Source organism: Pongo pygmaeus, chromosome 6 (assembly GCF_028885625.2).
Source record: "Pongo pygmaeus isolate AG05252 chromosome 6, NHGRI_mPonPyg2-v2.0_pri, whole genome shotgun sequence".
Taxonomy (NCBI): domain Eukaryota; kingdom Metazoa; phylum Chordata; class Mammalia; order Primates; family Hominidae; genus Pongo; species Pongo pygmaeus.
Window position 1 is genome coordinate 131,050,324 of NC_072379.2, and position 576,716 is coordinate 131,627,039.

At 46.6% G+C, this 576,716-nt stretch overlaps 1 protein-coding gene and 1 long non-coding RNA gene across 5 annotated transcripts; one reads left to right on the forward strand and one right to left on the reverse strand.

The window, feature by feature from the left end:
• Positions 1 to 11,196: 11,196 nt before the first annotated feature.
• Positions 11,197 to 459,954, reverse strand: PLXNA4 (plexin A4). Of its 4 annotated transcripts, none has more exons than XM_054495762.2 (32): positions 459,334 to 459,941; positions 391,934 to 393,204; positions 373,778 to 373,960; positions 181,691 to 181,822; positions 124,797 to 124,897; positions 111,931 to 112,054; positions 111,037 to 111,190; positions 109,757 to 109,856; positions 107,180 to 107,294; positions 94,586 to 94,786; positions 86,904 to 87,000; positions 86,241 to 86,431; positions 82,082 to 82,233; positions 77,678 to 77,795; positions 71,144 to 71,280; positions 69,318 to 69,482; positions 66,118 to 66,211; positions 65,402 to 65,641; positions 64,610 to 64,756; positions 63,698 to 63,932; positions 57,805 to 57,947; positions 51,394 to 51,662; positions 48,219 to 48,285; positions 47,227 to 47,373; positions 42,551 to 42,710; positions 32,007 to 32,110; positions 31,379 to 31,478; positions 29,990 to 30,180; positions 28,604 to 28,773; positions 24,041 to 24,253; positions 16,514 to 16,664; positions 11,197 to 14,180 (listed from the first exon to the last, which is right to left on the reverse strand). In XM_054495762.2, the coding sequence occupies exons 2-32, from the start codon at positions 393,119 to 393,121 to the stop codon at positions 14,085 to 14,087; spliced, it is 5,685 nt and encodes a 1,894-aa protein (XP_054351737.1). In that variant the 5' UTR covers positions 393,122 to 393,204; positions 459,334 to 459,941; the 3' UTR covers positions 11,197 to 14,084. The 4 variants fall into 4 exon arrangements, with proteins under 4 accessions (XP_054351737.1, XP_054351735.1, XP_063523919.1 ...); XM_054495760.2 differs by having other exon boundaries at positions 391,934 to 393,207; XM_063667849.1 differs by lacking the exon at positions 65,402 to 65,641 and having other exon boundaries at positions 391,934 to 393,207.
• Positions 143,886 to 147,330, forward strand: LOC129040882 (uncharacterized). Its single transcript, XR_008503736.1, has 3 exons — positions 143,886 to 143,927; positions 144,400 to 144,608; positions 147,115 to 147,330. It is a non-coding gene; the product is annotated as an uncharacterized LOC129040882 (long non-coding RNA).
• Positions 459,955 to 576,716: the final 116,762 nt, after the last annotated feature.

The following is a 576,716-nucleotide window of genomic DNA, read 5'->3' on the forward strand; positions in this document are numbered from 1 at the left end:
AGGCCTATCCATTTATATATTTGGAACCTAGGTGATAAGGGGACTGCAGAGATAAATGAGTAAGCTGCACTTTTGCAAGGGAGGGTGGGTCTCTAAAAGCTCTCCTAAGGTTCAAATACTGATGGCCCGAGGCTGTTGATCTTATCTAGTTCAGGAGATGTTTTTCCATAAAGTAAATCATGATTCACTGCATGAATTCCTATGCATTCAATATTGTAGAAAGAACTGATGACCCTGAAAAACTGGAAATGTTAACCCTCTTCCTAGATGGGCTAGGTGTCATCCTGCCAAGAGACAGAGAAGGAGATTCTAAGTCAAGAAAAAGCTCATTAAGTGCAGATATTTCCCCACGTTATGCATGGAGACCTTGAATCACAGTCATACCAGCCCTAACATTTGCAGAGCTGCAGAGGGTGAGGGTATGAATGGAGGCTTAGACACCAAATGCTTATATTTAAATAAACTTTGTTCCATCCTTGTACCTTGGCAAATATATCTTCAAAGTAATAAAATTAGTGGGGCAGGGGGAGTGAAATCTATGCCTTATACATGACTGAAAGTTGGTAAAAATATAAATAACTGGATTTCATAATTATTACATCCCTGCGGGAGTTTTGTTAATGGGCTGACATGTTTGAATGAGTAATGAAGACATACACAGTTCATGTAAAACTTGAGCATTCATCTAATTACTGTGTATCCAGCATTGAGTTCAGAATCAAAGAAATAGAAGACCTGGTCTATTTCTGAGTTAAGGAGACAGGACATAAAAAGGTGAAATTATTAGGGGATAAAATTGTCACATACATATCAGCATTGATTCTATTAAAATAAAGTGCTGAGTGGTGCATTACAGGCAATGAAAGGCTAAGGCCACCCTAGATAAGGTGCTAATTAGATGGCACAGCTGAGAAGGCAGACAGCACTGGGAAAGGTTAAATAGTATCACATCCCACCCCAGAAGTCATGTGAATTTGATGAGTCACAGAACCAATGGGCTGGTCCAGCCCTCACCAACATCCATGACTCAGGGTCACCTCGACATCCTTTACTTATCTCCCGTATGTCATAACTTTCAAGGTGGAACAAAAACTTGGCTTTTTTGTGAATAATGGAAAGGAGGAGAAAAGGCAATCACTGTAGCCGGTGATGAAAGTAGTGGAAAAATGAGGAGGTAGAAGAAAAGAACTGGGGACTCTTACCAAAAAAAAGAAAAAAAGGTTTTTGAAATGACTTTAATCTTACTGATCTAGAATGAAGGGTTTTAATGGATTACATATTGTGTTGTAGACTTCCCTTGCACTCGGCCGCATACTCTCTTAACCCACCTTTCCACCCCAGCTGTTGCCACAGCAACCAGGTGACATGCACGTGGAGCCGGAGAGTGTCTGCTTCAGGGACACGGTGCTCCCCTTGCCTCTTCCCCCAGGGCTCCTCTGCTCCTACATGGAGGGCGGGGGGTGCCTTGGGGAAACCACTCAGGTTTTCCAACTCACTTGCAAACTTAGAAGTGTGAGGAATAAACAGCCCAGGGGCAAACTTTCTGCAGTGGGGAGTGGGAACCAGTGGATGGTTTCTGAGGTGCCTTCTGCATTACTAGAGGGTCCAAGAGGGGTCAGAGCCCTGGCCCCCCACAGCGAGGGCCAGCTTGAAAATACTCCCTTGAACTGGCTTGTCCTCACTTCCCTACCTTCCACTCCTGTTCCTCAGGTCTGCTTCCCAAAATAAGTCCCCTGCTCACAACCCCTTGTCTCACTTCTGCTTTTGGGGGGAACTCAGGCTCTTATAATTTTTAGTTATCTATTTTTGTACTTTTTTGGAAAGCTATGTTCTATCTACATGTGTATTTCAAGACTTGGGCAGTTCAGAAATTCTTGTACCTATTTTACCCGTTCATTTAAAAACATTTATAGGGCAACTACTATGTGCTTGGTGTTGTCCAATGAGCAAGGGTTAGAGAGATCATATGTAGAGTTTTCAGAAGCCTGCTACCCAATAGTAAAAGCTACCATCTCTCACAAACTTACAGGATGGCAGGATCTGTTCTAAGTGCTTTGTAATCGTTGCCTCACTTGATCCTCACGAGAGCTGTATGAGGATACCCTCAGCAGCCCTGCATGATTATTCTCATCTTTACAGGTGAGGAAGCCACAATTTAGAGACAGTTGGGAACTCCAGGTAAAAGCTGGCCAGAGAAGGGCAGAGTTTGAACCAGGCCGTGGTCTTCACCATCACACTATGTAGACAGTATGTTCCAGATACAAAAGGAGGATGGAGAACGGGTCCTAGGGGTAGAAGTCCTAGCTGTCTGCCCAGGGGGACTGCTCTCACAGCTCTGAGTCAGTGGCATCTCCAGCCTGCATTGCCCACAGAAATTCACAAAACAGCAGGCAAACCAAAGCAGAAGGAAGGATTGGCAGGGTACTGTGGAGTTGGGGCAGTTCAGCACAGCCAATGCCCTTTTAGTTAAGGAAACAGGATGTTTCCTATGGTGAGGGATGTGATCCTAATGAATCAGGGAGAGCACACATCCCTACTGACCTGCCAGCCACCTCTCCCAGGTCCTCTGTTTCTTTCTCCCCCAAGCCCTGCCTCTGATATTGCTAGAGTTTGGAGAGGCTTAAATAGGTAATGAGCAGGAACTTGGAAGGTGAGTGATACAGTGGCTGGTCTGGTCTGGACTTGGATATGGAGCAGGGATAAGAAGGACCCCTCTTCTGCGTGTATGTGCATGAGCAGCATGACTTCTTCCTCTCCTGCATCTTAGAGGGATCATCAGGCCTTCATTAGAATCAGTCATCATCCTTCTAGGCATCACAAGAAGCTGTCGTTTATGGCTTCCGAAGGGAGCTGCCATCTTGATCAAGGACCAGCGCTGAGAATATGGTGTGTATCCCCTGAAGATGAGTTCTCTGCTTTCCTGGTAAATTGATCATTGATCAAAACCAAGGCATATAGAAAACTGCAGGTTATATTTTTAAACAACCTTGGTTGCATTCATTCCTAGATAATAAATAGTTTCTCCCAGGGCACTGTGGGATGTTAATGCCATGAATTTCACTTGGGCCTGAAAACGCTTCACCACAGCAGGTGGTGTGGGAACCAGGCAGCACGTGCCTGGCACAGAGTTGGCAAAAGGCAGGTCCTTACTCTCACCCTCTAAATCCTCCCCATTTCTCTCCTCTGATACTTCCCCTCCTTACACTTCCTTCTGCCCTAACTCTGTAGATTTGCACTGCCTGTTTTCCACCTCTGCTTCTTTTTAGTCTTCGCTTTCTTCCCTAATCTGTCTCAAAGCTAGTTCAGGAAAATTAGGACCTTCCACAAAATGATTCATATTGAGTGTAAATAGTCAATAGTGTCTTTTTTAAAGAAGGCTTTAGGTTAAAAGAATACTTCTTTGTAGGTGAAATATGAGATTTCATACATTAATTATGAACTGAGGGGCCACCTGTTAGGTTAAATCCCTTGTACCTTATAGCAGTCAGGATAGTCTTGGCTATGCAGCAGTAACAAACAGCCTCATACCTTAGTGACTTAAAGTAGCAAAGTTTTATTTTTTACTCATACTACACAACCATGGTGTCATTCGGTGGCTCTGCTCTCTGCTGCCATTGATCTCACTCTGTGATTCAGGCTGCTGCTCTGTGGAGCATTACAAGTGACCACACCACTAGCACTCATATTCCATTGGCCCAAACCAAGTTGCTGGGCCAGCTGAACTTTATTGGGGTGGGAAACTGTACTGCTCCTTCAGGAAGGGGAAATAGATATTGTTGAACTGTGATATAACCTACCAGATATTCCTATGCCTGGGTCTAACCTCCTCTGCCTGGGCCTACCTCCTCTGCCCGGGTCCAACATCATTCATGAGCCTTGGCTCTAGTGAATACCCTCAGCAGCCCTGCAGGCTCTGGCTTAGCGTCCAGGGTAGGAGTTCTGCTAAGAGAAAAGTGAGGCAGGTTTAGAGAAAGTGATGGTGCAGAAGTGACCTGCATCTGCCTCCATTTACTCTGCTCAGCTAGGAGCAGCTCTGCTAACCCAGGGAGAGGTTTTCACTACAACACCATCTCTCTTTACCTGTAAAAGATAGCCATTAGCAGCAACTCAAGGAATTAGTTTTCTAAAGATAAACCATTCATGGGAGAGGGCGAGTGGCCTGATATTGAAGGTAATGGAGTTACAGTTGGGAGACAACCCAGTGGCCAACTTTGTAGCTGATTGCTTTCACTGAGTCTTGCTTTCTGTCCCTCTCTATTCATGATTTATTGAGCACTCTCTCTGAGTGGGTCACTGTGCTAAGCTGGGGTAATAAATTCAACTAAGATGTGGTCTCTGCCTTTAAGGATCTCACAGTCAGCCTGGCGTGGTGGCTCACACCTATAATCCCAGCACTTTGAGTGAGCAAGGGAGACTAATCACTTGAGGTCAGGAGTTCAAGACCAGCCTGCTCAACATGGCGAAACCCCATCTCTACTAAAAATACAAAAAAAAATAGCTAGGCCTGGTGGCACACACCTGAAATCCCAGCTACTTGGGAGGCTGAGGTACGAGAATTGCTTGAACCCAGGAGGTGGAGGTTGGAGTGAGCCAAGATCATGCCACTGCACTCCAACTGGGCAATAAAGCAGGACTCTGTCTCAGGAAAAAAAAAAAAAATCAAAGATCTCATAGTCTAATGACCACAAAAAGTTATACAGTTTCATAAGGTGTTAGATATTTACTTATTTTGCAATGGGTAAATCAGGCATTATTCTAAATTTGTTATTAAGACTCCAGGATGGGCCCACTCTTATTTGTACAGTATCTTTCTTGTTTTGATTTGTTTTTGAGATGGAGTCTTGCTCTGTTGCCCAGGCTGGAGTGCAGTGGGGCGATCTTGGCTCACTGCAACCTCCGCCTCCTGGGTTCAAGCGATTCTTCTGCCTCAGCGTCCTGCCTGAGTAGCTGGGATTACAGGCATCTGCCACCATGCCCGGCTAATTTTTGTATTTTTAGTAGAGACGGGGTTTTACCATGTTGGCCAGGCTGGTCTCAAACTCCTCACCTCAAGTGATCTGCCTACCTTAGCCTCCCAAAGTGCTGGGATTACAGGCATGAGCCACTGTGCTCAGCCTGTAGAGTATCATTTTTATGACTAATAATAATACTATATGCATGTATGAGCCTTCATAGCACATGGGGTCTTTTTCATTTCGGTTGTCTAAATTGGCCTGCCCCAATCTTCTGGGTTTTGTAGTACAATTAGAACAATCTTCATTTTGTGGCTAGGTAAACAAAATACAAGAGAAGTGGCCTGCTCAAGGTCATGGTGGTTGGTTCTGACAAAGTTTGAGCTCATCTAGGTAAAAATCTGAGGCCCTGGTGGAAACTTCGTTGTTCAATCTCAGTGTGAACCTTCAGAGTGACATCACTGTCCCCACCCAGCCTGAGTCTTTATTTAGGAGAAGGAAAGAACATCTCCTTCCTATTCCTGAACTATAATTTTCTTGTAAGCCTGATCTACTGAGAAAAAAAAAAAAAACACCCACCACTCTGGTTGATTTCAATCCATTCGGTTTGTTCCAGGTCTTGAGGCCAGGGAGTTCGGTTTTCCCTCACAGCTGCCCCGTCCATTCCCACAGTCACCCCACGCTGTACATCGTCCTGTGGCCGTGCTGATGGTGCCTCCAGAGGCCGTGGCTTCTGCATCTTAGGCTGAGGAATGCTCTCTCCTCAGGAGCTCCCACATATCTCAGAAGAAATCGCCTCTGGAAGGTGGGACAGTGCTGAGGGCAAGGCCAGGAAGGACCCCTGTGGACACTCCCCAGGCCACTTCCTGACCCTTCTCTTTGTGCCCTCCAGGGGTCCCATCCTGGGTGAACTCTCCCCATGTACATCTTGGGGTGCGAAGGCTGGAGTGGCCTACGGGTGGGTGGGTGGGTGGGTGTGGGCAGTAGGGAGGCAGGAGGGTGGGATTTGCCTGAAGTTTCATCAGCAGTTGGTGCCCTCAGCATCTGCCTCACCCCTCCCCCTTGCCTCCACCCTGCACTCCTCCTTCCTTTCTTTCTTGCTTCCCTCCTGAGTCTTCCCCTTTCCACTTTTCTGCCTCCTGTTCTTTATCTTGCTTCTCTCCTGATTCCCTTCTCTCATGACTTTCCCTTTGAATAAGAAGGACACTGGAATATTCATGGAGTCATCCAGCCCAGCCTCCTCTACCTGCTGACCTGAGGCTTAAAACGTGGACAGATCTGCCCAAGTGGCCAGCTGAGCCAACAGCAGAAACTGCAGAGGTCCTGGTGCCCAGGCCAGGGCTCTCTGTGTCATGCCAGCTGCACTGGCTCCCTGCCCCCACCTCTGAGCGGCGTGGGCGTTAGATGGGTGTGCAAGGCAGGCAGCGGCGTGGGCGCCTTCCCTCTGGCCCTCCTCACTGCCACCCTTTTCATTCTCTTTTTCTCCCTAACCCACTCTACCCCAGGAACACAGTTGGATTCAAGATTTTCACTCTCCATCAACATACTAGGGTAGTTGGGGGCTGAGAGAATCATTGGTCATGAAGGTGTTGCTTGCCAGGAAGACCTGAAGCAGAGATGGCAATGTTTGTGTCATCCCCAGAGCCAATTCTAATGGGCAAGTAGCAAGTTCCTGGAGGGCTGCGTTGAGAGGGATTCCGGGACTGACTGGGCTGCCTAGGAAAGCGTTGTCTCCTGACAGCACTGACTAGTAACATGTTTACTTTCCCTGGCTTGAAGTGTTGCCACCTTGGGATGGCTGCCTTGCCACTGAGAACAGAGTCTTAAGTAGAAGGATGCATCTCTGGTGGTTGAGTTTAGATGTCACACAACCGCAGAGAGAAGGTGCCAGCCATGTGTTTGCATGCTGGAAGCTGTTGCCATCTTATAGCCACCCTTCTCCCCCAGCCTCTCCCAGCCAGTCACATAAAGAAGCACCCAAAATCCCAAACTGCATTTTTATTATTTTTTAATAAACTTTATTCTATATTACAAATAAGTTTTTTTTTGTTCTGAACTGCAAAATAGGAATGCCTTATATTTACATACACAGGTATACAATTAATTATAACAAAGGTACAGAAGCTTGCCTTTACCAAGTTACAACTGGGCTCCAATTTAAATAGCATAGGTTTCCTTTTTAAAAACTTTTTCTAATCCTTTTTTTTTTTTTTTAAATATCTTACTAGGATACTCTTCTTTAAAAATCAAAACCAGAAGACCCTCTTCTTAGAGATCTCATCCACATATATTTGAGGCTCATTTTAACACTGTTGTCTAAAGATATGTTTTGCTTTGTTCTAACAAAGGGTCAGTGATCGAGGTGGGAGCTTTAGTTTGAAACAGAAGTGAGATAGGGCTGGAAGGGGGTGACTGGAACAGAGATAACCTGGCCTACCTCCTTCAACGCTTCTCTATGTGACTCAAAGACCCCTGCCGGTTCCTTAAACCACCCATCCATCCTGTTTCTCCCCTTCTCCTCTAGCATTTGAAGCTCAACTCTGGGTCATCTGGCTGGGCCAAAACCCCTGCATCACCCCCACACGTCGGCTCGCTGAGCCATTGGCTGTTGTGGTACCCTGGAGTGCTGGTTGCTATGGTAACTCGGCAGGACCCTGCTGGAAGAGATGGACTGGCCCCTACATGCTAAAGTGGGGAGGAGGGCAGTGGCATCCAATCCTTCCTTCCCACCTCGGGGCCTGGAGGCCTTGTTCCTGCTCAAAGCAGCCAACACACGACTAAGCAAAGACCATATGTCTCAAGGATGCCAGGCCAAGGTAGGGAGTGGTGAGGGGAGGGCCGTCCATTCTAAAACACAAAATCATTGATTTCCCAATGGAAACAAGATTCTTTGAGGTAAGCTAGCTTTTCATTTTTAAGAACAGAAGGTTTAACAAGTCAACAAGCTAACGAGAACGTCAGGGAAGGAGAGGAAAGGAGGACAGACAGATGAGCACATGTATCCCATCTTCTTCCTGTGCCTGGATTGCGGCTGACCTCTGTGCACGAAAGCGTTCCTTAGTCCTGTTTGGTGAAGTGGTCTCGGTTTCTTAAGTGTCCTTTGGGTTGCTCTTTAACTGTATCCTCTGTTTTAAATTCTACTCTTGTAAGGGAGCCCTTCCAAAATGTGCTTGAGTCAAAAGATCAAAGATACTAACAAAGGAAGTTCTAATTCCACATAAAGAAATTGGTGGAAGATGAGCTGCATAGACCAAGTCTACTTGCTTTTGCAATCCTGGTGGAGGGAAAACTTGGGTCTTCCCATGACCCGTTCCTAATAGAGCCTCCCTAAAGTTTGAGGAAAGCTGATAAGAGATGTGTAGGATTCGGCAGTACGAGGGGCAGCCCAGAGAGCCAAGCATAGACATCAAAGGGGGTGGGAATGGAATAAGGTGAGGCTCCCCCAACCCAGGATTTTCAGCCTACCTGAACCACCTCACTACCTCTGCCAATACAAACAGAAAGTTCTTTTTGTATATGAAGGATTTTGTTTCATTTTGTTTAACTTTGCTTTGCTTTCTGGTAGGCACCAGTCTACTCAAGGAATTTAATTGGGATCCTAATGAGTATGTATTTCTTTTACAACCAAAAAATTCTATATACTTTTAAAACTTGGATACTCCCTCTAATAAAAAAATAATTTTATGGGGGAGCAAAAATTTGTAGTAAAAAAAAAAAAAACCTCTCTCTTGCATGTCTGAAACTTTTACTGCAGTGGATTACTTTCCAAATGAGAGGAGTGGTCATTTAGGTTTCCTGTCAAGAGCATGCCACCCTCAGCACCATGAGGAGAGGTTTGCAAAGTGTCCCAGCCTCACTTGGGAGCTGTGTCAGTGTTACCTGGGGCTGTGTCTCAGCTCCCCACTCTATAAAATAAGGCTCTTGTTTCCTACACAGAGAATGCCTGTAGGGTGAGGTGGCAGGAGGCGGTAGAAGGACTCCATCTGTCAAAAGTGTGGGGAAGCACCAGGAATAGCAGCAGCCATGTGAGATGCCACCCCTAGCATTGTCCTCATCCAGGGAATGTCCTGACCCATTTTTTTTTTAATGGGGGAGGCTCCTCCTATCCCCTGAGGCTCTCCTCATCCCCTTGGAAGTCATAGGTTTTGCTCCCACCAACCGAGTAATTTGGACTTACAACCATAGCAGGGCTCCCTTCTTACTCTTAAACTATTAAAAGATATACAAACAAAAACCAAACAACTCCAAAATCCCAAATAAATGGCCCACAGTTTTGTTTTGTTTTGTTTTTTAAAGGAAGAGGCTGAGGGGTCAAGGCCTCCCAGTCACCTGTCCTTAGAGCTGGCAGAAAGTGGGGAAGAGGCCTTTGATGTAGATGAGGACCAGGAGGGATGGCTGGGGGGATATGGGGCATGGGAGAAGACAGGGCACTGAGCTGCCTGGGGTGGGTCTTCTCTGGGGGCCAGGTGAGCTCCTGGAGGTGACTCATTCACGGAAAGACCCCCTGAAGGCTTCGAAGAGCTGGCTGGGGCTGCTCACTGGGCTCACTGTTCCTGGAAGGAGCAGGGGAAGTTCCCAGAGAGGGGCATCTCTGGACCTTGTGCCTGCAGAGCACCTTCCTACCTGTGTCTGTCTTTTCCCTCACTGCTTGGCTGTCTGTGAGGTGGGAGGTTTGTCCTTGACTGATAACAATACTGGCCCTTCGCTCGGTTAAGTATTTGACTTCACATTACTGTGTCCCCTTGGTCCTGGGAAAGAAGACAGATGGAAATTGAGCTTTTCTTTTTAGGTCACGGAGGGTGGTGCTGAGACCTGGGCCCGTCACAGCATCATTCATGGCTCTGGAAACAGTGGTGAGGATTCTTCTTGCAGTGGAGGTCATTTGGGAAGTCATTGCTTGTGGATCCTCAGATGGGGACCCATAGGGCCTTGGCCAGACGAGGGAGCCCCTACAGCCAAGAAGGCAGCTTTCGGCGGGGTGGGACGGGGCTGGGGCAGTCACAGAGGGCTGGGCTGAGAGGTCTGAGCAGCTCCTGTACTCAAGTGGATAAATGGCCCTGGGACAGAGGCTATGCATGCAGAAGAGACAGGATGGAATGAGGAGGGACAGGGAGGATGCTCGCAGCAGGAGGAGCACAGGCAGAAGCCAGACATGCAATGGGAGACACGGTACCAGGGACCTGGTTGCGTGGGGGAGGTGGAGATGCTGGGCCAGTACATCAACCTTCACTGCTGGTGGGCACAGGTAGCTGGGCCTGAGGGGACCAGGTCAGAGACCTTTCCTGTGGGTAACTCCTGCTTCTTCCTGGGAAGAGTCCTGGACAGTCTGCCTCAAACTTTGGGATTTATTTAAAATAACTTCTCTTTCACCCGTAGCTCCTCACAAGCACCCAAGCTCACTTACCAGGCTGCACAAGGGGGAGGCTCTAGGGGCTGGCTTTGGATGCAGGGATCATGCTGCCATTGGAATGTACCTTGGCCTGTAGGACACTTGGGTTATCCTCTGTCCCCAAATTTAAAACCATATTGAAAGAAGAAGGCAAGAAAATATTTTCCTGAGGAAGTAACTGGCATGATGGCTGCTTTCACTTAGTGGCACCATTTGCAGCTACCAAGAAATGTCAGGGTCTCTCCTTATGGGGAAGGAAAAGAATGGGCAAAAGCTGCATCTGGGGGGACTTGTGCTCAGGAGAAATGACCAGTCTACCACTCTGTTTCTTGTCTTCCTCTACTTATTCCTTAAAATTTAGGACCCCACAAAGCCCCCTTCTTCCCTGCTACCTTAAGCCCTTCTCTCTCCAACATGCAAAAATCCCCACCTAAACTTTGTCAGTGATTTTGGTGGCTCATTCTGGTACCATTTTCCCTGGGTGGGTACGGGATAAGTTGGAGGGGAAGGTAAGGAAGATGGCCTTTTCTCTCCTTCTGTCTGCCCAGGACTCAACATAATGGTGACCCTACAAATTAACTTTGCCTCAAGGGAGGCCGTGAAGGGGCCTCCATCCCACAGGACCAAGTTGGCCCAATTCCTTTCTCTGGGAGCCCGCAAGCCACATGGGCAGCCCCTGGATGTTTGCTCTTCCAGTGGGGTAAGGAAGATCCCTGGGGGAGTCTGGAAAAAAGATTTGGGTGGGGGATGGGGGGGGGGCAAGGACAGCTTTTTGACAATGTTGCTTGTCTTTGCTTTCAAACACCATATCACACGTGCACCAAGAATCCAAACGGAAGAAATGGAAAACAAACAGCAAAAGAAAAGATAATTTTTATAAGCAAGATGGGCTGTGGCTCTGGATACCTGGCTCAAATTTCTCAGTCCCCAAGCAGGCCATGGGGACTGCAGCAAACAGAGCGACAGAAACAACCCACCCACTAATTAAAGTCAAACCGGCCCCAAACCCCTCCCCCAGGAGAAATGGGGACAGCCAGAAAATTTGTCTGTCCTTGTCTCCTCTTTCTTCCTAACCTTTCTATTTCTCTGAGGTGTTTGAAGTTTTTCTTATAACAAAAACATGGAAAAAAATAAAGTCCTGTACCACCAAAGTAACAATAACAATAATCATCTGGTAAAAAATAAAAGCTTCAGCAGAACTGTGATAAGTCTTTTTTCTTTTTTTTCTGCTTGTTCGATTTTTTCTCTTAACTGTGCAAAAAAAAAAAAAAAAAACAATGCACTCACTCATACACACGTTCACACACGCAGCTTCCATCCAGCAAATCTGCGTTAAATACGTTTGTGTCTCTTTCCTCCCCAACCTTTTATATGTGCAAAAATATTGTAGTGACCGAGGTACTTCCTCAGACCGTCTCCCACATGCACCCTTTCTGGCCTTCCAGGTCCTGTGACTGACTTCTTGCGAGGGAATAAAATGATCAAGGATAGAAAAGCCAAGCTTCTCCACCTGGTACTGCACTTGCCAAAACCTTTGGTTATTTTTTTTCTTCCTCTTCCAATGCATTGTTTCCCATTTTCCTCTTCCCGTTAGGTTGCTCATGTCTTTTCCACCATCTGTCCTCTGTGACGTCACATGATGCCCTGTTCCAAGGTCCAGGCCTCGGCAGGTGACCACCCTGATTTCCTATGGACAAGTGCCCTCTCCTTCCACCCACCAGCTCTCAGCATAGAAAGCAAGTAAGTGTTGAAATGTCCTGAAGCTGCAGGATGAATGGATGAGCAAGGGGAGAGAGAAGGGGAACACTTCAAAAATCCTCCTACAAAGGACAAGGAATCCTTTTGAGCTTTCCGCCTACACCTGGGGCAGACACAGACACACATGCATGCACATGTGCTCACACACATGTGCACATATTCATATCCAAAGGGGCAAGTATTCTTAAAAGTACCGGATGCTCCATGGACTTTGCTGGAAATGGTGTGGTTTTTTCCCCAAGGGGGGCTCATTCTGAGTGGGTGACAAGGAACGATGTCTGATGTTTGGGGACTGAAGGCAAGACTGTGAATCCTTCTCCTCAACCTCACCTAAGATGTTTCTCCTTGTCTCCCATAGTGGTGAACAACTCCAGAGCAGAGGTGCTAACAGAGACTACTGCTTAGGGTGGGAGACCGGACCAGACAGCACCTGAGGTCTCCTTAGGATGAAAGGTTCCTAGAACCTTCCATTAGACCATCTCTCCCCATAGCCTCTGCTTACCTAGTATCCATTTCTAGGCACACATTTGCCTGCCTGGCTAAAATGGTGCATCTGTAGATGTAAGAACAGATGGGGAGATGGATGCCAAGGCCAAGGTCATTTGTATGTTGCTCTTCTCAATTCCAGCCAGGCCCATCAGCTTGACTCTTTGTCCCTCCCAGACCTGACAAGCTGGAGGCTGAGGTTGGCTGGCATTTTGGGCTGTCTCCGTGAGGCTGTGCTTAAGTCTGTTTCTTTCAAGGATGACTGCTGAAGAGATGAGGAAGGAGAATGATGAAAGAGACAGCTGAGATGTTGATGAAATCATTCTCAAAGAGGTCTGGACAGCCCAGTGACAAAGTCATCTGCATAGCAATGGCACCAGATTCTGCAGAGGGAACAAGGACTAGGCTGTTGGCCCCAGCCATCTATGGAGTTCTCAGGAAGGATGGTGGGGATGGAGCCATGGAGATGGCTGGAGGTAGAATCTCCTAGATGCACTCTGCATTTCACGTTGAGCCTTGATGAAGGGTGACAAAGGAGGGTGGAGATAGATGCTTTCTCTTGACAGCACTCAGGGCTCTGGTAATGGACTAGACCTATGACTATGATTGTGACTCATTTGAATTTGCGGGTAAATGGAAAACAAATTCTGCTTCCAGGGTAGATGCAACTCTCTTTCCTTTTCTCCCCCTCTGTGTTACATTTCTGCTGCTAGGATTCAGATGAAAAGGTTAGGAGCATCTCCATGGTGGAATGTAATTGCTATTCTTTCTCCTGCCTGGCTTTCTACTGGCGGGGGAGCAGGCAGGGCAGGCAGGTCCCTCTGGAGACCTGGAAAAGGACAAGAAGCCTCTGGACACCAGCCCAGTAGGGAGAGGGAGCCTCAAGGAGCACCTCCCAGCTGCTCACACATGCCCTGCTCCAGCCACATGCAGGAGGTATGGCCTTTCTTCTCACAGCTGCAAAGCAATCAGACCATTGGCAGAACCACTGGAGATGAAACTGTGGGAAGGGGGAGCCAGGTGATGTCTTCCCAGTAAAGATAATACTGAACTCCTTCCTTGCCTCTTCCCTAGGCCAAGGCTCAGACCAAAGTGGGTGCTGCCAAAGTGGAAGGCGAAGTAGCAGCACAGAAACGTCCCCTGTCCCTGGCTCCTCATTCATTATTTGCACCCTGCTGCTGACATGCACGGGGTCAGGAGCACCTGGGAGACAGAGGCCCCTCTGACATCTTCTGGTTAGCTCCCTTGCCATGGGCCTGGCCATTCTTGGACTAAATGAGGGTCAGTGGCTTGGTCCAATTGTGTTGGCAGAGCAACTGGAAGAGAAGAGATCCAGGAAGGAGGGGAAACAGAAAGAGGCAGAGAGAAAGAGAGAGAAACAGCGCTGCTCAGGGGATGCTGCTGATGCCAGTCGGAACTTGCACTTGGTAAAGATGATAATCTAGACTGAGGCACGGCTTGGTGTGTCCCCCTCCAGGGCGGCCCTGGAAGGACGGTTCTCAGCTGTCTAAGCTCATGAGGGTTATGACTTGTTCTAGTTTGTAGGCCAGTTTCTGCTTCCCGCACTGGTCGTCGTGGTCCAGAGGTCCAAGGATCTGCGGAAGGGCCAAGAACAGGGAGATTACTCATTTGTGTGTACAGGTCTGTGTTCTCAGGAGGCACAAAGATGGTGTGGATGTGGTCAGAAGCCCAGGAGGCCAAGGCATGTGCAGGGGCACACAGGACACCGCGGGGTAGGAGGAGACCTGGGGAGCATGGGCGGGAAGGTGTGGCAGGCATAGCATGTGAGCATCGGCATGGCAGTGAGCACAGGATGCCAGCACACACAGTCATGTCTGAACGACTGTGTGCATTCTACTGGCTACAAAAGATGGTAGACAGAGGGCAGAAGCTCTGCTGAAGATGCCTGTGCCGAGATGCTGCAGTTGCCTGCAGGTTAGACAGCAGCTAGTTCCATATCCGATGGAAATGTGTAGTGCTCAGCATGGAGCCGGAATGTGATTTCATGGATGTTAAGACATCCCACCCTTCCTCCCGCAGAAATAAAAATCCTCTCCATCAGCTCCTTGAGGTCCCAAATTCTACATTTAGAAAGTCATTTGTTTTCACTTTGCCCGTTAAAAAATAAATATCCCTAGAAGAGTAAGACTACAAACTTTCCTGGTCATTAACACCTAATGGATAATGTCTACCAAAGCCTTTTCTGAGGGCAGGCAGTTAGCAGAGGACAATGACAGCCAGCAATTGTGGCCCATGATGAAAAATGTGCTAGAATTTTACTCAGACTTAGGAGATGAGGGATGAAGTAAAGGCTCTGCCAGTTTCTAGCTGGGTGATCTGAGGCCAAACAGGTAACCTGTCTGAACACTCAACGTCCTCAACTGTTAATGTAGGAATGACTAATCCACTTCCAGGGGAGAGGATGTCAGATAACATCTGTGAGCACCCTCAACACAAGGCCTGCCCCCCGAGAGGCACTAGACAATTGGGTGGAACCTACTGATGTTGCAGTTTGAGGGGCAGGGATAAGAAGGGAGGGCAAGGAGATGAGAAGGAGGCTGAAGGCTCAAGGGAGGTGCCCAGGGCTTTGGATTTCGTGACCCAGTTAATGTTTCTTTAATTGTGGAGGCAGGATAGAGCTGGCCAAGAACTGTCATTTGTACGCACCATCATTTCATAGACGGGTTATTTAAACACCAAGGTAGACAGGTGTACTTGCAGACTAACAGAATCCTGTCTGAGATGAGACGGTTGGAATATTACACTGGTGCACACTATAGCATCCTTATTACCTTGCATGGCCACAGACAGGGGAAAACTCTGCCCCAGACCAGCACTCACCTGCAGACTGGCATCAGGGTCCCTCCCTTAAGGGACCCAGCACTGGCTTTCCCATGATGTAAGGGCCATGGAATTAGGCTGTTCATGGCCTGCAGGACTCCAGGCTTTGGGCCTGCTGGGTCTGCTTCTTTAACTGGGGGTTCCTGGACTCTCCTTAAGTGATGAGGATGGGAGGAAATAGAGAACTCAGGGCACAAGGTTCAGCTTCTCTTACTACCCTCCACTCAGAGAAGGTGGCTATGCTGCTGGTCAGATGCAGGGAATTTGGATTCCGAGGATGGCCAGACCCATGGCAAGAGAGCTGACTAGAAGCCCAGGAAGACACAGGCCTCCTCCTACCCAGCAGTGTCGTGTGTGTCCCTGCACATGCCTGTGTCTTCCTGAGCTTCCTGGGCTGCTCCCTTCCTGGGCTTCCTGGGCTGACCAGAAGATGTCTGAGGGGCCTCTCTCTCCCAGCTGCTCCTGACCCCATGCATAGCCAAGAAAACTCCCATAGCACCGTGGCACTGGCCAGAAAGAAGGCCTTGTCTATAGTGGCAATGACCGCAGGTGGGATTTTCCAGTGAGGGAACAAAACAAAAAACACATTCTATTTCTCCTGTTCTGTTCTGTTCTGTTCTGTTCTACTCCATTCCATTCTGTTTTGACTCACTTCTGTTTCATTTCTAGTCTATTCTGTTTCTATTCTATTCTACAACATACCGTATCATACCATACCATGCCATACCACATAGCCTGCCCATAGGAGTGAGGAGGTGCCTGTTTAAAGAGAGTTAGATCAGAGAGAGATGTGGAAAACATAAAAAAGAAGAAATACGGGAGAGAAAATAAGAATTAGAAAAGACAATATAAAAGAAACAGGTACTTATTTATATATCTAAGAAGCACAGGGATGAATGCAGAATTTATGGTATGGAGGGTTTCTAGCATCCCAGCCTTTAGAACACAGCCCCAGGTCCTCAGTGGTGGTTCCCCCAGCAGAGGTGGAGGTGTCTGTGGCGATGGTACCTTACATGGAGGCATGCAGGGTTGTCTTCATTCTCTGCCCCCTTCCATTCCGATGGGCCTGGAGCAGGGCAAAGCTTACCTCCTCGCTGTATTTGCCCACGTAAGAGAAGATCTCTGAGAGTGCACTCATGGTGTTGAACTCATTCATGTGCATCCGGGACTGCTCAGCCAGGTATGCATTCATGTCTTGGTCACTGATGGCTGGCATCTTCCCTATGTCCGAGTAATACCTGCGGAGGGATGGAAGTAGGGAGAAGCTGGAGTCGTGCATACGTAGTAGAGGAGAGATGGATGCTCCCAGCACCGTGTCTGGGGCCATGAGCTCAGCTTGCACTGCAGGTAGTGGGTACTTGTGCTGTGACCACCTCGGGACCACTGTGGTCTCTCTCTCATGTGCGTTGCTGGGTCTGAACCAGGAAGAGCCCTCCGCCTCTGCAGCTCTGGATGCAGGAGGCATAGAGGGAAGGGATTTGGGGAGTGGCCAAGACAGGAGAGGAACTGAGAGCCAGAGGGGCCCAACTCGGGCATCCTCTTTGCTCTCAGCTACCACACAGAGAGGTCTAGACTGTCCTGAGTTTCTCTAACGCCCCTCCCACAGACTCAAGGGATCTCCTCCAGCAGGACCCGAAGGCTCTTCCAAGCGGTTGGTCTTCTCTGATGTCCTCCGCTCTCTGGGGGCTAAATGAGAGGAGGCAGGGCTGAGGCTGCTCAGGGAGAGACTGGCAGAAGGCAATCAGTCACTGTCACTTGCAGCTGTGCACTGCTGTCAACTGGTTAATTAGATGCCAGCATTTACATTTTTAATTTCTGCAATTTGACATTTTATGCACCAAACCTCAACTCCCCCACCAGAGGGGGATTGCGCAGTTTCTTAATGAGGAACTGAAAGGCCTCAGTGACCCAAAAGACAGCCACTTCTCACCCTCTCCTATGTACTTTTGGGCTTGTGGACTGCATAAAAGAGAAGAAGTAACTGCAATGACAGGGGGGCATCATAAACCTCAAGGCCTTGTGATGGCCCAGCTCAGCCTAGCCCAATCCAGCCCATGCCAAATCCCTGTGGCTGCCATGCTGGAGAAAGTAAACCTGAAACCTAGGATCAGAGGGGATGGGGGAGGACAGTCTGCAGGGCAGGGACTAGGGTGCATCAAGCAAGGCACCTAGGCACCAAGTTTAAGGAAAGGCACTCACTCTTAGGGTTGTGCAAGCATTGGTGACAGTGACAGACCCTGGGAGTTCTCAGAACTCGAATCTTGGTCAGAGGCTCTGGGACAGTCTCCCCCTGCACCCCAGCCCTGTGTCTTTCCCAGCCCTATCCTTCACTTCTCCAACCAGGACCCCATCAGTCTTGTGCTGTTTCCCTGACCTCCAACTGTTCCCATCAGTGCCCAGGAGGTGGGTGAAAACTGGCAGAGATGGTTTTCCTGTGCTATCCCAGTCATCAGCTCAAGGGCCTGCAATAGAGTGACAGTTCAATTTGCACCAGAGCATCCCTGGGCTAGTGAGGGCTGGGATGGCTTCCCTGCTCTGAGCTACAGTAGTACTGAGATTGCAGATCTGTTGTTCTGTCTGGAAAATGGGGAGGCAGAGGGAGGGAGATGACAGCTGTGCTCCCTGGCAAGGGAAGGGGCTGGTCAGAGGGGACTCCCCTGGCCACATACCAGACAGTTTGCCAACTGCTTTGTTGAACTGGTAGCATTTTGGCTGGGCAGGAGCCTGAGACAGGCAACAAGGCCAAAGGCATAATAACATGGCCTTTCTCAGAGCAGCCTGGGTGCTCAGACAGGCCACCCTGCCCCCGTCTCATTTGGATTTCCATCCTTCACATCTTCTTCTATTACCCACCCCCCCCACCTTCAGAACCCTCAGGGCCCAGTACCCCTTCCTGTTTCATTTTTCTTTCTTTGCTCCATCCCCAGAAGAGCCTGTTCTCTTCAAGGCCTATGACCCGCCCCAAAAACACATCCTCAGGTACCTCAGGACACAGGGCTCTGAGTAATTTAATGACATTCCAGGCATAAAATTGCAGCGAGACTCGATTCATTGTAACCATTTCTGGAATGCAATAAATGCCAATGTTCCATTTTATAGTGGGAGACCAGAGATTTCAGTAGTAGCTACCAACCTTGCCATTCCCAAGGAGATTTGTGTCATTGTCCCCTTAGGGATCCCATGTCTACCAAGCAAGATATGTTTGTCAAGTAAAGGACTATCTTCACAGGCTGTGTTTGTAAAAAGTGTGAACAAATAACCTCACTCACTTTTGGTACCATGGCCAGCAGCCAGCCACCAGCCATGCAACTCTGGTAACTCAGTTCCAAGCTTCCACCAGACAGGTATACTGTGTCACCTGTACACAATCAGAGCCTCTGACCAGGTGAAAAACCCAGGTTCCCATGGAAAGGACATAACTGTCATCAAAAGCAAAGACTCCTGTTATTTCTCTCACCAGCTGTGGAACCTTTCACAGTAGGCAGGTGGCTCTGTCAGGCTTTTTGCAAACAGTGCCAGGGACCTTCTTGCTGGCTTTATAGTCCCCGAGGTGTAAGGAATCCTAGGTTAGGGGTCACTGTGTCTGCAGTGAAGGAACCATCACTAGGGGAAACAACAGAAGCCCAGCACTCTGCCTTCACAGTGTCTTGCCTCATGGCAGTGCACTAAAAGCCCTGTCCATTTCTCCAAAGAGAATATCTAGAAGTATATATGGGTGTGTGAGAAAGAGAGAGAGCTGCTGGGGTGGAGGGCAGGGAGTTGAGAGTAGGGTAGGACAGGGCTGGGGCCCTGACTACCTCATCTAGAGGTACTGGGTGACATGCCTCTCTTGAACACATCGTCCTCTCTGTGTGATCAGGTCCTTGCCAAGCAGCTCCTGTCTCTTTCCTGTTGCCTTTGCACTGAGGAGGCTGGATCAAACCAGGGCATGTCTGTGGCCACACACTATTGACAGGTGGGCCAACTGCATGACCTCATCTTCAGCAAGTTCTAAATCAGCTGAGCTGAGTGGCCACCGACAGCCAGTGTCTGTGGGTTTGGGGCTTAAGTCTTGCTGACAGTCTACCCTGTTTTTGATCCCAAACCTGCCTGCTGCTAAGTGGTCCCATCTTTTCTGCAGGGCTTTGCCGATGCTATCTTGACTCCTCCTGCTCCTCCACTCCCACTCCCTGGCCAGCACCTTATACCTGACGCTGACTCATGTGGCACTGCCTCTGCCAGGTGAACCTTGCTTCCTTCTTGCTCCTGTGGTGCCAGCCCCAATGCTGGGCTCCTCCACTGGGAAGCCTTATTGATCAGGAAGAACACAATTAGGCCCTGTTAAGGAACTTTAAACGGGTGTTCTCATCTGCTGGCTGTGCATTGAGGAAGGGAAAGGGGAGCCTGGGCCCCTGTGCTTGAACTTGCTCCTGTGGGCGTTCTGCCTGCAGGTGAGCCCATCTCCAGGAAGTTCTTCAGGACCCCTCCGAGCTGCCCCAAGCCTGATCTGCTAAGAAGGAGCTGGTCCCACCACTGGCCTTCCCTGGTTCTCTTTGCTGAGTTGCTCACAGCAGGGAGGAGGCCAGCACCCCTGAGGTCCTGACATCAGGCCTTTGGAAGCGGCCATAAAGACCAACACCCCACAGAGCTGCATCCTCCACTGCTGACCAGTCTGCAGGATCCTAGTCTGTGGATTTCTATGGAATAGTGGGATGCCGGCAGAAACCCTGGGCCCAGAGAGTGACAGTGCGTATCTCACATCTGCCTTTAGGATAGCTCTGTAGTGATTGGGAAGATGGTCTCCAATGCCCTAAGCTCTTTGGAAAGAACACAGCGTTGGCATCCCTCCACACACCTCGAGGATGAAGATGCAGGCGTGAAAGATATTTCCAGCCTGATGCTCTGATATTCCCAATATGTAACTTTCAAGGCCCTGCACAAGTCTTCTCCTCTGTGAATCACGGGAGGGTCTCTCTGGGCCCAGCAGAACAAGGCCCCACACCCTGAGTTCCCCACTATGATGCTTGTGGGGCCTGCTGAGCATCTGTGTGGCCTCCCTGACCACAGGAGCTGCAAAGAAAGGGTCAAGTTCAATGCATTTCAAGTACCCAACTCACTCATGATGGATACCATTAATGTTTGACCCATGAATTAATGAATATGTTAATGAAATGTCTATATCTCACCTCTAGTATTGCTCCCAGGGTGAGCTGTCACCATTTTATATATTTGGTTTCCATAGGAGACATATTTAAATATTTAAAATTCTTAACCTTTTTCATGCCGTGACACACATGATAGATGACATTCAAATGTGTGGCACACTCTAGTCCAAACCCCAGTGGCCTGCTGTGACTCCATTATACTTATTTCTTAAAAGCTGACTGATGGCAAGTGAGTGAGGCCAATGTTGCTGCAAGAATGACCTTTCAACTCTTCCAAGTTAAAATCAGAGGAAATCACTACTAAAGTGTGCAAATGTATTGCTACTGGTAATGACACAAAAACTACAACTGATCACAACACGCCACTTCATGGTGACGACACTGTTGGGTTTTGTCTGTAAGATGAAGGTAGCAGTTAACTGCTAATCAGAAACCAAGAGACTCTTCTCCCTTTTTCCAGATTTGGCCATAAGCAAAATCTCAAATTCTTGGATGAAGGGAATGAATACTGGGAATCCACAGTGGGGCTACAAACCACCATTATTACAAGGTACTTGGAGGCAGGAATGGGAGGGGAGGATGGGTGGGGAGATGGTGGGAGGGAGGACAGGTAGGAGGATGGGTGGGAGGAGAGATGGGAGAAAGAGAAAAACAGATGGCAGGACAGGAGCGAGGGCAGGTGGGAGGATGGATGGGAGGACAGGCAGGAGGATGGGTTAGAGGATGGGTAAGAGAATGAGAGAGGAGAGAAGGGAGGGCAGGTGGGAGGATGGATGAGGGGATGGGTATGAGGATGGTGGGAGGATGGGTGCAAAGATGGGTGAGAGGACAGGTGGGAAGACTGGTGGGAGACTAGATGGAAGGATGAGTGGGGGATGGGTGGGAGGACAGACGAAAAGATGAGTGGCAGGGTAGATAAAGAATTTCTAGAAGACTCAACATACTGGCAGAATCATCTATGCCATTCAACCAAGAGTTATTGAGGCTTCCTGAATTTATATGCTTCCCTTTTTCACCTGCTCTGAAGAGAGGACCAGCCAGGGTAAGCCCTATTTTTTAGTTTTGATGGTGCAGAAAGCCTTCCCCAAATACGTGCAGGGCACACTCCACAGCAGTGAACCTCTAAGTTCGAGTCCTGGGAGGACTGTCACCATTTGTCCAACAGCCGGGGAGCAAATTCAGAAGTGAACAAGCCGTGGCCAGGTCACTCCACCATCATCCTCAACTGCAGGCTGCCAATGTCCTTGGAATGGGGAGGTGGGAGATCAGGTGTGCTGTGGTCCCAGGTGAGGTCTGCCCTGCTGGACTTTACTTTCCCCTCCAGGGAGCCAGACAAGCTCAGAGGATATCTCCTCTGGAAGTGGGAGTGGACTTGTCCCTCCATCACCAAGTGAAGGAGCACTCTGGGCTTGATCTCAGCCCTGTCCGTGCTGTTTTCTCGATCTGTCTGTCTTTGTACCCTGGTCCCGAAAAGGAGAAAAGATTTGGGGCTTCAAGTAAGTGAAAGATGACTTTCTTGAAAGTGTCAGTGGTTGCTAAGAAACGAGCGGGATAGGAAATGGAAACCATCAAATCACTCCTAAAAATAACCCAATGGACTGAGTTTACTTGTGACCTGCAGCAGCTGCATGGCACAAATCTCATTGAGCACCAAGCAGAAAGGAGACCACTTGCTCAGCCCATGCATGAGCCTCAGCTCTGACTATGCAGCCTGTTCCTGGGAAATGTCCTTTATGCAGACATTTCATAAATTTTCCCAGCCCTTCACAGCCCTCGTTCCCCCTTCCCCGCCTGGGGCACTATCACAGTGACACTGTGGCACACGGATGACCAACAGCCCAGCTGCTGCCTCTTCCCCCTCTCCCTGCTGAAGAATTGGCTGTCCACACGGGAGGGGCTGGAGGGCCTGCTCCTGGCAGCTCTATTGTTGGAAGAGTGACCCACTGTCTACATAGCAGGAGGTGAGAGTCTGTCTAGGTGACTCAGACATAATCAGACACTAGGACAAAAGAGTTAGTTTCCTTTTGGACAGCCGAGGTGGCATGTCCACCACCTGCATCAGTAGGAAAGGAGGAGAGGGTATCAAAGAGCAGAGGGGAGAGGGAAAAACAAATCAAACCCTTTTAGTGACACTAATGCACTGAGGTGGCCAGGACTCTCTTCCCCCTTAGTTATTTCCTTTTTATAAGGGAAGGCAATTTTCAAGTATAAAGAGAGAGGCTGTCTCTATCATAGGCAAAATGATAAAGTTCATTTTGTCACCAAGTCAAGAACACCTTCTGGACTCTTTTACTCTTCAAAAAGGCACCATATCTGAGCTTCCCTCTAGGTTTCCTATATTTAAGCTACTTAGAATAAAGAGAAAGTCTAAATGCAGGACTGCCATGTAGAGTTGTGCAGGTTATTCACTGCACAAAGGTAATTGGACAAGAGGATGAGCTGGGGGTGACAAAGCCCATCATTCAGCAAACTACGCACTTGGTGTGGGGATACCTCATTCTGGAGGAAGGGGCATCTTTCTTAAACCATACAGAGGCACTATATGGGTTGACAGAGGCCCTGTCTGAAAGTAACGCAAATAAGTAGGAAGGTTATTTGGGAGTCAGCTAAGAGGCTTGGGATCTAGTTTCATCTCGGTTCCTTAAATCATCTTGGGCAGATTACTCAGCCATTCTGCATGTATATTTCTTCACCTTCATGGCATAAAAGGAGCTTATAGTTCCTGTCCTCTCCCTAGTACAGGGCTTCTGTGATGAATAAATAAAGCTTCAGCTGGTTGCTTAGTTCAGGTGCTTGGCGTATGGAGCTGATGTGGCTCACACAAACCATTAACCTTCTTTACCATGAGTCAGCGCTGCCCTAGGAAGAGCCCAGCCCTGCAGCTCATAGGGGGACCTTCAGTCATGAGAGCTCTGCAGGACACTGGGATTTGATCACAACGCTGCAAGAACCAGGGCATTAAGAGCTCGTGCGAGAGTCAAGGGGCCAGGAGAGAGAAACTGTTCAGACAGTGACAAAGACATCCCCACCGAATGTTGGGAACTGCCAGCCAGACGGGAGCAGATGGGTAGAGGCCTCCAGCCTTTTCTGCAGCAATGATGTAGTTTGGCCCTTTGAAGTGTTATGATGACAGTTTTTATTTGTTTTTGGGGGGGGTGGGAAGTGAAGATTAGAGCTGGGAGCCACATCTCCTTTCTGGGCCTAGAAGACATTTCAGCCACTAGGCTCCAGGGCCTGTTATCTAGGGAAGCTGAGCTACCATGGCAACCTCTGGCCAAGTTTTCTGATTCTGGTTTCAGGGGACAGCAGAACTGGGACTTGGGGGTGTGGGTTTTGCAGTGGCAGGATTAGGCTTCGTGAATGACTCATCTGGAAACGCAGCTGGTTTTTGATGGGGAGGGGACCTTTTGTCGAGGGAGCTGCTGGCTCCAGCAAGGGGCCCTGACTTGGCTCCGTGGCCCAGCACTCACCTCTCCACCCAGTTCTTGTAGCTGGGGATGTCCTTGGCATACAGCAGCTTGTTGGAGGGCGAGTCCTTGCCCAGCCGGTGCTCTGACGTGGAGCAAGAGTCCATGAAGGTCTGAGCCACCACAGAGAGGCAGGCATCTGTGATGCTGTTCTTATGGATGTCAAACACAAACTGCGGGTTCTTGATCATGTTGACCCAAAACCGCAGGGGCAGGCTGCGTGGAAGGAAGAGGCAGACGGTCAGGGGAGATGGGGCAGTGGGGCTGCGGCGTGGGTAGGAGGGGTCTCTGGAGAAGGAGAGGAGCCTGGGGAACTAATAGAACTTAAGAGCCTTCTCTATGCTGGGGATGGGATGTGCCAGGGAAGGGAGGTGAGGCAGGACTGTAGGGCCCCAATTTACCTTCCAGGAAACTGAGGACTGGCAAGGCTGAATAATTCATCCACAGATATAATGTTGGTAGGTACTTGACAGGACTTGATACCCAGCCTTGATGGCAGGGCTCATCATCTTCCCTTTGGCCTAAAAGGCAGCCATGATGTATGCTATAAAGTGGAATTTCTAACTCTCTGTCTGTCTGCTCTAAGCCTGGTACAAGAGCATCTAGTTGGCAAACTTTAAGGAATTGCTTGGAATCTAGGCTTTGTATCTGACTCTCTGCCATCTACTGTATGACTTGGCAGAAGTCACACCCTTCCTCCCTGCCTGGGCCTCTCAGCCTACTCCTGCTGAGGCTGAGAAGTACAGTGTAGCTGACTGATTTTTCATTTCTAAGCTGGCACGCTTGAAAACCCACATTCACCCACCTCATGGGCCCCATCGTATTCCCTCCTTCCCCTCCAGTTGGCACCTCCTGCCCACCAGGAACTGTGCTTGCAATTGGGGATACAGTGATGAATGAGACATATCCTCTGCTCTCAGGAAGCCTGCATTCTGGTGGGTTCATGGAAAGGCAGACATGAAACCAACTACATGCCGGGAGGACTGTGGGTGCTAGGACCAGGGTTGTGTAGGGTCCAACATGGGACCAAGGGAAGCATCAAGCCTACCCAGAGGGCAGTGTCCAGAATGCCTTCACAAAGGGGGCACTTGATGGTGGAAGTTTTAAAACTTGTGTAAGTCTTTCCTTTCCTTTTTCTTTCTCTTTCTCTCTTTTTCTTTCTTTCGATGGAGTTTTGCTCTGTCACCCAAGCTGAAGTGCAGTGGGGAGATCTCAGCTCATTGCAACCTCTGCCTCCCGGGTTCAAGTGATTCTTCTGCCTCAGTCTCCTGAGTAGCTGGGACTACAAGCCCCATCACCACACTCGGCTAATTTTTATATTTTTAGGATAGATGGGGCTTCATCATGTTGGCCAGGCTGATCTTGAACTCCTGATATCAGTTGATCTGCCCACCTCGGTGTCCCACAGTGTTGGGATTACAAGGCGTGAGCCACCATGCCTGCCCTGTGTGTTTCTTAGCAGGGTGAGGCCTGGAGGAAGGGGGTGGAGGATGGGCTGCAGACAGGAAATCTGCATTAACAAAGACAAAGAGGGAAAAGTGTGCCCTGCAGTCTGCTATTGTAAGCCTGTTGCTTATAATGTCCCAATCCTGGGGCCTTCTGCCCCTTTTGGCTGTAGCCATCCCTGAGGGCTGTAATCCTACAGCTTCCAACCAGCCTGCTTGGATGCAGGTGGGAAAGAGGGCTAGGCACCATGCAAGGGATTGCTTACTTCTTTCCTCTGCTCCCACCTCTGCCTCCTGCCATTTCCCCTGATGTTTTATTGTTTTGGTTGTTGTTCTCACTGATGGTAATAGTTAGAATGTTCATTATGTGTTTGGCTTGCTTGTTAGAACTTAAACTCTTTGAATTACATCATTTCAATAGAACCAGTACAATATTTCTATACTTGTTCTGTCTCCCAGCAGCCAGCATGTACAAATAACAAATGCTATTAATACAGGAAAACCTAATGTTCAAGACTGCCAATCAGTCGACAAGGATCTATTAAGTTCCTACAAAGTGTGCAGGGTGGGACTCAGGCAGGCAGCATTGAGGTCTGACAATGTTTGGCGGTGTTTGCTTCATCCCTGGCAATCCCTAATAGGAAATAATGGGATGGCACCCAGGAAAGCTCAGAGAGCCACGACACCCAGGTGAAAGTAGGGGTCACTCCAGCTGCCCAGCCTTCCTGACAGCTGGGCTCAGAGCCCTGAATGGAGGACTCATGACTTCCCAGCTAACGAAATCTCTGTTTACATCTTCCTGTTGTTCCACAAGTTACACCCAGGATAGGGACTCTGGGAGTCCACACTTGCTCTGCTGGTTGTTTCTCCCCTATGCTCCCCGGTCCTCAAGCCAGTTTTGCTGACAGGCACAGCAAACAGGGAAGCCACAGCACCCACCTGAGGCTCCTGCCTAATGAAATATTAGCATATTATTAACATTAGTGGTGGCACTAATCTCTGGTTGATTGCAGCCACTCAGGCTAAATGAGCAGGAGGTTTATTTAAAAGAGAAGAGGTGGGGAACTGTGGAAGAAGAGGGTGGGGAGAGGGTGGGTTACACCTTGGGCCAGGAATAAGAAAATAATCACTTTTCCATCAGAGACAATTAACTCCAAGTCAATATGCAGATCTTAAAATTCCCAGACTAACTGTGTCTTGCTCAGCATAGCAACAGATCAAGTCGTCAGGGTTGGGGGAAACTGTCTACTTTCTGGGATTCCCTTTGCTCAGACCTGAGTACTTGGAAGAGCTGGCATCCAAGAAGATTTGGCTCCACTCCAAGGACATTATGGCACCCCTGGAGGTGGCCTTTCCCCAGCAGGAGGGATGGGGTGAAAACAAATGGTTTAGATACCATTGTAGGTGATATTCTTGCAATGTGCCACTAAAAGCAGGTAGAAATGTTTAGAAAGACCCAACTTTCTCCAGCTAGGACCAAGAGAAGTTCTGGGCAGAGCATTTTTTTTTTTTTTTTTTTTTTTTTAAATTTCCTGAAGGCTGCTAACATTCAATGGAGGCAGTAAGTAGGAAGACTCACTAACAGAAGCAGATTGGTAGGCTGGGGACATGCCCCACCGAATAGCTCCCAGTAGTCACGCCAAGAAGTCTAGAAGAGTTAAACGCATCTTACCTAAAGGCAGGTCCTGGGAGATATCAGACCCAGCACAGCTTTCAAAGGAGAAATTGCACCACAAAGTTTTGCTACACTGAGTGAGCAACTAGATTTTTGAGTCTTATTTCAGAAAGGTTGGAAGAACCCCACAACGAAGGTCTTCTCTCACTAGGAGTTAATATGGCAGCAAACCCCACGCTTCGGTTCTGTGGTCTCAACCTTGGTTCCTGCCTGGTTTTTCATATTCAGCAGGGATAGTCTCTTCTCTTGGTGAAGAGGATGAGGAGCCAGAGCATACTACATTGAATACAGTTTTGGTACCAAAGCCTGACTTCTGCCTTCATCTGTGCATTGCTTTGGGGCCCAGGGCTAGGTGCCAGGGTGCTTGGCTGAGCCCTAATGCCTTGCCCATCCTAGCAGTTGTTGGTGCTGGGCAACAGGCCCACACTGCCTCAGAAGAATGATCTGGGGAAGAAGAGCCTGGGACAGGCACCATGGAAAAGCTACAGGGAGGCAGTTCTGGAACCGATGAGACAAAGGATAAGCCAGCTTTGCCTCAGGTAGAGCTCTCAACCAGAGACCACCTTGGCTTTGCATCTTATCAATAATTATTGAGACCCAGCTTTATGCAAGCTTCCGTACTAAGTGCTGAATACTGATGTGCGATCTTGAAATTTCAACCTGAAATACAAATTACTCACAAGTGAAAGGAAGGATGATCCATGTTAAAAGGAGAGAGGGGATCATAGGGGAGAACACCTAGAATGTCAATTAGTACTTGGAGAATCTTGTTGTCTCAAAGGAAGGCATAGTGGTTAAGGGCAGGTCTCTTCACCACCCAGAGCTTAGAAAAGAGAAGAGAGCAATTGCTTGAATAGAATAGGAATGCCCTTTGTTCACCTGGCTGGTTCCTAAGTGTGTTTCAAAACTGCTTGCAAGTCACTGTTAGACGTTGCCCTTCTAAGATCTGGTTGCACACGACACATCCTCCATCTTCCATAGCATTTGTCCCACACCAGCAGACTTCCTTGCCTCTCACCCTCATCTGTCAGTTCATTGAGGGCAGGGGCCATGTCTGATTAGCCCAGTGTCTAGCATAATCACAGGCACCCAGGAGGTACTTGGATGGGAGAGTGTCCTGGCCATGACATTTGGCATATTATTTCTTGCTTCTTCAGCTGGTTCAATAAATGTTTGTTAACTGACTAAGTGATGGGAAAGAAAGATGCACAGACAGATATGACTAGAGGGAAGTAAGAGAGGGAGTGAGCACAAAAATCTAGGAAGAGTGGATGGGGAGGACCAGAGAATGTGCCTGCTCAGAGTCCCTGCTGATGAAAACAGGCTCTGGCCAGCCCTTCTCCTGGAGGCCCAGAGTCCCACCACCATTGACTTGAGGCTGGGTGGGCTCAGGGCTCCGGGTGGGCTCAGGGCTCCCGATGTGCCCCCTGCCCTCCCTTCACTCACCAATTGCTCTTCCAGGTATGGCGGACGTGCGGGTCATGAATGCCATGCTTATCAGCCTGCTCATCCAGGAAGTCAAACATGTACTTGATGGCCAGGGGCAGGGCAGAGCCACGGTGTGCCGTGCTGAAGATGGTCTCAAAGAGGTCATCCACAAACTTCTGCAGTGTGCCCTGGAGAGGCAGGATACGTCCAGACACAGCTCAACTCAACGTAGTTCTGAGGATGGCTTTTAAAACCTGCCTCACAGACCTAGGCAGGGGAGGATGGTATACAGCCCACCCTACTTGGGTAAAATTGCGTAAGTCCGTGCATTAAATCATTTTTTCCCATTTCATCTGTCTCTAACAGCTTTAAATTTCCCCTGCACATGGAAAAGAGATATAACACTGATGACTGGACCTACGTAAGGCTTCCTCTGCCAACAACACGGTTTGGTTGAACACCCTCTGGCGGTGTTATTTTAGCACTTTTCACAAATGCTAATGAACACTCCTTGGTCAGAGCAGACAAACACAATCTGCTGGCTTTGTTTGGGCATTACTCACACTGGCTAATGAACAGTGACTCACTTGGCTCTGCGGAGAGCAGAGCTGAGCCCAATCTCGGGAGTGAAAGACTAGCACTGCAGGCAAGCAATGTCCCCAGAACCAGGATTAGAAATGGTGCCGGGGGTCAGACACGGTAGCTCATGCCTGTAATCCCAACTTTTGGGAGGCCGAGGCAGATGGATCATTTGAGACCAGGAGTTTAAGACCAGCCTGGCCAACATCGTGAAACCCCACCTCTACTAAAAATACAAAAAAAAAAAAAAAAAAAAAATTAGCCAGGCGTGTTAGTGCATGCTTGTAGTTTTAGCTACTTGGGAGGCAGGAGGATTGTTTGAACCTGGAAGGAGGAGGTTGCAGTGAGCAGAGATTGCACCACTGCCCTTCAGCCTGGGTGACAGAACAAGACCCTGTCTCAAAAAAAAAAAAAAAAAGAAAAGAAATGGTGCCTGGGAAGTTGCTGATGGAGCCCCGGCTTCCCCCACTTGAGATTGTAGATGATACCCCAGAGAAGAAATCATTCTTTTATAAGGCATGGCAGAGGAATGTGAAAAGAGGCAGTTAGAGTCTCAGTATTTCAGAAGGGCATGGAGAAGGGATAGAAACAAATCTTCAGATTGCATGTCAACACTGATGTATTGGTGGGGTTTGCCTGGAGTGCTGGATTGAGAAGGATTCTGAGGTTCGGTACGGGGACTGGTCAGCAGTACCTCCTGGGGTGGGTAATAGAGTGGGCACCAGCATGAATGCTAGGTACTGGCTACTCTGGCATTTCTGTGGGCTGATGAAGTCCCTCTCCATAGCCTCTGGGCTCCCTGCACCCAGTTCTCAAGTCTGATACCTTAGTGGCCAGGAGTCGGGTCAGGTAGATTTCAGACACCATCTTGCTCCCCCGGTCCCCCTCCTTCTGGTCTCCGTGCTCGTGGTTCTTCACTAGGTGCCACATCTTGACTCCACTCTCCAGGTCAGGAGTGATCATAGGTGTCCGTGAGCGGAGGCTGTCGGGGCTGCCCGTGTACCGGATCATGTTTTCTGCCAAGGCAAGGATCACCCCCAACGTATGTGAGGCCGCACGGCCTTAGCCCATCACCTTACCGTGCATCCCTTGCTCTGGCAGAAGCCAACGACCGTCTGATTATTCCTGCCATTGGCCAGTACTGTCACCTTGCCTTGGTTTGGTGCATTCCCTGAAACTGGGATGCCTTTCTCACCACCTCCAGGAAACTATCTGTGGCTAATTCTACCCACTCAGATCTCCCCCTCCTTCCTGTACTCTGCATCGTGTCAACCCTTAATTATTCAATTTGTAAAAATATAAGCCTGTACTTTTTTAATGCTTTTCCTTGTAAGAGTTCTCAAGTCATGTCTCAGGATGTGTTCTGTGCAGCCAATTAAGTACATACTTAAGAGCAGGTAGCCTGTCTCCCTTAATAACCGCTGATCGGATGAGTAATCGCCGGGTAACCTGCTCACCTTCGTCTGTCCTCCCCTCTGGCCTGTGCCAATTATTCCTGTTTATTTGCTGAAACTCCTGCCAGTGTTTGTGAAGTGTTGTGAAATGAGTACTGAGCAGGAAAAAGAAATGGCGGTCCTACTGTGTGCAGGCACTATTCTCTGTATTCATCTATTTATTATCTAGAATGATCCTGTTCAATCGGTAGATTTTTCAGTCTCTTCTGGTAAATAAATAAATAACCAAGGTTCATAGTGGTCAGATGACTAGCCCCAAAGCACACAGATAGGGCAGAACAGGGCTCCTTCTGGCTTCTACTCCACCTCCAGCACCCTCTCCCCACCACTGCAGAGCCTCGCACCTAGTCTGTACCTGCACTCCACTGCAAAATAACAGTGACTCTTACAAATCATTTAGCCTCTGTGCACCTGAGTTATAATGTACTAATCTGCATAATAGGGGGAAATAATAATTATTTAATTCACTAGATTGTTATGAACATGATGTGAGATAATAGCTATCACACAGCCTGGAAGACATTCATGAAAGTTGGCTTTACTTCTTTTGCTCGTGGATGAAGGTCTTGCTTATGCATCAGAGTGCCCGACTGAAACCAGGGTCCTCTTCCCCCACCTGGCTCTCTTCCCCGATGGTCAGCCTGCCTGATGCCCTATCTCCCCGCTCCAAGAGTCTCCCGCCTTCTGGCTATGCTGCTCAGTCATGACAACAGCTGCTCAGGACACCTGGGACTCCCCAGGACACTCGGTGGGATCTTACCATATTTACTCGCTGAGGTCCTGGAGACGGTGGAGTTGTTCACTGCGTTATAGGCTGTCACCTGCTTGGACACTAATGCCACCACGGAACCATCTGGCACCTACAGGGAAAAAGCTTCTCAGGGCCTAGGCACAGCAGCTCTGCCCCTCCAGGAAATAAGGACAAATCATGATGAACTTGGCACTAAGGGGAAATTGGTGCCTTGCTGGAGAACTAGGGGACTTTGGAGGCTGTCAGCTTTCCTTGGAGCAAAACAAGACACAGATCTGGATACTGACTAGTGTTCTATTTTGTGGCTTCTCTTGGAGTAACTTCTGGCAAGAGCTCCTCCCTAGCATTCTCAATCCCAGTGCTTCCCTGGAAGATGACCCAGCCTTAAATGCCCAGAGGAACTTCTCAGGAGGGCCTTCTTTGGGGACTTTGCCCATGCCCTGCAGAGAGTGTGCATGTCAGGATGCTATCTCCAAAGAGGTAAGGGTTTCCTGGTTTCTTGGCTGGGAGACACCAATTTCCTCTGGATCACTAAGGGAACATGGAGTGCTGGTAAGGGGCTTGGTGTCTAGCCCTGTTATTCCAGGGCAAGGGACTTGTAGTTGGCTAGCTCCTCCCCTTTCCACATTCCCCTCACCTGGTAGTGGGCCAGCGTGTTCAGTCGCTTCCAATCATTCTCAATCTTGGTGGTGATGTCTTCATCCTGCAAGATCATCCTTGCCCCACTTCCTTGTCGCCACTCTGCCAAGAGAGCGGTGGCATCTCAGAGAGGCCCTCTGACCCCTCCTGTGGGGAAGCTGAGGACCCTGTGTAGGTACCTATGCAGTGCTAGCTCAAGGGTGTATCCATTGCAAGTGCTAGCACATGATCCTGTGAAAATGGAGTGCCAAAGCTCTCAACACAGAGAGGCCCTGAGTTCCAGTTCTGGTTCTGATCCCAACAAACTATGTGACCAAAATGGGGCTAACATCACTTATCCACCCCTGCCCATCTGCTTGCTATGAATGGCTACATCTGTAAAAAGTAGGTGCTCAAAAAGTTTTGGCCAAACAAAAGAGGCACATAATAAAACACTAAGCTTTGACAAAGCATGAGGCAAATGCAAAGTGGCATAGTTGTGGTAGTGTGACTTGTTTGCTTGATTGGAAGCTCTTAGAGCTGATGAAATCAAGGCTGTAGGCTCAGTCACTGAACAGCCCCAGACCTGTTCCAGGGGTTTATCCTACAGGGTGAAACTGGCAGGTGTGTCACCCTTGTCAGGGAGGTTGGGTCAAAGAGTGTGGAAAAAATCAGCAAAACCCATTCTCATGCCCATGAACATCCCCTTCCCTGCAAAGTTTATGTAAATGATATCAATGTTGTAATCTATCCAACACCTAATTGTTTGATGTTACAAGGATATATTTACATCCCCATATTATTCTCATGGGCCCAAACACCTACAATACATGGGCTTACTGATGGATCACACATGGAAATGGGAGGCTGTTTCTCATCAACCAAATCCCCACCACCATACTTGGTACAAATCACATGTAGGTGGAGAAGTGCACATTCCTATCTCGAAGTGTACACACATGAAAATCCATGTGCATGTCAGACACACATAAACTCATGCAGCACACACATGTATGAGCTCACGCACGCACACATACCATTCTCATGGACATATACCAGAAAGGAAAAACAGCCTCTTAAATTCAAATGCAACATGTGTTCCAGCCAAGAAGCCAGACGTTTGGTTTCCAGGCAGCCCGGATCCTGCTCAATGCCTCTCAGATGCTGATACTTCTGAAATGTGCAAAGAATGCTGGGCTCGTTCAGAGTGTTGTTAGTTGCTGGATTAGGTGGCCTGGCAGTCACTGCTTGACCCATCAGGGATTTCTTCCTATGTCTCACAGAGCCACATGTTCAGATTCTCTTCCTTGTTTCCCTCCTGCCAAGGCTGGTCCATGACCAGCCACATTTGTGGCAGAAAGCACCAATTCCTCCCTGCATTGTGCATTTGTTGTGGTCTGTGCTGCCAACCCCATTTCACAGATGGCATGCCCTTTGGAATAGCAGAGATGCTCCTAAAATCTAAGCCCCTTGCCTCCAGTCCCTGGGGCTTCCCTGCTGCCTGATTTAGAGCTTAGCGTCATGTCAGGTGGTCAAAGGAATGAAAGCATAGGGACTACATGCTTGCTCACTGGAGCAAGAAGTCTCTGGGGACCATCCATCCCTTAGTCCTGTGGATGTCACAGCTGGGATTGCTCATGGTGATTATAGTCTGGGGTGGTTAGACTAATGGACAAAGGGGAAAATGCCTCACTGAGGTATCTGGTCACTAGCATTTTTGCTTGTTATTGTGTTGTTTTTTTTCTTGAGTTTTTTTTGTTTTGTTTTTTATTTTATGGAGGTATGCATGCATGCACTTTTGAGTGGTTGGAGCAAAGGAAGAGGAATCTCTTCTAGCTGGCCAGACAGCTGATGTGCTGTGCAGTTGGATGCCGGTGGACACCAGTCTGGGTTGGGGAGTATACGGCAGCGAGCCTCCCCCGCTTGCACGGTGAGCGGCACCTGGTTAAGTAAGTCAGAGGCTACATAGGGGTGGAGGAACAGCTTTGGGGCACAATGAAAAAAGGGAGCCAGCATTCTGCTTTCCTCATATTTGGGGTAGGGAGAGGGATGCAATGAACTCAGCTCTGGACACTAAGTCCTCTGGCTGGGCCCAAGGGAGTCTCCTCCACTGAAGTGACCATGGGGCTTGCTAGGACTAGAAGGAGAAGGTGCCAGTGGAGAGACAGCCCTCTAGCTTAGCAGCTGCAAGGGCACTCCTTGCTGATCAAGAATTGTAGCACATCTCAGGAGCATCCGAATGAATAAACCACATGGCCTTGCCAACTAGGCAATGATAGTTGGTGACTGATTCTGGGCCCCAGGGCAGGTCTTCTTCCATGATGCACAATTCCCCTTAGAGCTTTGCAGTGCACAGCCTGGGCGGCCATACTCAACAACCCTGGCTGAGTCATGCTCGGAAATTATGAGAATGAGAGTCCACCTACCTCCGTGCCCCTATCCAAAAAGACTGGGTAAAGCATGGTCATGTCTCCTTGGGAATTATCCCCCAAAAGCCAATATGGAGAGAGGGGGCTGGAATCAAGGAGTACACTTAGCTTGCTTTTAGATCTCTCAAGCCTATTGTTTTGTTATCTCCTAGATAGAAAAAAATTGCTATGTGCTTTTTTTCTGAAATATCAGAAAGGTAAAAATAAGAAGAAAGGAGAAAGAGGAGGAGGAGGAGGAAGAAGAATAAGGAGGAGGAGGAGGGGAAGAGGAAGAGGAACAGGAAGAGGAAGAAGAATAAGAAAGTAGTAGTTGAAATTGTTGTTTTGTAGCATCTACAACCTAGTCCTGATGAAAGAGAGCCCAGAGTGATGGGCAGCTGGTGTGGGCAGCTCCATCCCTGAGGCTTTCAGGAAAGAAGCAAGGATCACAAGTAGCCCACCCAGCTGAACCTGGAATGGAGGAGAGAGGGTGGAGTATAACTGGCAGGCAGCCCCACATTCCCTGGCGCAGAATAATTCAAGTAGGCTGACAAGGAAAGCCACTCCTTAATGTCACTCTTCTCTGCCCAAATTCCTTACTTTTACCCTGTTGGCCAGAACCCACTTTCACTTCCATACTTACCTGCCCTCCTTCGTTTCCTGAAACCCCTTCTTCAGGCCACTTATGGTCTCTCTTTTCCCTAGACTCATCATGGAATGTCTCAAGAAGATCAGGTAGTGGGCATGCGCTCAGCTTTCTGGAGTGCTCTTGCACGACTTCCTGACCTTCTCTCAATAGAAATCTGAGCCATAGAGCTCTATTGAGTAAAGCAGGGGCCAGGAAAAGCCAAGGTTAAAGGCCATCGCAGGTGGCTTCCCTCTAGCCCAGGAACAGTGCCCTCTCCTGAGCTGCATGGCTGGGCTCATAAAATCTCATCCCCACCCCAGAAGTAAAGAGCCCAAGGTCAGGTTGAGTCAGCTGAGGATGAGACAGCCCTGCCACCTTAGATATGAAGGCCAGCACCCTGGTCCCCTCACGGTGTGCACGGCTGGCTGAATCAAACTCAGGAGGCCCTCTGTGAGGGCGGTATCTAATTTTGTGCTTTGTTGCATATTCAATGTGTGCTTAGTTTTAATAACAGTAATGAAAATAAATAGAACCCAGGTCCCCCAGTGCGCTTGATCCAGCCCTCTTTTCACCAGATGGGCTCCTTCTGTCTTGCCTATAAAAAATGTCACTAAAAATATCTCTCTTTTGAGTCTCTACCTTGCTCCGTAGGAGGTGACCACATTAGGACAGCCAAGAGGCAATGTCATAGCTCAGCCAATGGCCAGCATCCTCCCGTGAAGGCTGAGCCTCTTGGGCATTTTTGCCTGCCCGTGGGGCACAGTGAGAAGCTGGAAAATACCTCCCAGGCATCAAATGCTATGAGATGCTGAGCTCAGAGAGAGCTGTAGCAAATCCTGGGGCAGAGTGACTCCTCACAAACACCTTCTCCTACAAAAGAGGACACCTACAGTCCCATCTCACAAGACGCATCTCCTGCAGTCTCTGTGGTGAGAATCCAGGTCCAGGAGGTGTTGCAGCTCCACGCTCACTCATTCATCAGAGAACACTTACTTACCATGTGCCCCCAGTGTGCTGGGCATGGCCAACTGGGCATGACAGGTAGTTAAACAAGGAAATGGAATAAAACATAAGCCCTTGCCCTTGAAGATTCCTTGCGTGGAGAGGCTGTGCAAGAGCCTGCTGGTCAGGGCAGGGGTGAGACAGGGAAGAGGAGCCATGGGGAGCTGGTGGGAAAGGGCTGCCCAGGTTAAATTGTGAAGGACGAGTAGGTGTTCTGGTCCAAAGGTTGCAGTTCTAGGGATCGATGAGTCTGAGCAGGAGAAAGTTGAGAGGCTGGAGAGGTGTAGGGAGGTCAGGAGCTAAGTTAAGAAAGATCCAGCATGCCATGCCAAGGTGTCTGGAGCTGAGCTGGGGCCAGAGAGACAGAGCGGGGAGGGGATAAGGAGAGGAGAGCATTATTAGAGGGGCAAGGAGGCATGAGCCCTGTCGGGATGACCACCTTTGTCCAATCAGAAGTGGCAGCGAGGACCTAAGTGAAGGTAGTGGGGCAGGGGTGTGGGTTTCAGGGATGCTCAGAAGATGGCCAGGTCGTGCTTGCAGAGTCTCTAAGAAGGGGAGAGGTAGGGGGACCCTGGCCTGCCTCCAAGTGTGTGGAGATCCATGTAATTGGCAGTGGGAAGCTGAGGCATAGAGAGGAAAGAGATCCTCCACAGGCCAACCTGGAAGGAGATGCTGGCACAGAGGACCCCATTGGCCTGGCTCTTGAAGAGTCCCCTACCCACCAGTAGGTGCCATGCTGAGAGGCAAACTCTCCCCAGGGTGCACAGCACCTGGTAGTTCTGGCCCTCACAGTGTAGACATGCAGGTGGGCCCAAGGGCACCCACACATGCACACACCCACACATATGCACACCCATTTGCACATGCACACACATGTGCACATGCACCTTTTACATCAGGCTAGGGACCCTTCAGGCTTTGCAATAACCCCACTTCCAGTCTTCCTATCATCATCTCTCCTCAGACCCATCCCAGGAAGCTTCAGGAAGGTCTGCTGAAGAACGGAAAGGGTGGAAGGAGCCACTAACCAGGCTAGGCAGAGCCAGCAAAATCGACCTGCACAGTCCACGCAGGACCACCTTCATGACCACATGCCTGGACTTCCACCCCTGCCACCTTTTCTTACCTTGGGGGCACTGTGAACAGGTTCTTACTAGGAGCACACACCAGCACTGCACAGGGCCCACTCCACCCTCCAAACCCCGGGCTGAGAAGGAGGCTGTAGGGGGAGACAAGATTCTATGGCTCTGCACGCCTGTCAGCAGGTGAAACCCAAGGAAACTGGCAGGGAGCCCTGAGACCTTCAACACCTGGCCACGCTGAAGTGCCGGGAGCAGGCACCAGAGAAGAGCTGGGAGAGCCAAGAGAAGATCAGAGTGTACCTGCTAAAAAGGTCAGAAAATTCACCTGGGAGCAGGAGGGGTGACATCTAAAAACGTTCTGTTTTTTTTTTTTTTTTTAAATTATTGTGATAGCAAGTATGACACCTGGTGCTTAAAAGAAGAAGTTCCTGAATAGAAGTGCATTATTTGCACTGAAGGTACTAGATCTTTGTAAACTGTAAGGTGCTGTGCACTGGTCAGTTGTTGCTATTTGGGGATGCCTGGTGAGCGAAAGACAAACGCAGGCTGAGCCCTGCTTCCTGATTTAAGAGAGACAAGCTAGAACTTAGTAGATATTCTTGAATGTGGAACACAGGGCTCTGGCATGGCTCCAGGCGGTGTGGTGGGTCAAAGAAGAGTTTAGAAGGCAGGTGGTGTCAGTGGGAAGGAGGGAAGGTGACCCTGGCATTCATATGCATGGCACCAAGAGAAAATTGCTAGTTCTGACCTCTCTCGCAGCAGCTCTGCCCGGCAGCCGGATGCCCTGCTCCAGGCACCAAGCACAAAGGACAGACACACTCACAATCCAATTTGTTACATTTCCACCTTCCAGGGAGAGAGGGAGGTGAAATAAAAAAGAAAGAAAAATCCCATTATCTTTATCTGTCCTTCCCATCAGGTGCAGAGGAAAATGCAAACTGGGGAGACAGCTGCTGTGAACTCTTTATATTTCACTCAGAAGATAGTGTATCTTTTTATTGCCTACAGGAATTACTTATTTGAAAAAATATATCCTTTCAGCTTGCTCGACTTGAGCCGCAAGACAGAGAGAGGGTGGTGGAGTTCTGGGGGCTATTGATAGAGCATTTGCATTAAACTACAGGAACCTCTGGAGGTCACGGACAGTGGCAGAGGGAAGAGGAAATGGGCCGCAGAGGAGACTGCGTGTGAAGGGAATGGAAGTTCTCTCCACCTCCCTGCTGTGTAACCTGGGCCCAGGCACTGTGCTTCTCTGAGCTGCAGATTCTCCATCTGTGCAGGGGAAGAGAATGGCACCAATTATTTCCCTTGAGGAGTGAAGGGAGGAGGAAAAAATGCTCCTTAGTTCAGATAGAAAAATGTCCTGTCTCTCCTAGTCTGCTAAGAAGTGGGGAACATCTCCTAGGCACCTTGGCACCCCCAAGCCTGGCACAGAGCTGGCCACAGGGTAGGATCTTCTCGTGTTTGTTGAAGAGTTTAGTGATGCAAACAGGTACCTACCCTGCCCAGATACCTGTGGGTGGAAGGGGACATTTTAAACCTGGTTGTGGGGACAGCCTCACGTGTAGCAGGGGGAGTGCTACCTGGGCACTGTGCCTTAGAGCTCTGCCTCAGTCCCAACTCCTTCCGCTGTGGTCGCTGTCCTTCCCCAGCTTCCAACACATTGCAGTGAAGGTGGGCCCTGTGGTTCCTGGGATAGTTAATTCTACATGTCAACTTGGCTGGGCCACAGTGCCCAGATATTTGGTGACACATTATTCGATATGTTTCTGTGAGGGTGTCTTTTTATGAAATTAACATTTATATCAGGGTGGATTTTGAATAAAGCAGATTTCTCTCCATAATGTAGGTGGGTCCCATCCAATCAGTTGAAGTCCTGACTGGAACAAAAGACTGACCTCCCTTGAGAAAGTGGGAATTCTGCCAGCAGACGGCCTTCAGACTTGAACTGCAATGTCACCTCCTCCCTGGGTCTCCAGCCTGCCAGCCAGCCCTGCAGATTTTCGACTTGCCAGCCTTCATAATCGTGTGACCACTTCTTTAAAATGAATCTCTCTCTCTGTTTCTAGACATACACACGCACACACACGCACACACACACACACAACCCTTGTTGTTTCTATTTCTTTGGAGAACCCTTACTAACGCGGTTTCCCATCTTGGCTCCTTAATGCCTGGACAAGTCTGGCGAGGGAGTAGAGGGAGAGGAGTGGGAGAGCTCTGATGAGCTCTGAGGAGCAATGAATAGACATGTCAGGAGTGAGCAGTTAGGCAAAGCCAGGGGCCACAGTGATGATGACAGGCAGGAGCCAAAAGCCAAGCAAGAGCGGGGAGGGTTGGGCTGGATTTACTTGGGACAATGACAGGGTGGTGCAAAATGTCTTTGCTTCCTGCTGAGCTGGCCTGGGATGGGTGCTCCTGCCATGCCAGGGGCTGGGCATCAGGAGAGGGAAGGCAGCCTTTGCTGGATGCCCTCAGCAGTGGGAGAAGAAAGCACAGCGGGTGCAGGGAGAAAGTTGGGGGGCATGCTGTGCTGTCTTGGGGCCCTGTCCAGCACATGGGGCTGAGTGAGTGCCAATGTGCTATGCGTCCCTTTGGCATAAATAGTCACACCTTACATTTGTACATTGCTCCTAGGCTTTCAAAGCACTTTCCCCTACATGATGGGAACAACTTGCCTTGCCTCTCTCTCCCTGTGGGGGCTGTGATTGAATAGTGTGGAAAAAGCATTTGGGTCTCTGAGGATGCCCCATTTTTCTTGCGATGCAATCTAGTTTTGGTAAGAAGAAGCCTAGAGCTTTGCAGGCAGCTCCAAACTCTAGATTTAAAAGGAAAAAAGGGAACTTCTCAGAAGAGCACCCATCATGGTTGAGCAGGGAGATGTTGCTGAGCAGCTCAGTGTGATGCCCCTTCCCAGTGAGAGGGGGCCCTGAGGTTCAAACTGCCCCAGGCCTCTCTTTGTTTCTCTCTGCTATCTGTCCCTGGTGTGGGGATCTTATTCCTCCAAGTGTAGCCCAGCAGCAAATGTGATGGCAGAGGGATCCCCTCTGTTTGGGTGCCTGGAGCTTGAACATTCATGGTGAGCACTGGAGACCTGTTTCCCCTGGGAAATGGGTAGGCTTTCCCTGGCTTGTTCAGCCTCTAGCTGGGGAGACCAGCCACCCTCGGGCAGGTCCTTGTTGCAGAGCTGCCCTTGGGCTTCCTTTCATCATGGCGGGTGGCAGGAGCGACTGTGCCTGCTTTGTCTGCTGCTGTTTCCACTCCAGATAGTCTAGAACTCTGGCTTCAGGAGGCTTTGCATCCCATAGAAGACTTGCTTTGCTGGGCTTGCACTCCCAGGCTTTTTAAGGGAGTGATTTAAGGGACTCTCAGGACAAAGCTCACGAGGCTGCCTTCTGTGAGCCCCTCCATGGGAAATCACCTATTCTTAAGTACAGAAGCACACATCTCTTCACGTAGCTGCATGCAGGTGCTCCTGTGTTCTGGCACATCTTTGCAATCTCAGCTTCCAGCATGAAGGAGCCTGCTCCTATCACAGCTCTCCCTCTTGGCCCCACTCTGTCTGGACTCTCCTCCCACCTGAATTGCATTAAGGACCCTGCAAAGCTGAAGGTGCCCCCTGCTATATGGCCCACAGATGAAACAAAGGAACAGTGGGGGCTAGCTGGTTCCGTTACCAAACTCAATTCTCCCTGGAAAAACCCATTAAGGAGTATCCCACTCAATTGTTTGGACATGGGAAACACAAAAATCCTCCTTTCAAATAATAAAAATACATAAATAAATAAAAAAAAAAGAAAAAGAAAAAAAAAATCCTCCTTCCAGGAACTGTTCTCTCTCCCACTGGGCCATAACAGTTTTCTCACCCCATGAGCCTGTGGGCTCTTCATGGTAGCAAATCAAATGCACACAGACACACAGGTCTGTTCTGGCTCTAAGGGCACACATGTGAGCACACACCCACACCCCTCCCCACCACCATCACACATTGGCTTCCTCTGTGTCCCAGAAACAGCATACTCAGAGACACCTCCACAGTGGAGGGAGACACATGCTCACCCAATCTCCCTCCCTCAATATCCAAGCTCAGAGCACAGGGCCAAACACCTTCAGCCAAGAGCCAAGAGAGAGGAGATGGGGTTAAATGAAGAAGTGAGAATTTAGAGGAGTTACTACAACTTCCTGATCCTAAACTCTTTAGGCATCAGAATTCAGAGGGAGTGGGGTGAGGCAGTGGGAGGCGACGAAAATTCCCTCTGGATTCTAGAAAATAGCACAGATGCCCGTCTGTCTTGGATGGCTTAGCCAAAGCCAGCTTAGAGGCCAGATGGATGGATTAGAGGCGTCTGAGGGGTCCTCCCACCACTATGTTGCCAGGAATCTCCAGATACGAGCACATACACACATCAACTTTTCTCCCTCCATGCCCAGCATCAACAAACAGGCACACTCAGTATCCTTGTATTATCCTCATAATCAGTGACAGCAGCCAATACTTACTGAGTGTGTACGATGGACCACACACTGCATTAAAGAGGCTTTTACATGCATGATCTCACTGAATTCTTACTACACGGCAGGCACTATGATTATCTCCATTTATAGCTAGGAAACTAAGGCATACAAAGGTTACTTGACCAGGGTCACACAGCTAGGACTTGACGGCACCAGGACTCAAATCTAGGTGTGTTTGATGCTGGCCCACAAGGCTGGAACCACCTCTCTTCCCCGCTGGCCTCTTCAGATCCTGGGGCTCCCCATGAGGATTTCCCCAGGATGGCATCCTATGAAATGCTTATGCAAACCATAACTGGCTCTAAGTACAGGTGGCCCTAACCAGCATGGCCTTGTTTATAGAGGCTGGGAGATGATATATTCATGTAACACTCAGATAAAATGTCATCCTTCTCCCCAGCAGGCTGTCATATCTCATTTTCCCTATACTTTCTTTCCATTCTCTATCACTGACCCAGATCCCTCAAGCTGTAGGTATTCAGCAAAAATTATAGGCATGGAACTGAGCAGAAGGGAAGAGCCTCGGGCAACAACAAAGGCGGTGGCAGGACCTTGGGCCGCAGGAGCTCAGACTAGCAGACTCTGCCCTTAAATCTCCTCCTTTCCAGATATGACTCCTTCATTTCCCACCCCTCTGCTATTCAAAGGACCCCAGAGGCATATCCTGCCAGGCAGATCACCAACAGACTACCAAGTGGCCCGTGGACCCCTCTCTGCAAACTGTTCACTGACCAGCTCTGGTCAATTCCAAGCAGTCCAGGAAGGCAACCCCATGGGCTCCTGGGAGGGTCCAGCCATGCCTGACTCCCTCCAGCCAATGATTATCCCCCTCCGATCTCTACCCGAGCCCTACCTCTGCTGACAGGAGAAGGTGAGGTATGTTCAGGACCAGCCACAAGGACAGCCCCTGGGTGGACAGCCTACTCACCCAGATCCATGTCTGCAGCTTTGGGCCGGTGGGAGCAAGGCACATTCTTGAAGATGGCATCCAGAATCTTCTCCTTGACCTGAGTGATGGTGTCACAGTTGAGGATCTTTACTGGGACCTCAGGGCTGTTGGCATTGTCCGGGCTGACACAGCTCAGGACCTGAAGGAAAGGTGGGGAGAGGAGGCATATGAAATGGGGTAGCAGGAAAAGCTCCTAGATCCCCAGCAGCACCCTGGGATCCCTTCCTGAATGGCTCGTCCTGTCCAGGATGGGCTAGGGAGGAGTAGGGTGGCTCCAGGTCATCTGTGCTCCCACCAAGCCCACTGCCCTTTCCTGTCCAGGCAAGCAGGACAATGCCTTGGCTTCAATGTCCTTGAGGGAGTGCGAACTGCACACTTCAATCCCTGTCAGAACAAACTTCATTAAAATCCTGATTTTTCAAAGGGACAATGCCCAAGCATGTGGAAGCAGTGAGGGGAAATTTGCAACAGAACAGACACCAATGCACGCATGCACACGTGCTGTCTCTCTCACATGCATGCAGGAGGCAGTGTCTCAGCGGCACACCCAGACCCTCGCCCACTTCTGAAACCCCCTGCCCATCCATGTGTGTCTGTCTCCTTCTTGTCACTCCTTCTTGGACACACACTCACACACAGAACTAATAGGAATCTGGCTTCTTTCTCCAAAGTTTTCACAAGCTTCGATTTTTATGAAGGTTTCATTCACCTGATTAGAGGTTGGCAAATCTATAAGACACTGAATGTATTCTTTAAAAATAAAAAGATGCCCTTTAAAGAATGCAGGTTCAGGACACCTGAGATTCTTTCCTGGCCCTGAACTTGAACCCGTGTGTTGGGGGAAGAGGCGACTGCATAGTTCAGGGCCTCCATTTCTCCTTTTGGAATTAGTAGGAAAAGTTAAAACTGCTTCACCAAATTATCTTTTTATTTTTTTTCCTTTAAAAAGTCCTGGGCTTTTCCTTTAAAAAGAACAAGGCTTTTCCTCTCTTGCTGTTCTCACAGTGGGCTCTTTCTACATCGACGGCACCGTGTGGGCTCCTGGGTGGACTGGAGGGGAATGGGGTGGGTGCTGTGTGTACTGGAGTAAGTGAGGGCACAAGATCCAAGGCAGAGAGGCTGGGCATCCTAGGGGTACTGATGCCAAGTGGCCCTCCCCTTCTGGGCTCCTGAACTCTCCCTCGGGCCCTGCTGCCAGAGAGCCCTCTGTGTGTCTCTCTCCTTCTCAGAACTTTCACTCCCTCTGTGCCCCCATAAGCATTTCCCAATTGTCCTATCTGGTTTGCAGAGCCAGACAGCAGTCTCTCTCCCACTCCACCCCCTTCTTGCTCCATGTGGTGGCAATCAGAACCCTGGGCTCTGGGCACCTGCCTTTCATTAGCAACTAGACTGCTATGAGCTCAAATGCGAACATGCTTATTCCATTAAGAAGGGGGAGAAAAAAAACCCCTGAAATCTATAAAACCAAACTTTCACACTCAAAATGCCCTAACCTGAAAAACAATGGTGGAGAGACTGCTGCCTCAAGCGCTCCATGTGTGCCTCCTCCCAGCTCTCCCCTCCTTCTAAGAGTCTTCTGGCCCCTTCCCTCTGCTCAGCAGCCAAGCAAAGCCTGACCCTTGAGCTGTTCTGGCAGCCCTTGCTGTCCTGTCCTCTGGGCCCTGGTGGGGCAGCTCAGCCTTCCCAAGACAGCAACACAGCTTGCCCTGGGCTTCCTCCTCTGAGGGACCCATGAGGCAGAGGCTGCCACCTAAATGTAATCTCCTGGCATTTCTAGTTGCTGCAGGAATTCAGCATGGCCTCAGGAGAACAACTCCATGGTGCACTTCAGGGCAGGAGTTGGCGTTCTAAAGTGGAAGCAGTGGCCCCACAGGACAGAGCCCCTGGCCACTGGCCAAGCCAGAGCTCCACCCACAGGTTCCCTTCCCCCATGCTCCTTGGCTAGTTTGTGAACAAGCTGCCTCATGATTTCTCTGCCAGGGAAGTGCCTCTCAAACGCGAATGTGAATACAAGCACTTGGGGGCTTTGTTGAGATACAAAATCTGATCTAGGAGGTCTGGGATGGGGCCTGAGATTCTGCATTTTTCCAGGTTCCCAGGCAACTAGCTAGTGCTCCCAGATTCCCCGGTGGGCATCTAGCGCTCTAGCAGGCTTCCAGGTGCGTATCTACAACTCTAGCAGGCTCCCGGGCGGGGAACAAACTCTCTGGCAGGCTCCCGGGTGGGCATCTAGTGCTCTGGCAGGTTCCCAGGCGGGCTCCTAGTGCTCTGGCAGGCTCCCAGGTGGGCATTTAGTGCTCTGGCAGGCTACCAGGTGGGCACCTAGCATTGCCTGGCTCCAGGCTCCCACATGGGTACCTAGTGCTCTAGTGGGCTCCTAGGTAGGCATCTTCCACTCTGCACCCAGATGTTGCTGATGTTGGTACGGGGGTGCTCCCACTAGCATGGTCCTTGGCCACACCAGTCCAAGCTCCAGCATCAATCCAATAAATCACTAAACCCCTAGAGGCACACCTGACTGCAAAGTGGTACACTCGCTTTCCCCCCAAGCCTCTTAGAGCCTCTCTGTGGTTATCTCTCCTGCCCAAGACAAGGCTACTCTTAGCAGGCCCATAGCACTCTGGGCTCCTCCAGCCACTGCCGAGTTCCAGGACTTGCCTGCACGCCCTGTGTGCTGCTGTCCTGCATGATTTCTTGCCATCTGTCCACACCCTGAGGGGGCTGCTCCCCTGCACATGTGCAAATACCTTCCCCAGGCCTGAAGGTGGCTATTAAAGCTCCCTGTGGCCATTTCTTCTCCAGGCAAAACAATCGCAGTTTCTTTCCTCTTTCCTCTTTCCTCACTGCTCCTGTCCTCAAGTGTTCCCACCTAAATGAATACTGGTCCCTGAACCACTCCAATTTCCTCACATTCTCTTTAAGTTGCGGCACCTGAAATGAGCTCGGTGCACTACCGGTACTGTGGCCTCTGGAACAAAGGATGTTGCAATTTGGGGACAGAACATTATTACAACTCATTGTGTTGGATTCAATATTGGGAGGGTGTTGAGGAGACAGGAAAGAAAGGGAGTGGAACGGGGGAGATGGGGTGGAAGACATTTACGCAGTAGTTCTATCTCATTAAGAAATCCATTCAGGTCTCTATTTTTGGAAGGGTTTTCCCCCCCTTTTCCATTTTAATCGGAGCCTCTCTCTCTCTCCTTCCAAGCAGACGGTAACTGCCAGAAAGCAGGGGCCTCATTCACAGGCTGCTCCTTTGAATCTTCATAACGGAGCCAATCCCCACAAATCTGTTCAGACGTCTACTGGGATTCCCGGGGCTTTTGGAAAATGAGAGTGGGATAGGTGGATCATGGTCGCAGCCTTCCCAGCCAGCAGGGATGGCTTTGTTCAGAGGTGGGAACTGTCTCCCCAGCTAGCCACAGGGTCTGGAATTTGCCCTCAGCTCAGAGCAGTTGGAGGGGTTGTCTGAGAATCACACTCCCTCCCAGTCCTACCATGCCCCGGCCTGCTGTGGCTCCCTCTCCCGACCGCTGCGTTTGAACTTCTGTCTGTTCCCGTCCTCCTCGTTCCCTTCTGTCTCTCTTGCCTCCATTCTTGGGTGCCACTTGCATATCACCCCCAACACTCAGCTTTTATCTTTTCATACTCCCTCCTTCCAAGTCCTCTCTTTCTCAGAGAAAAAGGGCCGGTTGGAGATCACAGTGATCTCCAAAAATCCTGAGAGTGAGCTCCCTGGGTTTGAAAGGACAGTGAGCAGTGAGTGGACGCACCATGACAGTGGGGAGAGGCAGGCGGGGCCTGTGTGACCAAGCACTAGTGCATGAGTATGACTTGGGCTTCACTGCCTGTTCATCTTGTCCCATTTGATCCTCTGCACAACTTCACTCTGAGCAACTATGATTATCCCCACTTTAGTCGGTTCTGTTGGTGTTCTCGTTTTTTCAGATAAAGAGACCCAAACTCATAGAGATTAGGGACCTGCCCCAATTCACCCTGTTGGTTGAAGGCAGAGTCAGGGCTCAAATCCAGGTCTGTCTGATCCCAAAGGCCATGCTCTTGAATGCTAAGCCTTGGTGCCTCCTAGGGTAGCTGTTTTTGTCAGGTGAAGGGGCCTGACCTTGATGGAGGGGATCCCCATATTCCTTCGGCAAATGCCTTGCACCACTAGGCCACCTTGGCCTTGCATTATACAGCTCGGGTCACAGTTGTATTTGAACTTAGAGCAGAAGGCAATGTGGGCTTCAGAACTATGAGGAACTCTTTCTAGCTTCCTTTCCTCTCTGTCCCCCACTCTCTGCCTGCATGGACCTCTTCTGTAAAGCGTTGACTCTAAGCTGGGAGGACAGAAGAGTTCATCTGGGTCAAGGGCTTTGACCCTATAACTGGTGTGGTCAGAAACCCCCAGTTCATTGGCTGAAGTGTTGCTCAAATGTGTCTGAGCTACTGGTCCCCAAATCCAAATGCCCTGGTGAAACAGAACAGAGGAAGTCTGGGGTGATGGACACAGGGGTAGCACCTGGCTGGGCCCACACAGCAGACACACCTGGAGAGGCAGCTGTTCAGCCTTTCAGCCATCTCCTTTGCTGAGCAGGGCTACCCAGGACCGAAGCCTGCCTGTCAAAGCCCCAGGGGAAACAGATGGGTGGACTCACCAGGGTTTTGTAGTCAATCTGCTGGCGGATGAGCTTGTCCTCACTCAAGGAGTAGCGGGCCTCACCCGTGATGGCATCAATGGGGCCCTTCTCCATCTGCTGCTTGATGGCACAGAACAGGGAGAAGAGGGGCTCCCCGGCACACTCCTGGAGGTGAGAAGAAAGTCATTAGTAGGAGCTCCTGGAACATTGGAGTGCACCCCCAGTCCTTGCTTCTCTAAAGGGCTGCTTCCATCCCCTGCCAAGTCCCTCCACCTGCCCCCACCTGCTTTTATACTCAGCTCTTCAATCTCCTTCTCTCCAACTCCTCATCCTTCAGGCTGGCATTCCTCCTGGCTCTTTGGATCATAGGGTCTTTTCCCATTTTACCCATTTCTCCTTTCCTACTGCCGCCTCTCCAGGGCTCTTTCTTCCTCCCCCGCTCCCCTCCCCTCCTGCCCTCCTCTCTGCTCCCCCTCCCCGCCTCACCCCGCTCTCTCAGAGGCCCCATCCAAAGGCAGAGGTCAGTCCTGGGTGGCAAGAACTCCTTAGAACATAAGTTAATAATTGGAAGCTGAGCCTCTTCCACCTCCGAGGCGCATCCTTGGCTTATCTGCCGCAACATGCGGCTTATGCACCGGCCGGGGGGCCTTATCAGCCTCAGTAAGTCTGGGGCTGGGAGAGGGAAGAGGAAAAGCAGAGAAATAATGGGCAAATTGTTTTTAATTTCAAAGGAGGATTCAGCTTTAGGGACCATGCAGGGCCTCTCAGGGCTCATCTATCCCTCGCCAGGCAGTAGGAAACTAGCCTCAGGAAGACTGTGTCTTTGGAGCTATGATGGACTGCAGGCCTCTGTCTTCCTAGACAGTCCATGATAAGGATGAATTCCATTTCTTGTGGGGTTATAAGAGCCAGGCCCAGTAAGGGAGGACTAGGGGGTGTGGAGCAATCCCCAGTCAGGCTGCAGAGAATGAACGAGGCAGGGCCAGAAATACGTCCACATCCAACCCTACCTTGAGGAACTTGTAGAGGAGGAAAGTGAACCAATTGGTCAGCATCTTCTCAGCCACTGACTCAGTCCTGTCAGCAGTCACCGAGGGAACCAACGGAACAAGACAAAGAAAGAAGCAGCTGGTCAGAGCCCATGGGCTGGGAAGGGCAGGGGAGGAATTGTGCATTGATCTTGCTTCTTCTAGCGTTTAGGCCAAACCTTGCGATCCTAATGAATATAAGAGTTTCATGGACTCCTAGACGCCCCCATAATGGTAAGACAAGCTTTTCCTACAAAGCTGGAAGATGACATTTGGGGCATCAGGCTGTGGGTGGGATTTTGGCTGGAACGCCTTAGAGCACCACTGTCCAATTGCACATTCCGTGATGATGAAAATTTTCTCTACCTGTGCCATCTAATATGGCAACCACCAGCCACACATAGCTATTGAGCACTTAAAATGTGGCAGCATGTCTGAGGAACTGACACTGAACTTGTATTTATTTTTAACTAATTTAGTTTTAACATGTGGCTCATAGCTATCCTATTAGATAGTATAACCTTAGAGAACTTTATAGGCTAGTTGTGTTCTTTTGGGTGAAAAAAAAAATCCCAAATCCTGGGGAGGTACCAATTTGGCAGGGAACAGGAATAAAGGTGGCAGGAGAAGGGTCCATGTCAGAAGGCCAGATGGCCAAACTGAGTCTACAGCCTCAGCTAAAGGCTCCCAGCATTCGCAGCAGCATAAAGCCATATACCCAGCTCAGCCCAAGCCGTGTTAAAACTGTCCTATTGCGGCTGGGCATGGTGGCTCTCACCTGTAATCCCAGCACTTTAGGAGGCCAAGGCAGGCAGATCATGAGGTCAAGAGATCAAGACCATCCTGGCCAACATGGTGAAACCCCCTCTCTACTAAAAACACAAAAATTAGCTGGGGGTGGTGGCATGTGCCTGTAACCCCAGCTACTTGGGAGGCTGAGGCAGGAGAATCGCTTGAACCCAGGAGGTGGAGGTTGCAGTGAGCCAAGATCTTGCCACTGCACTCCAGCCTGGCGACAGAGTGAGACTCCGTCTCAAAAACAAACGAACAAAGAAACAAACAAGAAACTGTCCTATGGCAAAAGATTCCACATCCTTTGGAACTTCCCTTGGGAGCCCTTCTAGAGTTTCATTTGCAATGACAGAAAGTTCATTCTTGAGTCTAACTTGCATCTTTCATGCTACAACACAAGCCCATCTACTCTTTTACTTTGGAAGTGAAGATGCAGCAGCAGTGCAGTCAGCCCAAGGACATCCTCAGTTGCATCCATTTAGAGAAAACAAATTACGTTCAAACTTGCACTAAGCATGCGGCCAGCTCCAGAGAGAACCTAGCCCATCCAGGTGTGTCTGGATAGAGTTTAAAGTTGCAGTTGCCAGAAAATGCTAATAACTAAAATCCCAAGGTAGTTGGGAGGCTGCCAGCACAAAATGAAGCTGGTAAGAGAAAAGAAGAAGGAACGTTGAAAGGAGGTGGGCAGCCAGGGGGCAAGAAGAAGAAAAGGAAAGGAGGGCAGAAGGAAGCAAGAGCATCCAGGAGAACAGGAACGGAAAACCAGGGGAGGGGACACAGAGGCAGAGCAAGACCACGCTGGGAAGTTGTCGGTGGGAGCTCTGGCAGGCAGTGGCAACCCTAGAATTATGCCAGTGGGTGGCTGCGTGGTGAAAGTAAAACAAAAATCAAAATGATCTACCTTGCTGTTTCCAAAGCTGTCTGCTGGCTTTTATATGCAGCAGACTTTTGCAGCTGTGCAGGCAAATGCCCACTGCTCCAGGAAAAAGCCTGAAGTAAACACTTCTGAAAGCCAGATCTATCTGCTGGACCAAGTGGGAGCCACTAAAGCCCAGCCTGAGACCCAAAGACCAAAGATGGAAGTCTGGGGGACAGGCAGACCGCAGGCAGACAACACATGAGTAGTCTAGGCAGAGGGCTGGACATAATGACATGATGTGGGAGTTTTCTAACTTCAGATATGCCAAGGCCAAAGGTATTGGAATAATGGCCTAGGGGAGAAATGGCCTTCGAGTACACAGAAAGTTCAAACAGAAGCACTGACAGAGGGAGAGAGTCTCTAGTTCATATAAGGCCAAAGTCATAGGATAAGGTTATGTCTTCACATAGGACCTTTAAGGTTTCAACAGTGTCAAGTTTGAGGCCTCCAGGGTGTTGAGTGGTGGACTCTGGGACCATTTAGAGCCTACAGCAGGTGCCAGGAAACACTTGCTGGGCTGCGCTGGGTGAGACATCACCAAAGGACTTTCCTTCAGTGCTTCTCAAACTTTAATATGGATTGGGACAAACTGGGTTCCTCGTTAAAATGCAGGTTCTGATTCAGCTGGTCTGGGAGGGCCTGAAATTCTGCATTTATTTATTTATTTATTTATTTATTTTTTAATTTTTTTTTAGAGACAGGGTCTTGCTCTGTTGCCCAGGCTAGAGTGCAGTGGTGAGATCATGGCTTACTACAGCCTCAAACTCCAGGGCTTAAAGGATCCTCTTGTCCCAGCCTCCAGAGTAGCTGGAACTTTACAGGTGTGCACCACCATGCATGGCTAATTTTTATATTTTTATTCTTGTAGAGATGAGGTCTATGTTGCCTGCTATGTTGTCCAGGCTGGTCTTGAACTCCTGGCCTCAAGAGATCCTCCTGCCTTGGTCTCCCAAATTGTTGGGATCACAGGCATGAGCCACTGCACTTGGCCTGCGATTGTGCTTTTCTAACAAGCTCCAGTGTGCTCCCGATGCTGTCCCCTGCCACCTGATGGCATGAGGCCACAGGTCTTCTCTCCTAGTCCAACTTTGGACTTAGATAAGGCCAGAGGATGGTCTAAGTGACCTCTGAAGATTCTATGAAAGGAGACTGCAGTAGACAGGGTCAAGATTAAGTAGAAGGGAAGAGAAGGAAAAATGGAGATTCGACATAGGGGCAAGAGAACAAGAGGGTGAGCCAACAAGTCCATGCATCGTTGACTCCTGAGGACAGTGGACAGGTTCTTCTAAGGGGGCCTACAATGTAGCCCTGGCTCTGGGCTAGCTAGTGACTTGAACTTGGGAACATGGCTGCTCTCCTAGGAGCTCTACCCCAGTCTCCCTGCAAGGCACGGTGAGCCAGGTGCATGGCTAGGCTGGAGCAGGGTGCCCCAGACTGCACCCTCACCTCCTGAGCAGAAGCTTAGGGTGGTTCTTGCTCTCCAGGTTCTTGTCAATGAGGTCGGCCAGCAGCTGCTTCAGCACATCAGTGGCGTACTCCAGCTTGCTCTGCAGCACGGTCATGATGAGTGAGGCCACGTTGCCACGGTCACGCATAGAGAAGCTACGCTGGGACTCAAGCGTGCGGATGAAGGACAGCAGGAACACCTTGTTGTTGATGAGCTGGGCGAAGAGCTTCAGGCCTTTCTCCACACGCTCCTGCCGGTAGCCTGGGACCTGCAGAGAGACCTAGGAGTTGTGATGCCATTGGCAGGGTGGGGAGCTCAGTGACCTCCCCATGGGATGGCTGTGCCCATATCCATGACCCTCTCATCCACCAATTAAGCCACAGTCCACCTGGCTAATGCTGTCAAGCCCTTAGCACTGAGTTAAGTATCTAATTAACCTCCATTGCAGCCTCTAGTTTAGAGATGAATCAATTGAAGCACAGAGAGAGCATCACATGGTTAGTAAATGGCGGGGCTAGGATGGCACTCACTTCTGCCAGACTCCAGAGCTCTTCCCTGATGGTGACGCAGAGTTGATAAGGGCCCCTGTGCCACGGCAGAGCACCTCACAGTCCCTGTGGGGAATTCCAGGTGCCCAGGTCTGTCGTGGTTTACACCCTGAGAATCCCCAGCCCTGAGCCTGGGACTAACCTAATGCCCACCCCTCTCCAGCCCTAGGGGTGCTGTTGATACACCAGTGGCCTCAGAGTCAGGACATCTGGGTTCCACGTGGATTCTGATATCACCTTGCTGGGTAACTCTGGGTAAGTCTCTTTCCCTCTCTGGGGGCCCAAGTTTATCCACATGATAGAAAGGGAAGATTGAGCCCAAGTTTATCCACATGATAAAAGGGGAAGATTGAGTCTCTAAGGAACTTCCTGACTCTAGCATTTGCTCTTTTCTCAGGGACTCTTTCTAAGACCCTGCTCTATGCAGGGGAAGAGGAAGAAGATGGTCTTATCTTCCTGCCTCCATTGTCTGTTCATTGGGAGATCTCTGCAAGGGTGTGCCATTCACTCAGCAAACACGAGTCAATGACTCAGGTGGGTATGGAAGACCCACCTCTGAGATGTCCAAGGGTGTGCATTGCAATCCTGTCAGTCATAACTCCAAACTGGAAACACTCAGATGTCCAGCAAGAAGAGAACAGGTGGAGGAACTGTGGTGTATTCCACCCAATGGATACCACACAGCAATGAGAATGAATGATGTATTGCTACACACAATAACAGGATGGGTCCTGCAAATGTACTGAATGAAAAAAGCCAGATGCTAAATAGGGCATAGTCTTCCTAGAATACCATTTAAATAAAGATTTTAGAAGCAGATAAAATTAATCAATGGTTGTAGAGAAATGACTGCTCTAGGGGATGGCTGTAACTAAAAGGGGGCACCCCAGGACTCCTGGGGGACTGGCCGTGCTCTGCTTCGTGCCGGCTTGAGGGGTGCTGGCTTGATGGGCATGTTCACTTGGGGAAAAGTCATCGAGCTGCACACTGACAATTTGTGCATGATTTGTATGCATGCTTCTGTTAAACCAAAAGACGAACTTAAAAAGTCAGCTATAGGATCTGCCCCCAAGGGGGAGCTTCTGAGAACACTGCAGGGTGTGTCTCCTGAAGTGGGGCACTGGAGGAGGCAGGGAGTGGGAGGGACAGCCTGGGGAGTTGCCTTCGGAGCCACGTCTTGAGGGCTCTGTCTCCCCGAGGGGGTGGATACCTCAGTTCTTTGAGAAGGAGTGTCGTGTATACAGCAGTAATGAGCCTGGTTTCAGAGTCGGTCATCCTTGGGTTTAATTCTGTCACAGTCATTTCCTAGGGCCCTTAGTGACTCAGTTTCTTCACCAGCAAAATGAACATAATGATAGCTAATATTGATATAGATCTAACTCCATACTGCTGTTCTGTGTGCTTTAGAAATACCGACCCACTTAATGCACACAGCACCAAAAAGGTAGGTTTGTTATAATCCCCATGAGGGACCCTGTGAGGATAAGGAGCTTCACAAAGCCCCAAGACAGAGAAGGGTGGAAGGAGGTCATAAATCCCGGCACTTGGCACCTCTTTCCGCCATCTCCAGGGACCACGATGTGAACTGAAAGGAGAGGGTGTATGAAAAGCTGATGCACACCCCAGCTCCTAAACAGCAGCTACATCCTCCTGCTCTACTCTTGAGGTTTTAAACTGGGAAAAATGGAGATGGCCAGAGAAAGCCTTCTTTAACCAAAGTCGCAGAGGGTGACGGAACATTCATGATCCTCATTACCAATTCCCTGTATTCCAGGCTCAGGGCAAGGCACTGGCAGGAGGATGGGTTCAGTCAGACCCAGGCCCTGTCCTAAGAAGTTCAACCAGGAGGCCAGCCCCAGCGAGTCCTGAGATCCCTTCCATAGCGGAGCTCTGTGAGCCAGCCCTGCACCTTGCACAGAAGGGCTCTCATTGAAACCTCCAACTAGCCCGTCATCAGTAGCTCCTATGGATCTAGGAAACGTGTGTGTTTCCAAATCAGGTCCATTTTCATTTCTCTCACTGTGGTGCTGGTCCTTGGAGGGCCAGTTCTCAGGAGACAGATGGGAACAGCCAGAGACAAACAGGCTACCGCAGGCCACAGCCCCTGCTGGCGAACCCCTCACCTCCGGAGGTGGGACTAGCCTCTGCTTTCTTCATGCCTGCCTCCCCCAGTTCTCCCCACCACTGGGGGCTGATGAGGGAAGGACAGCCTTACCTTGCCATCAGCCCGGGCCTCAATCTGCCCATTTATCTGTCTTCCAACTCTGTGACCACCCCCATCACATACATGCCGCTGTCCTTCAAGTTACCCAGAAGAGCAGTTCTATGACTTGTTCTAATAATAGTAGATAATGTCATTTCTTGGGCATCCACCATGTGCAATGCACAGTGCCTGGCACATTACACACATTGTTTCAATGAAGCCTTCTAATGATCTTGCAAAATTGAGTTAACAATCTCTCAGAGAAGCTATTGCAGCTATTCCAAGGCAGCCTATCTCATGACAGGCAGTGCTGGATTACGAAACCCAAACTTGTTTGGCTCCCAAGTGCCCGTTCGTCCTTCCCATCTTTCACCATGTCTAGCCCTACCCCTGGGCTTGAGAGTTGTCTGAAAGCCAACTCGGACGTCTGTCTAAAGCCTTCCCGTGCAGGGCCTCCCACCAGCTCAGACTGGCTGGCTAAAGGAGGGCAGTCACCAGAAGGTTTAGCACTATGGCATTTAGAGAGGTGGAAGAGGACATGGGTTGGCTAGATAGCACACTTGGTGTGAGGATACACTCTGGGCTTCTTGCGAGGCTGCCCTTTCCCTGCTTGCAAAATGCATATGCCTCCTGGGAAGCAGGTCCGGGGCTCTGGGAAGGAAGATTTTAGCAAAGCCACCTACAGTGAAATAGCATCCTATTCAGCAGCATGGGTTTTAGAAGCAGAGAGACCACAGTGACTCGTAGGTGGAGGAAAACTCCATCACCTCTGGGCTCTATTGCCTTGTCTGTAAAATGAGAATATGAGTGTCTATGTCATAATGTTTTACGAACATTAAATAAGATAATGTATGTAAAGTGCTTGGCATGCACCGTGCACACTTAAACGGCAACAGTTTTATTACTTGCCTTTCAGACTCCCTGGACTGCTTTCCAGGGATCCGCTTCCTCCAAGAGTTTCCCAGACATCTAGTCATCAGGGTGGTGTTTTGGGGTGTGGGAGGTAGGAATTTTCTCCCCACTTTATGACGGAAGGAGATGGAAGTGAAGTGTCTTGGTAAGGAGTGTCCAAAACAGTTCCTCATTGTTGCCTGCCACCCTCCCCAGCCCAAGAAAATGCTACTCTGAAACAAGACTTTCTTTATTCACTAGATGGTTCTCTAATTTAGTTGAAGTCTGTGAGTATAAAACTGGATAGTAAATTTTAACTGTAACCCAATAGGTTAGAGTTTAGGAGCCAATGATAGACTGAAATTGGGAGATTGACTGCTTTGTGTTTTAAAGTGTTGGTACGTGACTAGTGCCTGGGAAGCACCTTTCTTGAAGGCCTGGACTTAACCCAGAGAGCCCCACGTGAGGGGGCTGGGTGACCTCTCCTCCAGGACAGCCTGAAGCAAGAGGACACCTCCTTCTTCACACTTCCAGAGGTGAGCAGGAATGCCAGTGGCTGAAAGGGCTGGGAAACACTGGTTTGGATTAATCAATAGCTTGTTTCCGTACTTAGACACCAAGGGGGAGAAACTACTCCAGGGGCAAGAAGGGGTTGGAAAAAAGCAAATAAGAAAACAGTGATCCACACACAATCCCTCAATTTCACATAGAAGGCTGGATCTCACACAGCTCCAGGCTAATGCAGGCCAGTAAAAGTTCTCAGAAAATCCAACTTAAAAGTTACATCTTTAAAGGAAACCTACTTAGATTTGGAATTTTGAACTCATGAAGAAAGGAGAATAACTTTATATACTCATCCTCATTGCATTCTTATTTAGATTATTCTCCATCCCATCCACCGAGTAGTATGGGAATATTCAGACATAATTTCCCTTCCTACAACCCCCATTTCCACCTTAATTCAGCCAAACACACAGATATTCATTTATTCAATCATTTACCACTTCCCACATGCCCACTATGTGCCAGGCACTCTACTCTGCTGGAAGTTAGAACTACAAAGATAAATAAGGTACATGCACAGTCTACACATCCAATCATACACACACATGCACACACAATGGTCTTATCTTCTTGTCCCTCTCATGTCTCACTTTAAATAGGAATTTGCATACTCTCCAGGGCCCTAAGAGAATCCTGGTAATTTGAAGCAATCAAAGGTGAGGCTGGAGAAAAATAAAAGGAAGAGAAAAATAAGTGGGACTGGGGGAGGAGCCAGGAGCAAGACCAAGGAAATAGATAGACAAAAGTATCAGGATACACATTATGTTTTTATTTATGCATGGGCTACATGTACACATACATGCGCACATATACACACACATACACACATATAGACAGACAGAAAACGTGGCTTGTCGATGAGGACATAGAGACCATCACCTCCAACTTATGAAAGTGTCTCTTGGTATCTATCAGCTGAGGAGCCAAAGGGAGCCTCCTCCAGACAGAAAAGAACATGCCCTCAATATAGAAACACGCACAAGCACACGCTTCATGCAACAAGCAAGTATGGAGAAACGTGTGTGCCACGAATGCCCCTCTGGACTTCTCATGTTTGCTGCAGAGGTGCACAGCCTACTACATTCCCTTGGAGAGCCCGCTTAGACATTCCCTCAGGTGTGGGTACCTGCAAACCCACACAACTCCTGAGTGATGGGTTTGTTTTTATTTTATGGACAATGTAAATCTTGGAATTAATCTTAGTTTGCATTGTTGCTTTGGCTGTAGATATTTGATCCATCCACAGCTGTAAGGCAGGTCACTGACATAGCTCCCCAGAAGTCCAGCACAGAGGCCTATTGTTGGGAGTGAAGACACTGAAGTCTAAATGCCTGAGCTCAAATCTTCCTTTGGCCCCCACCAGCTGTGTGGTCCCAGGCAACCACTGAACTCTGGCCCCTTAGTTTTGTCACCTGTATAATGGGCTTACTTACTTCAGAGGCTTCTTGGGAGGTGAAAGGAATGAATGCATGCAAAGGGCTTAAACTGTGCTAAGATGTTAGTAACAGTCAACTCATAGTGATTATTCCTCAGGATTATTATTCTGTCCTGGTCTTTTCTCATTTATATTTTTTACTTTTCTCTGGTATTTATCTCTGTAAGCCATTCCAAAGCCCTTTCAGGACAAAGTACAATATGAATAGACACCTAAGCCAGATACCATGCTAGACAGTAAGTGGGATAAAGTGTTCAAAAGATGAGGTCCCTGCTGGTAGAAGAGAGGGTTATGATTTCTCATTCACACTTCCACCCCACTTCCCGACATATCGTTTACCTTTTCCAACTAAACACTAAGTGGTAAATCCCTTATATATTGAGTATCAACTACGTGAGTCAAATCCCCTACTTCATGGACCCTTAACCAAAGGTCCCTAAGGTTCCCCAATGTGTTTGCCATGTTTCTTGTTTCTGTGCATATGTAGTTTTTTTCTGGGGAGAGGGTCATCAACTACTTCCATTCAATTCTGAAAGGGCTCCATGACCCTCCAAGACCTGAAGCCCTACTCACATCTCTGCTCCAAGGTTCCCTGGCTTGGACCCACCTCTTCTAGAGGGATGGACTGGTGCTGACAATCTGGGGGACCTTGGGCAAGTTGTGTCCCCTCCCTGGCCTTAGTTTTCTCACCCCCGAAAGAGGGGGCTGGACTTGAAGATCGCCAACACACTCCCCTGCTCTAATGCCAGGATGGAGCACTGCTTCTCACCTCGAGGTCCCGGAGGACAGGGTGGTCTTCAATTCCTGGGAACAGCACCCGCATGGTATAGGTTCTATAGTCCAGGAACGGAATCCCGGCTCCATCCAGGTCACTGGTCAGCTCATGGATGTCCGTCTGCAGCTCGGCAAAGGCTGGCACGAAAAGAAGCCTGTGAGATGGCTGGATGGGGAGGCCCCAGGAGTCACCTCCATCTCAGAATGCTCAGAACCCTTATCCAAGCCCCTAGGAGACACAAGCAATGGACGACAATGGGCAAGAATAACTGGAGAGGCTATGTTTACATAGCTGGGATTGGGATGAATGGCATTAGCGTGGGAGAAAGATGTAGTGTAAGAAACCTTGTCTTGGGGCTAAAACCTTTCCAAAGTGTGAGTGATGTGGGGTGGTGGGTGTGGCTGTCCACAGATCTGTGCTGCTGCTGGGCCAGGAAAGACTCTCCATCTGAAGATGAAGGGCTTTGGTTTGCAAAATATGCTGGGGAAGGGGATGTAGAGGGATGGGTAAGAGAAGGGAGAGGTGCCACGAGGAAGAGTCCATTCCTGATGTTGTGTTTTAGAATAGATTTCCTTATAAGATGTTAAGAACAACTTCTGATAAAGGAAAACAAGTTTAAAGACACAAGTCTGGACCATGCAGCTCATCAAAGCCATCAAACCTCCAAATGGGGCAGAGACGGAGGCTCAGCCACACTAATATTGTCCTTCTGTATAAATAGGCAAGGTATTTCTTTGTCCTTCCTTCCTCAAGGTGATGCTACTTGATGGTGGGCACTGCTGTGTGTGGCGGCAACTCAGGCCTCCAGATGAACAGAGTGGCAAGAACCCCCAGGAAAGTGAGCATGCAGTACAGCCTGAGGCTGTTACATAGCACCAAAGCTGTCACCATATTCTGTTCCAGAAACATCCTCCCCCAGGGCCACCCTCTGCCACAGGGGTACTCAGAGGTGAGCCACCCAGCCCTTCCCTGCTCCGCCTTTCTCTTTGGTGTGCACACACACACATATGCATGCATGCATGCACATGGACAACCAGGACGGATTAACACACGCTGGCAAAGAAGAACAGCCAGTGGGCATTGACTACTAAAAAAATGTCTTTCTATTTACATAATCTCAAAAATAGGGAGAAAATATTTTGCGAACTCAGAAGGGATGAACAAGCCCAATGTGGCTCTAGAGCCTCAAAAAGCAAGCCCAGCACCCAGTGAGCTGTGATGATCACAGAAACACAATACAGCCACCCTAGGAACTGTCTGCAGGGACCCCAGTCCTGTACTTGCCCATGAGTTGGGTGGAGCTCCACCTGGCAGAGCAGACTTCAGGCCATCAAATTTTGGCTTTCTGTGCCAGGAGAATACCAAGACTGCTTGTTTGAGAGAGCTAAGGGGATGCCACCTGGAGAGGCCTCTGCAGCCTCTCCTGCTGCTCCTCTCTCCCTGCACCCCTGCACCTCTGCACTGGCCACACAGACACAGGGGTTCCTGATATGTAGGCTGACTTCAACAGTAGAGAACCCAAATGCATCCAAGTGGAGCCTGCGCCAATGTGTGTGTGCATGTGTTTTTGGCATGTGCTGTCACCAAAAGCCCTGGGGAACACTCATGTATGTCCTGAGTGAGGAACACGGGTGCGTATGCTAATAGGAGAGTGTGGGAACATGTGCATGAGCATAGGTGTGTGTGCATGGGCACTTGTCTGAGTGTGTATGTCAGGGAGTGTATGTAAGTGTGTGAGTGTGACAGTGTGTGAGCATGTCAGGGAGTGTGTGAGTATGACAGTGTGTGAGCATGTCAGGGAGTGTGTATGACAGTGTGTGAGCATGAGTGCATGTGTGTGTGTATGTCAGTGAGTGTGTAGGCATGTGTGAGTGTGAATGTCAGTGTGTATGCATGTGTGAATGTGAGTGCATGGATGTGAATGAATATATGTCAATGAGTGTGTATGTGTGTGAATGTGAGTGCCTGTGTGTGTGTCTCAGTGGGTATGTGTGTGAGTGCGTGTGTGTGTATGCTTGTCAGTGTGAGTGCATATGTGTGTGTTGGTGTGTATGCAAGTATGAATGTGAGTGCATGAGTGTGAGTATATGTGTGTATGCATGTGTGAGTGCATGCATCTATGTAAGTACATGAGTATGTGGGCATGTCAGTGTGTGCATGCCTGTGAGTTGAGTGCATGAGTGTGTGTGAGTGTGCATGCATGTGTGCATGTGAGTGCATGTGTATACACAAATGTGAGTACATGAGCATGTGAGCGCATAAGTGTATGTCAGTGAGTGTATGTATGTGAAAGCATGAGTGTGTGAGCATGTCACAGTGTGTGGGCATGTATGCGTGAGTGCATGAATGAGTGTATGTGAGTGTGCATGCATGTGGGCATGTATGCCTGAGTGCATGAATGAGTGTATGTGAGTGTGCATGCATGTGTGCATGTGAGTGTATGTGAGTCCATAAGTGTATGTCAGTGAGTGTGTGTGGGCCTGTGTGGGAGTGTTTGTAAATACACGGGTATGTTTATATATCAGAAGCTCAGGCCCATGAAGGGCCCAGCTGGGTGTCTTCTGAGTTTGTGTAGAGGACGTCCTGGCTGGCTGTGAAGTCTTCAAGGAGACCCCTTGGCTTGGGCCAGTGCAGCCCTGTAAACGTTCAGCGGCTGGCTCTGGGCACGCTGCAAAGTGCCTCTGTGGCTAGTCTGACAAGTCCTTTGCGGTAAGACCCCTTCTTTCTACGTGCACAGCATAGCTAGCCCCTAAAATCTGAAGCCAAGATTTCCTCCTGGGGCCTCAGCTGACAATCCTGGGTGGGAGCTCCCCTCGGCTGCCCCCTCCCAGTTGGGGTGCTCGGCCCACAGGGAGCAGAAGGAGGGAGTTGGCTTTTATCAGTCTGCAGCTTTCCTTTAAGTCACCAAGCGCCTCCAACATTCAAAGCTGCGTGCCTGCCACACATAAAAGAGATTCTAATCACTACACCTAATTAGAGGAAAGAGTACATTGTGGAGAAAAAAATTAAGCAACGTAAATATAATAAAAGGCAGTAATTAACAGTCCCACAAGGCGGATGCTGTGTTGACAGCTGAAGGATGTAGAGAGGGGATGGAATGGATCCACTTCCCCATCAAAAAGAGCCGTGGCTGCCCTGGTGGGAATCGGTGTGAAGTGAGAGCCCCAGGTATGGGGCCGGATTTACTCCATGTATAAATCTACAGCAAAGAACCAGCTCAGATCCTCCCAGGGTGAGTCACAAAATGATATCCTGGGGGTTACAAGAGTCTGACTCCTAAATTTCCTTCTTGGATTTATTGCAGCTGATTTTACTTTATGGTGGTGCTTGTAATTTTTTAAATACAAGCTTTGAAACACCCTTCCTTTTAAATCACAGATCAGCACTACAGCCTTACCTTCCTGCTAGAGGAAGAAAGCTGGAGATTGCTGAAATGTGTCATGTTAAGACACCCCCAGATCTCCCCTAGAGTAGAGTACAAAACCCACTCAACCAGGATTCCAGGTCTGGAGGCTGCTCTAGTGGGGTGGAGAATGATCCTAATCTGACACCTTCAAGGAGAGGGCAAGGAGACCTTGGCCTCTCTTGTGTTGCCAGGGTGGGGCCTGCTTGGGTATGGGTGTGGTCTGGGACACAGGCATAGGGACTATAGAGTGAGAGGCTTTGCAGGTATGCAGGTAGGATGCACAGCCTCCAGCATTGCCCACAGCTGCCTGGCCTGCTTGCTTGTAAATGAAACACATACACATACACATACAAATACACACACACACACACACACACAGCCTCCAGCACTGCCCACAGCTGCCTGGCCTGCTTGCTTGTAAATGAAACATACACACACACACACACACACACACACACAGCCTCCAGCACTGCCCACAGCTGCCTGGCCTGCTTGCTTGCAATGAAACACATACGCATACACACACACACACGTGCGAGCGCGCGTGCGCGCGCACACACACACACACACACACACACACACACAGCCTCCAGCATTGCCCATAGCTGCCTGGCCTGCTTGCTTGTAAATGAAACACATACACATACACACACACACACACACACACACAGCCTCCAGCACTGCCCACAGCTGCCTGGCCTGCTTGCTTGTAAATGAAACACATACACACACACATGCACACACACACATACACACACACAGCCTCCAGCATTGCTCACAGCTGCCCGGCCTGCTTGCTTGTAAATGAAACACATACACACATGCGTGCATGCGCGCACACACATACAGCCTCCAGCACTGCTCACAGTTGCCTGGCCTGCTTGCTTGTAAATGAAACACATACATATACACACACACACGTGCACACACACACACAGCCTCCAGCACTGCCCACAGCTGCCTGGCCTGCTTGCTTGTAAATGAAACACACACACACACACACACACACACACACACACACACACACACACACAGCCTCCAGCACTGCCCACAGCTGCCTGGCCTGCTTGCTTGTAAATGAAACACATACACACACACAGGCGCGCACACACACACACACACACAGCCTCCAGCACTGCTCACAGTTGCCTGGCCTCATTGCTTGTAAATGAAATACATACATATACACACACATGCATGCACACACACACACACAGCCTCCAGCACTGCTCACAGCTGCCTGGCCTGCTTGCTTGTAAATGAAACACACACACACACACACACACACACACAGCCTCCAGCACTGCCCACAGCTGCCTGGCCTGCTTGCTTGTAAATGAAACACATACACACACACAGGCGCGCACACACACACACACACACACAGCCTCCAGCACTGCTCACAGTTGCCTGGCCTCATTGCTTGTAAATGAAATACATACATATACACACACATGCATGCACACACACACACACAGCCTCCAGCACTGCTCACAGCTGCCTGGCCTGCTTGCTTGTAAATGAAACACACACACACACACACACACACACACAGCCTCCAGCACTGCCCACAGCTGCCTGGCCTGCTTGCTTGTAAATGAAACACACACACACACACACACACACACACACACACACACACAGCCTCCAGCACTGCCCACAGCTGCCTGGCCTGCTTGCTTGTAAATGAAACACACACACACACACAGGCGCGCACACACACACACACACACACACACACACACACACAGCCTCCAGCACTGCTCACAGCTGCCTGGCCTGCTTGCTTGTAAATGAAACACATACACATACACACAAACGCGCGCACACACACATACACACACAGTCTCCAGCACTGCCCACAGCTGCCTGGCCTGCTTGCTTGTAAATGAAACACATACACACACACACAGGCGCACACACACACAGCCTCCAGCACTGCTCACAGCTGCCTGGCCTGCTTGCTTGTAAATAAAACACATACATATACACACACACACGCACGCATACACACACACACACACAGCCTCCAGCACTGCTCACAGCTGCCTGGCCTGCTTGCTTGTAAATGGAACACATACATATACATATACGCACATGCACACACACACACACACAGAGCCTCCAGCACTGCCCGCTGCTGCCCGGCCTGCTTGCTTGTATATGAAACATATACACATACACAGATGCGCACACACACAAACATGCACACAGACACATACACAGCCTCCAGCACTGCTCACTGCTGCCCGGCCTGCTTGCTTGTATATGAAACATATATATACACACAGATGTGCACACACACACATGCACACACACACATTCGCACAGACACACACACTGCCAGCCTCCAGCACTGCCCACTGCTGCCCAGTCTGCTTGTTTGTATATGAAACATATGCATACACATACACAGATGTGCACGCACACACATGCACATACGCACACACACACGGCCTCCAGCATGGGGCCACTCAGTACCTTCCTTGCACTCCAGGGCCACACGGGACTCCAGGTTGTCCATCTGCATCTGCAGCCGCTTCAGCGTGAGGTCACTTTCACGGGACTTGCGTTTATAGGCAATGAGCACGGCCACGATGAAAATGATGAGGAGACCGCCAGCCACCGCAATGCTGATGATGGCGGGCAGGCTGAGCGGGCTGTCCGGGGCGATGTACACCATCCCCGGGGAGTACTCCATGCCACCGACACGGGCCTGGGGGCACACCGGGCAAGAGGGAGCTGGTTGTGGGGACACAGCAGCTTTCACAACAGTCCCAAGTTACCCATGAACTAGTGACCAGGGCAGGATGAGGGAAAGGAGACCAATTACTGGTGTCAAAATAGACAAGAGGGCATGGGGGGCTGGGAGTGGGGACAGGCACAGCTTAACAGAGCTCACCCCCAACTGGAAAAACCTCACCTCCTCTTATTCAGGAGCGAGTTTTGTCATCTTCATAAGAAAACAGCATACACTGGGACCTAAACACAGTCTGCCACAAATGACTGGCTCCCCTAAGATTTATGCCCATTCTAAGGGTAGACAACTGAAGCACAGAACATGATATTAAGATATTACGGAATTCCCTGGGCCAGCAATAGCCTTCTCCTTGAAGGCTTTGTTTGTTGCAGGTGATTCAGCAACTATTTAATGCTGTTTTGCATTTTCCTTATTGTTGCACCAGCCAGCGTGGAAAGAATGACAATACAGAAGAGAGAAGCTCAAAAGTGGACATGAAGAAAGAACTTGGGGTGTGGGGTAGCTAGAGGAAAAGTTCTTTGTGGGCCAGAATCCCCTCTTGGAAAGCCCTGGTGGCCTGAGATGGAGCTGGGCCGCTCACATCTGCATCCCTACTGCCCACTCCATCCAGGATGGGGTTCTGCCAGGCTCACCATCACTTTGTGCCTGCCGATGAGGTTGGGGGACTCGCAGAGCAGCTGGACATCCGACACGGTCACGGTGCATGGCTTCTCCCCAACCAGCACAGTGTAGTTCAGCTTCACGTTGCCCCCAGCCACAGGCGGGATCAGGTTCTTGCCCTGTACAGATGGGAAAGCCCCAGTTCCCACCTCAGAGTGAGGACCACAGCTACCAGCTGGCTCTCACATCCTCCCACCCGGAGGTCCCATCCTGCTGGTAAGCTGGTGAAGAAGCCACCTTTGGTAATAAGTGCAAAAAATATTCGTGGCACGACTACCACCATTGCCTCTTCCTCCCAGTGGCTAATCAGTTATCAAAGTACTCCTTTCAGCTTATCCCAAATGCAGCCTCAGAATCCTTCTCAATGCAGAGTTGGAGTCAGTCACTACCAATTGATTCAAATTGTCATAAGCTTTAATTAACCTGTAACCCATGTTCCAAAGGAAGCCCTAGGCTGTGGTTCGCACAAGGCTGCCTCAGAGGAAGCAGTGAGCCTGACCTGCCAGTACTTGGACTTTCAGGACAATAAAAGCTTGAGAGTCAAATAGCCAAGATGGATCTGCCTTCCCTGGGTAGAACCGGCCCCTAAAGAGAGTTTTCTTCCCAGTACAGACTCAGAGAGAACATTTATCACACTCTGGGCTACACTGCAACCACTGCAAGAGATGCCGGTTGAGAAGTGTGGCAGGAGTCTGTGACTTGAACTCCCCCTTCCATGCAGCAGCCTCTCCTTTCCCCCCCGCCTCCCACCACCCTCACTCCACCTTTAGGATGATGGGCGTGCCAGGCTTGAGCTCCAGGATTCCTGAGGGACCAAAGGCCTCAAACACCGGGTTGGGATAGTAGGTGAAGTTGGTCTTGTTGAGGATGAGCAGGGACTGGACGTTGTCCAGGATGAAGCCAAACTCCTCGGGCCTCTCGGTCAGGTCTGACTGGTGGTCAGGACCCAGAGCGAGGGCGGGTGCCTGGCAGGTCATCTCAGTAGCGTTCAGAACCTCACAGATCTGTGGGAGGAGCCACAGGGTGGAGTCTATGCAGTATCTCCACATACCCACAGCCCCAGTGCATGTACTTGGCCTCCCTGGATGTCATCGGGATAGCAAGGGGTTCACAAGAGGATTAGAGATGAGTCAGGGTCACACAATTGGGCACTCAAGGAATAGGCTCTATAGCTTGTACCCAGCTCTGGTTTCGCCCATAGTGGGTGTGGCAATGGCTAGGGTTGGAAGAATGCAAGAGTAAAGGTATAAAACCCAGGGAACCCCAAAAGTAATTGCTCCTCCATGTCTATACCCCAAGAAGTAAAAATGCCCTAACGTCTTCTTCCCTATTCCACTATCCTAGTATTCAAGGGTGTCAGGCTGTGGGTTATCAGTGTCTGGGCAGGAAGTCACCTCAGTACTTGGGAAGACCCACACCCTTTGGGGAAGCAACATGTTGCGTGGGCAGCCTCCATGAACCCCATCAGCCCTGCACTCACATTGATGTGCTCCTTCCCTCCATGCTTGGCACGGATCTGGGGGTTCTGTATGAGGTCCAGGTGGGTCCCCCATACGGCGATGGGTGTGTTTCCACTGAGCAGGAAGAAAGAAGGAGGCGTGTAAATCATAAGTTCAGGAAGAGCAATGACACTCTACAATGATGACTGGCTGAGCTATGACAATAAGGACAGTGATAACTAGGCAACAGGGTAATGTTCATGGGGACAAGGATGACAAGCTGACTGCATAGTAATGAGGATGAGCATCTCAGCAGCCAAGGGGAGGGCAGTAATGACCAGATGTCCGTGGCCATCCTTTGCTGAGTTTGTTTGGAGTATGGACCCCCATGGAGGCCCAGTCAACAGCACAGCCTCCTTGGCTCTCCAAGGCCTCTTGATTTGTGCCAGCTGCTTCTCTGCAACCCCTTGGTGTCTCTTCCTCCATCCTTCCCCTGGTCCTCGCCAATCTTGGGACTTTTTAAACATTAGCTTTGGCCTCATGAAAGCCTCGCTCCAGATTGTCCCCACCACATCCTACAGGGGCTGAGCACAGTCTGCTCTTGCAGGGCAATCGTTCCACAGGTTTCCATCTTGGAGGCTTCAATCAGGCTGAGATCTGGGAAAGGCAGAGGGTCCATGAATGCAAATGTGAATGCAAGTGCGAAATGCTCTTGGACTCGGGTCTCCTGTACCCTGGGGTGGCACAGGACCACTGACAGGGAGGACAGAGGACCGCTGACGGGGGGGCACAGGACTGCTGACAGGGAGGGCCTAGGAGCTTCATCTTGTGTAGCCTTTCAAAAGAAATCTGGATGCCAGTGCCTATCCTTAGGGTAGCTGAGAAGTGGGCATAAAGGGGTGGGCAGTACTGTAGTGGACTGTGTCCTCCAGGGAGGCTACTCAAAGAAAAATTAGAAATAGCCTGATCCCCAATCAAAGGAGCATCTTTGAGAAGAATCCTGCTATCTAAAACAGGCTTTAGCAAGTTAATTAGCTATAAGTTGATGAGTAAAGAATCCTTGACACGCACACCCACATTCATTTCCACCCATCTATCCATCTGCCTGTCTTTATATTGCCAGTTGCTTCCCCCTCTCTCCTTGCTCACATGCGCGCACACACACATGTGCGCGCACACACAGAGGAAGATTCCTGTGAAACTCGGAGAGGCTCTTGCACATGTGACAGACAGTGCTGGAGATGACATTCTGGTGTCTTCCCAGGCCTCTCAATCACCAATTCAACACACATTTATCAAATGCCCACCATCACTGTTCACAAGTAACTCAGGTGGCTTATAAGAGCAGAGCCTCACCCCATCCTCAGACTTTATTAACTTAAATAAAAGCCCTGGAGCTGGCTGGCAGATCCAGAACATGTCTGTCTCCAACCTCCCTCCTAGTGGGAGCATGATGCAGGAATGGCAGCTGAGTGCCAGTTAGGGTGACACCTCTATTTCTATGAGGATGAAACACAAAGAAGAACTGAATTATACCAGGCTGTGAATTTCGCAGAGAGTTGCAAAATTTGTTGACTAAGTCACAAAGGGCTGCATCAACTTCCTGGGGCCAAATCCTGGCATGGCTTTCTACAGACGATTTTCCCCTCTCTGTGCCTTCTGGTCTTCATCTACCTTAAGGTCATGGCTAAAGCTCAGAAGGTTTGGGCCTTATAGAGTAATTGCTGAGGACGGCTAAATCTCATCTCAGCAGGCAAAAGCTGTCTTTCTTTTGGGTTTAAGGCAGGGGGTGGCAAACTCTTTCTGTAAAGGGCCAGATAGTAAATATTGTAGGTTTTACAGGCCATATGGTCCCTGTCGCAGTTACTCAACTCTGCTGTTATAGTGAGAAAGCAGCTATAGACAATACATGTACGAATGAGCATGGCTGTGCGCCAATAAAACTTTATTTACAAAAGCAGGTCGCTAGCCAGATTCAGCCCACGGACTGGAGTTTGCCGATCCCTGGATTAAAAAAAGATTGTTCCCTGGACTGGACACATCCCTGCTCTCTGCCTCAGCCCGGGGAGACCACTTCTGCATGTACTTCCTGCTCACTCCCCCCAGCCCCACACCCCTGAGAACTGAAGCCCACAGTGAGAAGCCTGGTCCCAGCAGCGGGCTAGGGGAGGGGGCCGAGCCAGGCACTGCCCTGTGCATGTGCATCTCACTTCAGTCTCTCAGCTGCCTGTGAGAGTGGACAGATGAGGGACTCTGGCCCCAGGGAGGTGAGATAACTGTTAAGGTCACTGGGCTGGTAAGCAGTGGAGCTGGGCTGAGACCCTTCCCACGCTGCTCCTGTTACAGTGATTTCCCAGTGACCTCTGTGAGCTTTGCTGTGGGGTGCCCTCTGTAGCATCTTCTCATTCCCATGTGCTAGCCAGGGCCTGGAAAGGCAGACTCATGCCATGTGCCTACCCCTTCTCCCCTGATGGGAGACATACAACCCCAGGGACTCTAGAGATCCTGGGATTTCAAAATCCCTGGGTGAACTGCTGAATAGGCAGAGGCCCAGGAAGAGTACCAATCTGCCCAAGGTAAATGAAGGTCCCCAGGTCCCTGCCCTAGGGCCTTTCTATACCAACATCCAATGCCTGGTCCCCTCCCTCTGAGACAGGTGTTCAGTGCATCTGGCTGGGCACTGGGAAAGAGCAGGGAACAAGACTTAAACTCTACCCTTGAGGAGTTTACAGCAGAGGGGAGGAGAAATGTAAGCAGGCAGCCAGGAGCAGAGAGGATAGGTATCCGGATGGGGCCTTCAGGCTCAGGACACAACTTCCCCCAAGGAAGCTGACTACAAGGAGTAGTCAGGCCCGATCTAACTCTTCTTCCACATCCCTCAGCCTGAATGTGGGACCAGGATTAGCACATATGTCTACCCCAGAAGTAAGAAGAGTAGCCTGGCACCCCCAGCAGTCACTGCAGCATGGGGACATGGCCTCCAGCACAGTGCCTGTCCTCAAACTGGGGAAGGTGCTCTTGTTGTTAGGAGCTTGGCCTCCAGGCTGGGTTTGGCACAGAGGTGCTCTCAGTGGAAGGAGGGAGCCACAGTAGGAAGGTCTGATTTGTGGGTGTTTGGAACCAATTCCAGCTCCTCAGTCCCCCAAGCAGGACGGGGCCCCCAGAACTCTCCTTGGCTTTCACGAGTCATGGAAGGGAAACAGGTGCAGAAGCATTAAGGTCCGCTTGGGCCAGCTCCTACCTGACGATGCTCCATTCTGGCTCAATCCGCACGATGGTGGGGTCTTCCACGTACTGAAAGACCAGGTCCTGGTGGATCTTGGCCCTGTCCACCTGCACTGACACCTTCATCTCTAGCACCTCATCTGAGGACGTGGTGTTGCAGACAATGTACGATGGAGATCGCCTGGAGGGCAGGAAGACAGAGCACTGGGCGACTGGTGTTGAGGAGGACAGAGGTCCTGAGTCAGGGCCCTCCCACACTGCTCCCTGCATGTCAGGGTGCTCAGAGGCCATGGGTGGGTGCTATCAGATAGAAAGCTGGAGAGCCAGTGACAAAGACTCTCCTTGGCCAAACTTTAGACAGGTTCCTTTGAGCCTTCTTTTCAAACAGGCCTCATCCCTGGGTCTGTCTTTGGCCTGTCTAGCCTTGTTTTTTAGCAAGAATCTGGCTAAGTCTATTTGGGGAGAATCCTCCCATACTTGATATCTGATCACCCTGGCCTGCCTTTGCAAGAATCATGTTAAGTTGGTTTAGCAGGAGTCCACCTACCTTGATGTCTCCTCTTAGTGATTTTTCATTCACTGAGCCCCATATTCTGCTCATTGACTATAAACCCCCTGCTGTCTTTGTAGTATTTGGAGTTAAGCCCCATCTGTTTCCCCTGATGCAGTAGTCTTGACATCAATTGCAATCGTCCTGAGTCTTCCTTGCCATTTTAACAAGTGTCAGAATAATTGTTTATTTAACATTACTGATGCCAGACCTGGTCAGGTCTGACTTGGGAATTGTCGCAGCCCTCAGCATAGCTCTCTCAAGGAAAAATCCTCTCTCTAGAGAATCTCAGGCCATCCAGGGAAGGGAGGGCTGACAGGTCTCCAGACTGAGCCCAAATCCTCTCCCAAAGAGCATGTCCACTTTGTTAGGCAGGAGGAGTACTTCCAAGCCATAAGGTGATTGAAACCACCTTTGCAAAAATTATGGCAGTGAGGAAAGTCTGTCATAGAAAAATTATCACAGTGCAAGTCTGACCTAATGGACCCTATCTTGCTTTTAACCTCCAATCTTGCTATCTTGCTCCAATCCTCCTATCTTGCTTTTAACTTGTTCATTCTTGGGCACAGACCAAGCTAACTATAGGAGGAATTTAGTTTATAGTTTAGCTTTGTAACAAAGATGATAACAGCCTTTTCCTGAAACAAATCCCTTCTTTGCCTGGGAACCAGAGAGCCCACCTTTGAAAAACTAACAAATTAGCCACAAGATCAGAAATTATGACTCAGGAGGCACATAAGCAACCAGAGGCCACAAGATTCCAAATGTTCCCAACTGCTTCTATGGATAACATCACTATTGTAAAACCTAAGATCACTGTTTGAGATACTTTTCAGATCCTGAATTCTAATTGACCAGCTGGTACCACCCAGACCAGTAATGTGGCTCAACTAGTTCTGCAATCCCACTCAGGAACTGAAAACAGCAAGAAAAACCTATTTCAACTTTATACAATTTCATCTGCAATCCAACCAATCAGCATTCCCCACTCCCTAACCACCCCCCGCCAAATTATCCTTAAAAAAACCCTAGTCTCCAGATTTTCAGGGAGACTGATTTGAATCACACAACTCCGGTCTCCCATTTAACCAGCTCCGTATTTATTAAATTCTTTCTCTGTTGCAATAATGCTGTCTCAGGAAATTGGCTCTATCTGTTCAGCTGGCAAAAAGAACCTGTCAGGTGGTCACACCCTCCCAACTCTCTGCAATAAAAACAAAGCTACCCTGAAGTGATTTACCTGTCTAACCTTTCCCCCTCTGGTGCTGCAGAAAGGGGCCCCCCTGAGTTACCTGTGGAAGAGACAGGGCTGCTTTCCGAACATCACCACCACGTTGCTTCCGGCATTCAGGTTGGTGCCTGTGATGGTCACTTGGGTCCCCCCGGACATGGGCCCCCGGCTGGGCTTCAGATCTGAGAGAGTCAGTGTCTGTGTAGAAAGGATGTGGCCTGAGACACAACCAGGAAGGGGTGGAGGAGGCTTCTGGGCAGGTGTGAGGCAGCACCCCAATCCCCTAAGCTGCCTTCTGGAATCTTTGGTAATAGCGGTCTCCCAGAGAACCAGGGCAGTTTTCTTAGGCTTGTGTGGATAGGCAATGTTCCAGACCCTGAGAGTTTGCATGCCTACCTTAGTAATAGTAATACTAATAGCTGCCATGTACTTATTTTTTAAGTGTCAGATTGTATGTCTTCATAATTATACATGTATGTGTATATATCCCTATATACACATACATATATGTAATTTAATCACCAATCAATTCTTTAAAGTAGGCATTATTATTTTACAGAAGAGATTCAGAGATGTTAAGTTAGTTTTCCAAGGTCACACAGCTAAAAAAAAAAAAAAAAAAAGTGGCATAACTGAGATCTTACCCCAGAGCTCCAGTTCTCAACCCCTCTCCAACCTACAGCTCTGTTCTTGGGTGGTAAACTGTCTCTCCCACAGGTCTCTACAAAGAGCTGCCCAAAGCACCCAGTGGCAGAGCAATGGGAAGTGAGAGCCCCAGGGAAACTCAGAGAGAGAAGCAGAAAAGAGTCAGTTGCTTTCAAGGGCTGCCCCCAGCCCTCTGCCAGAATGGGACCAGTGAGGAGTCCGGGTTGGGGGCAGGGCAGAAAAAAGCTTTTGACAGCTGGGGATTTGGAGTTGCAGTTTGTTCTTTCATTAGCATTTTAATGGAAAAACTTTCCTCAGTCCCAGGTGAGAAGCCTGTATCTGCATTTAAATGAAGATTTCTCTCTCCCTTCCCCAGCTGCCTCCTCCTTAAAGAATTCAGCACCAAAAGTCGAACCCTCTCAGTTCCTCGGAGCAGGCTGAGAACCTCCCCTTGGAGATGCTTTGATAGGGAAGCCCCAGAGCTTCCCTATCACCTGGCACATGCGCCTCCAGGTCCAGGATCAGGGCACATGGGTGAGGAGACACGCAGACCACAGCTCCTGACCTGTCTCACCAGGTCTCAGCACCCTATCTCTGGATCCCAGGTCTAGCATCCCTGTAACATGGGCCAAGCCAAGGAATAGCTTGTCATTTTGGCTCAACCGGAGACCAGGAAGAGGGTGGGGCTAGGCTGTGGAAAAAGCCCTCCTTTCTCAGCTCTGCCTGGATCTCGCTGTGTGACTCTGGACAAGACATTTCACCTCTCTCGTCAACAAAATCAGGGGGCTGAGCCAAAAAGTGGTGATATTCAAGGCTCCTGGCAGTTCTCTTGTTCTGTAACTTTCAGTACCTCTTCAAATGGTACTTGTGCCCCATCTTAAAGGAACCCCACCAACCTTCCCAGAGAGGAAAGGAAAGGAAAGGAAAGGAGAGAGAGAGAGAAAGAAAGAAAGAGAAAGAGAGAGAGAAAGAAGATTGTGCACACAGGCTTCGATGCAGGGATGGTCCTAGAGAGACAGAGTTGAACTCAGGGAAGTTAAAATAGATGGGGGTTGGTGCTCCCTGGCAGCCTGTGGGTGAGGGTTCTTAGAACGGGTAGAAGTGAATAATCCCTGCAGGTGTTGCTGGGGCACTATCAAGGGGCTCACTGGTGGGGAGAGGATGTTATGGATACATGTTTTAGAGTTGTGAGAAGCTATTAATTATTCAAGCCATGCTTCATAAATATTTCACGGTGAGTTTGCACGGGAAATCAAATTCTGCATTACTTGCCACCTCTTCACTTGGCTCCATGAAAGGAGGTAGAGGGAAGGGGGAAAGCATTCCCTGCATGGAGACCTTTAGGAACAGCTAGTGACAGCCCAGGGTGCTAATCTGGGGCCTCTTGGCCTTGGCATTTGGTTTTTGGTGAATAAACCCACACATTGGAGTCTGGCCTGATTGTGGGAGAGGACAAATCTTCCCCCTAGCCTTGGTACTAAAAAGGGTCTCCCCAACATGCCCCAAGTCCTGGGGAAAGAGCTTCCTGGCTGTCTCAGAACTCCAGGGGAGCTAGGGGCTTCTGTGTAGTGCCCAAAGAGTGCACCTGCAAGCTGCCTGGTAGATGAGAAGGCCATGAGGGCTCAGAGACTCTGGAAAGTGTGATAGATGGGGGTTCTGTCCCTTCTCAACCCCCTGCGGAGACTCATGGGGACCTCTGTCCCTCACTCCCACCTGGGATCGCTAGAAACTCTGTGCGAGGGATAGGGGTGGGCCTCAATGACACAACCCTTAAATGCAAGGGGCCAGAGAAAGAGACTGGGGTCCCTAGCACTATCTCCTTCCTAAAAGTCTTCCCAAGTGAACATGTGGCACCACAGCCATTCCTCAAAGATGTCCCTTAAGTAGAAAAATGACACAAATCTTTGAGCTTCAGGGACCCACCAGACCAATGCATATTTGCCTGTGGCAACCTCTGTCATCTGTCCTGACCTGCCTCTGCTTCAGCCTCTCCTCCTCACCACCCACCCTCTTCCTTCTCCCTCCTGTTCCCATCTTTTGGTGCACTAGACCTTATGCTGGGAACAGCCCCCCACCACTTCAGATCCACATGGAAAACTATATTCTATTCGTATTATACAAATCCCATCTTTCCCTCCAGCTTCTTCTAGGAAGTCTCCCTTAATACCCTAAATTCAATCACACGCCTCTCCAGGGTAGGAACAATCACACAGCCAAGACTGAAACCTTCCTGAGGGCAGGTGAGACTTTCCAATGTGTAGCACACAGGCTCATTATAAGGATAAAATCAGAGAGCTGAGTGCATTGGTACATGGGAGCTACTCAGGAAACATCCTTTCTCCTAGGTCAGGGGGCCTCAGCCCAGCTGGCATCTCAGAATTACACAAGATCCGTAGCATTGGATTTAATTAGTCCTGGCAGGAGGCAGGGAGAGGTCCAGGGCATTTTGTTTAATGCTCACCCCACCCCAGGAGACTCTCCTGTGTCCGGAGGTTTAGTGCTGCCTATGCACTGTGGGGCTCCTAAAGAAAGGAAAGTCCTGGGCTTCAGCTGATCTTTGATGGATCCTCAGGGGTGGGGGCCTGGCTGCAAATGCAGAGCAGAGGCAGAGAGGCTTAAAGGAAGCATCAGCTTAATGAGGTGGAGATGACTCTAGCCCTGTCCACTGTGTCCTCCAGGGTCCCTGCCAAGGACCACAGAATGGAAAACTGCTCTGGGCAGGTGGCTGGCCAAGGCAAGTGGCTCCCAAGACTGACTGGTTTGACAAGAGGAGCAGGGCACAAAGAGGACCCACTGAGTGGTGTGATGCAGTCAGATGTCTGGAGTCCCAGTAAGTAGGGTGGGGTGCAGGGCCTGTGGGTATCCACAGCTCAGGCCTGTGCATTCGCAGACCAAGGACTGGGTCCTGAGCACAACTTTGACGAATGAGGAGGATATGGCTCGTGCAACCAAGAGAAGGAGATAGAGAAGATAAGGTGGCAGACAATGCAAAGGCTGGCAAAATAGGATTGAATGGGGAAGCAGACAGAGGAGCCTGGACAATGTCTTACAGGGAGGGGGAGCCTTGGCTCTTCTTGAGGTGGCGGCTGACATGCAGGTTCAGAGAGAAAAGCAAGGGAAAGATTTAAGGAGGCTGTTGTGATGGCAAAGAGAATGGGAAAAGGAAGACTCCGGGACATGGTGATGGATTGATGTCAGGAATGAAGGGACGCTGAGCCACAGCCCAGCAGGATTGTAGGCCTAGGGGATGGATCACTGATGAGAATGGGCAAGAAAGGAGGATGCACTGTTTATGGGAGCTGACAGCCTGGGTGGGCCAAGTGGAGATGAAAGTGGACAGCCAGGTGGTGGTGGCCTTGATTGAGCCACTGGAGCGAGGGGCCTGACTGGGGATGCAGGGCAGAGGCAGCTAAGGTTCAAAAGAAGCATCAGCTTAGTAAGTTGGAGATGGCTCTAGCCCTGTCCACTTTATCATTCAGGATCACTGCCAAGAACCTCAGGATGGAAAGCTGCTCCGGGCAGTGGCTGGCCAAGGAGGTCCAGTGCTTGCTTTGGCCATGCAGCAGTTTCCTCCCATTTTATTTTGGCTGCCAGGAAATTTCAAAGCCAGATTTCCTGCCCAATTTTAGCAAATACCTGGCGAATGTCATCCCTCCTCTCTCCATCTCTCTCTCTCTCTCTGTCTGTCTCTATGTCTATATCATATACTCTATATATATATATACACACACACACACACATATATATATGCATGCTTTATATACAAATGTATATACATTTCTCATTAGTTGTCTTAATGTCTATTGGGTTCACCTTGGAAATTCCCTCATATGCTTTCAGGAGAAGGTGGCGGGTACAAATCCTAAACAAATAAGGAAAATGACTCGTCCATGAACCCCATTATATGTGCATGTTCTTTTCATTTTATGAATTCCTATGTGCATTCAGTGACAGCCAACTGCATCCAGAGGGGTTTTGGCCCTCGGAGAGCAGAGGTGGAGCAGATAGATGCAGGGCCAGTCATGGCGCGGCACGACACTCACGTTTCTCTAAGGTTTGGCCCTGACCATGTTCAAGTCTGTGTCAAGTACTTAAGCTCAGTTGCTTTCACCTCCCCTTCTAGACTGTAGGCCTCATGAGGGAGGTGCTGTGTTGAGTCTTATTCATCATCCATTAACCCTCACAGCCAGAACCATCAAGTCATAAAATACAACTCAATTAAACAAGCACTCATTAAATAATCTAGTGAGAGGCATTGTGCAAGGTGATCAATGGCTGTCAGTTGAAGAAGAAAGGAGGAGGAGGAGGAAGGCTGATGAGATAAAGGAGGGAGGGAGGAAGGAAGGAAGCAAAGAAACAGGAAGAAAGGAAGGGAGGGAGAAAGGAAACAAGGAAGGAAGGAAGGGAGAGAAGAAGGAAGGAGAGAGAGAGGGAGGCAAGGGGGGGGGGAAGGAGGAAAGAGGGAGAGAGAGAGGAAGGAGAATGAAAGCCAAACTCCCCATGACATATTTCAGGGCATTTGATGGCCAGGCATAAAATCCATCACTTCAGGCTTCCAGCTTCCAAAAGCAGCTCAGAATCATGAGGAAATTGTACCATTACAGCTGTCATTAATCTGAGAGGTTTAGTTTTTAAAATGATGGGTGTGTGTGGCAGGGAATGTGTTCATGTCTCTACCATCTCCATAATCACAAGGCTGAGAGATTCCAAAAGCCTCTGTCCCCTAGAACTACTTGTCAGGCAGCCTTTGAAGGGATGAGAGGTTCCAGGCAGGAAGGAATTTAAGGACTGGGGAGAGATCCTTAGAAAGGCCATGGGATGGGGAAAGGGGTGGTAGGGGGAGAGGTGGGGGCAATGGTGTGGGTAGAGGGAAATGGATTGGGTATGCAGGTGAGAGGTGGGCAGGGGTTAATGAGGTCATGAAACAGGGATAATGGTGAGTGGGTGCTATGGTTTGAGTGCATCTTCCAAAGTCATGTCTTGAAAGCTTAATCCCCAATTTAAGTGTTGAGATGTTGGACTTTTAAGAGGTGATTAGTTCATAAGGGCTCTGCCCTCATGAATGGATTAATGTTACTACCATAGGAACATGTTTATTATCAAAGAGTGGGTTTGTTACGAAAGGCAGTTCCACCCTCTCCCGCTCTTGCTCTCTTGCACGCAGTCTCCTGACTTTTCGCTTTCTGCCACGAGGTGACGCAGCAAGAAGGCACTTGCCAGATGCAGCCCCTAGATCTTGGACTTCCCAGCCTCCAGAACAAGGAGTCAAATAAATGACTCTTCTTTATCAATTACCCAGTCTCAGGCATTCTTGTATAGCAGCAGTAAACAGACTAAGACATTGGGGTGAAGGAGAAGTGTGAGGGCGATAGGATGACATAATGGGCCACAAGTGTGCAGGGACAGGCCAGAAAATGGAAGCAATGGTGGCAACCACAGAAATAATAAAACAAATGATATTAGAAGTCATAAATACATTGATGTAATTTTCCACAAGATCATGGGGTTGATGCTATTATTATCCTCATTTTATAAATGAAGAAACTGAGGCAAAAACAAACTGTTGAGCAACTTGCCCACGTTCACCCAGTTAGCAAGTGGAAGAGCCAGGTATCAAATCCCAGGAGTTGCCTTGTGAAGTCCAAGCTCTTGCCTACCTACCATGCCACACTGCCATGTACCCACCTGGGGACTCTGGGCCCTGAGAGCTAAAGCAACTTACCTGAAATCACACAGCCAGGCACAGAAAAGTCTGGATTTGAATCCAGGTCTTCCAGACTTCAAAGGCTGTACTCTCACTCACTATAAGACAGGAGTCTCATGAACTGAGGGAGGTTGCAGGGCGGCCCCTTGCCCTGGGTTTGCCCACAGAGCTCTAGAGGGGCCCAGCAATCATGGTAATGAGCTCTGTGGCCTGCACCCAGCCAGATCACTGCTGGCCAAGACTCACCATGAAGTAATAGAGCTGTGAGGACCGGGCCATGAATTCAGGCCGACACACAGCCACGCAGATCTCCACGAAGCCTGCATGCTGGCTGGGCTTGGCCTCCCCCATCTCACACACGATCCTGCAGGGAGGATAGGAGAAATCCCATGGGTCACAGGACTTCCAGCCAAGACCCTGCACCCCACAGCACCTACCCAGGTCCCTTTCTCCAAAGTAGGATCTCAGGGATGGCCAGGTAGGGGAGGAAGGAGAAGATATCCTAATTCCTCCTAGCAGGGGCTTCTCCTTAATTGTCAGGCAATGAGGAAACTTGACCTATGGGATCTCCTTTGAGGGAGCCTAGAAGAGGGTCCCTGTGTTCTGACCCTAGATGTTCAGTCCCTAATTCATGATTATCTACTCAGTTGTCAGCCAGACTGGAGGGCATGTTCTAGCCAAAACCCTTAGGGAATAGGGCTGGCAGAGTCCAGAGAGGCAAAGCCACTTACCCAAGAGCTGCAGCAAGTCAAACCAGAGCTTGGAACAGACCTAAGGTTTTCTGGTCCCCACCTGGGAGCTTTTTGCTCCCAATGATTGTGTTGCCTCAGTGAAGTGCTTTTGCTTCCCAGCCAGCCTCCAGGCTGGGTGAGGGGATAATTGAGTGTGTATGTGTATGTGTGTGTGAACTTTTTCCTTTCTAAAAATTCTTATTGCTTTGATTACAAAATTTGTTTATACCCTTTGAAAATAATCAAACAAACGGTACAGAGTATGGCAGTAAAAAGTGAGTGCTCCATTCTTCTTAAAACTTAAAACTATATATATACTTAAAACTTAAGTGTGTGTATATATATATATCTTTGCAGACATAATATATAAATATATATGTGTATATATATCTATGTATATATGTATATGTATTCTTCATTTTACAAATGAAGAAACTGGGGCAAAGAAAAGTTAGGCTACTTGCCCAATACATATATTTGCATACATATACACATATATACATACACACATATGTATATTTATATTTGTAATTCATATGCAGGCACACATGAACATAAATGTGTTTTTACATATATGCAATTACACTTATAAACATACATGTATAAGGAAAGATATATGTGTTTTTTAAAATAAAAGCAAAACATAACATATCTACTGCTATAAACACTTCTGTTTTTTGCTCAGCACAATTGCATGGACCTTCCTTCCCGTCTCTGTAGACACGGCTCAACTTTTTTTTTTCAGCAGCCTCACAGTATCTCATCTGATGATTGCACTATAATTTACACAACCATCTTCCTATTGATGAACATTTAGTTGTCTTGATTTTTCTGCTACTCCAAATAATTCTGCAAAATGAACCAACTGACACACACATCCTTAGGCACTGTATAGTAGGATAGATTTCTAAGGAAGGAACCTGTTGGCTCAGTTTGTGTATTTAATATTTGGTAGATAGAGCCAAATAATGTTCCAAGAAGTCTGGACCATGCACTTCTATCGATGGCCCACTCTTTTATCAACACCAGATATGAACAATCCTTTTAAGGTTTTTCCAACATAATAGGGGGAAAAAATCTCATTTTTATTTTTATTTTGCAAATTACAGGTGAGGTTTCATAAATTTTCACATGGGTGTGTTTTTAAGATCTCATATAGCCTTTCCTTTGACTTTTCTGTTGAAGCCCTCTTTCTTGCTGATAGATTGTCTGAATTAGGAGTATTAACTTTTGTCTGTTATAAATATTGCAATGATTTTCTCCTCACTTGTCATCTTTCACCTGTGGTTCCAATGTCTTTTGCCACAATAAAGTTTAAAAGTATCTGTGTGGTTAAGTTGATTGTTCTTTTACTTTATGGCTTCTATGTTTTATGTTTCTCTTAGAAACAACTTTTGAGTAAGGTTCCTGAACAAATAATACCTTTCTATCCAGATCACATAATTAATACATGTTTGGTGTTTAAAAAAAAACCAGAAAGTACATAAAAGCACTTGTCATACTGACACACCCCCCAGCTGCACCATTCAGAATGTAATTTTCCATAAGACCATGGGGTAGATGCCATTATTATCCTCATTTTATAAAAGAAGAAACTGAGGCAAATAAAATGTTGAGCAACTTGCTTACATTCACCCAGTAAGTAAGTGGCAGAGCCAGGGCTCCAGTCCCAGGAATCTCCCTGTGAAGTCCAAACTCTTGCCTACCTACCATGCCACGCTGCCTTGCACCTATGAGTAATATCCAGTGTCAACATTTTGGTGTTTCTGTGGCCAGTCTTGCTTTTCTTTTACAAAATTGATTCAAAACTCTATATTATGCTTTGTAACCTGTGTTCCAAGAACCTGTGTTCTCACTTAATATACCTTGAGTATATGCCTGGTCATGATTCTTCTATAATATCAGATTTAATGGCTGTGTAGTTTTCTTTCCAGTGCTTATACAGTAATTTATTGATGAATTCCCTATTTTTACACATGTAAATCACTTCTGAGTTTTTACTATTATAAATAAGGCTGAAATAAACATTCTTGAAAATAAATATTTGTGAAGTCTGGTTATTTAGGGAAAGTTCTAGAAGTGTGATGGCCAGGCTAAAGGCTTTTGACCCACATGTCCAAATTTCCTTCTAGAAAGTTTGTCCCAATTTCCCCTTGCACCATGAGTGAAGGAGTCAGCTACTTCTCATGCCTCTCTCCTGCACCGGGCATTAACTTTCACAAACCACTCCCTATTGTTTTAATTTGCATTTAATTGATTACTACTGCTTTTAAAAATTTATTTTTCGTATGACTTTTGGTTCTTTATCTCATAAATTGTACGTTCATGCTGTTTGATCATTTTGTGATCTTTGCCTTTTATTTATAAAAGCTCTTTATATATTAAGAAAAAGTATTTATTAACTGTAATAGGGTGTAACCATACTACCAGTTTATCATTCACATTTTTATTTTGCTTGCAATGATTTTTGATGCACAAGTTTTAAGGTTTTATGTACTCAAATCCCCTAATCTTTTTCTTTATAATTTCCTCTGTTGCAGTTATACTTCGCACAAGTTCCCCTTCTTGAAATCGAATAAATTTCCACCTGCATTTTCTTCTAATCCTTTCACAGTTTCATTTTTTAAATTTAACTCTTTAATCCATTTGGAATTTATTTTGATGTGTAATGTGGAATAAGGATCTGCTATTGTACTTTTTCCAGGGAGTTAACCAGCATCAATTATTGAATGATATTTCCTCGGGTGATTTGAAATATCACCTCTATTACATACTAAATTTGCATGTATCAGCATTCTTTGTCTGGGTCCTCTATCTTACTTTACTGATCTAACTGGTATCACAATATTTTAATCATGTGGCTTCATAATAATACTTTTGATATCTGGCTATGTAATTCCAAAGTAGGATATTTTAAAATTCTCCAAATCACAATATATTAGCAGTGGCCTAGTTTGGTTTCGTTATAGAAAGGTGTCAGAAAGTTGAAAGAGCCATAGAAAGATCTTTTAGTAACTAAGTGGTGATGGACCAGAGAGGTGAGTCCTACCAAGACTGGATCCTTAAACCATCTGATCTGCTATGAGCATCTTGGGGAGACCTCATGGAAATCAGGAGGAATTGAGGATGGTGGTACCAATGGTTCAGAATCAGTAAACCTAGGCAAGACCCAGCAAGCAGAAATGGAAAGTGCACTCACATACCTAGGGGAAGCCTTGCGAAGAGTCAATAACTTATGCATACAGCACAAGTGAAAAGATTTCACTCCAGGAGGTGCAACAAAGATGGTATGGAATATAGATTCTATGGTGCTGGTAAACATTTCATAGTTGTGTTTGCTGGGCTGGAAAATGGTGCTTACTTATTTACAAGGCCATGCATGATTCACAAACCTCCTCTACTAGGTGGGTTACAGGTCAAGGTCTTTTGCTGAATGACCCATTAAGTGGGCCAGCAGACTTTCAAAGAGAAAAATAATCTAAGGCACCCACAAGCCTCAGAGTGGGTGTGAATTTCATTGTCAGTCTCCATAGAGAGTAGCACAGGATCAGTGCTGGGGGGGATGTGAACGGGAAGTTGAGGACAGCAGAAGGAATTGGACTTACACTTCTCTTGCAGATTTTCATTTTGTTTTGTCTCCCCTCTGTGCAGCCTTCCTTATACCCCAAGTAGGTAACAGTCACCTTTCTCTCCCAGCTATTTCTCCTTTCCCTCTCTACACTTTCCGCAATATGGCAGCTAGCTAGCTGAGCAGGCAGGGAGTTGTGGGAGTCCACCCTCCAACTCTAGAATATTAGGGTGGTTCTCCTTTTTCCCCCACAACAAGCTCTGAGAGCACCTAGTTGCTGACCAGGATGTCCGTAATACTAACCCGTCTTCCCTCCCCTGTTCCTCCTGTGTTGCGGGCAGCTTCACTTACTGTTCTGCAGGGATGTAACCATCCACCAAAGGGCTGCACTCCACGCCAGCAACCTTGACATGAGAGGCGATGTCGCGAAATTCCAGGCCCAGGTTCTCCCCTCGGATAGTGACCTTGGTGCCCCCTTCCCGGGGGCCTGTCACTGGGATTATCTGGAGGGAGGAAGAGAAATAATTACACAAACACCAAGATACTGCCACTCACTTGCTGATGAGGCAAGGAGAGGCTGCTGGCTCTTGTCTCATCTGCCCCAGAGTCCCTGAGTGGCTCGAAGTCCCCAAGGGCACCCAAAGCCTGCGATAATCAATGGGTAGCAGCTTCTAGGAAAGCAGTCCGTGTTTGTGTGTGTCACTAGGAGCAGTATGCAAAGCCCATAGTACATCTTTCCATTTCATAGAAGAGATCAGAAGACGGAACATGACCAGCAATGCTACCAGGTGATTCGTAGAAAACTGGGATTCATGCCTTCTAGCATTTGCTGGTGTTGGCTCTACTCTCAAGGAAAATAAAAACCCCTCCTATCCACCCAAAGCCCTCTACACCTACGTGATCCTACCCACCTCTCAAGATCCTTCTCAAATGACACTGCCCCATAACCCTGTGTTCTTCCTCTCTCTCCACTTAAATTCCAAGGTACCTTCCTTGTGCCACTTACATGGCAACAATTCTTTGTGCCTGTTCCTCATCCTTCCCACTCCCAGCCCCCTCCTCCTCCAATCCTGAGTCTCTGAGAGCAGGTCTCTCTCACTCCTTGTGGGCTTTTCAGTAACAGTACCATCTTTATGTCTTGCGTTGTCACTGTGATAAAACCTATAACTGTCCAAACATCTTTCCGGAATTATTATGAGCATTTGTCATAACTCCTTTGCTGTTGTTGTTTGGCCTGGTACCACACAGATTTAGGTTTAATTTAAATTTTACCCTCGTACACAGGTCAAAGTGTACTGGCTTTCCCTCCTAAATCAGTGTCAAAAACCCATGATTAAAATGTGAGGACTCAACATCCAAGTGCCTGCTTTGAGATGAGGGCTGTACAGTTAACACAATCTCATCCTGGTGTTTCATGGACCAGAGAAGGGCATGCTTCCATTCCTGGTGCCTATGAGCACCAGCACCTGGACCTTAGCCAATGTCAGCAGGATTAGAATGGAAGGACCCCAGAGATTCCATCTCTATCCCTTTTCAGCATATCCGACTCTCCTCAACCCTGCAGGGCCACAAGTGGGAATTCCATCCTGGGGTGAGGGTGAAACATGGGGGAAGCAGAAGAAACTAGGCTGGGCTGCCCTCCCCACCAAGTGGTAGCTTCTCCAGGTGAGACTGCTTACCTGCCACAGTCAAGCTACCTCCCACCTCCTACACATCCCCGTGAGGGTTGGTGTGATTGTGAGTGAGCATGTGCAGGGGTGTGAGCCTGTGCATAAGTGTATTCCCGTTGCAGTGGAAAAACAGCTTCCCTGGAGACACAGGCCCATTTCTCTGAGAGGGAGGTGGACAGATGCGGGTAAGGTCAGAGGGAGAGTCTGTGCTCTTCCCAAATGCCTGTCTAGCCAGTCCCCAAAGTGCCAGTGGCACCTGGCAGCAGTTTCGCCATGATATTCTAGCCCTGGCTTGTCATACTGAAAAAGGAGTTTTATCTCTGGCCCACTCCTTCGTTCTCCAGGTTCCCCTAGGGCCAACACCAGTATGGAGGCAGTAAATAGCCTTTGTCACAGGGAGATTTGTTTAATTTGCCATCTCCTCCCTGTGATTTTCTTGGACGTAGGCCAAGAAGAAAGCAAGTCCCACTGACGGCACCAGACACACTGCCATGCGCAGCAGCCCCCTGGGTTGGTTTCTTGTTGAGGGCTCTGGGAGGAGCAGTTCCACAGAGGAGGTGTGAGGGTGAGGGGTGGGGACTGGGAAGGGAGGACATGGGCCCAGGTGTGGGGTCAAGGGTAGTGGGGAGAGGAGAGGTCCACCTGTCCTCCTATTCCAGATCATTCTGTAGGTTAATTCTGCAAATATTTCCTCCAAGTCTGAGAATCACTATTTAGATTCCTACCATGCAAAAGACTGAAGTGGGGACTGAGAGAAACTCTCAGAGCCTGTACAGCCAGGAATGTGGAGGATAAAGGGTCTGAAGCATGGAGCACATGTTGAGGGCCACTCCAAGGGGCTGCTTTGCTGGATGAGGCTGTTCACCCACAAAAGCCAAGAATCTTCTTGCTTTCACACATCCCTGGTGCACGTGCACAATTTGTGAGTGGGGGTGTGAAGTCTCACCATTGTAGTAGAGGAGAACAATAACCTAGGAGAACATTACTCAGCAGATCTGGGATTCAGGACCATGTTATTGACACTTTGGTTAGAGTATGTGTGCCTCTCTGAGCATTAGCCTCTGTCTGGAAGAGAATAATAACCTGATGATAACCCTGGCCTTGGGAGACATTATGGGTTTGAATTGTGTTTCCATCAAAGTCACAGGGTGAAGTCCTAACCCCAGTGTCTCAGAATGTGTCCTTATTTGAAGACAGGGTCTTTACAGAGGCAATCAAATTTGAAGGAGACCATTAGGATGGGCTTTGGTACAATATGATCTAATGAAAAAAAGAAATTTGGCCACAGAGGAATGCACAGGGAGAAGATGATGGGAAGCCACACAGGGAGAAGATGGCCGTCTCCAAGTCAAGGAGAGAGACGGGGAACAGATGCTTCCCTCACAGCCCTCAGGAGGAACCGACCCTGCCAACACCTTGACCTTGACCATCTACCTCCTGAACTTCAGGATGATCCATTTCTGTCGTGCAAGCTGCCTAGTCTGCAGTACCTTGTGACGGCAGCCCTGGGACCCTAATAGAACAGGTGGTTGTTTGGACTGACAAGGTAAGGGGTGTAAAGGTGCGGTGCAACTATTAGGCATCACACAAATATATGGCCTATGACTGTGCCTGCCACTGTTAAATGATCATATATTGTGTGCATTTGTGAAACTGTGCACAAAGCCCAGTACCAGTTCATCCTCACTGTTCACTGAGGCAGAGACTGAGTCTCTGTCTTCTCTCCTTCTCCCTCTTCCTGCTGCTTCATAATCCTGACCAGCATCCGCAATGGTAAAGAGGTATTGAGCACCTACTGTGTGCTCAGCCCTGAGCTGGAGGCACAGATGCCATGGTGCCACAGATGCCATGGTGCCACAGATGACATAGTGCCATGGGGGAGGAGCATGTAGAGAGAGAGATGCAGCCCTCTTTTTTATTTTAAGAGGGAGCAAGGGACTCCAGCCTTGCTGGAAGAGTGCAGGAGTGGGAGGAGAAGAGACATGACTACTTAAATGAACTCCAGGGGCAGTGATTTCCTTGGCTTAGACATCCCTGGGAATGATTTTACCAATGATGATGAGTAAGGAGGCTGGTGAGATCCCCATGCGCTGGGCCTGGAGCAAGGTACCTTGCCTGTAGGTGCGTGTGAAATCCTTCCAACTCCCATGTGAGAGGGATGCTCAGGCCCACTGCACAGTGAGGAAGGTGAGGTGTGGAGATAGTGGTGATTTAGCTCCAAGGTACTCAGCAAACAGCTGGTGGAGCCTAGATTCAAACCCTGTTCTCTGGGACTCAGTGTCTGCATGTTTAGCTCTTCACCGTGTTCCTCCACAAGGTCTTTGCTCCATGGCCTGTGTCCCTTTGGTCCCCCTAAACTGTGCTCCATCTTACAGCTCAGGGCTTGCTTTGGGGGAGTTCAAAGGCCTCTCTGTCATGACCTTCTTCACCTCCCCAGAGCCAGGCTGTGCCCCAAAGCCCATGCAACCTCCAATCACGGGTTGACACTTGGTGAGGGTGCCACTGGTGGAACTTCAGGCCTTACCACCGAGGCTCTTAGAGACAAAGGAAGGGGCTGGTGAGGACTGAGTCCTTTTTGACACAGCTCCTCGGAGACTCCAACAGGACAATTGGACCCCTCGTTGAGGATAGTCGAGCCCCAACAAGAGTCTGTGATCCAAGCCTAAGCTTCTGGGGAAGCTGTGAAGGAAAACTAGCATGCCACCCAGCCAGGCAGAGCAACCAAGTCCACCCAGTGACCACTGGGTGACCGACACCACGGCTGGGCAGAGTTTCCGCAGGGTGTGGCACAACAGCCTGGAGCCTGCCCATTTGGAGCAGGAGGCCCGACCCCGGCTTACCTCTGTGATGCGTGGGTTGGTGCACTTGCTGTTGGCACCAGACAGCTCTAGCCACCGGCTCTCCTGGTCAGGGCAGTGCTGGCGCAGGGTGCACTGGCCCGGACCCTGGCACCAGCCACATGCGAAGTCTGGGTCAGCCTTGAGGCACAGCCCACAGCTCTCGCGCATGGCTCCACACTTGTAGAGGTGAACTGCAGAAGGGAAGGGCAAGGGCAAGGGGTGCTTGGGAATGGCAGTGGGGACAGGAGGGGCCCAGAGAGAGAAAAAGAGTGCAGTCCCAGCCTGGGGTGATGGTGCACAAAGACAGCTTTGCCCCCTTAGCCATTCTGATGCAAAAAAGAACCTGAAAGAAAGTCCAGGCCTGAGCAGAGGGACTGAAATGGGAAGCTCTGGGGGTCTCTGTTCACTCAGCACTCAGCAGCCCTTCCTAGGAAGTCCTCTGCACGCCACCTCCTACCAGAAGCCCTCAGCCCAGGTCAAGCTGTACAGAGCCCATGCTCAAGAAGTAACTGAGAAGCACAGATGGTGAAGGAGGGGCTCAGAGGGAGAGCCTCCACTAGGAGGCAGGGGCAGAATGACTCCCGCAAGAATGCAGGGCAGCTCCTTCCCTCTCTACCCCGTCCCTTCCCCTCCCTCCCCCGCCAGGCCCCAGCCCTTCCACACCTTTATTCTGAGCTGGGTTGTCAATGTTGAAGTGCCCATTCCACACGACCGTCAACTCCACGGGCAGGTTGTTGATCTCCATCCCTTCATAGGAATACTGCAGCCAGGTCAGGGAGGAGGAAAGAAGAAAGTGGGGTGACAGAGCATTCTAGAGAGGGCCCAAATGATCATCCTAGGGCCGTTAGGAGCTCACGGGCTAAAGATTGGCCAAGACTGTGCCTGTGTGCATGTGTCTACCTGTGAGCACACAAGTGTGCACAGGCACATGTGTGTACAGGCAGGGAAGTGCGTATCAGAGGAGGTGGAAGATAACACAGGGGTGGGCCAGGCCTCCAAGCACGCCCCTGTGGATGCCGACTCAAGGAGCAGATGGGAGCAAGCCACTAGGTCATCTCCTGTGGGTCTCAGGCAGGAGGCCTGTTCCCACCCCCTGGGCTTTCCTGAGAGGTAAAACTGAGGGAGGAGTCCACTTCCTCTCTGGCTGCCCAGGGAAACCCGGGTGCCTAGGCCCTCCCAAGTCTGCAATTAGATTGGGGAACTCTAATTTCCAGGAAATGTCCAGGGTAGGTGGATGCTTTACCAAAGATCTGGGGAGGGATGATCACTTCCCAGGCAGGGCGGTGGTTGCAGAGACTAGAAATGAAGGAGCTACACCCTAGGGGGATGAGAGGCTGGGGGTTAAGAGAGAAGAGAACTAGATGGGAGCTTGTTGGTGAGGGGGGAAGTCCTGAGGACCTTGGAGGACAAATCTGGGAATCTGGGCCTGGATGCTGCAGACAGTCACCAGCTCAAAGCCAGGCTCATGCCCAGATTCCTGTTGTACCCCTGTCCTCAGAGGGCTCCTCAGGGTCCTGGCTAAGAGATAGGAGGTGGAGGGTGGAGAGAAGAGGGAGGTGCTGGCTTGAAGATGCTGGTGGAGGGGGCAGTCCCCAGGCATGATGGCCCCTAGTCTGCCTTCCCATAGCAGACCCCTCTCAGGCTCCAGAGAAAGAGGGTTAGCAGAGGGAACTTAGAGCCCACCCTGGGCAGCAATTTCCAACCACTACCTGGTGATTTTCTCATTATTCCAGCCGACTCTGCTGGCCACAAGGGGCAGGATGGAGGAATGGAATTGAGACAGATTTTCTGCACAGGAGGGGCTGAGGCCTGGCAATTTGTTGAAAGAGGTTAGTCCAGAGGACCGGGTTTGAAGTTGTGTTTGCAGAACCTATGGGCTCTTTTAATTCAAATTTAATCTGAATTAAAAATTTGGAGGGCTGGGCTAGGGGGATGTTGATGGATATCACAGGAGGCCACTGAGGCTCCGTCCTCCAAGTTGGCCATGGCACCTTCATGGACAGGGAGGGTGGCCACAGGACATGGGAAAAACACATCTGGGAAGAATCTCAGAGGGCTACTGTCCACACCTCTGCCTCTGGGCAGGGACAGGTCTGTACCCTATTTGTAGGAGCTTCTAAAGGAGATGTTCTAATCTTCAATGCAGAAAATCGCCCTAAATTCCTGAGTTATGGAATGTGCTCCCATGAGAACAGACTGTGACTTGATGTTGCCCTCATATAGCAACCTCAGGAGGACGTATCTCCAGCCACTTCTGGCTCTGCCCTAGCACCCAGAGTTCTAACTTTCTCCCTGGCAATGCGTGCCAGGGCCAGAGAGCCATGTTCGGTGTTTGTTCCACAATGGAGGAGTTTGCACTGCACCCCCCTCGTTGAATGTCTCTTTTGACCAATGGCACCTGGGCCAAGGCCAGGGTCCGAGCTCACAGAGTAAAGCAAGGGTTCCTAGCCCTGCAGAAACCACAGTGGAAACTTTGATCATCATAGAACTCAATCATCAACTCCCCAGAGGTTGTCTCTGCAGCTGGGTCAGGCTGGGTGGTCCTAAGTTGTCCTGAAAACCTCTTCCACTTTAGACTGGTGGTTCTTAGAGTGGTCTATGGACTCCTTCAGCAGAATTACCCAGGGGCCTACTAAAATGCAGATTCCAGGGCCCATCCCAGATCTGCCGGACTGGAATCTCTAAAGATGAGGGGCATTTTGAGAGCTACTCTGTGATTCCGGTGCTGATTAAAGTTAGAGAATCCCTGCAGTCTGTTAGAAGTAGGGAGGCAGATGACTGCCCCAGTGGAGGGAGAAGGGTATAAGAGAGGGATGCCCTCCCTCCTTGTGTGTGTCTGTGTGTGTGTGTGTGTGAGAGAGAGAGAGAGAGAGAGAGAGAGAAAGGCAGAGAGAGAGAGAGAGAACTTCCAGGCTTCCAGTTCCCTCCTCCAGCCACATTCAATTTCTTCCCATCCTTCTCATCTCTCTCCTTGTTGGGGAAGGATCTCTCTCCTTGTCTCTCCAAGTCCCAGTGGGGAAAGGTGATCTCAACAGGCTTCAAGCTGCTGCCTGGATGGCTCTGAGCAGGGCTGGCTGTTTCACCCCAAGCTGAGCACCATCTGATCACCTAGAGGCAGTGCTGGCGTGGGCTGAGCTCTGACCTGTAGGAGGGATGCTGACAGCGGCTATGTCAAGATGGGAGCCTGGCTTCTGCTTTCAGGCCTGGGTCTGGCCAAGACACAAAGTGGAAGCAGCAGGTGGTGACCTGGAGTATGTTAGTCAAAAATCAATAAATCCTCATGGCCCCTCTCAGGAAGGACCTGACATCCCACAGACAGGAAGGCAAAGAATCCTACATACATATGCATGTGAGCATCTGTGTATCCAAATGTGTTTATGTGCATGCTGACTTGGGGAGAGGTTAGCACACATCTCCATGTTATCTGTATGTCCATAAATGCACACACACATAGACACACAGACACACACAGTTCCACAGAGTGGTTCTGCCAGTGACCAGCTGTGTGAAACGAGCAGATAATCCAAGTCTTAGTTTCCCCATTGGTAAAGCAGGAATTCAAAGCAGTTCACATCTCCTTGGATTGGCGTAAGGATTCAAGATCATGCACAGCATGCTCCAAGCATAGTGTCTGTCATATAGTCTAAGCACTCAAATGTGATTGTGTATTTTAGTCTATGTGCATACAGTTGGGGATGCTATGCAAAACTATATTCGTGTTGCCCATGTTTATGTTTGTGCAGAAAAATAATAGCAGCCATGCATTGAGTGTTTCCGTGCCAGACCCTTAATATGTATGGGGATGTATGCATATGAGAACGCTTATATGTTCTGGTATGTATGTGTGTGTGTGTGTGTGTGTGCATGTGTGCAAGCACAAATTTTCTCTTTGAAGAAATTGAAAATAAAAAAGACATTAGGATCACATGTGCTGGGCATTTCTTTCTCTTTCTTTCCCCCAATCCTGGGATCTAATGATTATTAGAGAAATCGTTAACCCCATGTGCTCCCCCTCAGCTCCGCTCTGTCTCTAGGGAAGTTTCCATTGTTCCTGGAGGCTCTCTCTCCTGTGGATGACCTGCAACGTGCCTCGGGCAGGGTAGGGGAAAGGGGTGGGCATGGCAGACGGAGCCTCTCTGCCTCTGCAGACAGCTGGGAGCCTGGACCGTGGGCTCCCATCCCCCAGGATCCCTCCATCTCCACTCCACTTAGCATTTATATAGCTCTCTATAATCAGCGGGCAGTTAATCTGCACAAAGCTCAGAGCCCAGGGAGGACAGGCTCCAGGCTCCTGGAGGCCAGGAGGTTAAGTGTCTCAATCAAGGTCTGGCACACCATGCGGGGCTAATGGATGACTTTCCCCGTTACCTTGGGAGAGTGTGAACCTCAGCTTCTAATTCTAAAGCAAAAATGAGACCTCGATATAACTGAGACATTTTTTCCTCCAGCCAGTCCCTTGTCCTGAGATCTGAGATATTTTGCCGGAAAGTTCTGCCATTTGGGCAAACAAAGCTCAACAACCTAATGCTACACAAGAAGCTAGTATGTACACTGTGTCCATCTCTAGTCCAGAGGGCTCTGCTGATTCCTTTTCAGCCGTGTCCCAGTAAAGTAGAAAGGGGACAAGTTCTCTTCCTATTGCTCCCCTATCCCTGTTTTGCACGTGGTAAATGAAGGTGCCAAGAGAAAACCAGAGGCCACCATGAGTCCGTGGAAGCTGGGCCTGGCCCCGGCCCTCATGACCAGCGCTTCAGCCAGCCAGATGCCCTTTGCAGCTCCCTCACTGGCATGACTGGCAGCCTCTGAGAGCTGGTGGCCACGCACTACTATTAGCAGCACTTGACATTTTCCTAGAGCCTTGATCTAAAGTAGGCCATGAATACCCACAGTTGCTTCCCCTCCACTGCTGCCTGTGAAGTCCGCCCTGTCCTTCTCCCACCAGCCCCTGGGGGCTGCAGCCATTGGCTCAAGGCCTGTCCCCGCATAATGGGGTTGGAACTGGCTCCACCACCCCAGCCCAGTGTCACTCCCACACTGAATTTTCTTCTTTTTTCTCTGCTCTCCTTTGAGACCAATTTATCACCCACCTCCTTCTGCCATCACAAACTCGTAGATTTCTTTGTTAGATCGCTTGTCCAAGGCTGTTTCTGATTGTTCATGGATTTAGGAAATGAAACAATTTCTTCTTCCACACAATCCTCTTTGAGGCTGATCAGACTGTACTCCCAGGAATAACACCAAAGCTGGGGTAGAAAGTGCCCTTCGCTGCTGTTCTTTGCTCAACCTTTGATTAGGGGATGTGTTATGAAACTGGATTCAAGTTCTGAATTTGTACCTTACTTGCTGTGTGATCTGGAGATGGTCACTTGCCCTCTCTGGGCCTTGGAGACCTCATCTGTAACAGGATTAAGTAGATACCCTCTCAGGTCTATTCTTGTCTGATGGTACCCTGTTTCCTGTAACTACGGTGGGGGAGGGTTGCCCCTGATCATGACCCCAAAGATATTTGATGGAAATTGCTTGATGGCAAGCAGCAACCTGACCCAGACCAGCATTTAAACTGGGATTCCACTGCTCCCCATGAAAAGAGAGGCTCCTGGGAAATGCCAGAGCTGAGCCCTCCTGAACCATGTGATTCCAGTGGGTCCTAGTAAGCAAAGGGGACTCCTCCTGCATTCTTCTGTCTGAGGGGCAACCCTTCTGTTGCCTCAGTTTCTTTCTCAGACTTTAAAATGGTAGAGAAATCACCTCTCCTACAACTAATGGTGTCAAAACTAAAAAGTCATGGAGGCAAAATCAGCTGAGCTGCTTTGGAAGCAGTGACCTGGGGGCACCCAGACCTGGCCCATGGTGGATGGAGAGGCCGCAGCTCTGAGCTCCAGAGGGCCAGAGCGCAGTGGGAGCCCTCCTCAGGTCCTGAGTTGGGGGCAGGGCATGGGCCAGGAGCTTCAACATCAGGTTCTCTTCTTGGTGAAGGGAACCGCAGCTTCCAGGCCTCCAGCTCCAGTGCCAACAGGGGCTGGAAGTAGAAGTGACCACTGTGTCCTGGGACATCAGGCTTCCAGATGTGAAATTCCCAGGGAAGGAGCTATGTCACTTGCTGATTTCTTGAGGTCCAAGGATTCCACATCTGACAAACAGACTGTGCGCCCACTGGAGCCCAGCCGTTCCCTTCCTTTTCCCATGGGTGCTGACCACGGTGCCAGCTCCAGGTACCCCATGGGGACACCATGAAGGAGGAGACAGCACTCACCTGCCTGGCGCTGCTGAGACCCTGCTTGTGCTCTTGTTCCCAGGAGGCTCTGATTTCGCACCCACGTTCGGGGAGTTCCCTGTGATGGCTAAGGACTCATTTGGTCAGGCAGCTCTCGGCCTGGGAAATGCTGAGGATATTTCAACACAATCTACTTCCAATTCTGGCAGTCAATAGAATGGCAGAGGGTCCCAGCGAACTTCTTGGAAGCTAAAGTTAGTTCCCAGGGCAAAAGGGAACTTCTGACCAAGGGGTTTAGAAGACTAACTCATGCTGCTGTCTGGAGTGTCTTTGTCTATTAACAGAGTCAACCAAAGGCCAGGCCATGAGGCCCAGTTTTATGACACTCATGTCCCTCTCTTGGGCACAGCCAACTGAGGCCCACAGGCTCTATCCACCCTCCTGACATCCCCAGATCCTTGGGGCAGCTTCTCTGAAGAAACAAGGCTGTTTTCCCCACAGCTTCAGATCCTCACCAGCCTTCTGCAGAGTCAAATGTGAGGCCCAGATGCAGGTCTCTTTTCTATAGGGAGGGTCTTGTTTTGGAGAGAATGACTTGAGCCAAACCCTTGGGGCTGATCTGCTTGAACTCGGAATTTATGGGGAAACAGGAGGTGTTTAATAATCTTTGCTCGCAGGTTTAATCTGGAGTGCTGCAGAAATCTGAAAAATAACCTGGCAGCCAGGGGAGGAGGGGGATGGGTACACAGGATGCCATAGGGACAACTTCTGGGGTTTCAGAGGTTGTGAGAGCAGTGACCAGTTCTATCCCTGTAATGCTGAGTGACCTAGGGCAAGTGTGTGGGCCTCTCTGAGCTCCATTTCCCCCTGGACTACTTCCTGCAGGAAGAGTAGGGTGTCCCATGAAATCCTTTGTTTGGGACTCTCCTGGTCGCGCATCACATCTCCAAATACAGACACTGCATGTAAGTGCCCAGGAGCAACTAGAGGAATACATAGGAAGCAGTGTGACACAGAAGGGGTCCTCAAATCCAGGCCACCTCTGCCACTCACTAGTTGTGTGACCTTGAGCAAGTCACTTACCTTCTGGCACATTTTGGGGTGCAGTACCCCAAAGTGAATAGAGCTCAGCTTCTGGGCCTACACTTGCACACACAGCCCCTTCTAAGGCCTATGTATCTAATTTGTACTTATTATATTTTGGTCTTAAAGAAGGTCTCCAAATGGTATGTCTCACCCCACAAATCTAGATCTGTCCCTGCTTCCAGGCCTCTACTTTCTCTTCTGTGCAGTGAAGAAAAACTTTAAAGTTCCTATGACTTGAAAATGTTCTGAATCTCTGTGTCTAGTGTTTGTCTCTGAGCATCTGGGCACAAAGAAGGGAGCCCAGAAAGAGAGAGAGAGAGAGAGACCAGAGCAGTAGCTGGAAAAGCAACATGGCAGGTGTGAAGGGAAGTCAGGAAAGGTGATACACAGGTGGGGTTCACTGTGGGGTACCTGGGAATTAGGCAGACAGCTGTCGGCAGCCTGGGGGCTGCTGACCACTCATTGATAGGGCTTGGGCTTAATGTGGATTTGCTACACATTGGGCAGGGTTTGCGCTGATCTAAGCAGTGCTCTCCTAGCCAGCTCCTTCCCATTTGTTATTTCCTCCTGCCAGTGCTTGGTCTGTCTCAGAAGCCTTCTCTGCTGAGAAACAGCCTCTATGTAGGTGTGAAGGTGGTGGGATGTCTTTGCGGCTTGTTGAGAAGGCAGGGTGCAGGGCTTTCAGAGCTTCTCAGGAAAGGGGATGGACATGAAGGTTCCTGGAGCCCAGTGTCTGCCCACAAACAGGGCTCACAGCTCCACGGCTGGTCCAATATCCCTTCTAATTATGTCTTGCACGGACAACCTTCATCACAAAACATTTACAACTAGGGTCAGGCCCTGGGTGACCTCAGAACCCAGCACACTGCTGGGGCAGGTTTTGTGGGGCTGGGATGTGCCAGCAGGCATGGGGGAAGCAGGTGGGCAGTTTTGTGCGTGTTGAGGAAACGACTGCAGGGCTGAGCTGATTTGGCTCCTAGAAGACAACACTGATGTGGGTGGGACTGGGGCCTGGTTTGGCAGTGGGCAGGGTTGGGCAACTCACAGAGGTGTTCTGGCACTGTACGCTGGAGCTGTTGAAGCGCAGGGCGGGCACCCGCTGCTCGCTGCCCTGGATGTTGAGGATGCACTCATAGCCACGCTGCCCAGACTGGGGCTGGGGGAGGTTCTTGGCCTTCAGCGTGATAGGCTTGATCACCTCCACAGGCACCAGGATCTTGTCCACTCGCAGCAGCTGGGGGCAGTCCTGGGGACAGAGGGCATGGCTCAGGCTGGGCAGCTAGGAAACCAAATGAGCAAGGACCTCTGCAGACATAACCTGGACGTTCCCTGTCTCCACCCTTCCATGGACACACCCACAGGTGACCCCTGAGGTGCTCGTGCCCACCCAGTGGGCAATGCACTGAGGACAGAAATGAAACTAAGGAATCCGGGGTCCTATTGTCATATCTTGAGGTGGTCCCCTCCCTCTTTGGGTTCCATGAATACCTTCCCTATGCAATGTGGATTCTCTGACACTCCTGTAGCCTCCTCCTGGCACCCTTCTACCCTAGTAGAGACTGCCTCTGCGGGCTAGGCCTCCCCTCCCACTGGGGACTGATGATCTCTTTGACTGCTAAGTTCCAGGCTGTGAAGAATTGGGATGCACAGACCATGTGAGAAGCTCCGCAGTGAGGCAAAGCCCTGGGCCCTGCTCTGCCCCTGGAATGTGAGTCTTGACTGCCATAGTGGAGCTGGGAGGGCCTTCCCTACATGGGCTGAATCTGATGTTTGAGAATGTTCTGGAATGGGCCCCAGAGGCCTTATAAATCCAGAAAGCTTCTGACAAAGCTCTAGGATGTCCTGGCCCCAAAGAAATGCCTCTCAGAGTAGAAACACTCTGAGCTCTTTCTGGATGCTAGCAATGGGCACACTTAGCCCTGGAGCCACAGGAGCCCAGATGGCCTTTGGGATGGAGACAGTGAATCACTGGGCCCCTTTTTCCTGGGGCTATTGGCTTTGTCCAGGGAGGGCTGGGGACATAAGGAGGTCAGAAGAAGGAGGGTGGGTGCTCTGCCCAGTTGAGTGGTAGGAGATGTTGTGCTGCTGTATTCTCGGGAGCTGGGTGGAGGAGAGTCAGTATTCTAGCTCCTGCTGATGGATGTGGGCAGGCGTGAGGCCTTCCATAACACAAGCATGGCCTGGGCATCCCCTGTGCCAAGCAGGTCCCACCATCCCCCAGATTCCTCTATCTGTGGCACTGTCTGGGGCATGCCAAGACAGATGGCTCCTGGGCAGGTTGATCATCAAAAAGCATGACGCACATGTTCTTTCTGAGGGTGCTTTGTCATGGGCTCACCACCAACTCTCAGCAGAGGCTTCTCTCCCCCCACCTTAACACTTGTCCTCAGCAGAGTAAGGCAGAAAGAAAGCCACTGGGAAATGGTGGAAGGGAGGGGTTCTAGGCAGTTAGGCAACTGGCAGCTGTCCCTCCCAGGTCCCAGAGCAAACATGAGCCAAATATCTCCCTGTGCCACTGCGAGCTACACCATAACAAGACTTAGGCTCAGAGGGAGAAGGCTTGAGCTAGCTCTAGTACCCCTGAGCTGCTGATGAGCTCTGGAACTCTGAGCACATCACAGCCCATTTGAAACTCAATTTCTTTATCTATCAGTTGAGTGGGACTCCAAGTCCCTGTTGATCTTAACCCATTATGATTCCATGATTTGGAGTGGTTGTTCCCTCTATCCTTTCTGATCATCCAACAAGAAAAGAGGAGGGAAAGAGAGGCAGGGGAAATGGAAGCAAGAAAGGGAGAGAGAAAGCTATAAGGGAAGCTAGGAGACAGAAAGGAAGCTGGAGGAGCAAGACCATGGTCCACAGATGGATCAGCAGTGGAGCCTTGCTTCATGGGAGTGCCCCAGGTCCATTAAACTAATCCCTCCTCCCACAACCCTACAGGCTGCTCACACCTTTATCCTGAAGGGCAGTTGAAAGAGGAGCCGCAGATGCAGAAATTCCACTCCGGGGTTTACATGCCCAGAGGAACTGAAAACAGGGACTCAGAAATCTGCACACCCATGTTCACAACAGCATCATTCACAACAGCCAAAAGGTAGAAGCAACCCAGGTGTTCACTAAGGAATGAATGGGTAAACAAAATGTGGCCTATTCATACAATGGAATATTACTCAGCCTTAAAAAGGGAGGAAACTCTGCTATAACATGGATGAACCTTGGGGACATTATGCTCAGTGAAATGAGCCAGCCACAAAATGGCAAATACTGCAGGGTTCCACTTGTAGGAGGTCCCTTGAGCAGTCAAATTCATAGAGACAGAAAGTAGAATGGTGATTTCTAAGGGGAGGCAGGATGGATAGTTGTTTGATGGGAACAGAGCCTCAGCTGGGGATGGTGGTGACAGCTGTACAACAATGTGAAATGTACTTAACGCCATTGAGCTGTATCCTTAAAACAGGTTCAGATGGTAAATGTTATATGTGTATTTTGCCACAATTATAAAACAATGAAGAGGAGCCGCAGGGAGGCGGGCCAGCAGGAAGAGAACAGGGGCCTTGGTCTTGGCCTTCACCTTGTGTGTGGTCTGAGGCTCTACAGCGTGTGGTCTCTGGAGACGCCAGGTAGCCACTTGGGGAGAGTCTTGGCAGCTCCATCCTGTGCCCCCACCACAGCCGCTGCTCTAGCAAGGTGGGAATGTGGCACACAGAGGAAAGAAGCGATTTGTGAAAATGATGGAGCTCAGAACTGGAGCGGGAGGAGAGTGATGTTGGCAGCTCGAGGAGAGCAGATCCTTGAGAGTGGGGTTGCTGTGAGTCCAGGCTCCACTCAACTCCACCCTCCCTCTGCCTGAGCCCTGGGCAGCTTCCCCTCCCCTGAAGCAGGAAGGAGCCTGACTGTCCCTCCTGCCACAGTCCCTGGAGGGAATCAGATCTGGTCGCCCTGGGAGGGAGAGCTGGGAGGCCCTGGAATCTCTTCCCTCCACCTCCTGCATCCACATGTTGCCACTGAGAAATGAGGCGCTGAGGGTACGGGAATCTCAGAATCCTCTGACTACCCTCATGGACCCCATCTACTTTGCAAAGGAGAAACTGAGGCAAGGAGAGGAGAAAGAAGGGCTCAGTATCAGCAGATGAGCTGGTAGCTGAAGAACTCAGATGCCAACTGCCTAAGTCGCAAAGTTTCTGCCCTTCATGAAAGAGGCGAGTTCCCACCAGTGGGCAGGACCATCTCAGGATGGGCTGGACCATCAGCAAGGGTCCCCCTGAAGTCCAGGGGACTCGGAGCTGTGAAACCCTCTGGAGCTGAGCTGGAACCCTGCCTGGGGGGGCTGGACTGTTCTTGTCCAGGACATGGGCAGCAGCAAAACCTGTCTCCCATGTCCCCTGTAAGATTCTTAGTGAGGCTTGTGATGAGTTCTCTAATGAGTCCTGATTATCAGTAGCCCCATAAAGGCCTAGTTTGCATATAAAAAGGTTGGCAGCTCTGAGAGTAAGTTCATTAATAATAATTGGAGAGGCCCAGGGCTGGGCTGGGCACATTTTCCTCTAGTGGCGCTGCTGATTGACCCCAGTGTCCCTCCTAATTGAAATGTAAAATGGCAATTTCTCCCTAGGCAACAAGGCATGAAGGGACCACTTCCACCACCCTGCCCCTTCCTCTCACCCCAGCATCCCAGATCCTGACCTGCCTCGCGCTGAGATTCCAGATGGCAAAATCACCCACACATCTGACACTCCAGGGCAACTTCAAATAAACTTTCATATTCCTCCAGGATGTGAGCCCGAGGCCCTGTTTCATGGCCCAGGGACTCAGGGCACTCAGACCTTTATCTTCATCTTGAAGGCTCCTCACCCAGCAGGAGTCTGGCTGGGAATCCTGTAACTGTGAGAGCAAGTCTGTGTCCCCCCTCCCCGGCTAGTTTCGGAGTCTTGAACAAGTGCTCTCACCATTTCTTGGATTAACCATGACTAGGAATGGAAAATTCCTCTCCCAAATGACCATTTTGGGGATTCCATAACTAACACATATAAAGCATCTGGTCCAGAGTGAGTGGAAATTCAGCAAATGTTTGTTCTTTCCTCCTCTTTCCTCCCAACCCAGGTTGCGTCTTGTCCCTCATCTGCTCCCTTTTCCTACCTCATTTCCAAAAGACCCATCTCCCTTGCTCCTGCCTCCATGTAATTTTCTGCAAATACCCCAGCAGTCCCCACCCAGCTTATTCCACTCCTCTGGGCTTCACATCTTAGGATAAGTCTGCCTAACTTAAATAGCTCTAAGTGTCCCAAACAAAAGGGGGACTGGCAGGGACGTCCCAGTTCTGGTCACTGCTCCCTGAACAGCAGCCTCCACTTCTGGGAAGTGACATTGTAAAGTTGCATGTTCCATGTGCTATGAGACAGGAGATCTGCCAGCCATTTGGCCTTGGGCAAGCCCCTCAAACCCTCTGGGTCTCTTTACCCATAAAATGAAGAGGTTGGTTTGGATTCGATGAATTGTGTAGTCCCTGGAATATTGTGACATCAGAAATATATATTGGGTATTTTCCTCTGGCTGCTGGCATGGTGCTTCTAAAACCTTTGGAGTTTTCTGAATGATTGGAGGAAAAGGAGCATCTTTTGTTATTCACAGCAAGCCCTTTTCCACTATACCTGAGTTTATGTTCATGAGGTGACTCCTGGAGGATGGGGGTATGTTGCCAGAGGATCCACACATGTAATTAGAGGGTGGCACTTCAGCCCTCTCCTCTAGGGAAGGGAGAGGGGCTGGTGATTGAGTTCAACCATCAGTGGGCAATGGTTTAATCAATCATGCCTACATAAAGCAGTCTCCATCAACACCCTAAGTGAAGGGGTTTGGAGAGCTTCCCTGGTGGTGAACAGGTGGCGATGCTGAGAGGGTGGTGCCCAGAGAGGACAAGGAAGTTCTGTGCCCCTTCCCATACCTTGCTCTAGGCACTGCTGCATCTGGCTGTTTATCTGTATCCTTTGCAACACCCTTTTAAAGAAACTAGTAAACGTAAGTAAATGTTTCCCCAAGTTTTGTGACCTGTTATAACAAATTATCCAATCTGAGGAGGTGATTGTGGGAGCCCCTGACTTATAACTGGTGGGTCAGAACTGCTGGTGACCTCGGACTTGCAATTGGCATCTGAAGTGGAGACAGTCTTGTGGGACTGAGCCCTTTAACTTGTGAGATCCAATGCTCACTCCAGGCAGGTAGTGTCAGAAATGAATTGAGTTCTAGGCTACCCAAGTGGTTTCTGCCGAGGACTGGAGAATTGCTTGGTGTAGAAAAAAGCCCCACAAATTTGCTGTTGTGTTAAGTATAGAGAAGAACAGTTTGTTTTCCTTTAGTCCCAGTTCTATTAATAACCCAGTTGATAATCTGGGATATATAATTGTATGATCTTTTTGAAGCTCAGTTTTCCCACCTCTAAAATGGGGATAATAATACCTGCAAAACTAGCTCAAAATGTGGCATTCAATAAACCAGTGAATGAATACTGAAGGCATGGGGAAGATGGGCCTCCAAGGGGTGGCTCTTCACCTATCAGCAGGGACATGTTTTAATATTTTAATAATTGGTATGTTGCAACCTGGTATGGTTGTCCAGTTGAGCAACTGGCTCTGATAGGCAGCATGGGATACTGCTGCGATTCTAATTAACATGGTTAACTTGGTACAAGCATTCAATTCAGTGTCCATTCCACTACCTCCATCCCCTTCCACATATTTTCCATGTGCTATATTGTTTCAGACACACACACACACACGCACACGCACATATAAGATCACTCCTATGTTCTAGATAAAGACACTAAGGACACCGTTTACCTCACTCTGCCCATGGCAATGATGAGCACAATATTTTCACCCAATCGCCATACTGACCTTTATCCACAGATGATTATCCAGCTTCCATCCAAAACTCCTCAAAAACATATTGCCCTTCTCTTTTGAGGGAGGCCATTTCTCTGAACTATCATTTGAAAGGGCCAGCTTTTGGAGGATGGAAAACACCTGTATTTAATAAGATTCTTTGGAGACACATGCATGCCAGAAGAACCCAACTCCCTCGGAGGCTGTTTTGCCTGTGGCTACGTTCTGCAGTCCTAAGAATGCAGCGGGGTGAGAAGTGGCAGCAGCTCGAGGCACAAGCACACCTTTAAAGGCCTGGCATTCAGGAGGTGACTCCAGTGAGCTCCAGGTCAACTGTCCAGCCCCATGCACATTTTGGTCTCCATTGAAATGCACACAAAATACAAATCGCACTGCTAATTGCAGAGGGCAGGAACACGAAGCCAAAGTATAAAAGCGAGAATGATGACTTTCTATCCACCATGCCCAGCACGTTAGTGACTGCTTTATACAGAGGCTTCATTGCATATTTAAATAATTGAACAAGGACATAAAGAATGCAGCCTAGCTGGGAGAGAAAAGGCTGCCTTCAGGGCTGGTGCTGCCTACAGATGGGGGGGATAGGCCCTTGAATTTATAGCCCCTAGGGTGTTTACAAAATGAGGGCTTTAATTCTCCTATTGTTACAGCAAGATTGGGGAAAACAGAGCTCTAGGGAAGAACAGGGACCTAGGGGGCAGCTAAGGAATAAATGATTTGCAGGTCACCTCTCCTCCGTCCAAGTCACCTCAGCCTTCATCAGTCCCAAAGACAAGCCAGCCCTAACCCCAACCAACCCCCCAAATTTATACTCACCCTCTCAGAACCACAGTGCCCAATATAAAAATGTAACACATCATATATTTTCTTGCTGTTCCCCAAGTTATAATGCCATTAGTGTGATCTATGACAGGCTGGTTTATAGAGAGAGCGAAGTAATAATATAAAAAGGAAATACCCATAACCTGAAGAGGGGAGGGGCAGGCAAGATTGATGGAAAGTGCAGTTGTCTGGAGGAATGGCAACTCAGTAATTGAATACCTGGAGTGGGGGTGGTGCACGGGTGGGGAGCGTGTTCTGTAGCTGGATTTGCTTTTTTTTTTTTTTTTTTCACAGGAGGGTGAAAGGCATGGCAGGGGTGGTTTTGTTCCCTTGGGTTGGATCCCAGGAATGCCTTCCCTGCAAGAAGGGAAGCAGAATTGCTGACAAAGTAGGTTGGTGATTTCCCTCCAGAGTCCAGTCGGTGGGTCAATGCTCTTGGTCTGCTCCTGTCTCAGGGCATGGGGCTTATTTCAGCACCAGGGGCAAGCGGCAGCCCATGAGCTAGGACTTTCTCGGCCTTGCCGGGTCTTCAGTCCTGGAGAGGACTTGATCCTTTTGATACTGGATTTCATCCTGGCTCTGAATTTCTTTTCAGGGGTGTTGGGGTATTAGGGGATGTTGGGAGAAGCTTTCACACACAGCTTTGCAAATCAAATAGAATTCATTTTGCCTCCTCTGATCTTACAACTATTCTCTGGAGTAGGCAGGCTGGTTGAACTTCAAGAGGAGAGGCGTTCCTGGGAGCCTCCTCGGTGAGCCTGCACACCTGGGGGCCAGATGTGCTTCGCCCTTCTTGCAAAGCCTCTCTAGTCTGGTGCCCAGAGAATACAGCTTCAGCAGCAGTTCACTTTGCTTTTCAGTTTAGATGAGAAAAAACAGCAAAATAGTCCATCAAGGACAAATTCTTGCCAATGGATTTGCTTTTTCAAGGAAGTTCACCTTTGTTCCTCAAGCATCATCTTTAAATGTGTATGCCTGATGGGAGGTCCAGGTTGGCCTGTAGAGGAGCTGGGGATGGATTCCAAAGCCACCTGGGGACCAGTGGCTGCTCCTGCTCAGTAGAGGGGTTGGCTTGGCTTTGTTAATGGCTACCCAAGGCTCTGGCAGCTGATCTGAAGGTCCAGGGCTGTTATCATAATGCCGTCATTAGTTGAAACAAAATCATTCCTTGTAACTGGAATATAGTTACTATAAACAACATATGTTATTGGGCATTCTATTTCTAATCATTGTAATTATGGTAGAATACTTGCCATTAATATAATAACAACAATGATTGACCAGTTCTCTGTTCCAGTCCAATAACTTCACCTGAACGCATTCTTTGTTCAGGAAAAAAAAAAGGTAATTCAATATCCCTGATAGTCAACAAAGCTACTGTTGAAATGGAAGACGCACAGATGAAAGCATTCCTGAGATGCAAGATGGTGCCGGGTAGATGAAAAGCTACCTGTCAGCCTCATTCTTAGCTAACAAAAGGACACTGTCTGCATCCCTTCACTCAAAGGGTAAAAGGAAATGAAAACCCCAGAGATTTGCAGAAGAGTCACCAGGGCCTGGGTATACCTTCATTCCAAGAGGGTGGGCCTTGGGCTGGATGTTCAGTGGAACTGCAGGCCCTGAGGGTATGGGTCACCTTGTTAGGTAAAGATGGTTGACCTAAGCCTTGACTTGACACTCACCCTATAATCGCCAGCCCCCCTGACCACTTTTTGGGCATGGATTTATCTTGGGGGCTTTCCAGCTTCTTTCTACTTACAATGACAGAACTTTAGAGATGATGTAGACCAAAGGCCTCTTTTTACAGATCTCTAAACACAGATCTCCATAGATCTTCACCTTTAAACCTCTCACAATGCCTTGAGTATGGTTGAAATGCTTAGGGTAATGAAGAATGAACAGTTAAATCATAACAAAACTTCAGAGTATCGTGCTGTGAGTAAGCTCTTCCCCTAGAGTAGTGACAGGACATAGGTGTCTGGGGGCTTCCACAAAATCACCTTTTAATTGGGTAGTTTTTTTTTAACCCTTACTCCTGCTACTATCTCTTCCCAGAAACATATATGGTAATGCTGCACATAAGGATGTTTCAGTCAATGACAAACTATATATATAGAGCAGAAGTCTCATAAGATTATAATATGGTGTTTTTACCATGCTTTTTCTATGTTCAGATGTGTTTAGATACCCAAATACTTCCCATTGTGTTATAATTGGCTGCAGTATTCAGTACAGTTACCTGCTGTACAGGTGTGTAGCCTAGGAGCAATAGGCTATGCCATATAGCCTAGGTGTGCAGTAAGCTACAGCACATAGGTCTGTATAAGTATACCCTATGATGTTCGCACAATGACAAAATTGCCTAATGACACATTTCTCAGAGGGTATCCCCAACAATAAGCAGCCCATGACTGTATGTTGCTAAAATAAGTACATATAGAATGTAAAAATATAGCAAACAAAACAAAACAACAATATAAAAAATCCTCATATTTACGCTAGCAGCCAGGAACTGTCTTTTGAGTTCTGATGACAATGACCTCCTTTCACTGACCCCAAATGGCTGGAGTCAGTCAGTAGTCCACACATACTTCTTTACTTGTTTCCTCTTTGCCACATTCACTAGGAAGATGCTACAACAACCATCACCAGTTAGCCGACTCTGGTTCACCTCTATGCTCACATTCAAAATGGCCCTGGGATTGAGCTGGGTAGAATGCAGCCTCCAAACCTGGACCAGAAGCTCCCCATTAGAGCTTCCTTTTCTTAGAATAAATACACATCCAAGGTAAAGAGGAGCCAAAATGTATTCCATGTGGTAAGGGAGGCATGGGCGATTCCAAACTACCCCAGAGCCCCTCCCTGCCATGGCCTGCCAGGCTCACCATACCATGGTTCATGGGAAATGGAGAGGATTTCAGTATGGCAGCAAGAGCTTAGTACATACAGCTCCATATCCTTCTCTCGGCCATTTCCTCCAGACTAATTCCTTTCTCTGGGGACCTGGCATCCCATCCTCTGAGATGCTGTGAATCCCCAGCAGTCTTTGCTTGTGTCAGGTATAGAGGGGTGTCCCACCTGGCTTGGAGTCTGAGTGCTTGAAGCCATCATTCTTCTAAAGGGATCTCTGCATTGCCCTGGGACACATGGTGGGCTCTTATTTTATTCTTTTTTTTCCCTTTTCTTTTTTTTTTTTTTTGAGACAGGATCTTGCTCTGTTGCCCAGGCTAGAGTGTAGTGGCTTGCTCATGGCTCACTGCAGCCTCAATCTCCCAGGCTCAAGCAATCCTCCCATCTCAGCCTCTCAAGTAGCTGGGACTACAGACATGCATCACCATGCCCAGCTTACTTACTTACTTACTTATTTATTTATTTTTATTTTTTGTAGAAAAATAAAAATATTTTTCTATTGGGGAGAGTTTACTGTGTTGTCCTGACTGGTCTTGAACTCCTGGGCTCAAGTGATCCTCCTACCTTGGCCTCCTAAAGTGCTGGTACTACCACGCCTGGCCTTATTTTATTCCCTTCTGGTTCTTTTTCCCTCTTTCTGAGCAACAGAAGGAGGCTCCTCTTCTATACTTCAAAGAAAGAAATTTGGTACAAGAAGAGCAAACAAGAAAGAAAAAGCAGAAATTCAAAAGCTTCCTGCAAGGTAATTAAATGATTAGAGGCCTTCAAAGTCCACCAGCTAGCTCAATTGTTTTTGCTGTCAGTTTACACTTGGGCCTCTCTGCACATAGAACCTCTGCCAGATACGGCAGTCTGGAAAGCTGGAGAGAAGCTGAGGACCACTTTGTCTCAACTCCCATCAAGTTATTTGCAGGTTTCAGACCAGAACAAGAAAAGGATTCTTCCCACATCCCTGTCCCCAGCCTTGGTGGGTCAACCAGTCCTTCTGCTCCTGAAACCACACCCTGAGACAGGCCTGGCCAGGCTGGTGAGACTGTGTAGCCTTTTATCAAGGACATGTCCTTGCTGTCTGACTCACCTCACTCTTATTACCTTTATATCCATGTTGTCTTGGTTAAAGTAGAGAACTGACACATAAGTATGAGATTCACACTCTTACATAAAATCCAACATGCAACCACTCTCCTCCCTTTCCCTATAAAGGGACAATCTCAGCCAGGGTCTCTTTTCCTGACTGTGAATCCATAGTAGCTATTTCCAGGCATGAACAGATTCTCACAGAGAGGGAGTTGATCTTGTGTCTGAGGCTTCCATAATCTCTTCTTGTTTCTGTCTGAAACTTGCAAGGAACTTCATGGGGGCTGAGACAAAGGTTTTCAGCCTCTCTCCAGCTTTCCAGACTAGTGTTATCTAGCAAAGGTTTTATCTAGCAAAGAGGCCTAAGAATAAAATGCAATCAAAACATTTGAGCTATGTGGAGGCTTCCAAAGGCCCCGAGTAATTTCATTATCTTAATGAAGGTTTTCAAATTTCTACTCTTTCTTTCTTGTTTGCTCCCCTTGTCTGTTACTCAATCAGGATCATCCTCTCCCCAGACAACATCTCCACTCCTTGCTTTTACTTCTAAAATGAATCCACCCTGCTTACTGTCCACCTGTAGAACTCCTGCTCAGCCATCAGGATTCGGGCAAAATGGGATTTGGGCCTGGATTTTCTGATGGCTAAGCACAGTGCAGTCACTACCCACCGTGCTAGGGGAGCCCTCATGCAGCAGGTGTTAGTGTGGGGTGCAGGTGTTAGTGTGGGGTGTACATTGACCTTCCCTTTCAGCCTCAGATAATAAACAGCTTCTCTCCTGCCATGAGGGTTTGGCCAAAGGTAGGATTCTTAGTGGGATATGAGTCTGGGATGGGGAGGGCACTTGATGGGCCTGTGTGTTCTCTCAATGCCCTTCCTGCCCCCCTCCCCCCACCAAATCCCCTATGCTTCCTGCACCTGGACAGGTCCCTTCTCTCACAGCTGTGGGGCTGGCCACATGGTCATGACACCTGTGTGGTGTGTAAAGGGGTCTGAAAGATACATCCAAGACTAGGGGGGCAGGTGAAGGTGCTGGAGCCTGCTGAGTCCAATGTTGGCTGAGAGAGTGCAAGAAACACTGTCATGTTTGAACAACAGACTTTTCCAGAGGTATACCTGTTATCCCAGAAGTCCTTGCCCACACTCTGACATTCCAAGAGAGGTAACAGCATAGGCAGAAAGTATTTTTGGTACAGTGAGGATGAGTGTTCAAGAAGAATAAAAATTCAGAGGGAATAGAAAGGTCACATTTTAGCCTTAGAGCCAAACAATATCTCAGCGATTCTTCAACCTGGACCAAGCATCAGAGCCACTGGGAGGGCCTGTTTAAGCCCAAGTTGCTGCACCCTGCCCCTGGAGCTTCTCATTCAGTTGGCCTAGGGTGAACAGAAGACTTTGTATTTCTAGCAAGTTCCCAGCTGATGCAGATTCTGCTAGTCTTGGAACCACACTTTGAAAACCACTGCTCTAGCTCACAAGCTGACCATTCTTTCATTCTCATCTCTCTCACTTTTACTCAACTTGCCCTCTTTGGGGGTCTCACTTCTCCTCTGTCAACAGTGCCCTGAAGAACAGCTGAGGAGTCTGGACACAGTCCTGCTGTGTACTTACAATTATTTCTAGGACACACCAACACACCCAACTCTTTGGAATCTTTCTAGGACCCACCTGGTGTGCAGAGGATCCTTCTGGTTGGAGTGACCTGGAATACACCTTTGTCTGTAACAGAACCTCCAGGGCTGATCCAGAACCCACAGTCCCAGCACAGAGCTTGGCATATTTCCTGCTTTTATAAAGTGGACCCTTCAGAGCCAGGAGGAAGGGAGTGGTCTTGCACAGTTTTCCTTTGGTTTCTCCTCTTAAGGGAATGCCTCTCTTCTGTGTCCCATGCTCACAACAAGAGGCACTCACCACTCTGGCTGCCAGGGACCTACCTCGGGCAGCTTCACTCGGCCTTCCTGGAAGGAGCAAGTCTTGGGGTCATGGGTGCAGACGTGCCGGTATTTACACCAGTGGCAGCGGTATGGACTCTCCACGCAGGACAGGCACCTGAGCACAGAGGAAGGGAGGCACAAATCTAAGAACCTGGATGAGCCCAAAGCAGAGGGCCTGAGTCTCTAGGGTCTAGCAAAACATTTTTAGTATTAAGAGAAACCACCGTTGAATGTGCAGGAAGGGTGGATCTTATGCACATCTATCCCTTTACTCCCCAAGACCTCAGGAAGCTAATGGTCTCTGGTTTCCTCCCTTTCCCATATGTAGCTGACAACCCCGTTCCCCCAAGGCCAAATTAGCCCTCCTCCATCTCCATGGGATAACATCCTCCTTTTCAAAACAGGGAATGATAAGGTCTGGAGCAGAGGGCTTGTGTAGAGAGACCTAAGAGTTGGGGCAAACAAAAGATTAGGTTCGTATGCAAATTGACTCTGGGTCTCTGCTGCTGAGAAGCCACCTGCACCTTGCCTCAGGAGGAAGTGACTGAGGCTGCTGTCTCACTACGATGGCTCCTCCATGGTTGGCAACTCCACCTTTCCCCTTTACCCCAGGAAACCAAGACAATCTTATAAGAGCTCCTGATTCCTTAAAAGCCCAACATGGTTCCTTTTTCCAAAAACTCAAATGCCTCTCCATACAGGCTATGCCGTTCATGGTGTAGATGACCACTGCCCCCAATGCAGGTTTGTTGCTTTGGCCACGAATAGGCCACACTCTCCCCACAAGCCATCCCTCCCTCCAGAGCACCATTTCTTCTTTCTTCCACCTGACTACCTGCTTGACCAAGGAAGAGCTGGTCACCCTGGGCCCTTCTTCCGTGAATCTCTTGGCTGACATCTCTTGGACAGTCCTGGCCATCTTGTGTCATATCTCACCATTACCTGTCCAGCTCCTCTACTAGTCTGTAGGCCATCAACTCCTGGAGGGTAAGGATTGAGTCTTTGTGTTGCATTGATTTTTGACTCTACTGTGTCTAATGAGCAACACATTCCCTTGCACATAGGAGATGCTTAAAATCACTTTATGGGCTTAATGAAAGCTTCACACATGATTTCACCTATTTACTCTGCTTCCCCAGAGGGGAAAGAGAGGAGGGAGGGATTAGGCCACTGAGTGGTAAAGACAGGGACAGCTCTGCCGCAAGAGGCAAGAGGAGAGTCCCAGGGCTAGAACAACTCATTTTTGGCTGAGAGGGCTGGATGCCTTCTTACTTGGGGCCCCAAAGAGAGCTAAGCTCTAGACTCACAGCTGCCACAAGCAGATCAATAGGCCCTCAAATTCCACCAGCCTAGATCCCCAAAGTATCTCTGGTCATGTCGGCTACCTATCATGCATGGAGAGCAAAACAGGAGTATGTTAAAGCAAGCAGGGTTTTTTGAGGTCAGGTCCCATGGTTTGCTCTGTGGAACTCTGGGGATGCCATGGAGTTCCTTTGGAGAATGTGTAGTTTTGTGGGGCTCCTAGGGAAAGGGGTTCCAGGCCCTCCAACCTTTAATCAGAGGAGCTCCTGCTTCCATCTATTCTGTATATTGGGCATCCACACCTACTTTCAGTTTAAGATTTCTATGGTGAGAAGAAAAAAAGGCTGGCCCATTCACAACCTGGTCCAACCCCATCATTTGATAAAGAAAAGATAATATAATAATAGCAAGAACAAGTGTAGTGCCTAAACACTGGGCCAGATATGGCTCTAAATGCTTCTCCTTAGCATGGCCCTTTCACCCCTTGTGGCTGTCCTGCGGCGTAGGCAGAGCTGATATTCAGGGCTAGCAGCCAGCACAGGGTGCCAGCCAATGACTGCTCAGATGGGACAGTGCTCCTGCCACGTCAGTTGGTAAATATTTGTGTGACGTCCTTGGAAGGAGCACTATGATTTCCCTGTTGATAAAGGACACTGGGGCACAGAAGGGTTGAGCTTCCCAGCTGGTCCGGCTACACAGCCAGAGCCTCTGCCCTCCCCACCTGCCATTGGAAGTTGGATACTTAAGTCAAACAAAGCTGGAGCTGGAGTCAGGCTTCCTGATACCTGAGCCAGAGTCCACCCACCCCATATCTTTCTGCCTCCCTCTGGCCCTTACCAGCCTGTCCGCACTCAGCCTGGGCAGCCTGTGGGGAGCTGAGCATGCGATTGAGTGGTTACAGCACTTGCCCCGATCCTGGACACACACTGGGGCTTCTCTCTCTCCTCAGATCCCTCCTCTGCCCATGGAGCTTGCTCTCTGTTCTTCACGTGGGATGCCCCACCCCAGATGGTGGAGATGGAATTGAGTTAGAAGGATTGATGTCAGGGAAGATGTATGTGCTAGGGATGTGGAGAGCCCCACTCCATAAGTTCTCATTCTCTGCTCTTCTAGTCTCTTTCCATTAACCCTGTGGGTACTAGAGGAGAGGGAGTGAAGGAGGCCTCCTCTGGGGCTTCTAAATGGTGACTCCATGGGAATAGTGATGGGGTTTTCTGATCTTTGGATGAACCCTGACCCCAGGAACAGGAAGTGGGTAAGGCTGGGGCCACTTACGAATTGTGGACGCTGCAATTGTAGAAGACAAAGCTGGTGCTGGCGAAGGTCATGCCAGTCTCCTTCGATTTGAGCTGAAGCTGTACAACATGGTGGTCCCCTACAAGGAGAGACGGCTGAGGGGTCGGGGAATGCTGAGGCCCCAAGCCAGGGATTCCCTGACCAGTGACACATGCTGGAAAAGGGAGCCTGCTCCCCAGGGTGCTGTTGGCTTAACAGGGGTCTGGCTCAGAAGACCCAGTCCCAGGACAACCCTGAGAGCAGCTGCAGAGGGCAGTTCTTGTCTATTCTCCCTGCCCGCCGTATCACTTCCCCTCTTCCACGTGTACATACACAGATGCACACTGCCAGGGATTCAAATGTGCATTCGCATGCATGATGTCCTGGCCAGACTCACAAAATTGATTCATAACCAGGAGAAACACATATGTAGACTTCTAGGAATGCTGCCACAAACTGTGCAAGAGGTTTTGCATGTATGTGTGTGTATGCATGAGCTCATTCCCTGTCTCTGTAAAGAGAGCCCCTGTTCTGACACCACCTCCTGTGGGGGGCTCGAGGCTCCACCGGGGCAGGAGACCCTGGAATCCTCAGCTGGCGCCAGGGAGGAGCTGCAGCCCATGTTTAATTCACAGCCCTGACCCTAGGCTCCCACTTCAAGCCTTGTTCTTTGCCTTCCCTGAGAGCCTCATTAATCAATCAGCTCCGAACAAATGTGACAAGCCCAAATGGGAGGGACAACATAGAATCAATCTGCCCAGGCTGGGCCTGTCCCTCACCAGCATGGAGCCTCTGCCCACTCTTGTCTTTCCCAGGGCAGCTTGCCCCCAACAACAGGCAGCTCTGGGGAGACCCAGTGGGCAGAGTTGGGGAGGCAGTGGTCCAGGGTCAGAGACCAGCCGTGTGAGCATCCCTGCTCCTGCTCAGTGGCCTCCTCCACTGACCCACCAAGCCAGTGGAGCAGGCTGAACTTAACCACATGTTTTGCTGCTGTCCTGGCCTGCCCCTCCCCACCTTCTCTGCAGCTGCTCCTTGCCCAGGACTCTTGGGGGCTAACCTGGGGCTGAGACAGAAGGGCTGTAACAGTCAATGCCAAGGGCAGTAGAGCAGTAGAGGGAGATTTCATCCCCCTCTTCCCATAACACACCCACCAACCCATGCCCCTTCCTCTGACCCTCTCCTGCCTGTAGGTTCCTTCAATCCCCCCATATCTGTCCTGAGTTCTCTTTATCTAGCCAGGAGGAAGATGTGCCACTCAGCTGTGCCTCTGGGATGCTCACCGTTCTCTGTGATGATCCGGGGCACCTCCTTGGCTGCAGGGGAGTAGCACTGGATCTGATTGCCCACCACCAGCCCATCCATCTCTGACAGGTCCTCAAAGGTGCAGTTGACGCCAGCTGACAGCTCCGGGACATTGTACGTTTCCAGGACCAGCTGTGAACAGCCAGGCAGGGGGAGAGAAGGAGGAGGGTGAAATGGGAAAAGGACAGGTATGGAATAAAAAAAGAAAGTGGGAGAGTGAGAGAGATCACAGGGAAAGCAAAGACAAGCAAGAGGCAATATTAACATGGAGAAGAGACTCAGGTTATTAGGAGAGTGGCACAGAGGCCGTGGTGAGTTGCAAAGAGACAGAGACAAAAGAAACCTCATTAGGATGGAAATGGATTTGGCCCCAGGAAACAAGAATGCTTAGGGGATTTGCATGGTGCCATTTTGATCAGGACTGAGGCATGGCTGATGAAGCACCTCTTCCATTAGGCCCAATTTTGGAAAAATAGAAACACCAACCACCAAGTGCCCAGTGCTAGAACTTGGAAGTCACCTGTGCCCCTTTCTCTCTCTGTACATGCATCTTTCCCATTTTATAGTTGAAGATATCATTCCCAACACCCTTTGTCATTCTTTGTCACCCTTTGATCATTTTTGGTGATGGTGCTCCTTGTCTTTCTACTCTTTATGAATAGAGCTTCTTCCGTAATAGTCCTGTCCCTGTCTCCTTCTTGCATTCCCCCCATGGACATTGAATTCTTTGATATCCTGCACCCTTCTCTCGAGCTGCTTCTGCTGGCCAGCTTGGCCCAGTCCTCCAGGGGGCCTTGGGCTAAGGCACTTTTTAGTGAGGGGAAAGTTTTCCTTGCATCCCTGGACCCCACCCCAACCCCCACGACCCTTACCAGCACGTTGTACTGAGAGACGGAGATATTGTTGGGATGGACCGTCAGCCGGACACACTGCTTCATCTCTGAGGCAAACCTGCGGGGCTCCTTGGACCGCTCACACCGCTCCTTCCGGGTGCAACTGGGAAGGACATACCCTCGAGTTACTCAGGAGATGGCCGCTTGGTCCAGGGAGGGGCGGATGCTGAGGTCAGGAGTTTCCAGCAGCTCCCAGGATGTGTCCAAACTCAATGCTCCCAGAGCTAACCTTTTTATGTCCTTCCTCAAGCCTGGTCCTCCTCCATCATTCCCAAATTTAGGAAAGATGGCAATTCCAATCACCTCTTGCCAAAGGCAGAAATTTGAGAGCCATCCTAACTCCCCTCATCCTCTCCAAACTCATATAAGTTGTTGCATGGTTCTGTCTATTCACCCTCTCTGCACATCCTTAGCCCTTGCCATTCTCTTCTCCTCCTTAGGCAACCAGAGATTTGTTTTCTTCATATAGAAAATATACCTCCTTGGCTTTGAACATGCCAGTTCTTCTGCTGGACTTCCCTCTCCTCACTTCTCCACCTGTCCAGTTCCTACTTTTCCTTCCAGCCATGGCTCAAGATGCACCTGCAATCTCTCCTGCCCACCCTAGGCAAAGTGAAGAGCTTCCTCCTATGATCTCTTAGCACCTCGGAGTCTCCTACTTTAATAAGTCTGGAATTTCTTTGATTATATGACAATTATTGGGCTAAGTGCAGCCCTCTCCTACCAAGTAGGAGCTTCTCAAAAAAAGCAGCTATGTTCGATTTATTTTGGAATCCCCTCATGTAGGCAGGTGGGAGAGAGGGAAGGAAGGATCAAAGGAGCTAAGAACTGTAGTTAAAATCTTGCTCTGGATCAGAATCCTGGCTCTAAGGTTTGCTGTTACTCTTCAGCCCTCTGTGCTGTGCAAAGTGTATGGTGTCACAGGTGGACCACGTCCAGTGTGACCTGGGATCTTGGAGTCCTAGCTGATGAAGGTTTGTGAAAGATGCATGTAAAAAACATGGAACTCTCCCGAATGCAGGCATCACTTGAGGTCACTGCATGGAGGCATCTGAATTTCAGGGAGCAGTATTTAATCCAAGTCAGGTGAACTTTGTGGACATGGGGATTCACCAAGTGGTCATGATTTGGAAACTCTGGACTACAGATTCTGTTATGGGGTGGAGGCAAGCAGGGTCCTCAGGAGGGACAAGACGAGAGAAGATGAGACAGCAGGGAAATCACTCCAGAGTTGCTGATCTCTTTTGATTAAAGAGAAAAGATTTTGCAGAGGAAGGAAGATGTCAGGAGCTGTTGCAGGGCAGGAGGGAGCCCTGGGCAAGGAGTTTATTAGGACACAGAACAGCCAGGGATAGGGAATCTACATGGGGAGGGAGCCTTGGGGAAGGAGACTTGGGGAGGGAACGACTGTCTCAGGAAGCAGACAGGTGTGGTGTGGGGCAAGGAGATGAGGGAAGGGGGTACCTGGACACCCTGAGCTGCTCTTGGGGTAACTCTGGCTTAGGGAAAGCTATGGGGATTTCTCCTCCCAACCTTTGGCCACAGCAAGAGGGACAGCCTGGGTGGAGAGCCTGAGAGGAGAATCTAGCAAATGAAAGAGAAATCACTGAAGGCCATGGACTGAAGCTGTCCCTCTAAGGATGGGATAAATGGAGGGACACAGGGACAGAACACAGGACTTCAGAGTAGATTGGATGTGCAATGCAAAAGTAAAAAACAACCCTGAACAGCACACTCATGGCTGTGAGGTACAAGCGCTTATTAATAGGCACATGATATGGGGTTTACATTGTCTAGCATTTAAGTCTCATAACAATGATGCGACAAACCCCACCTTGTCAGGATGTGTTGGGACACAGATGCACCCTGCAGCCTGTGCTCCACTACGGAGCTTTACCTCCTGAAGCTTCCAGACTGAGGAGTGAGGGGCAGACCCCTTGCTGCAGACTAAGCTGGTTCCTCTCGCCATCCTGATGCCTCCTTCATGTCCTTAGGGCAATTCAAACATTTTCCCCTCAATCTTTTTGTCTAGGCTAATCGCTATTTTTGCCTGGCACTGGGAAGCACTTTGAGTGTTATTGCAACTTGTTGGATGAAGATAAACTCTCCAGGGTGCTTCTAGGAAACCCCCTCCCAGGAGTGAAGGATCAGGCATGAGTGTGGTCACCCCCGTGGCACTTCCTTGCTGCTCCAGCTGACCGATGGCAACAAGAGTATCTGCCTAAAAGACTTGGAAGTTAATTTACCAGGCCAGCTCCTCTGCGAGGACTCCATTACCTTCAGCCATTAAGCTAATGTTATGGACTTTTCCAGAGTGTCTGCATCGACATCGCTATTAATAGCGTTATTACTCCCATTAACAGCAGACCCAGAGAGCTGGTACGGGCTTAAATTATTCACTGACTCCCCAACTTTGAAGTTCCTATTTCTAAGAGTAATCAGTAGGTCTGAAAAATGTCTTTGATTAAATTACGAAGAGAGGGAAAAGCAGAGCTGTTTCCAGGCCAAACATCACCTGGAGTTACCAAATAGAGATTCAGATAGAAAAGACAGGACTCCATCTCTCTTCCAGAGGTAGGGAGGGAGAGGTGGCACACAGGTGTTTGCTCGGGGGATCTCAGGACAAGTTCTACCTGCCTTGCTTGCTACTTCCAAAGTTCATGTGGTTGCATCTTGCCACTGCTCCTGAAAGCCCCAAAGGAACTACTCATCACCTTCCCCCAATTTTAGGTTTTATAGGGAAGCCACCTGTAATTTACAATTTTAAACATCACATTTAACTGTATAATCTTGGGCAAATTACTTAACATCTTTGTGCCTCAGCTTTCTCATCTATACAATGGGGACAAAACAGTACCTACCTAATAAGGTTAATTATGAGGATTAAATGAGATTATGTGAGTAAAACTTAAGGATAGGATGTAGCTCATAGTAAGCCCTCATAAATGTTAGCTAGTATTATCATCTTATCCTTTCTCTGACATCCTCGTTTGACCTCTCCAAACTGTAGCTAATGCAGAACCACAGATTTATTTTATTTTATTTTATTTTTTTATTTTTAGAATGAGTGCTTTTTATTTTTATTTTTTGAGACAGGGTCTGGCTCTGTAGCCCAGGCTGGAATGCAGTGGCATAATCTCAGCTCTCTGCAACCTCCACCTCCTGGGCTCAAGCCAACCTCCCACCTCAGCCTCCCAAGTAGCTGGGACTACAGGCACACACCGCCATGCCCAACTAACTTGTATTTTTTTGGTACAGACGGGGTTTCACCATGTTGCCCAGGCTAGTCTCAAACTCCTGAGCTAAAGCAATCCACTCATCTCAGCCTCCTAGAGTGCTGGGATTACAGGCGTGAGCCACCATGCCCAGCCCAGAACCACAAATCTCTATGACTGGCCCTTGGGGCAAATCAAAGACAAAAGAAAGGCAGGGCTGCAGCAGTTTTCCTCTTAATAAAGGAGAAGGACAGCCCAGAGGCCAGGAGGGAGAAAAGAGCGAAAGAATGGTCTGGATCATTGCTCTGTTTTCTTACCAGCTGTCAAAGGGTATTGAGAATTCAGCTATCTTAGTGGAAAGTCAAGTGTAAGGTCAGAGCCAGGGATGTTTTGACATTTCTACTCTCCTCCAGGACTCATGAGGGTGGAGGCTACAAATGTCCAAAAGCACAGACAGTTGACCTTAAATGTGATAGGATAATGGAAGGGGAGGCACGAATTCCTGCTGGTTTCTTCTGGGGTCTGTCAAGGGAATGGTCTTCTGCTTTTCTAGGACTGCAATTCCCAACAGCCCAGACCAGAGCTGGGAACCAGAGCAAAGTGTTAATTCATAACGTGAGAGGCAGGGGTAGTGGCTTAGATGTTTCCTTCCAAGAGGCTTCAGGTACTTCTAAAGCATGTCCCTCAGCTCCACTGTACTGGCCCCTTGACATGAAGGAATCCCCTGCTTCATCCATTTCCCAGGTAGGAAAACTGGAGCTGATACGGATTCAGACAGTGCATATGCTGTGTGACTTGGAGTTTTCTGACATTCTCTGCATGCCAGTGTCACCCCTGCCCCAAATACAAGCCTTCAGATAGATGGCCAGCAGGAAGCTGACCCCAAGAGGATACACCAGACCCCCAGAGCTGGAGTCCCTCCCTGCTAACCTCTTCTGACCTCTCTTCCTCATTCCACTTCTCTGCAGTTCATCTTCTCCAGCCCCAGATCAAAGGTGCAAAAAGCCCTTGGGGAGAAAGGCCCTAGGGCCCCTGGAAGGGGTTATTATCCAAGCCAGTGGTTCCAATGAGATTATCCTCTCTAATGAAGCAGCTACCTCCGCCCTCCCCTAAGCCTGAACTTTCACTGCTGGAGAATTCCCAGCCAAGTGGAAAATTAGAAGGGAGAGGAATGAAGGAAGGAAGGGGGTGAGAGAGAGGGAGAGAGGTGGTGATTAAGTCCTCTAGAAATTAATTCCCGAATACAGCGATAGAAATATTAACTCCCGGTGCTGCTGGCCAGGCAAACAAATTTCAATTTGGAAACAGGGCTATCTGTGAGTCCAGCCTGAGTGAGCCTCCAAGCTTGGAGGGGCTGTTGCTGGTCCATCTCCCTGGGCTTTCTAGCCTGTGTTTACCAGGCTTAGACATCAGAACTTGCTCCTTACTTCTCCCTGCAGATGATCCCCAATCCTTAACATTTCACATTTGCCATGACCTATGCTTAAGGTGCACCATCTGTGCTTAGGATTGAGAAGATTGAAAAAGAAAGGGGGTAAGGGTGAGGGCCTTCCCCAGTGGACCTAATAGAAAAGTTAAGAGAATTTAGAATGCCTACTCAACTAGGAGATTATTGAAAGCTTTAGTCATTGTCATCACATCTGGGGACCCTGACAAGGGAAGAGACTAGAATTCCTAATTCATTATCCTTGTCCTCCTTGAGAATGACCTCAGTAATGGATAGATGCCTGTGTGTGGCTTGGAGGAAGTGGAGTAGCTAGTACAGGATCCTTCCTAGGCAGGTGGGTGTGTAAGAGGTTTCTTATATGTAGGCATAGATCAGGTGAGTCCTTTCAATGTTACAATTCTAGGATCCAGTGACTGACACCATGGTCTCATGGAAGTTGAAGTATTTGGGTTGTGCCATGTAAATACTTAGGATGAATCCCAAGATAGGAAGCCCAAGGTTGTACTGTAATTTTCCCTCTGTCATCAGTTGCTGGCAACTGGGCCCATGGTCCTTTGCCATCTCTAAAGATCCAAAATTAACCTAAGAAGCACTTGAATCAGGTGTTAATTCATGACCTGAGAGGCAGGGGTAATGGCTTAGATGTTTCCTTCCAAGAGGCTTCAGGTACTCCTAAAGCATGTCCCTCAGCTCCACTGTACTGGCCCCTTGACATGAAGGAATCCCCTGCTTCATCCATTTCCCAGGTAGGAAATGATGAAGGAAATGCCTACAGAACGAGGGCATAGGACTTAGCAGAAACCAGCAGGTGCAGGGGTTCAGTGTAGGCCCAAGAACCTTTCTGGGCTTATATAGCAACCAAAGTATCCTGTCCCACCATAATCAGCTCAGATGCTGGGCTTGCAGCCTGCATTGAGAAGCCATGTTCTGCCCTAGGTCCCTGACTGGATTCTGACCTTGGTAGCCATGCTTTAAATGAAGAATCTATTGAACAAAACCTTAGATGAGAGGTAAAAAGGACCTGGAAATGTTCATTTTTTTTTTCCAGATGATCCCAAACCAAACCAAATTACATGTAGCAGTTTTCAAAAGAGAAAGTGAAGTGGGCTTGTCTTTCTCTTTTCTTCATCAGTGGCTAGCTCTATTAGGGCCTATTAATTTTCTACTAAGGTTGAGGAGAGGTTAGGAAAGAACACGTGTGGAGCAGAGCAGGAGTGGAGGGAGGGAGAGGGAGGGAAAGGCAGGAGAAGGGAAAAAGGAGGAGGAGACAGCAAAGGCATTGCCACAGGTGAATCCATTCTCTTTCTAATCCAGTCGGTAACAAGAACGCTGCCTATTACCTGAGACACATTCCAACAATGACTCCAGTTGATTCTCATCGGCTTTACACTATACTTTATCCAACAGCCTGGTGTCTTCATGTCCATTAATGTCACCAAGTCCAGCAGGCTTGGTGCAGGGGAGCACTTTGCTCTGTGCAGGCTGGCCTGCTCCATCCTATGTGGCCCAGTGCAGCATGATTGAATGAAGTGTGTGAATGCTGGAATATGGGTGTGTATGTCTGGAGTGAAGCCTCAGAGGTAGGCTAGCTCCTCAAGCTGTCCACAGGTATCCAAGTCATTAGACGGGGAGGGACATTGACAGCTTGAGCAGACCACAGGGCTTTTCTAATTTATATGGGAAGATAGCATTTTTGACTTACCATTCTCTGGTCATGAAGCATGTGTTGTGTATGTGTGTGTGTATGTGTGTGTGTATTGGGGGCTTGGAGGGGCGCGGGGGGCGAGGGGAAGGGTTAAAAAAGAAAAAGCCCATTTCCTTAAGTCATACTATGTCTCTGCTAAGTCATTGGCGAGGAAAATTCCAATGTACTAGTATCTAATCTAGTCTGGAACTCATTTCTTTGGAACAGAGGCTGATAGCTTTTTGGCAAAGAGTCAAGGAAAACCTCCTTGCACAGACTGCAAAGAGTTTGCTGGGTGGAAGTGGACACCAACCATTCCTCATGACTGTGTAGGCCTTGTGCAAGCAACCCTAGGAGAGATCAGTGACCAGCAGATTAGTGTTAAGTAGCCCTTGAATATAGGTTTAAAAAATGAGATAGCAAGGCTGTGGGATGTGCCTGAGTGAAGCAAGGCAGGGCTTGCATTTTGCAATCAGCTTGTGTGTCATTAAGTGGACATTGGCATGGCTGGTTGAAGCCTTCCAAGGGGAAGTAGACTTCCCAACAGTGGGCTGGCTCCAGCACCAGCCACAGCCCTCCAGTCCTGGGGAGGAGAGGAATGGAAGGGGAGGGGGACCAGGAGGAGGCACTGGGATCCAACTCCAGCCTCTGCTCCCACAGTCGAGGCCATTTGGGCCACTTCAGGCACGAGGACCTACTGCACTGTAGGCCCAGCGAGGGGCTTCGCGCAGGTCCCCTCCCTTAATTTTCGTAGCGTGACTATGAAATTAGAGCTGAAGAAACTAAACCCAGACTGGGTCTGTTCTTAGACAGATCCTCAGTTGCAACTACGTTGTAACTCATCTTTTCTGCTCTGAAAAGCAGTGTCTTTCTTGTCTTTCCACTCGCCATCTTGGAAGAAACCATATAGAAAAGAATAGCAGTGACTCTTGAAAAGTAACCCCTGCCAACCTATCCGGAGGAGGTCCTTCTTCCAACAGAAGAAATCTGGGAAGAGGCAGGGTCGTGAGGGGGTGAAAGGGAGACTTTATAAAAGCTGATCTTATCCTTCCCCTGTGATGTCTTGGGTTACATGAGCCTCCCAGGAGCGATGCTGATGACTTTTCTTAAGAAAGGTAACGTCTGGGCCAATCGATGCGGCTGGGTCTGCCGGGCAGGATCCCATTACCTGCTGAGACTGAGACAGGCTTCTTTGCCTGGGCAAAAAGCCATGGGAAGGGAAGATGGAGAGGGGGCTGGGGACCTGCCAAGCCTGGTCACTGGAGAAAATGTTTCTGGCCCAGGACAGGAGATAGCTGTGATAGGGCGAAGGCAGAGTGGGCTTGTACGCTTTCCTTTACCTTCACCCAAGTCAGAATGGGTCAGCTCAGGAACAAGGAATAAAGGCTCAAAACTCAGGGCCACCTCAATACTTAGCATTGCTGAAGCTGTCATTGCCATCAGAGATGGGCAAGCCTGTGGGCCGGGGTCAGGGGCTGCGAAAGAGAGCAACTGAGTGACCCTGTGTGCTACCAGGTTGGCAGGCAAGTGCTTCATGACAATTGAGAGTAACAGGAGGATTTAAATTACATGAGCCTTTCTTAAGCATGTTTTGTGCAACCCACCTGTGACCTTGCTACTACAAACAGCCCATTCAGCCACATAAGCCACCTATTTACAGAGGCCCTGCCCTTGCACTGCTCAGGCACATGTGATGACTCTCAACCCCTCTCTCTGCCTTTTCCTTCTTCCTCTCTTGCTATCTCTGTCTGTCTCTGTCTCTCATACACCAATCTGCTGCCCTTCTCTTCCACAATGCTACCACCACCTCACTCCCTCCAACCATGGGGAAAGTTGTCAAAAGTGACTGAGAAAATGGACTTCTCTTGACACCTCAAGGAACTCTTTTCCTGCCATCTTGGTCTTCCTGAGTGAAGATCAGGCTTGCTGAGGCCACTTAGCAAGCAACTGAGTCACTTGGCACAGGGTCTTGGCCATGGTGGGGGCCTAACAAATGCATTGATTCTAGTAAACTCCCACTGTGAATCCAAGGCCTGGTTCCCCAAAAGCTTTAGGGCAGAGATGACCTAACAGTCACCTTCATATCACTAAGCCTGGCACACTGCTGGGCACAAAGGGAGAAGGGCATGTCTGAGAGATCTATGGACAAATTTGTGAGTGTGGACACAGCACTCCCCGGAAGCAGTTAAACCTCCCACTCTTGCCACCTGTCTCCCTTCCTACAAAATGGATGCCTTTCAGAGCAAGCATCCATAGGCTCTCTCTGGCTGCCGTCAACCTCCTGCACTGAACTGCCAGCCCCCAGCCTTCTCCTTTCTCTCCTGCTGAGCCCACTTCCAAGACATGGATGTCCAGTTTACTGTCATGAAAAGTGAAAGGGAGGGCAGATCAGGAGGAGCAATATCTGGCTTTGACCTGAACCTGAGGAACTAGGGAAGAAAGTCCCCCTGGGAAGAAGGAGAGAGCTCTCTGGATAAAGAAAGTGTTCTATATCTTGATAGACATGTGGATTACAAGGGTGTTTGTCTTTGTCAAAGCTTTCAAGCTGTACACTTAAGATCTGTGCATCTCATTCCATCTAAATTTAAAAATTGTACCTTTATTAAAAATATCTTAGAAATCCAGGGACCTACTCTACTTATCCAGGACCGGATTTTAGAACTTGGATTTCAGGACCTCAGAAATCCATACCTGAGGGATTTCAGACTTTCCCTTAAGGAAATCAAGGACCCATTATGCCTGAGACTGCCACTCAGAGATGGGGAAGGTGCCTGCTCTTGTATCAAGGATGTATTCGAGTTTAAGAGGGTATTTTTAGCTTTTAGAGACACTCTTCGCAAGGGAGTGGGGGAAGAAAAGATTTTACCCCCACCTTCTTATAGTTGCCAGGGGGCTCTCCTTGGTCATAACTCTGAGAGGGAGGGAGGATGGATTTACTGAGTGTCTCAGCGGGCAGGCAGCCTTGGCCTATGGGGGCTCTTGAGCTTTGTCCTGGAAGAGTTGGGCTTTACCAGATACATTGGCACAACTCTTATACCTGTGTCTGCCTTCCTCAGGTCATGGATATAACCAGGAGGCTCAAGGTTATGAATGACAGCACCTTGCCCTGGCACAGCATCTTGGAATTCTGTAACATCCTGTATCAATCACCTCTTTTTATCCTCATGCCACCACTGTGAGAAGGTACTGTTCTCCCTCTTTGAAACAAGGATGCCAAGTTTCTGACATACGGAGTTATCGTGGAATCTATTTGCAAATTGAACTAACTGCTAACGTTTATTTGTGACAAAAATTGGTACCCGTGGACATGTACAGGGCAGTGAAAAGTTTGAGTGATCCGGCATGCACACTCCCAGCTGAGGTGGGACAAGGCAACCTCAGCTTCTTGTTTTAGCTCTCACTCTATGAACAAGTGTCCTCTTCAAGCCCTATTTCGTGCCACATTTTTCTAATTTTGCAGGTGATTTTGCTGCTTAAAATAGTCCCCGAATGTAGTGCTGAAGGTCTGTCTAGTGATCCTGAGTGCAAGAAGGCCATGGTGTGCCTTATGGAGAAAACAGCTGTGTTGGATAAGCCTTGTTCAGGTATGTGTTATAGTGCTGTTGGCAGTGAGGTCAAGCTTAATGAATCTATTATATATATTAAGTAAAATGTCTTTAAACAGAAACACACACAAAACAAGGTTATAGATGGATTTATTGATGAAAATGTGACCAGAGGCTCCCAGGAACCTAACCCTGTATTTCTCCTACGAGCAATGGCTTGGTATTCACTAACTCTGTGTTCCAGTGACTTTATGGAACATATCTACCATGTGCAATGAGAACTGACTGCACTTGCTTAAAGCCCCACAACAAGTTTCCAAGGCACGTGAACTCAAGTCCACTGATTTCCACTCCAGTAATCCTCCCAGTGTCCCCCAGTGCTTCAACTCGCTGGCTCCACTGTGGCTCCTTGAGCAATGAGGTGCCAGCAGCAGCAGCAGCAGCAGCAGACAATGATGACCACAAAGAACAACACTTGCACAGCCCCTGCCTTCTGAGAGCCTGTGCTTAACAAGGGCTGGTGCTACATGGAAAGACGAATAAGATATACAAGTGTCAGAATAAAACATGGTGCCAGACTAAAGGGGTGAGGAGGATCTAGCAGGAGTACCTGCCACTTAGACAAAGGCTGGGAACCCCCCAGGAAGAGAAGCATGCAGTTACAGTAGAGCCATCTGGAAAATCACCAGGGATCAACAGAGTCACAAGAAGCAGGGGCACCCATGAGCTCGCAGTCTTTCCCCAGCCTTGTCAACATTCCTGCCCCATCCTACACTACATTTCCCAGTGATCCACAGCCCATCAGGCATTGGTCCTCATACCACCTCATTTGATTCACCAGTGACTCAGTGAGGCAGGGGAGACAGGCATCACCATGTCCAATTCACAGAGGAGGAGCTGGGATGAGGAGTCTGGACTTCGGGGCAGGTGCCCAAAATTCATGTCCATGGCTGTTTTTATGCCATGCTGAGACTGGAGCAGCTGGTTTCCCCGTGCAGGCTGAGGGCCCCCTTCATGAACTGCCCAGACTTCATCTTGGCCTCTGTCCACCCCTGTTTTCTTCCACTTGACAGGAGGCAGGTATGATGTTACAGAAGGGTAAACTGACGCCATAAAGGAAGTACTGTCTTGTGCCTCCTCCTCTCATGTCTGCTTACCTTGCAGCCCTGGGGGTGGGAGGTGGGGGTTCTCACAGCCTCTCTGGTGCCTTCTCCAAGCCTTGGAGCCTCTCTGTTCACAGGGCTCTGTGCTCTGTGGGGCTGGGATAGCATTGTGGGCAGAGATCAAAGCTGACATGGAAATTGCCACTGGGCATGGAGTGTCAGGGAGGGACCAGATTTTCCGATTGCCTTTGAATTATGCCAGGTAGGAACGCCCCATGACAGGATCGCAGAGCTATCCTCAGCCAAGCAGAAAACAGGGTAGTCAGGGTCCCCAAGTAAGACAATGAGTTTAGAGTACAGTCCCTTCCTCAGAGGCCTCACTGGGTGACACAAAGAAAACTGCCCCTTGTCTGCCTGGCAAGGTATCATTCAGGGAACAATTCTGGCCTCATCTGAGCCAATCTGCATTCTGAATGCAACCTCTGCCATCCTGTTCTATGCTGGCCACTCCTAGGCTCCCCTGCTCTGTTAGCATGCAACCTTTCTATACACTTGAGTGCACAGTTTCTGATCTGTCTGTGAGTTATGTATATTTCAGACAAGACTGGGCACGTTCAGGGTGGCACGGCCATAGACTGAGTTACGTATACTTCAGTGTAGCTCAGTGGTTCTTGACTTTTTTCCACTGTAACCTACCTGAGGAATATCAGACCTTCCCCTAAGGAACTCAAGGACTCACTACGCCTGAGACTGCCACCCAGAGATGTATTCGAGTTTAAGAGGGTGTTTCCGACTTTTAGAGGCACTCTTTGCAAAGGGGAGGGGAGAAGACAAGATCCTACCCCACCTTCTTATACTTGAAAATTATTGGTAAACGTCATTGGTCACATGTAGTTCAGGTTCTTAGTAGGAAGACTAAAGTTTTTCTTCTTAATTTATAATGTTTGGATCCAGCTTACAAAGTGGCATATTTCAAGTGTTGGCCAGAAACAATAGCTGGACTGGAACCAAATTTCATCAGAGTGAGGTCCAACCATTGTTGGCTTCTCCAGGTATTGATGGCAAGGGTCTTCGGATCCCCAAAGAAAAGCCTTCAGCTTTCTGGTTGTCTGAGCCCTATTCCTGCCCTTTGGTTTATTTACTGTTTACCTCCACTATAATGCCATTGCCTTCTTCCCTCTTCTACATAATAAAATGGAGCCACACAAAAGGAGGCACGTTGGCAAGAGGCCAGCACTCAGGCCGGGCTTTATTGGCCCAGTGACTCCAGCCCAAGTGCACTCACAGCCAGCTGATGGGTGTTTGACAGCAGTGGGAGGGTCCTCAGGTGTTACACACTTTAACTGCAGACCCAAACCAGAAAATCCTATGGAGATGTTGAAAGAGATGTTAAGGAGATGTGGAATCACTAAAGCGACAGCATATATCTTGTTCATGATTTCGGGGCCAGTAGGAAGCTGGAGAAAAAAAGATCCAATGCCTTTTTCGTGGTGTTCAGTCCTGGAAAGTCAGTCTCCAGCCCAGGAAGCCACAGTCAGGAAAGTCCAGGAATCCTGCTTCCTCCAGCCCTCCAATGTGTGATTGCCCAGCATGACAACTATATCCTGACCCGTCATCATTCCCATGCCACCATTGCCATATATTTCTTAAGGGAATTTGGTAAATTTAAAGGGAAGTCAGAAAGAACAAAGGAAGGGAGATAACATTTGGAAACGATGCAAGGAAGGAAGAGCAAGAATAGCTGAGGAGAAAAGACAGATCAAAGAGAAGGGCAGTGATGACAGAGAAGCAGAGGAAGGGAATTACCAGGAGGAAGTGAGAGGCAGGAGGCAGCCTCCCCACGGTACTCACATGTTGTGCAGCACACACCAGCCACAGTGGGGGTCGCCCGAGCCAAGGCACTCGCCGCAGCTCTGATACTGACCACAGGACTCCACAGGGACTCTGGTGAGCTAGGACAGCAGGATAGGGAGAAGGTGGTCAAGATTTTGCAGAACACCCAGCAGTGTACCAGAAGAGATGTTGCTCTAAATATCAAGTGTATCACCTGAAATGTTGCAGGAGCATGAAGGTGCTTGGAGCCCAGTGTGGGAAGGGACCTTGAGTGATTATGTTTGAGTAGGTGGCCACATATGCATCCAGGGAGACAAGCAGCCATATTATTTTCTTAGCAGTCTCCATGAATACAGACTCCATACAGTCCATACTAAGTTGTCAGAAAAGATATTTACACAGTGTTCATTTCAAGTTTTCCTCCTCTGAAACCACCAAATATCTCTACCAATGGCCAATTCATCATGTATTTGTTTCCTATCAATGTAACAAGTGCAAATGGTCATTCTCACTCTCTCATGGTTTCTCTTTTTCTGTAGTGTTTCCCCTTCTTTCCAGTCCTCCTTCAAGTTTCATCATTTTTGCTGCTCCAGAGAGCATTTAGCCTGAGACCAAGACCCTTCTCTTTCTCTTCCTCCTTGCCATTTACCAAGATATCATAAGCTCACTCTGTAGCTGTTACTTGCCCGCTCTTTCTTTCTCATAATGTTGGCCAACTGGCTCTAAAAGCTTTCACTATGGTGCTTTCAAAGAGCATCTGCTGTTATTTCTCCTCCTACCCACACTCTTTTCATGACTAGAGGCTTCCTCTCCAACCCAAAACTTTATATTAGCTTTCACCAGCCGCCTGCTAATGTAAAATGTTCCACATGACATTTTTGCTTAGCCCAAATGCTTCCATTTCCTACATGCTCTTAAATATCTTTTGAATTTCTTTGTTCTCCAATGTAGCTTTGCCTTGATGTCTCTTTACATAACTTGCCAGCACCTGCTACATAGTAGGTATTTAATAATGATACACTGGATCAAACGGAGTTTTTATTTTATTTTTATAGCCTTGGTCTTTATTCTCCGTTTTGCCAGTTTTTTTCTTTACAAAAAGTTTTTTTTTTTTTTAAATTTTACATCATCCTCTTCCATTTGGGATACCTTTTTATCTCAATGGAGAATCCTACCTGATGTTTCAGCTTGAGCTAAGAGAATTTGATGTGGCCGTCCTTTTTAATTTCTCGCCATCAGACAATAGGCACAAACTATAAACAGTGCTGACCTGGCTGAACCCTCTCTGTTACATGAGCAAATGCAGAGGCAGTGTTTCCCCTGCTGTTTTATGGGGCATGTGCCTCTGTAAAATGATGTCCGCTTGGCAGGGGCTACTTGTAACTCACGCATAGGCAAACTGGCACCAGAGCTTCTCAATTAGTCTCCAACTCTCTTTTGGAATTAATTAATAATTAATTCCAAATCCCACATGATCTCTTTTCCCTTAACTTTCTTATTCCCTTTATGCATCTTTTTGTTCTCCAAAGTACACACTGAGCGTTCTTAATGACCACACTGTGTTTTCACTTCTTTCAAGCAACCTTTTAGCTTCCCTCTCCCATTCTGACGGCAGTGACCTTGACCTTGGTGGCCCTTCCTCCACCTTCTCAGATGTCTTTTTTGCACATTTGGAATTTTATCTTTTCTTTTACTACTGCTCATGTAATCTGCATGGGCCATGCCTGGAGTCTGCCTACGTACGACCTTCCTATCCTACTAATTAACCTTAACAATTAGTTCCTTACAAATTACCCACACTGGCTCCACACCAGCCAAGAATTTGCCCTCTTTCTATTGCATCTTTAATTTCTCTTCCTACTCCTTACGTGAGCACAGACATGCTAGTCATGTAAGCATATAAATAGTGGCTCCTAACCCAAAGTACCTGGACTCCTAGGAATTCATGAGTGGTAATGAGGTCCACACGCTATTTTCAATATTTCCCAAAGCCTAATGGCAATTGAACTGTTGCTGTTTTATGTTTTTTATTCATACTCAGTGATGTACGTCTCATATTAAAAATAGGAAATATGTTATTACTTAATAAATGCAGTTTGTTTAGTAGACAGAATCTTTCAAAACATAATGCACAGAGGGAAAAAATAATAAAAGGGGCCATAAATGGTGAAAGTTGGGAACCATAAGTATACAATAATGTTTTCATATGTTCCAGCTGCTTGTCTAGCACTCCATATTTTGCATGGGCTTAAACAGAAAATCATGCCTTGCTCAATCAAAAGCATTTTCTTGCTCTAAACTTAATTACCATCCTCCCCAGTTTCTCCTATTGACAAGTTCTATAATCCACCTTGGATGGAATGTGGCTGCGTGTTTCAGAATGTTCCACATCAAGTCAAGAGCCAGCTGCTTGGTGAATCTGAAATTCTCAAAAACCTTTGCATTCAGATTCTTAAAATATTTTGAAACTGGTGTTTAATAATGTCCATACCCTGGAATTATCGATTCCCTCCTCCCGATTTTAAACATGAGTCATTTTTTGTCGGGTTGGAAAGAATGCAAGAGCCCTCAGAGCTAGGTTCAAATTCTGGCTTAACATGGAGATAAAAATCCCCCCTCCCCACCCCCACCCCAATTCACAGTTTCCCAAAGCACAGATGACGCAATGGTTTTGTAAATGGTCTGGCACTTTATAAGTGACGGCTATGATGGATCGCTGCTATCCTTTTCATTAATATCCCAATCCTCCTTGTACTGTCACTTACCTCTCCCCTACATCCCAGAAAACTCCTCTGACAGTCTTCCGAGGCCTCAGAAACTCTGTCAGGAGTTCAACAGACCTGGGAGAACTTTTTTTTTTTAGTACCTTGATAGTGTCATTTCCTCCTTGAACTATGATATTTGCCCCTAAACCATTCATTGCCTTTGGATGAAACCTGGAGTTATCTCATTTCCGGGACTTATTCACTATCTTTACTAGCTTCTGGAACAGCTATCTGCTTTTCTTAGCTTTTCATTTAGGTGGGTCCATGTGAGACAGGGACACAAGTCCTGCACAGGCATTATGAGCCCTGGGTTCCAGCCACAGCTCTGCCCCCCAGTTTCCTGGGTAAACTTGGACAAGTCTCTCCTGGGCTTCTTTTTGATGATCTGAAAAATGAGGAACTGGGCGGGTTAGTTCTGAATTCCCTCTCAGTCCTAACATCCTAAGCTCCTTGTTAATGCTCCGACAAAGTCTCTCGGGTCAACCTCATCTCACTTGTTTGGTTTTCACGGACATGTATAACAATGGCACCAGGTCTACCTTCAAGAAAACTTTCTCTTGAAGACAATCATCCAGGCAGCTAGAGCTTTCTCATCTTGAAGGTAAACAACCCAACTGCCTGTAGTCTTTCCTTACGGAATATTTCTATTTATGATTTAACCATTTTTTACGACTCTCTTCTGAACTTGATCTAGGTTCTTGCCACTCTTTTTAAAGTGTGGACATTCAAATTGGGGAGCCAACAGGATTCTGACAGTCCAAGTAGAAAGGTTACCATTATTTGAGAGCTAGGTGCCACCTCCTTCACCTTGCCAGGACCTTCCCAAGGAAGGACAGAACCAGGGAAATCTCCCAGGCTCCACCATCAGGCAATAGTCTCCAGCATGGCCAAGGCCTCCCAGACTGGCTGCACAGCTCTCCGTCTCTGTCACAGCTTTGCCTCACTCTCTAACCCATGGTTAATTCTGCAAAGCATCAGAAGTTTTTCTAATACTTTAAATCACTTTTGAAAACTGGATTTAGTCCAGCCATTTAGCTCAGTATAAATGTATCCCCTTATGTCCCCAGTTACTATCCACACCTTGCTAGTACGTTGCACAGGTGGCCAGATGGCCTCTGAGCCACCTTGCCTCTATGATTCTCTTTCCCCAAATACCTAGACTTGCCACTCACAGCCTTACACCATACAAAGCTGCCTCTCCCATCCCCCATCTCCAGCTCCTCTCCTGACCCTGGAACACAAACCACTCCAGATGCAGAGTCACACGATTAATTAAAACCACCCCACGCTGATTAAAGTCTTAAGCTGCAGTGCCAGGCATGCTAATTAACTGAGTGAGGGAATTCAGACCACAGGAAGAGGTGAAAAAAGAAAGTAAGAGGGGTGGGGGAGGGACTTCTGTTTGGAGAACAAATCAGATGGTGACATGACCTAAGCTACCATAATGATAGATTGTCTCAGAGACCACAAAATATTGAGGTCTGTCCCCAGGCCACCAGACTCTAGCAAAGGTGTTGATTGATGTGGCTGCAACTTCACCTTCGCTGCTTCTAGAGATGGGAGCCCCATCACCTCTGGGGACCTCCGTGTGTGCATAAACTGTGCTTGGGGAGAAGGATTGTGTGCAGGGTTAGGGTAGGGTCTGCACAACATTGTCTTGGGACATCGTCCTGGCTTTGTGCAAAAACCTATTAGGCAGTTTAGCAGTTCCTCAAAAAGTTAAACAGAATTACGATATGATCTGGCAGTTTTGCTTCTGGGTACAACTGCAAAACAACAGAAAGCAGGATCTCAAAGAGACATTTGCATACTCAGGTTCATAGTGGAATTACTCACAATAGCCAAAAGATGAAAGCAACCCAAATATCCATCAACAGATGAATGGACAAACAATATGTGGTATACCCATACAATGGAGTATTATTCAGCCTTAAAAAGGAAGGAAATTCTGACACATGCTACAACATTGATGAACCTCAAGGACATGATGCTAAGTGAAATAAGCCAGACATAAAAGGACAAATACTGCATGATTCTGCTTATGTGAGGTGCCTAGAGTAGTCAGATTCATAGTGACATAGTGACAGAAAGTAGTATGGTGGTTGCCAGGGACTGGGGAAGGGAGGAATAAGGAGTTACTCTTTAATGGACAAAGACTTTCTGTTTGGGCAAATGAAAACGTTCAGAAGATGGAGGGTGGTGATGCTTGCACCACAATGTGAGTGTACTTACAAATGCACACTTAGAAATAATTAACACTGTGAATTTTTGTTATGTGTATTTTACCACAATAAAAAAGTTGAAATAATCCCTTTGAGTGGACTTGACAAATTATTTCATCTTCGGCATGGCAGCATGGATAGGAAAACACCTGTTCTCTGCTTAGCTCCTTGGGTCAAAGGGGAACAGCTTTTGCTGGTAGACTAATACAATCATCTTTATGAAATATTCTGATATCTTTCAGTCAAAAGATAGGCATCACTATTCTTTTCAACGTAATCTCAAATGGACAAAGGGTTTTGGATAAATGTCTCCTATCATGTATCATTACACAACTGGCTCTGTTGTTCTCAAGGTCAGGATACCTGTTTCCTGATTTGGAAAAATAATGCCATAGCCTTGTTCTTCCTGGAAAATTTCCTCACCTCTCACCCATTCCAAAAGGCCTAGACGAGGAGCTCTCAGTTCAAATAACTCACCCGAGGTCAAATGGCCCCTGATTTTAGAAAATTCTCCTGCTGTTGCTCAAGCTCTCCTTTGGTATTTTTCATTCACAGTTATGGCCAGAAATCACCCGTGTGCCCTTCCCCATTTACACTTCCTTTCCCCCTAGATCACCTTTCTGGGAATCTGGGTGGTTTTATCCTTTTGCCACCAAGGTAAGCTTCCTTAAATAATACAATGTAGTTTGGTCTGGTTTTAAATGATTGTAAATAGAATTATCATTTGCTGTTGTACATGCAATCATCATCATCATCATCATCATCATCATCATCATCACCATCTTCCTAACCTGTCCAGTTCCAAAGGCAACGAATTTACAAAACAATGGCCTAGCACAGGAAGGCAATGAATGACTGAGAAGAGAGCAAAGGGTCCCAAATCAGATTTTAAGTCATGGCCTTGGTCTTCATAAGTTTCTCCATCTGATGAGCTGAGCCCATTGCTTGGGGACCTGGGACCCTGGGGGTCCTCCATGGCAGCTGGAGGAATTTTTACAGCTTCTGAGTCCTGGCCCCCATTGCCCAACTCCCACTTGGTTTCCCTGATATTTCGAAAGATGCCTTCCTCTGGCAATAGGGTCCCACTCTGCCTGTTGCTGCTCACATTCTGAAGGGTGACTGCTGTTCTGCTGATTACATTCAGAAATGTTCCATAGATATAGCATGCAGTCTCTGTGTGTATCTCTAATTTGTTTAAGCATTTGACATTCTGGTCAAAATGTGAGTTATTACTCCATTTCTACTCTTATAATTGGATGCTAATGCAACGATGGCTACACTGAGCCTGATGGTTGGAATTAATTTAAATGTCCAAAAGGTTTCTTAAGTACCCAACTTCCTTCAAAATTGTCAAAAAAGAAAGAAAAAAAAGAGGCAAGATGACCCATTAAGAAACTCCAAGAGGCTGCTGGAGGAACTGTCAAGCTGTGCAGATGCTGCACTTGGTGCTGTACCTTATGCTGTCCTTCCTTGCCACTGTCCCCGAGCAGAGGAAGTAGAGTTGGGAAAAGTAAGTCCTTTTCTGGCAAATTCTTAGCTCAGTAATACACATGGGTCTTAGTGGCATGGTCTTGGGGAGCTCCTCAAAGCATCTCCACCCGCCTTCATTTCCTTTGGTCACCACTGGCTGCCTTTCCAAGCTTTATTTCTGCTGGCCAGGGACCACATAAAGGTTTTGTGGAATCTCCCTGTGATGGCTCCAAGGCCCTCGCTGCCAGGGCTGCAATTTGTGATTGAGCAGTGGCTCAAGAAGCTGTGCTTATTTCGAGTCACTCCACATGCCTGGAACCCTGTCACTCCCATTCTCTTGGCTCAAAGGTGGCAGGTATTTCTGAACCTGGCTAACAGGTAAGAAAGGCAGATGCCAGGAGGCTGGTCCCAGGCTGTGGCAGATTGTATTATGAGTCCCAATTCTTCACTCCCTAAAAAGAAGACTTTTATGTCTCCACCCCTATGGCCTCATGGTGAATAGAGAAGTGGCAGGTACTTCTCCACTTCTTGGCTTCGGGCATGGCCTCAGAACTTGATTGGCCAATGAATCGTAGGAAACACGAGGCAAATGAATGCTTCCGATGTGCTTATGTGCTCATCTTTGCCTTCTGTGCTTCTGTCTTTGCCATGAGAAGAGCTTCCCGAAATAGCTGTTTCCTCTTCAGCCTGGGCCCCAAATGAACCCACATGGAGAGAGACCTGAGCCCAAACCACAGCCAGGAGACAACCCTGGCTGATGCAGCAGCTTGAAGCAGAACTGCCCAGCTGAGTTGAGCTTAGGGAGCGACATGCAATTGCTTTGCAGAGCCATGAGTGTGAGGATTCATGTCTATTGTATGCAACTGAGTTTTGGGCTGGTTTGTTACAAAGCTTTATTGTGGCAATAGCTAGCTGATACACAGGTGCTGGGCAGAAAGTTACACCAGGATGCAAAGGTCCCATGAAAGGTAGAGGGGAGAGGTCAGTCAAATGGAGGAGGCGGAAGGTTGCAGTGTGGTAGCTTCTTACCACCCTGTGCTTCAAATAGGTCATGCAAACATTGAGGGCGTATGTACCTGGTACAAGTTCAGAAGTTATTGAAAGCCAGAACTAACATGATAAATGGCCCTTCTCAGTACCTCCCACACTGGCCATGCTCTTTTAATTCTATGGTCATAGATCTACAGATCTCAGGAAGGTCTAGCCCCTGAGCAAAGTACTGAAGAAGACTCTGGAAAGAGAATGCAGCCCTCCAGATGTGGTCAGCTGTCCAGAAGCACAGATGTGCTTCAGATCCCCTGTACTGACCGTCTGGCTGCCCCAGTGTCAGAAAATGATTTTTTTTTTCTACTTGGCAGCAGTAAAAACTCCTTGGGAATGATTTGCCTTGAGCTTTGCAATTCCTCCTGCGGGTGCTTGGGCCATGGGGCTAATCCAGCTGGGCCTCATTTGAGGGCAGACAGAGGCGCAGGGTCAAGGGCAGCGGCCTTGGCTACCACCACTGTCCCTATCTGCCTCTAGGCAGGACCTCTGGGGTCAAGGCTGACAATATTTAGAATAGCAAAGGCAACCGCCCCAGGGCATGAGGCTTGGGGAGCTGAGGTTCCAAGCTGTAATCTAATCTGTGTGTCTGGGTGACCTTGAACAAAATATTCCCATTTTTCATGCCTCACTTGATTCATTTTCAGATTAGGGGGATCCAGTCCTGCTCTGCCTTAAAGAATTGGTCACAAAATACTACCAATACAAATGATTTGGGAAGCTTCTTGTAAATGAAAAGTAGCAGATGTTGCGGAGGGCTGCAATTTGTTGCTATTAATAAGAATAAATGCCTAATAGGAAGCCAGTTTGCTCCGGGAACTCGGACAGCCAAGGAGCGAGTGCCGACGCCGGAATCATCAAAATATGTTGGTCCTCATTAGCAAACGGCAGTAGCTGGGAAGCTGGGCAAGGAGCTCTCAGCGTGCTTTCTGCAGAGCGTCGAGAAATCACCCCATCCTCAGGCTTCCCAGTGTGGGCTGCGCTACAATGGCACGTGATCGTTATTAGCCAGACCCCTTGCCAAGCGGGAGAGCGATCCCCTTCCCTGCTGCACAGATGGAAAAGCCATAGCCCAGAGGGGCTGAGCAGCTTGCCCAAGGTCACACAGCAGGGCGGTGGCAATGGTGGGAATTGAAATGAACCTGCGGGCTGGAGCCCGCCCTCGGGCCTGCCAGACACCACTGACTCCTGGAACATAGTACAGGGGATTGAGAAACCTCTGGTCCCTCTGCTGAACCCAGGTCCTGTGTTGAAAACTTCACAGCATTGCAGGCTACTTACTATACTACCAGGAAGGTTTGGCTGAGTTCAGGGGCTGAGGAGCCCCTCTTATGGGCAGATCACCAAGTAGCAGCCCTGAAGAGAGAATGACAATTGGTCTCAGCACAGCCTCCTCCTCCAGGAGGTTTTCTTACTCCTTCAAATGTGGTTAGGGAGAAAAATAGAGTTTGAAATAGTTTTATCTCAGGGACAAGTGAGAAGCAGAGATCTGGGAGAAAAACAGACCTGGGTCTGGATCCTGGATCTGCCACCACTGTGTGACTTGGACAACTTATTTAACTTCATCAAGCCTCTTTTTCCTCATCTAAGTACCCTGATGGGTTGTTTTGAAGAAAAATTGGGATGACACATATGAATGTGTTAGTGCTATGCTAATGTAAACTCTGTTGTTCCAGCATCTTCCTCCGATAAAATGCCCCTGTGATGGGTGGTGCGAAGTCATCTCTCTTCACTCCACTACACCTAGTACTCAGCTCATGTGCAGTAAATGAGGAAAGTGAATGAATGTTTGCATGCACGCATAAATAAATAAGTGAATGAATGAATGTGGTTCCTGTTACACTTGTACATATTCCAAGAATCCTCTGGAGATCATTTATTTGGCAATCTTGGCTCTACTCTAAAACCTATCATTTCTGGATTATTGCCACAGATTAATCTCTTAGTGTAAAGGTTAAATCCTCTCCTTTCTCTGAGCTCTCATGCTCACATTCACACACAGGCTCAGGAGGCCCGACTTCCTGACTTCCAGGGCTGCAGGGTTGCAATGTGTGAGTTTCTCTATCTAGGCAGATCCCATGCATTTGACAGAGGAGACTGCAGCCCCAGAGCAACCCCACCAACGTGGAGGTGCAAAAGAATGGAGGATGAGAGGAGTATTCTGGCATTCACACAATTAACAAGCTGAGAGAGACCTTAGAAACATTCTGGCTGCCAATCCTCTCATTTTTCAGGTGAAGCTCAGTTGCTGCAGGGATTTGTCCAAGGCTACATGGCTACCAACACTCTTCATTTGATACCCAGTCCCTAGATATGGACTCCTGGCCAAGATGCTCATTCTTGACCCTGTCTTAAGGTCAGGGATGAAGCAGGGGCAAAGCCTCAGGGCCCCGCATCCTGGAGGAAAATGCAAGCCTCCCTCCCCATCCCCAAGCCCAGCAGGTGGGAAGGGGCTGTTGTCCTGGGGATCAAAGTGCTGCTCCTGTTCCAGCCCATCTTTTAGCGAATGACACAGACAAAGACCATGGCCCCTTCTAAACTGGGACCGGGAACCTGCTGTTGTGTGTTTCCCAAGCACAGCCTGCTCAATGGGAGCCTTTGTTCCTGCAGCCAAGAAGGCAGGGAGGGGCTGGCACGGTGACACCTAACTCCTGGACCAGGCAGTGGAGCCAAGCTAGTCCCCAGGCATATGCTGAGGCTCCCTAGCTGGCTGGCACTGGCTCCTTGTGGGAAGTGGCAGGCAGGCTGGGCGGGCACTCCCTTCTCCGTCTAGCACCTGACCCTTCTCTCTGACTTCCTTCTAGCAAGGGCTCTGCTGACCAGTGTCCCCAGCAATGCTCTGGCTGTTCAAATCACAAAAAAACAGTGAGTGTAAATGATACATTTTGTGAATGAGTGCACAGCAGCCCAAGGGGGTGTGCCCAGATGTGCATGTCTCAGCACAGGAGTGGCATTTGCACACACCTATGGGCAGAAGTGTTCTGGACCACAGGAACATGTTTGCAAATAAACACATCTTTCCCTGCAGGCAACCAAGGCTGGGTATAGGCTTCTCTGGCTAGGAAACAAACATCTTTTTTCAAAAAGGGATTTGACTCTGGGAAAAGTTATGGTGCTCAAATGATTGGAAACTGATATTCCTGAAGGAGAACCTTCTAGGTCCATCAACATAGGGCCCCAGTCTCAGGAGACCAGGTGCTGCTGGCTTAGAAAGGAGGCAGAGATGACAGATGACCCAGTGAATTCTAAATCATCTTCATTTCACCCTATCTCCTGTCTCAAGGTACCCACCTAACTCTCCTGAACTTATATGAGCTTCCATTGCGGGATCAGGGCCCAGCCTGCTGCTGGGGAAAGACAAAGAGGGCCCTCTGGTGTCTGGGTCATCCTGGACACAGGCAAAATGTATCTTCTTCATTAAGAGATGCGGCTTTGAGGGCATCTTCCAGTAATTCTTCAAATATGAAAGGACAATTATTAAAATGACAGTATTCTAAAAGTTTTTTTTTTTTTTTTTTTGAGACGGAGTCTCACTCTGTTGCCCAGGCTGGAGTGCAGTGGTGTGGTTGTGGCTCACTGCAACCTCTGCCTCCTGGGTTCAAGTGATTCTCCTGCCTCAGCCTCCTGAGTAGCTGGGACTACAGGTGCATGCCACCACACTCGGCTAATTTTTGTATTTTTAATAGAGACAGGGTTTCACCAGGATGGTCTCAATCTCCTGACCTCGTGATCCACCTGCCTCAGCCTCCCAAAATGCTGGGATTATAGGCATGAGCCACCATGCCTGGCCTCTAAAAGGGTTTTATGCCTTATACACTGTCGGTGAAGGTTTAGATTAGCACAACCATTTTGAGGAATAATTTGGCAGTTATTACTAAAACCTAAAATGACCCAGCAAGTCTTCCTCTTGGAATCTTTCCTGCAGAAATACTAGCACCTAGACACTGGTGGCTGGCTGTGGATATTCACTGTGGCTTTGTATGTAGTAATGATTGTTTGGAAACAACCTAAATATCCATCCACAGGGGGCTGGCTAAAAAAATCGTGGCACATCTACACTCTAAGATAATAGTCTGTATGTACTAAGATGGATGAATGTCTATGATTCACATTTGAGTTAAAAAAAACAAATTTTATAAAAAGGGTATATTAAGACTCAATGTTTGTTTTCAAAAGACAACTGTGCAGCTGTGTATACATATATATGCAAACCTCGTGCAAAGAATAACTGCTAGAGAGAGAGTAACATATCTGCTAACAGTGGTTAACTTTGGGGAGTTTGAATTTTTCACAGACAGAGTATTATTGACTTGGGAAATTAAAATAATATTTTAAAGATATTTTAACCTTTAGTCTTTTAAACTAAATTAACTGTGCAGCTCAAAATTTATTTTAGGGTGACAGCTTGAATTTTTCTTTTTTCTTTTTTCTTTTTTTTTTTTTTTTTTTGAGATAGAGTCTCACTCTGTCACCCAGGCTGGAGTGCAGTGGCGCAATCTCAGCTCACTGCAACTTCTGCCTCCTAAGTTCAAGCAATTATCCTGCCTCAGCCTCCTGAGTAGCTGAGACTACAGACACCACCACACCCAGCTAATTTCTTTTTTGTATTTCTTTTTTGTAGAGATAGGGGTTCGCCATGTTGGCCAGGCTGATCTTGAACTCCTGACCTCAAGGGATCTGACTGTCTTGGCCTCCCAAAGTGCTGGGATTACAGTCATGAGTCACCACGCCCGGCCCAACTTTTCTTTATACCCACAAGATTTCTAATATTCTGGAACTATGGAAAGGGCTCTTGGCTGCTTGGTCTCTCCCTCTTGGTTCACCTTCTGACCAGCAGCACCCTAGAAGTGAGCCCTGGGTCATGGGGGAGTTTTCGCCTTATAAAATTAACTATCCCATATTGGGTGGGAAAGTCATTGTTTGGCAATGCACTTATTCAGTGATGTCACCTGTCCACCCAGAAGCTTCCTGCAGAAAACCCACACCAATTCCACCCAACATGGAGAAGACTCCATCTCTCCACACAATGATACCAATCTGAAATATACTTTGAATTCTAAGAAAGGAAATTGTCGCAACTTCTAATGATGAATTATGAAACCACTAGAGTTTACTGTGACCATTTCTATCTATCATTAATATAAACAATTGTGAGGGTGAGTAAAGGGTTGTGTGCACATTCTTTCTCAGAGAATGGAGAGAGCACAGGCTTCTGAAGTCCTAGATTCAACTCCTGGCTCAGCCACTTATCAAAAGTGTGTCTTTGAGCCTCGGTTTCCTCCTATGCATAAAGGGAGCAGTATTAGGTGATGATTAAATCCTGTTGTCAGTGCTCAGCAACATCTCTTCTTGCCTTTCTCTGCGTGGGCCTGGGAGGACAGTCAGGGGACCCAGCTGCGCTGTGCCAGCCTTCATGCTTTCTAGGCTGCAGGCGTAACGCAGAGCTTCCCGCTTCCATCTGCCAGGAGCTGACCCCATTGGACTGTAGTAGTAGGCCAGTTGCTTTCCATTAGGAAGTTCATTTTCAAGGGGTGAGTGGTGGTGGTGGTAGGGATAATGTATCCATTTCACATTTTGTGCATCTGGGGAGTCTGATCTATATCCGACTAAGGCTCAGAATAGATTCCCCATTCCGAAATGAGAAATGGCTATTAGAGCTATATTTAGACTAGGGGTTCAGTGAGCTCAGAAATAATTGTTGGCCCTGGGGTAGAGATGGGGTAGCAGGAGGCTAATTCCAGGCTAATTTGGGCCCATTCTCAGGGTGGGTGGCCTGGGGGAAGGCCGGGAGTCTCAGCCACCCTATTTCTGTCCATTCAGACCTCTGTTACAGCAACAGACAACCCCCAATACCAAAATGCCATTGCCTATGACAGACAAGCTTAGTAGATGGAGAACCTGCGACAAGGATCTAAAAGTGTAGCAGCCCACAGGGAGGGGCAGTGGATAGGTGGAGGCTCTTAATAACTGAGTGTTAGTCAAGAGTCTGTGGGTCACAGGGGACCTGGGACCTGCTGCTGCTGGGACCTGGGCTGAGCAGTCTGAGAGCTGATGCTTAGATCTTAACTCCACCACTTAAGAGCTTGGTCAGGCGCACTCAACATTCTCAAGCCTCTGAAAGCTATGCAGATTAAATGACATAATACATGTAAAACACTCAACACAGTCCTAGACCATCCAAACCTAACACTCAGTATCTGTCCTTATAGGCACGACCACCATGGCCAACTCATCTTTTGGGTTTGCTTTTCCTGGGACAGACAACATTCACCTTAATGCGAGGTTCAATTTTAAAATTCAACTTTAAAGGTTTCCAGATGTGTCCCTGTGATTGCTGAATACTTCAGCCCTCAGTTACCATATATGTAAGTGCTGGAAAAGGAGTCGGAACTGAAGAGAACTTGTGATGGGATCTCACAGTCTTATTCCTAACCTGACCACTGACTCCACTGGGTGATGCCCTGTGATCCCCAGGCCTAAAGAACCCCTCCCTATCAATAGGGCTTTGGCCACACAGCACAGCCCCAGAAATTTCCAGCCAGTTCCCTGTCTCTTTCTCTCCTCTCTTCAGCTATTCTGAGAGCTTTTGCTCTGCTCTTGAATTGCATAGGAAGGAAAAGAGGAAAGACCCAGCAAGTAAGTTTTATTGCCCCAGCACCTGGAAAAGGTAAGAAAAGACAGGGAACACTTCCAACTATCTGATGAAATGAGGTCAGGGTTATCTGTGCTCTTTATTTAATCAGGGTCTCCCCTGACCTCTGTGAACAGGCATAACCAAAAGCATGCCCTGGGTCTGGGATAGGAAATCGTGCTGGCTCCTAGCCAAGCACAAGAGGCCATGCTGTGTGCCGGCATGTTGGGACATGAGTTGGCACGGCACGTCTGGAAGGCCAGGGTCAGGCAGTGAGGCCCAGCATGGTGGTATTTGGCACAGAATCCAGTAGTCCCTGCTGTGACAGGGACATGAGGATGCAGCCTCCAGACACAATTAAACATGGGGCATTTGCTGAGTTTGCAAACAAACCTGCAGGATACAGGGCTGAGGCAGCAGCAAGAAAACGGATGTGACAATTCAGGGCAGGTAGCATGCCATACGTGGAATTCATTTTCAAATGCTTTTCTCCTCCATTAAGCCTGCTTCGGATGTTGCTGGGAATATAGCTTAACCTGGACCAGAGTCTGGGGCAGAGTGGGGGCTGGTTTGGGTTGTGTGCCTCCCCAGGCAAGCTCACCATGCCGCCACTTGCTGAGTTGTGGGCCACCCCTCATGGATGCTCACAGTTTAAGGGGAGAATCAAGGCACTTACAAGGTGCTAAGGAGGAGGGAAAGGCAGGAATTTGGGGTCTAGGCTAATCAGCTCCAAACTTCACTGAGCAACAGAGTCAATAGTAGATTCTGTTTTGCTGGATTTAAGATGCTGATGCCTGGGCCAAGCTCTGAGCAGCAAAATCAAAATTCCCAGGAGCTGAGCATCTGTATTTTCTCAAGGCCCTGTACTCCTCTGCTCATTCCCCCACCCATGACCCTGTTAATGGGCTGGGTTTGGGACAACTGGCCTTGACCATAGGGAGCAGAGGAGTTAGTGATTTGAGGATTATGCATTTTACCCTGGAATCTGAGTGATACGGCAGGTGGAAGACTATGGGGGCACAGGGACAGGGTGGGGGTGAGCATAGAGATAACACTGGACAGCTGCACATGGCTTCCCCATTCATAAGCAATTTCACAGCCATGGTTGCCTATGACCACATCTGGTGAGGTAGCCAGCTCAGGGAGGACAGCCTCCAGTTTACAGATGAAGACACAGGTTGGGAGGGGTTAAGCGACTTGCTCAAGGTCACGCAGCCAGTGAGTGGCAGTGCCAGGTCCCTAACACAAAGTGTCTGTGACCAACGGCTGCTCTATGACATGGCGCAGCCTCCTTTCTCCACTCCAGTCCCCTCTCTTGCAGGGGCCAGGTGCTGTAACTCTCTCGTGATGAGCAGCAGCTGCCTAATTGATTGTAGAGGCAAGTTGTCCCAAACATCATGGAGAATGATGAAGGCAGAGTTGGCTTGGAGAGTTTCCATTCAAATATATCTTATAATCACTCTTTGGCCAACATGTTTCCCTCACAATGTCTGTCTCCTTCTACATGACACACATCTCCAAATAAGGCTCTCTATCATCTGGGGCCTGGCAAGATTCTAGACAATCACTCAGTGTGGTGGTGCAATGTCACCCTGGCCAAACCCAGCAGGGGCTGGTATGTCTGACTTCATGAGGCTTTACCAATTATGGAATTGTTTCACTGGCTCCAGGGGCTGCATACTTCAGGGCTGGCCATATCCTGAGGCAACTGCTGCCTGGAGCTTGGTAGGGAATCTACATCCTGTCTTGGGGCCAAGGGTATGGTCTGGGGACACAGAGCAGCAGGAGCCCACAGGTGGGCCAATTCTTTAGGACAACCTGACCTTCACAGGGCTCCCAGGCTGCTAGAACTGAGTGGGCCATTAGTTCTGACACAGATGCTCAGTTGTGGCCCTGTAGATTTGAAGGGAAGGCCGTGGGCTGGTTTACTAGGCCATGTTTTCCGAGGGATCTTTCCAGCTATGCTGAAGAATCAGTCTGACCTTGCAGACTGTCTGTAGATGGAGGAATTGGAAGGGTCTATCTTAGCTTTCTGTGCCATTCACCCTGGTCCAGCCAAGGGAGAATCCAGCAAAATCATGGACATGTAAAGGCATCTTTGGCTAGCATGGACCTTAATAAAGCCAGCTCTCTGAGGTGGAGGGTGTAGCTGGAAAAGGGTCATTGAAGGCAGAAAAGTTGGAGAGAAAGCTCCACCCCATAGGGCCCATCTAATCTCTGCAAGAGTCCTGGCCTGGAAGGCCACCCTGGTCTGCCCTCATGTCAGGTCACTGAGACTCAGCAAAGCCTGGAGAGGGTCTCCCCACCCCTGGTGCTTCTCTGGCCAATGCTTCTTCAAGGAGTGAAGGGAATCTGAAAACAGTGCAGACCAAATAGCTGCTGTGTCGACGAAAGGCAGGCTGGGGGCTGAGCAAAGGGTGGCATTGGTGACACCACAGGTTATGAAAGGTTAGCTTTGCATGCCTCAGCTCCCTATTAGATTTTCCCTTTTCTTCTTCCTGCTTTCATTCTTTATCAGAAATTGCCTAGTGGGCTCTCTGTCACTCATACTTCAGCATGAATGGGCTGGCATCAGGATGTTGCTGGCAGTGGCTGCTGCAGGCTTGTTTTTGGGAGCAGAGTCAAGGAGCAGAAGTGAAAGTCCTGTGTTCTCAATGACTCCAGGAGCAGGAGACCCTGCCTGACCATAGTCCCTTTCTTTGGGGCTGGCCTTTTCTCTTTTCTCACCACTCTCCTCCTTCCTGTCCCCTGTGATCAGTGACCCTGTGACACTCATGTGCACGATTCTGTAGGAGCTATGCTTAGACCTTTTGTGATGCTTGGAGAAACCACCCACACCCATCCAGACCCCAGATCCAGGAAAACACCTGGGAAAAAGACAAAAATAACTATGAAAGCATAGGTTGGCTGCACTAACCTAATTCCAGGACCAAAGAATTAGGACCCAGAGTTGGGTAGAAACTTGGTTGCCTAATCCAAACTTTTATTGGATATAACCACTCAATGCAGACATTTATGCTATGTGTTTGACAGTTACATCCAATTTGAAGAAAAATAATAAGAATAACATCATTAAATATAATCAGACATGACTTATGAAAGGGTTTGATGCAACATTAAACTGTGTTTATTGGTACTGTTGCCCTAATTTATTGCTTGTGTGCCATGGTAATCTACTCATAATTACAAAAACAAATAGCTAGGAGCATTCTTTACATCTCTTGGTGACTTAGCTTCTAAAGAGGTCCCTCCTCCATTCCCTAGCAGACAGTATTGAGCTACTTCAGGGTTTAGAGTTCTTAGGGTACCCTGAATGAATAGCACAGAAAGCTTGGATGGACCCTCCATCTACAGAGAGTCTGCAGGCTCAGACTTATTTCTCAATAGAGCTGGGAAGATCACTCAGAGATCATGCTTAGAAAACCAGCCCATCTAGCTGGGTGTGGTGGCACGCACCTGTAATCCCAGCTACTTGGGAGGCTGAGGCAGGATAATCACTTGAACCCAGGAGACAGAGGTTGCAGTGAGCAAAGATTGTGCCACTGCACTCCAGCCTGGGCAACAACAGCAAAACTCCAACTCAAAAAAAAAAAAAAAAAGAAAAAAGAAAAAAAGAAAAGCAAAAGAAAACCAGCCCATGGTATTCCCTTCAAACCTCCAGGGCTTGGCACCTGTGGGATAAGGTGTGCATTCCCAAGGACCTCCAGCCAGACTGGACTCACTGAAGCCTTTGTGCATCTTGGTTCTTCTATAGTGACGGGTGGTCCATCCACTACCCACCAAATGAGACCTGCACACAGATGTTTATAGCAATGTTATTCATAATTGCCAACACTTGGAAGCGAACAAGGTGCCCTTCAGTAGGTGATGGATAAATAAATGGTGTGGTACATCCAGACAATGGAATATTATTCAGTTCTAAGAAGGAATGAGCTATCAAGCCATGAGGAGATATGGAGGAACCTAAAATGCATATTATTAAATGAAAGAAGCCAATCTGAAAAGCCTACATTGTGTGATTCCAACTATATGACCTGGAAAAGGCAAAAACTATGGAGATAGTAGAAAGACCTGTGGTTCAATGAGATATAATCTCATACCTGCCAGAAAAGCTATTATTAAAAAGACAAAAAATAACAGGTGGTGAGGTTGTGGAGAAAAAAGGACACTGATGCACTATTGGTGGGAGTATAAATTAGTTCAGCCCCTGTGGAAAACAGTTTGGAGATTTCTCAAAGAACTTAAAACAGAACTACCATTCAACCAAGCAATCCCATTACTAGGTATCAACCCAAAGAAAAATAAATTGTTCTACCAAAAAGACCTGCACTCGTATGTTTATCGAAGTACTACTCACAATAGCAAAGACATGGAATCAACCTGGATGCCCATTAACAGAAGAATGGATAAAGAAAATGTGGTATATAGATACCATGGAGTACTATGTACCCGTAATAAAGAATGAGATCATGCTTTTTACAGCAACATGGATGCAACTGGAGGCCGTTATCCTAAGCAAATTAATGCAGGAACAGAAAACCAAATACTGTATGTTCTCACTAACAGGTCAGAACTAAACAGTGAGTACACATGGGAACATAAAGATAAAGATGGGAACAACAGACACTAGGGACTACTAGAGTGGGGAGGATGAAAGGGGGCTGAGGGTTGAAAAACTATCTGTCTGGTACTATGCTCACTACCTGGGTGATGGGATCATTTGTACACCAAACTTCAGCTACATGCGATTTGCCCACGCAACAAACCTGCACATATATGTGTTGAACCTAAAATAAAAATTAAAAAAAATCAGTGGTTTTCAGGGGTTGGACAGGGTTGGGGGAGTGGAGAGGGATGAATGGGCAGAGCACAGAGGATTTTTAGGGCAGTGAAACTCCTCTGTATGATATCATAATGGTGGATACCTGTCATTACACATTTGTCCAAACCCATAGGATGTACAACCCCAGAGTGAGCCCTACCGAAAACTGTGGACTCTGGGTGATAACGATATGCCAATGTAGGTTCATTGATTGTAACAAAGGGACCACTCTGGTTGGGAATGTTGATAGTGGGGAAGGCTGTGGGTGGACAGTGGGAGGAGCCAGGGAGTTTATAGGACCTCTTTCTGCTCAAATTTGCTGTGAATCTAAAACTGCCCTAAAAAATAGTGTATTCAAAAATAGTAAGTTAGAAAGCAGGCAGTATACTACTCTTTTATCATTCCTTAAATGAATACACATACATTCAAATGTCCTTCCTTGCTCTCATACAGCCAAATCTGACATGCCCAGGGGATGTGGAAGAAGGGGAAGGAGCAGAACTGCCACCAGTACTGGGGCTGCTGCAAAGGTTGAGGGACCCAATGTGGAGAGCCAGAGGTCAGGGAGGATGCAAAGTCCTGTGGCTGCAATGCCTGCGGTGGGCTGGAACAGAAAAAGGATACTCAGTGAAATTTGGCAATGGACACGAACTCACTTTCTCTCTCCTAGCTGTGCTTTTCCTGCAGGGACTGAACAAGGGCAGTGTGTGCACATGTGGGAGTGCCAGCAGCACCAGCGCAATCCAGATGTGCCCAGGCCCATCTGTGCGTGAAAATGCAGACACACCCACACTATTTATCAATTAGTGTCTGCTGCTGCCAGTGTCACCAGTTCTCTGCCTGATGAATGACGCTGGGCTGGACACACCACACCCCAAGGTATTTCCACTGTCTGCAGCAAAGCCCACCAGGGGCTGTCAATAAACATCCCCAGCATAGCCTCCAGGCACTGAATGATGGGAGTGGGTCAGATGGGCACAGCCCTTCAGGACTGGGCAGCTGCCGGCCAGCCTCGAGCAGTCTACTAAAAGAAACAGTTCCAGATGGTGCCTCCGAGCACATCCTCTGGGTAGCAGCCACTCTGCCCTAGTGCACAAGACACGGCTAGATTTCAGCCCCTACTCAGCCCCTTGGTGAGGAGTCCTTGTGCAGTGAGCAACCTACAAAACAGTATACTGTGGCTCTGTGAGCACCTACACACACAGTCCCAGGGAAATGGTGTATCTCAGAGATCCAGGAGACCCAAAACCAATCTCAGCTCTGCCTTACTTCACCAGCAGAGGTTGACCAAATAGATCAACCTCTCAGGGCTGCTGTTTTCTCACCTGTAAAATGAGAGGCTCCTTCCTGCTCTAACAATCCAAGATATATGGGAAATTGAGAGTACATTTCCCTTCCTTTCCCTGGGTTGCCCCCATTTCCCTTCTTGAACTTGACCCAGCCCTTCCAGACCAGGCTAAAACTGAAAATCAATTTTAATTATAAAAATCCGTTTTCTGTATCAATAAATCATTCTAGCCTGGCTTGGTGGTGGGGAGAAGGTTACACCTGGAACCAAGCTCATAAGTCACTCTCTCCCTCTGCCTTGCCGCTCAGGGGCCGCCACCCCTCTGCTCCCTGCTCCAATATTCATCTCCGTCATTAGGCTGTGGATTATTAATGATGTCCTGGGCTGATGGATCGGAGCCCAGATGCTCTGAAACACATTGTGCTGGTTGTAACTTGATTTTCAGTGGACCCCTTGACAGCAAACCTTGATGGGCTTTTTCCCCATTCCATGAAGGGGGTAAAGAGGGGAGTAGGACTGTCTTTCAAGGTGGTCCCATGGCTGCAGGTAGGAAAGAGCTGGTGGCACAGACAAATGGGGTGAGCCTGCCTCTCCCAGCCCACTTACTAGGAGACAGCACAGTGTTACGTACATGTCAAGTTCCCATGGCAATGAGACTTTTAAATTAATTAACTGATCAATTAATATCGTTGTTAGGCTTATTCCTTGCGTGCACTAAGGAGAGAGGCACCATCTGCTTTGGATGGCATTTCGGGGGAAGGGAGCGCTCCTCTGCTGGCTTGAGCTCAGTGGGGAGGCTGGGAAGGAAGGCAGAGACACCGGGTCTAAGGGGTCAAAACATCAGCGGACTGCCAGTCCCTAGAGACCACTTGTCGTTCATGACTCCCTAAGGTCAGTGGTTCAAGTTCACACAACTCTGCATAACACCACAACCCAAGGTTTGGATGGAGCTGGGGGCGGGAAGCCACAAATAGTGGGTGGCTCAGTGGAACCAATTCCTTTTACTAGTGGGGTCGAAGTCTCACTCCCTTTATGGCATGTGACCCCTCATAAGCCTCCAGTGCTTTATGTTGAGTCTGGACCCCTGAGCCTTACATCCAGGCAGCCTGCACAGGACCACTGAGGGAAGCACAAGTCCAGATGAGAGAGGGGGGCTGAGCTTCTCCCCTGGGTATCCATAGCTTTCCTGTTCTCCCTCACATCCATCTAGTTGGCCGAGATGCAAAATGGGAACTTCTGTGGCAAGGAACCTGGTGTGGCTTGCCCACCACCAGTGGAGTGGGGACTGCAGGACTGGCCATGCCAAATGTGTTCTGGCCATGCCATCCACACTCACCACCACCCTGCACAGGCTTACCAAGAGGCAGGCATCTGCAGCACTTCCACCCTGCAAGCCAGCAGTCCCATGGCACCCCATCAGAGCAGGCTGGGGCAGCAGCCTACTGTTTACTAGAGACGTGCCAGGGCTGAGTTACAAGTGCCTCTGAGCCTCAGCTTCTTCACTGTAAAGTAGGGGTAAGAAACCCTACCTGGGTTGTTCTGAGAGCTTGTCACACTCTAGTTCTGGTTTGGAAGCCTTTACCCATAGTTAGAAGACGGAGCGGAGCTGACACTTAAAACCTAGCAAATTGTCCATTGTGTGTGTTGATTTTGTGGGAGAGAAAACTAAAAGTAACACTCCAGATGAGATTTTAGGATTGTTTATGGAGCACTGGACTCAAAATCAAAAGACCTGGATTTGAGAGCTGACTGCCACATATCGGCTGGGTGATTTTTGAGAAGTCATTTAACCTTTCTCATCTGTCACATGAGATAATGGTGCCAACTTCAAGGAGTTGCTGGGTAGGTTCAATGAGAGATTGTGTGGAAAATCGCTTGGGAAATAGCAAGTACTAAACAGATCCATGGCATCATTTCATTTGCTACCACTGTACCATTAGCAAAAATAATTTAGAGTTCGCCTGTATCAAGCTTTCTAGGGTGCATAAATGATAGTAACTATTAACTTCTTGATTCAGTTCTTTCACTGCCTTCCATTAAGGCACCAGAAGAGAAATCATTTTTCCTTTTTTGTTCATCTGCTCGTCATTATTTCAGATATCCTGCTGCACTCAGATACAAGACTGAAGAAGCAAGAACGTTATAAAAAAGAAAGAATGAAAAGAAAGAAGAAAAGCAACCGAGCCCAGAGATGGATCCCAAAGCTGAAGAATTGGTTTAATTAAATTGAAAGCTCTGGTGCTTGTGGTAATTGCTATGAAGGAATCCATATCCCATCAGAACCCTCTCCCCTGGAGTTTGCTCCCTCTACTTTCTCTGCAGCAGGTACAAAAATTGCTTTTATCTTTAGGGAGATGCAGCCCACAGGGCCCAGAAATTATTGTGGGGTCATCTGTCTGGAGTGGGGCTTGGGGAGTAGTAGCAAATAATTCAGTCCAAACCTGGCTTTGACCTTGAATTTCCCCAACTTAGACCTCACTCTTTTTTTTCTGCAAATGAGGCCTCATACGCCCTGGTTTGCAGAGACACTTAAAAGTAGGCAGTGCTTGCTTTTGTGGCCCCTCTGCTACTTCTGCTATACACAAGGCGAGCTGGGTTTATAACACCACCTAAACCACAGGCCACGCTGGGCTCCTCATGCCCTGAGCTACCCCACCTACTCTTTGGGCATCATTTGGCTCTGGGAAATACTGTCCTCCCCGCTTTTTTTTTTCTTTTTCTTAGACAGAGTCTCACTGTGTTGCTCAGCCTGGAGTGCAATGGCGTGATCTCTGCTCACTGCAACTGCCGCCTCCTGGGCTCAAGTGATCCTCCTGCCTCAGCCTCCCAAGTAGCTGGGATTACAGGCGCCTGCCACCACACCCAGCTAATTCTTGTATTTTTAGTAGAGATGGGGTTTCACCATGCTGGCCAGGCTGGTCTCAGATTCCTGACCTCAAGTGATCTGCCTCGGCCTCCCAAAGGGCTGGGATTACAGGCGTGAGCCACTGTGCCCATCCCTGTCTGTTCCTTTTAATGCTAATAGAGAAACTTGATCCCAGAAGTAGATAAAATCAGCTTTTAAACAATGACAAATGCAACAAGCAATGGCAGGCCACAGGAAGCAATTAGGTATAGTGAGTGGGAAGAGCCCTGAAGAGACCTGGGTTTGAGTCCCAACCACACCATATACCCGGTTCATAACTTTGAGAAACTCCAGGTGTTGAGTTTGAATTGTGCTTTGGGGTCAGCTGGGTCCTGCCTGATTGTCCAGGTTTCAAAACCATTCTAAAGCATCTAGATCGAAACAGGTTGTTTCCGTACTTTCAAAAACACTATTTTGTTTACCAATTATCAAGCATTTGTTGAGTGTCCATCCCAGGCTAAGTACTGTGCTATATTGGTCAGGTCAGGCAATACAGCAACTTAAAAGTTGAAGAGAAGCCTTTGGAACCATTATTCATTCATTCAATTGAATGGTCAATTGGCATCATGAATCAAACAATTAGGAATTGGGTAGCAATACGAAGGGTGTGTGTGGGAAGGATCAGGTGGCAGGAGAACAGCAAGAAGACAGGATTGGGGTCATTTTCAGTACTGGGCAAAGAATTGAGCAGGCAGACAAGATCAGCGGGGTCCTTCCTAGGTATTTATGAATCTCTGAATCTCAAACTGAATACCCTGTGTAGCAGAAGCGAGTATATACAGACCCCAGCAGATACACATGTGAATCTGGGTAGTCCCTGAAGAACAGGACAGGGCTCAGCTACAGGTACCGTGCACTATGACCCTGCCAGCCACACACATGGGCACTAACATTCTGGGCAGTCATCTAGAAGCCAGCAGCCAGTGCAGGATGGGGGTCCCAAAGGGCTTGGGGAATCCACAAACCACATGGTCACACCCTTAATGCTGAAGAGCAGGGGAAATGGAGGTGCACCCAGGTCCTAACTATAACATGAAAAAGGATGGGTGGGAATAAGAAAAAGTCATTAGAAAAGAGGAGTTCTAAAATGGCTCAGAATCAAGAAAAAGTTCACTCAGTATCAATGTGTGGCTCAGCAGACATCAAATCTCATGATAAAGCCTTGTTTCCCTATGTTCACTGGGCTGGAACCCAAACTGAATCCAGCTCTAGGGAAAAAGAGAAGGTTTGGGGTAAGAGTGTGTGTATATGTGTGGTGTATGTGTCTGTGTGTTTGGGTGTGTGGGGGGGAGGGTAAGGAGCTGAATTTTAAAAATCCATCACAATCAATTATCGTAAGTATGTCCATTTTTCCAGCCTGCCAGCCAGAGTCAGACTGTGTGCATTTGAAATCTCCAACCTTTTAAAACATTACTGTGAAGTTGAAAGTTCCTGGTGTCTTTTGATTAAACATTGTGCTAGGTAATGACTGTTTTACTTCTTATTCTTTTTCGCCCCCTTCAAATTACTGATTGTTGTCTGACATTAGGGCCCCATTTGCTCTTACAAAATTAACAAGCCTACGAAACTCTTAATGAATTGAAATTCATCAAATGTTTGGAAACTATGGCAGTCTTAAGATTCTTTTCCTTTTAATCTATCTCTCTGCGAAATGTCTCATTTTTTCCACATATTCACTTGGATTCAGACAGCTGCACTTCAGGAATTAGGTTTTGAGTCTTGCTTATCTGAAGTAGCAGGGAGTCACCTGCCCACAGAGGTGCAAGGGCTTGAGAACTTGGGTGGTTTCTCCAACCAGCAATGTGCTTACTGTCCTTCTGCATAAGCATCAACCTGGCTGCACCAAGTGATTTCTACTTTCCATCCAAGGGTGCCTTAGGGCTTTAATACATTTGAAAAGACATTTCCAGGGTACAGTCTGGTCATCAAACAGAACTACTTCCATTTTGGAATAAAGTGACTGGGCTTCAAAGGGATTAATCTTGTGTATGGGCCATGCTACCTGCTAGGGAGTTGTGAGCTAATGGTGGGCATCCTTGAATCCCATCTTATCTGGATAGTTTCTCCTTTTCTAATGCCATCCTCATCTAGCAGCAGACCATTTACAGAGGTTCCAGTTGAGACCTTCAGCTTTGTGAAGGGTGGGAATTCCTGAAACTGTCACAAGGCTTGGGGTCTGATGAATACATAACCACCCAAGTAAGGAGCATCCAGGAGCAAATTCCACACTATCTCTTGCCTCATAAGTCAGGAAAAATAATCAGGTAACTGGGAAACCCTGAGCAAATTTCAGTCATCAGTTCACCTTGGGAAGTGGAGTTGTTACGTGAGTGTTTATATTCAGGTGTGTCTGAAGGAGGATCCTGATGAAGATGAAGAATAATGAGCATAGCCGAAGGGGAACACTTTCCTCTCTAGTCAACAACCACTTCCAATCCTTGGGCAACCAACCACACAGTTTCAAAGCCAGGTGTCCTTGGACACATGTGAATGGGGAGAGGGGTGTGCCCAGCTCACAGAGCCCTCAGCCCTAGAGCAGCTCTGATCTTGACTTAGTACATCTTCCAGCTTATCACGAGTCTAGACACACATGCCCCAAATAGTCTTGGTAGAGGCTTTCCAGGGTGATCCACTGCTGTTAAGCTACATGGTGGAGCTGGGAACCACATGGCAATCTTTGGAAACATCATGCCATCATCTCATGGTATTTAGATTCTCAGCTCAAAACTTAGAGCTCTGCCATTGGCTTCTTATATGATATGGAATCTCAGCTCTTCAATCCTCAGAATGCAGGAAATGGTTTTTTATATGTATTTGGAAAACAAGCATACTATGTAGTACAAATAACACCTCAAACCAAATGGAGGCTGTTGCGAGTCCTCACCATAATAAAGCAAAGGAAAGAACCCGTGGGGTTTCTGCCCATGTCTGAGAGCTGAATTCTGGCTTCCTTGCTCCTGCCTACTTCTTAGCAGCAGGACCTTGGCCATCAAGAGTTAACTCTATCTGACTCTAATGCATGCACTGCCACCCAGAACAATAAGCCAGGCAATGGAGAATCCTGCCAGGACCAGTATTGATTGGCTTGCTTGATTACTTGGTTAATTGAATATCACTGCTTTCTAATATAATTAAAACAAGATAAATACTGGGGCTTTGTCCCATAAGCAAGTGCCATTAGTGATCATGGTGCACACCGTGATTAAAAATGCAATCGACTGGGAGGGTTATTTATGAACTTGCCAGCCTCTAGTGCCACTCCATGGTTTGTAGGGCCTTGAGATACAACGTGGCTGGCATAGAGCTCCCTAACCTGTCACGACTGCGCTGGTCTCTTAAGAAAGGAATTTATTACACAGGGGAATGCATGCAGGTGAAACTACTTTATGCTTGCCCCTAGCTCCCTTGCTTTAAAGTATCAGACAGTGAAACTACAGCACCATGGAAATACCATGCATGACAGTTTCCTCCTTTGCCTCACTTTCCTCATTCCCAAATATAAGACTGGCTTTCTGCCCACTCTGTGCAATTCTTTATTTTACCCTCATCCAGTTTCACCATGAGCTTGAAATTTTGTTTGGATCACTGGTCTACTCATGAAACACTTATGAAAAATTACCTGAAGCAAGGCTAGTTGGAGTGTGGCTGGCAGGAGGGGCATGGGTCTTATTTACATAGGAGCAGAGGGGGTCACCCCACAGGCTGCTAAGAGAGAGAGCTAAATGCTTCATGTGAACAGCGTAGGTGCCTATGGACTAATCTACTCCCAAATGACATCTCAGACTGCTGGTGCCTCCAGGAGGAGGAAGGCTGCCAGGCTTCCTGGATGACAGATCTCAGCCCTCTTTTCTTGGATAGCATCTGTTTCTTCCTCAGTTGACCAAGGAATGTTTGTGGCATGTCAACTGCTGGCCTTCCTGGTGAATGTGTGGTGTGGGGAAGGAGTATCATGTCGCCTTTCCTGAGTCCCACTTACTGATGTTTCACCTGTCCCTGTTTCGAGCAAGGGGACAGAGTAGCACTTCATTTAGGGCTGGTGAGAGTCTCAGTTGGCAAGGCACTTGGAATACTTCCAAAAGGGGGGCTATGTAAAAACAAACTATTATTATTCTATTAGCGTGTGGTCTTAATATTTGGAATGTGTCCAGATGACACTGGACACATGTGTCCTCCCCCACCTCTGGCTCTCCACATTGGGTCCCTCAACCTTTGCAGCTGCCCCAGTACTGGTGGCAGCTCTGCTCCTTCCCCTTCTTCTGTGTCCCCTGGACATGTCAGATTTGGGTGTATGAGAGCAAGGAAGGACATTTGAATGTAGGTGTATTCATTAAGGGAATGATAAAAGAGTAGTATACTGCCTGTTTTCTAACTTACTATTTTCGAATAGACTATTTTTTAGGGCAGTTTTAGGTTCACAGCAAATTTGAGCAGAAAGAGGTCCTATAGACTCCCTGCCTCCCCTGCCACCATCCCCCCTCCCACAACAGCCTTCCCCACAGCTCCACCAGACCGGTGAGCAAACATTACAGACCAGATGAGAGTGAAAGGATGCTGCTCATGATGCCTAGAGTGGCATGGGACACCACATCAGCTCTCTTCAGAACTGGGTAGTGTTTTGATGACAAGTTAGGCATGTCTGAAATGGCCAGCAGGATCTGAAGGTGCAGATGCAATCCTATTGTAGAAATAACAAAAAGCTGACCCAGTGGTGGGACTCTAACACATTAATTTTTTTTCTGCCAAAAAAAAGACCTTTTATTTCTGCCAACTGTTGCCCTTCCAAAAACATATCCCTCTGCAGGTTTTATTTTATTTTTATCTTTTTCTGGGAATGTGGCTTCATTTTGTTGTCCTTTTCCCTGAGTGGCTGCCAGGTTTGGATGAACAGGGACACGCTGCTGGGATGTCTGATATCGCTATTGCTAGAGAGAAGAGAAAGGAATGAGGCAAATAGGGAGTCCTGCAGAGGGGAGAGGGAGCTGTCCCTAGTACATTATGGGAAGTCAGTGCTGAGGCCCCTACTTCTAATGGAAAATCACAAAGAAATGTGCTTGAGGGGTTGACAGGAATAATAAAAAACGCCAGCATGCTCAGAATCCATTCCGTTCACCCTCAGGTTTCTAAGAACTAAACTCATCGTCCTAAATGCTTACTTGGAGAGAAACCACTATGTGTAAAGAGACATGTATATATGAAGAAACAAGGACATAGCCCTACCAACAGTTTTATTTTTATTTTGCCATAAAATAAATGCTTATTAATTTCCATACCACATATGGAAAGAGCTGCCACATGTGAATTTCTTTTAGCAATAATTGCCATGCCTGTGACTCCTTAAGTTATATATACCACGGGAATAGTTTCCAAATAAGAACGCAGAGAGAGGGAGAGATTCACAGACAATAGCTTAAAAAGTCTAGAAATTATAGACTGATTGAGGTCAGCAAGAAACAAGTTATTCAATATATCCCCTGAGGGCTAGAGCCAGACTTTCCCCTATGATTCCAAAATTACTTCGCAGTTTCATTAGGGTGAAAGGCAGTGCAGCCTCATAAGTTCAGAAAGTAAAGGTTGTTCCTTAAAATTTAGATAGACTTGATAACCACTTAGGATGGCATTTTGACATTCTGTCCCCTGCTCATCAAAGAAGTTGCTCAAATTTGTGGGATAGAGGAATGAGAGCAAGAAGTATTTTAATTGCAATATTTTATGCTGTATATATGTCAATGCCTCTATAAAAATTCAGGAAATCAGTACTGCTAATAAACCTGATGTACAGGCAGAATCATTTACAATGTGGAGGAGCTGTCCTCAAGTTCTGGTGCTGAAATACAGAACCAAAGAATTTTATCATTTAAAGTGCCTACACAATATGAATGAATGTTTTCTCCTGGCTCTGAGTAGAGCTGCTGCTCAACCATCTATGACCAATATAAAGCTAAAAGAGTACTTGTTCCATCACTAGAGAATTATAGAAAAATCTTTTTTGAAACTTTTCAATGCAGTGGAGATGAGTAGTACTCACTTGTATCTGGTTCTTATTTTTTTCCGAGACACATAGGAGTGGAGCTTCCCTACCCCCTTGCAGTTATGTGAGGCCATATGACTATCTAGTGGAATGTAAGTGAAAGTGAAATGTATAACTGCTGCACCAAAATACGGAAGTCACTGTGTGACCATTCAGCTCTTTCCCCCACAGCAACAATAATATTGACCACATTTGAGACAGAAGAGCCACAAGAAGGAATTAGCCTAAATTCCTAAGTGCCCATCTGGAAAGGATCCTCCTTGGAAGATCTGTCAGATCCATAGTAAACTTTGAATGAAACAGAAATAAAATGTTATGTGTTAAAGTTCCTGAATTTTTGAAGCTTATCCTATTCTATCCTATCTCATCTTAATATACTAAGTTATTCATCTGGATGTCTAAAAACCATGACCATCACAATAAAACTTTACACTGCTATCAAAGACATCAAATAAATAGATAGGGAAACAAGGAACTTTAGTCACTTAGGAAAAAAATAAGAAACATACCTGACAATGTACCCTCCCTCCACCCCAGTGGTGACTGGTACATAGCTTTATTTGGGAAAGCAACAAAGGAAATATTTCCAGAGGCTGAGGCACCTCTTTGGTATAGAAGTCCATTTCTGCACTGCCTTTTAAAATGGTCAAATAATCCATGTTGAATTTCTGATAATCAGAGTTCTATGTATAAAGAAGCCAAGGTCAACACCACTGTCATGAAATGATGGATGTAACTATCAAGCAGAGGTCAAAGAGGATCAGAATTCAACAGAGACCATGGGATGTGGTCAACAGGAGGTCACAGGTTACCTTTTTAAAAAAGTAGCTTCATTGGAAAAACCAGATTACAGAGGGTTGGGGAAAGAGTTAGTGGTGAAAAAATGAAAGTAGAAACTCTAAACTACAGACTCATATTATGTAGTGGTAAAGGAAAGAAACAAAGCTGTAGTTTAAAAGAGAAAAATAAAACTTGAGTTTGATTGAAGGTAGAGATGAAAAAACAGACGATAGGAAGAAACACAAGATTTTGAAAATTTGGACAGAAAGTCCCACGTATGCTTGAAGGAAGGAGGGATCAGAGCACAGGTGGAAGACGCTTGTTACCAGAAGGAGAAACACATGAGGGTTTAGGTAGGTTTTTTCTTCTGCATTTCTCACTTGAGTCAGTGCATCAACATACAACTAATTTCTAATGGCCAAGAACTCCAGGAATCATCGCAAACACCTTTTATGTCCTTCAGGCTTCCCTGCATTCTGTTATCAGCAATGCTATTTAACTGCCTCAATATCTCTTAACCTATACCTTTGTCTCTATTTCTACAGCCTTAAATCAGGACCTTAATTTTGATGGAGCTATTCAAATCATGGCTTTACAAGTACATTACAAACTTCTCAGTTTCTCATCTGTAAAATGGAAATAAAAACAACTAATTTTTATAAGCACTGCTGTGAAGATTAAATTAAATAAGCCCCTGGCAGTGGATCACAAAAACGTCTTGCTTGGTCTCCCTAGCCCTGGATTTCCTAGTTTTTATTTATTCACTATTTTGTCCCTAGAATGATCTGTTTGATCTGTTTGACAATCAAGTCTTGCATAGTTTCATTCCTGCTTAAATCAAGTCAGTTAGTCTCTTTCGTTTATAGAGTAAAATCCAGGGGTTCTTTTAGTATGATACTAGGATACAGTATGATACAATTGTTGCCCAACTCTTCAGTCTTCACCAATCTCTCATCTCAATTTATGTACCAGCAACATTACACTTCTTATAGCTTCCCTTAAGACACAGTAATGTTTCAAAGTTTCCTATGACTTTGTGATGCTGTTCCTTCTGCTGAAATGTCCTTTTTCTCTCTGGTTTTCTCAGCAAAATCCTATTAATCCTTGAAACCCAGCTCATATTTGGCCTCCTTAAGAACCTTCTTCATCGCTCGTTCTCCATGTTACCTCTCCATAATGTATTCACTTTGCTTGTCACACTTAACTCATTATATTGTCATTTATGTCTTTGCATGTCAGCTTTCAATAATCATGAATGCTTTGAAGGGCAGGCTGTGTTTTATTTAACTCTCTAACTCTCTTTCCTAAAGCCGTATCTACTACCTGGTAGGTATTCATCAAATGTTTGACAAATGAATAATTGAACAAATGCATTTGCCTGTATGGAGCAATCATAAAACGGTCATGAAGATGATCCCTACATAGCCTTCATCTTCATGGAGCAGATGTAATCCACTCTGAGTGATGTCTGTGTTTCCAGAATTGTTGAAAGTGGACGCACTGGAACCTAACATTGGGGGAAAATATAATACACTAAGCTCACACTGGAAACTCTTTGTTTGGAACTGGAACCCTTTAATTCATGCCTCATTGGTTTTCAACGCACACACACACACACACGCACGCACACACACATGCACACACACACACCTCCCGTCACTTTGTCTCCAGAATCATAACATTATAGGCTATCTCAACCTTGAGAATTGCACCCAGCTTTGCTGACTGACCTCAACTATGTACTGCTCAACTTTTCATCTGACCTTGATTCTAGAATATAAGAGAAGCTATATTGAGGAACAGCAAGATCCTCACTTAGTTATCTGCTGGGGTAGTATTATGCTGCATGGTAATTCCGCTTAGAGGCAAAAAGGAGAGGGGAGGTAGATCAGGGAAGCTGACGGCCACAGTGTTGACTGAGAACCTAGGACTCCCTAGATGAGTTTCCTCTCCACAGCCACAACTTGCTATGAGACTTCAGCTTGTTTCCCCCTGTTTATAAAATGGGGAGAACTCTGTAACACCAGCTCTCATCTATCTACAAAAATAAAAAATGGAAAGAGACAGCCTCCAGCTTTTAAAGTACTGAAGGGGCTTATAAGCAGCAACTAAAGTCCAGAAGTCTCATTTGAGGAAATGAGAATTTATGCTCACGTAAAAACCTGGGTGAGAGTGTTTATAGGAGCTTTATTTGTAATTTGAACTGGAAACAGCTCAAATATCATTCAGTTGGTGAATGGGTACACTGAGGTTCACCCATGCCATAGAATACTACTCAGCAGCAAAGAAAAAAGGAGAATAAAGGGGGAATAGGAAATGAGGGAGGCATTTCTGGACCACCATTTATGACTCCCTGTGGTGTAGTGAGGCATCCCCCAGTAGAATTCCCCGGTGAGGAACACAGAGGCAGCACCAGGGTGCCTGAGCAGAACACTATTAGCAGATGAGAGGGGGGTGCAGAAGGAAAGTGGGAGGATATTTGAAAGAACTTCAGTTTCAAAATTGTCCTAGGAGACTGTGACAGAACCAGGAAAATAAACCATTTGTCTCTTCTTCCTTTCTTTTCTTGTTCCAAATTAAAAAAAAAAAAACAAACTGATACTGTTTACTCAGTGGATAATGTATGGGCAGTTTAAGGCTGGCTAGGAATGTGACTTGCCATTATACATACAGCTATGCTTCTTAATTTCATGTATCTATCTGGCTTTCAGCTAATTTTTAGAATATGAGTCATGTCTAATTTTGTAACTACTTTAATAAACTCTATAGATTAGCAGGTATTCAAAACCTAAGAGTTATGGTCCTGAGAATTTCTGTGGTTAAAAAAAAATTAGAAGTTGAAAAATATAAGATGTTTGGGGGACTATAAAGGTGAGGAATGAACTCACATATGAAATTATTAAAGCTTTTGTATATATTTTTTAATCTTCTGAAATAAATCATCACCACCATCCAACAAAAAAAAAAAAAAAGAAAAAAGGGGCAACAACATGGATAAACGTTAAAAGCACCGTGTTGAGTGAAAGAAGCCAATACAAAAGACTATGTATTGTATAATTCTATTCCTAGGAAATTACAGAAAAGGCAAAAATATGGCGACAGAATACAGGTCAATGATTTCCAGGTGCTGGAGACAGAGAGCGAAGACTGACAGCAAAGGGTCATAAAAGAATTTTGGGGAGTGATGGCAATGTTTATATCACAAGCGTAGTGGTAATTACACTAATATGTGTGTGTATATATATATATTTCTATTTTAAGACCTATTGATTTTGAAATAATTTTGGACTTACAAAAAGTTGCACAAGTAGTAGAAAGAGCTTCTATATCCCCTTCCCCCAGCTTTTCCTAAAGTTAAGAGCATATATAACCATGTCCTATGCTCAAAACCAGGACATTAACATTGGTACAATACCATGACCTAAGCCCTAGGTCTTATTCTAACTTCGCCAGTTCTTCTATTTAATTTCTTATTCTTTTCCCGGGTCCCCCATTCCATTTAGTTGTTATAACTCCTTTGTAACCTCATCATCTCTCATTTCTACAAAGTCCTCAATCCTTCATCGTCTTTATGACTTTGACACTTTCAATGAGTACTAGTTAGTAATTTTGTAGAATGCCTGTCAATTTGGGATTGTCTGAGGTTTTCACATGATTAGAATGAGTTATATATTTTTGGCAAGAATACCACAGAAATGATATTGTGCCCTTCTCAGTGCATCCTTTTTTTTTTTTTTAAGGAGATGGGGGTCTCACTATGTCACCCAGGCTGGTCTTGAACTCCTGGCCTCAACTAATCCTCCTACTTAGCCTCCCAAAGTGTTGGGATTACAGGTGAGAGCCATAGCACCCAGCCTCAGTGCATCATATCAAATTGTTATGATGTTCTCAAGTCTTGTTACTGATGATATTAACTTTGATCACTTGGCTAAGATGGTTTCTGCCAGGTTTCTACACTATAAAGTTATTATTTTCCCTTTATAGTTAATAAATATTCAGGGTTAATACTTTGAGACTATGCAAATATTCAGTTTCTCTTCAAACTGTTGCCCACAATTTTGTATCCAGTAGTGACTCTTCTCTATAATTATTATTGTAACATAGTTAAAAATTTTTCTTCTTTTCTTCCACATTTTAAAATCTTGATTTTGTCATCTAATTGTTTCAAACATTTTTATTTTGAAGCAGTTGTAGAACCGCAGGAAGTTGTAAAGATAGTACAGAAATGTTCCATGTGCCCTACACTCAGCTTCCCCCAATGGTTGTATTTTACAAAATCATAATATACTACCAAATCAAGAAATGGACATTTCTTTAAAATGCGGGTATAGTTCCATGTCATTTTATTACATGTCTAGTTTCATGAAACCACCACCACAATCAACATCCAGAACTATTTAATCACCACCATAAAACCAGACACTTAAAATTGGTGATCAGATGCACATTATACCTCAGTAAAGCTGGCAAAAGACCGAAACCAAAAACCACCCAAATATTGCCAGGATTATATTATACTAAGCACTCTATAACTATCAGCTCTCATACTGTTGCTGTTTTATCACAGAGAAATGCCAGTCCCAGAAACAAACAAAGGAGCTAGGGACCTTTCCTTTTGCATGCCTCCCTGATTGCTGCTATTCTGGATGGATTAGATGGAAATGAGTCGCCAGCACCTGGGTCTAGCACTCCTCTAGCTCTACTGGAGTGATTCCAGGGTTGTCACCCCCATACATGTGACATGTGACTCTCATGCATGTCAGCATGGGCTTTCTTTTGCTCCCATTTTCCCCCTCTGCAGTGACTATATTTTGTTATTTGCATATACCAAGTGCATCTTGCTTCCGAGTCTTTTCCATTGCTGTTCCCTCTGTCTCGAGTGTTCTCCTTGAAGACGTCTGGTGGCCAGCTCTCATTTCATTTATGCAGAAAGAGCTTCCTGGGCCACCTAGTCTGAACTGGCCCCTCCTTGCAACCCTTAGTCCCAGTTTCTCTCTATCATGTGACTGTGTTATTCCATTATAGCACTTATTGCTGGAAGAAGCTGTCTTGGTTATTTATTCTCTGCTGTGTTTATTGTCTATCCCCGGTCCCTTCCAGAATGTAAGCTACGTAAATGCATGAGCATAGCCTGTTTGGTCCACTGCTGCCTCTCCACTCTGTCAAAGGAATATGAGTGGGGACTTTCTAAAATTTTTCACACCCCCAGAAGAGTTTTCCTGCCACCTTCCTTCTCATTCTCTCTCCTCTCTTCTTCTCTTTCAGCTCTGTCTCCTCCCGCTTCCAACACATACCCATTGAGATGGAAAATAAAGTATAGGATATCATCAGTGGAATCACAAGCAAACCCAGCGACTTCCTCCTACTCCCAGCCTTTTCTGCAATGACCCCCTCCTTCCCCACCCTTTCCCTTGGCGCCCTGCCTGTTGTTGATGGGTGCCTGCAGGAGGAGTGCCCAGAAAGCAGGGCTCTCCCTGAGTCGTCCCTAAGCAGCTTATCCCTAAACTGCATTTAAGTTAATAGAAAAGGTTTCCCCAGAAATCTGCAGGCTTCTTGCCGTTCCCACTCTTCCCCTTTGCCCTGCTGCAATCTGGTTAGCCCTGTTATTATTATTTCTGTGGAATGGCATATATCTGTGCCATTAACTCTACATATTTCTAGGGGAAAGAGGATGGAGAGGAAGAAAAGACTGATTATTTATCAAAGAAAAGACATTTTTTCCTCTCTCTAGACAGCCAGGTAGATTTTCTGAACTCATTTCTGCCCTGGAAATGGGGCTGCTGCTTCTGAAATGAGTCCTCTGTGTTGGGGGTGGGCTCTGTTTTTATGGCCAGTGGGTAATAGCATTTTCTGATTTATGAATTGGCATCCGGGGGAGGTGCTGAGCCCCTAGGTGGATTCATCATGGGGAGAACAGCCATATAAATACTCCTGTCACATAAAATTATTGTTCTCATTTTGATTTTTAAAGAATTTTATTTTGTAAGATGGTGGGATTGAGAAGATATTAGTGAGGAAGCAGGAGAGGAAGGAGTCACTTGGCCCCTTTTTCCTAGAAGGCAAACATTTTTGTCTGGACATTCTCCGGAAACACTGGGTTGCTTAGAAGTCAATTACTAGAATGGTTTACTTATTCAGGGAATCCTTAGCACTGTGGCTTAAGTGGGGGAAGCTGGATCTCAGGAGTTTGACCCAGGCTCCAATTGGGAATTTTTTTTAACTGGTGAAGAAAAGGTCATTTCATGTAAATTCTTCCCACCTTCCCTAAATCAGTGTGAAGATTCATTTAAATGCACCAGATGCTTATGAGTATCTGCACAGTACCAACCACCATGCAGGTCCTGTGAGGGCTGCAAGCCAATTATAAGCCCTGGTGTCTGCCCTGCAGGAGAGTGCAGTCTGGAGAATGAATGTGAGGATGACTCAGTATAGGACACAGGCTTTGAATCATGCACAGGATTTCCCCGGGGAGATGAGTCCCACAGTGTCCTGAACAGATGGCAGGAGGAAAGCAGAGGCTCAGGAGGGAGGACACACACCATGTGGCTGCCCAGAAAATGAGAAACTGTTGGCGGTTTATGCTTTGTGTTTCAGACTCTTCTCTCCAATAAACCTGTAAACTTTCTGAGGACAAGTACCTTGCCATAGACTTGCTTGGTTCTTACCCCTTTTCTTCCCTGACCTTGAGGCTTAACACCTAGTAGGGCAGGAGAAACCACACTGTTTTCTAAGAAAGGCCAGATAGCATATATATTTTAGAATTTGCAGAGGCCATATGGTCTCTGTCTCAACTATGCAACTCTGCTGTTGTGGCCAAAGCAACCATAGACCACACATGTAAATGAATGGGTGTGACCAAGTTCCAATACAACTTTATTTCCAAAACCAGGTGGTTGATCAGATTGGGAATGTCACTTGCCAGCCTCTCTACTGGGTGAACAATAAGTGCCTGTTGAATTGAGTTAAAGTGATGTAAATTAATAATAAGTATACCTCATTTTTAAAATGTCAAATATGACCTGACAAAGTATGCAAATGTAGAACATGTGAAAAGAGTTATTTTCTATGCAGAAAGTTCCTGTGGTCAAATAACATACAACCTGTTCTATAAACACATGTCAAGAAATGGTCCCTTACATACAACCTGAATCTCAGAATTTTCTCCAGTGTGCAAGATATGGCACAGACATTATCTTTTTGCACAGCACCAGGCTTCAGAGGGCAGTAAAAGGGAAAGAATCTCCCTTCTCATTTCATAGGCCTGAGGAGGAGCTGTGCCAGAGTCTGAGACTGGGAGGCAGATTCTTCTGGATGAGGGAAGCCCAGGCTGTTGGGCTGCCTCTAACCAGTATGTCTAACTATGGGAGGCTTCTGTTCATTTCTTTAATTTATTTCTTTGTTTTCATGGCAGAAAAAACTCCAAATTCCAAGGGTCAACTAAGCGCCTACCACCAGCCCATGCGTGGCCACAAAAAGCCTTCGTGTCATCAGGCAATGCCAACTAGTTAATAATGACCAGCGTCTTCATTAATGGCCCGAGGCAGGGGTCCTCAGGGCAGTGAAGGCCCTGGGAGAGAGACTTGCCAGTGGCTGCATGGGGAGAATGGTTTGCAAGAAGCATATCTGCTGGCCACTATCAAGGGCATATCCACCCATGCTCAGCTCTTTAGAAAGGTAGTAATTAGTTTTTTCCCCTTCGGTGTACACAGTGAATGCAGCAGAATCTGGCATTTGGAGAACCATTGGAGTCTGTCCCTCTCATCTTGATTTGCCTGAGGTTTATGTCTACAACTAAGAAATATCAAGATTGCAAGGCAGTTCAGGGGTTGTGTTCAGCTCCCAAGGAGAGAAAAGAAACTTTCACATGTCAGGGCTTCAGGCAAGGAGAGGTCACTGCAAAGGAAGATTGATCGTGACTTGGCTGGCTCTGTACCACATTGCGTCTCTTGCAAACTGCAGGTGGTGATAACAATGACTGAATAGTAAGCTCCCAGAGGGTATAGAGCTTGTCTTGTGCATCTCTGGATGTTCCAGCATGAAGACGTATGCACAAAGTTACAGGGACAAAGATTTCTAGACCTACAGAGTCCATTGTGGTCATCTGGAAAGTGCTTCCTGACTGATGAGTGGTGCACACTGTGATGGGCCAAGGTGTGCCACCAAAGTGAAACTTTCAGCCATTGGGGCAGCTGGAAAATACCTCATTCCCTCTGGTCATTAGAGGACTTCCATCACTTGGGCTAGCCATACAAATACATTCATTTTCCATGTGTGCCTTAACATAGTGACAGGTTGGAAAGCATTGATCTGCTCTATGCATGAGAAAATTAAGGATGGGCATGGTGGCTCACACACTTTGGGATGCCAAGGTGGAAGGATCACTTGAGTTCAGGAGTTTGAGACCAGCCTGGGAAACATAGTGAGACCCTATTTCTACCAAAAATTTAAAACAAAAAATAGCCAGGCATGGTGGTATGCACCTGTAGTTCTCAGCTACTTGGGAGGCTGAGGTGGGAGGGTTGCTTGAGCCTGGTGGGGTAAAGGCTGCAGCGGGCCATGATCATACCATTGCACTCAGTCTGGGCGACAGAGTGAGACTCTGTCTCAGTGAAGAAAAAAAGAGAGAAAATTGAGACTTGGAAGTCAAGGTCTCACAAGTCAAGAACTTGAATCCAGTTAGCTTTACTCTATGTTTAATACTTCACCTGCTACTCCACTGCCACCCACAGTAAACTGTCAACAAATAACTGTAGAAGGCAAGTTGTTGAGATTGAGAAATCACTTTAAAACTAGTGGAGGGAGAGATGATGACATTAGCATGGCTTGAGATGGCAGCCGGATGCCCAAAGCTGAAGTCAACATATTGCCAGTTTACACAAGGCATTCTTCTCTAGGTTAGTGACTTTCATTTTGACCATGACTCATGGCAAGAGATATGTTTTACATTGCAACTCAGGGCATACATACATGCCCATATATAGTTTCACAAATAGTAGTTATCCTTACTATGTTTGATGGCCACTATTCTATTCGACTTTATTCTATTCCATTAAAAAAAAAATTCTGGTCATGACCCTTTAAATTGATTTCATGACCCACTAAATTGATTTCTTGACCCACTAATGTGTCATGACCAGCAGTTTGAAAAACACTGGCTTGACCCTATTCCAGCTCCCCGCCCCTCCTCAGAGGCTGGGAGAATGGAAGGTGAATGTGGAGAAAAAGAATGAGACAAGAGATCGAGAGATTGAGATAAAAGTAAGGAAGAAGGTGGGAGAAACAACAAAAATAGTGGAGGGGATAAAGGAAAGAATGGAAATTAAATGAGAAGAAGGGAGCAATGAATGAGAAATGGGAGACATAATGAGAAAAGGCAAACTCTATACTGACAGATTCATATCCGTGAAAACTGCTCTCAAGCTCCACAGTCATTCTGGCCATATTTATACAAGAATCTTCCCTGCCAACATTAATGGCCATAGCCTTGATAATGCTGTCTGCCTGTCTGGGGATTTCATATCTGTCAGCACCATCTCAAATTCCTATAGTGACTCTCAGAGAGAATCTTCCATCCATTCTTCAGGAAAAGAACAGAAAAGACTAGAAGGCATTGGGTAAATTACCAAAGAATAGAAACTGACCACACCAACTTTACCCACTCCTTTGCACCATGGCTTCTATAGACTTTGAGCTGAGTCTACACAACAAACTCTTGGTACAAAGGAGATTGTTTTAGAAGGTAACAGAAAAGTGAAATTCAGGGATTGAGGTAAAGTTAATTCATAAAGAAGCTGCAAGTTTACATACTCCAATAGCCAGAGGTCTCTAACTGATTTTGACTGCACACTTCATTGTAAAAAATTCTTTGAGCATGCACCTACAATACACATATATTTATTTATAAATAATTTATTAATAAATAATATATATGTTCTGCTCATTAGCATCATAGCACTATCAAACCTTTAGAAAATTAGGAAATTAAGTGAGATAAAGATAAAATAGCACCTTAATTTGTATTTGATTTTACAAATGAGTGATATAAAACATTTTACTATCACCAAGAAAATTATTATAATGGTAAGAGTGATGTGCTAGAATTGGTTTTATTATTGTTTAATACATTCGTTTAGCACTTAGTGATACAAGGCTCTAAGGTCTAAGGTTCAATTTATTTCCATACTTTGTTTTAATGGCTGTCATAACTGAAAAGGACACCTCACATAGACAGAGATGTAAAAAAGTGCATTGTTGGCTGTGCTGAATAAATCGAGATTTTTTTTTTCAGTCTCATGCACCAATTATGTGAAGACTGTTGTTGAAATTCAGCTAGTAGATTTCCATCTTCTCTGATGTCAATCAGCTCTTGGAACTAATGGGAGGGTGCTGAATTCTTATATTTTTTAACAAAGGGGTCAAAATTCTCTGAAACTCTTCATTTGGAAGATTTTTAAGCAGGTAGAAAATTCTGTTTCCAAGTTTTAAAAGTTTTAAGATATGAATTTTTAAAGTGTCACATTTACTCATTATCGGCAACAAAATCACATAATGATGAAAATATTTCCAAACATTTTTTCTCTCCCCAAATGATCTCCCCATGCCATAAATCCTTCTGAAAGTACTTACTTTCTTACCCATTGTGAATATATTACCTTTATATTGGAGGGAAAGATTAAGTGTTTATTTTTTCAAAGTTACCAGCAAAGTGGCATACTCTGACAGCTGCTTGTCAGAACTGAAAAGGTCAGCAAATGTGGAACATTTTGGTTCTTTTAAAAGAAAAATGATTAATTATGTTTCCATAAGCAGCAGACCTCTGTGTTGTACAAAGAATTTCCATGGTCACTTGTACATCATTGCAAAGTATTAGAAAGATTTTATTTAAAGGATTTTTTTATAACATTGATAATATCTGTCACACATAAATTGCAAATTTGTTGTAGTATGTTGAAACTGACTCAGCCAGTGAGGATGCCAGTGTCAAGCCCTCCAAGATGTAGGGTTCCCAGCATCTCTGTGCCTCTCTAATGCATGAATGACTGATGCATAGACCAAGGGAGGCAGACACTAGCTAGCATCAACTCTATATTAAACACAAGTAAAACCAGATTTCTTGTTTTAAATAAAAAAATTTTTAAAAACAGTTATAGGCCAGGTGCCATGGCTCATGCCTGCAATCCCAGCACTTTGGGAGACCAAGGCAGGTGGATCTCTTGAGCTCACGAGTTTGAGGCCAGCCTGGGCAACATGGAGAAATCCCATCTCTACAAAAAATACAAAAATTAGTTGGGCATGGTGATGCCCTGAGACTACCCTGTATGCCCTGATGCACACCTGTAGTCTCAGCTACTTGGGTGGCTGAGGTGGAAGGATGGCTTGAACCTGGGAGGCAGAAGTTGCAGTGAGCCACGATTGCACCACTGTACTCCAGGCTTGCAGCCTGGGTGATAGAGCCAGACCTTGTCTCAGAAAAAAAAAAAAAAAAGAAGCAGTAGTTCTAATAGTTTCTCCCCTTGCTTCATCGGAGAGTGTTCCTTCTTAGCAGCCCTTGGCATCAAAATGCATAACACTAAAGAGGCAAAAGGGAGCTCAGTGTTTTAGAGTTTGGTCTCTGGTATTCTGGAGCAAAACAGTAAATAAATAGCCTCCCCTAGATTATTGTGAAGTTGGGGATATTGGGTCATCAGCATTCAACTTTATTTTATTTATTTATTTTTTGAGATAGCGTTTTGCTCTGTTACCCAGGCTGGAGTGTAGTGGCACCATCACAGCTCACTGGAGCCTCGATCTCCTGGGCTCAAGTGATCCTCCCACCTCAGCCCCCCAAGTAACTGGGACCTACAGGTGCTCACCACCATACCCAGCTAATTTTTGTAGAGATAGGGTTTCACCACGTTGCCCAGGCTGGCCTTGAACTCTTGGGTTCAAGCAATTCACCGGCCTCGGCCTCTGAGAATGCCAGGATTATAGGCATGAGCCACTGTGCCCAGCTAGCATTCAACTTTAATTGTGGAAGACAGAGTAATAAATATTTGACAATAAACAATGTCTCCTAAATTAAGAACATCTGAGAAGATACAAAGTGATACATGAATTCCTGTTGAGAACTGTGTAACTGGCAGCAGTAGGAGGCAGACTTTTAATAATAGTAATAAAATGTGTGCCTTTTGGAAAAGAACAGTGAATTAGAGACTGAGAGCACGGACTAAGCTCAGAGGTGAGGGAGGCTCTGCAGACCTAGCGTGGAGAGATACGATCCTGGGCATTTGTGTGAGCATGAGCAAGCCAAACATCAGTTAGACTCAAAGGCAACAGCTGCCCAGACTTCAAGGGGTAACTCTGAGAATCTGATTGATGAAGAGAACCTTCCTTTCCCCAATCGCAAGAAGGAAGACCAAGAAGAACTCGGCCTGTGCTCATGACAGAACAGCACACACAAAAGAGTAACTGGGGTCAGGCCTACAGCCAGAGAGACTAGCCAAGGAAAAGGTAGAGGAAACCAGGAGAGCTGGGAGAAGATAGTTAAGTCTTTCCCAGTGAAGGTTCCACAATGCACCAATCACTCTAGGTGCTCCTGGTACCATGAGTTCTGTGGCCAAATGACTTTGAGAGATACTACTTCCTACATTTGTCATCTCACTCATAGCTCAGAGATTCATAATACCATTAGTATATTAAATGCACTATAAAATGCTATAGTCAAGACATCCACTTAACTCAAGGGCTGGACACAGTGGCTCATGCCTGTAATCCCCGTGCTGTGGGAGGCCAAGGCAGGAGGATCACTTAAGCCTAGGAGGAGCCCAGCGTGTACAAAACAGCAAGACCATCTCTACACAAAATTTTTAAAAATTTAGCTTAGAGAGAAAGGGCACCTGTAGTCCCAGATACTCCAGAGGCTGAGGTGGGAGGATCATTTGAGCTTAGGACTTCAAGGTTACAGCGAGCTATGATGGCACCAGTGCACTCCAGCCTGGGTGGCAGAGTGAGACCCTATCTCTAAAAATCTCTATATATCTATACATCTGCTCAACTCAGATTTTCTCAAACATATTTGACTAAAGAAAGCTTTTGTTTTAAAAAAAATCTTGCAGAATTTTGGTTCTAAGAAATAAAGTTTGGGAAATGCTGGACTACCTAACTGATGTTTAAATCTGTACCAAGGCAAGGACTGGCAGGAGGTCTCCTACACATGTCATGCTTCATGTGAATATCATTTGTCTCTTGAGACCCCCACACTTTAATGAGAGTGAACATTTATCTCCCAGCCTGTGGATTAAAAGGGGTTTTGAGGGAATAGAACTTTCTCCAGAGGGCCTTCCTCTCCTGCTGAAGGTGATCTCAGGTGTGAGTAGTGGCCCTAGCCAAATGCCATGTCTCAGGAAAGGGGGTTGGGCACCTCTGTCCACTAGAACACCCAAGGGGCCTTGGAACCTGTGGACTCAGACTATGAGGCCAGAGCCAACCAGGAGTGGGGCCGATGGAGGCCTCCTGGTCTGCTCTCGGTCACTCTTGGCACCAAAAACACCTAATACGCTCCAGAGGATACGGGAGTGAGTTTATGAATGATGGAAGAAAAATATTACAGGTGGATTTCTTTCTTTTCTTTTCTGAAACCTCCCCCTTCCAGGTTCAAGCAATTCTGCCTCAGCCTCCCAAGTAGCTGGGACTACAGGCACACACCACCACGCCTGGCTAATTTTTGAATTTTTAGTAGAGACGGAGTTTCACCATGTTGGCCAGGCTGCTCTCGAACTCCTGACCTCAGATGATCTGCCCACCTTAGCCTCCCAAAGTGCTGGGATTATAGGTGTGAGCCACCACACCTGGCATAGGTGGATTTTTTTTCAATAAAACATAGACATTCTTATAATAGTCACCAGCATACTGAAAATCATAGAGATGAAAGCTAAGCCTCATTGAGTTGTCATTATGTGCCAGGCAATGTGCTAAGAATTTTATGTGCACTTTCTTATTTATTCATTGTAACCACACAGCCAATGGGCACTAGGATATTCCCATTTTGCCGATGAAGAAACTGAAATACCCAGAGATTAAATAACTTGTCCAAAGTCAAGTGGCAGAGCCAGAATCCGGAAGCAGAGCTGTGATTCTAGCCCTGACCCACCTTCAAGCCATCCAGTTTGCAACTGGATAGCCTTCTGCACCAGCTGGAATCCTTTTGGAGAAGGATATGTTCTCTACCTGTTCCTCCACCTCTTCATTGTTTTTCTGGACTTTGTCTAAATAAGTATTCAGATAATCTCCCCTTAGCCATTGTGCATCCCTTCAAAACCATCGCATACATCTCTGAGTCAGTTTCAAATTGATGTCTCCACTGTCTGCTTGTAATATCTGAAATGCACTTGAAAGACTCATATGAGATATGTAAATAAATGCCATTTGTAATTTACCCTTTTATACCTATATTGCATTTAGTAAAGTCACATGGCATCATTAATGCTAACTAGTCATCTTGAACAAGGGCATAAATTAATGTGCATCTATTTACTTTTGAAAACGTCCCATTGATATTCAAACGGAGTGTAAAATGTACTTAAGTATCAACATTTCTGGTCTGTTTTCCACAGAACTCAAGAGCAAGTCAATCAGTGCTCATGGAATTTAACCATTTCCATTAGGATACCGTCCCTAGGGGACAGGAGAGTGGGTTGGAATGGTGTGAGTCAACTTCTACCAACACCTGGCCTGTTGAGAGGGGTGAGGTGGTCAAGGCCCACCCCCCACCCCCACCCACAAGTGAGGATCAGTGGTAGTCTTAAGAAAGACCCCAAAGACTCCAGCCTCCAGACCAGAGTCCTTGTAATGACCTCACTCAAAAGCGTAAGGAGAATTTGCCCTTCAAATTGACATCTTTTTCTTCCCTGATCCCTAACTCCATGAGAAAGTTGGGTTTCTGGAGCAATTCCCATAGTAGGACCACACTCTTTTCAACACCCTTCAAGCTGGAGCTTGCTCTCACTTTACCACTGCAGAGCTTCCAGAACAGGGCCTTCCCTCGGCCCTTGTCTGATTGTGTACAGGGACTGGATCTGTGTGGGGCATGCAGTGGGTGCTTACTAAACAGACACGGGGGGACAGGAGCTGGAAGCTAGCAGAGAAGCAGCCCTGGTCCTGTCTGTCCACCCTGTGGAGTCTCCTCATGTGCTGCTAAGTGGACGATTATAGGTGGTTGTCTTTAAAAATGGCACTTAGAGTGCCCCAAAAGTACCAGGACACCGGCGCTAAGTTAGGAGAAGGTGCAATGACTGTCAGGGCAATTGCCGGAGACAGATGCTTAATGGAGTTCAGGATTAGAGACCTGCCAGCGCTTTCCTTAACCACTGGCCCTTGGGTTTCCTTAGCTTTCCTCCTGCTCCACATCCTCCCTCACCCACCCCTGCTCTACCTCCACATCATAGCTCTTCTTCTCTATTCTGGGGCAGAGAGAAGGAAAATGAGCCAGTTTTCCCTCTGCTCTAGAAGTCCTGGAAGATGAGAGACCAAAAGTTTCTTCAGCTGCCCAATCTGTGATAACTTCATATATTCAATGAGGTTGGACTCAAATGGATTCAGACTCCTTCCCCGGAGTGGAAGCAGAGTTACAGAGAAAAATCCAGAGACAACATAGCTCTCTCTGATTAGAGTGGGAGACCACAGCCTCCTGGACCCTCCATCCCCTGGAAGGCAGTGCTCCTTACTATGAAAGGAGTCTCTGCCTGAGTACTTTCTAGGGGCTTTGAGATGATGGATAGGGGAAGCACAGAATCCTGGGTAGCTGGTGCCTGGAGCTCAACTGGCCTTTAGCCACCAAGCAGTGGTTTGCCCAGGCTTCCCTGCCCCTAACAACGTTTTTGTTTGTTTGTTTGTTTTGGACATAGTATCTCACTCTGTCACCTAAGCTGGGGTGAAGTGGCATGATCTCGGCTCACTGCAACCTCTGCCGCCTGGGTTCAAGTGATTCTCATGCCTCAGCCTTCCAGGTGGCCGAGACTATAGGCACGCACAATAAGGCCCGGCTAACTTTTTGTATTTTTAGTAAAGACGGGGTTTCACCATGTTGTCCAGGCTGGTCTCAAACTTCTGAGCTCAGGCAATCTGCCCGCCTTGGTCTCCCAAAGTTCTAGGATTAACAATACATTTTCTAATAGTAATAAGAATAATGATAATGACAACAGCAACCACAACTTACTAAAAGCCTACTATGTGCTAGGCACTTTACACATATTAACTTCAATCCTAAAAGCGCTGAAAGAGAGTTATCATCACTTTCATTTTCTACATAAGAAACCAAAGCATGAACTGCTTGAGTGAGTTGCTCCAGGTGGCACAGCTGGTGAGTACTAAGGATGAGTATGAAAAGCCAAGTCCGTGGTCTGTTCACGACCCACCCCTGTAGCCTCTGTCCTGCACATGCTTATACTTTCTGGTCACCCCCATGGTCTGTCTGAGAGATGCCAGGCCACTGTGGTGATCATACTCAGATGTCAGAGACTTTTTGCCTACAACAGTGACCATGTAGAAACACGTCTGTCAGAAAAGAACAGTGGGGGTGGTGGGCTGCTGCCCTGCCTACTCCTTCTGTGAGGTGGGGCTAGTGCCGCCCAGGGCTCCATGTACCCCAGGATGCCCTAGAGGTTGCAAAGTGGTGCTTGTCCCACCTTGTGTCAGGCTACAACAAAGGAGAAGTAAACCAAGGGACCTCCTTCATGGGGCCGAGGCGGGTTCTGAGTTCTGATCACATCTGCACTGCTCCACCACCCCATCCCCAGAGACTCCTTCTGCCTTCTATGGCTGGTTCTGACGCCCAAGAGTGGGGCGCACCACTTTTTACTGGAAAGTTAAGACAATGGATAGTATCTCTTGCTCTCACAGAGAGCTCCATGTTCCTCGTTGGAAGAGGGGGCTGGGGAAGGCATTGCAGAAGGAGCTGAGCCCTATATTCAAGCTCAGCTCCTCCCCCAAACTGCTGGTGACGCTGGATCATCTGCTCCCTCCTCTGTGCTTCAGTTTCCACACTGATCACAAAGTGCAGTAGGAGCGTGTTGTGCCAGATAAGCCAGCAGCGTTTTCCAGTCCTAAGTTTTTAGGGTACAGTGGACAATTCAGCACCTACTGACTGTAGGAAAGTAGGGAGGGAAGTCACTTCCCCTCTGGTTCCTCCAGTTCTGCTGTGGTAAAATGGAGACATCCTGCCTTGATTGAGAATGAAGTGGGAAGTGGGAATATCTCAGTAATGACATTCTGGAACCTTCAGAATCTGTTTCAGACAAATGGGAAGGCTCCCACCTGAGTGAAATTGGGTGAAACACTGAGACAGCTTTTCTGTTTTTGTGAATGCCTGAGGTGGCTCCATTTCCTGTCACTCATTCCTCAGCCCTGTGCTTCAAGTTTGCTCTCCCAGGAGCTATCAGACACAGGCCAGCCTGGGTGCCAGGAGCAAATGTCCACGTGGGTTTGTCACTGTGTCAGCCATCCAAATACTAACTGGAGTGTACAGCTCAGCCCCTCAGGGGCAGAGAGGATGGCAGAGAGATGGCTGCATCACCATCCAGTGCACCTCACGTGAGACATGCCCATAGACCCAGTGCTGAGAGCAGGAATCATTTTCACAGGAGCCCAGCACCTTTGGCTGCAGACAGTATCTCTACAACAGCATCTTCTACCAAATCAATGTTTATAGACCTCCAAGACTGTCAGACTTCACATCACTTCCCTCAGAACATCCTGGGAGGCAGGGTGGAGACAGGGACAGACACTGAGGTGCAAAGAAACGGTAATAACCCCTTCATCACACAGGGGGTCCCTGGTGGAGGCACCATCCACTTAGGGGTCCCAAGCCTCAAGCGATGTTGCCTTCTTAGACCATGATACTACCTCCCCGTTGAACTATGGCTCCTTCTGAAGCTCTCAGCATGGTAAAAAACAATCATGATGCCTCCTCTCACCTCTTCCCTCCAGAGAGGCTGGTTTCACTATCTTTCAATTTCACAACCCCAGACAAAGAACTTGCAAATAAATAGAAGAAGGAAAGGGACAGGACAACATGGACAGGCCTCCCCTTCTCTTGTATGCCCATCTGACCACTCTATTTTAAAATGCAACCCTTTCACCCCCACAAGTATCCTGATTCCACTTAATCCACTTGATTTCCTTTTTCTGGAGTGTTTATCACCTGCTAACCTAGTCTCTGATTTATTTCTTAGGTTGGTTCCTTCTTTGCTGCTTCCTTTTGCTAAAATCATAGGGATATGTCACTGTTTCTTCATGGTTGTATTCCCAACGCCTTGACTGGTGCTTGGCACATAGTAGGAGGGAGCTTAGGGAATGTTTCTTTTAAAAAAATTTATTTTTATTTATTTGTTTGTTTAGAGAAGTCATCTCCCTCTGTCGCCCAGGCTGGAGTGCAGTGGCATGACCATGGCTCACTGCAGTCTCAACCTCCCAGGCTCAAGTGATCCCCCTGCCTCAGCCTCCTGAGTAGCTGCGACTACAGGTGCACACCACCACACCTGGCTAATTTTTAAATTTTTTGTAGAGATGGGGTTTTGCCATATTGCCCAGGCTGGTCTCAAACTCCTGCCCTCAACCTACCTTGGCCTCTCAAAGTGCTGGGATTACAGGTATGAGCCACAGTGCCCAGCTAATTAAATTTTTTTTTTTCTCTCTGTGTTGCCCAGGTTGATCTCTGTTTCCTAAACAAATGAATGAATCAGGCCTGAGTAATATGCTATACAGCAAGGGGGCCCTCGCCACTTCACTACTGGTTTATGCTGGAAGGAGCCAGGCCAGGCTGCTATCCCGGGCAACGCCTATAGGCAGGGGACTCACCTCCAGGCCCACCTCCTCAGGCCCCACAGGCGTCTGCATCCTGCTTTATAGCAAGGACTTGAGCACCAGCAGCTCAGCAGGACAGGCTGCAAGAGTCCCCCAGCACCTGGAAGCAGACCCACTGTGAACAGGAGTCAGTTAAACAAAGGACACCATAAAAGATGGCTTTGGTCCAAACATGGCTGAAACAGATCCCCAAAGCAGAAATGTGTGTTTGAGGCTTCTGGCTTCCAGGGAGGAAAGGGCTGGTGTATGGAGAGGCAGATACATTGAAATTCACTGAGAAATCTGCCACTTCCTCTGGGCCTATCAAAGAAGATACTCGCCTTGGCTGGGGGACAGCTGCTTCTCCCCTGGTAGGGGTCACTCCAGGGCACCCAAGAACAAGGATGGTCCCAGCTCTGCCACCTCATCTTCTCATTTATCTGCCTCACTGACATCTCCTCTCACCTCCCTCCCATTGGCTTGGCAGGTTTTTATCACACTGGTTTCAGTGTGTATAGACATTCCCTTGGGGTTACTGGAATTTTAGTAAATACACACCACACTCATACACATGCATACACACACAAATCAAGAAGGAGGCTAACAGAGACACCCAGACAGGGATAGACACAAGGGAAGGGGTGGGTGTGCAGGTGCACACACAGCCGAGAGATATCCAGAATCATGCAGAAGAAAGAAAAGAGACAGAGAGAAATGTAACATGGCTCTGAAAGAGACAGTTAAATCATGACAAAATGACACTGACACCTCACAGTGCACACTCATACACTCCAAGCAGAAGTGTACCTGGAACATGGCACTTGCTGCACGAGCTCACAGAGGGACCCACACGTCCGTGATAACAGAAACCATATCCAGGCTACAGAACTATGTAATTTGCAAATAATCTAATAGCTAACGTTTGCTGAATGTTCTTTCTGAGCTAAGCTCTTTTACATGGAATATCTCATTGAATCCTCGCTCACTCCAGGAGATCAATACTGTTTACTAAATCCCCATTTCACAGGTGCACACGGAGGCTGGGGTGATCTGAGCTGGCCTCTGTCTTCAGCTGCCTCACTCATCACTTTCCCCCTTCTCACCTCCTGGCAGCCCGTCCGGTGTCCTCAAAAACACATGTCACATGCCCGTCTCTGGCCTCTGTGCTTGCTGTTCCCTCCACCTGGACCGCTTTTCCCCAGACAGTCCTCTTGCACCACTTCATTCTCTTCTGCTTTTTTGCTCAAAAGTTCCCTCCTTGGAGAATTTCCCTGGCAACCGTCTTTAAAAGAGCACTCCCCTCCACTCTTCTGGCCATCACTTTATTCCTCCTGAGTTGGTTTAATTTTTCACTCTGTTCACTATTACCTGATCTAAGCCATTCACTCATTCTCTCATTCACTGTCTCTCTGCCCAGAATGTAAGGCCTATAAGGATAAGGACTTTGCCTGTATTGTTCCCCATGGAATTCCTGGTAACGTAGAAGAATGCTTGGCTCAGAGCAGGTGCTCAGTAAACATTTGTTGAATATTGAATGACTAAGGTGCTGAGGGAATGGGTGACAGAGCCAGAAAATATGTAGCATTTGTGTGCAGAGATACGCACATGTGTACACACACACACACTCCATTCTCTACTTCCATTAGTCATATAATCCTTACCCTGCATGTCGAGAGCTGGCCATCCATTCATCCTCTCTACCATCCATTCATCCTACCACATGCCAAGAGCTGGCCTATTTCAGCATATGGAATGAGGAACACTGGAACCCAAGGAGAGTTTATTTATTTATTTATTTTTTGAGTCAGAGTCTTACTAGTCACATAGGCTGGAGTGCAGTGGCATGATCTGAGCTCACTGCAACCTCCGCCTCCCAGGTTCAAGCGATTCTCCTGCCTCAGCCTCCTGAGTAGTTGGGATTACAGGTGCATGCCACCAGGCTCAGCTAATTTTTTGTCTTTTTAGTAGAGATGGGTTTCACCATGTTGGCCAGCCTGGTCTCGATCTCCTGACCTCAGGTGACCTGCCCGCCTCGGCCTCCCAAAGTGCTGGAATTGCAGGCATGAGCCACCACACTCAGCCCCAAGGAAAGTTTCAAACAGCTGTGGGGAGTCAAAGTTAGTTGATCTCTCTGGATACTTCTTTAACTATGAATTCATTAACTGTTTCACGACTACTAAAATATGATGCAAAATATTTCCCCTGACTGTCAAATGCCTTTCCTGAACTCTGTGTCCCCCAGTGTGGTATCAGGTAAATCAGAGGGATGCTGGAGGTGGCAGAGACCAGCATCTCCATCCACAAAGAAACTAGGCACAAGAAGGGATGAAAGAGTGTTTAGAAGAGAGAGCAGCCTCTGCCCACCAAATGGTAAAGAGGAACATTCCTCAGGGGCAGAGGTAACACCCTAGAGCTTGCTGGGTTGCTGACTGAATCAAAGTTATCTGGTTCTTAACAAAACTCAGAATCCTGCCATCTCTGTTTAAGTCTTCAGGCATCATCTCCAGGCAGGAGGTCCCAGTCTCACCAAAATCAGAGTGCTCTCAAAGAAGGGCTGCTCTTCATCACAAACAGATGAAATCCAAAGCTCATTCACTCATATTAACTCTACAAGAATATACCTGGCCCTTTCTCTGGGTGAGGTCTTCCTCTACCTGCTAGACACAAGAGAGACAAAGTCCTTGCCCTCCAGGAACTTATATGCTAATGTATAGGGATGGGAAATAAACAGGTAATTTTCATACTGTGGTGGGCAGCAGAAGGGAGTAAACAAAAAGACTTAATAGGAAGAAGTCAAGATTCCAGGGTGAGGGATATTTATGTAGGGTGGCCAGTGGAGGCCCCTCTGAGGACACGATATTTGAGCAAAAACCACAGGCACGAGGAGGAACCAGCCACAGGAAAAGCCAGAGAGTTTTCACAGCAGAGGAAACAGTGAGCGTGCAAGTTCTGAAGCAGGAAGGAGCTGGGCTCAGGGACAGAACGAAGGCCTGCTTGCTGGTGCACGGAGAGCCAGGGGCCAGGGTCACAAAATGAGCTTGCAGAGGTGGAGAGGAGTCACAGGATGGGGCCAAGAGGTCATGCCAGGAGCTTGGGCCTTATGCCGAGAATGATGAGATGCCCCTGATGGTAGGAGGAGTCCATGAACACCCATTCTGTTAACTTGGAAAGTGTTCACAAGCCTCCCGATTCAGTTGCTCATCTCTGTGCTCATCTCTTCACCTGTTGTATTAGCTTATTTTCATGCTGCTGATAAAAACAGACCTGAGACTGGGTAATTTATAAAGAAAAAGAGGTTTAATGGACTCAGAGTTCCATGTGGCTGGGGAGGCCTCACAATCACATCTTACATGGTGGCAGGGAAGAGAGAATGAGAACCAAGCAAATATAAAACCATCAGATCTTGTAAGACTTATTCACTACATGAGAACAGTATGGGGGAAGCCACCCCCATGATTCAATTATCTTTCACCAGGCCCCTTCCACAACACATGGGAATTATGGGAGCTACAATTCAAGATGAGATTTAGGTGGGGACACAGCCAAACCATATCACCTGTCATTGTATTGAACACAACACCAGGACAAAAAGGTCGTTTAGGCCACTGCCCTGCTGCAGATCCCAAAAAGATCAGAAAAGAGAGAGGCTGGTATGTAAGAATGGACAGCATAAAGCACACATTTTCTACCACCAGTTTTTTACACAGTGACCCCTGTTAGAAAATGTGTCCTTCAATCCAATATAAGCCTCTTGGATTATCATCCAGATTGCCACTCTCGCATATGTTTAGGATGCCCTTCCACTAAGATCTGGGAATACAGATGCTAGTATGTTTCATGTTAAATTTTAGTCTTCAGTTATAGGAGCAGCCAGAGCAGCAAAATTGAAACCACAGCTCTCTTGAGCCCAGATCCATTCAGTCACCCATTCAACAAATGTGTATTGAGTGTTTATTAGGTGTCAGTGCTGTTCTAGGGGTCTGTAATATACAAGTAAACTAAAAACACTAAAAAACAAAAAATTATATTCTTATGGAGTTTACATTTTAAATGAGGAAGACATATAATACAGAACAATTATTAAGAATCATATAGCAAATAAGAAGAGACTAAATGCTATGGATAAAAATAGAGCCAGGAGAGGAGATTGGGAGTTTATCAGTCTGGGTGGAAGGCAATCTAGAGTTTTACCTGTGGTACTCAGGGGAGGCAGATACCTGGATAGAATTCCAGGCAAAGGGGAACAACCAGGAAAAAGATCCTGAAGCAGGAGCCTGCCATATTGCAGGAGCATCACAGAGGACATCTCTGTGTCCAGAGCACTCTCTCCCACCCTGGCCCTGCAGAGTAGGGGAGGGGGGAGAGTGGCAGGTGATGGGCTTGGACATCTCATGAGGACAGAGCATATAAGGCCCTGTGGGTCTTCATAGGCACTTTGGTCATTGAAAGGATTTGAACGGAGGAATGACACTATCTAACTCAAACTTTTGAAGATTAACTACTGCATGGAGAAAAGACTGGAAAGATAAAGGTGGAAACAGACAGAGTAGTTGTCTGTTTGGAGTAGTTGGAGTTCAGGCAAGAGACCATGGGGGTTCAATCCAGGTGGGTAACAATGAAGTGGTGGGAAATAGCCATATTCTGGAAACATTTTGTAGAGTCCGTAGAATTATGGGAGCTACAATTCAAGATGAGATTTGGGTGGGACACAGCAAAACCATATCAAGGTGTTTATGTTAAAATGAGGCTGATAGAGAAAGGCCCTAATCCAATCTGACTGATGCTCTTAGAAGAAGAGGCGAGTAGGACACATAGAGAAACACCAAGGCCATGCAGACAGAGGAAAGGCTATGTGAGGACACAGTGAGAAGGTGGCCATCTGCAAGCCAGGGAGAGAGACCTCAGAAAAAACCAGCCCTGCTGACACTGTGATCCTGGACTTCCAACAGCCAAAGCTATGAGAAAACAAATTTCTGTTGTTTAAGCTCCCCAGTCTGTGCTATTTTGTTATGGCAGCCCTAGTCAATGAATACAAGTGGTAGATCACTGACATGCAGGAGGTGCTTCCTTTATCTGAACTTCAGTTTTTCAGTTACTTAAGTTTGAACTTTGAAATTAACTGAAGCAATAGGTTATTTGTGTTGGTACCTCTCTTTTCCAATTCTGGTTCAATGAAGGCACTGGGGACTCATTCATTAAAAAAATAAGAGGGTCCTATTAGGTGAGGTTTAGGCTGGCAAGGCATCGGATGCTCTTAAGCTGCTGGCAGCAAGAGAGACAAGGAAGTCATAATCACAGCCTGGTCTGACAAGAGCTACTACAGACATGTCTAACTACAGGCCAGGAATAGTCCAATGAAGAATGTGACAGCCGAGCTAAGTTTTGAAGGACAAGGAAAAATTAGTCAGATAAGAAAGGAAAGTGCTTTCCAGGCCGCACTGACATCATGGCTAAGCTATGCCCTTAGCCTGCAGACACAGTGTGCTAAGTGTTCTGACCCATCATGGCTGAGGGAGACCCACCACCTGAAGGAGGCTGGAATTAGTCTTGATACCCTGGGTCTGGAAAATACCCAGGTATATTTATCAAGCTGCTTTGCCCTGAGCTCTACTCCGCATGCCCAGCCTGTCAAGCAGGCCTGGGTTCCTGATGCACTCTCCCCTGGGACTGGATTTTTGCTCCCTGCCTCCCTTGGCCTCACCTGGGCTGCTGTGCTCCAACCCAGATGGACCATCTAGAATCTCAATACCAGCCCCTGCCTGACTCTAAGCATGGCCAGTGTCTGGAAACTCCTGTCACAGAGTCATAAAAACAAGAGTCTCTCCTTTTAACAAGCACTTACTCTGTGCCAGCCATGGTTATAAGCTTATTATATGCTTATCTCATTTAATTCTTGGAACAAAACTATCTGATATTATTGTCACCTACACAGGACAGTAAAGAATGCTGAATCTTAAGGAGGTTAGGAACTTATCAGAGACTACATTTAGTAAATGAGATTTAAGATTCACGCTCAGACATTCCAATGGCAACACCTGTGGACTTAATCATCACACTGTTCTACAAATCTCCACCAAGAATCCACAAGCCCAGTGGAGACCAGTGTCAGCCCAGGTGTTAGGCCTTTGAGGTGGTCATTTGGGTGGCAGGCCAGTCTCCACATCTGTGTGGAGCAGCCCTGGAATGGATGAACACCCTGGCTCTATTCATTCCTGCCTTCCTTTCCAACGTGCCCATAATATGGAGCTCTCAGGATGCCTCATTGCCAAGACTGAATGGATAGTGACCACATTACCCATCCAAGGGGAAACAACTGAGGACAAAGAGGTGAACAAGGATTCAGATGGGCACCTCCAGGGAAGGAGTAATGCTCAGAATCCTGACTCAGTTCTCAAAGGGGGCTGATAACTCATATTATCAGCTTATACTTTATGGTTTTTTTTTTTAAATTTTTCTTTCTTTTTTTTTTTTTTTTTTTTTTTAGAGACAAAGTCTTGCTATGTTGCCCAGGCTGGCCTTGAACTCCTGGCCTTCCAGTAATCCTCCTGCCTCGGCCTCCGGAGCAGCTGGGATTAAAGGTGCAAGACACTGCACCTGGCTCCGTTTATATTTTCCGTCTTCGAAAGTCCTCTTATGTTTTAAGTCCCAGGTTCAGAAATGCTGGCTTTCAGATCAGGCAAGAAATCTTGAGTATTCAATGCCTTGTGAAGATCTTCTCCAGATGATTCATGCCACCAAGGAAAGCTGCTTCCCCTCAGCTACTAGGGCCTCAGAGGTGGGCTGGGAGTGGGGAGTGTGGAAGCTGTTATAAAAGCAAGGAATGTAGACAAATGGGAAGCCTCGTGCCCAGCTGCAGGCTCCATCTTGGTCGTCTCCCCTCCCAGGAAAAAATACTCCACTTTCCACCCTACCTTGGGAATGAGACCATTCCCAAGCCATGGCAGCCTCAACCAGGGCACAATGGGTCCCAGTATGGCTGAAGTCGGGAGAACGGGGAGTCCAACAACAGGAGAAGATGTCATCGAGCTCTTGGGGAGGGCAGAGCTCCTGTGACTGCTAAGGCATAATGCACAAGCCCCGTGGGTGGCATAATGTGGAATTCATCTCCCCCACAATGCCAAGAGGGTCCAGGCAGAACAATCCAGACTCTGTCAGCAGAGTCCTCCAGAGAGTTCAGGCCACGCTGACGAGGATGAAAAAGAGGGGAGATCTGCCCCTCATGGCCGCTGCTGCCACTCAGAGCTAACGCATACATATTCATGGGCTGGAGGGACAGCTCCCGGGAACGACCCATCCTCCACAGAGGCCACAGGGCAGAGGTACAGCAGTGCTGCGCCACACTTGGGATGGGCTGTGTGTTGTGGGGTGGAGCACTCCAGCCAGTGAATTAGAGGACTTCAGGAAATACCCTTAAATATATGGATGTCCAAGGTGAAACCCGTTCCTTTGCCTGCTGCAGACATGTGACTCCTGGCCTGAGCTCAGGGCCTCCAGAAAAACTTACTTCGTTCTCAGCTCAGTTTGAGAACCAAGCCCAGGTTTTCTACTTCCTACTCAGCATCAGCAAACCTGCACCATATCTGTTCTTCTCGGGTGGGCTCCATGGAAACTCTTTGCTGGAGTTTCCACAAAGAGTTGTATGTACACACAAAAGTTCAGGCCGTGCCCTACAGCATCGCATCTCGTCACGCAGACTGTTTTCTGAGTCCTGACCATGGTGTTCCCTTATCTACACTCTTTTGGAAATAAATTCTTGATCCCACAGGCTTCTGGGGGCCAGGAAGGTGACTTTGGTATGAGATCACATTTTGTATAGGGAAATCTGAACCCACAATTTGGGCATCTGTACAATGTTCCTTCAAAAGAAAGCAAATATTGGCCCTGAACATATATGCATGATTTTGAAATTAGTGGATTTGTTCTAGACTCTCCAATATTTTGATATTTTAAATGTTTCTTTCCTGTTTCAGAATACCAAGCCTCAGTCCCCAGGCAGCATAACTGAAAAGCATAACTGAAAAGATACACACTAAGCCAAATAAATCAAATCACCTCTCTGCAGCTGGCCTCCTAAGGTTTGTACTGAGCCACAGGCTAGTATTTAGCCGCAAGACAAATGTCTAGCAGAGCCTGAAGAGCCTTACCTGCCTCTCTGACATGATGTAGAGCTGCTCGTGGTCCTTGGAGAAGGCCATATCCCGGAGGACTGGGCCGGGGTCCACCACCTGCACCGTCTCATACTGGAGGGCGTTGCCCCTGGGTCCATCCACCCGGATCTGTGGAGAAGAAGAGGAGAGCCAAAGTGAGTTCAGATCCTGCACTGCCTGCAGCCAAACTTCAGCCAGAGACCCTGTCAACAGCCAAGGGAGAGGGCGTGAGTTCTGTCTCTACAGTGCTCACAGGCTAAAGCCAAGGAGTGGAGTGACATAAGATCACCAAGGGCCTCAGGATGGGAGTGGCAGAGAGGGAAGTGGGGGACCAAACTGGGCTTCACCAAGAATCCAGTCTTGATCTCCCTGGTTCCCTATGCCTCAGGCTCAAGCATTTGATGGCTTTCTTGCTGGTCTTTGGAGAAAAAGATGAGGCTCTGAGGCTTGGAGAAACAACATGTAATCGAAACTGCCTCAGATCAGAGTGTCACCCTGCACTGGAAAGGCAATATTATTTGCTGCATTTGTTAGCAGAAAAACATGTCGGTGTAAGGATGGGAACTGCTACCTGGATGTCATTGCTGTACCTTGAAGGGGAACCAGGCAGGGGGCCAACCCCAAAGGTTTCACACTAAGAGTCTCTTTTTGGCCATTGAAATAGTGGCTTATACTTATACCATTAGGTCCTGAAGCCTTCTAGAGGTTTTGTTCATGTCCCCAGCAAAAGGGATGTGGGAATTACAGGAAAATGTGCTTCAGGCATGAGTCATCCACAACCTTCTGCAAACACTCAGCTGAATAGATCATCCCCGGCCATCCATAAGTCCTTCCTAGAAATGCTGGGACAGCATAGAGACAATGGAAAGAAGACTTCTGCGCACATGCCCCATGAATGAGAACTAACCTAGAAAAGACATGAGCTTTCCAACCCTACATGATGCTCATCTGGCCTCTGGATGTTGGCCAAGGTCTCTGGAACCATCCTGTGTTTGAGTGCATAGATCCAACATGACCACTGCACAGTCAGTGCTAATAACACCACTCCTATAAATCAGGAACAAATATTACTGAGAGTGTGGCTAGGCAAGAACTAGGGGATCACCACACTTCCCTACTACACGCAGGACTGTAAGGTACACACAGTGTAATTTTAGAGATTTCAACAATAAAACTAAAGAAAAAAATTATATTCCAAATATTCCCATTAGGCACTCTAATTTTTCATTTTTAATGTGTAATTTTTAACCTCTCACAAGATCAAGGAGAATAAAAGAGTCATTGTGAGGAACTAAATTACAGAAAGAACACCACGTTAATGACAACTGACCACACCAGGTCCCCCAGAAGGCTCCCACCTTTCATTTCTCTTGAGTCCATGAACTCTGATATCAGGTTATTTTGTGGTTTATTTGCTTGATTTTAGGTTTGTTCTGGACTCTGATTTTTAAAATTTCCTTTAAAGCATTATTTTTAAGCTTCATGGACATCAGGTACTGGGAGATGGTTTTGCACATAATTCCTTATTGATGTAATCCTCTGAATCCTGTGGGTTTAATGTTCATTCATCAAGGCTCATGTGCCCCTCCAGCATCCATTCCACCCTCTCCCCTTTTGGGTGGGATTGAACCCACTCCCTGCTTCCCAGGTTGTCCGTGATGAACATAAACAAACCAGCTTGATCTTACTCTCTGCCACAGTGATTAAGAGAAAATAGGCTCAAGCCAATCAACGTGAATCAGAGCAAAGCAGGGACCCATGGTAGAGAGAAGAAGCCGTCTTTCCTCACTCTCAAAGGGGTAAAATGAACTTGGAGCTCAAAGATCTGTGGGCAGCCCTCTCCTAACAAGGAAGGGAACTGGAACCAGAGCAGGTCAAGCATAGAGATGGGAAAAAATTGGTCTTTGGTGACATCGCTGAGCCACTGAATCAAAGTAACCCCAAAGCCTGCCTGACATTGGGACTTTCTAGTTACTGCAGATATTTTCTTTATGTTAAAGTAATACAAAGGTTTTTTGCAACATCAAAAGTCCTAGCGGATGCACTGATAATAAACAAGAAAAATGACACCCAGGTACATTAAACAAGTGGCCTGCGGGATAAAATCTGGGGACAGAATTAGAATTCAGTTTGACTCTGGAAGTCCATGCGTTTCCTACCACCAGTTACATGAGAGTCCTTGCTCCCGGAGGGTTTCCCGTATGTCTCCCGGTGGTGACCACCTAAAGGCAGGGAGCTGAGGTCAGGGTCTGTCTCTAGTCTGTACAGTTCCTGAGACTTTCTCTAGTCATTCTTGATTTTGGTGCTCAAACACTTGAACCTGACAAATATTTATTTTAAAAATGAATAAATAAATGAATGTAGTTCAGGTTCCTCTTTGATGGTTTCCCATTAAGCCCATGAAAACAACAGTTAAAGGATTTAAGGAGTCATGGTTAGTGTTGAAAATGGAAATGCCTCTGATTCCCAGAGACTTCCTTCTTCTCTGCCCACCCCCAAGCCACCAGATGTCCATGCTGGCCAGGTCCTTTCCTAATCTGGATGAAACAGGAGTTCATGCAAAACCAATTGGGATTACCACACAAGTCTGAACGCGCAATGATGGCCTTGGCCCCTGGCCCAGCCAAGCTTCATCCCCAGCTGGGAGGTGCCTCTGGAGCAGAAGCAGAGAGTGATACTGAATGCCCTGGCTGGTCTCCAGCCCCCTCAGGCCACCGTCGGCCAGAGCAGGGTCCCCAGGGGAGTGCTGGCGGAACTAAGCTCCATCCAGTGCCCCTTGGCCTGATCCCCAAATGAAATTACATTCAGTGCCTGAGCAGTCTCCTTTATCTTTCGACTCCAACTTCCCTGCTCCTTAGGATGAGGGGTTTGCTGGGTGTGGCTGGACATCAAAGGAAGCCAGATGACTTGGGGAATGGACAGAGGGGTGGAGGAGGAAGCACCAACTAGACAAGTTTCCATAGGCCTGGCCTTCTGCAAGGAGGCTGGATGCAGATAAGTCCCCACCTTCTGCACTCTGCCAGTAAGAAATATGTATCTGGAAAGGCTCCTTCTCTCTTTTCCCACCCCACCCTCCAACAACTTTTCAGAAAACCAAAGAAAAGCATTATTTATTCATCTGTTGAAAAAATTCACACAAGACATGGATAAAGGAGTTTATGGTGGAATTTACTGAATGTTTGATGAGCAATACAAAAATTTAGGTAGAACGGACCAGCTGCCGGCTCTTGGACCCTTAACATAGACAAATAGAACAAGAGTTGTTATTTATTGAGTGGCCACTATGGGTCTGGGACGATGATAGGCATTTTACATATATTTATTTTCTTATTTAAATCTCAGACCTCAGTAAAGTAAGCATTAATATTGTCCCCATTTATAGGTGTGTCACAAAAAAGGTTAAATAACTTGGTTAAGGTCACACATCTGGCAGATGGCACAGGCTGCACCCATACCAGGGTCTGATTGTTTCCAGTGGTCATGCTTCTATGAGTTCACACACTACACCAAAGGCTCACATTGAACCTGGCACTATTGTTTATGTAAACCTGCATTCCTTCAAGACGTCAAAGGAGTTGATGTTAAACAAGCATCACCCCAGGGGTGCTGGAGGAGCCATGTCTTTATCTACTGCAGTTCTGGGAGAGAAACGTGCATATGAATGAAGATGCTGTTGTAAATTTTCTAAATAATGATCCCTTATATTTTTGCTTTATACCTTGCAAAGCATTCTTAAATAACACTGTCTCAGCTGATGGTTGTAAAATTTTTGTGATGTTGATTGCCAGAATAATCATTCTCATCTTCCTGATGAAGCAGCTGAGATGGAGGCTGTTCTGTGCCTTGCCCCAAGTTCAATGATAAACCAATGGCATATAAGACTAGAACCCAGGTCTCCTGATTCCTAGCTCAGTGCTTGTCTCTTAGCTATTTAGATTTTCCAGAAGCCTTTGACAAGGTTCCACATGAAAAGGTATTTAAAAATAATGAGTCTCTGTGGGACTTCGGGCAGTTTGACCATGGAGAGAGAGAACTAAGAGACAGGAAAAGACAGGTTTCTGCATGGAGAAGTAACTAGTGTTACGACTAGTCTCATTTAATATTTTTTATAAAAGTCTGGAGGAGGGAGCAGGAAAATGTGCAAATGATTCTAAACTCTTTGGGACAGCAAGAAGGCCAACAACTAAGGTGAACTACAAAAAAAAAAAAAAAAAATGATCCACCCTCTGCAGGGGCTGACAGTTGCCACGTGGGCAAATAGCCCTGGGACCATGAGTCTCCCAAGGAAGAGGTCGTGCCTGCTGTACTCAGTGCAATCCCCGATACATGGTTGGTGCTTAGTAAGTAATTACTGAATAAATGTAAAACAACCACAGTCTCTAATATCTGAGCTGCTAGTTATAATCGAGGTAAGTAAGAGTCAGGATCGAGGAAGGGATCAGAGCCACCATTTACTACTCCCAATACTCAGGCAGCCAAAAAGGCCCACAAAATGTTAGGCAGCATTTAAGTAAGATTTCATAGAAAAACAGACAAGCAGAAGCCATCATCTTGGTCAAGTTCACCTGAACATACGAGATCACATTCAGTTCACCCCTCATAAGGTAGGAACACAATCCAAATGCCTGCAACTCAAGAACAGCCTAGGAAAGACAGCCCATGTCAGAAAGAAATAGTTGAGATGAAAGGAGACACACTGACCAGTGGCCATAGTTCAGTCACCAATGCAGAGGCCACCCCAACACTTGTAACATGACAGCTTGAACAAATTAGATTTCTTTTGTGTTTGTTTGTTTTTGTTTTCAGACAGATTCTTACTCTTGTTGCCCAGGCTGGAGTGCAATGGCAAGATCTCAGCTCACTGTAACCTCTGCCTCCTGGGTTCAAGCGATTCTCCTGCCTCAGCCTCCTGAATAGCTGGGATTACAGTCACCTACCACCACGCCCAGCTAATTTTTGTATTGTTAGTAGAGACGGGGTTTCACCATATTTGCCAGGCTGGTCTCTAACCCTTGACCTCGTGATCTGCCCACCTCGGCCTCCCAAAGTGCTGGGATTACAGGCGTGAGCCACCGGGCCCAGCCTAGATTTCTTATTTTTACATAGTATAGATACTTGTGGATCACCTAAACAATGAGAAAGGATGAAAACAGAAGTTGATTTTTTTTTTTTTTTTTGGTAGAAAATGTAAAGAAATTGGCTGGGTGCTGTGGCTCAAGCCTGTAATCCCAACACTTTGGGAAGCCGAGGTGGGTGGATCACGAGGTCAAGAGATCAAGACCATCCTGGCCAATATGGTGAAACCCTGTCTCTACCAAAAACACAAAAATTAGCTGGGCGTGGTGGTGGGTGCCTGTAGTCCCAGCTACTTGGGAGGCTGAGGCAGGAGAATAGCTTAAACCCGGGAGGCGGAGGTTGCAGTCAGCCAAGATGGTGCTACTGCACTCCAGCCTGGGCGACAGAGCAAGACTCCGTCTCAAAAAAGAAAATGTAAAGAAACCAATCACGGGTCACAAAGGTACATTGGGTGTTTGGAAGATGTTAATCTCTGAGGATGACACCAAGGAGGAAACCACACCCCAATCCTTTGTGTCCCTTGACGGAGCGACACATCCCACACCCACCACGTGTCTGTTAAATGCCCACTGTTCCGGGGCCTCTCCTAGAGAGGAGAGGTAGTAAGTGCCAGCCCCACCTTCCAGGAGGCCTGTCTCCTGGAGGGCTCAGATTTCACACAAATAATGCCAGGTGGCAAATGCTATGGCAGAGGAGTGTTCAAAGGCTTCTCTTTGTTTTTCTCGGGAGATCTAGCCAACTGGAGTTTAACCAGGGATGATCAGCTCAGCTCCAGGCGAGGCTAGTGGGCAGGGAGCGTCATGACCAAGAGCTACCAATATGGCACTGCCAGTGATGAGAGCTTGACTAATACAACACATAGCAGGTAACATCAGATTTACTCAAAGCCACCTTAGGGGAAAAAATCTGTTACAACAATAGGAAGGCTGATCTGAAGTAGCAAAATTAGCAGGACTAATAGATTTCATAAAGACGTAACACACTGACAGGAGGGTTAGAGTAAAAATTGGAAAAAGGGCATCCGAGGGGAAGAATTTGATCATCTTCTGCAGCATCATCTTGAGGAGAGAGAGAGACTAGAGCAGATCAGAGAGCCACTGTGTTCTCTGTGGTAGGGAGGGGTGCCCCTGCAGGCCTCACCTCAGCCCCCGTAGAATGTTCCAGAACAGCACTGGACAACGGAAGATAGTACAAGCCACAAATGTGGGTCACATATGTCATTCAAAATTTTCTAGTAGTGGCCAAATTTTAAAAAACAAGTAAAATTAATTTTCATAATATGTTTAATCTGACCCAATATACCCCAAATATGATGTTAGCATGTCTACAAGTATAAAAATTATTATTGAGATATTTTACTTTCTTTTCCTCATACTAACTAAACCTTTGCCACCAGAGGTGCATGTTACATTTACAGCGCAGCTCAGTTTGGAGCAGCCACGTTTCAGGTGCTCACTATGTGGCCAGAGGCTACCATATTGGACAGCACAATTCTAGACTATTCCCTTTCCTGTGTATTGATTCTGCACTCACCAAGTGACCTTGCTAATAATTTGGTTTGGTGACTATCCCCCTGGAGGCATGCTCCATTGAGATTTTGCAACCACCCCCAACCCCAATCGGCCCTCCCTCCCCCCTGTCCTCTGCTGTAACCTCTTTGTGTCTCCCAGGGACCTTCAAGCTACAGCACAGTGCAGTGTGCCCCATTGCCCTTACTTTCTGGGCATTCTTGGACTGTATGCTCCAACCAGCTGTATGGTCCCCATCAAGTCAGAATGGTGCTGCATGGGCCTCATTCTAATCCAGGCTCATTTGATGCACCCATGCCTTCTCTTCCCATACTCTGGGCAAACCTCCTGTGCAGCAGGACCCCTGGTACCCCTGCTCATGGGAGGGGACCAACAAGTCAGCCAGAATCATTGCTATGGGAGAGGATTCTTGGAGACTCTTAGCTGCACCAAGTAATACTGTCCTGGGAGAGAGTGGTGATAAGTGGGACACCTAGATGGTGGTGGGCATGTGGGGCTGGGGGCAGCAACTGACTACCAATTGCATAGATGCATTTCAATATTAACGACTGGTGAGGCCACATGAGCACTTAAGGACTGAGCATCATCTCGCCTGTGCCACACAGAAACCTCCACTACAGTGTTCAGTGTGCACTGCACTACTCCACACTACATGCAGCTTACCAAGAACACACACACACACACACACACACACACACACTCTACTCTGGGTATCCAGGCATCCGCATCCCCAGCCACTCAGTCCCTGGCCCAGGATCTTCCAAGGCAGGCAGCCCCTTTCCTCCAGCCCCGCTGGCCCCCTGCCGCTCCACCAGTGGGCACCGCCACCTATCTCCATCCCTGGCACGGTGAGTCTCTGCACTGCTAGACAGACTGCTATTGAAACATCAGCAGCGTGGCCTCCGCAAAGGTCAGCCATCCGGGGAGCTCCTGACAGCTGCTTTTTTGTTTATTGGAACATTATCTGGGCCGGGCTGTTTATTTACATCCATTGAAGGATTGAACAATAAATATAGTCTCCCAGTAGCAGGCAGATGCTTGCACTAGAGCATTCTGGCTGCCGTCTTGCTTGGACTAATCTCCCTAATGAGCAAACAGTGCTATTCATCTCTAAAGATGCAGGCCACCTCTGCACTCTCCCTTTCCTCTCTCCCTTCACATCCTCCCCAAACTTTCTAATGGAGGTCTACACCTTCGAGATTTGGGAGCTGGGCCCAGGTATAAGAATGCAAGGGTGGGGTCTTATCCAACAGGCAGGGAAATAGAGCTGGAACTGTAGATGGAGAGGGGAACAGAGCAACCCTGGAGGCATATGTCCCAGGGCAAATCTGAATTCCCCACCTAGACCCTCAAACCTCAAACACAGAGGCACGTGGCAAACCAGCTGGTGGTCAGGACAGAAGGAGGTCAGGCCTTGCTCACAGGGCCAGAGGTAGAGGGGCTTCTGGGGAGGCGTCCCATATTCCAGCCATGCCAGAGCCAGAGTTAGGCCTTGAAGTGCCCAGAATTGGAAGGAGATCCCTTGCAACAAAATGCAAACCAGTCAGTTTGCAAAAGGGAGACTTCATTGGGGCAGGCAGGGATAGGTGAGGCGCCGAAGGAGGGAAGTAAGGGGGCCAGGTTTGGTTCCTCTCAGAAGCCTTGAGCACATGACTTCAGCTCTCCTAGCTGTCCTGAGTCTCTCTCCTGGCTCGGACCTGGCTCTCAAGGAGGCAGCAACAAAGATCCTTGGCAAGCAATGAGTGACCAGCCGTATCTCTGGCACACAACAGCGGTATGATGTCTCTCAGGAGGGAGAAAACTGTGAGCCATTTGGATCATAGATATGCAGTCTACTCAGTTGGACCCACAGGTTCTAAATGATGTAGCCCTCATCACCGTCACCTGAAAGGAAGAATTAACACATCAAAGAGTGCCAGAATCAGGCACAGGGTAGGTACTCATTGTTGAATGAATGAATGATTGAATGGCCTGAGAAGCTGATTCTGGGTCTGAGTTGCCACAGCTGGAACCAGGAGACACACATGCACACTCACAGACATGTGTGCACACACATGTATACACATGTGCACTCTCTGGCTCTGAAGATGGGGCCACATCTCAGCTCAAACACAATCTCTAGAACTTTCCCTTTCTCATTCTGTGAAAAGGGAGAGAGGACAGGTGATACAACTGTGCCTGGGACAAAGAGGAGCTGGGAAGGGTGCAGCAGGTTGGCAGGAAGATAGATGCGAATACGGGCATGAGGTGTGAGTATCTTGGCAACTGGCTGGTTGTGGGTTAAACGTCTTCAGAAAAGGGCTTTTCCTTGTGGAAGAGCTGCTTCTAGTTTGCAGGCTCATGGACTGGAGGATTTCTCCGTTCCCATCAGACTCTGATGGGCTGCAAGTCCATCTCCCCACCAGAGGAGCTCCCTCACACCCCAGGCCCTCACTGCCAATAGCCCTACAACCCCACACCAAGGGCATCTGAGAATAAGACTGCACTCATAGAAGCACCTTGCATCTTCCCCAGGGCTTTTGTTTTTTTAAATTATTCCCTCCTGCCTCTCCCCTGGATTCCCAATCCCCTCTCTCCATTCTGCTTTTGCTTTTTTTCACAGCACTTGTCCCCTTCTGACATACTGTTTCCTGCATTCATTTATGATGGTTATTGTTTACACCCTTGCTAGACCATACACACCATGGGAGCAGAAATCTTTATCAAGGGATATATCTCAGACCCTTGAACCGTGCCACAGAGTAGGTGCTCAATAAACATTTGTTGAATAAATGAATGAATGAAAACACTCAAAGTAATCATCTTCGTGTTTCTTCATCCTCATGGTGTAGATCTCCCCTATTTTACAGTGAGGGAACCAGTGACTTTCCCTCACTGTAACTGGGAGATGCTACAGCAAAAGTGAAGTGGAAACTGCCCAGCCAGGCCCACGTGGCCGGTAGGTGCCCTGTTTCACCAGCAGGGTAGACTGTTTGATGCCACATCCGTGCCTTCCTGCCTTTAGTCTCAGGCTTGGAAGGTGGGCGTAAACCCTGCTTCTGTGTTCATGCTGCTTAAGCTGCCCCAGAATAGCTTCATGAGGCACTTTGTTTTGATTTCCTGATTCCAGCCAGGAGAAAGGGGATGCAAAGGGAACTGCAAGAGTGTAAACAATAATTAATTAGACAGGCAGCGTGTGTGCACGAATCCCGTGCCGTGTTACCAAACACTGCCAGGACAATCGGTCCCTTTGGGTCTCCCATTACACACATTCTCAGAGCCAAATAATGATTTCTATGCTGCCATTAGGAACTTCTTGCCCTGCGATGTCCAAACCAAAAAGAAACCAGGGATAATGGCCTCCAAACCTTCCCCACCTGCTTGAGTGGTGACACAAAGAACAAGCTACAACTCCAGAAGAGAAAGATGCTGAAGAAATAAGAAGGGAAGTCAATAGGGCTGATATAAAGAACATACCAGGAAAAGGTTCAAACCAGCATATTTCACATGTGGAATATTTTGAAACAGCTTCACTGATTGCACCATTCCCAGAGACTCACAAAAGAGCACTGTGTGCTAAAGTTACAGGTTTGAAACCTGGGTAAGTCAGCTACCCCGTGACCCCAGAGCCACAACTTCTTTGGATAGCCTGCACCCTAAAATCTTGGTTGGCCATTTCCCATGTGCCTCTGGTTAGAAAGGAGCCTGGGCCACTCCCACTCCTAGGAAAACAAGTTCCCATGAATAGATAGTTAATTCACCACCTGCCATGCGCCATACACCATGCCATGCACTTTATACGCATCAGCTCCTTCTGACACCTGGCAGATGGACCACGCTCATCCATGTTGCAAAAGACCAGAATCCCGAGCTGGGGTGCACTGGCAGCGCAGGAGTGGTGAAGTCCAGGGGCAAACAGCGTGACTCCCAACTCTGACACTTAGGAACTGTGCAGCCTCTGGCAATCTACTAAACTTACCTGAGTATCACTTTCTTCATACAAAAAACAGAAATAATAACAATACTTCATTGTTATCATTATTGTGCAAGTATGATAATGTCTCAAGCATGGATAATACCTAGCAGGGTGAGGGGTTTTTGATAAATACTAGCAATGATTAATGTGCAATGATTACTATTCAAATGAATGGATCTTTATGATTTTCATCCAAGCCCACTGAGAGCACAACCCTGATATAAAGAGGTTAGAAGGTTTCTATGTGTGCCATAGATAAAGAGGCTAGAAGATGTGGCCTCCAGATTGGACTCCCAACATCTGACAAGTTCACCTAAGGGCAAGAGAGAGAGAAGAGGACCCACATCTTAGCTCTGGGCTGTCTGAAGCCAATAGAGGGCAGGGAACCAGGACTAAAGAGTCTGTGCTCTTTAGGATGAATTGTACAGATTGACATTCCACCAACATGGACCCAGAGCTTCCCTGGGTCCCTGAAGCTACAGGAATTGTACAAGAAACACTGAATCTGCTTTAACTCAGGAGAGACTTAGAAAGCCAACGACTTTATGGAGAAAGAAGAAAGCAGTTTCAATGCCTATGGTCTGACCAAGCTGCAGGAGGGGAAGTGGAGAACTACAGCCTGGCCTAGCTGAGAGATGCGGCATCTCTGAGGCCCAGGGAGGATGGAGGGCAGAGGTGGGGCTGGCAGGATGCTGGGGAGAAGCAAAGCCAGTCTCCAAAAGCAGAGTCAGTGGCTCTGCATGGTGTCAGGCACAGAGATGCGGGTCAGAACCAGGACTGCCAGCTCCTCATCCACACGCCTCTATTGCCTCATCCTACAGCTTGGACAAGCCATGTTCATCTCTGCCCCGACACATGGGGAGGCTACCTCCTCTCCTCTCTGCCGACACAACTGTTGCAGTGACAAAGGGGTTGATGCCTGCGAGACAACGAGGACTGGGAACGGATGTGCAAGGATGCTGGGGCTGGCACAGTCCATGTTCCTTTCCTGCTGGAAATCTGGCCTCCTCTGGAGTGGGATCCAGCAGGTGCTTCATGCAGCTACACCAGAACCAGGAGAAAACCCGTGTCCAGCTGGAGGCCCAAAGAAAACAGAAGTAGAGAGAATTCTGCCTGGGAATCCAGGGACTCCTGTGTGAGCTGTTACCGCACCTTCAGGAGTCGTCCAGGTACTAACTCAGAAGAAGGATGCTACTAGCACAGAGCTCGGCACAGAGCAGACTCAATAAATCAACTGCACTAGCAAAGGGGGCCTTCATCGCAGCCTCAGAAGCAGCTTCACCTCCCTCTCCCTTCACATCCCAGATTTACCAGTTGTCACCGCCACCCTAGAGCAGCTCACTTATAAGCTATAGGGTGTGACAGCTATGAGTGTGTCAACACCTTGAGGGCAGTCACTGGTGTAGAGCTTAAGCCTGGGGCTGTGCAGGCAACCAACTTCGACTCCTGATTCTGTCTATTATGGATGTTGAAACCTCAGGCAGGACTTTTCAGACTTGCTTGGTATCCTCAGCTGAAACACGGGTCTCAGAATTCGGAGCTCAGAGCTGCCGTGAGGATCTCGTCAGGTGAATTCTGAAACTCTCTCAGTTCAGCACCTGATACACGCAATATATGTAAGTGCCTGTGAGTTGTGGCTAGTTAATATGTAGCTGTGCCCGGTTAGCCAATGTGAAGATGAAGGGGAGATAATGTGACAGATATGATGGTGTAGCAGAGCACAGCTTCCCCTAGCAAGGCTCCCTGGCAGCTCTGGGAACACCAGTTGCTTAATAGATGTTTAGTAAATTAACAAATGAACACACGAGTCCCATTAACATTGGAAAAAGATCAGAAGGGTCGCAGCATCCTCAGAGACTATCTTCCAAGCTTACATTTCTTTGATGTTCTGTCCTTATAGGACCACCAAACCTCTTTCTAGCACTAAGGGCACCCGCAGCAGCCAGCCCTATATGGCTCCCATCATCATGCTGTCTGCAGGAAGCCCCATGGGTCTGTTGCTGATCCCCCAGGCACTGTTCTACAATTTCCTTGACAAATAAATAACCCAGGGAGTGTCAGACAAGTGCGTATTACCTCAACATCTGCTCTCCCTGCTGGGCTCTGCTCTAGGTTCTTCCCCTGCAGCCTCATCAAGCTATTGGGACACCAGCACTTTCAAGGGGCACAGAGGCTGCCATCCAAGGACAGCTGTGTGTGTAAGAGAGAGGCTAAGAACAGCCCATGTTTACCTATGACAAGGGGCAGAGGCGCATCTTCCCAGAAGGTGGAGGAAGGACGCAATTTCAACAAGGCTGGGGCGTCTCCCTCCATTCACTCCTCATCCCCTTGGGAAGCACGCTGGTCAGAGTGGTGCTGCCTGCCTTCTGGCCGAAATGATGGAGTTTCATTCTGCAACGTCAGTGCATTTGCAAAGCCCTAGAACAGGAGGGGATTCCGGATTTGCTCAGTTGGGATCTATACCAGGATTTCAAAGTAGCCCCAGTTCCTGGGCTATCTAGGATAAGTGTGTGTGTGTGTGTGTGTGTGTGTGTGTGTGTGTGTGTGTGTGTGTGTGTGGCCTAAATGAGGGTCAGAAGGAAGTGAGGGATGCATGCGACATTACCCAAGATCCAGCTCAGGGAAAACTGAGAGTCTCAGAACTCTCCCCAGAGTCTCCCGGTATGATTCGGTGCCTCCTGTGGGCTCCAGCGGCACTTCCCGCACACCTTGCTTGTGGCACTTATATGCATTGCTACACGGGGACATGAGAGCTCACTGTCTTCCCCCACTCCCTAGGAGCTTCTTGAGTGCAGGGGTTACATGTTATTCATCTTACCCAAGCTCACTAGCCAATAAGTGGAGCCCCACGCTGAAGTTTACATTTTCTGGCTTCAAACCTGTACTCAGCAACAATTCTTCTAAAAGTAGGCACTGTAATGTTCAGTGTCACCAGCAAAAACAATTACTAGAGCTTCTTTGAAGAGTGGGCCTCACTCAGGGCTATCTCACAGATCACCACCCCTTATTGAATCCTTCCCCTCCCCATCCCACACATCTCTCCAGCACAGACACTGCCCACATCTTACTTTTTAAAAACAGCAGCTACTCTGGGAAAGAAACACTTGGAACTATCACAAATGAGGACCCAGGAATTCATGAGTCCTGGGGTGAGGCATGTGAATAGTTTACAGTCAGAAAATCTGTTCCCAAAGAGACTGTGGGGACAGCCTTCCCCGGGCTTAGAATGCTGGAGCTGAGAAGGGCATCCCTGTCTGGGGATGACATCACCAGACAGAGCTGGAATGCACAGATGCAGAAAGCTGGGGGCCCTGGGGCCAGGAGAGAGCTTAGCTGGAAGATCACAAAGGGGCTTTTGACCACCCTCATCTCAGGAAAAACCACAGAGCCCAGCTTTAAGCCACCCCTGCCCTCAGTTGAGGGGCCTAAAGACATCCTCCTCCAATCAGACGGGTGACCTTTGATCCCAGTGAGGGAGGCACCAGAGCCAAAGTGCCTTGAAGGAAAATAATAGTAATAATAATAAGTGCCTGTATGGGTTACTCCTTCTGCCAGAAGCCTGTGGAGTTAGTTGCAGAGAAATCCATTTTAAAATAAGATATTGGAAAACCATTCTCTCCGTCAGTGGCCACGGTTATTACAATTATTTATGCGGCATCATCAAGGCCCATGTGTTTCACAGCAATTAAACTATTGATCTCCCAGCTCTGAGAGATCACTGAGCAAAAACCTACAGCCACTGGTTCTGGTGCTCTGGGAGTTGCCTCTCCCCATGTTTCAGATGTGAAAACTGAGCCCAGTGGGGAAGTCACCAAGAACAAGAGAGCCAGGGGATGGCATATTAATACTAATGATCAATATGTTAATATAATATGCTAATGGTATATTGACATATCAATAATAATATATCCATTTATCCATTGGGCCAGCACTTACTTTGTCAAAGTGTTAGTTTTTAGGTTTCCCCAAGAAATTAATAACGTAGTAATTGAAACCTTGGGTTCCAGAGGCCATTAACAAGGGCTCCTACCCAGCTCTGCCAGGACCTAGCTACATGACCTTTGGGAAATGAGTCAATTTCTCTAACCCCTGGTTTCCTCATTTGGAAAATGCAGATAATAACAGTACCTACCACAATCAGCAGACGTGAAGATTTAATGAGTTAGTAGATGAAAAGCATTTAGCACAGTGCTCAGCACATAATCAGAGCTAAACTACAGTTAGCACTTATTAACACGGGAGGTCCATGGCTACTCACTGACCCATGGCACAACTCTGGCAACTCATGTTGCACAGCTACGTCATTGGCAAAGGAGAGAGGGAAGGCTTACTCTGCTGTGAGTTGCTGCACTGAGATTTGAGGGGCACTGCATTTTTTTTGATGGTCTTGAGGCAGGAGCTGCACCTGGACCTCTGTCTGCAGCTCGCCCCTGGATGTACATGGGGGTGGTCCTGAGCTCCAACCTCCCTCTCTGCCTACCTCACTGTACCTATGTCCCCATCAGTTTTCCTCAAGCCTAGAGTCAATATTAAGCTAGTAATGGTTACACAAAGTCTTATTTATGAAATGCATTTAAAGTAATATTATTTAATGTGTTTCAAGGACATGTTAAGGGACAAAATGTATTGGATGGTGGGAGTCTGAGACTGGTTTTGAAATAATTCTCCTTCCCGAACCTTTTTGCTATAGGAAGTTGCATGTGCCTGGAACATACTCTCTTACACTGCATGGTGTGGACAGGAAGAGACTAGAAGTAGGGTGACAGTAAAGGACTATTATGCTTATATCGGTCTAGCCAGAAGGCAGTTGGAATAGAGGGTAAGGATAGAGGGAGAAAGAGACGGAGCTTGAAGAATGAGGGACAACTCTGGATTGTCACACCTGGGTGGCCAAGGGAATGGTGGGCCCAAGGAGCAAGTTGAAGGTAATGCCATGTGGGTGGAAAGAAGAAGTGTGGGTCTGAGATCTGCTGAATGTCACTGGTGGGAGCGTGGCCGATTGACTGTCTGTTTTTGGACATTCAGGACTGAATGTCTGCTGAATGTCTGACTAAATGACTTTCTGCTTGGGCAGAAAGTCATTGCTTAGGACAATTGAGTCACTGTCATTTTAGAGGTGGATTGTGAAATCATGATATCAAATCATTTCCCGGAGCCAGAATTTAGACGACCACCATGGCAGGCTGGCCCTCCTACCCTGTCTCTGAGGGTCACATCAGACACATTCTGTAGATTACAGAATACAGATTGGAAAAGTGCCGGGGAAAGGGAAGAACACAAATCACTATTTCCTACTTCCCTTCACGTTGCCCCCAGCCACTACAGAGGGCTCACTCAGTTGAGAAATACAATGTTCTCCCACTTCTCATCCCAGCAGCTGAAATAGGCTCCATGCATGACCCAACATAAACTTGCAAATGAATAGGCAGTCACTTTGAGGAACACAGGAAAGATACACCGATTTAATTACCTTCTCTGCACCATCACCAGGATCCTTCAATTTTCGTATCTGAGGAACTTTTCTTTGGATTAAACAGTTTCACAGAACCAAACAAAAGTCTCATTTTGCACAAAAATTTTCACAATTTTTGCTTAGGGCTGGTTCAGGAACTTCTTTCCCAAGTCTATGTCAATTTAAAAATCCAGAAATATCTACCATTATTTTAAAAATAAGGTTTATTTCCCACACTGACCTAAGACTTAAAACAAAATGAAGCACTCTAAGGGTTGAGTGTGTGGTGTGGCCCCTTCTCCCCACAGACCTTCCCCTTGGGTCATGCCATTGCCCATGACCAGGGGTCGCTGATTCCTTTCTGCTTCTTGGGGCCTTCCATGGTTTACCCCCATCAGAGTCTGGAAAGGGAGGCCACGGAAAATAGGGAAGGGAAGAAGGAAAGGGTGGGAGAGCTGAGGGTTGGAGAATATCAAGAACAACTGAGATTTTACAGGCTGTTATTCTGGGGTTCCAAAAGAGGTCCTCGCGGAGGTTCCACATCACCAGACCCTGGGTCCTGTATCAGAACTGCCCTGGGTCTGCACGCTGGAGTTCACTAACTGGACTTCCAGCCACTTTACTTCCCATCCTCAAGGTAGACCAGGAAAAGGCATGATGGAAAGACTTATTTGTTCCTCCTCAGCCCAGCAGGGCTCTGATCATGCCAGCTTGTTGTGTTGCAAGACATGAAAAGAAGCCAGCAACAAAATTGTCTTGCGTCACTTAACTTCCTCTCAGATTTCTAAGCAGGTAATTATTTCTTCTCCAATGGACTGCAAGCACTTTGGAGGGTTTTTATCACAGACACTCCATAAATAAAAGCGTCAGATTATTAAGGATAATCTTATCCACTCTCCTAAGCAAGTAATCCAATGGAATACTGTGCTCTTCCTCTGTGGCACTGTCTTCCTTGACTTTTCCATTTGGCACCTAAGTGAGCCAGGGGAGGATCTGTGAGCAAGGGAGACACTTCTGCTACTGGGGCCTGGGAAACAGGACCAGAGGGGCTTTCACTCCAGTCTGCTCTGTGTGACCTCTGGGAGGCTTGTTTTCTCTAGTTCATTCCATTGCTGAACATGAGTTGAGCACCTACTGTTAAAATCCCACCCAGAAATGCAGATGTTTCAAATAACATTTGGCTGGTTTCCACCCTCAAAGACTTCCTGTCCAAAATAAGATTCACAATACAATTTAAAAAGCAGTTTCACATTGACTTTCTAAATTTAATTCACACCACACGTAGTAAGGACACAATAAACTTTATTGAATTAATAAATGAACCATGATTCCAGTGAGGGAAGGAGGATAGTTATTTGTATTCATGTTGTATCTATGAACAAACTAAGACTCAGATGGGCTACATGATGCTCAAAGTTAGATTATAGCTAACAAGTGCTGGATCTCATTTTCAATCAGATCTTCTGGTTAAAACCCAATATACCTTGGCCCACACCTCACGCCCCTCCTGAGTGAAGCACATTCAAATGATTGACTTCCGTTCTGGTGGCCATGGAGAGGAAGCAGTGGTCAATTCTGAGGAGTGTGCTTCCCAGAAGAGTGGCAATGTGAGCTGATTGTTAGGAGGAATATGATTCAAATAGCAGGAGCCATGAGGAAGAATATGTCCTAGGCAGGCTGGCATGAGCAAAGGCAAAGATGGAGGAAAGTGCCATGTGTGTGCAGTGTAGGGTAGTCAGCTGTGGTCAGGGCATATGCCTTACGGGGACATGGTGGGAGGGAAGCCCAGAGTGGTAGGTTGGATGCAGGTGCAAAAGACCCTTGAATGTCTTTCAAAGTGCTGGGCTTTAACCTGTACACAGAGGGGAAGTGTTGTATGTTTCCAGGATGGGGGAACTGATATGATCTGACTTTTGTAAACTGGAGATAATAAGCAAAGCATACCCTACTTTTTCAATTTGGAAAAACTGCTATGCCCTTGAAGAGGGGCACTGTCATTCCTTTAACAAAGGTGAACACCTACTTATTGCCTCAAATGACTAAACTAAAAAATATGACTCTATCACCATAAGCCTCCCTATGTTGTGTTGGGAGGTGGATTTTATTGAATTGTCCACATTCTCCCAGTTCTCTTCTAGTCAACTTTTTGTGTTTAGGTTAAGAGAACAATACATTTCTTTGCAGCAAGCTCTCTAACCAGAGTTTGGGAAAACCTTGATGTTCTTAACACAAACTCAATCAACTGATTTAAACTTATGGAAAATGGTGGACTTAGGAACAACATTTCATTTTAGCACTTTACTGATGAAGTGACTATGGGATAGAGACCCTAAACTCTCACAAACTTCTAGGCTAAGAGTTTAAAACATAGATTTAACACTAGCCTATAAAGTACTTAATCAATAATAGCTTGGTGCCTCAAACTTTGAAAAGGATTTTTATGTACATTACTTCAGTGTGTCCTCCCAGCAGTATTGTGAGCTGGGTTTGGGAAGTGTCCTTAGGCCACAGCTCCCCAGCAGATGAAGAACAAAAGCCTGGATGAGAAATGACTCTCCAAATTCATGACACCACTGTAGCTTCATTAGGTCTCTTCACTTCTGAACCTGTTGTCCTTACCATGCTATCTTGGCACCCACTTCTTTTTAAATAAGGGACTGGAGTCTCACAAGAAAAGTACACCATTTAGTCCCCCACCCTCCAGTTTCATTAATGCAGAATGAGATGAGTAAAACAGGGTGCTATAAGACTGCCTGTTGCTTGAGCCTAGTTGTGTTGTGCTGGGGTTGGGTTGGATTGGATTGAGTTGTATTGTGCTGCATTGGGTTAGGTTGGGCTGTGTTGTGTTGTATTGGATTGGATTAGGTTGGGTTGTGTTAAATTGGGTTGTGTGTGTTGTGTTGTGTTAGACTGGATTTATTGGATTGGGTTGGGTTGAATTGGATTGGATTGTGTTGTGTTGAATTAGATTTAGTTGGGTTGTGCTGGATTAGATTGGGTTGTGTTGTGTTGAATTGAATTGGGCTGGGTTCAGTTAAGTTGTGTTGGATTAAATGTAATTGGATTGGGTTGTGTTGGGTTGTGTGTGTCGTGCTATATCTTGTTAGATTGGATTGGGTTGGGTTGGGTTGGGTTGGATTGGATTGGATTGGATTGAATTGGGTTGAGTTAGGTTGTGCTGAATTGGATTGAGTTGAGTTGGGTTGGGTTGGACTGGATTGGGTTGGGTTGAATTTGATTGGATTGGGTTGTGTTGGATTGTATTGAATTGGATTGAGTTGAGTTGGATTGGGTGGAATTTGATTGGATTGGGTTGTGTTGTGTTCAGTTGGATTGAATTGGATTGGGTTGCATTGGATGGGGTTGGATTGGGTTGTGTTATGTTGAATTGGATTAAATTGGTTGACTTGAGTTGGACTGAACTGGGTTGGATTTACTGGTCTGGGATTCACTAGCACAGGATCCAAAGTCTTCCCTGATTACTTTCATTCTGTCACATTCAGTGACCATTTGCTTGTCCTTGCAAAGCTACCATGAGTTTACCATGACCAGGTTGTGTGCAACAAGAGCAAAATGGAGCAGCACAAGCAAAAGTCAGCACAGCATTGCAGAACACCAGTTGTAGGGAGCCTCTCAGCCTGCTCCCTCCCTCAGCTGGCTCAGGTTACACCTGGCCAGGCAACTTCAGAAATGGGTAGGGAAGAAATTCAAGAGCAGGGAGTGGAGAATAAGAGCCAGGCAGAGCAAGGGTCGGGGCCAGGCAGGCACAGTTTGCAGGCCAGAGAACATTCTCTGAGAGCACAAGAATCTGTGTCTCCTGGGAAAGGCTGTAATCCATTTTCCCTGAAGACCTGAGTAACCCGGTCAAAGAAACTCAATCCCAAGTGGTTTTGACATAAGGTCATGAACCGAGACAAGGCAATCTCAGCAGTTCATCCCACATAACAAGCAGGCCTGCAGGCAGGGGGACTGGAGCGGAGAGGGCAGGGGCAGCATGCCTCTCAGGGCTCTGGTTGCAGGGAGAGGGAGTTGGAGCCCTTCCTAGCCAGACAGGTGATTCATGTGGACACTCTCACCCTTCTGAGCACCAGAGATCACACCTGGGTCTGACTCTCTGGCAGCCCTATCTGCTCACTAAAGGGGAAACTGAGGCAGAAAAGAGAGCAATACTGCCCAGAACCCAGAGTGTCGAGGAAAGGAGGTGATATCAGTATGTGCTCACTTGCTTTGGACACTTGAGAGTGCTGAGCTGGGGGAGGGTCAGCTTCTCCAGCCTCCTGGCTCCCTCCTTCCCTGCTTTCCCTCTCCTTCCCCAGGGCTGGGAGCCAAGGGATGCCTCAGCTGCAGGACTCTCCCTCCCCACCCCCTGCAGAGTGAGCGTTTCCACAACTGCACATCTTTACCTCCTGTGTTTACCGGAAAACAGGAAGGAAGGAGGGAAGAGGAAGTCTTTTCAGAGCCTCTGGTGATCATCATGCGCTTTGCTTTTTTTTTTTTTTTTTTAAATTCTTCTCCCCCACTCCAATCTCATCTGTCCCCTGAAGGGAGAAATCGAACGCATCTGTAGTTGTTACACAGGTGAAATCACAGATGCTGCTGTGGTCTAGCCAGGATCGGAGGGGCTCTGTTCGGTGGTGTGTATGTAGGTATGTGTGTGCATGGGCCTCTGCCTGTGTGTTTCTGAAGCTGGTCTTTAACAAGTGTGGACTCTCCGTTGAATTCTGCATTTTCTCCTGCAGCCAGCAGGTGGCAGTGCTGCGACAGTCGGGTGACTCCAGTCCTGTGACTTCTGGCTCCGCAGCGCTTGTCAGGACTGGTCCAACCGGGGAAGGGAAGGCGTGTCCACACGCACCCCAAGGTGGCCCACATAGAGGTCCTGGGCAAGGAGATATGGAGGAGAGCCATCCAAAGGCCCTTCTGAAACCTCCTCTCCTCTCTTCCATTCTTATTTCCCCTAATTTTATCTAGAACGGCGGAAACCTACTAACGTTTACTAAGCACATGCAGCATGGTTTTCAGACTTAGCATAAAACCCCTGCAGAGCTTGTGAAAATGCGGCTTCCCAGGCCCCGTCCACTGAGACTCTCACGCAGCATGGCTGAGGTGGAGCCCAGGAACGTGCATTTTGAGTGCTACTGGTGAGTCCCATGCAGTCCCCAGGGAACTCCAAATTGAGAAATAGAAAACTAGCATATTCCAGGTGCTGTGATGAGGGCTTCATCCTAGATCTGTTCTCAGGGTTCCTTGTAATTTATAATTCTCTCCACCTCTTTCCTACTCTAGATCTGTTCTCAGGGTTCCTTGTAATTTATAATTCTCTCCACCTGCTTCCTACTCTACACACATTGCTGCTGCACTCCTCTACCATGAAGTTTTGGCTCTGCATTCTTAAGGGACAATTTGGCTGTTTCCTTATGCTAATTTCCTGGTGCTCTGAGATCACCGGGCTTCCTGCTCCAGAAGCAGGTTTTCTCACACTGCCTCCCCGTCATCCTAACCTTTCTTTTATTCGATGTAAGCTCCTGAAATGCACAGTGCCTCACCCTGCCTTCCCAGCCATGGGGCTTTGCTGGAGCCGTGGAGGGCACTACCATGCTTCCACACCTCTCCTATGCTCTCCACTTGCTTCCTTCCCAGTCAAGGGGCTCTGCTGGAGTTCTGCAGGGCAGTGCCATGCTTCCCCGCCTCTCCCATGCTGTCCACCCTTGCCTTCTCGGACACATGAGTTGGACTGCCCTGGTGAACGTCTCCACAGTCAAGCAACCTAGAGCTGCACCCACAGACATGTGCAGAGGACAGGCATCTCCCTTGAAAGTCAGCATGACACAAGACCTACCCACAGTGGTCATACTGGGTGCTTTTAAGATGGCAACACAAACAAATTGTGAAAACCCAGTGTATTCATTTGGTGGGGGTGCCATAACAGGTGACCACAAACTGGGTGTCATAAAACAACAGATATGTATTCTGTCACAGCTCTGGAGATTAGAAGTCTGGAATAAGAGGCCGGCAGGGCTGAATCCTTCATTGCCTCTTCCCACCTCCAATGAGTGCTGGCAGTGCTTGCTGTTCCTTGGCTTGTGGCAGCATCATTCCAATCTCTGCCTTTGTCTTCACATGGCCTGGGTCTCTCTCTCTAAATTTCCCATTCCTTTCTCTCATGAAGACACCAGTCACTGGATTAAAGCCCATCCTTCATCCTAACTTGATTAGATCTGCAAAGACCCTATTTACAAATAAGGTCACATGTACTGGTATTAGAGGTTAGGACTTCAGCATTCCCTTTGGGGAGATACAGTTCAACCTGCAACACCCCACGAACCAAAGATTCTGCTTTCACTTCTTACCTCCTGCCTGGAGAGAGGAGAGCAGTCTCAGTGCTTCTCTAAGCACTGAATGACCTTTCCCATGAATAAAGTTTTTGCTCTTGGTGGACGCCATATTGGAAGAGCTTAAAGCAAGTCAGCTTTAGGCTTCCCTGAGTGCAGTGGTTCTCAGAGTTTGGGCTCCTGACCAGCAGCATCTGGGAACTTGTTAGAAATGCCAAATCTCTAGCCTTGCACAGACCTACAGAATCAGAAACTCCAGGGCTGAAGCTAGCAATCTGTATTTAATAAGCTCTACAGGTGGTCTGGATGCATCCTAAACTTTGAGAATGACTGCTCCCACAGCAGGGCTCACAAGGGCATCCCCAGCAAGTTCCAGCCACCAACTATGTTGTTTGTTGCCCCAAATCTCCCTGTTTTTCTGCCCTCCAGTTCCTGGCAATCCCTTGCCAGCTGCCCTTCCTTGACGGCTGTCAGATGCCTGGCACATCACCTGGCTCCACACTCACCAGCCAGCTTCCCACCACTGTTTTTCTCCAGCTGCCTCTCCTCACCTGGCTCTCCCTCCGCTGCCCCCTCGCGCTTACTTGCATGCCCTCACCTCCCTCTGACTCTTTCTCCTGACAAAGAGAAGAGCTTGGCAGGGGTTGGCTAAGTTAACTCTGATCACACAGAAAACAAACTGTTATTTTTCTGTCTGCCAAGTTGCTGAAGGCAAGGATGTCAAGCCCAGGGTGTGTGTGAACGTAAGATCTACAGTTACCCTAGCGTGTCTGTGTTCTAGGCAAGCTTTATCTTTTTTTTTTTCTTTTTTTTTAAATCATGGTCCAGTTCCCAGGGAGATACCAGTGACAACCTCTTGAATGCTCATTGCGCTGGCTGTGACAGTCTCTGTACACATTCCCTGACCCAGGGAATGAGCAACTCCCATAAACAGCAGACGGTGGGTCACCTCTGACATCCGCTGTCCACATTTCTGATCCCCTGGAAGGCCTTGTTCAAAGCAACACTGGGCTGAAATGTTGATGCACCATGTGTGTTTGCTGTTTCGGTGCACATGAGCAGACAGACCTGCAGGAGGCAGAGAGCCAGGCAGGAGGGAGCCCTGGGGGACACGTGGACACGTGTTAGAGTCTGGTGAACATTCAAGTCAAGGTTTTAAAGATGTGTCTGTGGTTGAGGGTGGGGAGGGGCACAAAGGAGGCCCTTTGGAGAGGGCCAAGGTGCATGTATTGGGGAGCCTGTATGCGGGTGGTCAGCCTCCCAGGAGAGTTCCAAGTTTCTGGGGAGGAGGGAAGCCCGGGTGGGGTGGAGGGGGTATAGGAAGTCCTAAACTCCACCCCCAGAAGAAGGTAGAAACTAGCAGAGTATCTGGGCAAGTTACAACCCAATTTCCATGCCTTTTATGTCCCAATCACCAAATTGGGCACAATTATAGTATAATAGTAGTGAGAAAAAAACAAACAAACAATAAAAATAAATACGGTAAGCAAAAAGTTTGGAAAAGGAATGTGCCAGAGAAATCTGGAAATCTTTGCATGCAGGCACTCGGGTCTGAGATACACTTTCCATTGGGTCTGGAAACCAGATAGACTAAGGCTAGAGTTCAATTTCCCTAAAAGGGCTGTCTTTTTTCTTTTCTTTTTTTTTTTTTTAACAGAGTCTCACTCCATCACTCAGGCTGGAGTGCAATGGTGCAAACTCGGCTCACTGCAGTCTCTGCTCTTGGGTTCAAGTGATTCTTGTGCCTCTGCCTCCCAAGTAGCTGAGATTACAGGCATGTGCCACCATGTCTGGTTAATTTTTTGTATTTTTAGTAGAGACAGGGTTTCACCACGTTAGCCAGGCTGGTCTTGAACTCCTGGCCTCAAGTGATCCACCCACCTCGGCCTCCCAAAGTGCTGGGATTACAGGCGTGAGCCACCGTGCCTGGCCAGAAGGGTTGCCTTTTTCATCTCTGTCTCCTAGATGTCGCATCAGGTTTTAAGAGGCTGTGGCTCCATTCTTTATCCCACACAGCAAGAAGGTAGCATGGCTAAACGTCCTGGTGCAATTTCAACCTCTCAGGACCATTCTCTAGTTTCAAACCCCAAAAAGTACCTGGCCACATAGGAGGTGAGTTGCTCCATCACTATCACTCATTTAGTTGCAGACACTCGTCTCCTCTTAAGCACCTCCTGTGCTGTATGTATTTTTAAACTATTGTGGCTTATTTCACTTTGGAAATTTAGGAGATCATTGGGTTACTCTTTGAAACAACCAGAGATGGTCAGGAAGAAAGGGATGTCACAAAACCAGGTTTGGATACCACTGTTCTGGGGTTTGGCTTCCTGTGACTTAGAGATCTGTTCAGATTTTAAACAGGACAGGTGATCCACTATCTCACTGGGATCACCTAGGCAATATAAGCCAGAGAGGCCTTAACATCAGAAATACAAGGGTTGGGGAGGGGTGGTGCGCATTTGTATCAGTGTATTCTCCTTTAGCACAGATGAAATACACTGGGTGACATAATGGAAATTCACAGAGGGAAAAGATCCGTTGGGGGAGAGACTCATAACTCAGGTGACCACTGAACTGTGATCCCCATGAGTTCACCTTGTCCAGCCTGTCTTCCCTTTTGCCCTCTCCCCACCACCAGGCCTTAAATCACCTGTACGTGTGCATTGCTGGGCGCCAGCAGATGATTCATGAAACTCAACAGACAGATGCCCTGGTGGGCACAGGAAACCGAAGGATTGAGAGACGTGGGTGTGTTGATGTGCTAGCAGTAACAGCCATGAGGCTACACAGTCCATTAGGTTTTCATTTTACAAAGTGGATTGTACTTGCATCATCTCATCTAATCCTTCGAGTGATCTGAGGAGTTAGGCATTATTACCTCCAAAGCCTAAGAGAAAGTGGTAAAAGCAAAGCCTTCAACAACAAAACCCCAACCCAGGAGGCCTGACCTGGGTCCACCTAAAATCTCTCAGGACAATTCTAGGCACTCTCCCTCCAAAATAGGTCTGCTAGGTCTTCCTCCTGCTCCATGGCTCTGCTGTGCAAGGTGTCACCATGCCAAGGAGTCTCCTGACACGACTCTCCCAGGCCATGGGTGAATGTTCCACTTCCAGGCTGCTATAATGTCGGCTGTCCTTAGACTATAGCCATGCTTCTGGGTTCTGCAAAAACAATCTGAACCCAAGATTGAGAAACCTGTGATATAATATACAGACCTGTCATGTGGAGAAGACTTACAGGTTTGATTTTTCTCACTGTTTAAATATCTGGGTGGCTGCAGGAAAGATACACCACCCTCTGTGCCTCAGCTTCCTCGTGTGGAAGTGAGGGCCTCATATCTCTGTGGTTCCTCCAAGCAGAAATGATGCACTTCTACATGAGGTGAAAACTAATTTGGCTACAAATCATCACAAAATAGGCCTAAGGATGGAGATGGTCCTGGACCATACTGAGCTAGGCAGGGATCATCAGAGACAGGCAAACAATGGGTAAGGAGGGCACTGGAGCAATTTATCCTATTTACAAAAATTAGGCTCTATCTAAAAACTTAGCAGAGAACTGCAGACAAGGATGTTGACCAGTGAACCCAAAACCGGATGCCAAGATCCTTCCAAGAAAGTGAAGGGAATGAATGAGAAGAGAAGAGGAAGAGAAAGCAGACAGGAGTGAAGGGAGAATGGGAGAGGAAAAAAGAGAAAAATTTAAAAGATCTGCCGGTTTGACACATGAAAATGTCCCAGCAGATTTGCATTTCCTAGTAACAAATATTTTGTGTTTATTTATTGTGACAGAGTTTGCATGTCATGTAATCACTGTTTCAGTTCATTTTCCCCCCAATGATAGATTGTGATAAGTCAAGTTGGTTGTTAATAATGCTACAATTTACCTAACAAATTTTGAGCTTGTAATACAGCTTCATTAATATGTTTAATTTATCGTTACAGTTCCTTCAGGTTAATGGTTTGAGAGTATGTTGGAGTTTAATCTGAATGGCTATTATAAAGTGCTTGTTTCTCGTTAAAATGTAAAACTGAGATACCCAAGATTTACTTGGGATAAACTGGCCAGAATAAATCTCCCTCTTCTTTGCATTGGGAAGGGAATGAGAGTCGGCTGTTAAAAAGGCTAAGCATTGGAGAGCCCCTTCAGATAAGTTTAAAGTAATTTTGCAGATTAAACATCCTTTCCCTAGGGTGGATGGGAGCGATGCCTGAGGCCAGAGTTTAGCCTAGAAGGATTCTCTGGATGCTGCAGAAAGGTAGGGACATCAGAAATGGGGTGATAACTGAATTTAGACAAAATACAGTATAAGCATTGCAGGTGTCTGGAAAGGTATCTGAGTGTTGGGTGATGGGTTACAGAAAGCAGAATCCACAAAGATTAAAATCAAGAACACAAACTCCCCGAAAAGCACAAAACAGAGGAGAGCAGCCTCCTCTTCTTCAGATGGAATTTTGGCAGCATCCTCTGGCTGACAAACTTTCACAACACTCCTGTAGCGCATCGGACGCCTGCCCCCACCTGCCTTCACCTCCGGGCTCCTCATACTGGTTTATTCTTCTGGGTAACTTTTAGCTTGGTTCAGAAAAAGAAAGAAACTCTCATTCTGTGGCTCAAATTTTACCACCCAACTGCTCAAGTGGCTTCTAGGGTTTCTCTGGACCTGGGGTGTAAATGAGGATGCCTCAGAGCATTCAAGAAGCTTCTGGATACAGGGCCATCTTCAGTTAGTGAGTTGGTTGATAGCTGAAAAGCAAGAGTAGAATTCTTGCCATTTGAATAATAGGGCCCCTCTGGACAAGTCTCTAGCACCCAAGGGCATCTCAGAAAAACAGTTGTTATGGGTTGAAGTGTGTCCCCCAAATAGATATGCTGAGATCCTAAGCCCCAGTACCTGTGAATGTGACTTTACTTGGAAATAGAATATTTGCAGAAATAATCAAGATAAGAGGAATTGATTAGGGTGGAGTCTACACCATATTACTGGTGTCCTTAAAAGAAGAGGAAAATGCCATGTGGCAATCGAGGCAGACACTGGAGCAATGTAGCTGCAAGGCAAGGACGGTTGGCCACTATCAGTACAAAGGAGAGGCAAGGAAGGGTTCTACACAGAGCCTTAAGGAGTGTGGCCCTGCTGACACCTTAATTTCAGACTTCTAGCCTCCAGGACTGTGAGAGAATAAACTCCTAATGCCCCAGGCCACCCAGTTTACAGTGTTTTATTACAGCAGCCCTAGGAAACTGACACACGTAAGCCCAGTGGGTCATTCTTGGCACTACAGGGAGACGTGTAAAGTCGAGGGTGGGCATAGATCTTACAGGGCCTCTGGCCCAGCAGGCAACAGATTCCAACACAGCTGACAGCCAGGACACAGTAGCCCTTCCTACCCACTGTCCAGACCTTGTATGATCTTTAATCCTGTGTGTCAACCTGACTGGGCTGCAGGGTGCCCAGATAGCTGGCTAAACATTATTCTGAGTGTGCTTGTGAAGGTCTTTCAGACGAGATGCACATTTGAGTGGTTGGAGTAGTGCATCAGACTGCCTTCCCAGTGAGGGTGGGCCTCTATCAATCTACTGAGGGCCCGAATAGAACAAAAACGGGGAGGAAGGGAGAATTCCCTGTCTCTGCCTGACTGTCTTCCAGTAGGGACATTGGTCTTCTTCTGCCTTTGAACTTGGACTCAGGCTGGATCTCACACCATTGACCTCCCTGGCTCCTCACCTTGCCAACTCCTGATCAGGGAACTTCCCAGCTCCATAGTCCTATGAGCCAATTCTTTACAACAAATCTCGTTATGTATGTAAATAAACGAACACACACATACACACCATCTTATTGTTCCTGGGTTTTGGTAGAATCCATGTGGAATCAGATGCTCTGATGCCCTTGAATGGTGGCCCTTGGTGCTCCCATGGTGTGCATGGTCTGGCCCCCTCTCTGTCCTACTCTTGCCCCTGCTCATTTCCTGCCCTCCCCCTTGCCTTCCCACTGTGCCTCCTCTGCCAGCCCCTGCGTCAGGGCTGCTCTGCCCACTTGGATGCTCTCTTGGAGAACCTCACAAGGCTGGCCATCGTTTCCCACAGGCCTTGCACCCCCATGGCATCTCGGAGAGGCTTCCCTGACTCCCAGTGCTGATGGTTCCCATTCCTCTAACACATCTCTGTGCCCTCACCCAGTGTTATCTTTTTTTATATAACAAAACCTGAAGTTATAGCTGTTTATTTAGTGTGTGTTTCCCCCAATAGAAACTAGAAACTCCCTAAAGGCAGGAATCATGTCTGTCTCACTCCCCACAGTGTCTGTGCCCAGTGCCTGGCTCAGAGCTGGTACTCAGTAAGTGTTGTGGCAGGAAGGGAATGGGAAAAGGGGGAGGGAGGGAAGAAAGGGAGAGAGGGAAGAAGGAAAGGAAAAACAGTGAGAAAGGAAGGAAGTGAAGGAGGGAGGGAAGAAAAAGAGGAAAGAGAGAAAGGAGGAAAAGAGGGAGGGAGAGAAGAAAGGAGGGAGAGTAGGAAGAAAGGAGTGAGAAAGAAATGTGGGAAGGAAAAGGAGAGAGTGAGAGACGGCAAAGGAAAGAGGGAGAAAAGGAAGGCAAAAAAAAAAAAAAAAGGGAGGGAAGGAAGTTGGGCAGCTTTGCAACCCCAGGCTCTAAGTGCACCATTCAAAGATGGTCCCTTGGGTCTGCTCATGCCTGGAGCATCCCATAATTTGACATTTCCAGGGGGAGGTTGCCATCTAAGGGTCAGAAGTACTGAGAAATAAGTTAGTCGTGAAAACTAAGATTAAATATATAGATTTTTAAAGATAAACTTTTACTTGAAGGTTCAGGGAAGGTCATAATTGCTTATTATAAACTCATATAACATATGGAGTCTCCCATTCTCACCCCTACCCACAAACCTTCTGAAGTGGCAGGTTCTTCCAGAATAAGATCCATATATAACTTGTCTGCCTGGAAAGCTAAGTCCTCTCTGAATTTCATTTGTCACCCTTATAACACCAAGGTCGGACACCCATGCAAAATATGCATCAAGGTTCTGTTATGCCCTGGGTTCTCGGACACAGATGTGAACACTGTGTGAGGAAGGTCACATCTGGATCCTGTATGATTTATTCATCAAAGTATACCAAATTGAAATCCTCTCATAAAATTATTCATATGTGAGTTAACAAATCTCTAAAACAGAGCAGAGCACATGGTCCATTGTACCCTGTGTATGAAGAAGGGACACAAAGCCAATCTCAGCAGCAGAGAGATTTTCAGCAAGTCCTCCTTCCACCAGCCTCCTCCCCCATCGCTGGATGAGGAGAAGGTTCCAGTCCTTCCCATTGGTCCCTGAGAACAGGGAGAGCTGCCCTGTGTGGGGACACAGGTGAGCTCCTCTGCATATCTAGAAGGAAACCAGCAGCAGGGTGCAAAGAGAACTTCCGGTCCCCATGGAAAGGGTGGCCGGATGGACAGAGCACTGCCTTTGAACTGTCTTCCCAGTTCCACTCTGGCAGCCCATTTTCCTTTAGGCGTCTGACCCTGCTAATGGGGACTGAGTTTCCACGTTAAGTGAAGGGGTCACTGGGTCGGGCAGGCGCTGGCTTCTCTTCCTCCTGACAGATCCATAATTAGAAGGAGACAGAGCATTCAAAGAGGAGTGTTGGCTCCAGGCACATCCTCGTCAGCCTGTCAAGCAGAAGCCTGTTCTCCATGAGCTATTTTGAGCCACCTTCTCAGCTGCATTTCTGATCTTCTCGGCCTGTGTCACCCTCTCCCACCCCACGGTCTTCCTCCCACCATGTCTCCGCTGTGACATCACTGAGGCACATGGGCTTGGCGGAGGGCTGGACAAAAAGGGCATTCTGTGCAAGATGCCTGGGGCTAACAGGAGCAGGGGGGCCTCCTGCCCCTGCCCCACACCTCCACCACCTCTGTTCCAGTGGAATCAGATGTAAGAATCAGAGGGCCTGGGCTGTTGACTCTGGGAGCAATTATGACCAGGGCCATGAGGTTCAACAGATTTCTCGCCTTGGAGAAATAAAGGGTAATCACTCCTTAGAGAGGACGTCGTGGTGGCGAAACTGGAATGCAGAGCAGGAGAGCATGGGCTTGGTCTCTGCCCAGGAGCTGCCCTGCAGGATTTCCAGGCCCGGGCAAACCAGGTGAGATCAGAAGGACCTATGCACACTCCAGGAGTCCCCAGTGCTCTACTGATCACTCCCTCTGCACCACAGGTGCTGTATAAGCATGATTTCCTGTCCTGCTCATGGCAAGTCTGAGAGGGAGAGACCATTGCATATGAGGAGGGGGTGTCTTCTCAAGACTCAGCCACCAAGGATGCCCAATCTGGCCTCAGGTTCACAAGGTCTGGGTTCCTGGGGAAGCTGGGTTTGCTTGCTCTGAGGCTGTGGTTCTCAAAGCGTGGTTCTGGCACGTCGACATCACTTTTTCAAAATGCAGATTCTCGGACTCCCTCCACACCTACTGGATAAGACCCTCTGGGGATAGAGCTCAACCGTCTGTGCTTCAAGGAGCACTCCGTGTGATGTGGATGCACCCCCAAGTTTGGGAACTGCTGCCTAAAGGACACCTTTTTGTCAGCCCATAAAATAAATCTCTAGGAAAAGTCCAAATGCCCCCACTCCACGCCTTCCTGTAGGTGGAATCTGTCTCTTGATTCCAGCTCCAGGCTTACCCTTCTAGCATTCATCCCAGGCTGTTCTGGGGTCTCCCCATCATCTTTGGGAATTCTCACCCTCTCCCTGTATCTGGCTCTTGGAAAGAATTTTTGTATCTTTGTGTGTGTGTTTCCCTCTTTTTACAGGAAGAGAGTGAGTGCCTCCTGTTTGTGCCCCCCAGGACTCTGCCCAAGGGTGCTCAGCCCTGTGCCTGCCAGGGCCCCAGGGGTCCAGCGGTTGTCACACACTGCCTGTGCAGAAACCAGGGAGAATTGATTAAGCACCAGCCTTAATTGTGGCTGCGCTGCCTGAGAGCTGGCAGCCAATTCCAGCTGCTTTTCCTCGTCTGCATCATGGGCCTCCAGCTCCTTTGGATTTTTTTAAATTATCAAAATAATAACTCACAAGTCCTTTGCACCAGCCGTTCTGAAGGGACAGAAGAACAAAGAGGAAACAAACGGGTTGACTCCTAGTCTCTGGAGGCCCTCAGGAAATCTGGCGATACTGACGATTCGTGGGGCCCCAAAAAGAAATGAAGGCTCCCGAGTTCTAGTCCTGCTGCCACTGAATCTTTATCTGGTGACCTAGGCCTGGTCATTCTGAGCCCCATGATGAAGATTTTCTGGTTACAAAATAGGGAGGATTCCACATTAGGCAACAGGTATTTTTTGAGCTTAGAGAAGCCAGGTGCAGTCCTGAGCACCACGTACCGTGTCTGAGAGATCTTAACTCTTTAGAAGCATGCCCTCCATTGCGTGTCGAGAGCTGCCTGAAATCCAGAAAGTGCCATGGACGTGCCGGGGGCAGGGGGAGGAGCACAGGGCAGATTTCCCTGGGCTGATTTTTAGGGAATGAGTGGGCACTGTGAAGATGGAACAGAGAGGGAACAGACTAGTAGAAGGCACAGCCAGTGCAGGGCCACGGAGGTGGGAGGGGCCTGGAGTGTTTGGGGGCAGTGAGGTGCTCAGTTTGGCTGGAGCTGAGTAGGGACATGGTGGGAAGAAGGTGAAGTTAGAGGGAGAGTCCCTCGCAGTGCTTGCCACCTTACATCGGGAGACCTCCGGGACACCAGCAGTGACCTAATCGATTGCTCACAGTGGCAGAGTAACCATCAGAATCAGGATTTCAAGCCTTTCCAGTAATCACTCAGAGTGAAATATAACCCACTCACCAGTGAGTGATCCAGAAGGGACAGAAACAGAGAAAGGGCGGAAAAGGTCCTCAAGCCTTAAAAATAAAACTTGTCTTCTGTCCTGTAGGAGTCCTGAGTACTTCTTTACAGCACACTTTAAAATGTGAAAATGTAAAGAAGTTGGCTAAGCCAAGGCATTGCACTGGGGATCCTGCCCAGCCCCCAACTGTGCCTGCATCTGGCTGTAGGAGGGGAGTGGCCCAAATGGGAACTCTTAGGGGAATGACATGGCTGGCCAATGGCCAAGTGCCCCAGCTGCGCTATGGGTCTCATCTTGAATCTACTGGACTCCCAAGGATGGACATGTCCAAGGTCACAGACAGCACCACTGACCCTGGCAGTCACCTGGTGAATGTGGCCCTGTGCACCCTGTGTCCCTACTTATCACAAAAGCAACACCTGTCATAAGGGGTTATAGGTGCTGCTTATGAACATAATAAATATGTTTTTCTAAATAAAGAAGGCCGACCAAGGGCAGTAACAAAGCAAAGTTACTCCTTTTACTATAACCTCCCTGGTCACCTTTGACTTCTAAGCCCGCCAGTCATTTTTCAAGGTTCAAGGCTCCATTCATGTCAAGACAGAGTAGAGAGTGAGGGTGGGATGGGACAGTGGGGAGGGGCCACTCAACCCTGGCAGTAGCAACAACTCCTTGGCCATGTTAATGAGCAGCTTTGTTCTGCATCACCTAGCTGTATAATAACAGCAGGAATTAATACAACCACAAATTAATAGCACAGAAGAGCAATCAGGAGGCAGAGATACATTCCTAATGGACTCAGCTGAGAGCGGGAGGAAGATGGATATGGGAGCATCTCCCTGCCTTGGCCCCTGAACCTTGCCAGCTGGGGCTGGCAGAGGGGCTGAAACACCACTGCACACAGCCTCACCTTTGCCAAGGACAGAGGGTTTGCCTCTGCCAAGGGTAATCAGGGCCTGCAGCCTGTGCTGCAACCTCCACTTGCTCTTCCCACTCAGAGCCACTGGCCCAGGAAGGAGCAAGACACACAGCTCTGCTGCTCAGGGATCTGGGGCATCAGGTCTGAGTCTTGCCCATGTCACTCCCCAGGGAAGGTGACAGCATCTCTCTCAGTTGCTTTCCTCCAGATCCTGTGGTTATGGGGAGTGGTCAGGAGTAATTTTCTATTAGGTCCAAGTGAACAGCTCACTCAGCCATTGCATCTAATAATAACCTGAAGTGCACAGTATTTTTCTTATAATAATTATAATGGTGGCTATTGCTCTCAGGCTTTCCTTCCAGGCCACCTCTCCAGGGGTCCCAAAGCACCAGCCCTCTGTCTCACCTGTCCCAAGCACCATGGTTGAAAGAGGTGATGGGCAGAACCAGTGTTCCCTGTGAGGTACAGGGCGGGTTCTATAGGATGGGGATTCTTGGTCCCGTCGTCCCCATCCTACAGCCACCGCTGTGGCTAGAGACATCATGCATCTGTGAGAAAGTGGAAGGAGCTCTTGAGTGTTGAGATCTGGGTCCTAGACCCTGCTCAGCTACAGGCATCTGGGCAACCTTGGGCAAGGCACCGAACTTCCACGGACAATGTATATATCATCTATGTAAAAAAAGAAGTCCATATACATGACTTCTAAACTCTCTTCAAACACTAACATTTCATTAACAATAAAGTCATTGTTCACTAAGGGAACATTCTGAAGCCATCTAGAATTCTGCCTCTTTCCTCTGCCTTCTTGTACCTGTGAAAGGAGTGGAAGGAACCCATGGTGCCCATGTTGAGTGTGGAAAGAAGCCTGAGATGTTTAGGCCACAGAATGGACATCATTTCAGTTGAAACTTTGGGCGATGCACTACCAGGGTCACAGCCTTTTCCTATAGTGTTTCTGGGACCTGTCCGCTCAGAAATCAGTGCGCTTCTTCTCCCTCACTGTCCTTTTGTGACTACTGGTCTTCATGGCTATGTTTGGAAGCAAGAACATCTCTACCAGGTCTTGTTTAACTTGAGTCTTGTCCTGGCTGGCTGAGATGGTGTGAGCTAGGGAAGCCAGTGGGAAGGGCAGGAATCATCTATGGGAAGTTGGCCAAAATCTTATCTGAGGAACTGGGATTCCTAAATTCCTCACTGGGAGAATTTATTCCAGTATTATTCCATGGGCTGGGCGTGGTGGCTCATGCCTATAATCTCAGCATTTTGGGAGGCCAAGGTGGGAGGACTGCTTGAGGCCAGCAGTTCAAGACCAGCCTGGGCAACATAGTGAGACCCCACTTCTAAAAAAAAAAAAAATACAAAACTTAGCCGGGTGTGGTGGTGAGGGCCTGTAGTCCCAGCTACTCAGGAGGCTACAGTAGAAGGATCATTTGAGCCCAGGAGTCGGAGGCTGCAGTGAGCCGTGATCATGCCACTGTACTCCAACATGGGTGACAGAGTAAGACCCTGTCTCAAAAAAAAAAACAAAACAAAAAAAAGAAAGGACAGGACATCCATGTTTATAGACAACACATAGACAACAGAAGTAAAAGTTCCACTTATCTATGACATGAATTCATGAATTCTGATATTTTCCCTTCTCTCTCTCTCTTACTCTTTCTTGCTCTCTCTCACTCACTTACTCTAAAATAAAATGCTGTTTACAACTCACTAAACTGCTTTCATGACACATTAATGGGTCTCATCCCTCAATTTAAAAGTCATTGGATGAGATACACTCAAAAGGACATTCCCAGTTTCTGATGCTGTGGTCAGAAACTGGGATAGCAGCTCTTTGACTCCTCCCCATCAACTTGTTGCCCTGCAGCGGCCATCCCTGGGCATGGCTAGTGGGGGATTTGTGGGAAGGGGTCTCCAGAACCGGGGCTTGTTGAGGGACTCCCACTCAGTGACAATTTGGCACGTGTGTGCAGAGTAATAATGGGATCTCCCAGCTCTCCACCATGCCGCACCTGCTCCCAGCTCTGAGCTGGGGCTCCCGTGCATCTTCAGCCAGGAGGAGGAAGAGGGAGGTGGGGAGGTGGGAAGGTAGCAACAAGCACCAGGCAACCATGAGTAATCTAGGCCAGGGCCAGCGCCAGGGGAGGTGTGACAGGAGGCACCTGGGCCTCCTCCCCTGACTCCTGCTGCTGCTGACAGCCCCACTGGGAGCTGCAATGGTGCTCTTAATTGTGCCCGCTCCTCAGCTGCTGGAGGGACACGGCCACTGTGGGGTGCAATCCAGGAAGTGTCTGGGTTTGGAGGGGTGCTTCTACCAGAGGGCAGGGCTGCCAAAACATGAGAGTCAAGGCTTGGGGCACCCCAGGAGACAGTCCTGAGAAAGAGACATCGTTCCCCTTCAGTGAGGAAAATCAGCTCCGGGCCCCACTTCCCAAGGGTCCTGTGGGGATAAGACACTTCCAAAGCTTTGTCACAGGCCTTGTCTTATAAACACTGCCAGCAATGCTTTTGAGCGGGAGGGACTCATTCCAACCACCAGCCCTGCTGATTTTTTCTTTCTCTTCTTTCTACACAGGAAAACTTACCTTCCTCTCCAGGGTCCTGGAAGACCTACTTCTCCCTGTTTATAAGGTCCTTTGAACAAAGCAGCGTTTTGTACACATATTTAGCTGCTGTTGTTATGCTTATTAAATGTGTTTAATAATTGTGATGATTTTATAACATCTGTAACTTCTTTGTTTTACACTATATGTAATCTCCTTAATGGAACTCTGTAGCCCAGTGTAAAATACGGAAGCTGTAGGGAGGGGGAAATAGTCATATTTTTGCACAGAGAAGTCTCATGATTATATTCAAACAGAGGTGTCTCCTGGTGCTTTATAAGATTTCAGATTTCTTTTCTTTTCTTTTTTTTTTTTTTTTTTGAGACAGGGTCTCACTTTGTTTCCTAGGCTGGAGTGCAGTGGCCCAATCACAGCTCACTGCAGCCTCAACCTCCCAGGCTCAGATGATCCTCCTGCCTCAGCCTCCCAAGTAGCTAGGACCACAGGCATGCACCACCACACCCAGCTAATTTTTTTATTTTTTGTAGAGACAGTGTCTCACTATGTTGCCCAGGCTGGTCTCAAACTCCTGGCCCCAAGAGACCTTCCCTCCTCAGCCTCCCAAAGTGCTGGGATTACAGGTGCCCAGCTTACAGATGCCCAGCTGAGACATTTTTCTTACTCTAGAGAGAGACACTGCAGATTCTGTGGTGATTGCAAACAATGAGGAAGTCACAATTCACGGCCTGCACATGATATCTGGGCCAGAATCAGGACGGAACTTCATGGGTTAAATAACAAGGGGGAATGGTGGCCCCTAAAGCCCTTCTCCCATTCATGTGGATAATAGTTGTACTAGACATGAAACGCTCTTCCTTATATTTCTACCAACCTGCCCTCAGGCACCACGCCACCCAGTGCCCAGAACATCGGCATTGAATGGCGCCATAACAAAAGACTCTCCCCAGGGTCTAATCATAAGATGATCAAACACTTTCATTCAAAATGCAGGACTGTAAGTTGCTTTTGCTGTTCTTTCAATTACCCAGAATGTCAGCATATCTACATTGACAGGTTAATATTTGGATGATGACTCTAAGCTCTGTGAAAACCCTGACTGCTTTCAAATAATTTTTTAAAAATTTATATTTGGCATAACTGTTTTGTGAAGTCAAACTTGATGCTCCTTAATCTTTTGACCATTTATCACCCTTGTACAAAATATATTGTTTGTGTTTCACCTAAATCTATTGTTTAGTGACTCCCAAGACTTTATTCTCTAAGCATAGTCTTCATAGCTGAGCAGTTTCATACAGCAACTTTCATAGGGCTCGTGAGCCATATCAGAAATTAAGATTCTAGGGATGATGAACAATATGAACATTTTGATTCTGGAGGGAGGACACTAAATAAACAGCATCCCTTTTCTGTAATAAGGGGCATGATTTAATGACTGCTAAAATCTATTCTATAATGCTATGCCTCAGAAGCCTCTGTTCTCTGCCAGAGGTTGTTTGTTCCCAAGTCCTACCTCCTTTTCCCACTGCCCCAAATCACAAGGGTTCATTCTCCTTCAATGAGTTAGCCTTGTTTGCTAATTTTCAGGTATTTTCATTCTGGGGCTCCCTGGGCCAAAATAGAACAACACCCCCGCACTGGCCCTTTTTAGCTTTAAAGCTCAAGGTCATCCTATATTAAATTGATGAGTTCTGACATTATCCATGAAATGATGAGTTTCTACTCAGGAAACAAAGATATCATTGTTTGTTCTTATTCAAACCATCAACGAATATGAGTTCATGGCATCTCCATGCTCCTAGAGCTCTTTGAAGACAGGAAAAGGCAAGGAGACTTCCAGAAAACACATTACCAAAGATGAGAGACTGGCTCAATGAAGAACTAAAGCTGACCCATGCACCTGGATCTGCAGGTCTGTCCTCTGTGTTGCCACCTTGTCTCAAGACTTTTTTCCCATTCTAGGAGGGAAGTGGGGGCCTGCTGGTGGTCTCCCCCAACCAGCATGTGCCATTTGGCAAGACCACCAGAGTTGCTGGGCTACTGTCTGCTGAGAATGAAGGAACCATCAGTAGAGAGATGAACAGCCTCCCAGTCTGGGAAAGAAGTTGCCAGAACTTAGAGGAATGATAGCAGAGCTGACATATTCTCTGTCATCTGCTTGCCCTACCATGGATGGCAAGATTCAAGGCCCCAGCTGAGAAGAATAACAAGGAAAGCCATGTTCTTAGGGAAATAGCTTCTGCTCTCTAAGTATTCTAGTCCACACCAACTCTGTTTCTGGATTTAAGATTTAATTAGCTTCATTAGTAGTATAAATAAAAATGTTAATGGCTTTGCTTCATTCACAGTGACTGATGGCTTAACTCCCATTGAGCTAATGGGTTTTAGTCACATCCTGAATCAAGGTGCTGAGCATCTGATCCAGGCAACACACATCTTTGTCCTGGTTTTTCCAGAGTAGTCCTTCCAAAGTTTTCACATTGTATATCCTGATATGGGGGTTCAGAAATTATGGGCACTATTATGTGCATCCATAACCTCTTCCTACTTGGTACTTAGCCTGATCTCAAAACCCCACCTGCTTTGCCTTTCTCTCTCCTCTAGAGATATTCCAGAACAGAAGAGTTTTCCTAGGCAACAAGGGAGATGGGGAAGGAGCACTTATTGAGCATCTACTATGTGTTAGGTGTTTGGTTCCAGAACCTCAGAGGGTGGCCACCACCACCCCCCACTCTATACACGAAGAAGCTAAGGTCAGAGACAAGGGAGCGAATCACTAGCAAAGCCGGGATTTGAACACAGAACATTCAGGCTGCAAAGCTCTCTTCACCAAAGCATCTTGCTTTTCAGCAAAAACACTTGAGCAACTGGTTGCTTTCTCATTGTTCTGTGAATGTTCCTCTGATGCCCTTGACCAAAATACACACTCCATGAGGGTAGCAGCCAAGCCTCTGCTGACAAATTAACTAACTCCTATAGTTAAAAGCCAATTGAAACAGCCACTCTGCTTCTGCGTGGACTTTGTTTCCTACCACTTCTAGCTTCCTGCTCTGTTCACTCCCATCACACCCAGGAAATCTGGAACTTGGAGCCAACAAAAGCTGCCTCTCTCAATCCACTCTGCTGTTGTAATAACAAACCATAAAATTAACTAAATTTCACCGCGGTGTAATGCGCTGCATAAAAGCGGTGGCAATGTGTCTGCAGGGCAAAGGAACATTCCATTGAAATCAGTTTCTCTTTATTGCATTGCCAACATTCAACAATTTCTCCCCCATAAAGGCAGGGAGAATGGCATGAGCAAAAATAGAATGGACACTTGCAAATGTGCTGTAGATACCTGTGCATGTGTGCAGCTGTGGGTGATGTGCAAATAAAAACTGGCAATGGTCACATGTACATTGCATGTTCATACACACTTCCCATGTTCACACATGTCCCCTGGCTGTGGAAGCACATAAAATTGTGTACATGAATACTCAGATGCATGCAGAAATACATGGCTAAAACAACGCACATATACCTGTGTTGTGCACATTCATACTTGCTCAACACAGGTGTGCAAATGGGAAGTCATATGGAGAAGGTTGTGCTTTATTGTCTTTCATATAAATGCCACCAGTAAAGCCCTCCTGGAATTCTGCAGTCAACCGCACCCTAGTTGCAGCACGTTAAGCCCATTTCTGAGAAACAACGTTTACAACGTAGATGTTAAATGCTGGAACATTCTCTTCCTATTGCTGAGAAAAGACAGCCAAGGTAGCTTCAGTAGTTTTGGCAGGCTTGGCTTTATCCAAAATGACACAACCAGATGATGTTAAAAAAAAAAAGAGCAGGACATAATGAGCCTTATAAGGGGGTATGAGGCTCTCCTTGTAACATATTTCCAGGCTGGGTAAAATGTGCCTTGCTCACTCAAGGGTCTTTTCTTGAAATTTTGGAGAAAACAGAAAGCCACTCCCAGTAGCTGGGTGAGTAACAGACTGATGGGATTTGCCTTTGCCCAGCCCAGTTATGGAAGAACAAGGAAGTTCTGCTGACTGTCTGCTCTAAGTTTTTCCTGGGGCAATTTAAGTTCATCTTCTCTTGTGGTGGGGAAGGCAGTTGCTGTCACACTCTCATATCTACACTGTAGAGTGCTGTTATATACTCACTCTCAACTTGGGCAAGGTCCTCTCTGAAATTCACTATGACTTTCATCCTCTATGAAACTCATATTCTCAGATGCATACTGTGCTGAGGGTGTGCTCTTAAAATTTCCAGTTTCTGAAAGGACCGCAGGATGGAAGCTTATTGTGTGTCCTGTAAAAAGCACTGGATCAGGAGTCAGGAGAACTGGGTCTGCACAAGTTCTGCCACCGGCACAGGAGCCGTGAACAGACTCAAATTCCTCTTGGCCTCTAAGCGTAGATGAAACTTTAGTGGGTCAGTGAGCTCCCCCAAACTTATGACTCCAAGATGCTTTAAAATCCACTGATGAAAGGCAAATGCCAATCTTGCTTTTATGAAAAACGGCACACAAAAAAGAATACCTCTGACGTTGTCAAAGCCAGCCAACTATTAAGTCTAGATGTAATGTGATGTCAGTAAAAATAAGTTGCTCCACACTTTCAGGACAAATTGTCTCAAAAATGCTGCCAGTGCAGTAATTACTCAGATATTTACACAGTGATTAACATTTTCACCCTTCAAATCATATGAGGATGTTCTATAGACAGCCAGATATCTTCTAATCTAGCCTGGAAAGTCTTGTAAAAGAGTCACAATGCTCAACATTCAATAAATAATTACTTTGTGACCACATTATAAATATCAGGAGGTGGACGGTGGTCTGTGGGGATGCAGCACTGAATAAAAGACAGGACCTGTCCTCAAATAATAACTGCGGAAACTGACAACCCCAACCACCTGCTTCCCTCATCAGGTACCCATCCTCTGGACAGGAAAATGGTTCTTTTCTTCTCCAGGAAGACAAATTTCTGGGCTGCAGCAGTATCCTAAAGTTATGGAGGAAGGATGACTCATCTCACTGCTGGCGAGATGACACAGACCACTTAGCACTGTTTTCCATGACAATTCCTTTCAGGGAACTGTGATGACTGAAGAGGAGGAATGGAAGCCCATGGACCCATCCAAGATGAGATGCAGCTTCTTCCAGAATGGCAAGGAGCCTGGGAAAGAGAAGGTCCCCACAAGGTCTCTTCTGGCTCAGGTGATTATTCAGCTAGTAAATTACAGGGTAAATGGCATTCTTGCCATTTTACAGACCACACAAACTGAGACTCGGCAAAACATAATGATTAACATCTGCAATCACAAAACCTTTGAGCCAGCCTAAATGTTAGAGATTTTTCTACCTACCTCTCATTTTGTAAGTAACAACACCTATGCCAGAGATGTGACTTGGCCTATACTGCCTCATCCCCCATCTAATGTTTCTTACCACACCAGGCCAGTAAAGACTACATGAAAGTTTATCTCTGCAAATAAATCTTGCAACTTAAATTTAACACCAGTTCTCAGTCACATATTCTACAGAGCAGTTTTCCAAATTTTATCACATGAAAAGATTTGTTTTAATAAAATCATTGAACTAGAGATTCCTTCCATTTCTCCTTTCCAAGATATTTACTGTGTACCTACCATATGCAAGGCATCAATAAAAAAGGGAAAAGAGTGTTCCATTTTGTGAAAAGTAGCAATTATGAATGCATTTTCTCCTCTGTAAATAAATGAATAAACCTTAATATAACCTCTCTCCCCCTGTTCTCTCTCTCCTTGCCCCACCCTGGATACAATAACTGTAAATGTTTAGGCCTGAATTTTCCATCTTTTTAGGTTAGGATGGAATATTCAGGGGTCCCCACACTTAGTTTAGGTGCCAAGTGACCTAGCATGCCTGCATTCAGGACTTATTATGATTAGATTATAGAATATTTGATTTTAACTGGAAGTCTCTTTATAAAAAGGCCTCTAATGGTTCTTATGTAAAAGGAACTAGCACAGAAGCTGAACCTAATAATGAAGATATTTTTAACCAAAGATACTGTAATCCACACACACAGCATATAAGACAATATAGATCCAGAATGAAAATATCCACTCAGCATCCCTGCCTAGCTAGCCATAGCAGGGAAATGGGTATATTGTAGAATTATGGGCCCAACAGATCTCATTATTTTTTACATTCTCTAGGTCTCATTCACAATCTTTGCTTTTGACCAGTCCCTGAGGGAGTCTGTGGCAGGTGAGACAGAGACTCAGTGGATTGGACTCCACGTACATCCTTAGTGCCCTGGTTGGAATTAAAGGGTTGAGGGTCTAAGGAAAATTGTACCAAACACTCCTCCCATCCCTCTTCACTGTATTGCTTATTAAAGTTTAAGACTGGATAAAAATCAACTTCATGGACTGGTCTGAAGGAAAACAAGATACGGAAGATGCTGAAGAGGATGTGTGAAAAGAACAGAGGGCACTGTTGCTAGGCAACCAAGCCTGGTCCAACAAGGAGGGGCAAGGCTTCCAAGGCACCTGGATGTAAATGACCTCAGATACTTCTAAGCATCAGTTGGTGGAATCTCCAGATCCTCTGTCACCTTCTACCTTCCTGTCCCTGTCCCGACTGAAGAGTGAGCCGTGGATTTAGTTTACCCCAAGGACAGCTTTACTCAATGGAGAGAAGCAGAAAAGAGGGGCATAATGGAGAAGGGGAGGACACAAAAGAGATGGGAAAGAGCATAAAAGAACTGAGAAATTGGAAACAATAAAGAACCTCTCTCTGCAGCATTATCCATCCTGCAAGTCCAGTTTTCTGCCTAGGTTCTTTCTCATGCCCAGGCTATAGTGCAGTGATGTGATCTCAGCTCACTGCAACCTCTGCCTCCTAGGTTCAAGAGATTCTTGTGCCTCAGCCTCCTGAGTAGCTGGGATTACAGACATGTGCCACCATGCCTGGCTAATTTTTGTATTTTTATTAGAGACAGGGTTTCACCATGTTGGCCAGGCTGGTCTCAAACTCACATCCTCAGGTGATCTGCCTGCCTCAGCCTCCCAAAGTGCTGTGATTACAGGCATGAGTCACCATACCTGGCCTCTTCCTAGGTTCTTAACTCATCCTGCAGAACCCATAGCAGCTATGCACAGACAGAACCAGTCTTGGAGGAAGCTGTAGAACATTTCAAGGGGCATGAGGGTTAGGACTGACCCCTATCCAGGCCCTACCCCTGAATGACTGCTAAGAGTTGGGGAGACACATGACCTCCATCAGAACTGAATTCTATCTGAGGATAATTGGGCATTTACTTACTAACACTGAACAAGTTACTAGAATGGCACAGAAACAATAGCAACATGAAGTTTTCTCCAACCCTTGGGTCTTGCAGCCTTTAACACACCATATTTTATCTAATCTAAGGCACCAATTGTACAGCACACTATAATTTTATGTACTACTAAGAAAGAAAAAAAGGCCGGCAATTAACTATGACAATGCATTGATTGTAAGAAGCATTCAATTTCAGAGACGTTAGATTGTGAGGGAAAAATGTGTCTTAGAATTGCTAATATATAGTAAAATCTCATTTCCTTACAATGGCATTAAAGCCCTTCCCAGAATGGCCCCAACCAATGTTTCCAGCCCCATATCCTGCCTTCCTGCATGGACAAGAGCTTCAGCCAGATTCTCCTTGGTCAGCACACTCACACCTTCTAATTCTGGGCCTGGGCTGATGTGGTCTCTCTTGCCTGGGAGGCAGCCATTTAGCCCCAGCCCCCCTAGCTTGCCTGGGCTGGTCCTCACATTCCATTTCTTCCTCTTCATAGCCCTTACCCTGTCCCTTTACAGCATAGTTCTGAGTATTTTAGGGTTGAGTTCTTTCTCTAGATTATAAATTCCCTGAGGAAGATAAAACAATAGTTAACATGTGTTGAGTATTTACTGAACGACAGTTATATAAGTGTAAACCACATAGATTTCATATGCAAGAGGGTGCTATTATCTAATGAGGAAAATAAGACATAGATAGCAACTTTACCAAATTCATACAGGCTATTGACTTAGTCAAAATGGGATTCCAACATACTTTTGGGTGACACCACTGCCCCATTTTTAACCATTTAAAATGGATCTTAATGGTCTAAGCACTGGCATCAAGCGAGGCAGGGGGTCACATGAATGAACCAATCCATCATGGATCTTCCTCTGGCATCAATCTGGCTTCAAGGAGACCACCTAGGCCAGCTCTGTCTCTTACTATTTTTCCTCCCCACAACATCAGAAAAAGCATTTCCTGCTGTTAGGGAATTTATGATTATAAATAAAAATAAAGCCTGTAAGACATTACTAAAAAGTAAAGAAAAAGGCAACTAGATAAAAAAATAATAAAGTTGGATAAAGGTATGAATAACAATGCTGATAATAACAAGAGAATTCATGAACCATAGTAATATGCTTAGTCCAATAAAGGTTCTGTGAATATAATGAGTTATAAATAGATTCATCTTGGCTATAAAATAAGAAGCTTCTGTGATTGTTATTGTTATTATAAATTAAGCTGGGCTTAAAATATCATGCTGTAGACAAGGGTGTGTTTTAATAAACCTGAAAGCACAACCCCAAGCAAGAATTCTGCCTCTTGTTTCTCTAGCTCAAAGATGTTTCTGGGCACAGGTGAGAGGCCAGCAATCCTGCAGGTTACCTTGCAGGCCAGAGTGTGGCCTGACCTCTGACCATTGCAAGCTGGCTTAAGGAGAAGGGAGCTGACTAAGCCTCCCTGGGCCACTATATGTTTTCCCTCAGAAGATATTTACATGAGGCCAGGCATGGTAGCTCACGCCTGTAATCCCAGCACTTTGGGAGGCTGAGGCAGGTAGATCACCTGAGGTCAGGAGTTCGAGACCAGCCTGGCCAATATGGCGAAATCCCATCTCTACTAAAACTACAAAAATTAGCTGGGCATGGTGCTGGGCGCCTATAATCCCAGCTACTCAGGAGGCTGAGGCAGGAGAATAGTTTGAACCTGGGAGGTGGAGGTTGCAGTGAACCAAGATTGCACCACTGCACTCCAGCCTGGGCAACAGAGTGCAGAGTGAGATTCTGCCTCAAAAAAAAAAAAAAAAAAAAAGATTAAAAAAGTAGATATTTACACAAGGGATGGGGGATACTGGCATCTGGCAGAAGTCCCTTTCCAAGACCAAACCCTAGGAAAAAGTAAGAAGTGTCCAAAGTTCTAGTATTGAAGATCAATTCAACAGTTAAGATTTTTTTTTTAAGGTTAGGAAAACCCACTACAAAAGGAAGAAGGAAGCTACTTTGAAATGATACAAATTAGACTGGGTGAGATCCTTCCATGGAAAATCATCTTTTAACAATTTTAAAATTGCAGTAAAATGTTCCTAACATAAAACTGACCATCTTATAATCATTTTTAAATGTGTGGCCAAGCAGTGTTAAGAACATTCACATTGTTGTGCAACCATCACCACCATCCATTCATCCATGGAACTCATTTCATCTTGCAAAACTGAAACTCTACACTCATTAAATAACTGCTCCCCTTTCCCCTCCCGCAAGACCCTGGCAACCACCATTCCAGTTTCTGTCTGGAAAGTCTTTTTCCAATGGAGCATTTCATAATCAGTATTGCACTGTTCTTTCAGGAGGCCTTCTGAAATTTGTGTCCTTTGAAAAGGGAAGAACCATCCTTCCAGAGCCCTCTGGCTTAAAGTCACAAGTGGGAAACTGAGGCTCAGAAGAGAGTAAGACTTGGCTTCCCTTAGAACACTCAATGTGGCTGGGCACAGTGCCTCATGCCTGTAAACCCAGCACTTTGAGAGGCCAAGGCAGGCAGATCACTTGAGGTCAGAAGTTTGAGACCAGCCTGGCCAACATGGTGAAACCCCATCTCTACAAAACACAAAAATTAGCTGGGCATGGTGGTGCACACCTATAATCCCAGCTACTTGGGAGGCTGGGGTGTGAGAATTGCTCGAACCTGGAAGGTGGAGGTTTCAGTGAGCTGAGATCATGTTGCTTCACTCCAGCCTAGGTGACAGGGTGAGACTGTCTCAAAAAAAAATAAGTAAATAATTAAGTGCACAAGCAGGTACTACCTCTCTGAGAGCAAACACTTAGTTTAGAGCAAACACTTAGTTTAGATACATAATTGCCACCCCATGCTCACCACCCCTGCCCATAATGCCCCTAGTACCCAATGGCCAACTTGAATTACTGTGTCTTATCAGGATGACACCAGTGCAGTTGTTTCCTGCATGTAGAACAGGTTAAATGCCTTCTGGAAAGCACCAGTCCTTTCATTAATGAGCTCACCTCGACTGTCCACAGCACAGAAGGGGTGCCATGACACCCCTGTGTCAAGACATGGATTTTTTTTCTTCACCTTAGCCCTTGGGGTGGCAGTCACCTGCCACTGTGTGCAACCTCAATGTGCCCCACAGATGTTATCATTTTCTACATGTGCTATGATATGATTAAGGACTATTGAAATTTGGATTTTCTTTTTTCACAAGACAAAAAACTCAGAAAAACTTTGAGCTCCCCAGAGGCAAGGGAGGGACCAGTGCAATAAAGGGCTACCTTAGGGTCTTCACCCCTGCAGAGCAGGCGTGGGGTCAAGTGGAGCAACTGCATGTGCCTTGCCTACTTCCTGCACCCAGAAATAGTCACTACCAACCCCTGTCCAATGAGGGCCAGCATCCACATCCCTCCCCTTTCCCTCTGGCAGTCCTCCTTTAAACCTCCTGGAGGTTTAGCTTCCTCTTTCCTCTTCTCTTCTTTAAGTTGTTCCACTATCTACATGCAGGGTTTGATGCAGATTTCCAACAGCTGTTCATCAAAACATCTTCTATTTCTACCTTTGTCCTCGAAGTGCTGTCATGTCACTTCTGTATTACAATTTAATCAAGTGTCAAGCAAGAGATCAGTTGAGAAGGTCTTGCCTCTCAGTGGAACTAGGGAATAATAACATCTGCAAGGCTTGCAGGCATCCTGTGTCTAAACCCAAAGCAACACATATCATAGCAGGAAGGACTTTTTCCCCACCCCAGTAAGAAGAATGAGGGTTGCTGTGGACTAGCAGTGCCCTTGAGAGCATCTTAGCTCAGCTTTCTCACCAGAAAGTGGTAAATAATACATATTTTCCCCAACAGACTAGGTGCCAGCATTGGTAGATGTTGGTGAAATGAATTAATGCATACATACATTTTAGATCATAGATCTTTAGTTCTTTGGGGGATGGATGTAGGTGTGAAAGTAGGAAATCCATTGATAAGCAGAGTGTTAAATAATAAAATATAGGCATAAAGTCTAGACTCTTAACACATTAAGGCTCATTACTTTGGCAAACATTAGAACCGCCAAAGCACACACAACTGCACAAAGTTAGTTGACAAACTTTTCTGTTAAATCAACACTCCAAAGATCATCATTAATCTCAGTAAGTTATTAACTCCAAGAAATGATCTGAACAATGGTGAACTACAATAATCTGTACATACCGTTGGTGCATTAAGCATTAACACTTCATTCTTGCCTATTTCCTAACGTCAAGAAAGCTCAAATACACCCAGCACATTGATCTCTCCTGCAGAAAAGCATGTTATATCTCATCCACAATTATAACAACTACCTAGCTTGCTATGTTATTGTCATCCCAACTAGTGGGGAAGGAAATGATATAATCCATGGTTCTAACACACATGAGGTCAAGTCATTCGGTTGCTCTGGGAACTCTATAGAGTTGTGCTCCCTAAATCTTCTGGGCTGTGCCAGCCAACACCAGTTGGGAACTCCCCTCCAACAACCACGACTACATTATGCTCCTGGCAGGGCCCCAGGGGCTCCAGTGTCTCACCCCAAGAGTAACTCTTCTGGCACTGGCAGAACAGCCCCAGCCTCACGAAAGAGCCCAGCTGGACCATAAATTGTACAGATAAAGATAAAGACACACATTTTCTCTTGGCTCAAAGGACTGCAGCATGGCACATTACCCACCCCTCTCCCAGGCCAGCACAGCCGTTCACATGACTCCCCCTTCTCCTCCACTGTTTCTCCTCTCCCACTCTATCCTGTTCTCCTCTTTCCCCATCTGCTGCATGAGCTATAAGGCTCCTATCAGCCCTGATCACCGGAGCAGCCTATCATCCCAGAGCTGGTACAGCAGGCTGTTTGTTGGGATGACCTTCAAATGACCTTCCCTCTGGGTCTTCCTCAGCACTGACTTAACCTTGTTCCCACAGACAGCTGTGGGCTAATGACAAGCATACCCTGGTCCAGATACTGCTGCTTGCTATCTGTGTGACTTTGGGCACTTGTTTGATGTCTCTGAGCCTCATAAAATAATGCTAACTTCATGGGATGGTTGCAAGGACTAAATGAGATATGTCATAGCTTTAATGAAACTTAGCATGCCTTATGGGTACAAAGGCTCTTCACATCTTTGGTCCACTACCAGGAAGGCAGGTAGGTGTTTTAACTCAGTGTTTTAACAAAACAAAATAAAAACAAAGTTCAAAAATATTAAGTGACCTACCCAAGTCAGTAATGGAGGAAGCAAAAATAAAAGCCAGGTTTAGCAGGCTCCTTATCCACTGCTAATTACACTCTTCTCTCTATAAAGCAAATGCCGTGGCAGAATTTTTCTGCTAGCCCTGCCTTCCAAACATGCTGGAAAGGCCACAGAGCAGCAGGAAACCTACATTGTTTTCCCTACTAGATTTAAACCTGTTTAATTTGTTGGATTCCACAAAAGAACACACCATCCTTCATTTATACTTTATACTTCAGTTTTCCCCATCTGCCCACTGTAGCAGGAGGTCTTCTCCTAGTGAAAATGGTTAGAATCATGTAAGGTACAATTTAAAGTCTTTTGAGATACTTAGAGATGAGTTCTGGAGAATTTACACATATACACACACTTTACTAGACATTTGGATGAGTCCAGGCTCCTAGAGAAAGTATACTTGCAGAGGTTCAGGTAGATATTATTGATGAGCTGTCTATTCAGAGCCTTGAATGAAAAGGTGAGGTATTTTTGATGTTGATATCAATAGGCAGTGAGATTTGATCAGTAGTGAGAGGATGACATTAAATGAAGGGTCAGAGAAATAAAGAAAACTGAATCCCTTTGCTGAGCTTGGCAAAGATGATAAAATATAAATAACATGGATGTTACTCTGATTCCATTTTTTTTCTTCTTTCTCTGATTACCACTTGAGATAATTAGCTAATACAATAAGGCAAATAGAAAAACCGCCTGGATTTTTGCTAGCCCATTTCCCTCTCCCCAGTGGAATAACTTGGATTAAATAGCATCAAAGCACTCTCAGCTGAATCCCTTCCCCTCAAAAAAGGAGACACAGAGGGCAAAGCCAGACCTTTCTTCCTTTTCTAGCCCAGAGAGGTTGCTGGGAAGAGCTCAAGGGCCCATATGAGGCGAGAAGCAGCAATGCGTCTCCATGACAACCACCCAGGCCAAGGCCACTTTCATCACCTGAAAACTAAGCAAGACACGAAAGGAGGGTGCATCTGTCAGGAAGTTTGGATTCCCACAAGGGCGAGCCTGTTCGAAAGCAGGCATGTGTTGCAGCTGAGGTGGGATGGGTAAAAGGGAACAAAAGGATCAGGAACCAACCAAGAAACTGACCAAATCAATGCCAGCTCAATGAAGAGGTATTGGAGAAGAGTGTTGGCTGCCCAAAGAGCCGTCCAAAATCGTTTGGTAGGAAATGACAACTGGGTCACAAAAGGAGAGGCAGTCTGAGGGTCTAATGTTGAGTTGGTCACAGAGGGGGACAAGTGGTTGTGTGCTCCGAGAAGAGTCTGCAAGCCACCTTGGAGATCTGGGGAGGGAAGGCAGGTGCCCATGATCACAGAGATAGTGGTAGAGCCCAGATCTATGCCTATGCTTTCTAACTCAGTCTGGGGCTATCTTTATATCTTCCAGTGGCTTCACTTTCTCCTTCTCCCCTTTTATACAGTGTTTCCTGCAGCAGTTGCTCTTCTGGGCACTTTCATGCTACCAGCGTGTTCATTGTAACCAGATTTTCCCTGCAGAGAGGCATGGGCACTATGGTTTGAGCACCTTTCCAGGGATGGCTCTTCTGGGACAGCTGTGGGAGAAAGGATGAAAGGAAAGGAGGAAAACATTCCATTTGCCTCCCAGTTGCTCCTTAGGCTGGTGCTGGAGAAGTGATAAATGGGGCAGGAGGTGTCAGATATCAACCTGGCCTTCCTTCTCCCTACCCGCCCATTACTCAGTTGGAAAGATTAGGGTAATGAATGAAGCTGGACTGCCTGGGTTAAAACTCTGGCCCTTCTGCTCACTCACTGAATAACCTTGCCCAAATCCCTTAACTTCTTTGCCTCCTAATCTTCTACACAGAGATCATAACAATCTTTTCCAATCTTCTTACAGAGATCATAACAATACCTACCTCCTCGGGTTTGCCTTAGAAAGAGGGACCCACAGACCTGAGACCTAAGATGTCACTAGCATTTCTCCTGCATGCTTGAGGGAAGCCCAGCCCAAGGACACAACCGACAAATCCAACAGTTTGTGAGTGAATGCATGAAGGAAGGTTAGTCTGTCCTCACTCCAAACCTGTTCTCTTCAGACCCAGTGTTTCCTAACCTTTCCACATCATGACACAGAAAGATCACAGTATTTGTACAACAGGCTGAGGTCAATGGAGAGGTTGTTCCCAGCTGCAAGCACATGGCCCTGAGGGTCTGGCTGCCCCACATCCCTCCTGGCATCTCCCAGGGCTGTGGGGATCAATATTTAGGTTCCTGGTAATCAATAGGAAGCAAAGTAAGCCCAGCCCGAAATTAGAGTGGGGGCGACCCCAGTCCCTGGGGCCAGGGGACATCTGGACACTAATTGGTTTAGAAGTATTTGGGCTAAACCCTGGAGTGCAGAGAATCACTCTGGTTAGCTCAGGCCAATGGGAGCCCACCTCAGGTCCTAGGGGTAGAGGCAATTCTTATTATGCTTCCTGGTTACTATGCTACGGGAGAAAGGTGGAGAGAATTTTTGTTGGGGAAACTACCACCAACCCCATTGCACACTGAATGGACAGAGGCAGAACTCCTAATGGGGGCAGCGTCCCAAGTCTGAGGCTCCCCTCCGTGTTCCCCTTTATATGCCTCCCCGCATGTGTACTTCTGTTTGCTCCTCCGTAAGACACTGGTAGCCATCCAACGCCAAAAGATGGGTCAAGGACCATAATGGTTCCAGTGAGCAATTGAAGTAAAGGACCACATGTTTGAGCTTTTCTTGAAAGATTTTTTTTTAAATAAATAAAAGGGTTATTGAGCTATTTTTTCCCCTCCCTTTCTTTTAACAGCACCTTTCAACCCAGGAGCTGCCAAAGAAGTTATAAGCCGTGCTATGTATAGAAGTCACGTCACTCCCTACTGAAATAGAGAAGAGCAGCATCTCCCCCACAGCATTGAGGGAAAGAAGAGGGAGCAACTGGGTCCAGCCAAAACAGAGTGTGGGGGTGGGGGGCTGGTGGGGGCAGAGGAGTGGCTGCAACCCTGCCTGGTGTGTGCAGGGGGCCAACACAGGGAGGGCTACCAATGGGGGCCACTGCCAGGAATTGCAGCATTTTTGTGCTGGACAGAGCTGCCTCAGGGCATCTCATTCCCACTCCTAGATGTAGTTGATCATATTTGGAAAGGCCCTCAGGGACAGGAAACTTGATAAATTCCCATTCCAATGTTTCACGACCCTGACAGTAAAGGAGCTCATCCTAATAACTAAGCTACAGGCTGCTTCCCACAGTTTAAATGCATTTTCCCTTCTGATGTCCTTCGTGGAGATCAGGAACATCTGGTCACTCTCCTCCCCATCATAACCCCTCTTATATTGAGGATGGGTATCCTGTTGCTTTTCACGCCTTGCTGCTTATTAATAAAAAAAAAAATAAAATTCCAATTTCTGTATCTTGCCATCAAATGCCCTTTTCCTTTGTCTCAACTCAACCCATCATCACCATCCATTTTTTTTGAGTATATTTTTTCTTCTGACCTTGTTGCAAAATTGATGGCTCAGGAGTAAATATCATTTCCATTGTACTGTCCCAAAAATGGAGGCATACACATTAGGACCAGGTGAAGGGAAGGAAATGAATGTGTGCTGCAGCCCTCCCCTTTGTAAGCTGTTCCCCACATTCTCTTAGTGAATCTTCAAAATCCCAATCTCCTGTTCACAAATCCAGAAGTTAAGATTCAGAGAAGTAAGGGGTTCAAGATGATCTGGTTAATCATTACCACAGCTGAGGTTTAAATTCTGTTCTCATTGTTTATCAACTTGCAGACCAGTTCGGATCAAGAATACATTAACTCAGGGCTAGGTGCAGTGGCTCACACCTGTAATCCCAGCACTTTGGGAGGCCGAGGCAGACAGATCACTTGAGGTCAGGAGTTTGAGACCAGCCTGGCCAACATGGTGAAACCCTCATCTCTACTAAAAATACAAAAATTAGCTGAGTGTGGTGGTGCACACCTGTAGTCCCAGCTACGTGGGAGGCTGAGGCTTGAGAATTGCTTGAACCAGAGGCATAGACTGCAGTGAGCCAAGATCGTGCCACTGCACTCCAGCCTGGGCAACAGAGTGAGAGTCTGTCTCAAAAAATAAATAAATAAATAAATAAATAAATAAAAGAATACATTAATTCCATTCAGGGAAATGCAAATCATAGCGTCAATGAGCGGGAGATGCCATTTCCCACCCGCTGGGATGGCTAGAGTAAAGGATAGAAAATGACAAGTGTTGGTGAGGGTGTGCAGCAATTAGAACCCTCACACATCGCTGGTGGGAATGGAAGTGAGGTAGCTGCTTTGGAAAACAGTCTAGCACCTTCTCAAGTGGTGAAATAGATTTACTATATGATCCCAAAATTCCACTCCTTGAAATATATGCAAGAGAAATGAAAACATACATCCAGACAAAAACATATACACAAATGTTCATAGCAGAATTATTCAGAATAGCCAACAAAGGAAACAACCCAAAAGTCCATCAAATAAAGAATGGGTAAATAAAATGTGGTATATCCATACAGTGGAATATTAGTGGCAAGGAAAAGGAATGAAGTACTGATCCATGCTGCAATGTGGCTAAACCTTGAAAGCATTATGCTGAAGAAAGAAGCCAGACACAAAAGGCTACATATAAGATTCCTTTTATACACAATGTCCAGAATAGACAAATGTATAGAGAAAGATAGATTAGTGGCTACCTAGGGCTGGGGGCCACGTGGAGCTGGAGAGGGTAATGGCTAAGGGATGTGGAGTTTCTTTTTGCAGCAATAAGAATGTTCTAAAATTGATTGTGGTGATGGTTGTGCAACTCTGTAATTATAGTAAAAGCTACTGAATTGCAAAAGCCATTGACTTGTACTCTTTAAATAGGTGAATTATACCAAATGTGACTATATCTCATTAAAGCTGTTTTTTTAAGAGTACTTTAAATTCAAAAACTCTGCTTTTTAAATGTTTGAGAATCCTTTGTCCTTATAAAGAATTGATTCAAAGTTCCATAAAGTGGATTCAGTTTCCAGATTGTGTTGATAAGACTTGCCCATGGCTGGCCACCCCATCATCTCTAGCAAACGGTGTGTGAGAATGGCCGTTGGCTCCAGCTTCCTGGGAGGGGAGACCCAAGGCCCAGGAAGAAAGTGATGAGTCCTCTCTCATCCAAAGGTACATGCCCAAGATACCTGCTTTGAGGTTCTTCCCATCCACCTTCTCCATTACAACGGAAGGCAACAAAGCCAACAGGAAGCACCTTGTCCATGTGCACCATGAGTCAAGTCACATGTAGGACCCAGCCAAGGACCTGGAGTCCCTGCCACATCCCAGAACCACACTCAGGTAGCAGGTGCCAGGCCTCTGAGCTGGAAGCAATGAGGGGAAGATGCGCCTACCTCCTGCTCACTCCTGCCTCGCTTGGTCATTCCACAGAGCTCCAGAGAAAGAGAAAAAGGAGACAAAGAAAGAAAAGAAGAAAAGAGCAAGCAGAGACCAGTTGGAAAATAAAAGGGGGCCAATTCCCTCTTATTAAGCCTGTTATTAGGCTGCGAATCAAATTAAACCACAGGGCTTTCCACTTACAGAGTGCTATTTTAAGGCTTATTAGACTATATTAGGATTGGCATACATTTCCACTGACATAATATCGGCCTTTAATTGGATTTAAGGGCGAGGAGGCTGCATTCAGCTGGAATAGGGTCCCTGCAAGGAGAAACTTGCTATTCTCCTCACAGCTTCCCCACTTCCCCTGCTGGCTGCCATCCCAGGGGCTGAGCAGGCCCTGTAACCCTTTCAGATCCAAAACACAGCTGTTTTCCTCCTCCTCCTTTGATAAGTGCCCAGAGGCCGAAGCAGGCCCCCCTCTCGCCTACGTGTGCCCATCCCTGCCTGGCCAGCTTCCGGTCCTCGGTAGCTGTAGGAGGTGCAGACCTGTGCGTGCCTGCCGAGGCTGGGCAGCAGACTTCAGACTGTGAGTAGAGCCCCAGGGAGGGAGGCCAGCCTCCCCCTCCTGCTTCCAAGCTGCTGTGGACGAGATTGGCAGTGGGAGGTGCAGGAGTTTTTCATGGGACAGTGAGGAAAAGGGGGACTTGGGGTTGGAAGCAGAGTTTACCTTGGCTTTTGAATCTCCTCCCATCCCCTGCCTGGTCAATCCTTGAAAGACCCTCAGGGGCAGGTGGTAGAACCTGAATAGAGGAGGGATATGGGAAAAAGTTCACACACTATGGGGAAGCGAACACTCTTGGGGCTGGTGGCAGTTTCCAGACACTTGTGACCAACTTCTCAAAGCTTCAGCATCCTCCTACGTAAAATAGGAACATGCTTTCCTTCCACTTTGGATTGCTTTGAGAATTAATTGAGATAATACAGCTAAAGTGGTGAGTAGGAGGCTCAATAACGTTTAGTGCCTTCTCCTCTTTGCTGTACAAATTTCAAATCTTTCTACCAAAAGGCATCATAAAAGTAACAGACCTCACCAGTCAAGTACGTTACAAAATAATCTTGGGAGGGGAAATATCTTGGTACAGAGACAAGTATGTATGAAATATCACTTCCCAAAATATTGCTCAAACATGGAAAAAAATCCCAAATTCCTTAACATTTTCCACTAATATATGTGAACATCGCCTGCTCCCACTTGCCAAGATGTTTCTTGGCTACACTTTGATGTCCTCAATTTCCACGCTTGTTTTTAGCTCTTCTGCCAGAGCCATGTGCTTGTTTATTTTTACTACACTTTTATGACGTTTCTGCTATAGCAATAAGTTTTACATTATTAGTTTTATCAAATAACAGAATGTCTGGTTGGCTGGCTGAGATTTATTGGCCCAGTTTTTATGGCTCCATCCCAGAACACTTTTTGTGATTACTTTCTAAGTTGTTCTTAGATCCATTCTTAAATATGTGCTTATTCCTTTATTAAATCACATTTGAGGACTAATTGTTATGGTATAAACTTAGCATCAGTGCAATGCCAATTGCTATAATCTTACCATTATTACTTAATCACAGATTTGTGTACTCGGTTCTATGATATATATATATATATATATATATATATATATATATATATATATATATATATGTTGGAAAAGTTGCTTGTAAAGCTGAAATTTGCAAACTGCATTTCTTCCTGTATTCACTAGGAAGTTTCTCCTCCTAATACATATTATCACACCTTGAAATATCTGTTTGGCAAGTTCCGTTTATTTGGGATATTGACTTTCCTGAAGCTGGAGGAAAACTTTATTGCAAAACAAAACAAAAAAACACAAGCATGATTTATTTCATCCCTGCATTAGCTTCCTCTGCTGTTCTTATTTTACCCAATAAGTCTATGAATGACTTGGTTCTATGGTTGAGAGGCAGAGAAAGCATGAATTTCCCCCATTTATTATGCGGAGAACTTGAGGTGGGGGGCAAGCAGTATCTTGCCCAGCCCTGCAATGAGGTGTCAGTTGTCCTGTTTTCTGTAAGGAAGGTCCTCATAGCCTGGCATTAATGAAGTCTGTTGTGCTTCTTGAAAGCTTTGCAACCTCTGAAAGTCTGAATTCTTTTCAAGTCAGATCTGTTTTCCTCATGGAGCCTGAGCCCAGGGTTTTCTTCTTCCCTCCAACCCCCAACACATGTCCTCATTCCTCACTGACCCCCAGAGAGTTCTACATCAGTAAGAGTGGGACCTCCTGGAATGTTCCCCCAAGGGGACATCAAAGGAGCAACTGTCCTGGCGGGTTTGGATTAATGGCATCTGAATCATTACAGCCAGAAGTGTGTATGCCTGTAAGCCTGGGGCACCAGCAGTGTGTGTGTGTGTGTGTGTGTGTGTGTGAATGCACTGCATGCTGAGCCTGTGCATATTAAGGGGTTTAAATCAGGAATGAGCTCAAATCCACAAACATGTATCCCTGTGAACTCACGGTACTCACAATTTAGCCAGGAGGAGTTTTTATTTGAAACCCACTGGGGTCTAAAATCTTTTTAGGGCTCAGTTTTCTGGAGTCGAAGTGTTTTATGTTCCCACTTCTGCTCCTATTCTACTACAGTTCTTCTTTCCCCATCAGGGAATAGACTATTCTGATGGCAGAGGGTGGTAGGCAGGAGCCTTTCATAAAAATAACTTTTGATCATAATGCATCATCATTATCATCAGCGCTATTTAGCTCTAACGCAGGTAGGTCACTGGAGTAGGGGCAGGCTTCTTGGTGAATGGCTCTTGGATGTGCTTTTTTGTCCACATGTGTGTGTCCTAATGTACCCCTGCTCTGCAGATGGCTCTAATTAATCAGGACAGTGAAAGCTCTTGGAGAGGGATTCTTTTTCTTCAAAAAGGAAGATGCTCTAGCTCCTCCCTCCACTTAGCAACCAGCACGTACAGATGTGGCAAAGGCAGAGAAATAGAGAAGTGGTAGGAAGTTTCACAAGGGCCCTATGGGAGGCAACTTGCTGACAGCCACAGGAAAATGTGCACAAGGTGCCTGAGCCCCTTTTCAGCATGAGCATAAATGAGTCTAGTGGTTGTGAAACACAGTTCGTAAAAGATGACACAAATGCCTGCTTTCTTCTATTGGTCTTATTTTAGGGGTGTTCAGGATCCAAGTACTCCTTCCTTAGGTGAAACTCTCCACGATGGGAGGTCTTGGTTTCAGGCAGGATCAAGAGCCCCCACTTTGGAAGTTCAAAGAGCCAGATGCCCCCTCTTCCTGCCTCTAGTGGTCAGGGCCCTGGTCTGGTTCATGAAGCCTTGCTCCCAAGCCTTTGGATCTCCAGCAGGTAATGCACTGGTAAGGAAGGATGCTTAGACACTCTTCAGGATGTCAGTGGTGAGTCACCACAGGGATGACGCTTCCTGCTAAGAGATGGCTATCACCCTTCCAGCTTCCCGTGTCCCAGTTCCTGAACTTCATCCAAGTCTGTTCCTCCAGCTAGCCATCAATTCTGGGAGGGCTTGATATCCTTCTTCATAAATTCCCTTTTTGATTTAAGATAACCTGAGTCAGTCTCTGTTAGTTGCAACTGAAACATCCTAACTGATAAATCCCCCAGGACAGCTGACGTCAGATTTCATTAGCTGAAAGGGGTGAGCCCCACTGGCTGTGAGCAAAAAGTGCAGCCAGAGTGATCCCCACTTTCATCACAAGTCTGGACAAATGAGACCATTGGGTGCTCGGCAGACTCTCCCATCCAGCCAATTAATATTTACCTGGTACTAACCATGTGCCTGGCACTGCCCTAGGAACAAGAGATGCAGCCACAAATAGGAGAAAATCCCTTTTTTTAATGTAGTTTGTATCCTAGTGTGGGATGAGACAAGCAATTACAAATAGGCATATAAAGCCCTCTGCCTATGCCTAGGAAGAGAGGGAGGAGGGGTAGAGGGAGAGGGGGAAGGGGGAAAAATCAAGAGGCTTTAGGGAGGGAGAGAGAAGGAGAGAAATGGAGATCATATGATGCCAACAGAGAAAAGTGTTTCCAGAAGGAGGGAGTACTCATTTTGTAAAGTGTACGAGGAGGTAGGAAGGTACCATTTTGTTAAATGATAGAGGGTAGATTTCTATAGTAGGACAAGGCTGAGAAATGACCCCAACATATCAGGGGGCAGCTGATGCAGGTTTAAGGGGAAGAGGGAGGAGGGGGTTTAGGACAGGAGAGCAAGAGGGGAGATATTTGATGCTCCTTTTGAACGTGCATTAATGGACTTGGGATGTCCAGTTTCAAAGAACTGCTTTAGAAAGGGAAACCACTTTACTCATACAAGGTGAAGATATCTTGAGCCAGATCTTCCTAGAAGCTCTACCTGGCAGATAGGTGAGAAGCTGGGGTTCTATTTTTTTCCCAACTGGGCCCTTCAGTGGGTCTGTTTTTCTATCCAGGTGCTCAAATGGGAAAGCCTGAAGCTCAGATACAGCTGTTTGTGTAAATGGCAAAGTTGGGTTTATAGCAATTTAATCAGCAGCATTAATAATGTCACCTAAGCTTAATGATACCAATTATAAGCACGGTAAACATTGCTGAGCCGTTTATAAACAGTGATGTTCAAATGAACTTCCTGCATTTGGTCAATGCTGTTGTTAAAAAACAAGACTAGAAGGTTCATGTTTTGAAGATTCCCATATTCTCACTCCTGTGCTGAACAAAGCGCGCCATATAAGGGCAAACCCCCTCAAGGATGTTGTCCTCTTCCTCTCTTTACTACCTGCTTTGGTCGTTTCCCAAGGCCAGATCTGCATCCACTGCTGTTGTCCACCAAAACAGAGTAAGGGTAGGGCAGGAGTATTATGGAGCTAACCATACCAGAACAAGGACACAGTTGGATAATTATTCTAGCCCAGGCAATATTGGTTCCCTCTATTAAGCAAGTTCTGAGAAGTCCAGGGGAAAACAAAAGGGATTGTTAAAGGTCAGACAGAGAGCCCGTCAAAATCCTAATCAAAACAGAAGTTGGAGGAAGGACTTCGTAAGAGCTATTTCTCTCCATGGGTGGTTCTCATATGAGAAATATAAGGTAGCCTTCCTTCTCTGAGGAAGGAACATGTATTAGAGAATCGAAAGTACTCCCTGAGGGATTCTCATTAGAGGATGAGGAAGACAGAGGGGCCTGGGGAAGAATTCCTAAGGAAGGTTGTGAAACCACCTGTTTCCAAAGGGCTTCAATATTAAAGGCAACATCTCTGCCTATGAGAGGTGTGGTGTCCAAATGGAGAGATGGGTGTTGGCTAAGGAATGTTGACCAGCCAGAGTCTCTTCCAGATACAAGAGCCTGGAAAAAATGTACATGTGGCTAGAGACACCATCTTCATCTAAAAACAGCAGAACTTTCCCACCTTTTTCATGGCAGCCATAGGAAATGATAATCTTTGCAGGGCACATGGAGTAAACAGAGTAGGTGCTGGAGAGCCAGCCTGCTCAGCTGAGAGCGCAGAACACTGAGTGTTCCGCCAAGCTCTGTGCCCTGCATTTCACGTGCCCTCCCTCTTTCCTTTGCATCCTTCTTGCCTTCCTAATCTGCCTCAGCAAAGGGCTTCTTGCACGGTTTTCTCGTCATCAGGAGTGCACGTCTCAAGGAAAACTGCTCTTGTCCACGTTCTCAGCCAAAGGAGAGTATCAATTCATTTGTTCATTGTAAATAGAGTAGTGTAATAGTTTGGTCCTGAATCCATGTCCAGTTTGGAATCTTAAGAGACCAAGATGCCAAAATACCTGCATGGCAGCGTGTTGTCTTTCCCCTGGTTGCCATGAAGATAGGATCCGCCGGAGCCTCTGACATCCCATCTCAAGCATGTGAGGGGCTCAGAACTTTTCCTAAGAGGAATTAAGGTCTGTCCTCATTCAATTTATAGAAAGCCACTCAGCCTTCTCTTTGCCGCCAACACAAACCTTCTTTTCAGTCTAACCTCCCCGAAGATAGCAGACTCTTCAGGGGGAGTTTACTGCAGTGTTTGGAAATTGCATTGTGTTTTTATAGATTTGTGCGTACACCTGGTGGTCTTAGAACTCCGCAGGCAACTCTAGTAAATAAATACCAGCACTGGGCTGAGCCCAAGTTAAAGTGAAGGATTTTGTTAGGCCAAAGTCAGAGAAAGGAATTACAGAGAAATCCATGCCAGAAAGCAGGAGATTGTTAGACACAGAGCACTCCATTCAGGGGAAAGGACAACAATATATTTTTCTCCCAGCCAGTGTGTCTCAATGGAGATGAGGATTTGTGAACAAGATTCAAATTCCACTGCCACCACTAACTTGTTTTTTAGAATCCAAAATGAAGTCTTCCTGTGGCTGCATCTATGTGGCATCAACTATTTGGAAGGGAATTGAGAAGTTTATTTAATTATCCAGATATTTAGAAATATACAAATCCTTTTTGTTCCCCACTTCCAATTCAGATGTTTGTCATCTGTAGCAAGCATGTGTGACTCAGGTTTCTCATCTGAAACCAGGGTTAGGTGGAGGTTCAAGTTCACTTGTCTACAAGGGATGCCCTTTCTACTAACAAGTGAGCCTGAAGCAATGTACCCACACTCTTTTTGGGGACAGCAAAATTTTAAGAAAAGATATTGCCTGCCAGTGTAGCTAGAGAGCAGCAGCTCTCAAATGGCCAAGAAATTTGGAGGAGAGGGTTGGTGGAGAAGAAAACGGAAGGAGGATATGACTGTGTTTTATTAAATTACTTGGAAGTAATTAGCCATATAGAATCTTTGGGTATGGCCATTTAGAGGTTCCAGGCCATTATTTACTCACAGTTAATTCCTTAATGCATGTGTTCATTCAACAAATATTAAGTTGATGCCTACTCTATGACAGTGACTTGGGTAGGTGCTAGGAATAAAGGGATAAAAACAAGCTTTTTAAAACAACTTTTACAAGTGAGTATATGATTACATCTATGTCAAGTTCTGTGAAGAAAAGATGAATGCAGTTATGAGCGAGTATCGCTGGGCACAATCTCATAGGCAGGGCTAGGGTGGGCTTGCTCAGGACAGAGCAGGGTGACTGAGACTTGAAGGTTGAAGACAGGCAGGGCCAGACAAGGCAAGGCCTGGGAAAGTCAGGGTCTTGCAGGCTACATAAGGGGCACTTGATTTTATCATGGATGCAGGAAGAATCCACTGAAGGGCTTAGAATCATTTAGAAGAAAAAGCACCAGAATCAGACCACCTGGGCTCTAGACCCAGACCAATGGCTTGACTAGTGAGGTGGCCCTGAGAAAGCCATTCAACCTTCCTGTCTCAGTTTTCTCCTCTGCAAATGGGTACTACAAAGAGACTCAAAGTTAGACCTGGAAGGCACTTGAGAGTTTTGTTTTGTTTTTTATGTCCAGCCCCCTCCTATTTCAGAAGGAAAAAGTAAAGGCTGCTTTTTTTTTTTTTTTTTTCCTGAGACAGAGTCTTGCTTTGTCATGCAGGCTAGAGTACAGTGGCTCAATCTCAGCTCACTGCAACCTGTACCTTCAGAGTCAAGCAATTCTCCTGCCTCAGCCTCCTAAGGAGCTGGAACCACAGGTGCATACCACCATGCCAGATTTTTGTATTTTTAGTAGAGACAGGGTTTCACCATGTTGGCCAGGCAGGTCTCTAACTCCTGACCTCAAGTGATCTGCCTGCCACGGCTTCCCAAAGTGCTGGGATTACAGGCATGAGCCACCGTGCCTGGCTGTCAAGGCTCCTAATAGCTGTTCTGTTCACTTCATTTGACTGTGGCAGTAATCAAAAGAAATAATACATGTAAACATATTTGTAAAATAAAGAAAAATGTATACCTAAGGTCTTAAATTATTATTTCTGATCTCTCCCACCCTGGCCACAAAGACTCACACATCTCAATGTTCCTAAGTATTAAGACAAGAGAGAGAAAAATAGAGCTTTGCCTGCATGTGTCTATGTGTGTATGTCTGTGTCTTTGTATCTAAGTTTTTATTTCGTTATCTATATCTAGAGAGAAAAAAGAAAAAAGATATTTGAGAGACTGGATGTAGTTCTAGGGCATTATTTACAGGGAGCAGGGAAGTCCTGAAAAATACCTTATCCCCTTGGGAGCAGTGACCTAATCAAGATGCATAATTGCCTGTCTTATCTAAATGAAAGCATCATTTGAGAAACAGTAATGGGCCTCAATGTGGTTTCAATTGCTATATAGTTCTCAATTGCTATTGAGTTCTCATTTGCCATGGAGTTCAGCGGCTGAAGGGTAATTATAATGTTTAACAAATATATTCCCTTTAGGGACCTGATGTTAAAGACACAACATCCCTTTTCTTATCCTACCAGATTACACAGCTCCCAGGACCATTGCTATGTACCTTAAAGGTATGGGCACTTTCTCTCCCTAAGCTTACCTTTCTGCCAGGCAGTCACTAAGAAACACGGTCTCAGAGGGTGGGAGGGACCAAGAAGTCAGGACCTCCAGGTGGGCCTGTCCCTCATCCACATGAAGCTGCCATGAGAACTCTTGTTGTCCCTCAGGCCTTGCTAATGAACCCCAAGACAGCTTAGGAGAATATGCTCTGTCAATTATTCATCCCCGCCAGGTCCCAGGCATCATCTTTGCCTATCCCATTGCACCAAGACAGGAGATTATGAGGATCAGAGCAAAGGTGATGCTCACTAAAAATACAGATCAGATACTCAGTTTCTCTTTAGGACTATGGGGTTACCAAAAAATAAGGGTCCCATTCTATCGTTTCCTTAGCAAGCATATAGCATACTCATGACAGGTCTAGCAGTGACATCCGAGCTGAATGATGTTTCTCTTGACAACAACAAAAAGATAAAAATGGACCAATTTGGAAGAAGAGGCCCCAAACCCCCTATAGAGTTGTTGCAGGGTGGCCAGTGCCTCTGTCCACCTCGGAGCTTAGAAGATGGCACAGAGGCCTGCGTGCTTATAGAGAGAGAGACAGTGGGTGCTGCCCTCTGCATTGGGCTGGCTTTAGCACACCCGGTCCTGCACAGCACCCTGGATAGCCCCTGTCTTGTTCTTCTCCCACCTCAAGTCTACTGAGTGCATTCTGCTTAGAGATGGGGGCCACATCTGCTGAATGCACATTTTATCCCTGGTGGTGGCTTTGTTCTTAACCTGGCATAGGAGCTCACTAAATGTTTGCAGAATGCATGGTAAATGGAGCAAAGAGATGAGTAAAATTGATTGTATTACTTCCAGCTGCCTGACAGTCTGTTTGAAGATACTGGCCTTAACATGGATCGTCCTCCATGCCATCCACTTCCCCAAGGACTCAGCTGTAATGAGCCCTAGGGGGTGGGTTGCTGCTCTGCTCCAGATGTGAACTCATGGGGTACTTTCCAGGGAAAACTAGGAAAAGCTAGGAGAGAGAGAAGTGTCGCAGGTTGGCAGATGACAATCATGAGGGCTGTCCACTGTGCCAGCCCAGTGACAGAAACCAGCCTCTTCAAGGGCCCCTGCAGGCCCACGATGCCTTGTGTGTGCACTCACTGCTTGGAGAACAGAGCCAACATGTGTTGCACTGTAGGTTACCTCGTGAGCTATAGAAAATGATGCATTGATTGATTTGCTTATTGGGCCTTTTATTTATTGTGCCCAGAGTGATGGATGAATTTAGTAAAGGAAGGAAGGAAGGGACAATCAAGTTTGAGAATGGTCTGTCAGCTGCAGAGAGGCTGCACCACAACCAGTTATTAGCTTAGAAAATAAGATTTCTCCCCAGTCCTCACTTTCTCTTTTGCTAAGAGAATATTTTTTCCAACCTACATTAATATAAGAAAAATAAAAAATGTGGAGAGTGGGGCGGAAGGAGGAAAGGTTAGAGCAGGAAGAGGGAGTGAGGCCAGAAATTTATTTAACAGAATCATTTCTGTGCCTCCTTGAACACTTTGATTAAAGCCAGGGGACTAAATCAAAGCCACTGAAAGGAAAAATAAAAAGATGTCTGAAAACAATTTTGTTTGCTGGAATTTTCCCTCCTGTGTTCTATTATGGTGGGGGTGTGGCTGTGTGTGTGTGTGTGCACGCGTGCGTGAAAAAAAGTTCTATTTGGCCCTGCTTTGATCTTTCAAAGAAAAGAACATTTAAAAAAGGAAAAGAAGAAGAGAAATTGATATCAATCTTGTTCCTTTCCTTTCCTTCACTTCCATCAATAACTCAACTGGATCTAAAGTGAGGTATGAATAGCTATTAAGCCCAGGCAATCCACAAATGAAAACTTGCAGCATGTAATAAGAGAGGGTTTCCAAGGCCACTACAGCCACCAGGGGTTCTCTTAATCATAGGTCCTCTCCCCTCCCCTGGGCCCACTTAAGTCATGAGACCATTTAGAGGCCTTGATACATCATCAAGTAAGGCCAAGATGGGAAGAGCAAGATGGAGAGGCCTCCAGTTCCTACTTCCGTCTTCAATGGGTTTGCTGTAGAGCCACCTGCAGGGAGGGATACTATTGATGTGGTAGGGCTGCTACAAGCTCAGAGAAGTGGCTTGAGATAGCAATATTCAAATAAGACAGGGCCATAAGCACCCATTTCTGGGTTGGGAATTGGTGTAACTAGCCCCCTTGCTCTCCAAAGAGGACCACACACTTTCTATGCATCTTCAAAACTTCACACAAAATAGTGATAAATCAGGGGCACCCAGACTAAGAAACTGATGCAAATGCTAGAAGTGCAGAGATGGGAGTAAGCTGCAACTTGCATGCTAACTCTGACTGATTGATAGTGACCTCCTATAGTGCTGTGTTAAGAATGACTATGGGGCTGAATTTTCACTTAGTCAGAAAGTATAGTGACCCATTAACTGATGTCTGCCATAAGGGTTAGAAGAAAGTCCTGGTATCACATGCTATGTGTACGCCAACCTGGTACACTTAAAAGAACACTTGACTTGAAGTCAAAAGACTATAAACCATGACTTTGGGAAAGACACAGAGCTTTTTTGAGTCACAGGCCCTATCATTAAAAATAATAATAACAACAGGAAAATTAATGTATGTATATGAATTTTGTAATTTGTGAAACATGCATGCATGCTACCTCTTTTATTGTAGTAAAGTATACATAGCATAAAACTTGCCATTTTAGCTATTTTTAAGTGTAAAGTTCAATGTCATTAAGTACATTCACACTGCTATGTAACCATTACTACCATCTATCTTCAAAACTATTTTATTTATTTATTTTTGAAACGGAGTCTCACTCTGTCACCCAGGCTGGAGTGCAATGGTGCGATCTTGGCTCACTGAAACCTCTGCCTCCCAGGTTCAAGTGATTCTCCTACCTCAGCCTCCCAAGTAGCTGGGACTACAGGCATGCACCACCATGCCTGGCTAATTTTTGTGTTTTTAGTAGAGATGGGGTTTCATGATGTTGGCCAGGCTGGTCTCCAACTCCTGATATCAAGTGATCCACCCATCTTGGCCTCCCAAATTGTTGTGATTACAAGCGTGAGCCACCGCATCCAGCCCCCAGAACCATTTTATCTTCCCAAACTGCAACTCTGAATCCATTAAACAACAACTCCCCATTCTTCCCTTCCCCCAGCCTCTGGCTACCATCATTATACTTCCTATCTCTAGGAGTTTGACAACTCTAGCAACCTCATGAGTGGAATCACACAGTATTTGTCCTTCTGTATCTGGCTTATTTCACTTAGCGTGTGTCTTCGAGGTTCATCCATGTTGTAGCACATATCAGCATTTCCTTTCTTTTTAAGACTGAATAATATTCCATTATATTATATAGATAGAACACATTTGTTTATCCATTCATCTGTTGATGGACATTTGGGTTGCTTCCATCTTTTGGCTTTTGTGAATAATTCTACTCTGAATATGGTTGTACATCTGTTTGAGCTCCTGCTTTCAATTCTTTTGGGCATTACCCAGAAGAGTAACCGCTGGATCATATAGTAATTCTATGTTTAAATTTTTGAGGAACCATCATACTGCCACCATCTGTTCTTACATTTCAATTAGTAATGCCTGTTTGAAAAACTTTATAGAGAAGTTGAAGGGTCACAAAGAGATAAAGGTTGAAGAAATTCTAGTTGAAGTCATCCAGGTATGGCCTGGGCCTGGCCAGGGGCACGTGGCAAATTGCCGTCACCTCCTGCTGCCCAGGCTGTGGCTGGCAGGCTGTCTTGCTCAGCAGAGCACCACGGTGGAGGAGCAATAGCTTGAATCCATCCCCTTTGCCACTCGCCTGGTGTAGTCCCTGGGCCAGGACCAGTGCTCTAGTGGGGAAGAACATTCTCACTCATCAGCAGCAATGTTTCCCTGGGCAGGGCAATGGCTCAGATGCCACCCTCCAGAACGCAGACCCCTTCGTGGGAAAGGCGGGGCTGGGTGTGGGGAGGGAACAATGGGGAGGGATGGGCAGGGATGTGCAGACATGGTGGGAAGAAGCCATTCACATTTTGGTTATGGCATATTGGTGTCCAGACTTTGTCATATGGAGCAAATGACAGGATATTTGGATAGAAACTCAGTTTTCAAATAATGTGCTAAGAAGAAAGAAACTCATTGCCTTTCTTTGTTCCCCAAAGCCCTGGCAGCTGGCGAGATCAGAGCTAGCCTACCAGAGCACAAAGCTTTAGACTCCTCGTTTCTCTGTGCTGGGGCAGTGGTTTCACGTCAGCTCACAGACATTAAGAGGTTGCGCTGCCTGGATGCGGTCCAGCCCAGGGTATTGTTGACATCTGAGAGTGGCAGCCAGCTTGACAGGCTCTTCCTTTCTCCATAAAGTCATTGAGAAGTCCCTGGACTTAAAAGAGCCCACAGAGGGTCATTTAGCCCCCTTTCTGCCTGGACTGGACATTAGTGAAACCATCCAAAACTATCAGGAATTTTCCTTATCACCAAAAATACCCATTCCGTGGTCTTGCTCAGGGGATGTGGAGAATGACGGTTCCTTTTTCTCACTACGTTCGTAGTTTCATCCTGTGGTTGAGCTAAGTGGGCTCTGGGATGGGAAAAATCCAGTTTGACTCCTAGGGCTGATACTTCTAGTGTGTGAATTTAGGAAAATTATTACAATAACTACATTGCTTAATCCTCATATTCTTCATCTGTTAACTGGAGAAAGCAAGAATGCATGCCTTATCTCAGTTAATAATATCAGGAGCCTGGCACCTAAAAGCACAATGTAAGCTCTCAGGGTTACTGTCCCATGCCAATGGAGATGTCCCCCTCCCTGGGGAAGACTGCACCAAACTCTCCCTGACAGACGTCCGTCCTCATGAATGCCCTTCCTACCAGGGCTCCCGAGAGCTGGATTTAGGCATTTCTGGGATAGCAATGGCTTCTCACCAAATTTGAAGGTTTAGGAAACAAACTTAAGGGCTCATCTCATTGAAGTCTATGTCTGGTTCATTTAACTGCTCCTTCAATAGGCTGAGAGAGCTCAGCAGTGAGTCCATAAAAAGCACTAGTGAATAATGGTCCCTTGAGTACACTGGAGAAGGTGTCCCTCCAGGGGTTTCCATGCCCTGCTCCCCTGGTCTTTCCTACGGCCTGTGTGTGTGTGTGTGTGTGTGTGTGTGTGTGTGTGTGTGTGTGTGTGTGTGTGTGTGTGTGTGTGTGTATGTGCGCGCATGCGCATGCATGGGGCAAGAGTGTGATGGTGAGTGGGGTTAGGCCGAAAGTCAGAAAACTGGATTCTATGCTCATGTCTGTCTTCAGCAAGACCCTTCCCCTTTGGAGGCTCAGTTTCCTCATCTCTGAAATAAAGGTTGTACAGTTTCATTTCTGGAATGACTTGTGGTTCAATGGATCCATCATTCCAGAACTGTGGCTGATGGATAGGAAAACTGGAAAATAAAAGGAAGGCATTTTTACATGAGGCAGAGGGGAGAAGTGAAGTACAAATCCAGGGCTCCTGATACCCAGGGCACAGAAGAGGAGATTCAGAGAGAGAAGACAGGCATCAGCAAGTAAATCTTTCCTCTGCCAAGTGCTCTCAGATAGAAACCCAGATCCCTGAGGAAATTATTGAAACTCAATTCCTTTGAGAACATTAAAAAGTGAGCTAGCAAAGCACATTGTGAAGAGGAAATCTGGGTGTCCTGCCCCCTCTGCTTTCATGTCGCTAACCACAGGAGATGGGGCTCCTTCACCTTCACAGTCCCTGGGGTGCCTTCCTATCTTTCAGGGAGCTTGGGGACTCCTCCAGAGAAACAGTAAGATGAGTTACAAGCTGTGAACCTGTCTCAATAGGACTGTCTAGTTACAGGGAGCTCCATATTAAGAGAAATTGGAAGAAATCTGTAATCCAATCATGAAGCTGGGGATGGTGGTGAGTTACCTCCTGAAACACACACAGTACATTCAGAGCTCCGAAAACATTGTGCAGGAGCCAGAGTTGAGAGCCTCAGTTCTTTCCTCACTTCAGGACCAAGAGGGTCTGTCTTTAGGGTAATAGACCCTGTGCTTTCTGAGTCTTGATTTTCCTACCATTAAAAAAAGAGAGAGGCCGGGCACGGTGGCTCCCACCTATAATCCCAACACTTTGGGAGGCTGAGGCAGGCGGATCACAAGGTCAGGAGTTTGAGATCAGCCTGGCCAACATGGTGAAACCCCATCTCTACTAAAAATACAAAAATTAGCTGAGTGTGGTGGCGGGTGTCTGTAATCCCAGCTACTCAGGAGGCTGAGGCAGGGGAATTGCTTGAACTCAGGATGCGGAGGCTGCAGTGAGCCAAGATTGTATGACTGCACTCCAGCCTGGGCAACAGAGCGAGACTCTGTCTCAATTAAAAAAAAAGAGAGAGAGAATTAAATAAGAAGTATTTCTTTCTCTTGGCCACCTCAAAGTAGGGGCTCTTTGGGAAATCAAAAGTAACTATTTGGGAAGAAGAGGAATGACTGATGTTGCAGAAAAGAAATTCCAGAAAAGGGCCATTTAAATTTTCCTTGGAAAAATTAGTTGAAAGAATAATTGACATCTGCTGTTGGAATATGATGATGAGAGCTTTAATCTTTTTTTAATTATTTAAAAAAAACTTTTTTGAGACAGCATCTTGCTCTGTTGTCCAGGCTGGAGTGCAGTAGTGCAATCATAGCTCATTGCAGCTTCAAACTCTTGGGATTGAGTGATCCTCCCACCTCAGCCTCCTGAGTAGCTGGAACCACAGGCACTTGCCACCATCCCTAGCTAATTTTTTTGTTGTTGGTATTTTTGTAGAGACAGGCTCTCGCTATGTTGTCCAGGCTAGTCTCAAACTCCTGTGGCTCAAGTGATCCTCCAGCCTCAGTCTCCCAAAGTGCTTGGATTACAGGCATGAGCCACTGTACCTAGCTGGTGAGAGCGTCAAATAAGCTAAGAGAGAGATATCTAAGATTACCTGGAAATGAAACTCTTGCTAAACATGGGCTCTACATGTGGATATAGAGCAACTGCAAGTTGCAAATCATTAACTACATTGGCTATGTTCAAGGAATAGAAGTGAAAATGCTCAGGTGAGTAGCCCTGGGCTGGGCTGTGGTGGCCACACAGATCCCTTGCCTAGATCCAGAGACTGCTAAGGTTGGTGGCCTAGCAGCTCTGTCATGGACTATGACCAAAGAAGTATTTCCAAAGGATCACCATACACTGAACTCTTCAGGCGTGACAGCAAGTGGGCGGCATACCACCCTCAAAAAGGATACACACCCGGGAGCAAGGTGGCAGGGAAGGAGGGAGATACAGAAGGAACTGCCTTGGAGCCTGGAAGAAGAAAGGCGGGTGAAGGTATTGGGAAGAAAGGATGAAGGATGCAGGTGAGGGGTGGGGTGGGGAGCGAGGGATGAACGCAACACACAGGAAGACGGAGAAACCCGGAAGAATCACAAGTACAGAATAAAACCAATAAGTCCCCCTCTCATGCAGGGGACATCATTAGAGATGCCACAGTCCAGAGGAAGGACACATCTGGCTGATAAGGCTGACCACAGGTTGGAGCAGTGCATCTCTGGGGAACATCCATGAAGACCAACAGAGAATGAGAAGGACACAGCAGCAAAGGGCACCTGCCAGGATGGAACAGCCACCAGGATCCAGATGCTTTAACTGAACTGACTTGAGTTGAGCCCTCACAACAGACCCGCCGTGCAGGTACTTATTAGATAAGAGAGCTGAGGACCAGGAAGGCCAAATAGCTGGCCCAGGTTCCCCCAGGTGTCAGCGGTAGAACTGCAATTCTGCTCGTCAAAGCCCTCTCTGTTCCCACTGTGACACTTTTCTCTTAATGTTCCAGGCCTGATGGAGGGCAGAGATCACAGGGGGTGTAGAAAGGAGCTTTTTGTGATGACATAGAAAACACCCACGCACCATGGGGGCAGTTGGCAAGAGAGGAGAATGTCTTGGAAATGGGCTGGACAGCAGGGTGTTGATTGGAGCCAATGTCAATGCTGGGCGTGATCAAAGGAGGGGCAGTGTCGCCTCCATAAGAAGGGAGAACCAAAGGCATTTAGAGGGAGTGGAACAGCAGCTTATTTGAGTATTCTATTCTGGTTAGTGTTTTTCTCTTAGGTTAACTATTTGATCAACTACTAAGGTATGAGAGAAAAGAAAAGCAACAAGGAGACACGGGAGAAGAGAGCTGGGTGGGGAGGGATGCGGCCGCACCCACACAAATCCTTGCTCCCTGTTGCTCTCCTTCCTGCCAGCAGCTCCTGGGCCTGCCAGGCATCCAGAGGAGCAGCTGTCTGAGCCTAAGCCCAGCTGGCGGGAACCCCCACTGACCTGGGGACCAGAGGAGGAGGTGGGCTGTGGTCTCTCCTGTCACCCTCTGTCTGCCCAGGCTGACATCTGGAGTGTCTAGGGTGGGGCCCTCAGCTGCCTGCACTGCGGCTCACAGCACCTGATGGACACACAGGTGTGGTGTGTCCTGCCGGGCTCAAAGACACCTGCTCTGGGCACCATGCCCGTCCCCGTCAACAGTCGTAGATGAGGCTGGAGCTGAGGAGAACTGACAAGCAGATGTCTGCTGAGAAGCCGGGCCCCGCCCTGAAGGAAGGCAGCCCAGCCCTCCCAAAGCACATGCTTGCCAGGTGAAATTTGCAGTCACCAGCCGCCAGCCACGTGGTGACATTGGATTTCAGGCGATGACCTTGGGAACCCACATTGCATCTGCAGCAGGTGTCTGCATTCACCTCACATAGCACTCTGAAAATGTTTGCTGCCATCAGCACCACCTGAAGGGGCTTCCCCTGCAGTCCTCTTTTCCATCCACCCTCCCCTAATTCAGACGATGCCATTTCTCTATCCTGCTGCACACCTCCACATTTGAGTTTTCCTGCTTGGATCTGCCTGGCCTGATGTGTCTGGCTGCTTAGAGCCCAGAGCCTCTCCCAGCCCTTTCACAGTAGATGAGAGAATCCCTAACGCCTCTGCCATTTGACCAAGACAGCTCCTTTCAACTTTCTCTTCCCCTCGGGCAAAATCAGCAGCAAAGACAAGACTAAGCTGAGTGACCTAAGCCCCTCCTTTGATTCTCAGGCCCCCAGAGCCATCCAGACGCCAGAAGCCTGCTAAGACGCATCACCAGACCCCTTGCTGATATCATAAGCATTTTTTCCCCTTCTCATCAAAACTGACAGGACATGGCTTCCTGGAAAGGAGGTGAGGGGAGGAGTCCCCAAGCCTGGTGAGAACAGAGGGAGTGCTGGTCGATGGCCCCTGTTTCTCCACTACCACCTCAAGAAGCCTTCCAAGGAGGACAGACTTATGCCTGCAATGGCTCGGCTAATGGAAGAAGCCAGGGGGGCTGTGTGGAAAGAATGGAAGAGCCCCCAGGGGGCATAACATACACCAAAAAGAGAGGGCACCGACCGTCTGCTGACAGAGAAGGACGTCCCTCAGTAGCCATCACCAAAAAGCAGGCACTTCATATTTGCCCTGAAACCATCACTTTGAACAAAGAGCTCATCAAAGAAAGGGAATTTTTATAGACACCCTATAGAGGAGTGATTTTGATTCCTAATCTGTCCATTACGGCCCCCTGAGAAGTAGATGTAAAAAGATAGTATGCGGCTGGGCGCGGTGGCCTCCTGCCTGTAATCCCAGCACTTTGGGAGGCCAAGGCAGGTGGATCACAAGTTCAGGAGATTGAGACCATCCTGGTTAACACGGTGAAACCCCTTCTCTACTAAAAATACAAAAAATTAGCCGGGCGTGGTGGCAGGTGCCTGCAGTCCCAGCTACTCAGGAGGCTGAGGCAGGAGAATGGCATGAACCAAGGAGGCAGAGCTTGCAGTGAGCCAAGATCATGCCACTGCACTCCAGCCTGGGCGACAGAGCGAGACTCCGTCTCAAAAAAAAAAAAAAAAAAAAAAAAAAAAAAATGGTATGCTCTGTGGCCCCTGACAGCAGCAGGTTTGAGCTCCCTTGTAAGGAGAACTCCAGCATTTAATGCGGAAGAGGCAAGAGTCAACTTGGGTGTTCTTCCTTCCCAGTCTTAGCTCTGAGTGTGGAAAATCCAGGTCCATTCCTCCCGAAATGCTGTTCTGGTGGGTGGATGCAGAGAGGCTGCCCATCACTGTGTTATCACAGATGCCGCCTTGGCATGAGAGGCGAGGGAAGTAGAGGCAGCCAGCTGGGGATGGGATTACTGGGAAGCCCACAGGCCTTGCAAGCCAGAGGCACCATAGTTTCTTGACTGGGATGTGGCCTCTCAAATGCTGGAGGATGTCCAGCCCACAGCCTTTGTTGATGCTCTCCTGGCCTTATTTAGAATTCTTAATGCTGGCAAACAACTTTTATAAAATTATCCATTTGTATTTGGATGCATACATAAAAATATCCTTTATCTGTATTTGGTTAACAAAACTAGCCTTGCTCTGCCTGTATTTGGCGGTGCCAGCTCTCCTGGACTCTGTGTGTGTGTGTGTGTGTGCCTGTGTGTGTGTGTGTGTTTCATTGTTTCTATTCAAATCATATCACTAATAAATGTCTATGTATAACAAACTCATGCAGAGGAGCAGTGAGCAGATTATTATCCTGAATTCTGTTGACTACTTCTTATCACCCCTTTCCCCGCCCTGCTCCAGCCCCTAGATATTGATGGGTGTGACTGAGCTAGGCCATCCTCTGCTGTTAGGCAAAACTGTGTTCCTGTGTGGGCATACCACATCCCAGGAGTCGACGACTCACTTTTACCCTGAGGGTCCCCAGTGAGGATGCATGTATGCCTATGGCAGGCAGGGAGAGCTGATGCCTGGTTGGCATGAGCACCTGAATCAGTGTCGGCCACATGTGGATAGCCATGCTGGTGGGCAGAGGCAGAGGTAGGGGGGCACAAGAAGAGTGGAAAGGAGATCCCAGAGAAGGAGCACGTGGAGTGGGGGAGGCACGCTTCCAGGTTAGGGCTGGTCTACAGACACATGTGCCCCGTGGTTGGGCTGGGGAGACGGGTTGGGGTGGAGAGGGAAATAGGTGTGGGGAGTAACACATGCGAAGGTGGAAATCATGAACCGGGTTTTAAGTCCTTTGGCTCCGTGTTATGTATACAGAAGGCACAGAGAAAAGAATATGGGAAGTTAAGACGGGGCTGTTTGGGTGGGCAAGGAAGGAGCTTATCAAAAACTGTCCCAGGAGACCCTCTGAGATGGCCCAAGACCCTCAAAGAAAGTGGCCCACCATCTTCAGCTACATCTTCTCTACCTTTCGGGATCTTACAGCTATTCCTGTATCTCCCTAATCTCAAATCACTTCTTGTGAGAGTTTCCTACTAATGATGTCAGTATCTTTTAGATGTAGGAGCGTATTTCTGGACACAGTTCCCTGAATAAAGCCTTGGGGTAGAAAATTAATCCTCCCCCTAGGAGTTCATAAAACTGGGGCACCGAGGGGACTGAAGGCTAAAACCAAAGTCGCAGTGAGCCTGGAAGGGAAGCAGCCACTCGGGAGGGAGCCTTAAACTCGGGTTGGGACACAGACAGTGGCCAAAGATGTTCACAGACGTCCTTGAAAGGGATGAATAAAAGAGAAGGCATCAAGGACAGTAACTCCTTTATCAAAGCCCATGGCTGGGCCTCTCTGATCTGCCCCTGCCTCCCGACACAAACACACACACACACACACACACACACACACACACACTGAGTCTGGACCACACCCAGGCACTGAAGAGTGCTTTAAGCCATGAAAACACACTGAGAAATAACCACACAAACACATACACACACACACACACACACACACACACACTTACACACTTAGTCTGGACCACATCCAGCCACTGAAGAGTGCTTTAATCCATGAAAACACACTGAGAAATAACTCTGGGGAAACTTGACTGGGAAGGTAAGCCTGATGTGAAAAACTGCAATCATGCATCCAAAGCCAAAAAGACACGATCTTTTGATTATCTGTGCCACTACTCTGATTAATGATTGTTGGCCATCGCCTCTAGATTGACACCTGCATTATTTTTGTCCCAGCCTGGCTTATCTCCTATCAATCAATGCATCACCCACACTCCCACCAAATGTACTCAAGGTGGTCAGGCACATGAGAATGCTTTGGGAAAGATTTATATTATGTGACACGTCATGTGGCACTACATTAGGGCTGCAGGACCAAGTATTGAGCAAAGGTATCACCCCCTCCAGCAATGAGCTTCAGTTTTCCAATCCAAAAGAAGCAGAAACAAATGGCTAAAACCAAGTCAGAGATGATAACCTTGAGTGGCTCTGCTGTTTTGATGTTTACATTTTCCCAGAATAAACTGTACAGCATTTAGTATCACCACACGGATCACACATGTGGTGTGGCCGGGGCCCTGTTTACTCAAGCAGTTTCTTCTTCATTGAAGAATTCCCTTAGGATTTGTGGATGACAGTCCTCTGAAGGAGGTCAGGTAGATCTATGCAGATCCTTCCTCCCAGTGGCATCAGCTTAGCTACTGCACCACAGCCTTCAGGCAGGAGTGGAAGCCCCCACACCAAGCAACGTGTCCTCTCTATCTTCATTACCTCCACGGTCAGATGTTACTCACCCTCTCCCACACCTCACACACTGGAAACCAGCATGGTTCATTAGAGAGATGAAGCCTTTTAGAATCAAACAAAATAGAACAAAGGTTCAATTCTCCAGCACCTAGTAGTGTCTGACATAAAATAGGTACTGCATAAACATCAATACAAGAAATTCTGGCTCTGTCACTCAGCAACAGTATAATTTTGTGCAACATCTGGAAGCCTCAACTTTCTCACCTATAAATAGGGAAAGTTGAGAGGCTTAAAGAAGATAATCTTTGTCTGTGGGTTCAGCAGAGGGCCTGGCGTGGAGAGCACGGAAGTGCCTCGAAAATTGGCATTTCTCCAGCGTTTATTAACAAAACCATAAAATAATTTAATGCAATGCCAATGATATAATGCCAAACATTTATTACTTACTATGTGCCAGGCACTTTTCTGAGGGCTTACCATCCATTATCCCTCTTAATCTTCAAAATACTATGCTGTTGGTAAATATCATTATTCCCATTTTGCATGGGCACTAATTCCAAGCTTTGAGATGGTCAGGGCATGATGTGGTCAGGCAGTAGAAGTAATGATAAAACCAGTAGAGCAGGCAAGACAAGCCCTGGCTGCCCATGAGTCTCTAGCTGAACTTCATTGCTAAGTTCACCTTTAACCCCAGCAACCAGGGATGCCAAGTACACCTTTCCCCAGAGGACTCAGTCTTGCAATGTTCTCTCCAAGGTCTAGAGAAGTCAAGAGGAAGGGAAGGAAAGGAAGAGGCTTCCAGGCCTTAGTGCCTCATGCCCTAGGATTCTACGATTGGTGCCAGGCCTCAGTAGCTCTGGATGTGCATAGCGTTAGCGAAACCAGCAGAGTGGCAGCTGGAAAGGTTAGATTTTGTGTGTCTGGCCATCAGCTCCTCCTGGACCAAGGGCTGTAGATGTACACATTTTTCTGGCTTGTCTTATTTTCCACTGGAAATCCAGATCCCATCAATGCTCTAAAGCTGGGGAGTCTACTGAAGTCACTATGTTCAAACTTTAAAACAAATACACTTGAAACCCCTGGGCCTTCATTGGGGGGAAACAACTCTTGGATGGTTTGGCTACTAATTTTTGGCTTTTTAGCAGTGGCTTTAAATGATGAGGTGCCCATGGAAATGCAGGGGTGAAGGAGGAGCAATACAGTGACAACAAAAGAGAGGAATCTGGGAAAATGGGAAACTTTCATGGGAGATAAGAAACCTTACCGCCCTTATTAGGTTTTCTGTTCTATCAGGGAGGTCTCCTGGCTTTAATAAAATCTCATATTCCCTTTAAACTCTCCCATGTGGTAGGGCCTTGTATTTAACAGGGATATAAGAGAGGATTTCAACCTGAGGCTCAGGTGGCCGGGGGCTCCACACCCTCCAGTCCAGCAGCTGGGATTGATTGCAGAACTGCCAGTCCAGCAACACACAAGTTGCTGCACATCAGAGAGTAATCATGAGCCATTTGATGCTGACCTAGGCCAAGTGAAGATGGCAGCTTGGCTGCCATTCATTCCCGTTTGGACAGAGAAGCTCATCCTGGTCTTTATTAAAAGTGGACCAAAGGAGTAAGTGACGAGTCACAATATGTGATTGATTAGGAGCATCTGCATTTGAAAGCCTCCATGGCCTTCAACCATGCCTAACTCCTTAAGGTTCCCATTAGCACCGGGAGATTGTGTTCATTAGGAGCCCCTGATGTTGATAAATTCATCTCTCCTGTCACATGCAATTCTATCCAGGGTCTGGCTCTCAGTTCTGAGGGGCTGATCCACCTTGCCTTAATACCACACGACAGGCTCCTTCACAAAACAAGCAGGGTGTCAAAGGCTAGCTGTTGGGAGATGCCAGGCCTACACCAGCAAAGGCTGGAGGGAAGGTAAGGGTGAGCAGCTGGTAATTAGAAGCTACTGGTGGGTATCAGAATGCATCCATCAGATGTCTGCAGAGAGGAACACACCCAGAGTATCTGTGGGTCCCAGGAGCTGGTGTAGGTTCTGGGCTATTCTTTCACGATTGCCAAAGAGTCACCACTTGTTGAACCCTCGAATCCTAACCACAGTTTCTAGCTCTACCAAACTCCTGTTTTGCCAGCTTTGCCCCCAAGACAAACAGAAAAGTCATGACTAGCAAAATGAATCAGTGTTACGCACTTGCACCAACAGAGCATATAATTTTTATCTAGCAATTTCACTATCAGCTCCAACAAACTCACTTTTAAAGCCAGAAAAGCATTCCAGCTTTCTGCAGGGAAAATGTGTGTGAAGGGTAAGCCACCCAGAGTCAGTTACAACTACCTTGTCTGCTGTGGACAAGCTCTCTGTGTGTTCTTTTCAAGGTGTCAGAGAGAGGTCTGATGGACAATATGCACAAGTCTGTGTGTGAGAAGGCCAAGAAAGGTGAGGCTGTCCCCGCCCTCCCCATTCTCATCCTGGATATCCCAAGCTCATGTTAGCAAGGCCTCTGATGCTGATGTCCCCATTTCATCTATGTGCCTTTTTCCAAGACAGACGCTTTAGCTGGGATTTTGAGTCCTACTAGTACAGGCTTGGGCAGGGCCAGAGTAGGAAAGAAACCTGGTCGGGCAGAGTCTGGTCAGGCTTTCCAGGCCCATGTGGCCAGCGCTTACACATCTTCCATGTCATCTTGGTCCTTCCCTTTAGCTCCACCCCACCCAGCCCTCAGAAGGATTTGGGACAACATCATTAAATTCACACAGACATCTTCCTTAGGATACAGAAACCTGGTTGTCCCCCAGGAGGTAGAAAAGGCTCAAGAATAATGCCACATGGACTGGGCTCCTCAGCCCCAATTCCACTCATCAAAAGCAAATACCATGTGCACATTCTGTGTGTGGCACTGGAGACCCAAAGACAAATTGTTGATGTCCCTGCCCTAAAGTGTCTCATGCAGAACTCAGTAAGAAAGACAGGCAGTTGATTAAATAACCACAGCACAGTGTGTTCCATGCCAACATGGACATGCTAGAGGACCCAGTAGCAGTCCAGGAAAGGGAGTGATTCTGTCTACTTGGGGAAGAGGAGGACAGGAAGGACAGATCAAAAAAGGCTTACTGGAAGAGGTGACATCTGATCTGAGAAAGAGCTCCTAGAGCAGTCAAAATGGTGGGAAAGACACTGTAGGCAGAGCAACATGTGTTCAGTCAGCGGGGTGGGAAACGGCATGGCATGTGGGGGAACAAAGTATAAGTGGGGACTGCCAGGATGAAGAACTAAGTGAGGGAGAGCTTATGTGGAATTTAGAAAGGAAAATAGGAGCCAAGGAGAGCAGGGAGCAATATTTCCTTCCAGTCCAGCCAGTCCCTGACGTGAACAGAAAAGAGCAGACAGTAGAGTTTGAGTCCCAATGCCATTGACACGACCTTAGACCAATGCCTTCACCTCAGGGGCCTCAGCTTCCCCACCTGCAAATTTGGAACGGCCCCACCTGTAGTATCTGCCCCATAGTGTTGCTGTGAGAATCAAATTTTGATAAGGTTCTTGAAGTGTTGCTACTCTGAAGACTGTGGAGAGCTTTGGTGATGTGAAAAGGTCTCATCAATCACCACTAGGGATCCCAGCATTGGCCCAGGGACTGTACCAATTTTGCCAAAAGTGCTTGGAGTTCACATGCTAAGGGGAAAGCCTCTATTGTTCCGCAAGGCAAAGGACCCCCAGCCGAGGATACAGGGAAGGGAGGAAGAAATCTGTGTCTCTGCCACTGCTCCATGGAGGAGCAGGATGCTGGGGTCCCTGTGCCCACTGCATCCCAATGAAGTATCTGTTTCTCCTCATTTACACTCGACTCAGCTCTCCAAATACCTTCCTTTAAAGGATTTTTTTTTTTAAAAAAGGCCCTTCAAACTCAGCAACTATAAACAGTGATGTTAGGCAAGGCACTTTCAGCAAGAAGCAACCATAAGGAAATAAAATTGCTGCTGTTATATCTCCACTTCCAGGAAGCGATTTGCTCAGCACTAACCATTTCTCAGGAGCCCTGATCAATCACTGTTCGGGCAGGAGAGAAGGCCTCCCCAGGCCTCCTGATTTCTCCGCCCTGCAGTGGAGGCAGCGCATACCACCTTTAATTTCATCCAGCAGGCCCTGATGGTGGCTTTGGTCTGGATTTGGAACCAGAAGAAATTGTCCCTGTGACTGTCCTAGAAAGGACACAAGGCAGCCATCACTCCTGCATGGCCCCACCTGCACCCAGTCCTCCTTGATCCTCTCTGTCTTCCCAGGTCAACCTTCAGTGCCAGGCAGGGTTGATCCTCTCTCTGCTTTTAGCAGGAGGAGCCAAATCCCACCTATGGCAATGTTTGCTTACGGAGAAACTTATCTTCCTGCATTGCTCTCTCTTCAGCAAACGTGAACGCCAGCAAAAACTCCTTTCCCCGGCTCATGAAATGTGTAAAAACAAAGTACAGAAAAAGAAATCCTACGCTAGATTCCCCAGATGTTTTCTATGAGGCAATTGGATCTCTCTCTTTCTCTCTGCTAGAAAAGGCTATTTAGGAAAAGCCAGAGAATACGAGTTGCTTATGTTATGAAATATCAGCCCAGCAGCCTTGTTTACTGGGACCCAGTTGGAAAAAACCCAGATCCCCAAATAAATAAGTTCTCTCCTTTTCCTAGCAAAAATTGCTTTAAATGATTTCAATCCCAAAGATCATTTTTCCAAGCCAAGTGACCTTTGCCTCCTTTTTATAGCCTCCCCTAGAATGGCCTGTACAGAATGCATTTCCCTGATAAGCCCAGAGCTTTTCCAGACACAGTCTTCTACAAACTCAAAAGAAAAAGAAAAAAAGAAAACCAAAACAAAAGGGAGAGCTGGAAGGATCAACTCCCCTCTTCCCCTGTGCAGGTAGGAAAACTGAGGTGCAAGATGTGACATCCTCTCCCATCTCTGTGGTACCCACACATCTGATTGGGCAGCACAGAAGATGGGGTACGACAGCCTCCCCTTCTACAATATCCCTCATGGGTCCACAGGAGCCCCCTCCCCACCTTGCTGCTTGGAGAGACCATTTGATTTCCTTGTTCCCCTCAGTGGCCACCAGCACCAACTCAGTAGATAGGTTCTGCTGCCTACTTGCAAATCCCTTTGCTCGCCAGAAGATATCTGTGAGCAGGAAGGTATGGCCGGGGGTAACGACTGAAATGCAGAGACCTGGGGCTGAGGAGAGAAAAGAGCTAGGATGGATGGCAGGGGAGAGTGCTGTTTCTCACAGCACAGCCTGGCACAAGAGAAAAGAATGGAAACACACACCCACGTTCTACTGGAGGCCGCGAGCTGAAACTGTGGTATGGGAGAGGCAATGGATAGGGCTTTCAGGAGCAATCCTCCAACTTCTGCTGACATAGCACTGTTCTCCCAAATATTGGGAGTGAGGGTAGGAAGAGCACCCTAGAAGTTCCATCACCCACCCCATCCGACCATCACACTCTCCTGGTGAAACCATCTATGCTATTCCCCAATTATCTTGCTTCTGTGAGAAACACATATGTTATTCTCAAGAGTATTGATGGTACCTGGAAGGGAGCACTAGCTGTGGCAGCTTGGTGTTTCATGCTGCAGAGGTGCTTGTTGCTCTGTGGGCCAGAGGTCTAGTGTTCTCAAGTCGTGGAAATAGTGATTCTTCCCATTGAAAACTTAAGACATGCTTTAGAGAAAAGAGCAGGAGTATTTAACTCAGAGCTCCAGCTTCTCACCACCCCTGGCACATGGCTGGCACATAGTGTGTCCTGGGTGATTATTTCTTGAGTCATTGGTTGATGCCAAAGTTCTCTACTAGGCAACAATCCCTAGAGATTAGAAAGGCCTAAAGCAGGCTGTGTCCTGGGTTGTCACCTCTCCCCTAGCATGTCATAGTTCTGAGGACTGTGCCCATCCCTGAGGTGTTCTTATGAGCTCCTTATTCCCTAAAAACTACCAGACATTCCAAGAAGTTTCATGGATAGCAGCCCATGGCAGATGATTAACTTCCTCCTGTCATTTCACCTGGGTCTGTGATCTCTCCTGCACAAAATGAGGTTCAAAGAAAGAGAATGAGAATGAGAATGATTATTGAAAAGTCCCTCCCACCTCTGATATTCTTTGAGCTGCTAAGATTTGAAATTTCACTCAACGGTATCAGGAGGTTCTGCTAGTTGAGATTTAGTCTACTTCAAACCAGTGACAGCCAAGACAATTCTGAAATGGGCATTGGATCTTTTTTTTTTGAAATGGAGTCTCACTCTTTGTTGCCCAGGCTGGAGTGCAATGGTGCACTCTTGGCTCACTACAAACTCCGCCTCCTGGGCTCAAGCATTCTCCTGCCTCAGCCTCCTGAGTAGCTGGGATTATAGGTGCACACCACCACACCCAGCTCATTTTTGTATTTTTTTGTGGAGACGGAGTTTCACCATGTTGGCCAGGCTGGTCTCGAACTCCTGACTTCAGGTGATCTGCCCACCTCAGCCTCCCAAAGTGCTGGGATTACAGGCATGATCAACCGCGCTCGGCCAGATCTTTTATTTGTAACAGATGTCGTAACATTTCATACAAAATTCCGCATGATCGGAGATATTCAAGTGGAGGCAGGAAAAGTGGCTGGGTTGTTGTGTGTGGGCAAGGGTGGGTGTGTACTATGGGACTGGGTACATTAGCATCCAAAGGGTGATTACACTAGGCAGTGTCTCATGTCCCTCCTCATGTGGGAGCCTGCCATGCAAGGGAGAACCAGGACTAGGTTGATAGGACCTGGCTTTTACAAAACCCCTGGAGGAGGGAAAGAAATGGAGACAGCATGTCAAAGCCTTGTCTGAGAAGCATTCCTTTCTCCAAAGCATCTGAGGCTCTGTCTTACAGATCCCCGTGGACCTTGCATTCCTCCATGGAAGACTTTGCTCTCTGTATTGTGATCTATTTACAAATACCTCCCTCAGACTGTGGGCTACTTAAGAATAGGGCTGTGCTTCTACTCTTTGATATATAATGTACTCTGAGCAACCAGCATAGTGGCAAGAGCATCATCAACATCAGTCAAATGTTGAAGGAAAGAGTAAAAGAATGAAGGAAGAAATAATCTCGTTCAAGGTTGCAAACCACCAGTGACAGAGCCAATCTTAAAACCCAGGATTCCAGAATCTCACACTATAGCTCTTCATACTCACTCTGCAAATTTCAAAAACAATGAAAGATAACATCCAAACTGTTACCCTTTTTGGTGTACACACTGTCTCCAGATTTCAAGGCTTTTGCAGTAGGGACCAGTTATTTAATTCTTGTCTGGCCTTTACTAGTCAAAGGTATGTTCTTGGGCTTCATATGTTCTTGGACTTGCCACCACCGTCACCCCTCACTGCCCCTGTACCTCATAATGTAACAGTGGCTTAATATAACAGAGGCAGGGCTCACCACATTTTATAATGGTGTTGGCTTATTTATGGCTTGAGAATTGCTCGAGATGCTGAAACTGGCCCCATATGGGATTCCAGGAGTAGAAGCAGCCCCTCCCCTTGGGGCTTCCGGGAACTACAGATAACTTTTTTAATGAATCAAAATACGAAAGAATTAACCCTCCCAACAGTTGTTATCCATTGCTCAACTCCCTGTAGACAGCAGCCTGTGGAATTTGCAGCATTGTGATTGTGTGCAAAGGGCAGCACCAGGCCCTGGTGGTGATAACAAGGAGGCATATTTATCCAACACTTCTCCCCCAGGGAGACTGTTTTTCCTCCACTGCAATACCGTGGCCCTCTTGGCTCACCCTGCCTGGTCCCTGACATGGCTGTGGAAGCAGATGGGTGGAATCAGAGAACCCGCCCAGACAGAAGGACCAAGGCACCGAGGGAGAAGATAATATAATGTGGCCCTTCATCTCCTGGTGTGTTCCTAAAGTATAGATGATTGCCATTCTCAAATAATTTCATAATCCTGATTTAAAGAAACTTGCCAACATTCCAGGAACCCAGAAAACAGACAGCAGTCCTCCACGGAGAGGCAGAAAAAGAGACAGGACAGATTTAAAGTATCAGGAGCAGGGCCTCACGGGAGTGAGTTCAGAATGTGCTTGGCAAAGTCAAAACAGATGATGCTTTAGAGCAGTAGTTTCCGAACCCTATCACCCAAAGAACTTGCTAAAGCACCGAATGCTGGTCCCCAAAACAGAGCACCTGCCTCAGTAACTCTGGGTCTATGTCTATCAAATTCTCAGGTGATACTGGTCCAAGAGCCATGCCTTAGGGGGAAATGGCATTAATGCCAACTCCAGTAAATTAGGCAAGATACCAGGAAGAACTTCCTACTGCCAAGGTTAAACATGAGAATAAGATCAGGTTACTAAGGACAGTTGTGGAAATCTCCTGAGCTAGAGACTCACATTTCTGAAACGGATCTGAATCTGTTCTGCTTAGCTACAAGGTAATTTTATTTGCCATAGACTATAATCAGTTCCAATACAAGATTATGGAGCATCTCCAGGATTCCAAGCACTCTGCTGGGCACTGTTACTGGCAATAGGTAGCACTTGCAAATTGAGGACTGGTTGGTTTGGTTGTATCCTTGTTATAGATGGGGAAACTGAGGCTCAGAGAGTCCTGCAAGGTCTCACAGCTGGCATGAGGCAGAGACAGGACTCAAACTCACATCTCCAGTCTGATCTTGTCCCTTCTAGATATGAGGTAGGGAGCAGAGGTGCATAGAACAATATTTTCCTGAATTGTATACTTGAGACAGTGTCCTACAAGATATAAGATAAAAAAGAAGTGATTCAAAATGTCAAATGGCAAAATAAGTTTGAAGAAAACAAATGCAACTGAAGAATCTGCTAGACTTCTCAGGTATTTTAATATACTTAAGTGTGTAGTGAATCTCTAAGAGGAGGCTATGTAGTATTTCTCAAATTTGACCAGATAATCTTTTATTTAAAAACATCTATTTAAATTTCAAGCAACATTCCAGTTGCAAGGAACACGGTCTGGAAACATCTGGCATGGATATTAATAAGGCAAAGAATTTACACCCCTAGCCCATGTTCTACTTCACATACACTCACACATTTGGGATGAATGCGGAGCGGATATCTGGTGTGATTCAAATCAGATTGGAACAGAGGACTTTCCAAGATTCTGCAGCATTTGCCCAGGGCCGAGGCTTTAATGGAGAGCGCCAGGAGCCCTGAGTGGGGTCCAGACAAAGCCAGGTGCCACAGGGCCTGGTGGGCATCCCCTGCAGCCCACAATCCCTCCAGGGCAGGAGCCAGAGGCGTCTGGTCGTCATCTGTGCACCCCCGCAGGCTTCCTGACGTGAGAGACGATTCCCACCAGAACTGTTAGTCATTCCAGTTTCTCTCAATCAATTATTCACACTCCTGTTTGCTTGCTTTGAAAGAGAGGAGGGGGGAAAAATACAGAAAAAGCCACAGGCCATGATAAAATACAAGGGAGAAGGGAGAAAAGAAAGCTGGGGGACTTTTCTGGGCTGGGTATAGGGTAGACCACTAGATGTGCTTTCTAATAGGTCACCTGCATTTGTCCTCTTGGACAAAGCACACAGGCTGAGGAGGGCTCCTTCTTTCCCTGAAGCCCAGAGAAGAGGAAGCAGGAAGACGGTTAAGAGCACAGCCAATTGCAGGAGTCAGAAAGACGCATTCCAGGCTCCAGCATGAGCCTTTCATGATTGTTTGCCTTGCCTGCTTGGATAATATTTGACCAGCTGAGGGGTGCAGTGTAGACACAAGAATCACAGCCCCTGCTGCTGCTGGCTTCAGGCTCTCCTGCAGCCTACTCAAGTCTCAGTTTCTTCCTTGGTAAAATGAGGATGGCTGTTCAAGCCCACCGGGAGGGATTCAAGTGAGAACCAAATATGAGGTCCCCGTGGCAGGGACCTCAAACCTCCACCAGCCTTTCACCCTAAGCATGCACAGTCAATTTTAGTGAAAGGATCAAGATTTCTAAATTGTCATGTGTGGCATTTTGCAAATGGCCGCTACATCATCAGCTTGTTAATAACAGAGAGTATTGGCACTGGCATGGTCTGCAATAATTGTTATCACTATCAAAATGATCAGCAATGATACGCTATCCTTTGTATTCAAAGACAATGCTACTAACACAGTATAACAAGTGCTTATTTTGCATTGCACAATTATATATTGTCTGAGCTACCAATATATTTGAGAGAGTATTTGCAGTATGTGTATGTGAGTGCATATATATGTGGGGGTGTGCATGTGTTTATTTATATATACATATATAAACACACACAAGTATATGCATACGCAAATGTAGTCATATATTATGTTCATGAACTTTTTTGCGTGTCTATGTCTTAGTGTCTTATCCTTAAATAGGAATAAAAGTTCTTATGGGCAACAATTTTCCTTTGTACTTCTTCTGTATCATCTTTAGTTCAAAGCAGGGTGCGTCCTTTGTAGGAAACCCTTAATACATTCCTGTTGGCAGTCAGGTTTATCCCAGCAGTGGGGAAAGGCTCATATTGATCCTTCCATCCATGCTCCCTCTCTCTGAAGCCCACTCATGGCACATGTTGTGAGACGGCCAAGCCACCAAGCAAACCATACAACCCACTTGAAAAAAGACCCCCTCACTGCTGAGTTAATTAGCTGGCTGGCTGCACACACCTGGATTGGACATGGATATTTCAAAGCATCTTCACCCTCAGACTTAAATGCTACCTAAAGCATTCCCTGGGATTCTATTTTTTTAAATTTATTTTTTCCAATATAAAAGTAATAAATGCTCATTAAAGAAAATTAAGAAAAAAATGTAAATAAATAGAAAACAATAAATAAACCACACCTCGTCCCATTTTCCAAGCACAACTACTGTTAGCATTTTGGTGGTTCTCTCCAGTTTTTATTTTATTCATTGTATCATGCTTTCTAATTGTCTCATGCTTTTTCACTGAATGTTATCACACAAGAATCAGTTACAAGATTGGCCTTTATAAACTAAGTTTTCAATGACTACATAAATATACCAAATCTACCTAACCATTCTCCTGTAAATGAGTGTATATATCAATTCCAATTTTTGATAGACTAAATAAATGCTGAAATGTGTATCTTGGTGATTATTACCCTTGAAACAAATTAGAATTGATTCTTTAAAAAATTGTCACTAGTTCAAAGGATTTGACTATTTTCAAGTTTCTTCCTAAATATTTACACATTGTTTTGCAGGAGTGTCGGACCAGTTAGAATTCCCAACAGCCATGCCTCAATGCACACACAGCCAGTTTCACGTGGAACTCCTGGGACTCATTTCTGAACAACTGTTAATAATGCTTTTCAACTCTTTCAAAGCCCCTGCTTTACCCATCCCTATGCAGGTGCACATGGCCTGTTACAAACCTCTGCCTCCAGAATATGGACAGTGAGACACAGAGGGGATGCCTGCTCTCACTAAATCTCCAGCTTTGGGACTCACTTCCAGAGCAAGCACACAGATGAAGGTTCTCAAGAGCCCTCCTGATTCATTCCCTCCCACAGGCCAGGAACCCGTGGTACACCCTAAAGAGAATTACACTGTTGTGCATCCTCCAGGAACTACATGAGGTTTAGTGTGGTGGTTCTTAGCAACAGAACAAATCTACAGCACTTTCACTTGTTTTCAAGTAACCAGATTAGCACCAGTCTCTAATTTTACATCTTGCCTTCATACACTCTTGACTACACTTTATTTCCCAGTAAGCTAGTAGAAATGATGGGAGCACATGACACCAAGTGTTCCCACTTCCTTCGTCACTCACCTCCTCCTCCCCACCGGCTTTATGGGGGAATTATGGAATTGTGCTGGATAGTGGCCATGCAGGAGACACTGCTCATGCTTGGTTGTAACCATAGTCTTAAGGCAAGGAGACTGGGCAACACCAATTAACTTTTTTTGGGTGCTCTCCTGAACCAGATGCCAACAGAGCTTTTGCACATATGATCAGCTCAGCAGGCACTGCTGGCTTCCTTTTCTCTTTCCCGCAGAGGCTGGGATGGTTCTGAGCACTGAGTTAATTACATGATGCTGCAGTAAGGTGGGCTCCATCCTCTCTGCCCTGTGTATGCACACACAGATGAGCATACACACACACACACACACACACACACACACACACTGGCCAGGTGACTTGGCTGCAGAAGTGGACAGATGAGCATGAGGTTATCCTATCATATATCAGGTCCAAGAGATAACTATATTCCAATGGGAGAATCAGTTAGTATCACTGACATTTACAAGTGATAACACCACAAGAGTCAAACATGCCTACACTCCATTGTCCAAAAGTACCTATGGGATGCTTGGGGCAGAGAAAAGAGACCAACTACCTAGCCAAGCTAAGCAGAGACACATTCTCCAAAGTCTTTTTTCCCTAAGGACTTGGGGTGGCAGGACATGAGCTATGATGTATGGCTGGGGTCACAGGGAGGTAGATGTGTCTCATCTGTTTCCATTTTCCAATATCCAAGGCTGACAACACACTAAATAAGCCTACACAGCTCTGAAGTTTTTCTCAGTTTGATGAACAGCTGGAGAACAGGAGTTCCAGAGTCACTGTTGTTCTGTGGCATCGGGGTCCCGTCTGTAGCTCAAGGGTAGGGCAGAGGCTGGTACCAAGCATCTGGACAAGATGAAACCTTAGCAGACTTAGACCATGGTGCACAAGATGTGCCCATAAGCCTCCTTATTCTCCTTCTCCTTTCTGTTTACAGTAAATATGTATTACAGAACTGTAATTTACAGTAAATATGTATTACAAAATGTATTAAGAGCCTCAATGTCTATGGGGCAGAACTAACAAGGCCACAGTTGGAGTCCAAATCCTGGGGCAACCAAACAACTTTACTTTTGTTCCCTGGCCACGGATGTTACACCCAGCCCCAGGCACCTGACTCAGCAAGCTGTGTGGTGGCACGTGTCTTAGACAGCAAGGGGAATGATCAGGACAGGATGCCTCGCCTATGTCCCTGAAAGAACAACCTCAAAGCCCCACTTTACCAAGTATCACTTTTTATCCACAGGTGAGCACGCATGCGCACGCACACACACACACGCATGCACACACACATGCATGCACACACATACACATTCTCAGTGACAAGTCCTCTTGTGGCCAACCTTGCCCCTCACTAATAATTTGCACAAATTAAAAGATAAAGCAGCTTAGGGTCATTCAATAAATCATAAGCACAAATCAAAATCTATCCACTCAATTAAATCTGAACCTAGCTGGAATCACATCATTTTTGAACACTGAAGTAGCTAATTTCCAAAGGATGTAAGAAGATCATTCAACACATGGTTATTCAATATCAGCCCCTTTTCTCTGTGATGTTTAAACTTAATTAGCATTTAGTAAAGATGGCATGATGTTCCATAGAGCAGCGATCTTTGAGGGATTACCTCCAGTTCAGAAGGGGGGAATATAAAACCAATCAGTCCATTGATAGAGGGGCCCCGTGAGCTGCCCAGCATTGAAACAAGCACCAGAGGTGGGAAATGGAAGAAAAAGAGTGAGTTTGAAAGGAATCCTGCCAGCCCTGTGTCCCCAGGGTCATCCCCACCAGTCCTGGCCCACAGTGGTCCAAGAACAACAAAGACAGCCTCTGCAGGGAGAACACCGGGCTGTGTTTGCATCTCTGATCACTCCCCAGCAGTCTGGATCCTGCCAAATGACCGCTGGTCAAACACGGGCGGGCTCCAGCTGGTCTCATTCCTGTTATGACTGCACTTGGGTTCATTAACACCCAGCCCTCCCCTGTGGGCACACAAGGCAGGAAGCCTTCTCACTGGCTTGTTTTGCAGCCTGGCTTTTTCTTTCTCAGAAGTGGGGCAGGTGGTACTACATTCGAGTAAAATCATGCTTAGAGGGGAAGGGAACAGGCTGCCCAGGCTTGGGGTGGACACCTCTGGGGCTGCATGCTCAGAGGCTCTCTGGCTGCCTCTCTCGTTAGTCGGCCTTTCCTGGCATATCCCCCGGTACATTAAACCCTCATCGGAAATACCCAGCATTCTGCCGTGGAAAGAAAACATTGAGCTTGGAAAACAGGTGGGATGAGGATATTCCAGGGACCTGGCTTGAGAGCCTTAGCAGGGATCGTGTTCCCCAGGGTTGCCCCCAAAGACAGGACACTTTTATGCACAAGCTGCAGAGCATCAGAGAATATCGGGGAATGCAAAGCACCTCACATGTCATATAGGCCAGGGCTTCTCAAACTGTTTTGAAGGGCCATTCTGTAAAATTTCTTATCTACTGTAGATAGATACTTTTGTCAAATACTAGAAGAACAAATTACTTAGAAGAGTGAAACTTAAAGCTGCAAAATACAAATGCATTGAATATGCCCTGGGATGTTGCATCAATATCAAGTTGCTGTGTAAATTTCTAAATGCTCACTCTCAATGTCTGTACCTATCTCAGCACAGACCACTAACAACTTGTTCACAGAGTATATTCTGAATTGCACTGGTCTAGATCCTTGCCACTCAATGTGTGGTTCAAGGACCAAGATCATCATCATTACCTGTGAACTTGCAAGAAATGCAGAATCTCAGGCTCCACCTCAAACCTATTGAATAAGAATCTGCCTTTGCATAAAATTCCCAGGCAATTTGTGTGCATGTGAAAGTTTGAGATGTGCTAGAATAGACCAGGCTTCTGAGCTAATAGATTACAAATGTTTTCTTTCCATCCAACCTTCACAATGTCTTTGAGTAAAGGAGATACTCAACGTTGAAGTGCCTTAACTAAGTTGGAGAGCAGAGGGGGGTGTAAAAATTGGCAGCGTCTGCAGGCTGAAATGTTTTATAGGAGTTGAGTAACTGGCAAGAATGAAGAAGAAAAGCTGAGAAAACTGAATAGCCCATCTGTCACCAGGTAACTCTATGGTTCAGAAGCCACCAGAGAATGACGGCACTCACTTGCCAGATCCAAAGGAAGCCCAGGAGAGTGAGCACAAAGGGTGAGAGACATTTATGAATCCAATATTGGGAAATGGGCATTGCACCAAGATGAAGCAGAGAGCCCAAGGTCAGGGTGCTGGAGGAGACAACTTGATTCTGTAACGGAGATCGTGGGCAGCCCACGCAGAGACAGCAGGATGTTTATTTAGACCTTGTCTGCTTAGCTGGTTGACTGGCTGCAAGTTTGATTATCATTTACCAGGGCTCTATGCCCTCAGCCGGAACCATGTTCCTAATCTGCTTGGCCATTAAGGGCTCTCTGAACCCTGCTCTGTCTCCAGCATAGAGCCAGAGAGGCTGGAAGCTCCCCAGGGTCTCTTTCTGCACCTCCCTCCCGTAGCGTGTCTCTGCTTCTGTCTGGGACTGCAGATCCGCTTCAATCAATTCCCACCGACCAGCAGCCCAGATCTTAATTAAAACATTCAACCTGCACAAAAGTGAGGAGAGAAGTCACAGCCCCCTCAGTCCAGCTGAAAGGAAAGCACAAGGAATATGTACAGCTTCATAAGAGACTTCTATCTCAGGGTGCAGGTGGGGTACAGCCATCCCCTGGTTCCCTTTTCGGAGCACTCCCTATGCCTGTCTCACCTGCACTGTGACTGTCACTTCAATCCGACTTCCATAGGAGTTCTCTCCCCTTCTGCCCAAAATCACCAACACACAGAGCTAGGGAGACCCTGGAAACTGAGGACCCCCACTGTTAAGTGTCTCGCCCAAAGTCACCCAGCCAGATTGTGTCCCTGCCTGAGATTAACACAAGAAAATGTATGATTTGTAAGTCAATCATTCAATTAGTCCCAGTCACCAGATATTCCACCACAGTGATAATTTTGTACTTATTATTGTATTGCAATAGTCTACCCTAACAATTTTGGTTCAGAAAAAAAAAAGGTCTCCTTATTAATGTCTTTTTTGTGTCCTGACCATGTATTTTTACCAATCCAACTAAGGGGTTCCAGCTGTTCAACTCTTTGAAAAATAAGTACATATGAAGAGTTTCACCCAATTACTTCTCCCAGGGGTCCTAAGAGGCTTTGGGGCCTCAAGTTGGGACTACATTGGCTTCAAGGGTGGATAAGACAGAAACTGTCTCAACTTTTGGGTTGTAGAATTCAGGGTGGGATCAGCTCAAGCCTGGGGCTTATGCCAGCCCTCCCTTCCAATTCTACAAGATTCTAGGAAGCATTAGCCTTCATTATTCTATTCCTCAAAGCAGGGTTTCTTTCTGTCAAGTCCCATAACACATGAGAGGAACCTGAATCCCACAAGCCATGACTGGCAGCTCAGAGCAGAGGTGTGTCCTTCACAGAGCTCTGGCTGGAAGAGACAACATTCTCAAAAGAAAAGGGCCCCACTGATGACCAATGATGATGAGCTTTTTTTCATATGTTTGTTGGCTGCATAAATGTCTTCTTTTGAGAAGTATCTGTTCACATCCTTTGCCCACTTTTTGATTGGGGTGTTTGTTTTTTTTTTCTTGTAAATCTGTGTAAGTTCTTTGTAGATTCTGGATATTAGCCCTTTGTCAGATGGATAGATTGCAAATATTTTCTCCCATTCTGTAGGTTCCTGTTCACTCTGATGATAGTTTCTTTTGCTGTGCAGAAGTTCTTTAGTTTAATCAGATCCTATTTGTCTATTTTGGCTTTTGTTGCCATTGCTTTTGGTGTTTTAGTCATGAAGTCTTTGCCCATGCCAATGTCCTGAATGGTATTGCCTAGGTTTTCTTCTAGGGTTTTCATGGTTTTAGGTCTTACATTTAAGTCTTGAATCCATCTTGAGTTAATTTTTGTATAAGGTGTAAGGAAGGGATCCAGTTTCAGCTTTCTGCATATGGCTAGCCAGTTTTCCCAACACCATTTATTAAATGGGGAATCCTTTCCCCATTTCTTGTTTTTGTCGGGTTTGTCAAAGATCAGATGGTTGTAGATGTGTGGCATTGTTTCTGAGGCTTCTGTTCTGTTCCATTGGTCTAGATATCTGTTTTGGTACTGGTATGATGCTGTTTTTGTTACTATAGCCTTGTAGTATAGTTTGAAGTCAGGTAGTGTGATGCCTCCAGCTTTGTTCTTTCTGCTTAGGATTGTCTTGGCTATGCGGGCTCTTTTTTGATTCCATACGAAATTTAAAGTAGTTTTTTTCCAATTCTGTGAAGAAAGTCAATGGTAGCCTGATCAGGATAACATTAAATCTATAACTTACTTTGGGCAGAAAGATACCATCTCACACCAGTTAGATTGGTGATAATTAAAAAGTCAGGACACAACAGATGCCAGGGAGGATGTGGAGAAATAGGAATGCTTTTACACTGTTGGTGGGAGTGTAAATTAGTTCAACCATTGTGGAAGACAGTGTGGAGATTCCTCAAGGTTCTAGAACTAGAAATACCATTTGACCCAGCAATCCCATCACTGGGTATATACCCAAAGGATTATAAATAATTCTACTATAAAGACACATGCATACGTATGTTTACTGTGGCACTGTTCACAATAGCAAAGACTTGGAACTAACCCAAATGCCCATCAATGGTAGACTGGACAAAGAAAATGTGGCCCATACATACCATGGAATACTATGCAGCCACAAAAAAGGATGAGTTCCTATCCTTTGCAGGGACACGGATGATGCTGGAAACCATCATTCTCAGCAAACTAATACAGGAACAGAAAACCAAACACTGCACGTTCTTACTCATAAGTGGGAGTTGAACAATGAGAACACATGGACACAGGGAGGGTAACATCACACACTGGGGCCTGTCGGGGGGTCGGGGGCTGGGTAAGGGATAGCGTTAGGAGAAAACCTAATGTAGATGATGGGTTGATGAGTGCAGCAAACCACCATGGCACATGTATACCTATGTAACAAACCTGCATGTTCTGCATATATACCCCAGAACTTAAAGTATAATAAATAAAAAATAATAACAATAAAAAAGAAAAGGCCCCCACTGAAAACACAGCCATCATTAACTTCTCTCTCTGGCAAAGCAAGCCCCAGGATGTGCCACATCATGGCCCCCGCTTCTTCTCTGCCCCATGAGTCCCAGCCCCCTTCTGCCCACCAACCACCCTCCTTCTTGTTTCCTGAGACACGCCCAGCCACACCCTGCCTTTCAGCAGGCACTTGCACTCCTTGAAAGTCCCAAGGAGCTTGTACTTCCTCACATTGTTTGGGCACGAGCTGGGCTAAGGCTTTTCCTTTCTCCTTTTATGCTTTTAATGTTGAAAAAAGATGTCTGTAATAAGACAGGAAATTCTTTGCTGGTGACTCAAAAGCCGGTAAGCAGAGAAGGCAGTGGATGGGAAGGAACGCAGAGGGCAAACTCTAGTTATTTCTCCCCGTACCACAGCATCACAGTCTTAGGGAGTTTCCCTTTTGCCCCATCCCTTTCCTTTTGAGTAAAGCAAAGGGATGATGGAATCTAGTTTCTGCTTCCCCTCAATGCCAGTTAGCATTAGTGGAAATGAGACTCTGTGCCCAGCCAGGAGGATGGAAGAGTACCAGTGGCTGGCAGGAGCAGGCATGTGCACGTGTGTGCATGCGTGTGAGTGTGGACATGCTGCAAGGTGGCATCAGGTAGGTGACATGGGAAATGCAATGCCCAGCATCAGGCTCAGGGCAGGAGAACTGGGGCTAGGGGAATCCACTTCCCTTCCCTTACTCGATCTCCCCCATAGTGACTGGCAAAGCATGTTGAAGAAGAAGTAGAACCTCCTTGCATTTGTCTTCTGTTACTGGGGACAGCTTGTACTGATATGTTCTAATTACTTCTCTGGTTCGCCCATGTGAACTAATGAGCAACCTCAAGGGATAGTGCAGGATCCTGGGGCCAGCAAAAGTAAAGCACCCTTACAACCCGTTAGCCTGAGGGAGCAAAGAATGGGGATGTTTAGTGGAAGCTGAAAGGAGAATCGTGTAGGGCAGATGACTTTGAGAAGTGATCTTAGGTAAAGGATGCAGCCAACCCCAGGCTACCCAGCAGGGGTGGACGGTGGGTTGGGAGGGGCGGTGCTAAAGGTGGGGAACTTGTGTGAATTAATCTCCAACCTCTATCCTTTCCACCCCACCAGTCTACTGCCAGGGTCCTCACTGTCCAGCTTATCCCGTAGTCAGAGGCCAGGGAGGCCACCGAGGCAGACTCCACAGTCTTTGGAGGGCACAAGGCTCTGGAGCATGAATAAAAGATTCCTGGAATGGCTGGGCCCAGTGGCTCACACTTGTAATCCCAGCACTTTGGGAGGCTGAGGCGGGTGGATTACCTGAGGTCAGGAGTTTAAGACCAGCTTGGCCAACATGGTGAAACCCCATCTCTACTAAAAATATGAAACATTAGCCAGGCATGGTGGCAGGTGCCTGTAATCCAAGCTACTTGGGAGGCTGAGGCAGGAGAATCACTCGACCCTGGGAGGCAGAGGTTGCAGTGAGCTGAGATCACACCATTGCACTCCAGCCTGGGCAACAAGAGTGAAGCTCGGTCTCAAAAAAAAAAAAAAAAAAAAAAAAAAAAAGATTCCTGGAAGAAGCACACATTAGTGTGCATGGGAATTACTCATTGATATTTCTGTCCTCCTAGAACATAAGTTCCTGGAGGGCAGCATCCATGTACCAAGGGCATGATGGGCCCTCAATAAATATTTATTACATTAACAAGTGTATATATGAAGAAATGAAGGAACGGAAGGGCATCAGGGAGGAAACAAAGCTAACTAACCTTCTTGTAGTCTGTAAACGTGCACCTGCTATCAGGAAGCCCTAGCCTGTCTTTCAGACTCACTCTCTGAAAAGTGTGGACACTGTTTCTCCCAATCTGTCCTCACAATCTTTTCAGGGCTGCCACTCCCTGAGTTTCCCAGGTCTCCTGGGTTCACAGTCATGATACTCCAAGCTGGCAGGAGGCTCACCCCTGGCAGGTGATGCTCCAGGCAGGTAGCCGGGTGCCCCAGAGGCTCTGGCAGTCGCTGTCTGACCTCAGTGCTCTTCTGCAGTGAGGTGTGGTGCAGAGCTGAGCATTGCGCATTGCCGTATGCCCTGCTTGAGAGTTACTGTGGCAACAGCCAGGCTTCAGTCTCGCCTAGGTTGTCCTGGGGAGGAGGGGCCACTGTTGGAGGCTACAGCAATCCTGTGAGCCACAGCCATCCTGGTCATTGTGCAGGTCCAGGCATCTCAAACCAGGGAGTAGACACAGACACTGGAGTCCTGCTGAGCCTCAGGCTGGCCAGGAGACAAAACAGGCGTGATCATTCACAAAACCCAGGAGTCCTAGGAGATGCCGCCTCCCTGTGTCCATCTGAGCACCCAGGCCCCGCAGCAGAGGATCTCCTCCAGTTGGCATGAAGGCACTTCACAGCTTCCTCTGCAGCCACACCCTACCCTATCCCACCCTACCCCAAGCCCCAGTCAAATAAAACTATTACAGTTTTATTATACCAGTTGTCAGTTTCCTCCTCCAAATTTTCTCATGCTGTTCCTCATCCTTTTCGTTGGAAATGTTCACTTATCCTCCAAGGCCTAGCTCATGCTTACCTTCTCTATCAGCAACATTGACCCCTAACATCCCCCTCCACCACCACTGACCCCAGCCCCACCCACCCAAGAAGACTCTCCCACTCCCCATTCTAGGCTCCTACAGAGGGTGATAAATCCCACTCCCCTGCCAGACTGTGTTTCTCAACTGATTATCAGCCCAGCACCTAAGGCAGTTAATGGGTACTTTGATCATGGTACCCTCAAGAACCCATGATCCAGAGAGGCTGTATTGGCTTTAACCTGGGTGTCAAACTAAGGAGTCAAGAGCAAACAGCCCCACATATGAACCTGGATTTGGGCATGGCTGATTATCTTGGGAGCACACTTCCTCCCAACAAGCTCATCACTCAAGTCCTAATTTTGTTAGCTAAACATTCATTCATTCATTCATCTGAGAAATATTTAGTAAGCATAACACTACACAACACTGTGCTAAGCACTGAGAATACAGAGTGCAGCAAGACATAGTCCCGGCTCTCTAGAAACTCCTAGGCTAGGAGGAGAGGCAAAAGAGTAAGTAGAGATGGCAAGGGAAGTGGAAAGGATGGTGGGAATCCACAGAAGAGGCCCCTGACTCCATGTAAGAGAGAAACTGGACATTTAGAGGCTTGAAGTTCAGCCTGGATGAAACTAGCAGAGCAGGGCGGCACCAGGACACTAAACCATCTTCAGAGCATGGCAGCAGAGCCCAGGCTTGACTCAGAAGTGGGGCTGTGTAACAATCCAGGCTCTTCTGCCAACTTACGACAAGACTTATTAGAGATTCCAGGCACAGTGGTGTTGAGACGCAGACCACTAATTTGCACCCCACCCTCTTTTTTTTTTTTTTTTTTCATGTTAATTGGCATCTCTGCCTGACCTTCCCCAATCCTCTGACAACCTGGGAGTCTGCCTGGCTAGCAGCCATCCAGATTTCTTTTTTTTCTCCAAGCCCTGGCCAAGACCCAGGACACATGGGAGGGGGGAAGGGAACAGTTTGTGCTCATGAGAAGCTTGCTCTTGCATACAGCCCCTGTGCCGGGATGGGGCCGAGTTTCCTCTGAAGCAGTGCCCAGCCAGTAGGGCTGCCTCTGTCCTATCCCCTCGAGACACCCAATCTGATTTGGTGCAGATGGCACCAGCAGATGCCAGTCCCTAGGAGGGTCCCTCCTCCCTAGCTAATGAGGGGAGCAGGTGAAGGGACCAGAGAATGTGATCAGGAGCGAGAAGCGAAACAAACACTAGATTAAGAGTTAGGAACCTGGGTTCTAGTCCCAGCTCTGCCACGAATAGGCTGTATGACTTTGGGCAAGTCACTTCACCTCTCTGACCCTAGGTGTCCCTTTTGTCTGAGTCTGTGATTCTAGCTGAAAGAAGTGCAAATACTGCTTTAAAAGAAAAGAAAACTGGGTTTTCACTTCTACTCTGCTGTTAACCTACTGTGTGATGTTGGGTAAATTCCTTCACCTCTCTGGGCTAAGATTAGCCATCTTTTAGAAGTCACATTGCATGCAACATGAAATTAAAACCGAGTTAATGTGAGGCCAGGGCCATGAATGAACCCAGAAAGAAATCATGAGAATCTATGAAGAACTTTTCCCCACTTTTTCCCACTGTCCTTGCCCTGGGATTCTAGTCATGAGGAAGCTGCTGGTCCACCCACTGCGTGTGCAGTCCTGCTCTGAGCTCCTGTCCTTCCTCCCACACTTAAAATATCCCTCTGTTTCGCCAGAATTCTCTGAGGCCATCAGTGGCTCTGATCCACCAGTCAGGTGAGCTGTGGGACCAGCTCTGGGGATTCTCAGCCTTCAGGGATCCTGGGCCTCATCACGTGCAGACGTAGTATTGCCCTTCCAGGGCAGGTGTGGCTGCACACTCCAGCAAAAGTGAAACTGCATCTCTCTGCAGCTTTACAGCAAATGGGTAGCCACCACAGCTGCTGATAAACAGCTAGGGGAGCTATTGACCAAATAACCCACTTTTCACTCCTGGAAATAATGGGGGAAACACTCAATTAGGCATTCAGGTGTAGGTCTGGACTGGAGTGGAAGTCACAGCCTACTCTCCAGGCTCCTAGAAATCACTGGTTTGTGGCTGTTGCAGGATGACAGGACCATGGGTTTTATGGGGGCTAGTTGGCATGGCTGAGGACAAGGGTCTGGCTGGTGGCCATTCAGGCAGAAAGGAAGATGAGGAGTGGGGACAAGATGAATAAGCACTTTCTTTAGAGTCTGAGGCCCTGTGAGAGGAAGAAATCAATGGAAACCTTTGGAGGGAACCCAGAGAGAGTCCTGCTGAGAGAGGGTGTCAGCCAGATAAATTTGATGATGCAGCACTGAGTGGGGGCACAAAGTCCTATTTGAAGTATTGCAGGCAGGCTGGCACGTGCATCCCACCTGTGCATCTCATGTCTGGCCATGTGGCCCCTGACATGCTGCTGGGCAGAACCAGGGGGAAGCAGCATCCAGTCAAACCCTGGCACCCATGCAGGCTGCCTCTGATAGGCAGACAGCCTGGAAGCTGGGAGCCTCAATTAGCCCCTTGTAAAGAGGGGAGAATATTACTTGACTTTCTTTGCCACCCAGAAAAAGCAAGAAGTCCAGATGCAAGTGCAATCCATAACCACTTGCTCTAGAAGGAATGACCAGGATCCCCACGGCCAGGAAACAAATGATGAAGCCAGTTGGCAGCCTGATTCCAAATTAGTGTCTCTCCCATTATACCTATGCCTGTACACATGCTCAAGACACAGAAAGCTTTCACTGTTTGGGGATGTTTTGTTTTCTCACAAATTATGGGCAACTGGTATCCCAAGAGCTGCCATAGTTTGGTGAGATATAAATTTCTGATCCTTTAAGCCTCACTGGAGATAGACAGTGATGTTGCCTGGGGACTTCCTGGGACACACAACTGAACCAAAGTAGGGGTAAGGCAAATGCACCCTAGAGATAAGGAGCTGTGGTCAAAGTGATCACATCAAGAGAAAGCCTTCAGCCAGCCCTCTGGGATATCCCCACCGTGGATGGGCAGAAAGGACTCTGGAGACTCAGTCCAGATACTGAAGAGTATGCCACGCTTTGAAAATTGGGGAGTTCATAAAGGGAATGGGGAGACCTGCGGGTTCCCTAGGTATCTATGGAAGTTTCTGAAAGAGATGAAGAATAGCCAACACATATGTAGCACTCATATAAGTTAACTCTAATTTTCACAACAGCACTGTAAGATAAGCACTATTTTTATGCACACTTGATAGATAAGGAAGCTAAGTCACAGAGAGGTTAAGTAGCATGTCCAAGGTTGAACAACTGATTAGTGGCAGGGCCAGACTTGGGTTTTTGGGTTTTTTATTTCTTTTTTGTTTGTTTGTTTGTTTTTGAGACAGAGTCACCCCGTATCACTAAGTATGGAGTACAGTGGCACAATCTCAGTTTGCTACAACCTTTGCCTCACAGGTTCAAGCAATTCTCATGCCTCAGCCTCCCGAGTAGCTGGGATTACAGGTGTGTGCAACCATGGCTGACTAATTTTTTGTATTTTTGGTAGAGGACGGGGCTTCACCATGAGATGAGGCTGGTTTCAAACTCCTGGCCTCAAGTGATCCACCTGCCTCAGTCTCCCAGTGTGCTGGGATTACAGGTGTGAGCCACTGCGGCTGGCCAGCGAGGCCAGACTTTGAACCTCAGGAGGCTTCTCCCAAAGCCTGTGCACTCTTAACCACGGTGCAGTGCAGCCTCTCCAGAGTGAAGCAGGATGTTCGTTTCTTTAGGGAAAGACCCTGCCTTGGTGTGGGAACTAGAGCCTCCAGGGGCAGCCCTGCCCCACACCTGCCTGGGGCCTAGGGAAATCCTGCCCCAAGATCCAGACCCAGACACCTGCCACTCTGACAGCTGGCACAGGGATGGGGGCTGGGGACATCACACCACCCGCATCCTCTGCAGGGATACCCAGCCATCCGTTTTAGGCTAAAAGCCTTCTCCGCATCTCAGCCTTCCCCAAAATTTTACAAATACTAGAAGATAAAAGCGCAGGAACCGGCATGAATGAAGTTGGTTTTTAAGAGACAGTGTTTAACATCAAGATCCTTCTGATGTGAGAAATTTGGATTCTGATGCAATTCTGGATTGTTTGTTGAATTATGCATCAGCAGCTTCTGTTGCTGTAAAAAGCGCCACCGTCACTCGAGCTAATCTGAAACCTGCAGCAATGAAGACAGTTGGGTTCACAGTTTCGGTACTGAGATGCGTCTTTGATGATAGTGAACCAGCAGAAGGAGAGAAACAGACACAAGGGGAAGTGGAGAGCAGGTAGTAGGAAGAATTTGGGGAATGAGGTAGGATTAGGTGCTTTATTTACCACACACTCATGAAAGCCCAATGCTGGGAGAAAGAAAAGACCCAAAGAGGTGAGCGGACATCAGCTTCCCCCAAATCCAGGAAATTCCACAGGACACAGAAAGACAAGAACAGAGAGAACCAGGGATTCATCCTGGCAAAGGATGAAGCAGCTCCTAGACTGTCAAATGCCCACTGTCTCTACCACCTGAAATATGATGCTCTCCTTCAAGCTCTTGACCTATGCTGGGGGCCTTCCTACTAGGCCAAGGGCTGTCATGGTCATCATTATTAATTATTTTCTCAGTGCTTTAATATGTGTTGCAGGTTGATATCCTTATTTAAAAGCAATAGCTAAGGACAGTATGCCTATTTGACAAAGGGCACAGGGGAGAAAGGTGATATACCTAAAGTCACACAGCTGCTTAGCAACCAGAAGGAAATTGGAAGTCCAGTCTCCTGACTGCCAGTCACCTTCTCTTCCATCACCCCAGGTTTTGCCATCTCACTATAGAGGCTCCCAGGATCTCTGACAACCCATCAGACCCATTGCTTAGGCTGGGAATGCCAAGTCCCATGCCTGGAGCAGTAGAAAGCAAAGGCACCAAAGCCCCAAGCTAAGCCACCTAGTCCAAAGTCACGCTGTGCCTCTAGCATGGTGTGTCCCTAAGAAAGTTATGGAACCCTTGGTGTCTCAGTTTCCTTATCTGCCAAAGATGCCTGATAATAGTTCTTGCTTCATGGAATGAGATGATCCATTTGAAACTTTTGGATCAATGCCAAGCAGACGATAAATATAATCTGCCATTTTCATTATTGATATTCTCCTGTGAAACTGTTGTGACTTCAGAGGACTGATCCCAAAGCCTGCCAAGGAAGACCCTTCTGAGTGTCCCGCTCTCCTGAAGAGCCCATGTCCTCACTGTCACAGGTTCTATTTGTGTCGCAACAAGGAACCACACGTCCAAGGCGGCCAAGCCGAGGGCCCTGGGTGTGCAGGAGTCAGCTCTGTGGAGATGCTGTCCATGCCCGGTCTGACGGGAACCCCAGCTCTGCGTTTCTCCTTTTCATGAAGCCAGTGAGCCAAAACCACCCTCCTGGGCTGGTCCAGTTTAAGAGCCTGGGCTCTGGGGACGCAGGGAGGTCCCTCAGCCCAATTATAAATCAATCTAGCAGCACTCACTGAAGCCACTGCCATAAATGGCTCTAAAAGCTCAGCCTCTTTCAGCCCAATAGGCTCGGGGCTCCAGGATTAATGAGCATCAGCTGCCGGCAGGCTGGTGGGGACAGATGTCGACCTAATGAGCATGGTGGCCCAGCCCTTGCCAGGTTGAGGTGGACAGGGCTGATGAGCAGGTGTCATTGTCATGATGCCCCTTTGCCAAGTGTCACTTTGAAAGGCAGGGCTGTTGTCATCAAGTGGCATCTTATTACCCCACCTCAGGACACCCACAGGAGATTCTAAAGGCTGTCCACAAAGATGGCCTTTGTGGCTGCCACCTCCACTCCTCAGCTAGCCCTGGCACCAGGTTTTTCTCAAGGCCTCTCAACCGCAGGGCTGGATAAGGGTCTTAGAATCCTGGGCATCCCCTCCCATCCCATGCCATCTGATTGGTGCTGCATTTAAGTACAGAGGTCCCTGCTAGAATTTCCCTCAGTCACGTCTCTATTACACCCACGGGCTTCTAGTTTGCCTGGAGTATTTACACACAGTTCTGCAGATTCCAATGGATTCAAATGGGCACAAGTGCTCAGCATCACACTGGTCACCAAAGGGACACAATCCAGTCCCCACAAGACATATCAGCTTGTATGTCAGTCAAAGACACAGGCCTTAGAGGGACTGATCATAAGCATAAAACATAGCAACAACAAAAATAGTCATGATCACTTCTTGAGCATTTATTTTGTGCCAGACACTGTTCTACGCTCTTTATATGTGCTGGCTTATTCAGTAAATGTGAATGAAAGACTCTGAATAATAAGAGTCACATTATATTAAGGCAGTCAATGCAGGTGAAACAAAAAAAGGAAAGATCACTTTGGCTGACTGGAGAGATCAAGAGAGGCTTCATGGGGGAGGCGGGACCACACTGGTCCTAGTGCGGTCTGGGAGGAGTGTTCCAGAAGCAGAAGCAGGCACACCTGGGCAGGGCTGCAGTGAGTTTGCTGAAGGTCACACGTCTGTGCTTTGGAGGGCAGAGCTGCAGGGCCACAGGTATATTCAATGTAGTGGGCTCTGGTATCTGAACATGTTGATAGAATGAAATTTCAAAATCAGATTTTATTCCTGATGAAAGTGGACTGCTCTTAACTGGGGCTTCACTACTTCTTTTCCATTTCTGTTTGGAGTGTGATTTTTTTAAGGTAAAATTTACACACAGTGAAATGTGCAGATCTTCAGTGCACACTTTGATGAGTTTTTGACAAATGCCTTCACCTGTGTAACTAACAATCCAATCAAGATCTAGAATACTTTCATGGGCATGAAAGGGGAAGAATGTGACCTTTGAGATCAGATTATCCCATACCTACGTCTTCTGGGCATTCGTAAATTGGAATAAATCAAAATAATCAACTTCCTCCCTTGCTCCATACCAGTCCACCTCCTACCCCAGAGAAAAAATAAAATTCATCCACATCTAAACAGACAAATGCCTCGTTTGTCTTTGTGTTTGTTACCTTTGTGCCCCAGAACCAAGCTTCATGCAGGCACAGAGTGAGTGATCCATACGTGTTTCTTAAAAAAAGGAAGGAATTAACATCCTCAGATTAAAGTCTCCCAGGAAATAAAGGACTCCACTTTCTCTAAGTTCCCATGTGACACTGACAATTATGTTTTCCTGTCCTCTCTGTCTTGAGATTAGGAAGGAGTCCCTAGGAGGATGCAGAAGAGTATCCTTTTGTCCTGCCACCTACCTGTCACCCAGACTCTTGTGTTCTCTACAGCCAGTCCATCTTAGGCCTCAAATTCCATATGTTTGACAAAATCAAGCAGGTAGTTCAAGGCGCTCGCCTCTCCTCCCAGCTACTCAGCAGACAAAATCTGTGACATAATGTACCCCAGCCTCAGACACGCTCACCCTTCTTTCCCAGACCCTGTGTGAATGGGCCAGGCCACTCCTTGATGGTTTTCAGGCAAAACACATGAGAACACTCCCAGGAAAGAGAAGCCTCCAGGGATACCATCCGAATGCATACCACACATTTACTTCCTAGCCTCACCAGCATTTTGGGTGTGGCCACAGCTACTCCCCAAACCTTTCATCTTGCAAGTCCCTAGATGTCCTCCTCGGGAAAGCTCCCTGCACACAGCTTTCGGGAGACTGCAGGCTTATAAACAGCATAAGCCAGCATTCCAATCAGATTATTTCTCACTTGCAATATTGCACAAAGAGAAAAAAATAATGCTGAACATTCTGTTCATGGAAGAAAAAATAGCAGGAGAAAACTGTCACATTGTTTGGTCTATTTTCAATTTCATTCCCGAGCCCTGCAAATAGCTATCTGTGCAAGCAGGCCAGAAGAGGACTCCAGCGACTTGACATGCACGATCTCAGATCAGGTCTCTAGGGCCTGTGAAAAAGGGAGAGATCTTTGGCTGGCACATATCTACACATGTGATACAATTGCACAAGACTAAATACACACCCGCCAATGCAAAAACTGGTGAAATCTGAATGGATAAGCTTGGTAGGTTGTACCAGTCAATTTTCCATTTGTGATATTGTACTATAGTTATGCAAAATGATGCCACGTGGAGGGGACAACTGAGTGAAGGGTACAGGAACCACTCTGTACAATTTATTGCAATTGCATGCAAATTCACGATTATCTCAAAAGGCAAAGTTAAAAAAATGTGCTTCCAGGGTCTGATTTAATGGGACTAGGTTGCAGCCTGAGCATCAGAGTTTTAAAAGCTCCCCAGGTGGTTCTAATGTGAAGTCCAGGCTGAGAACCTTTGCTCATGAAGGTTGGGAAGGCGAGACACACACATGAAATCCAGAAACAATCAGCATATGATACAGTACCAAAGGCTTCATAAATACTTGTGGAGCAAATCGGTGAACTGCTGAACAAATGCATAAGGTTAGAGGAATTCATGTAGGATGAGGGAAGGCTTCACGGTGAAGTGGAACTTAATCAGGACGGGGCAGAAGTGGAGAATTCAGAGGAGGGGAAAGGGCCCTCTAAGCCAATAAAGAAGGGCTCAGAGATGGTGTGGCCATACTGGGGAAGAGGGGAAGAACTGAACTTGGGGACAGCTGAGGAGTGAAGATGGATAAAACTTTTCATAATAAACTGGCTCTATCCCTGTGCTTAGACGAGTGGATCTTTCAAACACCTGAACCAGCTCTAAGTCCCTGCAAATTGCCAAGAGCAATTTTCAGCAAAAAGCCAATTCCCCAGAAGGCACTTGGCATCTCTCAGATAAGCAAAAGAGGGAGAGGCTGGAGAGGCTTCAGAATATAGTACTGATGGGTATAAAAGTAAGCAGTCCTTGTCATGGTTCATGTCACTTTGCCTGATTGCACTTCAGCTGGCCTTAGATTCCCCAGCTGAGAGCCCAGCCAGGTGCTAGAAAATACCAGAAATGACCCGGGAAAGGGTAAAATAGAAATCTCAAGCCTACATACCAAAGCGAATGCACTTGACTCAGCAGGTCCCTAGAGTAATCATGCAACACCTCTTTATTCTTATTTTATACACAAGTCTAATAAGCTTGAGTATCTGTTTCCAAGCCCATAGCAAATTAAAAAGAACAAATTAAGTGGCAGCAGGAGAGCTGCATCAGACAGGATCAGTGACAACAGTGAGAAGTGACAGGTGACAGACACCCTGACGGTAGGCGGGGAGACAGAAAGCTATAAAAAGTAACTTGGGGCACTCACCTAACATGAGGAAGCCACCCTAGCGAGGCACAGGGGTTCCATTGTAAAGGTGGAGAAAGCTTTAAGATACTCAAGTACAAGTTCTAAATGTCTTGGAGAACATCTCTTTGCTTTTTCCTGTTATTAATTAGTCCAACACATACACAGTGGAGAGGGGCAGTGTGTTGCTGCAGGCTGCCACTATGGGAGGGGCAGCTGGCTAATCATCTTATTGCAGGAAATACCCTCTGCCAAAAACACAGCTCCCCTCTCAAAGCCTGCTTTCTCACCTTGCAGCACCGGCCACTGCCATCACAGGGTATGCAGAGCAAAGGACAGGCTGCTTCTGAGCCGATCAGTCCATTGGATCAATCAGGTTTAACAAGGAGTCATCTGAGGACCAGGAGAAACACCTCCTACATTATTACCACAGCACCATCACTTTGCATGAGACAGGTCTGCCTGGGAACGCCACCTCCAGCGTGGCCAGAAACTGCGTGTCCTTGACCCAGTTGCTTCATTTCTTGTGCTGAGCACGCCCAGCCATTGACCCCCAATCCAGAGAGCTAGTGTTGAAGAGCTCATTAACAAAACACAAAACACTCAGCTGACCCACCGCCACCATGCAAATGTGTAATAACTGGATCTCTCTCCCCCCACAGCTAACCTCGGGCATCTCTTCTTGGCCAGCTGCATTGCCTTGGCTCTCTGCGTGGTTCAGAGCCAGAGAGGGCAGGCTGGGCAGCCCCTTCCATGCCAACATCCCAGGAGGCAGTGCTTGGAGCAGGAAGATGAGAGAACATGATCTCTCCCACTACACAGGACCCAGGTCCCGGCCCCAGACTCAGAGGCCCTGACCCCTGCTATGCTTGGTCCCCAAAAGCAGCAGGGAAGGGCATGGATGCTGGCAATGCACTGCCCCCTCAGAAGCCAGCACTCAATCGTGTTCTCTCTAAAGAATGCCAGTGTCCCATTTTCATCCAAATGTGAAAGTTGAAAAAGAGAAGTCAGGCAAGGCAGAGAGGCTTTTAAGATCTCCTCTACTCAGGAAAGGGGCTGGCAGTGTGAGCCTAAAACCAGGCAGGCAGGTAAGGGGAGGGGGCCCTAATTGCTGCTAAAGATCACGGGGTAACCCTGATGACACTTGAAAGTCTTCCGTGGATCCTCAGGCACAAAACATAAATCATCTCCCTCTCACTTCTTACTGATCGCGTTTGCTTGCTGTGTCAGCTGAATTCCCAAATTGGCCTGGGTTTAAATTGGGACTTTTTTTTCCCTGCCTGGCCTGGCTTTTCCTCCACTCTCTCTCCAACCTCCTCCCACCCCATGGAAAGTGATGACAGAGGAAATCTGCCTGCAGACTCCAAAATGCAGGTATGTGGCCTCACTTTGTGGGGTGGGAGGGAAGAGGCAGAGACGGGGGAAGAGGGCATTTGGGGGCTGACGTCGGGGACAGTACCTGAGGGATCAGGAGGGAGAAAGTGGCCATCTGGACCCACTTGCCAACTTTTGCTGTCCTGTCCCCCTTCCAAGCAAACCTCTTCTCAGTCCCCAGGGGAGCCAGGAGAGTCTGCAACAGACGTGCTCCATTCAGTAGGGGCGGGACTCAGGAAGTGCAACAGGGAAGGTCAGAGCTGGATAACGGGTCTGTAGTTGGCCCTGCTGTTCTGGGGAGCAGAGATTCACCTGGGCTCTGTGGTGGGCCAGAAGACAAGGCTTTCTTTCTTTCACTTCTTTTGTTTCCATGGGTCCCCAAGCACCTCCATTAACACAGGATAGGTCAGAGCCCATTGAGGAATTAACCCAGAGGCCTCGACCCTAAATAGCTCCATGAGAAGGCTGAACCTTACTAACCCTCCAGGAGGCTGATGTGAGGCTACACACAATGCCACCAGCTCTGATGGGCCCGCCCAACACAACTCCAGGAAATGTCCCAAGAAAACTTTCCAAAGACCCCTTTTCCTAGACTATGGGGGACTCCCCCCAGTGACTTCATCACTCAAACCACAACCAAGACGATATGCAGCCCCCTTAGCCTTTATGAGGCAGAGGAGAAGGCTGGTGGGCAGCCTCCACCACTGTCAGCAACCAGCCCTCACAGGCCCAGAGCCAGGGGGCAACTCTCCACCACTGTCAGCAACCAGCCCTGACAGGCGCAGAGCCAGGGGGCCACCCTCCACCACTGTCACCAACCAGCCCTGACAGGCCCAGAGCCAGGGGGCAACTCTCCACCACTGTCACCAACCAGCCCTCACAGGCCCAGAGACAGGGGGCAGTGGGCAGGTGGCCTCCCACTGGGTGGCAGAACAGGATGGCCACACGACCAACACAGCTTGCTGGTGTCACAGTGTCCCTGTTACATGGACCTGGCAGTGCACCAGGTGACATGGAGGCCACACGCTACAGGGTAGTGATTAAGAATGGACTCCCAAGTAAGACTGCTTGATTGGCATCCTAATGAGCAATATGATCGTGTTATTTAACTTTCCCATATTTTGTCCCCTGTGAAAGGGGGTGATAATAACAGCGCCACCTCATAGGGGTATAGAGATTGAGATAATTCATTTAAAGTTCTTAGAACAGTGCCAAGCTGGTGTAGGTTGTGATTATTCTTCTGATGCCTACTACTACTATTATTATTATTATCCCCGTGGCCCAGGAGACCAGAAGGTATAGAGGGTGGAAAGACGAAGCTGCAGGGGGAGTACTGCACAGGGTTGGGTGCTACTGCCTTCCTGTCACCCCAATGTCCCCACTGGCTTCCCCAGGGCTGGTCCTCCTTGTTGTGAAGGACCTGAGTCTGACGTTCTACTTTAAAATAACATCAGGGGGATCCATTGTTTCAGAAAAATAATGAGAGAGGGCAGCTGAGGGTATGTGTGTGTGTGTATGCGTGTGTGTGTGCATGTATGCGTGTGTGTGTGTGTTGGACACATTCTCTTCTGAGGGATGTATGTTTTCTACTCCATAGCTCTCAGAAGCCATTTGCTGAAACATGGTACTCCCAGCTTGGCTGAAATCGGGAGGCAGGGCAGTGGAGCCTGGGCTTTGGTGATTAAAAGTCTGGGTTTGAAATGGGCTACCGCAATGCCAAGTTTTGGGTTCCTTGTACACTGATGAGGCAGGACTAGGCTGTGCCTACAGCTGCTCTTACTTAGGAAATCCTAGGAACTGTGATTCCATACCTGCCACATTGGACTCACCACGAGATGCTGAGCCAGCCATTCGCTTTTCTCTCTGATCTCACTCTTCCTTGATTCAACTTCCCTGGTCTTCAAGAAAAACAGTCAGAGGAGCAGGGACCACAGGAAATGGAGAGTCCTGGTTACTGCCAGCCTTGGAAAGATGGGTGACAGCTCTTGGTCGTCCCAGGGGAAGAGGTGTGGGCTTAGCAGGTCTCCTCGATCTGGAGCCCAGGCTGCAAAGCCAGGGACACTGGGCTGAGTGGATGCCCCACAGGTCCCACAGCCCATCACTTGCAGAGCCAGGTGGTATTTCTGGTTTTCACTACACATACCCATGTGGCACAAACATACATTGTGAGGATGTGCAGAGAGCATCTGGATTCCTTAGACCTCAGGTTCCCCATCCTTTAGGGCAGTTTTAAAAATTGTTTTGCTGGAGGCCTACCCAGGAAATCTTACTCACATTGAAACCCAGGATAAAACCCAGGAAAACAAGTCTTCCCCTTGCTACCTGTAATGCGCTCAGATATTCTTCTTTCTTAGTCTATTCCATTTAAAAAAAGGTTGGCCACAGCCCACTACATTGACTTGAAGCCACACGATGAGTTTGTGGCCCCCTGGCTTGGAAAGCACCGTTTGAGCAGCAGGGCAGTGACAATGACTCAATGTGGCCTCAATGCAGGCAGAAATCCCATTTTGCAAAGGGACAGACTGCCTGACAAAGTCAGAGTCCAAGTATCTCCAGGCTTACACTGCAGGGTTAAAAGAACTTTTCAGATCCATGGACCTCTTCACAGAGAAGGATTTCTGTATCCTTCCAATGACTAATTCTCAGCCCAGACAGAAGTTGGCTCATTTGAAAGGGATAGCATACCCTCCTGACACACAATGGTCTGAGTATTTTTTCCGTGGCCCATGAATGAAGCTGACGTTAGATAAGTCACTCACGCACTCCAAGAACTTCTTCAAAATTGGAGTCAGTTACTCAGCTACTCCAATTGTGGCTTATTTCCTCACTTCTGAGATTTTTAGGAATTGAGTAAACTAGAGCGCGTTCTAACTCACCTGTTGTTCACCTTTAACTCTCCCATCTTTGGATGCTATGGGAAACCCAGGAGCCTCCTGACCACATGAATGAAAAGAATAGGGCTTCTCCTTTGGCCTCCTAAATTCAGAGCATCTGCTCCCTTCTAGCCAAGTATCACTTATTTAGGCATATCTGATTTTTATCATGTCTCAAATTTATAAAACCAAAAAAAAAAAAAAAAAAGAAAAGGTCCAGGGTTTACCTCATCCAGCCTTCTGTTTCACAGGTTAGAAGAGCATGACCCAGGGATACTTATGACTCACCTGGAGCCACACAGATTGTTAGAGTGAGGGCTAGAATTTGGGTGACCTGTCTCCCAGGAGCCACGCAACCTCTCTGTGAATGAAGGTAAGAAGGGCCAAGGTCAAATCTCTAATGTCCTTGCGCTTCCCCAACTCTGCATTTGCAGAGAAGGTTGAGTGGGCACCAAGAGAATCAAAATGGAGTAGGTGATCATTTTGAGGGGAAAACTCAACTTTCTAGGCCTCATTTACCCCTTTTCTAACGATAAGGAAAACAAGCCCAAGTGGGATTTCCACTTTCATAAGAACCCTTTATCCCCCAAGTCCTCATCTGCCTTATGGAATCTGGGAGAGAAGGGCATTCTAGAAATAGCTACACTGATGGCCCTGACTGATGCATCTGCAAAGACAGATATTGACACTCTCATTTATTCTGGTGGTCCTGCCTGCCAGACTGCCCTAAAATGAACAGGAGCTCATTATCTCAGCTGGCCTTCTCCTTAAGCAAGGCGGAAATGGCCCAACCCTTTCTGGGACACCCCACCCCTGGGACTCGGAGGCCCTCTGAATAGCAGGGCTGAGATGGACTGATGTGGATCATCAGAGTAACCAAATGAGGCCCTCTGGTGATTTTCACAGAGAGGTGTGTGGCACCCATTTTCTAGTGTGAGAAGTTTCTAGTGTGAGAAGTGTGTTTATGAGTCCATTGATCTGGTACTCTGGATTTCCTCCAGGGATGTAGATGCATCCTACATGCATGCACACATGCACATGCACACAAACATACACATACACCAACACACAAATACACACATGCACACACACATGTGCACACAAATTGGCTGCTCAGGTCGTGCATCCCAGCATGCCCCCTGGAAACCAACCTACTTTGTTTTATTTTTATTCCTGGGACTACGTCAATACATCTCTCCTGGTCTGGAGGGTGGGCATCAGTTTGAGGGGCTTGTCCTAGTCAGTTGGGCTAAATGGGGCCAATTCTTTTGCTTTCCAGGGTGGATGCAGGGCTTTGTTGAATTTTGAAGAATGTTAAATGAAACTGTTTATTCATATCACAATCTCTGCTATGCCACAGAACATGAACTTAGAACACACAGATTTTATACATCAGAAACAAGAAATGTCTACCACATTAGCAAAGACTTAATAAAATTTCATAGCTTTCTAGTGGGAACATAAATTGGAACAATACTTTTGGAAAACAATTTAGTAACAGATAGCCAATCTTTAACGTGTTCGTACCCTCTGGCCTAGAAATTCCGCTTCTGGGACTCTAGCCAAAGGAAATAGTCTGAAATACAGGGATTTTAAAAAAAAAGACCTTTATGCACAATAATCTTCATATTAGCATTATTTATAATTTAAAAATGAGAAGTAACTTAAATATAAAACAGTAGGGGAGTGGGTAAGTAAACTACAATGTATTTGCATAATAGAATATTAAGCAGATGTTTAAAATTATATTTATGAAAAGTTTACAACAAGTGGGGAAGTTAGTTGAGTTACAAGGTTCACTGAACAGGCAGGAAAAAATGAGACATATAGTATAATCTTATCTACGGAAAATGATTAACATAAAACATTGAAAGGAAATATTAACGATAGCTGCAGGCGGTGGCATTCTGGGTGTGCAGTTTTTACATTTCTTATAGATTTCTACATGTTTTAAATAAACAAGTATGTTTCAAATCTTTTTTAGCTTTGAACACAAAAACCCTTTATTTATTTATTTATTTATTTATTTATTTATTTATTTATTTATTTATTTTTGAGACAGAGTGTCGGTCTGTCACCCAGGCTGGCGTGCAGTGGTGCAATCTTGGCTCACTGCAACCTCTCCCTCCCGGGTTCAAGTGATTTTTCTGCCTCAGCCTCATGAATAGCTGGGACTACAGGCACGTGCCACCACACCTGGCTAATTTTTTTCTATTTTTAGTAGAGATGGGGTTTCGCCATGCTGGCCAAGCTGGTCTTGAACTCCTGACCTCAAGTGATCCACCAGCCTCGAACTCCCGAAGTGCTGGGATTACAGGCATGAGCCACCGCACCTGGCTAAAAACACATTATTTATAAAAGGAGGTCCAGTCACATCTCTCCCATTACCTCTGCAGATGACTGCAGAGAAGTGCCCTCTCTGCCTGCCTCCCTCCCGCCCCCCCACCCCATGTCATCTTCTCTAGGTGGAATGTGTTGGATCACATGATCTCTAAAACCCACTCTGCTCTCACATTCTGTGTCTTGAAATATCATCCCCCTGTGTTTGAGACTGAGAAAGGAATCTCAAAAAGGGGTCCAAGCAGCGAAACTATGCTACAAGTAAAACACTGTAATCGTCCTAACAAGACATGGACTTGGATGGTCTTCTAGAAGATGCAGCTGTTCTTTTACAGTCTGCAGAGAAAAATGCTGACTTGATGTCCTTGGGATTGAATATCTGGAGCCAAACATCCAAATTAACGGGGTTGCGGGCAGCTGCCCTGTGAAGCCAGAAATCCAGGTTAGGGAGGTAGGGGCTCAGCTCTGTGCCTCCATCCAGGCCCTAGCTGGAGCTGACCTTCCAGGGTACTGCAGTAGATGGCTTGGTGGCCCACACAGGCACAGCAGGACAGATCCCATGTCCTATAACCCCCTATGGCAGCTCCAGCCCTGAGACATCTTCCCTTGACCAAACTCCACGGGATTCTTCTTGTCCATTATGAGCATGGGGCACCTCCTCAGAAATCATCTGACAGTCTCATGGTTTCCAGTTCCATTTCCTCAAGGACATTGTCTGTCACCCCTTGAAAGTCTATCCCTCCTTCGATCATCCCAGAGTGGTTGAGTGGTTCACAGGGGAGGGGAAATGAGAATCCACACATTGAACCAGCTCCCCACCCTGGATGAGGGGGTTAATTGGATTTTTCACTCTTTCACGGTGGAATTCCATGATTTGATAATTACATGGGATTGTATCTCTCCCCTGGACTTTGGCCATCTTTCCCACAGTTCAGAGAAAATACGACTTGTTTCTAGACCTGATATTCATCCAGCATGCACCAGGATGGATGGAAGATAAAATACTGAAATGTTTCCACACTGGTTGGTAAATTGCCGTCACCTTCGGATACCTCCCCTGTAGTCCCAACAGGCTGGCTTGTCCTCTGGGAGATCCCCCAGTGACCTCCCTAAGATGTGTCACCTAAAGGGTTAATGCCTGGCCCGGCAGGGGGCCCCTAGACTCTTCACCCAGCATTAAGGCTTTGTGCCTTTGAAGTTTAAATATTTTCAATCTCACCTCTCCCTGCTCCCTCTTTTGAATTGAGTCCCTTGGGTTGAGAGAGGCTGACTGTAGTTGCCTGGGATAACCACAATGGTTGAAATGTAATAAGGAGGAGTTCAGGCTTGGATCCTCACACTCTCCCTCCTGCTTCTAGGGGTGAAAGTTGGGGGATGGCAACAGTTTTGGGCAAACAGGTAGGAAAGGGAAACTGTGCCCACCTCCCCATGCCCCCCTCCCCCGGCCCATGCTATTCTCAGCATTCACAGTTCCTCTTTACAGACAGGACTGAGACCCTCTGGGCCAGCACTGTAGAATCCCAGAAGCAGCACAGTGCCTTCCATCTGAGCTTCTGAAGTACATTTCACACATAGCACCTTCAGAAGGAACAGGAAGGAGAGACACTTTTCCTGACTTCGTCCATGGGGAGAAGGAAGCACAGAGATGTGAAGCTGCCTTGTCACTCGCACAACTGAGAACAGACCCCAGCCTAGCCTTCCCCGCTCCGCAGGGATAACCGTTAGAACTGCCAACTCCGTCCCAATGGGCAGTGAGGAGATCTGACAGGATTACGTCGTGTGCTCTGTAACTGGGAGACACATTTATGAGCTGACAACCAGAAAGGCTGGTGTCATGGAGGGAGGAGGGTTACCAAGTGCTGCCTTTTGATAATAAAGGTTTCGTCTGTCTAGGCTGCCTGTCTCCAAGCACTTTGGCCAAAAACCTCCCCAAGGCCCTGGTGGGGAAGACCGCTGTCATTTATGCTTTTACTCGTCTCCATCAGGAGGTATGGAAGGTGCCACAAACCTGCCCTGACTCCAGCTAGTTCCCCTTCTGACGGTGCACCCACCCATCTGTCCGTTCCCCACAGCAGGCTAGCATCCATTCTAGGTGGAAACTCCACTGGAAGCCCAAACCTCAGACGTGAGCCCCAGAAGATACCAGCCTGTGCAGCAAGTCCCAGTCTTCAGTAGCATCTTTTAGAAAAAGTTCTGGTGCTTTGGCCATCATCCCAATTATGTTTGCCCATGACATGATCCGGCTGTCATGGAATAAAGAAACATGAGGGTTTTAATGCAAGGAATGTTTAGAAATAGAGAACGAAAAGAACGTGCTTGATCTCATGTTTTCACTTGAATGTATTCAGAGCTGGCAGAGAAAGGGGGACATTTAACTTCTAATTAATGAGTTGCTCCATGTGTCCAAACAACTCTCCCATCTCTTCCCTCACTGCAGATGAAAGCCCAAGTTCTCTTGGAGCTGGGTGATTCTCTTGTGCAGGTTACGTTTCCCCAGACTCTGAATGGGTATCTTCCACCAATCAGATTGGGCTCTGGCACCTTACCACCTGTTTGGGCTTCACCCTGGAATCCCTCATCAGCAGCTACTTCTGATGCATAATTGACAAGACCATAGCTGATGAAGGGTATGTTACAGGCTTGGCTCTCACCATCAAATCTATTTTCAATTGAAACTGCTTTGAATTTACTGACACCAAAGAGCCCAGAAGGCAAGAATGGGCTGTCATTGCCATTGTTACGATTGTGGCAGTTTTTGAAACCTGGGTCTTTTCAACTTATCACAAGGTTTCTGCTAGGCCCTGATTTCAAGTTCTGCCACCATCTGAGCACAAGCCTTCTGAGTCCAAATTCCCTGTATATGTTGACATCATCTCAGTAAACACTGAGGAACAGAGGACATGAGGAAATGAGTGTCAGTCAGTGTGAAAGAGAAGCAAAGGCCCAGAAACTCTGGCATCCCCAGTTCAAATTCCACTCTTCACCAACTTCACCTTGCATTTCCATACCACAGACTTCCCAGTGGCTTGGTCTCTTATTCACATCGATATTTATGCTTGGAATGTGAAGGATCCCAAATTCTACATCCAATCACATGGTCACATCCCTGAATGCTCTGACCACCCCAGACATTTCTGAAATGGCTTAGCTCCTGCCTGCCCCTCCAAACTTGACCAATGCCCTCAGCCTCCCTTCATGAAGGTCTGTCCACAGGGAGCCTTTCTCAGGCCCTCAAAGGTGCCGAGTTTGTTCTCCACTTCACAACCCCCAGGTAGGACTGTATCCTCGCCTTAGAACACTCTTCCCCTCACCTCAGCTCCTCACATTCTTTAGGTCTCAGAGCAAACATTCCAGCCTTCCATTCTGAGTAGACCCCCAAAACTTGATTATCCTCTATTTCAAAACCCTACTTATTTATTTCAAAGCCCTGATAACTGTTTACTATTTTATTTACTTGTTTGGTGTTTGGCGTATCTCCCCCTCTAGACCTCAGCTCCATCTGTTGAATGAATGAATGAAGTGGCTAGATGAAATGGTATGCCTACTATGCACCAAGCATGCTTCCCATGCTGACGATACAACAGTCAGGAAGACAGGTGCATTGCCCTCATGGAGCTGATCGCCTTGCAGACAGCGACCTGCAGGAAACTGAAATCATAGGAGACTTGGGCAAAGACGAAGGGGTCAGGAAAGAGGCAGAAGGAAGGGAATAGCATCTCGTGAGCTGACAACGAAATCCTGTATAAATATCACACAAAAATCTATTAGTGTTACCAGCATAGAGGGCAATTGCTTTTTAATATAATAAGATCTTCCTTGGAGGCGATTATGAGGCAGTGATAAGGATCAGGTGACATGTTGAGGTTTGGCACAGATGGATTAATTTCTGTTTACATCTAGTTGCTGGCAGCATGGGGGAGTTCTTCATTTTCAGGGAGGAGGTGGGAGAGAGGACCTCTGGAGAAAGCAGCCAGGACACAATTCTTGTAGGTGTTATTCCAGAGAGCTCACTGCTTGCTGTGGATCCCTGAGTGAACTGGAGAGAAAACCAGGGCCTGGAGCACCCGGGAGGGACCTCCATGCAGGACACGCTGGCCAAGCTTTGGAGGGATGACCCCTCCCCTTTCCTCCTAAACCTCAGGAGTGCCATGACAGAGGTAAACTATTGCTGATGTGGAGGGATTAGTGACTAGGAAACAAAGATCTGAGGTCTTTAGAAACAAAGTCACTTGATAGATAGGGGGGTGGGGAGAGAAGGAGGGAGGAAAATGGAAAAGAAGGCATGCTGTTCTTATACAGTTCATTCCTGATGCTGTCTCAAGCATTAACACTCTCATTACTAGATACTATTCTTCCCTGAGTGTTACACAGAGGTAAACTGAGGCCTGGGCAAGTCCAGGACAGACCCAATCATACTGGAACAGAGTCTGCCTCCGGACTCGCTGCACGGGCACATAGCAAAGCCTGGAAGCAACTCTGAAGATTTCCTCGATGGGGTCTTTCCTTCCTTCCCTGGAGCAGCCCAGGGGTTTGCTTCACTGGCTGGGCTTCCTGTCTCCAGTAACTCCTGGAGTGAACACCAAAGTCTCCCAGCATCAAGACAGGGGCACACAACCAGGACATCTCTGACCCTGGAGCCAGGGGGCTGTTTATTCCACCACGTGGCTGCTTTTTCCACCATGTGACAGATGTCGCGATTATTCTGCCACCAAAGAGGCACCCTCTGCCATTCCTCTAAGCACCAACCCCAACAGACATGGCCTCAACCTAAACCCAACTCAGAGCAAAACACAATGGAAAACACACCTAAGCAATTCAATGATGCCTTACAAATGGAGTTACTCCACGGTCCTGGTTGCCTGAAACAGTGCTGGTTTATGTGTGTGGCCCAGGCAAAATATTAGCAATGCCCTCTTTTACTCTTAAAACTCTTCCAGTTTGGAAAATAAATTCTAGGGTCTTCCTACTTGTGATGTACCGGGAAACCCAAATATTATGGAATCTACATAGAGATGATGCTATTTTAGAGTATATACACCCATGACCACTATACACTCCTCACTCCCACCCCCATATCAACCATCCAGTAAACAAAACTCTCAACACACCATTCACAACATGTAGCCATCAAGCTGTGCTCACAAAAAAAGTATGCACTCCGCCACCAGCCATACTCTTACACTGCTAGTCACTACACAAGTCTCCCAATCATGGCAGATAGAGCTCTCTCTCTTCCACTATTCGGGCCTAGACATGACTGCACATATCTCATAATTTGGGGGAGCAATGGGACATACGCACCCACTTGGACATCCATCCAAATCAGCCTTCAGGGATTTTAAATGGAAAAGCCCTGGTGGCTGTAATGGCTACAACCTTGTAAGGACATGAGTCCAAGTTCATTAAGAAGCTCGGTACAGATGAACCCGTTGCTGTTGTGATTAATAATCATAATAGACAGTCAGCTGGAGGGCTTCCCAGCTGTGCCTTCCAGCTCCTGGTTCTGAGATTCCCTCTCATCCACCAGTGAGTAATGGTTTGGTTTATTGGAAACTCTCTTTTCATTTTTTATGGCTTCAATTAAGTGATGGGGAGAATCCATCATGTAACCTTTTTGCCGCACTGCTAAAGACTTACAGAGGGGAAAATATTTATCAAACCCCAAACCATCAGAGGAGATACTGCGGTAAACCTAACAGGAGGCTGGGGTGGCAGAGAGGTGACCGAGATGGTAGGGAGGGGAGAAAAAAATATCCACACAGAGGTTTGATTCTTGGACAAGAGCCATACACTCTGTAAAATATCTGCTTATTTCACAAATATCAGGCCACTCCTCACCACGAATCCCATAACCCCAGAAAGTGCTCCACTGATTATGGGGGTGGCTAATTAATCAACCCCCAGTCCCCAGTCATGTGGATTCCTATAGCCCAACAGGTTCAAGGTGGCAACAAGAACAGAGACACTGGCGAGAGGCATCCTTATCATGAGAGGCATAGGATGTGCTATGAGTTCCATGGAAACATGGCACCCACACGAAAACCTCCCACACACCTCATGGAACCCACAATCCCTATATTGATAAGAATGCCAAAGGATCCATTTTCTAGTTGTAACTACAAATTCTTCCCAACGCCAAGGACAACAAATCCTCTCCCAAATCAATCCACTGGAATCCACAACCTCCTATCCTTGGCCCTACACAGGACCCTAGCCTTTCCCTGACCTCTACCAGGCAGCCCTGCTGGTAAGCAGAGCCGGCTCTTATTCTGCCCTTTAAATTATTCACACCCTAATCTTGGCCACTGGCATTAATCTTTCATTTGCTATTTAGACATCTGATTCCTGGGGCAGGATTGAGAGATGTCACTTGGGAGATCAAGTTGGCCAGAGGGGAGGTCCGAAGGGAGTTGGCGGCCTGCAGAGCAACAAGGGCCTGCCTGGAATTAATGGGGTCACCGCCCTGCTCCCCATTGCCCAAAGGAGGAGGAGCCACAGCCAGAAGACACAGATGTCTGAAGGAATGAGATCGCAGGTCTGTCTGCTTTATAAGACGTGTGTGTGTGCACGAGTATGTTCTCATGTATGTATCTGCGAGACCAGGGATATGGCCTCTCAGCTTGTGTCAGTGTAGCTGCTGTTAGGAGATTTGTATCTGCTCTGGTACAGGGAACAGAGGTATCAGGAGAGCTGGGCAAAGAGATAAGACTCAAATAAAAAAGATACATATGTGGGCCCTGGGAGACAGTATTGTCTCCATATGCTAACTAGTAATACTACAGGTTAGATAGTCAGCCTGCAAAACTTAACTCTAATAGGAGATAAATGGTGGAAATACATTCCCCTTTCTCCCTCTTTCTCCTCCTCACTCTCAGCTAACCTTTATCAACACAAAGTTCCAGGGACTGTGCTAAGTCTTCTTTATTAATTATCTTTATCAATACAGCAACCCCACAAGGTAGGACTATCAGTACCTGCATTTTACAGGTGAGGAAACTGAGGTCTGGATAGGTTAAGTAAACTGCTCAAGGTTCTGCAGCTAGTAAATGGTCAAGGAGAATTCCAGCCAAAGAAGCTTCACTGCAGATACCAAATTTAACCAATGATTTAGGAAGAAATGAACAGATAAGTTTGATATAGACCAGAGAGCATTGGGGAAAGAATAGATTACAGCTATGCTGTCTGATAACCAACTACTCATGGTTCTTTAAAGTTAAATTAAATTTAAATTAGGTAAAATTTAAAATCTAGTTCCTTAGTCATACTAGCCACATTTCAAGTGCTCAGTAGTCCCATGTGGCTGGTGGCCACCAGAATGACTAGTGCAGAAATGAATATTGCCATTTTTACAGAAAATTCACTAGGTAACACTGGTTAGAGGATAAGGCTAGATGTTGGCAAATGGAAACACTCTTCAGGATAACCAGCTGGAGGAAGGATGGCATTAACTTGTGAGCTCTTCCCATCTAAAAAGGACAAGAAAAGGGTGAAGAGCAAAGAGGAGAACTTAGGGCAGCATGACACAGATCAATTGGTTGCAGTTATTAACAAGTGAGACTTCAAGAAATGCCACATAAGGAAGGGGCCTTGGAGATTAGCATATTCAACCTCTTTTCATACATTACAATAAGGCCAGTGACAACTGGGGAGGCCAACGGCCCAGGTCACATAGCCAGTTATGTCGAAGGCTCTTCCCGTCCCACCCAGCCTGTCACTCTGGGTTTTTCCCATCATCCTCATCCTTGATCCATTCTGAGATGTGCACAGAAAATATCAGAGTACTCAGAGGTGATTTCCAACACATTTTCACACTATTATGACTCCTAACAGGTAAATCACTAGCCGTATTGCTGCATCTTCCTTTCTTATAATGGCACAGGGCTGTCCAAGAGTGAGACATTGAACATTTGTAAAATAGCAGCAATTGAAAAGATAAATGGCAAACCTGGAGTTTGGGAAGCAGCCCAGTAGGACTCTCTTCCCCATTCAGTCTCAGTAAATACTTCTTGAGTAAACCAATGGATGTTTGGCTGGATGGAAGAGTGGATGGATGACACCTAACAGTTCTTCAACCACTTTATGGACTAGTGCCCCATTCTGCCACCCCCATACTGTTCATCACAAACTCACAGTTGCTTCTTTACAAGCTACTAAAATGGAAAACATCTCAGCACGTAGAAAAATTCAACTGCATTTCAGATTCTAGTAAAAAAAAAAAAAACAGTGACTATATCCTGCCATGACTATATAAGTCCTGCAACAGAATGTTGCTGAATGCCTTCTTGTCTGCACTAGAAATTCACACTCTCTTAAGCTAAGTGTATGCCCACTCTACAGGGACTCCCGCTTCCCCCTGGCCTCAAAGATCATTACCTACCTCATTGCGTGAGGCCAATCCATCCTCTTGACAGCTCACTTACCACCGACCAGGGCTGTGGGTGAGCCTCTGACAGCCAGAGATGAAATGGCAGAAGGGGCTCCTTGTCTGGAGATTCTTGGGCATCTCCTACCTGCCACATCATTGTCACCACGGCCAAGTGTGCTTCCTGTGTCATGGGGCCTGCGCTTGCGATTGGGGCTGCCTCCTGTGCTTCTTCCTAGACCCTTGCTTCATGGTTGTTCCCCCAAACCACATATTCAGTCACTTAAATGATGCAATTGTTTTGAGACTCAGTGAAAAATCTCAGGATATAGACTTTGTCCAGTAGATAAGGAATGAGGTAATGCTTTAGTTCACAAATTCCTTGAGGGCAGAGATTTTATTTCTTTATCTTTTAAATCTGAATTCCCAGTGTAAAGAAAAATGTCTTGCACAAAATAAATAAGCAATACAATAAATTAATGAATGAATGTATATATATGTGTGTGAGGGAGACAGAGAAGGAGAGAGAGAAAAAGACTGAAAAGGAGAGAGAGAGAGAAAGGGGGAGAGGTGGGGGAAGAGGGGAGAGGGAGAGACAGAGGGAGAGAGAAGGAGCAGGAGATCAACCAATGCCCAATCTGTTACTCTGGTTTCTGCCTGGGCTGCTGTTGTTTCATCCCAGGAAAGCTGGTTTACTCTTTGGTCCTTGGGTCTCTGTTCTCTTTCTCTCTGGGCCCCCTATCTACCTCCTTAGTTTTGTGGGGAAATTGCTTTCTCTGCAACCACCTGATATCTGTCCTCTAAAGTCTCTCTTCTTAGGTCACTTTGGTTTATTTGGACAAAACACTTCTAATTCATTATTCCTCCAGTGGAAGAATTTTTGAGTTTATTTAGAACTATCATTCCGGGCACTGAGTATTAATGACCATCCACAGCCAAGCACCTAGCCAACCCCAGCCCTTTGCTGAGTCCTTATAGACTCTTCTGCAGCTCTGGCACAAGCACTGCCCTTCTTGTTGCTGCTGTATGTTTTATCTTATTTTTTAAAAGAATGATTACACCCCTTTTCCAGGCTCTAAAGTGATCTGAACTCAGGAAAGGTTCTCCTCTCCATCCATCAAAGTTCATTCATCCCTCCCCCAAGTTTCTCCATGATGTCTTCTCCAGTACCTCAGACTCCAGCGGCAAATTCACCTCAAATTTTTGGAGTTGTGATTGCTCCTGTTTTCCACACTCTGTTTTCTACCATAATATCGGGTTGAAACTTCCTGCTGAACATAGTTCCTTGGCCTCCCAAAACTTTCCAGACCAAGATGGATCCAACCCAGCTTAGCTCTCAAGTCCTAGAATCCCCTGCTCAGACAAAGCATATCACATCCTAATGCTCTGTGTGGAGGGATGCCTATGGTTAATGTCTTTGAGAACATGAAGCTTGGCTAAGAACTGGTTCACAAACTCACTGCTTGAAATTCAACAGGCATCCTGGGAACAGCCTGGAGAAAGGAAGAGGAAAGCAGGGAGCTCTGCTCAGATTCCATCTCTAAGACCAAGGCAGAGGCTTTGTAGAAATCAATGGTTTTCCTTCCATTGCAAAGGGGGCAACTGGCAGTGATGAGCAGAGGGGTGGAGCAGTGGGTGTGGGAAGAAGAACAAAGAGTAAGCAGGAGGGGAAGAAGTGAGAGGCAGAGGGTATAACCATGCTCCCATCCTCTACAGATTCTTCCCCTTCACTTCCTCCAGGCCTGGATTCACTTTCTTTTTTAATGGCTGGGGCCAGTGATTTGTTCCCATCGATCACTATTGATGTTTTTCAATTGTATCCGTGACACTTTTGGCAATATGTTTGTAAACACAGAGCCTTCTGGGATCTCACTTCTTGTCACCTCGCACAGGCACTGTCTCTTGTCACTGAGTATTAGCTGTCAATCAAAGGGTTGGGAAGGCAGCTCTGTGTCCTTGGTCCTGGGACTTGCTTCTTTTTCTCTTTCTGCCTGGAAGTGAACATTCCTCATTCATTCCCAGAGGGAAAATGGAAACCTTCCTCTTTAAGTGGGAGAAAATTGGGTGAGAACAAGGAAAGGGTTCTACCTGGGGCCAGGCATTGTGTCCTGGGCAGAGGTAACCACAGTTCTTCCAGGGAGAAAAATGCAGCAGAGAATCTTGTATCCACCAGCTTAGCTTGGATCTGGGCTGCAGGAACAGAGAACTGCTCCATTGAGCACAGGTAGCTGAGTAGCCTGCATCCAAATTTCATCCCAGATAACTGGGTGAACAACTAGAAATTTCCTAGGTTCACCTAGACAAGTAGCTTCCCAACTTTTTTGATCAAGACCCGTAAGTAAGATAAATAATTCATCTCATGACTGAGAATACACATACATACTTAATTGAAATAAAAGTTAAAGGAAATAAGAAAATGTTTAAGGAGAAACACAGCCTTACAACAAGTGATACACTCTGATAGTTTCTGTCCATTCTTCTATTTTTCTTTTTTGAATTCTGGTCATGTTCCACTAAGTTGATTCATGACTGGCTGCTGTGACCCACAGTTTGAAAAAATACTGGACTAGACCAAGGGTCAGCAAACTTTTCTATAAAGGCCAGATAAGAAATATTCCCAGCTTTGCAGGCCATATGGTCTCTGTCACAACCACTCAACATTTCCGTTGTAGCATGACAGCAGCCACAGACAATACATAAAAAAATGAATGTGGCTGTGTTCCAACACAACTTTACTTATGTACAGTAAAATTCAAATTTCATGTCACTTTCATGGGCTATGACATAGCCTTCTTTTTTTAAAAAAAAATCATTAAATACGGAAAAAAAAAAATCCTTAGCTTATGGGCTGTACAAAATCAGAGGTGATCTGGATTTGGCCTGGAAGCCAGTTTGTCACCCTTTAGACCACACCACATCAATCAATGCTTGCAGCATGTTGCCAGTCCTTCTCTTCAAGGCTTCTGGCATCTACAAATAGGTGGGAGTGAGGGGAGCCCCAACAACCTCTTCCACAGCTGCCCACGAGTCAAGGTCAAGTCCACATTGTTCCTGTGCCTCTGTATTACAGCATGAATTCTAATGTATTTAACTGATGTTCTCTGTTCTCCTGAACTGTGTGTCCTCCAAGAGGATGAATTTCTTGTATCACACGTTTCTCACTCTGCTTTGAAATGTCTCTTTGCTTGTCTACCCATGGGACTGTGATCCAGTAGATTCCTGAGCTGCTAGTCCAGAGGACAGCAAGAGAGCCTCTGCCCTTTCTAATACTTTTCTTGGCTCATGCATAGAATCTATGGCTGGGCTCATCCTCTGGTGCTCCTTGGTACCTAGCCTCAGGCTCCAGCCTCCACAGCCTCCTCAGCTAACTAAAGCCACAGGGCTCCCACTTGCCCCACAGGTGCCTCTGCACAACAAAAAGCTCTTTGCCTTTAAGAACCTGAATAGGAAGAAGAACATTCAGTTCTTTTCAAATTTACATTTTAACAATTTTTTTAAGTGTAGAGTTAAGTGGTGTTAAGAACATTACCATTGTTGTGCAACCATCACCACTGATATGGTTTGGCTGTGAATCTCATCTTGAATTCCCATGTTTTGTGGGAGAGACCCAGTGGGAGGTATTGCATCATGGGGGCAAGTCTTTCCTCTGCTGTTCTCGTGACAGTGAATGAGTCTCACGAGATCTGATGGTTTTAAAAACAGGAGTTTCCCTGCATGCACTCTCTTCTCTTCTCTTGTCTGCCACCATGTGAGATGTGCCTTTCACCTTCCTTCCACCGTGATTTTGAGATCTCCCCAGCCATGTGGAACTGTAAGTCCAATAAACCTTTCTCTTTTGTAAATTGCCCAGTCTCAGGTATGTCTTTATCAGCAGTGTGAAAATGGACTAATACAACTGCCATCCATCTTCAGAACTTTTTCATCTTCCCAAACTGAAACTCTGTCCCTGCTAAATGCTATGATCCTATTCCCTTGTCCCCCAGCTCTTGGCAACTACCATTTTACTTTCTGTCTTTATGAATTTGACTACTCCAGTACTTTATGTAGGTGGAATCATACAGCATTTGTCCTTTTGTGTCTGGCTTATTTCACTTAAACCTCATGTTTTCGAGGTTCATCTACATTGTAGCACGTGTGAAGAATGTCCTTCTTTTTAAAGGCTAAATAAGAGGACACTCACTTTTAAAAGGTGGGTCCCAAATTGCCCTAGAATGTAAGAGGAGTTTTAACATATGACATTGACAACAAACTCTCTTCATCTCTTCCCCAACAATACCAAGGATGGATCTCACTTCATCTTCTTATCATCACTCTGCACCTAGAAAATTCCCCCGTTCTGCTCACCCTCTCTGTCTTCTCTACTATGGTGTCAGGGCGACCGAGTGGGCTTTATTTATGGCTGACATCCCTGAATTTAAATCTTAGCTGCTTCTTTACTTTATTGCTAAAGTTTTTGACTACAGCTTCAGTTACAAAACAAAAATAACTACCTTCGATATAATGACTTGTGAAAAAGAAATAAGATGAAAGATACAAAATATCAAACACAAAACTTACAACTTAGTGCTCAAAATGGTAATTATTATTATTGTCCCAATTAGTAATGTTTCCAGGGTCACAGTCTGGTCCTAGTATCCCAAATGAACCCTAGAGATCCCCAGGAGAATCCCAGAACCTCTTTTTTGAGACACCAATTTAGTTACCAAGAGTACCGCAGTGGGAACCCCAGCTTAGAACTGAGATGTCAAATACACCACTGCTTCGCTGCAACCCTGGGCAAGCCAATGTCTTTCTGTATTCTTCACCTCCTTGGCTGGGAAATAGATCAAATGATGCCTCTAAAATTCTCCCAACAATGAGGTAATGTCATCAAAGTGCCCTGAGGCTTTCACAGGGAAGTCATTGTCAAATAGACACCTGTAGTCACAGAAAAACGGTCATACTCTGAGAATTATTTGCTCAGTTGGTTACCGAATGCTCTGAGTCTATGCCTTATGCAAGCCCCACCCTAGAAGCTGGAAAACAAGGGTGAACATGTGAGCCCAGCACCCTCCTCCACCCTGTATGGCTCTGCATGGATGGGATGCAAAGAATCTGACTTCCTGCAGAACAATGGGTGCCTTACTCAGACGGAACTGATCTCCCACCTCAGAGAGCAAGAGGGGAGAAGATGAACATCTATTGGGGATCCACTGTGTCCTTCCAGATTTTCTACAGCCACAACGGCATTTAATTCTTCCCATGTATGTGCACACACAGAGAAGCATAGAACAATATGCAACTTACCCAAAGTCACACAGCTGGTGCATCATTAAAGCTGAGATCAAAAGTATGGCTGCCGACCTCCAAAATCCATGAACGTGCCACCCTTCCAAGCAGCCATGCTAATAGGGGCCATCCTAATTGTCCAGCAGTAATTCATCCAGAGACAGATTCGTGTTGGCCATATCCAATGGCCTGGCTCTGGTTCCCCTTCTGTCTCCTTTATGACTCAAGCTAATTCACGATGTGCTTAGTCGGATGTCCAGTTGCCAGTTTATTGTCTATTAGGTTTGCAGAGGGAAGGGAAGTAACATTTGCTGAGCACTTTCCAAGGCCCAGGCCCTGTTCCAGGAGCTCCTGGCCATACATAATCTCTCTTAATCCTCATAATATCGCTATAAAGGGGGTATTATTACCCCACTGGGCAGAGGATCATAAAGATTAAGTAACTCTGGATAACCCCAGAAGATGGACCAACGAGCTGGCCTAGCACCTCGGGAAACCTCTGAAGGCAGGTCTGCCAAGCAAAGCCTCCCACAGCCGAGGGAGCCAGGCTTCTCCACCTCATCAGAGGCAGAGAGTCAAGGGAGAGCAGAACGGATGGTGTGGCAGGTTCTGATTAAGAACATTCATCATCCCTGCCCCGCTAGCCCCTTGGGGTGGCATGGAATTCGTTACACGACTCCTGAACTGTGTTCATCCTCTCCAGCCTGCTCCTGTGCGAACACCGTGGAATTAGCCAGGAGGGGCAGCAAATAAATCAGATCTGCCCTGCGGAGGCTCTGCATTCCCAGCACTGTGCTGGGTACTTTGCATTGCTCATCTTTCACTTTTACATCAATCAGATTTAGTCCATGTTTCTATTTTGCACAATTCATGTTATAATTTCATTTAACTTTTCCCAACCTGCCAAAGCTTACGTAGTGAAGGGACGCTCCCAGGTCCACTCAGCTGAGAAGTGGAAAGCCAGGATCTAGGCCTTGTTCTGTCCTCCCTCAGGGCTCCAAAGAATCTGTCACACTGCAGCAGAGAGAATGAAGGGGTTTCCCTCTCCCCATTTTGCTGATGGATAAACTGAGTCTGAGCGCAATTCAGGGAAGTTGCAGAGAGCTGCAGAGATTTGGGGCCAGAATATCAGTCACATGCCCATCCAGCTTTTCTAGAGATGGTCATGAAGCCAAAGAGGGGAAGTGATATCCTTAATAAAAGCTCATTTCAGCAAACAAGCTGAGGAATCTGTTTAATTGATCATCACTCCTCCCTTCCACAACAGCACAGGGTTTTAAATGGAACTGGGCTCCCTGTCTGGAATCCTACTCCTCCCTGAAATGAACCGATAACAACAGAGCTGATTGTGACTGGTCCTCCCTCCCCTTCTCTCTCCTGCAGAATGTTTTTCATCCCTGTTTTGTGTCTTCGTAATTGCGTTACTCACATAGCAACACATGGGGATGGCCACACTACAGCCACCACCGTCGAGGCCACAAGGAGAAAGCAACAGCATTCTAGGAGAATGCACCACTTCCCATCAGGCCCCCTTGAACCAGGCGGGGCTGCATGGAGGTCAGTGCCTCCCAGGGCTGCCCTCCCCTCTGGATCAGCTCCCAGAACATGCCCTTTGCCTCTAACCACGAGCAGGGGTCACCTGAGGCCCTTGATTCTAGCCCCACTTTAGCTTTCCCACAGAGAAGGCTGAGATGTTGAAAGGAATGAGCCCACGCCTCCTCCTCGCCAGGGTCTCAGTGACTCCCCAGCCCCAAAAAGAGGAGTAGGGAGCTCCTCACCCAACATCAGGCCCATGTCTTGGAAACGTAGGGGTTGTGGATTCACACGCTGGTGCTGCTGGGCTGCCCCCGCTCTCTGGCCTGGGTTTTACTCCATCTTTGAGCAACTTTTGAAAAAGAGGCAGATCTAGGAAATCCATACCAAGTCCCAATATACTCTATGGCTGAAGGGGCTGAAGACAGAGCTCAGCTGGAGAGCCCTGGCCCAGGCCCACAAGAGAGTAGAGGGGGCACTGCTCCTTGTGGACGTCCAACCAGGCTGAGGTCATCTCCATCCTTCTGTAGGGACCAAAATCTTGGTGGAACCCCCACCCTGCCTGGCAAGTCAGGAGGTCAGTAGAACCCCCCAGGCCAACGTTCCTTTCCCAGCCTCATTCCTGCCCAGGCTCCCTGTGACCTGCCCCTCCCCCATGTGAGGACACTATACACCCTGGATGCTGTCCCCTTTCGATTCCATTTGTAATTGTCCCTGGCAGAAACAGCCTCCCCCAAATGGTGAATTCTCACATAAATGTTTGGGGTGATGCATATCCCAATTACCCGGATCTGATGGTTACACATGACATAGATGTACCAAAACATCACATTATATAATCAATAAAAATTTTATACATAAATAAATAGGAAAAAAAGGAGGTTCTGCTAGCATGTGGTTTGGCAGCTGTCAATCTTGTGCTAGAGCTGACTCCTGACCATGGTGTGCCCTCCACGCATCGTCCAGCCCACCCATCCTCCCAGGAAGGCCACCCCTCTGCTGGGTGTCAGCATCATGGCACCTGGGTGGGCGAGCCACTCGCTGCCCCGCCCTACCCCAGCTGCCCTCTCCAGCCCCACTGTGCCACAACCCCTTGGCAAGGCCACTGTCTGGAACACAGAAAACCATTCCTGGACCCTCCGCACTGCCAAGTCTGTAAAAGAGCAGGCGCCTAGCCTCTCTCCTTGGAGGCTCAGGCCATGTCAATCTCTTCTATGTCTCCCTAGTGCCAAGATAATAAGGGGGAAAGTTTTTTTCTCCTCCTTCCAGAGTGCAGACCAATTAGCATTTTTAAAATTACCATTGGAGAAATACACCTAATTACCCACTTTAAAGGAAAGCTTTAAAAAAAAAAGTCATAAATTTCTAACTGGCCACAGCTTGGAGACACTTTTAAAGCTAATTGTGTGTTTCTGGCACTGACAGGAGAATTGGTGAAAGTAAGAAATGGATTTTATGACCTTGGTGGGAAAGGGGAGGGGAAGGCTGAATGACGTCCTTAGGCCAGGAAAGTGTTACTGTCTGTGTCCCGGAATCCCAGGCCCCTCCTGGCTCCTCCTCCCCTTCCTCACCCTCCCTCATCAGATCCCCATCTCTCCCCACCTTGAGCCCTGCCTTACCCCAGTCAGGGGTACCTGCCTTAGAAGAGGCAGACAGGCAGGCAGACAGGCAGGCAGACAGGGCCACACACTCAGCCAGAAAATCATACAAGGAGGAAGAAAAGGGCAGAGGACAAAGAGAGAGGAGAAGGACAGGGGAAACAGAGAAGAAAGAAACATTTGAGGAAACTGAGAGAAAGGAACCAAAACCAAATTCCAGAAGGCTGTTTCTCATTTGTGCTTCCTATTAAACTCTCCATCGAGTTGGGGGCGGGAGCTGGGGGCTCTGGCCTGCTCCTGAACATGGTGCCTCCCTCAGACAGTTCCAGTGGAGGCAGACAGGGGCTTCTGCAGCCCTCAGGCCTCCTGCCCAGGCTCCCTGACCCTGCTCAGTGGCCCCAACTCCCTGGCTCTGAAACTGAGAAAACTATTCATAAAGTGCAGGCACAGGACTCTGGGGTGCCTCATTTAGGAGGAAGGCGGCATAGCACAGTTTCTGGTTCCTCCCAGCCTCTGCCACTGCTGTGAATTCATTCCTGCCTCTGAAAAGGGGAAAGAGGGCCTCTCCCAGGGAGAGCTCAGTGTACAACTGGGGGAGTGTCAAGAAGCGTGGCCAAGCAAGAGAAGATGCCCAGAGCAACTCCACAGGGCCTCCATCATCCTGCAGAGCCCACCGTCATGGCTCATCAGCCCTTCAATGGCCCCCGGTGATGACCCAGCAGAGTGGCTAAGGTGATGGGGGCAGGGGTCCTATCCCTCAGGGACACTCCTCCACTGGCTGGGTTGCCAGGCAGAAGTTAGGGTAGGAACAGGACAGTATAGATGTCTTGTCTCCACCTCTGTGTGAGGCACACAGTGTGACCAGCGCTGTCATGTCTGCCCAACCCTAGCTCAGTGTCACGCCCACCTGACACTAGGTGTGGCCTCCCTGTTGGTTGAAGGGGCAGCAGCAAGTGTTTGCATTTCATACATGGAAACTTGGAGGCCCAGAAACACCGAGGCAAATTTGCTCTAGTAGCAGATTTAGTACCATCTAAAGTCCTGGGAGGCACATTCTTCATTCACTGAGACCCTCCTTTCTATAGCTTAAGTGAGAGTCTGGAGAAATTACAGACAGTTTCAAAACATATAGTCTTCTGGAAAGCCCAGAACATGCATTCTCAATGGGTGCAAGAGTGATCCCCAGAGGGTGAAAATTAGAGGGCAAAAGAAAAAAAATCTTAGATATAATGATTTGTGGCCCTCCAAAGGTCAACATCACTCAATAAATTCACATGTCATCTCATTAAAGAGAATTTAAATTAAATTTAACTTTTCTCCAAGGGGGAAAAGTGATTTTTAAAAAGCTGAGAAATGCTGACCTAGGGCAGTAGCCCCTAGAGCCCCACAGGCCAGAGCTGGATCCACTCACCTGTACCCGCTTGGGACCAAGCTCAGCATATGAAACAAGAAACGGGGCCCAGGAGGGGATTCTTCCCCATAACTTGTCAGTGACCCCTATCGAAGACACTCACAAACTTTAAAAGTGTTCGGAGACTTGAGCAACCTAGCAGGGCAACCGGGTAAGAAACTGCAATGCTGTCTCTTCTGCCAGGGCAGAGGGAAGAGTTTCTGGGAGACAAAAGACCTTGGGGCCTCTTCCTGCTCCTCACCCCAGACCTTCAAGCCTTCAGAGAAATGGCGCACTAGACGTCTGAGCTCCAGGAGGTTGACTGAGGGCAGGATCAGAGTGCGGGGCTGGAAGGATTCATGACCTTAAAAACAGCCAGGGGAGCTGGGGTGCTCCAGGTAGAAGACCAAAGTGGAGTGACCTTAGTTAGCGTCCACAGCACCCCTCACACTCTTCCTTTTTTCCTCCCCTCTCTGGTTCCAGAGGCTGGGAAAGAGGGAAGAGAAATAACTATACAGCAGAATGGACAGGCCCCCACCTACCCAGTCATAAACTCATGGGTGACAATTGTGGGGGCCCTCACCTCCACCCCTAAAAGAATTGAACCTGGGCTAGCTCCTCCAAGTGAGTAGTGCAGCTTTAAGTATCCATCTTAACTGGCAGCTTCAGGGGCTGGTGGAAAGAGCTCTGGGGTCAGACCCGCTGGGCTTTGCCCACCAGCAAGTCATGGTCTGACTGTCCCTGTGATCTTGGAGAGTCTGGTTCTTGGGAAGGGGCTCTGTCTTACTCCATTCTCCCGCCCGATGCCTTCTCTAGAACCCATCATGCACTATGTGCTTCATACATGCTTGCAGAATCCAATGTGATCCTTCCTTTGCAAATGTTTTTGCAAAAGGAAAATGGAAGTGACCATCTCCACGCCCCGGGTTGTTGGGAATGTTAAAGAGATGGTGTGGACATGCAGGGAGAACCTGTGCACAACAGGCAAGGTGGTCATCCCCTCCACATCCCCTCTCCTCTCCCCTTGCTAGAAAATCCAAATGCTTCTGCAAAGTAGGTGAGACGAGGCATGGGGGAGGGGAGGACATCGGCACAGACAGGGAAACCAAGGGACACTGCAGGAAAGCCTCCAGGTGACATGGGAGGCCCCACGTACCCCAAGTGCCCTGCATGAGCTGCCTTCTGCCTGTCCCCACCAGAGAACCATGCAACGAGGGAACAAATTCCTAACAGCAAGGACATCCCAGGAGGGTCCCTTTCCTGGGGCTCTGGCCCAAAGGGCCAGCACCTTTGATGCTTTCCCAAAGATCTCATAGCAGGGACCCCATTCTACCCACTCAGGCTGAAATCTGTGGGAAGTCCCTATGCTCTCCCCATCTGGCTCTCCCTAGCTTTCTGGGGGTGATGGATGGCTCAAGAGTTGCAATTTTTGTTCTGTTAAGAAAGCACACAAACAGTGAACCGGCAACCTATAAAATGGGAGAAAATTTTCGCAACCTACTCATCTGACAAAGGGCTAATATCCAGAATCTACAATGAACTCAAACAAATTTACAAGAAAAAAACAAACAACCCCATCAAAAAGTGGGCAAAGGATATGAACAGACACTTCTCAAAAGAAGACATTTATGCAGCCAAAAGACACATGAAAAAATGCTCATCATCACTGGCCATCAGAGAAATGCAAATCAAAACCACAATGAGATACCATCTCACACCAGTTAGAATGGCAATCATTAAAAAGTCAGGAAACAACAGGTGCTGGAGAGGATGTGGAGAAATAGGAACACTTTTACACTGTTGGTGGGACTGTAAACTAGTTCAACCATTGTGGAAGTCAGTGTGGCGATTCCTCAGGGATCTAGAACTAGAAATACCATTTGACCCACCCATCCCATTACTGGGTATATACCCAAAGGACTATAAATCATGCTGCTATAAAGACACATGCACACGTATGTTTATTGCGGCACTATTCACAATAGCAAAGACTTGGAACCAACCCAAATGTCCAATAATGATAGACTGGATTAAGAAAATGTGGCACATATACACCATGGAATACTATGCAGACATAAAAAATGATGAGTTCATGTCCTTTGTAGGGACATGGATGAAATTGGAAATCATCATTCTCAGTAAACTATCACAAGGACAAAAAAACCAAACACCGCATGTTCTCACTCATAGATGGGAACTGAACAATGAGAACACATGGACACAGGAAGGGGAACATCACACTCTGGGGACTGTTGTGGGGTGGGGGGAGGGGGGAGGGATAGCATTAGGAGATATACCTAATGCTAAATGATGAGTTAATGAATGCAGCACACCAGCATGGCACATGTATACATATGTAACTAACCTGCACATTGTGCACATGTACCCTAAAACTTAAAGTATTAAAAAAAAAAAAAAAAGAAACAAGAAAGCACAAACAATCCGATGCCAGGAGGCGAGGACCTTGCTCCCTGTTGGCCCCTGGTGCAATCCCCAGGGAGCTCTACCAGCGTCAGCAGAGAAAGGGAAAACAGCTGGGTCTCTAGGGCCTGAGAGCAGGAGGGAGATTTATTATTTTGTGGTGATTAAACCAAAGCTTCCAACACCTCAGTGAGTGTTTCCTTCTTGCTACCCCTGCTGCTCAGACACAGGAACCATGTGGGGCAGCTTGGCTCCTGGTGGTCCCCTCTGTCCCGGCCCTTGTGACCACTGCCAAGACACTGCCTCCATCAGACAGCCAAGCTCTGGCCAGCCGCCAGGTCCTTGCCTACCTCCCACTCCATTCCCTGTCTGCAATTGTTTCCAATCAGTTTAGGAAACAGCTCTGAGAACAATTAGAAAAGATAACGAGGAAGAATTACATAATTACAGTTCTCCTAGATCTCAGGCACTTCAGGGCGAAAAAAAAGGCTGAACTGAGTCCAAACAGGGACCAGTGTGAGGAAAAGATGGTACTTCTGGAAAGCTTTCGGGGTGCTAGGGCTGAGACCCTGAAGGAGAGTGGGGAGGACAAAGGCACTCCTATGTCTGCCTGCTGGTCAGCTCGGGGCTTCCTCCAGCTCAGGGCCTCAAAGGATGGCTCAGAAAGTCTTCATGCAATGCAGACCCCTCTGTGGAATAGCCATGTAGACTAGAGAACCATGTCCCCCTTCAAGATCATGCAGCCCAAACTTCTCATTGTCAAGATGAGAAAGACCAAGAGAGAAAAGGTCTTGCCCCAAACCAACAGAACTCAGGACTCCCAGCCCCAGGCCAACACTTTGTCCACGTGCAGACTCCTTAACTTCTGCCTTTGGTCCCTGGGTTACAATTCACTGGTCCCACCCACTGAACAGCTGGGAAACTCTACCTTCTTGACCAAAATGGATGGGTATAGGAAGAACTTTGCCCTCTAGAGTAAAGGTGGGCAAACTTTTCCCAGGAAGGGTCAGATAAGAAATAGTTTAAGTTTTATGGGCCATGCAATCTCTGTAGCAACAACTCAACTTTGCCATCACACCATGAAAGGAAGCACAGACAATATATAAACAGGTAAGCATGGCTGTGTTCTAGCAAAACTGTATTTGCAGACATTGTAACTTGAATTTCATATTATTTCCACATGCCATGATATACTGTTCTTCTTTTGATTTTTTTCAACCATTTCCAAACATAAAAATCATTCTTCACTTGTGAGCTATAAAAACAAGTAGCAAACAAGATCCAGTCCATGGGTTGGAGTTTGCTGACTGTTCCTCTAGGATGTTGCTAGATGACTTTGTGCTTCTCTGATTATTCCACACCCAGAGTTTAACCATTCCTTGACTCCATAAACCCAGCATGGTATTTAGAACAAGGCTTGATGGTCAGTCTTTTCTAGGTCACATTGCCACGGTAGGCCAGGCTATTACCAACCATGGAAGCCCTCAGGAAATCATCCTACAAGGTTTGCTCAAGACACCTCTGATGTCTGTGAGAACCCAGTCCCCAGGAGCAGGGTGGGCAGCTGGATGACAGCTTTCCCTAGATGGGCAAACAATCCCTCCCCAGAAGAATATGGAAGAGGAGTTGTGTCTCAATCTGCCCCTCTCTAGGCAGAGGGTATTTGTGGCATATAAGGTAATAAGAGACCAACATCCTGAGTTTCTATGCAGCACAACCCAACTTACCACTGTCTTCTCCTACTGCCTGTCCATTTAGCAACAGGGAGTACCAAGATCTTCATTCATTCAAAACCAGCATATTGAGGGAATGCCTATTCTGGCATCATGCCAGAGGAAAATCAGGCACAGGATATCAGACACATACAGACACCAAGTCTCTATGCAGTTAGTACCCTGACCAGCAGGGACATTACTCCTCTTCTGCACCCAGCACCCAGCACCTCATGAGGCACACAGGAGAAGCTCAGGAAATGCTGAGTGAATTAGTAAATCAATGTGCAAGATGGAAATGGTTAAGTAGCACAAGACAGATCAAATCCTATGCAAGCAGACAGGAGGGAGAATTAGGTCCAGCTGAGGAAGCCAAGAAAGGGCCAATGACAGAGGGGGCAGTTGAGCTAAGCCTGACAAGATGAGTCAGATTAGGGTATGCACAGTTGGGGCATAGAGGAAGAGGAGAGAAAAATTCCAACCAGAAAGAACAACTAGCAAGGCATGATGGTGTCTATAAGAACACGGATAGCTGAGGTTGCAGTCTTCATGCCTCTTGAGGAATAGTAGCTTGAGTGCTAACAATCCAGAGTTAAGCTGTTTCTAGATTGTTGAGGGCCAAGAAAGTCAGGCAAAAGAGTTTAAACATCTGTAGGTGGTAGGAGGCATCGAGTCTTCTGAGCAAAGATGGTTGGGTGGCAACGAGATTAGGAAAGTGAACATGGTGGCAGAGTACATAAGGACTGGAAAAGCAAGGAATCCCTTTAAAGAAACCCTAAACTAGGACAGGAGCGGCAGCCTCGGCCACACCACTGGGTGAAGCAGAAGAGTGACTGTGGGCCAGCGGGAGGAGGTGGGACTTGTAAAGTGATTCGTGGTTATGAGTGTGGACCCAGGAGTCAGATAAACTGGGCTCAAGTCCAACTCCAGCACTTACTCCCTGTAAATGATCAGTCCTTTCTGGAACCCAGTTTCCCCATCCGTAAAACTGAGGCAATAAAATGGAGTCATCATCTCATAGGGTCTGTGTGAAGCTGAGATGTGGTTAAACATGTGAAGTGCTTACCCTCGTGCCCTGCACGGAGCAAATTCTCAACAGAAATTTGCTAATCCTGGTCAAATTCTGTCCATTGGCCAGGAGTCCCAGTCGGGCCAGTGAAGCTTGTTTTTGCCAGAGAGGTGGAAGGGTAGCTGACCACAGTCCACAATCACTCCCCACCTCCCCCTCCCCCTCCCAATCCTGGGTGGTGAGGCACACACCACATCCTCAGGAAACTGACATACACCCTCCTCGTCACTCCTTAGCCAGCTAGTGAAAACCAACAACCAGAAATGTGCAGTCCCATGTGGGGACCTTTGTCAGGCAAGTCAACGTGCTCAACAGAAAACTCATAGCCCCAACACTGCGAGAGGGAAGGAGGAAGGGAGGGGGAAGACGTGACTCAGAAGTTAAAGGCCTTCTTTCTTAGAACACACGAGTGTCACAGCATTCAAACCAAGACCTCTGACCTGCAAGACATCTGACCTGCAGGAAGGCTCACTTTTGGGAACCCTCATGCTCAAGATTTAGGCCTCTGACCTGCTAGGAACACGATCAGCATCTTGGCAGAGAGAGCACAGGCCCTGCATCCAGGCAGCCATGAGCTCCGGTCTTGGCCTCGGCGCTCCCTGGCCATGTGACTACATAAATAATGACATCAGTTAAATAAGGGTACATGAGATAATGTGTGTTCAGCACAGACTGTAGCCCAGTGCTACAGAGGAATCTGGAATTTGGAGACAAGATTGCTCACACCTGAGATGAGGATAGGACCTCGCCTCTCATAATCAATGCCTGCCTGAGACCTTGGTTTCTGCTTAGGTGGAAGTGGTTTTAACCAGGCTCAGAGCCTCCCCATACTGCCTACAGGTGGCCTCTGTCACGAGCTCTCCCCCACACCTTTTTAGATGGCTCCTCTGTCTTCCTTTGCGTGGGGGTTCTGTGTTTCTCCACAATAGTAGTCTCTTCTCTTCCCTGGTCCAATTACAGCCCACCCTCCTCACTCCAAGAAGCTGGGTATCCCATTCCTTCATCTAACGGGGTAACAGAACTGGTGACGGAGGACTCACCAGTCACTCGTGGCATTCCCTAAGAAGCCTTTAGTTAGTCCTCTCTGCAACTCTCTTCAAATCCCATTTATGAGTGACCAGTCTCCCAAAAGCAAGAATGCCAGCCCAAGAGAGCAGGAATGGGGATTTGAGATAAAGAAGAAAATAAATGTGTTTCTGTGCTCAGGGAAGCTCTCCACACAACACAGCTCAACTTCCTACTCCTGCATTGCCATCTGGTTGCTACTGGCAACCAGGCAATCATATTTTTCTAGTCCCAGATATAATCATCATAATCAATATAGGGTATTTATCCCACTCCTTGGTTCCAAGGAACTCAAAGATTTTCACATCTATTATTCTTTCTTCACTAACGTGAGGGAGAGAAGGGGAGGAGGTCTGCTTGTTGAAGGGGTGTGGGGAAGGACTATTTCACAGATGGAAAAACTGAGGGAATGGGTAAGAAGGAGGCTGTGGGAACGTCTCATAAGAAAACAGTATTGTTAAAAGCAGTTTGCATTTGGATAGTGCGTTCACCTTTATTCTCTCATCTAATTTTTACAACATCCCTCTAAAGTAGGTTCATTTATCATATAGACAAAGCCCCAAAAAGTAAAGGATCTTTCCAGAAACACACCACTAGAAATGACATTGCCTAAACTCCTATGCTTTTCGAGTCCCTTTTAGCATTTTTTTTTCCCACAGCATCTCTGCAAACAAGTACAGTATACTGTTGGAGCTATCACGTCTCTTGTATGCATTACCATCCCACCATTGTAAGTGTTTCTCATTATACTTACATTGTGCATTACAGTGGCTCTTACACATATGATGTTTCTGTCTAGTTCCGGTTGATACCCACACCAAATGAGCAACAGGGCCAACAAAAATGACTAGATTAAAGCACTTGACTGGGTTGGAAAACTTAGGAGCTATATTTAATCTCCTAAATTCTATAAATGTTTCTTTACTAGAGTAAAACTTGGGGGGAAAAATCAATATTTTTGACTCTGAGATCACTCACCGCTTTTGACAACTCTGTGATGTTACCTTTTCCTACAGCCACTGGTTTGATGTCACCTTTTGTCATAGTAACAAAGCAATACCAAAAACATGCTTTGGGGGGTCCCTGAAGTGGACAGGAAGCTTTCTACCCTACACACCCAGCAAAGGCTTCAGTGCCACCCTTGGTCATTAGTGCCAAACACAGGCGGCTGGAGGTAAAAAGACACTCAATGAAACACAACTGCAAGAGAAAACATGTGGCCACGGCCACAGCAGAACTGTTCTAAAATAGGGTGTTTTTCTGAGGTTTGTGTTCAGTGTTCATTTCCCTATGGAGACAGCAGAAACACCACTGAAAGGAAGAGAGTAGCTGGCTTGTGCATGAAGCTTCCTCTCTGTTCTCAGAAAAGAGAACCAGCTGGACACCATCTTATCTTTTATCATTTCCTACTTAGAGAGCTGCACAATTTACCACTTAGAAGGAGAGGCCTCAAACAGAAGACCTGACCTGTGATACCTATGATACCCGCGACCTCCTAAACAAGGAGATAAAAGGACTTAGGTCAGCCCTGACTTCCTAACCTCATCTGGCACCTCTCGGGATTCCAGAAAGAATCACCATATTGGAAAATTCCCTCCATACCCTCATTCCATTCAGTTGAGTAGGCAGAGGAGGGAAATTAGAAACAAAAGTGCCTGACATGCTAACATCAGGCTAAGGATTCACAGAAGGAAAAGTTGATGATCCCAGTCCCTAGAGATGGATGAACCAGTGTCAGCCCATCAATGAAAGCATGTTCAGCACCTACTAGGTGCCATTACTATGCAACTGCTCCAAGCTGGGCCTTGAAACCAGGCTGGTCTGCCCACCACTGCGCAGCCTTGCCTGACTCCAAGGACGCCTCCCGCCTTTGGTTGCCCTTCCTTTCCGTTCCTATTTCCTCAGTTTCTGACACTTTGCTTTTGTCTCTCCTTCTCTCTCCCCAGTGCCCTCACTGGCATCAGATTTGGCAACTCCGGTGCTGGCTTTCCAAGCTCTTTTGGCTGCAGTGTGCACCCAGCTCCCAGTTCCATGGTTTTCTGGCCACCGTAGTGTACCCACATTGCTGTCCCTGGGGCCCGGCTCACCTTATCCATCTTGGTTGGCATCTCTGCCATGCCTGTCCCAGCTGCCCAAGGTGGGAGGCAAGGAAGGCAGAGAGGTCGGTGAACACTCTGTGCATGCTATACTGTCTCTCCCTGACGTTTAGCAAAATTCAGACTTAGAAGTTCAGATTCCCTCAAGACACAAATCAGTTTGTGGCTTTTCTTAAGTCGTGCTGTTTCAAGTCTATCTTAAAGCAGATTCCTGACTACAACTATTTCTTTCTTTGTATAATACTTGCTTCTTTCCAAGGAGCTTGCCATCTGCTATCTCTTTTTAGCCACATAACATCCTTGGGATGAATGTAGTCAGATGAAAGAACATGAACCCCTTTTTGCCTCATTTGGGGACACCGAGGCACACAGCCCATGAACGATGTTATCCTAAGTGTGGAACGGTGAGTTCCACTTTGCTCTGACCAAGCTGGCACGGCCTTGATGGGTACAGGTGTAGAGAGTTAGAGGATTAGTCTCTTGTATGGATGAAACACTAGCCTTGTCGAGGATTTACCAAAGTCCCCAATCTAATTTTTCACCCAGGATGAGGAACCCAAGTCCAGAGGCTCAACACCTCTTTCCAGGTCTCTGCTCTGGGGCCACCCTGGGAAGAGACAGGGCTGAGATCCAAGTTCCCAGTCTGTTCCATCTCTCCCCCACCCTTCTGTATGAATAAATGACCCTTGTTGGGGCATCAGTCTGTGCTTCTGGCATCTGGACACATCAGCCTATATCTCTAGGACTGGAGCAGGAAGTATGTGTGCCTTGCCTCAGGCTTCCTGGACACACAGATCCATATCCTCATTTAGAATGGTCGCATCATGGAGCCGGCTGAGATCTGCAGTCTTCAGTGTCAGCTGCGGGTCCACAAACTCCTACTGAACGTGTACCCATAGCCCCAGGGGAAAAAACAAGGGAGGAAAGAAAATAACCAAGGTGGGGAGGGGGGAGAGATTCTGGAATCTAAACAACATCAAGAGCCCTGTTTCCATGACAACCACTCCTTAATACAGTTGCTCAGACTGCAGCCTGTTCTAATCAGCCCTGTGGATGGAGCCTGCAGACCCAGAAATTGCCTCCAGCCAGGGGGCTCCCAAGCAGCCTGGAGGACCACCACCATCCTCCGACCACCCCAATCTCCTACAAAGAGAACAGAGGGCAAAGGAGGGGTGAAGCTCACAGGGGAGGTGAGAAAGAACAGTGAGGAGTGTTGAAGAAAGTGGAAAGTGAAAGGAAGGAGTCAGAGATGCAGCTGGACATCCGGGGGGTTGTCTGTGGATGTTTGCCGGGGCCACCTGTGTCCGGCAACACTTGTCTTTGTGTTGGTGAGCCTCTGAGCACCCATGAGACGCATGACAGGCTGCAGCCAGCGTGTGAGTGTGACCATCCACAGCACATCCACTGAGCCCATCTCCCTTCCCCTTCCTACACATTGGAGTGCCTGCTTTCTCTCTTCTCTCTTCCCCTACAAAGCTCTAAGCTTTGTAGTCCAAGGATAACCCCTGTGAGGCAAAGGCCAGGGTCAGCACCCAGCCAGTAGACACCAGCAGCTTCCAACAATTTCTCAGCAAATTGTTGGGATAGAGAGAACAATTGTACTAATATTCTCTAAATTAGAGGTTTCTGGCTTAGGGACACCCCCCCACCCCGCTCCCCACAGACTTCTCAAGTTCCCAGAAAATGATGGGTGACTTCTAGGTTTTCTTCCAATCCACATATGAGACCTCAGAGGCTGGCAACTTGTCAAACTCCCCAGCTGGGTCAGGTGTCAGCCTGGAGACTCTGTCCCTGGAAAGCCACACATCTCCCTGCACACTCCAGGCTGCACTCTCCTTCTTCCTGTATTCATCTGGCAATCACCCAAACACGCTGCAAATCAGATGACATATGACATGCTGCATACTCCATCCCACTCTGAAGGGAGTCTGTCTATGGGGACAACGGGTCTGGTTTATATTTTAAGCAGCTGGAGTGAAAAACAGGGAGTGATGAGGTAATGCCATGGCAACGAACACCATGCCACCATCCAGGATAATTACTTCGCCCAGCCATCCTGGAGCCAGGCGGCAGAAGGCTTGCCCCATAGATTATGAGCAATGAGACAGGGCCAGCCAGCTTAGGAATTCCCTTCCTCCACCTGCACCTTCACTGCAAATGGAAACACAGCAGAAGGAACCAATGCAGTGGGAGATCCCAATCAAAGCAAGATGACCTGTCCCTCAATTTCCAATCGCTGGAGAAATGCAAAGAAAAGTTCCTATGCATACCCCTCCTCCAAGTTGCTACATGGAAAATCGGAGCTCTGAATTTCAGTGATGACTGCTGAGCCAAGAGACAAGGAAGACCCAAAATCAGCACAGGACAGAGACAGTGAAAAGGTCAGTGAGTGAGAGAGAGGAAAGGAGAAGCTGAAAGATGTTTGCCACAAGCTAGGAATGACCTATTAAAATCCCCAGCCCCTCCCTTAAGCTGGGATGCAGTCCCTGTTAGTGGCTTCACAGCTGCTATACCCTACTCAATGCAGGCTGCTTCAGGGCTCCAGGACACTTGAACTATTGGCCAGCTCAGATGCCACCCCTGCAGGAGCATGTGGAGCCATCTGACTTGGATATGACTGGGCTTTCCTGCTTCAATGCCCTACAGATGCTCCATCGCCACATACGCATGCCTTGCTCAGGGATCATGCCCATGTTGACCTTGGCCCCAAAACACGGATGGGAAGGAGCATGCCCAGGGAGCAGCCTTATATTTTCTTTTCCTTTCTTCCCTGAGTCCTCAGGTGAAAATGGCTACAAGCTGATGCTCTGGAGAAGAGAATCCAATTCAGTGGCCACACCAACTAATACAGGGCATCCACTTTGCTCTTCAAAGAGAATCAGAAGTGCAATAGTCAGAACATGGCGCATAGGAAGACCCTGAAAAGTCCAGGCCTGTGCCAGCTGCCTCCCCTCGTGGTCTTAAGTGCATCCCCTTAAAGTATCCAAAGAAATTGACTCCTGAAGGGCAGAAATCTAGCAGGGAGGGATGTGACCACACGTGTGTGTGCATGTTTGCATGCAAGCACGTGCACAGACACACACATTCTTACAAATGAAACTGCGATCACTGGTGATGTGTGGGTGTATGTGTGAGAGTTAGGGGGTTGTGCATGTGCCTATGTGAAGCTCGGGATCACAAATGGAAGGAGAGCTGCATCTGAGGAAAAAAAGAAAAAAAAAAGAAAAAAAAAACAGAAAAAGCCACCAGCCCTGTACCCTCCGCACCAAGAGATCCTTAGCTTGTTGCACTCTCATTGGCCTCTTCAGCCTCTCCTATTTTCAGTGAAACTCTCCTTTGTTTCTCCCACCCCAGGTTGGCCCCAGACCACTAAATACACACCACCTGAAGATACAGCAAAACCCAGAGGTGGTGACCACAGCAACATGAGTACACACACTGCAGACTGTCAGCAGCAGGAGGGCCGTGTGATTGCAGAGGGCAGCCTGATAAGCCCATGTCATTCCCTCCACATTAAGTGGAAAACAGTCTCCACTGAGAAAGAGAGATGGAGAGGTGGGAGGAGTGAAAAGTGAAATTAACTTGAGCCAAGATTACGCCCACGAGTTCCGTGGAGGCCAGGCTAGAAGGAAAGTCAAGAGGAGGGGCAGCAACTGCATCCAGCGTGTGGTTGTGTGTGGTTGTGGTTCTAGGAGGATGGAGCTTTTGAGAAGTGTGTCTCTGGTACACCCTATGCAGGAAAACCTCAGCACGACTTACAGGTGTATAAGCATGTGTGTGGGTTTGCACGCAGCATGCCAAAAGCATATTTACAAATTGGGTTAAAGGGTGGTTAGGACCACAGATTCTGGTTAAAATACCAGCTTTAGAATATATGACCACTTAGAGCTTCAATGTCCTCATCTATGAGGTGTAGACAACAGTAAGTAACTATCATAGGGTTGCTTTTATGACATAATCCATGATAAAACACGGGACATAGGGCTTGGCATGTAGTAAGTGCTCAATAAATACTAATTTGGTTTATTATTATTTGATGTTCCCCATGATCTCAGGTCTAAAATGACATAGCAAAAATAGGGTAGGTAGATACATAACATTATTATTTGCAAGAAAGCCATTGTTCATATTACCCAGTTAAACAGGGAACTGCTAACTTCTCAACCACACACTGAATATCAAGATAGGATGATAATTCTAACTGGATAATCTCAGTATTAGTCTAACATATATTTAAAAGTATCCCATAGCATCATGGTAAAACAAGGACTTTGATATTAGACTATGGGAGTATTCTATTTTTGCCACTTGCTGGAAATTAGGCTTGCTTAGCCTAATGTCCTGCACATATTAACACCACAATAGCTGTTTTTAAAAATTACAGTTCTGTGGAGTTTTAGATATGCTTAATGTTGACAATTCTGTTCGTGGTCTAATAGCTTTTTTTTTCAATCATCCTTATAGCTGATTGTCAACATATCAAAACAAAAAGATTTATTCCATATCAACTGCCCACTGCTAGACAGTAAGTCATCAATGGACTTTCACAGGTTTATATGAAACATGTGGATGTATTAATTCTTCAACCCACATTGAGATGAACTGTCACATCCCTTTAAAACTTCATCACAGGCAGCAAGTATTAACCTGCAATTATTACCGTGTATAACGTGCTTTACAATTGGCAAGAATGTAAACAGTCCCTGGTTCATTCAGCAGCCCTGGTATCATTCACAAACTGCAGTTCTCTTTTTTTTCTCTCAGGCCTGGAGGGAATTGAGAAGCAGAAAATAGTCTCAGCCAGATCCAGCCGCCCTGACACTTGCAGTGCAGCTGGCAGGTGCCGGAGCTTCAGACACATGGCCCACAGGTGCAACAAGCCCACCTTGCTTGGGTTCTGCAACCATGGAGTCCCGCCCTGGCCAACGAAGGCATCCCTGGGGGTCTCTGAAAATTCTCCAGGCTATCTGCAAATTGGTCTCTGAGAATGTGTGGCCAGCTACACTTTAGAATACATGAACAAGCAATTTACTTGGTGATTCATATTATACATACATGTATACACACAGGTATACATGGATATACAAATACACACATATATCCATACATACACATGCATGCATATACACACATATGCATATATATACATACGCATACACATATACACACACATACACATATACACATACAATGTGTATCCCCATGCATAGCTACCTTTCCCAGTCACCTTGGGTGACACATTTTGCTAGGGATCTTTGTGGGAGAAGGAGGGGCATTTTCTGCTGCTCAAATAGCTTTTGGAACCAAAATATTTGCAAACCACTTGTTTAGGGGGCAAGATCTGAACTCAGAGGTTTGCACAACAGGTGACCAACCAAAGTTTGCAGTCCTAATTATTTCTACTCTCTTTTCCCTTTCCCTAAAGGCCCTAGGACAGTTTCCTCTGCACCCATGGTCCTCTAGGCCCTGCTGAGTAGGGCATTACTAGAGAGAGAAGCACCTGGTTCATGACCTCAAAAATTCCCAATGGTGAATGAGCAGTGTGGCACTTTGTAAAGCTTTATGGAATTAGGATAAATGCTTCTGGCTATTGGAAAACCTTATTTCACATGTGCACACATGTGTGCATGTGCATGTATGAGTGTGTGTGTGTGTGTGTGTGTGATCTGTGTGGGCTTGTGCCATGCTGCCATAAAACACAAATTTATCTTCATAATAGGGTCAATTACGTTCTCCCATTTCCCCACAAGTGAGGCAACAAAAACAAATTTTGGGCTTCAACCTGCAGGAGAATGCCAGGATCTCTGTGTTGAAAAAGGGAACCTTGGTTTACCTTCCCCCTGCCTTGCAAAGACATATGTTGCACAGACAAACACCTGGAAGGTGCTTCTCAATTCTTTGAGGTTGCTGCCTCTCACATGCAGCTGTCAAATCACACCCCATCAAAATGACACAGCAAATAACACTACGACACGCAACCAGCAACTTTTGAAAGTATACTCTCCCCACACGCAGCCCCGTCTGCCTTCTCCAGCGTGGGCTGCTGTCTTCAAACTAACCATCCTGAAACTGCTTAAAAGAGCCTGACAGGTAATTTATTCTGTGACAGAGGATAGCAATTTCATTGTCCAGAGGCAAGACATCCAACTATATCAGAAAATCCGTACTCTCAAGGAACACAGGTTTAATATGATAACGATTCCAAGGGTGTGTGTTCATAATTCTTCCTGTTCTTTCCTCCCCTTCCCTAAAGCTGCTAGTGAACGCTTTTGCAGTTTTTTTTAAGGGCCCTCCAAAGAACTGACATAAAATAAATCACATATTTTACCACAAAAGGTGATAATCAAACACTTATTTGTGAAAAGAGTCAACCAGAAGGGGTCAAGGCCTAGCTGCTGTTATGGGATTTTTGCCCACAAGTAAAATGTTTTTAAAAATTGCATCTGACTCTCTTGGCAGAAACCCTGCTGCTGGGATCTATAAGGTTTCACTTGGGCACCTGGTAGAGAAGGGGATGAAGAGCAAAAAAGGTTGGTGAACAGGACAACATCCGCTTCTAGAAGCAAAGTCAAGGCTGCTATGCACTTATTTTTCCAAAATAATATGATAGTTATTTTCTAATTTTATTTGCTAAAATCCATGCAAAGTAAGTATTATTATTTCCATTTTACATATGAAAAAATCAAGGCTTAGGATATTGAAGACTCTGCTTCCTCAAATATAATATAGGAACAGTAGACCCTGGGTCCCTCCCAATGGTAAACCACAACTTTGCATGGTGAGTTCCCATCAGAAATAGAGCTAGAACTGAGGTCTCCTAACTCTTAGTCTCTGCCTGCTAGCTCCCACCCCACGTGACTGCATCACACCTGCACTGCAACAAAAGGTAAATTATATAGGTAGGTGATTTTTAAACTCGCCTTTGTCACCGAACTTGTCATGGGATCTTGGACAAGATGCTTCCCTTTTTAGTATTTTGGAAGATTGACCAGTAAGGGGAGGCTGATAGCTCCTCAGATCATGGTGAGTTCTTTCTGGGTGGCAGTGTCCAGCACAGTGCCTGGAGTACAATATATCCTCCATAAACGCTCACTGCATTGAATTGAGAATAACAACAAAATTCTCTTAACCCCCACTGATGTTCCCTAGCTAGGAGCACGTTGTGCTCCAAAGCACAGGACATTGCCCATAGATCCCAAGGCTATAGGACCTAGCATTTCCATGTGCTCATTGCACTAAGCTCAGTGTTTTTAGGTAGTAATGAATGGAATTCTTTTTTAAACCCTGCATTTGGAGTCTATTTCATGCCTTTTTACATTTCACATTATATTTATATTTTTAAAAATCATTACCTATTTTACATTACATATTTTAAAAAGCTATTCAGTCAAATAATAATCCTATTCCTTGGCTGCCAGTCAGGGAAACGAAGGTCTCACAAAGAGTGATTTGCCCAAGGCCAGCAAAGACTGAATATCAGAGAAGGATGATCCCAAAGGTAGACTCAGCTTAATGAGGCCAGAGGTCTGTTGGGGCTTCACTTTGGAGAAGTCCTTCAGGGTAAGGAGTGCCAACTGCTTTGTGAAGTGGCATGCCACCAATGCTCGGTCAAAATCACATGCAAGAGTGACACTCCTGACCTCAAGTCACCAGTCAATCAGAGTCAGGGGCAAGACAAGGGCACAGATCTTCTGAGGCTGGAGAACCATGTGCTCACCCTATCTGGGAGAAGCCCCAAGCCCTTAATGATCACACGTGGCCTTCAGGGACACCCAGGCACTCCAGAGACAAAAAGAGAGGACAGATCCAGATCTGAAAGAGCAGAGGATGAGTTAGCAGTCAGGGACAAAGAGTGGGAGATTAAGGGAACATGCTGAGTGTCACCAGCCTGGATTCTTGTGTCAGGGCCACAGAGGTCCCTGATGCCAGAAGCTGGGATAAGCCTGTGGGTTGTATATAAGTTATGTATGAAGTTACTGCTTGATGCCAGCAAGCACTGAAACAAGAAAGAGAAGCCTATAAAGATGTAAATCTCCCAACCCCCATCCCACTTTCAGAAGTTTTAACAGATGTCCTTTCCACTCCCTTTTTTCTTGGGAATGCCTCAAGATTCTTACTTTTCTCGAACGGGCAACTTTCCCCACCACCTACATGTTCTTTCTAGATTCCAATCTGCTGCTTCTCCATGGGGTTCTTTCTGTTCTTTCTCTTTTTTCTTTTGCTGACCTTTGTCCTCCCAAATTTTATCACTCAGAGAAGTCCCCCTCTGCAAACTTCCCACTTAAGTGTGCTCTGTGCCCAGGCCCTGGGCTAAGCACCAACTGTGGAACACTGACCAAGACAAAAAACAGTCCCAGACCAACCTGAGCTCACAGTGTCAGGCATTAAACAAGGAACCAAGCTTCCCGCATCAACAATACCTTCTGGCCCCTGATTTTTCTGTCTCTGTGATTTACCTTGCCCTGATCTAGCAGACTTAAAAGGATCGGTTGTCGGGGCTGGCAGGGCCTGAGAGGTCAAACCCCGGGACACTGTGCCCAAGGCTGGCTGGCATTTGATGGGATGGCACCAGTAGGGTCCTATTGGTTGCTGACAAATAGAGTTGGCTCTGCTTACCCAGCCCGTGCTGCACCAGCTTCCATCTGAACACCCCTCCTGCTGGTTTTATCATGAAGGAGACCAATCAACCGAAGCCTGAGATCATGGTACAGCCATGCAGAAAGCCAGACTTCTCCATGCTTTTCCCACTCCTGGTGTCTTCTGGGGCCTAGCTCCCTCAGATTCTCCTGGGGAACAAGAAGCTTTGCCCAACTGAGGGATGTTCCTTTGCTGATGTTCGGAGGCTTTCCTTCCTTTTTGTGGCCCATGTTCCTACAGCCAAGGGAAATCCAACCAGCAGTACCATCCTTGTTGCACCCCATCCTCTTTGGGGGAGCTTTCCTGGCTTCTGGGCTGCTCTCCATCTGGTTCCAAAGTCCCAAGCCTTCAGAGAGAGCAGTTGCATTGCCTTTAGTTTAAATCAACTGGGCAATTTGCTTTCTAGAACTCAAGTCTGCCGATACTCTGTACAGTCTTTCTTTTCTCAGTGCAAACGAGAAACTGATGGTTTCATGACTGTGATCTCTCTGCCCTCTCCTTACAGATGTTTCTAGAGTCAATTCCAGCTGCCACCGGGCCTGTTGTCCATTTCCTGGCACGTGCTCAGTCAATAAAAATAAAGACAATGAGCCGACACTGCGCGTGGTCATGACCATATTCCCCTGGATTGCCCTGGACTCGGTCTTCCTTTAGACACTTCCCTCTTCATTAACCTCACGTCTGCATCCTTTCTTTATTACATAGAAGTGAAAATATTGCTATTGAAGGATTCAGCAGAGAAAATTTCCAAAGACCAACATGTGGCATCTCCAGGGTTCCCCTTCATTTTCTAAATTGGTACTTCTCTTAAAACATTTCTGGCATAACTTCTTTTCAAAAAATGTGTGCTTCCATTCCAAGCAACACAATAATAGACCAATCCCATCAGCGAGCAGAGGAGGGCCATGGATTCCTTTGGCTCCCCCGCTGTCATTCAGTGCTAAAACACTGTCCAACAAAGCCACATCCACCTCAGTGAACTGGGTGGGATCCCTCTGCCTTTGTTCTTTCTCCACAAATGCTTGGCTTACAAACTGAGCCTGATTGAAAACCTGCAGACCAACTTAAGAACATTATCTTGCTGAATTTCAGCCTTCATTAATACCCTTTTCTAGAATCTGAAAGTCTTTTGTCTCGAAACTCTAGTCCACACTTACTCCTGTCCTTCAAATTTGGAAACCAGATAGTCACCTTCTCATAATTTTAATAATGCCCTTTGGCTCAGGTGTTGTTGTCAGAAAGTAACTCTTCTCTTTCTTTTTTTGAGAAGGAGTCTCTCTCGTCTCCCAGGCTGGAGCGCAATGGCGCCCTCTCAGCTCACTGCAACCACCTCCTCCTGGGTTCAAGCGACTATCCTCCCTCAGCCTCCTGAGTAGCTGGGATTACAGGCATGTGCCACCATGCCAAGCTTTTTGTATTCTTAGTAGAGATGGAGTTTCACCAAAATGGCCAGGCTGATCTCAAACTCTTGACCTCAGGTGATGCACCTGCCTCGATCTCCCAAAGTGCTGGGATTACAGATGTGAGCCACTGCGCCTGGCTGAACGTTAACTACTTTCTTGACAAAGAAGACCCAGTTCTGTCCTTTGAGCATCTTGAATGGCAGGTGTCATCTAATGAACATGTAAAGGGACCTAAGTTCCAGTAACCTCAGGCAGCCTGGTGCACATCTGCGTTAAGGTGTGTGTGTGTTGGTGTGGGAGGGTGTGTGGGGTTTGTGTGAAGCTGTGCCAACCTGTGGGTGTGCAACCATGCACCCTCTCCACTTTCCCCACACCTGAGTGCTCTTCTGGTCACCGTCAGTAGACCATGCATGCAAAATCATTTTTCTGGTTGTGCAGGAGAAACTGAAAACCAGCACTGTCAGGTGTGTTAAAACCCTTAAGATTGGTTCTCGGCCGGGCGCGGTGGCTCACGCCTGTAATCCCAACACTTTGGGAGGCTGAGGCGGGTGGATCATGAGGTCAGGAGATCCAGACCATGGTGAAACCCTGTCTCTACTAAACAAATACAAAAAAATTAGCTGGGCGCAGTGGCAGGCACTCTGTAGTCCCAGCTACTGGGGAGGCTGAGGCAGGAGCATGGCATGAACCTGGGAGGCAGAGCTTGCAGTGAGCCGAGATGGCGCCACTGCACTCCAGCCTGGGTGACAGAGCAAGACTCCAGCTCAAAAAAAAGAAAAAAGATTGGTTCTCATGAGCTTCCTGGCTCAGCCAACCACATCCACCCTTCCATGTGTAGGTTAATATTCCCAATCTGCCACCTGCTCCTCCTTCTATGTGATTTCTCGAGCAGACACAAAGAGACCTGTCTGGGGCAACTCACACCCCACACCATCTTGATTTTTGTCTCTGGGGTCTTCAAAGCCCTCTCCTTGCCACAGCCGAGTGAGTGCCCCTGCCTTGGCATCCACTCATCTGACCATCATCAGTGCCCCTGTGGATCTTCCCCCTGAAAGCATCTCACACAACACATCTAGTTGCCTACTGCCATGGGGTACAGTAGATAAGAGACTTGTCTCCATAGTGTGAACCAGAATTTATTGCATCTGAGCAAATCATGGTCACACCTATGTAGCTTTGACATCCACTTCTAGATAGATAATGGCATTTTTCACACCAAAATTCTTTGAAAGCAAATATATGATCTGGCTTCATTCCACAACCAGACCAGTTGAAACACCTCACTTCTCTGTACAGAAAAATAAAAGTGAGAAATACAAAAAAGCAGTCCCAGAGATGCCACTGACCCCGCCCTGTGGATGGAAGGCAGGGTGGGATGGGACCGAAGGGTGCCAGGCAGCTCTTCTCTCTGGGGGCTCTGCTCAGCCCTCACTGTGTCCCCCCTCAGGGATTCTAGCTCCTCACACAGCCTCTCAGGCTCACGTGATAAGGTGGGAAAATGAAGGTCAAAGTTAAAGAGCAAAAACTCCCGAGACCTTGATGAAGGAGGTCATTTGCTGTGCCCTGAAAGTTGAGCTGATGTCTCCCTGGTAGGCTTAGGTCAGCTCTGCTCCAAGTTAACACAAGCCCAGTAGCTCCGATGGAGGAAGGAAAGGCCCAAGGTGGGGCAAGACCAAGACAGCCAGGTGTGATCTTGAGCACAAGAAGTAGACTGACCCCCAACCTCCCTGAGCTATACGTGGATAACAGTGCAAACCCCTTACAGTTGTTGATGGTTAAACGAGAAACTGCATGTAGCGTGCTTAGACCAGAGGCTGCACTTTATCCCCATCAGTAAAGGTTAGGTAATATTAATAACAACATATCAACAACAACAAATACCCCATTATACTTCTTTTTGTCACCTCACAGCCCAACAAACTAGGCACAAGCACTGTCACCATCCCATTATGCAAGAGGAAATCCAGCCCATGTGCCATTAAGTATCTGCCCCAAGTCTCACTGCTAAAAGAGGAATTGAAAGGGGAATTTGAAAAGGGTGGAACTCATGGATTCCACTGGAGGGGCCCAGAGAAGAAACCTGGTAGAGGTTTTCAAATGGCCCAGCTGCCCAGACATGCATGAAATCTGAACTCTAACTCTATCTCTCTTAGCCTTTGAACTGCCTCCTTGAAGAGAAGGGAAACTTAACTTTATAAACCAGACACTGAGATGCATCTTTTAAACGAGAACATAGAGTAGCTCTTCTGCTATATCAAGCATCAACTATCCAGGTAACTATGTTACCTCATTGTATCCTCACAAAAACCCTACCCTATCTGAATTCCCAGGAAATAGAGGGTCAACTAGCTAAGGTAATGAGTCTGAGGCCATACAACTAGTAAGCGGTAGATCTGGGATTCCATCCTAGAGCTAGCTGGTCTTTGGCACCATTCCCCTTTGCAGCAGGCCTGCAGCAGACACACACACACCTTTGAACTCCTCGACAGGCCTGTGCCTGGACCTTCCATCTTCCCTTCCTCTCCCCACCCGCCCACATCCATAATGCGCATTTTCATTAGGCATCTTTGCCCAGTGATCTGCTCATTTGTTATATTAGAATTGCAAACAAATGCTCTCATTTCATCCTCCTATCCCCTCTCTTGCCCTCCTGACATCTGAAATTCAGCACTGATTTTTCTGGCCCCGCTCCACTGACTAACTGACATTTCCGGTTGATTTCCCTTTAGAGGCTTGCAGTTGGCTCGCCAGGCTCCAGCTAGAGCCCAGAATGGAATAGCGCATCACCTGGATAAGCGGAATTGGACCTCATCCCCTACTTCCTGCTCTCAGTGCTCTCACTGTGTCAGAACTCAGTGCCCTCTAGACTCTGTCCCCATTAACTGATTGATGGATATGCACACTTCAGTCCTTCAAGATTCTCAATGGGAAGGGAAGGAGGGGAAAACTGGAAAATGTCCTGGGAGGTGGGACCAGGTGAATTTTGATCTCCTAAGTCCTGATGTTTTCAGCCATAGCTGGGGTAGTTGGACCTCTTGTGGAGGAGAAAGGGGATTATGAGGAAGACCAAATGGACTGAGATAGAGGTGGGAAGGGGACTGGGATACCATGTCACAAAGAGAGGACCTCTCATCTCTTAATCCATCAGAAGACTTCATAGAATGATCACTTTTCTAAAACAGGACTTAATAATCCCCAGAGGTCATCTAAGTCAGTCTTCTGTCCACACCACATAGCACATCTTAGGAAGGTGAGCATCTCTCCTAAGTTTAAGAACTCAGGCTGGGTGCAGTGGCTCATGCTTGTAATCCCAACACTTTGGGAGGCTGAGGTGGGCAGATCACTTGAGTACAGAAGTTTAAGACCAGCCTGGGCAACATGGTGAAGCCTGTCTCTACTTGAAAAAAAAAAAAAAATTAAAAAAATTTTTAAAAAAGTTAGCCAGGTGTGGTGGCGTGTGCCTGTGGTCCCAGCTACTTAGGAGGCTGAGGTAGGAGGATTGCTTAAACCCAGGAGACAGAGGTTGCAGTGAGCCAAGATGATGGCGCTGCACTCTAGCCTGGGCAACAGATGGAGATCTTGTCTTAAAAAACAACAACAGAAAACACCTCAAACAAACAAAAACATATAACCTCTCTCACACCTTCTAGCTTCTGTCTCTGATAAGTACATTGGACTACTAGGTTCCAAACAGAGCTACGTTTTCCTCCCAGGACTTCCCATTCCCAGTGGGTACTGACCAGTGGGTGTCCAAGTTGGTTTTTTATGGAAGCTTCCATTTTGTCAATGAGGAATAGGCCCAGTGTCCTGTGAAGTGGTCAGTGGTGACCAGCTCCACAAGGAGAAGGCAACTCACAGAGGTACACTAGAGTGGCCATTGCCAGCTCACAATAGCTGGTTGTTACATTTTTAGGAAGTTTGTGATCCAGTTGTTAAACTATTGGTAGTTTGCAAACACCAGAGTGGAAGTATTTACACCATAGAAATTGGCATCTGCTATAAATTAGGGCTTCTTTTTTCTGCAAAGCCAAGAGTTTCATGAAGAGGGTGCCCAGTCATGTGGTCAACATAGATAGAGGGAGAGGCATAGAAAGGGTGGGGTGAGGAGGACGAGGTGGGGGCAAGTCAGGGAAACCACATTCTTTAGTATCCTGGGAAAAGCAAACTCTAAACAATCACCTTTCCTTTCCTTCCTTCCTAACCAGGAAACATCTTATTCCCTCTGCAGCTATATGTTATTTCTTCTCTAAGGAAAGCAGTTATTGTTTCATGTTCTCAGACCTAAAGCGGAAAAAACTAGAGACAGAACTTTGGATCCTATCATTTCTCAGAAGCCATGAGTCAGAGAAGGAAGAACCAACAAAGAGCTCTGAACTATAGACTGAATTCTATATGCACATTTATACATAGCCCAGTTCTAGTTGTCTCTAGAGATTTCTTGTGTAGAACTATCTATACAAGACAACAGCTAACTGTAGAGCTCATCAAAATCAGGGATTGTACCTTTCATTTCTTATATAACCATGGTTGTACCTGGTAAGATATTGATGTTACAACAGGTAATTAATAAAATTTTGGTTTATTAATTGAATCACTTTGAATTGAATTGAATTGGTGGCAAACCACTGGCTTACGATCAGATGTCAAGACTTTTCAAATCCCTTTTCTAAGAGGTAAAAATTAGCTGGTTGGCTGGCTGGCTAGACTGATAGACACTGATTAGGCATACACATGACCTTATAAGTTATCTTGGGCTCACACCCCTGGCTCTACTCATTCCTATATTGTCCAGTTGAATGGCTTTGCTTCTTTCTCTACAATTCTCCTGGCCTCTTACTCAGATCCATGTGCTTTGGGCTTTTGGTTCTTAGTAAGCTGGTAACTTGGCCTCTGACTACATTCAACTGTGCACCTTGAACAACCCAAATTAAAACAATCCAAAGCCTAGTCAGGTCAAGACAATGAAGCTGGTGCCACCATGTCCACATTCAGAAGTGGACTCAGAAGGCAGGAGAAACCATGTTCTCCAAACCCCCAACTCAATCAGTGTTTCCCACTGCAGATGATCCATTTCAGGGAAACCATACCCAAAGAGATGAATGAACAGATCCTGGTCACATGGCACCAGCTCTACTCCCATAAAGGGGTGAGGAGGCAGAGGTACCTTATTTGGAAACCTGTCCTTTTCTGGATCCTCTGTCACACATGACTGCCACCATTGGTCATGCTTCTCTCTTTCCTGACAGCTTCATCCAAAACCAGAGGCAAAGTGCCTTCAGTGCCCTGTACAAAAGCCCAGGTTTGCTGGGCTGGGGCACTGCCTCAACAGAGAAGCCCATTCTCCCCAACCTAGTGGCAGAAGTCCAGACTACTTCCACCCTAATTTGGCAATGGGTGCTCACCTTGGGAGAACCAAGACCTCTCTGAGAATCTTCTCAAATATTTTGGAAAATGCTCACTCATCCACTGTTTTACAGACAAACTTACAGAGCTCAGAGGCTGTGACAGTCCCCCTGGGGGCCCTGGGCTAATGGCCTCTGATGAAATGCCTCTCCCAGTCACACTGTCCATTTCCTTCCTGGACACCAGCTCCTGTTTTTCATTTCTCGAGTCCCCTCTGTCCTCCAGGAAGGAAGATGACTGCTCTACGGTACACCTCCACATACAGGTGAGCACACTGATATCCACAGAGGCCATGCAACTTGCTCAGGCTCGCACAGAAGTTACTAGGAGAGATGGGATTGGGAAGTAGGTCTGGGAGGTTGTGGCTCTTTCTGGAATTTAATGCAGTCACATAGTGCTGTGTTTGTGGATCTCAGAAACCACATCAAAACCCTGGCCTCTACTCTTCCTCAGCTATGAAGGAGGTATGAAACCTCATACATGAAGTTTCAAAATGGGAGGGAGTGCTCCTCCAAGGAAGCAGGTAGGTCTTTGCTCAGAGGTAGGTGGGACATGTGATTAGCTCTGTGTGTACTGGGCTGATGTCTTGAGAACCAATACCATAAATGCCTCTGACACACCATTTCCACTGTTAATGAGAGAGCTCTAAGAGCCATTAATCTCATTACTGTTCTATCAGCAGCCAGTGATCATGTTCACTTGACTCCTCCTCCCCAACTCCTTGGTCACTCAGCTACTGAGAAGGGTGGACTGGGAAGGCTGGAAAGGCCAGGACCCTGCCCTCAACTGAAGTCAAGGGTGGCATCACTCCAGAATTCTTGGAGCAGAGGAACCTGCTGGGCCTGCTATAGGAACAATGGCCAAGGAGGCAGCTGAGTGTCCCCAGGGACTCCTAGCCCCCTTAGTGGGCCTCTTCAGCCCTCTTTCTCTCTGAGATTCTGGAGTATTTCTGTATGTCCATGAAGGAGCACTCTGTTCCACTATGGCCTGGAGCTCCCTGAGCAAGTCGGAGGCCCAGGAGGCCCACATGGATGAGTCAGCCCCTAGTCCTCTTGTTTTATGGCTCAAGGTCTTCTGCAGGGGTGGAATCTTTGACCCAAGGCTAAGGATCCCAGAAAGATGGAGAATAATTCCAGGTCACCCTCTCTTCTGTAGCCACACCTTCAAGGTGTAGATTATACAAACCCAGAAGTCCTAGTTACTCACTAAACCCCAGCCACTTTTTTGAAAATGGCACTTGACTGCTATGCCTCATGGAAGACCGTGTCTAAGGAAGGAGCGTGAGGCCAGGTGTGGTAAGTCTAGACCATGAGGGACTCAGGGCCCACTCTTCACAGCTGAGGACTCATCCACGCTGGTCCAGAAGTCTTCCCATCATAAGCATCTCATCTTAAGGAGTGGCTGGGTTGTACTCCAGTCCTTCTAGTTGAAGTCTGCACCCTGGGCCTCCTTTTGCTGCATCCTTGCCCTGAGGCTTCTTGAGGTTATCACAGGAAAAGGGCTGGAGGCAGCAGCGGCCGCTGACTTCACATCAGTATCCCCTTCACCACCAAGAGCCAATGTGCTGAGCAGCTTAGGGGGTATTTGAGGAAGCACGTCCACAAGGGCAGATGGGCCCGGTACTCGGGAAGTTGGGAAAATACGATTAGACAGAAGCCTTGTCCCAAATCAAAATTTCAGTAAGGGCTTGCCTGCACTGATGTCCAGCAAGGAAAGGCTATTTCCTTTGTGGGGTCTCCTGTACTCTGTTGTCAGCCCTGCCTGATGGGCCCAGTGGGTAAAGGGCAGTGAGCCAAGCTGTCAATGAAACATCCCTGCATGTAGAGAGTCTTTCTAGAAGGAAGCAAGAGCTTGGTCCATGGACCCCATGAGACTCCAAAAAGAGAAGGCAGTGCCGGCCCCTGGAAGAGACCAAGCTCACCCTCCTAAGCTGCCCCAGTGGCCCGGGAGTGATTGGCACAGGGATGGGATGGGGCTGTGTTGGAGGGGCAAGTTCATTGGTAGGCAGGGCCCTACTGGCCCTGACAGCCAACAATTCCCATCTTTCTTCAATCAATAAAACTTCTGCTCCCTTCAGGCTGTCTGGAAGTTCTTCCCAAAAGGAGGCTTAAAGTATCAGACACCAAAATATTACATCACACTCCCTGCCCACTTCCTTCCCCAAGAGTCCTCTCTCATTCCAAAAAGGGATGCTGGAAGGACACACAAGAGTTTCTTGCCCTTTTCTTTTGGTTTTATTTTTGTCTCAAGTCTGGCTTAGCCATGGGAGTCAGAGTAGAGAAAGAAGATGTTTTCCTCCCCTGCTTTGACCAGGAGGATAATTCCAAAGGAAATCAAAAACCTTTATCTGTCATCATCTCCCCAAGCAAGGCATCCCAGCACCATGCATTTAATAGAAAGAGAAATCGTTCCAGCATGGAGAGATGGAAGAGACAGGAATAAAAGGCCAGGCTTCTGCCTCCCACATTAGTGTCCCACCCATCAGGACGCATGCCAAGTCACTTCAGACCCAGGGAGCCTGTGGCATGCCCATCTCTACCAAGTACATGTTAGCAGGGCTCAGAAGGCCAGGAAAAGAAGAACTAATGTGTCCAACACAAGGAAAGCGATGGTGGCCATGACGTCTTGGGAAATCCAAAAAAACATGGCACAGAGCGTTTCTAGTCTCGAATCTCTCCCTGCAAGGCTCATTAGTGAGCCCTCACACACTGCAAGATATGGTCTGAAAGGTGTAAGGGTCCAGCTCCCAGCTCCCTGGGGGCTTGATACTCTACCCTCTCGCTTCTGTGGGGAGAGATGCAAAGAAAGGCAATATGGCCATCTCTTCATGAGCAACTCTCTTCCAACCCAAGCTCTCTGATCTTCAAAGGGGAGAGATGGGGTTGGACATGAGCGTCAGTGCAAGGGCTCAGAGAAACGTATCAGCTGCAAGACAGCTCCCAAGATGGTCAGAAATGCAGGTCCTAATTATATCCCTCCGTTGCCTATGACCTTGGGTCACCACACACCAATTATTTACTCTGGCAAATTGATTAGGGAATTGGGACCAGGGAATGGATATGTGTTGGGGTAGAGGCCTGAACCTGGGGGTTCAGAAGATGAGGATGGCAGTGGCAAAGATGCTTCTTCTGCATCTGCCTCCTACTAATTGGGGTCACTGCAGGCAACAGTTAGGGAGCCATGCACCACGTTCTACTTTTTGGTCATGGGGAATTATGTAGAGGCCCCAAAATGACAAGAGAAGTGGAGGAAAAGGGGGAGAGAAGAATAAAGGCCAAAAAAACAGTTGCCCATGAACAAACACAAATCCTATGTCAATCAGGGAGAGGATGGAGGCAGGTCAACAAACCTGCCCTTCTCCCAGGAAGAGAGAGAAGTCAGATCAGGCAGGTGGGAGAGCAGCAAAGACAGGCAAGGCTAGAGAGAAAGGTGACACAGACCCCACACAGGGACTCAGACTGCAGGGCCACGGTTCTCCAGTTATGACCCTAGGACTAGCTACAGCTGCATCACTCAGCACTTGTGAGAAATACCACTTTTTGAATCCCACCCTAGCTCTATTGACTCAGAAGCTTTAGGGGTGTGTTTTAATAAGCTCCCCAGATGATCCCGATTAACATTCAGGTCTGAGAACAGTCCCCGGAAGGAAAAGGAATTCCAGTTTTCCATTACATCCTTTGCCCACAATGAGGGTTTTGTTTTTTTTTTCTTCGAGACACAGTCTCGGTGTCACCAGGCTGGAGAGCAGTAGCACGATCTCGGCTCACTGCAACCTCCAACTCCCTGGTTCAAGCAATTATCCTGCCTCAGCCTCCCAAGTAGCTGGGATTACAGGCACGTGCCACCATGCCCAGCTAATTTTTGTATTTTTAGTAGAGATGGGGTTTCACCATGTTGGCCAGGAAGGTCTCAATCTCCTGACCTTGTGACCTGCCCACCTCGGCCTCCCAAAGTGCTGAGATTACAGGCGTGAGCCACCACGCCCAGCCAATGAGTGCTTTTAAACTCCAAATTCCCCTTCGAGACCTCACATCACTTTCAGTGACTATAATAATCATTTGTATCCAGAGATGTGGTCTTTGACCCACCATCAGCAGAAAGGACATCAGAGTGTGGTTTATTTTGAAAGAGCAGAATGAGGTTTGCACCACGTGCTGAGCACACCCTTGTCCCTGCTCTCTGGTGTGGGCAACAGCCTAGCAGCCCATTGGGTTTAGTGTGTCTGTCATCACCACACTTTCCTGTGCAGGAATGGCAGCAGCAACAATGCTGTCAATGAAAGTAAAGGAAGCAAGTAAGCTTTGAGCATCCACTGCGTGTCGGGCACTGTCCTGAGCATTTGATACACCTTCTTTCACCCAATCCTCACAACAGCCCCATCGTATAGACAAAACATGTTCAGAGGGGTGAAGCCATTTCATCAAGGCCACATGACTCTTAAGCCTCATCTCAAAGTTCTTGTTCCTGCTTCTACATTGCCTTCTTCTTAAGAACAACAACAACAAACCTCTCCATTTTGTTTGCAGTTAATTTGCAAACCACAAAACCAAAAGCTGCCTTATCACCCTTGCAAGAAAAGGGGCTTGGGTTCTGTGAGGGGCATTTCTTGGCTTTAACAAGAAGCTGCCTGGGAAATGGCCCTACAAAAGGAGGCCGAGCAGAGTAGGGCATAGAAAGGACGTTGTTCTGAGCTGAAGTGTGCCCCCCCAACCATGTCACTGCCTTTCCACAAATTTATATGCTGAAGTCCCAACCTCTGAATGTGTTGGGACATTCAGAGCCCAGTACCTCTGAATGTGACTGTATTTGGAAATAGGGTCCTTAAAGAGGTCATTCAGTTAAAATGAGGTCACTAGGGTGGACCTTAATGCAAACTGACTGGTGTCCTTACAAGAAGAGGAAATTTGGACACCAGTAGGTACAGAGGAAAGGCCATGTGAAGACACAAGGAGAAGACAGCCAAAGAGAGAAGCCTTAGGAGAAACCAGCCCTGCCTATACCTTGATCTTGGGCATCCAGCCACCAGGAGAGTGAAGGAATAAATGTGGGAGCCACCCAGTCCGTGGTACTGTGCTATGGAAGCCTTAGCAAACTCATCCAGATCTCTTCCTGTCCCACGGTGGGCTGTCCACCTTCCCACAGCTCCTTCAGCATCCTCAGTGGGGCCAGTGCTGGCCAAGAGGAGCAGGTTCTGTGCATCCCTGTCCCGGGAGGCGGCCTGAGGCTATAGAGGTACCATCGTGACTGAGGAGGTGGGGAGACATCAGGGAAACAGGCAGCCCCGGCTGTCAGCCTGCAGCCTCGCCTGGACGCTGTTTGCACTCACACACACTGGCAGGTACCTGTGGCCAGCACTGTGACTGTTCCGGTGTTTGCCTCCCTCCTGGCAGGTGCCTGAAAATAAAGCATGAAGCCCAGACAGCCCAAGGATGGAAAACCATGGAGCTGAGACAAAACACGTATTTGCAGAGAACAGGTTCAACTTCAGGGGTGGGGAGGGGCGCCTGGCTCTCAGGATGGTGCAGAGGGAACGAGAGAGAGGAAGGTATCAGGTGTGCAGCAAAGCAGAACATGAGAAGGAGGAAAGGGCCAGGCCACATTCAAGTGTGCCCAAATATATGATACACACACACACACACAGAGTGAGGGCCGCTCGAATTGACACTTGGAGACACGCCAAACCCCAATGCACTCACTCACACATATGCCTGCATGCAGACCCTGGGTGACACACACAAGCACAGTCTTCCTGTCTGTTGGGAGCCCGCGCAGTATGTTTGCTGAGTGAAAATGCTCCTTGGAGAATCCTCCGTTTGCATTCTCCACACACACCCTTTCTTTCTGGGCTTCGAAATTGTGCATCAAGCGTGCAGCTGTGAAAAGAGTGATACAAGCAGAGAAGCCTGCCAGGATGCTCCATGTGGCCTAGCGGAGGGGCGGGGGAGTGGGGCCCAGATGGTCCTCAGCCAGTCTGAGGGTGCGGGTGCCTGGCTCCCGGTGACCTGACTTAGTCTCAGTCCCTCTCCTCCCCTGCCCAGACCTGACCATCAACCCCTCTGCCCACCTCCGGAGGCCTGGGAGGAAGATGTGGGGCATGCAAAGTTGTCAGGAGAATGCAGGTGAGGCCAGCCTTCTGCAGCTCACAGGATGGACGAGAGAAGGCGCCCCTCCCTTGACTCTGGCCCTGATGGGCCTGACAGGGGGCCGGTGGGAGGGCAGGAGGGAAACAAAACCATTTATATGTATTTCTGGTGGACATGTTTGGGGGTCCCTCTTCACATCTCCTCTGTTCTTTTTCTTTTTTTGGAGATGGAGTCTCACTCTGTCACCCAGGTTGGAGTGCAGTGGCACAATCTCAGCTCACTGCAACTTTCGTCTCCCGGGTCAAGCAATTCTCCTTCCTCAGCCTCCCGAGTAGCTGGGACTACAGGTGCCCGCCACCATGCCTGGCTAATTTTTTATATTTTAGTAGAGATGGGGGTTTCACTGTGTTGCCCAGGCTGGTCTCGAACTTCTGAGCTCAGGCGTTCCATCTGCCTCGGCCTCCCAAAGTGCTAGGATTACAGGTGTGAGCCACTGCGCCCAGCCTCTGTTCTCTTTTTATAAGGCCAAGAGCATGCTCTGAACTTCCATCTCAACCAATTTCCTAGAAGAGGCTGGAGGTACAGAACTAAGCCAAAACAACCAGAGGGACTAATCAACCGGGTCTGGACAGTGATGGGATTAAAGTCAGTGACAAATTTTATTATGGAGCTCAAACCATGCCCAGATAAGTGTGTGACGAGAAGATAACGACTCAGCTGTGAGCCGGCAGCCACTGGGGAGCCCTTAACAGACTGAGCCCAGGATGGGTCAGGAAGAGAAGAGGGCAGTGGAGGGCAGGGGATGGGGAGGAGGGCTGGGGAGGAGTTGACGAATCAATCAGAAAGGCTGAGGGCAGGGCTCCCTCTCCATTCACACCCAAGGACCACCCTCAGCCCAGCCCGCCTGGGAGACCTTGGATGGAACTGGTTCCTACATCCCCATAGAGATAACCGACACCGTCTGATTTGTCTCACATTCCCCAGTTTCCGTTTACACTTTAATGGTTGTGTATTTTTTTAAACCTCATCATTACCTTTCAGATCTAAACTCATTCTGCCAACACTGAACCCTGTCTCCCATGTCACATAGACATAAGGTATTTGGAGCTTTTTCTCTGGTACCTAAGTGAGTACCCTATATTCTTTTTAACTTTCTATTTTAAAACAATTTTAGATTTATAGCACAATTGCAAAGTTAACCCAGAGATTCCTGTTTATCCCACACCCAGCTTCCCCTTGTGTTAACATGTTACGTGTAACCATGGTACAATTATTGAAACAAAATTAACATTGTACTGTTAACCAAACTGTAGCCTTATATTTAGAATTCATCAGTTTTTCCACTAATGTCCTTTTGCTGTTCCAGGATCCAATCCAGGATCCCACACTGCACTGATATTTTTCTTCCTATCCATTTTAGATTATTCATTACTGCTGAAAGTAAATGACAATTCGATGAAACAAATCTTAAGTCATCTATCCTTTAAGCACACGTCCCCCATTGCATCCATCAACCTTCCCTCACAATGTAATGAGAATCACAGAGAGGAGCTAAACAACTGGGCAGCTTGTGTTGCCATTTATGATGTTTCATGAAGGCAGGTTCCGAGGATGACACGGTGAAAATGGAGGGAAAATACCTCCCTGTGTGGTTGGCCAGATAATGGTCCTCAAAGACGCCCATGTCCTAATCCCTTATATGTTACCTTCTAGAGCAAGAGACTTTGCATATGTGATTGCGTTGAGGACCTTGAGACGGAAGAGATTACCCTAAATTATCTGGTAGGTCCTAAATGCAATTGCAAGTATTCTTTTAAGAGGGACACTTATAGAGGATAGAGGGAGACTTTACTACACAGAGAGGGAGGCAGTGTGAAGACAGAGCAAAGATGCTATGCCGTTGGCCTTGAAGATGCAAAAGGAGCCATGAGCCAAGGAATGCAGCCCCAGAGGCTGGAAAAGACAAGGCAATGAATTCTCCTCTGGAGGCTCCAGCAGGAATGTGGCCTTGTGCGCACCTTGGTTTCAGGCCAGTGAATCCTATTTTGGACTTCTGATCCCCAGAGCTGTAAGAGAATACATTTGTGTCATTTGAAGCCACCAAATTTGAGGTAATTTGTTACAGCAGCTGTAGGAAACCAACACATCCTGTCATTTAGAATAGTGGGCACTCAAGACATACTCATTGGGCGAATATACCCAGGTGTATCTCCTTCCAGAACCCACTACACCATGCAGTCTAAAAACGACAAGGTACCCCCTTCCTGCTATTTTGTGGTGAGGATATTAACCAGCCTACCAGAACCAAAAAGTTCTTTAAAAATATCTAGTATATGCTTGGCAGGGTCTACCAAAGCGGTACACATGCCATGACCCATGACCCAGCAATTTCACTCCTAGGTATATTTCCAGCAGAAATGTGAATATATATGGTCACCAGAAGACCTGCATGAGAGTATCAAGGGCAGCACTCTTCATAGAAGACAAAAACTGAAAGTTATTCAAATGTTCATCAACAATAACATGGAAAAGTCAATGTTGGTGTACCTACACAACAGAACGCTACACAGCAATAAGAATGAACAAACTACAGCTGCACAGAGTGAGCTGGGTCTCTCTCACAAACTTAAGTAGAGCAAAAGAAAGGAGACACAAGAGAGTATGGACTGCAGGATTCCAGGCATATCAAGCAGAAAGCAGGCAAAGCACATCTGCGCCATGAGAGGTCAGGATGGTGGCTGTCCCTGGTGGGAGGGAACAGAAGGGGACTTCTGGGGCATGGGAATGTTCTATTTATTGGTTTCAGTACAGGCAACATGGAGGAGTTTAGCATGTGAAAACTCACCAAGGTGTACACTTAGGACATACGCACATTCCTGCCTGAATATGACAGTGCAATAAAAAGTTACCCAAGAAACCCCAGTTTGGAAACAGTCCCTCTGCCAAGCCCATCCAATCCCAAGCTGTGTGCAGTGGAGAGCTGGGCAAAATGCCTAACGGGACAAGCACTGCAAATGAGGTTTGCCTATTACCATAATTACATCTCTGGGAATGTGCAAAGCCCTCATTTTCCCTTCATGTCTATAATATTGTGGGGACACAGGATGCAATTACAGCCCGAAATATGCAGCTTAGGAAGTATAAATACACACATCTACGTAGGCCTAGGTAAACCGTGTGCCTTTACACAGCACGACCGAACCAGAGCCCGCGCTCTTCCTCCTGCCACCCAGTTGTGGAGCATTTGGACCCTTTGGGCCGCTGTCTGATCTAAGACGGCAGCTCTGAGGATCCATTCCCCTGAGCAGACAGTTTTCTGAACCAGAACCCCTAATTTCAAAATTGCCTGAAGAAGCAGAAAGTAAGAACTGGAGGAACAGTAATAGTTATCACTGCTAATTTTAACACCAACAAGATCTTACATTCGGGGAAATGATCTCCCACCCCTTTTCTTATTTGACATATAGCCTTCTTGGTCATAATCTGTCATTCAAGAGGAGCTGGATGCACATGGATTGGCAGTAGGAGAGGAACCCCAGGGAAAGACCAAAGAGCAATGAGCAGGCTACAGTCAATTTGATTTTGTGGATTCTTCCAGGGCCAGCACTTGAGGAGGTTAGAGATGCCCAAAGGGGTCCAGGTCTTGGCTTTATGTGTGGTTTATTTCCATCGGGCATTTTCAATTCATATTCCTGCTCCCCCAGATATTCAGGCCCATGGGCAGCATTTCAGCAAATCTGGGCTTGTTTCAACACCAGCCCAAGCAGGCACAGACCAGAAGGGAAATCTGTTGGCGGCGGGGGTGCTGGGGGCAGGGAGCCTGATCTGAAGTGGGGAGGCTCCCTCGATCCTAATATACAATATCCCAAAACAAAGTGAAAATAAAGTTTAAATTACCTTCTGGTTTCTATGATCTAAATCACACCTCCCTTCCAGAAGTGTAGATAATTGGAGTTGACTAAATTGCAAAAATATCTGATTTTTTAAATTCATTGTGTACAAAGGAGTGCCCCCACCCCGCCCCTTCTTTTCCCCATGCCTCTCCTATAATTAACCTATACATCAGCATATAATACCAGTACCCAATGCAGTCACGATGGCAACCGATAGCAAGAATACTTATGGCTGTGTACAATTCAGATACAACAGTTTAAATTCCACTTGGCTGGGTACTGTGGCTCACTCCGGTAATCCCAGCACTTTGGGAGGCCGAGTTGAGGGGATCGCTTGAGCCCAGGAGTTTGAGACCAGCCTAGGCAATATAATGAGACCTTGTCTCTACACCAAAAATTTTTTAAAAACTTAGGCAGGCACAGTGGTACACACCTGGAGTCCCAGCTACTTTGGGAGGCTGAGGTGGGAGGATCCCTTGAGCCCGGGAGGTCGAGGCTGCAGTGAGCCATGATGATGCCACTGCACTCCAGCGTGGGTGACAGACTGAGACACTGTCTCAAAAAAAAAAACAAAAAAACCCTCAAATCGTAATTTATCTAAATATTTTCCAAAATAGCTGCATGGAAAAAATTAGCTGTGTGCCCACCCTTCTCTCCTGTAGCTCTGCGGGGTCCACTTCTCAAGTGACAGCTTCATAGGCTTCCCAGAGGTTCAGGTGGCAAAGAACCTTGGGCGATGTTTTGCCAGCTGGAAACCAAATCAAGTCAGGACAACTGGAGATCAGGCCACCAGCTGAGAAGTGTGGGACTGGAAAAGTCAAACCTAGCAGGCGATATTTAAATTCAAAATTGAGTATATGTGGTCACAGCCTCTCTGAGCCTCAGTTTCTCCCTGTCTTTCCTTTACTATCTAAGAATGAATCCTACCCTCTGCTAATCTCACACATCACCCACCACAAGGATGATTTTGGTTTTTCAGTAAAACAAAAGCAGAGGGGGGATGGGAGCAGATCCTAAATGTTTCAGAATGGTGTTCACACTATTCTCTCTTAGACTCATGGTACCTCTGCACACAGCCTCTCTTTGTAAGGCTGAACAAACAGAAGCAAGCAACCAAGTAAGCAGAAAGATATTGCAGCTCCAAAAAGTAAAAAATAAAAAAGATGAGGATGATCACAAGAAATATTTTCCTATGAGATAGATTTACCAAAAGGAAAAAAGAAAGAAAATGTCTGGGAAATGTCATTTTTCAGTAAGATTCGAGAGGACTTTTGTCTGAAAAAAATCAAAGTAAACAGCATCTAAAGCAGAGGTCAGCAAACTTTTCCATTAAAAGGCTAGGCAAGAAATATGCATGGCTTTGAGGCCACATGGTCTCTGTACAACAAGGCTTCCCTAAGCAGAAACAATATGTAAATGAGGGAGTGGGACTGAATCTGGCCTCTTCCTCTGATCCAGAGGGAAGGAGCTGCCCTCAGGTAAGGTTGCATGAATGGCTGAAGTTAAAACCTCACTATAAGAAGCAGGAAGTATAATGCAAAAAAGAAAGTGACAGACGCACTTGAAAAGCTTTCTCAGAAATCAGATGACAGTGAGGAAAACAAAATAAGATCTGGACCACAAAACCAGACACCCCAATACGTACATACAAGGAGCCCTCCAAACAGAAAACAGCACGGAGCAGACATCTTGATGAGAATGATAATAATAGTAGTGATGATAAAAGCCTTTCCTGCATTGAAAACTGGAGGCTACAGATTGAAAGAACATATTTAAATCCAAGGCAAAAGAAATTAAGTCAGCACACATCCATATCCTGATAAATGTTTCTGATATGTGGAGAAAATTCTATAAACCTTCAGACAAAGTAAATGAAGAGATTACCTACAAAGGAATCAAAATCCAACGGGCCTCAGGCTCCCCTCCTGTATTCATTGCTCTGAGACAATGGAGTCATTTCAACAACTTTGAGGGAAAGAAAAATACTCAGTCAAGTCTCCATTTACATTTAAGGTTGACAGAATAACAGTCTCAGATATCCAAGGGCTTAAATATTATTCCCTTCATGGGGGAAAAACAAAGTCTTAATGGCAAATGCCGATCTACTAGGAGACAAATCAAAATTAAGAACCCACAGGTGGAAAATTTACAATGTTACAGATCTATGAGCAATGAAAAGCTATTAAAGTTGTCCAAATACTTAGTATAATTTCAATTATAACATAGTAGAAACGTCAAAAACAGTGTTTGAAAGGGATGAATCCATGTTGAAATTATCATAATGTAAAAATAATACAGGTCTTAAAACCTAGATCATATTAATAAAAATTGGAAGGAGGAGGAGGAGAAGGACAAAAAATCACACTGTTTAATTCTTAACTTTGATGCTTTAGGGAATGTGGGTTTAAATGTGCTTTCAAAAACTTAACGGTAACCACTATTAGGTTAAAATAGGATGAATACTTTCCAAATCACCAGAAGGAAGGAAAGCAGAGAAAATCCAACCCACATAGCATAATTAACAAGTGATAAAAAGGAAACAGGAAGTAAATGCATCAAAAAGAAAACCAGAAAGCTTAAAGACAAAAAACAGAAAAACAAGGATTGTGCTATGAAATATTAGGCTGCCACTAAAAACCATGTTTGAAGGATACTTAATCACACAGGGGAATGTTCACAATAAAAAGTAGGGATAAAAACATAATATGTACATATATATAATCTCAACTTTGTCTGTATTTAAGGTTCATAGAGAAAAAGGCATAGGGATGTACTCAAGTATCTTTTTTTATTTAAAAAAATAATTATTATTATTATTTTGTACAGACAGGGTCTCACTATGCTGCCCAGGCTGGCCTCAAACTTCTGGCCTCAAGTGATCCTCCCACCTCAACCTCCCAAGTCTTTGGTATTCACAGGCATGAGCCATCATGCCCAGCATTAATAATTTTTTGAAGATGATAGAATTTCAGGTTATTTTTTCCTTGTTTATTCTTGTTTTATATTTTCCACAAATAATATGCATTTCTATAATTTTTTTTTTTGTGAGGCGGACCGAGTTTTGCTCTTTTCACCCAGGCTGGAGTACAATGGTGCAATCTTGGCTCACTGCAACCTCCGCCTGCCAGGTTCAAGTGATTCTCCTGCCTCAGTCTCCCGAGTAGCTGAGATTACAGGCACACAACACCACGCCCAGCTAACTTCTATATTTTTAGTAGAAATGGGGTTTCACCATGTTGGCCAGGTTGGTCTCTAACTTCTGACCTCAAGTGATCCATCCCCCTCAGCCTCTCAAAGTGCTAGGATTACAGGCGTGAGCCACCACGCCCAGCCTATAATAATTCTTAAAAACAATCAATATTATAAAATAATAAAAGTTGTAGGGTACCATGAAACCAAGCTGATTGTTCTTCCCACGGGAGGAAGAAGGGCCAGAGAGGATTTGGAAGGTATTATCCAGCGCAGGTTGGGTTTGATCAGTCAGTGGATGCTGCTGGGTTGGAAACTGGATTTTCCATCTACCAGTGCACACTCAGCCCTCAGTATTCTTAGAGCACATGAGGAAAAAAAAAATCACTATTAAGCTTTAATTTCCAGAGCCCTTACTGTGTGCTTTGTGCAATGTACTTTATTCTCACAACAACCCAGAGATGTAAGTATTTTTAGCCCATTTGATAGATGAGGAAACTGACACCAGAGAGGATAAGAGACTTGCTTAAGGTTACATAGCTGGGAAGGCAAGCTGCCAGGGTTAGAAACAAGCCCATTTGTTGAATCCCTAATAATAATGTGTCCCCTTCCTTCTGGAAGTTAGGCAGAACTTGTGTGGACTTCACTGCTATTATTTTTTAATCTGCTCATTCTTCCCTCTGGCTTACGGGGACACACCATGAGGGCCACTGTCTCTTACTTTCAGCTGGACCGTGAATCCACATGCCCCTGATTCTTTCACAAAGATGCTGCAAGCCACCCCTCACAAGGGCTTCCTGAGCAGACATCTTATTCCTTCCAGTCCAGCATTAGTGGATAAAACAGAACTAAATTCATCACTATTCCACCCACCCCCACTTCCTTCCTTCATAAACTAGCCACAGAGCAGAGGCCCAGGAGCCTGTCCAATACTTGTCAGGGTCCCAAGTACTTCTCCCCACACATCCAGCACCAGCCTAGGAAACCAGGGCTGGCTGTCAGCAAAATGAATAAAATTCCTATGTTTGCCTAAAAGGCAGGGGAGGGGAGTGGAGAGCTTACCTCTGAATTGCAATGTTACTAGGACACAGTTTGCTGTAATAATACCAATTAACATTTCTCCCCACTTAATAGTTTCTAGTACAGGATAAAAATAGCAATACACGTGGTGCTGAGATGCGAAAAATAACAATGGAAATCTGCTCTGGAAGAGTCCTGCTCTGTCTCACCAGGGAAGGGTGAGGAGGTAAGCGGAAATATTAGGGGAGATTCAGGAGGGAGCTGCAGAGAACCTGCTAGAAATTAAGAGTCTGCCATTGTCTTACTTCTCTTCTGTCCTCAGTCACCAACTATACCACCAGAAGGCCCCTGTGGCATGGCGAGATGCCGTCCGGCCTGGAATGAGAAGAGTTGATTGCTGGGTCTCCACTCTGGCACTAACCAGTTTTGTGACCTTGCCTGAGTCAGGGAACCTCTTTAACCTGATTCCTTATCTGTAAAGTAAGACTCTCAGCACCTGCATCTCAGGTGGGCATGCATTGAAATACAGTGAAAGGGCTTTGCAAAATATGTGAAATATGTGAAAAATGAGTCAAAATGCTTTGCAAAATATGTGAAAGGGCTTTGCAAAATATAACCCGAGATTCACATGTGAGGGTAGGTCCCTAAGAATCTGTAGTAGTGATGCAGGTGGCATTTGCCAATACAACAACCTTTATTGATCAACAAAATGAAAATTACCAGGAGTTGGTCCCTCCCCTCAGCAGGACTAAAGGATGCCAGTGGTGCAGGCTTTCTATGGTGCAAGCTCAGCGGACCTACCCTTCAAGGGCCAGCACCTGTCTACAAAAAGATTCCTCACATGGAAACAGCTCTTCCTAAGGACGAGGGTGGCCTAGCCAGAAGCCCGTTTTCCTCAAAGCTCTGATATATTTGGCTAGGAGAGAGGATGCCCAGTCACACTGGAGAAGTTTCCTGGAGGCTGGCTTCTCTTCAACGGCTGTCACTCAGAGCCTGACCCAGCCCCGGGGAGCCCAGGTGCCATCTATGAGGAGGGTGAACGATGAGGCACTGGAAAATTCCCTCCCTCCTTTCATTCCCTCCACCACTTGCATCCCCCACTCCCCAGACCTCACCCCAACAAGTAGACACACAGCCCATAGACAGGGTGATTTCACGATTCAGTCTGGACCCCCCTCCATGCAGTCTGGAGGGTGGGGCCTCTAGTTGTGCTGCATTGGGCCCCCTGAGCTCCCCCAAGGTGTCCTAGGAGTCTTTGGGGAACATTGGGAAAACTGAGAGGGAAGCTCTGAAACCACTTCGTACCCGCCAACATACACCCTCAACCTGAAATGATTTTTACCAGTTTAATGTTTGGCTTCCACATAAGATTTTATACGAAGAAAAGGTTCTCTCTCTAAACTCTAAAAAGTTTTACAATCGTTGTTCCTGAGGCTTATAAGAATCCAGGGAAAGGGAAATTTACCTAGGTCCTTGGATTGGAGTGAAGTCACCTAAGGACCCATCCAAATAATGACCATGTTTTATTCCTAGTGGGAAAATGTAGTCCAACAGTAACACCATCCAGAATCTCTCTGAGCATGTGGCTACCACACCTAAGTACAAGGAATTTTCTTTTTCTTGGAAAAAGCCCTTCTTCCTCTCCCATGTGCTGTCATCCTAGGATCATGGGGCCTGGGAATGTCAGCTCAGGCCAGCTGAGCCCAAGTGAGCAATGTGTTATCACAAACTTGGAAGGGGACACAGGCAGCAGGTTTGGTGGGAAGGAAAGAAAGCAGGAAGACCCAGAGGAGACTTTTCCTGCAGAGCTGGAGGAGAGAGGGGCTGGAAGAGCACACAGAGACCCATCCGTATTTTTCAAAACGCATTTTTAGAAAAAGAGGAGGCTAGGGAAACAGAGACTCCTGCTTAGAGCCAGAGAATATTCCCTTCGAAGGGATTCAAAAGCACATGGGCAACACAAGCCACTGTGCCAGGCATCCATGCAGGTCAGGGGCCTGGTCTCAAATTGGGAAACATCAAGAGGCCAGCAAGCTGAAGCCCCTTCAGCTCAGCTTCTCCCCTCGGAGACGGAGAAGCTGGAAGCCATCAGCCAGCTAGGCAGAAAGGGGTCATCTATCATTGCTTGGCTCTGAAAGACCTTAGAGCAAGAAGGATCCAAGAGAGGGGGCCAGTGTGAAAGGGGGAAATATGCAGGAGGGACAATGTCTGACATTTCTTGGAGGCTGTAGGTCTCGGGCAGGAGTTGTGACTGACCACACTCAGCTCAGCCTGAGCCCAACAGGACATGATGAGGACTGGTACGGGCTCTGGAGCCAGGAGTCAGGCCCTGCATTCAAATCCTGCCTCCAGAGCCTGAGTCATGTGGCCTTGGGTTAGCTCTTTATCCTGTCTGGACCTCAGTTTCCTTGAGCGTCCTTAGCAATGATAAGCATATCTACTTTGTAGGGCTGTTCTGAGGGTTGAAAGAGTTAGCAGATGTAAATCACACAGAGCAGCATCCACACTTGGTAAGCCTGCAGTCAGTGTTGGCTGGAGCAGCCATGGGGAAACTCCCTTCACGCTGAGCCCCATTGGGTCCAGCCCTCCCAAAATGCAAGGATGGAGGTGGGTAGATGAAGTTCCCCTGGTGGCAGTGGGATGCAAACAGCACCCCCACAGCAGTTCTCTCTATGTGTAACCCCCTCCCTCAGGGGCAGTCTCTCCACTTCCATCTTTTCTCTTCTCTCTCCACTTTCTTCCTTTTTTAATTTTTTAAGCATTTTGTAAGTCTCCGCCTGTGTTCTTTTAGCAGATTTGCAGAGCCATCTATCAAGAAGCTTAAATAATAGGACCATAGTTGCAATTGCCTGTTCACAGGCTCTTGGGCTTTCTGGGTGATTAGAGGAGACTCCTGCTGGGGGAAACTGCCTGACTAGAATGTTTTCTAACCTCTTAGAGAAGCTCCCACGGCCGCTACGCCTTAGCTGCCCTCCATGATCATTAGCGACTCCCTAAGCAGCCCCGTCAGGTAAACTGCACACTACTTGCTCCACACGTGGAAGAGCCTCAGACGGACTGAGAAGTCACTGGTGGGATGCGGACTGAGAGTCCACAGCCCCTGAGGCTGCCTGTCCCCCAATTCATCAAGTCACAAAATAAGATGAGGAGCTCCTAGCCCACCTATCTGGGGTCATCTCCACAGCTCTGCAGAGTAGCTGGTCTTGGGGCCAAAAGAGGTGTGAGGGTAATTGACCTATATTGGGGAGTGAGTTTGCATTATTTTTCCAGAGCTGAGTCAGTCACAGTCCCTCACAGCCAAGGTGACCCATTAGGCAAGAGCTCAGGGTTCCACCTGAGACCATGGGCCAGTGGTATTTGCTGTCCCCCTGCAGGGGACACTTGAAAGACCTTGGCCTTGTTACTATACTGCTTCATACAACTTGACCCTCCCATCCTAGGCTCTGAAAACTGGTCTGCTCACCAATGGTACTCACCAAAAACTTCTTTGAAGTTCCCACCTCTCAGCTGGGCATCATGTCCCAGCACATGTCCCAAGCACATCCTGTCCCAAGCACATCTTCTGGTCTTCAGTTCAACGATGGGAAATTAACACACAGAGAGAAGGCAAAGTAGCTGCCAAAGATCACAAAATTAAAAGGCATTGAACCTAGGGACCCAGGCTCCCAGCCTATTCCCATGATGGCCCAAGAGAATATTCCCATAGGTGGTATGGGAGTAAGTTGTTTCAGTCTTTCTAACGCTTCAAATAACCTCATTATTCAGGATGGTGGTGTCCAAGTGGTGAAACAGACCATCCCTGGATGGCAGCACTGCCGAGGAACACACTTATTGGCTGTGGGATCCTTTCGCTGGCTCACTTTGGAATGCCAACATGTTCCAAATCTCTCCAACTTAATGAAACACGTGTCCCCACTAATGCCATCAGCAGTAACTGCACATGGCTCTCACACTTGCACACACATGCACACAGCTCCAGCTGGCTCATTGGGTGGTTCCTTGGGTACATCTAGCTGCACTCCCCAATCCGTCCTGGTGTGACCGAGTTAGAATAAACCCCTCCAGTCCTTAGCTCTCTGGAATAAGAGAAAGTTTTACCAAAAAAAAAAAAAAAAAAACCTGTAATCTGGTATCAACTGGGCCTAAGATAAGCCTCAAGTAATTACAACAGAGATAGACAAATCTTACATTCAAACTGCCAAGGCTTTAAATGACACACACACACACATACACACAAACACACATACACACACAGACAGATGGTATTGCTGAAAACTTAAAATACAACTCATATTTAGAGGACATGATTTAGAAATTGTCCCCAGTTACTATTTTGTAAATTGGTGCTTACACATATACCATATGTATTCAATATCAATAATTTTTCCTAATAATGTTATTAGCTTGCACACTCAATCCCAGTGAACCCTGAAGGAAAAATCTCTCATCTCAAAAATCCAAAGAGCTGAGGTCAGGTGAGGAAGTCTTAGCCTTATGGCGAAAAACTAGAAGAGGCAGTCGAAGGGGCAGGCAATGCTTCTATCGTCCCTTTTTAGAACACTGCTCTGTGTCCCTCTCACTCTTCCTGCAGAAGTAGGAGTAGAATGAGATGAGGAGAAAGAGAGAAGAATGCTTTGAAATAAGTTATCCAAAATGGCAGCCAGGTCCTCCTCCACTTTTCCAGGAACACCTCCCTCCTTTCAATACACACAATACACACACACACAATATACACACACACACACAATATTTATGCATGACTATTACATACACACATTTGAGGAGAGAAGGAATTATGTAACACATCAGCTGTTCATTTTCACAGGCCCACTTGAAATGGAGCTCAATCCTATAAGTATAGAACCCTGGGGTGAGAGTCTAGGAATTTCAACAGGCCCCGAGAAAAGGCCCACTCTGAAGCACAGAACATGGCCTGTGGAATGCTTGAAAGCTTCCAGCCTGGAGGGTAACCTGAGATGTTAATACCAAGTGTTTCCTCTCTGGAGCCTCAGTCTCCACATATCCCCCAGACTAACCCCTACAGAGCTGAGTATCTGGTAGGGAAACTAAATTGAGCTCTGAAATGCACACTAACCAAAAAAAAAAAAAAGTATTTTAAGTTCAAAAGGGAAAAGTGGCACAATGTCACGATGTAACACAAGGGCATGAGTTTTGGAGTCTGTGGACGAAGAAGTGCCTTACCTCCCTGGGTGTAAATTTCTTTAGGGTAAATTGGAGCAAAAATCCTTACCTTGCAGGGTTGCTGTGAGGGCCTTAGACCATACATGTGTAAAACATTGATAGCACAAGGTTCACCATGGAGTAGTTGCTCACTGTTCTCTCATTTTCCATTCTCTCTCTTCCTCTCCCCAGCCCTGACTGATTGGAAGTGATTTCCACTTTTGCAGCAGACCCAGCCTCAGCTGATGATTCACCTGGTTGCTGGAAGTGAGTTCTATTTATCAACCCTGGGATTGATTTGATTGTGGAGCTCTTAGCTTTTCTGAAACAGGGCTCCATTTGGATGCTTTCAAAGCCAAGCAGAGAACATGCCCTTTCAGTGAGAAAGTAGCTCATGGTCTTCATTCCAATATACTTCTGCGGTTTCTCAATGCATTCGTCCATTCTAATTTTTCTGTCTACATCACACACTGCCTAAAATCACATCTTGCTCAATAGTAAGTGTTAAGCGGAAGATGGCAGTGGTGCCAGGAAATTATCAGAAGAAAACAGAAACAAAACCCAAAAACAGAAGCCTGGTCAATCATGGTTTCCCTTGACCAGTAAACAACCAAGGTCGATGGTGACTCCCCTCTGGGAGAGAGGACACCATTTGCCACTGTCACAACTGGCCCTGCATACTGTCAGGTTCAGTGGCAGATCTTCTCATTGGGCTCTAGTAGCTGCTCCACATGCCAGAGCCACCAAAAGCCTCTCTGCCTTGTCCAGTTAAGACAAAGATGAACTTCCCTAAAGCTTTTTATGCCCAAAGCTCTCCAAAACCAAGAGGAAGAAACTCTGCATGTAATGAAACCTCAAATAATGTCAATGACACTGAGAAGTTTACAGAGAGCTCCTCTCAATAAATATCCAAGACGGAGAGCTGACAGTTCTCTTGACCAGTAGAGTTCACCAGGCTCAGAAACATGGGGGGCCTGTCCTCACCCCATCTGGCTTGGATCAGAGGACCTGAAGTGCTCTAGTTGGGAATGATGGCAAAGTTTGGTGGGATTGTCAGTCTTTGTAAAAACTTTCTCACCTTCTCTTTGGATGTGGGCCTCTCAGTGGACCTATCTGGTCCCAAAATGCCATCCCCCAAAGTTCACACCTATCCCCAATCAGTTTTGCAGATGTTTTAGAGGAATCTCCACTTCTATAGGTAGAATCATGCCCCCTCCCCAAAGATGTCCACATCCTAATCCTCAGAACTTACGAACAGGTTACCTAACACGGCAAAAGGGACTTGGAAGATATCATGAAGTTAAGAACCTTGAAAAAGAGAGATGAGCCTGGACTATCCAGGTAGGCACACTCAAAAAGCAGAGAACTTTTCCCAGCCGTGGTCAGAGGGAGGGAGACTTGACTACGAAAGAAAGACCAAAAACATGGATCACTGCTGGCTTCGAAGACGGAGGAAGAGAACTGTAGCCGAGGAATGTGGGTGGCCTTTAGAAGCTGGAAAAGACAGGAAATAGATTATCTCTCTCCTAGAACCTCCAAAAAGGGATGAGCTCCTGGAAAGGCATGAAGACCTGCCAGTGCCTGGATTAGCCCAGTGAGACCCATGTCAGATTTTTGACCTATAGAACTGTGACATAGCTTGGATATGAGTCCCCGCCCAAATCTCATGTTGAATTGTAATCCTCAGTATTGGAGGTGGGGCCTTGGGGGGTGTGATTAAATCATGGGGTGGATTTCTCATTAATGGTTTAGTACCATCCCCTTGGTGCGGTTTTTGTGATAGTGAGAGAGTTCTCTCGAGATCTTGTTGTTTAAAGGTGTGTGGCACCTCCCCCATCTCTCGCTGCTGCCTTATCCATGTGATGTGCCTGCTCTCAATTCGCCTTCTGCCATGACTGTAAGCTTCCTGAGGCCTGCCCAGAGCCAAGCAGATATACACCCTGCAGGACCATGAGCCAATTACACCTCTTTTCTTTATAAAGTATCCAGCCTCAGGTATTTCTTTATAGCAATGCAAGAACGGTCTAACACAAATAGTAAGACAATAAGCTGTGTTGTGTGAAGTTAGTAAATTTGTGGTCATTTGTGACAGCAGCATTAGGAATGGAATACACTGCCTGTTCCTGGTGAGGTGCCCCCTCTTCCTTCATCCCTTCAAGGCCCAACTTCTCTGAAGGTGCTGCTGGCTGAGTCCTCCCATGGCGGCACCTCACCTGTCACTCCCAGGGATCACCTTGGCCCTGCTCCTCATCAGTCCCCTCACCAGGACAGCAGCAGCAGCCTGTCCTCTCCTCTCTCCAGTTTCAAATGGCCCTGGTTCCTTAAAGGGCCTTCTAGATCTTGTTTCTAATCCCTGGGACCCTTCGAGTTCCAAACATCACTTGTCAGAAGGATAGACCACAGATGCCTTGGAGTGGGAGGAGGAGGAAGGGTGCTCTTTCAAACTCTGGTTCCCCCTTCATCCACTTCCCCACACATGGACTTGTAAAACACCAGCCACCTCGCTTTCCATGCCAAACAACAGTACACACAAGAACAAACAAGCAGGGCCACGGCCTTTCTTACCGGAACCAGGTATGTTTTCCAGCTTGTTTGTTTTCTCAGAATTTTAAAATACATCGAGTGTACTTTACTGAGCTGCCCAAAAGGGGACACACCTGCAGCATCTCATAAACTTGTTTGATCAAACAAACAAAAGCCAAAACACTTTTCTGATGGAGTATTTCTCGGAACTTGTATTCTGCAGAAAATACTCTGTAAAGTTTGCTTGTAACCATGCTCCATTATCGTCTACAAGCCTCAGAAGTCTGAGGAATCTGAGCCCACCCTGACCTTTCTTTCCTCTTCAGATTCAATCTGCATACTTGCTTTTTGATGATGAAAATAAAAAATTTTGCCCTGATACTTTTTTCCCCATATCTTCATTTATTTTTTCTTGGGGCCTAGCAAGGTCTTTTGGCAAGAAAATCCAGATCTTTTCTCGCTCAGAAATATTTTCCTTATTGGATTCGGCTTGTTTCTTAATTTGCTCTGGTCAGTTGCACAAGAGCATCAATTATCTATATTTTGCTGGATTCTTCATATCTACCATGGCTTCCCTTATTATTTTCATATTTTTAATTCCCTCCTTGGGCACAAATGCAAATCTTTAGAACAAGGAAACTGGGAGCTGAAAAGAGACAGGTAAGAATTTCAGAGGAAGAAGGAAGCCTCTCTCAACAGACAGCAGCAGGGACAATGGCAGGAGCCAGGGCAGTGCACGGGACACACCCCCAGCCGACCGCCTCCCAAGCCTGCTGGAGCTATGGAACCCAATTCCAGGCTGTCAGCAGAGACAAATTTAGCACCGATGATCTCATCTTGCAGAACAGCCCCAGGGCTCAGGGAAACATCACTTGGACAAGCTGGGAAGTGGACGTCACTGCTAGTCCCATAATGTAGGTGAAAGGCACAGGGCCCCTCTCTCAGCTCACTAAAAGGGAGCACCAAGACCACAAGGAGCAGGTACAGGTGATGGTGAGGGCATGGCCAGCGGGGAACAGGCTGGGGGGTCTGGGGCATTACTAGCCTGCTCTCATCAGAGTCCCCACAACCCCAGGCACAGTGAGCTGAAGTTCTAGGACAGGTCCACAGATACGGACACACTTCATTTGAGATGAGTGACAAACAGTACTAAACGTTATCATTGTGGAGTTACAGCTTCTCCTGTCAGGCCCACATCAGGATGTTACGTGGCAGAGTATTTACAAATGCAGCAGCAGGCAGAAGGTAGAGAGAGTGGGGCACATTCCCTCTTATTTACTGAAAATAAGACCAAATCCCTGCAAAGGGGGGCAAGGATCCCTTGTCTCTTGCAGTGAGTCAGTGGCAGAAAAAGATGAGAACTTGTCACCAGGTGCAAACCCCAAATCTTGCCACTGGCTCAAGCTGCCTCTCCATGGCTCTGAAATTGGTTTTCTGGCTTCCTTAGCTGGACACTTTTGCTGGTCAGTTTCCCTGCAGTTTCTTAGTGTGTCTGGTGGTCAGATTCTCCCTCCTGTTTCTGGAGCAAAGAGGCCTCAGCGGCTCCCCCAATGCTTCCCAAAAGCAGTCCCAGGAGGGCAGTGGTGGCAGGTCCTTTGCTGGGATGGGGACCCCTGTCTCCTGCTTCTGTAGCTAATGGACAGCATCCCATGAACCTTTGTGAAGAAGGAAGGTATGAAAATAACTAAGAAAAGCAGACTTGACACCTCTCACAAAGAAATAAATACATTTCTAAATGTCAAATAAACATAGGTACTTACAGAAGGCAGGACCCTCCAAAAAGAGTGGTTCGTATCACACTGCTAATGGAGATGGATAGTGATGGCAAATAAATATTGTCACGTTAAAAAGGCCAGGTTTATATTCAAGCACACTAGGGCCACTCCTGTGTCAGTTTCAGTCATATTAGAGAAGATTAGCTCCCTAAGAACAAGGGCTAGGAAGCTAATAAATTCCATACTGGGAAGTGCCAAGGGAATGTAATGAGGGGTTGTCAGAGAAATTAGAATGTGCGAGACTCCGTCTCAAAAAAAAAAAAAAAAAAGAAAGAAATTAAAATGTACTGAGAATTTGGGGTGGCCACCAAAATAAAACCTCTCCCACCAAAGACAGCATGAACATTATTGTGGTTAAAGGAAAGAAAGTTCAACAAGCAACTTAGAACAGAACTGAGAGCATCTCTTCAAGTGAAGACTTCAGAGAAAGCTGCAAACAGAAATGGCAAAAAAAAACCCAGGACAATAAACACCTAGAAGGCGGCATTAGGGCTGTGCAGCAGAACCCAAAGGGCAAAGGCAGCATTAGCAGTGGGAGCAAAGAATCCTTGCGGGGTCAGACCCACAGGGCTGAGCCAAGATCAGATCTCTCTCTCTCTCTCTCTCACTCACACACACACACACACACACACACACACACACCACCTGCAGCACTGGGGCGTTTGGGAAAGACACAAAATTAGTTTAGATTGTAAAACATTTATCCTGTAGAGGCAACGTGAAATTTTTTTTCTGCAGTTCTTTTAATTAAAAGTGAGCTCATAAATCAAAGCCCCTGTTTCCAGCCTGCAGGAGGTAGTAGGAGTGAACCTAAGCCTTGCAGAGCTGAGCCTGCCCTGCCCGTCCTGCTTTCCCTCACCCAGGTTATTCACCCCAATTACAACACCACACATGTTATAGGGACTCAGTGAGTAGCCAAGGGTGGCTCTGATGAATTACATCTCACCTTCTTCATTGGGGTCTCCAAAGTTCTCCCAAAGAGATATTGAGCGCATGTACACACACACACACACACACACAATTAAATCCTATCAGAACTGGTTAATGCATCTATTTGGAGCATCTGCTGTTTCCCCTGCAGAGCCCCACCTCTGGAGACCTTCCCCCCTCTGCATTTCTACCTTGCCTGGGCTCATTTGGCTGTTTGCATTTGTGAGTCTGAAGACTCTTCTTAGAAGTTTTTTAAACACAGAAAGTCTTATGGATCCTTGCCATCTTCTTAATTTGTTTTAATTTTTTCCTCCTGGGTGAATTAAAGAATGTTCTACAGACATGAAGTCTCACTACCCTCAGCTCATTCATAAGAGAGATGGAGGGAGGGTGCATACATTAACATGCTGATTACTCCAAAGGTGACATACGTGTGGATAAAGAATTTGTCCCAAACCAGAAGTGCAGCCAGAAACAAAGTTAAGATTTCCTGGATGTCAGTTCCAAGATTTAAAGCCACACCCAGGCCTGGCTCTTAACAGTTTAGAGGGATGGATGGCCCCAGACACAGACCAGGGCAGACACCTGGGCATGAAGATTGCAGGAGTACCTAGGAGCAGTAGTGGGAGGCAGCAGGGTGGCCCACAGTGGCTCCCGTTGCCCCTCCCAGCCCTCCTTGGGATTGAGAGAATGGTCGTCATGACCAGTGGAGGAAGCACATTGATTTCCCATTTTCAAGCTGCCCCCTAGCTCCAAGCATCTTAGAGCTCTTTATGTGGCCACACTCACATGTGTTCACAGTTTTAGGGGAAAATGAGGACAAAGAAACGGAACCCCTCTAAGAGAGAAAATGTTAGAGATAGAGATGAACTTCATTTCAGCTTCCTGCCCGGTATCTACCCTTAATGCCAGGGACCGCTCTGTCACTGCATCCCCCAATCCCACTGCTTCCTTCTGCCCCTGTCCCCACACAGAACAAGAATCCAGACAAAAGCACAGGTCAAGGGAGAAATAAAGGTCCCCCTTCCCCTGACCCAACTCCTTCAGAAACAATCAGATTCAAGGCAGAGAGATTAAATTATCACTAAGCTAATTATGGGACTCACACTTAGGCTGGCCGCCGGGAAGCGAGGTCAGCAAGCAGGAGACATTAACATGAAAATTGAAGGCAGATGCAAGGAGCACTTAAAAAAAAGCAACTGGGAGACTGATTCCCCCCACACCCAGAGGAGAAAGAAACCACTCTGGTGGTTGAGGCACTGTCCATCTGGGCAATGGTCAGGGCGTTTGACAGCTAAATAGCTCTACTCTGTCATCATCCTGAAGCCAAAGTGGGCGAGTCAGAGGTAAACTGATTAGGTGGTGTGCTGCTGATCTCCCAGAGAGAACATGAGGGAGGTGGATGCAAGGCAGAGCCCAGCGGGAGCAGCCCCAGGCTTGAGTGCAGAGAAGGCTCTGCCGGTTCCTATGCTTGCATGTATGGGTGCCTCCCTGTGCGTGGGTGAACACAGGTGTGTGTGCCAGCTGGGTGTTTGTGCATGTTTATGACTATGGATGTGTGTATGCGGAGGGGATACAGAATCAGGCATATGTGAGTATATCTTATCTACCTGAAAATAGAAGGTGAAGAGCTTAGACAGAATCAAAATGCCCCTCCTAGCATAATAGCAACCCGGCAACTCCTTACGAGCTTTCTGAGATTGTTAAGGCCCCTGCAATTGCTGTCACCAGCTCAGCCATGAAAATACATATTATGGTACCCAGTTACGGATGACTGATGCTTCCCCAGGCATCATCAATATGATGCGAGTTTAAGACATGTTGGCCAAAAACTTGGCAGTCTACAAAATGACTTTGAGAGATAAAAATCAATGGTTTTCAATGCAATCTGCAGGATAGCTTCCTCCACTCAGGATTCTGACTCTGCAAGTCTCTTGCCTTTTCCAGAGAAGAGCAGGCTGGCAGGGAACCCTGACACAGAGGCATGTGAGCTTGTTTTAAGTCAGTAGACAGCTTTGGGTTCCTTGTCCTGAGAAATGGAATTTAATGGGCAATATCCTGCCTGTGTCCAGAGTGAATTTTTGGAACCCATGGTTGGCAAAGTGGGTTCAAAGGGGAAGTGGGGTAATCTCTGGAGCTTAAATTACTTAGGGAAAATTAATTTGGAAACTTTATTTAATTATAGGTAAAGAAATGCTTCCATAAATTTGGGTAATTTAATTATCCAAGAGACATCTGCTGAACACAATCTAATCATTGTATTTAAGTAGAAAAGTGCCCTCACTCTTAAGAAAACTAATTTTGGGGAGATACAAACATTCAGAGCCTGACTAATGAAAGAAAAGGAATAATTTCAGTTTCAGTTTTAGGAGGAAAAAAGTAAATCACAGGAAAATCATCTGAGAGAGGATTTAGTTTTTTAAAAATCTTCAACAATATATCTGTGGTTGATGATATAAAATCAGCCATATCCTATATTTTTTGCATATCTTCTCCAATACTAAGCAAAGAGATCACAAGCTCTTTAGGTCAAGAAGTGCCTAGCGCATTTTAGATGACCAAGAAGATAGTTCTTGACTGAATGTTGATGTTCACAAAAATAATCCTTATGATAAACTGTATGGACAGAATTATCCACAAAATATTCATTGCCCTTCTCTCCCACCTCCCTGCATACATACACACCAGCCCCCTCCCCAGGCTCCAGGCAGGGTTATATTTTCCACACCGTTCACTTTGGCTGGGCCAATAAAATCGGAGTGGGCCACCACCAAGCAGTAGCTTTAACAACCATGGCATGGTTCTGCCATCTCCCTTTTCCTTTGGCCATGAGATCAACATGTCCCAGACAGGGGCTGCCCTTCCAAGTCTCCCAGATAAATAACATGGAGCAGGGCTGCAGCCAGCCCAGGGTGCACATGAACATGAGTTGAAAATAGCCTTCATTGTTGTTGTTGTAAGCCACCTAAACTTGGGGGTCATTTGTTACCGCAACATAATGTAGTCTAAGCTAGCTGATACACAGATGCACACAGGCACTAGAAGACCCTAAGCCCCAGTGGTTCATCTTCAAATACATTTTTTTATTCAGCATGTGTTACCTTCGGGCAGTAATGTGGGGGCACCTTCAGTTTAATTGGAAGAAGGTGTAAACACACTGGGGAAATAGATCCAGCGTATTAATGAACTGTATTTTCTATGTGAAGAAAATGAACAAATTCCTTTCAGAAAAACATCTCAGCTACAATGTTGAAAGCTTCTATTGCCTGTAATTTTGGGGTAATCAAAATGTGGCTAAATAAAAACCAAATTTATAAAATGGATACATTATGAGGCTATTAATTTTAGAAAATAATTCTCCATTTTAGAAAGAGATTCATTAGTTTCCTACAATGAATCCACATTTCCTACCCAAAATGAGATAAAGAATCCCACAGCCTGGTTGAGGCAGGGAAGCCATCAGTACTATCAGCATCCCTCCAGCCATGGCCCTTCCTAGGTCACAGAGCCTCTAGGGTCCCCAGCTGCCACACTAGCTCTACTTAAGGTCAACATTGTACAAGTTCAGGCCCACCTAGGGCATAAGCCAAGACTGCCTAACTAAACCTCCCTGGATCTAAGAAAGACTCATTCTCTAAGTGAGGTTTAAGATGTATTTTTCTCTCCCAAGTCTGGTATGTCTGGGAAAAGGCCCAGAACAACTTTGATCATAAAGATGAAATAAAATAAAATATTCCAGGTATGCTAACCTGATGCATTTAAAATATGGTTATAATTACATGCAACATTTAAAAAATATGTTTACCCATCACAAGTGATGCTTGTAGTAGAGGAATCCTGTCTGAGACAGAAAATCATGGATAAGTTTTATGCTCTGTAGGGGAAGGAAGAACAAAAGGGACGGAGCTGAATTATCACTGGAGGAAATGGTGGTCTGTTGCAGAAAGACCAAGGTAAAGAATGTATTGACTTATAGATTTTTAAATGTAGACTGAAGATATCTAATCATTTTCATTATTATAAAAAACCACAATGTATATAAGGCACCCATATATGATCTTAGGTAGAATCCTGCCTAGAGGCCAAAATGGCAATTTGTATCTGAGACTCCCATGGGAATACCTGGAACACAGTAGGATTTGGTTTAAGTTTTGGATGCAATGATGAGGGCAGGTCATCAGGTGGCTTCAACATCATTCTGGCCTCTCAGGTCCAACAATACCTGGGAACACTCAAATTCAGCCACCTCCAGCCCCAGAATACTCATATCTTGGTGGGAAGGTAAAAGTGGTTAAGCAGAAAGACAACTCATCTCTTTCCTTCCAACCTCCTTGCCGCCAAAGCCTCAGAAGCCTTCTCCAGTAGGGGAGAAACTTTTTGGAAGGCAGCTCAAAAAAGTCTCATGGCCAGACATGGTAGCTCATACCTGTAATCTCAGAATTTTGGGAGGCCGAGGTGGGAGGATTGCTTGAGGTCAGGAGTTTAAGACCAGCCTGAACAACATAGCAAGACCCCATCTCTATAAAAAATGTTAAAAATTAGTGGAGCATGATGGCACATACCTGTAGTCCCAGGTACTTGGGAGACTGAGACAGGTGGATCTCTAGAACACAGAAGTTTGAGGCTGTCGTGAGTTAGGATAGCACCACTTCACTTTGGCTTGGGTGACAGAGCAAGACCCTATCTCTTTGGGAAAAAAAAAAAGTTCCCAAAAGGAAAACTGGGACTAGGTGAGGCACTGGGAGTGTCAGAGGGCAGCCCCAAGGAAGGGAGAGCCTGTGAGGTGGGGTAAAACCCCAAACCAACACCCACTTCTCACAGATGCAACCCTTGGAGAGCCTTTCCTACAAGTACTCATAAGGGAAACCCAGGAAGCCAACAAAATAGAGCTGGGTCCCCATGCAGCTGTGCCATAACACAGGGCATGGGGAATACGGCCTTCCACCCGCACCTTAGTGAGCCCAGGACCCCACAATGAGCAAGGGAGAGAATGCCGCCTGGCAGTGGGCTTCCCGGAGTGGTTTGGGGGGGGAAGAGGATTGCTCTTTGTAGATTCTTTGCATTCTTTCATTTATTAATCATTTTTTTGAGACAGGGTCTCACTCTGTTGCCCAGGCTGGAGTGCAATGGCACGATCTCGGCTCACTGCAACCTCCGCCTCCTGGGTTCAAGCGATTCTCCTGCCTCAGCCTCCAGAGTAGCTGGGACTACAGGCATGTACCATCATTCCCAGCTAATTTTTTTTGTTTATTTTTATATTTTAGTAGAGACAGGGTTTTGCCATATTGCCCAGGCTGGTCTCGAACCCCTAGCCTCAAGTGATCCACCCACCTCGGCCTCCCAAAGTACTCAGATTACGGGCATGAGCCACTGTGCCTGGCCTCTTTGCATTTTTTTAAAAAGAGGTTTGACTATGTAAAGAACTATGCACACTTCTGAAGTAGTCTCCCTAACCTCCCATTCAATCATACTATTCCCCCAAGTCCCCATGTCTATAAAGAAATAGCAAAGCCAACACTGCCTCAGGCCTTCCTAACTCCACATCATCCTGAGCAAATTAATTGGTCAAGATAACATTTGTGATCACATCTTCACTAAGTTAAAAGTACAATACTACAGAGCGACAAGAAGGAAAAGGTAAGAATGGAGGGGGTGAAAGTGAAGAAAGTAGGCAAAGGATTGTGAGAAGAGCCGAGAAGCTCAGGTTTGGGGGCTAGACACTTAGAAGGAAAAAGAAGGTTGGACGTGCTGGTGGCAACAAGTGCTCCAGGTGACTGAGAGTCACACGGAGACTGGCTAATTAGGCCCTCTGTTCCAGAGCGCTTGCAAAGCAATAATGACCCGTGATTAGGAAGAAGCTGCCATCCTCCAAATGGGTCAAGAGAGGGACCATGGATAACCCGTCACAGGAAACATCACCCAGAACCACAGCACACAGTCCCACAGGCTCTAGGAGGGACAATTCCAGTGAGAAACCAAGACAAAGATGGGCCCAGTCTGTCCCAGGCAGCAGGCCAGGGGTAAGTGGAAAAGCACAGCTGGGCTGCCTCCTGGAAAACCTCCTCCCCTCCCCGTGGCCACCTCCCACTCGGTCTTGGGATCCAAGCTCCAGCATAATTGCTCTCGGAGAAGGAAATTGCCCATGGAGACAGGTTGGTGATGTGAGAGCAGCCATGGAGGCAGGTGTCCCATCATTTCTAAGGTGGGAGCTTCTTCCTTCATATTTAAATTTAGCCAGGGCCCTTGAGGACTCCAAACGTGAAGTCCGAGGCAGCCAGCTGAGGCTGAATGGCTGAGCCAGGGACCTGAGTCCTCAGCATGTTGGGTCCACTTCCATGCAAGCAAAGCTACAGGCAAGGGGCTGCAGAAGGGTGGATGAGACAAGTCCAGTTTTGTTTTTCTTGGTGACAAGGGTGAGAGGATTAGAACTGCTCTAGGAAGCTGAATCTGCCATCTAGGATCCATCCGAACTGATTTTCCTGTCCCTAAAGTGCTCCCCTCTTTAATCCATCCCAGGAAGATGGATTAAAGAGGGGAAAATCAGTTTCAACCACCCTAGCATGGACATCAGGACCTGAGCCAGGTCAGGGACAGAACAGAGGGAATGAAAGGAGGGTTCTGAGCAACAGGCTCTGGGGCAGGTACCAGAGGTCCAGCCACCACCTCCTCGTTCCATCAGGGAGGTGACCTACCCTACAGCCCAGGAGCCAGGCCTTAGTAGAGTCTGTGATATTACTCTATATGGGTCCCAGGACAACCTCAGATTAGACCATGTGACCTCTGGGGAGTTACCCAACCCCTTTCCTCCTGGGTAAAATGGAAGGTGTAACATTTACCGCAAAAAAAAAAAAAAAAAATTGAGGATTACATGTGACAATCAATGTAAGTAACATGTGAAAACCTCTAGAACAATCCTGGTGCCTATACGGTGTTCAAAGCTCAGTAGTTCCCTCTGCATCACCTCTTTTCTGCCAGCCCCAAACACTAACAAAACGACCCCTTCCTAAGATGCTGGGTGCCTCCCCACAGAGGCCAAAGGCAGAAGATGTGGATTCTCCATGGCCACACAGAGTTCTTGGCAGCTACTGATTCAAAATCTAAGCATCTCTTGTCCATCATCGAGCACTGCCCTCTCTCTAGATGAACGGAGCACCTGGGACTGCCTGCTGAGCCCCCAGGCCTCCTTGTTGAGGAAGGTTCCTCACCCCTGGTTCTGTGGGTGTGGCGACTGCTTCACAGCCTCCTGTTTATCCTCTGGATTCTCTACTGTGTTTGCACAATCAAAGCCACGAGCCAAAAGGCAGGATTCAGTGCCTGGGCCTCTGGTGTTCCTGAAGAAGGCTGTGTCCTTTTCCAGGCTAATAAAAGTGAACTTGAAGTTTGAAAGTGTGGTTTCAAGACCCCTCAATGGCTGAGAAACAAAGCCCTCATGTAGAAGGCAGCCTCCAACATAGCCCCCAGTGATCCCCACCTCTGGGTATTCATGACCTACAGAGTCCCTTCCTGGAGTGTGAGCTGGACCCGGTAGCTGGCTTCTAAGACAGAATGCAGCAAAGGGGATGGGGTGTCACTTCTGAAACCAGGTTTCAAAAAGACAATGGCTTGCACCTTGCTCAGCCTCTTTCTCACCCCCATCTCTCAGACATTGTTCTAGAGAAGCCTGCTGCTGCACTCCTTGTTGTGTAGGTGGCCTCATGCAGGGGCCCACATGGCAATGTAGGGATCTCTCAAGTGAGGACCTGAGGCTTGCCAACAAACCCGGGAGTGACATTGGAGGTAGACTCTTCCCCATTCTGGTCTTTAGCAGTGGGATGACTGCACCCCTAGCCAATACCATGACCCTAAGCCAGAGGATCCAGCTGAGCCATGCGCAGATTCCAGAACCACAGAAACTGTATGTATGATAATAAGTGTTGTTCAAAGCCTCTAAGTTCTGAAGTAGTTCACGGCAATCGATAACTAATACACCTGTGTCTCCTGGGCCAGGAGAGAAGGTATGGAGTGAGTGTGGGAGCTTGGAGAAACCTTTTTTTTTTTTTTTTTTTTGAGATGGAGTCTCACTCTATTGCCCAGGCTGGAGTGCAATGGTGCGATCTCAGCTCACTGCAACCTCCGCCTCCTGGGTTCAAGCGATTCTCCTGCCTCAGCGTCCTGAGTAGCTGGGATTACAGGTGCACACCACCATGCCTGGCTAATTTTTCTATTTTTAGTAGAGACGGGGTTTTACCATGTTGGTCATGCTGGTCTTGAACTCCTGACCTCATGATCTGTCTGCCTCAGCCTCCTAAAGTGCTGGGATTACAGGCGTGAGCCACCGCGCCCAGCCGAGAGACCTCTTTTAAAAAGTCACCATGGATGCTTCTATGAGAAGCCAGAACTGCTGGGGAAAGCAGCACCATGACATCACCAATAAGCAAGCCCAGTGGACACATTCCCAGGAAGTTCCCTAAGAACAAGTATGGACTCTCAGCAGACCCCCAATCAGAACATCAACTCATGGGCTGTGAATTGGTCCAACTGCCACTGCCTTCCCCATCAAAGTGGCTGAGGAAATCATAGCAATTGCCGGTAACAAAGACCTCCCCTGGCTCTACCCTCGCTAGGCGTCTTCACTGGTATTGACATCAAGATTCTATTCTCCTATCCAGAGTCTAGCAGGTGTGAGCCCAGCAGTAAAAGGACCACTTATGGTTGGGGGCTCATTCCCTCTTCTTGCCTCTGCCTCCTCCCTCTTCCTCTGTACATCATGTCTTTCATCCTTTCCCATCTTTGTTGTCTTGGTTACATGGCCAGACTCCTGATATGCTGCTAGTTTTCATTTTAATGATATGTTCTTGTAAAGCACAATATTTTACTTCAATTGCATGTGTCACTGGATAAATTCCTCTAGTGTGTCTGACATTTGTGTATCAGCTGACTGAATGCGCTCTATGATTTGGGGTGTTTCTGCAGCACTTTCTTCAATTTTAATGTGTTTGCATTTTAATTTATGATCAGGATCTTTCTATACCAATGTGTGTATATATACACACATATGATTCAAAAAAGTGGCACACGTATCAATAAATCTTGAATTGGCAAAGCTCATTTAAGACTATCTCTTTAAATCATGTGCACTAGCAATGATCACTTGGAAAACAGAATGACAAGTGTTCCTGAGAAACTCTTTGCTGGGATCTCAACGTTTGTTTCAGGAGGAAGCCAGGAGCAGAATGCAACAATGCCTAGCTATTGGCTGCAGCAGAAACTTCATGATGAGAACACCTCCCAGGGTTTATTCAGGTCAGCACGGAGGGACCACTCGAGATCCCCCAGGGATGTGCAAGGAAGGTGGGTGGGCCCAAGGGCAGAATAGTGAGAAATGGAAAAAGATAAGAAAAGAGGGCCAGTGTGGCCACACTCACATCAAAAGGGTGATTGAGTAAGGGCTTAATAGTGTTCAAGAATATAAAATATGTCCAAGAGGACATCAACCAGCTTAGTTGCTCTTCTAATCAACTGAGTACAACTTGGGAAGAAAGCTTAAAACATAGCAGAAGAGATTGAAACGAGGTGGGAGGAAGGCCCATGAGAAGTGGATGCATTGGTCTGAGGCAAGATCAGTCTGAAGGGCCAGTCTTAGAATTACCAGGCTGAAAAGACTAACGACAGAATGCTGTCTATCTGTGGTTGAATGTGAAATCAGAGGAGGGAGGGTGGCACGCTGGCACACCTGTGGGATCTTCTGCCTGGAGCCCTTCAACCTCAGCCTCCCCTTCACACAACCCACAGGGTAAGGTCTATGCAGATTTAGTATTTGCAAAACCAGGGATGGAAAATGCAGACACAATATAGCAAATAGAGGGTCTTTTTCTGTCATGGAAATCGGTCAGCCCTGATGCTTCTGCATTTCTTTCCCTTTGTGCTTGTGATCAATCACACATGAACCTATGGCAGCTTGGGCTGGAGAAACATATAGCACAACAGAACTACCTGACCAAACCCTGTATCAAATACATATGCCCTCTGCCCTAACCGCAGATTCCTAGTCTATTTGGTGTTCCAACATTGTATCTCCATTTGATTTCCTGACACTTCCATCCATCTGCAGGGCTTTCTGTGCTATGAATATTTATTTTTAGTTAAAGTGGATTCAAATTTCCAGAGTAATTTTAGGAAGAATTCCCAGGTACATTTAGGAAGCAACAAAGCAGAGGCTGGACTCTCTGATCTGATATTGCTTTGTGACTTGAGCACCGAAGATACACACACAGCATCTGCTCCTCAGAAGCAATGTTCGCCTCAGGTGGGTCTCCCTCCACTCCAATCCACTCCTAGGTGATTCCCCCTTGTGGACCTGTGCTGAAGGTCTAGGGAACACAAGCAAATTAATTTTAAAACAGGCTCAGAAAAAAAAATTAGGAAGATTAAATTAATCTACATGACAATTCCCAATAAGAATGGTTTTTGTACTATATACTCCTATTGCCTCTCCATGGGAACGTGCACCCAGTTCCTATTCAGAGAGGCTGGTATGGATTAGTCTGTGCACAGACACATGGATGCATGTCCCGCAACTGGCTAATAGCAGGGCCAGCCAGAGTTCCGCTTAACCAACATCCATACAGTGCTCCACCCCCTTAGGTGTGAACAGTTTAACCTAGCAAAAACATCCAGGGAAGATGCAATCACCAGTGAGAGGAGCAATGATACCTCAAGTGGAAGTTTATGATGTTTTGGTTCACAATGAACATTAGTCTCTCCCACTAATGTCAGGCAGTAATTCACCACTGAACAGCAGCCATAAAAATGATCGCTTAGTAAAAGGAAAGCAAGAGGCAGAGAAAGAGAGAGAGGGAAAAGATTCCAGCAGAAATATTCAAGCAAAGAAATCTCGTGCTTCTGAGACAACACTGAGCTGATTGTCCCAACTCAAGCCAAAGGTTTAGGTTTGCTTGGCCCTAAAGCCAGTCAAGGTGGCATTTGCCTTACGATTTTTACCTATAGTGGAAATGTTAACAGTCTGTAGGTTATTGCTAAGTTCTTAGACACCTGCTCATGACTGTAGCATTTATAGGTCATATTTCTTAACACACATACCCTTAAAGCTCACCACAGGAAAAGACTGCCAATACCATCCACAACACACACACATCAGAAAACATCAAAGACATCTAAATTGGTACTTTCCTCACCTCCTTTTCCCCCACTTCATGTGACGTGTGCACTAAAGGAGTGAAATTATGGTCGTCAAAGACAAGGTTGCAAATGATTGGGACTCACGCCTTTCAAGCAAAATAAAAAGTAATTTTGAGAGCAGCCCACGGATAGCTCAGTCTAGCTCCTGGACCACTGAAACCCACAGCAAACACCCTTACTCTTAGCATCCCCCCAAGCTCTCTCCTGCCCACCTACCCCCATTTCCAGTCTCTTGTCATACCATAAAGAACTCTGAAAGGCCCTTGATACACACAGGAGATTATTACAGGGCTCAGAAAAACCAACTCTGTAATTATGGCTACAGTATGATTTCCACTATTCCCACGCCCTGGCCTCAGTCACTTGCAAAACTTCCAGCAAAATCCTCCTGCAGCTCCACAACTTGTCATGACTGGGCCTCTGCCCAAAAGGTGACTGTGGTCCTGATAACCTCTGGGAAACGCAAGTCAGAATTATTACAAGGAAAGAGGAGTGGTGCTTAGTGAGTGAGTGGGGGTGGGGAATTCTATTGTTCAGGAAAAAAATAAATAAACGGGCCACTTTTGCTTTTTATTATTTCAAACAACAGACTCGGCAGCCCAGCCTTCCTTTCCCAACTCAGACTGTTCCCCTGGGCCAGCTGTGCTGAGTCTGCAGGCACGGGAGCCAGGCTTGAGCAAAACCATTAAAAGGCTGCCACTCCAAGCCTGCAGAGCAGAAAGTTTGGCCGCCCCAGTGGCCCGGCTTTCCCCAGGAGGACCGAAGGCTCATTCCCCCCAACTGACCCTTGCGCTCTTACCTTTCAAACGTTTATGCCTCACCAGCCCCACCACTGCTCTGGAAATTAGATAGAATATCCCAGGTGGCTGAAACAGAACTGTTCTTATATCAACCTACCAAAGTAAAAGATGGGAATGCCGGCCGCGGTTTATGAAGCCCCAGCCTCTTGGTGGGATGTTGCCTGTGTCACCTGTCACTGCCTGCCTGACTGACTGCTGGGCTCTGTCCTCACCTGCCTCAGGAGGGTCGTCTCTGAGCATCTTGCTGGCCCAGGCTCCTGGGGGTGTCCTGATCCCACACTCATGGTGCTGCACTTGACCTCCCTGTCAGGGAACAGATTTGGACAGGCTTCCACAGGCAACAGAGCACCAGTCACCAAATGCCTCAACCCACCCTTGGACCAACAGCACAAAAATGCAAGTTGACTATCTTGGGTTTACAATGCAGCCATGGTCAGGAAACACTTTCCTTTTTCCAAGAGAAAATAACTGTTTTGTTATGTGCACCGAACTCTCAATGTTCATTTCATTGATAACATTCACTACCCAACGAGCTCAGACAATCACACACACGCACACACACACACACATACACACACACACACCCCTCATCCAGGGTCTATTCCATCCTGCCAGCTAGTAAATAGTCCTCTGGCAGCTGGTAGGAAATTCAATGGGTAAGACTCTTTTAGGGCAAGGCAGGAAGTTACTTCCCCATTGCACTGAGATTGAGCTCACCGGAGAAAAGAGTTAAAGCATCCCCCATACTGCCTTGCTGACATTTACTCTCAATAGTGCTCATTCACCCATTGCAGCAGGTGAAGCAGGTCTCAGTGCATGAATTTTACACAGTAATGCCCCCGGTATTTAGAATTCACTTTTCCAGCAGACCAAACGTGCCAAATCCTACTGAAGAATCGAGCCATCTGATTCACCTGCCCAAAAGCTCATGCACTTCTCTCCTCAGTGTGGACTGACGCTTGTCAGACACAATTTCAGAGTTTGGCTATCTGGTTTCCTAGCCCACCAAAGCTGGAAGCTGCAGAATGAGGGAGGAGGAAAGGTGCTGAAGTCAACCAGGATTCCTGGCAGCAACTGGAAGTGATGAGTGGCCAAGTGCACGAGAGGAAGACCCGGGAAGGCGGCAAAAATCAGACACAGGAGCTGTGTGGGGATAACATGCCCATGCCTCGCAGCATCTTCCCTGGGCATCCACAAAACTCAGTTCAATACGTGAACAAAAATCATGAGGAGTCCGAGGCAGCAAGGAAAGATTCCACTGTGTTTACCATTTTCTTCACAGAACAGAGGTAGGAAATAGAATTCTTTGCAGGGAATTATGAAATACAATTCTTAAAGATGTGTACACGATGGTTTTGCTGTTTTTTAGTTGTGACACTGAAGGCGGTCCACTCAAATTGGGAGGTTACTTCCTCCTGGGCAGCACCTGCTGTGTGGTACATCACGGACACCATTCTTGCAGAGTACCATGGTGTTTCCCCAGTGCTCATTGTTTTCTTTCCCAGTCATTACCCATAGAATTACTCCACACACAAGTTCCCAAGTCACAAACACACTCTGGAGTGCCCGCCTCTTGTCCTCCACATGCTCCTATTCCAGACACACCATCTGTCCACAGAGATGCCAACAGAAATGATTGATGGGCTGTTACATTGTTGGATGGTAAGATAGGCATAGTCCTCTAAATGTGCCCAGAACATTTCCTCTTGACCACCCAGAGCTAGCAGCCAGAAATACGGCAAAGGGAAATGGAGGGATTAAGGCTTAGTCTCAATCTTTACTCAATCTGAATCACACAATGTCCAGAGAACTCCAAGAGAAGCCAAAATAAAGCAAGCAAGAGCTCCACATGGAATCATCAATATTTCCTGGGAAAGGACTAAAATGCAATTATTGGCCAACAGGAAACAGGACCTCCTGCCTACCATCTTAGAAGGACTTTTAACCCAATCAAGAAGGGCATGCGCTGTAGGGCCAGCTCCAACTCATGAGATGAGAAGCCTAAGCACAAAACATCCCTGGGTGGATGACTGCTCCCAACACAGCTGATGAGCCAAGATCGCCCAGGACCCCAGAACCTGCCAGCTTCCGGAAGATACAGGGGAAAGGTCAGGTCCCCAGATCATACCATCTGACCTCACCAGAGCAATTTTCATGCTCCCATTGAACCCGTGGTTTTCTCAGCCCACAACTTGGCTCTGGGCCCCATTTGCAACTTTAATACGTCTGCACTTTCCTCCATCTGTTCCCTGAATGCATTCCAGATGATGCAGCAGCAAGGGGAACAGGCATGTCCCTTCCCCCTGCCCACCTTCCCCAATTGCTCAGACCTAATAAAGCCTTTGCCTTAAGGGCACAAGCCCAAATTGAACACAGCATACACCATTTAGAACAACCCTGCAAAGCTGGTCTGACACCTCTCATGTGCACACCAGCTCTAGGGAGAAGGTGAATCCACACACTCACCCCGCAACCTCAGCACAGAGGCAGAGAAAGGACAAGATGATCATCATGACCTCAACAGCAGCGTATCTCCTTAGCTCAAATCTGTATCACCTGCCCACATGCCCAAGGTAGCAAAAAGACGTAAGATGATGTCCAGCCCAGGAGGGACAGACTGTCTTCACAGTAACCAAAAGGACTGCACCTCATTCCTACCTTCTTCAGCTTGCCACTTTTGGTGCCCACAAAGGCCAGAGAGTGGTTCTTGTAGACATATGCGATGACAGACGTCATGCGGTCCCTGTCCTCCGTGAAAACGGGAATCCCACGCACCATGTCGGATACTCCCAGGGGGGCATTCATGTCCAGGCCACAGAAGTTATCATCAATGGTTAAGAGCTGCAAATTTTAAAAAGAGAAAAATTAGAAGGGAGCATCAAGGAAATTGGCAGATATATTAAGTCAGGAAACTATGGAGGTAGAAGAATCCTTAGAGATGAATCATCTGGTAACAATCCCTCTTTTTTACATGAAAAACGTCACTCCAGAGAAACTAGGTGACCTGTGAAGAGTCACCTGAGTGGGCAGGTGCAGGGACATGGCAGAAAACACAGATCCGCAGGTCTCCTTTCCCCATAATCTGTGTATCTCTGCCCCTCCAACAACCCCTCCCAGCGCCATCTTGGGAGCTTTGTCCATCATTATCATCATCATCCTCACGTGGAAAAGCCTCACGTGGAAAAGCCCTGGGTCAGCCCAGATGAGCAGGGGCTCCAGGCCACTCTGCTGAGGCACAAGAGGGATGTGGTCTCCGTATCTATACAGAAGAGGGATGTGGTCTCCATATCTGGAGCAGACACACACATGAGGACTCAAAAGTGTAGACTAGGGAACTGAAAACATTAGCATGTAAGTAGCACTATCACAACAGAGGCATGTGCAGGCAATCAGCTGGGGAAAGGAGCAATGGGGGAAGGAATGTGCTGATTCAACTCAATGTGCCACAGCTGGTGCTTTATGAGCTCCGACCTCGGGCTCCCTGTGTCTTTTAGAGCATTGTGAAGAAGGGCAGCCCTGGCCCTGCCATGCCTACACCAGCACTTCCCAAAGTGCCATCCATGGAAACCCAGGTCCCCGATATGCTCTACATAAAAGGGCTCTGCAGGCAAATTTCTAGAAAACCTTTTAACACCATCTAAGAGATTCATAACGATTAGTTACGTGAAAGGTCTGAAAAGTATTTTTAAGAAAAAATATGTTTAACTTTATCTCAGCCTCTCCTAAACATTTTATTCACTGAACTTTTTTTTTTTTTTTTTTTTTTTTTGAGACAGGGCCTCACTCTGTCACCCAGGCTGGAGTGCAGTGACATGATAATGGCTCACTGCAGCCTTGACTTCCCAGGCTCAAGCGATCCTCCCACCTCAGCCTCCCGAGTAGCTGGGACCACAAGCATGTGCCACAATGCCTGGCTAAATTTTTGTATTTTTTGTAGAGACAGTATTTCATCATGTTACCCAGGCTGGTCTCAAACCCCTGAGCTCAAGCAACCACCACCCTCAGCCTCCTGAAGTGCTAGCATTACGGGTGTGAGCCCTTGCACCCAGCCGCTAAACCATTTTGACTGGAACACCTACTAGTGTTCCTTAAAGAGAATATTCTCCAGATATCCTGTGAGATACTGACCCTGACTCGCTTGCTCCTGACTCCAGGAAATATAATTTCAGAAGTCAGGAAGCTTTGGGGCCAGTTCCCCCACCATATTTCCAGTGGAATCTCTCTTTTTTATACCAGGCCGTCAGGTCCCCCTTGAAACAGAGGGTCTCAGCTGGGCTCTGTGGTGCTGGGGAGTGGTGAAGACCCTGGCAGTAGCTGGTGAAAAGCCCTCCACACTCCCCACAAGCAGCTTGGGTCTCACACACACCCCTCTGGGGTGAATTTTCCACCATGTCTTGGAAGGGCTATGTGGTCTCAGAAGAGTTACTCCGTTTTCCTGTGCTTTTATTTTCTACTCTATAAAGATGACGGAAACAATCCCCGCTCTTTGATGGGCTACCATAAAGCCTATTGCACCGGTGCCTGTAAACGTCTTTGGACTTTGCAGAGAAAGGGGTGAAATAAAATACAAGGTGTCACTTTTTTAAAGGCTTCAATCCGGCCAAAGGAAAGGGCATCTGGAGAACAGCAGGCAGGCTCTTGCCAGGGAGTGTGTGAAACCAGGCCACAGGCGTTCACCTGGCCCCATCAGGCTCCTATGCTCCCTCCCAGACGAGGTGCGGGCAGGCACTGTCCTTCCAGAGAAGGTGACCTGCTGAGCATCTGAAGCCTCTCTGACGGCTCCCCTTCTTCCTACAGGGTAGGGACAGTCAGAGCGAAAACGGGGAGAGCATGGGTAAGCCTGAGCAGGCCACGTGCAGAGCAGACGTCCGCTCCAGGCCTTTGATAGCCTCTGGCCTCTCTTGCGTGGCCTGGTCCACCAGCCCAGGCCAAACACAGCTCTCTCCCCTTCCCTTAAAAAAAAAAAAAAAAATAGAAAAATTATTGGCCAGGCATGGTGGCTCATGCCTGTAATCCCGCCAGAGGCAGGCAGATCATCTGAGGTCAGGAGTTCGAGACCAACACTGTGTCTACTAAAAAAACGAACAAAAAATTATAGGAGTCAAATTTACAAGGGAGTGTTCAAGATTTAGTCTGATCTTTACTACTCTTCCCTAAATAAGGAGATGGGGAAGGAGACAGGAGGCAGAGGGTTAAAGGGAGGAGTAGAATAGAGGAAGGGCAAATCCAGGCAAAAGGGAGAAGATGCCCTGTGCCTGCTGGATATGACCACGGCAACCTGCCAGGCCTTCCAAGGGCAGCCTGGGGTGCTAGGTGTCCTCGTGGCCCTTGAATGTTCCTACTTCTGGTTCACAAGGAGTTCGCATCCTCAACTTTCTCACGCCTAAACTGTGCTGCAGGGACCTCTGCTATCGCAAACTCTGTACATCACCCGTTATGATCCGTTTTCCCAATAGATGTGGCTGAATGATTGTTCATACTGCACAGGGTGGGGACACTGAGGCAGGGAGAAAGGGAGTCCATGTTTCACAGTTCCCCACCCCCTCTGTCACAAACATAGGCCTCATTAGCCTGAGGAGGCTTCAGGCCTCTCAGCTCCCAAAATTGCATTTCTGAGTGGTCAGGATTACTGAATACGATTCTTCCCCTTGGCTGGGCATGACACAAGCACGTCAACAGCCATGTACAAAAAGAGAGTGTACATTTGGCTGGTTACATCATTCACTCACCAGAAAGTCAGGGACCTGTGACTCTATTCCTCTGCAGAACCTCATGCAGCAAGAAGCCCAGGTGAGATCTGGGACAATGACAGGTTTCTCCCTAAGTTTCCCCGTGGCTTGGCTTCTCTCTCTCTGAATGGGTCCCCAAGTGATAAAGGTGCCATTGAGGACTTTGACCAAGCACCGTCCAGGTCTTCATGATTGCTGAGGTCCCCCAGCTATGACAGGAGGTGGCCCTGCTCTTTGTTTCCTTGAATCTGGGGTGATGGGGGAGGGATTTTTAAGATTGAAACAATGGAAAAATCACAGGACTTGGGTTCAAATGGCAGCTCAGCTGCTTCCCAATTGCACAACTTGCTCCTACTGTTCTGTAACCTGACTTTCCTTGGCTACAGAGTGGGTAAGCTTATAGGAGCGATGGCACCTGGCGAGCTGGGAAGCACTTCGATGTAAGATATTTCGTGTTGATTTTTTTGTGTATAGAAATCCTGCCTGGAACAGGGGTAGAACGGCTGCAGGGTGTGGCCCTAGCATGCCTCTCGACCACAGCATGCACTGCAAACACAGTATGCATTGCTGGGTCTGAGCTGAAACCACCAGCTAATTACAGTACCTGAAGCAGGAAGAGGGAGGGTCCCCCAGGGCCTGCAGACCTGGGAGGTGGACATGTAGAGAACAGATGCCAGGGCTGCCTGGGCCCGGGAAGGGGAGGCTAATTGGTGAAAGCCTTCAACAGGTGAGGGTTGATGTGGCTTCCTGAGCACCTGGCTGATGGGGGAAGAGAATGATTGCTCCAGCCCTGGCTGAGCCCTCCCCTGGGCCCCATTAACAGTGAGATTAGAGCCACAGCCAGAGGAGCCAGGTCTGGACTCTGCTATTATCAGGAGCCCAGCCATGCCCTAGGCCTGGGGCTGGCCTCCTGTCACTCCACAAATACACAAAATGTTTGGCCATGGTTATGATAACCCTTGTTTATTAGAGAGCAACTCTACTCTCACAAGGAAAGGAAATACGCGCCCATTACATGAGAATTTATATGGAGCCCATTTGGACAACCCTGTGGACAGACCTAGAAGCCCTGAGAGGTCCACACTCTCTGGGTCCCTATCCAGAGGACACTGGATCTTTTTTTCACTGGCTCAAATGTCCTCATAGAATGCATGGGGTGCAAATTAAGATGGCTGATCCACTGTGTTCCAAGGACTATGAGCTCAAGGACAGGGGCCACGTTTTATGCATCTTTGTACTCCTAGCTTAGTGCCTGGCTTATAATAGGCTAATATGATGGATGGATAGATGGATGGACGGATAGGTGGATGGATGGGTGGATGGGTGGATGGGTGGATGGATGGATGGATGGATGGTTGGATAGATAGATAAATAAAAGCCTGAGCTTCACAGTGGCTAACAGTACTGAACCAGGACCAAAGTGCTTAGGTTTGAATCCCAACTCTGCCACTTAATCCTGTGTGACCTTGAGAAAGTCACTTAACCTCTCTGTGCCTTAATTTGTTACCTGTAGAATGGGGATTATTACAATAGTACATACTTTGTCGTACTGCGGTGAGGATTAAATAATTTAAAACATATAGAACATTGTTTGGCACTTAGTCAGTTCTATGGGAGTGTTCACTCTTGTTGTTTGTTGTCATCAGATGGGTCAGATGACCTCTGCGGGTCTCAGCATCTTTGAGGAAATTCATGGTATCTATCTCAGAGGTATCATCAAAATTAAAGGGGCTAATGTTGTGAAGATGAAATAGCAAAGGTAGTTCTTCCCAAATATCTTCCAGAATCAGATAGACATTTGGTCACAAAGCTGACTGAAGGAGCAGGGGAATGGTCTCTGATCCAGAAGACTGAGCGCTATTCATTAGAAATGCAAATTCTTGAGCTCCACCCCAGACATATTGGATTAAAAAGTCTTGGGTGGGGCCTCAGACATCTTCATCTTCACACCTCTCCAGGTGATTCCAACCCCCTCTTGCTAAGGTTTGAGAAGCACTGGCCTAGATCACCATGGAGGGCCCTTCCTAGCTGAGGGCACTACAGAACACAGCATGTGTTGATCCCCACTTGGGAGCAGGACCCTGAGCTGGACCTGGATGCAGACAGCCCTCACAGCAGCCTCCCCGGGGGCCTGCCACGCAGTGTGGCGGCGGTGGAGGTGGTGTGGGGAGCTGGAACTGACACTCCAAATTACAATCTAATAGCTTATGGCGCTTCCCTCGTGCACCGCAGCAAAGGTTACCGTGCAATTACGTGTCGCCACATACAAATGACAAAGCAGTTACGGTTACTTTACCAATTACAGGGAAATTGCTCCCACTCTGCAGAGAGACTGGCACTCTGAAAAGTTCTATCATCTCCATGAAAAGGGGATTTTAAATGCAGATGGTGTCCTTCACTCCAGCAGTTCCCCAGGCTCGGGGGCAGAGCTGCAAAGCCACTGCCCAAGGACCCCAGAAGTGTCTGGTGGTCTCTGTGGAGAGTCCCTGGGAAGGGCTGGAGGAGGAGGTAGACCTGGGGAACAGTGGGGGGATCTCCCCAAGAACTCTAGACATCACCCCCTAGGCCTCAATGACACACTCTTAAGGAACCAACTATCACCCACTCTGACAGCCACATCAATCCATCTTGAAGGCAGCAGGTGATGAGGCGGGGTGGGCCCCTGATCCCCAAATCCTCCCCTGACCCCAGCCTGCACAGCCCCTGGTGTGAGTCCTGATTGCACCTCCTCTGCCAAGCAAAGCTGTTTTAGCCCCGGCCCTGGCTTGCCCCACCTTTGCAGAAACCTCACATTGAGTCCTTATTACAGAAAGGTCAGAACCAAGCCAGAGCTCAATGGCCCAAATGCAGTGCTAATGAGGTGAAGGTCAGCAGGTCCATCCCCCTGTGGGCCAATTAGCTTAGCTCTGGGACACAGTCTCTTCCATAGCCACAGGCTGCCCTCTTACCACAGGCATCCACTGTTTACAAACATCCTAAGCTGATCCTGAAGAGGCAGACCAGGTGACCATCAGGGATGTGCCATGCAGCCAACTCCTCCAGCCACCTATGTACCTGCCCTGCTGCTCTAGGGAGCAGCAGCCATCTCTGAGCCCCAGGATGGAAGACAAAATCAGATCTGGTCTTCCCATTGCTCTGTGGGCAACTCTTGTCGTCCAGGAGAGAGAGGATTTCTCCCATCTGGGAGAAAACCAGCTCTCCTGCCCTTCCTGAATGGAAAAGTATCATCTAGCCTCAGGCTCCTCCACAGCTGGGAAGTCCCCACTCCTGTCCATTGCATAGGGTAAGAAGACATCAGAGATTTTCCCAAGTTCACCCATGGTGGGGTCAACTGGATCTTTAGACCAACCTTTTCCCACCAAACCTTTGGTTCCTTGGACAATTAGAACTCCCTGTGTTCAGCAAGGGAAATAGGCACTAGATGAAGACAATGCTATGTACTTTTCCTCGCTTACTAATTTGCTTAAGAACATTTATGAAAAACCTACTAAGCCCCAAGCACTAGGTGAGCCCCTAAGAATATAAAGATGAAAAAGTCTCAGTTCCTGCCCCCAAAGAACTGCCTCTTTCCCGGTGTGGGGATGGACAGACCTGGGCCATGACTGGACAAAGCCATCTGGGCCCTGCTTCAGGTATGTGCCTGGGGGAGTCCAGAGAGTGGGCCACCAACTGCCTTGGGGAGCAGGCATGACTTTGAGGAAGAGGCAAGGTTTGGGCTCACGTCCAAGTTCTCTGGCTTATGAAACAGTATTCTGCCCCTCTTTCACACATCATATTTCAGATGCGGAAAATAACTCAGGATCATAAAATCCAACAGCCCCATTTTACAGAAGGGGACACTGGGGCCTGGAGAGTGAGGTGCCTCCCCTAGTTACCTATCAAGTTGCTGAGAAAATAGGTACCAAAACCCCAAATTCCTGGTGACAGAAAAAACAAAACAAAACAAAACAAAAAAACCTGATTTTTTTTTTTTTTAGATGGAGTCCTGCTCTCTTACCAGGGTGGAGTGCAGTGGCACAATCTTGGCTCACTGCAACCTCCACCCACCAGATTCAAGCAATTCTCCTGCCTCAGCCTGTTGAGTAGCTGGGATTACAGGCACCTGCCACTACACCCAGCTAATTTTTTTATTTTTAGTAGAGACGGGGTTTCACTATGTTGGCCAGGCTGGTCTTGAACTGCTGACCTTGTGATCCGCCCGCCTTGGCCTCCCAAAATGCTGAGATTATAGGCATGAGCCACCACACCCGGCTAAAAAACTGATCTTAAGCAGGGGTTTCCTCTGGGGTTGTTAGAGGGTGGTCCCAAAGACAATCTATTCCAGGATCAGAGGAAAGCAGGGGACTGCTGGGGAAGAGATTATGCGTCCAATCCCTTTCCCAGCACCAGGGATGAGTGCTCTGCCATCTCCAGAAACTGGAAGCAACCAACTCTCCCCTCCCAAGGAGGCCCCTGACCACTCACTTAAGCTGGGCTTCTTCCTTTCCTGGGTCTGTGCATCCCAAAGGAAAGTGAGAAATGACGTTTTGAAAAGAAATTCAAATTAGAAGAAAAAGGGAAGGGAAGCCCATGAGCTGCCTATTGATACAGAAAAGAAAAGGTCTTTATATTCTTCATGTTGAGCAGCCCTAAATTTCTTCCCATTAATTACACTTATGCACACTTGCACACACACACACACACACACACGTGCGCACACACACATACACATATCCTGGTTGCTGACCATAGCACACCTCCACTGGAAATGGGGAATCAGTGAATTACACATGTGGGATTTCTTTTTAAAGGGAGATATTGATCAGATAAACTGTAATAGCTCATGTCTAAATGCAGGCTCCAGTTGTAAAGCTCTGCAGTACAAGGAGATAATGATCACCCACTTATTGGGAACCATATCTCAAATATGACGGCTGACCCCTAAGGTGTTCATAAATACACAAAATGCATCCACCCCTTGAGATGATGTTGTGTTTACTCCACACTACCTCCTCAGGGGTAGAGGTAAGTGGAGAGTGTCCACAGGGAGGTAGAAATATCTCTAGGAGTCTCTAGCAGGCTTAGGTTTAGCTCCTCAGAAAGCCTATTATTCTATAAGATATTTCCATATGCTTGAGTGATGATTTCTGTAACAAAGAAGAAATCAAAAAGACCTGACTATCCAATCCTCTGATTGCTTTACTGTAATGCCTAAACTTTCTCTTTTATGACTCCTAGCCCTCCCCAGAAGGTCTGCCTTCAGACATGGTACCTTCAGACACAGGATCCACGCTGGCCCTATGAGATTGAAGTCTCTTGAAAGCAAGCCAGAGAAGTCCTATAATAGGTGAAAGTTGACCCCTGCACCCTGGTTGTGGGCACAGGCCATGGAAACAGTGCTGGAGTGAGGGCTCATACACTCAGTTACTAATGCTTCATCTCAGAATGATTCTTTCTGGTGTCTTTTTCAATGAGATTGTAGGGAAAACGAATATGTAAGGAAGGAGAGGGAGAGCCAGCAAGCCACAGTCACAACAACCCAGTTAGACAAATACATCATTGCAGGGGCTTAGAGAAAAGTGTATTGGGGTTGGAAAAACAACCCAACAAATTATAGTAGTTCCCCCGATCCTTGGCTTCATTTTCCATGGTTTCAGTTACCGCAGCTTCAGATCAACCACTGCCCAAAAATAGAATAGTAGAGCACAATAAGGGATTTTTGAGAGACAGAGGAGACAATGTTCACGTAACTTTTATTATAGTATATTGTTATAACTGTTCTATTTTATGATTATTATTACTGTTAATCTTTTACTGTGCCTAATTGATAAATTAAGCTTTATTATAGGTATGTATGTGTATTAGTCCATTTGCTGATAAAGACATACCGGAGACTTGGAAGAAAAAGTTTGATGGACTTACATTTCCACATGGCTGGGGAGGCCTCACAATCATGACAGAAGGCAAGGAGGAGCAAGACAGGTCTTACATGGATGGCAGCAGGCAAAAAGAAAGAGCATGTGCAGGGAAACACCCCCTTATTATATCCTCAGATCTCATAAGACTTATTCACTATCACGAAAACAGCATGGGCAAGTCCTGCCCCCATGATTCAATCACCTCCCACCAGGTCCCTCCCACAACATGTGGGACTTCAAGATGAGATCTGGATGGGGACATAGCCAAACCATGACAGTATGCATGGGAAAAAACACAGTATATATGGGGTTCGGGACTATCTGCGGTTTCAGGCATCCACTGGGGGACTTGGAAAGCATCTCCCAAGGATAAGTGGGGACTATCATATGGCCCCAGATCTCAAGAACCAAGAGCTTTGCTTCTGGGCATCTCAAAAAGGAGGAGAGCAGACCAGAAAACAGGATAGAAAGTCATTGTGTTTTAGGAGGTGGGGCTGGGGATTTTGATGCAAATACTAATTAAATGAATGCATTTAACTACCTATGGAATGATGAAAGCCATTTGCTAAAAGCAACACTTCTTTTAATACTCATTTTGAAGTTTCTATGTGTGTTTTGGGACCATCTGTGGCCCAAGCCCACCAGATATCTAAGTGGTCTTTCACTCATCATGAAAACAAGCTATCCTTCTAATAGGGAACTAATGTCACTAAATTGAGCAGTTTTCCCTGGAGAAGGGCATTAAGCCAAGCACACATTCTGCAGGCCAGGCTGTAACCAATAGCAAGCTTTGGCAGTGCACCCCTTCTAGGGGTTGCTGAGCATAGTAGCCAAAGGCAAGCTTCAGCTCAGAATCCTAGGGGTTGAACCCATGACCTTCTCCTCATTAGCTTAGCTGCCAAGAGCCTCATGTTCCTCCCTCTGAGAAGCAGACAGGGCCATGCCCTGGGAATAGTCTGGACAGGCCAGAGCTCTAGGCCAGCCTACCAAGAGAATTGAAATTCTGCAGATGGCATTATCCCTGGGGGCTGGTTTAGCAACCAACACCAGACCCATGGGAAATCCCAGGGAAGTTTCTCAGCATTGCGAATGGTAACAACCAAAACCTACTGGGGTGCCACCTCTCTCCTTTTGTACTTTAGCTCCAGAGAACCCCAGTGGCTACCTGTCAGGGGCAGATAAATCCCATGCCACCAGTCCATCAATCCCAAATCCCACTCTCCCTCCTGGAGTCTATGGCAGGCAGACTCAGCAGCCACAAGGGCTGTCATTGAAGTGAGAAATGCCATGATGATTAAATTTGTGTGTTTTCTGGTGGGTGCTGGGAAGCAGTGGCCCTGCTCCCCAGGCTGAGTTACGGGGTAGGTCATTCCCTCATTAGTGGAAATAAATTTTATTAGCCCCACTCTCATGGCCATGTATCTTCCTTTCCTGCTCCTCGGGTCTGGGTGTGGGTCTGGGTAATGTTGCCTGCATGTGGGATAAATCAGCCGAACGAATCCCATTATATTTTGGAACACTGACAGAGACACGGTAATGACACAGAGACCAGGGAAGGGAGTGGGCTGCTTCTCTCCTACTGACCCCGTTTCCTGCCCATAGGGCCATACACACTAGGGAAAACATGTAAATTGAGAGGCCAGATGGAGAAGAGCTCTCTCAGTTGTCTCTTTCTCCTTCTCTCCACTGACTTTCTTGATAAAAGAAACAAGCCTGATGTGGTGATGTGCAGTCCTTCCCTTATACCTTACAAAAACTAAGGGACATGTGAAGGTAACAGCAGCAAGCACTGGCTCAAAACGTGTCTTGTCATCCAAATGCATTCTCTTATCATTCATAACCTGTGCTATATAGAAAGGAAGGCAATTGGAGGGAGGCCGAGGTGGGTGGATCACCTGTCAGGAGTTTGAAACCAGCTTGGCCAGCATGATGAAACCCTGTCTCTACTAAAAATACAAAAATTAGCTGGTCATGGTGGCGCATGCCTGTAATCCCAGCTACTCGGGAGGCTGAGGCAGGAGAATCACTTGAACCTGGGAAGCATGGGTTGCAGTGAGCCAAGATCGCGTCATTGCACTCCAGCCTGGGCAACAAGAGTGAAACACTGTCTCAAAAGAAGAAGAAGAAGGAGAAGGAGAAGGAGAAGAAGAAGGAGGGGGAGGGGAAGGGGAAGGGGAAATAATAATAATAAAGGCAACTGGAGTACATCCTAGGGCCTGAGATACCAAACATCACACCTGCATTAAGCACAGCCCAAATCTCTCAAAAGCAGGTATTGGTGAAGAAAAAAAAAATCTAAGCATGAAATCACTGCAATATTATTATGCCCCTTTCTGTCCCCTTGGGTGGTTATTATAACTAAAGGAGGAGACACAGGATAATGCTATGAAGATGTTTGAGTATCCTATGAATATAAGGGGCTGTGTGTCTATCATTATTAACATCTGTATATTTCTCTTTCCTTATGAGCTTCCGTATTCTTTATTAAAAGGATACTTTTTTATCATCTCCTTCTTGAAGATAAGATGTGTGATTCAAAGCAAAAGGGAAACTGCTTGCCCAGTGACATCTCACAAGCTGGGACTGGCTGAGACCCAAAGATCCTGACTCCCAGACCAGTAACCCGGCCAAGACACCACCCTGTGAGGACGAAAGGAATTGAAGGGAAGGCCCAGAAGTCCAGATCTGGATTGTTAAGTAGGGCTGGTCTACATGCCCATTGAACAAGAGGTCTGGCTTCCCATTTTGGCAGGGCTATCTCACACTGCATGAGGCATGTGTGTGTGAGAGAGAGAAATCTCATTGTACTTGCTGCTGAGCAGAGTGTGTGGGGTGAGGGAGAACAAGTCACAGAAACAGGGAAACAGAGAAAGGCTAAGAGAGGACCGTGCACCAAGAGTGTGAGTGAGTGAGCAAGAGGAGAGAAGCAGAGAAAGCAACAGACAGCAATGAGGAGGACAGACATCAAGGACAGAGAGAATGGGTGTGTGCACGTGGGTGTGCTATGGGTGTGTACGCCACTGTGCTCGGGCTCATGACATGCAGTCCATGTCTCAGTATTGTGAGAGCACACATCCTCAAACCTAACTTTGTGCTAAGCTCTCCTGGCAGCAGTCTGCATTAAAATTCAGCCTGTGTGACTCCTGGGTCCCGCCTCACTCCCTGCTGACCCGATGGCCTCCAGGGTGGGCATCCTGGGAGAGTACATCCAGCCTAGGAAGCCAGCCTCAACTTTGCTCCTGCCAAACCCAACATATCACCCAGGGCTCAGCCACCTGTCACACAAAGCACCATGCACACTAGTCTGGGATGGGACTTTCACTGCAAACCCTGCTGGCCAAAAAGAGGGAAGTGGGTGGGCCTTTCACCTAAATACTTGAGACAGGAGCCATCTCCAAGAGAGAGCGGGAAGACTTGATTCCATAAAGATTGGGGCTGTGATATATCAGGCACCCAGTGCTAAATAAGAAATCTGGCGTACAGGGTCATGGGCCATGAGAGGTGGGCACTCAGACTAATGTGTTAGATTTTTGATGTGTGCATTTATTGGGACGTGAGTGTAGCATGGGCCACGGTGTGTGTGGCAAGTGTAGTGGAGATGAGAGAGGAGGGATGGTGCGGGGAAGAGGAGGAGTTCCCGGTCTAGAGAGGACAAGAGCTGAGCAGAAAGAGCAAGCCTCGTCTAATGCCATAAACAACAGGATACAACCCCATCGAGTCTGAGCCCTGTGCTTCCTGCTGACAGGGAAAAGAAAACACCCCAAGAAGACCTGCAGAAGCCAGGCCCCAGAGCCTGGGATGCCTGCCTGGCCATTCCGGATGCTCACTTTCGTGGAGTTTCAGGATCTCAGGCGCCAGACCAACCTGAGTAACCATCCAGACTGGGACGTGAGGCCAGCCCAAGTCCAAGGGGGTGACCCTGTCTCCTGCTCAGGACTGCCATGCCTAGGAAACCAGTGAGTCAAAGGAACAGCACATGGAAGGGGACCTCCATCGCCACCCAGTCATGCACACAGTAGGGCAGGAAGGGGAGGTTTGGGTTAAAAAGAAACAGCTCCATCTCCTGTGCCTGTGTGGCCCTTGTGGGACTACACAGGGCTGGTGGGTAAACTCCAGAGTCAGGTGGGAGCTGGGTCTAGCAATGGTTCTCAACGAGAGGCTTCTGGAAATGTGAGAGGTTTTCTAGTCTTGTAGTGGCTGGGAACTTCCACTGGTGCTCAGCATTCTAGGGCCCCAGATCACAAATGCCCTACAATATCAGGCAGTCCCTGCACCAAGAACTGCCCACCCCAGACACCGCTAGCACACTCTTGTGAAACACCACGGGAAGAGCACCAAGCTGAGGACTCGGATACAGAACAGCTTTCAGTTTACTAATTAGATGACCTTGAGTGAAACACTTGAGTTTTCTGTTCCTCCATTTCCTCAGCTGCAGAGGATGCCTGCCCTTCCATTATCCTACAGTACTGTCGGGAGAAGAAAAGGTGTGAGAAAGACCTTGTTAACCATCAGGGACCATGCAAACTCCAGTGTGTTATTTCCAGACAGCCGGGAGGCCTCTGCCCTCTGCTCCCACTACTGGGGTTTGACAGATGTGAGTTGGTGATGCTGGATAATAGTTTCTGCTCCACGGACCCAAATTTTCTAGTTGAGGGACACTCAGGTCAAGGCTTGACAGGGAGACTGAGAAGCTGATTTCTGCACCTCCTGCATGCCACCTTTCTCCACACCGCCTAATCAGTACTATGGCCGAGACTGTCTGACTCCCATACCCACGGCTCAGTCGGTTCCAAAGTCAGGGAAGATTGAAGTGGAGTGAATGACAGTCACTCCCATGACCACAGCCATTGTTCCCATCACCCGGGTCATAATGACCTGCTGGTGTGCATCTCTCTCTTCCACTGTGTGGGCTCCTGGAGACAGATGCCATTCCACGATGCTTGGTATCCACCAGGAGCGAGTGCATTGCCAAGCCCTTTCCTAGGGCTCCATATATGTTTCGCCATTCATTAGTTTATTTAGAGGTGCTAGTTCGTTAGTGTTGGATGAGGTTGCCCCAGGAGGCTGAAGAAAGGAGAGAAGGTATAGATAACCCTATGCCTGGGGAATTCTGGGATGCCAGGTGCTTGGTCAAACCCAGCATCTTCTCCAGCCAGCTGCCCACTCCAAGTCAGGAGTGTCAGGTCCCCCCCAGAGAAGGACAGAGAGCGTTCACCTTCTCCTGCATAAGGTCCTGGCACATGACAGAGGCCACAGGTGTGGGCTCCTCAGCCTTACTGTCTGTCACATGCTCTGCAGACAGGGGGCCTCAGGGAGCCTGGATGGCAGCCTTCAAAAGGGGCTGGGGATAGAGATGCACCAGGGATAAGCCACAGAAACTGAGAAATGAAATCACTGCCATTCTCCACATGAGTGCTCATTAGCAAATCAGTCTCAGCTTGACCTCTAGTCCCCTGAGTCCCAAGGCAAATTGGGGCCCTGACAGGCCCTCTAGGACCCCCCTCATACCCATGTCCTCATGAGATCCTTAGAGTTACTTTCAGATACTAACCCACTTGTTCCGGGAGACCTCTCTCCACCCAGGCTGGAGAAAGCCAGGACAGGGGTAAAGCATGGCTTAGAGGGTGAAGGCAGAAGCTGCTTCTCCCATCCTCCACCAAAACCAGAAAGCCCCAGCTGCTTCCCCAGCCTCCACACCCAGTGCCCACTCAGGGATGTGCATTTGCAACAGGCCCGTTTATGTTCACAGCAACACATTCCCATGAGGAGGCCACTCCTGGCCAACCAGCCCTCATCTCCAATGGGAGCACAGCCGGCCTTCCCTGATTCACCTGAAGTTGAGGTACCGTCGAGCTCTCTGGGGGCTGCACGTCAGCAGGTTCCACCCCCACGGCCCAAGACTTTTCCCTCTGCCCGGTCCTCAGGCTCTGGCCTGCCCAGTGCTCTGTGGATGCTCCCTGGTACCAGGGGCCTTGTAGTAGGGGTTCTTCTTCCCATTGCTTCCTATCCCCCAAATGAACACAGCCAAAGCAGGTGCTGGGACCTTGTGAAGGAGGCAAGTGGCCCAGGAGTTTTGCAGATCCCTGCTCTGAGTTCTGGAGGCGTGAGTTCAGGGGGAAGAATGTGGGTCTCAGGATGTGGAAAGGGCTAGAAAAGCCTGAAGAGCCCCATGGGAGGAGCATTCTAATTTAGAGAGCTGGTACAGCCTGGAGCACAGTTGACATTCATTGCTACTCAAATCCCTTCTTCAAGCTTTTAGAGTTGTAACTATGATAAAACCCACAGGGGACCCCTTACACTACAAAACACAAGTCCTAAAAGCCAACCTCCTGGGCCTTGCCCTGCCCTCTGCCATCTTCCTACAACAGAAACACCACAGGACAGAGGTCATCTGGGACTGAGTTCTCACTTCACAGGGCTCAAGGGAGTGTCAGACTCTATGACAAGAGAGAACTCCAGAGTTTGTCTTGTTCATCCTCCACCTCTAGGCAGGAAAGGAACAAGAAAACCAATCCAACAGCCTTGTAAATGGGTCGAGGAAGAGGTGGGTTTGCAAATGGTGCCATCGGGGCAACACAGAGCCTGGCCTGGCCGATGTCACATGAAACATGTGTGGTCTGAGCCGACTCCAAATGAACCGTAACAGGAGGGCGGGAGCAAAGGAACTCGGGTATCTGCCAAATCAAAGGAAACTGATACTGTGCATTAAACGCCAGCCTGGCCTTTTTCAGACTGGCTGGAGAGACAGCCCCAGCCCTGTGCAGAGTTTCTGGCCTCCTCCTTTCTATTCTCGGCCGTGAACTTGCCTGTAACTTGAAAGGGCTAATTAAAGCCAAAAGAAAAATCAAAAGCTTGTTATCTGGCTCCATTACTCTCCATCCTGGCATTAACCTGTCTTGCAAAGCTGTTTTCCCTCTGTTTTCTCCAAGGCTACCACACGGTGTTAGGACCTGCAGCTCTGCAGACTTCCATGATGAACTTGGCTTTTTGTATTGTGGCAGGAAGCAAGGGCAGCATGAACACTTGCCCACGGGCAGCCAGACGGACCCCTGCAGCTGACTTTTCTCCCAAGAGCATCGCCCAAAAAGTCAGGGTTTTAAGCAAGTTTTCTACAGGAAATTGTCAGAGATTGCCAACCCCTCTGGTCTCAGAAGAACTTGTTGTTGTTTAGAAAGTGCACAGTATAAACTTGCCATCTTCTAACATGGGCCTGCATATGTGTGCATGTTCATGGGGAATTTATTACATGTATGCATGTGTGGGTGTCCTGTAGGCAAGGGGGATTCTCTTCAATTGCTGGCTCTGTTACTCACTCCTAAGATGTGTGACCTTGGGCAATTCATTCACCTTGCTGAGTCTTAAGGTGCTCAATGCAAAATGAAGTTTTAGGCCAAGGCTCTCGAAAGGCCTTCTCAACACCAACATTCTAATACATCTCACCACAGATCCGTGTTTGAGTGTCTAATAGACATGTCCAGCACAGCCTCTGTCATTAGCTGCCTTCATCTGGGTGCAGTCCATACCCCTGCAAGCTCATAGCCCTGTCTCATGGACTCTTTTAAGTGGCTCCACTACTGCCCCAAACAAAGGTCTCCAGAAGGCATTCCCAAAGGTTAAGTCACCTGCTAGGAAGGCTCAATAGATACAGTGGAGTCCCCTCCATTCTCTGGTCTGGCTCTGATTTGTCAACTTTTTGCTGCCCTGCTTGGTCCATAGCACCTCTCCTATTTCCTTTGTGACATTAGGGAACTCCTGGCTTTTCAAGACCTCCAAGAAGAGATGACATCTCTTAGTTTCAGCCGGCCTAGTGCGTGGAAGACTTGACAGTGGAAAACAGCTTAAGCCTAATGCCAGGGCACCATCTTTCTCCTCCCTCTTCCCTATCTCCAACCCAAATCCCAAAGACCAGAGTGATGGCCTCTCCACACTCTGTCTGGGGAGGGTGCCAGTCCCCACTGAGCTCTGCCTGGCACATAGTTATACTTTATGAAAGGAAATTTACACTTTTTTAAACAACCAAAATACATTTCCTAATATGGAACTCCACCAAAGTTTAAGCAGTCAGGAATCACATCAGTATGGATGTGTACTTCTGTCCGATGGATACATTTTCCTTTCTTCTTCTCCCCAAATTAAAATTACAGAACTGATGTTCTCAAACTAGGTTCATAATCTTTAAAATGCAGAGTTATAAAAGGAAAAGGACAAGAACACAGAAGATGCTGATAGCTGAGCCTTCCAAGTTACCCAAAGAATGATTGTGAAAAAACAGGACCATTGTGAAGAGGAACAGAGTCAAGCCACAAGAAGGTGGATGCTTTTCATGGTGGGGCACACGTGAGCTAGGCTGCGACAGGCAGGAGTCTGTGTCCCCTGCTTCACCTGGGGTCACCCAGCAAGGTCATACCCACCAGCCATGCGAAGACCCCTAAGCCAACCCTTCTCCTGCTCTCCCTCTGGCTCCCTGCAGCTCTCCCATCATCCCATGCTGCACTCGGGCTGCTTCCTGACTTTCTCACATGTCTCTTCTAAGGCACTGTGCACACAGAAGATGCTCAATAAACACGATTTGTCCCTTCCCATCCCTTTTCTAAGTTAGCTTTGCCTTCTTTATGTGTTCACTGCACTCTTACCTGACTGTGCTCTCATTTTAGCATTTCCTAAAGACATACAAAGGGCTAAAAACACACATCTCCTGAAATTCCATATCTATCCCAAATGTAGGATGACTCCTCACATTCTCCTCTCCCTCTACTGTATGGTTTTATTCTAAGCTCCCAGGAAAGTTATTTGCAGGCTTGGTGAGTACAAAGGGCATGTACATGTCTTGCACTACAGCACACTGTGATCTAGACTCCAGCCATGCCCGGTCCCTACGACATCCATTTGACGCAATTCCTACCTATTTCCAGCACTCCCCATCATAACCAGTGAGCCAATATGGGGCAGAGAAAAGTACTCTGATGGGAATTTATGTTTCAGCTCCCACTCTGACTCTTATACATTCAATGTCATAGTTGCAGAATATTTGGTGACACTCTGGGTCCAATGAGACTCAGAGATGGGATGGGATATACTCGCTTCATCTGCAAAAGGGGACGGATGATACACACCCCAAGGGGGCTACAGGCTGGGGTTCTCATCCTACACTCCCGACCATCCCGGCCCGCAGCCCTCCCTGGACTCACCGCACTGCTGCAGGGGATGTCCTTCACCTTGAGCCAGGCCAGGTCCAGCGTGCCCTCACCCCGGTAACAAGACTGCAGCCGCTCCTTAATGCGGTCATTGATCTGCTTCAAGATGAAGATGCACAGGGCCGACTCATCCAGGGATTTCATTTTCCGCTTCTGGCCCTTGGAGAAGACAGTGAAGAGCAGGTCATCATCTGGATGGACTCCAAGGGTCCTGCCAAGCACGGCCCCCGCTTTGGAGAGGTAGGCAGCCTGCAGCAGGCGGTACTCTACCCCGCTGCGCTCACAGCCAATGGGCACCTCTACATAGGAGTTGAAGGCTGTGTCCTCCTTGCAAAGCCTCACGAGCTTGGATGTATACACCTGCTCCTTGGTGGTGGAGCCTGGTGGAGACACCATCTCAGGTTGGAGGGTCAAAAAGTAGACAAAGTTGCCACTGCTAAAACCATAGACATAGTAGATATCAAAGTCAGGGATGATGGTGAAGGTGTCCGAAGGGATCTTAATCATCGAGGCCACGAACTCATCATGGAAGACGTACGCGAACATGCCATCCGCCTCAGAGTTCTTGGTCAGTTTCCGGCTGGAGATGGTGGGAAAATACTCGGGCTTCCCATCCACTGCCGTGGCAATGAACAGCTTGTCATCCAGGTTGCTGTAGGAGACGATCACTCCAAAGACCGAGCCACTCTCATTGACACCTGACAGATAGTGCTCCTTCTTATGATAAGGCTCCCCCAGCTTGAAGAGGTCCTCCAGCCTCAGCAGCTTGCAGATGCCTTGGTACAGGCTCCCACAGGCAATCAGCCTATTCTCCTTGTAGTCTATGAGAAGCATCTTGTTGACATTGTTGGTGGTGGTCAGGGGCTCGTTGCAAGTCTGGACGATGCGGGGTGGGTAACACTTGGGGTTGTCCTCATCCGGTCCTGTCTCATGCGTCACCAAGACCTTCAGGTCACTGGAGAGCTTGTAAATCCGATTGACAGCCCCCAAGTAAATGTGTCCTGTCCTCTCATCCACCACCAGGTGATTGAAACCCTCAGCGGGCTCCCCTCGGAATGTGACAAATGACCGCTGCTTCTGGGACAGTGGGGCTGGCTGCCGAGTGAGCAGAGTGGAGGAGCCCATGCCCACCATGAGGAGGTGGGACAGCAGGCAGGTCCAGTTCCAGGGCATGGCTTTCATGGCAGAGGCGGGTCCCAGCGGCACAGCAGCACTCAGGCACAGTCGTCCCCTCGGAGGGCCAGGACTCAGCAATGCAGTCTCCCCTACTGGAGAAAGGGAAGACTATGAGCTGGATAACAATGCCAGTGGCTTCATTTCACCCCACAGCTTGTCTGCCTGGACTTTCAAAATGTTCTGCACACACTGAGCAGAACTGCAGTGGGGGGGGGGGGGGTGCTGGAGGCTGACTGAATCAACCCCTACCATGGGCATGTGACACAGTCAGAGCCGGGTGGCAGCGGCCCCAGGAGGACACATCAGTAATGATAATGGTGGTGATGATAATGACATGATAATAATAGCAGTGATGATGATGATTATCATGATCAACAGCCATTATCTACTGAGTGCCTGAATTTGTGTCAGACACTGTCCAGCACTGTCACCCAGGTCAGGTGCCACCAGCAGGCAGCATCCGCAAAGACTGGCTGGAGGAGAAGAGGGAAGGAGGGAGGGAGGGAGGAAGGGCAGGAGGTGGGGCTGCCTGCACAGGCTGCAAGCTTTGTCCAGTGTTCCCCACAACAGGCCTCTGCACACAGTTTCTCCATCTCCAGGCTCTGTGAACCACCTCCTGCTGGACCCCATCCGGCCGTACAGGTGGTAACAAGGACCTCACTATTACTATCCCCCCATACTACATTGCCCCTTAAAGAGCCACACTGTTATGAATAGCCCCTTTATTAACCTTTTCTCGAAGGACCAAATTTGTGTGTGCTGTCTATTACCTGCTGGGACCCTGATTGGTAGACCTCCGAAGTACATCCTATTGTAGCCACATTTTATAGCTAAGGAAAGCAAGCTTAGGGAAGTCATGTAACTTGCACAGCTATAAGTGGTAGAGGTAGCTCCAAATATGAGTAGTGTAAATGTGCACAGGTTTGCAATCTTAACTGCTAAACCATCTCAGTTCACTCCAGCCTTGCACAGATGGAACTGTACCATGGTCCCTGTCCCATGCAGCAGAAGAATTAAGGTTGATCCCTTCTTGGGGGCTGTCCATTACAGCCACTACCTCCAGTTCTCTGTGTCTGTACCTACTGCTGCAGGAGAAACTTTCCTCTGTGCCTCCTCTGCTGAATGAAGAGGCCAAATTAAAAACCCACATCCTCAATCTCTTCACACTGCAGCTGCAACCAGGTCCTCTGGGTTCACTGCCCAACCCTGAGCCCTAATGTCATTTTAACAAGGCAGATCTTGGCTTCCTCCCCTAGCAGGGCCTCCTCTGAGAGTTTTTCATTAAAGGGAGAGAAAAAAATGCTTTAAGAAGCAGTCAAGCAAATAAATAAACAAATAAATACAAAACTCCCTGAGGAACAAGATCACTTCCCATCCTGAAGTTCTCTTTCTATTCAAGATGCTTCCTGCGTGTGTTCCCATTGGACAGCTTTATGTTTCTTCCAGTTTGGGAGAATTCAGGGCAGGAATTGCCATCATCCTATCTGGGGGCATCTCAGCTCTGTGGAATTTTTCTCATTCACCCCCAAACACCTCAAAAGTGAAGAATGAGAAGAGGTAGATCACTAAGCAATGGAAAATTCCCCAGCAGGGAGCAAACACTAGGTTAGATGGAAACCAAGAGAAGGAGGAAGAAAACCACATAAAGACTTTGCATTGTCAGCCAGCATCCTAATGAAAAGCACAGGTCTTCTCCAGTCAATAACAGAGGAGGAATACTGGTTAGTGGAACACACCACAACCAAGAGCAGTGCTGCAAGCCAAGGGCCTTCATTCATTCACCCATGTGGCAAATGTTTGCTCAGAACACACACAAAATGTGCAAGATGCTGTGGGGCCCAAGGATCAGATCCTCAAAGAACCCATAGTCAAATCAGGCCGATACCACCAGAACCTGAACTGATGTGCACAACGAAAAGTCACGTGGCATACAAGAGAGTGCTTTGAAAGTTCCTAGGAGGAGGAAGACTTCTAACTTGGGGTGAGAGAAGGCAAGGAGCAGGCTGCAGGAGGCCTTGGGGAGGGCATGGAATTCGGGCTGAGCTGTGAACTTGGAGAAGACAGGCAGAGCACGAAGGGAAAGGCCTTCCAGGGGAGGGGTCTACATAGCAGAAGCATGGGCATATCACATGAGGGTGTGTACAATGAAAAGTACATCTGGAGAACATAGTTCGTGAATGAATCAGGTGGAAGATGAGGCTGAAAAGAGAGAGCTTCAGCCTTGCCAGGATGTCACTGGGAAGTTGAGACTGAAATGCACAGTGTTGAAGACAGAAATGAAATTGTAGAGGAAAAGAGCAAAGGCCCCCAGAGAGGAGCCTCTCCCTTTCCATTTAGCCTTAGCCTTTGCAGAAGGAGAGTTTGGAGCTGAGAGTCTGTGAACTCCACAGGGCAGGGCTGGGTCTGTCTTGCTCGTCAACACATTCACAGCTGCACATATAGAGGAGGCTCAACAACTGTTTCTTGACTGGCAGAAAGAGGGGCTGGAAACATAGAGGAATATCAATATCTGTGGAGCATTTACTGCACCCCAGAGCCCATGCAAATACTTTCACATAGCTTGGATCACATAATCCTCACCACTGTTCCCTGGGATCAGAATTGTCTTATTACTATTTCAGGTGAGGAAACTTTAGCTCTGCAAGGACACTGGTTAAGATGTAGCAGAACTGGGTTTGAAGTCCAGGTTTCAATCACTGCAAAATCCATACTTTTCTACAAATGCACAATTCCAGAGCCCAGAAGATAGAGCACTTAGAAGCCCTTGTTAACTCATGTAAGCCCCAAACAGAAATCCTGGGATATCACCTACCAGTATTAGGAGAAAAACAGAGTCCTCTCTGACCTTCAGGGGCTAAGCTGGTAGATAACACCGATCAGGTGAGTTCTGTGGTTTACCTCTGGAAGTATTAATGACCGTAAGCAGCAGCTGCACAGAGCCTTGCCCCAGCACAGTTAAGTGCTTAGGAAATGATAGTTGCTGTCATTGTTATCGTTAGCAAGATTAAAATAGGATTAGAAAGATTAGGATTATGATAATGAGATGGTACCTGGTGGTACATCTCAAGATGAGTGATGAAGAGTCAAGATGGTTCATCCTGAATTGCTTGTGCAAATTCAAATATCAAAGAAGAATCTATAAGTTTTTGATCTGAAAAAGATAATCCAGTTTAGTGATTCCCAATCCCTGATTTTAGAGACAAGGAAGTTGAAATCCAAGAGGTCAGATGAAATTGCAAGAGGTCACACATTGAGTTGAAGACAGCGTAAGATTGGGTCTCACACTGTCCATCCCATGCTCTTTCCACCACCCAGGCCTCTCTTCTGACTTTATGTGAACTCATTCCAGAAGCTGCTTCCAGCCTTTGTCTGAAAGAGACTGCTCTTTGGGCATCATATGCTCTGCTGGCCAACAGGGCTCTCAAAACATCTCTGCCAATAACCAAATTCCAGCAGGGCTGATAATCCCCCTTCCAGACAGGCAGGTGCAGGTTAGGGCTCAGCCACCAACTTTTCTGAGGAGGGAACTTTGCACAGTCTCTGTATCACAACGTGCCATATGCTGGGGAAAGTGTGCCTACCCCACGACCTGCCTTACTGTCCACACACATGGACCCATGGCCAATCAACAGCTCTCTAGTCTGTAAGAGGTGAGACGAAGAATCCTATAATTACGAATTTACTAAGCAGAAAGGTGCCATGGCTCATTCTGCATCTTCTATTAGGCACTGAAAGGAAACACAGTTATGCATCTCAAACACTTAGCACCCTCATCTGGGGACGGTGAGATTACTATACCCAGAGAGGAGGGGGGCCCACAGAAACAATAAGGTGTACTGGGAATAACCAGCCTTTCATTTTACACACCAAGAAAGGGACTGATTCGAAAACAAATAAGAGAGAAATGGAAGAGAAAAGGGGAAAATAAGGATGTGAGCTCCAGCTTGCCTCACCAAAGACCCCACGAGGAACCACCACAGAGGTGACACCCCATCCAGCTTGGGATCCACAGATATGCAGAGCCACCAGACCCCTGTCTCCCTGAGCTGTCTAAGGCTGCTCCAATCTGGCAAAGCAAGAGTTTCCAGGGGGGTTTCCCTTCCAGGATGTCAATTTTTGTAAGCGGTAACCCCAACCTAGGAAAACCCCACCCCAATTTCAGAGCCTACCCACCATTTTGCTCTCAAGTCACCATTTAGCTAGTTTCAAAACCAAGTATTAGAAATTACATTCAGCCTAACTCTGATTCTTAAAGGCAAGTAACGGGACCAAATAACCTTCACAATTGCCCCGAAGGATTCATCAAACTACATAGAGTGGGTAAGAAGGCAGGAGAACTGAAAGACCCCCAAACCCAACCCAAACATGCTACAGTTTTCCCTTCTTTGAAATCAGATTTTAATTTTGAGTAGTCTCGGGGGAGATGGGACTCATTTATAGAAGCTGATCATCATTTTGATTAAAGAAATTGGGGCTGTCTTTGTTTTAGGCAGCAAGTTTCAAAGAACTGAAACTAATTTTCATGAAATAGCACCATCCTCTCAGATTCCTGAGTGGTAGAGAGGAAAGTTATTACAGAGTTGTTTAAAATAGCAATTACCCTGTGAAATTACTTTAGAGTTTAAAAAGTGTTTTCATGGATATTACCTTGTTCTGAATTTCTTGTTCATGACAACCCTGTTAGGTAGATGAGGTATTTATAAGTATGCCCTCTTTAAAGATAAGAAAACCGAGGCATGAACAGGTACAGGTCTTGGCTGAGGTCACATACAGTCATGTTGGGCATTGGAGAGCTGAGTTCTTCAGGCCTTATTCAGTTATTCACAATATATTCCCTGGCCCCTTGGACAGAGTTCTGGTCCTCAGACCTTTTGCTATGGGGTAATAGGATTCTCAGAAAATGTGCCCTAGGATGGCATTTCAAAATTCACATCACAACACACCATGAAATAGGTGAGTCACAGGTGTTTTTTGTTTTTGTTTTTGTTTTTTTGTTTTTGTTTTTGAGATGGAGTCACCCTCTGTCACCCAGGCTAGAGTGCAGTGGCACAATCTAGGCTCATTGCAACTTCCACCTCCCAGGGGTTCAAGTGATTCTCCTGCCTCAGCCTCCCAAGTAGCTGGGATTACAGGTGCCCACCACCATGCCTGGCTAATTTTTGTACTTTTAGTAGAGATGGGGTTTCAACATGTTGGGTCAGGCTGGTCTTGAAGTCCTGACCTCAAGTGATCTGCTTGCCTCGGCCTCCCAAAGTGCTGGGATTATGGGCATGAGCCACCACACGTGGCCAGGTACTCTTCTTAATGAAGTAAAATAGAAGGGAAAATACTAGTATGTCACATAGAAAAGATAAGCACTGTTTGGTGAGACTTTTTTTTTTTTTTTTTTTTTTGAGATGGAGTCTCACTCTATCGCCCAGGCTAGAGTGCAGTGGCACGATCTCAGCTCACTGCAAGCTCTGCCTCCCAGGTTCACGCCATTCTCCTGCCTCAGCCTCCCGAGTAGCTGGGACTACAGGTGCCCGCCACCATGCTCGGCTAATTTTTTGTATTTTTAGTAGAGACGGAGTTTCACCATGTTAGCCAGGATGGTCTCGATCTCCTGACCTCATGATCTACCCGCCTCGGCCTCCCAAAGTGCTGGGATTACAGGCATGAGCCACCGCGCCTGGCTGGTGAGACTTTTGTTTTACCCACTATATAGCAAACTACATATTGAGTGTGATGTAAATATGTGTGATGTAACTGGGTCCCTGGGATGGTTAATTTGTCAACTTGGCTGGGCCACGGTGCCCAGATAGTTGGTCAAACATTATTCTGGAAATTTCTGGGAGGGTGTCTTGGGATAAGATTAACACTTAAATCAGTGGACTTTGAGTAAAGCAGACTGCCCTCTATAGTGTGGGTGGGCCTCATCCAATCAGTTGAAGGTCATGAATAGAACAAAAGACTGGCCTCCTCTGAGCAAGAGGGAACTCCACCAGCAGATGGCCTTTGGACTTGGGTACAACATTGGCTGTTCTCTAAGTCTCCCATCTACAGGCTACCCTACAGGTTTTGAACTTGGTGCCTCCAAAATTGTGTGAGCCAATTCCTGAAATCAATCTCTCTGTCTCTGTGCGCACGCGCGCGCACACACACACACACACACACACACACACACATATCCTCTTGGTTCTGTTTTCTTTGAAGAAGCCCAGCTAATATAGCCATGGTCAAAAAAATTTGAAACACACTTTCAGAGACGGTGCATACCTGTTGTTTTTGCTGTCATTCATTTATCTTCTGGGCATCTGTGCCTTTGCCCAAACACTTCTGCTGGAATTGACTCCACCTCTGGTTCAAAGCCTGAGCCACTCAGCACAGAACAGGGGTGGGGAGGGCATAGCGATTGGCTCAGGAATGAGAAACTGGTTAAATCAGGTCTCTGACAAGCAACAGGCTTTGGATAGGGATACTGGGGGAGAAAGTTCTAGCTCTTCCACCAGATGTATCCTTGGAGAGGCAAGGGCCTAAGAACCGCTGGTACCATCTTGTAATCACAGGGGTGGGAGCAGGGGACAGGAGCCTGGAAGAATGAAGCCAAAGTACTGAAAAGAGCAGAACTAAGCCAAAGGATAGAGAGTACTGGGTCCCAGTCCTGGTGACATCCTATAAATGTCTCAATTGTGTCCACTGAAGCCAGCTCTATGCCTGTACTTTCCAGTTACGTGAGTCAAAAAAAAATTTTCCCCTTTTGCAGAAGCCAGTTTGGGTTCAGTTTTCTGGAACTTGCTGATGTAAGAATCCTAACCCATACACAGAAAAATCCCAAAGAGTACAGTGTCTCCCACCACAACCTCTCTAATAGACTATTATTCCATGGGATCAAGTGAGCAAGCCAAACAGATCTGTGCCTTCCACTGCCCACAGAGATAAACTATGGTTTTACAGATAGCGAGGCATAATCCCAGGTGATGTTCAAATGTGTGTGCATGTGTATGTAGCAACTTTCAGAATAAAACACACTTCCCTATCTGCTGAATATTTGCCTTAGGAGCTGCACCAGCAGAGCTCTTGGGAAGTCTTCACCAATTCAGGCCTCCGTGCCCTGAGTTAGACTCATTGTTCAAATGAAACCTTCTCTGATCAAGCCACTGGTCTAAGATGCCCCTACTATATATTAGTGCAGGAACCAGTGCCACCAGAGTCTCACATTTTACAAACTCTGTTATATTTGTCCATTGATGCTGTCTCCTAGTCTAAAAATATAAGCTCCTCGAGGACAAGGATTATATATTGCCCCTCTTTTCTCCAGTTCCAAGCTCGGAGCCTGAAACACAGTAGGTGTATAATAGATGTTTCGAAACACGTGAATGAATGAATGAATGAATGAATGAATGCTCCATAGCAGAGTATATGAGATGGCAGTGGGTATCATGTACGGCTAAAGTACAAAGTAAATCTTGGTGCTTCAAGTAAATCTTTGAGCCAGTCAATTCAAACAGGGACCAACCTGAAAAAGTGGTTGTACCCTGTTCTAAACCAGGGCTTATAAATACTTAAAATACTCAATTTTGTCCTTTTATTTATTTATTTATTTATTTTTATTTAAAGGTAAAGCTCTTTTTTTTATTTTTATTAGGACATTAGTTCAAATGCATCAGAGAAACTACATCTTTCGTATATGATTTACATGGAGACCAACCGGTCCACCAGCTGGAATATCATAAAAAGTTGTCTTGTGTTAGCAAATTGGACTTTGATAACCACTGTCCTATGCAGCAAAGGAAATCAGTATGGACCTGGTTGAATAGAAGAAGCTGAGCCTGAAAATAAAATTGCAGCACAGAAAACAGACAACAACAGAAAACAGCCACAATGCAGGAGATGCCAGTTGCTAGAAGTCAGCATGCACTCCTGTATTCAGCCAACGACTATTGATGGAGCACATACCACATGAGGAGTTCTGGGCTGGGTGCAAAGGATAGATACATTCCAGAGCAAAAAACAGTGTCCCTGCGAGGAGCGGTGATTCATGCCTGTAATCCCAGCACTTTGGGAGGCCGAGGCAGGCAGATCACTTGAGGTCAGGAGTTTGAGACCAGCCTAGCCAATATAGTGAAACCCTGTCCCTACTAAAAAAAAAAAAAAATTAGCTGGGCATGGTGGCACATGCCTGCAGTCCCAGCTACTTGGGAGGCTGAGGCAGGAGAATCACTTGAACTCAGGAGGCAGACGTTGCAGTGGTGAGCCTAGATTGTGCCACTGCACTCCAACCTGGGTGACAGAGCAAGACTCTATCTCAAAAAAATAAACAAACAAAAAACAAACAAAACCAGTGTCCCTGCTCTCCAGGGGCTGAGGGTCTTCTAGAGGCCCCTTTAGCTGTCCCACTGGCAAGCTCTGCAGATCCTCCCTTTCCCAGCCTCTATTAGAAACCCAGAACTTCCTACAACACTGTACAACAGGTCATTTCATCTCAATTGTGCAGGTGGATTGGGAACAGGAAACTAACTTTTCACAAATAACATGCGCTTCCCTATGCGTGAGGCTGCTGGTATGAAGTCAGTGAGAGGTGGCCACCAGCGATGGATGACACTTCCCAGCCTCTCCATTTCCACATGGTATCCAGGTGTGACTGTGTGAATAGCAAGGTCATGGTGACTTTTCCACGCCAAAGCAGGGAAGAAATAACTGTGTCTTCTCTACAGTTTATTTCACCACCCAGCTGGATAAAGAGGACCCTGAGGCCCTATAGGATGGTGGAGCCTCAAGATGAAAGATTCGTGTACCAACCAGGAACATCAGACAAGAAAGAAACCTTTACTGTGATAATACTGAAACTGTGGATTTATGTGTGACAACAGTTAACCTCACCCTAACTCACAGGCAGAAACACAGCAAGCTCACTGCATCTCAGACCTGGGATTCAAATCTAATGCTGGGGGGCTCCAGGTCTCTGTTCTTTGTGGTACATCAGGCTCTGGCCCTAGGAAGAGTTCTCTTTAGATGTCAGCAGCCCCCTCCCTTGTTTCCAAAGCCAGATTGCAAGTGGCTAAGCCCAGAGAGAGAGGAGACAGCCAAGCTAACAGAAATCTTCCTGCTCAATGGCCATTTCCAAGTTTGGGGCCCAGGGAGGTAAGTGTGTGTGCAGCTGAGGGCAGTGAGGGAGTTGGGGAGCAGCAAGAGGCCTCATTTCCATTTCATCTAAGAAACTTCAAACACTCATTGATCCATGCAAACAAAATGGACACATGCTATTTGTAGATTTCTACTCCAATTTGTAATCCATGCATTCAAAATAGCATCTTCAGTAAGGTCAGTATTTTTTCACATCTGTATTTTTTTTACTTTAAACTCTTGGTTTCTAGAAGTGGGAGCCATGAATTATTTTACATCTTTCCCTGGAGAATTCTATTTACACCCATCTAGGGCCCAATCATGCAGCTCGCTACAGTCTGGGGCCCATGACAGACAACTGACCCCATGTACTTGGCCACCTCACTGCAGCTCCATCCGTCCTGGCCTTCACTGTCCCCCCGCCCCTTGTTGCTGCCTATCTCAGAAATGAGTGTCACATTCATCAAAGGAAAGAGCCAGAGGGTAGGGTTGACACAGCAAAACCCATCACTACCACTAGGGGGAAAAGTCAAGTCAAAGCAACTGTCTTCCCAAGAGAAGGTCACTGCTGGCTTTGGGCAGTCTCAGTGTGGGTGGGGCCTTGTGGGGTCAGCTCAGCCACAACACAGCCTTAGTCCAGAAAGCAGCAGTCCAGCAGGGGCCATGGGAGCCCTCCTTCCAGTGTGCTTCCCTCTGCCTCTGCTTCTCTTCTGAGAGATGGGAACTGTGAAACTGATGACTGGTGGGAGGGCTGGAGAAAAGTATAAAAGATGGGGAACAGGGAGTGATGGAGGGCCAGGAACTGACGTAGAGTCTTGGTGCCACCAGGCAACCAGCCCGGTCCCAGGGAAATCCAGCACCAAGCTCAGCTACACAGGGCTCCCTTCATCCTTACTTCCTAGTTTATTAAAAAGGGCTAAGGAGAAGTGATTACCACGGACAGAGCCTTTGGACCCAGCCTGGAAGAAGCCTCTGCAGGAGGCTGAGCCTGTGAGCCTCTCCATTCAGAGATCAGGTCCCAGCTGGACCTCTGAGGCGTTTATAGATGGTTTCCACGCCCTCCTTCCTTTCCCTCCCCCAGGCCTCCTTGTCCTTGGCCTGGAGGGTGTTCCCTCAGGGTACAAAACCACCTCTCCCTGGCCAAGTCTGCCGTTCCCAGTAGAGTCGAGCAGGAGCTCCAGCCGAGGCCCAGGCAGCCCCATGTGAAACTCTCTATTACCACGTGGAGATCGCCTTGAGATTCCAGGCACTGTGCCTTGGGGCGGGGGAGTCGCTAGGCAATGGCTTTCTTTACTCCAAGTGTGGCAGCGAGGCTTTAAAAACACAGCACTCTCAATAGGATCTTGGCTTGTGGAGGATAGAATCCTAAACTTTTTTCCAGCATCTCACTTAAAGAAACAGGCCAGCCAGGAATTTGGAGTCAGATGCCCCAGCTGGAGTTGGTGTCAAGACCTGCTCTGCAAAATGGCACAGCCTGGCACCTATGTGCCCACTGTCTCCTACCCAGCCCATGAGGAACACTCTATCCAGGGTCTGTCCAGGGGTACTGGCTCCTGGTCTTCAAAGGGGACCCACTGGCCTCTGAGTGCACAGAAATGGGGGGACACCATGGGAAGTTGCTAAGCTGTAGCAAAGGGAGACTTGCTGTCACTTCTGCTGCCCCAAGACCTGAGTGGACATTGGGGCCACAGAAAAGGGGCTTGGGGGTCACCACAGGCTGGGGATAGTCACCTCTCCAGGAATCCCTTTCTCGTGCATGTGGCCTGAGGCTTGCCCAGCTGACATTTTCATCAGGAGAGGAGGCTCACTGTATCCCTGCCTGCCACTCTAACCTACACTCCCTGTAGCCTCTCTAGCTGCTCTGGCCTGGCCCCAGCAGGCAAAGCCACATTCAGTAGTCTTCACCCAAATGAGCTCCTTGCTCTCCTTTCATGGTCAAGGGAAGAAGTGGGATGTTCTTAGCTCGCAGCCAGTCATGCATCAGCCAGTGTCACCCATAAAAGCCTCCTCTCAGAATCACCATGGCCAAGGATACTATTGGCATCAGGTCATTCTAACCAGACACGTCCTGCTAAATGACAGCCCTTCTTTCTTGTTGCCTCAGTTTCCCCATCTATAAAATGGTGTTTCTGGAAATAGGATGGGGAAGAGAGATCACCCAGTTTCTTCTTGTGCTAAATCCAGAAGTGAGAGTGAAATGTTGTAGGTTTCACAGAACACAGGCTATCATTGAGGTTGGGAAGTTTCCACAAACAGCCTTTGTGGAGGTGCAGGGCAGAGCCACGTGATGTGATGATTACAACACCCAGGGGTGGTGTTCACTGGGTGACAAAAAGCTGGTGCGGAAGTTTCTCTCCAAAGACTCTTTGCATCTTTGCTTAAGTTGCCTTTTTAGCTGCCTGAATCTAGATTGTGGGGAGCCTCAGGAATGCCTGCCAGGGTTGAATTCCACAGCCTGCCCTCAGAGAACTCAGGATACTCATCTGTTAAGTGGATGTAAGTCACACTCTTTGGAGTCTATTTTCTCCCTTAGATAAAAAGGACCAAGGACATTCTTAACATCTCAGATGTTGGTCCATTTCACTGAGCCTGACAAGCAGGTTGATCTTTCTGGGAAAGGCTTTGCTTCTTCTGGCCTCTGAGGACCTCAGTCCACAGCAGGAGGCCAGCAGGAGGCCTCCAAGCATTGAAACTCCCCCGCCCACCCAAGGGCTTAATTTAGACCCCTCGACAGGTTGACTCTGCCAGCATGATCTGACCCATTTCATTTCCTACCTGTAGCAAGTAAGAAAAAGAAATGGAAATATTCCCTTCCACAGACTGGTGTGAAATCTCTAGTTAGACTTTTCTAACTATAAAAACAGTCAGTGGGTTTAGAAATGATAATACATGCAAGGTTTTGGAAAAACCAAGCCGAGAGTCCATATACTCAGATCCTTGGACCTCAGCATCTCTCCGGCCACCCTTCTACTCCTAAAAGGCCTGACCACCACCACTGGCCCCTGTCACAGCCACCCCACCCACCTTCTGGCCCCATGGAGTCTTCACTCGAGGAAGCCCATAATCCCACCAAACATTGGCACTGTGGGGGAGCAGGCTATTTGGGGCTCACTCAGCCAAATGACAGTGCTTATGTTGTCACCAACATCTAGTGGGAGCGCCTCACTCCAAGCCCCTTTTGTCCCTCTACCCCCTCTCTTCTTTCTCAATTCCCCGGAAAATCAGGAAGTGAACAGTTGTCTCCCTTGCTGGTCTATATTCATGTAATTAGTGCTATTTAATTCCACGATGAGCCAAAGCTCATAAAATACAAAACATATTTCAGCTGTGTGCTGAAAATCTTGGCAGAAATCTCCGCTGCAGCCGGAAGCTGAACGGAGCTATATTTGCTCCGTTTTTTTTTTTTTTTTTTTTTTTAATTCAGAATGATGGCAACAAAGTTTTGGGGCCAGGCACTACTACCTGAGAATATGTAAGGGGGTAGCAGAATAGAGGATTTTAGGACATAAAGTTTGGAAATAATCTCTATCACCATGACAACACTAAATTTAAGAAATATTTAGTATTGATCAACTAACAAGTGTAATATATAGTGTACATGCCAGAAGAACATGTCATACATTGTAAGGAGGTTGTTTTGGTCCCACTCATTCCTTACTCCCAAGAATTAACATGTGCTTTAAGAGTTTGGGTCCCAGTCTCCGAGTCATCCTGCCTTTCCCATTGGGCACACACCTGTGAGTCAAATGGCCAAGGACATGTGCAGTTTCTGGTGATGATTCCAAATTAACTAACACATCCCCATCTCCCAGCTCTTTTTTCCCTGACCCCTGGACTGTGATGAAACCTCACCCTATCTCTGTGTTTGTGCCAGCAACACATGGGCAAGGAATAGGAAGTCTCATCCCCTTCCTCCCCAACTTCACAAATCCGGGCATAGAAGGGTGAAGCACCGGGGACGCCATCCTCTCAGGTGCCCGTGACTGTAAAGTAGATGTGTCCTCAACAAGCCGACCTCCACCTCTGAAATCAAGCACAGGCCCTCTCGCCAGTGCTCCCGACATAACAGGTTCCCTCCCATGGCACCCCTATGACTTGGTCATGCCCTCTTCTTTTTTCAGGTGACAGGAATACAGAAAGGAGCATGTTGGTGGAGGGCCCAGAGCAAGGTCTGGAAGAGGGGGGATTCATGTTGGATGCTACTGACATCCCCCTTTCAGGACCTGCTCAGAAGCTGTGTCCATGGGGAAAGAGAGGCCATGAGGTGGACTGAGGTGTGATAAAGGGTCAGATCCACTGCAAGACCCAGGAGGCCTTTCAGTAGACTCAGTAGCTCTTCTGAATCCACTCTGTGGATCACCTCCACGGACACAGACACAGCATGCTCCATGCAGAGGGGACAACACCTGCCAGCTCCCACTGCCCTGCTCCTCTTATGCCACCCAAAACGCCATCATCAACAAAACCATCACCACCTCTCACTGGTGGAACGCTTTGCCTTCTCTAAGCTCCTTCATAGGCAATAAACCACTCATGGCTCCAAACATATATGACCACCCCAACCCGACCCATTAGGATTATTGCCGAGGCATGACCTTGGGTGTCAGAGAATCTCATTAACTTTCCCAAAGTCATGCCTTTCCTCTGTCTACACCTCGGGTCTTCTGTTGATCCTATACTTTCCTAATAAACTCCAAAGCTGGCTGGGTGTGGTGGCTCACGCCTGTAATCCCAGCACTTTAGGAGGCCAAGGCAGGCAGACTGTTTGAGCCCAGGAGTTCAAGATTAGCCTGGGCAATTTGGCGAAACTCCATCTCTACAAAAAATACAAAAATTAGCCAGGCATGGTGGCACATACCTGCATTTCCAGCTACTCAGGAGGCTAAGGCAGGAAGATCACTTGTGCCCAGGAGGCAGAGGTTGCAGCAAGCTGAGATCATGCCACTGCACTCCAGCCTGGGTGGCAGAGGAAGACTCTGTCTCAAAATAAATAAATAAACAAATCCCAAAGCCACTCACCAGAGTCATCACTGGGGACTGTATAGCAAAACTGGGAAGGGAAATTTGTCTAGAAGGCCCATGATAAATGCACAGATGTTAACTGGGAAGAGAGAAAAGCCTTCTAACCTGTTCTGGCCTGTCACCTTGATAGGCCTTGAAAACTTGTGCACAATGGAGCTCAAGGAGGTGGCACCATTGGGCAAGCTCTCGGGGGCCAAGAGCTAGTCTGAAGAAGCTAACCAGCAGGCAGGGAAGATGGCCCATGTCTTCATGCATTCATTCACTAACACTTATTCAGCTCCCTAGACTCTACACCGGGAACCTACATTCTGGGGGTGCAGCAATGAGTAAGACAACAAGGTTTTTGGTCTCACAGAGTTTACATTTAATAGGGAGGATACACACTAAACAAGAAAAATAACTATTTTCAGATAGTGTTAAGACCTAAAAGAAAAAAGAAGCAAAGTCATTTGCTACAAGATAACTGTTGCAAGCATGACCTCAGAGAGACCAACCCTGGCTTCTCTAGTTGGAATAGCCACGGTTGGTATCTCTGAGGTGACACTTGCAGGGGGACTGAATGGCCAGGGGGAGCCAACCATGCAAAGATTTGGGAGAGGAGCTTTCTAGGCCAAAGGAAATGTAAATGCAAAGACACTGAAGCAGACTTGGCAAGGAAAAGGCAGAAGGCCGAGGGTCTGGAAGGCCCAGAAGAGCACAGAAGGATGGGTGATGGGGTGGGAGAGAAGAGAGACAGCAGATGCCAGAGGGTATATTCCAAATGGCAGGAAAAGCCATGAAAAACTTCTAAGCAAGGGAATGACATGGTCAGGGTCTATGGCTTGCAAGCTCAGTCTGGCTGCTGTGTAGAGAATGGTTTTTGGGTGGAAGGGGAGTTCACTGAGGAGTGACAGCAGTCTGACTCAGGTGACAGTGTCAGAAAGCGAGACTGGCTGCTCCAGAAGGGGTTGCTGGTGATGACAAAAATGAGGGGGGGGGGGGGCGGAAGAGAGGGACTTAGTGACACCTCCTTGATTTTTGGATTGAGGGTCTGGGTGGGTGCTGGTGCCATTTAACTGATATGGAGAAATCAGGGCAGGGGAGCAGAGAAGGCAAGAGTTCTTTTTAGGATGTCAAGGATGAGGTTGTCTAAAGGGCCCACCCAGCCCAGGTTAATGCTCAAGAGAACTATCAAGTGAGGTGACTCACAGAGAACCATACTGTGTGTTCTGCAGAAGGCATCTCACGTAAATGCTCCTAGGAGGATGCTAATGTCATCCTTATTCTCTAGATGAGAAGCTGATTCTCAATAACTACAATGAAGTGAGGCTAAGATACCAACCTAACCCTGCAAAAAGCCCCATAGAGATGGGGGCCTTGTAACTGTAATGAAGAGATTGTACCAAGGGTCCTTGGCTGGAAGAAGGGGATGTCAATGGAAGAATTTTACTTAGGAACCTAGAATTTGATGCTTATTTTTTGTGAAGGAAGAACTACCACAGCAAAACTTGATTTTACCAAAGGGAAATTACTGATGCTTATGCAGTACAGGCTACTTTATAAACTTCATAAATTCCCAACCAAAGTTAATAACATCAAAGGATTGAAAATGGAAAAGGGGAAACAGCATTGATCATATACTTTTTAGCAAGGAGCCCTCTCTTCTCTCAAGTCATAAAGAGTGTCCTGGATGCCCTGTTATATAAACCAGTGAAGGGCTAAAGGCTAGCCTGAAGGAAATTAGGCTGAAATCAAAATAACTCAGACTAACAGCAAGACTTCTTTTTTTTTTTTTTTTTTTTTTGAGACGGAGTCTCACTCTGTCACCCAGGCTGGAGGGCAGTGGCGTGATCTCAGCTCACTACAACGTCTGCCTCCCGGGTTCACACCACTCTCCTGCCTCAGCCTCCTGAGTAGCTGGGACTACAGGTGCCTACCACCACGCCTAGCTAATTTTTTATATTTTTAGTAGAGACAGGGTTTCACTGTGTTAGCCAGGATGGTCTCGATCTCCTGACCTCGTGATCCGCCCACCTCGGCCTCCCAACGTGCTGGGATTACAGGCGTGAGCCACTGCGCCTGGCAAGACTTTTTTAAAAAAAACATATTAACATGTTTAAAACTCATGATAAAATACACATTACATAAAAGTTACAATCTTCACAACTTTTAAGCATACAGTTCAGTGACATTAAGTATACCCATGTCATGGTGCAACCATCACTGCCATCCAGAGCCATTTCATCTTCCCAAACTGAAACCCTGTGCCCATCAAATACCAACTCCCCATCCCCTCATCCCCTGCCCCTGACAACCTCCATTCTACATTCTATGTCTATGAATTTAACTATCCTAGGTATCTCATATGAGTGGGATTATTTACTATTTTTCCTTTGAGTCTGGCTGCTTTCACCTAGCTTAATGTCCTCAAGGTTCATTCATGTGGTAACACGTAGGCAACATGGTGTCTTTTTGTTTTGTTTTTGAGAGACTCGGTCTCGCTGTCACCGAGGCTGGCGTGCAGTGGCATAATCACGGCTCACTGCAGCCTCTAACTCTTGGGCTCAAACAATCCTCCCACCTCAGCCTTCTGGGTAGCCGGGATGACAGGCACAGGCTGCTACACCTGGCTAATTTTTTAAATTTTTGTAGAGTTGAGTCTCAGTATATTGCCCAGGCTGGTCTCAAATTCCTGGACTCCAGCAATCCTCCCACCTCAGTCTCACAAAATGCTGGGATTACAGGCATGAAAGATGGTTTTTAATAAAGATCCATTTTGCGGGGGGCATCAGAAACTTCTGGGTTTTAAGTAACTCTGGTTTACAGTTGCCAGTTCATGGACACAGGTGAGAAAGGGAAGACCTAGAGAAAACGTGTGAACAAATGCCTTATTGGGTGAAAACATGTCCCTTTCACCAACCTGCATCTCCAGACCCACAGGATTATAATAATATAGCACTGAGAAGAACATCAGTCCCTCCCAAGGCTCTGCCCTGAAAGGGTTCCCTATTAAGCAAGTATGAGCAACACTGCACCACCCTCCTGGGGAGCCATGATGCATGTCAGCTCACTAAAAGTCCTGAGAGATGGTGCTTTGATAAGCAAACCCATGGAAAGTTTGTGAACCAGGGTTTCTCAAACTTGTTTGACCAAGGAAACTTTTCTTGCTTAACCCCTATTATGACCTCTGGGAACACTGTTCCATGGTACACACCTTGGGAAATGCTGGCATGTTGGTTTCCATTCTTCAAAGCACTTTCACATCTATTTTCTCACTGAGTCTTTATAAAAACTCTGTCAAGTAAATTGAGAAATTTAAAGCAATTTGCTTCACTTACTGAAATGAAAACCCAAGCTCTCAAGATTTAGTCCTGGAAGGAAAATCTCTAGGTGAGGAGAAGCAACGGGAGCGAGTGGTATAGACTGCACTCCTTGATATTCCCTTCCCACTGAAGGCTCATGCATGGAACACATTGCATCCTCCATCACCATGGCCCCACGGAGACATAGCAGCCCTCCCGTTAATCTCCTGGCAGATGCCTGCACGCCTGTGACAACTGCCTTCTCCTGATCCTCTTAGCACAGATGAGAGAGGCCACAATTTTCTCTGATTATAAGAAATCTGACAGGAAAACAAATGTAGAGAAAGGAGGAAGGATAAAATGAGTCTATCTGAACAAAGTGTAGGTTTCAGTTTCATCCCCTCCTAGCTCATTCCCAGACTCAAAGGCCCCACCAACCCACACACCCAAATTGCTGATTTGACTTCTAAGGTGCCCTGCCTGAATGGCTCACTTTCTTGCTGCCTGTAGTGCACGTACTCCTGGCGCCCCTGTTGGGGCTGCTGTTTTATTTGGGGATAATGACTCTTCTGTCCTGCCCTATGGGGTAAGGCTATGCTTGTGAGGGTTGGACATGGCTTTTCAAGAAGGAGGTGAACATTTATGGTGGCAGTCATCCAGGTGGCTCTCAAATAGGTCACTAGGACAGATGGCACACCTTCACAGGTAGGACAGGGACCTCCCATCCCTCTTTGGTGCATAGTCTTCATGCCTAAACTTTAAGGGGTCTTGAGGATCTGGCTAGCGGTCAAAGACAGACCCTGCCCCATGGTGGCACAATGGGTGTTAAACAGGGCCACTCTACAAGAGACACCGATGAAGCAAAATAAACCATAACTTGGAAACCTCATTGACTTGTTATAGTAACTCTATTTATTTCACTTTTATCACCCCCAGGCCCCGGGTAAAATCCTGTTAAATGTCCAGCCTTATGTTAGCCATACTCTTAGAAGTTAATGGACAGTTGTAAATCCAAACTTAGGATGTAGATTATTGGGAAGATGCATTCCATTCTCTGGACGCAATGTGGCCAAATCTGCAGTTACTGGCAGAAGAAACTGAAATCTTTAGACAAGAGCTGAGGCTGCAGGACCTCAGCACCTCCTCAAGTAGACGTTATTCCTCCATTGCCAAGTCTAGAGTCTGAGTTTTATTTTGCTCAGCAAGGTAAGAATTACCTTACTGAGAAAATATTGCCATCCACCTCTCAGGAGCTACTCTCCCAGATACCCAACTGCCTTCAAAGCTTGTAGGCATTTTAGGCAGGAATTACCATCCCCATTGAGCAGATGAGGAAAGTGAAGCCTAAAGAGGCGAAATGCCTTTCTCTATGTCATAGAGATTTTCCTAGGAAACTACAGTGAGTAAGGGCAGCACAATGTGGCACAGTGTGAAACAGACTCAAAAAAAAAAAAAAAAAAAAGAATTGGAAAGAAATGAAGCAATCTCTAGTGAATGTACGAACAAGATTCAGTCCAAAGTGAAAAATCAATGAGGCAAAGGCTCAGCCTGCAAAAATCGATGAGGCAATGGACCAATAACCTGTATTCCCAGCTGAATTGACACCCGACTGCATTACAGTCATATTTGTATTTGCCCAGACCGACTCCCCATACCACCTGCCAGCATACTGCCGACATTCCAGACTCAACCTCCACGCACATGCCCACCTGATCCAATCTGAAGAGCATCTTCCAACAGCCCTGAGAGGTAGCTGATAGAGCCTGCACACAGAGGCAAGAGAACGGAGCCCCTGGAACAAGGAGATAAGGTGACCTTCTGAGAGTTAATTTAGTAACAATCAAGACATCTGCATGGAAGCACCAGATATCTGCAGAAACCACCTTACAAGGGCAAGGTGTCCCCAGGTCTCCACTGAAAAAGCAGGGAAGTGAAGCCCAATCAGGGTGACAAGGTTTCTTCCCCAGGACGAGAATATAACTTAAGAAGGCTATAATCTAAACTGCTCGAACAAAGAAGGTATTAACCAACTCGGGGTGGTTGGCTCGGAGAACAGAGTAAGCAGCATGAGTGCTTGGTTTTTAATCTCATGCCAGCCAGGGAGGGAGAGCTGTGGCTGACTCACCAGGAGGGTGAACTCCCAGGAGGGGCGGCAGTTGGACACGAGGCTTCTCCACGGTGCAGATTACATTGTTCTCAAGAACACCCAGCCTCCTGGTCCCGATCCATGCTCCCCCAAGGACCAGCCAACCCACCAATGTGTCTTTCTTACTGGAATATTCCCAACTGTATTCAGGAGTTCACCCTCCACACATGGCCGCACCTCAGAAGGGGGCAGCCATGATTAGAATAAGCCAGTGATTCCCAGCCTCAACCAACAGTCGTGATTGGATTAAGCCAATCATGCTGGTCTCCTTCCCCCTGCCAGTGATGAGTTTAGGAACAGCCATGCCACCCAAGCCTGAAGAATGGGACTGAATGAGAAGCCTGCCAGGGGCTTCAGGAATATAATTTTATTGCTCTTTAAAAGAGACACATGTGAGGGAGCACCTCTCTTCCTTACTTGTCTACCTGCTTACAATGCCTGGAACTGTGGCAGACTTCTTGTGCCCATGAGAGAGGCACCACTGATGTGCCTGCAATGGCTGAACAGAGAGAAGGGAAGTGCCAGGAGTAGAATGATGCAGGGGAGCTGCTGAATGACCACTTTTAGAGCCGCCCAACTTGGGTCTTCTTGTGTGAGGCCACCATTCACTTACGGTTCACACTATTACTGGGTCCTACGAGAAGGTGAAAGCATCTCACTGACTCACCCAGTAATCCCTCAGGTTATAGCTGTGCTCGCTGATGATACTTTGCTACCATGAAGACTATGAAGGGTGTCTAGGACAGCAACAGCCATTCTTTCATTAATTGGATAAGAGCAGACTCCAGCAATGAATAAGATGGCATTTTATCTTAAATACCAATATCCTTGAGTGGAATGAGTTAGTCCTGAGAATCTGTTCATCTCTGGGTACACACACCAGCAAAGCCAGCCTCAGTCCATAATAACCCCACCTTGGAAGGCCCTACCTGGCAACCACTGGCTGCCTCCCTTTGCAGGTTGGTGTCACTTTGTTTAACAGCAATCAAAGGGAATAACAGAAATAGCAGAAAACACCTGCTACCTTCTCATCCCCACTCTACCTCATATCTCCTCAAATCCTGCCTACTCTGCATACTTATTTTCATGTCTTTAGATGAGCTATGTCTTTCTTACCCACCTCGTGGTGTTTTTGAAAGAATAAAATTAAATCAATATGAAAAATACAAGGTGTTACAGAAATCATGGAATTTGGGACATGAAGGCTGTGTTGGAAATCTTTTCAACTTACTATGCATTGGATTCACTGGGAAAGTTTTTTTAAAAACACAGATTTCAGCACCCCACCCCCAGTAACTCTGGTCTAAAGGGTCTAGGGCAGACATCAATATTTTTTAAAAGCTTCCCAAATGGGTATTTTTTTTTTTTTTTTTGAGATGGAGTCTTGCTCTGTCGCCCAGGCTGGAGTGTAGTGGCACGATCTTGGCTCACTGCAAGCTCCACCTCCCGGGTCCACACCATTCTCCTGCCTCAGCCTCCCGAGTAGCTGGGACTACAGGTGCCCGCCACCATGCCTGGCTAATTTTTTGTATTTTTAGTAATGACAGGGTTTCACCATGTTAGCCAGGATGGTCTCGATCTCCTGACCTCGTGATCCGCCTGCCTCGGCCTCCCAAAGTGCTGGGATTACAGGCATGAGCCACCGCGCCCGGCCCCCCAAATGGGTATTCTTATATGCAGCCAGAGTGGATGAGAACCACTGATAGGCAAACCCTGTCACGTGCAGATGTGGAAGCAGGCCCAGGGTTCAAAATCACGCATCTGCTTGCAAGAAAGCCAGGGCACTTGGGGTCTGATCTCCTGAGCCCCAGACTGGGTATCTTCTCATCATGCTTCTGTGTCAACTCCAGGGTATTTAGATCATTATTATTAATAGACAGAGAGAGGAAGCACAGGAGGAAGACTCACCAAGGGCCATGAGGAAACTTCTAGAGATGACGGATATGCTCATTACCTTGAATATAGTGACGGCTTCACAGGTCAAAACTTATTCAACTGTCTAAACATGCAGTTTATGGAATATCAATTATATCTCAACAAAACTGTATTTAAAAATAGACCCAAAAGGTAACAAACATAAAGAGACAACATATTTGCAAATCAACTATCTGATAATAGTCTAATATCCAGAATATATAAAGAATTTCTACAACTCAACAACAAATAGATAAACCAGTTTGAAAATGAGCAAATGACTTAAAGAGACGTTTCTCCAAAGAAGATATATAAATGGTCAATATGCATTTCATTAGCCATTAGGGAAATGCAAATCAAAACTACAACAAAATACAATTTCACATCCACTAGAATGGCTATAATCAAGAAAATAGAAGGTAACAAGTATTGGTGAAGATGTGGAGAAATGGGAACTCTTGGATACTGCTGGTGAAAGTGTAAAATGGTTTATTCAGCTACTGTGGAAAACTATTTAATGGTTCCTCAAAAAGCTAAACATAGAATTACCACATGATCCAGCAATTCCACTCCTAGGTATATTCCAAAACAGAAATTCAGACAGATATTTGTACAACAATGTTCATTGCAGACAACGTTCAAGAGTTAAAAGATAGAAACGATCCAAGTGTCCATCAACAGATGAACCAATAAACAAAATGTGATGTATCCTTACAATAGAATATTATTCGGCCATATAAAAAATGAAGTTTTGATATGTCTACAAATGAATGAACCTTAAAAATATTATGCTAAGTGAAATAAGCCAGACATAAAAGGACAAATATTATAAGAATCTACTTATCTGAATCTCTAGAATAGGCAAATTCCTACACAGAAAGTAGAACAGCAGTTACCCAGAGCTGGGAGGAGAAGAGAATGGGGAGTTATTAATGGCAACAGAGTTTCAGTTGAGGAAGATGACAAAGTTCTGCAGATGGATGACAACTTTAGTTACACAACATCATGAGTGTAATTAATGCCACTGAATTTTACACTTAAAATGGTTAAAATGGAAAATTTTATGTTTTATGTACTCTACCACCACAAGAATTTTTAAATATAGACACACTGTAGTCCTCTGCCATCCAACTCTCACAATTACTGTCTGTATTTGTAAAACATGTTACAGATTAATTAATAACAAGGAAAAGGCTTATGAAGCTATAATGCACTAAGAGCTCTACATCAATTACCTATTCTATTTCTCTTAATAGTCTGTAAGGTAGATACTACTATGATCTTTATTTTATAGACAAGGAAACCGAGTCACAGAGAGCAGGCAATCTGTCCCAGACTACAAAGTTAGTATGTAATAGAATAATGTTTTTCATCTGGTAACTTCAGAGAAATGCAAATTCTCAGACTTCACTGCAGGCCTAAGGAAGCTGTGTTTAGACAAGACTGCCAGGTGATTCTGAGGCATGGTCAAGTTTTAGAACCGCTGTAATAGAGCCAAAATCGAGTTCAGTTAAGAGCCTGAACTTTTGAGTGCTATGACAAGCAGCAGTCATTCTCAACAAAGAGCAGTGGTTCTCTCACTTAACAACGCATCAGAATCACCTGAGTGATTCTTGCCTGGAGTGATTCTCACCTGGAGCCCATCTTGAGTAGGCTGATTTGGTGGGTCTTGGGCAGGGCTTGGTAATTTGCATTCTTAATGAGTTTCCGGGTAACACTCATAGCCCAGGGACGACACTTTGAGAATCACTAATATACAGAATCTCATTATTATCCACATTTTACAGATGCAGTAACTCAAAATCCGACATTGTAAATCCTAGAACCACAAAAGGGGTTAGTTATTGGCTGGGCCTAGAGCCTCAGTCCAAAGGTTTTGCCACTACAGCATAAAGCCATCACCCCAGTGATCTGGATGCTTCCAGGTGCCAACTTGGCACAACCTCCCTCAAAGCCAACACAGGTCTGAAGACATAAAAGACGTTTTTACCCATTCCAACAAACTGGCATTAGAGTGATCTAAAAAACTAACTGGCATTTGTGCCAAAAAAATGCAGTAAGAAGACAGAAAAAGGAAGGGACAATAATAACTAGAGCCTAGTTCGGGGGTCAGGACTCTGTCACAGTGGAATCTAAAACCTGACCATGCTTCAGACTCACCTGGTGGCTTTTTATAAACACAGGTTCCACAGGTCTGGAGTGGGACATGAGAGTTTGCATTTCTAGAAAGTTTCCAGGTACAAATGCATGGACACAGTTGGGAAGAACTAGAATATGGGTCACTTCCTCTTTATTCTTATGAAATCAGTTGCCTCTTATGCAAGTGAAAGAAAATTTTCTTTCCTGCCTTGTCTGAAAAAATATGACATCATACCATCCTCTATGCCCAATGCATTATCCTTCATATGTTTTATTACCGTCACCTCTAATGTTCTATACATCTCCAGATTCTCCTCTTTCCAAACCATTTGTCATCTCTGATCATGCCACTCTGCTACTCGAGAATCTTTGATGGCTCCCTATTGCCTGCACAGTGAGGGACAGATTTAGCGTTGTATTCAAAGACCTCCATCATCTGACTTCATGGTTTCCACTCTAATAGAACTACTCTCTATTGCCACGCTTTCCTGTTGACATGCCTTCACCCAGTTGTTCCCTTTACCTAAGATTCATTTTTCCTCCTTCCTTCCCCATCTCTACACTTACAAATGTGACCTGAGACTAACTATTTATTCCCTCTAGGCCTCAGTTTTCTTAAGCATAAAACAGAGATGACAGTAGGATCTTCCTTGTAGGTTGTGATGAGGAATAAGTAGGGCAATCAGTGGAACTGGTTGCTATCACCACAAATCCCTCCTAACTTCCAAACCAAAGGGATTTCTGTCCTTCCTTTAATTTCCAGAATAATAGAACCTGTATACACATTATCGTTATCATGTTCTACTTTGCACTAGCCATAACGTTTATACCTGTATTCCCTTTGCTGCTAAGGAAACCCCATTAAGGTGAAGATATGCTTCTTATTTTCAGTTGCATGCACAGTACTCAGCACAGTGTAAACACCCACTCAAAGTAGGAGGAACAAATGATCAGGACTGTTTTACCTTAAATTGCTCCCTAGAGCTGCCCTTGCAGTGCTCTGAGGTCCCATCGTAGGTAGCCAAATCCTTGGGTGGAACATAAACTCAGGAACTGGAGAGGTGCAAGGCCCCCAACATGAAAAGAATTAACTTGTCTCCAGACACCCCCTGTTCAAAGGGTTCCCCGGAATCCACAGAGGCCAGCCTCAGCCCAATTTTCCAACCCAAGCACCTTCTAATAATTCAAGGATTCCCGTCCACATCAGGACTCCCCTGTGCTTACTTAAAACAAAAAACCTTGGCTCCACAAGAAAACCATTTTTCTCTATTTGATGCTCTGGGCCTCTGTTCTCCTTTTGCTCTGCTAGTCTAAGAAACTGCAGCTGCCCTGCCCACCTCGGGGAGGTCTGATCAGTGGAAGCTGGGCTTCTTGAAAACACAGGCTGCAGGACCAGAGAGCTCTGCTCTCCCTTCTGTGCCTGCTGCCAGCACCCAGCCCTTCCTCCCTTCACCGCCCACCTTGGAGCCATCACCCATCCCACACCAACCCACCTCCTTGAACAAGGCCACCTCATCCTCTTATCTTAGAACCAAGAACTCTGGTTTGGGACCACTTCCCAGAGAACCAGACCCCTGTGGGGTTGCTCTAAAGACAGAATAAGGATATTACTATTATTATTATTATTATTATTATTATGTTAACAAGTCACCAGGCAACAAAGGCAATGAGATTCAAAGACATTCCTTGGTGGCTGAGTGAAGGCTGAAGAAAGGGAAATAAAATAGCTGCTTTATGAGAACTCCTAAGGCCAGTAAAGAGGAAGAAAAGAAAAGCCCAGTGAAGAGGAAGCCGCAGCTTGAGTGTGTGTAGTAGTAAAGAGGAGAGGGGAGCAGGAACTCACACTGAAATAGAAAACCGGTCAGCTTCAACAAGGAGAGGATACAAGACTACTTGGCTGGAAAAGGGATAACTGGTGAGAAATCCAACCAGCAATTCCAGATCTTCCCTGACTCTGCTCCAAGTCTCCCCAAGTCACCAGCCTCAGGGCCACCGCCCCTACTAACTACTTCCACCATTAGACCCCCTCCCCTCTGTGGGAGGCCCCATGAAACAGCAGCAACTTCCAAGTGAGAGGAGCCAAGTGAGAGACCTGAGGTTCCTTCTACCCCAGCCCTCCCTACCCTGGCGTCCACACATCTAAGCCTGATGCAAAGACCAAGAATCTGGCTCCAGGGGCCCTGTCCACGGGTGCCTACCCATAAGTGTTGTGTGTGCACAGATTCTGTAGTGGTGGAATGGGGTGAGGAAGCACAAAGAGCCTCTAGCCTGAGAGCAGCCAGGAGCTGGAGCAAATGGGATGAACACTGGGTTGGCTGGCACTCAAAACCTTTTATTTTAGTAGTCTCCAAAAGAAGGGCTATGGAAAGAAAATACTGGAACTTCTATTTAAATCTATTTGTATCTCAAAAGACTGAAACATAACAGCTCTACTAATATTTGATATAAAGAATGGGAGCCATTACTGGGTGTGTTGAGGGGCATGGGTCTTACAGGTGCCTGAGAGCAGATGGCACCATGATGCTGAGGCTGACACGGTGCCCCCATTCCTTAACCTGCCATCAGTATTTAGCGAGATATGACAGTATACCTGAGCCAATTCAGGAAACTTATGATTTACTGCATTATTTCACTTCAATAATCCAGTGTTTTAAAAACTAGGCAAGTGGCTTTAAGGGCTTCCTATCAGGAGAATATGGATAGAAAATAACACATAAATAATGCAGGCACTGGTAATCAACAAGAAAATGAAGTTGTCATCCTTCAATGCCTAGTATAGCTCTTCATCATCCATATTACAAGCTGCAGGACCAACTTATCAGACCAGAAATCAACCCGTCTCCAAATAAAAAAGAAATCAAAATTATGAAGAAGACCATTTTGATATCTAGATTTATGTTCACCATCATTAATGATGAACCTCCCAGTGAGCACTGATTTACTTAGAGACAATGCCCAATGGATGGGGGCACATGCCAAAAACATCAGAGACCAAACGCCATTCCCTGACTTTGTTGAGGGTTCTCCTGGCTTGCCGAGTCTGGAGAGGAGGGGCTGTGGTCTGGTTGGTGTGTTTCCATGGGAGAACAGCAAGAGGGGGGCCACACTCAGGAACCTCAAGACCCAGCTCTTGGTAATGGCCTTTTGTGGCTGAAGCCAATGAGCTTATCTCCTCTCCTACCCTCTTCCTCATATCAGCTGCAGAGTTGGGGCTCCAGAGGAAAGGAAAGGGGTCCCTTGGTATTCAGGACCCTGATTCATCTCATTTACCTCGATGGCAGCCGCCCCATACCCCACACCTCACTGTCCCACCAATTCACTAAGAAAGCCAAAAGGAAAGTGTGACCCTGAGAGAATAGAACCCAGGTCCTTTTGTTCCCAGGCTCATGCATTATACCTTGGCCAAGATCCCCTCTGCAGGCCACACAGGCAGGATCTTTTCCCGATGACTGAAAAATCAAGGCGTCTTCCCCTGCACAATAGGAGCTAATTACAGAGAACTTGCCACAGGCCAGGCACGTGGCTGAACACTTGACCCCCAGCATCTCCATTAATCCCCACCACAACACTACAAGGTAGGTCTTATTACCATTAGACAGAGGGAAAAACTGGGGTTTATAGCGAGTAGATCATTTTAAAGGCTGCAGCCCAGACTCAAAGCCAGGCTCCAGAATCTCTGCTCCCCACCTCTCTCCTGCTTCCCACAGCACTTGGCCGTGCCAAACTTGGAGAAAAACTTACCTTCGTCTTATGACCTTGGACGAGTTACTCTCTGAACTTCGGGCCCTCGTGCATAAAATGGGGTTATAATAGGACATACTGCATTGGGCTTTTGTGAAGATTAAATGAGTTAATAAGTGTAAATGCTTCAAACAGTGCTGCACACATAGTAGCTGCTGTATTCGTGTTTGCAGTTATTATTGCCATACTGACTGTGTTATATTGCTTTCCCTAGTAAGTTCAGTTTTTCTTCCTGTTGTTCCCTATAAGTGACTAATTTTTATACTTTTATCCCAGTCTTGACCCTTGCAACAGACCAAGGGAGAAGTTGTGCATTACAGAGGGCAAAGACTAAATTCCCCTCCCTAAGCCTACCTCCACCTCTGCATGCACCCCACTGACACATCGAGGTCTCAGCAAATAGAACGAGGACTTCAATGGTGCAGAAGGAAGGAGAAGGAGGCTTCTGAACAAGGCTTCCTTCAGCCCCTGCAGGGCCCCCATGTGGCACTGCCAAGCTTCTCCTCTGAGTAAACCTGCCAGATATAGGCTGCTCTACCAGGGCTCCAGACACCTGGAGATTAATTAGGCAGCCAGTCCTTGGGCAAATCAGCCCAGAGGACCCAGCCACAAGGAGCTGCAGAGAGAGGCTGGTAGGCTGTAATCCTAGAGCCAGCCACGGAGTTGCCTGTTCCAGCAGCTATGGCAGTGCCAGCGACTCATACACCACCCCTAAGTGAGGAGATGCTGCCCTAAACATGTGGCTGAATTTGACAAGTCGAAGGTCCCAACTCCAAGAAGTCAGGGCAGAAAGAGATAGTCATGAGGAAAGTATTTCTGAAGAAAAGCAGATTATTTTGAGCATGAACTGCTGAGTCCCCACTCTGTGTCAGCCTCTGCTTCTTGCCAAGTAGTGTTGCTAAGTTGATCTTCCTCCCAGGAGCATTAGGCTGATTTAAAAGATGGCAAGGAAGCAAGCAACTAGAGAAGTCTGGGAAGCCTTGAAGTGACAGGTTACGTATAAACTGCACTTGGGGGCTGCTGCCTGGAGGAGCGAGCTTTCCTTCTGGATTCTTCCAAAGGGCAGAAGCAGGGCCTGCAAGTGGAGGTCAGAAGACAGAGATCTTGATCCTCTCTGAGACCTCGCCGTCCACAGGGCCAGCCTGGCAATGGGTCCAGCTACCCCAGACATATCCAGGCAGCAGCCAGGTGCCCTTTTTGTGTGCACCAGACTCCCCGCTAAGGCAGGAGGTTGGAGCAAGCAATGCCTAAAATGAACTCTTGGCTGTGTCTGGCACCTACCAAGCACAACAAATGAAAACTTTGGTGGAATTAACAATCTAATGATAAGATTTAGTGGTTCTTTTTTGGCCTGACACAATGAAAGTAGCCTCTTAGGAAGAAGCCTTAATCCTCTAAGTCCATACGTTGCCCTGAAGGGGCCATTTTCAGCACCCAAGTTCCTATTTCAAAAAAGTTAAGACCTTCTTTAAGGGCTTTAGCTAGGATTCTCTAGTTAGAGACAAACACCAGAAGCAGAACTGCAGGGTGTCTTGGGACTGAGGCACGTGTGCCTGACCAGACACCGAAGAGGGTGGGAGGCATCTATTCAACATGCTCTACCGTGCTACATGGAAGTGGGAGTGAGGAAGGCCAGACAGGAAGAGAGAAGTGAAGCCAGGCCCTCTGAGAGTGAGGTGTCAAATACACAATGACAGCAAAGCCTCTGGTAAGAATGGGAGCTGGGAAATTCTTAAAAAAAGAAAGTCTTTATCTGGATCAAGCCCTTCTTCAAGCCATGACCTTCTGTTGTCAATTTCATGGAGAAGTGCACGGGCAGTGGGGGCCACCACGACCCGCATGCTCAGCCTGGACACCCAGCCTGGGATCATTTATCAAACCAGCAGAGGGGAAAATCCCCCAGCACAGAGCAATTCCTCTGCGAAATGCAGAGCTTCGCTGATCCTGCCCGACCCCAAACCTGCTCACATTTCAATTCCTCTGAGAAAAGGATCAGACAATCACTGTCCTCTCTTGCTTCCCCTTCTCCAGTCCTCCCAATGCTGCCACCCACATGGAGGAGAAATGTGTACCAGGCTTGCAGACACAGGGTGGCAGTGGAGCCCTTGCCTGCTTCCATGAGCACCTGCACCACCTTCCTCTCATGAGCCCAGAGACATGTCAGTGTCCACATAGCAGCCCAGCAAGAGAGGAAAGGAGTCCTGGTGCTCCCCAAGCGGAGACACTCAGGCCCCATGAGGTTATATGATCAGCACAAATTCACCGGCAAGGTCTTAGGCAGAGGCAGTCTGAAGCCTGGAGCATCACCAGCTTCACAGGAAGGGAATACCTGCTTCCAGGCAAGGTGAGTGGAATTGAAGTGTCCCCACCTTCAGGAATTCAGACAGAGCAAGCACCAAGATTGTAAGTGAGCATTACTGCAAAAGCATTAAGACTGGGGGCTATACCTAAGGCCGCCCTGGACTCCAGGCCTGGCTCTGTTATTTGTTCATTGTGTAAACCTTTGAAATTTCTGAATCTCTCAAACTTACTTTATCTATAACATGGATTTCAAAAATAGAATCCATCGCTCACAACTATAAGGTGTCTAGCATCTGCCCCTGCACATGATAAGCAGTGGGTATCATATTATGACTGGAAGCATCTTCAGGCCAGGAGAGCCAGGATGCTGTAGGCTGCTGCCCCATCCCTTGTCCATTATCTCCGGGCTTCCCTCACTTTGGTTCCAGCTGCTGCCATCATGACCAACCAGAGGGAGACCTTGTTCCCCTCCTAACATCCTGCCCAAACACGAGGGAAAGAAAATCCCTTTCCTTGGCTCCTCTTTGCCCAAGTTGACATTGTGAAAAGCAGAGAATGAAAATCTGATAGTCACAGAAAACACAAACACAGTAGAAATAATTAAAGCTCCTGAATACAGGTTTCAGATCCTGTAATAACTCACATCTTCTATGACTTTAACCTCCCAGCCCCTGCCTGTTTCCCTGTGACTGCTGCCACCCTCTCACTGTCCTTGCTCTTCTCTCTCCCTACTACAAGGCCCCAGGACATATTGTGCCTACTTAGGACCCTGCCTCTCCATCCCAGGGCTGTAGGACACAGGGAGTCTCAAGAGATTGACAGTGGAGTACAACCCAAGTGAGACTCTGTCCCTGCCACAAAGACTGTACCCTGTCCAAGGCCACATAGAGCCATACAATATCCCTTGATGAGTGTGCTGTGTGTACATGGGGAGAGGGACAGACCCTCCACCTGTCTTCCCACAGCTCACAATACATTCCAAATTACTGGCAGTTACGAATTGGAGGGCTCCAGTCAGTGGTTCTCAAGTTGCTATTGGTCCCCAGAGCAGCAACACCTGGGAACTTATCAGAAATGTAAATCTCAGGCCTGCTTCAGACCTACAAAATCAGAAACTCTGTAGCTGGGTTCCAGCAATCTGATTTTTCCAAGCCCTCCAGGAGGTTCTGAAGCACACTGAAGTTTGAAAAGCCACTGACCTGTTATAGTCTGGCTAGCTGCACAACCTTGAGTAATACACTTAAGTCTTTGCATCTGTAAGGTGGGACCAAAACCAGTTTCATCCTGTGTTAAACGGGAATGATGATGGAACCTATTTCACAGGGTTGTTGGTTACAAAGATTAAATGAGACCCTGCATATAATGTGCTTAGCAAATTGTAAGCACTCATAAATATTTGCTAATATTGATCTTCCTAAAAACCTAAGAGATGAGTTCTTCCACGATCACCAGGTAACTATCAAGGACCTCAGTGAAGGCTTAGAGAGTTTTTGAAAGGATTTGTTCAAGGTCACTCAGCTATCAAAGATATCTTAATAGCCATTCCCCAGAGAACAGAGCAGTGTTAACTGAAGGCAAGGTGTTAACAATGCCCTTCCTTCTCTCTGACTTGCAAAAGGTCTCCTATAGGGCCATTTCCCTTCCCCGTGGGCATCTAGAAATGTATGGAGGCTTTGTGATTGACAGAGTGCTCTTGGCTTTTAGGATCCGGAGGGTCAGGGATGCTCCTCCTGCACTGTGTAAGATGGCTCTGCATAATGAAGAAGCATCCTACTTACAATGCCAGTGGCATCTCCACTGAGAAACCCTGATCAACCCAGAGTTTCGGAGCTATCCAGAGCATGCACCATGTCTCTGCCTGGAGAATCCGCTAAACAATCACAACAATTGCTGTGGAGGGCTGGACGTCTCATGGGACACGTTTCCTGCTCAAGTCCTACTGTGGATGTTGTGAGGGCCAGCTTTGACTCTAGACATTTCATTGTCTTATTTAACATGCAATTGCTTCAAATCTCATTTAACATGCAATTGCTTCAATTGCCCTAGCTCCAATCACCCCTTACCAAACCTGGGCTAGATCTCCAGCTCCATGGGCCCAGGCAAACATTTTCCAACACGGTGTTAGTGGGAATTCCCCAAATTTCCCCAAAGTTCTTACAGGAAATGGATGTTGGGTCAAGAGAGCAGAAGGTGTAGTGTGGACCGTTCTTAAAAACTTTGTGCTATTTATTATTTGTTACTCAGAAAGGGAGACGGAGGTAAGGATGAGAGGAGAATGTTGGTACTGTTCAAAAACTTAACAATCCTGGCTGTCAAAAATGCCAGGAGTGAATGTAATCAGTAGAATCAATAAAGATTTATTTCAAAGGATTCCCAAGGAAAAAGTGCCAGACAGAAAGCCAGAGGGGAGAAAAGTAACAGCAGCACACAAAAGCATGCACGATTCACAGGTTTCCCAAAGCACTGGATGAAATGTGGCTTGGATGAAGTTGGCCATTTCCCCTAACTTAACACCTCTCTTCCCATATATAGCCCCTTTCTCTAGAGACTCCTACGTAGTGCTTTCACCAGCTTCCCCCTCCCCATAAGAGTAGCAATTGACTGTGCTAAAATGTTCCTTGCCCCACAAACCATTAAGCTGTCAAGCTGAGTTGGTGAACAAACCCAGAGAGAGCCGGTGCTGCTGGAATGCTAATGGTGAAAACCACAATTATTCTTTCTGCTCTGGACAATTCCTGCTTCAACTTTACTGGCCCCAGGTCATATTTTGTGATCTTTGGATGCTGATGGAAGAGAGACGGCTTGATAGAGAAAATAACCAGGGAGATTATGTCTTGATAGAGATGGAAGTAACTAGTAGAGGTTTTTTCGTTGTTTTCCTTTTGACATCCACATAGGTGTCATATAATGGCTTCTGGTTATAAAGCCCCCTATCCAAAGGAAAAACAACTTCTCCATAAATACCTTGCCCACGTCAGTGAAATAGCTGTGTTATACACTTGAGTACCATTTTCGAGGACACTTTAAATAGAGCATGGGTTGCTGCTTTCAATTTAACGTGTGAACGGGAGCTGCTAAGGCAGGCAGAGATGATAAGTTGTGGGGATGGGCTCAGTTTCCACTGGTGCATCTGCTCAGATTGTAACAGATCCGCAGGCATTTAAGGTATCTCAGGGACAAGCCAGGTAAGCCACGTGAGAGACTCACTCAACAAATGAATGAACACCTACTATGCATGAGTAAAACCAGATGCGAATCACTTCCTCTAGATGAAATGGGCTTTACATACAAATTATAATAGTTCCAGGAAAATCTAATACATGTTTAGAAGAAGAGGTGCTTTAAAAAAATGAAATAGGTGGTACATGATAGGTAAAATACTAGGCAAGTTCAGAGGAGAGGTGGGTGGTCTCTGTGTTTTCTTGTGTAATAACCTCTACTGAGTTTTATGAGCATTAAAAGAAATAATACATGACTGGTGCCCAGGACAATGCCTGGAACTAAGTAAGCACTTGATAATGACAGCAGTAGTCAAACAAGTAGGATTAATACGGTTGACATTAAGTTTTTACTGATAATTTTAATTATAAATCCAGTTGGAGGTAAAGACAGGAGGATTATCAGATACAGCTTGGTAAATAATGGGTAACATCTGGACAGATGAAGATGAGGGGGTGGAGGAATAGTATAGGCCAAGGTACAGATGCAAGAAAATTAAAGACTTGCTCAGGAAATAACAAATACTACAACGTGTCTTCAATTTTCTATGTTTGTACTGTGACAGGTCTGAACGTAGATTTCTTCTTATTTAACCTGCTTAGAGTTTACAGACCTTCTTGAATCTCTGTATTGATATTTTCTCCTCGTTTTAGAAAATTCATAGCCATTACCTCTTCAAATAGTACTTCTTCATTTTTTTTCTTTCTTTGTAGAAATCCAAGTAAATAGATAAGACTATTCTCACTGTATCTTCGATGTCTCTTACCTAAGTTTTCTGTATTTATTATACTTCATTTTGGATGATTTCATTTGCCCCCTACCCTACTTCATTAATTATCTCTTCAGCTATTTCTAAATTATTTAAAATACATTCATTGAATTCTTAATTTCAGTTGCTGTGTTTTTTCAGTTCCAGGATTTCTTTTTGGTTCTTGTTTGAAATCTACTATGTCATTTTTATAGTTTCTAGTTTGCTGCCAAAACTTGTAATCTTGTCTTATTTCTACTTGAAAATAGTAAGCATGGTTATTTTAAATCCATGGTCTGATAATTGTACTGGAAATTATCCAGGAAACCTGTGAGTCTATTATTTCTGCTGGTTCTTGGTCATGTTGACTTATTTCCTTGTGTGTCAGCTTATCTTTGATTACATGCTGGACATTGTATTCAAAGATTTATTTGTAGAAATAATACAATGAGTAGGATAAGGTATCTTCCTCCAGAGAGTATTGTTTGCTTCTACCAGGTAACTGACTTGCAACACAGTGTAACAATCCCATTTCAGAAATTGTCATTTTTCTTAGCTACTGAAGGGATTCAAAGCCTGACTTCACAACTTGCAAAAGCTAGTTTACTTGTAGTTCCAACCCCAAATGTTCCCATGCTTAATAGGCCCTGGACTCCAGCTTGTGTCCTGTAATGCCCTGATGCTGTCAAATGCAATGCTTAGACCCTCAGCTGCCTCTTTAGAAGCCAGCAAAAGTCTAATCCCTCTGATTAGTTAACCTCTTGATTTCCAGCTTCTTCCAAAATTTGGCCCTATCAATATTTACCACCTTACTAGCTTTCATGTGTCTTCAAGCATGCTTTTGAAAATATCTTCTCCACTTTCTGAATTTTTATCAGTAGGAAGGTCAGTCAATTGAATCAGCTAGTCTGCCTTTACTAGAAGCAAAAACCTCCCAGCTGGTATTTGATTTGACTGGAACATTGGATTTACTTTTGGGAGGAAATAAAAGATAAACCCAAACAATAGGCCAATTCCAAAACATGGATAAACTTGAATGCTAGGCTAAAAAGGAAGGATATTTGATAAGCGATGGGGAGCCATTGAAGATTCTCAAGCAAAGGAGTTCTCCTTGGGAGCTATACTTGAGGAAGATGAATCGGACACTTATGTGCCAAACTGATTAGAGGGGGATGAGACCAAAATCAGGAAGGAGAGTTGACTCCTTTTATCAAACTTTCAGAGAAGAAGGCAAACTATCTGAGCTAGGGCTATGGTGGCAGTGACACTAGGAAGACAGGGACAGATGGGAAGTGCAGTGTTATTTCATGAGTGAGGCACAGCAACTAGAAGATGGAGACAGAAATCAGAGTATGGAAAGAAAACCAGATGAAGGACACAGGGAGAAAAGTAAAATATGATTTGCCCATTAACTGAGAGTGGGATTGAAAGAGAAATAAGAATCAAAGATGATATTGAGGTTTTGAACATGGGTAGCTCAGACAAGGGAAAGAGATTATGAGGGCTAAGCCACAACTCTTTTTAGTCATGAGGCAGCTCAAAGAAAAGATCTCAGTTTCAAGTAAGTGACAGTGGCCACTCTCCAACCCAAAACCCTCCCAGAGGAGAGATGATTTCATATGAGAATAGAGAACCTACCCATGGTGTCACTACAATCAAGCAGGTGGGATAATCTCTTGGAGAGTCAGAGAGCAACCTATTTTGTGATATTAGAGATTCTCTACGTGAAATTGGCTGACAGCACAATTCTTGTTTTGGGGAAGGAGAAAGCTCCCAGAGCCACTTGTTAGTAATAGAGGTCCTGGAGCATTGGAATACAAGCCAGAAGTTCCATAGAAAAGAAGGAGCACACAGAAATAGACTTAAGTGTGCAGAGGGTGAGGGGGGCACAGCCTGTCACTATGTGACAGGTGATCCATGGGGGCTCCTAGGATTCTCACTATTGGTTCTACTGGTGATGAAAAGGTGCCCATTAGGGTTAACTTCCCAGGTTTTTAGGTAGGGTCTGAATGGAGTGGAAATGTAAACCTTTAAATAATTATGGCTTTCTTGGCCTAGATGTCTATCATGCACTATAGATATTTTTTCCTCCCTTACATGTATACGAGTGAATATCAAAAGTAGGTACCTGTAAAAAATAAAAATAGAAAACTTTCACTTTCACTGCAAACATCTTGGAGATGAAATAAAAGTAAAATGTAACTTGGGAAAGGGCTATATAAATTTCATAAATCAATGACTGAGGTTGACATTGATCTGAACTGGACCTGTGCTACAATAGAGGGGACTAGTACAGCCACACCAGGCAAAGCTCACCACACAACCTGTTTGCTTTTGCCTTTCTTATTGTCTACACCAAATCAATAAGATCTGCAAAAAGCAAATGTAGCAAATGTATTTTTTCTCCCTATTCTATCCCAGGACTCCTCTCTGGCTTCAGATCTGGAATTTAAGAGGATGACCACCCCTCCCCCAGTGTCCTCTGGGCTCCTATTATCTGCCTGAAGAAAGCTCCTACTAATTCTCTCAAAAGGACCTTACCTCCTGCAGTTACTTCACATGCTCCTGTGGGCAGCTTTAATTTATCCCAGTGGAAGTCAGGATGTAGGTTTGTGTAGAGGCCTGGGAAACCTATCAAAGGAGAATGAGGTTGAACAAAAACATCCCAGGGATAGACTCTCAGCTCCCTGTGGGTAGGGCCATGTTTGCCACTCACACTGAACCCCCAGCACCTGGCACAATACCTAGCTCATAAAAAGCACACTATAAATACTTGTTGAATTGTTGAACTGAGAGAGCTGGGATGAGAAGAACAAGCCAGGCATCACTTTCTTGTCAAATAATCCTTGTACATTTGCCACCCAAAGGCAGGGCAATGGGTTGACCCAAGGTTTTTCTTTCATGACACAGCCCCAAAGAGAATCTTCCCTATAAATGTGCTCATTTTTTCTCTCCAAATGCCTTTACTCCAGAAGAAAGCAAAACAGTGAGTGGATGACTTTCATTTGCTTTTCGCAGGAAAAGAAAAAAAAATGAGGATTAAGAAAATTTGGAACTAAGGTGTTAAGAAGTGTAATAGGGTAGAGGAGGCTAAGAAAAACCAGTGTTGCTGTAGTAGGGAGAGGTTTGACTGATTGACTGACACCATCCAACACAAAGTCATCAGGCACCGGCGGGCCTGGACCCTGCAGGAGGCAGCTGGGTGTATTCCTGCTGACTGATAGGATAACTGTGCACATTCAAGGCTAAGAAGAGGACCAGCAGTTACCGACCAACCCCCAAAACTGAGCAGTGCCGAGTGGTCAGTCACCTTTGATAACCACAGCCATCATTAGTGAGTCCAACAGGGGACTAGCTTTAACACCAACCCCAGATGATGTTCAGAAGGGCACATTTGACTAACTTGACCTACATCTGGTTCCCCTCTGTGATGTTTTGACCATCACCCAAGTACTTGGGATCTTTGTCTCTAGCTAAAGCTTCAGGAATAGTAGCTCACCTACTCCTAAAACTAATCTTCAGAATGAAAAACAATGGCAGCACTGCAGAAAAAGGGCTAGGATGTAGAAATGCAGGAATAGATGCTTCCAGGACCACAAAAAATGCAGCATCTAAGAAGGGACAAGTATTAGGGATCCCTTTCATATGGTCTTGATCTTCCCTCCTGCTTTGACAGTCTTAGTGGGTGAAATATGCTACCCTGTTAGGATGTAGGAACTGAGAGACTAAAAATCCCAATTCACCAGTAAAATTTTTTTAAGCCCAAAGAAAGTAGAACTCTAGTGAAAGCCATTTGTAAGCATATCTCCAGAATCTAATATATCCATGTGGCCAAAAACAGTGGGCACTGTTAATTCACAACCAGACACTCACTGAGACTCAGGAACAGAAGGGGGCAGGTGCTGGTAATCCCTTGAGTGCTAAGCTTTTTTAATAATACACTGAAGAGCAGAGGGGAGAAGAAACAGCATTAATGGAAATAATTGAAACAAATGCCCCACTAGTGAACAGTGATCTTATTTTGAGCTTACAAAACTGATTGATTATCAGATCCACCTTAAGCCCCCCTTTTGAGAAAGTTCTCCATCCCCACCCTTGCTCCTAACACCTTGTCGATTCTGGTTACATCAGTCTGGAACAAGGGCAGGGAATTTGTAACTTTCAAAAGTTCCTCAGGTGAATCTGAGGACAAACAAGGCTTAGGAATCATGGGTCCAACCCATGAAATTCACAAAATGAAAATATGCAAGTCAAATGCCAAACTGGCCCATCTGGTTTCACTATTCCAGGAAAGGGAGCCCAAAAGGATGCTAATTTGTTACAAGTGGCCTGAAAAATACATCTATGTTTTAAATACTTCCTCTCTTGAAATAGTAAACTGAATTACAGCAAGCTAGCTCCATGGTGATATTTTCCTTGATTCCAATTCACAGAGAGAATTTAAAGTGAAAAATCCTTTTCAAAAGGAAGATACAATAGGCTGTGCTCTTCAATGATGCTTGCTCTGGGCCCAGTACTGATGCTGACCACTTCACACACGTCATCTCACGTAATCTGTAAGGAAGGCATCGTCACTCCCATCTTACAAATGAAGTCACTGTCTCAGGGAGATTTAAGTACCTTTGCCCAAACTACAAACCGGTGGGATGTGAATTGAACTTTAATCTGATTTCGGAGTCTTTACCTTGAAGCCTATACAGTATGTTGCTTTCTTAAACCTTCCCACACCTACATCTCTGCTTAAGTTTCTAGGTCTTTGTATGTCACTTAACAAGCATCCCCTCCATGCCAATGTGGTTGCACCCATTTCTTCGCTAGGGTGCTCCTGAGTGCATGCAGGCATGGGTAAGGATACAGTGAATAGTATGAGTCAAGACGAGAGGCTGGGAGCTGTCTGGGGCTCCTCCTGGGATCTCCTGGTGGTGTGCAGAACTGTACCAGGGATTCCAACTCTGGCCTACTGTGCAGAAGAATCAAAGGACAGACATTCCAACAACCAGGCAAACCAGAACTGCAGAGAAAACAGGGAGGCGGTCAAAGCCATCAGGACCCCAAAAATATACCCACCAGGAGAATCAAATCAGGGTCTGCGGAGGCAACAAGAGAGTTTGTTGGTGGCCTAGATTTTTACTCTTTGAACCGCTCTGTATTTCAGCTTCACGCAGCAGCTTGCAAAAGAGCCCTGGGGATGGCAAGAAAGCAGAAAGCACCTCTCTTTGTAGCCACAACTACAGATCCCAAGACCACTATGACCAAATTAGGACAGAAAACCTTCAGTGACGCACACACAGGCCCTGGGGAGTCTGAACACGAGCAGATCTAATGCTGTCGAACAAAACGTGAAACCGAAGAAAACACCCAGCCACACAGAGTCCTTTGAATTGGTGGCTTCACTCCAGGGCTGCAAGTGGGGAGAGAGTGAAGAGAGACAAAGCCTGGCTTTGGAAAGTCTCAAAAGAGTTTCTAGGAATGCCACGTCCCAAATCCGGTGGGGTTTGTGAGGGGTTTGGAGAGTGCTGCTTGTTGAAAAGCACTTAGTTGTCATAGTAGGAAGTGGAGTTCTAGACTCCCCTAGCCCTCGTTACAAATCAATGAGTAGAGTTTAATTCTAATTGCAAGATGACTGAGAAAGGATTTTTATGATAAGCAGATGAGGCTAGGGCAATTTCAAGTGCCAGTAAGGTCTTTATTTACTTGCTTTTTAAAAAATGTCCTACCGTTTTGTATGCATTTGGGGGTTTTGCTTGTGGAGAGAGCCCAGGAGTGGGACATGGAGGTAGACAACACTGACAACAGTGAGACAGGCTGCCAGGCAGTCTGAGTTCTCTGTTCCTAGCCCCAGGCCAAGAGAAATGTGCTGTGACCCAAGGTTAGGCATGTTCTCACCCGAGACCAAGACCAAGGGTTCTCCTAAACGTTCCAATAAATACCCAACGTAGCTTTTAAACCTTAATCTGTTATTTCCTAGTTTGCAGAGTAAAATATACCCCTGTCAGAGGTGTTTGAACCAGAGTGACTCCATCTTGAATAGAGGATGGGTAAAATGAGGCTGAGCCCTACTGGGCTACATTCCCAGAAGGTTAGGCATTCTTAGTCACAGGATGAGGTATGGGTTGGCACAAGATACAGGTCATAAAGACCTTGCTGATAAAACAGGATGCGGTGAAGAGGCTGGCCAAAACTCACCAAAACCAAGACGGTGATGAAAGTGACCTCGGATCATCCCCACTCCTCATTATATGCTAATTATAATACAGTATCATGGTAAAAGACACTCAGGCCAGCACCATGACAGTTTACAAATGCCATGGCAACATCCACAAGTTTCCCTATATGGTCTAAAAAATGGAGGAACCCTCAGTTCTGGGAAATCTCTGCCCCTTTTCTGGAAATCTCATGAATAATCCACCCCTCATTTAGCATATAATCCAGAAACAACTGTAAGTATACTCCATCAAGCAGCTCATCCTGCTGCTCTGCCTATGGAGTAGCCATTCTTTTATTCCTTTACTTTCTTAATAAACTTGCTTTCGCTTTACTTTATGGACTTGCCCTGAATTCTTTTCTTGTGTGAGGTCCAAGAAAACTCTGTTGGGGTCTGGATCAGGACCCTTTTCTGGTAAGGCCCCTATCATCATCCCACCCAAGAAAACAGGAATCCCAGGGAACCTAATTTCCCCTCGTGCAAAATATTTATTAACTACTCACACCCTTGAGGTGTCTTGGTAGGAACTGAACCACTTAGTTCAGACATTGGAAGTGATTCCGAACTTGGCTACTCATGAGAATCACCTAGGGAACTTAAAAAAATCCTGGGTCCCAACCCCGGTGATGCTGATACATTTGGGCCCTCCCAAGATTTTTGAAAGCTGGAACCATCAATGCAGGAAAAACCTTAAAAGTGAGTAGACCCTAAAATCTTCCTGGGGGCAGATTTCCTTGCTTCTGGGAGGGTCATTTGCCTGAGTCATTACCCTCCTTAGTGTTCTGGAAAATGGCAAAGTACATCAAATGCAGGGAGGATTCCTCAGCAGTTGTGACAATTGCTATTTGGGTTAAGTTACTGCTACATCTTTAATATTCCCTTGGGGTGAGATGTTTGTTTGTTTGTTTGTTTGTTTGGGGAGCAGCATGGGGGCTAGGATTTTTTCCTTAAAATGACTTTAGAACGCTCAGCTTATTTTTGTGGATGGGCGGACAAGTTATAGTTCAAACCACAGTTTGAACATTAGGTAGAGAAAGGTAGAATTATAGTTTGAAAATTAGGCAGAAGAAGACAGCACAGGTGGGTGAGATCCTCACTTTACAAGAAGGTGGAGGCTGAGCCCAGGATCCAGTTGCAGTTTGGAGCACCAACCCAGACTTTGAGGTTGGAACCTTGTTCTGCTGTGGCTGTTCTGTGGGTGCTTTAAGGCTAGGGCTATACCCCACCTGCTGCCCAAGGGTAAGGTTTACCCTGAAGGAAGTGAACTTTCCCTAGGAAGACAATGAAGGCTGGAATGTGGGTCTTCATTGCAACTCAGAGTACTCCTGACTCCACAGCATGGTGGTGAGCCTGCCCTTCCTCTAGGGAGCAGGATGCCCAGGAGTGGGGCATGAGGCACCCACAAGTGAGGACAGGTCTAAGCCTGGAGATGCCTACAGTGGCTACTTTTTGAAGAAATGTTAAGTTACTCTCTGTGTTTCCTTTATTACCCTTGACTCATCAAAAAAAAGTTGTATTCAAACATACAGCCTGATATCTTTGTGCTGGAAGGAATCTGGGGAAGGACCTCTTCCAGGCTAGGATTAACAGGGAGAATAGCAATGACAGGGAGGGGTCAGCATTTCTTCAGCTGCAGGAGGCAATTAGTAGACACTTAAAGAGGATCTGAGCGCAGCTCAGCTAATTTAAAAAGTCATCATAATTTGAGTTTTAACCAAAATATGACTTTATTTTGTATTTGCAAGGCATCAACTTCTGATATACATAATTAACCTCCTCTGTCCTCCCCTCCCTCAAGGCTTCTGTCTGAGAGACTCAGTGGGAGAAGGAAAGGAAGAGTCCAGCTCCTCTGCTGCTGATGACCCTAATAGTCCTCCTACCCCACTGGGCTCCAATGACCACACCTGCACCTATAGCCCCTCATCCAGTTTGCAGTGCAGACCTTAATCTTGGTCTCCCCCTGACCTCCTGGCCACTCACACACCCAGTATATCTCCATGATGTCCCATAGACACTTCAAACCCAGCTCCTCAAAAACAAGGCCCACCTGTTCCTTCTCCTGCATTCTCTCCCTTTGCTAGAGCACAAGCACCCACTCGGTCCTCCGTGCCCCTCAGCTGCCTCATCTAATTCTCACCAAGACCCACTTCTGGGCCTCTGCCTTCCCTTCCACTTAGTACCTCAGGCCCAGTCCTCATCATTTCTCCCTTGGACCACAGCAGCAGGCTCCTGACAACTCCCCAACACTCAAAGTGCAGTCCTGGCATGCCGAACTTGGAGACAGAGAGCTTAGGTGCACACCCAGGTCCCCAGAGCACTCAGCTGCTTTCTTCACACATTTTCTCTTCCCTTCTCTCTTGACCAGATACAGAAGAGCCAGTGGGAAATTGAGAAGCCCTTAACAGGATGGTGGAGCCACAACATGGAAGGAACCTGGGCTCCTGAATGACTGCATGGAGCAAAATCCCCCCACATACTAACCCATATTGAACTGTGGTGGTTTGTTACAGAATTAACCAGCCATGATTAATAGTGAGCAACTCAAGAACAAAAAGAACAAGCCTATAATAGAAAAGCAATGCTTTTCCATTCACAAACCTTTCGTTACAAGATGCTGGTCGGGTCCTACAGCCAGAGTAGTGAGTATACCTCACTGGAGGCTGCAAGGGCCAGCCAGTCCCCATACACAATCAGAGCTCTCTGCAAAAGACTTAATACCACCAGCCCTGTACACTACCCTCTCAATTGCCCTCTAGTTTCCCCACCCCAATATTGGAGTGTCTATGATCACTGAAGGAAAATGAAATACGATTCTTGGTGTCACCTTTCAAAGGGTGTTAGTGACTGTCAGCTAAAGTGATTTAAGCCCCAGAAAAACCCCTGTGTCCTTTTAACATCCAAAACTAATCCTCTTCACACCAGACATCGATGTTAAATAAACAGAGATTTCCATTAACCTACACCTCTGTACATCTATTTTTAAAAAGCGGTGTCACTCTCCTTTAAATGAACATACTAATTAGTGTATTAATAAATAGCTGAATGGAATCAATGAGACATGTAATCAAGGTCTGACCAGGAGTCGGGGCCAGGTTGAAGGGGGTGGGGGTAAGAAGAGGAGGGAAAAGAATCTTATTAGCAGGTTTGCTGAGGAGGGACATGTAAAATCAATGCTACACACTCAGCCAAGATGCAGCCGAAGCTGACAGTAGATGGAAAGCTAAGTGCTTGCTCCGCCTCCTTCCTTTGACAGGAAAGCTCCCGGTGAGAGTTAATGTGATGAGCAAGGAAGATATTAATTGGGGCAGGAAAAGCCATTCAGAGATGGTGTCCAGGATCACAGCTGGCAGAGTTACCCGGAACCTCAGTGCTAAAGCCCTGACTCCTAGACCTTGTTTTAAAATACTAAGAAAGAACACACTTATGAGAGTTGATTTAGTTCTCAGCAAACACTTGGTCAAAAAGAAGCCACAGGGGGAGTTATTTGTTTGGGGCTCTTTGTTAGTCTTATCCCCCTTCAAAAATTCTGCTTCACAAGCAGTAGCTGGAAGTACCTTTGCCCCAAGATGCTAGGCACTGGGAAATGAAGGGCCTGTATTCTCTACAGGCAGCCCTGGGGGTGGGAATGGGGCAGCCTGCTTCTTCATCAGCTCCCAATTTCCTGTAGCACACCCCATAGCTAGAAGGCTCTGGAAGGTGAGAAGAAAAAGTCCTTCTGCAGGTGTGAGGTTTCCAGCTGAAGTGGTATCTGATTACCTGAGCTGCTGCTCACTGGATCTCAAATTATCATTGATACTCCATTTCCTTCATCTAGAGACACACCCCTTTGGGCCACAAAACACTGGACAGAAGAAAAGTGGGCTTTCATTTCCCTAAAGATTAATATCAGGAGAAATGCCCTTCTGTATAAAATCAATTAGGTGCCTGAGACCCTCACCCCAAAGCCAGCACAGTGATGCCAGTTGAAGTAGAAGTTGTGTTAGGATAAAAGAAACTCAAAAAAAAATTTGCCTTGGGGCCAGTACTGCCCATTACAAGCCCCCTTAGGGGTGATTCTGCCAGGAGGCAGGGGATTGGCTTGTTAGCAGTTAGAATGCTTGGCTCAGGATTCTGGGGTGCTATGGGCTCCCATGCCATGAAACTGAAGTTCTTCCTAATTCTGGTTGCTGGAAAAGCCAGTATCTCTGGGTGGACCTCACAGGCAGAAAACCTGCTGCTCTGAATGCCTAGCTGTGGCACGGCATCCACACATGGATGATCTAGAAGCCTTGCAGATGCGTCCTGAGATATGTTTCTGCCAGCCCCAGGCGTGGCCTGCAACCTGCTCACCCTGAGGTCAGCATTTCCTGGAATGACAGGGAGGACACACATAAAGGAAGTGTGGGGACATGGCAGGAGGCAGCTCTCAGCAGTCCTTAGGCTATTTTCCACATTACTGCGAATGGTATTTTGCCCCCAGGAGGTTCATAACACAGTCAGAAGGATCTCCAGGTTCCCCAGACCCATCAGAAAAGCCAAGGGGTGATGGTCATCAGCCCAGGGGGAGAGCTTCCTGACAGGGTACATGAAAATTAAGTGCAAAAGAGGGGCCAGAGACAGCTGTCCCCCAGCTCAATCTGAAGCACAGGCACCTAGAGAATGGCCACACATAGGAACTTCCCGTCTGGTTTGAGAGGTCCTAGCAAAGCACCCCTGCACCAGTCCATATCTTACTCCCTTCACTGACGTGCTAAAAGTCCACCATTGGAACATGGTTTCTTTGGGTCAAGCATCATGCTTTCTCTTTCAACAACTTATACCTTAGTGTACCTCCTCCATCACTTCTGTTTTTCTGTGGCCCAAGGCTAAACAGAAGAGAGTGGAGAGGGTGCAAACAGCAGGGTCCCCACTGATCTACATGGCTATTTACTGAGAATTAGGGAGTGCTGTCCTCTCTGGTTGACCAGAACTTGGTAAACAGAAGGCATCTTGGGGGAAGAAAAGGGCAACCTTCCTGAGCAAAGAGATACAACAAGCCTTGGCCAATAAAACATGAGCAGAATTTCAGCCCTTATTTGCTCCCAGCTCATAGGTATACACACTACAGTGTACAGCACCAAAAGCCCTGTCTAAAGAAAGAAAGAGAGAAATAGAGAGGAGATACCCAAGTACTTGGGGCAAAATTCAACTACTTCTCAATTTTGCCCAAGGATACCCATTTGGAGATAGATACAGATATAGATACATAACTATTTTCAAACCAAAAATATCAGGACACACACTCAAGCAATGGCACAGAATATCTGAAACACAGGCTGTTCTAGTGAACACAGGGCCTGTGGTCACTGTAGATGGGCTGAAGAGTAGAGGATGGCAGTGACAAGGACCCTGGGGGGACAGTGTGACAATGAGGTGCCCCTTTTCCTTTAGGGGACAGAGAAGCAATGGAAAATCTCCCCATAGTGTGCTATGCGGTGGAAAGACCACCTCCACAAGACCAGAGCCAGACTCTCTGCTCACAGATGTCCCATCACCTTCAAAATATACCGACGCACTCCGTTTCCAGACTCTCCAAGCTTTTGTTCCCTCTCCACAGTGGCAAATCACCTTTCTCCACAGTCAACCAGTGGTTCTTTCCTCTCTCAGCCCGAGTGTTGCTGGGAATAATGCAATGTTTCCAGCTTAATCGTTTGTCATCATGCAGACATTTCACTGATTTCAAAGCTAAGGTGCCTGGAAGAATCGAGCACGCTCTGAACCAGGGTGCCTCAGGGCAGAGGGTTCTGATTGGCTGGCTGGCTGTACACAGGAGAATCCCAGAGGCCCTTACTCACCAGTTTAAGGCTATCTTTCCAGGAAACCAGGGCCCGGGGCTGAAGACAGCTGAGATGGGCTATGTTCATAAATATCCCCTGTTGGAAGCAGGTGAGGACATCCAAGTATGCAAACACCATGTACACTGAACACACCTCTCTGGTCTCTGATGGACCACTTCAGCTTTCTGACTTTGTTGCAGGCAAACATTAGCAGATGCCCCATCCTGCAATGCTTGGCATAATTATCAGGTAGGCTCCAGGCAATAATTACTCACTAATGGTTAGCCACTGCTTTGAGCCAAGAGTCTCCTATCTGCTCTCCCTACACCAAATTCAGAGTCTTGGGTGGTAAACCTGAAAAAAAAAAACAAAAACAGTAAGCATCACCATGGCCTGGCAAGAAAACCACATTATCTAAGATATCACTCCAGGTCCTATAAAAATAACGTATGTTTACATGTGGATGGCTGATCTGAGCACAGATTGAGTATATAAATGTGGCTGTTAATTCTAGACTCTGAGAAAATTCTGAGTCTTCCAAAAATAAAGGAATCCCTACAAATATTTTTAAATCTTTTTTTAAGAGGTCATACTCTGACAGAGAGCCAGAATTAATGTAATGGGACCAGCCACCTGCTCTTCTTCCCTTCCCATTTGCTTATAGAACCTCAAGACAGTAGACTTGTTGAAGCCCAGTTTTAGAAACAGATGTGACTATTTATAAACCAAGAAAACTGAAGTGTTTTAATCCAACACAGGGTGGCAAGAAGCAGAACTGACAAGCTTTAGGAATCTGAAGAACAGGTAACAATTTTCAATAATATTACCTCTCCATTTATTGAGCATTTAATATGTTTCAAGCAGTGTGCAAGCTATTTCCCATGTATTATGTCACTTAATTGTTAGAGCAGTCCCTTATTTTACTCTTTTAATGATAAGGACACTGAACATCAGAGAAGACAGGTAACATGCTGATGCCACACAGCTGAGTAGCCAAGGCTCGATGATGTCTGTAAAATTACTTTAAAATGCATCAGCTTAAACAGAGTGGTATAATGTAAGTTAGTTCCAATCCTCACCCAAGGATTGTTAGTCGACATCTGAAGTATTGTAACTAACCAGGGCTGGTGACTTAGCCTTTGAAAGCCTTGCGTCAGAGTCTACACTGTTTGTTAAAAAACATAAGAGATGTTGGAAACAATTTATCAACAGGAAATTAAGCAGTGTCGAATATGCATAATTGGTTAGAAATGCCATCCAGGCATCTCTGCCCTTTGGGCACAAGAATCTGGCAAGCCTAGAGCACTTTGTGGCTCCATTCTTGGCCTAGGGGTCCTACTAGGGTCTATTTCATCTCTCAAAGGATGCTGTCCTCTAATCCCACTAGAAGGTGAGCTGAAACCTGCAACCATATTGCCACATCTGCCTCAAATAAATCTTCCTTGAAATAAACTTGTAAGAGTTACTAAGTCAGTGCCTCCCAAACTTTCTCACTTCCTGACACTTGCAGAAAGTGATAATATTTTTACCACACCCTGGGGCCAGAGAGGGAGCTTCTGCTGCTGCATGCCCCTCATGCCCTCTGGCTGTCCACCTGCAGGGTTGAGGTGACCCGCTATATCAGCAAACCTTGATACCCTTCCCCGGCACACTAGTTAAGGCAGACAGCAGGATCCACACTGAGCTTCAAAAACAGGCTGTATGGCTATTTCTGTGCCTGGTTACTAACAAATATTGGTAGGTAGGGTAGAATTGAGTCTGCAACTTGCTTTTGTAGGAAGGTTGTGGAGGAGAAGGCCCATAGCTCTCACTTGCCTATAATCATTGGAAATGAGTCCCCACATAATCTGCCCATTGGGCATGGCCAAGTTGGCATTAAGTTGGGTTGCAGTGCCAGACCTCTCTGCCTCCAAAGTCTGTTCTCGGTCCTGGGTGCTCCCCTGCTTCTGGAGCCTAAAGAAAGTGAATCAATGGTTATTTGTCAAACCCAAAAGGGAAGCTCTTCAGAAAATGCCATGTCAAAGGGTTCTGTCCTTGGTGCTGTGCTGTTTCATACTTGTATCAGTAAGTTGAATGAAGACTGAGAGTCACATTTATCAAATTTGCAACTGACAGATTCCAGGACTTGTGAAGGTGAAATGAGATAATATGAAAGAAGTCATTTAATAGTAGAGTAAGACTCAACCCACTGATGAGGATGAAACAAAGTTTAAGACTATCTTAGCAGCCTGAAACAGGGTCAAAACTGGACCCCCAAAAAGAAATTGAACGTGACAAACATAAATTCAAATTTTAGGCTTCAAAAAATATTAATGAATAAAGTACCAAGTGGCAGAAGTTTGTGTAAGACACACATATAATGAGGGTGGGAGAAGCTTAGAGATCCACTGGTTATGAACCAGCAGTGGGATGGGGGCTGCCCAGAAACCCTGCCACACGAATGAATTTTGACATTGGGCTTTGCTATCCACACCTCCTGCAGATGGTGACCTGCACCTGTGATCAGTCACAAAATTAGATGTGGAGTCAGACCTACCTGCACCATGAGCAGCAATGAGCTCTCCATCAATGTGCAAAGCAGTTAAAAGAGAAGGAACCCTCTATCACGTGCTACTGAAGTTGAGTTGTTCCCATCCCCTGCAAAGGCTCCCAACTTGCCAGCACAGCCAGGATGTTTGGCTCAGAGAAAAGAGGTGGCAGGAGAGTTTATCAAAACCAACAACTTAAGATTTTCTTCACAGAAGATGGAGGAAATGGGAGGAGGGGGGGACATAAAGATAGGCAATCAATTACCAAGGAGCAACTGTTTGTGCCCTTGAATAAAAATCTCTTTATTTCCTTGAATTTTCCTTTAATTTACCTTTTTTTTTTTTTTTTTAAGTTTTCACCTTTGCAAAACCTTTGGACTTTTTGACCAAAGACAACAGGAAGTCAGCCAAGTTTAATGGAGTTTTAATTTTGGAAAAGATGTTATCTGCAGCTCCTCTATGCCTATCAAGCAATATGGTACGTCTGTGGTCCAGAGACCAACTCATCAGGTGCTCTGTTTACCATCAGCTGGTGAAAAATGACAATTGTATGGAAGAATAATCACCAAGACATGGACATCACTGCCTGCAGACCTCCCCAGGAAGCTACTTCCCACTTCCTGTAGATCCACAGCTGTTTCAGGATGTGTAACGCCCTCTACTGTCCTACCATTCAAATACTTCTCTTTTCAAGCTCAGAAAACCAAGTTTAAGGGAGGGAGAGAGAGAGAGACAATCAAACAACCTTATGTTGGGTCCAAAGGGAACTGCAAATGTGTCTAAGACAATGCCTGCTTTCAAGAAGCTTGCAATTAAGTGGGAATATGAGATGTAAATACTGAAAATACAAGCCAATAAATCATATATTACCAGGAAATTCATGGCAGGCTGAGTTTTCAGAAAGTCTCTACGTATACTACTGTCTGCCCACAAAAATGCCCAGACCTGGCGTGTGGCTAAGTCTACTTGTAAAATTTGTTACCTGGTTAAATGCTGTTCCATGCCTAGCAATATTTTTAAGTTTTCAAATATAAGTTTTAGGTGAAAATGCCATTCTTTCAAAACAGTATGTGCTGGAGAAATGACATTTTTTCGAAGCGAATTTTCTATATTTGGTCATGTGATATTCTGTAAGCTTTTTTATAAATGCTATTTAGAACATTCCAAAAATGAGCAGCATCAAATTAAAACAAGAGAACTTCTATTACATTGCCGCAAATCCTAGATGTAAATAAAATACCATTTCACTCAATAATGATTGCCAGAAATATAAATACAGTTTAGAAAAATTATTTAATTAGTTTATTTTTAAGTATTTGCCAAGAAGGCTTCGGTCTTGCTAGTATTAAGTCCTGGGAGAAGGAACAAAGGAGAGTGAAATGAGCTACAGCAACTTCATGCAATTAGGTCTGGATTTAGCAAAGCTCACTCTCTCTCCTCCACACCCCCAACAATCGGCCTGGGGCCAATGACAGCCAAGATTCTTTGTCCAATTTGACATCATGCACATGGCCAGTACCCCACCTCTTTCACCTTTGCCTGCTTTCTTAGATCTTCTCAATTGAGCGTAAAGCCAGCAGCCCCTTTGAGGACATCTGATACCCCCAGGTCAGTAGGTAGTCTCTAAAATGAAACATAAGAAGGTGGTACAACAAAAGGGGAAAGTGTAGGGATTCCCTACCTTTGTTGCAGGCTCTGAGACAGCCTTGGAGAGGGCTCAGCTCACCAGTCCCAAAGGCCTCACCCGCAGTGGACAGGGGCATGGTGAGGGGATGTAACAAGGACACCCCCGGTGGCGTCAACTGCTCTATTCCAGTCCTGACCACAGATCACTGTGGTTAGGTTACTTTCCTTCTTAAAGCCCCAGGCCCTGCCCTCTGCCTCCTAGTAAGGAAACAGTGTGCCACCAGATAAACTTGGAGAAACTGCTGAATTCCCTGAGACCAAAAGTGCAGCTCCGTAAATGTATTACATGCTGAGAGCAGTTGATAAAATGTACAAGGGCTGGGAAAAGAGGCATGAGGAGGAATGAACAGAAATCCTGCTACCTCTATGGGGTTTTTGAAAGGTTAGAGCTCAAAAACACTTACCCTGCCCCCTGTTTCTCCCCACTAGACAGCCCAAAGCACAAGACAATTTTATTAGCAGCTCTGAGATACCCAGAAGCAATCCAGAGAAGAGGGTAGATCCATCGTTTCACTTGATGTTGTACTGCAATTTTGCAGCTAAAGACACTCTTTGGGCCTGAACTCCCAGGGTCCCTCAGCCTTGAAGAACTGGTATAAATGATGCCTGGGCTAGTCAGAGGCCCTGCACTGTCGATGCCTGGGCTAGTCAGAGGCCCTGCACTGTCTGAGGCCTCTACCCATCCCCAAGTCTCACTACCTTCCACAGCAGCACAGAGGGTTGAAAGCGTCTGGGAAGACTTGAAGGAGTTGGGCATATCTTTCTCTCCAGCACTCTGCTCAAACCAATGGCCTCTTCTCTGTATTTCCTATGACATGAACACTGTAATGGAACACAGGAGCCCATGTCTACATCTCCTACAACAAATGAAGACCACTAAATTATAAAGCTCCCCTGCAGAATGCAAAGCATCTGTCACTAATATGCTAACACATTCATTTTTTCCCCATGTATTGGAAAGAGAGAGAACAGATACTGCTTGGGTTTTACTAAGCCCTAGACTGTGTCTGGTATTTTAAAAATACCTTCATCACAGATGTGTGAAGCAAAGATATGAGAAACAGGGGGTAGAACCTGGAGAGGGATTGCCCCACCTAAAGGCATTTCCATGATAAAAATTTTTCCTTGACACTTGACACTCTTGGACCAAGCCAACCCTATTTAGCGGCCAGGTCCTACCTGCAGGCTTTGATTGTGCAGACTTTGTCCTACCTCCCAGAATGTGGGATTAGACCAACAGGACATTATTCCTAATGGGCAAGGTCAATATTTTAATCACCAATCTCTTAGTTCATGGTGGAGTTCATTTCCCTACACCACACTGTTTTGAGCATGTGCTCATTGAAGTTGGAGGCACGCACCAAGGAACGGAACAAGCAGAACAGAGGCCCAGGTGCGCTCTGTTCCAGGCTTGCTCCATAGCACTCTGGATGCTACTCAGCCTCCTGGGATTGTTCTTTTTCCACTGGAAAGTAGTGGGACTCCCCTAAGGGAAGGTGAATACCTGGGATGCTTTCAGAACAATTTCAAGTACATTGTCCAAGACAGTATGTTTACATCAAAACATGAACCACTTGAAAAATGCAAGAATCTCTATGTGGATCTTCTTGCTTCTTTGTCAAGTTTCTGCCAGATCCCAAAAGGAACTCCTAAGTCTGCCACTGGGTCCAGAAGTAAACAGCACTAGGTAAGCATGTGGTTGAAGCTGCCAGGGACACAAGAGCCTTGTATCCACCGGCCTCCTGGTCACTTCCACCTGCAAATCCACATGTGCCTCAATTCACCTTGTCCAGAAAAGAATGCAGCACTCCTGCCCCACCACTCCCCCCACAACCTGCCTCAGTCCAGATTTCTCCAGCTCCATGAATGGCATCATCTCCCACCAGCTGCCCAGGCAGGACACCTGCAGGACAACCCCACTGCCCGTTCTTTGCTGCCCACCACCTTCACCGCCATATCCACCATCTTCTGTCAGCGCTAACTCCTACGATGTACTTCTCAGATCAGCCCCTTTCTCTCCTTTGCCACCACCTTTGATCAGTCCCAGCTCAGGATGCTTTGATTTACTGCAATAGCCCGCTTCCAGTTGTTCTCCATGTAGCCCCCACTGAACCCTGCTACAGTACAAATCTGGTCTTGTTGATTCTCTTCCTTGGAGATCCCCAAGGCCTGACTGCTGCCTGATGGATAAATCCCTTAGCTGGACACTGACACTGGTCCTGGTGCAGCCTCTGCCGTGTTGCCCCTTGCCCCACTTCCCACCTCTGCCTTGAACTCCTGCAGACCCCGAGGGCTGTGCTCTCACCTCTCTGTGCTGCTTCCTCCACGTGGGACCTCTGCTTATGAGTTCACAAAGCCAATCTGAGGGATCCTTCAAAACATCCTCTAAAACTCAACTGGACGCCCCTCTTCCTCCTCCTCCTCCTTCTCCTCCTCCTCTTCCTCCTCCTCCTTCTTCTCCTCCTCCTCCTCTTCCTCCTCCTTCTTCTCCTCCTCCTTCTCCTCCTTTCTCCTCCTCCACCTCCTCCTCCTCCTTCTTCTCCTCCTCCTCCTCCTCCTTCTTGTCCTCCTCCTCCTTCTTCTCCTCCTCCTTCTCCTCCTCCTTTCTCCCCCTCCTCCTCCTCCTTCTCCTCCTCCTTTCTCCTCCTCCTCCTCCTCCTTCTCCTCCTCCTCCTTCTCTTCCTCCTCCTTTCCTTCCTCCTCCTCCTTCTCCTCCTCTTCCTCCTCTCCTCATTCTCCTCCTCCTCCTTCACCTCCTCCTACTCTTCCTCCTCCTCCTTCTCCTCTTCCTCCTCCTCCTTCTCCTCCTCCTCCTTATCCTCCTCTTTCTCCTCCTCCTCCTCATCCTCCTCATCCTCCTCCTCCTTATCCTCCTCTTTCTCCTCCTCCTTCTCCTCCTCCTTCTCTTCCTCTTTCTCCTCCTCCTCCTCTTCTTTCTCTGCCTCCTTCTCCTCCTCCTTCTCCTCCTCCTTTCTCCTCCTCCTCCTCTTCTTTCTCTGACTCCTTCTCCTTCTCCTCCTCCTCCTTCTCCTCCTCCTCCTCCTCCTCCTTTTCCTCTTCCTCCTCCTCTTCCTCCTCCTCCTCTTCCTCCTCCTTGTCCTCTTCATCCTCCTCCTCCTCTTCCTCGTCCTCCTTCTCCTCCTTCTCCTCCTCCTCCTTCTGCTGCTCCTCCTCCTCTCTTCCTTTTCCTCCTCCTCCTTCTCCTCCTCCTCTTCTTCCTCCTCCTCCTCTTCCTCCTTCTTGTCCTCCTCCTCTTTCTTCTCCTCCTCCTTCTCCTCCTCCTCCTTTCTCCTCCTCCAACTCCTTCTCCTCCTCCTCTTCCTCCTTCTCTTCCTCCTCCTCCTCCTCTTTCACCTGCTCCTACTCTTCCTCCTCCTTCTCCTCCTCTTCCACTTCCTCCTCCTCCTTCTCCTCCTTCTCCTCTTTCTCCTCCTTCTCCTCCTCCTCCTTCTCTTCCTCCTCCTTATCCTCCTCTTTCTCCTCCTCCTCCTTCTCTCCTTCTCCTCCTCCTTCTGCTCCTCTTCTTTCTCCTCCTCCTCCTCCTTCTCCTCCTCCTCTTTCTCCACCTCCTTCTCCTCCTCCTTCTCCTCCTCCTCCTTCTCTTCCTCCTCCTTATCCTCCTCCTCCTCCTTATCCTCCTCTTTCTCCTCCTCCTCCTTCTCTCCTTCTCCTCCTTCTTCTGCTCCTCTTCTTTCTCCTCCTCCTCCTCCTTCTCCTCCTCCTCTTCTTTCTCCACCTCCTTCTCCTCCTCCTTCTCCTCCTCCTCCTTCTCCTCCTTCTCCTCCTCCTTCTCTTCCTCTTTCTCCTCCTCCTCCTTCTCCTCCTCCTCTTCTTTCTCCCCTTCCTCCTCCTCCTCCCCCTCCTCCTTCTCCTCCTCCTGCTGCTCCTTCTCCTCCTCTCCTCTTTTTCCTCCTCCTCCTCCTTCTGCTGCTCCTCCTCCTTCTCCTCCTACTCCTTCTTCTCCTCCTTTTCATCCTCCTCCTCCTTCTCCTCCTACTCCTTCTTCTCCTCCTTTTCATCCTCCTCCTCCTTCTCCTCCTCCTCCTTCTCTTCCTCTTTCTCCTCCTCCTCCTCTCTTCCTCCTCCTTCTCCTCCTCCTTCTCCTCCTCCTCCTTCTCCTCCTCCTCCTTCTCCTCCTCTTCCTCCTCCTCCTCTCCCTCCTCCTCCTTGTCCTCTTCCTCCTCCTCCTCTTCCTCCTCCTCCTCGTTCTCCTCTTCCTCCTCTTCCTCCTCCTCCTTCTCCTCCTTCTTCTGCTCCTCCTCCTTCTGCTGCTCCTCCTCCTTTTGCTCCTCCTCCTCCTTCTCCTCCTCCTTCTCCTCCTTTTCCTTGTCCTCCTCCTTCTCCTCCTCCTCCTTCTCCTCCTCCTTCTCCTCCTTTTCCTCCCCCTGCTCCTTCTTCTCCTCCTCCTCTTTCTCCTCCTCCTCCTTCTCCTCCTCCTCCTCCTTCTCCAGGAGCCCTTCTTCATGTCCTGCTTTTCATAACTGGATGGGTGCCCCTCTTCCTATTCCCAGAGCACCCTCTTCATGCCCCAATCTCACTTCCTGCCACATTGCATGAAAATTCTCTATTCCCACGTATGTTGTGGCCACACTAAGCCGTGAACTCCCTACTGGCAGAAGTAGGTCTTTCATCTCTGCACAAATTCTACTAGCACATAGTAGGCACTCAATAAATATTGCTTGAATTGACTGATTCCTTGATCAATTAATTGATTAAATATTTCATAACATCATATCAACCTCTCTTACTAAAATATGCAAATATATGTGCATGGAGCTTGGTGAAATGTAGGCATTGAGGGATCTTATGAACCCTTTTCTTTTTCTGCAGTCCCCAGTTGAACCTACTACTACCAGGATGGAGATCCCCCCGGGGACCCAGGCCTCTGGACTCCTGCACTGACCACCCCCTGCCACTGTCTCCTGCCATCCCTACTGCATTCTCCTTTCTGACCCTCTGCATGTGGTTTTTATCACTTACACCTCCTCACCAGATCAGCAAACACATGGGAACTGGCAAAGGTGTGATGAGAGGCCTAAGCTCAGTTTTCATTCTCTTTGTCTTGATTTTCTTTGACCTTGTGTGTAAATAGACTCTTTCTTCTGATGCTCACCCAACCCTTTAATATGCAAGGCCACATTCATCCTCAACTCCTGGGCTGCAGGTGGGAAACAGCAAGGGTTTATTCCTGGCTTTAAAGAGGAGAAACTGAGGCCTAGCCCAGAGAGGGGACTTGCTGAAAGACATTCAGCAGACCTAGGATTAGAAGCTCGGTCTCCGTATTCCCTGGCCAGTACATAATACTTCTTCAATTGCTCTGAAAATGAAAACCTCAGGATTACTTTGCAGGAGGAAACAAAAATAGGCCTGGAAAAACCATAGCCACATTTCTGACAAGCTCCATTCGGAGGGCACCATAACTTACATAAATGATTTCCTATTACACCGCAATTGTCACTGCAACGCGACAGTCTTGCAGCTTCCTTGAAGTGTTCTCTTTGTTGTTTTTTGTACAGATCCTCCAGAAAGAAGAATCAAATATGGTCCAAGCAGGGAAAAAAACCACATGACACCCGCAAACCCAGATTCCCCTTCTGCATGATTATTTCTGAGGACCAAAGAGAATGCCATGAATAGTCCCCCGTGGGCCTGAGCCCTCTCCCACCTGTCTTCCTCCCAAAGCTCTGCTGTATCCCTGCAAATAGGATTCCTTTTTTTGAAAAAAAAATAAAATAAAAATAAAAATGAAAGCCAACAGTTTATGAAGAAGAAATGAAGTGGCAATTTCCCAGCATGGCTGGGAATCAATACAAGCTGTTGTCAGGGTTTTCCTTTCAAAGGGTGGCTGCCACACTTCTCCAAAGTCAAGAGCGACAGAGCTCCAGTACTTGACTTATAACTGCTTCATCATAGCAAGATATTTTTAATTTAAAACTCACTGTAGTTGGGTTCGAACTCAGCTGGGACTTGATTTACTGCTAATTCATTTCTCCAATTCCTATAATTCTAAGCTCAGTCACCAAACAGTTTAATGCTGATAGAATCACCAGTGCAATGCTTTATGAATGGGCGTCAGGGGAATTTTGTTAGTGTGTGTTAGCAACTGTTATTCACTCTGGAAAGGAGCACCGTGCCTGCACCAAGCATGGGGGGCTCTATAATTAGGCACGTGAATTACCAGACAGTGTCCCCAAGTGATTCAAACCCAAATACCACTGAGAGGGTACCCCCTTTTACCCCAACCCACACACACACTCCCACACTCTCTCTGTCACACACACACACACATACAATCATTACCCATGTGAGACGAATGCCAGGCAGTGAAAATGCTTTCCATGGGAAATGCCTAACTTCACTCTCCAGGTCACTACCCAGTGGTGGAAACCATGGATTTACAGTCTAATTAGAAATCCTCAGCCTTTTCTTGGATGGCAAAGTTTTCTCTTCCCAAGAGAAAATTTGTTTCAACCGTCCTAAGTTTAGGGAGATGTGTCTTAATAACTCAAGCTTCCTTTGTTAATTTGATAAAGAACATTTATCTTCGTCAGTTATATTGAAGCCTCTTATTCAAGAAGTATAGTTGGAGAAAAAAAAATTAAGAAGGTGAATGTCATTACTCACATATTTTGCAAACATCCATCTTGATCTGTTATGTGCAACCAAAAAGTGCCACTTGTGGGAAACATGTCCACAAACCCATCAGAGTGGCATTCACACTTCTCGAAATTGTTTCTTTATGAAATATACACCTGAAGGCAGATCACAAGGCCATGGTTGCTAAAGTTTTGTAAGAATTCGCAGTCATTTCTGGGACCCTCAAAAGCAAATGACAAGGACAAGAGGCAGGCAGTGCTTCTGAAAGTTGGGGTCACAAGTCCCTACAAGTCCCTATTTTATCAGTACAGTGAATTCATTCTTCTGGTTTTTTCACCTCTGAAGTAAACCAAAACTTGAAAGCTTCCAGTTGAAGGTCACCATCTCCCAAAATGCCTTTCTATGGAACCCTCTTTCCAGGAGACATCAATAGGCTTAAATACACCCACACAAAGGGATCCCCATGGCCCAATAACCTGAAAAGCAGTGGGTGAAGAATAAATAGGTTTCCCAATAACAGGTCTTCTTCACCTTTAATTCGCCTTTGTGCATCTCCTGAAGAGGACAAAAGAGAGGATACTTGCAAAACTTACTTGGTCACAGAATGCTCTTTCCATGGAGGATTTTATAGACTAGTCTTTGGAATGTTCTGCTAAGTTCAGCTTGGTCTTCCCCCGCAATCTATCAGCGCCTAAACCCATAGTGAGTTTTACACAGAGAGAAATAATTTAATTCCATGTGCATCCATGTGCAAGACCACTGTACCTACCTGTCCCCAACCACTATGATCCAGGGTGCTGGAGGGTAACTGAGGGGCTCAGCCTCTACCCATCTGGATTCATCTGAATCCTCTGGAATAGCCAGTCAGTCTGACTTGATGTGATCCCTTCTCTGTCTCTGCTGCAGAGCAAGAACCCACCATATTAGTCTGCTTCACACTTCCCTAGTCTTGATATTTTTAAGGTCATTCTTCTCCACCTTATCCTGCTCCATTTATTCCTTCTATTTTTACAGCAAATATTTATCAATTGCTTCCAGTAAGATAGGCTCTTGGTTGGGCACTGAGTATAAAAGAAGTAAGAAATGATCCCTCTCAACCTAAAACATAATGAAATACATGATTCCCATTGTTTTCATTGCCACTGCCAGTAGCAGCTTCTTCACCATTATTAAAAAGCATGAATTGAGTTACTGATGAAACAAAAAACTGCTTGAAGCAGGGGCTGACCCTACCTTCTGGGAGCTGCAACTCTCAGGCAGACACCCTAACGCAGGCCCACGTCTCTAGGTCAGTGATTTGCTCACATCAATCAGTGGTTAGGGGCAAGTGCATTTAGGGAGGAAGACAGGGTCAGTATCTAATGGACAAGAGAGCAGGGAAAGAGGTCACAAGCACAGCATGACCATCAGTCCTCTCCCCAGCCTGACCCTAAAGGGCCTTCAAAGCACAAGAGTAGTAAAAAACGTTGATAAGGGGCAGGACTAGCTAGAAGCAATGACTTACAGGAAATATTTTATGCAGAAATATCCCCTGTTGCATTATATTTCAATGCTTTCATTATTTCTTAAAACTAGGAGGGTGGCAGAAGTCATTACGACCTCTACCTGCTTCCCAACAGCCGTGCCATCCCTGAGATAGTCACACATCACTATGCGATAGGCTGGCTGTTGTTTAGTAAGCTCCAAAACATTAGAAAACTCTCCAGAAATCGGACTGGCACGCATTCTTAATGTGGTTTCTATTTGGGGTTTAAATGGGATAATAGTGTAGTTGATTAGTGTTGACATAGACTCGTGAATTCTGGGGCTCCTAATTGGAGTACCCTGCCCTGTCCTGCCATGACTCTGTTCTGAAGAACTTCATGTTCTTTGCATGGAAGCCGTTATCCCAGACTCCCAATTTATGTATCTGCCCAAATCTGCTGAGTCCCACCTGACATCACACCACCCCACCCCAATTCTGAACTGCAGCCATTTTCCTGTTGAACACTTGTTATCATTGCCACTGCCAGGAGCAGCTTTTTGGCACCATTATTAAAAAGCATGAATTGAGCTCTTGATTAAACAAGACACTGCTTGAAGCAGAGGCTGACCCTACCCTCTAGGAGCCGCAACTCTCAGGCAGATGCCCTAACGCAGACCCACGTCTCTAAGTCAGTGAGTTGCTCACATCAGTCAGTAGTTAGGGGCAAGCATGTGTATTTAGGGAGGAAGACAGAGTCAGTATCTAATGGACAAGAGGCCCCAGTGATGCTTTCTGCCGTTCCTCTGATCCTAAAGTTCTTGCTGTCTTTTCTTCCTTCAGAGGCAAAGGCTGGGCTCCTGCAGGGGTAACCCTGACATACCTTCTGCAGGGAGAGCCAAGGAAGCCCCAGCCCCAGGGCCTGACCCACAGAGGCTCTACCTTGACCTGGAATTCCCAACCCCAAAGTGAGGGGAGTTGACTCATGCCTCGTGGGGTGACTTGTGACCAGTGAGCTACAGCAGACCAAAAGGACCCGTGGATTAACCGCTGGCTGTGCCTCACCACCACAGACTATTCTGAGACATAGTGTTCACACGAGGCTTCCCTGGATACCTCCTGAGTGACTGAGCCACCAGCTGCTTTTCACTGGGAAGGCAGGGCCAGCTTGGCAACACACTGTTTGTTCTCCTTCCTTCCCTACCACTCCTCCTTTGCTTCACTTTTGCTCCCCTGGGATCCTACCCCTCAATAAAGTGGCAACACATAGCTTCTGCCTTGAGCTCTACTTTCTAGGGAACCCAGGCTGTGACTGGAGTGAAGGACAGACAGGCAGGGGGGCAAGGCCCAGGCTCTCCATAGCTTTGACAAGAATAGTCCTGCTTGCATCTGTTCTGTGCACTGGAATTCCATATAAAATTTCACTGGAGCAAAGACTTTCACTGTATACATATTAAAATATGTTTAATCACCGATCTAGACTAACCTCCTCATTTTATAAACAATAAACTGAAACATAAAATGATTTTTCCTAAGATGCTTTAGTTAGAGTTATCTACATCTATTTGTATCCAAAGCCTAGCTTTTTCCACAACAGCAGTTTTTAAGCAAGGGGACATATTGGAATCATCTAGGAACCTAAGAAAATGGACACGTGCCTAAGTAGCTGTCTCTTTCCTTGGAAAGACAAGGGGCAGGATAGGCTCTGAAGAAGGCTGAGCAAATGCTGAGGCCAGAGGTGGACTCTCTACCTATCTGGCACAATTTTGCTTGAGAATCTATTGCTCACACAATCACCAGAATCCAGTACTTGGTTTACGTAACGCAAAGGTTCAGTGGAAATTTTCACTGTAGAAGCCACCCTTTTATTCACATTTGAGAGTAGTCATAGGAAAGTACTTGTCTTAGTCCAGTGTTTCTCAGTGGATTCCAGGTCCACTACACAGTTTATCTACTTTTGTGATTTCACAATCCATGTGAGTGTATTAAAGGCTCTGAGAAGTCCTGCAGCAAGGAGTATCTTTAGCTTTGCTTTACACCCAGGGTTTTGCAAACTTACTTGACTGCGGAAACTTTTTTGTATGTAATGCCTATTCACTCCCCCGCAGAATGTACTTTGGGAAACTCTGGTCTATTTTAAGTATTACTTTCAGGAAAGCAGGTCTGAGATGGAGAGGAAGAAAATGAACTCCAACTGACTCTAGCAACATTAGCTGACATTCCAGGCAGGCTGCTTCAGTTGCACATCCTGACGTCTGCTACTGTCTCCTCTCACTCTCTAACCCCGCCACAAGAACGGAAGCAATCCACCAGCTATGGCTTGCTTACTTCTTTCCTCTTGGCCTCTGGGTCAAAGCCAAGGAATGATTGGTTCACCTTCTAGTTTGAGCCTCCAAACTACCAAAAGGGAAATCCAGCTGTGCTCATTCGAGAAGAGTTCAGTGAGTATGTCAGATAAGGAACTGATCTTGAGCGAAGACCAGGAAAGCCTTTCAACTGCCATGGTTTTCCTTTCCTAAATTTCCAGTGACCTCTTCCTCCACTGCTTCTCTCCTCATACTTCATAATGAAAATACTCTACCCTGTAAGACCTTGGGAATTGATTCAGCGAGGCTGTGTTCAGCGCATTGACTGCAGAGACTATCCTCTTAGCTAGTGATCTGTTTTGTGTCGGAGTGACAAAACATCCCAAAATCCAATTTGCTGTTGCGAATCCTGGTTCATGGAGGAAACACCATAGAGGGGGAGGGGAAGATCCAAGCTTAGAAGGAAAAGAGAGGATGCCTGAGATCTCGCCAACACCTGCTGGTTTCAGTTTGCACAGGACTTTACCTCCCAATGTTTTATCCACTCATTCCTACTGCTGCCTCAGAGGGGAGCTGATGAAATTCCAAGTGCACCCCTTCTAGCCACCTCAAGTTGGACAGAACTTTCACTCACCTCACAGTGTAGAGAAGTCAAAGAAATAATGCATAGAATAAAAGTTTGTCTTTTGGAGAAAAGGGGGGGAAAAAAAGGCAAGTAACCAAAGTGCCTCACTTGTGGCTTTTTCCTAAAATGTTCAGACCAGAGGGACTGAACTTAGCCCTGGCTTTGGAGTGGGACAGAACCCAACCAGGCCCATGGGCCCCTTCAGGGATTCACACCCACACTTTTTGCATTAGGATGTAATTCCTAATGCCTTGCCTTAGCCTGCACCATCTCAGATCTGAATTATTTTCTTCACGCAAATGGGGACCTATCAAAATTCCTCTAAGTGCTACAGGATGACTATCTCCTGACATGGTCCATTGGCACCAACACGCGATGAGTCTCTGCTGCAACCACCATAGGATCCAGGCACCCAGCATGGCATGATGTCCCCAGGCACAGATTTCTTCCCTGCTTCTGGATCCTGAAGTCAGAAACTCTAGGAGTAATAAATGAATGAATGAACAAGTGTCAAGTACCTACCGTGAGTGGTGTAATGGTAAGAATCTTTGCCCAAGAGTGAAAAAACCATCCATCCCTTAGCAACCTGGGGCCTTGGACATCTCATCTAAACTCTCTTCTCAGCCTTAGTTTCTATGCTATCAAAATGAGAATAAACAATACCTACCTTGCACAGCTATTTTAAAGATGAAATGAGGAAGTGTTGTTTCCACAATGCTAGCAATTTGAAGCAGTCATCAGGGAGAACTATACTCCTATCAGAATTGGAGCCTCATAGAGTCTAAAGTAAAGATGGGGACTTCACTCATTCATTCATTCACTCATTTTTTCCTGGGAGAAAATGGGAATTGCCAAATGAGGTAACAGATACCCTCAGGACCTGAGCACTCTGCTAGAATGATCCATGCAATTTTATAACCTACCAACAGCCAAGGAGAAGACTCATCCCCCTTGATGAATGGGGAAATTGAGGCTCAGTGAATAAATACATTTGCCTGGCATCACAGAGGTAGTGCAAGACACTAGGGACCAGATATTCTAAACTTCCTCCCAAGCACTCACCCATAAACCTCCCAAGGGGGCAGCAGTACAGTGAGCACATATATTCTAAGGAGGAAACCAGCACAGTGATGAGGAGAAAGGTCAGATTGCTCACAAGTGAGACTTGGCTCCATCACTAAGTGGCTGTGTGATCTGGGACAAAGTCTTTAACCTCCTGCATCTCAGTTTCCTCCTGGAGGAAATAGGGACTGTAATAGCCTATCTGGGTTGTTATGAGGCAAACTACTTAAATGGTACCTAAACCAAATGAGTGCTCAATAAATATTGGCCACCATCATCATTAATTATCATCTACCATTCCATTGTTTTTACAAGAACTGAAACCAATACTAATATCCTCACAGTCTCTTCCCTTGGGAGGCTGATGCCACAGGACTGGACAAGTGTGTGGGGGCATACACAGACTCACACAGGGACTCAGGAAGCTCTTCTTCCAGGCTGCTCCATACCATGCAGGGAAGCAGCCTCTTCCTTCAGGAACAAGGCCTGGGCTCTTGTTCCAGGGGAATCAGGACCCCTGCCTGCCTTTCGTTTTAAGATCCATCTCTTACCACTTAGCAGCAGAGCCCGCTTCAGTCTCCCTGTGGGCTCCACCTTCCTACCGCAACTTGAATGGTACAGCCTGGGCAGCGAAGACAACATGAAAGAAGAAAGAAAAAGTCTGGGCAGCTAGAGGGGATCAGGTAAGAGTCTGGGGAGGGAGCAGTGGAGCTTGCAGCTTTTAAAGAGACAGTGTCCTGTCCACAGGGCCCTGTGTGGACCAAGCATAGCTCGATAGAGCCTATAGGCCAATTACCCTAATCATGTGCATCTCCCAAACAGCCGTTTGATTTATTAGTGAGACATCTTTTTAAAATGCCGCTCTTAAATATAAATAACACTTAATCATCCAGCTGTTGTTAAATTCATGTTATATTGATTTCTTGGAGTGCCACAAATTTGAGGGCAAATGGGCTGGCGGATGTGCGCACAAAGCCAAGAGGTAGATTAGCAAGCGGTAGGGGTGGAGAAGTGGGGGTTGGAGGAAGAGGAAGGGAGGTGTCAAGAGAGGGAAATGAACCTACTCAATAGCCCAGGGTCTGAGCCAGTTTCACATTGGGTAGCGCTGGACACAAATAAGAAGAGGGGAGATGCTGGCACATCTGTTGCATAGTCTAATGACAGCCAAGATCATGGTCGTGTTTTCTGTATTGCTGCCGCCCCCTTGTAACCCACCACAGAGCCGCTCCAACAGGTCTCTGATGTGCATTGTCTGCGTATGCCTTCTCTAGGTGAGGATGGGGAGAAGCAGCTAAGAAATGCCCCCTAGCTGGCTAGGAGGAGAGAGATCCACTGCGAATTCTTTGCATCAAAGCCTGATGATAACTATGAATCAAGAGTGGTTAATGACCCAGCCCCTTTAGCTCTCTCCCACTTCAGGACTGCTGCCATCCTAGAAAGCCCCCACTTCATTCCCAGCAGCCCTCATTGTGATGAAAAGGATCCCAAGGCCAAGTGTATGTAGGCAGACTCTGCCATGCAGATTTCCCTGTCTGCAGGGAGTAGCAGCAGCAGGCAACAGAAAGGCACAGAGAAGGAGAAAGGAAACAAGTTGACTGCCTTGGAGTCCTGCAGAAATGTCTGCAGTGTCCCAGTGGGCATCCAGGAGGAAGTCCTGGGAGGACAGACAAGAGCCCCGGCAGGCATGATTGGGTAAGCAGGAGCAGCTTGTAGGTGACCCATGCCTAGTGCTTACAGGAGAGCTGCCTTAAGCACCGTCTACCAGGCAGCGAGGGTCTGCTGAAAAGAAGCATTCATGGCTGGGGTTTTTCTAGCGTGACTCCCTTCCCAGTGAGAAAGACGTCAGATAACTTAAAAGGAAGGGCACAGAAGAGTGGCAGAGAGGGTAAATGACAGTGTGGCATGCTCCAGGGCTGGGCAGGACAGCCAGGAAAACGTGATGTATACTCCACTTTACAGAGATGTTAATTAATGCCTGCCTTGTCCTAGAAACCAAATTGGTACCTAATGCTAAGTGCAGAAAGTGCAGAGATTTTTTGAACCCAGATGTTTAGCTTATAACCAGCATAATGATACTAGCTTTGCATTAAAATGATGGATCCTGAGGCTGCAAATACATGAGAAAGGAAAGAGGGTAGGGAGGAAAGCAGAGAAAGGAGTGGAGGTCTACAGGGAAGACACAGACATTTCAGGAAGATCCTGTACCCTATCCCTTTGCCTCTTCCAGGTCCCATGAGGGACTGTTTACCTGGGAGGCACCCGCTGTTGCTGGAGCTCATTATTTCTTTTGCAAACCATGTGCTGCTGTACGCGTAGGTGGGATCTGCCTGTCCACGCCCTCAAGGGGCATGTGGGGAGAAATGTTCCATTTCTTCCACAGCCCAGAAGACAGAGGTGGACCCCATTGTCACACATGGGGGGGAGGGGAGCTGACCACATTTAGCCAGAATCTGAGAACGCATATGTGTATATATCTTGGGTGTGTGTGTGCACACACCCACCATTCTTAAAAAGCAAATAAGGTTTCTTCCCCCTACTGGGGTCTCTCCATTGTGAGAGATTTGCTTTATTCCATCTATGCTTTTCAATCAATCAAAGGGCAGCTCACACAGCACACAGCGGGAATACAATCTCCCTCCCGGGGCATCTGCACTTCTCCCCAGCCTAGCCAGAGACCTTTGCAGGAGCTGAAAAAAGTTTGGAAATAGCGGAGTCAGGGTGCTGAAAAAGCCCTTTCATTCAGCCCCTATCTTCAGGATTTACAAAAACAACCCAAATTCTGAGCCTAGCACTGAGGCCTCCTTGTTCAAAAGAATGTTTGCTTCTCTTCCATCATGTTCTGGAAGGCTCCTAACATATTTTTTCCACTGGTGGATCTGTGGGATACTCTGAACACATGATCTTGGACAGAGGGTACAAGCTTATTCAGTTTTGTGGGAGAATGATATGATCAGGTTGCCTAGAAAGCTACCTCAAAGTGACAGCACCAGAAACACAGGAGCTTGTACATGTATATTCAATTCCGAATTTGATTTGGATCTCATGTTCTTCTCCCTATGACAACTGAGACCCTAAATTAGTTGCTCTTAGACCCCAAGAAAGGAACTATGGAAAAGCCTCTTAGAACCCCAGCCACTTCCTACCTCCTCCAGAAAAAGTTAAAATGAGCAGCCTGTGAAATTCCAGCCAGAGAGAACAAGAATGAAAATGCTTTCGGGAAATAGGACCTTAAAGCACGGGCTTCTGGGGAGTGATTCTACAATCAGAGCAGCCTTGGGCTCTGGGGGACGCTGGCAGACCCACGAATGCCTTGCCTTCTCCAGTGGGCACTGCCGCCGCGGTCGTGAGGGAGGGGAGCCTCCTCTTTTGGAGGACTATATCCCTCGTGCTTCCCCTTTCTAGTTCTCTTTCTCAGACACACACCACCAAAGGCATGTGACAGGTGTTCGCCAGCCGGAGGCACCGGGAAAGGCAGCCCCATGTGCCCAAGAAGGGTAGGGAGGTGAGAGGGGACCCAAGTCCTGTGTCTCCAAGTCCTGTCTGCTTGCTGCTAAGCAGGCACTGAGGCTGTGAATAAGGTCATACCTTTTAAGGAGGATCTGACCCCCGTACCTTCCCTAGACAAGCAACATACGCGGCGATGCTTTAAGCCGCTTTCTGCCTGAAATCTCGGCGCATTCCCGGCGAAGCAGTGCCACGCTTCAGAAAGGCGTTTGTGCTGCCTCTTACTGGGGAAACGCAGTGTCTGTTTCATATGCTTCGCCCTGCAGAACTGCAGCCCCAACCGCCTATGTGGCCTCCTCCCCGGGCGCTGGGCCACCACTCTCTCCAGATATGCATCCGAATATCTGTGGGTCCGTCTCCCGTTGAAATCCCAGGGTGTCCAAAGGCCACGGGACCGCGATGACACTGGGTGGGTCTCCGGAGACCTCTCAGGACTTTTCCCGTTTTAAAGCCCAGCTAGGGACGAAAGGGGCTAGGAGCTGAAAAATTGCTCCCTCAACCTCCCCGGGCGGGAGGCAGAGCTGGGAATACACAGACTCCCACCCCGAAAGTCCCGGGAAAGAGAAGTCTCAGTCCGGGAGCGTGAGAGGAGAACACACCCGGGAAATCCCTGCTCCGGCCGCTGCACCTCCGCGGGCGTCCAGGTGGGACGTGGGCAGGTGCGCGAGCGCCGTGTGTGCCGGTGTGGATCTGTGTGTGTGCCTGCGTGTGTGCGTGTGCGTGTGCCGCGGGCTGGCTCCGGGACACCGAGGACTCCCAGGCCGGCCAGGGTCTCTCCGACCGCGCTGCCCTCGCCGCCCGCCCGGCCGCTGTCCCCGGCCGGCCAGCTCCTTACCTGGACGCGCCGCGTTTCCCTCCTTCAGCGGGAGCGCCGCATTGACACTGCAGATGGAGCCTATGCCGCTGCCTCTCGCCCTCCTCTGAACGTGTGCGTGTGCGCGCGTGTGGCTGCCTCCTCCAGCCCCAGCCCCGAACGCAAATACTCCACCGAGGCACAGGGAAGCCGGCAGCAGCCGAGGAAAGCGGAGGGCGCCGAATCAGAGCCTGCGGGGCTTGACAGGTCCTCTTGCGGCGTCCAAGGTGGGCGTAATGTCCAACAAAAAGGTCGGAAAATGGGGATCGATTCCGAACACCCCTTTCCTCCACCCAACCCCGGAGCCCGAGCAGCGGCGGCGGCTCTCGGGGGCTGCGGTGGCGACGCGGGGCTGCCCCCCTTCTTCCCCACCCCCGCGGGCTGAATGTCCTTGATGCCAAGCGGGCACAGCGGCGTCACTCCGCGCCGCCCATGCTCGCCCGGTCGGGCCGCTGCCCGGGCGCGGCGAGTGCGCGGGGGACCCGCCGGGGAGCGCTCTCGGCGCCTCTGCGCGCCTCTCCGGGTAGCGGCGGCCGCCCCCCGGCAGCCCGCGGCCGGCCGCGCCGCAGCAGCCCCCACCCTTGCCGAGGGACTCGCCGGGCAGTGCCCTGGGGCCGGGGCTGGGGGGCCGCGGGAGCCGCCGACTGCTCCCCGGGGAGGCGCGGGGCTGCGGCGGTGGTGGCGGCGGCGTCTGGCGCTGCGGCGGCGGAGAGCTCGGCCGCGGGCCGAGCCGGGCCTCCCGGGCGCGCCCCCGGCCCCCCGGGCGGGCTGCTCGCAAAGTTTGCAGGGGGCAGGGAGCGGGGCCGCCGCTGGCTCGGCCGCCGCCGGAGCTCCCGGGCTGCCTGCTGCCGCCGCGGCTCGCTGCTGCTGTGCATTGAAGCCCGGCCAAGCGCTGCAAAAACTCCAGCTGCCTGGCGCTCTCTGGGTCCTCCTCTCCTCCCTCCCGCCCTCCCTGCTTCCCTTCCTCCCTCCCTCGCCTCGCCTCCTCTCCTCCCTGCCGCCCGCCGCCCGCCGCCCGCCGCCGCTCCCTCTCTGGCTCGCTCTCGCTGGCTCGGAGCTCGCGGCTGACATCTAGACCGAGGGAGAGCGGCCGGCAGAGGGGGCAGGGGGCGCCTCCGTACACGCTCCCACCCGCCGCCGCCCGGCTCGCCGGCTCTCCTCCGCACCAACGTTTGCCGACACCCCCCTGGGTCCCCTCGGCCCGCACAGAGCTACCCTGGCGGTGGCGATGTGGGGCGGAGAGAGGGGCATACATGGGTGACCGGGGCGCACGGCGCGCGCTCAGAGGGAGGCATTCAGCCGCCTCTGAAGGTGCAGCTCTGGGCACTGGCAGTCGGAGGGACCCTCAGGTGCTCAGAGCTGACACAAGCGCACACTGACGCTGAGGCATACACCCATTCCTAGTCAGAACCCCTCCAAACACCCCACCAAGTCACCCCCACATGGCACCCAAGGAGGCCGAGGACACTGAGGGCACAAGGCCTGCACGAGAGAACATGAGTGGCCAGTGCCCCGGAGCTGGCTTGGTAACCTGACTTTTCCAGTCATGTTTATACTGAGCGGCTCTCCTGGCTCCTCTCTTCTCTGAAACCCTAGATCCTAGACTACATCCAAAACAGACCATGCCAACATCAGGGTGGTTTCTGAAGCCCAAAAAAGAAATCACCATGTGGCTCTGGTTTAGGCAGTGAAGATGGGGAGTGGGTAGCACTACCTCCCAAACCTCTGCCTAGATCCCCCTAGGAATGGGCCCACCCACCAAGAGAAACCGAAGGGATTCCCACACCTGTTAACTCAACTCTGTGCGTACCTCCCTCAGCCTCATCCCCGCTCCCACCATAGTCTCAGGGAAGTGGCACCTTCAGCAGTGGCCAGTAAGCATTCCCTGGGATAGGCAACCATCAAGGATGACCCTCTAAAAGATCCCATGGCTCTTGGCCTCCTCTCTCCTGTCCCTTCTTTAATTTTCCCTGTCCTCACACCCAGCAACTCCCTGCCCATTACTGTCCCTCCCATCAAAACATCTCAGAGCCTCCTTATTAGGTGGACATGACTGATAATGGCTTAAGTTCCTATACCTCCCTATAGGGGTTATATTCTCACAGAAATCAAAGTTGTGTGGATTGAGGAGCCTTTTAAAAGAGCTGTGAGATGACAGCTTAAACAAGCCCCAAGGTGAGCAGCACATGTAGGTCAGGCATGGCCCACCCAGAGAGGACCCTGCTGAAATTTGCTCTCACCAATGAGAAGATAAACCAAGCCAGAATGAGGAGGAAACCAGATGTTTGATTCTTTGGTTAAAGGATATTCCAGGAGACAGCGTGGAGCCCTTTTAGTCTCTGGTCCTCTGCTGAGTATTGCATGGCCCAGAAAGCAGCAAGGAGTTATCTTATTAAGCTTACGTGAATACATTGATCTGGCTCCACTCTTCCCAGAAACCCTGAATCCCAGACTCTAGATAAAGCACACAATATCAGGTTAGTTTCAGAAGTCCAGAGACACACATAACAAAATCACTCAATGCTACTGCCTCTTGGACATCCTTCCAGGGTGGAGGAAGCCCAGGGCCAAATGCCTTTCTATGCAAGACTGGGATTAGCACGAGGCCAGCTGGGCACTGAGGAAACAAAATCGAAGGAGGCCCCCTCACCCCAAGGTCCATGTAAGGTTTGCATCACCTGATCCTGGCACTGCTTCTAGGTGTCCCTTTTTAAATTGCTGCATGGGTCCATCACGGCCCATTTCCAGAAGTGACAGCCCGGATAACCCCACGAAAGTCCCTAATGGGTTACTTAAGGAATATCGTTCAATAAAAGCGGGGGGGGGCGGGGGGGGACTGCTTTCGAACGTCTGTTGGCCACTCAGCTTTCAGGGTATGCCATAAAATGCTGAAAGGAAGGGGAGAAGGTGAGAAAACAGCTCTGTCCTGTCTCCATTCTCAGTCATTCTAGCATGTATTTTTAATACAATCTGATTGTCTTTTTCCTCCTCATATCGGTTGTGTATGTGTGTGTGTGTGTGTGTGTGTGTGTGTGAATATGGCTTGAGTTCCAGGCCCATTTCCTGATGGATGGACGGGAAGTCAAAGACCTTTTTTTTTCAGAGGTGGCAAATAAAATGTGTTTATTATTCTTTATCTCCTGCCTAGTGTGTGGTGTCATTTATTTTCATTCAGAGAAATGAATACCATGTGGTGCCTGAAGAGTAATAACAGAGCCAAATGACAGGGAAGACATACAGCAAAAAGCTGGACCAGCCATGGGCAGGTGAGGGGCCCAGCCAGCTCTCCCGTTGTTAATGGGGCCATATCTCAAATTGCCTTTTCCCTGCTTGCCTTCCACTGAATAACATGGTAAAAGGCATACTGAAGGGGGCAGTTATCATATTATCAGAAGGAGGAGCAGAAAGGGTCAAATTAGCTGCAGTAGAGGATTTCTTTTTTCAGTGATGACCCATTGGATTGACTCCCTTAAGTTAGGAGAATGGAATGGGGTGGGATGAGTAGGGCCTGTACATTGGAAGTTAGAAAACATATGTCCTATTCCTGGCTCTGTCATCGGCCAGATTTATAATTTGGAGCAGGTCGCGTCCTCTCAATGATACCTCATCTCTCATCTGACACATTTGCCCCTTAGAGTTGCAACGACATTAAAAGGGCATACCATCTTATTAATGTGCTTTGAAACTCTAAGGTAGATACAAAACACCTGTAGGGAATTAGAGTCACTTTCCAGATGAACGTATCTTTTTATTTTTTTCAAATAGAACAATACAATGAGGGTAGGCCTTCTGCTATCTTGTCCCCACCCCATGAATAAATACACAGGCAAAAGCAGCATCTTACCACAGTTCAAAATGTGTTTCTGCATTAGGTACAAGATCTTCTGGCTCTCACACCTCCTCTACCCCCTCTCCCTTGGTGAGGGCTAAGGGAGACACAAGTAGGACCATCTAGGTGTCCCCTACTGACAATGGCTCTGTGAGTCACTCCCTCTACCTCTTGCCTGATCATGAAGCTGGTTATGTCATTGTCTGGACCCATGGCCACAAGAGGGAGAAGCTAAATGGCACACTGCTTCAGAGTCCTGTTTTCTAAAGAAGCTATGTTTGTGGGACTTGGGTTGGGGTTTATTGTTGAGTTTAGACAGAAAAAGTATTGGTTCATCTCCCATGGCTGAGTAAAAGGACCAGTTTAATAGGAAAGAGGAGAAGAAACCCTTAAGTTTCCCTTCACTTAGCTACCACCATTTTATTAGCCTAGGAACAGTGCTGCTATTTAAGTTGATAAAAGCCAGATTTGCTCATTAAATAAATCACCAGAGCCTGGTGGTGCTAGAGAGACATTTTCTTTCCCCCAAGAGCTGCCCCCATGGCTGTGTCTTGTACTTTGCACTGGATTGAAAAACCACAGGCAGGCAGGCAGCAGCTTAAAAACCTAAATTGTGGCGCCACCTTCAGGACAGCAGGAATATCATCAGTATCCCACAGCTCAGCAGAGGAGGCAAGAGGAGCCTTCTGCAGTGACACGGGTGAGGCCAGGGTGCCCTCCGGCCCCTGCTTTCTGCGTGTGTCACCACATGTCCACAGCACACTCCAGCAGCCTTTAATCTGCATCCTCCTTGAATGCTGCCATTTCGAGGGATGGGCAGCAGCTCTCAAGATTCTCAGTCCATTCAAACTAACTTATACTTCCATCTGTCTCCTAAGGGACTAAGTGGACCTCTAAGCCAAGGGTTCTGTCTTCAAGACTGGACCATGGAACAGTACAGTAGAAGGGAGAAGTGACTGCCTTTCGAGGAAAATGAGGGGAGGAATATCCTTGTGTCACCACAGGGCCTACTAGTAGGTTGAACTCGGTGGCTGGGTATTCTTAGTAGACCCAACTGTTCCAGGCTTCCCTAGCATGTGGGTACAAATGAGCACAGAGATGTTAACATCCGAATCTCAACTCCCAGCCTTTTCTGCTCAGATAAGACTTTGGCCACCACTGAAAAACCCCTCCCGGTCTCCTCCCATTATGTCAGGGACCGCCACTGGTGGGTGTGCTTAGGAACAAGTCTGACCACTTCATTCACCACAAGTACCCTCTTGGAAATCCACTGCGCATGAGCCATTTGATGGAAGGACATCTCTGCATTGCCAGCTCTGTGGTTGCCCTCTGCAAGGGCACCTCCACCCGGCTGCACTGCTGGACATGGCAAGCTCTGCGCCGTGCCGTGGCTTTCCAAGCCACACCGGGGGGTTGGTGTTTAGGTGGGGAGGACACCCCTCTCCTCCTACACACACACACTGTGGATCTTGTTCCTCCGGGCACCAAAACAACTCCCATGCCTCCTATGATCCAAGTCTTCATCCCCTTCCTCCCCAGACCCTTTCATCCACTGCCCCCTCTCCAGAATGCTTCCTTCTCTTGCAACTAACTAACAAACAAACAAACAAAAACAAACTTGTCTTTTTAACCGCAGAAACCAGAAGTTAGAGGATATTGTGAGGTAAGGGGAGATGGAGGGAGGGAGGGGGTGTGACTTAACTCCATTGGCCAGAAACAAGAGAGTCCCAGATCTGGCCAGAGCCACGTCTTGCTACAACAAGAAAGGAGAAATATCTCAGTGTAACCCTTCTTGGGGTTAAGTTCTGGGAGGCACAGGGTCCCGTAGTATGCCTGAATTCCAAGGACTGGATACAATTCATGTCTCCCACATGCACCTCTCTCTCAGCACTGCCTAGTACACTAGCTAAGTAGTTCAAATGAGTCACTTGGCCCCTCTGACTGGGGTGCACATAACAGAAAGGCCTCAAGTTGTTTTCCTTGTGATGAAGATGGATTCGTGCTGATGGGTTGAATGCTCTTGCCTGGTAACACATTTACAAGATGGTTGCCAGGTGGTCTGAGTGTAAGCTGTTCTAAGTGACTGTGGTTGCCAGCCTCCAAAATGGCCCCAGTGACTCTCAACCAGAGGTATTCATGCCCTCATACAATCTGTTCCCACACTGAATCAGAGCTGACTTAAGTGACCAAGAAGTGACAGTGTCCAAGGCTAGGTAAAAAAAAAGACATTTTAGCTCCCAGCTTGGTCTCTTGAGTCCCTTGGACCTGCCATGTGTTGAGAAACTGAGCCTACCCACCAACAACCAGTGCCAGCTTGCCAGCCCCATGAGCGAGCCACCCTAGGAGCCCATCCTCCAGCCCCAGTTAAGCCTTCAGATGATTTCAGCCTTCAGAAGTTTCCAACTGAGGTCCCAGACATCATGGAGAAGAGATAAGATATGGTTTTATGCCAGAGATTTGTTATGCAGTAACAGATAAAAAATACAGTGATTTGCAGGGAAGATATCATTCCTCTGACCTTGACCTCATTAACCTCTTAAGCTTATTATTTGAGCCCACTTGGCTGTAGAATAAGAAGGACAAAGGGGGGCATGCTTGATGCATGATAGTCTCATACTGGGCAGGACTGGGCACCAATAGATATCCTGCCAGTCACTCCCTTCAGAGCTCCGGGATTAAGCCTCTTAGTATATCTCAGTGTGTCACACGGAAATGAGAAAACCCAATGAAGAGGCTTGAAAGCATCCACAAACAGAATACTGAAACCCAGCACTCACTTCAGATGGGCCATCATCAGCTCAGTTCCAGAGTACTGGCCATCAGAGACATTCAAGAGAGAGGCAGAAAGTTGTGCCGAGTCCTGTTCACTTTCACAAGCTGTCTGGCACCTGCCTCTGCCAGAGAGCCTTTTGGAGGTGAGGTTGAATGGGGCTCCAGGGTGAGGCCTTGCATCTGCCAAGCACCAGGCCCAGTGGTGCTGAAAGTGTTCCCTACATCTGATCCTGATGCGTGCTGCACCAGAGGGCAGGAGGGAGGCCCAAGGATGCTTCCTATAGATGACAGGTAGAGCAAAAAGAGACTAGAAGCGAGATGTCATTGAAAGCTGATCGTCCACTTTCCCTCCACACCATTCTCCTTGAGGACTTCTCGCATCACCTTCTCTCCTGTGCCCTCAGCAGCTTCCAGAGAGCTCAGTGGAGCCTGCAAGCTATCAGCAGGGCCAAGGCATATACAAGGATTAGGATGAGAGAAGAAGGGAAGAAAGAGGCAAAGAAGAAGAATGAAGGGACAGGAGTGCCTATGCAGAGCGGAGAAAGAGCCGCAGACAGTTGCCTTAGGGATTCTAAGGACAGTGCTTAGGCCCAAGGTGACCTTTCCCCACTTTAGTGTCCACCTCCAGGACTCTGTGGCCTGGCTCCATTCTCCTTCTGGCCCTATTTTCCTGGCCAGGCCCTATATTCTTCCTCTGTTTTTAAAGGGCTTTCTCCTAACGCACCCCTGCTGACTGTAACCTTCACAAATGTGAGATGTCCCTTGTGGAGTCCAGAGAGAGCAGGGACCCTCGAAGCCTGAAGTCCACAGAGGTGTGTGGTAGCACATGAGGGTTGGGGAGGGCCAATCGTGCCATATCTCCCCAACTCTGCAACCAGCGATGCCAGGCCAGCCGCTGGAAATCAGCCACTGTGGATGTATTTGCACTATGGGAATAGGCACATGCTACAAATCGGGACTTTTGTTTTCGTGGAGAGCTGGTTGTTAAATACCTGCCAGTACACTTCTGGCAGGGCCAGTGATGGGCCTGGATAAGACAGGTCAGCCCCAGGCCTGCCCAGTTCTCAAATGATTGTTCATGGGAACCCATCAGATACATGAACTGCATCAGCCCAGTTCAGGGTCAGAGTAAGAGTTTCTTTCTGTCCATACCCCACCTTTTGATTATAAGAAAATATTAATATGGACTCTTTCTATTAGCTGTTCTTTCCAAGTCCTGTACGTAAGGAGCCTTTACTCGTGGTTTTTGACACTAAAATCAAATTGTTATTCTTTCCTGCTAGGTAAACTGAGGCAAGAGATGTTGACATGACCCATGGGTGTGTAGGAAGCTTGAAATGTACATCTGGTAACACCTGTCATTTGCTCCCTCCACCTCAAACTTAAGATTAATGCACTGGGTTTGGCAGAAATTCTATTTTCATTTCCTCAAAGCACTGCATTAAAATTACCATACATCCATACAACAGAACATGGTGCAGATGTAAAACAAAATGAAAACAAAATGAAGTAAATCTATGTATGCCACTCTGAAAAACAAAATGCAGAATGTACAAAATGCAGAACGGTGTATTCGTGTATATCTTTGCATATTTTGGATATACAAAATAGGCTTGTACATACATAGGACATTTTGGAAGGATACACAAAGAACTTAACAGCAGAAACCTCAGAGTGAGAAACAGAGCGATATGTATTTTCTTAATTTATTGTATATTCTTTTTTCTTTTTGATGTTTTACCACGTGCAAGTACTACATTCTCCGTTTTTCAAAAAGCTAGTTGAAAATGAACAAAAAAAATGCTGCTGCTAAAAACATCTTTCTCACACCGCCAGTCCTCTGCTCACTCTCTCTTCTCAAATCCAGCCAACCACTCCTCCACCCCATCTGTATCATATTCGAGCTTGCCTTTGTTCTAGTTTCCTACTAGATGCACCCTGTTGCTCCTCTTTTGTGGGCTGCCCTGAAGGTCACACAGCAGCCTGTCTGCCTAGGCAGACAGCTCAGTGGATCCGGTAAATGTCCCAGAGAATGAGACTTCATCTCTCATTTCCTAAAGACCAGCCAGTATCCTACTTGGCCAGAGACCTCTTGTTTGGCACTAGATTGATTATAGGGGGATTCCAGGGATGCTCCAGCACCTCCTTTCTACGCTAAAGCAAGCAGCTTTAGATCAAGTCAAAGGTAATATCCTTCTACATTGGAGTCAGTAAACTCATGGAAACTAACACTCAGACATAGTACAGACCAAAAATAGGATGATGCCAAGAAACATTTAGATAGCAACGGGTGAAAGCTCCATATTGTTATTAATGTTGTCAGGAACTGTGTAGGGAGAGACAAAGAAAAACCAGAGACAGGCAAATGGCATTCCAGTTTTGCAAAAGGGGAAAATAATGTGAGTTCTGAAAAACACAAACAAATGAGCCTGTCCCCCAAAGTGACCATTGGATCACTAAAAGATAGATGTGTAATTATTTAGAAATGGATGTGATTGATCACTAGGAGTAAGTCTGGAATCACTGTCTTAATCATTTGGGGCTGCTGTTATGAAATGCCACTCTCTGGGTGGCTTTAACAACAAACATCTATTTCTTATGGTTCTGGAGGTTGGAAGTCTCAGATGAGGGTGCTAGCATGGTCAGGTACTTGGTGATGGCTCCTTTCCTGTTTATGTCCTCAGATGGCTCTTCCTTGGTTCATTCAAGCAGACAGAGATCTCAAGTGACTCTTCCTCTTTTTATAAGGACTCTATCCGTCATGGGTGGGGGCTCTACCCTCATGACCTCATCTAAACCTAATTACCTCCCAAAGGCCCCAACTTGGGGGGTTAGTGCTTCAACATACGAATTGGGAGTGGGATGACACATTTAGTCCATAGCAATCACGAAGAACAAACTTGGTTAGGCTGGTCTTGCTCTCTAACTCAACAAGGCTGTAAGGCTTTTATATCAAGGAAACGTAAGAGAGAATATCTGAACTGCATCAAGGCATTTAATAGACTCTTTAATAAAATCCTTGTAGAACACCAGGTAATGTAGGCTGGTGAATTAATTGACTCAATGGTTAAACCCCAAAGATGTTCATTAATGCATCAAAGACAACATGAAGGAAGGTTTTCTTAGGGTATATGTCAGAGTTCTGTTCTCAGACTAATCCTGTTCAACATATTTACTAATGACTTGGATAAAGATAGAGGAGACATGGTCATCAGATTAGTCTATGATTGCAATAAAAGAAACATATTAAATATAAGTATTTACAATCCTGCTCCATCCTAAAGAAAAAGAAACTTTTGCTGAATGTTGGGCATTTTGGGTGTTGACAGGGCATTTTGGTGTTGCCTTGAGGTACAATTCTAAGGAATAAAAAAGGTGAGAGAGCTTAACAGATCTACTTTTGAAAATATATGGCACTCAGGCCAGGCATGGTGGCTCACGCCTATGATCCCAGAACTGTGGGAGGCCAAGGCAGGCAGATTTCTTGAGCCCAGGAGTTCAAGACCAGCCTGGGCAACATGATGAAGCCCTTTCTGTACTAAAAGTACAAAAAAAAAATAGCCAGGCATGGTGGTGGGCACCTGTAGTCCCAGCTACTCAGGAGGCTGAGGCAGGAGAATCACTTGAACCTGGGAGGCGGAGGTTGCAGTGAGCTGAGATGGTGCCACTGCACTCCAACCTGGGTGACAGAGTGAGACTCCAACTCTAACAAACAAATAAAAAAAATTAATTAGCTGGGTGTGGTGGCATGTGCCTGTAGTCCTAGCTCCTCAGGAGGCTGAGGTGGGAGGATCGTTTGAGCCCAGGGAGGAGGTCAAGGCTGCAGTGAGCCGTGATTGCACCACGGCATTCCATCCTGGGTGACAGAATGAGACCTTGTCTCAAACCAAAAACAAAGTATGAGCTGAAGTTGACAATAAGCTCAATATGAATCAATAGTGAAACACTGCCAAAGTCAATGTGATCATAAGCTGTATTAAAAGAGAATGGAGTCCCAAAGGAAGCAGTCCCTCTCAACTTTGAGATAGGCAGACTATACCTGCATTATTGTATAGAGCTCAAGGCCCCACACTTTAAGCACTTTATGATAAGTTTGAGCACATTCAGGAGAGAGTGGCCGAGCCCAGAAGGGAATTAATTTGAAACAATCAAAGTAACTGGTGATGTTCAGCTTTGAGAAGTAAGGCTCAAGGGAACATAACAGCTTCAAATATTTGAAGGGCTGTCAAAGAGAAGAGCTGCTGCATTCCTTCTGTGTAACTTCAAGATGTGAAAGTAGGATCAGAGACTGGAGCTTATCTTATTTAGACATATTTTGGCTTGATGTGAGGAATGTCTTTCTAATAGAGTTCTCTAAAGATAAAATAAATTTTCAGGCATGATCATATTTTCTTGAGTGGTAGTGAGTTCTCCATCACTTCATGTGGTCAGGCAGAAACCAGGGAATGCTCAAGTGAAGACTAGAGTTTGGATTGAATGACCTCTGATGTCTCTAGAGGTTTGAGATGTTTGTTGTTCTGTATTTATCATTGTATGCCCTATGGTGCCATAGGCTTTGCATTGACTCAGTAGATATTTATTAGGTGGAACTGGAATGCTTTTGGGGTAATTCTTAGGGAAGAGAACCAATATCCCACCCAAGACCATTACTAAGGAGGGAAGTCAAGGATGAACCCAGAAACATAAGGCCAAGGGTGGGACGAAGGGAAGAGGCAGGCACAGAACTCCATTAAACCCTGCCTCTCCCCACTCTGCACTGTACACCTCATTCATCAGATGCACCATCTTCCGCTTGGTGCTGGTCCATATGAATTCATCTTCCATGTCCCATTTGCCTACTGGATATTCATATAATCCAGGGCTCTGAATTTTTATTTATTTTTCTCTTTGGTTTTCAAATCTTCTTCTCATTCCACACTCCCCAGAGTTCCCGGTCTTTCTTCATTCTATGTCCAGACTCCTTGTTTCCCTTTTCTCTAGGTGGTCTCTCCCTTTCTTTGGGGGACCCTTTCCATTTCTCCCTTCCTACCCCCTTAACCCTCTGAAGCCTTCAACAGTTAATAAGGTCCTGAAAACTAGAACAGGGATCTTAATGTCTCACAGAGTCCTCAGGTGATGAACTCAGTGTCAGGTAGTGTCATCTCATCCTATGGACTGTGAACCTGGAGGCTGGACAGGTTTTTGTCCTATGCCTAACTACACTGTGGACATTCTGCAAACTAAAAATAATTACTGCTTTTTCCTCCTCTGGTTTGTCTTAAATGACCTGAACAACGGCATTCTTATCTCTCCCTTGGGAGAAATTATTCTGTCATCAATGCACCTGTCTGTGAAAGAATGTGTGCTTACTTCGTCTGCAGGAGTTCCAAATTTTGTCTAAATGTCTCTTTGCCATTCCCAATCATGCTTCCTCCTGTACTGCAATCAGTATTATCAACACTGGCATCATTTTCTTCTCCTGAAAATAAAACTAAAGCACCCATATTTTCCTCCCTGGTGGCTTTATCAATATCTTTCAGGCATGATCATAATTTCCCTCCCTAATTCTTCATGCGTATTCAGACATAAAAACTACAGAAAGAGAGAACACACCTTGAGGAAGGAAGGAAGGAAGGAAAGTGAAGGGAAGGGAAGGGAAGGGAAGGGAAGGGAGGAGGGAGGGAGGGGAGAGGAAGAAAAAAGGAAAAGAAAGAAAGAAAAAGAAAGAGAGAGAGAAAAAGAAAGAAGAAAGAAAGAAGAGAGAAAGAGGAAGGAGGGAAGGAAGGAAGGAAGGGACAGAGGAAGGAAGGAAAGAAGAAAGGAGGGAGAGAGGGAAGAAAAGGGGGAAAGAGGTAGAGAAGGGAGAGAGAAAGAAATAGAGAGAGGAGTGATGATGACAATAATAAAGGTATCTTCAAAAAACCAAAAGAGATAGTACAGATTTTCATGGGACTATAAAGATTTTTTATTTTAGAAAATTTCATTGTAATTGTAGAGCAAAATATGCTAACACGATATTTTATGTAACTCATATCATGTTTAGAATCACCCATTGAAAAAAACATTTATTGAATGCCTACCATATGTCACTGTGCTGCAGATCAAAGCTGTTTCAGCCATAGTCACTACCCTTAGGGAGTTTCAGGTGAATAGGGGACAAAATGATAAACAAATAACTGTAGTAGTCTGTTGTTAATGCCAAGATATAAGTATTCTCTCAGTAGTGTGGGATTGTGAGGGAGAGAGTGTCGATTTAGAATGTAATTCTTCTTGATTTTGATCATAACACTACATTAAATTATAACTATGTATTTTTATTAATATTGTCTTTGCTGTTATGTTTCAAAAATAAGACTCAGTAAGAAATAATAATGTTTATATATGTTCTTCTAAGTTAAGATTTTAAATTATAGAGAGTTGATGATAGCATATTATTTAACTAGCATGTTGCACAGGAAGCTCTGATTATTCTAGCTTTTAGTATCCCCATTTATAAACACTCAAATATACCCTTGAGGAAGAAAATCAAGGACTCAGGTGAGTAGACACCTCATATCTATTCATTCTTTCTTTTATTCATTTTTTATAAAAATACACTGTGAGCTCCTAGTATATACCAAGCACTGCTCTAGGTGCTGCAGACAAAGTGGAGATCAGAGCTCTTGTGCAACATACATTCTGGATGGGGGTGAGATGTAATGAGTGAAATGAACTAGCAATAGAACTTCTTGCAGTGGTAATTCACATGAAGAAAATTAAAACATGGTGCTGTGAAGAGTGGAGATACACTGCTAGGAACAACTTCCTTGAGGTGGTGACATCTGGACTGGGACTGGAAGGAAAAGAAGGAGCCAGCAGACGAGAGAAGACAAAACAGAGGAGTGGCCAGTGCAAAGGCTGTGAGGTGGGACACAGAAGAGAGAAAACACTCAGTTCCAGGTGGGACACAGGAGGGAAAATACTCGGTTCCAAAGACCATGAAAGGGTCAATGTGGGTAGAACTATGCAAGGGAAAGAAATGGAACACGCAAATACACACATAGTAATTCAACTGGGAAAGATAACAGAAAAGAGTTAGGAAAATCTATTGTAGCTCTGAAAAGACCTCTGGGTCATCTGAATTCTTATGCCATATGAACCAAGCCTGGTTCCATAAAAGTTAACTGAGGCACAGGCACAGAAGGTAACTGAGGAAATGAACTGAGGAAGGAAGGTGCCAATTAGAAATAGAGACTAAGTCAGTTAGGAAGGCCTTTGTCTGAAAGTAACACAATGCCTATTGTATTAGTCAGGGTTCTCCAGCGGGACAGAACTAATTGGATAGATGTATATATAAAGAGGAGTTTATTAAGGAGTATTGACTCACACGATCACAAAGTGAAGTGCCACAATAGGCCGTCTGCAAGTTGAGGAGCAAGGAAGCCAGGCTGAGTCCCAAAACCTCTGAAGTAGGGAAGCCGACAGTGCAGCCTCCAGTCTGTGGTGAAAGGTCTGAGTCCAAAAACTGAAGAGCTTGGAGTCTGATGTTTGAGGGCAGGAAGCATCCAGCACAGGAGAAAGATGTAGGCCAGAAGACTAAGCCAGTCTGGTCTTTCCACGTTCTTCTGCCTGCTTTATATTCTGGCTGTGCTGGCAGCTGAGTAGCTGGTACCCACCCAGATTGAGGGTGGGTTGTGCCTCTCCTAGTCCAACTGACTCAAATGTTAATCTTCTTTGGCAACACTCTCACAGACAAACCCAGGAACAACACTTTGTATCCTTTAGTCCTGTCAACTTGGCACTCAACATTAACTATCACACTCATCTAGCTGCTCAAGCAGTAAGACATTTAATATCTCAGGAGAGCAGTCTGGAGGTAGGTGGCTCCAGGCTTGGTGCAGGGACTCAGCGAAGTTATCAAGGACCCAGTCTCTCTTCCTACTTTCTCTGCATCTCCTTCCCAGTGCTCCCTTCTAACAGCAAGTGAAACTTCTCAGAGTGCTCCTGCATGTCTGATTGGCCAGAATTGGGTCACGTGGCCACTCCAAGCTGCAAGGGAGGCTGGGAAAAAGAGCATCTGGAAAGGAGTCATGGGATCACTAACAATGATTTGGACTAATCAAGAGTCAAGGTGTCATCCTCTGCAGATGCAATAAACATGAGGAGCCATGGAACAGGGGATGGAGGGAAAGTTGTGCCACAGAAACACAGGGCCCATGTTGGGGACAAGAGGGAAGAAAAGCGAATGCGCTGTAATTGATTCAGAAGACACGGGTTACTATCCCAGCTCTGATCAAATCACTCAAACAATCTTCACCACAGTTCTTCATCCATACGATGGAAGTGACAACACCCATCTTATCTCTCAAGCACGCTGTGAAGAGCACAAATTGCCAGAGTGAATTGTGAGTGCCTAGTGTCTGCCCACGACTCCACAAGGATGCAGGACAAAAGTATTGTAGCTTCTATTTCTATTTATTTTTCTCATTCTTTTAAAATATATACAGTTGTGCATATAATATACATAATGCATTACAACAATAGAATATATATAACTTATAAATACATACATGTGTATATGTTGGAAATGCTCTAAAAACTTACTGGTAAGGGTCCAGATTTTATTTGTAAGCTTGGAAACACTTTCTTAAAAACATAACACATATAAAGGACTTAGCACAGGACTGGGAGCGTTTGGGTCCTCAGCAAATGCTGTCCCCATCTCCCTTTCAGATGCATTCGTGTTGCCATTTTTAATGGCAAGGGCCAGCATCTGCCACAGTCCTTCCCAACTCCATTCTCAGAATGCTGCGTATTATGTGCTCTTTTGGCACCTCAAATCCCTCTCCCAGAAAACAGGATTACAGGCGCTGCGTCCTACAAGCAGTTCCCGGGAGCTATTATCACATCGCTACCACAACCCCCAGCATCTTCTCCTCTTTCCACCTGCTGTTCATCTTCTGTATGTGTCTTGGCTGGTGGGAACTTCTGTGAAGGGGTGAACAAGAGCAAGGAGAGGAGGAGAAGCAAAGCCAGCCAGAGAGGTGACCCGCCAGCCCATGAGGTGAAAGTCCCCTCGGGGAAGGCAGAGTTAAAACTCAAGGTCTGGGCATTCTCTGTGCAATTCATTTCTCCCTGGGAACCCTGCCTCCCATTAGCATGGACAAATGAGAATTGCCCGTATCTACATTCCATCTGCCCTCATCTTCCTTTGCAGCTACTCAAAGCACTTTAGAAAGAGCCTGTCTTTCTTCCTCCCAGCATCACCTCTGCCGTGGACAAGAGACAAAGATGGGAGTGCGGTGCAGGGAGAGAAACAGAGTCATGAGGTCAGTTAGCGGCTCAGCTAGAATGCACCCAGGAGTCCTGACACCCGATCAAAATCACTCTTCTCATTAAAAGGACAAAGATAAAACCTCCTTCATAAATCTGAGGCCAGTCTGCATTATCCTCAGCCATCAGTTATGCTTGCTGTGGGCCATTGTTCATTTATTTAATTTAACCTTCTTTTTTTTTTTTTCCTGAAAAGCTTTTGGGTTTGCCTTTAAAAACCCACATTAAATTCTCGTTTAATGATTTGACGGGGTCCCCTTTAGCTCCCTTTAAACGAGCTGCCGATAAAGGAATAAACTTGCTGAAGAAATAAGAAATAAGCCTCCGGAACGCTGTAGCCCTTTTATGCTGTTGCTGTCCAGGCTGAAGCCCCTCTCAAATGAATGGCGAGATAATGCTAATGGAATTACACATTGTGACTAGATCAGGGGCTGCCACAGAAAGATAAATACCAAAGCAAGGCTAAGGCATTTAATCAAAAATAAACCCCTACGTGTCTTTTTTTTTCCAGAAGCAAAAAAAATAAAAAATAAATAAATAAATAAAAACCCAAGACCTTGTTTTGCCACATGCATTTCTTCACCCACCTTGATGTTATTTTTCCAAATAATTTGGTTTAGAGGAGTCCCACACACATATACATTTGAAAGCAAATTAAATTAGTTAAGAGTGATCTACCCAACCTATGTTTACAGTGACATAAATGACAGGGTGGCAAGCCTCTCAGAAGATAAACCAGAGGTGGACTAATTCGTGAGGATGATATAGCGCTGATCTGTTTTGTTTAGGCTCAGTTTTAACAAGATAAAATCGCTGGGCCTGGTGTTCTGCCAGTGGGGAAGCTGTTTACCCACACAATTGACGCGCAGCGTGGGCTGTCGTGGAATCTAAATTAGCTCCTCTCCCTGCCTACCCCAGCTCCAAGCTGGTTGGGTTAGTCACACCCTCAGAGAACAGGTCTCAGGTCTCACTTAGGAAAAAAAAAAAAAAATCCACATAATGGTCATTTGTCATCTTTAGGGTCTCATGATTTGTCCTGGCTCATCCTAAAATCAAGATGAATTTTGTGACACCACCCCAGGTAAGCGGTGACACCTTGGGTGTGTCCATCATGGAAATGGATGTCATCTGCCTCTCCTAGGCAAAGATGGAACTTACTAAAAGGACATCAGGGACTCGAAAAAGCGAGAAGGCAGGGAGTCCTGGAGGATGACTCAGAAGGAGACCCCACGAGGCCACCCTACAGGACAGGCGAGTGCAGGCATGGCTGTAGCACTGGGGCCCAAATGTGGCCTCCACGTCGTGCCATCGCTCATTCCAGGGACCAAGTCGCAGGCAGCAGGTCTCACTGGCTCAGCCTAAGGCATATATCCACATGGGCTCCCTGAAGACAGGAGAAAGAGGGTCTGCCCTTTCAGTCCCCAGAGAGGGAAACAAGTGCTGCCTGCCATGGAAGGGCCATACAATAGGGGATTCCCCAAATGGGAGATCAGGCACTCACAAAAAGAGGTTGAATGAAGGCACCCCAAAACTGGCAACTGATTCCTATGCTAGGGCTGAGAAAAGTGTGCCTGGGCATCCTCGTTCAGCCCGAGCATCAGGTGGGAAGCAGTTTGCAGTAATGAAGGGAGCTCCGGGTGATGGACCAAGAGACCCAGACTCAGGCATGGGGCCATGACCAGGCAAGGCTACTTGAGCTAAGGCAAGTCTATGCCTCTCTACTCACTGTTGTGGGTTGAATTGTGGCCCCCTAAAAAATCATATTTTAAAGTGGTCACCACCAATACTTCAGAATGCAACCTTTTGGGAATTAGGGACATTGCAGATGTAATTCATTAAGATGAGGTCATACTGGAGGAGCATGGGACCCTAATCCAACATGACCGGTGTCTTTATAAAAAGGGGAAATTTGGACACAGACACCCATACAGGGAGAATACCATGTTCTCCATATGGAGTTATTCTGTCTCAAGCCAAGGAACTACCAGAAGCTAAGAGAAAGGCTTGAAACAACCTCCTCTGGTGCCTTCAGCAGGAGCATGACCCTGCAGACACCCTGATCTCAGTCTTCCAGCCTCCAGAACTGTGAAACAGTAGATTTCTGCTAAGCCACTCGGTTTGTGGTGCTTCCTTACGGCAATCCTAGGAAACTAATGGGCTCGTTTTCTATAAGGTGAATAAGCTGGATTTTATTTGCAGCTTTCAAACCGTTTGAGTCTTGACTTCCATTTGGACTTCCATTTGAAGTCCCACAACTTTGTGGCAGCACACTTTGAAAACCATGGTGCGATCTCCAAGGTCCCTCCAGCTCTCACTCTCTAAATTAAAGCCCTTTTCAGTTTTGACAAAGAACGGTTCAAAATTTAGGGAAGGCTGTATGGGGGGACATTTTCTTCTCCAGCTGCATGGATAGGCTGATCTCTAGATGGGACCCTGCTGGACTCCATCCCACATAATTCCAGTCTGCTTCTTCAGGCACTGAGCCCTGGGAGAAGGTGGCTACTTCATGTGGGAGCTAGAAAGTACGGAGATTTCTGGGTCTAGTCCAGTGGTGTTTCCATTCAGACACAGATAGATAGATAGATAGATGGATGGATGGATGGATGGATGGATGGATGGATGGATAGATAGATAGATAGATAGATAGATAGATAGATAGATAGATAGATAGATAGAGATCTTTGCTAGGCTTAGATCCTGTTAGATCCTGGAGACTTGGTCCCATTCTAGACCCTAGTCACCATCTCAAGTTCCACAGTGAACCCAACCACTTGAAAGATTCTGTGACCTACCACTTCCCCATCTTCCCACAGAGACCCCCAGCACCCAGCAGTGATGTCCAATGCCTGGCAGAACAATAAACACCACTTTGAGATGTATATGATGCCCTTGTTGTCTATCTTTAAACAGAGAAAGAAGGAGCATGGTATCCCCAATATTGGAGGGGCACCAGGTATCATGGCAGACTCGATTACACAGGTGTCAGAAGCCTCTGCACGGGATGATGCCTCATGGAGACTGGCTGCCTAACTATTCATCTGTCTCCTATGCTAGACTGGAGGGTCCAGGAGAATAAGGACTTCCGTGCGCATAAGTTTTAAATCCCCAGATACGGGTGGATCAGCAATGAGTGCTCCAGAGGGAAGACCTGAATAATTACCTTGTTCTTAAAACCCATATTATTTTAAAATCTGGAAAAGGGGTACTTTCACGACACCCAGGCACTAAGTCACAACAGAGAGGAAAACTTGTCCAGATACACTGGCCCAACCTGATTCTCGTTCAGTCAGTATGTTAGTGACCCACATATAGAGGAAGATCAGATAGAAGTTACAAAGAAGCTGCCATTCTTTCTCCCCCCAAGTATTGTGACAAAGTTGCTTCCAATGTATATAAACTGTTTAAGATTAATAAAATGAACACTAGGTGCCCTCCACCTATACCCAATAATTGTTATCATCTTGTCACTTTTGTAGACATCATGAAATTTCACTTCTAGACCCTTCAGCAAACCTCTCTTGAGAATGAAACATTATCCTGCATACCTTCAATACCATTATTGTGCATAATAAAATTAATAATATTCCATTATATTATCTAACATCAAGTCCCTATTCAATTTTTCCATCATCTTAAGAAATATATTTTATAGAATTTTTTTTTACGATTACCAAGATCCAATCAAAATTCACACATCGTATTTGGTTGTAGTGTCTGTTGACTCTCTTTTAATCCAGTACAGTCCTCCAACTTTTTTCTTTCATGACACTGACTTTTTGATGAACCCAGGCTGATAGTTTTATAAATGTTGTATATTCTTGATTTGTCTGATTGCTTCTTTCTGGTGTTGATTGACTTGTCCCTCTATCCTCTAGAAATGGCTGCCATCTTGACCTACTTAAACACTCTGAGTGTGGGCTGAGATTAAGAGAGAAGCAGGGCTGGATGTTCCTGTTCCAAGGTCTTCCAGGCCTCTCTCTCCACTGAGTGAGGTCCACACCAGCACCTCCACCACGACAGAGCCACTGAATGCCTGGTCCTGCCAAGCCACAGCCCCAGGACACTGGAGAACGGTGCTGGCCCTTTCTGGACTCTGCTGCCTTTGAGATTGTAGTGAGCACAGCTGGAAACACACATACAATGCCACAAAAGATTATGAAGATTTAAAGGTTTCTCAGTGATTTATGTCTCTTTAATTAACGGCTTTTATGCTTTAATTAAAAAGTTACAGAAGTTGTCTTTACTTCTGAAAAATGCATTTATGGTTGACTGCTTGCATGAATTAAATAGCATCAGACCCCTAGGTTGGCTCTATGCTAGAGTCCTAGAGCTCATTTTCGGGGTAGGGAGAAGGAGGTCAGGGAGAAATACCATTAAGAAGGCAGGCTGTGACAACTTTCATTACTTTTTGATGATCATGCAATAATTTTCCATGATAAATCATCTCATTACATCTACAAACTTGGAAACAGAATCTAAATGCCATGGTCCTGGAAAAAAAAAAAACAAAAAAAAAAACAAAAAACAGCATGGAACCTGGTTTTAAAAAGATTTACCTCCTCACTGAGGAAGCAGAATAAAAGTTTATATTTTATTACTAATTGTTTGATTGGTTCTCAGGTCACACTAACTACATTGGGGGTACAATTGTGCAGAGCTTTGATTTGGGCTTCCATGCATAGTCTGCTAAAGTCAGCAGCCACTTCTGGACCTAGATGTGACCCCAGACTGGCTGATTGCCTGAGTCACCAGCCCGGTGCTATGGGCTTTGCTCAGTATCAAGGTGCCTTCCTCAATTCCCTCTGCAGAATTATCATGCCTTTCCTTGCATTCCCACTGAAATCATTTTTATAATTCACTTTGAATTTTTCCCTATCATTCTCTGAATTATATTATTTCTGTTCATGCCAGTCTCCACCAATAGTTTGTTGTCTCCTCTACGAGGCCACTTCTCATTTCCCCAGTCCCCACTCAGATAGAAGTCACTACATTGTCATTTGTGTCACTATTCTATCACAAGCAGAATTGTTCCAAAATATCTCAATAATTCCAACCTATTTTTTAAATGAAATATGACTATGTCCTTTTACTAAATTGTAAGACCTAGTGGCCATATTTAATCATCTCTTTTTTTCTTTTCTATTTTACTAGGCTTTAGGCCAGAGAATTGAGTCAACCATACTCCTAGTTCATGACACATTCAATCATGCATCGTCTCTCTCCTTTCATTCATTCATTCATTCATTCATTCATTCATGTGTTTATTTATTCCCTTTATTTCCCTTTCCCAATCCTGTTACCTTGACCACTGACTACAATTCTGTTAAGGTTAATGAGGGTCTTTTGTTTGTATGCATTCTTGTAAAATATGTGTATATTTCACGCATACAGAATTTTAATTTACCTACATATATAATGTCATATGCTTCATTCTGTTCCTTACTGTTTTCACTCAATATTAAGTTCTAAGAACCCATCCATGTTGCGCTGTCTTTCTCTCTCTCTCTATATATATACATCCAATCTGTAATTTTTAACTTCTTAATAGCACTCCATCGTATGCTTCTACCACATTTTACATTTGTTACTGCCTGTTGATAGGCACTCAGATTGCACCTGGGTGCAATCCCGTTAGGGACCTATGGAATATATACTCAGGAGTGGAATTTCTGTGTCATATGGTTAACAAATATGTGTGACTAACTTGTGCTATGTTGCCCTTCAGAATGTCTACAACAAAATATATATTCTTTTTTTTGTATTTTTTTGAGGTGGGGTCTTGCTCTGTCGCCCAGGCTGGAGTACAGTGGTGTGATCTCAACTCACTGCAACCTCGGCTTCCCGGATTCAAGAGATTGTTCTGCCTTAGCCTCCCAAGTAGCTGGGACTACAGGTGCTCGCCACCATGCCTGGCTAATTTTTGTATTTTTAGTAGAGACAGGGGGTTTCACTATGTTGGCCAGGCTGGTCTCAAACTCCTGACCTCATGATCCGCCAGCCTCAGCCTCTCAAAGTGCTGGGATTACAGGTGTGAGCCACTGCCCCTATCCAAAATATATATTCTTATTAGCATGAGATTTTCCATATTCCTACAACCTCAACAAACATTATCCAACCTCCACATTTTTGTCAGTCTACTACATTAAAGTAACATTTTAATTTGCATTTTAAAGAGATTTGGATTATGTCTGCATATACTTATTAGTTGTTCAGGTTTCCTCTTTTATAAATTACCTGTTCATAACCTTTCCCCATATTTCATTTGGAGTTCTCATCGTTCACTTGTTGATTTGCAAGAATTTCCTGTGAATTCTAAATAATAGTGCTCTGTCAGTTTTAGACACAGTAAACTATCTTCTCCCAATTGTCATCAGCTCATTCACTGTCCATGGTATTCTTCATCCAATAGAAATCCTGAATTTTGATATGATTATGGTAAATAAAATACTTTTTTCCTTACATTTTGTGCTTTTAAAATTCCGTTTAAGAAGTTATCCTTTATTCTAGGTCTCAAAGGAAATCTTCTTTTAACCTTATAGTTTAGTCCTTCCTATTTAGGCCTTTAATCCATCTCTAGGTCACCTTTATATGTGGCATTAGGTAGGGAACTAGTTTAATGATTATCTGTATGGTAAGTAAATTTAGCCAAATCTGTTAATTAAATAATTCATCTTTCCCTCATTAATTCACAATTCATCTTAAATGTATATTTACTCCCTATACTGACTCTGTTCCATTGATTTTTTTGGCTGTTCTTGCCTGACCACCCCAGTTTTTGCTACCACGTGTTTCTAATATGCCTTAAAATCTGGTAGGGTAGGTCCCCCTACTCACTCCTCCTATGATCTTGCTTTGTTGGTGGGTTTTTATCCTTCTACATAAATTTCAGAGTAGATGCATTGAGTTCTATAAATCAGCTGGAATTTTGATTCAAAGGTGCAACACATATATTGGTTAACTGGAGATTAATTGATATCTTTAAAATATTAAAAATCTATATTTGAGTATAGCATGTGTCTCCATTTACTCAGATCAACTTCTATGTACTTTATTACATATTAACTTTTTCTCTGGAAGGACCTCAGGTGTTCTTAAGTTAATTCCTGGTTAGTTCTTATTACTAATGAGAATAACACTCTATTTTAAAATATTTTATATTTTGTTATTGTTGTAGAAAAATGCCATTTTGTTTTAGGTAGATCTGATACCCAGAAATCTTTCATTTATTCTAGTAGTTTGTCTTGTGTTTTCTAGGTAAGCGATCATATCATTTGCAAACAATAACACTTTTATCTCTTCCTTTCCAGCATTTAGACTTCTCCCCCTTTTTTTTTCTTTTTTTATAGTCAAACACAGCTATATTGTCTTTCAATAGCACTGATAACGGCCCTCTTATTCTATTCTCAGTCTTAAGGTAAATACGTCCAAATTTTTTTCAATAAAAATAATGTTTACTTTTTCTTTTTTGGTGTATCTTTTACCAGTTTAAGGAATTTCCATAGTTCCTAATTTGCTAAGAGTTTTGTCATAAACAGCTGTTGAACTTTATCATGTACTTCTTCATCAATTGAGATAACTGTATGAATATTGCCTTTTGGCCTATTAATACGATAAGTTATGTTAATAGATTTTTCTTGTGTTAAACCATCCCTGCTCACTTGGAATAAATCCCACTTAATAATGATATGTTTTAATCCATTGTTTAATTTGGCTAGCTAATATTTTAATTAGGATTTTTGTACTTATCATAAGTGAAATATGCCTATAGTTTTCTTTTCTTACATTGCTCTTACCTCATTTTGAAATAAAAACTACACTAACTTCAACTTTTATTCTTTCTCTTTTCTTGAAAATAATATGTAAAAGGTAGGATTTCATTGTTCTTTGTAAGTTTGATAGAATGAACCTTAAAACTATCTGGGCTTAGAGTTTGGGGAGATAAGATGTCTTTGGTTATCATTTCAATTTCTTTAATATTTTTGGTCTAATTATGATCTTTATTTTATTTTATTATTCTGTTTTGGGACAGGGTCTTACTCTGTCACCCCAGCTGGAGTGCAGTGGTGTGAGCATGGCTCACTGCTGCCTCAATCTCTTGGGCTCAAGCAATCCCCCACCTCAGCCTCCCAAGTAGCTAGGAACACAGGTGTGTGCCACTGTGCCCAGCCAATTATTTTTTATTTTTTGTAGAGACGAGATCTTACCATGTTGCCCAAGCTGGCTTTAAACTCCTGGGCTCAAAGGATCCCTGGATCCCCTGGCCTCAGCCTTCCAAAGTGCTGGGATTACAGGCATGAACCATGGCACCCTGCCTCTCATTTTTTCCTTGTACCAATTTTGACTTTTATATTTTCTAAAAATGTATCCATTACATCTAGCCTATAATTATTCATAACACTCTTATTATTTTACTTCCTGATTTGTCTATAGTTTTTTAAATTTCATATTTTATTATTTGTATCTTCTCTCTTTTATCTTGATTAGTCTCTTCAGAAGTCTATTTTACCAATAATATGAAAAAATTCACTTTTGTTTATATTAATCTTTACTATTATTTTTCTTTTGTTGTTAATTGTATTGATTTCTGCCCTTATATTTATTATTCCATGTATTCTTGTTTCTTTGGTTTAATCCCATAGTTCTGTTTTGACTTTGTATCTCCAGAGCTTAGCATATACTTAGTACACAGAAACTTTTTTCTATCAAATATTTATTGAATAAATGAATTGTAAACACCTTGAGATCAGATAATATGTTTTGTCAATCTTCATAGTCCTCAAAATACCTACTATACCACTTAGCACATGGGAGGGTTCAGTAAATATTGAGGGAATTTTTGCTGAAGGAATATTTAATGTAAAAAAATACATATCTCTCTATTTAAAGAAACCTCCAGAGGTCATATAATTGAGCCTTCTGAGTCAAAAGAAAAAAAAACAGTAAACATTTCTGACAGTGTGGTAGAGCCCATTAGAGATTACCCTCATTGTTTTCTTCTTCCTTAGTGACAGAACCCCTAATTCTAGCTAGGCACACAATCATCTGAAATAAAGACAAAGTGATTACCTTCTGGTCAATGGGATACAAGTGAAAATGGTGGGTACAACTTGAGAAAGTATAAAGGGAAAAGATGTGTCTTTTTTCCTCCCCTTTCTTAGTCTTGCTTTCTTGAGTCTGCATCTCATGGTTAGGGTTCCAGTAGTTAAAATGGATAAGGAGGTGACCTTGGGAATGGAAGTCTTCCATGACAGAGGAACAAGATAAAGTGCCTGGGTTCCTTGTACCCGGAAGTTTTCATGGTAGCCCAAGATGATAGCTTTTGAACTTCTTTATGAAAGAACTCCTCTGTTGTTTAAGGCACAGTTTGGGGTCTTTTTCTATGGTGGCAAGAGGGAGGTTTCTGTCACATGTAGCTGAACATATTAAATGATTAGAATAGAATTAGATTAGTAATTGATTCGGTTGGTACATGTTGATCCTTTTCTGAAAGATGTCCTTGCACACACAACAAAGATCTAAGAAAGAAGTTGATGTTAAATCCCCATTTCACACATGGGGAAAGCAATGTGGGAGCTGAGACTATGATTTATCTCTCATTCTTACTCAGATCTCAATTTGCTGGACAAATTTGCCTCTTCTAAATCAATGAGGGCTGGTCCCAAAGGTTCTTACCATAGAAGAATCTAGGTTTACTTATGTAAATACTGAATAGTTTTCAGTTCTAGTGACTGCCTGGGCAAAATCCAAGTAAGCCTCAAATTTTTCAGACTCTGGTATTTTTCTCAGGTTTGACTCTCTAGCTAGTGAGGTAATAGGACTCCCTGTTCTTTTCAAGGTCAAAGACCACTGGACAAAAAATGAGAACTTTGTCCACCCTTTGTGGCTAATGAGCTTGACTCTCAAAAGGCTATTTCACCTCCTTCATGAGTCGTCATTTGGAGTCCACTCTCTCAGTCATGGCTTTGCAGGGAGGTTTGGAGCTCAGTCCAGAGCAAGCTCCCCAGATGACAGCTACATGCTCTATAACCTATATGACCAAGACACCATGTTGCCTCTGTCTACCAGCTTCTTTATGGCCCTGTGGTCTCCTTGTTGTTATGGGGAGTTTCTCAGAGTGTTCTTCTCAAAATCAACTTCAAAATCACCTGAATTAAATTTAAAAATATTTGCTTTTGTGACCAGGAGAAAAGTTTACACTCAAGACCCAAACTAGCTTCCCAGTCTTTCTTTCCAAGCCCCAACCCTGATCCTCACACACAAGGAAGGTTTGAGCTTGCAGAAAAGACATTTACCCAGCCACCAAAATAGTTACCAGGGATGACAAGGAGCTGTCTCCCACCTTAGCGAGGGAAGAGAGTACAAGAGGGATCAGAGACATGAGAATCAGCCATTGATACAGATCTGCACTGTGAAGAGACACAGACATGGTGAGAAGGTCGTTAGACTCTCACTGTCTCACCTTTCAATGGATTCTCCTCTACCCGTGGAGGAGTCACTGAGAAGTGGAAAGATTTCTCTAATGCCATCAGGAAGTATTAGTACAATTCTATGAACCAGAAGAAACATGGAAAAAGAAAGAGAACTTCTCCCCTACCATAACCAAAACTTTCCAATACGTATGCCCTATCAACCACTTACAACCCATCAATCAATTAAAAAATGAAAGAAATACCAAAAGTACCCAGAAAAGAGCTGTTAGCCTGCAAATAAAAGCATTTAAAAGTTTCCCTATTTTCCTTCCTTTCCATACTATGTTTCTATTTTTCTCATAGCCAGTTTGCTGGTTTCAATTTTCCTTGAAGAAGCTCCCACACTAATGAGATTGGTCATTTAAATGTCTCCAAGAAGCAACATAGACTGCTGGGATCTGTATTCTCTTTATTGAAAAAAAAAAATCAAATGGACTGCAGAGATTAAGGTGGAATTAATTCCACCCTGGGAAGAGAGGAGCCGAGCTGCTTCAGTCTCTTGGTTTATAAGGTCACCAGAATCCCTTGTCGGGAACTATTCCTCTGTAAATCACTTCTGCCCAGCTACTCGGCAGCCCTGAGTTGCAGATAATCCAGACAGTGATTGTGTCTGGTCTCTAAGCAAAAGATTCATTGACCTCCCCTAAGAGGATTCTGGTACCAGCTTTGCCTGCAGGAAGAAGTGGACGAGCCCAGCCTCTAATATGCACCAGCTTTTTTGACCACCTGCAGGCCAGGATTCAGTCTCACAGGTAAACATCTTGAGTAGAGAAGCCACTGCTGAAAGCTCAGATTCTGCTATGGGAGGGGGCCTGCATTCCCCAGGAGCCAGCTCATACAGCATGCAAAAGGGCAGGGCCAACCTTAGGACTTGGGAGTCAGATATTGGACTTCAACCAAGTATATTAGACTCCCAGCTGTGAGGACCGGTGTATATTTATATTTCTTCCTTGAGTATGGTTTTGAATTTTAAAAAACTATATCACACTGATGAGTGCATATTTAGCTACCAACTAATTCTGGCCTTGAGCAAATCACTTAATTTGGGGTGGGGTCCTTTGTTTCAAATAGATCTAAATTAAAACCTTGCATCCACTATGTATTGATGGTGCCTTACTGGGAAAGTTAATGCATGTTTTGCAAGGCTGTGGTGAGGATTTAAACGATAACATGCCTAAAGTGCCTAGCAGACTATCCAATTGGGTTATTTGCCCAGCTGTGCCCATCACTGTCCACACCCCTCTTCTGTGAAGTTCCTTGTGTTGCAGGGGTGGGTGCTAAGGTACCTGACTCCACTACCCCTCTGTGTTCTGGCGGGGGGCACCTAACACAAGCCAGGCCAATATGCATGCCTTTCCCCAAGATTCTGCACTGGATGAGTGCTGAGAGAAATCAGTCTCTCTCTGGATAGTGGCCCACAAACTCCCACTAGCTCAGGAGCTGATGGGGACCCTGTGATCTGCCAACCAGCCTGGAACAATGGGAGGAGCTAGTGTTCAAATGAAGAGAGAGAAGAGGAACATAGATATACAGACAGGAAACAGGAGACAGAGGGTAGATATCATTCAAGGCTCTGCTTCTAATTCATCTCTGCCCCTGGGTTCCATGAAACTCATACCCTTGCATCCTCAAAATAAGGTTCTCTGTCTCATGAAAAGTAGCTTGTGCTGGTTTCGTTACATGAAATAGAAAAGAGTCTTAATAATCTGGTAAACAGTTGTTTTTCAATAAACAGTAAACATCAACTTATGTAATATAAGAGAATTGGCCAAGGGATGCCACAGGTTCTCCTGCCCCACCCCACCCCTGCCCAGCCAACTATCTGACTTGATATAATTACTTACTGGGACATCTTCCCTATCTATATATCCTACAACTACTTTGAACTAAACTTATCATTACTCAATAACTCATTCATTTGATAAGCCATTTCTCTGTACAGGTGCAGGGACCATGGCATACCTCTATTCCCATGTGCAGATGGTGACATCTCTCAGTCTTGTCCCCTAGATATGACTCCGCTTGCACCGGACTCTGACCCTAGCCACAGCCTCTCCCTGGGACTCAACCCTCCTGGTCCTGCACTTCCCTCTTGTCCCAGCCCTTGATGGTTCTTCCTTTGTTGACTCCAGTCCTAGCAGTGCACACCAGCCCAGGCTCAGCATCAACCTAAAAAGCAGTGCTTTTAAAAGTCAAGTGTCCTCAGCACTCACAATAAAATTAACAAATGTGCAGGCCCCATGCTGAGCACTCCACAGGAATCATCTCATTTAATTCTCACAACTTATGAGATTGGCACTGTTCTTATCCACATTTTATTGATGAAGAGGATGGAGCATGGGGAAGATAAGTCATTTTATTCAAGGTCACACAGTTAGGAAACGGCAGAGCTAAGATCCAAATCCATGCAGCGGTGTGCCAAGGCCATGCACTTTGCCTCATAGCCCTGGTAGATGAGACCCTTTGGACTAGGCATTGCTTTTGTTATTTACTGTACTGATGAGGCTATGTCTGAGCAACAGCAGTAAGAATTTAGAGAGGGGATCCAGTGATAGAGTGAACAGATCTTTGTCCCCAGGATTTGGGGACAAGGCAGAACTAGACTTTGATCCTGGAGAACAGGTAGGTGACATGATAAGTGGTGGAAAGGTCAAGGGCTTGGAAGCATGACGGTGCATGGGGGGTCTGTTAGGAAGTGGGTAGGTGGCATTGGTAGATTTGGGCCAATTCTGGGGATACAGGAAGCCAGGCAGAGTTGGAACTTGGTTTGGTTATTGTTAATAGGTTAAATTGTGTCACCACCACCCCCACCCCTCACATGCACAAAAAAATGTTAAATCCTCACCCCTAGTACTTGTGAATGTAATCTTATTTGGAAATAAGGCTTTGCAGATGTAATCAAATTGAGCAGAGATCAGACTGGATTAGGGTGAACCCTAATCCAATATGGTTAGTGTTCTTATACAAAGAGGGAAATTTGGACACAGAGAGACCCACAGGAAGAACATCATGTGAAGATAGAGGCAGAGACTGGAGCCATGCAGATGCAGGTCAAGAAACACCAAAGGCCGGCTGTGGTTCCAGCACTTTGGGAGGCTGAGGCAGGTGGATCACTTGAGGCCAGGAGTTTTAGACCAGCCTGGCCAACATGGTGAAACCCCACCTCTACTAAAAATACAAAAATCAGCTGAGCACAAGGGCACACGCCTGTAACCTCAGCTACAAGGGAGGCTGAGGCACAAGAATCGCTTGAACCCGGGAGGCGGTGGTTGCAGTGAGCCGAGATCATGCTATTGCACTCCAGCCTAGGCAACACAGCAAAACTCTGCCTCAAATAAAAGAAAAGAAGCACTGAGAATTGACAGCCACCACCAGAGGCCAGGAAGAGGTAAGGAAGGATTCTCCTGAGAGTTCCATAGGGAGCATGGCCCTGCTGGCACCTTTATTTTAGAATTCCAGCCTCCAGAGCTGTGAGAGAATAAATTTCTGTTGTTTTAAGCCACCTAGGTTGTGGTACTTTGTTATGTCAGCCCCAGGAAAATAGTAGTCATCAACAGAAAAACCTAGTTCCTTGAGCAGGTCAGGGTAACAAAAGGGAAACCAACCGAGGTCACTGGGTCACCTTTGAAGTGTGTAAGCATGCGTTCTATACATTCTCATGCCACTCAGTTCAGCTGTATGCAGTTTTCTGCATTCTCCTAGTGTTTCTCGTAGGCTAAATCGCACATAAGTAAATGTGAAATCTGTGTTACGCTCAAATCATTCCCTAATCCATCAATTGCATTGGAACAGATTTGCATTTCCAAAACAAGCATTATAGCAGAACTAACTGAACCACCAAACTCACACAGAGAGTTAGCAATAGGGCTGGGCACAGTTTTACATGTAACTCTCTAGATTCGCAGGGCCACCCCTGACTTTAAGCCTGAGAAAAATTAGGGAGGAGGGAGCACCTGATATATGGCAAAAATTTTCATTCATCAGAAAGCAGCTCCAGCTCTCATATATTTAGAATTCTCTGCCTTCAACTTCAGTAGAAGCAAATCACGAGAAACAAGCTGATATCTGGAATTTAGCCAAACAAAATCAGGAATGCATCCCAAAGTGAGATTCACACAGTCCCCTGAGCCTTCCACGCCTATGGTCAAGCATAATAAAAACTGGCATTTTTGGAATGGGGTTTCTGAATCATGATCCTGGATGCTTTCTAAATCACCAAATCAAAAGTAGATAATGTTCAACATTCAAACATCTGAGGAAGAAAAATGAACAGAAGCCTTCGAAAAAGTTTAATGAGACTAACCAAAACAAAGATTTTCAATAATCCACAGTTAACCAGAAAACCCGCACCCAGAGCATTCCAGTTCCCAGAGGCTGACCTGCACATACACCCAAAAGACATGCCTTCTGAGCATGGTTTCAAATTCTAGAGAAATTGCCAGTATGGCTCAAGTTGTCTAAGGAAAAGCAGCTTCTCTCCTTCCTTCCACCTTCTCCCCCTCCTGCCTCACTGCTCACCAACCCTGGATCTCCTTTTGCGTCCCCGAGGGCAGACACCTAGCTAGGCCTCTCGCACCTAGCTAGGAGCAGCCCAGAGCACAACAAAAGAGCAGCTGCAAATCCATACTGAGCAGATGAGAAATCAAGGAAAAACTTTATAGATGGAGAGATGGATAGTTCTGAAACGTAATAACAAGGCTAAAGGGATTGGAGTTTTATCTAGCTTTGACAGAAGCACCTTAATGGGGCCCCTTATGAGGGGCTATGAGAGCAATGATCACTGTGTAAAGAAGATGTTCTCTGAGCCTGTGCCTTTTTGCAGCCTAGAAGTGCCAATCAAATCACTTTCCTCACGTTAATTAATTAGGCCTCTTGCATTCCCCAAGGAAATTCAGAACAGAAGCATTATGTTCTGGAAAGAGGAAAGTGAGCGGCATCACATCATCATTATCACCATCACCACCATCATCATCATCATCACTATCACCATCACTGCCATCATCATCATCCATATCACTACCACCACCATCACTCCCATCATCCTCATCACTATCACCATCAACACCATCACCGCCATCATCCTTATCACTATCACCATCACCACCATCACCGCCACCATCCTCATCACTATCACCATCACCGCCATCATCCTCATCACTATCACCATCACTGCCATCATCCTCATCACTATCACCATCACCACCATCATCATCATCATCATCATATCACCATCACTGCCATCATCATCATCACTATCACCATCACCACCATCACCACCATCATCTTCATCACTATCACCATCACCACCATCACTGCCATCATCATCATCAGTCACCATCATCATCACTATCACCATCACCATCATCACCACCATCATCATCCCCACCATCAATGCCATCATCCTCATGATTATCACCATCACCACCATCACTGCCATCATCCTCATCACTATCACCATCACCACCATCGCTGCCATCATCATCATCACTATCACCATCACTATCATCACCACCATCATCCTCATTATTCCATGGGCATAATGAGACCCCATGCTGAAAGCTGTAAGAAGCCAGCTGGGCACACACTCTCCAGGCAGAAGTGTGCAGTAAAAGGCAGAATGAATAGTTCATTCATTTATTCACCAACATATTAATTCTATGCTTGTTGGGACCATACTCTGTATTAGCATGAGGGCTACAGGTAGAATGAATAACACAGAGTCACTGCACTCGAGGAACTCAGTCCAGTGGCAAAGGAGAAGCACACTGCAAGCATTACAGTGAAAGTGCTCTCAGAGAAAGCTGGCCCATGATTCTAACTGCCCAAGAAAGCCATAAGGCATTCACCCTTGGCCCTCTGACACTTACCCCGTGGCCAATTCATCACCAAGTTTGCCCAGTCTCTCCTCTCATGGAGACTTCAATCCGTTCCTTCTGTCACTGCTTTCATTCAACCCCTCCCCGCATCCTCCACCCCCGCACTCCTGCGACAGCCTAAAAACTGGTCTCCCTGCCTCCACTCTTGCCTCTCGTGGTCCATTCTCCCTGGTGCAGCCAGATGGATCTTCCCAAAACTGCAACCCTCAGGGATTACTCACTCCACTGACTAAAAACTCTCCTTGTCTCAAGGACCACATTCAAACTCAGAAAAGTCCCTTCAGGGTCAGATGCAGCCCTGCTCTGCCGTGCCCAGGTTGGACTGGCACTGGTCACCCTGTGGTGCTCACTGTGTCTGGGAGAGCCAGGAACTGCCACCCCTGAGGCCTTGCTCACATGTTGTTTCTCTACCTGGGGGGCCCTTCCTACCCTGTCACTACCTGCTGAAATGCCCCTCATCCCTAAAAGTCCAGCTCAGTGTCCACATGAGTGACATGCCACAGCCCCCTCCGTCCCATTCCCAGTGGGATTCATCACACCTTGATTATAGCATTTTACCGTTTTGTCATAATTACATTTCTGTATCTCCCTTCCCTCCCAGATTTGCAATTCTTTGAGTGCAGAGCCAGTCTCCTCAATGCCAGAGCAGTGCCTGCCATTGAGTGGGGCCACTCAGTAATAGATAGTGGAAAGAGTGGTCAGCGACAAACTGTTTCCAAAATGTGTCCATGGCTGCTTGGAAGTATGTGAGTTGCTCCATCATGTGGTTGTAAATCCTGCAGAGTAACGGCCTCATCCTTCTTTCACATATGGCTAACCACAAGAGCATGTGGTTTGTGGGCAATGTCCTGGAGTGATGGGGAATTTGCCCTGGACCAGCCTTCCTCTTAGTCCCTTCCACCACCCTTCTTGTGGCTATCGTCATACATAGATGATGACTGAATGGAGGTTGGTGGCCATTACCAATGAGCTATCACTACAGATGGCCAACTACAACCTGCTCATTTACTTTTATTTACTGAATTGGACTAATATGTATTATTATCCTCACTTTATAGGTGAATAAACAGCCTCTCTGGTGTTAAGTTGCCCAAGATCACACAACTAGTAAGTACCAGAGCTAAGATTTGAACCTCTAGCTGTCTGACTCCCAGGCCTAAGTTCTTCCCGCCACACTGGGCTGCCCCCCATTGGCAGTGGGAGGGGGAAGCCTGTGGGCTGTAGAGCAGTAGCTGGGACAGCATTGACTCTGCGTCCTGTAGGGCCAACACTCCATGAGCACTGGCTTTTATTTACCTTATATGGTGAAAAGAGAGATGCCCATTTTTTCCCATTTCTCCAGACTCTAACAGACGGGTGCTAATTTGGTAAGTGCAAATTATCTGGCTTCAGTTCTATCCACCATCTGCCTGCTTGAACTAGTGAAACCAGGGTGAGTTGTAATTATGCCCAGCTCTCTTCACAAGGTCCTTCCCTTCCTTTAGATGAGTTTATCCTCTTCCTATTTTAAGAAAGAGCTTCACATAGCAGGGCATTTATGGAACACTTCCAAGAACCCGAGCAGAAAGTGAAATAATGAAGGCAAAGCAATCATGCAGACAAAACCCTTACACGAGATGGCAGGAGCCCCAGGCTGGCCCTGCTCCTCCTAGGGAATTTCTGGGAAGGTGGGAAACAAGTCACTACAACCCCTGGGCCTCAGTTTCTCCACCAGAGCACTGGCTGTAGGAGCCTCTGAGACTGGGAAGTGGAGCTATGCTGTGTGCAGAGGGACTGCTTTGCTATTGCTGCTGCTGCACTGGCAGGTGTTTGGACGGCATCCCTAACCTCCTCATCCTCATCCTCTGAAAGAAGCTCTTCAGTCCCCTCTCAAAGATTCTTCTTAGTCCCCCCATCCCTGCTAAAAATAAAAGGCTGGATTTCATCTTATTCAGACCATAGGTAGAATATAGGTGCTTAAAGCTCCCTCTCTCTCTGCTCTCTGCAGCAACCTGCCCTAACATTCAGCCTCTACAATGTCTTCAAGACTAAAACGTGCATGCATGGGAAGAGGGTCATCAGGCTAAGGGAAGCCATTTACCCAACCCAAGTGCATCATGTAAACCCCAGATGTCATTCATTCTTATCTGAAGGAATCCTTTCCATTCATTTGCCTAAGGCTCCTCTTCTCCTCCCAGTTTCTGCCTCCTGGAGAGAGCATCTTAGGAGATAACCACCCATATAGCACAGCAATGGATTCCACCTTGAGTGCCATGATACTGCCTCTTGGAGGAGCAGAGGTTTGCCACTTGTAATGTGGATGAGCAGGAGGGTGTCTGGCCTGTGGAGTGGTTCCTTGTCTGTCCCCACAATGAAGGGAAACTTCTCTGTGTGCCCAGGCACCCCCATATCTCTTCTCCTCCAGTCGCTGGTCTCCCCAACCCCAATCACACAGTCATCCCCTTTCCCCATCTCTGAGACTGGCAAGTGAGCCGGTACCCCCGGCCAGCAGCCAAGTGAATTTTTAAAAGTCTCTCTTTGACAAACTAAGAAGGAGAGTTGGCTATTTCATTTGGTGGTTTTCTTTAGCAACACTGAAATGTCTAACATCTAAATGTGTGGTGTTTGCGAACTTAAATATGTCGCCTCTGGACCTGCCATTCCTTAGGAAACATCTGCTCCCCCAGAAGATCAGAAGTGAGAAACTGCAAAGTTGCATTACTTATCTTTCCCTAAAGAAATGAAAGGTGTTTTTCTCCCCCTCAAAGTAACAGCTCTTTCTCCACTCCACATCAAAACTCCAGCCTTTGGCAAACATATCTTAACGCTTCCAAATCCACACTCCAACACAGAACTTCAGACTTCAAAAGTGACAGCAGTGGGGCCAAGCCTGGTGCACACTTCTCAGTACCCAACTCCTTCACAACTTCTGAACATCTCCAAGAAAGATCAGAGGGCAGCAAGGCTACTGTGCTGTGCCCACATCATAACATGCACCCAAATGTGGGGGAATTTATTAAACAACCTGGGGCATGATCCTGGAAGATGGGCTACACACAAATCTCCCCATAGGTAGAGTCTGGCCTAGAATTTGAAAATTATACCTAAGGCTGACAACTTAACAAGGGAGACCAGTACCAAAAGAGGAGTCCAGATACCTGTAGTGAGAGAGAACCAGTAGAAGGGGCCCTGGACCTTCAGCCTTCTCTGTGACTGTGATGCTCTCAGCTAAAAATAGATGCAGCTGCGTATTACAAGCAACTAAAGTAACAGATGTTTTAACAGGCAGGGCACATTCTTTCACCTAAAAAAGCCTGGAAGGAGGGAAAGAGTCCAGGGGCCCATGAAATCATTGGAGACCAAGGCTGCTGACTTTGTGTTCTGCCATCTTCAAGGTCACCTCAAGGCTGCTTCATGGCTTCCATTCTCAAGGTCATCAGTAGGTCAAGATTGCTGTTTTGAGCTCCTGCTATTACACCATCTTCTAGGGAGCAGGAAATCAGAAAAACAAGAGCAAAATGTCCCCTTGACAGCAATGCATGCCAAGTCAACTCCATTTTAGCAATCTTCCCAAAGGATAGCACATGTCTGCTTACATCTCGGTGGCCAGGACTTAGTCACATGGCCACACCTAACTGCAGAGGACACTGGGAAATAGCACCTGTTAGCTATATGCATTGTGTGACCTTGAAAAAAGCTGGGCTTCTTTTACTAAGAATGGAAGGAACAACAGATGTGATGTAGCACCTGGCAGTCTCTGTCACAGATTCAACTCTCTACCTGTCAAAAGAATGTGTTCATCCTGGCCAGGCACGGTAGCTCATGACTGTAATCCCAGCACTTTGGGAGACTGAGGTGGGCAGATCACTTGAGGTCAGGAGTTCAGTACCAGCCTGGCCAACACAGTGAAACCCCCATCTCTACTGAAAAATACAAAAAGCAGCTAGGTGTGGTGGTGCACACCTGTAATCCCACCTACTTGGGAAGCTGAGGCAGGAGAATCACTTGAACTTAGGAGGCAGAGGTTGCAGTGAGAGGAGACTGCACCACTGTACTCCATCCTGGGCAACAGAAAGAGACTCCATCTCAAAAAAAATAAATAAAAAAAAAAATAAAGTCCTCATCCTGACTCTTTCTCCCTCTCAGCACTACTGACATTTTGTGCAAATAATTCTTTATTGGGTGCAGGGAGGGCCTGTCCTGTGTATTGTTAGATATTTTGCAGCCTCCCTGACCACTATCCACTGGATGCCAGAAGCAACGTCACCCACCTAAGCAGTTGTGACAACCCAAACTGTCTCTAGGCATCGCCCAATGCTCATGGAAGACAAAATCAACCGTGGGTGAGAACCAGTGATTTCTATCAAAAGGGCATCAAAATGAGATTATACACATGATCTTCATAAGAATATATATACATTTACTATATTACACAGTCACCTAGATGTAACACTATGAGAAAAAAAAAATGGACTTAATCTTTATGCTTTGTTGAAAAGATGTTGAGAGACCAGTGTAGTCCTTGACGCTTCTGAAGTTCCAAAGAGTAAACTCGGAAGACAGAGAGGAAACTGACCTGCTAGCAATTCCTCTCATGCACACAAAGGTTGGACTGCAGAGAAAATGCCCTTTGGTCTCATGCAGCTTTCCTCCTCCCTCCCTGGGCTTAGCACACCTTGCACTTTTCCATCTCAGGATCTTCTCGCATCAGATTCTCAGCCTGGGCCTCCCCTCCTCTGCTCTGTACATAGCTGTCTCCTCATGCCACCAGCTTCTACTAAAAGGTCACTGCCACCAATTCACCATGAATCTGAATAAAGCAGCCCTCCCCCACTGACATCTCCTCTGAATCCTCCATATCACAGTTCATAAGTCCATGTGGATCTATTTACTTTTTAATTATCACTGTCCCCATTAGATTGTGGCTTCTATGAAGGCAGGGGCCATGTCTCTTTATTCACTGCTGTTCACCCATATTCCACCAGCACCTGGCACAGGAAAGTGCCATTAAGCATTTGGTGGCTGAGTGGATATGGCAATGGGGGTGAGACAGTGCGCACCTGTGGTGTGTCAGTGAGTGGGCGAGGGGGTGATGGAGAAAACTGGAACACAGACCAGGACAAATGCAAAGTAGCATGTGTGATATTCTTGTGCAGACTTAATATTTCCAAGTCAGTTAATACGCATTTGTTGGCTATCTATACCTGAAATAAAAAAATAAACAAAACATGGCCACAAGGACCTAAAATATAATACAGAAGATAAAATATATTTTAATAATTACATGTAAAGTCTGCTAGGAGTGTATTTTTAAATCCAGGAAAAGAAAGTAAACAAAAAAAAGTTCCACAGTTCTGAAGGTGGGCAGGTTACTTCTGCCTGTGGGCATGGGGCTTCAAATGGCAACATTGGAAGGAGGTTTTGCAGGATGCATAGGAGTTGCATAGGTGGAAGATGGGGAGACCTTCTTGAGGGAGGAACAGCTTGAGTAAAGGGAGTAAGTGAGAAAGCCTAGGACTTTGCTGAGAATGTGCTTTCACCCAGTGCAATCCTGTAGAAATGTAATGTGAGTCACATTTTTCTAGTAGCCACATTAGAGAAGTAAAAACGGGTAAAATTAACTTTTTAAAACTACATTTTATTTATTTAACCCAATATTAATATTCAATATTTTGGATATCCAAAATGTTATTCCAACAGATCAACAATATAAACGATTATTGAGGTATTTTACACTCTTTTTTTCTAAACGCTAAAAATCCAATGTGTGATTGACACACTGCACATCTCAATTCAGACTAGCCACATTTCAAGTGCTCGGTAGCCACATGCGGCCAGAGGCCCTCATACTGGACAGGTCTAGTGCCATAGCGGGAGTGGGTTTAAGCAGGCCCACCCTGAAAGATAGCAGGATGCAGCAGACAGCGGGTGAAGTTGGAACAAGCGTATTTAATATTGTTTTCAGCATGTAAGTTGATGGAAATAAAGCTCAAAGGTGAGGAGGCACTGAAGGCTCAGGGAGCACTGTTGGAGCAGAGGTTTATAAATGCCAGATCCACAGGGAGGGTGCCCAGGCAAGGCTGGCAGGCACCAGACGCGGGCCCCAGCAACCACAGCTGTGTGCAGCGCTCTGACTGCCTGGGCACAGCTGACGGGACAGAGGCACCTGGTCCAATTTGACTAATGAGAAATTTCCAAGAAATTTGGTACTAGTTCGGTTTATTCAGGTCTCTTGAATGGAGGAGATGTAAATACTTGGGAAATGCCGGAGACACCTCCCACCGCGGAACTGAGCCGCGGAGAAAAGCAAGCTGCAGAGAAGGAGGAAGCAGATGTGCAGAGAGGCGGAGATGGAGGAGTGGCTGGGAAGGTCGCCTGTGTCCCGCCGGCTTCCAAGTTCCAGAGCTTTCCCGAGCCTCTTCTGAAATCCTGCCCCCTGGCTTCCCAAGATGTATCTTGCCCTTAAACTGTAATCAATCTCTCTCCCCTGAGCCCTCGCCCTCTTTTAGAACGCTGGTTTCTATTCCATAGAACAAAAGATTCAGAAGGTCCTAAGAAATACCATCAGCACAGGGCTTTAGGACAGGCCGTGGTTTTGCCTCCCGACCTAGGGACCGGGCACGGGAGCGGGAAGGGAGGGATCTGGGAGAGCTGAGATTCTAGGGCTTTGGTCACCGGTGGAGCGAGAGGGGGGTTCGGGAGATGGCTGAGGTTTTGAGCCTGTGGCTGGGAAAGTGATGATGTCCTTCAGAGAGGGGAGTAGTGGCAGAGGGAGCAGGGCCCTAAGGGAAACTGATGCCTGTGCAGCACGAACCCCAGGCGCGTCCTGTCTGCCTGGACTGCCACCGTGGGGACTTCTGCAGCCCCCGCCCCTGGCGGAGGGGACGGGGGCTGGGGCTGCTCCCGCCACCGCAGGCGGCCCGCAGTGCCCGGCCTCGGCGTCCCTGGGGCTCTGGGTTGCAGGCTTTGGCTGATGGCTGAGGGCTCTGGACGCAACGAAGAGTCACTTCCAGTGTTTACTTCGGGATCTGTCTTCTGACACTTTTTCTCCTTCCCGCAGCCGGTAGCACCTGCTTCTTATACCTTATTCCCTGCTCCTGCTCACCTCCCTGCTCTTCTTCCCTTCTGCGGGCCATTGAAGTGAGCAGGAAAGTGAGGCTTTCCAAGTCCCAAAGCTGGGAGACCCCATTTGAACCAGAGGAAGAAAAACTAACAGACTCTGTCCACATCAGCTTTCAGCAACGTGCACGTGGGTGCACAAACACACTCATGCACATGCACACACACACATATGCATTCATTCGCTCCTTCTCCCCACCTCTATCCGTCCCTCTCCTCTCTCCTCTCTCCCCTCTCCCTTCTCCCCTCTGGAGACCTAATAGGCGTTTTGACAGATAAAGGATCTCTCTCTCTCTCTCTCTTTCCGACCCCCCACCCCCACTGCCTGCTTTCGCCCTATCCCCAAATTAGCCAGACTTAGCTAGCAATACTCTTCCCTTGGAGTGGATCCCTCAAAAATTTCCAGCCGCACCAGGAAAAGCAATGGCAGATAACGCCCAGACTCCCTGGTCATGCTTTCCCTTGGCTCTCCAGTCCAAGGCCGCATTCTCTACCTGACACACACATGGTCACCATGCACCCCCACACAGCCACTCCCTGTGCCATGCACAGTTTAAAAAGCACGTTGCCTCTTCGCAGTGCTTCTGCATTTGCTGGCTGCAGGCAAGAGAGGAGAAAATGTATTCAGCTTCCTCTGTCTACCCTACCTGCCTAGCCTGTCTCAGCCTGTTCTCTAAGGACCTTTGGGGTATTGATCCTAAAAGCTTCTGCAAAGGGAATCATAATGGGAATTTCATAGCCAAGGAAACTGAGTCACTTGAGGTCAAGGGCTGCAGGAGCCTTGTTTTCCAAGAGCCCTCAGCACTTACAACCTAAGAGGCTCTGTGTCCTGTTCTCCAGCCCAGTGGCCTCCAAACATTTTTAATTGCTTGCCTCATCCGTAAAACTTTTTGAGCATCCACCCCCAGTATATACATATTTATTTATAAATTATAATCACATAAACTACATGTCTAACATTATTTATACTATAAATAGACATTATAGTGGATGTAACGGACATACTCAAAATACAGAAACTGTAAAAAGAGAAGACAAACAATAAACATAACTCAACATTCTATTATGTTCTTCCTGCACCCAGTGGATCCTCTTGTGTGCCTCCTGGAATATGCACCTGTTTGAAGACACTGTGTTTACCCACCGGCCCTTTCACAGGGCATCTCTGTGGTAGACTGTGCCGCTCTCTGACCCTTCCAGTTGCCCTTCTTTTCCAGACAGACAGGAGGACCCTACTCTCCAATCCATGAAGTTAGGAGTAGCTGCATGACTTGCTCTGTCCAGCAAATGGGTCCCTTCTGATTGGGAGCATCAAGAACTTCCCATGCTCTCTCTCCTCTTCACCACAACGAACCCTGAAGCCTCATGTTGGATGGTAGAGTCATAAGATGGTCATCCAGGTTGACTTGAGTGGCTAAAGTGAGCAGCCATGTTGGATTTGAGATCTGGGGGGGTTTCGTTACATCAGCACAACCTAGCTTCTCTTGACTGATCCTATTTGTAAAGAACCCGAGTGCCACCTTGGGCACAGGTTTATTCTCTGAGGCTTGCTCCCTCCCGGCTGTCATGCTGAGAGGGCACTTCTCAGTAGTGAGAGGGAGCCACAGTGCCACGGAGGAAAAGCACCAGGTGGTTTGAGGGATGAGGTCAAAATGTAAGAAATGGCTCAGAGTCTGAAGACTGATCAGGAAGGCACCATGTGGGTAGACTTGCTCCAGGAACTGATGGGCACTTTCCACTCTTATCCCAGGGCCATCCCTGAACCCTGGGCTAAAGAGCTCCAAGCCAGAGAGCGAAAAATGCCTCTGTATTCCCTGTTTCTGCATGTCCTATGTCTTCCTAATGGTAAGGAGTTTGATTTCAGACCAAATACATAAATTCTTTTCCTTTAGGCCGTTCTTTCAGCAAATAAGGCAGTAATTGCTGTGTCTTAGAAATTGTCACAGTAATTAAATTGGAAGAGTATCTACATCACTGAGTCTTCCTCCCATGAAATCTAAAACACTGACAGCCCATTTCCCAAATGCCTCCCAGTCTGGTTGATCCAAGGACTGCTACTGAATTAAACTGTGGGATCCCAAGTGGATAAGAAGAGGAGATTAGAAATTCAGAACTCTCCCTTAAACCTGATATATGACCTAAAATGTTTGTCCAGCTACCAGAATAGAAACTAAATAAGAGTAGTTTATAACAGATAGAATCTTTTTCTCTGCAGGTCTTGGGCTGGTAGGGCAACTCTGCTGAAGAGTATTGTTTCTACTTCATTCTTTCTCCTCTGCCACCTTTACCATTGAGCTTCCTTCTCACTGTGTAAGGTGGCTGCTCCAGTTACCACCTCCAGGCCCACTTTCCAGGCAGGAATCAGAGCAGGAAGGCAGACCCTTCATCTTATGGGTACAAACCAGAAATTGCCCACATCATTCCTGCTCAGGTCTCATGGACCAGAATTGAGTCATATGGCCAAACTCAGCTGCAAGGGAGCCTGGGAAATGTAGTCCCTAGCTGGGCAGCCATTGGTCAGATAAATTTAGGTGCTATTATTAAAGGAATATTAGTGGACACCTAGCAGCCTCTGGCTTCCTGGCAAGCCATGTGGCCTTCCTCAGGAAGCTTTTCCTCCTACCTCACCACGGCCCATGAACTCCTGTACTGCTGTTCTTCAGCATTCATCACAGTGCTGGGTGAATACCTGCTTACTCCTCTCTATGTCCCATTAGGAGAAGCTTCATGAAGGCAGAGGCCATGTTCATTCTGTCTGTTTACTATTGTATCTCCAGGCCCTGGCACTTGGTACGTTCTTAATAAATATGTGTTGACCAAGTGAACTATTTCACAAATGATTATGTGAAAAGATAATTGTAATTAATCTCTGACTGTTCTCTGCCTTTCACTCCCTGCTTCCCTCTGGCTCTGCCTAACTTGGTCTGCCTCTCTGGTTTTTCCTCCTCGTCCTCTAGGACAGGCTCATTCAGGCCAGACAACTGCTTTGGGCTTTTGTAATGCAAGATTGTGAGGCAAGGAGGAGAGAGAAAAGTAGCAGAAGGTTTATGTTGGGAGGACAGAATCATGACATTCTCTGTTTAGCCCCCATGAAATATTTTAAATTCAATTTACAAATCAACAATTTTAATTAGAGACAAGAAGATTATATCATATACATGAAATATATCACAACCATGCATTCCTGTCCAAAAAGATTACTGTCAAATTAAACATAAAAAGTGATTTCTGGTAGCCTGGGCTCCATGAGAGAAGTGGACAGGAAAGAAAAGTAGGTTTCAGAAGTCTCACTATGGACATCATGAAATTAAAAAATGCAAGAAGAGGACAGAAATTATTTGGAAATTTTTTAAATTCATTAGACTGTATTTCTATGACCCAGACACTGCCTGGTAACTAGACAAGCTGTGGCTCAGAAGGAAATGACTCAGAACAGTGGGAAAATGTCAGCGAAGTGTAAATCCCAAAAAACCTTCTTAACCGAGATTTCCGCCTGTTTTGAATCCTTAGGAAAAAGAACCCTTAAAAAGAGCGAAGTATATGTGTATGTTTCTCAAACTTTTCCAGATAGTATCAAGCCTGGAAATCATGACATTCTCTGGCTAGCCCCCAAGAGAGATTGTAAATTGCACTTACAAGTCAACAATTTTATATGGGGACAAGAAGATTATACCATATACATGAAATACAATATCACGACCATGCATACCTGTCCAAAAAGATTAACTGCCAGATTAAATATAAAAAGTGATTTCAGAATTTTTCTGTTAATACTTATTTGCTACTGTTTCATCAGCTTTATCGCTGTTGTCATTTGTGCTTGCTGGTATATAAGCAACTCAAAAATCAAAGGAAACATCTATGGAAGAAAAACTGTAAACAGAGAAAATTCTATGAATTGACTAAACGTTTTGTACTAATTAGGAAAATATCTCTAGATTACAAGCCCCGTGAACAAAGTGGCAATGACTGTCCTATTCATGGCTCCATTTCAGTTCCTGGTTAGCGTATCTGGCATATTCTAGAAGCTAAGCAAAGATGTGTGATCAACTACTTGATTTTAGCTATTGAACCAACCTCACTCCAACTATCAGACTACTGGAACATAATTGGAGAACTACTAGGTAACAGCAGGACTCTTTGTTGTCCATTTTACTTTTCTGGTTTTTGAGACAGAGTCTCACTCTGTCACCCAGGCTGGAGTGCAGTGGCGCGACCTCAGCTCACTGCAAACTCCGCCTCCCAGGTTCATGCCATTCTCCTGCCTCAGCCTCCCGAGTAGCTGGGACTACAGGCGCCCACCACCATGCCCAGCTAATGTTTTTTGTATTTTTAGTAGAGATGGGGTTTCACCGTGTTAGCCAGGATGGTCTCCAGCTCCTGATCTCATGATCCACCTGCCTTGCCTCCCAAAGTGCTGGGATTATAGGCATGAGCCACCGCGCCTGGCCCATTTTTCTTAATAAGCTCTTTTTTGATGGTACCATGTTTAAGGCTACAGTGTCACGTGATCACCTACCGGTCTTGAAAGACATAATGACACACTCGGTATGCATGTTCTCATAATCCCACCTACTCTTGTGATTTCTGAGGTGACTCTGGGTAAGCAGCCTGCCTCTGATTAGGATTTCTGAGAAGGTTCTTGTTCTTTTGCTTAGTTTTTGTTTCTTTGTTCAAGGTCTTAAAATATTAAGATAATATAACAAAACATGATAAATACCATTGGTATTTATATTTGCAAAGTCCAAAATATTTGAGTTTTTAAATTTATTTTATATAACATCTTTACTTTTATTAGTTTGTTTTTAATTATATAAGTAGTACATTGAGGATGCTTTAGGGTTATTAAAATCCAAACAATAAAATCGAAAGTCTCCTTAATTACCATGTCAAACCCAGTCCTCTCTCCCAAGGTAACAACATTGCCCTGGTTTATAACCTTCCAGACTCTTCCCTGTGCTTTGACATACATAAATGTATATGTACTTAGAGAGATTTGTAGTTTTTGTCTTGTTCTCATTATTATTTCTATAAATGATGTAATAGGATACCTTTTGCTCTGCTACTTGCTGTTTTCATTTGGAATATGTCTTAAAGCCCTTTCCACATCCACTCATATAACTCTACCCTATATTTTTAACCATTTATCTTAGTCAGTTCAGGCTGCTATCACAGAATACCATCAACTGGGTGGCTTAAACAATAGACATTTATTTCTCACAGGTCTGGTGGCTGAAAGTCCAAGATCCAGGTTCTGACCAATTTAGTATCCAGTAAAGGCCTGCTTCTCGGTTTGCAGACAGCCTCCTTCTTGCTGTATCCTCGCAGGGCAGACAGATCATCTCTCTCATGTCTTTTCTTATAAAGGCACTAATTTCATTCATGAGGGCTCCACCCTCATGAGTAAATCACATCCCAAAAGCCCTACCCACAAATACCATCACACTAGGGCTTCAACATATGAATTTTAGGGAGACAAAAGCATTCAGTCCATAGCACCATTCCATGCTATTTTATAATTCAAGTGAACCATAGTTTACTTACCTAGTCCGTAACTGCTGGTCATTTAGGTGATTTTTAATCTCTTGGTTTTTTGTTTTTTTTTTTTTTTTTTCAGATGGAGTCTCTCTCTCTCGCCCAGGCTGGAGTGCAATGGCACAATCTTGGCTCACTGCAACCTCCGCCTCCTTGGTTCAAGTGATTCTCCTGCCTCAGCCTCCCAAGTAGCTAGGACTAGAGGCACATGCCACCATGCCCAGCTAATTTTGTATTTTTAATAGAGACAGGGTTTCACCATGTTGGCCAGGATGATCATCTTTTGACTTCATGATCTGCCCACCTCAGCCTCCCAAGGTGCTAAGATTACAGGCATGAGCCACCGCAACCGGCCAATCTCTTGGTTTTTATACATTGCTGCAAAGGTATCCTATTTGAGCCCCACCATATACATGGGCAAGTGTTACTCTAGGAAAAAATAGTGAGAAATGAAATTGCTGGGTCAAAGGACATGAACACTTAAAATTGCCATAAATACTGATAAATAGCATTCCGAAGTGGCTGCACCAATTTACTCTCCCACAAGCAAGGTATGAGAGAACCAGTTTCCCTAAACCTCTGCCATCATCATCAAACTTTAAAACCATTTCAAATCGGATGAGTGAAAATGGTTTCCCACTGTTGTTTTATTTTGCCCAGGAGTATTCTGAATGTGGAAAGTCAACTACATTGCTGCTATTTAACATAATTTTTCTAACTCTATTTCTTGCCCTCTTCTCCCCATAAATAGGGAGACTTTACCTAAGTAGATAGTAGTAGCAGAGACAGCTAGCTATCCTCCAAATCTCTTCTCCTTGGGCACACGCCTAGACTGTGTTTCCCAGACTTCTTGGTGGTTGTGTAGAGACTTATTACTGGGTTCTAGCCATTGAAATGTAAATGAAGCGATGTGTACCGCTTCCAGGACTGGCCTATAAAAACCTTCCGCACACAATCTTCCATGCTGTCCTCTCGTCCACCGGCTGGATATAAACAAGCATGATGAACCTTGAAGCCACACGTTGAGGATGGCAGAAATACAGAGGAAAGAGGAAAGATGACTGGATCCTTGAGTCACCACTTGAAAAAGAGCTATTCACCAATCCTGAACACCTGTTTCGGATTTAATGTGAGCAATAATTATTCAAGCATTTGTGGGGTTATTTATTATTATTACAGCAACCACCAGTATTGTAGTGAGGATTAGCTCATTAAAATGATTGCGGATGCTATAAAAACATTGGGAAAATAATCAGGGAGTCATCCTGGGCATATAGGTATACCTCCCAGCACAGAATACTCCATCTTACAAACTGTCTAAAGAATTAGGAGCTATCTGAAGGCAAAAAACAAAACAAAAAAAATCCCTGGCCTATGTCACAGGTTAGCTAAAAAAAGAGATTTCTTTGATTTCCTGATCCCTAAAAACTACTGTGACCTAAAAACTACTTCCCAGATGACTCCAGTTGTTGGTCAGTGCGTCAGGCTCGGGGGACCCTGTTCCCTTGGAAATGTCCTGTCAGCCATCAGAGTCAATTACTGCAGAGATCCTAGATGCTGCAGAATTGTTTCATCTGAGGTCAAAGACTATTTAAAATGCCATTTGCTATTAGGAAGCTGCCCTCGAGCTCAGGGCCAGGGGTGAAGCTACCACGTGGTTACCAGGTTACCTGTTGAAGTTGACTTTCTGTGGCGTGGAGAAATTGCCCGAGGTAGAGTCATGCCCAGCATTTCTCAAGAAGCACAGCTGCCCAGCCAGGTGGCTGTCAAAGCTATTTGTGCAGGCTATTGTTCCATGGCTGTGAAAGGAAACAAACCCACCCCTCCAGGTGACTCTCCAGTCCCTTCCCCATTGGGTATAAGAACTAAAATTGGCCAGGCATGGTGGCTCACAACTGTAATCCCAGCACTTTGGGTGGCCAAGGCGAGTGGATCACCTGAGGTCTGGAGTTCAGCCATGGCCAACATGATGAAACCCTGTCTCTACTAAAAATACAAAAATTAGCCGGGCGTGGCAGCACGTGCCTGTAATCCCAGGTACTCAGGAGGCTGAGGCAGGAGAATCACTTGAACCCAGGAGGCAGAGGTTGAAGTGAGCCAAGATCACACCACTGCACTCCAGCCTGGGGGACAAGAGCAAAATTCCATCTCAAAAAAAGAAAAAGAAAAGAAAAAAGAAAAACTAAAATTAAAGTCTTCATACCCTGATTACATTCCAATAATGACAACAAACAGTCTATGCCTCTGGCTGCCCTGGGAAGAGTGAGGAGGAATGGGACTTTAAAAAGGACTCACCCATAAGTCACATGCAAAAGTTAGAAAAGATCAAGGAGCCAGACTGTCCAGCTCCTTCCACCATAGCAGCAGTTTTCAAACAACCAAATAAAACAGTCAAAGGAGAGCAAGCCTGGCTGAAGACAGGGGTAGGAGGACCTAGAGTCCCTCCTGTTTCCTCTACCCCATACCCATGTGAGTTTCTCCCTGGGACCCTGGTGCTCTACAGAGAACAGTTTAAAAACAGCCACTCCAAAGGCCTTTACAGGTGACCCATCCAAAGGTCTAGCAGGAAGCAACCCCCAGGGTGTATAGCACCTCACCCAAAGGTGGCAGACCACCAAATGTGAACCTGGAAATCTTAACTTTGGACCATAAAGCCATACTGCTTAGTTGTTTTGGCCTGTTGTACTCCTAGTACCTGGCTTGGTACCCATCACATATCAGGCACTTAATATCCGGGGAATGAAAGAATAAAGGAAGCTTAGTCTTTGAATTGCCATCAGTAATAGTCACAGCATATTGGTCACATAGCACTTCACAGTTTATATAGCACTTTCCCTTATATTGTCTCATTCAATATTCAGAACCTAGTATGATGTAGTCAAGATAGATTGTCATTTAATAGAAACAGAATTTCAGAGAGATTAGGTGACATGCTCAGTGCCACAAAGCTAGTCCCAAGGCAGTTGCAAGACTGGAACCACATCTTCAGGCTCCAAGTACCCGGGCTCCTTATCCTACCCTCACTGCTGAGACTCTGATGCTGCCATCATAATGGTAGTACCCATGGTGATGGTAGTATACTATTCATTAAGATCATAGCAAAATGCAAAGCACACACAGACTCCAGTCCCTGGCCATAAACACATGTCTGGTTGGTTAGCTCCCATGGCTACAGGTTCTGTCTCTTCACACTGAGAAAGGTGATCCTTTCTCATGAGCATAGATCACAGAGCCCATGCCAAATAGTGGAAATGTTTATGCCAGAGGTCACATGGGTATGTGTGTGGGGGAAGAATACAGAGAATGAGCAGATCAGCACAAACTCATCCTCATGACCTAGAAACCAACTCAAAGCCCAAGTCCTACTTCATACGAAAAGTCACATCTGGGGGCTACTCAATCTTGGAAGGGGAAGCATGAGCTTGAAAACTACAGTCCCTGGGTCCTGGTATAAGTCATGAACTTGGTCCATATAATTCACAGATTGCTGATTTAGTGTTCAGTAAGCTTAGGGTTAAACACCAGCCCCACCAGCAAATTTTGCAAAGGTTGCCCTATTTAGGCTCCCCACCACCTGCCATGACCTTTAGAATCAATTTCACCATAAATCTCAAAAGCTCACCTACCTCTAAGTCAGTCCTCAAGCCTGAACAGGAAGCATGTATACAAAGGGTCCTGGGTAAAAGAGAACAAACCACCCAAGTCCTCAGACTTTCTTCTGCTTCTAGATTGCCCAATTTATTCTCCTTGTATAAAGTAGATGAAATAACTCTTCCCCACAAATGGCCAATGCTGTGAATGCATTTTCACCCACAGGACTCTGAGCCCCCAAAATAAAGCTATTTATTTGGCCTTCACGATTTTTTTCTTCTTTGTTCTTCAAACTTGTCCTCTACTTACATTTTCCATCTCAAAAGTGGGGGCTAGGCAATTTGAAAGAACCTAAACCCCCCGATGGTGTACAGACCGATGACTTCAGCCCAGGAGAGGTGGAGAGTGCCAAATCAAGCCTCTCTGGGTTAAGAGTCATGCAACCACATGATGAAAGCCCCTCCAGCCCAGCACAGTGCTGGATCCTGAAGGAGCAGGATTATGAAGGTCAAGGGATCCCTAACTCTGCTCTTCTAACATTTGTGTCCTTAAAATGCAACAACTACCTCCCTACCCTGCTAATATACGTTATGTGAGTTCATCTCCAATAAAACTGGTTAATTCTGCAATATTTCAAGGGGATTTCCCCCTCTCTCTAGGTACTATATTTTCACACCATTCACACAGATCCTGTAGAGCATTGATCCTCTGTCACATCAAGCACCAAAGAGACCATCACAGAAGGCAGGTCTGAGAGGCAGGGTGGAGTGTGTGGAGTCCTAGGCAGTTAGAGGCCAGAGATCCCCTGGCCTTCATCGATCCGTTCATCCTCATGCATTTGGCACATGTGTACCAGCACTGTGCTGGGTGCTATAGGATGTAGAGGAGTAAAATAACTTTCATACTATCACTGCAAAAGACTTGCACTCTCATTGAAGAAGTCAGACACAAAGAAGTGATGTGGGAATGGTAGATCAACAACAAATATCCACATATTGCTGCATACTTCATACCAGGGTCTCCCCTAGGGACTGGGATACAGCAAAGACCAAGACAGACAAAAATCCTGCTCTCATGGAGTTTACATTCTTGTAGGAAATATATTTCAGGGTTTGATTGTAGAATTCAGAAAACAAAGTCATCAGTAATTAAGAGAAAAGATCTGAGTAGTCTGAAATAGAAGCTTTAAGCAGGTCTTCTCCCCCAACAGGCCTCTCTATTCAGTTTATCCCAAACTGAATTCATCACCCTTACCCTTATACACCCTCTTTCTGTGAACCCAGCCTTACAAGCAAGAAAACTGATGGTATACCAGATGATCCCAATTCACCCTCCTTCCCTTCACTCACCACCACCAATCAAGTAGGCCTTGTAGACTTTACCTTCAAAGTACCTCTGAAATCTATTCCCTCCTCCACATTCCCACTGCCACAAACTAGGTCAAGCCCTCGTCACATCATCATTTCTTACCTACTGTAGTGGACACTGTCATGCACAGCCCAGGTTCCCTCTCAATCTAGCCTGAAGGACTTTTGCCTCAGCTTTGGGAGTGCTGTAGGTGCTCAGCCTTCAGCTATTGCTATAGTTTGGATATCTGTTGCTGCCCAAATATCATGTTGAATTGTAATCCCCAGTATTGGAGGTTGGGCCTGGTGGGAGGTGATTGGATCACGAAGATAGATTTTTCATGAGTGGTTTAGCACCATCCCTTTGGTGCTGTCCTTGTAATCATGAGTGAGCCCTCATGAGATCTGGTCATTTAAAAGTGTGCAGCATCTCCCCACATCTCTCTTGCTCCTGCTCTGGGCATCTAATGTGCCTGCTTCCACTTTGCTTTACACCATGTGTAAAAGCTCCCTGAACCCTCCCTAGAAGACTGCAGAACCATGAGCCAATTAAACCTCTTTTCTTTATAAATTACCCAGTTCCAGGTATTTTTTTATATCAATGCAAGAATGACCTAACACATCTGTCAATCCCTAATGGGATTGCTTCAGCTGCAGAGAACTGTCTCACTCAAGGTGCATGCATCTCAGCCCAACCCAGGATATAGCTCTGGAGCACTCTATGGGGTCATCTGAGAATGTGAGTGAGCCTGCATCACAGAACAACATGGTACTCTGTCCATTTTCTTTCACAGATGTTGATCCCAAGGACCCTCCTTAATAAAGAGCCTGCATGCTGGAACCCAATCTATGAGGACAAGAAAATTTCAATGGCTCCTGACTACCTGCTGTACCTTGGCTCAACCCTTCATCAATGCCACCTCTGAATATCTACAAAAGTTATATTTCCAATCTCTGTAGTGTAACTTTTAGTTTTATTGAAGTACTACAGTTTATGAAACCAAATATAACTCATGGCTCATAAGGAAGAATAGTATTCCTTCCCAACACCCATCCCATCACCTTCTGCCATTTATTTTTACATTTCCAAATAATATGCTTATGCTTCTATTTGTTGATGCTTTTCAGTTTTAGATATCTGTCAACTTCCTATTATGAAAGACGAAGGTTTAGATCTTTTACACACACACTCTTTTCCTGTCTTCATTCTCCTGAGATTCTTATATCACAATTTTCATGGCTTTTGTTGTTTTGATTCTATATAACATTATTCACAGCTGATCCATGGTGTATACTATGATTGCAGTTCTTTTCCTGTACAGTTTTGTTTGTTTTCCCAGGTTGTCTTATTTGCTTAGTTTTTATGTAGCCCTCATTTCTATCATTTGAATGTATGTGTCTCACACACACAAATTCTTACGCTGGAATTAAGACTCAACGTGACAGTATTAAGAGGAAGTGATTAGGTCACGAGGGCTCCACACTTATATATGGGATTAGTGCTTTTATAAAAGTGTTCAAGCGAACTCACTAGGCCCTTTTGCCCTTCATCCTTTCCACTATGTGAAGGCACAGTATTTGCTTCTTCCACCATATGAAGACTCAGCAAAAAGACACCATCTTTGAAGCAGAGAACAGCCATCATCAAACAATGAATCCACCAGCACCTTGATCCTGGACTTCCCAGCCTCCAGACTGTGGTTGCATAAATGTCTGTTCTTTATAAATAACCCAGTCTAAAGTATTTTGTTATAGCACAAGAATGGACTCAGATACTCTCACTAATATCTCTCCAAACCCTCCACCAGAATATTTCTTCTCAATATGTTTAAACATTCCTGGTCTTCAATGCATTTAATATTTTCCTCCTTGGAGGCATCCCTCCTGAGGCTCTCTTCTCCTCTTTTTCCAATATGGACAGAAGCCTTCTAATCCTGCTCAATAGTCCTCATCCTTGTGGAACACATTTTCTAACAGCTTACTGTAAAGAGTATACAGGCGGTAATATTTTGAGAACTGCCTTCCTAAAAATTTATTCTATCCTCATATTTGAGGTACTTTGGTTGGGTATAAAATTCTAGGTTCAAAAGCATTTTCTGTCAGAATTCTGAAGACATGGCTCCCTGGTCTTCCAACTTTTAATGTTGTTGATGAGAAGACCCATGCTGTGTTGACTCCTGCTCCTTTGTATTTCTCTCTTGCTCTCTCTGTCTATCTCTCGTTCTCTCTTACTCTCTCTCTCTGTTTCTCTCTCTCTCTCTTTTTCTCTCAGCTTTTAGGCTCTTTATATGGCATTTTGAAAATTCATATTTTCTGTTAGAGTGTTTTTTTCTCCTTGATTATGCTGAACATTCAACAGATCATTTTAGTCTGGAAACTCATATTCTTTGAACATGTCTTTTTGTTTGTGGGTTTGTTTCTAAAAATGTCCTCTCTCTCTCTCCCTCATTTCCTCTCTTCTCTTTTTCTAAACATCTTTTAGTTTTTGGATCTCCTGGATTTTCTTTATTTTTCTCTTCCATTTCAGTCTCTAGGTTAATTTGATCTAATTTCTAGACTTTCCTCAACTCTATCTTGTAACTTTTTGGTTAAGAGTTATTTCTGTTCTCTTATTTTTAATTTCTATGATCTTGTTCTCTGAAACTCCTTGTTTTACAACCTTCTGTTATTGTTTTATGAATGTAGTATTCTGTCTTACATCTCAAAGCATTTTCATCATGAGGATATTTTTTGTTTTCCTTCTACACTACGCCTTGCATTCATTTCTTCTGAGTTCCTTCTGATTTGCTTAGTTCAAATTCTGTCTCATGTTAAAAATATTTCTTCAGATGTCTTATGTCCTTGGCTGTCTATTTATATTCAAGAGTGAGGCACTCAAATGCTGATTGAAAGCTCTGTCACTGTCTTTTCTGCTAGTTGATCTCACTATTGATTGACCAGGTATGCCCAGGCCATTTTGTAAGGAGACCCCAAGTGGTAATACCTTTAGATCTTTTCTCTTGGGTGGATTGTTTTACTTGGAGAGAAATACTTAGAACTCCTGCCTTGGACAAATAAACCTAACTACCAGCATTCCAGGAAGCTGAATGGAAGAAAGGGAATAAGAGGCCTCAGTAAATTGGCTTTAACTCAACCTCACCATCAATTTTATCTGATGACTGTGAGTCTAGAGACTCTCTTGTACAACTTCTCCAGAGATGAAAGCTTCATTCCTGCACTAAAGTCATAGACAGATACCTGAGTATATAGACTTGTAAAGGGTATCTGGTAGGTCCTATTCTATTATTCTAATGCTGAGTGCACATTAATCTCCTCAGAAACATTTTTAAAAACTGATGCCTAGACCCTCTCCTGAACCATTACCTCTGAGTTTCTGGAGTGAGGTCCTGACCTGCATATTTTTTAACTCTTCTAGATGAAACTGATGCATACTGAGGATTGGGAACCATGAGTCCAACTGCGCCTTATAACAACTTTTAACTGTTTCTCCTATTGCCAGTCAGCGTCTTAGCTTGGGCTGCCATAACAAAATATCATGGACTGGGTTTAAACAACAGAAATTTATTTTCTCACAGTTCTGGAGGCTAGAAAACTAAGATCAGCATTCTGGCCAACTTAATTTTCAGTAAGGGCTCTTTTCCTGGCTTGCAGACGGCCGCCTTCTCACTATGTCCTCACATGGCCTTTCTTCTGTGCATGCATGGAGAGACAGTGTTCTCTAGTGTCTCTTCTTTTTTTTTTTTTTTTTTTTTTTTTTGAGACAGAGTCTCGTTCTGTAACCCAGGCTGGAGTGCAGTGGTGCAATCTCCGCTCACTGCAAGCTCCACCTCCCGAGTTCACGCCATTCTCCTGCCTCAGCCTCCCGAATAGCTGGGACTACAGGTGCCCGCCACCATGCCTGGCTAATTTTTTTGTATTTTTAGTAGAGACAGGGTTTCACTGTGTTAGCCAGGATGGTCTCAATCTCCTGACCTTGTGATCCACCTGCCTCGGCCTCCTAAAGTGCTGGGATTACAGGTGTGAATCACCTCGCCCAGCCTGGTATCTCTTCTTATAAGGCCACTAATCCTATCAGATTAGGACCACGCCCTTGTGACCTCATTTAACCTTACTTGTCTCCTAAAGGCCCTATCTACAAATACAGTCACACTGGATATTGGGCTTCAACATATGAGTTTGGGGAAAACACAATTCAATTTCCATAACACAGTCTATAACAGAAAACTTCAGACTCTATTGCCTCTGACTTCTGGTTCTTTCTGCAAATCACTTTGCTTCTTGGTTTTTCCCCAGCAGAGTTTTCACTTTCTCTGCACTGCTAAGTCATTTATCATGTACCTGTTGCTTTTCCAGCTTCCTCAATTTTGTAAACATTTTTTGTCCACTTTGGGTTTTTTTTTTTTTGCTTTTTTTATCTGACTTTTTTTTTTTTTTTTTGAGATGGGTCGCCCAGGCTGGAGTGCAGTGGCACAATCTTGGCTCACTGCAAGCTCTGCCTCCCGGGTTCATGCCATTCTCCTGCCTCAGCCTCCCAAGTAGCTGGGACTACAGGCGTCCGCCACCACATCCGGCTAATTTTTTGTATTTTTAGTAGAGATGGGGTTTCACCGTGTTAGCCAGGATGGTCTCGATCTCCTGACCTTGTGATCCGCCCGCCTCGGCCTCCCAAATTGCTGAGATTACAGGCATGAGCCACTGCGCCTGGCCTTTATTTGACTCTTTATGGTCATGTCAGTGGAGTTTTCGGAGGAAGTAGAAATAAATTAAGTGTTTGATCTGTAAGTTTACCTGGTATTCCTCAAGAATGACATTGTTAAACTGCAACCTTTATTATGACTTTCCCTAACTAAAACCCTTCAACTTCTTCCCATGACACACAGAAAGAACTTTCAAACTTTTAAACCAGAATACCCATAGTAGCAGAGAATTAACATGTGTATTCCTAAGTGTCTGGGATGGAGTCCAAAAGACTCAACCACTTGCATAAAATTTCTTTGAAATCTCACGTTTTATTTTTTAAATATATGCAAATTTTGCCCCGGTTCCATAATGGATGTTTGTTTTAATATAAAAATATTATTTTAAATTACTTGGCATTTAAATTGCTTTCCTTTACTTTCTTTCTTCAATCTTCAAGTCAAATTGATGCTTTGAAAAATTGATCAATTTAACTTATTACTTTGTATATCCATGAGACACATACAGTTTAATAGGCACAGCCCTTATTCTTAAGGTGCCTTAGTCCTATTGAGTCCTCAAAACTGGGCCCAGTAGCTGGCTCCTGGAAGATAATATACTTAACAAGTGTTTGATGAATCAACTGAACTGAATAATCTTGTAGGAAGGGTATTATTTGGATGGTGAATAGGGAGATATGGCATTTCCAGTAGACCATCTAGCTAAGCCAAGCTCTAGAGGGAGGAATGAACACATTGTCTAGTGAGTGTCTGCTCTAGATGGTACCCCAGGCTGGAAGTTTTTCCAAATGCTCTTATCTGATCTTTCGCCCTGGGATTCCAGGGTAGCTGTGTCCCTGAATGAGCCTTTCACTGAAATAGCTTCACCCTGACACTCAACTCCATAGACCCTCCCCTAATCCCATGGTCTCATCTGCTCCTCACCCACCTTTCCTCATTATTCCTGGGATGATTAAATCTATGCTAGATATCCAAGCCAATGCTAGAAGCCACATGCTTGGAAGTAGGGCTGATCTTACACTAAGGGACATAGTCGATGTTCCAACTTTAAGCACTCTCCTTTCAATTCCTTCCTTTTCTACTCATTCCTCTCATCACAACTCTAACTGCCGAAGAAATATGAGTGGGATTGGATTAATTAGTGGAGGAAGATCGGGCATGGTGGCTCATGCCTGTAATCCCAGCATTTTGGGAGGCCGAGGCGGGTGGATCACCTGAGGTCAAGGCCAGCCTGGCCAACATGGTGAAACCCCCGTCTCTACTAAAAATACAAAAATTAGTCAGGCGTGGTGGCACACACCTGGAATCCCAGCTACTCAGGAGGCTGAGGCAGGAGAATTACTTGAACCCAGGAGGCGGAGGTTGCAGTGAGCCGAGATTGCACCACTGCACTCCAGCCTAAGCAACAGAGCTAGACTCTATCTCAAAAAAAAAAAAAAAAAAAAAAAAATGGAGGAAAAGCATTCTAAATTTCTTGGGTAGAATTTCTGAAATTAGAGCTCATGGTAGGCAAAAAAAATGACATATGTAATGGAAATCTTTAGAAGTAATAATAATAGAGGATACACATTAACTCATTTGATCCTCACAACCCTATAAAGTAGCTACTATATTATTCCCACGTTACGGATCAGGAACCTGAAGCCCAGAAGTCACACAGTGAGCAAATGCTGGAGCTGAGTGTGAGCTTAGATGTGACTGGTTCCAGAGTTAGGCTCTTACTCATTATCTACCTCCCGGGATAGAAATGTAGCATCCATCTCAACAGCTCCCAGGCTCTGAGATTTCACCTGCCAAGAAAATTTCAAAATAATTTGGGGGAGGGTAGATAAACACAAAATTGCCGAGTTTATATTTTGCCAAATAAGCACATTAAAAATAAATCCCATTATCACTACCATTTCATTTTTTAAATGACTTGTTAACACCACAAGATGGGAAGAAGATAATCTCAGGATAAAAGCAGAAACTTAAACGGAATAAATTTAGACTTATGAAAAATAGGACAGCCTCCACATTTTCCCCATTTTGCTGAAGACCAGTAGAAACTATCTGGGACCTACTGTGATCCTTTCACAGCATTTGGAGCCAGAGATTAGCTCTTCTAATCTCTGTGTTCTCAGGACACAGAGCTGAGTCTCTAGGCTGACATGGAGTGGAAGGTGGAGAGACAGACCACCCCCCAAGCTTCAACCCTGGGAACATCACAAGGAGGGAAAACCTGTGTCTGCTCCTATCCAAGGCATCCTCCATCCTAACCAGGCTTTCCACACTCCCTTCAACTCAAAATATTCCCGGGTCAAGGGCAGTCACTATGTAGGGGGAGGTGGACAAAGAGATGGGGAGAGAAAAATTAAATCAATGAAACCAGTGTTCTGAGTGGGCTGCAGACAGCAAAGGTCTAAAATTGCCTGAGACAGAGGAGGACAAACACAATTTGCTCCAGGTGATTGAGAAAACAGTGGGGCTTGAGGTTCTTATTTTTTTTCTTTTTTTCTTTTTTTTTTTTTTTTTAGACGGAGTCTCGCTCTGTCACCAGACTGGAGTGCAGTGGTGCGATCTTGGCTCAGAGCAATCTCCGCCTCCTGGGTTCAAGCGATTCCCCTGGCTCAGCCTTCTGAGTAGCTGGGATTACAGGCGCCTGCCACCATGCCGGGCTAATTTTTGTATTTTTAGTGGAGACAGGGTTTCACCATATTGGCAAGGATGGTCTCGATTTCCTGACCTTGTGATCTGCCTTCCTCGGCCTTCCAAAGTGCTGGGATTACAGGTATGAGCTACCACACCCCACCAAGATTCTCATTCTTGTGCAGATTGTTCCTTTCTCAGCCTACTGTGTCATCAAGGATATATTCAGGCACTGAATAGTTAAAGGCAAGGATCTGGTCCTGACCATTTTATCTCCAAAGTATTTTTCACATTTTTCCCCAGCTGCTTCCCTGACTCTGACCGTCATCATCTCTTTGGTGGACCACTGAAGTAGCTTTGCTCCGTGTCCCCACAGCCAGTCCATCTTTCTCCAGACTGAGTTTTCAGAAATGCAAACCTGTGATTCACCTCCTCCCAACAGTATCTTCTCCCTTGTCACCCAAGGAATCAAGTTGAGCTGTCCCACTCAGCATACACAGCAACTCCAGCACATCACACACATGCACATCACACACACACACACACACACACACACACACACGCACTGCACCACAGATACAGAAACACATAGTGCATGGCAGATGCACCTGATAGCAATAACTTAAGCATACTCTGAGACTGGCCCTGTGATCTAAGAAGAGTGCTGGTTTTGGAGTTCCAAGCTAAGAAATCCAGGAGTGGCCAGCCGGGAGCCTCATTCCTTATCTATGAGGGTCATCTAAACCCTTGGCCCATTCCTTGGAATGCAGGGCACACAGGGCATCAAGGCCCTTTATTTAGGGTTAAATGGAGATTGCTAGGTGGAGGTTCCTGGGTGGAGGGTACTAAGTGAAAATGCTATGTAAACTGCATGCTTTTTACAAACAGTAGCAGTTCTCCTGTCCAGCCCACTGCCACTAATCCGCCCATATGTAAGGCCTCAATAAACCCTATGTCTCATTCACTGGCTCCAGGTCTCTTCTTTGACCTCTCTGACATGGTTCCATCCCTACTGGAGTGAGTAGGGGTCTGACACAACACACATACACACAGGAACACTGCCCCAACACACACACACACATACACACACACACACACTCACACACTGTACACACATACACACACTCACACACTGTACACACACACATACAGAAAGCCATACTTATCCACAACATCCTGCCCAACTCTTTGCCTTAAATTCAATACTCCAGAAACATAGAACTTCCTCTAGGTCACTGAACAAGTGCCCCTGGGCCTTTGCACATGCTGTTCTCTCTGAATATTGCCCTCTGCCTTTTCCACCTAATTCTATTCACCCTTGCAGGCCTCACTCAGGTCTCAGCTTCTCAAGGAGCCCCTCTGAGATCCCCCTCTGGCCACCACCTCTCACGTAGTCTGGGACATGTGGATGTGCCTGCATGCCTTGTCATGATGGCCTCTGTGATGGTTAATACCGAGTCTCAACTTTGAAGGATGCAAAATATTGATTCTGGGTGTGTCTGTGAGGGTGTTGCCAAAGGAGATTAACATTTGAGTCAGTGGGCCAGGAAAGGCAGGCCCACCCTTAATCTGGGTGTGCACTATCTAATCAGCTGCGAGTATGGTTAGAATATAAAGAAGGCAGAAAAATGTGAAAAGATGAGACTGGCCTAGCCTCCCAGCCTACATCTTTCTCCTGTGCTGGATGCCTCCTGGCTTCGAACACTGGTCTCCAAGCTCTTCAGTTTTGGGACTTGGACTGGCTCTCCTTGCTTCTCAGCTTGCAGACAGCCTATTGTGGGATGTTGTGATGGTGTGAGTTAATACTTAATAAACTCCCCTTTATATATATATATATATGTATCCTATTAGTTCTATCCCTCTAGAGAACCCTAATACAGTCACTGTGCTCTGCTGAAGTCATGTGTCCATTGCTTCCTCCTTGGGGTCAAAGGTCATACCATACTTAGTTTTGCACTCTCAATGCCAACACAGCACCTGGCACAGAGTAAGAACTTCAATAGATTTTTAGAACTGTATACTTGGATTTAGGGATATGGCCCCTGTCCCCAGGAGCTTGTAAATTGGCTGGAAGGATGATACACCCACAGGCATGAAACATTCTAAGACAAAATACAGTGCTAGATTCAAAATAACTAAGAGATAGAACACACAATGTTCCCAGCAGTTAGAAGGAAAAAACAATGTGAGCTGACATTGCTAAGAGGTTTCCTGGAGGACTGAAGAGGAAGAAATGCCGTGACAATTCCTCAGCTTCCCAGGACGGGCTCTTTCTTACCCCACTGCCCTGCACCTTGCCCCATGCCTCTGTCAGGCTGGCCTCAAACACCCAACGAACCACGGAAGATGCAAAATCACACAACAGCAACAGCATCAGGAAGTTCCACGTTTAATACTTAACAACACAGGAGTTTTCCGAGGGCCGGGTTGTTGAACTTGAAATAGGTAAATGAATGGCATGTATTTATCTGCAGGCAGCAAAGACAGGATGCAACTCTTCCAGGAGGCTGGGGGATGGAGGAGGAGGTTCCAGGGATCTGTTAGGAGAAGCCCTCTCAACAGAACTCAGAGGGTAGAGAGCTTCAGGAGTGGGCATCCCCTCCAAAAGGCTCCAATGTGCAGAGGGAAGTGTGAGGAAAAGCATCCACTATCTTGCAATAAGGATGGAAAATGAGTGCAAGAAACATTCAGCTCAAAGCCTCCCATCCAATACCCAGGTTGGCTCAGCTCTGCACAAGAACTCCAAGCAAACCGAAGATTTCATAACCAAAAGCCAGAAGAGCTCCTCAGCCAAGAGGCTTCTGGGAGTGCAGGGGCCTAGGAATTGGGGACCACAAGAAATCAGGCAGAGGGCAGAGGAGAGAAGGGGCTACCCCAAGTCAAGGAGGGAAGCTGAGGCACCAGCAGCCTGGACTTCTAGCCATATGGGTTGGGAGATCCCCTATAGTCTGATGTTTCAGGGGTGGGGCTTCTGGGGTATGGTTTTCCAAGAATCTGTGAGCTTCAGAGACCACATCAAGGAATAGCCCCCCCAGGAGTGATTGGCTATTATCCCACACTCTCGGCTCCATCCCATGGTTGCTATGCAAATGCCCAAATGCCCTGAGGCAAGTGGGCTTCAAAGCACAGCCATACAAGGCCCAGGGAGTAGCAGCCAGTCACCTGCCAAAACCCTGCTCTGCTGTTGCCCTTCCAGTTTCACGTAAAGCCTTAGAAGGTCAGATTTCATATGATGCCACCCCACATGATTCCCCCACTGCAGCCCAATAAGGTGGCCTTGTTTGAGCAGAGAAAGGACTTCCCAGCCTAGCAGTTCTCTGAGCTTCATTCTCTTCCCGAAATGCTACTGGCCTCAGGCACTGAATCATTCTGGTCTCCCTTGTGCAAACCCAAGCCAACCCTCGCCTTTGCTCTTTGAATGAGGTTACAGAGACCACAGCTAGCTGCACGCAAGGGATGCAGGAGGTGGGGAGGTGGGAAGAATTCTGTTCCATCCAGCTCCCCCAATATGCACGTCCTCCCTCCCAGGAAGCTATTGCCTCAAGTCTTCTTCATATTGTTTGATGCTGAAACAGTGCTTTGTAGAAATGCTTGGAATGACAAGGATGAGAGAGAGGGAATGCAGAGATAGATGGCTCTACAAGTCCATTCCCAAAGAGCCTTTTGATCATTCTCTTGGCTCTCAGCTCCTTCACCCTTCTCTTTCTCTGTCTATCCCCTCCCCCATTCCTCATCCCCCATTCCACTCTCAGACCAGGACCACAATTTGTATGCACACTCCTTCCCCCTTTCCGTGGCTGTGAAAAGGATGAATCACCTCCTTGATCTCAACGTGATGGCCCTGTCCAAGCACCCCTTCACCTGCTGTGTCCGTAATTGAAGTGTGGTCTCTGAATCTGCAGCTGTCACAGAGGACTTGACAAAGAGACCAGAGCAGGGTCCTGCACATACCAGGCTCTCCTTGGTTGCCTTGAGCACAGAAGAATGCAATTTTCCACACCCTGCACAGGGGGAAGGCCACACGATGTTCTCAGACACTGGAAGTGCTCTTTAACTGGGAGCAAAATATTAGCAAAGATGCCCCCAGACTTGCTTTCAGCTGTCCCTCATCCCAGCTCCTGCCTAAGAAAATTCTGGAAGACTGAAAGAAGCCATGCTTGTCTTCCAAGTCTATGAGAAACCCTTGGCAGCCTTAGCATTGGCCTGAGCTATGCCTCAGTTTCCCCACCTGTGATGTAGTTACTCCAGCAGAAAATCCATCAACAAGCAAATAACTGAAAATGAGGACAGGGCATCCCAAAACCGCAGATGGGAGGCTTTGCCTCATCTCCCATGCCTTTTCCTCCCCATCTCCTATGGGGTGACTACAGAGACTTCCCTCCTCCACTCCCTGCCCAGATCCGGAACTAATCCTGAGACAGGAAGCTTCTACGGTGGCTCAGTTTCTTTCTCCCCGCTATAAAGTTTTCTACCTTGGTTCCAACTCCTAAATCCAAAAATGGATACTAAGCAGGAGTTTCCTGGCCTCCGTCAGTCCTAGAGTTTGCCCACAGCCCCACAGTCAGCTGGGCTCCACTGTCTTCCATGACAGTGCTTCCTGACAGCTTTTGGCCAGGTCCCAGGCTGAAGCCTGGGCTCTCATCCACCCCTAGGGTCTGTACTGCCACAACGGAGCCTCCGCTCCCAGCGCACAGCCTCCTCCCTACACAGCTGTGTGAGCAAGAGAGACTGTGGTTCGGTTTCCCCATGTCTGTCCCTCTATCACGGGCAGCTCTCATGCCAGGCACAGCTCTGTGCCCATCCCTGCTTACCCCATGAGGTCATGAGCAGATCAACACACATCATAGCAGGTCTAGGCCTACGATGACTGGAAGACTAAGTGAGACAATCTCAGTAAAACTCCTATACAAGAAAATGCCAGCGCCAGGCATGGTGGCTCACGCCTGTAATCCCAGCACTTTGGGAGGCTGAGACAGGAAGATCACTTGAGGTCAGGAGTTCAAGACCAGCCTGACCAACATGGTGAAACCCCGTGTCTACTAAAAATACAAAAATTAACTGGGCGTGGTGGTGCGTGCCTGTAATCCCAGCTACTCTGGAGGCTGAGGCAAGAGAATCACTTGAACCTGGGTGGCAGAGATTGCAGTGAGCCGAGATTGCACCACTGCACTCCAGCCTGGGCGACAGAGCAAGACTCTGTCTCAAAAAACAGAAAAAAGAAAAAAAAAATGCTGACCATTTGTACCCATAGTTTCTGGCCTATCACATCTTCACTCTCTTTTACCCTTTTTACCCTGATCACATGAAATAAAAAAAATAATAATGGCAAGGAAGCATTTTGAGCTTAGAGGGAGCAAGATATGCTCTGGTGTGTGTCTAACCAGAATGTCTTAGCCCGTGGGGACAAATGCTCACTGACATTCAACGTACAAAGAGCAATGACTCTGGGCCCCAGCCTGCTTAATCACAGGACATCTTATCTTTTCAAGTCTCCAGATATCCCTAAGGTCCTCAGGAATTACACCCACGTGTCCAGCACTTCCCAGTTCCAGTGGGCACCCCTCGCATGGTGCTCTAGGAGTTGGCATCCCAGGGCAGCAACTCTGCAACATCTGGGTCATATCAAAGTTCACCATCCAAAGATGGACTGAGAACACTCGTCATGGTGCTTAGCCTATAACCCAGGCCAGTGGGCCCAGAATAGCTTCTCTGTCTGAGATTCAGTGCTGATCCATTCTCCATATCCTGGGTGCCCAGATCCAGGGCTTCTCATTTAAAAGGGACAGTGACAACTCTTCCAGTCCTTAGGCCTTTGTGCTAATTTCCTATAGCAGGGTAGTCTGTGCCTCAGTTTCCACTTCCAGCCCAAAGGGAAGATCAAACCTCATGCTCTTGTGTCCTCTCTCTGTTTCTATTTTCCTGAAAGCAGCTCCCAACCTCCCCGAACTCTCACCATCATGACCATGTATACACTGACATCATTGTGTGTATAAGAAAAAGCAAGAATTCAGGCAAAGTAAAATATAATATTTGCCACTCAGCTTGTCCCTCATTCCCTGAAGCCCTGCCAAGAACCATGCGCCCCCACAATCACCAGTAGTAAAATGTTCCTGAAAAGAACATTTATCTTTCCAGGCTTTACCTCTGCGTTGAGTCAACACTGCCACCTCCCACCCCCACCTGGTTCCCCAGCGTGGGTGGAATTGAAGGGGCCATTCAGGGGGTCTTGCAGAACAAAGGATTAATCTTCTCCAAAATAATGTTAAAGTTTTCATCTATAGCTATGCAATTTTCCAATGATAAATTTCCTGGCTTCTACACTCAAATTGTAAAAGTCTTAAAGCCATGGCATCCAGTTCCATGTGACACTTGTAAATTTCCAGACCACTGATCAGAGTCATCGGTCGAAAGGGCACCACAGAGGAGACCCAAGCTCCAGCCCCAGCCCTTTCTCTAACTGGCTTCCAGTAAGAACACTGCCCAGGTTCCTCATCTGTGAGTCGAGCGGATTCGGCTAGATTTCTAAGGATTGCAGAGCTCCAACATTCTAGCGTTGCACTATCATTCATGATAAGTAATTATGACTAAGACAGGATTTGGCCTTGACACCAGCGTCTGAAGCATACATGAGATATCTCTGTTATTCTTTCCCAAAGCAGAAATGGTGCTCTGTTCTTGCAGAGGATCAGGAAGAGATGGCAGTGAGCCAACAGATGGTCCTGGAGTATCTACTGCGTGCCAGACCACGTGCTGGGTGCTGGGGTACACAGTGACCAGAGAAGACGTGATCAGCATAGAACTGACAATCAAAGAAGTTATGGCTTTAGGGATCTTTCAATTGGTAGGAGAAACTTACACTAAATAAATGCATATAGCCATAGGTTACAGAATGCATCGCATCCCCCTCAAATTAATTTGTTGAGGCCCTAAGCCCAATGTGATGTATTTGGAGATAGGGCCTTTGGGGAGGTAATTAAGGTTAAGTGAGGTCATATGACTGCTGTCCTTATAAGAATAGGAAGAAAGACCAGAGCTTGCTATCTCTGCATGTACAAAGAAAAGGGGTTATGAGAGCACACAGAGAGAAGGAGACATCTGCAAGCAAGAAAGAGAGCCGTCACCAGAAACCACATATGCTGGCACCTTGATCGTGAACTTACGGTTTCCAAAAGTATGAGAAAAATCTATGTTTTTCAGTTACCCAATCTGCAGTATTTTGTTATGGCAGCCCAAGCTGACCAATACACCATGTTTCATCAAATCCAGGACACTATTGACCTTGTGACATACCATTGTCTTATGTCTACTGGAAAAAAAAAAGAGGCCCTGCCAATTAAACACAATTACTTCTTATCACTGAGAACTTTTACACTTATTGAAAAACTCTTTTAGAATCATTTAGTTTTGTGTTGCTCTTATACAGGCAAAAAGGGGAATAAAAGCAAAATAAATTAATTACACTGTCCCTAAAACTTCTTATTCAGTGTCAAAGTCTTCTGAATCACTTTCCAACTCAGACTTGAAAATGGCACCATGGATGGATGATGGATGAGGCTGTATTTTCTAAAAGTTTGCTCCACTATTGCTTCCAAGACTTTCTTCCAAGTTCTTGACATTCATCATACAAATGGATGTTGATGTTTCCATACTTGCCTGTGATACACAATTCTTGCACACTAATGTGACTGTAACATAGCTTCATCTCCTTGTAGACTGTTTCCTTTGTCCTTATATTAATCTGCTCAGGCTGCCATAACAAAATACCACAGCCTGGGTGGCTTAAACAACAGAGCTTTATTTTCTCACAATTCTGGGGAATGAATTTCAAGATCAAGGTGCAGGCAGCTTTGGTTTCTCCTGAGGCCTCTCTCCTTGGCTTGCAAATGACCACCTTCCTGCTGCATCCTCACCTGGCCTTTCCTCTGTGCTCACACAACCCTTGTGTCTCTTCTTGCAAGGACACCAGTCATGTTGGATGAGGGATCTATCCATATGACCTTATTTAACCTTAATTACCTCCCCCAAAGGCCCTATTTTCAAATACAGTCACATTGGGGGTTAGAGCTTCAACATGTGACTTTAAGGGGGACACAATTCAGGCTACTACAGTCTTGTAAAGCACTTTGTTGTTACTTTGCAAGACAATAGTGATCTTATCTTTCGAATGATAAAAAATTTGCTTTGCTTGCTAGCATCAAATTGACACCCTGCTATTCTGTTTTCTTTCTATATAAACTTTTTGTTTCGGTACCAAATTAGAGTGGTATTGTTTTTTAAGAGGTATTTTGAATATAAACTAAACCCCAGATATGCAAAGTCAATCATGCACCTAACTCCACTGGAGGGATGACAACATAAGCACCCATGACCAAGTCTGTGCATGCTCAGACAATGCTCACAACAGTCAATGCAGCTGTCTAGCCCACAGCATCATAAGATAGCATTTAACAGTGAGACACATCCCCCTTTCAGAAATGCTAAATGTGGGGAAAAGTGTGTGTGTTTCAGATGAAATATGGTAAAATAAATAAATAAATAAATTAGGATATCCATGTAATTCTTGTGCAGTTTTTTAATAAATTCACTTCTATCTAATATATAAGCAAATTGCAAAGTGTGACAGAGAATGAATTTACTCAAGATTTCAATGAAATTTTTAATGATTCATTTGTTCTAATTTCTTTCTTTAATTTTCTAGGTAATAAACTCTTCTCTATACAGAATGGTTCTATCCAAATATATCTAAAATGATGCTGGTTATGTCGAAAGCCAACATTTCTGTAATTAAATATAGTAAATTATGATTAAATTTCCTGTTTTCCATCTTGCAGATTGTTTGTATTATAGAAATAAATGTCTTAAAATTCCTAACAGCATACAAACCTTAGGGTCACCCTGTATAGTATTAAGTGATTGATTACAAGTCTACAGAATGCTGGGATGAACAGAGTTGCCCCTTAGAAAGAATTTCTCAAGCTAAGACCCAGAAGGTGAGTTAGGAGTCAGCCAGGGAGAAGGGATATTCCAAGGAGAAGGAACAGCATGCACAGGGGCCTGGAGGTAGGAGAGAGAAACTGGGTAGGAGGCAGACAGACTTGAAGTTGAGGGCGAGGGAGGGGGGAACGACAGGGAACGGAGCAGAGATACAGGCAGAGGCCTTCCTGGGCCCACCTCACCACGTCTAGGCACATCCCAGAGTGCAAGGAGGTTGCTCGCTGCTTTAGTTTTTATAACAGCAAAAGATTACAAATAATCTCAATGTTTCATCCATAAGGGGCTAGTTAAAGAAACTATGGTTCATCCAAACAGAAATTTTTAGAAAGTTCCAAAAAAAACCAGCATGGAACTCTTTATTGCTATGCAGTGATCTCCAAGACAAATTAAGTGCTAGATGCAAAAGGTGCTAGATAGAAAGTGCTAGATGCAAAAGGTGCTAGATAGAAAGTGCTAGATGCAAAACAGTGAGTATGATATGATATAGTTTGTGTTAAAAAATTAATTTACACATGCTTATATGTGCTAGACTATTTCTTGAAGGATACACAAGAAATTAAAAGGGCTGGTTACCTCCAGAGAGGGGTATTAGGTGGCTGGGGATGGGGTGGGAGGGAGAATTTCAATGGTCTGCCATTGAATCTTTTCGGACCTGCAGGAGGAGAAGGGGGAAGAAGAAAGATGTTTTAAGTGGAAGGGCAGCTCATATAAGACTGTGGCTGTTTGTGGGAAGGCTTGCGTGTGGACAGGTAATGATGAAGCTTCTCCATGTTCCTTCAGCTTCCTGCAGGATCCCGTCTGTCTGGTATTGTTTTTCTGCTGTTTCACACAGAGATGCTCTTTGAGAAAGATCATAAACTCCTCAAGGGCAGGAATCTTCACGTGCAAGTTCAGAGCCCCCATAGTGCCTAACACACACGTGAAACACAGCAATGGTGTCTTAATTCCAGCCGCCAGGTGTGCTGACTCACTTGCCCCCAGCCCCCACCCCACACGAAGCAGCCTCTGGAGTCTGCCCCAAACCCAAATGCTGCATAATCAAGCTGGAGGAATTCTCTCCTCCTAGAAATTCCAGCCCGGTCTCAGAGGCCATATTAGAACTGCTCTTTGTGGTTAAAATGACTTTCACAGGCACCAAGGGGAAGGGTTTCCAAACAGAGGGTTCACAATCCACCAGTAAGTTGTGAAATCAATTTGGTGAGTCCAAAAAGCCTTTTCTAAAAAGAATGAGGGCCTGGCGAGGTGGATCACACCTGTAATCCCAGGACTTTGAGAGGCCAAGGCAAAGATTGTTTGAGGACAGGAGTTCAAAACCAGTCTCAGCAACACAGCAAGACCCCATCTCTATAAAAAAATTTTTTTAAATTATCCAGGTGTAATGGCCCATGCTTATAGTTCCTGATACTGGGGAGGCTGAGGCAGGAGGATCGCTTGAGCCCAGGAGTTTGAGGCTGCAGTGATCTAAGATCGCACCACTACACTCCAGCCTAGGTGAGAGGAGACCCTGTCTCTTAAAAAAAAGAATGGAAATTTTCAAAAGTCAGAATATATCACATACTAGTAAAAATAAGTATTATTTTGTGAAAATGTTTAATTTCAAATATGTGTGTGGATAGTGGGTCATAGGTAAAATATATTTATTACTGTGGGTTGCAGCCAAAAGTGTTTGAAAGGCAGTGGCCTAGAGGAGTGAGGGAGCAAAGGGCTCCGGAGTTGAGCAAAGCTTAGTTCAAACCCCACATCTATGATTTTGTCTCCCTGGCAGGTGACTTAACCTCCTCTCATGGTACAATGCAGACAGTAGCAACGCCCACCTCATGGGATGGTTGCAAGGTGCTTAGGCTTAGCTTGAAATCTTGGCTTAACACTTGATAAATGGTTAGCACTCGAGAAACATTCACTATCACTATCACAACCAAGAAATATGCCCTTCGTCTTGCTCAAGAATCTCTGGCACCAAAGCAAACAATAGACTTGGTCATGGCCTGTGTTCCTGGCTGCCCCATGGCTATTCTGCCTGGCAGCTTCTCCCCAGTGTCCTCCTTCTCACTCCACAGGCAGCAATTGGCTCCACAGCTTCCTGCCTCTTCACCATCAAAGGGGCTGGGTGACCAGAAAGGCGCATTTCAATTCAGGGGAGAACATTACTTTACTCTAATAGGACATTTGTTATCCCAGCCCCCTTTCAGCGTTGGTTCCAGGGAAATAGATGGTCTCAGCCACTGTAATTCCTTCATGATATATTTAAAGAGGAAGATGATGAAGGAAATAATGGCAGTCAATCTGTGGTTGGAAAGAATATATGATGTGCATGCCCTGTCCAAAATTAAAGATGATGAATCAATATCTGAGAGGCAGAGAAAGTGCTTTATTAGGACCTTTGACAAAAAGACACCCTTTCTGGCTCCCAGTGGCAGACTCTGAACCATGGGGAGGTTTGGTTCTGAGTCTCCTCATCTGACAAAAATCTCAAGGCCCACCTCCCTCTCTCTCTCGTACTTCCCAAACCAACTGCCAACCCTGTGTGCCCAGCTCAGGTACAGGTCAAGAGAGATGGGCACAGCTGAGAGCCTGAGGGTACTGGAGAGACCAACAGATGTTTCCCCTCAGGTTAGGACCACACCCAGTGGCTCTGGGTCAGGAAGCACTGGGATGCCTTCTCAGGTGTGTCAGCTTAGTTTGCAGAGCTGAGTGTGGGCCACAGGGGCGAGCCACCTGTTACTAAGCATACCCATTAAGAACCTACACTGTAACCAGATGCCAAGTTTCATGCAGCTGCTTCCTTTGCCCTCATTTCATGGTCCCAGTCTGATATGGTTTGGCTCTGTGTCCCCACCCAAATCTCATCTTGAATTGTAATCCTCATAATCCCCATGTATCGAGGGAGGAGCCTGATGGGACGTGACTGGATCATGGGAGCAGTTTCCTGCATGCTGTTCTTATGATAGTGAGTTCTTATGAGATTTGATGGTTTTACAAGTGTTTGACAGCTCCTCCTTCACGTGCGCTGTCTCTCCTGCTGCCTTGTGAAGAAGGTGCCAGCTTCCCTTTCTGCCATGATTGTAAGTTTGCTGAGGCCTCCCCAGCCATATGGAACTGTGAGTCAATTAAACCTCTTTTCATTATAAATTATCCAGTCTTGGTTATTTCTTTATAGCAGTGTGAAAATGGACTAATATACAGTTTCTATAAGAATACTAGGAGAGTATCTTAGGCAGCTGTGGCTGCTATGGCCCACTGGTAGGGGCTCATCTTATGAGTAAGGAAATTCAGATGTAGAGTTGTTGAATGCATGAAACTAGGCTGGAACTGGGACCCAATTCCTAAGCTGCTGACAGTTCCACAGTCCCACAGACACAAGTTGGGAAGAGCACAAAATGATGTGCACACGTAAGGTGGCATTACAATCAAGGGAAGCAAAAGCAGTAAGAGCTACAATGATTGGTCAGAGCAGTGAGGAAGAGAACAAGACTGTAAAGAGAGAGGAGCCAGAGACAGGCTTGATTAGAAACTCAGGTCTGAATTTTGTGCTTGAGCCAATACCTTGAATTCCAAGGTCAGAAGGCTTTGTGTGGATCTGAGGGGTCGTGGACATTTGCATTCCTGCTGCTTGCCGCCCCAGTGGCTGGCCTGATTTCCATTTCTAACAGTGGCACTTGCTGTGGAGGTACAGTATATTATGGACTAATTAAGGCTGTTAATGATAGTGGCAGTCCATTAAGTGATCTACAGTATTATTCTGATCTTTCTCTGTCACCTCCTTTCATCAGGCCATTAAGGTGACAAGCTTCATAGAACACACTAATCTCCCCTCTGTCAGTCCCTTGGTGTTTTTTTCCCTGGAAGAGCTATGGACTCTCTGGGGATGAGTCATCCGAGGCTACAGCTGAAGGGCTGGACTCACCAAGCTCCTCCTCCACCCTCAGTCTCTTCCACTCAGAACACCTGGGCTCATGGGAAGTCTCTTTTGTATTCCCTCCGTTACGGACTGAATGTTTCTGGCTCCCTAAATTTCCTGTGTTGAAGCCCTAATCTCCGATGTGATGGTATTTGGAGATGGGGCCTTTGGTAGGTGTTTAGGTTTAGATACGGTCATGAGAACAGGGTCCCAGTGATGGAATTAGTGTCCTTATGAGAAGAGGAAGAGAGACCAGAGTGCTCTCTCTGCCCTGTGAGGACACAGTGAGGATGGTGGCCATGTGCAAGCCAGCAAGAGGGCCCTCACCAGGAACCAATCCTACTGACACCTTGCTCTTGGCCTTCCTAGCCCCCAGAACTTTGGGAAATCAATGCCTGTTGTTCAGGCCACTCAGTCTGAGCCCTACCGGTGGGCTCATCTTATGAAAGAGGAAATTGAGATGTAGAGTTGTTGAATGCATGAAACTAGGCTGGAACTAGGACCCAATTCCCAAGCCACTGCTGGTTCCACAGTCTCACAGACACACAGCCATACATATGAACACACACTGTCATACACTCACAAACACTCGCATGCTATCATATACACACACATATACACCAACATACACACACATGCACTCATGCACATATACATTCACAAACACATGCTGTCATACACTCACAAATACCCACATGCTATCATATACACACACATACACTCACACATACACCAACATACACACACACACAGTCACACACATACATATACATTCACAAACACATGCTGTCATACATTCACAAACACCCACATGCTATCATATACACACATATACACTCACACATACACTGACATACACACACACATGCAGTCACGCACATTTACACTCACAAGCACACACTGTCATACAATCACACTATCATATACACATATACACTCACACATACACTTACATATACACACAGTCACACATATACTCACATGTATATTCATGAACACACACACAGTCACATATACTCATACATTCACACATTCACACATGCAATTACACACATACATATACACTCACAAACACTATCATGTACACACATACACACAGTCACACACACATACACTCAAAATATACACTCATAAACACATACTATCATATACACACATACACATACACTCACAAACACACACATCCACATTCTCCCATATATGCTCACGAACACACACTGTCATACACTCACACTCACACATACACTTACATACACATTCACACACAGTCACATAAATACATAAACACTCATGAACACACAGTCATACACCCACAAACACACATATACTCACACACACACAGTCATATATATACTCACATATACACTCATGCACACACACAAACTCAGTGTCATATACACACGTATGCACTCACACATACACTCACATACACACACACTTATGCATACATTCACAGTCACACATACACTCACATACACCGTATCACACACACATATGCATACACGTACACACTCACACATCATGTATGTCCTTCTAAGCACAGATATGCTTTCCATTTCCAACAGTAATATCAATAATTCCTGATTACTGAGACTAGTGACTTACAGAACCTTCCCCTTTTCCAACTCTTACCAATTCTTCAGTGATATAAAATATAGAATTTGGCCATTTCCCATGGGGCTTCAGCCAAGGGACGTCACTAAGAGCTGTTTCTCAGCTTTCCTCTGCCTTCACACTCTCAACAGTAATGCTGCTCAGTATCCCCAGTGATCCCTAATGAGAGGGCTTCTCCACCCAATGCTTTTTACCTTTTTGGGGTAATTGAAGCAGAAGTATTCAAGGTTTCAGTCCCCATGTTCCCTCCTCAATCCAGCTCCAGAGGGGAAATACTGGTCTGATTGGGCTGTGTCCCCAAATGCTGGGCCACGCTACTAGTGGGCAAGATCTCCATGCATTAAGATCTCCATGTGGTCTGCATCTCATGATTAGACTGGGGTTCTGGAATGCATTGAAACTCATCTCATGATTAGACTGGGGTTCTGGAATGCATTGAAACTCATCTCATGATTAGACTGGGGTTCTGGAATGCATAACCCCAGTCTAATCATGAGAATCCACCAGACAGACCCAAATTGAGGGGGATTCTACAAAATCCATGACCAGCACTCTTCTAAGGTATCAAGGTCATGAAAAACAAGACTGGAAAACCAACACAGACTGGAGGAGACTAAGAAGGCCTGACAACTAAATGCCATGTGGGACCCTGGAGGGGACCCAGGAACAGTAGTAGAAGAGCTGGTGACATCTGAATGAAGTCTGTAATTTGGGTAACAGTACTGTACCAATGTTAATTTCCCTGCTGACAATGCGATGAGGGGTATGTAAAAGCTTAACATTAGGGGAGGCTCGTGAAGAATACATAGGAACTCTCTACTATCTTGACAACTTTTCTGTAAATCTAAAGTTCTTTCCAACTAAAACATTTAGCTACCAAAAAAAAAAAAAAAAAAAAAAAAAGCCAGGCCTAGCCTATATTACAATGTTCGCTGAGAACATGCTGCTAGCACAGACCTGGTGGTGAGTTGCTCAGGGAAGGTATGCACTGTAGTCATGCACTTGCTGGTACTGTTTATTAGGTGCAGACATCCCAGATAAGAGCTGAGTTACAAGCATCCAAATCAATGACATTTTAATAAATAGTTTACATATATATATGCACACACGCACACACACAGATGGCAATAAGAGATTTAGTCTAAGATCTGTGCAAAAATGAGTTTGCCTAGCAAAACAAATTAACATGTTGGGTTTTAAACTGTTGATATTTGGCATATAACCCATTGGAGTTTTGTTTTTTCTATTACAGCCATAAAAATAGTTTTTGGATAAAATTCGAATCACTTCTGCAGAAAGAAAAGACCTGGGTCCCACAGAACAGTTAGAGAATCACTAGTGCAGTCCTTTTATTTTATAGATGGGAGTCCAGACAGGCTTAACCAAGGTCACATAGCAAGTTAGGATGAGAACCTAGGTCTCCTGGTTTCTGGTTCTGAGCTCTCTGAACCTGATGAGTGAAGGACAGCTCCAGCAATGGAGCCTGAATCCCCGGACAGCCTGGTACATCACTGCAAAACAGGCAAGGCCAGGTTGGCTGGGGCAGCCGAGAGCACATGGTCCCACAGCTCATGCAGATAGGGCTGGTCAGGAAGAACACAATGGCAACTCTGAAGAGCAAGTGTCAGGCAGCAGCTCTCTAAGGAGGCCACCACAGTCCGCAGGAGGGATTGGATGGGGGATAGGGTGTGAGGCAGCTGGTGAGTGAAAGACCACCTCCAAGAGCATGGAAGAAAACTCCAGGTCTCTGCAAGAGAAGGGAACAGAGGTGCCAACACCTGGGTCCAGCTGCTCTATTGAGCTGCCTTTGTTGAAGGACTGAGTTGAACAGCAGATCTTGCCAAGGCTGCCACTTCCTGCCATTCACACTGTCCCAGAGAAACCCTCCCTGAGCATCATGCAGTTTTCCTTTCTAGATAACTGTTACTCATAGGTAAGATTATCTGGCTCATTTGTTTAGCTGTTTAGTGTCTGCTTTCCCCCATTCAAACGTTAGCAACTTGTCTGTTTTGTTCAAGGCTGAATCCCAGCCCATAGAATAGTGCTTGGCACATAGTATGCACTCAATAAATAGCTATTTTATAGATGAGTAAATGGACTCTTCCCATACCCAATGTGTCTCTGACCTTGTATTTTTCTACATCAGAGCTATTCCTAGATGCATCTCAGAGTCTGTTTGTCAAGAAGCAGAGGCTTTGATGGAAAAGCACTTTGCTGAGAACATCTCAGGCAGCGTTTTTCTTCTGCTTCATTTTCTCTTCCTAATGTGTGACAGGACGGCACCACCGGCTGCAAGCCATCCTGAGACCATGCTGCTTCCCTCCCAGGACTGTCACATCTACCACATCTCTTTTACAAGCCAAACACTGATATCCTGTCCTTGGGTAAACCCTAACATTCCTGTCAGATGGTTTCGCTGTCTTAGGAATTCAGCGCTTAGAAGGATATTGAAAGTATAGCCCAAGGCTAAAAGAGACTTGGAATTTCCTTAATTGAATTGGGGACTTCAGCATCACAGACAGATGTTTTTGGCATAGTCTACTTGATGCAGCCCTCATAAACAAGCATCACACACAAACTGTCAGAGTTCTAAGTCCCGGCTATTTATGACCTTGGACACGGGTACTGCCATCTTTCCTCCAGATTAAGAATGAAAGAAAGACACTCAAGAATAATGAAATAAGGGACTTGCCTTACCAGATTTCAAGATTAATTAGGTGTATCATATTCTTGATACAGAAGTGGCTTTTGGGTCACTGGGGATAGGATTAATTTAAATAAATGGTGCCAAGACAATTGTCTATCCACACAAAGATATTCCATTGGATATCCCAATGGGATATCCAGGAAAATGTGTGAATCACTGTCTCATCTCACATAAAAATAAATTCCAGGTGCACTGAAGACTTAAATACAAAAAGCAAAAAACTTTAAAACATTTAGAAGATAAGAAAGGAGAGTATTTCTACAAACTCAACATCAGAAAGGGACACAAAAAGAAAAGATTGATACATGTTGACTACTCTAAAATCAAGAACTTCCATTCAAAAGGAAAGAAGAATTTTGAAGTATCAAAAGATACCATTAAATAAGTAAATAGCAACTGGAGAAAACATTGAAAGGATATTTAATCACCCAAGGATTATTATCTAAAACACAGAAATAATTCTTAAAAGTCAAAGAAAAGACAAAACCCAAAAGAAAAAGAGCAAAAGGCATGAGAAAGAATGCCACTAAAGAGAGGAAATATGAAAAACAAAATTAAAGAGAGGAAATATGAAGAGAAGTTCAATTTCATTAATAGTCAAGAGACTATAAATTAGAAGCACAATATCATACTCACCATATTGGCAAAAATTAAGAAACTTGAGAATAACAAGTGGTGGTGAGGATGTGGAGACATGGGGATTCTTATGTCAGAAGTATAATTATTTTGTCAGGAGTATGTTCAGGCATTTTCGAAAATAATATGGAAACACCTTGAAAGTTAAAATTGCACCTACCGTAGGGTGAGTGATTCCACTCCAGGTACACATCCTAGAGAAATTCTTACACATGTGTACCCAGAGACATATGCAAGATATCCACAACCATAATGTTCCCATTAAAAGCCTGAAACAACCTACATGCCCATCAGTGAGAGAGTGCATACTAAGTCTGGTATCTTCACATAATGGAAAATTAGGTAGCGGTGAAAAGTAAATGTAAATATAGACACAAGGATAATCTTAGAAACATAATGTTGAATAGAAAGCAAGTTTCAAAGGAATACCATCAATATGTCTTTTTTAAACTCAAAATCAAGCAGAATGAAACAACATATTGCTTAATAATTCACACAGATGAGGTGAAACTATATTTTAAAAGTTCAGGGAATGATAAGCATAAAATTAAAAATAGTGGTTATTTTTATGAAAGAGCAGGGCCATGGAGTCTGTTGGAGGAGGAGAATGCAGATAGCATCTATCTTACTGGTAAAACTCTGATTTTTAATTTGGGTGGTGGCTTCAGCACTTTGTGTTTCATTAGTATGCTTTGTTACATTGTTATATAGACTCTACATATATTTATTAATACATTTATTAAATATATATACTAAAATTTAAAATACTAAGAAAGAATGTGAGGGAAAGCCATCTCTGGTCCCAAATCTCATTATCTTCCCTGAAATACATTTGCCCTTTGGGGGCATGTTGAGATTGATTAAGGCCAGATCAATTCAAATTGTAAAATCATTGTTATTCACTCATTTAACAAAAATTATGGAGCATCTACCATGTGCCTGCCCTGAGGACTGGTCACTGAGCAGGACAAACTTGGCTCTTGCTCTCACTTTGACAGAGCTAAGACTCTAGGAGCTAACGTGAGTCCTGGAGAATGTCTCCTTTCTTCACTTCCTCTTGGGCAAGCAATCTCCATTTCCTTCCCCACAGTGATGCTGTCTTCTGAAAAGAAGCAGTGGACAAGGGATAAGAACCTGTCTTGGGAGGAGCCAATCTCTTCTGGGGACTAGAATCTGCCTCTCAAACAAATCTTACTTTGTAATTAGACTTTCTTTGGCCACTAGACTGTCCCCCTGATATGGTTTGGCTGTGTCCCAACCCAAATTTCATTCTGAATTGTAGCTCCCACAATTCCCACATGTCATGGGAGGGACCCAGTGGGAGGTAGCTGAATCTTGGGGGCAGATCTTTCCCATGATGTTTTTGTGATAGTGAATAAGTTTCACGAGATCTGATGGTTTTATACAGAGGAGTTCCCCTGCACATGCTCTTTCCTGCTTGCCACCATGTAAGATATGACTTTGTTCCTCCTTCATTTTCCACCATGATTGTGAGGCCTCCCCAGCCAGGTGGAATGGTGAGTTCATTAAACCTCTTCCCTTTATAAATTATCCATTCTTAGCTATGTCTTTATTAGCAGCATGAAAACAGATTAATACGCCCCCCAAGTAATTAAAGCCTGTAGGCCTTTCTATACACCTGGCCGATGCCATCTGCTTAGACCGCAACAGTCTGAATTTGGATCCTGGCACCATGGTTGAAATGTGAACGTAAATGGCTTGGAGCTATGTTTTTCACGAGCGTTGGTGTGTCGCTTGTGTCCTGCCTGTCCTGTGTTGGTGTGTTGCTTGTAAACACACCCGGTGTGTTTAAGCAACTTGCTCACCCCTGAACACCTGGTCTCCCTCGATGTGTCAGGGCCCTCAGTCCCTGCTTGCTTGCTACGTGCTATCAGAGTCTGATGACACCTGGCCAGTCCTATATAAAGGGGAAGTGGTAACTGATGGCCTTGCTCTACCCAAGCTGCTGCTGTGAAACCTGCCTGGAAGACACTGACAGCAGCTCTAGCCCTCCCTTGTGCTGAGGAGAAAGGCTCCAGCTCTCTAAGAGCAGTGACTATAGGAACAACAGCTCACCCCTTCTGTCAGCTGAGCCATCCCCAGCCTGGAGAGGTGAGATGCCACCTCCACTAACTTCCTTTTTTGGCTAGGAATATCCATTTTCTTCCTCATTGAGTCTGAGGAGGTAGCACTAGAAAAGCTTACTTATGCTTTTATCATTCAGATCTCTGGGTAAATTCTTACTCACCTAGAGACAAAAAGAACCTGCTCTAAGCTCCATCTTAGGTGCAAAATTAGGTATAAGCAGACAAAGAGAAGGCTGAAATATGGGTCTGCCTGAGAAGACGGTGGAAGGGGATTGCAAGTAGAGACTGACAGCCCCAAAAACTTGGAGAGACCCCCAGACAAGTCAATCAGAAGTGCCCAGGGTAACCTTCCCATAGAATTTTCTGCCACAATGGAAATGCTCTGTGACTTTATGTCCAATATGGTAGCCATGAGCCATGTGTGTGTCTCTGGAGCACCTGAAATGTAGTTAGTGTGACCAAGAAACTGAGTTTCTAATTTTGTTTGATTTGAGTTAGTTTGAATCTGAAGAGCCACATATGTATTACTGTATTAGACAGAAAGCTCTAGAAAAACGCTAAACTGAAAAAAAAATTTGAGGGTTGTCAGTGAGGGACAACCGCCCCTAGAGGCTTTCAGCAGGTTCTGAGCCAAGTTTAGAAATTCGCATGGGCCAAGCTTCAGAAGGCCAGGGGAAGTGGAGTTTCTACCTGAAGCTGAGGGGAAATCCAGCTCCATCTCCACGAAAATAGTATTTTCTAGGTACCGAGAGAAGAGGTTAAAGATAGATGTAAAGAAGCCATCACTGTGTTGTTTATTATAACCCAAACACTGGAAGTAATAGGATCAATACAATAAAAACTGCTGAGCATATATGATGGAACATTATACGAACATTAAAAATCATGTTTTTAAAAATTGTTTGATCACATAAGTGAAAAAATAGAACATAAAAAATATATATACATCATGATCAAAATTTCATGGAGGTAAATACATTATGTATACATGTATAGAAAACAGCTTAGAATGAAATATACTATCAACAGGAGTCATTTCTAGGTGGTAAAATTTTGAATACTTTTCTTTATATTTTATATTTTTTGCATATTTCCAAATTTTCTGTAATGGTCATTTGTTATTTTATACCAAAAAAGTCCTATTTAAAGGATGTTCTAAAGAGCTTTTAATAGTGTAGCAAATGCAACTTATTGATAAGCAAACAAAGCAAGATATGATATTGTACATGTAAGTTCTATCATAAGTACATAAACCATATGTGGAAAAAAGATTGGAATGTTTGCAATGCTCTCATGAAATTACATACCTTTCTACTACAGTACTCTTTTCCGTAGCCATCTTTTCTGCAATTAGATGTGTATTATTTTCTAACACGGAGGTGGAGAACTCTAACTCATCTGGATGAATCTCCAACCCCAAATATTTAAACAAGCATGTTCAGGCCCTTCCCCCAACCCTGGGTAGACTTGAGCCTTGCTCCTCCCACAGCGTCTTGGGGACACAGTGGCAGTTTCTCACCCAGCACCCTCATTGGGCTCCTGACACTCCTAGTGCCGAAATGGATGGCTACTCACCCTTTGGGGCTGACCCTTTCTCCTCCATCCCCTCCCACTCCATTACCACAGCGATTCATTGAAAGAGATCAATAAATATGAAAAACAATTGATTTTCTACTCCCCTCCACCCCCTTCTTTCTCTGAGTAAGTCTGTCTGACATGCATAACGGGAATCAAACCAGAGAGGAAGTGCTGTAGCTTCCCTGGTGGGACATTGTGCTCTCTCTCCCTCTCGGAGGGCCCCTCCCTCTGCACTTTCAGCGATTTCAAGATCCGCACATTACTCTTTATCAACTTGGCAGATGCTATTGCCTCTTCCGGCTCACAAGCATCCATGCTGGGCTCCTCTTGTCTGCTTCCTCTCCTAAGATCCCAACACCAGCAACTCACCCAGAGCCCGCCGAGGCTCAGGCTGCAACTGCACTACCCAGTTCTAGGGGGATAGAAAACTATAGCAGCCGGTTCATCAGGCTTGATGGTGCACCCCAGAACCTTCTCTTAAGGAAGGAGAATTCTCCGATAGATTCCCCTCTCAGTAAAAAACCTCATTCCCTTCATCTCAAAACAGAGGAGCTCGGAGTTGTAAGTGGACCCAAGTTGAGTGGGAACACCACCAAACCACCTCCCTCTGGAGCCCAGCTTTATACAGTAGACAGAACATTGGCATTCACAGGCTTATCATTTGCTATTTTGACCCAGGAGGTCCATTACCCAAAGTAATTTGCAATTTTACTAAGGCATGAATTTAAATTGTTTTTGCCACACGGTTGATAAGGCAAAAGAAAACTGAAGGCATGTCAATAATGAAATGGTCATTTGGAAGGGAAACTGAGGCATCAAGAGATGAAAGTATTGGTACAATGGGTCCTTAAAAGCTCTAATTTCAGACCCACAGCAGAGCATTCAGAATAGTTGAAACAGAAGCTGATCTGGATTTATTAAAATGTCAGTTTCTTGATATAGTGGTCTCTTCAACAAAGTCTTAATTGCTAGCCTCCCACCAATTTGGAAAACACACATACACACACACACACACACACACAGTTTATTCATACCTTTAAACTACCCTGCTTGCCCTTAAAGTTCTCCATTCATTCAACCTCCTAACTGTGAAATTCAAATGACTCCCATCGGGTCCTAATGGCCCTGGTCCCAGATCACCAAAACAGTAACTGTGTTGGTTAGTATTCAGTGTGGACTTGATTAGATTGAATAATGCAAAGTATTGTTCCTGGGTGTGTCTGTGAGGGTGTTGCCAAAGGAGATTAACATTTGAGTCAGTGGACTGGAGAGGCAGACCCACCCTCAATCTTGGTGGACACTATCTAATCAGCTGCCAGCCTGGCTAGAAGAAAGCAGGCAGAAGAAGGTGGAATTAGCAGACTTGCTAAGTCTGCTGGCCTTCATCTTTCTCCTGTGCTGGATGCTTCCTGCTCTTGAACATCAGACTCCAAGTTCTTCAGCCTTTGGACACTTGGAGTTATGCCAGGGATTTGTCAGGGGCTCTCAGGTTTTTGGCCACAGACTGAAGGCTGCACTGTTGGCTTCCCTACTTTTGAGGTCTGGGGACTCAGACACGCTTCCTGGCTCCTCAGCTTGCAGACGGCTTATTGTGGGGGACTTCACCTTGTGGTCGTGTGAGTCAGTTCTCCCCTTCATATATCCATATATCCTATTAGTTATGTCCCTTTACAGAACCCTAATATAGGAACCCTCTAGGAAACACTGCTCCTGGTGGACATCTGTGAGTATGGCATCCAACTACTGTGGCCAAATGGACCCCTCCTCATCCATTAATCTTTCTTCTTATTTTCATCTGCCTCAAACCATCTCCATATTTCCCTCCTTACCCGTTTACCTAAACTTTCTTGGCACGGCATGGGCCAGCCTGTGACACTGGTGAGCACAAATTACATCTCAAGGAGTGGGGACATGCCACCCTGGGCCCAAAGCACAGCCACATATTCTGCAGGAAGAGCACACACCTCCTTTTGAATGCAGTGCATAATTTCTTCCTGTGTGTGCACTTGGGACTAGAACTCCTTAATGCTTGGCTTACCAGTCAAGTGGTAGGAAACCGAGCAGATGGAAGACGAGTGGGGCCCAGGTGCATGGAGGAGGGCTGAGTCAGGAAGTAGGAAGAGGAAGAGCATTTGGGGAAGAAGCAGGACTTGAGCAGTGATAGTCATTCAGTGGGATTCATTTCGGGGCACCAACTGAAACTTTGTCAGTCCCCTAGCTGATGACACAAACTGCGTCATTACAAATTCATTTCCGTAGCTCAAGGTTTAAATCTGCTAAAATGCAAATGTCTTGGTAACACTTTAAAAAGAGGTCAGTGTTTTATTCAGCTGTGAATGTGCCTCCGCTTCCTGGAGGCTGGCTTTGATCAAAAACAGGAGAGGAGTAGGCACCTTGAGCGAGGAGGGGGCCAATAACCAGGGGGAGCTGAGAGAGCCTAGCAGCTAGGAAGGACAGGGAGCTCACCATGCACTGCACAGCTGCTCCACAAAAGTCAACCTCAACCTCTTCATCTTTTGCTTTCTTTTGATTCTCTTTCCTCTATTCTGCATCTTTTCCCTTTCTCCACATATGAATCCCCATTCCAGCCAGGATGGCTAGAGGTTTCCTAACTTCTCTGCCTCATAGCTTAACCAGGACATGTGTCCTCAGGACTTCCTGGGGCAGTTCTTAAATAAGCTCTCCTTTAACACTCTCCAGTTCAGTAGCTGTATTAGTCTGTTCTCACATTGCTATAAAGAACTACCTGAGACTGGGTAATTTATGAAGAAAAGAGGTTTAATTGGCTCAGGGTTCTGCAGGCTGTCCAGGAAGCAGGGCTGGGGAGCCTTCAGGAAATTTTCAATCATGGCAGAAGGCAAAGGGGAAGCAGGCAAGTCTTACATGGCCAAAGAAGGAGGAAGAGAGAGCAGGGAGAGGTGCTACACACTTTTAAACAACCAGATCTCGTGAGAACTCACTCAGTATCACGAGAACAGCAAGGGGGAAATCCGCCCCCATGATCCAAACACCTCCCACCAGGCTCTTCCTCCAACACTGGGGATCACAATTCAACATGAGATGTGGGCAGGGACACAAATCCAAACCATATCAGTACCTTTGTCTTTCTTCCCTCCCTATTTCCTACTTTTCTTTCATCCTCCTTTTTAGTTCCTCTCCCTCCCTCTATTCATCTTTCCATCAATATTGATTAGGTACCTGTTTACATGGTAGGCATGGGGAAGTATAAAGATGTGTAATACACAAACTAAGCCATCATTCCCCTTTCATTCAAAATTCACTTCAGAAGCTAAGCCCAAGCTTAGAGAGCAGTAAGCACGTGGGCTTTAATTCTAGTTCCTCCTTTGACCCCTCCACTGCCTCCTCTCAGTGGACCTCAAGCAATTAAATCAGCCTCAATGCCTTGGTTTCTCTATTCATAAACAGGGACAGGAGTAAAGTAGAAGATCCTTATTTTTTCCTTCACAACCTTGAAGAGAAGCATATTCATTTGTCTATAGGAGCATACTCACTTGCATCCCTCTAGGAACTCACAGAAAACCAGGTGGCATTATTAAACATACCAGTGAAAGATACTTCAAAATTCAGAGAATGTCTTTCTATTTTGTATATTAATGCTTTGGTAAATCTACCCTAGAGATTGTGTAATAATATCTCATTTTAAAGTAAACTGAATGCATTATTCTAGTTTAATGCAATCAAGTATTTAGGTATATATGTGACTTTTGTTTTTCCCATCTCAAACTTTGAAAAAGAGCTTTCAATAAAGATTCCAAAAAAGGTTGCGTTTTTCCCCATAGAATTTTCATTGTCTAATAATTATTATATTGCTCAAAGCATGAGTTATATCAAGGCTTTATGGATTTTTCTGAGTGGCAGTGTGCTGTGCCAGAAAGAGCATTAGACTGAAAATCATGAGACCTGGATTCTAGGTATAATATTGCTATTTACTAATTCTTTATATTTTTAGTTAAAGTTCTCTTGGTAACCAGTAACAGAAACCAGCTCTAAATGATATTTATTTTTTATGAAAAATTTATTGGAAGGCCCCTGCTGTATGAAATTGAAGAAAGAGTTGGACAACCAAGACACGTGAAGAGAGGGCATGAGACTGGCTCCAGCACTCAACATTAGGAGAGCATGGACTTCCTTCCAATTGTGCCACCCTTCACAGACCTACCCTCAAGAAACCTTCAACCTGAGTCCTTGTGTCAAATGTCAAACTCTTGAGAAAGAGACTGATAAGCTCAGCTCGAGGCCAGGAGAGAGAACCTGCTATCTCTGGGGTCCAGGTCAGGAGGAATGACAGCCCAGATGTGGCCCTGAGGCCTCCCCCTACACTGCAGTCATTCTCAGGAATGAGGGACATCAGTAGAGCTGGGAAAGCCTGATATGGTTTGGTTGTGAACCCACCCAAATCCCATCTTGAATTGTAGCTCCCACATGTCATGGGAGGGGCCTAGTGAAAGGTAATTGAATCATGGGGGTGAGTCTTTCTTGTGCTGTTCTCATGATAGTGAATAAGTCTTACAAGATCTGATGGTTTTATAAAGGGGGGTTCCCCTGCACGAGCTCTGTCTTGCCTACAACCATGTAAGGTGTCCCTTGCTCTTCTGCCATGATTGTGAGCCCTCCCCAGCCATGTGAACTGTGAGTCAAATAAATCTCTTTCCTTTATAAATTACCCAGTCTTGGGTATATCTTTACTAGCAGCATGAGAACGAACTAATACAAAGCCACTCCAAGAGGCCTCTGCCAGTGTCTTTGGGCCATTATCCAGTCCCTGGGCCTCTGTTCCTTCTGTAAATGCCAGAAGTTTGACTAGATTATTTGAGATCTCTCCTAGCTTCTTGACCCCATGGTTCATGGTGGCAGTCCCTAGCGCTTCTTGAAAGTAATAATGGGACTCTTTGGACATCTTTCAGTATTTCCAAAATTGAAACAGAAATTTTTATGGGTGACAGGTTTGCCCGGGCACACTATAAAAAAAAAAAAAAAAGATGTTTCAATTTATGGCCTAGAATTAGGTCAACCCAGTAGGATAGCAATGACATTTTACTGATCAGAAGCTCTGATTGGCAGCTAAATGTTGATTAACATAAGATGGAATAATAATCATTGTTCAATCAATGTATCTTGATTGAAAAAAATGTCTTGTGAGATCACTTAGAAGTTAAAAGCATTGGCATCCTTCATGTATGTTGCAAGAGGAAGCTTAATTTATTTTTGTGAAGTTAGAGTACATTTCCTCACCCATACCCACAGACACCTACAAGAGAACTTGGAAAATAAGGAGCTGGTGTCTGCCTCTACTCAGCCCCCAGAATAAAAAGCCCACATGTATCCAGTCACGGTGTCAACACCCGAAGTTGTTGTAAAAGCCCATATGCATTTAGCCATGGTGGTAACACTCAGAGTAAGAAGGTGAGCTTCAGCAGTAGGCCTTTGTAAGGAGAAGGCTACATTTCATCTCAGAAAAGCTACCACCAATGCGCTTACCTTCTCTAAAGAAACTCAGAAGGAGAACTTGAAGCCTAATAAATATGTGCCACTTTTGCTCACTGTCTGGACATTAACCATTAAAACACCTTTAAAATGACAGGGAGCTATAATATATTATTTTGTCTTAAAGAAAGAATGAATTTAGGACTAGTCATATTCTTCCTGTAGCTAGTGTTGTGTCCATGGATCCATCACCTCTGCCTCTGAGCTTCAGTTTCCTCCTCTGTAGACTGAAAAGCTGAATATGAGGCTAAGATTCTTTCTAGCTCGAATTTTCTGTGTTCCAAAAACGTGATGCATTACTTGAGCTCTTCCTATGTGCCTGGCAATATTCTAGGTGATTATAAATATATAGTATGTCCTTTAATCTCCAACAACAATGCATTCTTTTCATCCCTGTTTTATGAAAAAGGAAACAGATCCACAAAGAGGCCAAGCTAGGGAGGAACCCAGTCAGATGTCTGTATCCTGAAAGTTACTCTGAGCCTGATCCACTCAGGCACTGGAAGCTTCCCTACATCCCCTTTCTCCAATTTCTTCAACACAACCTGAGCAGACGCTTGCATGTGCAGTTCTTTTCATCTTTCCCCTGACATCACCCCAATCACCTAAGTTATTTGTCTCTGAATTGCCTTCAATTTGTCTTCATCTTTCTAGAACAGAAGAGATGATGGCAATGCACCTTGCAGGTGCAGTTTCCTTGGGGACCTCTGAACAAGGAGGTAAACTTCTTCTGTGGAAGTCTCCTATAGAAGAGTAGAGAGTCTGTCTGGATGGTGCTGCCTAAGAGGCAAGAAACCACAGGACCCAAAAATAGCCACAGAGCACCGCTGGGGATAAGTGCACGATAAATGAAGGGGTAGGGAAATAGAGCCCAGGGAAAAAGGTTAAATAAATTGGAATTTGCTCACATAAACATAGTAAAACTGATCAATATTGGGAGACACTTCTCCATGGGACTCAGCTTTTTGCATGTCTTGAAAGCAAGGTGTTATTTTATGTTCTAGACTACCTTTTCAAGAGTATTTGTATAGCAAACATCCATGGAAGATAAGATGGGGTCTCACTCCAGAGTGAAGAACAGGAATGTTTACTGCCCATTAGAAAAGATTTGGATTCTCTAAGCTCGGGGTTTCTCTCTTACAATAAAACTTGCTCTGTGTACAGGTTGTTATCTGGCCATCTTCATTCCCACCTTGTGGGAACTGGGTCCAGGGAACCAACACAAATAAGCTGACAACTTGGCTACTGCTTTTGCTGTGAGTAATAGAGCCTTTCATCTCTGATCCAGGAATCTTATGTCTTCCACCAACTTGAACAATAACAGGCTAACTATTACATTTTAAGTAAAGTAAAATCTCAGACCCTTCACAATTCTTGGCATTAATAGACTTGAGAACAAATTTCAATAAAAATAATAGTATATCTTCAAAGAGAGGTCAATAAACTTTATTTCTTGCTTCCTGGAAACTCAAGAATATCCTCTTCTACAGTAGAAAATGAGATGTGGATCCAGGCCTCTGGATTGCTAAATTTGGTAATACTTATATAGCTTGCCAAGGACTATTTTGGAATCTCCTATCCCAGAATATTTTAAAATATAATCTAGATACCTATCCATGTGATATAGATCAGGCCTAGACACACTTGAATGCAAAGGCAAAGGCAAGCACTAGCAATGCTATAATGTCTTAAAAAGCAATTCTGTTCATGCACAGGCCCTTAGCTTGGTTCTTTTTTCACATGAAATATCTACAACCCATGAGGCTTTCTCCAATGAATTAGCTCAAAGTTGGTCAACCCTAGTCAAAGTCTTGATGGTTCCTATGACCCAGTTAGTCCCCTTTTTAAGAAGTGAATAAGTCTTTTTAAGAAGTGAATCCTACGTTTAGCTTAAGGCCTGCCTGGAGAAGCTGCTGATGGATTCAGAAGATCACTAGGATAGGGACTAGATGGTGCCAATCTCCAGGACCTAGAAGCTTGGGCTCCTGCCCCCCTCACTTCATGGTCCTTCCCTATTCTCTTCTCTTCTGTCTTCCCCAAAATGTCCTCATAGGCATGACTAGAGGAATGACAAGTAAGGGATTGGGCAGCCCCAGTGATTCATCATTTCTCAGATGGTTAACTAAATGATGATGACATGAAGCTCTGAGCACTATGGTCTGACATGCTCATCTCCTTGCTCAACACAGCACTTCCAATGGCCACTCCCCTATACACATCCTTTCCGATGATGACGTCAAAGGATTTCACATGAAACTCGCTACACGTCTATATCATTAGTACTACTTTACCCTTGTACAGATCTTCACCTCTTGCAAAGCACTGTTAACTCATTTGAATCCAAAACCCTATAGTCACGGCAAATATTAAACCCATCTCACAGATAAAGAAATTGAAGTTTGTAGAAGTTAAAAGTGTTGATTGATGTCACAAGTTTGCTGTTATGTGGCATTGTTAAAACGGAAACTGAAACTGAAACCAAGATCCCTCACTCCAGTTCCATCACCCTTTCTGTACCATGCAGAGGGGGGATGCAAGCAGCAGCTGGGGATGAGATGGCCTCACTTTACAAAAAAACAAGAATGATTTGTTCAAGGTCACATATCATGGGAGCTTCATTGATCCAGACACCAGGAAACTACAGAAGGATTAATCTGTGCTCAGTCTTTTGCAATTTTGGTGGTTGGCAGAATGTTCTCAGGGAAAAGGAGAGAGAAGGCGAATGATCTGGGGACACTGACAAAGCAGCTTGCCCTAACAGTCCTGAGCCACAATACCCAGAGCACGCCACTGAGACAAGGGACCAGAAATGCCACCCTCAGCCCTCTGGCCAGGCCTTGCTCCTGACTGTCCAGCCAAAGCTGGCTCAGCTGCCTGGAAATCTTATGGCTCTGAGAAACGGCCATGAGTCAACCTGGTCTCTCCCCTGCCTTTGCCTCTGGAGCTTGTTTCAGATGGTGGCACTGCCCAGCACTATCTGGCAAGCTGCAGGGCTCCACACCTGCTCTAGCCTCCATCACCACAAGAAAGCTACATTTTCTCTGTTAGCTGGGGCAATTGGCTGAGGCTGGGGAGAAAGAGACAGGGAAATGTGCCTGCTACAGTGGACACTCCACTTGCCAGGGCCCAAGGCATTAAAACATCCAACCATGTCAAATAATTCAAGGAGAAAATGTTTACAGACACAGAAAAACAGATTCTTCATCCTTCTTCAAACCACTCCAGCTCCTGTATCTAATGCATGATTTCCATAGCATTAACAGAGAAAAGGCAGTGGGAAATATTGGTTATTAGATTCTTTTGGTAGAAAAGGCTCGCCTGAGGCTGCCAGGTTTTATTATTTATCTGTGAGATGATCCTAGCCTTTAGATGGGTTTCTTTGCCTGCCGACTGACCAGATGGAGAGAAACTCTGGAAAACACAGCAGTTCTTGGATGATCTGAAAAATCTGAAGCAACCTACTTCAAACATGAGCTATGGGTACAGGAGAAAGACAGAGGTCAATGCCATGAAAAGCACCATGGATGGGTGCAGCAGCTTCTAGAAGAACAAAAAGGAGATTGACACTCCCCAGCACATGTGGGCCTGACCACCCATGCCACACACCTTGCACCAGCCCTCCGAGTCAATACCACCACCCTGTTTCCCATCCATCATATTCTCTTGCTTATTTCACTGGAGCCTCATTTGGCCCAGGTGTCTTCAGCAGCACTGTCCTGGATCACCAGTATTCCTCACCCTCTGGTCATTCCTCTAGAGGGCTCTTCACTCAGAAATGTCAGAACTAGAGAGGACTTTAAAATTCCTTTGCTCCAGTTTCCTCACTTTATAGACAGAGAAGCTGAGACCCAGAGAAGTAAATCGACTTGTTTAAGGTTACCCAGCTAGAGTTGGGAGAATTATACCTAGAATTCATGCATCCTGGACACAAACCAATTATTCTTCCTACCAAACCCCACCTCCTCTGGCAGGCCTCCTTCCTGAAGCTGAAATGTGGGAACTGGATGCTAAAAACCCACAGTCCCACTAAACCTCGTCCCCTTTGCCCTGTCCTTAAGGAAACAGAAAAATAAAGTCAGGTTAATGTTTTTCCATCCCAGTACTCTAGAAAAAAAGCTGGAAAGACCAAGAACCCCTCTTTAAAGTTTTCATTTCAGCCCCCAGAACCACATGGGCTGTTAGAAATAGAAGTGGACCACCCACATTTTTAAAAATCTTGCAGATAAATTGGGCAGGATCTGAAGGAAGTCACTTATGTGTAGCAGGGGTAATAAAATCAAGTGGGAGAGTTGGTTAACAGGCATCCTTCTGACTCTTAAGTTACATGATGCTGGGACTCTTGGAATTGGGAAGATTTGGCCTGGAGAATATGAGGCTGAGGGAAACGAGACAAGACTTTCATAACTGACTTCCAGTTTCAAAAGAGTTATAGGCATAGATGCCCCAAGGGAAGACAAACAAAAAAGAAATAGGCTTTCGTTATATAAGGAAGATTCAGATCAGACTGCCTGAGAACTTCCAAACTGTAAACACAGTACGAAGGAAATCAAGAAAGAATACAAGGCAGGGAAACCAAATGTCTTGACCTCAGAATCCTTCTTTCAGCCCCAGGGTGCTGGGACGAGGTGGTCCTATGGGGACAGTGTTGATGATAAGAGGGGAAAATCATCAATGTGTGTATCAGGCCATTCTTGCCTTGCTATAAAGACTACCTGAGACTGGGTAATTTATAAAGAAAAGAGGTTTAATTTCTGCAGGCTGTACAGGAAGCATTACATAGGCATCTGCTTCTGGGGAGGCCTCAGGAAGCTTACAATCATGGCAGAAGGTGAAGGGGGAAGAGGTGTCTCCCATGGAAGGAGCAAGAGAGAGATGGAGGAGGCGCTACACACTTTTATTTATTTATTTATTTATTTATTTATTTATTTTATTATTATTATTATACTTTAAGTTTTAGGGCATGTGCACAATGTACAGGTTAGTTACATAGGTATACATGTGCCATGCTGGTGTGCTGCACCCATTAACTTGTCATTTAGCATTAGGTATATCTCCTAATGCTACACACTTTTAAACAATCATATCTTGCAAGATCACTCACTATCCCAAGAACAGTACCAAGAGGATGGCACTAAACAATTCATGAGAAACCACTCCCACGATCCAGTCACCTCCCACCAGGCCCCACCTTCAACATTGGAGATGACAGTTGAACATGAGATTTGGTTGGGAAACAGATCCAAACTATATCAATGTGTTAAGATCATTGTAAAGCTGATCCTGCATCCCTGCTCAACTGGTCACACTGGGACCCTGTCTCCCCCTGACCAAGTTTCTCCAGCTCCCTGGGAAAGATAAAAAGATGATCAGATAGTGCCATCTTCTCCAGCAAGTACAGCTTTGCCAGAGGGGAAGACAGGTTTAGCTCTCCCTCCTACCATGGACTTGTTAAGTTATACATTTAATGGGGGTGAGTCTGTGTCAATAAGATCCGGGTTCTCAGCAGAAGGCTCAGGCACAGGCACACTGGAGTGGCCTGTTTCCTGCACAGAGGGGCAATGTGTGCCCAGAAGAGCTGAGGGATAAGGTAGGGGTGGGGAATAGAGAAAATCCCAGCTGCAGTGCCCTCTCCTTTCCTCTTTTCTCTTGCTCTCTCCCTGCTCAGTGTCCACACTAATGAAAGTAGGCCTGCACAGCTGCTTCTGCAGCCCAAGAATTCGTTCAGAGCAATTTGGAGCCAATTGAATGAACAGGAATAAATGAGCAGATATTGCAGTTTATGGCTGGCTGCTCCAAGGCCCCAGGCAGTGATAAGAGGCCGAGGTCCTTTTTAGGCCCACAGCAAGAAGAGGGGTGGAATTTGGTCTTTTTAAGAGCAGTAAATAGGAGGCACAGTCACAAGGAATAGGGTGGGTAATTATGCTCTGTGCTAATACAGGGCTGTGGCCATGCCACCCAGACCTGAGAAATCATTAAGCGATTGAGTAAAATGTTGAAACAGTGGGAGACAGTGATTGCTTTGTTAGGCCCATGGATAGACAGGGATGAAGTGTCCTCATGGGAGGGAAAGCCAATTGCTACTTCTGGTCAACCTTGGCTGTTGCCACTCTGTCCCAACATTTATTCAGTCTCCCTAGGCAGCAGAGAAAACAAGTATCTCTCTCTCTCTCTCTCTCTCTCACACACACACACACACACACACACACACAGACAGACACGTTTCCCTGAAATGGTATTTGCCCTCTGACCCCCCTTCCTCTGCCACCACTGCTGGGAAGCAAACAGTGATGCTGAAGGCTTCCTTGGAGTTTTTTCTCCTCCCCTGTACAAGGAGGAAGAATGGGTTTGCCTTGGTGTCTGCATGACCTGTCACCAGCTCTTCCTTGTGAGCCAATGACAGTAATTTCCAAGATGACTGCTGAGGATCACGGGAATATCTGTGGCTTTGGAATAGAAGTTTCCTCTAAGCCAAGTAAATAGCTCTTTTTAAGGCTGGAGTCACAGTCTTGGACTCAGAACTAGAGACAGTGTTGAACAGATATGGTTGACCTTGACCAAGCATCTATACCTCAGTGAAGCATCTTAGGTACAGACCCCCAGGATCAGCACAAAGAAGAAGAAACAACATCTTTACTAGGACATCCTACATCCTTAGGCATTTTCTCCCCCTCCACTACTCTGAGAATAAAATCAAAGATAGCGTTTTCCTTCAAACTCTACCACACACATACTTTGTTCTGCTTTGTAGCTGTAGCACTGAAGCTATAAAAATGAATAAGATTTTTTTCCTGCTCTCAAGAAACAGAAGTCTTACTGTGGAGATAAATAGGTAAACAGATTATTTCTACCTATAACACAGAAGGTTCCATGTTGGAAATGGGTACAGGGTATTAGACGAGCCAGAGAGTGGCTAATCTAGCCACATGGCATCACGTGAGCTGAGTCCTGAAAGATTAGGACCAGGAATTAGCCAAGAATAGGCAAACAGGACTGCACTCGTTGTTCGAGGCAGAGAAAACAGCACAAGCCAAAGTGTGAAGGTAGAAAATTGTATGGCTTATTCGGAGAATTACTGTTGGCCCAGTATTAGGAAAACATAAGGTGTGGTGCAGATAGATGGGCCAGATGAGATCAGCCGTTCTCAGACACCATGCTAGAAAACACAGGCTATTCAATAAATCATGAGTGCCAATGAAGGGCTTCAAACTAGTGTGGGAGGGGCAGGGAAGAGGGTGGATGTGGCCAGATTTGCATTTTTGGAGAAGGGGTTTGAGGGAGCCTGGGAACAAGGAGACCAGTTAGGAAGTTGGGATTAAAAAAAAAAAAAAAAAAAAGCCCAGTCCAGATGACATGAGGCATAATGAAGGTCTGACCTAGGGGAGTTGACTTTAGAGTGTAGAAAAGGGAAAGATTTTAGGGAATTCTTAAGAGAACGAGTTGGTGCTTGATTGGATGTGGATTATGACAAAGTCCCAAAAGGGAGGCTGATGACCAGATTTCAGGCCTAGATGAGCCTGGGTGGGACTGACCAGGAGGAGGACAAGGCTTGGGAGAGGAAGAGATGGTTCCACTTATCAGGTGAAGCCCAAGAACTTGGGGGGTATCCTGGTGGAGAAATTTCCAGGAAATGTTGAGTGCATGTCACAGCCCCCTGCCACTGTGCAGCTTGGTGGCTTAGAGGAAGGCATTTCATCTCTCTGGGCTTCAGTGCCTGATCTGTAAACTGCAATACTCACTCTCCCCAACTCACCTTCTGTAAATAGATTGCAAAGACCAAATATGAAAATGTATTTCAAGCACTTCGGAAATAAAGCTGCTATATAAATACAATGGATTTAAACAGTTTCTGTACTGGGCATTCTCAGGTTTCCTATTGCAGCGAAATGATTTAAAAGGATGAACTCACTTTGTGATAGGTCTGCTCTTTTGACTTTTAAGAGGTGTTTGAAAGATATGTGAGTCGACAAGTGTGATTTGCTTTACTTTAACTCTTTTCCTCTTCGGTGCGGCAGAGAGGCAGGGATTCATTTCACAGAGCACATGAGCAACTCAGAGGGACCTAGGAAGCCATGTGGCTGATGCCTCACTTTACAGAAGAGAACACCAGGCCCAGAGAGAGGAAGACACTCCCTGGGACAGCATGGGCAGCCAGTGGCAAAGCCAGGACCCACGTGCTGATCCCCCCTTCCCCGCAGCCCTCCCTGTGTGGCAGGGTTGGTACCGATGCGATACCACAGCCACAGCCCTCCCCCCATCAACCCACTGGGCCACCTGTGGGCCTCTGCTCTTCAAAGGAAGAAAGAGCTATTTGGGGTAATGGTCACAGAGCCCTCTGAAGTTCCAAAGAGTTGGAAAAAATACATCTATAAGACCTATATTAATGAGTCTCTCCCCGTTCATTTCAAGCCCAGAACATTTTCTAGATTTAAATAATGCACGACTGAATATGGATGGGATCAGTGACTCAGAGCAGCGGGGTGGAGATGTGGGATTGTTAATAAATTATAGTCCTTGGGCCAGAGTGGGGTGCAAAAGGAAACAGAAGAAGCACAGAAGACAAGATAAACGAGCCTTCAGATGGGAAGGGATAGGGCTGGGAGCAGGAAAAGGCTGCCCTGGATATGGGCAGAGCTTACAGCTCCTATCCCGGTGTGAGCCAGGACAGGATGACCAGATGGCGCCAAGAAGGGTAAGGGGAGGACCTGGGCATGCCCAAGATGTTCAGACCTCCAGGACCTGATCCAGTGTGAGGATGTGTGGACCCTTCAGTCGTCTATAGGGAGCCCACACGCAGGAAGTTCCCTGAGGCTGATCCACAAAGCTCAGCTCCTGGGAGATGGTTTTCCCTAAAGGGACTGTGGGGTGATATGCATGTGCAAAGCAGCACACACCACGTGGGCCTCTTGGCACACTCATATTTAAAGGATCAGAGAATTCCTGCTGTATCAACCTGGCTTGCGCCACTTCCCAAAGCTACCTAACCACAGAACCCCTTCCTTACAGACCTGGCCATGGAAGACACAGCTGGGGACCATACCCTGGCCCTCCTTCCTGTCCTCAGGTGGCCTCTGCTCCTGAAATGACATCATGTTTTCCTCTTCTATGGTAGCTCTAGGTACTGAGGTTCCAGGAGCCTTACTAAGTACTTAAGCAGTTCAACTTGTTTGGTATAAACTTGGGCCACCCTAAGTACCCAAAGTGAAAAGCCTAGATTTCTGGTGAGGATGCAGATGTGAATTCCATTTAACCCAATGCAGCAAGTATGTCCTGAATACTAAGTACTCAGCCCCGTTGTGAATACAAGACAAATACAGTCTCTGCTGCAACCACAATCTAGAAGAAGGGGCAAGACTTCTCCTTTGGGGGGTTCAAGAGGCAGGTTCTATAGATGTTTAAAAAAGGGAGAGAGAAGTCAGGAAGCCTTTTTTTCATTGTGCCAAAATAAGCATACCATAAAACGTATGATCTTAACCAATTATTTTTTAATTATTATTATACTTTAAATTTTAGGGTACATGTGCACAACGTGCAGGTTACAGAAGTATACATGTGCCATGTTGGTGTGCTGCACCCATTAACTCGTCATTTAGCATTAGGTATATCTCCTAATGCTATCCCTCCCCCCTCCCCACACCCCACAACAGGCCCCAGAGTGTGATGTTCCCCTTCCTGTGTCCGTGTGTTCTCATTGTTCAATTCCCACCTATGAGTGAGAATATGCAATGTTTGGTTTTTTGTCCTTGTGATAGTTTGCTGAGAATGATGGTTTCCAGTTTCATCCATGTCCCTACAAAGGACATGAACTCATCATTTTTTATGGCTGCATAGTATTCCATGGTGTATATGTGCCACATTTTCTTAATCCAGTCTATCGTTGTTGGACATTTGGGTTGGTTCCAAGTCTTTGCTATTGTGAATAGTGCCGCAATAAACATACGTGTGCATGTGTCTTTATAGCAGCATGATTTATAATCCTTTGGGTATATACCCAGTAATGGGATGTCTGGGTCAAATGGTATTTCTAGTTCTAGATCCCTGAGGAATCGCCACACTGACTTCCACAATGGTTGAACTAGTTTACAGTCCCACTAGCAGTGCAAAAGTGTTCCTATTTCTCCACATCCTCTCCAGCACCTGTTGTTTCCTGACTTTTTAATGATCACCATTCTAACTGGTGTGAGATGGTATCTCATTGTGGTTTTTATTTGCATTTCTCTGATGGCCAGTAATGATGAGCATTTTTTCATGTGTTTTTTGGCTGCATAAATGTCTTGAGAAGTGTCTGTTCTTCTTTTTGCCCACTTTTTGATGGGGTTGTTTGTTTTTTTCTTGTAAATTTGTTTGAGTTCATTGTAGATTCTGGATATTAGCCCTTTGTCAGATGAGTAGGTTGCAAAAATTTTCTCCCATTCTGTAAGTTGCCTGTTCACTCTGATGGTAGTTTCTTTTGCTGTGCAGAAGCTCTTTAGTTTAATTAGATTCCGTTTGTCAATTTTGGCTTTTGTTGCCATTGCTTTTGGTGTTTTAGACATGAAGTCCTTGCCCACGCCTATGTCCTGAATGGTATTGCCTAGGTTTTCTTCTAGGATTTTTATGGTTTTAAGTCTAACATTTAAGTCTTTAATCCATCTTGAATTAATTTTTGTATAAGGTGTAAGGAAGGGATCCAGTTTCAGCTTTCTACATATGGCTAGCCAGTTTTCCCAGCACCATTTATTAAATAGGGAATCCTTTCCCCATTTCTTGTTTTTGTCAGGTTTGTCAAAGATCAGATAGTTGTAGATATGCAGTGTTATTTCTGAGGGCTCTGTTCTGTTCCACTTGTCTATATCTCTGTTTTGGTACCAGTACCATGCTGTTTTGGTTACTGTAGCCTTGTAGTATAGTTTGACGTCAGGTAGCGTGATGCCTCCAGCTTTGTTCTTTTGGCTTAGGATTGACTTGGCGATGCGGGCTCTTTTTTGGTTCCATATGAACTTTAAAGTAGTTTTTTCCAATTCTGTGAAGAAAGTCATTGGTAGCTTGATGGGGATGGCATTGAATCTATAAATTACCTTGGGCAGTATGGCCATTTTCACGATATTGATTCTTCCTACCCATGAGCATGGAATGTTCTTCCATTTGTTTGTATCCTCTTTTATTTCCTTGAGCAGTGGTTTGTAGTTCTCCTTGAAGAGGTCCTTCACATCCCTTGTAAGTTGGATTCCTAGGTATTTTATTCTCTTTGAAGCAATTGTGAATGGGAGTTCATTCATGATTTGGCTCTCTGTTTGTCTGTTATTGGTGTATAAGAATGCTGGTGATTTTTGTACACTGATTTTGTATCCTGAGACTTTGCTGAAGTTGCTTATCAGCTTAAGGAGATTTTGGGCTGAGACAATGGGGTTTTCTAGATATGCAATCATGTCACCTGCAAACAGGGACAATTTGACTTCCTCTTTTCCTAATTGAATACCCTTGATTTCCTTCTCCTGCCTGATTGCCCTGGCCAGAACTTCCAACACTATGTTGAATAGGAGTGGTGAGACAGGGCATCCCTGTCTTGTGCCAGTTTTCAAAGGGAATGCTTCCAGTTTTTGCCCATTCAGTATGATATTGGCTGTGGGTTTGTCATAGATAGCTCTTATTGTTTTGAGATACATCCCATCAATACCTAATTTATTGAGAGTTTTTAGCATGAAAGGTTGTTGAATTTTGTCAAAGGCCTTTTCTGCATCTATTGAGATAATCATGTGGTTTTTGTCTTTGGTTCTGTTTACATGCTGGATTACATTTATTGATTTGTGTATGTTGAACCAGCCTTGCATCCCAGGGATGAAGCCCACTTGATCATGGTGGACAAGCCTTTTGATGTGCTGCTGGATTCGGTTTGCCAGTATTCTATTGAGGATTTTTACATCAATGTTCATCAAGGATATTGGTCTAAAATTCTCTTTTTTGGCTGTGTCTCTGCCCGGCTTTGGTATCAGGATGATGCTGGCCTCATAAAATGAGTTAGGAAGGATTCCCTCTTTTTCTATTGATTGGAATAGTTTCAGAAGGAATGGTACCAGCTCCTCTTTGTACGTCTGGTAGAATTTGGCTGTGAATTCATTCTGGTCCTGGGCTTTTTTTGGTTGGTAAGCTATTGATTATTGCCTCAATTTCGGAGCCTGTTATTGGTCTATTCAGAGATTCAACTTCTTCCTGGTGTAGTCTTGGGAGGATGTATGTGTCAAGGAATTTATCCATTTCTTCTAGATTTTCTAGTTTATTTGTGTAGAGGTGTTTATAGTATTCTTTGATGGTAGTTTGTATTTCTGTGGGATCGGTGGTGATATCCCCTTTATCATTTTTATTGCGTCTATTTGATTCTTCTCTCTTTTATTCTTTATTAGTCTTGCTAGCGGTCTATCAATTTTGTTGATCTTTTCAAAAAACCAGCTCCTGGATTCATTAATTTTTTGAAGGGTTTTTTGTGTCTCTATTTCCTTCAGTTCTGCTCTGATCTTAGTTATTTCTTGCCTTCTGCTAGCTTTTGAATGTGTTCGCTCTTGCTTTTCTAGTTCTTTTAATTGTGATGTTAGGTTGTAAATTTTAGATCTTTCCTGCTTTCTCTTGTGGGCATTTAGTGCTATAAATTTCCCTCTACACACTGCTTTGAATGTGTCCCAGAGATTCTGGTATGTTGTGTCTTTGTTCTCGTTGGTTTTAAAGAACATCTTTATTTCTGCCTTCATTTCGTTATGTACCCAGTAGTCATTCAGGAGCAGGAACCATTTTTAAGCATACAGTTCAGTGGCATTAAATACATTCACAATGTTAGGCAGCCATTGCCAGAACTCTATTCATCTTCCCAGACTGAAAGTCTGTGCCCATTACTCCACTAACTCTCCACTCTCCGCCACCAGCCCCTGGCAGTCCCCACTCTACTTTCTGTCTATGTGGAGCTGACTACTCAAGGGACCTCATATGAGTCACATCTTTCAGTGTTTGCTTTTTTGAGACTGGCTTATTTTACTTCGCAGAATGTCCCCAAGTTTCATTCATGTTGTAGCGTGTATCAAAATTTCCTTTTTTTTCCTGAGATAGGGTCTCACTCTCCTGCCCAGGCTGGAGTGTGATCATGCAGTGGCACAATCACGACTCGCTGCCACCTTGACCTCCTGAGCTCAAGTGATCCTCCCATCTCAGCCTCCCGAGTAGCGGGAACTACAGATGCACGCCATCACACCCAGCTGGGATTTCCTTCCTTTTAAAGGTTGAGTAATATTCCATTGCACAGACAGACCACATGTTGTTGATCTGGGTAGCTTTCCTGCAGAAGGCAGGAGGCAAGGTTTCCAAGGGGAGGAGAGAGAAGATGACAATTCAGGTGTGGATAGTCAAGGGCGGGGACCCAAGCTGGAAAGCTCTGTACAGGATCCTCTCAGGCACATGGAAATGAACTGGCTGAGGGGATGCCCATGCATAGCTGTGTGACAGTGTCCACTGAATCCTCGGCCTGCAGGGGACTGAGGAGGTGGCAGAGCCTCCATAGCCTGGCAAGGACATGAAGTAATCCCTCTGCATTGCTCAAAAAAACAAAACCAAAAAAACTAGTTATAGGTAGATGGACAGCCCTCCCTCCTGCTTCTGGGAGTCTCTGATTCTAAGGTAGGTTCTGGAAGGATTGCTCAACTGAGAGTAATCAGGACACGTTTATTACAGAAGATGGAGTGACCCCATATTCAGGGTGATTCCCAGCAAACATAATGGCTTCTCAAGATCTGCCCCCGGAAGGAAGTCATCCCACTTGTTAACCAAACAACACAGCCATCAGGGCCCAGGCTCTTTCCCTCGATCATTCTCCCAGTGAGGTCCTGGAAGTCTGTGTGTCACAGAGAGGACCAGCTGCTCTATGCTGAAGGCATTTAAAATGCAACTTGACCACAACCTCCATGACCCTGCTCATGGCCCAGGCCAGGTGACCCGGGGACTTTCTCCATCTTCCCTTTGGGGAGCAGAGCTCTGGCCCCATGGGCCTGTCTCCTGCTTCCCTCTTCACTGAACAATGGCCCTCTCATTAGTGGGCCGCCTTCCCTGTCCACGGGCCTTTATTACAGTAACTATGGAGTCAGCCACTGCACTTCTGACAAGAAGGAAAAGAGCAATTAGGGGCTTTAGTCTCTGCCTTGCGGCCTGGCTGACATCATCCTCCCTTCCTCCACCTCCCCACTCATCATTAACCCCCTACTCTCCCTGCTGCCTCCTGGTCAGGAAGTCAAGCCACGGATGCACAGAGGAAGGAATAATGAGTTGCAGCCCCCACATTCAAAGAGGCCAGGGCCCTGGGGATACTGGAAGAGGGAGGAAATGCCAGGCAGCCCACAGTCCACAGAGGCCCGGGTAATCGCTGAGGTCACTGGGGCAGCTCAGTACCCCTCCTCTGCCAGACCTGGCGCCACAGCCATCACTCACCTGGATTCCAGCACATTAGAAGCCTGCAGTGTTGGGGCCAGTGGCCACTGCTGCTCTCTGACCCATCCCCACCACACATCCCACTGTGACCCACCCAGCCTTGTCCCAGGCATGGCCAAGCGCTGAGAAGGCAGGAGGCAAGGTGAAAACCCAATGGATGTTGGCCATTTCCAGGGCACCAAAATAATCGCCAGATCTTAGAGGATGTCAGGAATTCTTCAAGCCTTTCTTGGGTGCCTACTGTGTGCTAGCAACTGAGGACAGGACAGAACAGAGGCAGACCCTTAGGGAATTTCCCTGTCCTCAGGGAAATTCAGACAGACATTGAGCCAGGCAGCAGGAGGAGCATGCTGCATGCTCCATGGACAGCATAGGCAGGATGCCAGGACGGCCTCTAAGAGGGGCATCTAACCTAGTGTTGAGCATCAGGAAAAGCTTCCCGAAGAAAGTAAAGTTTTGGTTAAAGCCAGAAAGATGAGCAGAATTTAACTATGGGAAGTGGGTGGTGGGGTTGGTGTGTGAAAAGGCCTTACCACGGGAAAGAAGATGGCCTGTTTGAGGAGCTCCCAGGGCCCAGTGTGGCTGGAATGTAGCCAGTGAGGCCAGAGATGAAGGCATAGAGGCTATGCCACCCAAGCCTGCCCTCCCCCACCCCATCCATCTCCCAGGCACTGATGGAGAAGCCCCTTGTGGGAAATCCCAGGAGACTGTTATCCAGCCTCTGCCAAAACACTTCTAGTGGAGGAAGCACAAGGTGGTCCATTTATGTTTAGCTGCAGTTGTTAGAAATGTCTTCCTCAAGCTAAGGTGAACTCTGCATCGGGGTGGTGAATGGGAAAGAACCTGGGGCTTTTAATTTAGAAAGACAGGATTTGGAGCCTTTCTCAGCCACTTGCCAGCTCTATGAGCATGTCCACATGACATGAGCTTCTCTGAGCCTTTGTTTTCTCATCCGCAAAATGAGGAAGTCATATTTACCTTCTAGAGCTGTTGTGAGGACTCACGGGAAGAGCAAGAATACAATGCCTAGCCTAAATGTCGGCAGTGCCTAGACCAAAGCTCAGCCCTCTTTTCTCAGCCATCAGTCCTCTTTGTCCCTCTGAAGTATATAGCATTTGTTAGAAGAGATGACCCTTTATATTTCCGAAGCTTCCGTAAATCTCATTATTACTAGTTCCTTGGACCACTCCTCATATCACATGGTTTTCAAGCCCTTTACCATCTGGGTGTAGGTCACAGGATAATTCTGTCCCTAATTGTCAGCTGCATGAGACATGAGGGCAGTGTCTGTCTGTCTCACTCATTGCTCCATCCCTAGCACTCAGCACAATGCCCAGCACACAGCAAGCAATCAGTATATATTTGTTGAGTGGATGACTATGGTCTGGGCATGATGCTTGTATTAATGCAGCCTATGTGTCCTTCATCTTTAAAGAGTCTGTGTCAGTATCTTGACTCATAACAGGCTAATAGACAATGAGAGCCCTAGGACTTTCATCCGTGAGCTGCTATGGCATTAAGCTTCCCTCATCCTGTCCTTATTCATCCTCATTCAGTTAGTTTTTGAACTAAAGGCAAGACTTTGATTTATCCCTCCTACATTTTATCTTGTTAGTTTCAGTCCATTGTTCTGGCCTGCCCAGACCTTTTTTGAATCTTCACTCTGTCATCCAACAAATTAGCTCTTCCATCTGGCTTTGCTTCATCTATCAATTTGTTAAGCATGCCTCTTATGTCTCCACATATCTGAGGATAAAATGTCAAAGAAGACAGACACATCGTATGGTTCTTTGGTGAAATGGACAAACCACCTGTGACCCAGCACTCGGGACTTCCTGGTTGACACTGGCTTGTTAACTAACACACCTTGGGGACAGTTGTTCAACTAGTGAAGAAGCCATCATTCAGCCTACTCTACTCCATTTTGTCCACAACAATAGTACAAGAGGCATCACAAATCCACGCCTCAAATAAAACCCTTGCTACATTAATAATTATCATGTATGAGGGGCCTACCAAGTGCCACACCTACCACACACTACCTCATTTAACCCTCCCAACAATACCACAGGCAGCTGCAGTGCAGGGAAGGGAGCAGGCAGGCAAGCCAGGCCACTTGAGTTTTAGTACTGATGCTGCACCTTCCTGCCTGGACAATGGCGGACAATGAATTGCCAGAGTGGGCCATTTGCTACAACAAATGACTTCAAAACCTAAGTGGCCAAATACCATAAAAGCTTACTTCTTGTTCATGTCACAGTCCAATCCCATGGGTGACTTCCTATAGATGGTTTGGGGACTGAGGCTTCTCATCTAGTGGCTCCTTCTCAGAGACCTCCACTGGGTCTTCTCCATTTAGCCTATGTGCAAAGAGGTGGGGGAATTCCAAGGCAGGTGCAGTGACTTATGCCACTCTGCCCACATTCCACTGGGCCAGGCTAGTCACATGACCCATCTCAGCACATGGGAGGCTGAGAAATGTGGAGAGTGTGGGTTGGGGAACACTCCTCATCTATGTCATTGACATAATAACATTCCCTGCCTCATAATGTCTGTATCAGTTAGGGATTTCCACACAAGCAGAGCCAATAGGTGAGAAAGAGAGAGATTTACTTTAAGGAATTGGCTCATATGATTGTGGTGCTGGCAAGTCTGAAATTTGCAGGGCAGACCTGAAGGCTGGAAGTTCTGGCAGGAGCTGATGTTGCACACATGTGTGCGAGGGCAGTCTGGAGGCAGAAACCCTTCCTCTAGAGGGACCTCAGTCTTTTCTCTTATATTAAAGAAGCCCCTAGTGCTGCGTCACAAGAGGCTTGTCCATTTCCCCAAAGAACCATACAATGTGTCTGTCTTCTTTGACATTTTATCCTCAGATACGTGGAGACATAAGAGGCATACTTAACAAATTGACAGACGAACCAAAGCTAGATGGGAGAGCCAGTATGCTGGAGGACAGAGTGAAGATTCAAAAAAAGGTCTGGGTCAGAACAATGGACTGAAACTAACAAGATAAGATGTTGGAGGGATAAATCAATTGACTGGATGAGGCCCACCCACATTATGGAGGATAATCTGCTTTAGTGAAAGTCTTCTGATTTAAAGGTTAATCACATCTTTAAAAAAATACCTTCACAATAACATCCAGACTGGTGTTTGACAAAATAACTGGGCACCATGGCCTAGCCAAGTTGACATGTAATGTTAATTCTCATAACGTCATTGTGAGAATTAAATGAGCTATGCCTGAAAACTATGTGTAATTCTAATTAGCCCAGTTCCCAATACATAAAACCGAATAAATACCTGCAATTATTATTGCCCCATTTTTACAGATGAAGAAATCAGGCCTTGAACAAGTAAAATAACTTGTCCAAGACCACCACTGCCAGACTCTGGAGCCAATTTCTCTCAACTCCTCTCCACGCTCCTTAGGGCCAGTTAGTTAAGAGTAGCTGCAGCCTCTGGGTAAAGGTGAAGCTGGGATACAAGCTGGTTAGTGGGCAGGCTACATGCTGGCAAAGGGTCCAACACGGGAGAGTGTGGTTTGTACTCATAAAAGCTTGCCAACCAAAATATAAATGCATCAGTGAAAAAAATAATGCAGATGTGATACTAGAGATAGAACTGGTTCCTCTCTAGATGAGATATCTAGGACAATGCTTTTACTTCCTGTGATCTCATAGGCCTCTACATTCACCAGCATCAGTCCAGGTCAGTGTGATTGGGCCCAGAAGGCTCTAAGTGGCAAGGCCGAATCTGCTGACTCATGAAAGTCCATTCTGCCACATGCAACAAGCTCACCTTTGAACACTGGGCAAGAGTCGGCTGACTAGAAGGTGGCAAAGGTGAACCTGAGACCCCAGATTCTGTTCTCAGGCTGGTCACAACTGATGCTTGCGGATGCTAGGCTAGCGAGTGCCCTGCAAACACATATGGGTGATTGCAGAATGCAGGACCCAGCAAGACAGTGTGACTGGTCATACACAAACCTTCCCCATGAGGGAGCAACTGAAATCCTGTCTTGCAGCAGTGAGCCAGAAGTGCAGAAAGCAGAGAACTATAAGGGAGTCTGAGGTCAATGCTGTTCTCTGCTCTGATGTTCCTTGCAGCCCTCAAGCTGATCTGCTGAGCCCTTATCTCAGCCAATCTATTGACACCATCTCTAGATGCTTTTACCTGCCAAACAGAGCCTTGGACTAGAAATTGAAGTACTAGACCCTCATCATAAAGCCATCAATGACACTGGGGGATAGCACTGACCCAACTTGAGTCCCAGTTTTCCTCTCACATGGATCTACTTTCCTCCAGTCCAACCAGCTACATGCTAACCTGTTTCAATGTGGCTTTGAAAACCATAAAGCATTATCCAATGTCCAGCACTATCACTGGCACTACTGTTTTCAGGAAAGAGAGTCAAGGCAGCTCCCATCCAACAAGCTTCTCTCTCCTTCCATCCCAGCTGGTGCAGACCTCGGCAGTGACACCCACAGATGCCGGTCCCTCAGCATCGTCTACCCATGGTCAGCATCCCAGGCTGCAAATATTGATCACAACTGGCTCCATCCTGGTCACCAGACACTTCAGCCAAACGAAGGGGCTCTGAGGAACAAGACTTCAATTTCTGCACACTGTGGTAGGCAATGATGGCCCTCCCAAAAGATGTCCATGTGCTAATCCCCAGAATCTGTGACTATGTCACTTTACGTGGCAAAAGGGACTCTGCAGATGTGATTATGGTTAAGGCCATTAAGAAGATGAGAGTATCCTCGATCATCCAAGTAGACCCCATCTAATGACCCAAGTCCTTAAAAGTGGAGAACTTTTCCAAGCTGTAGTCAGAGGGAGATGCAGCTATAGAAGAAGGGTCCGAGAGATGCAGCATGCTGGCTTTGAAGATGAAGGAAGAGAGTCAAGAGTCAAGCAATGAGGGAGGCCTTTGGAAGATGGAAGAGGCAAAGAAACCACCTTCCCCTAAAGCCCCTAGAAAGGACCTCAGCCCTGCCAAACCCTCATCTTAGCCTGGTGACAGCCAAGTCAGACTTCTGACTTAAAAACCCCAAGAGAATAAATTTGTCATTTTAAGCCTACATGTGTGGGAATTTGTTACAGCAGAAATCAGAAACTAATACACATGCCAGGTGGAGGAAGCGCCCTCTTGCAACCTGGGGCACAGGGAAGGAGTCAGCAGAAAAGGAGAGACCCCAGACAAATTCCTGGACTCACTCTTCTGCCTCTCCTCCCTCCATTAAGTAATAACCATCCAGGCTTGAGGAGTTCATGAACTGGGGGGTTGGGGGTGTTAGTGCAGAGAAAGTGATTTCTGGATGAGAAGTTAGAATCTATATCCACATCTGGGTTGGACCCACCTTCATGATCTCAATGTGTTTCTGGGTTTTGAGTGTGTGTAAGAAAGAAAGGAGAACATGAATGTCTCTCCTATATCCATCCCCTTTCCAAAAATGGAGAACATCCCTTATCTGACTCCTCCTTCCTCCCCTCTCCAGCCAGCATCCACAAGGGATAGTCCATCACAACAGCCTCTCCCCGGTGCCTCCTTCCCACCCCAGCAAGAGCCAGCAGCCATCCATTCTTAGCTCTTAGTCATCTCTTTATAGCGATGAACGCCATCGTTAGGAGCCTTTCATTATCAGCGGCTTGCACGCAGCTGATGTTGATTTGATAGAATCCAATTTAGCATCCCACTCTGGGCTCTGCTCCATAAGCATTTGGGTTTAGCATGCACAGGCAGTTTGATGCTGTCTTGATGGCCTTTTAAGCGGCTGAGAAAATTGCTGGCATGGCAATTCAGTGGCAGGCGGGCTCCTGGTGGGTGGGGCTGGAGGAATAAGGGAAGGAGCAAGAGACCAAGGGGACATTTCAGCCCATCACTGTAAAAGGCAGCTAAGCGGTTGGGAATCACATATTGAAAGTGAAGCAGCAACAGAAAAAACCTCCAGGGTGTCTGAGGGGGCTTGGCCTGATGAGACCATGGTGGCTTCTTCTGGAGGCCCAGTTCTGCCACCAAAATCAAAGTGCCCGTGAAGGGCACTTCACCATCCACACACTGCTTTCTTCCATGATCTTCCAGTTCCCTGCAGAATGGATAAAGTTCCTAGAGGGCAGTGCTGTGCTGGTAAACATTTAACCTCTGGATCTCCAAATTTAAAAGTCCTGATTTGTAGCATTTGCCCATTAACCTGGTGCAAATACTCCCACTATGCCAATTTCAAGCTACCAACGAGATGCCACTGAATGCAGACTTGGGAAGAGATGTCCTCGATGAGTTCTGTGGGTTTGAGGGTCATGATGTTATTCTGAATTTGAGCCCATTTTACAACTGAACAAGCTCAGGCCCTGAATGGTTCCGATTTGGTCATGAGCTAATGGATAAAGCCTTTGCCCCAACAATAGGCCATAGATTCAAGGCTACTACACCTCTTTGCTATGGACAGATGTGCAGATCTGAAAAAGCGCTGCCTGGGCCAGAGCCAGGAACGTGGTAGACAGGCAGCCACACCCTCTTCCCCACTCATTGCCCACACACTCTATTTGAGTGCGTGCCTTCTCCTGGGGAAGGGAGAGGTGTGGGATGTTGGGGTGAGGGCAGGGCCACCTCTTCCTGGGAGGCAGAGGACAAGAGAGCTCCTCTTTCTCCTGCAATCTGATTTTAGTTCAAGAGGCTGAATGGCCTGAGAAGTCTCTTTTTCCTTCCCACCTGGCTCCTTGCTTTCTCTAACCAGAGACCTCAGAAAATCTATGGCTTGAAATCTTCCCCCTCCTGAGAGGTAGAGAGAGTGTGTGCGTGTGTGTGTGTGTGTGTGTCCAGCCTCTGGCCTCTGGCTCTCTTCTTCTGTCCTCTAATTGGATGCTAGGCTTTTCACCCCAGAGGCCAGAGGCATCTTTAGGGGGATACAGTAGAAACCCAGTGCCCCACACCCCTCCTTGGACCACCTCTGATTTCAGCCACAGCTGCAGTGCAGAGTTCCAAGCTGGCTCAGACTCACCCCTCTGACAGTGTCCTACTTTAGCAACATGAAGCCAGGCTCACCTCCTTCTGACCCCAGGGCTTTCTCTGTCACCATGTGTTAGACCTGCAAGCAGCAGCAGCAGCCTGAAGTACAGGGGAGTTTATGCCGCCAGAGCAACACCCAACCAAACAGGACAGGAGCCAGTGGGAAAAAGCCTCAGCCTCTCAGTCTTCAGGCAGGCAATTCAGGGCATCCTTACTAAGTTGCTCAGAAGCCCCAGCAACACAAAGACTCCATGGCCTTGCTTTTCTCTGCTGCCCCCTCCTGCTTCTTGAGTCCCCTCCCAAATAAACTACTGATAGCAGCAGAAGGCAGCCAAATGCCTAGGCAGGTAGGGGTGGGTCCCCAGTGAAACCCCACCACCAAGCTGAAGATAGCTTAAAGCCTGAAAGCCAAGCTACAAGTCAAATCCAAGGGTCAGATTGAGAACCTGTCTTCCCATTTGGTGCACTTTCCTCTGATTGATCCCCACCCTTCACCTATTTTATATATACCTACTCTTTCCTAATTTGTTTTCTACACTGTCGTGCCCACCATTGAGTGGTGTCTTCACTTTAACCTTTTTCGCATACTCACAAACCAATGAGCATATACTTCCCATTCTGAGTCCATAAAAAACCCCGGACCCAGCCACACTGAGAGAAAAATCACCCAACTGCGGGGGTGAAGGATCGCCTCTCCCCCAGCTCCACATCCCCTCTCCACTGAGCTGTTCCACAGCTCAATAAAATTATTCTCTGCCCATTGTCACCCTTCAACTGTCAGTGTATCCTCATTCTTCTTGGACACAGGACAAGAGCTTGGGAACCACTGAATGTGGATACAAGCTATAATACTGACCGGGGGGGTGGGGAGGTGCATTGCCGGCTAGAGGTCCCAGCTTACAACATGATCAAGAAAATTCCCGGGTCACTACCTGCACCAACTCCTTGTCTCAGGCTCTGCTTTCAGATATAAATGCAAATCTTCTGAGGTGATACAAATATTCTCCCCATTTTGCAGATGAGGAAACCAAGATAATCACAAGAGTGATTGTCTACCCACCCAGTGTGCCCATAGAACAGGGGTTCTTGGAGCTGCAACGACAGCCCACATTCACTGAGATGGCTGGGACAGGACTGCCCATGCCGGGAATCACCTCAGCCATAAAGAACACCCCATAATCAGTGAGTGGCTGTCTCTGTTTGTGCTTGAACTGTTCTCTCTGAAAAGAAACCTTCTCAAAGTTTGAACTCATTTTTGTTTTGCTTTTGTTAATATATACATATATGCATATACACAACATACATATATATGTATAAATCTATATGTAAATATATATGTGCATAAATACATATTAACAAATGTGTCTGTGTGTGTGTATGTGTGTGTGTAGTTAAAAGATTGGAAAGAAATTTTCCAAAATACAACAGTAGTTATTCCTGGATGGTAGCAGATGATATTCCTATTTTGTGTGTGTTTTTCTGTCTTTTCTAATTTTTTCCACAATGAGATATTATCCTGGTAAGAGGCAAAAGCATTATTGTTTTTAAAAACATATCAAACCTCTTTGAGGGAATTCATCATTAAAGTAAAACACTGACTGCTAGACAGCAGGGGCCCTTAGCAGGCATGTAAAACTCCATCCCAGCAGCAAGCCCATCACTTCCTAGGAAACCCAAACAGTAGAGAGGACAGAGGGCAGAGAGAGGACAGAGGGCAGAGAGAAGACAGAAAAGGTGAATGTGGAGGAAGAGAAGATTTAAAAGTCAGATAAAGTCCCCTTCTCCAGACATGCAGGTGCACTGGGGTGGGAAAGGAGGCTGGGAGAAGAAGGATGGGGACCCAGTTACCGTACAGGGCATGGGCAGTGTGCACCAGTTGTGGGACAGTGGTGATGATTTAAGGACAGAAAGGACTCAAGTTTGAATAAGATGCTGTTAGAGAGCTCTAGAAGGAATGGGCAAAATCGTGGCCTTCACAAAGCTACAGTAAATACATTAGGCAACATTTGCCATCCCATTTTTGGAGATTTCCATTCACCTTGGAGTGCTGAGAGAAGGAGTATTTTCCCAGGTCGGCCAATTCCCCTTTGTCCATTCATCCCACAAATTTGGATGGAGCACCCCTGCTCCAGCCACTGCACTGTCAGCTCCAGGAGTTCAGGACCACGATGGCCTTCCTTACTGTGGTTCCCCCAGCAGCTGTTGGCACAGTGACTGGTGGACATCTAATAATGGGACTGAATAACAGAAAATCCAATCAGCACCCCATCTCATGGAGAAGAGGTTGTCAGTCTGGGTGGAAAGAAAAATTAGTCCAAAGACCGGACTTTTTATCTCTGTCCTTCTAGCAAACTACCTCACGATCTTTGGGAGGTCAGCTATTTCCTTTATGGTTCTTCTTGGACACAGGACAAGAGCTCCAATAGGAAGAGCTTACCTTAAAAGAAAATCCAGAGAAGGAATACACACCATCTGTTATATACTTGTTGTTCCTTAGGATCAAGAACTGGCATAAACGGAGGGCATAAATCAGTCCTGTCCTCAAATGCTAGAACCACAAGAGAGTCTGAAGAAGTGCCCCAGGCAGTCCATGGGGCTCGATGAATACTGAGACTAAGGCGGTGGTGTTGGGGGCTGGGACAGCACTAGGGCTGAGTGTGGATCTTTCTGCTTCTCTTCAATGGCCTCTCCCCTGGGATCTCGTGGTCTTAATGGAGGCTGCATTAGCTAATCTAGTGATTCAATTAGTTTTAAATGCTCCTGGCCTGAGAAGGAGGGACAGGCAAGGTGGGGATTTGCTGACTCCTATTTGCCGGAAAGGGTTTCCCAAGACAATGGAGATGCAATTTGAATTCCCAAGTCCCCCACTTCCTTCTCCATTCAGGAGCCCCAGGGTCATCAACCCAAATGAGATCATGCCTGTGAAAGCACTCTGTAAACTCTTTTTATTACACATTCCCTCCTGGGGGGAGAGCCCCCCACTGCCTTCTGGAGCCACTTGATGGCCCAGAGGGTAAGGGAGCTGTCCTCAGGCAGAAGGACCATCAAGTTTTTGAAGGGAGACCCCAGAACTACCCTAAGAAATACCAGGCTACTGGTTTTTCTGACTTTGTAGAAGGTAAATGATTTGTTGATCTTCTGCAGCAAACATCAACTTTTTCTCTTGTGACAGCTCTGTTCAGTTCTGGGCCCCTCTATTCAGATGGAAAATCCTGCACCACTCACGTGGGGACACAGGCACAAACTGTCTCTACCACTATTTCCTCTGGTAACCTTCTCCCCACAGAGAGACCTAACTTTGAGGGCAAGGAACACAATTTTTTTTTTTTTGAGAAGGAGCACATCTTAGGTGGCAGTTCCTAGAGAGCTCTTCTCGGCACCTGGCAGGAAGAGACAGAAAAAAGAAAATGTAGAAGAAGAGAGGTCAGCAAAAGAAAAAAAAAAAAGGACAAAATGGCACAGAGGTGAGTCTCTGCCATCTGGAGGTCCTTGGAGGAAGATCTGCTTATTGTTGCTAGCTCCCTGGGAGCTGTTGGAATTGGAAGGAGTCATTTTACCCCTTTGATCTCAATTCCTCCCGTGTAAAATGCAAGGATTCGGTTGGAATAGTGATTCCAACTTTGGTTGTGGGTTGGAATCACCTGGGAAGAGTTTAAAACCACACATGCCTTGGCCCTACACACAAAGATTCTAAACTAATTGGCTTGGGTGTGAAATCTGGACATGAGATGATTTTTCTTTCTCCAGGTAGTGATGTGCTGGTAAACCTAAACACACTCTCAAAATAAAGAGATCTGATTTGTAGCATTTGACAATTTCCATAGTGTAAATATTCCCACTCTGGCCTATTTCAAGCAGCCAACAAGTGTAACAACTGGCATACCACTGTCTCTCGGGAATTCTAAAGAGAACTGCTACATCAGCTACTTCAGGAAAAGGCATTTACCTGGGACCACGGAGCGTCAAGTCCTCAGAGTAGAGGTGAGAAGAAAGGGTCTGGTCATAACTCCCATGGGAATGTCCCCCAACAACCCCCTTTCTTCTCATCCCATTCTCCCCACCAAAGGCACTCACAGTGGTTTGTGGAGATAAAGGGCAAAGAAGGAATGAAAGTCCCAGTGGCCTCCAAATGCTGTCAAGGCCACTTCCAGGAAACAACCTCTTAGCTGTTCATCTCCCTTTCTTTCCCATCTGGAAAATCTCTTTAACACTGAAAGCAGTTAGCCAGTCATCTGAAAGGTCAATTTTTCACACATTATCCACTTTCATCAGCAGTAAGTCGAGAACTGTTTTCCCAGAGGACACTCAGAACTTCTGTTAGAGCCAGGGTGAGAAGAGAAGGGGTAGAGGGAGGGACCAATGGGAAGAAGGAAGACATCCACTCCTCCCAAGCAACGGCGAGGTCTTGGACGTTTCACCTGGGGCCAGGTCTTGGACGTTTCACCTGGGGCCAGGTCTTGGACATTTCACCTGGGGCCAGGTCTCGGCCTCTCTTCGTCCTCTCCTCCAAGGGTGATCATCTTGTATTCAACTACATTTAGCAGCATTTAAGTACATTCACTAATTCAGCTCTGTGCTATTTTGAGAATTTGGTTTTTTGTTTTCTCTTTTTTTTTTTTTTTTTTTGAGACGGAGTCTTACTCTGTTGACCAGGCTGGAGTGCAGTGGCATGATCTCGGTTCACTGCAACCTCTGCCTCCCGGGTTCAAGCGATTCTCCTGCCTTAGCCCTCTGAGTAGCTGGGACTACAGGTGCATGCCACCGTGCCTGGCTAATTTTTTGTATTTTTAGGAGAGACAGGGTTTCACCACGTTAGCCAGGATGGTCTCGATCTCCTGACCTCGTGATCCACCCGTCTCAGCTGGGATTACAGGCAGTGAGCCACTGCGCCCAGCCAAGAGAATTTGGTTTTTTAATTGGAAACAACTGTCCTTTGGGACATTAACAACTAGTAGGAGAGTCTCTAAGTCAAGACTCAAGGGAGAAGCCAACAAGCTGAGGAACTTTAAGTGGTGTGTAAATCAGTATTGGATTGGTGCAAAAGTAATTGTGGTTTTTGCCATGAAAGTAGCGGCAAAAACCTCAATTGTTTTTGCACCAGCCTAATATGATAGTTGGGTACGGCTGCATATATGAGTGTTGGTGAAATCCAGGATACGTTTATAAATGTATTTTTTTATATCCCACCAATTTCCAAAAAGGAGTGTAAGTGATGAGACCCAGAAAAGGACCAAAGCCAGTACAGATTCACACTGCAAGTCCTCATGGATGGGAGACTTGTCCTGATACATAAGGCCGTGAGGGATCCCCCGTGTAAGGCAAGTCCAGGTCTACTGGGCCTCTAGGAAGTAACTGTCTCAGGTAGATGGCCCTCAGTTTGGGCAGATGGCTCTGGCAGGGCCATAAACTTATCAAGTTATAAACAATGGGTGGGTCTGCCTCCACTCAGAGAGGGCACCTTTGGCTAATGTACTCAAATGCATCCAATTGGCAAGCAAGAGACCCAGAATGAGTCCATCCTGCCAACATCACAGAGCCAAGCTGGGCCTCCCCAGCATTCATTCAGACCTGAGACCCAGGTTCTAGTCCCCACTCTGCAATAAACAAGATTTACTGCTAAGATTCATGGATGCCCTAAAGGAGAACAGGAGCATGCACTTGGATAATAAACAAAATAATCAATAAACACTTAGCATTTGGGTCTTTGGCCATTGCTGTCTTGGATTTACGTTAGGTTTGGGCCAATATGTTACATCCCCCAAGCCCACATTTATCTGGTGGTGGTTGGATGCCTGGGCGAGTCTTCATGAAATATAAAATTAGACGCAGAGATTTTTTTGCAGAGTGAATATTTGCCATCGACAAAGCACCCTGAACCACAGAACTGACTAATATTGAAGATAAAGGGGAGCTTTGAGATGATCAGCTCAGATCATCCAATTTTACAGATGAAAAAAAAACACTAAAGAAGTAAAGTGTGTGGGTCAAAGTCACAGAGCTTCTTAGAGGTGGACCTTTGTCTCGGTGTATCTGAGAGACACAAGGCGTGGCCCCAGCACTCACCACCATTCACAAGCCCACACGCTGTGCCTGAAAGGATATGACAGGGGAAGAAAAGGCTGAATTACAAAAGAAATATAGAAATAGACAGTAATATGGATGCAATTCAGTGGCAGATCAGGGGGCAGAGGAAGGAAAAAATAGATTCTAGAATTAGGCAAGGACCAGATCAGTCAAGGGTGAAAAAGGAGAATTGTGAATGAAAGATGAATGGGGTACAGACCGTGGAGAAAGATGAAATAAGTGAAGTATGAAATCAGCCCTCCTTTGGCCGCACCTTCCAGGGCCGCCTTGAAATATGTCACTCACTGCCTGTCACTTGCAGGTAGAGAGGAGGTGAAGTTGGTGGTGAATGAGGTGGCAGTGGGGATGGCTTTCTGTGTGTGGCCAAGTCACAGCAGAGGGTCTTCAGGGGAGACTTTCGGGAAGGAGCAGTACTCCTGGAAACTTAGGGGTTAACTCATCTGGATAGACAGTGGAATCTCTTCCTCACCATCCAGGATGGGACAGTGTTTGCCTTTCTTCGTTCCATGCTGAATCTCTTGCAGCTGCACTTGTTTTCTTCTTTCACCTGGTTCTTGTCTCCTTGAGTCCTGGGTGGAGTGCCAGATCAAGCCCCTGCCGTAGGCTAGGTACGGTGGCTCACACCTGTAAATCCAACACTTTGGGAGGCCAAGGCAGGAAGATTGCTTGAGCCCAGGCGTTCAAAACTAGCCTGGGAGGCCAGGTGTGGTGGCTCACACCTATAATTCCAGCACTTTGGGAGACTAAGGCAGGTGGGTCACCTGGGGTCAGGAGTTCAAGACCAGCCTGGCCAACATGGCAAAACCGTGTCTCTGCTAAAAATAAAAAATTAGCCAGGCATGGTGGCGGGGGCCTGTAATCCCAGCTAGTAGAGAGGCTGAGGTAGGAGAATCGCTTGAACCCGGGAGGTGGCAGCTGCAGTGAGCTGAGATTGCGCCATTGCACTCCAGCCCAGGCAACAGAGTAAGACTCCATCTCAAAAAGAAAAAAAAAAGGAAAAAAAAAAAAAAAAAAAACTAGCCTGGGAAACATAGCAAGACTTTGTCTCTAGAAAAAAAAAAAAAAATTAATTAACTGGGTGTGGTGGCACGTGCCTATAGTCCCAGCTACTGGGGAGGCAAAGGCAAGAGGATTACTTGAGCCTGGGAGGTCAAAGCTGCAGTGAGCTATGATGGCACCACTGCACTCCAGCCTAGGCCACAGAGCAAGACCCTGTCTAAAAAGAAAAAAAAGAACCTGATGCAAATTCTGCCTCTTCCTCGACTATTCTAATCCCACACAGAGGTGCGCACAGTAAGCCCAGTCCTGAGAGTCCAAATTGCTTAGAATGAGGTCCTGGTGATCATTTAGTAACACAAACCTCTGCCCCTCACCTCCCCATCCTCCCTGATCCTCTCCCTGCCTGGGTCTGAGAACAAGTGTTTGTGCTGAATTCGACTCCAAGCAGGTAGGATGCACCAAACTGGAAGTCAAAATGTGCACTTTAGACAAACACTGTTCAGGAAGTGAAAAATCGCACCTATACCTGCATTCTGGGTGGGGGCCCTTCTGACCCGTGAAAGGACCCGTCAAGCCACACAACTACACAAGGCTTCACCTTTAGGAGAAAGATGAATACTTGGTGAAAACTAGTGTTGACAGACGAGGAAGCCCAACACACAAAACCAAGGGGCACTGTGTCCTCCAGCCAAGCATCACTGGACAGATCCAGGTACCTCTCCTGACTGTGAGTGAGGCCCTGAAACACCAAGATTCAAGGGGCTCGGCAACGTCACACAGCAGGCCTGAGACACCACCGGGCCCAAATCAGCATTTCCCAAGTCAGCACCCCAACTCCTGGAAAGAGGCTGAGCACACTTTTTGAAAGGAGAGAGCCAAGGGGCTGGCATGGGTTTGCTTGATCAAGCTAAACACGGGTTTGATTTGTCAAGCTAAAAGGAAAGACATGGGGTTAAGGGATTGTCGTCTCCACAAAGGGGAAGCCAAGCCTAGCCAAAGGTTTTCACAGTCTGCTGGCCACCTACAAAAACCAGACAAAGGAACACAAATACCCACTCGCTCCCTTTAACCCTTCTTTCCCAAGTCTCAGAGAAGAGAAACTGGGGGGTCTCTAAGTAAGTTGAAAGTTGAACTGCAAATGCCTGGACAGGAGAATCATCCTGGGAGCAAATTAAAATGCAGACTCCAGAGCTCCCGACTCCCCCAGGCTCTGGTCTGGAGTAGGGCCTGGCGATCTGTATTTGTCACAGCACCCTCTGTTGTGTCTGATGCGGTTGGTCCCTGGACCACTCTTTGGAAACCCCTGGTGAGACAGTTATTTAAGGAAATATCGGTAGGCACACTTGTCAGGAAGGAAGGGGCAGCTGTGAAATAAAATATAATCATTGGTCTTAGCCCTGGCATTATTTCATCGTAATAAAATGATGCTTCAGGTTCCAAGTCACTTTCCTACTCATCTGAGGTGATCTTCCAAGCTACCCAAGGACGCAGTCCACGCAAATGTTATTCATGTCAGATTCACAAACGAAACTGAGGCTCTGAAAGAAGTCAGGGGCTTATCTGGGGGCACACATTTAGCTATGCAGTAGTGGGAATTTAAAACCAGGACTAATCCATCATTCCAACTTCACCTGGAGTCAAGTCAGCACTCAGACACGGATGGAGGTGAATTTGTAAAAGGGAGTAACCTAATTGTCCTCAGAGGCCACAGCCAGCATCAATGTCACAACCCACAGGCATCACCCCTGGGTGCTAGTGGGGGACTGATGCCCCTTCAGGGACCTTAAGTTGCCTCAGCCCTGTAGCTTCCGCTGTGACACCATGCTATCCCCACCCCTCCTCACCCGCTAAGGGCCAAGTCCATGTCAGAGTCACCAAGGAGAGTGGAGGTGAGGGGAACAGTGTCAAATGAAAAGAGCATCTGAGTTTAAATCCTCCCCTCTGCAACTTAATCCCTGTGTGATCTTGAGTAGGGATTTAACCCTTTCCAGCCTCCCTTTCTCCACCCATATGACGAGGATTCTAATACAGATCTCTTAGGTTCATTACAAAAAGTAAATGGAAGAGTGAACGAAAACTCCAGGACACAGCAATTTGTGTTCTGCCCTTTCCCTCCTCCTAACTCTTCCAAAGGGACACCATATGTAGTGTAGAGGTCTTGGTGTTTCCCTGAAATAGGAGCTGGTACTGCCCCAAAGCAGAGAGCCAGGGGATGGAGAAACTGGACCTAGCTGATTCTCAGAGAGCCTCCAGCCTAGGCGAGTTCTCTCCCCATTTTCCCCGTGACTCCTGCCCTCACCAAACAGGATGATTGGGAATCTATGCAGCAAGATGCTGGCTCAGCAGAGACCCCATATATAAAAATTATTCTTGATGGCTTCAGTGGAGTTTGCATTGTCCAGGCCAAAATGAAATATGAAGATGGGGCAGTGGAGGATGACTTGGGTGACACCCGGGAGTGGTGATTGAATACAAGCCATGAGTTACCTTCAATACTTATTGAAGAATAAAGATGAGGTTATTTCTCTTTGGATCTTCCTGATATTGTCTCCGGCATCACATTATATAATTCCCTTTTTCTCTGCTTACTCCAAGAATCTCTGTATCGCTCTCGGTCCTGGTCTGGTGGATCCCCCTGAGGGAGGGCACATTGCAGAGAAGGAAGGGAAGCTAGGAACTCAGGTGGGGAAGCAAGAGACCTGAGTCACCCTGTCTGTCCCCTGCCTGGCTCTGGGACCCCAGACAAGCCACTCACCATGCCTGGGCCTCAGCTTCCTCACTTACAAAATAAGAATACCACTACTTGCTCCATTTCAGTCCCAGAGATGAGCAGGTAAAGGTTCAGCGGATGGAGCAAAATTGTTAAGACACCTGGGCAAAACTAATTGGTCCCACAATGGTTAATTTGGTGGCTCCATAAAGAGGCAGCCACACAATCATTAAAAAGTCAGGAAACAACAGGTGCTGGAGAGGATGTGGAGAAATAGGAACACCTTTACACTGCTGGTGGGACTGTAAACTAGTTCAACCATTGTGGAAGACAGTGTGGCGATTCCTCAGGGATCTAGAACTAGAAATACCATTTGACCCAGCCATCCCATTACTGGATATATACCCAAAGGATTATAAATCATGCTGCTATAAAGACACATGCACACGTATGTTTATTGCGGCACTACTCACAATAGCAAAGACTTGGAACTAACCCAAATGTCCAACAGTGATAGACTGGATTAAGAAAATGTGGCACATATACACCATGGAATACTATGCAGCCATAAAAAATGATGAGTCCATGTCCTTTGTAAGGACATGGATGAAACTGGAAACCATCATTCTCAGCAAACTATCACAAGGACAAAAAAACAAACACTGTGTGTTCTCACTTATAGGTGGGAATTGAACAATGAAAACACTTGGACACAGGAAGGGGAACATCACACACGGGGGCCTATTGTGGGGTGTGGGGAGGGGGGAGGGATAGCATTAGGAGATATACCTAATGTAAATGACGAGTTAATGGGTGCAGCACGCCAACATGGCACATGTATACATATGTAACAAACCTGCACGTTGTGCACATGTACCCTAGAACTTAAAGTATTATATATATATATATAAAATTAAAAAAAGAAAAAGGCAGCCACAGAGGCAGGGACAGGGCCTGGAAAAATTTTCCAAGAGGGAGCCTCTTTTTGACCCAGGGCGTTGTAGGAAAGTTAAAGATAAATGGGACTCTTTGCTCTCTCTGCCCAGTGACAGATCACAGGTGAATATCATTAATTTTGGAGGCTTTGTTTGTTCAAAAGTGAGAAGGCTTTTTGCTTAATGAAGAACTTTAATAGGTGTTGTTTTTCCTAAATTATCATATTAACCACAGATAATTAACAAGCGTATCCTTAATTCCGCAGGATACTGACAAACCCACTGAACGCATCTCGTTGCCTATAAATCATCCAGCCATCCTTCAAGGCAGCTGTTTAATTACTCCCGCATTTGGGAGGCGCAATACTAAGGCTCTCTCTAAATTTGGTTGCCAGTGAAAATAAAGTCAGCAACAATTCAGCTCTTCATCATTATTGTTCCATCTTAAGATGTCGCTGCCAGTTCTATTTATAATGGTGAAAACTGGAGACAACCCAAATGTCCAGCAATAGGGGAATAGCTTGGATAAACAAATTAAAGGGTCTGAATTTAATGGGTTCTCATACAGCTACCTAATGGCAAGACTCAGTCTATGTCAATACGTGGAAAACGCACATTCTAAATCCTGTTAAGTGGAAAAGCAACATAAAATACTGTGTACACGGTGATTAGAACTACATAAAAAGTACATTTATCGACAAATAATGGATGAAAATTTAGATTATTAAGTGTTGTGTTTAATGCTTATTTTCTATTTGAAAGTGGATTCAGTTTATTTTTTAAGACAAAAGGAAATACTGCCAGCAGTGGCTGATTCAGGCTGTTCTTACTTGAGCCAGAGTGCTGAGGTTCCTGTAATCTGGGGGAAAAAAAAAAAGTGGCTCAGTCCTTTCGGCACCCCCTCTCCCACCTCAGGCCCCCCTCTCTGAAATGTGCTACATGTTTACAGTTACCCAAGATAAGAATGGTGCTCTTAGGGTGGAAATCAGCTGAATGTGTTTTTTCATGCCTCACTGTTCATGGAATCATAGAACT

What these genes read in the sequence shown, in the direction of transcription:
- PLXNA4 (XM_054495762.2), bottom strand. Translation starts at nt 393,121, where the DNA reads ATGAAAGCCATGCCCTGGAACTGGACCTGCCTGCTGTCCCACCTCCTC. An exon ending in CCAACCCACGCATCACAGAG is followed by an intron (nt 82,234 to 86,240) that starts GTAAGCCGGGGT and finishes TCCTCCCTCCAG; the next exon opens with ATAATCCCAGTGACAGGCCC. An exon ending in TCCTCTACAAGTTCCTCAAG is followed by an intron (nt 47,374 to 48,218) that starts GTAGGGTTGGAT and finishes TCTCACCTCCAG; the next exon opens with GAGTGTGCCGGGGAGCCCCT.